Here is a 576716-nt window from a genome sequence, read left to right on the forward strand (position 1 = left end):
CCACCTCAGGATCTACGTATGGAAGTCTGGCGCCTTGCTGCTGCCTCTCTACAACCCCAGTGAGAGACTTGTCGTGCCCCTCACTTAGGAACACTGAGGCAAAGAACTCATTGAGGAGTTCAGCCTTGTCCCCCCTGTCTGTCATCAATTGGTTCTGCCCATTTAGCAGGGGTCCTATTCCTCCCTGGGCCTTCCTTTTACTCCCAATATATCTAAAAAACAATTTCTTGTTGTCTTTTACTTGGGTTGCCATCCTCAGCTCCATGGTAGCTTTGGCCCGCCTAACTGCCTCCCTACAAGCACAAGCAGAGGAGGTGTATTCATCTTTAGAGATCTCTCCTTGTTTCCACTTTTTATGTGCTCCCCTTTTGGCCCTTAGGCTGCCCTGGATTTCTCTGGTCAGCCATGGAAGCCTCCTGGCCCCTTTCCCTTTTTTGCCTCGCTCGGGGATCGTCTTGCTTTGTGCCCCAAGGATCGTTTCCTTAAGGCACAGCCACCCTTCTTGGGCTCCCATCCCTTCAAAACTCCTATTCTGCAGTGCGTCCTTGACTAATCGCCTGAGTGCATTGAGATCAGCTTTCCTAAAGTCTAGCACTTTCACCCTACTAGTTACCTTACCCACTCGACGTCTTATGTTGAATTCTATTATTAGGTGATCACTGTCTCCCAAATGGCTACTGATCTGGAGGTCCCCTATCATGTCATCCCCTGTTGCCAATACCAGATCCAGTTTGGCATTCCCCCTAGTGGGACCGTGTACCTCCTGTGTCAGGTGGAGGTCCTGTACACAGGTTAGAAACCTGCGTGAGCGATGGGACCTTGCTGTCTGCGTCTCCCAGCAGATGTCCGGGTAGTTTAGGTCCTCCATGACTACCGCCTCTTTAGCTTTTATGGTCTCCGAGAGTTGCCTCAGGAGCCCCGTATCTATTTCTTCCCCTTGGTGTGGGGGTCTATAGCAGACCCCTACCACCAAATCCCTTTCTCCTTGCCCATCATGTAGCCTAAACCACAATCCTTCTACTTCCTCAACCTTGGATTCTGTCTTGATGAGGGTTGATGTATATTGCTCACTAACATAAAGTGCAACCCCCACCCCCTTTCTTCCCCAACCTGTCCTTTCTGTACAATCTATAGCCCTCAATGTGTACCGCCCAGTCATGGGATGAATCCCACCAGGTCTCTGTTAGCCCCACTAAGTCATAGGTGTTTAGTGCAAGCAGGAGCGCTAGTTCATCCTGCTTGTTCCCCATGCTTCTAGCACTAGTATATAGGCACTTGAGCCCTGCGACTGGTGCCTTCACTGCCCCCCCGCTCCGAGTCCCAAGGGGCCCATTGTTTCTTACCTTCTTGTTTCTTACCTGTTCTGTAGTGCTGGTCTTCCCATAGCTTTCAGGTTTCCAACGTCCTCCTTCTTCAGGCTGGGCTGTCCTTGTGGGTGCCACATGGTTTGGTGGTCCACAGCTTCCCCTGCCCTCGTACTCCCCTCCCCCCGACGAGCCTAGTTTAAAGCCTGCCGGAGGAGATCCACCAACCTAGTAGAAAACACACTCTTACCTTTGGGGGACAGGTGAAGCCCATCCCAGCTGAGCATGTCCCTCATCGTGATGTGCAGGTCATTGTCCAGGAAGCCGAAGCCTGCCTCGAGACACCACTGCCGAAGCCGCCAGTTGGTTTCTCGGATGCAGTTCTCCTGCCGTCTTCCTCGTCCGGTCACTGGTAGGATGGAAGAGAAAACCACCTGTGCACCGAACTCCTTCAGCACGCCACCCAGAGCACTGTAGTCCGCCATCAGGTGATCGGGGGTTCTCCTGGCCGCATCATTAGTACCCACATGGACTAGGACCATGGGGTAGTAATCGGTGGGCTTGATCCTGGCCTGGATTACCTCCGTCACATCCCGAATCTTTGCTCCAGGGAGGCAGCATACCTCTCATGCCGAGGGGTCCTGGCGACAGATGGGTCCTTCCGTACCTCTCAGGATGGAGTCGCCTATGACGAGCACTCGTCGCCTTCTCCTCTGGATCTCTTGATCTGTTCAGAGTGTGAAGAACGTGGTGTTTCTTCTTGCCCAAGGGTTTCCTCCTCCCCTTCCATCTCCTGCAGGGTCGCCAGGGTCTCATACCTGTTCACCAGTCGGACTGGAGAAGCTGGTACCTGTTCGCTGCGAGCTGCTCTGGTCCTGGCTGTGACCGTCTGCCACTCTGCTGCGGAGGGCACTCCCCGGGCTGCTTCTTCCTTGGGTGCCTGGGCCTGCAGGGAAAGGAAATAACTGTCAATTTCATCCTCCGCCTCCCTGATCCCCCTCAGCCTGCTAACCTCCTCCTGGAGGTCCCTCACTGCGCCTCCAGAGCCCTAAGACAGGCACCTGCCGGACAGGTGTGGGGGCCCCCAATCTCTGCCCCCCCGGCCCTGCTGGGGATCCCCCACAGGCCAGGAGGTAGGGGGACATCATCTCCCCCATGGGCTCGGTCTGGGTGGAGGCCTCAGACCTGCCCCGGGTAGCCTTGTCCCCCTGGGCAGAGGCCCTAGCAGCGCTCCTCGTAGACACCATTCTATAAGTTGCTGTTTGTAGACCTGTGCGGTGTCTATGCCCTACCCCTACAGGAGTCCCACTCCTGGCCTTCCCGGCCCGCCCGCCGGTGTGAATGCCTGCGCAAAAGCCGGCATGCTCTTACAGAGCGCACCTGTTTGTGCGCTCTGTTTGCGCCGCGCGAACAGAGCCTGGCGCTGTTGTTACCCTTTCAATCACCCTCTCCATGACCAGGATTTTCATCGTGTGGCTTGGTGTGGGAGCTGACAAGCTTAGTTGATAAATCTTCCACCATGTGTTCTAGTTGGCAGAGCTGCAACTTAGACTCCACAGCTCCTTGATTCTGCTGGGCTTGAGCAGTTTGTTGTAATTGCAACCAAGCTACAGCCCGCTCCAGATAGTGGTGCAACTATGTGGTGCATAACGTCCCCTCCTGCATCTCTAGTGATTAGTTCTGGGGGGGCCAGCTGTATCCATGTGTCAAATAGATGGAGGACCATATTGGCATCCCCCCAAGGGGGCAATGACCATTGCACCGCTAGAGGACCCTCCCATACTCAGGCCCAAGCCTGCACTTGTTCATCTATACCCCTTGAATGTTCTTTTGGAAGTGGACACTTTTGACTCATCCCATGGTCCAGGGTATAGATTCAAAAGAGTTTTGGGGCAATATCGGTCATTCAGGGCTGCCATCCTCCAGTTCTTAGCATGGCAGGGCTGATACCTTTTGCTAGCCCAGGTAAGATGTCAGATAAATCAGAGCTTGAGAACAGGGCAGGACTTCTTTTGGCCTTTACTAACCATTGAGTCCAGGCATTCCATTTGAAAGGCATAGGGTCTAATTGAGCTTTTAATGCCTCTTGCTCCGTGGGGCTTGGAGAAAAAATTCTAATTCACTGGGTCTGAGTTGTCCCTTCAGGCAGGGTCACTCCAGATCAGTGAACTAGTCTAGGGGAAGCAGGGGTGGGAGGCACATTGGTAGAAGGGTTCAGGTGTACAACTTGCTGAACAGCGTGCACTTCTGTTGAGTAGTTGGGGAGATAGGAAGGGATGAGTGTGGGGGGCTGAGGATGCATAAAAAGGGGGGGATGATGGTGTTACTGTGGGCAGCATCTTGCCACTTGGAACAGTAACACCCTAGGAATCAGCATTTCCCAGAGCCTCACACTCCATCTGCATCTTATCAACAAGAGACTTGAGAGATATGATCTTGCAATTTGCACTTCGTAAATCTTCCAAGTCTCTTTCTTTTATCTGAACAGCAAGCACAGAAGCTTGATTGAATAGTTGCTGTTGGGCTATAACCTCTCTGAATTGACAAATAAGAGCATCCTTTTCTTGACAAAGCTTTTCTTTTTCCTGACATTCAAGCCATAAGGCCTGAACACCCCAAGACAATGCCTGGAGGGCAGCTGCTTTCTGGAAGGTTTGCTTCCATGCTTGTTCACTTAAAATTCCCCCAGCACAACTCTGGGCCATAATCCAAGCTGGGCTAGATGGATTCGCGTGGGGCCCTTGCAATGGATCCCCATTCCTTTTAACCCAGCTCTCAATAAAATCACGGAGGTCACCCTGATCCCACATACAGAGGAGAAAAGCCTCTGAACCTGCTGCCATGCTACTGGGGAAAGGTAAGAGATGAGGTACGATAGCTGAGGTGGCCCAAGAGAACCTAGTTCACGTCAAGGCAGCCCAGGCCCAAAAGAACCCAGTAAGCCTGCTAGGCCTTACTCTGGTAGGATCAGGATGATCAGTCCCCTCCAAATGTGTGCCAAATCCTGCCAACTATGCCAAGATGTTAGAACCCAACTCCATGCAGCACCCAACGACTAGGGAAATGACAATCTAATTGCTCATGGATCCTGTTACTCATTAGCCAGAGCAAGCAGGGAGCAAACACCAGCACACATTGTTTGCAAAGCTTTATTCAGAATGGAGACAGCTTCGGGAGAGCTCCCTCACAAACACACAGCCTGGGAACACAGGGAGCAACCATGAACAATAGTTCTTTCCATATTTATACACTTTGGTTCATGCTCATTAACATTCACTCCACCTTCGTTCCTCCTTTTGTTCCACCCATTTCTCCTCCCATCTCAAGCTCCACCTCTGTTTACTGTTTATTTCATTAGCATGGAATTGCCTATGCATTTCATTCATTTACATGCTTCTCTACTAAGAGCGCATGTGTAAGGCCATGCACCCAGCTTCTCCCAATCACTTGTTGGTTCTTTCTGTTTTCTTGCTGAGTTCAGCATCGTCTCCAAGGCCTTGCTTCTACTTTATCTTCTAATGATAGCCGTTGGTCTGAATCCTGTTTCTTTTTATATAGTGATTTATACAGCCTGTATCCTGTCCCTTTGTTAAGAAACTACTTGCCTAAGCATTTGCAGGGTTATTTTAATACATCATTCTGCCTTGTAGTCAGCAGCTTTTGCTGAGACACAGATTAAAGCCTTGTTTCAGCTGCAAATCCAGTGTTCCCCAAAATCCAAATATTGTCACCCTAATAGACATTGCAAAAACTGGTTTGAGCCAAGTCCGTTAAGTCTGATACTACATTCAACCAGGTTTATCTCAAGCCAATTTCAAACTGGTTTATGTGCACTGAACATCTGTTCTGTTAGAGATTTAAACCAATATCTGATCACTTAAACTGGTTTATGAGTAATTTCATAGATTTCATAAACATTAGGGCTGGAAGGGACCTCGGAAGATCATCAAGTCCAGCCCCCAACCCGAAGAGCAGGAAGTCAGCTGGGGTCATAGGATCCCAGCAAGATAAGCATCCAATTTTCTCTTGAAGGTGTTCAATGTAGGTGCTTGAACCACCTCCAATGGCAGGCTATTCCAAACTTTGGGGGCCCAGACAGTAAAGAAATTCTTCCTTATGTCCACTCTGAAACAGTCTTGCAGTAGTTTATACCCTTTCAACCTCATCATCCCTTGGGGAGCTCTGGTAAACAAACATTCCCCCAGATACTGGTGGTCACCCCTGATAAACTTATAGGTGGCCATCAGATCACCCCTGAGCCTGCGCTTTTCCAGGCTAAAGAGCCCTATAGCCCTCAGCCTGTCATCACAAGGTCTGTTTTCCTGACCTCTGGTCATGAGCATGGGATCTTCTCTGGACTCTTTCAAGCTTCTCCACATCCTTTTTGAATTGTGGGGCCCTAAACTGGATTCAGTACTCCAGCTTTGGCCTAATGAAGGCTGAGTACAAGGGGAGAATGACGTCCCGGGGTTTGCTTGAGAAGAATCTATGGATGCAAGCGAGTATTTTGATCACTTTACTAGCCACAGCATCATATCAGGCTCATGTGCATCTTGTGGTCAATGATGACCCCCAAGTCTCTTTCTTCCATAGTGCTAGCCAGCGTAGTACTGCCGAGTCTATAAGGATGCTGCAGGTTTTTCCTCCCAAGGTGGAGAACCTTGCATTTTTCAGTGTTAAACACCATCAGGTTCTCATCCACCCATTTGCTGAGCCTGTCCAGGTCAACCTGGATCACCCTCCTGTCTTCAGGTGTGGACGTATTGCCCCAAAGTTTGGTGTCATCAGCGAACTTGCCAGTCCACTTCTGACTCCAATGTCCACATCATTAATGAAGATGTTGAACAATATGGGTCCAATGAGAGAGCCTTGGGGGACCCCACTGGTCACAGGGTGCGATGACAATTGACTTCCATCAATTACCACCCTCTGGGTCCAACCACAGAGCCAATTTCCCAGCCAGCAGATCGTGGTGGACCCAAGGGCACAATTGGCCAGTTTCGCCAAGAGGTGATCATGGGATACCAGATCGAAGGCTTTTTTGAAGTCAAGATATATGACATCAGTCTCTTCTCCCTTGTCCAGGTGACAAGTAACCTGGTCATAAAAGGAAATGAGATTGGTCAAGCAAGACCTACCCGTAACAAACCCGTGCTGGCTTTCCCCCAAGGCATTGGCATTGGCCAGTCCATTAAGGATGACCTCTTTAATAAACTTTTCTAAGACCTTCCCTGGGATGGGGAAGCTGATGGACCTATAGTTTGCTGGATCCACTTTCCTCCCTTTCTTGAAGATAGGCACCATATTGGCCTTCTTCCGGTCTTTGGGCACTACACCAGAGCACCAGGAGTTTTCAAAGATCCATGCCAGAGGCTGGGCTATGATGCTCACCAGCTCCTTGAGTACCCTGGAGTGTAGATTGTCAGGGCCAACTGACTTGAAGGCATCCAGCCTCTTAAGGTGTTCTTTCACATGGTCAGAATTGATGGAGGGCAGGGGATCTGCCTCACCCAGATCTCCCTGTCCCGTAGTGGGCATGGGCATCCCATGGCATTGATGAAAGACTGTTGCAAAGTACCCATTGAATAGGTTGGCTTTTTCCTGGGTGTCAGTTGTCAGTTTTCCCACCTGGTTTAGCAGGGGTCCAATGTTGCCTTTGCTTTTCCATTGGTTCCCCACATATCTTAAACAGGACTTTTTATTGTCCTTGATACTCGAAGCTAGTTGGAGTTCAGTTGCAGCCTTGGCTTTCCTGGTTTCCTCCCTGCAGGACCAGACCAGTACAGAATATTTCTCTTGGGAGGTGAATCCCATCCTCCATCCTTTATAGGCCTCTCTTTTTAGCCTCAGGAGGTCTGCTAGATCCCTGGAGAGCCAGGGGGGCTGCTGTGCCCTCTTGCTGCCTTTCCTCTGAGATGGAATAGAATTAGCTTGTGCATTGAGGATCACTCCCTTGAGAAGCAACCACTCTTCCTGAACTCCCCTCCCCCTGAGGTCGTGGTCCCTTAGGGCCTCACTGACAAGCCTCCTGAGCTTATCAAAGTCAGCTTTCTTGAAGTCAAGGACTTCAGGGTTACTGAGTGACTTGCCAGCTTTATGGAGGATGGTGAAGGTGATCAGCTCATGGTTTCTGTCACCCAGCTTTCCATCTATCACTAGGTCACTGATTAGGTCATCCCCAGTAGCCAGTACCAGGTTGAGCAGCGCTTTACCTCTCATTGGCCCATAGACTTCTTGAGTCAGGTAGAGGTCATCCATGCAAGATAGGGAGCTTTGCAACTACTTGGATTGTCTGCCAGGAAGACCACAACAGGTTAGACTGGTTTTGGTACTGTGGATTCCTATTTAAAATCTCTGGGTTTATGTTGTGAATCACATATAGGTGGTTGGACATCTAAAGTGTTAATATTGTGCAACATCCTTAGGAGGATCTCACAGAACACTGGTTGGGAATTACTGGTCTAAATAGGATCATTTGCAGTAACAAAATATAAAGCAGAAGAAATGCTATTTATAAAGCAGAAATGCTATTTATAAAGCAGAAGAAATGTTATATAAAGCAGAAGAAATGCTCTGCTATTCTTTTTGCTATAATTCCACTTTTGTGTGTCATTTCACATGTGCACCTACATATGAAAAAGTCTGCTTCCTCTCAAACAGAGCTTGACCCCAGGTGCCCTTCCAGACCCAGGAAGCACCAGTCACTGAGCCGGAAAGGTGCAGGGCCCCCCCCCCCGCATGCTGCCCAGCAGACCCAGAAGTGGACCAGAACCAGTTCTGGTCCACTTCCGGGCCTGCTGCCTAGCATGCTGGGATGTTCCCCAAACTCCTGTGGGATGCTCCATCTGCCCCAGCATCACAACATTCATGAGCCACCTGGTACCTTGAGGTATGGAGAAAAAACATGTAAAGCTCTGTCTATATCTGAATCATCAAATTTTTCCGAATCTCTCTGAATTGATTCGGAGGGTTCTGGTTTGATTCAGAGAGATTAAAGGGTCGCCTGATTTGATTTGGATTTGGAGATTTGGCCACTGAATTGGGCCAAATCTCCACTGAATCAAATCAGGGACAAAAGCTTTGCACAGCCCTACTAAATAAGTTCAATTTCTTTGGCCTACCGCAGCTGGAGCTGCAATCAGCTCTTTCCATTCCTCTCTATATTTCTGAATAATCTATTAACTTGTGCAGAAATAGGAATTGCATTCTCAAGGGATGCAAATTTAAAGTGAGATCAAAAGTCACCTTGATAAGGCTAAAGAAGGTGATATATATTTTGTCCTGTCAAATGACACAAAAAGTCCTTATTGGCTTTGCTGTGCCAAAAGATCTTACTTAAGCATGCTCTGGTGGCTCCTATCTTCCACTATGTGCTTCTGGGTGTTACTGCTGAGCAGAGATGTAATGAGATATATTAGCACCCAGGGAAGCGGTGGGGGTCACAGGGGGGGAAGGAATTATGCTGACCACTGGAGAGCAGGAGGGGGCCAGGAAGTAGAGGGAGTGGAATCTTACCTCTGCTGTCAGCATTTAGACAGCAGCTCCTGTAACTGAGGACAACCTCGCTGCATGCCGGTGCAGCAGCCTGGCCAATGTGGACATCCTGAAACCACTGTTCATTCTCCTTCTCTGCCACCAATATCAATTTCTGGGTGCTGGGCTGCACCTCTGATGCCAAGCCTGGGGGGATGTATTCCACTCACTTCATTCACCCTCTCACCCACAGATAGACTGCATTTGCCTGGCTCCCCATGGATTAGGTGCATGGGGCTGCTTCTGTCATAGAAGGCTCCTGGGGGGGAAGTTATGGAATTCCAATATGGAAGTTATAAATTCCAATATATGTGCAATTGTGTCACATGCTGCTGTCTAACAGCGCAATATTGAGATCCTGAGAGTTGGCCTGACCCAACAGGGTAACCCCTGCAGAGATGTCTTTGTTGCAAGGCCATCCCTTTGAAGGTGGAGTGTAAAGATAGAGAGGGCAGAATGATCAGACAGTGCAGGAAATGTTTGGACAAGGACTGTGTATGCAAAGCACCCCAAAATGATACTGAGTCTTTCCCATAAATGCTCAGATCTATAAATTACTGCTTGCACCCAAAGGGAATAAAGCCAACTGGGAGGCTGAAACAGTGACATAAAAGAGGTTAATAATTAAGCAATATTTTGTAGTAGTAATATAATCAAATGAAATAGTCGTAATATAAATTATATAATAATAATAGTACTAGTAATGGTACTCTTTGGAGCACTATATTATATAATATAATATTACTGATTATATAATAATTTATATTATTAGTAATATTATATTATATAATATAGTGCTCCAAAGAGTACTATATTAAAACATTAACACAGCTTTAATAGTTTGTTTGATAGTACCAAAAAACATCATAAATCAAGCATAGTGTTGGTATAAGTAGAAAATATACAGTTTCTCCTGACCTACTGTATTTGACTCACACTATCAGGATTCAGTTCTTGTATCAAAGGAAGATCATAAACATCCATTTTAAAGATAGCCTTATAAAATACTATTCCAAATCTGCAGCCCCAGAATAAGGGGGTAAGGAAGGATGAGCTTGAATACTAGACTATTCAAACAGCATCCTGCAGGTGCCCCCAAGTCTGAGTCCAGGTTTTTCAGTCCACACAGTCCTGGCTCACCAAGCCTGTAAGATCTCCAGCTCCACTGTGCTTTCCTCTGAATATGGCTAAAGTCTACATGCACACTGCTTTCTCTTCCCCTTACTCCAGCCTCAAGCTTCCTCTTCCTTTTTCCCTTTTGCCTCCTAACTCCTGGGTGTTTCTGGGAGTTGTAATCCAAATTAACAGTCAGCACAACCCTGCAGACTGCCCCCTGGTTCCTCCTGCTGTTACACACATTACATCCGCATTACAGTAGTTTCACATCATGGGTAGGACTTGTAGTCATTAAGCTAAAACAGGGGCGCTCAACTCCAAGCCCATGGGCCAAATCTGTGTCATCTAGCCTGCTGGGCTCCCCATGGGTCCAAAAATTTAATAGCAAGGGAGAGGTAGCAGCAGGCCACACATTATGATAGAATGGCTGCATGGGGTGGGGGCAGTGTGGGGCTGGACCCCAGGACATGGGGCCAAGCTAATGCAGCATAAGGCCTGATCCAGGCACATGGGGCTAGACCAAGGCAGCAGGAGGACTGATCTGGGAGTGCAGGGCTTGGACAGCATGGAGCCCAGTCTGGACACATGGGCCTGAACTGAGGTGGCAAGGGGCCCAATCTGGACACATGGGGCTGGGACATTATGAAGCCCAATCCAGACATGCAGGGTCCAACAGACCAACCCCATGCCATTCATCTGGCCCATGGAGCCAAAAGGTTGAGCAGAGCTGAGCTAAAGTGATGGCACAATTATGGATCATCTTCCAACACTGTTAAATCTCTCATTTCTCTCTCAATTTGGACAAGATGTCCAGAACCAGGACTAGTTTCCAAAAGAATTGACAGTGCATATGTGTGGTAACAGCAATTCACCAAACACAGGTTAACTTATAGTAACAGAAATCATAAAGAACTACTTTCCTCCACAGGCTGTAAAATCCATGGCTGGGCAAACTGGAGCAAGCAACAGTTGAATGGGGGAGTCTTTCTGGCCTCCCACCATAGTACCAAAATTTTGGAATGTATCTGTAAAAGGGGACCTGAGCACTGTTACTCAGACACAAGGGAGGGAGAGGAGGACTCCATCAGTATGCCTGAAGCCTTTGCCAAAGCAGTCTATGTGAAAAGGACAGCTCTGGCAGACAGTAGTGCTGTGCAAAGCTTCAGTAGCTGATTTGATTCAGAAGAGATTCGGCCCAATTCGGCTGCCGAATCTCCAAATCCAAATCAAATTGAATTGGGAGACCCATTAAAAGGTCTGAATCGAATTATAAGCCACTGAATGGATTCAGAGAGATGTGGAGATTCAGAAGGCTTGTATCAAACAGACACTGAGAAAAGGGAGGGGTATGTGGTGGTCTAGCAGGCCTCATGCCTGCACAAGGGGCTACCATCTTTGCTGCATTCATCCCACTCTGTCTTAACACACACAAGTGATATGAGTTTTGATTTCAACAGTTTGAGGTGCACTTTCACAGAAACCCCTGCACCTATCTCTGCTTCACACAGGCCTAGCAGGCGGCATCCAGGAAAGGACTCTGAGATATTTACAAAGGGAGTGAGGGTTGAAGCGGTAAGAAGGAATTAAATTGAAGCAGTGTTTCCCTTCATTTCAGGCTGTTTTTTTATTTGAAGTCAATACATATCATGACACCCTCACATTTTCTATACAAACAAAAGCAAAATGTGTATTACTGGCAACAATTAAAAGCATACCATTAATTTATGTGGCATATATGAGTGTGATAGAGTATTCACAGTTTTACAGAAGTTTAGGGCTGGAAGGGACCTCATGAGATCATTGAGGTCAGCCCCCCTTTGCTGGGCAGGAAAGACTGCTGGGGTCAGGTCAAGTAACCCCAGCAAGGTGTGTGTCCAGTCTCCTTTCGAAGATCTCCAGGGTAGGTGCCTGCACCATCCCACTGGGAGTCTATTCCAGAGTCTAGTCACATAAACCATGAAGAAGTTTTTCCTTATATCCAGTCTGAAACCTTCTAGGAGTTTATGACCATTGCTCCTGGTTTTCCCCTGGGGTGCTTTGGTGAATAGTTGTTCACCTAGCCCCTGATGATCTTTGATATATTTGTAAGCTGCCACCAAATCCCCACAAATTCTTCTCTTTTCTAGGCTGAACAGTCCCATATCTGTCAGCCTTTCCTTGTATAGCTTGTTCTTCAGGCCTCTAATCATACGAGTGGCTCTTCTCTAGACTCTCTCAAGATTCTCCACATTCTTCTTAAAGTGTGGTTCAGAACTGGGTGCAGTATGCCAGCTGTGGCCTCATCAGTGCCAAGCAGAACAGGAGAATAAGTTCCTTAGTTTTATGTGAGATGCATTGGTTGATATGTGCCAGCGTATTGTTTGCAAAAAAATCATTGCATTGGAAGATCTGGTTTTATTATTATTATTATTATTATTAAGAAACCCTGAATTACATCAGTAGGCAAGCAGAAAGAATGGTAAGTAAAATAGCTTTGAGAACTGATTTTCAAATGGTTGATGATAACAATATTTGAAAGAGCATCCACTGCAGATAATACTCAGTTAATAAATATTATTAAAATAGCCTGTTTGACTGGATAACCAATGGGATATGTATTTGAATAACTGTCAAAAATAGTTGTATTGATGCAGTCACTGATTTTGTTAATTCACTGAAAAATTGCACTTACTTAAAATGCTATCATTACACCAAATTATAGAATTTGAAGGGGCTTTCCAGGCCATCAAATCCAGTCTTCTGCTTTGTAGAAAAACATGTAGTAGATATTTGTCCAAAACAGCCTATCATATCCTCTCCAGATCCTCTTACATAGCACAGCCACAAAGCACCAATTACAAAAGAAAAACATGCAATGTACCACAGGAAGAAGCAGGGAGACAAGGGCAACCATTACTGCAATGACAGAGAATTTGTTAGCTAAAGCATATATGTAATGAGGAGGAAAGTCAAATCTGGTTGGAGGGATTCTAAAAGTAGAATATTATTATTCAAAAAGATAAATCTTGTTCAATGTCATGTTGCATTTTAATTTTCAAAAAGTGTGTGATTAACAGAGCTGAGAAAAAAATCATATTGTACCTTGAATGAGCTGTTACTGTGGAAAACTTTACCAGGATATAAATAATTAAGCCCAGAAATGATGGTTGTCTTAGTGACTAATAATGCAGATGCAATTACCATAGGGTGCACCAAGTACATTGCAGAATATTAAAGTCTTGTTCTAATTTTTTTTTATACTTCAATTCAAAGAATTTTGGTGAGAATATAAAAATATTTATTTGCCCTCAAATGTCTGTCACATTCTCTTTTTCTTACAGTTCACGTAAACTGCTGAAAAATTGAATCCAATCCCACATATAACTGGAAGATCAGTGAGTTTGTTAGTTTATTCACTTAACTTAAATTATGACTACAATGTTCATTACTGACTGAACAGCTGTGACTGGGCAGCCATTTAGTACTTGTGTAAACAAATATAAACAAGTACTAAATGACTGTGCAGTAACTTGAGTTACTGTGCAGTAGCACCAAGAAATGGCTTTTTTGTGATGCTTACTTCACAGTCACTCATTACTACTGCGCAGTAGGGTCATGTCACGGTTTCTGCCATGCAACACTACTGCACAGTAGTACGGGCCTACGGTGCAGTCAGTGTCTCATGTAGACACAGTCAGTATGTTTAATTGCTATCAGTGGAGTCTTGGGAGCAAAATTCAGTAAAGAATTACTCTATTTGCTGCCTAAAATCATTCCAGTATAAATCCAGATACTGCCATTAAAATCATAGACTCTATTACTTTAATTCATATTGACAATATTATGTTAGGGCTATGATTTGAAGATCAAGCTTCTAGTACCAGGTGACATATCATTCCTTTTTTTCTCCTATATTGTTGTTTAATAGATCATTTACACATCTACTATCAAGACCCATGGGGCTTGAACCCAGGTTTTCATCGCTTGGACCTTTCTGTGCCTTGCTCCTGTCTCGCCTTGCCTCTGCCTTGTGTGAGCCTTGGTTCTGTCTTGTCTGTACTTTGGACCCCCATACACATATGTTATCCTGTGTATTGGATTCTTCTGCTCCTGACCATTGGCCTGACCTTAACCATGGAGTCGTTTGACTCTCTGACATGATCCATTGGATTTCATAGCTGCTACTATGACCTTGGCTTGGCTTCTGGACATACTGTAGTCCCTCAGTTTCTGAACCTTGTTACCAGATTTGCTCATCACTTTGGGGTGTGCTCATTTATTAGGGATATGTTTCTAGGGTCTTGGTAATTCTGTCAATGTGCTGCTTGTGTTACTATACGGAGCTGTATCTCCCCTTCTGCAAGCCCTTACCCCCAATGGAGCTATCTTGCAGGACTCAGTATCAATGGGGCTGGGTTCCTCCAGTCACCAAATCAGTCATACACACAAACACACACAAATTAACATGACACGCCTCACCCGGCCGGGTTGATCAGCATGGACAGGCTGACACCCTCATATGCCAAGAATCAGTTCATCAGAGCAACAATAAACTGCAGTCAGACACAAGCATGCAGGTGAACAGAATCCCTCTGAATCTGGCTGGGTGTCCAGCTGACACCCTCATGGGCCAGCGTTCAGTTCATAAGGGCACATCTGAGTCAAACTGGGTCAATCAGCCTGTACAAGCTGATCCCCTTATGTGTTTCAAACTCAGCACGTCCCAATCTTTGGCCTCTTGATGAGCAGACCCCACAATATTTTGGGGCTTCACAGGGATCTTTAGCTTAGGTAAAAGAAGCATTGCTGCAGAGCACGGGAGGAAAGAGAAGCAGAGAAGGAAAAATGTACCCAGTTACTACCGGTTTGACTAAAAGTTATTTATTGCTAAGCATATGAAATATATAATGGTACTAACAGTAATAGACATGCAAAGGAAAAACACAAGCAATTACAATATTACCCTGGTTTCACTAAGTATTTGGGGAAACTTAGCTCAAGCTTAACTAATACAGTTAAGGTTCAGAAATCTATGCCTAGAGTGAAAAGAGAGAGAGAGAGAGATGGCATCTCACCAGTCCAAGGTACTCGGCTGCAGAGCTGACAGGCACAGTCCTTGAAGGGAGATGATCTGTTCTTCCAGCTTCCCAAGAACAACAGGGGATGGTGTCAGCACAGTTTTTCTTCTTTCGTTCTTTCTTTCTGAAGCACCCACACTTTTTACAGATTTTTATACCCTCAGTTCAGCTGCTTCAAAGCATCCTCAATTGTGTAAATCATTGTCTTTTCTGTTGACAAGGGGTTATCTGGTTTGGAACATCTCAAGAAACTGATTGATAATCAGGAAACACATGAGATTAGGGAGTAACCAAATACTTGGGAGCCAGCTTGAAATTCCTATGGATGGCAGATATACTGATGGGATATCTCATGATTTCTTCAGAAACAATAGATAGCTTGCAGCATCAGGATTTTGGATTTTTACTTGTTGTGCACAAGCCTCAGCTTAGCATGACTTTTCCAGATCTTACTATAGTCTTTTAACAGACTTAAGACAATTATTGGGGTGCTCATAACCTTTTGTGGAGAGGACTCCCACCAGTCATCTCGGGAAAAGTATGACAACACCTGTGATTTAGGGCTCCAATGGGCTGGACGCTGTGATGAACCCTTAACCATTGTTCAAATGTTGCCCATACCCCCTCTGACTCGGTCTCTTGCCTTAGCATTCCCTAACCCGGCAACCGAGTTTTAGTCAATCAAGTTTAAATAAGCCTCCCATAGTGGGACCGAGGAATGTACGGCCTGAGATGCCTATTAAACTTAAATGTGTGGGTGTGTTTTGGGGGTGAAAAGTCCTTAGTAAATCCAGATTAGAACTGGTCTGATAAATCCTGAGCTGGGTGTGTGTGAACATGGGTTGATTAACATTTGGAGCATAGATTCCCCATCATGCAGTGCTCCCCTGCTTCTCTGGTCCCAGAATTCACTGCAGTCTCTGCTTCAGGCTTTCTGTTCTCCATCTCTCATGTAAATGAATGGTCATTTGGTTCCATCTCGGATGCAAATGAGACCTAGGTCAGTTGTTTCACTCTTGTCACCCTTATATGGAGGGTCTTAGGTGTGTCTCTCACTGCATCTTAATTCGTTCCATTTATGTAGAGGAGGGGAGGGAGGGGGGTGAGTCAGACAGACTGCATCCTGTGCCAGGGTTCCCAAAAACACACAGCTGAGATGTAACAACCTTGATCCCCTGCATCTGAGTCATACTCGCGACATCAGTAGCATAACTAGGGTGGAGTGAGTGGGGTACCAGCCCTGGCTCATGACGTGGAGGGGGTCTTTACCATAGCAGATGCAGCTCTGCAACACCTCTGCCTGTCCACAGGAACTGGACAGATGCAGCCCTGCCTCCAACAGTGAATGTAGGTGGTGGGATGATGTTCCCAGCCCCAAAATGAAGGCAAAGCCCCATGCCTGGGGGTTGGAGGAGAGGAGAATGGGGCACCAAGAGGGGACCTCAGAGGGCCTGTACTGCTGCTTATTTCTCAGCATCAATGCAAGCCAGAGTTGCTGCAGGAGCCACTGCAGCAGAAGATGCTGTGGTCAGTGTAAGGAGGGCCCCTCAAGTAAGGGTCCACTCCTTCCTTCCCTCCTCCACCCCTTGCTCTCCAACATTCAACATAAACCCCTTCTCTGCATGCCATATGCCCCCCTGCCCTGCATGCTGAAAGGACTCCCTGTGCCTCTGTGTAAAATCCACATTACTTCAGTCTCCAAAGTGAACCTATTGGTCACAAATTATTCTTTGAATTCATTCAGGATTGTATTCACTCCTTTGGTTCCTGGTTTCCTGTGTTATTTTGACAATTTAAATCATTTTTACATACAACAGTTTTCTTTGCACTACTCCATCTTTTTTTTCCCTATGCAATGACAGTCTATTGAACAGGACACCTACTATTTTCTTATCCCCATTTGATATATTATTATTAGTTACTATTTGCAGGGAAATAGAAAAATGTGTTGGTTATGGACCAACCAGGCACTCAAACATTATTAAACAGCCCCAGTGGACTCCAAGATGAACATGAGTCGGCAGTGTGATGAAGCCATCAGAAAAGCCAATGGCGCTTTATCGTGCATCAGCAGATGCATGACGAATAGGTCCAAGGAGGTGATACTTCCCCTCTATCGGGCGCTGGTCAGACCGCAGTTGGAGTACTGTGTGCAATTCTGGGCACCACACTTCAAGAAGGATGCGGATAACCTGGAGAGGGTCCAGAGAAGGGCCACTCGTATGGTCAAGGGCCTGCAGACCAAGCCCTACAACGAGAGACTAGAGAAACTGGACCTTTTCAGCCTCCACAAGAGAAGGTTGAGAGGTGAATTTGTGGCTGCCTATAAGTTCATCACAGGGGCACAGAAGGGAATTGGTGAGGATTTATTCACCAAGACACCCCCGGGGGTTACAAGAAATAATGGCCACAAGCTAGCAGAGAGCAGATTTAGATTGGACATTAGGAAGAACTTCTTCACAGTTCGAGTGGCCAAGGTCTGGAACGGGCTCCCAAGGGAGGTGGTGCTCTCCCCTACCCTGGGTGTCTTCAAGAGGAGGTTAGATGAGTATCTAGCTGGGGTCATCTAGACCCAGCACTCTTTCCTGCTTATGCAGGGGGTTGGACTCGATGATCTATTGAGGTCCCTTCTGACCCTAACATCTATGAATCTATGAATCTATGAGAAGGTCCTAGAGAAAAGGGGCAGTGAAGAGCAGCAGGAGAAGGGGGCCGCGCTTGAGAAGCACCAGGAAAGGGGGCAGCATTGTGGAGAAGCACCAGAGAGAAGACGCAGAGAGAGAGATAGGACTGCGGAGAGCCTACATTCCAGAGAGAAGGTGGAGAGAGAGACAGGGCCGCGGAGAGCCCACGTGCCAGAGAGAAGGCGCAGAATGAGACCAAACAACATCTATACCAGCTGCGAGGCTTGGGGCGTGGTAAAGGGGTGGTTGGAGCCATGCATAGCCCATACGGCTAGGGCACCACGAAGCACCCATTTACAGGACAGGACCCACAAGGCATCCGGGAGCCCATGGAGCCAGAGGTTACAGTGAACTATGTCCAAGAAGATGTGAGGCAGCCTCCCTGATATATTGGAACATCAAAGACATGGCGGGCGAGAATCTGAGGGTGCTCTTGAGCCAACTTGGCATGGGAAGGGGACCTTGATGAGATCACGGCTTTCCTGCAGGACCCCACCATGACAAAGTGGTGCATTGGCCGGGAACTTAAGGCCATGCACAGGGAAGGAACCCATGTCTTCAAGGAGGGGGGGATGAACCTTAGGGCTAGAACAAGAAGAGAGAGAGGTGTATAGAAAGGCAACGGCAACACAGAACTGAAAGGGAGATGGAGTAGGAAGGCACCATCCCTGTGACTGTACAAGGAGAAGTCGGAGGGCCCAACCAGGAAGGGAGTAAAATAAGACTAGGTATGGCAGAGGCAGAGGATATGGAGAGCCTCAGACAGGAGAATTTTGCCTGGCTATTGCAGGTGGGTGAGTTGGAGGAAAAAAATTTCACGGCTGGAGTGGGAGCTAGAGGTAGGCCAATCCCAGAGAGAGCAAGCTGAGGCAAAGGCCGCTGGATTAGAACAGCGAGTACAAGCAGGGAAAAAGAAAGGAGGCTCCAAAGAAATCAGGCGCTTGCTAGCAGCAGAAGCTGAGAGAACTCGCGCTCTAGAATAGCTCATTGCGAATGAAGCCCAGAAGAGCTGGGAGAGGGAAGAGAACCTGCAGAAGATGCAAAGAGAGATGAAAGCATGGACAGCAAGGTCCCAGGAAGCTGATACAACCCAGGCAGGGGAACAGAAGGAGATGCTGCAAAAGCTGGAGGTATCAAGAAGCCTAATAGGGGTCCTACAGAAAGAAGTCCACAGCCAGGAGGACTGAATGAAGTGGTTGCAGGACGAGGTGGAGGACTGGCAGCAGAAGTGTATACAGGCAGAACAAGTAGCTCAATTTGTCCTGTAGCTCAAGAGCTGCAGGACAAATTGCTTGAAAACCATGCTCAGACCAAAGAAAATGGGAAGGTGATCGCACGAGAGATGGAAAAGGTAAAAGCATACATGGCCAATTACGAGGCACTGTGCGATCGAAACCTGTTCCTTGAGAAGGAGTTAGACGCTGGAGTGAGAGAGAATGATAGGTTACGGTCCCAGCTACAGAGTGTGGAGGCAGAAAAAGACCATCTGGGAGAACAGATACAAAGCCTTAAAACCCTCCTAGAGGATAGTGTGGCTAAAGAGACAATGACTAACACCGAGAGGGAGCAGGCACAACTTCAAGTGCAAGCCTTAAGTCAGCAGGTCCAGGCCTTGGAGGCAGAAAATAAAATACTTCAGGCAGGAAGCGAGCAGACAGCCACAAAAGGCCAGGATCCTAGGGAGTCAGAGGTGTCAGAGACAGCAAGCATAACAACTCAGACAGATGCAGGACAGAAGGCTCAAGCGGAAAAGGTCACAGATGCAATGCAAGAGAGGCTGGAGGTGCTGGGAGCCAAAATAGCAGAGTGTGCGACCACGGCTAAGTCAGAATGCCTAGAGCAGCACCAGGAACTTGAGGTAGCCAAAAGGTCCTTGAGGGAAGTGGAGGCACAACTAGTGACCTTGCAGCTGGAAAGCCAGAAAATACCAGAACAAGCAAGATTCACAGGAGACCAAGGACCAGAGGATCTAAGAGAGGAGGCTGAACCAGGACCACTTAAGAGAAGCAACCCAGAGAAGGGATTGGTAGGGACAAAGCCTACAGCCCTAGAAGGAGAGGTTCTACCAACACTCCTGGATGGCTGGAATAAGAGATGGGACCCATGGTTGGAGCATCATGCCAAAGAGATGAGCCATATAAGACAACAGCTGAGGGAATGCTGTAGACCTCAAGCTAAGCAGGGAATTACAGTACCCCATCAGAGGCCACCAGTGGAAGCAGCCCTAATAGAGGTAGGGACAGTAGGGAAAGGTGAACAGGCAAGCTCAAGGAGAGAGGCCAATAGTCTGGTTTGCCAGGACTGCACACAGGAGAGACAAGGCATAAGGTGACATAGGCCAGAGATGAGCCTTAAGGAAACGGGGTCAGTGGGACCCAGAAAAGAAATTCAGGCCAAGAAGCTAGAGACATGGGGAGGAGAACAATCACCTAAAGTAAGGAACAGGCTGGGGAGGAGACCTCAGATTTATGTGCAGAATATCCCAGGGCAGGTCAAGTGGTGGACTTTGAGAAAGCTTGTTGAAGCAAAAGTCAGAGGTGTAGCTTATGTAAAAATCTATAAAGGGCCTAAAGAAAGACTCACTGGCTGAGGAAAGATTGAGTTTTGGGAGGAAGATGATGTCCAGAGAGCACTGAGGAGACAATGGGATATCTGGGGAAGGCTTCAGGATCTCCAGAAAGGCTATTAGGAGAAGCAAGCACCATCCCTACAGGAGAGTAGTATAAAATTGTAGAGAGGCAGCAGCAAGGCGCCAGACTACCATGCGTAGACCCTGAGATGGTGCAGAGTCACTTGGAGGAACTGGATGCCTTTAAGTCGGCAGGCCCAGATGAGCTCTATCCGAGGGTACTGAAGGCACTGGTGTTATGTCTCAGCTGTGTTTCCTTGGGCAACCCTGGCACAGGATGCAGTCTGTCTGACTCACAAGGACTCACCCCACTCCCTCCCCTCCTCTACCTAAACAAAACTGATTAAGATGCAGTGAGAGACACACCTAAGACCCTCCATATAAGGGTGACAAGAGTGAAACAACTGCCCTAGGTCTCATTTGCATCTGAGATGGAACCAGATGACCATTCATTTACATGAGAGATGGAGAACAGAAAGCCTGAAGCAGAGACTGCAGTGAATTCTGGGACCAGAGAAGCAGGGGAGCACTGCATGATGGGGAATCTGTGCTCCAAATGTTAATCAACCCATGTTCAAACACACCCAGCTCAGCATTTATCAGACCAGTTCTAATCTGGATTTACAAAGGACTTCCCTCCCCCCCCCCCCCCGACACACACATACCTCTAAGTTTAATAGGCAGCTCGGGCCGTACGTTCCCCGGACCCACTATGGGAGGCCTATTTAAATTTGATTGACTAAAACTTGGTTGCCAGGTTAGGGAATGCTAAGGCAAGAGACCGAGTCAGAGGGGGTATGGGCAACATTTGAACAATGGTTAAGGGTTCATCACAGCGTCCAGCCCGTTGGAGCCCTAATCACAGGTGTTGTCATACTTTTCTCGAGACGACTGGTGGGAGTCCTCTCCACAAAAGGTTATGAGCACCCCAAAAATTGTCTTAAGTCTGTTAAAAGACTACAGTAAGATCTGGAAAAGTCAGGCTAAGCTGAGGCTTGTGCACAACAAGTAAAAATCCAAAATCCTGATGCTGCAAGCTATCTATTGTTTCTGAAGAAATCATGAGATATCCCATCAGTATATCTGCCATCCATAGGAATTTCAAGCTGGCTCCCAAGTATTTGGTTACTCCCTAATCTCATGTGTTTCCTGATTATCAATCAGTTTCTTGAGATGTTCCAAACCAGATAACCCCTTGTCAATAGAAAAGACAATGATTTACACAATTAAGAATGCTTTGAAGCAGCTGAACTGAGGGTATAAAAATCTGTAAAAAAGTGTGGGTGCTTCTAGAAGAAGAAGAGAAGAAGAAAGAAGAAAACTCCTGTGCTGACACCATTCCCTGTCATTCTTGGGATGCTGGAAGAACAGATCATCTCTCTCTTCAAGAATTGTGCTACGGACTGTGCCTGTCAGCTTTGCAGCCCAAGTGCCTTGGACTGGTGAGATCCCAGTGCTCTCTCTATCTTTTCTCTCTAGGCATAAATTTCTGAACCTGAACTGTATTAGTTAAGCTTGAGCTAAGTTCCCCCAAATACTTAGTGAAACCAGGGTAATATTGTAATTGCTTGTGTTTTTCCTTTGCATGTCTGTAACTACTAGTACCATTATATATTTCATATGCTTAGCAATAAATAACTTTTATAGTCAAACTGGTAGTAATTGGGTATATTTTTCCTTCCCTGCTTCTCTTTCCTTCTGTGCTCTGCAGCAATGATTCTTTTACCTAAGCTAAAGATCCCTGCGAAGCCCAAAAATATTGTGGGGTTTGCTCATCAAGACGCCAAAGATTGGGACGTGCTGAGTTTGAAACACATAAGGGGATCAGCTTGTACAGGCTGATTGACCCAGTTTGACTCAGATGTGCCCTTATGAACTGAATGCTGGCCCATGAGGGATTCTGTTTACCTGTGTGCTTGTGTCTGACTGCAGTTTATTGTTGCTCTTATGAACTGATTCTTGGCATATGAGGGTGTCAGCCTGCCCATGCTGATCAACTCGGCCGGGTGAGGCGTGTCACTTTAATTTGTGTGTGTTTGTGTGTATGACTGATTTGGTGACTGGAGGAACCCAGTCCCATTGATACTGAGTCCTGTAAGATAGCTCCACTGGGGGTGAGGGCTTGCAAAAGGAAGAGATACAGCTCCATATATTAATACAAGCAGCACATTGACAGAATCACCAAGACCCTAGAAACTATCCCTAATAAATGAGCACACCCCAAAGTAATGGGCAAATCTGGTAACACTGGCTGACGTCATTGCACAGCCACTGGCGGGAATATTCGAATGCTTGTGGCACACGGGCCAAGTCCTGGAGGACTGGAAAAGGGCCAACGTGGTCCCCATTTTCAAAAAGAGGAGAAAGGAGGACCTGGGCAACTATAGGCCAGTCAGTCTCACTTCCATTCTTGGAAAAGTTTTTGAAAAAGTTATCAAGGCTCACATTTGCGAGAGCCCGGCAGGTCAAATTATGCTGAGGGGAAACCAGCACGGGTTCATAGCAGGCAGACCGTGCCTGACTAATCTAGTCTCTTTTTATGACCAGGTTACAAAACACCTGGACACAGGAGTAGGGGTGGATGTCGTATACTTAGACTTCAGGAAGGCCTTCGATACAGTATCCCACACCGTACTGGTGAACAAGTTAAGAGGCTATGACTTGGATGACTACACAGCCCGGTGGGTGGCGTATTGGCTAGAGGGTTGCACCCAGAGAGTCACAGTAGATGGGTCGGTTTCGACCTGGAAGGTTGTGGGCAGTGGGGTCCCGCAGGGCTCGGTCCTTGGACCGATACTCTTCAATGTCTTCATCAGTGACTTGGACAAGGGAGTGAAGTGTACTCTGTCCAAGTTTGCGGATGACACAAAACTGAGGAAAATTGGACACGCCAAAGGGCAGGGAACAGCTACAAGCAGACCTGGACAGGTTGGACAAATGGGCAGAAAACAACAGAATGCAATTCAACAAGGAGAAATGCAAAGTGCTGCAGCTAGGTAGGAAAAATGTCCAGCATACCTACTGCCTAGGAAATCACGTGCTTGGTGGCATGGAAGTGGAAAGGGATCTTGGAGTCCTAGCGGACTCCAAGATGAACATGAGTCAGCAGTGTGACAAAGGCATCAGAAAAGCCAACGGCACTTTATCGTGCATCAGCAGATGCATGACGAATAGATCCAAGGAGGTGATACTTCCCCTCTATTGGGCACTGGTCAGACCGCAGTTGGAGTACTGCGTGCAGTTCTGGGCCCCGCACTTCAAGAGAGATGTGGATAACTTGGAGAGGGTCCAGAGAAGGGCCACTCGTATGGTTAAGGGCTTGCAGGCCAAGCCCTACGATGAGAGACTAGAGAAACTGAACCTTATTAACCTCTGCAAGAAAAGGTTGAGAGGCGACCTTGCGGCTGCCTATAAGTTCATCACGGGGGCACAGAAGGGAATTGGTGAGTATTTATTCTCCAAGGCGCCCCTGGCGGTTACAAGAAACAATGGCCACAAGCTAGCAGAGAGCAGATTTAGATTGGACATTAGGAAGAACTTCTTCACAGTTAGAGTGGCCAAGGTCTGGAATGGGCTCCCAAGGGAGGTGGTGCTCTCCCCTACCCTGGGGGTCTTCAAGAGGAGGTTAGGTAGGCATCTAGCTGGGGTCATCTAAACCCAGCACTCTTTCCTGCCTATGCAGGGGGTTGGACTTGATGATCTATTGAGGTCCCTTCCAACCGTAACATCTATGAATCTATGAATCTATGAATCTAAGAAGAGATAATAGACCCTAGAAGGCAAGGGGCTCAACCAACTGCTAGTTCAGCCTACCAAGGTTGGCTAATGTGGGGCGACTGTCCATGGCAGGGCAACTCCCAGGAAATCCCACATGGTGCTCCTTGAGGAAAAGGCATGCAGGAGGTGCCTTAAAACCTCCGCCTCTATTAATCTAAAATGTTGGTGAGCCAAAACAAGAACCTAAAAGGACCAAGATGAAGGAGGCCAGAGGGACAAGAATGAAGACCCGCCTCAGTGAGTCTGGGTCTTCAGGGGGAAGTGTGTCACAAAACAGGTGCCCTGCTGCTAAGAAGGAAAAACTGCTAGGGAAAGGACCCTAGCAGCGAGTGAATAAGGAGCCCAGCTGTTGGTTGCCAGGGCAACCGAGCTAACAAGCAATCACACCTGCCAGCGGTCAGCTGACTGTAAGGGACAGAACTTGGCCCTTATAAAGCCCAGGGGCTGAGGCCAGGCTGGCAGCCACGGAGGGAGTGTTCAGCCATGTTACAAAGAAGAGGCCTGATAAAGGGGCTGCCTCTGTTACTGCTGAAAGATAAAGGATCCCCGGTAGGATTGAGTATTGTTATGGCCGGGTGACTTCTGTTTACGTTATAGCCAAGAGGCTTTTGTTTGTGTTGCTTTTTGTTACACTGGTGGTTTGGGTGAGGCTACCAGGGGATGGAGGAGGCCTTATAGGGGACTCACACTAGTGTGGGGACCCCAGCACCAGTGAGGGTGCAGCATTTGGGGTGCACAGATCCCAGCCCCAGACAGGGGCAGTTGAGAAGCCCCAGAGGAGGGGTGTTGCTGAAAAGGCCCAGTGCAGGTGTGGTGAGCCCCAGAGAAGGGGGCAGCATTATGGTGAGCTCCAGAGAAGGAGGCAGCATTGTGGTGAGGCCCTGAGAGAGGGTGGCGTTACTGAGAAGGCCCCGAGCGACAGTGGCATTACCAAGAAGGCCCTAAAGAAAAGGGGAAGTGAAGAGACCCAGGAGAAGGGGGCTGCGCTTGAGAAGCCCCAGGAAAGGGGGCAGCATTGTGGAGAAGCACCAGAGAGAAGGTGTAGACCCAGACCGAACAACGTCTATTCCAGCTGTGAGGTTTGGGGTGTGGTAAAGGGGTGGTTGGAGCCATGCATAGCCCATAAGGCTAGGGCACCCTGAAGCACCCATTTGCAGGACAGGACCCACAAGGGGTCCAGGAGTCCACGGGGCCAGAGGTTACAATGAACCGTGTCCAAGAAGACATAAGGCATCCTCCCTAATATATTGGAACATCAAAGACGTGGCAGGAAAGAATCTGAGGGTGCCCTTGGGCCAACTTGGCATGGGAAGGGGGCCTTGAGGAGATCGCAGCCCTCCTGCAGGACCCCGCTGTGACACATTCTTTCACCATTCACCCTCTCACTCAGACACTCACGTACACAAGGCATATGAAGTTCATCTACTCATGTCAAGGAGGTAACAAGCACAAAATGGAGTTTTAATTTTTCATGCAATCATAGAGGTACTATTTTCATTTATACATAATAAATAAAAAATAATACTACATAGCCACAAATTTTCAAAGATAGTAGCCAGCAGGGGCTCTTGTCCACATACTCAGTATTTAGTCACTAAAAATATTCCTGGTTTAAATTTTCTGTCATAGTTTAAAATGGCTAGATGAGTACTGTAGGACATGATTTACAACATAGGGGCTTATTATGCTATTGTAGCACGAACTGAATTAATGTGGCTAATGTTAACAGAAAGTGTAATAATAGTAAAATATAACCATGTTAGTCTTGTCCTGTAAGCAACTTGAGAACTCCATTTTGTATCCTTCTGCTTGACATAAGTGAATGAACTCTGCATAACCTTTACGTATGACTGTGTGTAAAAGGGTGAATGGTGAGAGAATGGCATAGAGATGGGAGAAGAATATTTAACTGTTTATGTAAGCAACAAGGCACAAAATGTAAGTTACCAGTCAGTAAACTATTAATGAATGGCTGAAGAATCCCTTTGAAACTTGAGGGCTGTGATGGCCAGAACCAAAGTCATTAATAAGCAAATTATAGCAAAAAAAGATTTGCTTCTTGAGAGCATCTAGCAATGGCATAATAGTTAATATTAGCTAAGGCAAAGCTTGCAAGATTGTTTCCCACAGATGTATCCTTGTCTGTCATAAGTATAACCGTAATGTTAAAATTAACTGTCTGTACCAATCATAAGACTAACATGGGCCCCAAGAAGCGGAACTAGAAAACAAAACTGCAAACTTTAGCTGACCTAATGGTTCTTGCTTAAAGGTCAGTAAAAATGACAAACCTGACCACAAGGTATAATTAACACATTTCAAAAAATTCCAAAAGAAAGTAACAAAGTGGGTTGAATTTAGGCAGAGAAAATGCTAATCTCAGACCCCAAAGTGATGTGGTGTGATTTGCTTATTGGGTAAACCCAAGTTTAGGCAGTAATCTTTTATGATAATTTCTAACACTTTTTAACCCCATAGGGTAACAGCTGTAGGGTAAGATTGTGAGTGGCTCTAAAGTCAACAGGATAGGACAAGATATAAAGGAACACGCACATCAGGTGACCAGTAGGAAGGATGGAACAGCATGGTTATTGCTGTTCCAAGCCCAGACTCCCAGTGTGAGCGAGGATCAGATCCTGACTGAGGGAACTTCCCCAGTGCTCCCTCCAACAGCATGGATTGGGAATGCCTGACTTCGTTGGATCAATTTGACATGTACCTGGCACTGAGGGATTATCAATAACGTGCCAACCAAGTGGGAACTCTCTGTCAATTTGTCTGTCTGTTTTTATTATCACTGCCAACTTTTAACTTTTACTGTTATATTGTCTGTTTATTAGCTTAACCTTTTTATTAACTGTTATATGTGTAAACCATATTTTGCTGCTAAAACATATTTTTGTTGCTATTTTGCTGCTATAAGTAAAATGTATCTGTACTGTTATAAGTGAAACTTGTCTTTGCTTCACTCCCAACTCCACCTCCTCTATCCCGAACCAAAGAGCCCAGTGGTTGATACAGTTGCAGTGCCCAGTCAGCCTGCAACCAAATTGATACACTCACAGTGTCCAGTTGGCCAGTGACAGAGGGCACAAAGAAAATAACAGAAGAATAAATGCTGCCAGACAGGCAACAATAATACTCCAAGGCTAAGATAAGCTAGAGACACAAGAAGAACAACCTCAAAAACAGAAGCTGGGTATGGAAAAACCCCAAAGCACTGAAACAAAGGATACCAACCCCTATAAAAGAACACTTTGAAAATGCCAAGTTGGGTGAGTCTCTTTCTCTACTGCTGTTTCATCAGCGCACCAATGCATCTGTTCATCCCGCTCCAGCTGTTATCTTTAAATCTGCTATCTTCAAATCATCATCATCTACTCAATAAGCCTGGGTTGGCCACCCTGGGCTGATATTGAGAAACTATTGCTGGTAACTATATCTGGTGTGTGTGTGGATGAAATGGTTGTTTTGTGTATGTGTATGCCTGTGTGTAATGATGTGTATGACGATTTGTGTGTGTTTGTATGAACGGTGTGCCTGAACCTCTATGTCTAACTCATGTAATCAGTAAGTGCAGCACCTTGCCTTATCCCCCTTTATAAAGTCTCACTCATGATTTGAGCAATTGGCAATTTGTGTAACACTATGACTAGTAAAAAGTGCTAGAGGGCATGTCAGAACTATTTTACCCTCCTGTCTTTTCAGTCCTACCTTACTGCCAGATGGCGCTTTAGGACAAAAAACACCCAGCTGTGGGAATGCTGCCACTCTCTTGTCCTGGGTGTAAGTTGCATAGAGGGCTCGGGGTGGGGCAGGGGGGGGGGAAGGGCTGATGGGTGCTCAGGGAGGCTGAGGTGTGAAATCTTTCCATTCAAAGCTCACCCCCAAGTGCTTGGGCACTTTTTTTTGGCACCAATCTTTTCTGTGCAAAGCCCCTCAGGTCTCCCCAAGTGTACACAAGCATCTCCCAAGGCTGGGTGAAGCGGGGGCACCCTTTGGGCAGCACACTGTTTCCACAGGGCGCTGGGTGTGGGGGTACCCTTCAGGCTACCCCCAAGTGCTTTCATGCAAAAGCACCCCAGAGACTTCCTGCCTTCTGCCTTGCTTGCCCTGCTTCCCCTTAATTTTTTGGTGCTTTATGCAAAAGCTTCCCTCTTTTCTTGCATGCTTTTTTTGCACTGGATGCTGGGTTTGAGGTACCTTAGGGCTACAAAAGTGTACACAAGCATTGCATCTCCCACACACCCACTTTACAAAGCTGCCCTAGCAAATATTTTTCCCCACTACTTTTTGCACAGGGAATAGTTCTGTTTTGGGGTTTTTGGCAGGCTGTGCTTTTTGCACACTTTTGCAGCCCATGGTGCTTTCCATGCCTGTACCAGACTGTCTCGGGTGGGGAGGTGGGGGGAGGGTGATTAACACCAGAATGAGGCTGGTGTCAGGGGGTGGGTCTAAATTCAGACTCAGCCCAGTGGGAACCAGTTCAACCAGTTCTTCACTTGTTGTCCATGTCTAATGCAGTCCAGTGTATACTCAAACAAGAGACTTCTGAGGCAGATGGGACAAATGGCCAGCATGACATAATACCCCCAGTGAGGTGAAGAAAGAAAAAACTGCCCAGGCACAATGAATGTCACCCCCTCCTGTCAATCACCACATACACAGTGGCCAGAATCAAAAGGCTGCACTGTGGGGGATGGTGCTTGTTACCAGGCTATTGTCGAATCAATTACTCTATTTGCATATGAATCCTATTACAGTTTGCAGTCATGTCCCCAAACCAGTTTTATACCTGCTTATCTTCTCAAGTTGCCTGCCATCACAAACCCAACCCCCCTGCCACCCACCCAACACACCCCCTCCCCTCCATCCTGCATCCCACACAGAGACCTCCCTGAGACCCCCTTATGAACTCATTATACAAGACAACTTTTTATAAGATGGATTTTATTCAATGAGAAAGGAATATGAAATGGAACATTAATGATAAAAAGGGTCAAATCACACAATTACAGAGCACATTCTCCACGTAGAGTGGCACCTGTGTGTGCCACCAAACAATTTCTGATCACAACACTTCTCCCGCTATTTGCCTATATCTCTAGCCCTGCACTTTCAACTGCTTCTCTGCTGTTTAAGGTTGCAGCTTGTGTCAATTCTCTTAACGGATTACTCCTAGTGTCACTGAAGACCCCACCCCTGGTTTCACCGATATTATGTAGGGCGCATGCTGCCACTACGTATGGGGTAATGTTATCAGCATCAACTTCTAGCCTGTAGCTGAGTGATCTCCAATGGGCTTTCCAGCACCCAAATGCACACACTACACTCACGCAGCAATTCTTTAGCTGCTTGTTGAACAGCAATTTCTGTGAGTCACTCACTTGCCCGGCATATGGCTACCCACTCAAGCCAGGGCAGGAGTGGGTAGGCTGCATCAGCTAGTATCAGGGGGGCACTAAAACACCCCAGATGACAACCTCCTCCAGTCCTGGGGCATATTTTCCCTTGTCCATCATCTCAGTTTTGAAACATATGAACGTTGTGTGTGCTTCCTGCCCATCCCATGTCTCTGTGGTCCACGATGACTTGCAGAATCACAGAAGGAAACCCCTTTCTGTTTATGAGTAAATGTTTGTCCTGGGACTGGTTTAGGACAGGAATGTGCATGCTGTCAAGTGGTCCCACACAGTTAGGGAAGCTCATTTTGTGGTATCCTTCCACCACCTCCTGGGGGTTACTGCGGCATATGAATTTGTTTGCTGCCAGGTCCTGTAGCAGTTGGAAAACCTCACTGATGGTCCTTCCAGCAGTGCAGTGAGCCACACCAAACTGATTCACAAAATGGTGCAAGCTTTTTGGAGTGGCCAGTTTCATGATGGCCATGGCAACACTCTTCTCTGGGCTGTTGGATTTCTGCATGACAGTCATCTGATGCTGGATGTGCAGGGTCAGCAAGCTAATGATGTGAAAGAATGTCTCTTTGCTCATTATGAATGTTTTCAGCCACTGGTCACCATTCCATGTTGACATAACTAGTCTGTCCCACCAGTCTGAGCTACTATTGTGTGCCCATATCTCACAAGGCTTGCCCTGAATGTATGTTCAGAAAGCAGGTATAGTCTTTGGCAAACACGCTTTCTGTTTGTTGCAACATGAGAGCAGCTTACATACTTCAAGTAACAGCCTCCTCCTCACAGCAAGCTCTTGGCTCTTCAAGAGTTTTAAGACCACACCAGAAGTACATCAAGTTTCTAAGTCCCATCAGTAGAACCATATGTCTACGATGGGAATGTTCTACAGCCTTCCAGATTAACCTATGCTTTCTCCATAGTTCCTCAGGATTTGAGGAAGGCATTGTCTTTAGCAAGATTTTGGGCTGTGGAGTGACCTCTATCTCAAATGTCTGCAAAAGTCAGTCTCCTAGATTAGCATGAAACCAATTCTGTCATTTACATTTTAATAGCTACTGAAACCATGTGCTCCCTGCAACTGAAGGTTGCCTGTATTTCTTGAAAACAGCTGATATGTTACCACATACCAAAAATGGGAGCCTGTGTGCTCGAACACTCTTGAACAGAAATACATGTTCCATACATGAGAGAGCTCTTCTATATCACCACCTCCATCCCTCCCGCCTCCCTCCCCCCACACACACTGTAAGAGCAAGCCTTGATCACCCTTGTGGAAAATGCACAGAAAGGATTTGTTTTGGTCTGCATATCTAAAGGAAATGAGTGTCTTTGAGCCATTTAAACAGTTCAAGGTGTCTTACCTAAAGTGATCATCCAAGATTTTCAAGAATTTCCAGCATAATAGTAGTGTGAGTATGCTTCTAAATGCCATGGGCTAGACTATCAAAAGAGAAGAATTGCCTCAAAAGTCTGGAGATTGGACAAATCACACTTCTTTTATGTATCTCTTGATAAAAGGTTCACACATCCCAGAACAGGTCCTAGAACAGTTCCTAACAGCAGGTGCAGGCTGTAGTGTGTATGATCTGCTCTGCTTAACATTTTGTTGGCCATGGAGGGGAGCAAAAAAGTCAAATTTTGAAAGATGTGATGGATCCTTCGCAAGTATGGGGACAAAACTGGACTTATGCAGAAGCTGAGGCACTGATTGACATTTGGAGTGAAGGGAACATCATGACACAACTGGGAAGCCATGGGAATAAACCAGTTTATGTCTCTATTTCTGAACAATTAGAGAAACTTGGCATCAAACATGACTGGAAACACTGTTGCAGTAAGATGAAGGCCTTAAAGTGTGCCTTCCATCACATGGCAATAATTCTTGGTCCAGTGCCTCACATAGAATGATTCCATTTTACGACAAGCTGTTTATCATCCTTAAATGAGATGCTTCAGAGGTTTGTGTGACTGAGTTTGGGAAAAGAGGTATCCATCATGAGCAACCAGAAACTCCCTGGCACCGAAGTACTTGTCAAGCCACAGCTACTTTGCAAGTTCCATGCAATCAGGCTCCTCCTCAAGAACAGAATCGGTCACAGGCCAATGACCTCACTTGGGACTGCTCAAGGGACCTCTTTGGCATGCAGCCAGAAGTGAACTCCCCCTCTACCATACTCAACCCACATGTTTTGGTACCAGACACCCAGGAGACTCAACTGACGCTTGAAAGAAATAACTCTCCTGTTCATGATGAGGAAGAGGAGGACTCCAACTCAACCATCATTGTGTTGCAGGACTCATCAGGTTCCAAAGGGAGTACTGAGTCAGGGAAGGCAATGGCAGAGTCCTGAGATGGAGACTCCAGTATCCTTGTGAATGGTGACGTGTAATTAACAGTACTGGTATTAGTAGTGTTCTGGATTTTTGATTTTACAGATTTACACTCATATATATAAATTAGGTGTGGGGGGTAGAGGGAGAACACGGTGTAGTGATGCTCCCTGTGGCAGACACTGCACCCAGGCACTCCACATGTCCCTGCACGACTGTAGCCACTTGCAGGGGGAGCAGAGCTCCAGGTTCTCACCCCATGCAGGTTTGCTGCAGCAGGGGCTGGCTGCTGCAGCCACCTGTGAAGGTAGATGGTTTTTGGTACAGTGTGGGCACACAGCTGAGTGGGGCGCAGATCTTGGTTCAACGTGCACCCCAGGAAGTGGGGTGCATGCTGTGGTGCTGGGACAAATATTTCAGGGGTATGGATTTAAGAAGATAGTTGGGTGAGAGATAGTAGGCTGCCAGTTGTAATTCTTGAAGTGGCAGTCCTGCTAAAATAATTTAAGAATGACTCACTGACTTTACAAACGTTCAAGAACTGGTTAGAGCTTTCTTTTTGTCTATGGACAGGCGCTTCTTCATCTTCAACTTCAAGAGAACCTGTTAATGCTCAATGTCAATGTAATTATCAAAAAAATCGATGAGAAGCTAAGCAAAGTGTTCTTCATGTACTGACAGAGGTGTCTGAAAGCATTGCTACATTCAGTGCAGAAATGACATCTAAAATGAAAGATGTGTTCAATGTCTTAAAAAGTAGTGAGCAAGCCAATCTGGAGGTTATGAAATCCACTAGTAATGAAATGGTACAATGTTTTAAGGAATTTAATCAGCAGCTTGATCTCATTTTTTTCGGGAACCAAAGGTTCAGACAGGAGTTTGTAACACAGCTTCATGAATGCTGATGTACTCGGAGAAGCACTGACAGTTGCCCACCCAAAGAAACTCTCCAATCTCTTGCAAAGGAGAGCCATGCCTCCTGTAGCCACAAAGGAGACCCCAAGTCACTTCAAGGATAATAAGGAAGAGGAGGGTGATGTTTATGTGACCTGGGGAGGGTGCAGGAGGTTGGCATCGCTTGAAGGAGCAGGTTCTCATCAATACAGTTTTCTATGACCCTCCCAGGATTGGTGTGCTTTTCCCTCCCCTCCCTCATGTACTACCAACCCACTATTCACAAAGCAGATTGCACTTCAGTGTACTGGGGGCTGAGTGAGGTCTGTATGACCCAGTTTAGGTTCACAATCTATATCTCTCTTTTCTCTCTACCTACTTTAGGATTTTTTTTTAAATCTCTGATAGAAATAAAGTATCCCAGAAGGACTTTGAAAAGTGTCCTATATTTTTATTATTTATACAAGAAGCTAGGTGAAAATCTTTAGTAGCACTGGATGGGGAGGATACAGGGAGGCACCTGATAATATTAATCCCAAAGTTGGTGACAGCCAGCTTGGGGCCAGCATGACCAAGGCTAGTGTCTTGTGGCTGAGAGGTACACCCCCCCCCCCCCCCGCCAACCAGGCACTTGCACATGTACCCTGTCTGGGCTCCAGAAGTACACAGGGGGCCTGCCTGTCCAGAGGTACACAGGGGAGGGAGGGCTGGGGTTTGCAGCTTTGCTTGCACACAAGCCCAAGGACTTTGCAAACTGTTCCACCTTCTTTTCCCACCCTTTTCCAGCCTGGCACCAGACTATTAGGGTAATGATATGGATTTTGGGGAGCACTTAGTGTGCAACTGAATGAAGACTTTTTTCTGGTGTCTCGGCAAAAGCTACTGGTCACAAGGCTGGATGATATATTAAAAGTAACTAACTTTGCTAATGCTTAAGTAAGTGGATTCTGAACAAAAATATAGGGTGCAAAGTGCATGATGTGTTGTGTAAAAATAGGATACGGACCAATGGCTATCATTAGGGGACAAAGCAGTAGTACAGCCTTGGAGATGGTGCTGAAGTCAGCAAGAAAAACTAGAAAGAACCAGAAAGAAATCACAATTGACCGGGAGAAGATGGGGGGACAAAGTCTTATGCATGTGCTCTTAGCAGAGAAGCATGTAAATGAAGGAAATGCATAAGCAATACCATGCTAATGAAGCATACAGTAAACAGAAGTGGAGCTTGAGATGGGAGGAGAAATGGGTGGAACCAAAGGAGGGACCAGAGCAGAGTTAATGTTAATAAGTATGAACCAAGGTGTATAAATGTGGAAAAAATTATTGTTCAGGGCTGCTCCCCAGTTTGTTGGGGTTTTTTGGGAGCTAGTCCAAAGCTGTCTCCATTCTGAATAAAGCTGTTGCGAGCAATGTGTGCTGGTGTTTGCTCCCTGCTTGCTCTGGCTAATGAGTAACAGAATCCATGGGCAACTGGATCATCATCTCCCTAGTCATTGCATGCCACATGGAGTCGGGGTCTAACACAGACTGCCTGGTTTAGTTTCCATTCCACACCAAAACGAGGCTGCTGCTTGAGCACTATAAACTGGGTAAACAGAGGTCAGGGTGCATGTTCACTGTATCAACGTGGGAGGTTTGAGGCTGGTGAGAGATGAAAGCACACAGCAGGGGCAGAGAAGGACTCATTCCAGGAATGCGACTTGCCCCCAGGGGGGCACAGCAATGCAAATTCAGGGTTCATGAAGACTGCTGGCTGATCAAGTGGTGTTCAGTGAAGTTTTGATGTCCGCACCTCTGCTGTGATGTGTGACTCAAAAGAGGACATGGTGATGTGCTACACTACACCATTGGTAAGTGTCACCTGACACTTGTCTGTGCCCTGAAGGTCATCCTTAGGGGGGTGCGAATACAAGCTCTCCAACTTCCTTCCCCCTCCACCACAGCCGCGGCATGCAGGATCAACTCCTGGTCGTAGAAGGTCTTTCCTTCTACGACCAGGTGACCTATCACCTGGACAAGGGAGATGAGATTGATGTCATATATCTTGACTTCAAAAAAGCCTTCGATCTGGTGTCCCATGATCGTCTCTTGGAGAAACTGGCCAATTGTTGCCTTGGGTCCCCCACGATCCACTGGCTGGAAAATTGGCTCCGGGGTCGGACCCAGAGGGTAGTAATTGATGGAAGTCACTCATCGTGGTGTCCTGTGACCAGTGGGGTCCCCCAAGGCTCTGTCCTTGGACCCATACTGTTCAACATCTTCATTAATGATGTGGACACTGGAGTCAGAAGCGGACTGGCCAAGTTTGCTGATGACACCAAACTTTGGGGCAAAGCATCCACACCAGAAGACAGGCGGATGATCCAGGCTGACCTGGACAGGCTCAGCAAGTGGGCGGATGAGAATCTGATGGTGTTCAATGCCGATAAATGCAAGGTTCTCCACCTTGGGAAAAAAACCCCGCAGCATCCTTATAGGCTCGGCAGTGCTATGTTGGTTAGCACTATGGAAGAAAGAGACTTGGGGGTCATCATTGACCACAAGATGAACATGAGCCTGCAATGCGATGCTGCGGCTAGTAAAGCGACCAAAACGCTGGCTTGCATCCATAGATGCTTCTCAAGCAAATCCCGGGACGTCATTCTCCCCCTGTACTCGGCCTTAGTGAGGCCGCAGCTGGAGTACTGCGTCCAGTTTTGGGCTCCACAATTCAAAAAGGATGTGGAGAAGCTTGAGAGAGTCCAGAGAAGAGCCACGCGCATGATCAGAGGTCAGGGAAGCAGACCCTACGATGACAGGCTGAGAGCCCTGGGGCTATTTAGCCTGGAAAAGAGCAGGCTCAGGGGTGATCTGATGGCCACCTACAAGTTTATCAGGGGTGACCACCAGTATCTAGGGGAATGTTTGTTCACCAGAGCGCCCCAAGGGATGACGAGGACGAATGGTCACAAACTACTACAAGATCGTTTCAGGCTGGACATAAGGAAGAATTTCTTTACTGTCCGAGCCCCCAAGGTCTGGAACAACCTGCCACCGGAGGTTGTTCAAGCGCCTTCATTGAACACCTTCAAGATGAAACTGGATGCTTATCTTGCTGGGATCCTATGACCCCAGCTGACGTCCTGCCCTTTGGGCGAGGGGCTGGACTCGATGATCTTCCAAGGTCCCTTCCAGCCCTAATGTCTATGAAATCTATGAAATCTATACGGGGCGGGGGGGGTGTTGGTTTATTTGCCCTAGGGCCTGCCTAGCACTGTCCCTTTTCCAGCCCGTCACCACACTGTATGAGGCAGCCTGCACCCTGATAGGGTGGGGGCATTGTTTAGTTTTATTTATTGTTTAGTATTATTTGTTTACTTTCATTAGTTCTTTTTCATATTATTTATTTATTTATTTTATTCTTTAGTTTTATTTATTGTTTATTGTTCATTAATCTATTAAAGTATTTACTGTATATATTTTAATTGTTTATTATTTATTTATTGTTTAATTGTATTGTAAATGTGGCTGGCTTGTGGAATTTTAGTGGTGTCAAGGAAGGTGCTTGAAGTGCCCAAGAGGCACTACAACAATACAAATCCCTATACTGTTTTAATCCTCCCTCCCTCCAGTTTTTAGATCCCCTTCCATTGTTATCCACATTGTGATCCCTCTTGCAAGAGAGGCAGAAAGAGAAAGGAAGAAAGAAAGAGAAAATGAAGAGCAACAAGACAACACTTCCTTAAGGATTCATTCTCTCAACACTATTCTGATGCATTCTAATCATAGTTGACTTCCATCCTGCCTGATAATCTAAAAACAGGTAATACTAATAGTAGGCAGCTATTAATATGAGTTTGTAATAATAGTAATATTAATAACAATTTATTAATGGTCAATTCTCTTAAAACCAGGTAGATCTGCCTTATCTCCCTGAACACATGATACACATCACTGGCCTCCATCATATGTATGTAGCCAGCTCTGGTTGGGAAGGGGTTGCATTGTTTAGCTCAAAGTTATTGTAAACAGGGCTGGTGCAATTTCAGGGGCATGAAGCAAAGTACTTGAGGTGCAGAAGGGGCACCAATACAAATTATTTTTATCCTCCCTCCGGTTTTCAGATCCCCTTCCACTGCTAGCTGCAGGCTGATTGAATCATTCCTGTTGGTGTGACAAGAGGCAGAAAAAGAAAATAAAGGTACGGAAGGACCCATCTGTCGCCAGGACCCCTCAGCACGAGAGGTATGCTGCCTCCCTGGAGCAAAGATTCGGGATGTGACAGAGGTAATCCAGGCCAGGATCAAGCCCACCGATTATTACCCCATGGTCCTAGTCCATGTGGGTACTAATGATGCGGCCAGGAGAACCCCCGATCACCTGATGGCGGACTACTGTGCTCTGGGTGGCGTGCTGAAGGAGTTCGGTGCCCAGGTGGTCTTCTCTTCCATCCTACCAGTGACCGGACGAGGAAGATGGCAGGAGAACTGCATCAGAGAGACCAACTGCCGGCTTCGGCAGTGGTGTCTCGAGGCAGGCTTCGGCTTCCTGGACAATGACCCGCACATCACGACAAGGGACATGCTCAGCTGGGATGGGCTTCACCTGTCCCCCAAAGGTAAGCATGTGTTTTCTACTAGGTTGGCGGATCTCTTCCGGCGGGCTTTAAACTAGGCTCGTCGGGGGGAGGGGAGTACGAGGGCAGGGGAAGCTGTGGACCACCAAACCATGTGGCACCCACAAGGACAGCCCAGCCTGAAGAAGGAGAACATTGGGAACCTGAAAGCCATGGGGAGGCCAGCACTACAGAACAGGTAAGAAACAAGAAGGTAAGAAACAATGGGCCCCATGGCACTCGGAGCGGGGGGGCAGCGAAGGCACCAGTTGCAGGGCTCAAGTGCCTATATACTAATGCTAGGAGCATGGGGAACAAGCAGGATGAACTAGCGCTCCTGCTTGCACTAAACACCTATGACTTAGTGGGGCTAACAGAGACCTGGTGGGATTCATCCCATGACTGGGCGGTACATATTGAGGGCTATAGATTGTATAGAAAGGACAGGTCGGGGAAGAAAGTGGGGGGGTTGCACTTTATGTCAGTGAGCAATATACATCAACCCTCATCAAGACAGAATCCGAGGTTGAGGAAGTAGAAGGATTGTGGGTTAGGCTACATGGGGGCCAAGGAGAAAGGGATTTGGTGATAGGGGTCTGCTACAGACCCCCACACCAAGGGGAAGAAATAGATACGGGGCTCCTGAGGCAACTCTCGGAGACCATAAAAGCTAAAGAGGCGGTAGTCATGGGGGACCTAAACTACCCGGACATCTGCTGGGAGACGCAGACAGCAAGGTCCCATTGCTCACGCAGGTTTCTAACCTGTGTACAGCACCTCCACCTGACACAGGAGGTGCATGGTCCCACTAGGGGGAATGCCATACTGGATCTGGTATTGGCAACGGGAGATGACATGATAGGGGACCTCCAGATCGGTAGCCATTTGGGAGACAGTGATCACCTTATAATAGAATTCAACATAAGATGGCGAGTGGGTAAGGTAACTAGTAGGGTGAAAGTGCTAGACTTTAGGAAAGCTGATCTCAATGCACTCAGGAGATTAGTCAAGGAAGCACTGCAGAGTAGGAGTTTTGATGGGATGGGAGCCCAAGAAGGGTGGCTGTGCCTAAAGGAAATGATCCTTCGGGCACATAGCAAGACGATCCCCAAGCGAGGCAAAAGAGGGAAAGGGGCCAGGAGGCTTCCATGGCTGACCAGAGAAATCCAGGGCAGCTTAAGGGCCAAAAGGGGAGCACATAAAAAGTGGAAACAGGGTGAGATCACGAAAGATGAATATACCTCCTCTGCTTGTGCTTGTAGGGAGGCAGTTAGGCGAGCCAAAGCTACCATGGAGCTGAGGATGGCAACCCAAGTAAAGGACAGCAAGAAATTGTTTTTTAGATATATTGGGAGTAAAAGGAAGGCCCAGGGAGGAATAGGACCGCTGCTAAATGGGCAGAAACAATTGGTGACAGACAGGGGGACAAGGCTGAACTCCTCAGTGAGTTCTTTGCCTCAGTGTTCCTAAGTGAGGGGCACGACAAGTCTCTCACTGGGGTTGTAGAGAGGCAGCAGCAAGGCACCAGACTTCCATGCGTAGATCCTGAGGTGGTGCAGAGTCACTTGGAAGAACTGGATGCCTTTAAGTCGGCAGGCCCGGATGGGCTCCATCCAAGGGTGCTGAAGGCACTGGCCGACGTCATTGCAGAGCCACTGGCGGGAATATTCGAACACTCATGGCGCATGGGCCAAGTCCCGGAGGACTGGAAAAGGGCTAACGTGGTCCCCATTTTCAAGAAGGGGAGGAAGGAGGACCCGGGCAACTATAGGCCGGTCAGTCTCACCTCCATCCTTGGTAAAGTCTTTGAAAAAATTATCAAGGCTCACATTTGTGAGAGCCCGGCAGGACAAATTATGCTGAGGGGAAACCAGCATGGGTTTGTGGCGGGCAGATCATGCCTGACCAACCTAGTCTCTTTCTATGACCAGGTTACGAAACGCCTGGACACAGGAGGAGGGGTGGATGTCGTAGACTTAGACTTCAGGAAGGCCTTCGATACAGTATCCCACCCCATACTGGTGAACAAGTTAAGAGGCTGTGATGTGGATGACTGCACAGTCCGGTGGGTGGCGAATTGGCTAGAGGGTCGCACCCAAAGAGTCGTGGTAGATGGGTCGGTCTCGACCTGGAAGGGTGTGGGCAGTGGGGTCTAGCAGGGTTCGGTCCTTGGACCGATACTCTTTAATGACTTCATCAGCGACTTGGACGAGGGAGTGAAATGTACTCTGTCCAAGTTTGCAGATGACACAAAGCTATGGGGAGAAGTGGACATGCCGGAGGGCAGGGAACAGCTGCAGGCAGACCTGGATAGGTTGGACAAGTGGGCAGAAAACAACAGGATGCAGTTCAACAAGGAGAAATGCAAAGTGCTGCACCTAGGGAGGAAAAATGTCCAGCACACCTACAGCCTAGGGAATGACCTGCTGGGTGGCACAGAGGTGGAAAGGGATCTTGGAGTCCTAGTGGACTCCAAGATGAACATGAGCCAGCAGTGTGACGAAGCCATCAGAAAAGCCAATGGCACTTCATTGTGCATCAGCAGATGCATGACGAATAGGTCCAAGGAGGTGATACTTCCCCTCTATAGGGCGTTGGTCAGACCGCAGTTGGAGTACTGCGTGCAATTCTGGGCGTCACACTTCAAGAAGGATGCGGATAACCTGGAGAGGGTCCAGAGAAGGGCAACTCGTATGGTCAAGGGCCTGCAGACCAAGCCCTACGAGGAGAGACTAGAGAAACTGGACCTTTTCAGCCTCCGCAAGAGAAGGTTGAGAGGCGACCTTGTGGCTGCCTATAAGTTTATCACGGGGGCACAGAAGGGAATTGGTGAGTATTTATTCACCAAGGCGCCCCCAGGGGTTACAAGAAACAATGGCCACAAGCTAGCAGAGAGCAGATTTAGACTGGACATTAGGAAGAACTTCTTCACAGTTCGAGTGGCCAAGGTCTGGAACGGGCTCCCAAGGGAGGTGGTGCTCTCCCCTACCCTGGGGGTCTTCAAGAGGAGGTTAGATGAGTATCTAGCTGGGGTCATCTAGACCCAGCACTCTTTCCTGCTTATGCAGGGGGTCAGACTCGATGATCTATTGAGGTCCCTTCCAACCCTAACATCTGTGAATCTATAATATGTCTGGGGATAGCCATTTGATGCAAAATGTCTGGATAATCAGCCACATACATGTGGCTATGCATCCAGAGACAGAGTACCTCTGGATGTGCAAATACCAAAAATTCATGGTATGTTTTCAAAAGACCAGGTGAGCAGGAAAAAAAGAGAATATGTCAAGGCCTAGGACAAGCAGGCCAACTATTGCAATGCTTACAGAATGCTCTCTGAAATATGAGCAGTTATTGCATTATAATGCTATAATCCAACCTCTACCATATGCATTATAATGCATTTTAAAGACTTAATAAAGACTTTCTAAAAGCTAAAGGCCTGACTTGCTTGTTAATGTCTTTTTCTTATAAGATGTCTCTGACTGGAGCGCACCCTAGCTAGCACTCTAAAATGCTCATGTGCCAGCAACTTTTCACCCTGCAAGTCTTTGCAAGTGTTTCAAGTAACGTAATACCCCCCACCTCACCCCAGCCCACCCACCCCACCCACACATATACACACAGCATCCCTACCACTGAGATGAGTGCAGTCTCCAAAAAAAACCCAAACCTCCCAAAGAAAAAAATTACACACCCATTATAGTAGAACTAAACAGTTTAATGAATTTCAAAAATAACTAAATTGACATTTATATAAACAAATACAAAATGTAAGAAAAACACAAATATAAAACAAAAAAACAGGCAATTCACTTCTCTCTCCCATTCCTCACTGGCCTGTGGGCTCATCTTCGGTGAGTTCCACCCACAAAAGTTTTCTGGAAGGAGGAAGGGAAAAAAGAGGTAAAAAAGGATTTTTCCAACCCCATCTCCCACATGTGTGCGTGCACACACACACACACACACACACTGGGTCAGTGAGACATATTACGTAAATATACCGCAGGAAGCTGCATTACCTGGATACTGCATCTGGGAAGCAGTGTCTTGGACTTGTGGCTCTGGAATGGAATGTGATGCAAGTTCAAGTTGCAATATTGAAGGAAGTAATGTAACCACTTACTCCCTTCCCACAAAGTTTCAAAATAGTCAAGAAAAATTACCATTCTGTTGTAGCCACTGAGAGCCATGGCCACTGCTACTGCACTGGCAGACAATGGGGTGTGAAGGGGTTGGGGTCATAGCAGGTGCAGGGTACTGGGGGAGATGAGGCTTGAGGACAGTGGGGTACATGGGTGGTGGGGGAAGGACATAGGCAATAGGTGTGGGGGAAACACTTAAGAGGGGGTAAAAAAATATATTTTTGACCCATTAGGTTTTTTTAGTAATAAAATTGAAAAGTAATAAAAAAGATAGACAAAAAAGCAGACATGTCCCGACATGACCGCGGAGCAGGGAAGGGTGAAAAAGGAGTGAGGGGTGAGGAGTGAATAGAGGGTAGGCTCAGGGCTGCAAGGCAGCAGCTCAGGTTCTTTCTGACCCCCCTCTGGTAGAAAGGCAGGCAGCCTGGAGTCACAGGCTAGAGACTAGGCAAAGATATCTCAGCAATACAGCTATTGCCTGCCATGTAGGAGACCTGGGTTCAGTTTGGTTCCTAGCCAGGGCAGCAGAGGGTTGAGTTGCTTTCAAGATGGAATGCTTGCTGGGGAGTGGGTTCCCCTCACCTCTTTCACCTCGCCCTACTGGGGTGCCTATGCCTCAAATTTTGTGGGATCTGGTCCTCATATTTTGAGAAACCCTGCTCCCTCATAAGTGGCTACCCCTCCCGTAGCACATAACACCTGCTAAATCCCTTCCATTGGAGAGGGGGTGCCTCATCTGTGTACCACTCAGGTTACATTTTCCACCCAGGTTACCCCTACCCTCCCAGCCCTGCTGGTCCCCCTCTCTCCTGACCTGCCCCCTCAGCCCTGCCAAACCAAAAACCCAATTCAACAACAAGTAATTTTAATTAGCCTGAGTCTTGAACTGCCTGACCCATAATTTGCCCCAAAGTACATGTGAACACAGGGAGCATTCCAAACAATTTGTATTTTTCATTAATCTGAACCTTGAACTGAATCACCAATAAAAAATTGTATAATTGTCTCCTGGAGTCTTGTTGAAGAATTGCAATAGAGAGTTAATGGATTTCCATGGATTTACAAGTGAGCCCAAGTGCCACCTGATGGTGCAATAGGTGCAAAGCAGGAAAAACTATGTTTTGGGGCATAAGTCACATCCATGTTACAAATTTAAAATGATAAAAATATATCTCTGTGGCAGCGAGGCACCCCCACAGGCTCCCGGAGAAGAAAGAGTAATCCCTGGGATCCCCAAACCCCAGAAACAGCCCCCCCCAATGGGGAAAACTTACCTCCCGCTGGGCAACCAGAGCAGGAGCAGGAACTGCGGCCACGGCCGCGCAAGCCGGTATTACACAGGCTGTTTAATCAGCTGTTTCCCAGGTGGGGAACAGCTGGACCAATTGCGGCAGCCATTCCAGCCACTGTGGGAAGATTTAAAAACCCCACCAGAACTCAGGTGGGGGGAGACCGGAAGAAAGACCATGTTGGTGGGTGCTCCCTCCTTCACGAGAGAGGAGCAGCACAACCGGTGCAGCACCAGCAGGCAGAGCAGGGGAAGCCTTTGAGCCACCTGTAGGATGCTGGGGGAAAGGAAGCAGCTCCACATCCCTCTCCTCCCCAGGAGTCTTTTTTTTAAAAAAAAAAAAAAAAGAAAAAAGAAGGAAAAATAAGAGTGAGAGAGAAGAGGCGTAAGAACAAGGCACCCTACTCCAAGGCACTGCAGTAGGTGCTGACTTATGCATAGATAGCCTGACAGCCTCAAGGCAGGGAAGACTACACATCAGGCAGGAGGGACAAATACCAACCGAGCCCATCCAGACGTGGGATCCCTCTTGAAGTAAGCTGTGGTCAAGCCAGCAAGACTGAACCACCATTGTGCTGATGCCCATCCGGTTGACGAGTGAATAGGGTGTAGGGAAGGCAGAGCCTAGCAGAACATTGTGCCTAAATTGTGAATACTGCCATTTCCCAGGGAAGCCCTCCCAGGAAGGAAATCTCCATTGAACCCTCTCTCTTTATAAAAATACCATCAAATTGTGGCAGGTGAGTTGAGAGGAGGGGCTACACATCTGGCAGACAGTGCAACATGTCACACTTTCATGGAAGAAATTCATTAGGTGAAACTAAAACAAGCAGGTGGTGTTTTAAAGTACCACAAAAAAAAATCTAAAACAATAAAATCAGCTGATAACATGGATACACAGACATGATTTAGCTAGCTTAATCATGATTTTTGTCATGTGGACACAGGAAAAGTGTAATGTAGAAACAAGAGAGTTGGCATGTGAACAAGCGCCCCAGCTCTGCAATCATATCAGCCAACTCCCTCAGCACCCTTGATGGGCAATTGACTAGTATTCTTATACTCCTCCCAAGTTTTGTCCAAGCTTCCACTTCTTGAAAGCTTCCTTTTTGTATTTAAGCTCACCAAAGAGTATTTTCTAAGTGTGGTAGCCAGAACCAGAGGGGTTATGATCATGAGCAATAAAGATATGCTCTTGGAGACATCCAGGCAATTATTTAGCAGTTAAAATTAGCTAATGCAAAGCTTGCAAGTTTGCAACCTGCAAGTGGAATTTGTCTGTCACAATTTAACCAAAGTGTTGAATCTAGCTGTTTGCACTGATTGTGAGACTGACTAGGCCCCAAAAAATAAGCCAAACTACAAGATTAGCTGATCTAACAGGGTTTTTAAAGGTCAGCCATAACAAGATCTGACCACCTAATATAATTAGCACATTCCTAGGAATCCAAGGAATAAGAAGTTTGAGTTTGGGCAGGTAATGCTAATTTCAAACCTCAAAGTAATGTGGTATAATTTGCTTATTGGGTGAACCTGAGTTTGGGCGGTAACCTTTCATGATAATTTCTAACACCTTTTGATCCCATAGGGCAACAGCTATAGGGCAAGACTGTGAGTGGCTCTAAAGCCAACAGATTAGCATAAAATAAGGCATAAAGGAACTCGCATGTCAAGTGACCAGTTAGAAGGACAGGACAGAAGGACCATCTCTGTACCAAGCCTGAACCCCAGACTCCCAGTGTGAGTGAGGACTGGATCCTGACCAAGGGACTTTCCTGGTGACCCCTCAGACAGCATTGATCGGGGACGCCTGACTTCGCTGGAACAACTTAGCATGCACCTGGCATAGAGGGGCTACCGATAAGTTGCCAACCTCATGTGGGAACTCTGTGTCATTCTGTCTATCTGTTGTTATCATTCACTATTAGCTCTTTATTACTGTACTATCTGTTTGTCATATTAACCTTTCTGTTAACTGTTGTATGCTAAGCTATAAGTAAATCTGCCTTTACTTCACTCCTGACTCGCAGCCTCGATCCTGAACCCAGCAGCCTAATAGCTGATACACTCACAGTGCCTAGCCAGCCTGTGACAGCTAAGCCAAGCCAGTTGCCTTCCATTTTTGTTACTCTTCCTGCACATCAAGATGGTTTGTTCCTGTGCCCTCAGTAAGGTTTCTTTAAAATACAACCAGCTCTCCTGGACTCCATTCCACCTCACATTGGCCTCCCAGGGGATCCTGCCCACCAGTTCCCTGACAAAGTTAAAGTCTACTTTTCTGAAGTCCAGGGTCCATACTCTGATGCTTTCCTTTCTTCCTTTTGTCAGGATCCGGAACTCAATAATCTCATGGTTACTACTGCCCAACTCGCCATCTACTTCTACATCCCCCACCAATTCCTCCCTGTTTGTGAGCAGCAGGAGCATGGCCTCAAGAAGAGCGTGGCAAGAGCATAGTTGATATCTTCAACACTTGCACCAGGAAGTTGTCTCCAACGCTCTCCAAAAACTTCCTGGATTGCCTATGCACTCCAGCAGATATCAGGGTGAATCAAGTCCCCCATGAGAACCTGGGCCTGTGATCGGGAAACTTCCATTACTTGTCTTTAGAAAGCCTCATCTATCTTATCCTCTTGGTCTGGTGGCCTATAGCAAACACCCACCATCAGATTACCCTTGTGGCGATCCCCTCTAACCTTAACCCAGAGACTTTCAACAGGCCTATCTCCAGTTTCATACTGGAGCTCTGAACAGTTATACAACTCTTTTACATACAAAGCAACTCCTTCTCCTCCTCTCCCCTGCCTGTCCTTCCTGAACATTTTATACCCATTTATGACAGCCCTCCAGTCATGCGAGCTATCCCACCAAGTCTCTGTTATTCCAATCACATCATAGTTCCTTGACTGTGTGAGGACTCTCAATTCCTCCTGATTGTTTCCAAGGCTCCATGCATTTGTGTACCGACACCTGAGGTAACTAGCCGATTGCCCTACTTTCTCAGGAAGAATAAGGAGGCCTCCCCTGTTGCCCCCTCTTCCTTGTGCTTCCTCCAGGTCTCCTGCTTCCCCACTTACCTCAGGGCTTTGGTCTCCATCCCCCAGTGCACCTAGTTTAAAGCCCTCCTCACTAGGTTAGTGAGCCTGTCTGCAAATATGCTCTTCCCTCTCTTTGTCAGATGGATCCTGTTTTTTCCTAGCAATCCTTCTTCCTGGAACATCTTATGGTCAAAGAAGCTGAATCCCTGGTGATGACACCACCTGTGGAGCCATGCATTGATCTGCAAGATGCATCTACTCCTGCCCAGACCCTTCTTCTTGACCGGAAGGATCGAGAACACCACCTGTGCCCCTGTCTCCTTTGCCGTTGTACCCAGTGCCCTGTAGTCACTCTTGATGTGCTCAGGGTCACTCCTGGCAGTATCACTTGTGCCCACATGGATGAGCAGCATGGGTTAGTAGTCAGAGGGCCAGATGAGTCTTTGTAATCCTTCTGTGACATCTTGGATCTGGGCTCTGGGCAATCAGCAGACCTCCCAGGACAGCAGGTCAGGCCAGCAGATGGATCTTTCCATACCCTGCAGAAGGGAGTCTCCAACCACCCATAATATTTGTTTTAAATGTGTTTATGTTGTAATAATGTGTACCTCCATTTCCCTAACTAGCTGGTATGAGGGAAAGTCAGGGTTATAAGAATCCCTACTAGTTACCAAGGCTGTCTACTTGCAAGATGAGAGAGGATGAACCACCAGTAAAAAAGGATTTCAAAAGGAAGCTCCAGGTGTTGTCCTGTGGGGTCAGGCCAGTGCTCAGGATCTCAATATCGTGCTGTTAGACAGGAGGGTGTAGTGTATAATTGCACATTCACACACACACAAATCAATTCGGTGCACATACACACTCTAGGTGCATACAACCCCACCAGGAGCACCCACACACACTACCAACTCAGGCACATACACATCCAAAATTACCAGCCTAGGCATATACATACCTACCACCAATTCAAGAACATACACACTCTAATGATAATGACATTAAATCATACACAATACACACATACATACACATATATACACAGGTTAAACACTGACTCAGGTGACAGTGTGTTTGTGTGTGTGTTGGTGCCTGTAGTACCTATGCTTGGGGTGCTTGGTAGCTAAAGAGCAAGTGGCAGAGATCAGGGGACAAGGCAGTGGGGATGGAGCAATAGCAGTGGCAGAGATCAGGGGGAAAGGTAGTGAAAATAAGGCAATAACAGTGGCAGGGATCAGGGGGAAAGGCAGTTTTCAGGCAGCAGTTTGCAGGCAGAGAGGAGCTCAGGACAGCTGGAGCCACAGGAGCATAGGACAGGTGTTGGAGGTGGTGGTGAGCCAGAAGCAGGAGAGGGAGAATTGAGCCAGAAGATAGAGGGGTAAGGAGCAGAGATTGGAGCAAGGCCAAACCATAGTAAAGCAAAACCCAACTCAGGGTTCCAAATAACAGTTTTATTAAATGAACACTGTACTGTACAGCCTGGTTCCCACACACACTCATACAAGCACTCCCACACACACACACACACAATGGTAGCAGGAGAAAGAGACTCAGTGGAAGGGTGGAGTCCCAGTAGGGAAGAAAAACAGAGTCCACGTCCTTGGTTGAAGATAGGACGGGGGTGATAGCTACCTTTCCAGCCTGCAGAGGGCTCTTTGTCCACCAGGTGTTGTCCAGAAGGGGCCACCAGCAGGGCCTCTAGGTGGATAGGTGGTGTGGCATTGTGCTGGTCCAGATGGAGAGGGTGTCCCACTGAGTCTGTCTTCACTGCCCACTTTTATAGAGTCAGACCTCCTATGACCCTAGGGGCATGCCCAGGCAAGAGTCAGCCCCTGGTGTACTGAGCGTGTGCACTCCTAGGTAAGGACATGCAGTTTCAGGTGTCTGTAATGGCGGGTTGACTGATTTCTGCAGCAGTCTTTGTCTTCCAAATCTTGAGCCAGGGAGGATCAATGCAGGGTGATTGTTGGGTCATTCAGAGGAAGCTATTTTTAGACCTATTGCCGTTGTCTCTCAAACACCCTCATTCAACCCCATTCATTCAGGAACTAAGTTACATAGGAGGGATAGGTATGAGTCACACAGTTACAACATCTTACACAACAGGGCATGGGGACAAGATGGGAACAAGATGAGAATCTGACACACAAAATGGATACTCGACATCACTCATGCCGACCCACATTGCAGGCCTAAATCATACAATGTTAATATGAAACAATAAAAATCTATGCATAAATGATAGGAATACAATATAACACAATATAAAACAGTAAAAATCAATACAAACGGAACAGAACACTATTTACAATATAAAAAGGGGCTTATTACAATAGTAGCATGTAAGAACTTAGCTTACCTAGTATTACTTGTAATCACTTGTAAGGGATAGAGAGAGCAGAGAGAAAATCAGAAATGGCTGGGGAAGAGGAAGGAATGCATTTTAAAATTAAAAAAAAAAACTTTGGGTTTTGCTACAGAGGAAAGCTGAGGAAGATTAAGCATGAACTTGGGCAGAGCAGTCAAGAAAGAGGGTGTGAGCTTTAAGCTGGTAGTCTGAAGAGAATGAACAGCTGAGGGGCTTTGGGACTGTGGGGACTGGAGAGAGAGAGCACAACTGAGCTAAATTTGCATGATCAGGGTTGTGTGAGATAGACTGAGGAGTGAGGGACAACTTAACCCTTTGGAGCGGGGCAGAGAAACTCTTTTGCAGATTTGAATGTTGAGATGTGCTTGTACCTATCAAGTAGCACAATTCCTCCAGCAGCAGCTGAACTGGAAAACAGCTCCCTGAGGCAGGACCACAGAAAACAAGGGAGGATCAGAAATCAAAAGGCCAAGATCTCTCAGCTGGAAGGAGTCAGAGAGTCCCATTCCTGCTCCCTCCATGCCCTTCCCCCCTCCCCCCAATCCTTCTCAAGAATCCATGCCTGAGCTGGCTTTAGGGGATAGTCAGGGGGCGCCTACAAAGCCAAAGGTCCTGTCTTTTTAATGCATGGCTTTTTGCAAAACTGCAACAGAAAATCATAAAGCCATGGATCTTAAGGGCAGAAGTAGCCATTGTAATGATGTGGTCTGACCTCCTGTGATACAGGGGCTATAAACTGTCACTAAGTGATTAATACATCTAGCATGGTAATCTGTTGTTAAATGAGAACATAGAGCAAAAAAGGCAAAGACAACAAATCCTAATTTAAATCATATCTCTCAGTGCTTCGTGAACTGTTTTAATGGCTAATTATTTTTGCTGGTAAAAATCTGCATTTTATTCCTTTTTGAACTTTACTGTCTTTTACTTTCAGCAAGTGAGTCTCATTATGCCTTTGCTGAATACAAGGGCCCTGAAATACCTGATATTTTGCCCTGTACATCATGTCACCAACTTCCCTCTTAATTTACCATTTTTGATAGCATCAGTGTTCTTGTGAGTCTAGTCAGCAATATGTAACATTACCCTAAACAAGTGTTTCATCCCTATTCCTCAACTGCATTACCGAAGGTGTATAAGTGAAGTACTATTGCGTTATGGTAAAGGTCCCTTTAAAACTGGAATTAAGTTCACTTCTGGCTCCTCCCTTTTGGGACTATAAAAGCCAGGAGGCTGGGCATCTGAAAAAGCAGGAGCTCCTAATCTGGGGAGTTTTGCTGAACAGCTTTTAGTGAAAAGAAAAGGATTCACCTGCCAGAGACTTGTGAGAGGTCATGATTGAGAGAACCAGTAGGAGGAGATTGCAACTCCAGAACAGTCACAGAGGTGACAGCTTCCAGAGGGACTAAGGTGGGAAGTGGGTTACATGGATCTGTGAATGAAGCGTGGCTTGTAGAGCTATTACCAGAGCCTTTCCAGCCTGTAGACTCGGACCTAATAGAGTGGAACTGGGACTCAGCCTTACCTAGTGATACAAAAGCTGTGGATACCACTGACCAGCACAGTATGTCTGGTTCTTGCTGTACTTAAGCTTTACACCACAAGATGCTACTCAAAAGAGACTCTGGCTACAGAAGAGAATGTAAAATAATCTTTTTTATGACTTTTTGTCCCCCTCCCCCCCAAAATCTCAAAACAAAAGATGTTTCCCTGAGGGAGGGAATATTTGGAAGAAAGGTTGTAACATAAAACCTGTTACTTTCATCCTTTTCCCTCTCCACCCCACCTTCTCTTGCCCCTAATGGAATATAAACCTTTCCCCCAAATGCTTTAGTGACCCCCTCAAATAATAAAGGCTTTCAGGTGCTCTGTAAACAGTTACTTACAATGTATAGATAAATACATGACTTGCCACCTGAAGAGTAAGTTACATCTCATAAAGACTGATGAACTTTGCAAAAATAAACTTTTATGATACCTTTGGGAATGAAGAAGAATGAAAATATTATCATTGATTTACCTCCTTTTGTGTTTGCTGTTATATAAGGATCTAACTGGCAGTTCTGTATCTGAGCAATACAGAAACAAAAAGGTGAATGCAAAATGCCTGCCACAAAGAACCAAGTCTGTCAGATTATAATATACCTGTTCTTTTGCTTTTAAAGAAAATGTATGTTGTGCTCTCCCTCTCCATTCTCCCCAAAAGAAAGATTAAAGTGACTCAAGGAATCAAAGCAAAGAATACTGGACCAAATTCTCTGCTGATAAAGAGCTGAGCTTCAGCTTATTTTCTATTAACTTACACTAGCAATGGACCTGTCAGTAAAGCATATGAAGATGGGAGAATATTGTGCATCTATCAAGTTTATTACCACCAGAGGGCCATGTAGTACTATACTAAGTGAAGAAAAAGTGACCATTTGATAATGCTTATCAGCAGCAAATAGTTTTAGTAAGCTTAACAAGCCAAACACCTTCCTGATAAGACTATTTAGGCAGAGTGTTTAGAAAGAACGATTAAGCAACTCAGTACAAATTAGAAGAAAAAATCTCAGAAGTGTTGCAAGTCTACTTGGTTTTTGATGCATTGAATCCAGCAGAAATGGACAAATTTCTGAAAGGATTTGAGTTCTACAGGCTAGTCTCCCTACACTTTGGCCGCATCTACATGAGATGCTAACTGCACAGTAGCCAATTAATGCTGCGCAGTAGTGTATCACAGCACAAACAGTGCTAATAAGCTACTGCACAGTATTATTAGGTTAATGCACTGTAGTGCCACTAAAAATGTATTTGCCGGCACAAATGATCAACACACATCTTTTTTGAAAGTGAGGATTTTTTAAATTTACCAGTTAACAGTATTTCTATATGGAGTCTATGGGAACAGTGTTTATTGGAAATGAAAGGTATGGACTTCATGAGACTGAAATTGTGAGTGAATGCTGGAGAGAAATATATGCATCAGAATCAGCGACATGGCAAAGTCCTAGGAGAGGTCCTTCAAGTTAAATTTACATGCCTCAAAAAAAGGCTAAGCCCAGGTCCATAACATCATTTTATCTGAAATGCCTCCAGCTTCCCATGCAGGAAAAAGGCCAAACACTGAATTCAGTTTGAACATGTGAATGAAAGGATGGTATGAAGAGATTAAACAGGTAAAGTTTGAATTTATTTAGAACTGGGAATTTTTCTGCTAAAGGAGGGACTAACATGAAACAGGAAAATGAATTTTTGAGAATATTTATCAAATATGATTCTTACTGGAGAGAATGCCCTTCAAGGGTAGCTTTAATTCCCACAGGGATTTTACAGGAGGCTTGCTGGAGGCTGCTGTAGTGTCATATTAATACAAAATGTTCCTGCATACATTGGGTCTCTTTCGTGCTTAAGAGGCCATGCTAGCTGTCATTTCTTCTTCCCAGCAGAGCAGAGGCTGGAGCTACTTCCTATCACAGTAAATTGTTCTTCTGGTGATCTCTCCCTGCCAGGTTATAGGCCAAACAAGGCCAGAGTATTCAGTTAGTCTGTGGTTTATGCAAATGATGCATGAGGGTTTTTGGAATTCAGTGTTCTGCTTGCTGAGCTCTTCTAAGACCGTAACTCAAACAAAGTACTCTTTGCCCTTCCTTTAGGGATCTCAGAAAAAAAAATCATCCATACACTGTGTTCCTGAAGCCCACTGCTCTAATATATGAAATTTCAGTATAGGTAACTAAATAGCAATGTATAAAAATAAAAGGTAAAGTGAAGCTTTTTATTTTCTGAAAAGTGGAAGTTAAAATGGCTTGGCAACAAGGAGAATGGTAAATGATATAGCTGGGTTGATGCCACCATTAAGAAACGTGCCCAGTTTAAAGATAGAAAGTAGCAGCCTGTGTACTGTCTCCTCTCCTTCCTGTGGAGGCATGAGAAGCTCAATATTTGTCCTTGAAGTTAAATTTATCTTTACTGTTAAAAGCATGACATGTCTGTTTCTATTTTCAGAAAATAGTGCTCACATGTTGGTGAAGGTAGACTAAGACACTCTCCATTCTAACTTACCACTTTCACTTGCAAAAATGTATTCAAACTTCCCACCTATTTCTGCTACTACAGGTGACTTGCCATATAAGTTTGAGCACAGCTATCTAATCAATTTTGGAGTTTTGTGAAAACAGGAAAAATGGCATTAGTTATCCTGTGATGGAGAGCTTTTTACATGAATACAATTAAAAAATAGCTAAAATGGGTACCTTTCAAGTTTGATTTCTTTTATCCAAAAATGAAAGAAAAATTTAAGTCAAGTTTGAAAACTGATCTGATCTGATTTGCAAATTCTGAAAATGTAACATTTTTCATATGCATTACACATTTCGCATTTTCTTCAGGGTGAGATTACATTAGAGTTAGCAGGTACTAATTCTAAGGAATGTTAGTCTGGGTTAAGGTTAACAGCTGCTATTGATCAGTCATATGTTCAGGAAGGTTTAGTCTTTGTGTGACAGATAAATTACTGTTTTTTGGCCATGGCCTTTAGGGACCTCACATAGTCTCAGGATCAAAAGGCCTAATTCCTTTCTTTCTCTCCTATCCAGCCTGAGCAGAAAATGTACTAAGTTTCATTCATAGTTTGATCTCATAAAATCAGCCACTTCAGGGAGTAGGTCTGGGTTTTAGGCTCAAATTTTCTGTTTTTACAAAGTGGCAGAGCCACAATGAAAGCCAGATTTCCAAAGGAGCACAGTGCTACTTTTTTCAAATGCTTTGGTTAGATTGGGGGTTCAAAAACTCCTCACTCTAGACCTCCCATAGTGATACTTTTTTAAATAATTCTAAATCAATAGAACTATACCAATAATTTTACCCATTGTATTTTCCATTCTATTTATACTTATGCAGACAAAGAAAAAATGAGTTTAGGTACTCCCCAAGCATTAATGAGTTATTTTCGCCATATCAGTCCTCTGTGTTAAAAGCAGTTTCATATACCTCAGTGTGAATGGCAAAGCTCCTTTTTAATGCATAGACTAGGTACAGATGTTCAAGAAGCCCAAGGTAGAATCAATCTAAGTTACACTAGGGGCATCTACAGATGCGCTTTACTGCAGTCTCCTAATTAGCTCCACAATAAAGCTATATCATTTACCATCACTGTCTGTACGTGCGGAGCTATTAGGACAGAGTAAACTAATTAACTGCACCATAGGTTAGTAGTGTCCCACACAAGTATTATCCTACAGTGGAGTTATTTACTCCACTGCAACATATGTGTAGGTGGTGACTGGGGTGGGTGGGGCACAAGAGTGCTATAGTGCAGGGCTAGCCATCAGGCAACTCCCGCACTCTAGCACCATCATACCCCAGCCAGCCCCTCTGCAGCATATTGAGCCAGGGTGGAGCAGCTCTGGGCTGGCAAACTTACCCTTTGGGCTCCCTGCCAGCCAGGGCTGTGTCACCCTAGCTCAGTGTGCTGTGGTCTCAGGCACACAGGTAAATGCTGCACCTGAGGACAATAAACTCTGGAGTTTATTCAGGCACATTAATTGCATGCATAGATGTACCCATAGTTTTCTGTACGTGGCATAGTTTAAAATGGTAGTGAAAAGAATACACATCTCCCCTTTGGTGGGGGACAAACCTTAGAATGGGTTCTGCCATTTTTAAACCAGTCTATGTGTGTGGAAAAGACTTACCTCATCGAGGAGCAGAGCCAGTGGGACACCATACTGCAACCGGAGCACGGTGAAAGTAAAACCACGGCATACGGGGATGCTGCGATGAAGAGAAAAAAGGAAAAAAAAACCTGCTGAGCCAAGAGAACCTGGGACCGGCTTCCATGTTGGCGTGGGCATACTTTATAGCAGCGTGCCGGGGCCGATTTGCTGCCTGGGCCCCTGAAGCTGGGATAAAAAGCCCGGCAGGAAACCAGCAAGGAGGACCAGGAAGTGAGGTCCCCAACTGGCCTAGAGGGGCCAGATCCAGAACATGGTCCCAGCACAGGGACATGGTGGCTGCCGCAGGAAGGGGCTTTCTCAAATAGTCAGAGCCAGAGAAGGCTCAATAACTTACCTGAAGACACTCCATGGGCATCGGATATCTACATTGCAGACTGGATCCCGGCAGGACCAAATAGGGTGAGGACCAATGAACAACTGACCCATGGCAAGTATAAAGTCTGAATAGGATGTGGGACGCCAGAGGACAAGACTGCTCAGAACCAGGGAGACCCATAAGTAAGGCAAGGTGTGGTAGGGAACACTAGGGTCAAACAAAGTCCCGAACCCACTGTCATAAATTTAAAGGGCCAAAGCACCATACTGCATGTGATACCAACTCTGCTGGTCTGGAACTGACATGTTTGGTTGGCTTTAGGCAGGGTGTAGGGGAGGCAGAGCCCCAAACAGGAGGGGCAACTGGGATGCCTGAAGGAAGGCACCAGGTGGGATGGGATAGACCATCTTCCTCCCAATTGACAGAATTTTCTAGCAGAGACCCCCTTCTGGGAAACCAACCAAGGTCCAACCCATTAACAAGCCTGTTTCTTCCCTAAAGCAATGGCAAATCCAGAAAAGACCCCATGGACTCAATGCACAAGTGAACAGCATGGAAGACTACAATGTGCCAAACTTCTGTCCTATTCTGGGTTTAGACCAGTTCTGTGTGCTGAACTTCTGTTCTGTTACAGGTATAGACCAGTTTCTGATCACTTACACCAGTAAAAGTATAATGTCTGTACCTGGCTGTGGCGTCTGGCGCCCTTCAGGCTGCCTGGCTTGTCGGGGTGTGGCCCCTCCCCTCAACTCTTCTGCCACGACTTTGATGTCAAAACTTACTGTGAGAGGGGGTCTTCAGTGGAGATCTTTCCAAGGGGGCCCTCCCGATGGACGGTGGTACTTACGGTCATATGGCGCGATGTTTCACAGGGCTCCATCTCCTCTACACCCCGTCCACTCACCAACCAGGTGGATGTGTGTTAATGATGGTCTCTGGCCTTGTAGGATGGCCGAGGGCCTGTCTTCCTGGATTCGGTCGCTCTTCCTCCCCTCTCGGGGTTTGTCTTATTTCAAAGAAAATATTCCCCTGAGTAGGAGGGGGCTGCAGAGCTGCCTCCTTTATCCCTGCCTCCTCTAGGGGTCTCAAATGCCTCTTCCCTCCTGCTATCCACAGAGAACTCCCCTGCCTCCTTGGACCCAGCTTCCACCGGGGGCTGGAGGGGTGCCCCTGCTTTGCCTCCTGCAGGAGGCTTAAAGATCTCATTGGTGCCACCTGCGAGAGCCACGCAGGCTGGGTTGCTTCCTTCCTGCACCAGAGCCACAGACTGCCTAGCAAGCTGCTGGCCCGCGCTCTCTCTCTCCGGCCATCCCCCCGCCCTAGTTCCGGCGGGGCTTTTAAACTTTCCCGCAGCAGCCAGTATGGCCACTTGGATTGGGCCAGCTGTCTCCCGCACCGGAAACAGCTGATTAAACAGCCGGCGTAATGCCGGTTTGCGTGGCTGCGGCAGCGGTCACAGCTCCTGCTCCAGCTGCCCTGCAGGATGTGAGTTAGCCCTGCCAGAGGCCTGCTTCTGGGGTATGGGGCCCGTGGGGTTCATTCTCTCCCCTTCGGGAGCCTGTGGAGGTGCCTCACCGCCACACTGGACAAAGTGTACTAACTTAACAGAAAGCTACAACAATTTCTACCCAGAATTGTCCTTCTATACATAAGGACAATGTATTTAGAGAGTTATACATTTCAGGTGCAACATTTCACCAGAAAAGTGTGATTATTACTAGAATACCTCTTTTTAAAAATAGTCTATATTTACAAAAGCCCTATGTCCATGAGACTTGAAAAGTTGAGACTGAACCCTAAAGGTGTAAGAACCCATAAATCTGTACCTCAAGAACTAGGCATGTTAGCAAAATTTCAGCAGCTATTTAGATTGAGTATTGTTGTATTCAAACAGTTCAGTTATGACTGTGGTAGCTGATAGAAAAAGTAAACCCTCCAATGTTATTTTAACACAGCTTTTTAAATCTCAGAGAAACTGGCATCAAACCTAAAATTTCAGCTATTTGGCTAAAATGAAAGCCTCACCTCACCTCTATGGCATGGTCTTTTATTTGCTTGGACTCTATTAAGTCCAATTTAAACAAAATATTCAGAAAATGTGTGATAATACAACTAATCAGTTAAAAAACATACTGAACATTTTTTCCATCAGATTAGGGAATAATTCATTTATTTAAAAGCTTCTTTTGCAACATATCTTGACTTCTCCATCATTCCCAGTGCATTTTATGTGTAGAACTCCCCTAGAAAACAGGGTCTACTAGAACACCTCATCTAACAGAGCTGGAGAACTGATCTTTTATTTTGCCATTACAATTTTGTTCTCTACATATCTAACTTGCAGATTTACTGTGGTAGCCAGAACCAGAGGGGTTACTATCATGAGCAATAAATATATGCTCTTGGAGGCATTCTGCAATTGTCTAAGCAATTAAGATTAGCTAATGCAAAGCTTGTAAATTTGCAACCTGAAAATGGAATTTGTCTGTCACAATTTAAAGTGTTGAATCTAACTGTTTCCACTGATCATGGGAACACTGAGCCCCAAAAATAAGCAGAGCTACAAGATTGGCTGATCTAACAGGTTTTTTAAAGGTCAAGCCAGAACAAGATCTGACCACCTAATATAATTAGCACATTCCAAAGAATCCAGGAATAAGAAACTAAAGGCAGAGTAATGCTAATTTCAAACCTCAAAGTAATGTGGTGTAATTTGCTTATTGGGTGAAACTGAGTTTGGGCGGTAACCTTTCATGATAATTTCTAACACCTTTTGATTCCATTGGATAACAGCTATAGGGCAAGACTGTGAGTGGCTCTAAAGCCAACAGATTAGCATAAGATAAGGTATAAAGAAGCATGTATGTCAGGTGACCAGCATGAAGGATGGGACAGAAGGACCATCGCTGTACCAAGCCTGAACCCCAGACTCCCAGTGTGAGCGAGGATTGGATCTTGACCAAGGGACCTTCCCAGTGACCCCTTGTACAGCATTGATCAGGGACGCCTGACTTCCCTGGAACAACTTGGCATGCACCTGGCGTAGAAGGACTGCCGATAAGTTGCCAACCCCATGTAGGAACTCTTTGTCATTCTGTCTATCTGTTGTTATCATTCACTATTAGCTCTTTATTACGGTACTATCTGTTTGTCACATTAACCTTTCTGTTAACTATTATATGCTAAGCTATAAGTAAATTTGCCTTTACTTCACTCCTGACTCACCTCCTCAATCCCGAACGCAGCAGCCTAACAGCTGATACACTCACAGCGCCTAGCCGGCCTGTGACAATTTACCCGGTGCTGAATCCAGGCATGAGGCAAAGGGCCCCACACCCTCCCCTCCCCTCCACGTGCACGCGCGCACACACACACACACACACACGCACGCATGCACACACACACACACACACGCACACACACTGTGGTTGTGTCCACATGTGCAGTGCATTCTAAGCTTACTGCCTGGTCAGTGTAGACACCTGCTTGAGTTCTGTGTGAGAAGCAATCTGACTGGAGCCCCTGTTTCCACATGACTCTGGAGCCCACTGGGTGGACACTGTTGGTATTTGTCCTTCCTCTCCCTTCCCCCTGAACTCAACAGCAGGGGAAATAGCTCAGCTCATCTCCTGGCCTCCATATCTGCAAGAAAGCAGGGGGGCAGCCAGATACTGCACTGAGCTCACATACTACACAGCCAAAGGGTGACATGACTGCCCCTTCATTTACCCTACTTTACAAACAAGATGCAGACACATAAATTGGACCTGGAGCTGTTGTTTCTACTCCCACAAACTGAAGGGTGGTCTGGATAAGGAATTTTACTATGGTGTATTCTTCACAGATTCACAGAAGTTTAGGGCTGGAAGGGACCTCATGAGATCATCAAGTCCAGCCCCCCTTCACTGGGCAGGAAAGACTACTGGGGTCAGTCAAGTAACCCCAGCAAGGTGTGTGCCCTGTTTTCCATTGAAGATCTCCAGGGTAGGTGCCTGCTCCACCCCCACTGGGAGTCTATTCCAGAGTCTGGTCACATGAACCACAAAGAAGTTTTTCCTTATATCCAGTCTGAAATTTTCTTCTAGGAGTTTATGACCATTGCTCCTGGTTTTCCCATGAGGCACTTTGTTGAATAGTTGTTCACCTAGCCCCTGATACTCTACTGATATATTTGTAAGCTGCCACAAAATCCCCACACAGTCTTCTCTTTTCTAGACTGAACAGCCCCATATCTGTCAGCCTTTCTTCTTATGGCTTGCTCTTCAGGCCTCCACATCCTTCTTGAAGTGTGGCACCTAGAACTGGACGCAGTATTCCAGCTGCAGCCTCATCAGTGCTGAGAAGAGTAAGAAAAGAAAGGCCATTTGCAAAATTAAAAGAAGGGCAATTTGCAAAATTCATATTGAGTTGTAGGTTTTGATGTTTTGGTTCAAGCCTGTAGATCTAAAAATAAACAGCCTAATTAAAAGAAAGCAATGAAGGAATTACCATACTTTCTCCTTATAAGTGTGAAATGTGTTAACTGGAAGCAGTTTGAAGCATCTTTCTGTTATACGTATGCCCAGCATTTAGCTCTGATCATGACAAACATGTAGTCATTAATATGATGATGATCATGATGACGATAATTTTGGGGAGTGTCACAAATTTTATCTTTCTACTTTAAAGTATCTGTATACTTTAATGGTCAAAGTTTCACCATTAGGTGGCACCAAATAATATTTCAATATGCAACATAAATGAAATATAAAATTAATTAAAACTAGAATAATCTTAAATCAGAGGTAACCCTTAAATAAAATCAAAGTGGTCTATGTAAACTCTGTCTTTGCTTCAGTTACAAACTTTCATTTTAGAAAGCTTATCAGAGTCAAAATTAAACAGCTTTTTTTTGTAGATTTCCTATCTATTCCTAATCAAACATGTTATATATTTAACTCTTCCAGTATTTCACTATACAATTTACAAAGCAATTAATCTCTTTTAAGTTTAGCTTTTTTTCAGTAAGGCAAACCAAATTGTCTATCCCTGCCTAGACAATTCCAAATGTAGTCTAATAAAAACAAGAAAAAAAAGTCCCTGTGCACATGTGGTACACTTCCAACCAGGTCTATGAATAATTTACCAGTTAATGACTTTTTTCTTTTTTGTTGTTGAGGAAATAATACTCTAAACTAAGGCAAAACTTGAGCAGTAGCCATATGTTTTCTCTCGAATTCCAGCTAGAGAAATGACCTGGAAATTGCTGTTGCAAGAGCTTCTAAAACATATGGCTAAGTACAGGGAATTTGTTAACTTCTTGTGTTGGATCCAAAAGCTTCCAATTATCAACAAAAGATGGCATACCAGCCCAATTACTCCTGATATATTCCAGTCAAGAGAAATTCCAAGTAACCATAATTGTGTGGGTGTGTGTGGTTTGAAAAAACAGGAATAACTGAAAATTTAGTGTAAATAAAAATGTAGACCATTTACTTATCACATCCAGACAAATATGTCTCACTGTGCTGAGTGTGCTTTCAACAGGAAGCAGGATTTTTCGGCATTCTACCAACACTGATTTCAAGCCATCATAAACTATTAGAGGTCCACTTACTTTCCAGCATTACAGAAAACTTCTGTAATGGCTTATTTAATTCATTTGTTAACAGAGTAGAACAAAAATATGCACTTTTTACATACGATAATAAAAACGTGCCAAATTATTTTCAATTAGATTTTTTTAAATGATTAATTACAGATGGATTTTGAAGAACACTTCCTTGTGGGGATGGATAAACAAGAGGCTACAATTAATATATAATCTGACATTAGGATACTATACACAGTAATGAACTAACTAAGCAATTTGGCTAGATCCTGTGTTCTTATAGACAGAAGTAACTAAACCCAGAATCTGGATATGTGTCAATGTATTTTAAAATTTAAATGGTGCTTCAGCCAAAGTACCTCTAATTATTTTCCTTAAGAGTAAGAGATTGAAAAACAATAATTGCAACAATGAACCTGAACTCATGGAGCCACTGGTTTAAAAGGCAATTGAGAGATTTTTTAACCTTTATTTCAAATTCAGACATAAAAAACACAGGGGTATTCCCTTAAGAACTTATTTTAAACTGAGCCAAAGATTATTTTCACTTACATTTTATCTGTACATTGGTTTTTGGTCAATGTGTGGTATATTTTTTAGTAAAGATTTTCTTGACTAAAGAATTTGTTGTGATTTTTTGGTTGTATGGAACCTATACCATCTCCCAAGGAGAATATAAAAATGTCTCTGTATATATCTTTTCCTGCATTGCTACTCAGTTAACATGTGGAAAAACTATTACTTAGTTCTTTTTGCATTTAGGTTCCATCTATTGTAAATGTAAACCAACTAATTATGCATGTTCAACCCAACTAATAAAATGCTTGCCTTCTCATAAGCACAGCACTGCCATGATTCTTAAACCATGATCCCCATTGAGCCACCTTCCACAGACTTTGCTTTAGTGGAGCAAAACTCTGTTACTACATTAGAGACCTCCGAGTTGACTCACTAGTGCTGCTGCCTAAATCAGGATTGCAGGAATATATCCTTTCTCAGATTGAGTTCAGTGTCACAGAGGTCAATCAATGACAAAATTCCTCGAGAGCCTTGGAGCCAGAGGTATTAGTATCAAGTTGGCAGCCCTGGGCAAAACTTTCCTGGGGAAGCAGGGCTATCTTGTACCAGAAAATAAAAGGAGGAGAAGATCAATGGGGAAGGACAGTCTTATCTGTGACAGAGACTGCCTGCCATGTCCCTGCACCCAGTTCCTATAGCCAGGTGGTGTGGGACTGCTCCTAAAACAGCAAATATCCCAGGGGAAGGATGATGTTATTCTGGTGCCCCTATAAATTGGCACCTAGGACTGATGCTCCTCTTACTTCCACCCTCCCCCTCCCAGTTACACTGCTGCCTGGAACATCTACCTTCTTGGGATATTTCATAGATTTCATAGACATTAGGGCTGGAAGGGACCTTGGAAGACCATCGAGTCCAGCCCCCCGCCTGAAGGGCAGGAAGTCAGCTGGGGTCATAGGATCCCAGCAAGATAAGCATCCAATTTTTTCTTGAAGGTGTTCAATGTAGGTGCTTGAACAACCTCCAATGGCAGGCTATTACAAACCTTGAGGGCTCAGACAGGAAAGAAATTCTTCCTTATGTCCAGCCTGAAACGGTCTTGCAGTAGTTTATAACCGTTTGACCTCGTCATCCCTTGGGGCGCTTTGTTAAACAAACGTTCCCCCAGATTCTGGTGGTCACCCCTGATAAACTTATAGGTGGCCATCAGATCACCCCTGAGCCTGCGCTTTTCCAGGCTGAAGAGTCCCATAGCTCTCAGCCTGCCGTCATAAGGTCTGTTTTCCTGACCTCTGGTGATGCAAGTGGGCTCTTCTCTGGACTCTTTCAAGCTTCTCCACATCCTTTTTGAATTGTGGAGCCCAAAACTGGATGCAGTACTCCAGCTGCAGCCTCACCAAGGCCGAGTACAAGGGGAGAATGACGTCCCCGGATTTGCTTGAGAAGCATGAAGGTGATTGGCTGTCAGGGGTCACATGCTCCCCATGTGGCCCCAGCAAGCCATTCTCAGGTAAAGAGACACTGTGTGTGTATGTGTGTGTGTGTGCGTGTGCGTGCGTGTGCGTGCGCGCATGCACGCGTGCGCGCGCAAGTACATACACGTGTGTGTAGGAGCTACTTGGGCAGCAGGGCTGGGGGACAGGGTGCTGCAGGTAGAGAGTGAGGGGCACTGGCAGGGCGGGGTGGGGGGGGTCAAGGACTGTGGGTCCAGAGTGCAAGGCACTGGCAGGGCTGGGGGGCAGGGGTTGTAGGTCAGGAGTGAGGGGCACTGGCAGGGCAGGGGAGAGGCAGAGGCTGGGGGTCCAGAGTGCAGGGCACCAGCAGGGCTGCGGGGCAGGGACTGCAGGTCAGGAGTGAAAGGCACTGGCAGGGCTGGGGGGCAGGGGTCTGTGGGCTGGGAGTGTGGGGTACAAGCAGTGCTGGGGGCAGGGGAGTTTAAATCACCCAAGAAATGGTGGGCCAGATCTAATTTAGTTCACCTGAAGGGTGAATTAACTTAGATTGAGGGCTGGTTGACTTGATCTACTGGAGTGCAGCCCCAGGGCTAGGAAAGCCCAGCTGCTTACCCCATCTCAGGGACTGTGGTCTTCCTAACTGTCCACCTCCCCTACCCCAAGTTACTTACACCAGTTTCCCAGTGCATGCATCAGTTAAATAGAATACTGAATTATTTGATTCACAAAGGTAAAGATTGGGGATCTGTCATACCTGAATCCAACTAAATGATATATTTCTTTCAAACATGAGATAAAAACAAGTGTTGCTTCTTATCGGAACAAACACCGATATCTTTCAATGTTTGTAGGAATTTCTAATATTAAACTACCTGTAAACCAAGAGAAACATTTTCTCATAGCTCAGGAATCACAATGCTAATTTATAAGGAAGGAATGTGGTTTGTTAATATTTACCCCCTTATTAAACACTATTATGTAATGTAAGCTTTTGCTTTATCAGTTCTACAACTCATATTTATAGGAAGAGTTTTCATTAGAATATTAAAGCACACAACTTTAGCAATACTTTCTCAATACTATGACTTCACCTTGCACCTTCTTTTGATTAAGCTTCAGTAGAAATAAATAGAATTACCTTTTCCATAAATTGAAATAACCAGTTAATCTACCATATTTCTTTGAATAGGAAACATTTTAATAGCAAGTATTTGTTATAAAAATGCATCTTACATTTAAATAAAAGAGAGTTTTAAAAAATAAATGAATAGTAAATAAAACATGTGGTAATAATTCTATAATGATTAAATACTATAATTGTGTTTAAACAAACATATTATGCATATTAGAGTAAAGTCAACAAAAGATCTGAATATCAGAAGATACACAAAAAGGAATGTGAGTGCCTGATCTTGAATTATTCATGAGATATTCACCCATTTTGGAACAAATAGGGATCGTGGATTATCAGCAGCTGCATACAGCTTCTTTTAAACTCAAAGTTATGAAATTTACAAAACAAATGTAAATAGAGCAGCAGAAAGAAAGTATGGCATTAATGGAGTTTGTGTCAAGAATTAGAGATTATTGACATCCAAACTTTCAGAATGGAAAAAAGCAAGGAAAAGATTCAGCAGATTTAAACATTCCCAGGCATCAATAAGAAGGTCAATGATTGTTTTAATTTAACAACAAAATTATGGCCTTTCTGTCAGCAGAGAAGTGACAGAGCCAAAGCCCATGAGATGGCACATAACATGGACAACTAAAGCAAGTCTGGGTGGAGTACAGAAGTTAAGGAAGTGGCAAGGCCTCTTAACCCTATTATACCCTATCAACCTAACCCTATTACACAATGCAAGCAGTGTGTCAGAAGCTTCCTCCGGAGCTTAAAGATAATCTTTTATATTTTCATGTTATTGTTACACTCTGTTATAAGAAACAGTACCAGATTGGAGACGGACAGACAGGAACTTTTGACCTGTGTTTTTCAACATGCTGATCAATACCACAATTCACAAAATGGGAGAAAAACAGGTGTGAATGATCATGACAAGAAATGAAAAACAGTGGATAACAACTGCTCTGTTTAACAGCTGATTGCCATAAACTACCTTCAGATATAGCCTTTAAGGATAAAAGCCTGACTAGGGAGAACTTCTGAAAAGGAGTTTTTTTGTGCAAGCAGAGATAAAAATATGGATATCAAAGCAGCTTGTACTGGATTGGCTGCAGAAAGTATAGTTGTGTCAGTTTGCTGCCTTGTTAAAACTGAACCCAATGTTTTCTATGAGGACACAGTTAAGAAGCACTGGGGATGTCTACATGTTCATTAATGCACCATACCTAGTGTGTATTTAGTTTAGTACTTCCTTAATTATGTACTAACTAAATGTGCAGTACCTAGAGTACACAGTTATTTAGTGACACTCACTGCGCATTAGCCTAATAACACAGCTCAGTAGGCTATTTGCATGGTTTTTGTTGTGACACATTACTACACAGTGTTATTAGGTCCATGCACAGTAAGCATCTTATATAGATGGACCCACTGTGACCAGAAACCTATCAGGTGTGATGATATAACCACTTTAGCCATTGGATGCCTGTTAATAAGCCATTAAAAAAATAAACTTAAAATCCTTTATCAGAGATGGCTTACAATTAGCAACAAACAGCCTATGCCAAGTGGCTGGGTGCACTGCACATCTTTTCCTCTTCTGTGTAAATAAATTAAGAATGGATTTCTATGAAAACAGAGACTGATGTCTTTCAGAAAATATTGCACCTGTAACCCACTTAACAGAACAGAAGATGAAATTGTCTGGGCAATGTTAAACAATAAAGAAGACTCAGTCTCAAGGGATGGCTAGGAATGATTTGTGCTGTTGTTCAACTATTTTAAGTGAAATGGTATAAATGTATTTCTTTTGTAAATGCAGGAGCTCTTATAGCACGTTATCCTTTTAAATTTTTTTAAATCTTTTTTTCCTTAAATGAAAATTCCAAAAATGTAGGTGCCTATTAAATTAAAGGAATATGGTAAATAGAACAAGCAGCACCTCTTTCTTTTTGTGTACCAAAGTGATTGCATCTTTGATGCTCAGAGTACAAATCTGGTCAATTAGACATCTTTTTAAGCTTACTTTAGGGTATATGCATCATTGGAACTGGTTTAATAGCCTGAAGTCTATAATCTACCTCTTCTATGAATGTCTGAATGTTATGGTGATTTTTTGGGTCTGACAGTTATACTCACAGAGGAGGTAGAAAGTGTTTTTCTTGGACCAAATTTTTAACTGGTGGAAATAGGTATAGTTCCAGTTCAGTGCAATTGTATTTATTTCCAACAGCTGAGAATCTGACTTGTTCAGAACCATCGTAATAATCATACAAGCATAGGCAAATTATTTCTCCTTCATCATGGTGTATGCATTTTCTTTTACGTAAGCAGAAAGCTCCTAAGACTTATCTGGATGCCATGGATCACTTCCTTTGCACTTTTAGTATTATACACTGCTTATTTCCTGTTATAACCTTAGGAAAAGTATACATTAGGCAATGAACCCAAATCCATGCATTTTTTTCATGAAAACCATTACACTACAATTTTGCCATGCCTTATTGTCTTGTTGATCTTATATTGTTTCACACAGTCACTTTTATGCACATGATTTTTTTTTTATTTGTGTATGATGGTTTCAATTAAGACTATATATGAAAGACATCTAATATGGTCAGAGTAAATGACACTCCTACAACTATTTTGTGTCATATTAATTGATTTGGATTTTTATTGATAATTGAAATACTTTGTATTTTTTAAATACAGACAAGATGTGTTTAATCTGATGTAGTAAAAAAAGTGCATAACTCATTTTCTTTCACTAGAATCAATAAAACTCCCACTTAGAGTTCAAGTTAATAATTAGAAGACCTTTCCCAGGGGTTAACTGAGCCAAGTTAGTGATTCATCTTGTTTTAAAAATTAGCGTATTAGAGATACAAGATATGAAAATGTGTTTGTTTCCCTTTTTCATCAGGTATATGAATTTGTCTTTCATAAATATCTCTCTCATAAAAAACAGGTGACTGATACATTTTCCAGACCCTGCAGCATTCGTCCAGAGGAAGACAACAGACTTCTACATGTTTTTATGAGCAAATTTCTTTTTACCTTCTCCCAGCTTCTACAAGTCAGCGATGAGTTGCTACTGAATTTAAGACCTAGTAATTGCCTCACAGAATGCTCAGACTTCTGGTTTGCACAATCATTGTTAGCAATCTTGCATTAGCATAAAACCATGTTTCTAAAGAGAGGGTTGGAAAAGATTGTGTAAGGTAAAAAGGAAAGTGAGGTATTTGATTCCCACTAACTTTGAAAGGGAGATGAGTATGTAAATTTCTTTGTAATTTTGAAAAATACCCTTTAATATAGTGGCTGGCAGCGTTTTACAAGCAGCAAGCCAAAACAATCCAGCACAGGTCTGAGGTGGGCTGGCATCTCCAACCTGTCACTGCTTCTCCACCACCACATGGCTTAAGCCCTCTGCCACCAAAGCCCACAGACTCTGTGTCCTGGATAAAATGGCTTTGTGGGCCAGATTCAGCCCATGCCAAGGTCTGCTTTAATATATACCCCCTACAAAAAATACTACAGAAAGTCTCATTAGACTTAATCTAAATTTAAAATTTGGTCACACAGTCCTTCATAGTCATTGCAAAATTACATTGTCTGTAGCATCTCTTGTGTCTTTTTGCTCCCTGAAAAATATTTAGTAGAAAAGATAGGATGCCTCAGAAAACTTGTCTCTGATGTCAGTTATTTTTATAAAGGCCATTTCCTTGCTATCATGACTACTTTATAATCTATGCTGCTTCAGGGAAGAGACTCAGTACCTGCCACTTAAGATAGAACATGGTGCCATTCCCTCAATTCACATACCCATCCATACAAGTAAACAACTGCTATGCAATCCTGGAGTCAAGAAAAAGCAGATTCCAGCAACAAGGGGAAAGGAACAACATGTCTCAAGGCCTGGGAGGCTCCCATTTGCTGCCCGCAAAAGCTGAACCATTGGTGATTAGGAACTTTATGAACTTATGGAAGATGAGTAGAATTTTAGGAGCAGAGTAACTTCTATCGTAAAAAAGGGAAAGGAGTATCTAAGTACGACGTGATCAGTAAAGCTAACCGCACATTATCATGCATTAGCAGGTGCATGATGAACAGGTCCAAGGAGGTGATACTTCCCCTCTATGCAGCATTGGTCAGGTTGCAGTTGGAGTACTGTGTCCAATTTTGGGTGCCATACTTCAAGAGGGATGTGGGCAACCTTGAGCGGGTTCAGAGGAGGGCCACTTGTATTGTTAGGGGCCTGCAGGCAAAGCCCTATGAGGAGAGATTGAGGGACCTGGATCTCTTCAGCCTCTGCAAGAGAAGGCTAAGAGGTTGTCTTGTGTCCACCTACAAATTAATCAGTGGGGAGAGAGCAGCAAGGAATAGGAGATACTCTGTTTACCAGGGCACCCCTCGGAGTAACTAGCAACAGTGGCCGCAAACTGACAGAAAGCAGATTTAGGTTAGACATCAGGAAGAACTCCTTTATGGGAAGGATTGGCAGAATCTGGAATGTGCTTCCACAGGAGGTGGTGCTCTCCCCTACCTTGGGGGTCTTTAAATGAGGCTAGACATGCACCTGGCTGGGGTCATTTAACCCCAGAGCTCTATCCTGCCCATGACAGGGGGTTGAACTCGATGATCTACTGAGGTCCCTTCTGATCCAACATCTATGAATCTATGAATTAGTAAGTATAGATTAGTCAATCTGTTGATAATTGGCAAGAAACTAATACAAATAATTAAGTGTAAGTTTCTAGTGACAGCCAATATGTATTTGTCAAAACCAAATCATGCCAAACTAACCTAATTTCCTTGTATGACAGGGAAATCCTTATGGGGGAAGTTGTAGATGTGTGATTTACCTTGATATATCATTGAAGTAAGACTTCTGACATACTCCCATATGACTTTCTCAGAAGCAAACTAGGAAAATGTGGTTTAGCTGAAATTACTATAGGGTGAACAGTACTATAGGGTTGAAAAACTACTCAAATAGTATTTATCAATAATCCGTTGTCAAACTGGGAGGACATGTCAAATGTAGTACTGCAAGTCTCTCTTCTGGGTCTGGTACTAGTCAATATTTTCATTAATTACCTGGAAGATGGAATATATAATTCTCATATAATTTGCAGAGGATGCCAGGATGGAAGGGATTACTCAAACTTTGGAGGATAGAAATAGAATCCAAAACAATCTTGATAAATTGGAAATATTGCCTAAAATAAGTAAGAGGAAATTCATTGAAAAAAAGTACAAAGCACTAAACAAAAGAAGGAGATACCAAGTATGAAGTAGGCATGTCTACATGTGTTCCTGCAGCCCCTTTGTTACTGCGCCATCATTTAGTACTTCCTTTTAGTAGTAAATGATGGTGCAGTAACAATCAGTACTGTGCTGTGTGCACCGTGCATGATTATTTTTAGCTGCTACGTCACCAGAGCTATAAGATAAATGATAACAAATTGAAGACAGCAAGTGAATGGCAATTAACACTGCTACTGCTGCCACTACCAAATTTCCAAACCTTGGAGGAGCCCACTGGGTTAGATAACATGGCTCTGTAGGCCAGATCTGGCCCATGAGCACCTCTGATTTAGACTGATTTAACTTTCTGTTAAAGTAGATTTCTTTCTGCTATTAACACATAGGTATTAAACAGATACTTTCTATGGGAAAAAAAAACATTTCTCCAAATCTGTGTTAGCTCTCCATTTCCTTCTGTTTGGTAATTAACTCATTGATATATTGGTCCTTTCTAATGACCTCTTAGTAAGCATGTCTACACATGTGTTTACTTGCACCTAAACTTAATGCACTTTTACTTACGGTGCATTAAGGCGATTTAGGGGCGCATCTGCATATGGAAGTGCTAATGCTCATTAAGGCACATTAAATTTAGGCATGAATAGCTAAGTCACATTAGCATATGTGCAAACATGCTAATGTGCATTAATGCAGTGTGTATCCATTGATGCACACTGTATTAATGCGTATGAGCCTGTCTACACATGCGCTAATGTGACTTAGCTATTGGCACCTAAATTTGATACCTGATTTATGCAGGTATCAAATTTAGGCTCACAGATCCTTAATTCACTATTTTTAAGGCACATTAAGGGCATGCACATATAGATACTCACCCTTAATGCACCTTAAAAATGGTGATTTTAGGCTAAGCCTGCTTAAAAGAGGCGTGTGTAGACGTGCCCATTGATGCATATTTTTATCCCAATACCTTTGCGGTTGCATCCTAACTCATACTCACATCTGTTTGCAGTTATTTGTAGTATTAAGGTCTCTGAAGTACAGTTTTATCAAGAACAATGTATTATTGTACCAGAAGGATAAGAAGTTAAAAATAATGTTAAGGATTGTGTAACAATACACATATTCAAATACAGTCAGGAGAGGACTGATACCTGTAATTCTGTGTGTCTTTGTTAGGAACAGAACCTGAAGAAATTTGATCCACTAGGTGAAATCATTAAATGTCTTTATAATTCTCCTTTAACCATGAACTCTTTCAAAACCTCCCAATTTCTCTCTCTCTCTCTCTCTCCCTTCTATATAACTGCACTTTATAGTAGTGTGTGTGTGTGTGTGTGTGTGTGTGTGTGTGTGTGTGTGTGTGTGTGTGTGTGTGTGTTTTGCCCTTTGGAATAAGAATCAAGGCCTAAAATGACAGTCAGTCCATTTATTCACATTTAAAATATTAAGACATACCAATCTAAAGTTTTAGCTGCTCTAGTGAAGACTTAGCCATTGGCCGTGAAAGCACTGTGGGTGTGATTCAAGGACAGCTCTGAGCACAGGGCAGAAAGAGGATATCTACCAGTTCTAGGCTGCTCCTTGTACAATAGCTTCAATGTAACAAGCAGCACAGAGCTGTCTTAGAGTGGTGCTGCAATCAGCCTGATTAGTAGGGGTGTGCAAAGCGGGCCCTATTTGATTTGGATTTGGTCCAAATCAGGGACAGAAATTTGATTCATTGATTCAGATCACTGTCCCTGATTAGACTCAACTGAATCTGAAGGTTTGATGCTGCTTCGGAGAATCAGCTATTTGGACATAGACACAGCTTTAAAAGTTTTTTCTACGTACCTCAAGGTACCAGTATAGCTTGTGAATGCTGTGATGCTGGGGCAGATGGAGCATCCCACAGAAGTGCAGAGGGAGAGCCTCCATGTGCTCAGTGGCAAACCCAGAAGTGGACCAGAAGTGCTTCTGGTGCATTTCCAGGTCTGCTGCTGAGCACGCTGGGGAGCCCCCTGCATGACTGTGGGACACTCTATTCATGACAGCATCTCAGCATTCATGAGCCGTGCTGGTACCTTGAGGTATCTAGAAAAAACATTTAAAGCTGTGTCTATGTCCAAATCACCAAATCTTTCAAAATCTCTCTGAATTGATTTGGAGGGTTCCAATTCTATTCAGAGAGATTAAAGGGTCCTCTGATTTGACTCAAATTCAGTGATTTGGCCACCGAATCAGGCCGAATCTCTCCTGAATCGAATCAGGGACTGAAGCACAGCCCTACTGGTTAGCTCTGCTGAACCACTCTGAGATCAGCTGGACATCAAGAAAGATGGTATATTAGACAACAAGGGGATAGACTGTGTTTTATATCATGGGGCTAGGGCATAAAGAGATACACTGAGGTGGGGGAACATCTTGGGTAAAATGGATTGTTTGACTGTGCAGGTGAGCAGTGGCAGAGGTTAAGAAACACTCTTCAAACATATAATTAACAGTATAATAAAATACTAACATCAATTAAGTAATCATTTCATTAGGAACAAATCAGCCAGCCAGCCATCTACAGAATCTCTATCCCCTGTACCTTCATCATTATAAAATGATCTCAGCTCTCCTCAAAATGCCTATCAAACAAATGCATGTCTACAAAACCACCAAAATCATTGTTTCAGGTCAAAAGGGTAGACCAATCCAGAGTCACACAAAACACAATGCCATTTGATCCCTCACTTTTATAATGAAAGGGCGATACCTTGAGCTCCTGTGGCAACTGAAGTCTCAGTTTCATAGAATCATATCATAGAATCATAGAAGTAGGGTCGGAAGGGACCTTGTAGATCTTCAGAACCGACCCCCTGCCTGGGCAGGAAGAAAACTGGGCTCAAATGACCCCAGCCAGATAGGCATCAAGCCGCTTTTTAAAGACCCCCCAGGGTAGGAGCCAGCACCACTTCCCTTGGAAGTCGATTCCAGATCCTAGCCGCCCTAACTGTGAAGTAGTTCCTATGGATGTCTAATCTAAACCTACTCTCCCACAACTTGTGGCTGTTATTCCTTGTTATCCCGGGGGGCGCTAGGGGAAACAAGGTCTCCCCCAAACCCTTCTGGTCCCCCCTAGTGAGTTTATAGATGGTCACCAGGTCCCCCCACAGCCTTCTCTTGTTAAGGCTGAACAGGTTCAGGTCCCGTAGCCTCTTATTGTAGGGTCTGCCCTTCTGTCCCCGGATCATGCGGGTGGCCCTCCTCTGGACCCTGTCAATGTTGTCCACATCCATCTTGAAGTGGGGTGCCCAGAACTGGACACAGTACTCCAGCTGTGGCCTGACCAGTGTCACGTAGAGGGGGAGGATCACCTCCTTGGACCTACTTGAGATGCACCTGTGGATACACGATAAGGTCCGGTTAGCCCTGTCGACCGTGACCTCGCATTGTCGGCCCATGTTCATCTTGGAGTCAATGATGACTCCAAGATCCCTTTCTGCCTCCATGCTCTCAAGAAGGGAGTTTCCCATCTTATAAGTGTGCTGCTGGTTACCACTGCTCAAGTGCAGCACCCTGCACTTGTCAGTATTGAAACGCATCCTGTTTTTGTTAGCCCACCCCTGCAACCTATCCAGGTCTTTCTGCAGTCTTTCCCTCCGTACTAGCTTGCCCACCTCACCCCAAATTTTGGTATCATCAGCAAATTTGAACAGGTTGCTTTTTACCCCATCGTCCAAATCGCTGATAAAGAAATTGAACAGCGCGAGCACAAGGACCGAGCCCTGGGGGACTCCGCTGCCCACTTCCCCCCAGGTCGAATATGACCCATCCACCACCACCCTCTGAGTACAACCCTTCAGCCAATTTGCAATCCATCTGACCGTGTAGGCATTGATGACACAGTCATCTAGTTTTTTAATGAGGATGGGGTGGTCGACAGAGTCAAAGGCCTTGCTGAAGTCCAGAAAGACTACATCCACTGCAACACCTGCATCCAATGCTTTTGTGACCTGATCGTAAAAGGCAATTGGGTTGGTCTGACATGAGCTGCCCCTAATGAAACCATGCTGGTTGCCCTTGAGCATCATCCCTGATGCTGGCCCATCACAGATGTGCTCCTTGATGATCTTCTCAAAGAGTTTCCCCAGAATTGAGGTAAGACTGACGGGCCTATAGTTGCCCGGATCCTCCCTCCTCCCTTTTTTAAAGATGGAGAACACATTGGCTATCTTCCAATCATCTGGCACCTGGCCCGAGCACCATGAGCACTCGTAAAGCCATGCCAAGGGCCCTGCAATAATCCCTGCTAGCTTCCTCAACACCCTGGAGTGGAGAGCATCTGGACCTGCTGATTTGACACACCCAGCCCCTCCAGAAACACTCTAACCCAGTCCTCCTCAACCTTAGGTCTTGAGGCGTTCCCCTCGAGTCCGTCTTGAATCATGATGGGGGAGTCCCGGTCCCTGCACAAGAAAATGGAGGTGAAGAATTTGTTAAAGAGGTCTGCCTTCTCCTCTGGTGCAACCACCAGATTGCCCAGCGTATCTTGCAGGGGCCCCACATTTCCCGGTGCCTTCTTCATCATCCCTATATATTTGAAAAAGGACTTTTTATTATCTTTGATCTTGGACGCTAGTCCTAGCTCTATGTCCTTTTTAGCTTTCCTAACAGCCCCCCTACAGGCCCGAGCAGTGGAGATATACTCCTCTTTGGAGATTGAGCCCCCCTTCCACCGGGTGTACGCCGCCTTTTTGGCAACCAGGCATTCCCGGACATCCTTGGTGAGCCAGGGAGGCTTTTGGGCACTCTTGCCCCCCTTGCTTCTTGTTGGGATCATCGCCCCTTGCGCCCTGACTATCGTCTCCTTAAGGAATAACCACTCATCTTGGGCACTGAGTTCCCCTGCCCTCGAGAACCCCAGCGCCTCTCCCACCAATCTCCTCAACTCGTTTAAGTTGGCCCTCTTGAAGTCTAGGGCTACCGCCTTGCTGCAGGCCCTTGTCACCCTGCGCTGGATGATGAATTCCAGCAAGCGATGATCACTATCACCCAGGTGGTCAAGGACCTGGAGCCCCCTTAACAAATCATCGCCTGTGGACAGGACCAGGTCCAACAGGGCGATCCCTCTGCTGGGACGGTGCACCTCTTGGGTTAAGTGAAGGTCCTGTATCTTGGCCAGGAACCTCCTAGAATGGTCTGACCTGGCTGACTACTCCTCCCAGCAGATGTCTGGGTAATTTAGATCACCCATGACAACTACATCCCTTGCCTTAAGTGCCTCTGCAAGCTGGCCCGAAAATTCCCAGTCCAGCTCCTCCCCTTGGTTGTGGGGTCTGTAGTAGACCCCCACCGTTAAGTCCCTCTCCCCACGATCCCCTTGTATCTTGACCCAGAGCACTTCAGCTTGCTGCTCCTCCAGCCCCATTTTGCTGGCAGAGGATGTGTATTGCTCTTTGACATAGAGCACCACACCCCCTCCCTTCCTTCCTTCTCTATCCCGCCTGTAGAGCCTATAGCCCCTAATACTAACTGCCCAGTTGTGGGATGAATTCCACCACATTTCTGTAAGCCCTACTATGTCTGGGTTTGAACTGGCTATTCTGAGGGCGAGTTCCTCCTGTTTGTTTCCCATGCTTCGAGCACTGGTATACAGGCATTTAAGGCCTTGCATAGCTGCGCGTGCCACCCCCCGATTAGGAAGACTATCTGGACCCCTGTGTCTTACCTGGGCACTCCTTGTACATGTCACCTGTCTTGCTCAGGTGGTGTCTCCACGTCTTCCTGCGGCCCCCTCCCCCGGCGAGGCTAGTTTAAAGCTCACCGTATGAGATCAGCCAACCTGGAAGAGAAAACACACTTGCCTTTAGGAGAGAAGTGAAGCCCATTCCACCCCAGCAAGTCCCCCGCCCGAAAGCATGGGTCATTATCTAGGAACCCAAGTTTGGTAGAGTGATTTTTTTTTTGAGGGAAATGCTGCTGGTTCAGAGTATGAATCACTGTAAAATGTCTTTATTCCTGACATTGAATAAATACTGAACAAGTGCTCTAACTAATGCTATATATTTCAAATTAATTTTTTGCTGCATGCAATATTTGAAATTGCAGTGTAAGTCTGAGTTAGTAATGTTTAACTTTAGTATTGAAAGTTCATTTGGATAATGTATTGACTCTTACTAAAGGTTCTGGGTTCAGGACCAAATCTTAATTAAAGCCCCTCTCCCTACTTACAAGCATACCTCTCTGTAGCTACTGAGGGTAATGATTGTATTTGCTTATATGTCTGTGTAACGCAGGCGGTACTTCAAGATGTATCCCCTTTCCAATTGAAGGGATCAGAGCAGGTGAACAAGTGCTGTGGGAGGTGTAGGGACTCTCCTTCCCCTATAGAGCAGAGCCAGATCACCAATGGGGACTTAACCATATACCTTTTAATTTGAAAAACAGCAGTGAGAACATAACATGGATAAACCAGGGGGTATAGGGGACACTACAATGCTGCAAGGGGGCAGAATTCAATAAAGATTAGTCACTTACAATTGTAGACTTATTCATTCAGTTGACAAAAGACAGGTTTAACAAAATACAAAACACAAACAGCATAACAAACAATACTGGTTGGCAAAATATAAAATGCACAAAATACAAGATGTTGAATAACAAGAAATATAGGGCCTAGATACCTGGAGGGGGGAAAGAGAGAAAACACAATGACCCCTTTTCACTGCTACAAGAATTTCTCTGTGTTACTTTATTCAACCCAAATCATCCCTGCTGGTACTTGAACTCAGATCTCCCATGTGGTAGACAAAATCTCTGCCACACAGCCACCAGTGCTGAGACTAGGCTAAGCTACTAGTAGTTTTGACCTTCCAGGAGCCTTTGCCTCATGTCAAGCTTCCTAACCTCTTCCTGGAGGAGCTGGAAGCAGAGCTGGGAACCTCTCGGGTCACTGCTCAGCTTCTTGCTGGAGCTGGGGAACCTCTCCTGCTGGCTGCAGCCTCTCACAGGGGATTCTGGAGCCCAGCGGGGAGCCTCTCCTGCTGGCCCCATGCTGCACTGCTGAGGGTCCAACTGCAGCCTGCAGGTCCCACTCCTTCAGGTTCTTCTGGGGCAACTGCTCCCGCCCTGCTAGCCCAGCTCTTGCCAGCTCTTTGAAACACCTTCCTCATGGTCCCTTGCTGGTCTCCTCTGAGTCAGCTGTGGTGCCCCTTTTATCCCCCTCCAGGTGACCCGAGGGGCCAATCAGGGGACATGGAGGGTGAGTCTCTGGGGCCTGCTTGGTGAGGAAAGAGAATTCCAAGCCCTCCAATCATCTTTTACCCTTTCAAAATCCCTGGGCTAAATCATTACAAGATTGATGAGGAAAGGGCATCCCAAGCCCTCCAATCATCTTTACACTTGCAAAACCCCTGGGCCAAATCATTACCAGCTAGCCTGTCATATGTGTATTTTTAAGAATAATATAGCTGTACCAAGGTTTTGATATAAAAGGAAAGTTGAATATGTTTTTCTCTAAGAATAATTAGTAGTTTGTTTTTTAAAAATACCCAGTCTGGGCCCATCTGGAATTCCCAGTTGTCCTCCATTCTTGTAGGCAGCACTGCCTCAGTAAGAAGCATATAGGCCGTTGCAAAATAGGTTGGATTTGAGTCATATGGGGCATTTACATACATTCAGAGAGCCTGCTTTGACGGGCTGGAAATGCAGTGTGTTGGAGCAGGCTCAATTAATCAGATCTGCTGGAGCAAGTAAATTGATGCATTCTGGCAGCCTTGCGCATCACGTGTATCAGTGGCACTGTCCGTCTCCACACAGAAAATGGTGGCAGTGCACTTCAAAATAAAACACATTCAATGTGCTTTAGTTCAAAGCGCCCCGCTGCCATTTTCTCAGTATGGGGGCACACTGCGCCACTGATACATGTGCAGCTCGCTAATTAAAAGTGCCCAGCGACACATCAAAAAGAAATGTAAAAATGCCCATAGTTTTTTCCTTGTTAACACACTTTATTTCAGAAAAACTTAAAATGTATGCACCAAGTAAAATTCATTTAAAAAAATGAAAACTAGGTACCTAATAGGGAAGTTGGACACCATGTGTTACAATATTGTTATCAGAAAAAAGTCAAAGAATGTTTGCTGTTGTCAGAGGTTTGTTATATTACATGTGTGTGAAGTCTTTTACTTCAACAGGGCTGAGAGTAAAATGTCTCCTTTTATGTCCAATAAAAATCTTGGCTGTTTAGAATCCCTAACCTGATAAAACAATATTACAGTCTTGTGTTAGGAATGTAATTCAGTCATTTCAGTGCTTCCTGTCTCAGCCTCTATGGATTAGTAAATTTGACTTCAGCAATATGGCCACTCTGGTGTAGTTTTTTACCAGTATTATGTTGTTTTTCTTTCTTTTGAGCACTATGAGTCATTTCCTTAAATCTTTTTAGTTTTGCTGTAGAAGTTTAGGATAGTAGGAATTGCCAATCCTCCTCATCTCCACTTCCAGTTTTAATTCTCTTGAGTGCTAGAACCATGTTTGTTTCCTACCAGTTATATCCAATGCATTTGTGTTGAAATAAATATCTGCAGCCATTTTTTTCAGCTGATAAACTAAACTCCACTGATAACAGAGTTTCTTTGAAGCTATATAAATGTATGCTAGTTGAGGATATCAGCTTTGGTATATTTGAATACAGTTTCCCTTATATTTAACAACATAGATCCAGAGCTAAACTGGGGGAAGAAATAAGCAAAAACTTTGGCCCTTGCCCTGTTCAAGCTAGCCATGCCCACCAGCCTGCAGTATATCAGCAACCTGTTTGGTGTGGGCAAGGGACATACTAGGGGTCACCGTGATCCATGTGCATGATGCACTAGTGGTGGTGGTGGGCTTCCATGCCCTGGATTTCCCCAGTCCATCAGGGTCCTCAACTGGACCCACATCCCTGTCACCTGCCTGCCCCATCGGGACTGACCGTACTACAGCTGCAGGGGCTTTTACTTGGTGGTGCTCCAGGCTATTGTGGACTACTGTAGGACCTTCACACATGTGAGTACTGGCTGGGTGGGCAGCACCCACAACACCCATGTGTTCCAGAACTCCAGACTGATGGGCCTGGTGGAGAGCAGCTGCTTCACCCTAGGGGTGCCAAACCTGCACATCAACCATAAAACCCCTCCTCTCTCCCTCCCTCCCCAACAAACAGGTCCCCCCTCATCACACAGAGCTTCTCTCCCTCCTCAGCAAACAAAGCCCCTCCACCATCCAACCCACCCACCAACAATAAAAAACCTTCTTATTGAAAACTATGTAAACATCCTTTGCCAGCTGTCCCATGGTGGTGGGCCATGGGGTGGGGGTGCCCAGGGCCAAGTGGTCAGCACCCTGACCTCTGGCTGTTCCCCCATGGGTGCAGATGCTGTGGTGAGTGCAGCATGGGGGCTCACTTAGGGGTGATGGCAGGCAGTGCTCCCCTGGCGCAGGCAGCTCCCTCTCTCATAAGCAGAGTCCAGGCCCAACTGGGCTGTCCTGTGGTCTTGGCACTGCTGTAGACAGCACCAACTCCATACCCAGCTAGGTGGTGGTGGACCTGAGGTAGGGGCTGGGCCAGGGGCTCCTGGCTGCTGGAGTCAGCAAAGGGCCTCCTCCCAGGCCCAAGTGCGAGCCTGCTGTGATGCAGCATGTGGCTGTCAGGGACATGTGGAAGTAGTGTCAGGAGCTGGACAGCAGGTAGCACAAACATAACCTCCAGGGCCAGAATGGTGTCCAGTACCCAACAGTTGTCATCTGTGGCCTGCACTGCCCAGACCAGAATGTCATTCTGCTCCTGCAGCACCTGGAGCTGCTCCTTCTCCAGGAGGAGAATCCTGTCCTCGGTCCTCCTCTGGTGGAGTCAGTGCATCTGCAGGGCCCCAGGTGGTGACCCTGAGGCCACATCCTGGCTGCTACAGGTGGCCTCTTCCCCATGTGCAGCTGTGGGCCCTGCAGAGCCATGAGACAGAAGCTGTTTGTTAGATTTTGCAACATTTCTAAAATAAGATTCTCGATACCAGGGGCCTGTGTGCTGCCCAGGCTCAGATAGGGGGCTGTGTATGCACGGGTGCTCAGGGACCATGGAAAGTTGGCTGGGCAGGCCTGGGCCCAGGCAGTCACCAGCTGAGCCTCCCATCCCAGCTTGTTCCTCAGGGGCTGGTGGGCCCCTCGGGGCTGGCTGCAGGCAACTTTCTTTCCCCACCCCATTCCCAGGGCAGGACAGGCCAGGTTCTTGGCAGCACTGCTGGTCCAGAACCTGATCCTTCCCTCTCCTCCTGCAGGCCAGCTGTTCTCCTTTGCTGCCACCCAGCCCATGGCACCCAGGCTTGGTGGGCATGAGGCTGTCAGATGCCTGGGATGAGGAGATACCCTTCACCCCACCCTCCCCACAGATGACCTTTACAGGGAGGTATCCTGGGGCCAGCTCCTCAGCATGCCAGCACTGCACCTCGAGTGTGCCCCTGCTGCATATCACAGGTGGTGTGTGAGGAGCTGTTTATGCAGACAGAGCTGTGCTCAACCTACTATGCCCTGCTGCTGCTAACTGCCATGGTTCCCTGGGCACACGTGTGCACCTGGTACAGGACTCTGAGCCATAAAAGCATCAGAGACAATATATATTGTCCCTATATATATTGGGCTATAGCAGCCTGCAGCACCCTGCTGACCTGGACAGCAGTCACGTGGCATTGCGGTGCCAGACAGCAGTGCTGGGGTGCTGGCAGTCAGGCACAGTGAGGCTGTGGCCTGCCCTGGAGGACACAGGAGCTTGGAGAGTCCACAGGCTCCTTGTCTGTGTGCCCCAGCACTCATAATGTCTGCATAAAGCTAGTCCAGCCCAGGGCAGGAGAGGCTCCTAGTCCCCGCAGCCCTGGGCCTGGCCTGAGGCTGGCCCCATAGTGGCTGGGTAGACACAGGAGCAAATTTGCTCCCAGATCACATCTACACATGCCTTACTGCACAGTAATTACTCCACTTAAATTTGCAATTTGCTTTGCAAGTCACAAATTTAGGCAGTATTAAGGGTTTTTACTGTGCAGTAAGCATGTGCACATGTAAACATGTGCAGTACAGTAAACTATGCTAATGCACAGTAACATGTTCCGTGTAAACACACCCAGTTTGTACAGTTATAAAAGTGATGCTTACAAATGTGTTCATGGAGTACTTGTGTGAAAACTTGCAGCAGTTTCAAAAAAGTATAACACATCAATTCATGATCAACTAAATCTATGAGTATCTGTAGTAATTTGCCAGTGTTTTCAAATTTTCTTATCAAATCCATCAATTCTGCATGAATGAAGTCTATGGGAATGCATGAATGAAGTCTATGGGAATGCATAGTAATTTACCTATATGACAATTATTACAGGCATGCTTATTTTAAAGTCAGTGTTTTCAAATTTGTTCCTCTCTTCCATGTGCTCAGGAGTAATTAAAGGGAAAAAAGTTGCAAGGGGGAGGACAGGGAGGGGGGCAGAGGGCAAGGGGCCCACCTGACCTCCGAGATTTATTTTCCCTGATATAGCAGTGTGAAGGGAATCAATTCCAGAAATATGATTCTATATCTAGAAAATTATAGCAAATTTATAAACAGTCCATATATAGAATCTATATATATGGGGGGGAGGGTCATTTTATATTTAAGTGAATACAGTATGTACACATGTTAGGTTTCATGAACCTAATAATGACAAAATCTATTATTTCACTTATTTCCTACTGGACCTTACACAGATCTTGTCAACTGAATTCTTACTAAATAACTTGGTAAATACAGATAAATATTTTCTATATGCAAAATCAATCATATTTAGGTGAGCATTAATACTGAAGTCTAGCTTTAATGGTATCATTGTAGACTGTATTACTGATGCTACTGATTTGCTACAGGTAAAATATATATGATAAAACAATCACTTGTTTAAAGGTATTTTAACCAGTCTTTATTTATTAAAAGTGTGCACTTAAATTATCTTTGTGGGGGGTGTTGTATGTGTGTGAATGGATAGGTTTGATATGCTTGGTAACAGAGGGCCTATCTACTGCTGTTCTGTCTCTTGTAAAATTCCTCAGTCTTTTGAATTTTAGGTTGACCAAGGCTTCTCTGCAGACATTCACTTCTGCATTGTACTTTAGGTCTTTATTTAGCCGTGCCTCTGCTTACAATGGTTTTCCATTTCATTCTTCATTACTCTTTTCCCAAACGTCTGCTGCTTCATTACCATCTTCTTTCTCAACTGTTGTTAAATATATAACTTTATAAATCCTGCAAAATTCATGCACAGGTTTTTGCCTGTGTTCATCACAGTACTATCTGAGAGCCTCACCAGCATTAGTGAATTGATCTTCTTAAGAATGGGAAGTACTGTTATTCTTAATTTTACTGATGGATCAGTGAGACACAGAAAGATCTTAAGCTTGGTTTTCAAAATGGCTGAGTGCTCAGTTCTTACAGGCTAGAGACAGTAATTACACATAAACCAGTATAAATGATCAGAAATCAGTTTAAATCTGTAACACATCAAAAGGTGAGTGCATATTAACTATTTTCAAAATGGCCAAAACTGGTTTAAGATAAATCTTCATGGATGTAGTAATCAGACTTAACTGATTTGAGTTAAATCAGATTATTGAACTTCTGTCCCAGATCCCCTTCAGATTCAAGTTAACTCACAGTCCTCAAGCCTCCCAGGATGCTTTGCACTTCCCCACAAACCCTCCTGCCCCACACAGGGTAGGCAGAATAGGCTTGGTCCAAGTGGTCTGTTCCAGCTGATCAGGGAGGCATGCTGTAGCACCCCGCAACTTCTGGCCTGGACCACTGCAGGGATTTGTCTGCATTTCAAAATCTAAAGTGAGTGTCTGTTCACTTGCTTATCAGTTCAATCTATGCAGCTTAGACTAACCTGCAGAAATTGAATTGAATCAGGCTTTTTGACTGTCTGTACTAGGCCACTGATTTCAGCTGAAGGTGTAGGTACTCAATATCTCTGAATATCAGGGACCAATCAGTCAGATCAAAAGAGATTTAGATACCCAAAGCAGAATTTAGGTGTGTAAGTTGAAAACTGTGATCCTAAAAACCTATTTAGCTCACTTTTTATGTTAAAGATTTCCAGGTACCTAAAGTCTCTTTACAGGGTCAAGGGTCCTGATACTCAACTCCCATCTATGCCTGACTAGAATCCTGAAATGAGGTGCCCTCTTTGGTGGGCTTGCTCTGAAAACACGTAATGCATATGTACAACAAGTAGTGGCTACAGTTTTCTTTTAAAACACCTGAGGGTTGTGTAAAAGGTGGTGCCAGTTTTCACCTTTTATCTAATTGTTCCATGGCTAGAGTCCTCATTCAGTATACAGAAGACTGTTGTGAATTTTCTGCAGATAAAAGAGGAAATAAATTGTTCCTGTTGCAGCTGTTTCACTTTGCAGGAGTGAATTCAACTTCCATGATCTGATCTGAGTATTGTTTATGTATTTTCTATCGAATGGTCACTAGATAAAGTACAGAAACAGCCCTGTGAGCAGGCACTGCAGTCTAGGGTGCAGACAGAAGTGACAATTTTCACCCAATCTGGTCACAGAAAGCAGCTTATAGCTTTGACCAATCAGAAATGTGTGGCAGCAGACAACTTCAGATCAGGTGAAAACATGACCCCGCATTGCACAAAGTGTCAGAGGAAGATGTTACAAAACGTAGCCTTCTATAACTTGTGTCTGCCCAGCTCCCAGCCTGTTGCTCTTTTCAGAATGGGAGGGAGGAAAGGGAGCTCAGTCTGGTCGTTTTTCAGCTCCCCCCCCCCCCAGATTAGGGTAATTGTATTTGAGTCTCCTTGAGATGGGAGGTCTCCAATTCACCCATCCCACCCTCCAGCACTGGCTGGGAAGCCCCAAGAATGAGCTCCCTCTGCTGCCTTCCTCCCCACCACTCCCCATTCTGCAAACATTGAGCACTAGAAGAGTGCCTGGCCATTGCTATGGGAACCTGGCTGCAGGCTCCCAGCTGGCAGTTAGATTCCCTTCACCCCTGGAATCATCAGTGAACTTATGTTTAGTCTGAGGTAAGGCTGTAACTCAAAACGCTTTGCAGAAAATGATCTGAGTTACAGCTGGGAGCTGCACTTCTGTCTGCTAGAACTCATTTCTCCCACTTAATTAGGCTATGGAGTCATACTCCGACTTGCTTCTTCTCTTTGATTCTGTAAAACTTTAGTTATTTTATGTTTCAACAGAAGGGGTGGAGAGTGTCCTTACTGTAGAACAGCCTGTACCTTGTGGCTAGGATGCTTTCTTGGGAGGTAGGAGATGGGCTTAAACCCCCTCAGGTATTGGAATAGATTGAACCATTTGGTTTCCCATGTCTGAATTAGTGATTTAACCACTTACTAGGTTATTGCCAAAGAGTGGGGTAATGGCTCAGAAAAGGTAAAGGCTCCTCTTCACTCAGGAGATTTCTGAGTGAAGTAAGGCAACTAACAAGCAGTGTATGAGCAGGACACAAGTCCCAGACACCCACATAGAAGAGGCACCAGAATGGTGGATCCCAGGGGGTCTGTGGTGCTGCAGTAGCAGCAGAAACAACCCTGCACCATGGCTACAGCAGCTCTGGCAGCCAGGTGCAGGGACTCCATGCTGCTGCTATAGCAGCAACAACTGGGTGCAGGTGGACTGCCAGTACCAGTCAGAGACCAGTCCCTAGAGGCAGGTAAGACTTTGCCCCCTTATCTCCAGCACCCAGCAACCTCCCCAATGGGGTTTTGCCCTAAGAGCAAAACTTGCCAGTTACCTCTCTGGCAGTTAAACCATGAAAAAGTGCAGAACTTAAGATATACTAAAGAGTCCTTAGTATTTCCCTATTGATAAGGCATTTCACACACAGAATGCTAGTTTTTGGATTCTATTCTAAGTTGTTTTACTCTTCTCATGCACTGGACAAGAAATACAGCTATTTAATTCAGGGTTCTGCATTCTACTACCTGTCTAAGAGTTACTGAGATGCTCAGTGTTGTGGCATCAACGTTTTGGAATCTAGCTCCAGGTGATTTGTCCAAGCTTATGCAGGTACTCTGTGGCAAAACCAGACTGAGTACAATGATCCTCTCAGTTACAGTCCAACATCTTAACCACAAGACTGTCTTCTCTTTTAGCATTCATTCCAGTATCCCCTTCCAGCAAAAATGCCATGATACAAAAGACTGAACAATAACTGCAAAGATTAATGAAAATAACATTATTGTAATTATCTTCACAATGCTCCAAGCATTTAAGAAAAATGCCATCTCCTGTTGTGATAGAAGCAATAAACATTTAGGGATATAATCTCTGGATGATGTCGGTGTGTTTTGTTTTGTTTTGTTTTTTTTAATGAGGCAGTTAAAACAATACGTAGCTGAAATTTAGATTAAATGCTTATGTCTTGATAAGTGCAGAGCGAAAAAAACATTTTTGTGGGGTGTACATTGTTTTTGTCTCAATATTTTTTCAAGGACTGTGGACGTGTCAGTATATTGAACTAGATTGTGCATCTGGTCTTTTGAAAATGCTAGGAGAAGGTACAGAGGGAGAGGGCAAAGGTAGCCTTCTACCACCATCTTTGCAGCATCTGGATTCTGGGAAGCTACTAGGCTGAGCTAATAGTCTAGGTAACAGTCTTACTTCAAATAATCTTCTTTTTCTCTTGTCTCTATATGACATTTGACCATTTTTTTACATAAGCTTCTGCTCATTTATTGTACTTTGCGAGATCAGTTCACATAATAAAACACACCTGTTCTTTAAAACATGTGGAGGCATTCATAGAAGCATGCAGGCAAAGAAGACAATGAAGAGTCAGTACTATAAAAGGTATAAAAGTCAAAGGACAAGTTGTTCAAATAATATGCTTTAAGCACTAGAAAATGTCAGCAAAGAATTAGCATGATTCCATTCTTATCAGCAGCCTCAGTTTAATATTCATGAATTTGTTTGATATTAAAGGTTTACTACATCTTTCATTAAAAGATAAATGGAATGTTTCTTAACTGCATTCTTAACATATTCATTTGGACAACAGTAAAAGGTCTGCTTAGTTGTCTGGGTAGCTGGCATGGCTAATTTTAAAAAAATCTCTAAAGTTAGGAATAGCTGTCTATAAAACAAGAAAACCTGAGGTAGACCTTGTATTTACACCCTTATATATTGTTTTTATTACTAAAAGGCTATAAATACAGGCTCTACCTCAGACGTCCTTGTTTTATATACTCCGTTACTTCCAACTTCAGATATGTGTGTGTGTGTACACACACACACACACACACACACACACACACACACGTGTACCACTTCGCCTTTGGCAGGCCCACCCACTGCAGATGGAAAGGGACCCTCATTACGTACATTAGTTCAGATTTCATGGTATAAAACGTACAGTATGAGCTCTGAATCAGAGGAAAATAGGACTGATGGCATTTGCAGCTAAAGAGATTTCTAATCCTCAGATTTTAGCTAGATGGATAACTCAATCTCATTAAACAAGAGCTAAAACTTCTGCTTCTGCATAATCACATATATTTACATAACATGAATAGCTCTGCCCCTTAAGTGCCCAGTCCACAGATAAATGGGAGCTGTGGTACTGATTCCAATGGGAACAGAAACTGGCATCTATGCATGCTCTTGGCTACAACTTTCCACCTAGATATGCTTAACATTTTGAGAAGCAATAAATTGAAAGCAGATAATAGCTTTGGAAATGGGGAAATTGCAAACTTCATGAGAGAGTTTTTGTTTCCTAGGAAACTATGCTTGTTTGGTTTTTACAGCAACCCTCTTTGGCCCTCCTCAGCAGACTGCAAAAATCGTTATTAATTAGAAAGATTAATTTAACTTTCAGTACCCTGTTACAAGTGGTTAAGAGGCTTTCCCCGTGTGCCTTAGTGACTGGAGTCTAAGTCTTGGCAGCCTCTCTTAGGGATAAGAAGTCTTTTGCTCTAATAGCTGTGATGAATAGTTGAATGTCAGATATCTTTTTGCCTCATTTCTCTCTGTTGCCAGAGGTCATAATTTTGTTTTATTTGTCTTTGAAAAGAGATCATAGTGAATTTTCCAAGAACAGAAGAAGACCAAAAAATCTTAAATAAAACAAGGGTTATAAGAAAATTGAGAGGAAATCAAACTAAATCAAAGATAACAATACCAAACATACCTCAGTCTAAGGTTGAGCGTATCCTAGTCTATTTAAATAAAACCTTCAGTTTTCAGAGGAAGTAATTAATTGAGTGAAATGAATCATTTTCTTACCCTATCCTTGGATTGATTCTTTACTGCCTTGTACTTTCTAACTTAAAGTGTGCTTTGTGTGGATAAAGTGGACATAAAGTCCTGCAGTTAGTGAAGTGACTGGAGAATACTGGCTTGGTAGTGTTTTACCATTGTGAGTACAAATGACTGCATAAGATCCAGGGTGGTGGAGAATCAGGCTCCTGATTTTAAGTTGTCAGAATCTCCACTTCTCTTTTGATGATATAGTGGCCTTACCTATTTTGTGACAGTGTTTAGTCCTTGGGATAATGGGACTGAGTATATTCTATTCACCCAAATCTGCTGATGCTCTCCAGACATACAACTCTGTAAGTGAGGTGCCTCTGGGCTTTACCTAAGTACCCACTCTCAAGCTTAAGAGCCAAGTGCTGGGGACAAGCCTGGAGCAACCTTATGGACAAACTTCCAGGTCTGAATCATGTTAGTGGACTCAGGTGGATGTACAGAGCCCTGTGTCCCTCAGGATGCACTGATGTTGCAGTATAAACAAATTCTGCATGACCTCCTAACCTCTGCCATTGTGTGACTATGTCTACATTAGTTTCTGCTCTCCAGGATCCTACCAGTTTTTATTGTCTCCTTCCTATCAGTGATGGCACTTATCTTTTGTGGTCCTGTGAAAAGGTTTGGTTTTGAGCCCCTATTATTGCCATTTATAGACTCATAGAAGTAGGGTCAGAAGGAACCTTGTAGATCATCAAGTCTGACCCCCTGCCTTGGGCAGGAGAGAAAACCGGGCTCAAATGATCTCAGCCAGATAGACACAAGCCTCCTCTTAAAGACCCCCAGGATAGGAGCCATCACCACTTCCCTTGGAAGTTGGTTCCAGATCCTAGCCGCCCTGACTGTGAAGTAGTGCCTTCGGATGTCTAGTCTAAACCTACTCTCTAACAATTTGTGGCCGTCATTCCTTGTTACCTTGTGGGGCGCTATGGGGAGCAGGGTCTCTCCCAAACACTGCTGGTCCCCCCTGGTGAGTTTATAGATGGCCACCAGGTCCCCCCTCAGCCTTCTGTTTTGAAGGCTGAACAGGTTAAGGTCCCGTAGCCTCTCTTCATAGGGTCTGCCCTGCTGTTCCCGGATCATGCGGGTGGCCCTCCTCTGGACCCTCTCAATGGGTCTATAGTTGCCCGGGTCCTCCCTCTTCCCATATACGATTATATAATGAATCCTAAAACATAACCAAACTGCAGCAGTGCCCATAACCAGCTTGAGGCCTCATGCAAATGCAATTTGCATTGCCCTAGCATCACACCTGCTCCCCCTACATTGAGGGGGGTCAGATGAGGGGCACAGGACCAGTCCACAGGCCAGATGCACAGCATAGTTCTGGCCCCAGGGGTTTAATCAGGTCCACAATGTCCTTCCCCTGCCCTCCACATCCAGTGCTGGTGACAGCCTCAGCAGTCACTCTGGGACTGAACCACATGTCATTGGTGACGTGTAGGGGGTGCACACGGGTGCACGTGCACCCCGTGAGCATGGCAGTGCACCCTTTATGAAAAGGCACTGCCAACATTGTTGGCGGCACCTGGTCACTGCTCACTGCCCCTGCTGCCCCCCACTACTGACGCTGCCAGTGGCATCTGAGGGCAGTCAGTGATTGCCATTGGCTGCCACTGACGCTGCTGGCGGTGTTTGTGAGTGGTTGCCTATCCCTGGTTAGCGCTCACCCCTTCACCCTGCCACCGCCGACAGTCCTGGCGGCATCTGCAGGAGCTCCCCCCGCTGGCGGCATCTGTAGGAGCTCCCTGCTTACTGTGCTTCTGCTGCCACCAGCACCACCATGCCCCCGCAGCCACCAGGAGCATGCATCATTCATGCCACATGTGGCACACACTTCAGTTCAAGTAGGAAGCAAGCTGCCCACAACATCTGCTCCAGCCAGTCAGGGGCAGGTGCTGTATGCAGTACAGGTTCCCAACTGGGTGGAGCAGCACTGCATGTAGTGCAGCATCAAATCAGTCAAAGCAGGTGCTGGCATGTGTGGGACCCACAGACCACCCCCCCCACCCACCCCTCCTCTCTGCATGCTGAATTAAGTGCCCATTCTGGCCACTCCAGAACTATGCTGTATGTGGCACCCAGTCTGGGACCCAAATTACACCTGGTTATTGTCCTCAGCCAACTGAAGTAGGTACTGTGTGCAATTCATGTGTTGAAGTGCACATTGTGGGTGTTAGATCCAGCATGTGAGTGGTGGGGTCCTGAACCCTGTCACATATGGTACATCCTGCATGAGTGCTGCCTGCAGCTTGGTTCCTGGATCAAGTGCTATGGGTAGCACATATCCTGGGCCCTGTGTGCAGGGTTGGTCTGGCATGCACCACGTGTGGGTTACCTGGAAACCCAGGGCCAGCACTGAGGGCCTGATCATGTGGCTCCCTAGGCTAGATTCAGCCCATGGGCCATATTTTGGCACCCCTACCCTAAAACAATGGACCCAAATAGAGTGACTTACTGCAAAATCCTCAGTAATTTATCTGGCTGCTTACTCTGTAGGATTCAGAGCAGCCAGCAGTTTGGGAAAACCCTTCTGGCACAGCTCCTGAAAGATCCTGGCTGCCTAAGGTTGAGAGGATCTGGGTTGGGTTGGGGCAATAGGTGGTAGCATCAAGGAAAAGAAAAAGCAATTTAATCAACTTGGGAAATTAACAACATGGCATTTTGAAGTATAAGCATATTCCTAGCAACAAGATTAACATCTGAATGTTTGATCTATATGTTAAATAGTTATGAGAAATCTAAAGGAAGTGTTCTAATTAGAATAGTCTTTCTTTCCTAGAGAATTATAAAGGATGGAAAGTTGGAATTACCACCAAGGAGGAGTATTCAGCACTTGTTTGTACCTGCAGGGAGTGGATCAGGAAAGCCAAGGCTGCAACTGAGCTCCATCTGGCTTCACATATCAAGGATAACAAAAAGTCCTTTTTCAGATACGTAGAGAGTCGGAAAAAAAAGCAAGGGTAACATTGGACCCCTGATGAATCAAGCGGGACGGCTGATAACTGACACCCAGGAAAAGGTCAAGCTGCTTCATGGGTACTTTGCGTCAGTCTTTCATCAGTCCAATGATGAAGTCTAGCAAGATGTCTAGCAAGACACAGGACGGCCAGGGTGAGAGTGTATTTATATCCAGCAGCAGTGTTGATCTAGTAAAGGATCACCTTGAGAGGCTGGACAACAAGTCAGCTGGTCCTGACAGATTACACCCTAGGGTATTCAAGGAGCTGGCAGGTATCATAGCCCAATCGTTGGCAAAAATATTTGAAAATTTGTGGTGCTCAGGTGAAGTACCTGAAGACTGGAAGAAGGCCAATGTGGTACCCATCTTCAAGAAACGGCAGAAAGTAGATCCTGGGAATTACAAGCCAATCAGCTTGACCTCAATCCCTGGTAAGATTCTCAAGAAAATGATCAAGGAGACCCTTCTGGATAAGTTGGCTGAGGGCAACATCCTGAGGGATAGCCAGCATGGGTTTGTCACAGGTAGGTCTTGCCTGACCAATCTCACCTCCTTCTATGACCAGGTGATGTATCACCTGGACAAGGGAGAAGTGATTGATGTCATATACCTGGACTTTAAAAAAGCCCTTGATCTGGTGTCCCATGACCTCCTCATGAAAAAATTGTACAACTGTGGCCTTGGCTACACCACTGTCCAATGGCTGGGAAATTGGCTCTGAGGTCGAACCTAGAGAGTAGTTGTTGATGGCAGAGTCATTATGGCACTCTGTGACCAATGGTGTCCCCCAAGGCTCTATCCTTGGACCGGTTCTCTTCAACACCTTTATCAATGATGTGGACATTGGTGTCAGAAGCGCACTGGCTAAGTTCACCGATGACACTAAACTTTGGGGCATAGCGTCCACACCTGAGGACAGGCTAGTGATCCAGGCTGACTTGGATAAGCTTAGTAAGTGTGTGGACACAAACCTGATGACGTTCAATACCAATAAATGCAAGGTATTCCATCTCAGGAAAAAAACCCTGCAGCATACTTATAGGCTTAGCAGTGCTATGCTTGCTAGCACCACTGCTGAAAAAGACTTGGGGGTCATGATTGACCACAAGATGAACATGAGCCACCAATGCAATGTTGCAGCTGGTAAAGCAAACAAACCCTGGCTTGCATCTATGGATGCTTCCCAAGAAAATCTCAGGATGTCATCCTCCCACTGTATTTGGCCTTGGTGAGGCTACAGCTGGAGTACTGCATCCAATTCTGGGCTCCGCAATTCAAGAAGGATGTTGAGTAGCTTGAGACAGTCCAGAGGAGAGCCACACGCATGATCAGAGGGCAAGAGAATAGTCCTTATGAAGAAAGGCTGAGAGCCATGGGATTCTTCAGTCTGGAAAAGCGCAGGCTCAGGGGGGACCTGGTGGCTGCCTATAAGTACACAAGGGGTGTTCATCAGGATCTGGGAGAACATGTGTTCACCAGAGCACCCCAAGGAAAAACAAGTACCAATGGTCATAAACTCCTACAAGACCATTTTAGGTTGAACATAAGAAAAAATGTCTTAACTGTCTGAGCCCCCAAGACCTGGAATAGACTCCCTCCAGATGTGGTGCAGGCCTAGTCTGGACTCATTCAAGAAATGCTTGGATGCTTATCTTGCTGGGGTCCTTTGACCCTAGCTGACTTCCTGCCCCTGGGGCAGGGAGCCGGATTTGATGATCTTTGACATCCCTTCCAGCCATAACGTCTATGAAATCTTTTAAATAAATAGGCTCTACCACAAATCTGTCTGTGATGTAGCACTCTCTCTCTTACCTCTTTTCTTTGGTTTCTGACAAACTTAAAGGCTTAACTAAGTAGGTACTGGCTTTTTCTGCTGGAGTGGAAAGCCATGAGTAACAGATTATTTTCTGCAACATGAACATTTTGAACAGTGAGGAACTAGACCTATATAGCTTAGAAGATAGTTTTGCTCAATTGAAGTGAGTGGGGCAAATGAGAAAATAATGCAACCCCATCAATGCTGTACGAGGGTGAGGTGCATAACCCTCTTCCTTGGGTTATCCTGAACCTCTCTTTTATCCTTTGATGTTGTGGCAGAGAGAAAAGTGCGACCCTCCCGCTGAAGTTGTAAGCACCTTTGACAGCAACTCATCTGAAACTTTTGACCTTTGATTTTAGGAATGAGTAATTCAGTTCTATACCAAATGCACACTTTAACAAAACTGCAGTGGGCAGGAAATACACTGTAGCCTAAAAGGCCAATCAGTTAGGAACTCAATTTAGGAAAATAGTTAAATGTGCTTTTAGTTGATTCATATTCTGGAAACTATTTAAATATGAACATAATTATATGCAATGATTAAGTCCTATTGAATTTAATGGCATAAACTTGTGTACAAGCAACGTCCCTGAATCATAGCCTAAGGATGGAATTTCCAGTATTGCTGTTGTTAGACTAATCCCATAGAGTAAAGAAGAAAGACTGAAAATTAATTTGTTACATGTAAGAAAATAAGAACTTGTTTACTATTGTAAGAAGCATATATTTGATTCTGATTTTGCTAAGCAGCACTTGCACTAATCAGCAGATACCTTTTGTGCAGTTTCCTGATTATATCCTCAAGAGAATGTTTCTGTAGATGCTCATATTCTCAGATATAAAATTTACCATGCCCAAACCAACAACTTTCTATTTAGCATGACTCTTTTGAAGTCATTGGAATTATACCAAGAATCTGAATAGAATAGTCTCATTAGCATACTGAACCACAAACCTTACAATTTGCAAAACAAAACAAACAAAAAAACCTGTCCGTTCCTCACTTGCCAGTCAAACTGTGATAGGAAAGAGTGGGATAGTGAGAATTAACACTCTTAAAAATATGTTCCTTTTACAGAAAGTACACTTAGTAGAATATTATTAAATACATTCTTGACAAATAAAGGGAATTTTGTGACATATTTTCCATTTTAAGACTGCTTCTTCATTTACTAAGTTGATTAAATGTAAACATTTACATTGGGTCTTCCAATTACATGCATGAAAACCAAGAAAAAATACTGCATGCACACCTGTGGATACATCAGCAACAGCTTTTCTGTTTTGGAAACACCGCTCATCACTGAAAAAAGAAAAAATAAATAAATAAAATTTAAAAAACTCCAAAGCTGCAATCTTCAAACAAAAGAATGTTGATTTAAATCTACTCTTGAAGACTTTAATGCAGTGATATTCAGCCTTTTTCATCCTGCAGGCCAAATGTGCTTCTTCAAAAAGGTCAAGAGAACCACTAGTGTAACTGGGGGTGGGTGACTGGGATACCAGTTCTGGCCACTATTTAGAGAGGGTGCCAGAATGTCAGCTTCAAGGAGCTCAAATGGTAGCAGTTGCAGCCAGGGTAGTACAATTACCATGGCAGTAGCAGTGGGTGTGTGTGGAATTCGTTCTGTCAAAGCAGCAGTTAAGTTGTACGGGTGCACTTGGCATTCCTGCCCCCGACTCTTCAGTGCTCAGTAGCCATCCCCCAATCTAAGAGCATATCTATTCAGGGTACTGAGAGTGCTAGTTATGCCTCTGAAGAGAACACTTTTAATGGTTGGGGCAGGCCATCCCATTCTCTCATTATTTAAGTGATATAAAGGAATGCAAACTTCCTGCAAGTCCCCCATGGGGAACACTATGGAATTAGGAAGTTCCCAAAGAACATAGAGTTGGGATAAACACAATAGTCACTGTACCTGCCCTTCCCACATTACCCAGCACAGCAGGTGTGTTAGAAGTGAGGAGTAGGACTAACTAGCATGTATTGTGCTCATGGGTGTCTGGTGCCTCTTGAGCCAGGGGTTCCCCAGTGGCTGATCCCACTGGACTGAAGTGGCATGGCCACTTTTGCTGGTGGCCCTTCGCCCCCTTGTCTGCTAGCTAACCAGGGAGCGCAGCCTGGAAGGGGATGCACCGATGACCTCAGCCATGTGCACGTGCACCCCCTACGCGTCGCCCCTGATTGTGCTTCAGCTGTTCCGACCTTGAGCATGATCCCAAGTTGAAAGCAGTTTAGAATTTGAGGGACCCATGTGACCACAGAATGGATGTACCTGCCCTGAATGATTAGAAACTTGGTTAACTAAAGATCCCCTTACCCCCTGGGTGTCAATGCCTGAGTTGTCAGGAGTAGTTTAAAAACAGCGGGGGCCACTGGCAGGGCATTCTGAAGAACAGGTACTCTGTTTTGGAACTCACACTCTCAGGGTCTGCCAGACCACATGGGAACATAAGGCTAGAAGGGACTTTTTGGTTTATCGAGTCTTGTTATAGAAGGTAAGCACTCTATATAAACCTTTCATAAACTGCTGGCAGATGACAGAACAAGGAGCAAAGGTCTCAAGTTGCAGCAAGGGAAGTTTAGGTTAGATATTAGGAAGAATTTTCTCACTAGGAGGGTAGTAAAACACTGGAACAGGTTATCCGGAGAGGTGGTAGAAACTCCATCCTTGGAGGTTTTCAAAACCTGCCTAGAAAAAGCTTGGGCTGGGATGATTCTGCCTTGAGCAGGGGGTTGGATTAGATGACCTCCTGAGGTCTCCTCCAACCCTAACTTTCTATGATTCAGGGGGTTGGACTAAATGACCTCCTGAGGTCCCTTCCGACCCTAAGTTTCTATGATCCTATGATCAAGCTCTGTCTTCAAATAGTTAGATTTTTTACCCCAATTTCCTATTGGAAATATATATCCAAACTTCACTGGTCTAATGGTTAGAAATGTAGAACTGAAATCTTTCCCAGGACTTTGAGGGCTGGAGGGGTTTTGATAGCAAGCTTGGAAGAGCAATTCCTTAAAATTTGGCCACATTATGATGTCTTCATTTACATTTGTTCCACAGGTAACCCCCATTGTTTAAGGGTATCTAAGCTATATGTTCTTTTTGGGGAACATAAAAAAGCAAGTAAATAAAATAAATAAGGCTGAAGAGTCATTAGATGTGTGGAAAATTAGCAAAGTTCCCCAGGAATAAGATCTCACCTTAAATCAGCAGAAATAAAATTAGCATTTCCCCATAAAAATCATTCTTGCATAATGTGGCAAAGTGGGGCTCTCCGCCTAGCCACAGTGCTAGGTTCCCCACTTATCTTTGGGCTCGCCTCCCACCTGACTCGCCTGCCATGCCTTGTTCTTATTAATTATGATGTTAATTAAGCGGGAGGCTGCCCATTTTATGCCCTGATGCCGGGGGCAATATCTGTGGCTCTGAACCTCCCCTACAATGCAGCCCATGCCTTGCAGATGGCATCCAGATGTTATAGTGCTCCCAGGCCTAAAGCTGGAGCAAGTTTAGGCCACGCCGTCAGACCTCAGTCACATGCACATTCATACCGCCCACCTCTCATTCAGGCCTCACACACTCCATCCTCTCTCACAGAGTGACTTTCACGCATCACCAACTTATGCCGCCTTGCTCCCCCTTGGAGTAGGCACCCTTTGGCCATAGGCTTAGCTAGTCTATTCCTTGGGTGGCAGACATACCGTCTGTTGGGCCTCTCACATGACCCTCACCGGGGTAGTGGCCAGCCAATTACCTGACCAGGTCTAAGCATGCTCGGACCCCTTCCAGGGCAACACTATGTGTATGTATATGTACTGGGCCCTTAGCCCTCTGGTTCCCCTTTACTGGGGCTCCCCATCTCTGCCCTCTTCACTCAGGGCTCCACACCACCCCCTTCCCTTGAGGATACACACCACCTTCTTCCCTTGAGGCTACTCATCTCTACCCCCCTCACTCAGGGCTCCACACTGCCCCCTCACTTGGGGGCCACAGGGCTTCGCTTCCCGGCGGGCTCAGGTGGCCATAGCCGTGCCTGGCCCCAGCTGTCTCTCTCGGGGTCTTGTACCCCCACAGGACTCAGGTGGCTGCAGCCATGCCTGGCCCTCACTCTCCTTCCTCAGGGTCTTGCACCCCACAGGGCTCAGGTGGCCACAGCCATACCTGGCCCCAACTGCCTCCAGTGTCACACAACCCACCGGAAGGTGAGGGCTAGAGTTAAGGCACCCCTACTGGCCTTTCACCGGGGTGGTCACTGGCCTGGCATTTCTTGGCGGCTTCCGCATCGCTGAGAGCCCCACCAGGCCACCCACTCCTGGCAGGGTGCAGTTTTAGGTCATGCCCGGGACCAGGAGCCTCCTAAACCATCCTCTACAGCTGCTTCCTTATCTCCACAATAATACACAACACCTCACAGCCAGGCAATGTTACTGCCTTCACAGCCAGCAGGAAACTGAGCTCTTTATATAGGCAGCCAGAGATCTAAAATGGCTGCCTTAATCAAGCACCTGCTGACTACTTAGCTTTGGCCTTAAAGTGGTAGGCACCAACAGTGCTCTGCCATACACCTTCCCCCTTTAAATGGTACCTAGGGGGTTTCCCCTGCTGCTCCTCCAAAGCAGGCTCCCACTGGAGCCTGTGGGAGCCCCCAAGTGGTGAGCACCCTCAAAGGTGCTCCACCACACATAAAAACAATAATCCTCTTTCTCTTCTTCTTCTGTCCTGCAGCTCAGAGTGCTTCAGGCCATTCTATCTGGGCCCCAAATCCCCTCTATAAAATAAGGATAATAGAACTACCCTATTCACAAGCATGTTGTGAAGACAAATGTATTCAAGACTGCATGGTGCTAAGTATTACGACCAGGTGACCTATCACCTGGACAAGGGAGATGAGATTGATGTCATATATCTTGACTTCAAAAAAGCCTTCGATCTGGCGTCCCATGATCGTCTCTTGGAGAAACTGGCCAATTGTCACCTTGGGTCCTCCACGATCCACTGGCTGGAAAATTGGCTCCGGGGTCGGACCCAGAGGGTAGTAATTGATGGAAGTCACTCATCGTGGTGTCCTGTGACCAGTGGGGTCCCCCAGGGCTCTGTCCTTGGACCCACACTGTTCAACATCTTCATTAACGATGTGGACACTGGAGTCAGAAGCGGACTGGCCAAGTTCGCCGATGACACCAAACTTTGGGGCAAAGCATCCACACCAGAAGACAGGCGGATGATCCAGGCTGACCTGGACAGGCTCAGCAAGTGGGCGGATGAGAATCTGATGGTGTTCAACGCCGATAAATGCAAGGTTCTCCACCTTGGGAAAAAAAACCTGCAGCATCCTTATAGGCTCGGCAGTGCTATGTTGGCTAGCACTATGCAAGAAAGAGACTTGGGGGTCATCATTGACCACAAGATGAACATGAGCCTGCAATGCGATGCTGCGGCTAGTAAAGCGACCAAAACGCTGGCTTGCATCCATAGATGCTTCTCAAGCAAATCCAGGGACGTCATTCTCCCCCTGTACTCAGCCTTAGTGAGGCCGCAGCTGGAGTACTGTGTCCAGTTTTGGGCTCCACAATTCAAAAAGGATGTGGAGAAGCTTGAGAGAGTCCAGAGAAGAGCCACGCACATGATCAGAGGTCAGGGAAGCAGACCCTACGATGACAGGCTGAGAGCCCTGGGGCTCTTTAGCCTGGAAAAGCGCAGGCTCAGGGGTGATCTGATGGCCACCTACAAGTTTATCAGGGGTGACCACCAGTATCTGGGGGAACGTTTGTTCACCAAAGCGCCCCAAGGGATGATGAGGTCGAATGGTCACAAACTACTACAAGATCATTTCAGGCTGGACATAAGGAAGAATTTCTTTACTGTCCGAGCCCCCAAGGTCTGGAACAGCCTGCCACCGGAGGTTGTTCAAGCGCCTTCATTGAACACCTTCAAGATGAAACTGGATGCTTATCTTGCTGGGATCCTATGACCCCAGCTGACTTCCTGCCTTTTGGGCGGGGGGCTGGACTCGATGATCTTCCGAGGTCCCTTCCAGCCCTAATGTCTATGAAATCTATGAAATTAGTACATTGGATTGCTCTTTTTCTTCCACTCATAGTTTCATAGTTTCACAGTTTGTAGGGTCAGAAGGGACCTTGACAGATCATCAAGTCCAACCCCCTGCCATGGCAGGAAAGAGCACTGGGGTCAAATCACCCCAGCAAGGTGTTCATCTAGCCTCCTCTTAAAGACCCCCAGGGTAGGAGCTTGCACCACCTCTCTTGGAATTTGGTTTCAGATCCTAGCCGCCCTTACTGTGAAGTAGCGCCTCCTGATCTCTAGCCTAAATCTACCCTCTGCCAGCTTGTGACTGTTACTTCTAGTCACTCCTAGTACTGCTCGGGGGAACAGGTACTCCCCCAATGCCTGTTGGTCCCCCCTGAGTAGTTTGTAACAGGCCACTAGATCCCCCCTCAGCCTTCTCTTGTGGAGGCTGAACAGGTTCAGGTCCCTTAGCCTCTCCTTGTAAGGCCTGCCCTGCTGCCCCCTGATCATGCAGGTGGCCCTCCTCTGGAACCTCTCTATGTTGTCCACATCCCTCCTGAAGTGTGGCGCCCAGAACTGGACCCAGTACTCCAACTGCGGCCTGACCAGTGACGCGTAGAAGGGGAGGATCACCTCCTTGGACCTGCTTGAGATGCATCTGTGGATGTATGACAAGGTGCGGTTGGCCTTCCTGACAGCATCCCCACACTGTCAGCCCATGTTCATTTTGGCATCAATAATGATTCCAAGATCCTTTTCTGCCTCTGCACTGAAAAGAAGGGAGTTCCTCAGTCTGTAGGTATGCTGCTGGTTCTTTCTCCCCAGGTGCAGCACCTTGCACTTGTCAGTGTTGAAACCCATCCTGTTCCCATCTGCCCACCCTTGTAACCTGTCTAGGTCCAATTGCAGCCTATTCCTCCCTTCTAGCATGCCCACATCCCCCCACATCTTAGTGTCATCAGCAAATTTGAATTGGGTGCTTTTTACCCCCTCGTCCAAGTCACTGATGAAGATGTTGAGCAGTGCGGGTCCAAGGACCGAGCCCTGGGAGACCCCACTGCCCACATCCCTCCAGGTCGAAAATGACTCGTCCACAACCACTCTCTGGGTGCGGCCCTACAGCCAGTTAGCAACCCATTTGACTGTGTAGGTGTTGATACCACAGTCCCCTAGTTTTTTAATGAGAATGGGGTGAGAGACAGTGTTGAAGGCCTTCCTGAAGTCCAGAAAGACTACATCCACTGCTACCCCTGCATCTAAGGATTTTGTGACCTGGTCATAGAAGGCCACCAGGTTGGTCTGACAGGACCTGCCACTAAGGAACCCGTGTTGATTGCCCCTAAGCATAACCTGCTCTGCTGGCCCCTTGTGGACATGCGCCAGGATAATTATCTCAAAAAGCTTATCCAGGATTGAAGTAAGACTAACTGGCCTATAGTTCCCGGGGTCCTCCTTCCTCCCTTTTTTGAAAATGGGAACCACATTGGCCTTTTTCCAGTCCTCTGGCACCACGCCAGAGCACCACGAGTGCTCGTAAAGCCGTGCCAGGGGTCCCACAATGACCTTTGCTAATTCCCTCAGTACTCTGGGGTGGAGGTCATCAGGACCAGCTGATTTAAATACGTCCATTCCCTCCAGAAGTTCCCTGACTAGATCCTCACTGACCCTAGGCCTGGGTGCGCCTCCCCCGGGGCCTGAGGGGGTCCTGGCGGATGGGCTGATCTGGTCCCTGTTGAGGAAAATGGAGGCAAAGAAATTGTTAAATAGGTTAGCCTTGTCATCTGGTGCAACAACCAGATTTCCTAGCATGTCTTGCAGAAGCCCCACGTTACCAGGTACCTTCTTTTTGCCCGCTATGTATTTAAAAAAGGACTTCTTCTTGTCCTTAATCTGGGTAGCTAGTCCCAGTTCCATCTCCACCTTTGCCTTCCTGACCGCCCCTCTGCAGCCCTGAGCTACTGAGAGTCTTCCCTGGTGATAGCCCCTCCCTTCCATTGGGTGTACACCTCCCTTTTAGCCAGGAGACGTTCCCGTATGCTTTTGGTGAGCCATGGGGGCTTTTGTGCCCTCTTGCCCCCTTTGACCCTGTCACAACCCAAGGGTGTGATTTTTGTTTGTGTGTGCTTCAGCATTGCTAAATTATTTCCCGCCACTCGTAGCTTTCTTTGCAGGGTGCATTTCTAGGTTGCAAAAGAGAAATGCACGGTGCAAGGAGTTCCTGCCATTCGTATACAGATTTGTGTCCCACTATTGGCCAGTTCTAAATTATTCCTATGTGGTGGCTAGCGATTGGCATGTTAGCTGTATAAGAGGCTTGAGCGATTTCCGCCCAAGTTGGAGGACTCCACAACCATCTGGAGAGAAAAAAAAGAGAAAGAGGAGGGCTTCACGTTTCATGAAGATCTCTAAGTGCTGCGGAGCCTATCGGATCCAGTGTGTCTACCTTAAAGAAGGCTGTAGGGGTCTGATCAGCCTCTTGCCTCTCCCCGTCGCCGCCTGATCCCTTGACGTACCCTTCCCTGCGCGCAAGTTCCACGGAGCCTAGCAAACTTCGTGTGAGTGTATTCAGAGCTCTTTGCTTCGAGTTACTTTCTTCGGTTGACACGACGGGCTTGCGGTTTAGAGCCTTCAACCGGATTGGGCTAGAAGGTTCACGGGAAGGAACTCTAGTTCACCTCTCTTCTTTTCTGTCTGTAACTGCAACTCAAGCAAGTTTTCCTGCCTGCACCGCGACCATCTTCGGTGTAAGTAAAATAATCTTAAATCAACCACTAAGCTTCCATGCCTAATTCTAGCGTGCCACCTACCTGCCCCGACCCGGCGTGTCCGGGCTGCTGGCCACAACTCGCCGCGCGAACCCCCCCCCCCCCGAGGGCCTCAGACCACTCCCAGCCCGCACAGACCCCTGCTGGGATTACCTCCCTTTGGGCATGGATGAACATCTCCTTAAGGATCAACCACTCCTCTTGGTCACCCAACTCCCCTCCCCTCTGGAACCTCAGTACTTCCCCAACTATTCTTCTTACCTCATTGAAATCCACCCTCCTGAAGTCCAGGGCTGCTGCCTTTTGCCACCTTGCTCTGGATGGTGAATTCCAGCAGGCAATGATCGCTGTCGCCCAGGTGGTTGAGTACCCGCAGCCCCCCCACGAGGTCGTCACCTGTGGCCAGCACCAGATCCAACAAGGTGTCTCCCCTGGTGGGGCTGTGCACCTCCTGAGTTAGATGGAGGTCCTGTATCTTGACTAGGAACCTATGTGAGCAGTCAGACCTGGCTGACTGCTCTTCCCAGCACATATCTGAAAAGTTCAGGTCCCCCATGATGATCACATCTTTTGACCTAACTATCTCTGTGACCTGACTTAAGAATTCCCGGTCTAGCTCTTCCCCTTGGTTGGGTGGTCTGTAGTAGACCCCCACCGTTAAGTCCCTTTCCCCTCAACTTCCTTCTATTCTAACCCAGAGCACTTCAGTGTGCCCCTCATCTGACCTTGTGCTACTCGTTGAGGATGTGTATTCCTCCTTGACGTACAGCGCCACACCCCACCTTTCCACCCTGTCCTGCCCCTCCTATACAGCCTATAGCCCTTGATATTCACTGCCCAGTCATGAGTTGGGTCCCACCATGTTTCTGTGAGCCCCACTATGTCTGGCTTGGTGTCAGCTAGCAGGAGGGCAAGTTCCTCCTGCTTGTTCCTCATACTACAAGCGTTTGTGTAGAGGCATTTGAGGCCTCATGAAGATGTGTGCACTGGCCTCCTAATCTCAGTACTACCTGGGCCCCTGTTGCTTACCTGGGTATTTGTTCTGCTCGTTGTCAGTCTAGGCTGGGCTGTCCTTGTGGGTGTCTCTTGGTTTTTTGGTTTAAGGCTCCATCATTTAAAAGCGCATATTTATTTTTATATTATTGGCTGGTTGTAGCCTTCAGCATCAAATAGCTGGCTAAGAAAACTTGGGTTTGTAGAGTACAGACAGCAAGTGTAGATAGCCCATCATAGCTTTTAGCGTGTAAGAGACTGATAGCCTGATACCAGGGAGAGGAAAAGGAGTTTAACTATCATCCTAAGCTAGGTTAAATTCCCATGCTATAAGGAGATAAACAGAAGTGAATGTAGAAGTGAGTTCCAACTAGAGAGAAGGAAAAGAAAGAGAGGAGGGGAACACAAGTGTCCCCTTTGTTTGGGCATGCAGAAAGTAGTTGGCATTCAAACTTATAGTGCAGCCATGGCCATAACATGGATGAATCAGCTATTTAGTGACACTGTAGTGTCCATTAGGGCTGTGCAAAGCTTTGAGTGCTGATTCGATTTGGAGGAGACTTAGCCGTAATCTCCAAATCTGAATTGAATCAGGGGACCAATTAAAAGGTCCAAATCAATTCAAAGCTCTCCAAATCAATTCAGAAAAGATTCAGACAGCTTTGGCAGTTTGAGCAGTCCCCACTCACTTATCATGCTGTTGGGCAATTGTTTAAAGGGCTGGGAGCTGGGACAGGTGGGGCAACCATGGAGGGGGGCTGGGAGAGGGGGCGGGGGTCAAGGGGCTCGTGGCAGAGCCCTCCATGTAGCGTGGAGCAGTGGAGGGCAGCAGGGATCACCCCCTGCCAGGCAGGAGCCAGTGAGTTGGGGCTTTTTTTTCCCTTAGAGCTGGAAGCTGGGGCAGGGCGGATCTGAGAGAGCAGGCGGGGATGGGGCCTGCGTGATTTGGAGATTTCGCTAATTCAGCAGCAGACAAATCTCTGAATCAGATTCGGCTGAATCAATTCAGGACAGTGATTTGAATCACCAAATCAAATCAGTCCCCTGAATTGGCTAAATCTGAAGCCAAAGCAAATACTAGCCACTTTGCACAGGCCCAGTGTCCATCCTATCAATGTTTCCTTGCATTTCTCAAACTCCCTCTAGCAGTGATCTCCCATAAACCCAAAATCTGTCCATAAAGCTTGGATTAGATCTTTGGACTCATGGATCCTTCTTTAGATAGATTTGTTCTTCATGGGTGTTATGAGATGGACTTTATGTGATAGGTTAGAGTACATTCATGTAAAAAGTCCCCTTTACTTACCCATATATCCTTTTTTCTGAAATCTGCAGCTATTATATGTATGTGGTAGAGACCACGATGAAAAAAGGGGGAAAAGAATGTAGAAAAAAAGAAGCAGTATGCCAAAATGAGAAAGATCCTGTTATTCTTTTCTTTGATCAAAATACTGGCCACACAAAAATGACCAGCTTAAACTAAGTGTGCCAAAGTCAACTTCAGCTGATGTTCTCTCTAGCCATCAGATTTCATATCTGCCCGCTTCCTCCCATTTTTCCCAATTGTATCCACATATAATGTTGTTTTATCCATTAAGAATGTGGTCTTCTACTTAGATTAAGTTTTCTGTGTAGTTGACATTTTATTCCTCTGCAGAAATATATGGGAATAAGTTAATATAGTTTACTTAACATAAATGGCACTGTACTGCATATATAGCCAAATGAACTTATAATCACTAAAATGGTTTGTTTTTTTCCTTTTACAAGGACTCAAATAAAGAAGCAAAAAGTCTTACTTTTTATTTTTAGTAGAAAACCACACCTTGAAGGGTGTTATTTTCAGGTTAGGGAAAATAAATAGAAACTAAACTGGGTACCTTATCATTTTCAATGAGACCTATGATTTTATTGTTTACTTGGGAGCTGAAAAAACACTGGGGTGCGATATGCTGTGTGATATAAACCAAAGCTAATTTGAGGGAAAGTAGATACACTTTATGAACATGTTGATTGAATTAATAAAATGATTTCCTACACTGAAAATCTACAGCTGTACATTTCATCAGTCTGAGCAAACAAAATCCCAAATCCCAAATGCCTGTAGCTGCCATTGGCTTCATTTTGAACTAGAGACACTTTTGAAAATTGGGACTGTATTGCCTAACTATACCGCTAGACCAATCCTGGGCTCACCTAAAATTAAGAAAACACTACCTACTTATAATCAGAGGTGAAATACCAGAATCCTTTTAGCTTCAAGCTATTCTTATGTGAATGTTGCCATCAGCAATGCCTTAAAAAAATCCTCCATATCAACTAGAAGGACACAAGAATGGATGAAAGTGTTTTGCCACAAGCGAACACCAACAGCATTGAAGTTGTGTTTGTACCACACCAGCTCTGTTGGACAGAACATGCCATAAGGATGCCTAACAACCAGCTTCCAAAACAGGCCCTATACTCCCAACTCATTGATGGTTACCACTCTAGAGGTAGGCAAAAGAAGAGATCCAAGGACACGTTGAAGGCCAATCTGAAGACATGTGATATTAACATCAGTACCTGGAAGACTCAAGCACTTCTCAGTATGGAGGCAGATAGATGAGATAGATGAAGGGAAAGAGCTGTGACCCAACATCACAGGATCTTCTCTTTGTTCTTGGAACTATATGCTACATCTGCACTTGAACATGGGCCTCCTCAGTTATTTAAGGACTCACCAGTGACTTCCCTATTCACTGGAAGACTGCCATTCTTGTATCGAGGACTGCTGCCACTGCTGGGTTTTGATATGAGTACTAACTTAGTCTCACTTATGGCCCCAAATGGTATCTGGGTAGTCTCTGGAATTACAAACTACATAGACTGACTTCTATTTATTTATATTGCTTTATAACACACACTCTGAACTCATCTGAAGGCACATACAACATTGAATGCAAACATAAAATATACACCTTTTCACCAGAAAGGAAACTGAAGCAAACTCATAGAAGGAATGAGTAGTGATATTGGCAATAGGCTTTGTCTTTGTTACCAGGTTCTGTGGTTATAATAGGGCTCCCCTGGTCTAACTTTCCTGCCATGCCTTTGATGAGAGAATTGAAGAAAAGAAGACTTAGGTGAGTAGCCCTTTTTGGAACACAAAAGCTGTTTACTAGGTCCCAAAGGAAAATATATAGTCTTGCTGGTCACCAAGAAACAAAGTAACGAAGTGTAACCGCCACTACGCCTCTCCACTTTCCCCTTTTTCTCACAGGTTCCCTGCACCCCCAGGGATGACTTCTCCTGCTAATAAACTAAGGGACTTCTTGCTTCTCATTTACAGGTTAGTCTCAGTGACCACGCCGCAGCTGCTGCTCCTGCCACAGCATTTTCCGTCCCCACTGGAACGCTGTCTCCGTTCCCAACGCTGGAATGCTGTCTCTGCTCCCAATGCTGGCCACACTGCCTCAGCCGAATATGTCGCAGCTTCTCCCTCGGTCTCCACGGCCTATCCCCATTCTGGTAAATATTTTCCCTTTAATTTTTACCTCTTTGTCGGCAGCCTCCACTTCTGAGGTTCTTTGGATCCTCACCCTTGAAGCCTCTGCACCCTTCGGTGTGTCCAGCCAGCCTCCTCATCCCCAGTCCCCCACCGGGGGCTTTCTACCTCCTGGCTTCAGCTTTTGTCAGTGAGTTTTCTTCTATTGTCCTGGGCAGCTGCGGGTGGCTGCAGCTGGGCACGGTTTCATTTTTGGCTTTGACCTGCTGAGGACCCCTCCTGGGGTAGAAAGTGTTTTCTCAGTAACAGGGTCTTCTAATCTCTGTTGCACACGTCTCCTTTGAGATGATCTCTAGTTTTGACCTGTCAAGGTTTTTCAGGTGCCTGACCTGTTGAGGGAATGACAAAAAGAAAAAAAAAAAAAAGAGAAAAAACCCCACGGGTCCTGGGGGACCTCCGAGTGTCTTGGGAAAGGTGGGTCTCCTTCAACAAAGAGGTTGTGTCTGTGTTGTCATCTTCAATGGACTGGGACAGAAAATCAAAGTTCAGGTTCCTCACTCTGGGCTGGTATTCTACTGTAAAAGAAAAGGGTTGTAAGGCTATAGTCCACCTCATGATCCTGGCATTATCAGTGTGGGCTATCCGTAGCCACCGTAATGGGGTGTGATCGCTTATCAATACAAACTTTTATCCTAGCAGATAATAATGGAAAAGCTCAACTCCCCACCTTATCGCCAGGCATTCCCTTTCAATGGTTGAGTACTGCAATTCAGCTGGTGATAGCTTTTTACTGGCGTACGCCACTGGGCATTCTTCTCCTTGTACCTTCTGGAATAAAATGGCCCTGAGGGCTATCCCGGAGGCATCTGCCTGTAGATAGAATACCTCCTGGAAGTTTGGGGTGTACAATACGGGTTCTCTGCAGAGTGCCTGTTTCGTCTTCTGGAACTAAGTCATGGCTACCTCCAACCATTATATTGGTCTCTTCTTCCCCTTAGTCATATCTATTAAGGGGGCCACCATCTTGAAGAACCCCCTTATGAATCTCCTATAATAATTCACGAACCCTAGGAAGGACCGAAGCTGTTTTAAGTTTTCGGTAACAGATACTTTTTGATGGCTTCAACCTTGTCCACTACAGACTTAATCTTTCCTTGCCCTACCAAAACCCTCAAATATTGGATTTCGTACTGCCCCAATGCGTACTTCTTGGGGTTGGCTGTTAACCCCACTTCTCTTAAGGAGGTCAGAATGGCATGAAGTTGTTGGAAATGTTGGTCCCAATCGGGTGATAATATAACGATGTCGTCTATATATGTGGATGCATAATTCTGATGTGGGGCCAGTACCTTGTCCATCAACCTCTGGAAGGATGCAGCTGCCCCATGGACACTGAAGGGCATTTGTCTAAACTGGATTAACACCCAAGGGGCCACAAAGTCTGTTTTTTCTTTATCTTGTGGGGCCATGGGTATATGCCAATACCCTTTTGTGAGGTCTAGGGTTGATATGAACCTTGCTTGCCCTATGCACATTAGAGCAAATTGAGCATTTCCTCAATTTGTGGCATAGGGAAAGCATCAAATGCTGCCATCTCATTAACTTTCTGGTAGTCACTGCATAATTGGAGGGAGCCATCTGGCTTCAGTACTATAACCAGAGGGCTCTGCCAGGGGCTATCTGATTCTTCAATAATTCCCAGTTTCTGCATCCAAGTTCCCCTTGGCCCGCCTCCCACAGGTGTCTCAGGAGTCATCTCCAGGGGTTCCTCATTATGCATCCTGGTGGGGTCTTTATCTGGTGCATGACTCCCTTACTCTCCCCTGGTTCTTTGTTAAATACCTCTTGGAACTCTGAGACAATCTGCTTGAGGTCATCTTTCTGGGGTTTGAGCAGCCGGTCCTGGATCTCAGGGGACCCTTCAGTTATGTCAGCGATGGTTGGATTGCCTATTGAGCCTACAGTTTCTGCCATCACCGAAGGCTGCATGAGACCTTAGTCTGTTTCCATTCCTTCAACAAATTGATGTGGTAAATTTGTCTCCTCCTCGCACGCTTTGTCCACTGGACCTCATAGTTTACTTGGCCTACTCTCCAGGTGATCCAGAAAGGTCCTTGCCAGTAAGCTAACAGCTTCTGGTTATTGTCTAGCAACAGTAGGAGGACCTGGTCGCCTGCCTTCAATTCTCTTTCTCATGGCCGCAGGTCATAGTGCTGCTTCTGTCTATCCTGATTCCTTCCCCAATTCTCTCGGGCTAAGTGCCTCACTCGTTCTAGCCTTCTTGAAATTTGGTTACCACCTGTGGTTCATGCTGGTTGCCTAAATTTTGTTCCTGCTACCCCTTGCACACCAGATCGAGCAAACCCTTTGGCCTGTGTCACAACCCAAAGTTGTGATTTTTTGTTTGTGTGTGCTTCGGCACTGCTAAATTAGTTTTCCCGCTAAATTGCAGCTTCTTTGCACAGTGGAGTTTTCTGCTGCAGAAGAGAACCCCGGTGCAACGGAGAATTTCCCACCAATTTGAAGCTTTCTTTGCATGGTGCATTTCTTTTGCATCTAAGAAATGCACGGTACAAGGAGTTCCTGCCATTTGTATGAAGATTCGTGCCACAGTATTGGCCGATTCTAATGTATGCACACGTGACGGCTAGCGATTGGCTTGCTAGCCGTATAAAGAGCTTGGGTGGTTTCCGCCCAAGTTGGAGAGAAATCAGTTGGAGAGAGAGCAATTGGAGTTCGAGAGAGAGAGAGAGAGCGTGAAGATCTCCGAGCGCTGCGGATCCTTACGGACCCAGCGCATTTCTTAAGAAGGCAATAGAGGCCTGAACAGCCTCTAGCCTCTCCCTGTCGCCGATAAATTCCTAGACGTATCCCTTCCTGTACGAGAAACTACCGAACCCGCGAAGCTTCAACAACTCCAGGGAAAAGAACGAATTGTTGTAGTCCTCTAACGAGGATTTAAGCAGAGCTGAACCTCGAAACTGTCCAGCCTACACCACGACCATCTTTGGTGCAAATAAACAATCTTTAAATCAACCACTACACGTCCGTGACTAATTCTAGCTCGCCACGAGTCTTCTCTGACCCCGCGTGCCCGGGCTGCTGGCCACAGCCCGCGTGTGCAAAGACGGGCCCAGCTCGCCCCCGGCCCGCACAGCCTGTAGCCATAGACCAACTCAAAGAGGGTGTATCTGGTGGAGGATTGCGGTGACTTCCTTACTGCAAATAGCAGGGGTGGTAATGAGTTTCCATTTCCCAGGGTCCCCCTAGATGCTGGCTTTGATCATGTGCTTCAAAGTTCAATTAAACCACTCCACCAACCCATGCGTCTGAGATGTTCTGTACACAGATGTTCTTAATTGCTTGACGCATAGGGTTTTGCAGATGCCCCTCATAATGCTGGACATAAATTTCCTACCTCGGTCAGTTAGGATCTCCTTTGGAATTCCAACCCACAAGATCCACTTGAGCAGCTCCTCAGCGATCTTGTTGGCTGTCACGGAGTGTAGGGGAATCACTTCTGGAAATCTGGTAGTGTAATCTATGATAACTAACACAAATTTATGTTGGGCACGACTCTGGGGAAATGGTCCTGCAACGTCCAGGGTGATCCTCTTGAAAGGCCATCCCACTAAGGGCAATGGTATCAGGGGTGCCTTTGGTTGTCTGATATCCACCATCCTTTGGCATTCTGGGCATTCCTTGCAATATTGGTCGACCATTTTATATATATCAGGCTGAAACACCAGTCTTTTAAGTCTGACCTCGGTCTTTTCTTTCCCGAGGTGTTCCCCATGGACAGAGTATGGGCAATCTTAAGGAGGTATCACCAGTTTTGGTGAGGGACTAGCAATTGGAAGTATTCTCCTCATCTACCCCCTTCCACACCCTATACAAGAGCTCTCTTCTTATCTCAAACCATGGGTACGTTCCAGGAGCCCTAGAACTTTGCTCGGGATTTGTTTCCTGGCGCTGCAGTCGTTCCCTGAGGATGTTGCTGAACAGTGGTTCGTCCTGCTGGAATTTCTTGAATTGGGCATCACCGATCACCTTGTTGAGGTTTATTTTCTCTTCTTCTGGTTCTGCCTCTCTTGGCAACCTAGCTTTGGTTCCCATCAGGCTCTTTCCATAAAGTTGCTCTCCCTTCTCTTTTAGCAGGTTACACATTGTCCTCTCTACGACCTCCCTCAGATAGGACCAATTGGTTCCCAGGAGCATAGGGCAGGGCAGGGTCTTGGCTAACCCTACTGCCAGTTTCTTGGTATCACCCATAATTGTCAGTCTTAACCTCCTCCGCTCATATGTGTAGGAGGCCCCATGGATGCACAGCATGCTTACCGCCTTTTCTGGGGTTCCCAGCTGAGGTGGCACAAAGTCAGCGCGGATCATCGTCTGTGTGCAGCCTGTGTCTACTAGAGTGAGTGTGATAAGCTTCCCCACTCATACTTCTACTATGGGTCGGTTTTGTTTCCACAGCGTTTCTCTGCAGGCAAAACCAAAAGATATGCCCTTTTTTTCCACAACAAAAACATGTGGTCTCCCTTTGGTCCCAGCTTCTGGGTTCTTGTCAGGGCAGCTTCACCCCTTTCATCCTTCAGCCCCAGCCACTGTTTCCGATTTCCCTTGTGGGACTGTCGCGACTACTCTTTCTCTTCGTATACTCTTGCCTTCCACTTTGGCGGTGACATAATCCTCCGCCAGTCTCAGTGCCTCTTCCAACATCTTGGGCTGGTGTCCTCTGACCCAATGCTGCATGGGTCCTTTGAGGTCTTGGAAGAACTGCTCCAATATAATAATATCCATTACTTCTGCTGTTGTCTTGTTCAATGGCTGTATCCATCTCTCCACTACATCCCTGAAGTTCTGAGCTATCAATTGGGGTCTCTTCTTGGCTCGAAACTTCTGCCTATAAAATTCTGGGGAGATTTCTAGTTGGTAGAGAATGGCGGCCATCACCCTGCCATAATCTAGGGCTTCTGTCCGGGTCAAAGACCAATATGCGGGTTGTGCTGGGCCCATCAACGGCCCTAGATGGGTTGTCCAGATCTTGTGATCTCATTTTGCAGCTGTTCTTTCAAATGCCTCCAGGAAGGCTTCAACATCATCTTGAGGTGTCATTTGTGGCAGCCTCCCCACATCTCCTTTGTGATGTAGCAGGGTTTGGTGACTTTCCAACTTCTCATTTAACTCTTGCTATCACTGGAAGAGTTGGAGGTGGGCATCACTCTCCTGTTTTCACACGAGGGCCATCTCCTACATCTGGGCATATTGCCCTTGGATAACGGAGAGTGAGGGCATGTGCTTGTTGCCAGTCAGTTGGCATTTGTACATCCATTGTCTCCATGGTTACTTTCTTCGGGACTGTTTCCCTGCCACTGCACCAAATTGTTACCGGGTTCCGTAGTTATAATAGGGCTCCCCTGGTCTAACTCGCCTGCCATGCCTTTGATGAGAGAATTGAAGAAAAGAAGACTTACGTGAGTAGCCCTTTTTGGAACACAAAAGCTGTTTACTAGATCCCAAAGGAAAATATATAGTCTTGCTGGCTGCCAAGAAACAAAGTAACAAAGTGTAACTGCCACTACACCTCTCCACTTTCCCCTTTTTCTCACAGGTTCCCTGGGCCCCCAGGGATGACTTCTCCCTCTAATACACTAAGGGACTCCTTGCCCCTCTCTTACAGGTCCAGTCCCTGTGACCATGCTGCAGCTGCTGCTCCTGTTGCTACATTCTCCATCCCTGCTGGAATGCCATTTCTGCTCCCAACGCTGGAACACCATCTCTGCTCCTAAAGCCAGCTGCAGTGCCTCGGCCAACTAGGCTTCTCCCGTGGTCTCTATGGCCTATCCCCATGTTCCGGTAAGTATTTCCCCTTTAATTTTTACCTCTTTGTTGGCGGACTCTGCTTCCGAGGTTCTTTGGATCCTCACCCCTGAAATTTCTATGACCTTCAGCATGTCCAGCCAGCCTCCTCATTCCCAGTCCCCTGCTGGGTGCTTTCTACCTCCTGGCTTCGGCTTTTGTCGGTGACTTTTTTTCTATTGTCCCAGGCAGCTGCGGGTGGCTGCAGCGGGGAACAGTTTCACTTTCGGTTCTGACCTGCCAATGACTCCCCTGGGGTAGAAACTGTTTTCTCAGTAACAGGGTCTTGTAATCCCTGTTACAGTCCTGAAAGTCTATGGATTGTAAGCTTTTCACAAAGAACGTTTTGTAATTGTCCTTTAGATATTTACTGACAAATCTTATGTTGTCTAGTATCTAGACCTCAAGTCATATAGGGCTTTTAAAAAATGCATCCGAAGGCAATTAGAATGTCAGTAGTTCCTGAAGAACTGGTTGAACATGTTCTTTACAACTATTACCGGATAACAGGTGAGTAGCCACTTTTTAAATCAGTAGTCATTTCGGAGCGGTCTTCAAGGAAAGCCCCAAATACTGTATTACTTTGAGCCAGTTTGGAAATTATCAACTTGGATTGCAACGACAAGGTCACAAGTATGTGCAGAGATGAACAAAACATATGGTGCTATTATGGGCTGACCACACCTTGGAATTGTAGTTGATAAGAGTCAAGCATAAAAGCCAGTCAGGATTTTTTTGGATAAAATGTTTTTTCTCTGAAAAACGCCAGCTCGTTGAAACAAACTTTTTGTCAGAACATACCAGTTAGACCAACCTTTTGTCAGGTCAGGGTTTTCAGGTCCAGCATGGAATTCCTAATCAAAATGACAGGAAGAAAAAGTTTGCCTGCAAACCACATTCCAGGGACTAGGACATGTGTTCAAGTTGCAGAAGGAAAGATTAGGTTACATATTAGGAAAAGCTCTCTCAGTAGTAAAGCACTGGAAAATGCTACACAGAGGCTCTGGAACCTCCAAACTTGGAGGTTTTAAGATCCTGGCTAGAAAAAGTCTTGGTTGGGATGGCATAGGTGGGGATGGTCCTGCTTTGAACAGGGGGTTGGACTAGATGACCCCCTGAGGTTCTTCCAACCCTGTTTGATTCTGTGATTTGTATGTGACATGGAAGACTTACACTGGCCTTCCAAATTTGGGTAAAGAGTAGTTTCCATGTTTGTCTCCACTGGGAATACTTCTACTTATTCCATTTTCAGGTATAATTAAACCACACTAGTGATCACTGCTATAACTCCCCAATTTGAGCACTGGATTAGCTTAAACTGCTTCCAAAGTTATATAAAATACATCACAATTTAAATTCCCACCTTTTGTTACACTGGAACAAATCTCCCACATTGATATGCCCAAAGCCAGAGCTGTGGGTCTCAGCCAGGGTGCCTCAAGATCATTTGAAGAGTGCCACACACTAGGTGCTTAAACACCTGCCTGTGATTCACAGCACAAACCCCAAGGTTTCAAACTGGAATCCATGCCTACCCCAGCATGGTCTTCCCCAAGTTCCCTGTAATAAAAGAATTGCTCTATTTTTCTGGAGTCAAAACAGAAAGGAAAGCTAAGGGCTGGCATTTCCCAAGGGGCGCCCTGAATCTAATGAGGGGTTCCAGGAGTTTAATGAGGGGTGCCCTGAGTCGGAAATGAGAACCACTCCAAGAGAGAGGTTCCCTTGATCCCAGTGGCAGTCCCTTTTGCCTTGAAGACTTTAGCTTCATTTTTTTTCACTAGTGTTAAAAGAATGAATAAATAAATCCTTCACTCTCAGCGGGCTTCCGCTCAGCAATTCCCGTAAAGGAGCAGGATGAAATTTGGAGCGAAGCCAGCCGAACATCATCCACCGGACAACCCGGCCCCAACGAGGGGCTGAGGACTCTCACGCTCGGTGACCTGCCGGGGACTGAGCCCCGGTTTTTCCACAGCGCAGGCGGCCCGGACAATGGGGCCCGGCGCAGCTCCCCGCGTCCCAGCCCCGGCTGTAAAACGGTCCGAAAATGGGTGTGGGCGGCGGCGCACCTCGGCATCCTCGCCTGGCAGGGGCCCCAACCGCCTGGCGCGTTGTAACCCCTGCCCCTCCCCCGCGCCGCGTCGCGCCGGCCCGGGGATATCCCCCGGCCGCCCCCAGCGGTGCCTCTCGCTGCCCAATGGAGGCGGAGATGCTGTGCGGACTGCGGGCGGGGTGGGGGCGCCGCCGAGCCGCCGCCAGCTGGGGGCAGCGCGCACTCTGCGGGGAGCCGGAGGAAGAGGCGGGCGCGGGCGGCGGCGCCGGGGCCGGGACTCTGGCTGGAGGCGGTTGGGATGAGGCGGGAGGGCGGCTCTGGGGGCAGATAGCGTCCCGCGGCGACGCGGCCGAGTGGGGGCCGGGGCCGGGCGGCAGCGCCATGGCGGCGCAAGGGGACCCGCTGAGCGGCTACCTGCCGCCGCTGCCCTCCGAGACGGGCTCCAACAGCGAGCGCAGCGCCGACTCGCCGCCGCCCGGCTCCGAGGAGGACGCGGCCGCCCCCCGACCCCCGCGCAGCCCCGAGTGGGGCGAGGAGCGATTCCGGGTGGACAGGAAGAAACTGGAGGCCATGCTGCAAGGTAAGCGCTGGGCCCTTCGCGCTCCGGGCTGGAGCCCACCGGCGCTGCCGCCCCAGCCGGGCCGACTCGAGGCAGTGCCCACCCCGGGCTCCAGATGTGCGGTGCCTCTGCATTCCCGCCCTCCCCCCCCCCAGCATGGAGGCCAGCTGCGTCTCGGTCCCTGGGAGCCCTGCGGGGGCCGCGCACGAGTCCTGCCCTGCCGGGTCCCCAGCGTGGGCAGCGCCTCGGGTGCCGTGTGCGGGCGGGCGGTAGCTGTAGCTGACGAGGAAGTCCCGCCCGCGCCCGGTTCTGCGGGTCTGGGCGCTGGGTGCCGACAGCGTGTGGTGCTTCTCTCCAGTCGGGGCGGAGGCGTGGGTGGGTCCTACTGGGTGCCGGGGCTGGCACGGTCAGGGGCGCGGAGTGGAGCTCAGACCAGCCCAGGGGCGGGCAATTATTTTGGGCGGAGGGCCGCTTACTGAGTTTTGGCAAGCCATCGAGGGCTGCATCACAGGCAGCCCAGGGCAGATTAATATTAATTTTCTACATTTTTAAGGGCCCTGCGGGCAGGATAGAATAGGTTGGCAGGCTGTATTTTGCCCACCCCCGGTCTATTTCCCCCCCCGCCCGGGGGGGGGGGGGGCGGCTGTGGCTGTGGCTGTACTGACTACTCCTGCTTCCCCACCACCAACTTCCCTTGCCGGTGAGGAGCCCCGCAGGCCTGGGCTCCACAGGCCCGAGGTTGAGCACCCCGATTTAAAGTTTGTTTTGAGGCAGTGGGGTGGGAGGGGAGGAGTTTTAAATGCAAGCCACAGAGAAGGTTTAATAATTCTGCATTAGGATTTGTCACATGTTAAACTGTTGCTTCTCAAGATAAAATAGTTTTTGTTTTGTCCCAGTATGTTTTGGATTACGTAAATCCCCCTGGCAGCAAAGTAAACTATTTTTTGGTGGTTTTGTTTTGTTTTGTTTTTTGTTGTTGGTGTTGTTTTGGAGTTTCTTTGGACAAAATAGTAACCTGAATAGAAAAATACTGTTTTAAAGGCAGTTGTGTAAGTTAAACCCCTCTTGAGTGAGAATCTGGATTGTCATGTATCATTTTTTAAATTTTTTTTTATAACTTTAGCCTTCATGAGCCAATTAGACTGGAGTTGAGTCAATTCAGTCAGGGAGGGTTGGACCTATTTAAATTGAATGAAAATTATGATACTTCAGAAAGTGCCCTTCTTTCCTTTCAAGAGAGACGTGATGATACATGTAAGTGGTTTTGAAGATAAGTGGAGATATTCCTGTCCATGTGTTCTGATCACCTGCATTTAGCCATCACATTTTATAGTGCTATAGTGGTGCATTCTTTTCCTCTCCAAGGCTAAATTTGTCAAAAATCCTGACAGCAGGCTCATTGTCTTTCAACACTTTTATCTTTCTGGAATGAAAACTTCTGTTTTTACATAGAAGGTAGTCAATTTAAGTCTGTAAATGGAGAAAGATTAAAACCCCACTATGTTTTCTTAAGGTTCTTAAGGTGATGCTAGCAAACTTTAACTTTCTTTAGAACAAGAAAACAATTTGAGAGGCAAGGAGAATCTGGTCTAGTAATGAATAACTGATAGTGTCATGAAATAGTGTAATTTTACTTGGACATCTCATAAAGGTAAAAAAAAGTATGTAGAACTAGGACAAAGTAAAGAAGAAACAAATTCCAAGTAAATAAAATAGTCTGTTGTTGTAAAGATGTCCTTGAGAGAGAACATTCATTGTAGCTAGCTTTAAGGTATTTGTGAATTGAGTTTTAAAGACGGGGGGGGGGGGGGGGGGGGTTCTATGTACTTTGCTTTTACAAATGATCTGCCAAAACTTGGAAGTTATTTTCCTGAATATTTATTACTTAGCAATTCTCACAGAAGTACATCTTGGTTAGTAGTGTGGGCAGATAGGCTATTGGATGAAATCACTAGGTAAACTGGGTTGTCTGCCTGAGAACTGTGGTGTGACTGGGTGATTATAATGTTTGGAATTTTTTTCAAATGAGATTCTCTCTCCTGGGGGTAGGTTAATCTTTAATCAGTTAATATTTTGCTGCTAGTAGAGAAATCTTCTTATGTAATGAGGTAAAGAGTTAAATGAAACATATAGCTATTGCAGAAGTAACTGAACTAATTATACGCTTGTGCCCCTTAAAGATGCTTTAAAATTACATTTTCAAAATTGTGCGTAGATATGCAAAAGAGCATATATATAAACTAGCAATGAAAAAGGTTACACGTTTCAAAATGCTGTAGGAATATTGAAGGTTTTCTTCACATTTTTCCCCCACCTTCCACCAGTACAAAAATTACAGTTACCAGATCCGCACCAATCTGTGTCTTTCCATTGCTTGTAAGCGGTGGGAAGCATAGGAAAGTAAACAAGTCACAAACAGAATTTAAACTGGGCATAGATCTGTGCTATCCAGGTGTTATGCGTTAGGGGCGTGAGAAACAGGCCATATTCAATTCGGATTTAGCTCAAATTGGGGACAGTGATTCGATTCGTTGATTCGGATCACTGTCCCTGATTCGATTAATCTGAATCTAAAGATTTGATGCCGATTTGGAGAATCAGTGATTCAGCCATAGACACAGCTTTAAATGTTTTTTCTATATTTCTTGAGGTACCAGGCACGGCTTGTGAATGCTGCGATGCTGGGGCAGATGGAGCATCGCACAGGAGTGTGGGGGACTTCCGGTCCACTTCCGGGTTTGCTGCCAAGTGTGCTGGGAAGACCTCCCCTCCTGTCCCTGCCCGGCTCAGTGATCAGCCTCAGGGGGGCCCTGAGCCTCATGGGTTCCCCTCCATACCTAGGAGGCACCAGTCGCTGAGCCGGGGAGGCCTGGGGGGACTCCCTAGCGGACCTGGATCTGCTGCCAAGCATGCTGGCGAGTCCCCCGCATTCCTGTGGGATGCTCCATCTACCCCAGTATTGCAGCACTCACGAGTTGCCTGGTACCTTGAGGTATGTAGAAAAAACATTTAAAGCTATGTCTGTATCTGAATCACCAAATCTTTCCAAATCTATTTGGAGGGTTACGATTTGATTCAGAGACACTGAAGGGTCTCCCGATTCGATTTGGATTCAGGGATTTGGCCACTGAATCGGGCCGAATCTCTGCTGAATCGAACCAGGCATCAAAGCTTTGCACAGCCCTATTATGCATGTGTGTAACTTGTTCTGTCTTTTTCTTGTCAAATTAGCTTAATTTGCCCTATGCTGTTGTTAACCTCCACACAATATATTTTGACTTAAAGTAAATTAGCAGACATTTTTGTTTCAGCTAGTATAAATTATGGGAGGATAAGTATGATAAGGTATGTTACTTCATCCTAACAGGTACATGCTTAGTGTGTTTCATACTCATTTATTATCATCATTTTTTTTTTTTAAATGAAGAGCAGTATTGTCTTGAATTCGGAGTGCAAATATAGAGTCAGTCTCTTCCATCAGAGACGGAGATTAACAAGTAAGTTTGTGAGAGCTGGGAATCAAAAATAGGTGCTATGGAATAAAGTTACATCTTGAATTAACAGTTAATCTATTTCAGTCTGCCTTATGAACATTTATTAATTCTCATGACCTCATTATAGCATATCTGATATATTCCTTGTATAAAGGGGTAAATTGAGCACAGAATAATTCAACCAAGTTGTCAAATAGCAAGTTGGTGACAGCTGTAAATTGTACCCAGAAGTCCAAATTCACAAGTCTATGATCTAGTTATTGGATGGTTATCACCAGAAGAAGACATTTTACCAGGAGGGTTGCTAGTGAAATAGGAAATGCAGGAACAGTAATAATATATAGTAATAATGCTGAATTATGCACCTGTTGGTACATGCTGTATGCTTAGTTTTCCTGTTGCTTATAACAGCCGGTGTTCCAAAGAAAATTCTCTTAAAAATTGCAGAAATTGTAACACAGGAGGGAAACTGCTTCCAAACTCTTGCTGGTGGTTAGCTTGTTTTACATAATAACAGAAAAGATACCTCTTAAAGATTTAACGTGGCCAGTGTAAATAAAGACCACTCCCAATATTAGATCCTTGTTAGAAAGGATATTTTTGCATAATTCCTGTTCTGTCTTGCACAGGATAACTTTTGTAGAAATGAAAGTAATTTTTAAAGCTTTGGAATTTGTTGCTTTTAAATTTCAGGTGTCCCTTCTGGCTGTCTTGCATTGTGAGATAGCTGAATGGGTAGTGCTGTTTTTGCTGGCTGCATACCAAATTTCTAAGCAGAATCAAATGAAGTAACTAATTTGTGCCTTGGTTTCTCCAGTACGGTGGTTCTTAACCTTTTTCGACTCAATACACCCTTCAGACAAAGCCAGCTCTTTGTTTTTCCTTGTTTTTTTACTATAAAAATAGTAGAACATTTTTTCTGTTGTAAGGAACTCAGAAGGACTGTAATGGGACAGAGTGTTTTTAACACCATAGATTCTTATTTTAAATTTCTGGGCTTATCTTGTGAACCATGTTACTACTGTTAGGTGTGCAAACATTCTGTGGCATCGTATGACACTTTTGAGAGAATCTTGAGGCACCTCACACTGCCGTGGTACCCTGGTTGAGAAACACTGCTGTAGTATAAGGTGAAAATTTAATTAAGTGGAATGCAGTGGGGGCCAGCCTTCCTGACAGGCATGCCACAAAGTAGCTTTACACGCTCCCTGAATACCACTCTGATCCCTTCCCCTCTGCCTGATTTTTTGCCCTGCTTTCTGCTGCTTTATCTTTCTGCTGCTGTGCCCCTCTTCATTCTGCTGCATGCCACAGAGAGAGGCTGCTCTTGGCATGCATGCCACAGGTTGGCAGTCTTGGATGCAACAAGAGACTTTTTTACTTTCTTAAAAATAATTATGTGGCATTGCAGCAGCCCTACATAATTGCATAAAGCATGATGATAAGTGTTTTTGACAGCTTGATGCATTTTTCATGCTGCACATTCAAAAATTATTTATGTTAAAATAACATTTATTTTCCTAATTTTGTTTTTTTTCTAGTACTTGATTTTAAGTGGCCTCAAAATATAGATTTCATAGACATTAGGGCTGGAAGGGACCTTGCAAGATCAACGGGTCTATCCCTGTGCCCAAGGGGCAGGAAATCAGCTAGGGTCAAAGAATCCCAGCAAGATAAGCATCCAAACGTATTAAAAATGTCTCTTTGAATTTTAACTCCTGTGCATTTAACCATGGAAAATGAAAAGCACAAGTGAAAATTTAAATGTAAAATGCTTGTAAAATTTGGTTTATGTAGTACATTTTAAAATATTAAGTGTTACTGCTTGATCATAGCAACATATATGTATGTTCAGCATAGCCTTATTTTGTAAATATAGTTTACTGTAGGCTTTATAGCTAAGTGTACAATTTTACATGCTGAACACTTTTTTTGCTGCGTTTATTGAAGTAGATCTGTGATCTAGTATCCTTAGACTAGAGAGAGAATTTTGCTGCAAGTGAATGAAAATCAAGCAACAGATCAGCAATTCCTTTCAGCAGTGACATCACTGGAAGAGAATCTATACCAGGTGTGTCCAACCTTTTTGAATGTGGGGCCGGATTATGAACTTTTTATCACCCAGTGGGCTGGCGAGCCATATTCAAAGACCTCACAAGAAGTGGTATCACATCAGGAAGTGATGTCATGTGACCTTTGACACCAATGAAGTTGCAGGAAGTGACAATGAAATGGGTCTGGAAATGTGGTTTAAAATCCAAAATAAAAACAATATAACAGCAAGAATAAAATAATACCAAACACTTGACTAAAATAAACACTTTTGCTTCTACTCACTTCTCAATGAATGAAAGAAGCATAATGCAAGTCAACAGATCAAATGTGGAAAAGATATCAGCCAGAGTGGAAACTAATCAAAGCAACAACATATGGGCATTTTTGAGAATAATCTTCAAGAAGATTTACTTTTATTGCATTAATAACTTGTTAGTAACACATCTTTAACAAGTTGAACCCCCAATCCCCCACGAAGAGAAACAAAAGCAAACACAATCCAAACACTGGACAGTATTTTTACAAAGATTTTTACCTGTTCCAAATTTATGTTGGAGCCCAGATCGTTCATGCTCTATTCTTGAGCATATTGTTCAGTCTTAAACAAGCATACAGCAAAGTTATCCAGTGAGGTTCATAATTGGGGACATTCGGTTACAACAGAAACTATCCAGGCAAAAAAAGAGACCAGTGGCAATACAACCGTTGTCAAGTCTCAAGAAAACAAGCATGCTCCAAGCCACACTGTAAGTGTACAAAAACAGTGCAAAAACAATGATGTGTACAAGTCTACTCTTACTAACTTTCTGAAAACTACAATGAACACTGATTTCTTTAGTGTGATACCTGGCATTGTTTTTGCTTGCACAAGTTATCAATATCTGCTGGCACACTTGATGTGGTGATGAGGAGTATTCCAGATAAATGTCCATCTGTCAAAAGTGATCTTGATTTTGTTTTTATGTTCTTCATTCTTGAGAAAAGCTGTTCACAGCAATACGTGCTGCCAAACAGTGCAATAAACCGAAGTGCATGATTCAATAGATTTGGGAAAGAGTGCCATGTAACATATTGACTATAAAATGTCAGTAGGTCATGTTCCGCAAAAGCTCTCTTCAAGGCACCGTTATTTTGGATGTCAATTAGTTCCATTTGGAACGTGTCAGGAGCATCAGTGGTATCCGTTCTAAATGCATCTGCATACAGCTTCAACTCATCGTTGTGTTCCCTGAAATCCGCAAATCTTTGTTTGAATTCATCCAGCAGATGGCCAATCAGTGCAGAATATTTGTCATGGTTCACAGTCTCAGCAATTCTTATTAATAGTATTGTGAAATAGGCAACGTTCTTTTTATTCAACTGTTTCGAAAACAATTCCAGTTTATGAATGAAGAATTGGATGTGTTCATACAGTCTTTTGACAAATTGATCCTTCCCTTGTAGTTTTATATTCAAATCTGCAAGATAATTAGTGATGTCAACTAGGAATGCCACGTCATCCAGCCATACATCATTGTCAATGAAGCTGACATCTTTTCCTTTGTTTGTCATGAAGGTTTTAATTTCGTCAAGCAGTGACCAGAATCTGGCTAGTGTGGCTGCCCTGCTGAGCCAATGAACTTAGTAGAAGTAAATAACGTCATCATGGTCTGATCCTATCTCAGCAAGAAATGCTTGGAACTGTCTCTGATTAAGCCCCTTGGACCTTATGAAATTGACTGTAGAAACAATCTTTTCCATCACATGTTTCATCTTCAGGGCTTTTGCACACAGTTGTTCCTGGTGAATGATGGAGTGATGTGTGATGACATCCTGAGGCACTGACTTGACCAGTAAACCAGACAAATCCTTGTGTTTACCTATCATCGCAGGGGCTCCATCAGTTGTTAGATCACAGAGTTTGTCCTCTGGAAGATTGAATTTCAACAAGACATGTTTCACTTCATTGAAAATGTCCTGTCCTGTTGTTTTGCCTTTAACTGGACATAAGTTGAGCAATTCCTCAACAACATGGAATTGTTGAGTTACTCCTTGTACAAAGATTGCCAGTTGAGCGGTATCACTCACATCTGTGCTTTCATCAACCTCCAAGCTGTAAAACTTGACAGACACTGAGTCTTTTCATCAGTGAATCTTCAATGTTTGATGCCATGTCGTCTACTCTTCTAGGAAAGATGTGATGTGAAAGGCTGACTTTCTCCACCATTAACTGTTTATCAGGGAATACCACAGATGTAAATATGCCCAAGCAATCTTTCACAAATTCTCCATCGGACAATGGTTTCCCTGTCTCGGCTATTGCCTCGGATATCAAGAAACTGATCTTGGTTGCTGCCTCAGAATTCTGCCTTGCAGCTTTGAAAAAAGACTGTTGCCTGCTCAGGCTCTGTTTTAGAGAGTTCACCTGATCAATTCTAATCTGACCTACCAGGCTGTCACATTTCTTTGCATGTTTTGTAGAATAATGTCGCTCCACATTGTACTCCTTGCAGACAGCTACTTTCTCTTGGCAAATCAGACACAGGATGTGTTCCCATTTTGTTCAATAACAAAAAAATCAGTGGTTCAAATGTCTTTGAAAACTCAACTTTCAGCATCAATTTTTCGTTTCCTCTGATTCGCCATTTTTTGAGTGTAGCATAGGCTGTGGCTAATAGAGCCAAAATTAATTTTAGTTATAGAAAAACTAGTTTGGCAGAGACAGGTGAAGTTAAAAACAACTCACCAGTTCAAAATCACCATTTTATTACTATGTAATAATACTGTGGTATCAATATGGACCCCCACCCGTCAGGTATAGTCATAATATGTAAGGTACAGCCTGACATGTGCAGGTGCTGCCATCATATGCCAAGTGCAACCTCAAATGCCGATGGGGAGTCAGGGCAGGACTAGGACTTTTGTCTCCTGGTACCAGTTCTGGTGTCTCTGTCTCATGGCTAGGGGAGCACAGCCATTACTGGGGTTGGGTCCCATATGGGGAGTGCTGTCAGCTAGCACCACAGGCCAGTCATTTATTATAACCCAAGACAAACACCCCTTTACACCCTCTGTCCTGGGCCAGAGAGACCCTGCCTGTGCAGCCCTACTTCATGGTAGCTGCTGGTGGGCAGGGGCAGGAGGGACCCATTCTGCATCCAGCTAGCCACTGTCCCAGAGACTGAAGGGGAGAAAAAAATGGCCTCATATCCCCATCCCCTGAGCAGCGCACTGCAGCCCCTCACCCGCATGGCCCCATTCACAGTAGTGCCCGGCCACTAGCGCACGCAGCCCCAGCAGCCTCAGCACTGTGAGCCTGGAGCACGGAATCCGGCAGTCATGCCAGGACGTGTATCATGCCAGTCATGCCAGGATCCTGCCCGCCGAGGCCCGCCCCAGGGCTGCGCTGCTGAGTGCCTGCGCTAGGCACCACGCCCCGTTCCCCCCCCCTGCGGGTGCTGAGCCTGGTGGGTCCTAGGAGGTGAGCAGGACACCGGGGGCAAGGGGTAGAGCTGGAGAGAAGTAGAAGCAGGCGCTGTCCCCAGCTCGTCCCGTCAGGCACAGTTGGGGCAGTGGCAGCGGGCCCCGGCACACATGTCTCTCACTGGGGTTGTAGAGAGGCAGCAGCAAGGCGCCAGACTTCCATGTGTAGACCCTGAGATGGTGCAGAGTCACTTGGAAGAACTGGATGCCTTTAAGTCAGCAGGCCCGGATGAGCTCCATCCAAGGGTGCTGAAGGCACTGGCCGACATCATTGCAGAGCCACTGGCGGGAATATTTGAACACTTGTGGCGCACAGGCCAAGTCCCAGAGGACTGGAAAAGGGCCAATGTGGTCCCCATTTTCAAGAAGGGGAGGAAGGAGGACCCGGGCAACTATAGGCCAGTCAGTCTCACCTCCATCCTAGGCAAAGTCTTTGAAAAAATTATCAAGGCTCATATATGCGAGAGCCCGGCAGGACAAATTATGCTGAGGGGAAACCAGCACGGGTTCGTGGCAGGCAGATCGTGCCTGACCAATCTAGTCTCTTTTTATGACTAGGTTACGAAACGCCTGGACACAGGAGGAGGGGTGGATGTCGTAGACTTAGACTTCAGGAAGGCCTTCGATACGGTATCCCACCCCATACTGGTGAACAAGTTAAGAGGCTGTGACTTGGATGACTACACAGTCCGGTGGGTGGCAAATTGGCTGGAGGGTCGCACCCAGAGAGTTGTGGTGGATGGGTCGGCTTCGACCTGGAAGGGTGTGGGCAGTGGGGTCCTGCAGGGCTCGGTCCTTGGACCGATACTCTTTAATGTCTTCATCAGCGACTTGGACGAGGGATTCAAATGTACTCTGTCCAAGTTTGCAGATGACACAAAGCTATGGGGAGATGTGGACATGCCGGAGGGCAGGGAACAGCTGCAAGCAGACCTGGACAGGCTAGACAAGTGGGCAGAAAACAACAGAATGCAGTTCAACAAGGAGAAATGCAAAGTGCTGCACCTCGGGAGGAAAAATGTCCAGCACACCTACAGCCTAGGGAATGACCTGCTGGGTGGCACGGAAGTGGAAAGGGATCTTGGAGTCCTAGTGGACTCCAAGATGAACATGAGTCGACAGTGTTACGAAGCCATCAGAAAAGCCAATGGCACTTTATCGTGCATCAGCAGATGCATGACAAATAGGTCCAAGGAGGTGGTACTTCCCCTCTATCGGGCGCTGGTCAGACTGCAGTTGGAGTACTGCGTGCAATTCTGGGCGCCACAGCTCAAGAGGGATGCGGATAACCTGGAGAGGGTCCAGAGAAGGGCCACTCATATGGTTAAGGGCCTGCAGACCAAGCCCTACGAGGAGAGACTAGAGAAACTGGACCTTTTCAGCCTCCGCAAGAGAAGGTTGAGAGGTGACTTTGTGGCTGCCTATAAGTTCATCACGGGGGCACAGAAGGGAATTGGTGAGTATTTATTCACCAAGGCGCCCCCGGGGGTTACAAGAAATAATGGCCACAAGCTAGCAGACAGCAGATTTAGATTGGACATTAGGAAGAACTTCTTCACAGTTCGAGTGGCCAAGGTCTGGAATGGGCTCCCAAAGGCGGTGGTGCTCTCCCTTACCCTGGGGGTCTTCAAGAGGAGGTTAGATAAGCATCTAGCTGGGGTCATCTAGATCCAGCACTCTTTCCTGCCTATGCAGGGGGTCGGACTCGATGATCTATTGACATCCCTTCCGACCCTAACATCTATGAATCATCTATGATGAGCATGGCCCAGCGGGAGTGATCACCTCCCCTCCCCCACCCACCTGTCCCAAGTGAGGGACCTTGGGCCAGAGAAGGTGGCTTGTTGGGCCGCATGTCGGACAAGCCTGATCTATACCTATACCAAATGGTTTGTTGACTTACTATTTAGGAAGAATTAGTTTAATGACTTTTGAGTGTAGCGCAATAGCATCTGGGTATTAATTAAAAATAATGAAAACGTACAGTCTACAAAAGGTGTCCAGAACGTGTAGTCTAGTAACCCTGAATAAATCTGGAGAAGCTGGACATACAATACATATTTTTTAAAAGTCTTACACTAGCTATCTTTTAGTTTTTAGTGCTGTCGCGCAGTATTTTAAAAAATAATATTTATTCTTCATTTGCTTTCTTCTTTGTCATACCCCTAAACAGGTATTTGAATGATGTATGCACAAGTATAGTGCATAATAATTAAATTCCTTATATATTTCTAATACATTTGACAATGTATCACCTAGGTAATGAATAACTGTATTTTGAAAAGTTTAATAGGTACAGTGTTGTTGACAATATTTTATTACTTTCTTTCTTACCTTTCTTTGGAATATGATAGAAGATTAGATTGTGTTTGCAAGAAAAAGATCACTTTACCTCCCTGCACCCTTTGGTGGAAAAGAAACAAAAAGACCAAAAACCCAGTTTTCATTTTTGTTCAGCCTTAACAGGTGGGACCCATTTTGGATTCAGTAAACACTTCCTTTTAAAAGACTGATATTCTTTGTCATGAGTTAAAAAGAATGTATTTTAATTTTAGATGCATTAAAAAGTACATTGCTTTGTACTGCTTCAGGGAAGAGGCAGAATACTTTGGGTTGAGAATCTTGTAGCCCAGTGGTTCTCAAGTGTTTTTGTACCAGGACCCATTTGTAAACATGGATGGCCAGTCTTGACCCAGTGTGTGGGGTGGGGGGCATGGGGGGCACCAAGCAGCCCCTTGCAGGCTGGAACTCTGCCAGCCTGCAAGGGAAAAGGCACGGTTTCCCACATTTTTCTCCTTTAAAGGAAAACCAATTTTTAAAGTTTGTTGATCCATTTTTAAAGTTAGTTTGTGACTCTTTCATATATTCTTGTGACCCACTTTTGGGTTGTGACCCACGGGGTTGAGAGATGCTGCTGTAGCCCATAGAAATCTGCTGTTTGTCACTCTGGGCTTATACTTAAATGCACATTGTCTTGAAGTAGAAGGTAAGCTGTGGACCCAGGAGATCTTGAAATGGTTCAGTGCTGATCATGACTTGATACGTTAATTTACTTAGAGTACAATCATAGGGATTTCCTACCTGGATTTATTTTCTAGTGCAAATTAACCCTTTTTTGGCCATGTACAGGGCTATTCCACAAAAAGTGCCGATTAAAGCATGATTGACTGTTGTTCAGGCAGTACTTATAAGAATAATTAAAACTAATATGAAGCATTCATATGAACTGCCCCTGGGTGGATCTAGGATTTTGAAAAGTGGGGGATGGGGGCTGTTGCAGGTGCTGCAGTGCATAATTTTTCTCTAATTAGGAGCCTACGGCTAAATTAAGATCCAAGCAAAAACAAGTTTACTGAGTTGGAAGGTTGGCTGCTAGCTCTGGGTGGGGTAGGCGGGCATTTGGTGCTGGAGGAGTATAGTTGTTACCACTCACCCCCACAGAAATCCCCCATGACCTCCACGTGCCCCTTGCTGCCTTTTATGCATTGTCTCTGCCACCTCAAGTGCCCCCTGGCCCCACTCTTTCCATGGTTATATCCCCACTTTTAGCCCTGCTCCATTGTATCACAGCCCATCTTGTGCATCTCACTGAGTTCTATCCTGTCTCCTCACTGCCCCCATGAGTCCAGTGTACCCTACACAGACTTAATCCCATGATGCCCCTGCCCCCCTGACTCTCCACCATCCCTCTCACAATCCACTGAGCCCTGCCCTGCCACTATGAGCATTTGCACCCCTACATCCCCCAGACCTTCCTCACCCACAATCCTTCTTGTGCCCAACCCCTTCACACCCCATTTCACCCCCACAGACCTCACAATCCTCCCCAACCTTAAATTTCATCTTCCTCTCACACTTCCCTGCCCCATAACACCCTAGACAATCAGCACACACTCCTCTACTCCCAACCCCACAAAAAGCTCCTTGTTGTCTGTGATCCCTTACCCTCAAATCCCCTCTCAAACAATTCTCCCTTCCCCTTATGACCTTCAACCATAGTGCAGGTGGGGACAGGGCTGTAACTTCCTCCCTACCCCTCTCTGGTATGCCCACAGCTGGCCTCCACTGCCTTCCACCCTCAAAATATGAACAGTTGGGATTAGGGGATGACTTGCTTCAGTCACTTGCAGTACCCCTACCCAGGGATACCAACTCCTCTGGTTCTACCCATGCCCAGCTTTGTGCTGCTCTGGTTGTATAACTGGTTCAACCTTCCATAGCCTCCTCATCTCCTGCAATTAATAACCTAGGAAAGGGTCACTGCGCTTACTTACCTCTTAGTGTCACCTTTGCAGCTCCCTCTGGCTTCTGAACAGTATACCACAGCCAACAAACAGCTAGGCATGCCTTCATCTCTGCCTGTCCACTCCCTGCTTCTGTCTTGTTATGGGTTCAAATCCCCTAGTAACCAAGCCAGCCACAGGTTCCTAGGTGGCAGCACACGTTTACTGGACATGCTTGAGGGTGAGCAGAGAAGCATTACCAGCAGTAGATAATAGGCCTGTGCGAAGCAGCTAGAATTTGCTTCGGATTTGGATTCGACCAATTCTGGAGACAGTGATTCGAGTTGGTGATTTGAAGCACTATCCCGAATTGATTCAGCTGAATCTGATATGGAGATTTGGCTGCTGCCAAATCTCTGAATTGGACAGGCCCCATCCCCTACCCACACTCTCAGCACCATCAATGACTGTTCTGCCTGGCCTCAGCTCAGGCGGGGGGGGAGATGATCCCTGCTGCCACACACTGCATGGGGGGCTTTGCCACGAGCCCCCATCCCCTGCCTGCTCTCCCATGCTCCCCCTGTGGCTGCCCCACCCGGCCCCAGCTCCCGGTTCTTAAAAAACAAAAGCCCCGAGCTAACTGGCTCCTGTCAGGTGGTGGTGGGGCAATCCCTGCTACCCCACACTGCCCTGCTCTGCATGGGGGGCTCTGCCATGAGTCCCCAGAAGCCTCAACAGCCATTGCAACAGCCAGTGAGTGGGTGCTTTTTTTAAAGAACTGGGAGCTGGGGTCAGGTGGGGCAGCCATTGGGGGGGGGGGGGGGGGGCTGTGTATTCATTTTGAAAATAACTGACATTTAAATATTCAGATGCCTGTGTGATTGGTACTGATGTAAACTCTTAATATTTCGAAGCAGTTCTTAAGAAAAAATATAATTATAAGCAATACTTTCCTGTACTTATTCCTATAGAATATCCTGTTTTAAAGAAATACTTTACATAAAACATTATCCTTTTTACCACATTGTTGATACTGTCAGTCACAGGCAATTATTGACTTAATAATAGTTTTCTCTTTGAAATGTCTAATGTTCAGGTCAAGCTGAGAGTGGGGTTGAAAGCTCATTCTTTCCTGCAAGAGTGAGGAACTAGCTCACAATTTTTCATTAGGAAGAACAGATTCCACATCCTCTCCCTTTCCCTCTCCCTTTCTCTCTATGAGGTTTAAAATGTTCCTCTACTAAAACCTGATTTTACTTATGAATGCATAAAATAATGTAGATAAAGGCATCATTGTGTGGTAACTGGAACCTAGTTAGCATATTTACATTTGGTGTTAATATGCATATAGCAGAAAAGGTTTTAGTTATTTTTCAAGCTTTCAAATCCCAAAAGTGCTAAATTGACTATTCTATAAAAATAAATATATGAAATGGATTTATGTGAATTGTAGTTTTAAAAATGTTCTTGAATTCCATTGTTAACAATTGTAATAATATCGCATTCTCAAATTTCACTGTTTTTTAAGTAGTACAGCAGACTATCATGGTTTGGCATGAACTACCAAATTAAATATTGCTGGCTTGTACATTCCTGTTAGTTATAATATAATCTTTACCTCCATTGGAAAATATGCCTGTTCTGAGTATTTATTTCAAGCTGTTTGGCTTCATGCCTGCCTGTTGTTTAACAGTAAAACATGCTTGCTTATTTTCAGATCTTTGTGGAAGAATTAATGGGTCCAAATTGGTATGTCCATCTTGAACTCTCAATAGTTGTTTGCATGTCTTTTAACCTAAATATCAAGTGTGAAATCTTCATTAGCATACTCTCTAGTTTTGCACATATGAGTCCTAATTAATATGTTGTCTGATATTTCAGTGCTTCCCATTCAATTAAGTATTTTAGTTCAAGGAACCATCTATATGCTTAAATATTCAAACATAATGGTTTATTTTTTGAGACACAGCCTATTGAAGTCAATAGCAATTTTTATAGTGACTTCAGATGGTTTGAATCAGTCCATTACATACTTTATAGCACTTTTAAAGTTGGAAATATGTTGCAGAAAAGTAGTCTTCTTTCCATTTTAGGTCTGATAGTAATACTAGGCATTCACTTATTCCATGTAGATCCACATGTTGGTGTCTCACAAGGTTGATGAAGAAACCAAATCTATAGCTGCATTTTTGGTAACTTTTTAATGTAAAATTCTCTTGTCCCTGGCTGCTGTCCCCCTCTGTGATCTTGTATTTGTATGGAATAGCAGACATGGACCCCCCCCCCCCCCCATCAACATTTAAAGAAATCTTTTGGGGTTTCATATTGAAGCTTTCTGAAATTAGAATTTTTAAAGGAAAAAAAAATATTTTAAGCATATCAAATTTTATGGAATACATGTGAAATAATTTATATATGTTTGTATGGACAAATTTACTTTTAAAGTGGTACATACAATGTAAAGTATATGAAGATCTTTTTTAGAAGTTGGTTTGTGTGAATGTTGAATTTTAACAGATGTTGGATTTTGCATTCCATCTTAGGATCATCAGAAAGTAGGGCTGGAGTATACCTCATGGCGGCATCCACATGGGCATGGATGTTTGGTTTCCTGGGGACAGCTAGCAGTGGGATACCTTGTGCTGCTATTAGTTGTCCCTGGGGAGCACCTATGCCATGAGCCCTCTGGCTCATGGCAGGTTACCCTGGGTGGGGTAGGAGAGGCTGGGAACAGCAGTCAGCTGGCCCCAGCAGCCTTATCTGGGGTTCTGGGGACCTCCTCGGGCTGCAGCAGCAGCGATCCTGCCGCTTGGAGCCTGACTGGCAACTGGAGTGTGGCTCCAGGCAGGCTCTGGTTTTGAGTGGTGCACCCTGCCCCTGCGTGAACTCTGCTTTTTTCTTTTTTGCGCAGGTTTCTTTGATCCTTGGATATCCAGGGGTCAACCCTCCCCCCCCCCCAGCCCCCACGTTGCTCCCTTGCAACGCGGAGAGCAGATGAATGTGTGGTATGTGGCAGTGCAGTGCCATATACTGCACAGCTTCAGTCATCTGGATGTGACCCATGAGGTCACCTAGTCTAGCACTCTGCTCAAGATGGGATCATCCCTCATTAAAACATCCCAGTTGAGTGTCTGTCTAACCTTTTCTTGAAAATTTAAAGGAATGGAAATTCCTTTGCTTCTCTAGGTAGCCTATTCCAGTATTTAACCACTCATATAAGCAGAAACTTTTTCCTCATCTCCAGCTTAAATTTCCTCTGCTGCAACTTGAGGCCATTGCTTCTGGTCCTGTCCCTAAAAGCCACAGAAAAAAAATTATCTCCATCTTCCATATAATGGAAGGTTCTTAGAGGAGATTCCATATAATGGAATGCCTTTCAGGTATTTGAAGACTCTTATTGAATCCTCAATAAGTCTTCTCTTCTTCAGTCTAAAGTATGCTAGTTCTTTCAGCTTTTCCTCATAAGTCAGTCTTCCCAAGCCTCTAATCATTTTTTGTGGCTCTCTCTCTAGGTGCTTTCCAATTTGTTCAAATCCTTCTTGAAGTGTAGGGCCCAAAACTGGGCACAATACTTCAGGTGAGGCCTCAGTGGTGCTGTATAGCATGGAAGAATTGGTTCCCTATGTCTGTAAGTTATGCACCTGTTAATATAACCCAGTCTTGGCTTTTTTTGCAACAGGAGCACACTGGTGGTTCATATTCAACTGGTGAGACACTGTGAAGCAGGCCATATTCGATTCGGATTTGGCCCAATTTGGGGGACAGTGATTTAATTCATTGATTTGGATCACTGTCCCGATTCGATTTGGCCGAATCTGAATCTGAAGTTTTTAATCTGATTCGGAGAATCAACGATTCGGCCATAGACACAGCTTCAAAATCTTTTCTGTACATACCTCGAGGTACCAGGCGCAGCTCATGAATGCTGAGATGGTGAGGTGAATGGAGTGTCCCACAGGAATGCGGGGAGGGCCCCTACGTGCTTGGCGGTGGATCTGGAAGTGGACCTAAGTCCCCCCAGCATGCCCCTCCAGCTCAGTGATTGGCCACGGGGGGACCCTGGGTGCCCCCCCCCCCCCAGACTCAGGAGGTATGCCAAGCGGGGGGGCAAAGCGGGGGGGTCCCCTGTGTGCTCCTTGGCGGACCTGGAAGTGGACCAGAACTGCTTCTGGTCCAATTCAGTTCTGGTTGAATTCTAGGTACTCCCCCCCCCCTCCCCCCCGCACTTCTGTGGGACTCTTCATCCGCCCCACCATTTCAACTTTCATGAGCCACCTGGTACCTTGAGTTATGTAGAAAAAACACAAAGCTGTGTCTATGGCTGAATCATTGAATCTCTCTGAATCAATTTGGAGGTTTCCGATTCGATTTGGAGAGATTAAAGGGCCTCCTGAATCTATTCGGATTCGGAGATTTGGCCACCAAATGTCTGCCAAATGGAATTGGTGAAAGAAGCTTCACACAGCCCTAACTTGCAGGTCCTTCTTTGAAGTACTGCAGCTTTAGCCAGTCATTTCTGTTTTTGTGCGTGCAATTATTCTGTCCCAAGTGCATAACTTTGCACAAGCCTTATTGAATTTTATTTGCTTGATTACGGACCATTTTTTTTTTAGTTTATTCAGGTCCTATCCTTACCCTCTTGCACTGGGAGCTTATAGTTCCTGGCATATCAGAATGCATTTCTGTGTAGTAATATTTTGGGGCACTTCCCAGTGCGTCTGACATCTCCTTGGTCTTTTCCAAGAGAAGTTAAAAGAGGTGACTGCCTTCCTTGTACTATTTAGCACTTCCACTGTCAAATAAGGAGTAATTGTGTAAGTGTTTAGTGTAATACTTACAAACATCACAAGAATGATCCTTGAGTATGCAGTAGAAATTCTGGTACATTAATGGTGCAGCCAAAGGAGTGCACCTTTCATAGAGGAGGTGTTGCCGGGGAGGGGCTGTATATCTGTTATCTGTGTTTGTGTCTGTATCTGTGTGTGTGTGTGTGTATGTATGTGTGTGTATTCCATTAAGAAAAAAACTAAAAATAATAAATTAATTGCATCCAAAAACTTAAGCAAGTGTACTATTAATAGTGCATAAGGAAAATTTTATTGCACTTGTGTAAACTTCTCTTTTCTGATATATTTTTTTATTTGTAGCCTGATGTGTTAGATTTCAGGTAAGAACTCTCAATGAAATGTAGAGGTCATGCAATATTACTGTGTTTAACATTGTTTGGGATTGTGACCTTTCCCATTTTCTGACTTTGATTTATGAACATATAACTTTAAGGTTCAAGATAGTTTTTAACTGCAACTTCAAAATATGTGATCTCATAGGTAGGAAAAAATAATGCAGGTAAAAATGGGACTTCATAGCTGAAACCAAGACTGCAGGACTCCGGTATGATATGGGAGCATAACTGTAAATATCTGCTAGGAAAAATTGGCTTATTTGTCCACACTCAAAAATGCTCTTAATTTATTGAATCCTTTATATTTCAGGGTTGACCTTTTTTTGTATCTATGCAAAGAGTAGTTTTCTTTCTTTGAAATGTGTATTGACAAATAGGGCAGGATTGTTCAACGTACGGCGTGGCTAGTGAGGAACTAATTTATAGTTCCAGCCTCCTACCTGGCTGCTGCTCCCTCATTGCTATGGATGCAGCAGCAACAGCTGAAGGCTCCAGGTTTCCCTTCCTGCCCCTGCAATGTGGGGCATGGCAGTGTGACATGCAGCCTGGGGAGCTGGCGAGGGGCTCTGGGCCCATGTGCCAGTATTGCTGGGGGAATATGTGTGCATGGCATGGTTCAGTGCACCACAGTTTGGGGAGGCATCCACACACAGCATGGTGCATCTTGCAGGGGAAGAGGGAGTCGTCTGTGTGCATCTTGGTGCAAGGGTGGGGGGGTTTATGTGCAGTGCAGTGTAAAGATGTGGGGGTTGTTCATGTGGCATGCAGGGGCACATGGACCACATGGGCGTGACCACATGGGTGCAGTTGCAATTCTTGCAGCCTCCATATGCTTATTGAACAGCACTGATTTAGGACTTGGACCCATAAAAAGTTTATGGGTATAATCAGCCTTTACACAAGCATAAAGGAACAGAGGAATGATGAATGCTACTGTAATTTACTTAAATCTCATGATCCTAGGAAAATCAAGAAATAATCTTAATCAGAGCAGTTTACCTTGGTATTGATGTCATGTGCTTACTAGCTGTAAATCAGAAATCAAATAACTACAGGAAAATAGGGCTGCGAAGAACCGCATGAGGTAGCTGAAGGGAGGGTCATCTCTGTCTACACTATCCCAGAAAACAGTTATGAAAGATTATGAAAATAATTGTTACACAATTCTTTACTTCTTTCACAGTTTCTCTGAGTTTTTATATGTTGTCCCTTATGCCTTTTATGATATATGAGGATGTACAAATTTAACAAAGGCCAAAAATTTTTATGTTTAATCCAACGAGTAGATTAGATCTCTCCATTCTGAAGAGGGTGTGGAGGATTTTTCTCTTTCCTTTTTTAAATTAGAATATGTCGACATTTCTCTTCTCACGCTTTTACTTTTGTGGAGGGAAAGTTTTGCAGTGAATGTGGCAAAATTTGTGTTGATTCTTACCACCCCTACAGAGTAGTGGAAAATTCTATGTCAGCTGCCAGGAAAGCTCTTGCTCTCATTAGTTTAATGCCTGACATTTGGCAGTTTCATCATTATTGCAGAATGTAGCTGTTTAAAGAAGTCATGGTCTTCAGCAGGATCAAAGTTTGGTAGTCAGTCAGAGATAGATGCAGTGAAGAGCCTTTCAAAACAACACCTTACTCATAATCTGTTCTGTAAGGAGCTAGTAATAGTTGATGGAATATTGGGCTAACATGCTAGTAATGATCCATGTTGTGGATAAGGCAAATTGCTGAAGCTGTCATTAATAGGATATTCACTTTTTAAAATTATAATGAGAAAAATGGCACAAATAGTAAATTAAAATAAATCAGATGTGGCAGCATTGATGTCAAATGATTGGGACTTGGAGTAACCATTCTGTCCCTTTCTGGCTCTGCCACTGAACCACTCTGTAACCTTGAGCAAGTCACTTGAACTCCTACCCTTTGTCTGTTAAGATTAAAAACTTAGGGTAGAAACGATCTGTGAAGTGCATATCATAATGCGATCCTGATCTCTGTTCTACTGTAGTCCACTTAAGTTAAAATGAAGTTGGGTATTTGGCTACTGAAGAGTGACTCTAAATTTGGTTGACGATCATTGTTTAAAAAGTTATTCAACTATGTATTGTAGGCTTCCTCAAAAGATTCATATGGAAAGGCTTTTTCGTAAGTATTCATTCAAGCAAATGCCAAGCCTCAATTCCTTTCTTGGCTTGCTTGTTGGAAACGTGTAGATGTAAGCCCCCATTTGCTAAGTTTCTTTATAGGCCAGGCCTTGGAGGATTTGTGGAGTCTAATTTCAATTTTCCGTTAAAACCGTCTGGTACAAATAAGGTCTGTAAAAATTGTTTTCGTTGAAAAATATGGATTAATTAAAATGTGTTAAAAATCATTGCTAATTTAACAACATGTCAATTTTGAAGGATTTATTTTTAGTGCTGTTGTTGTTTTACAGCCCTTTTACCACAAGTAGACTTTCTTCTTTTTTGTGTGCTTTAATATTTCATCTCAGAAGTTAGTAGATACTTTTTGAAGTATGCCATTTGGGCATACTGTAAAATTCGCTTGCCTGTGAAGCTAACCAACTCCCCCCCCCCCTTTTTTTTTTTCCATGACAACTAAAATGTAAAAGCTTTTTTTATTTTAGCCACCAGAATAAAATGAGGTACTTGTTTGTGTGTAAGTACTGTTCTTCAGGTATTAGGAAAAATTATCTTCCATTTTAAATCATTTCAATTAAATCAGGAACTTATTTTGGTAAGGATGTAAGGAAAGCAGTTTTATTTTTAACACAATTTATAATTGCCCCTGTTTAAAGTGGCATCTGTGCCATATTTACATGTATAAGGAGCTGAATTATCTGTTCTTCATAGCAATAATGTGACTGCCAAAGAAAAACAAGCATGCATATTTTATATGGCTTTTCTGCAGATTCTTTAATGCAGATTCTGTGTCATTGGACCAGGAGGAAGTGTAAGTATTGGGGTAACCAGCTTGAATTTTTAATGGTAGATTAATTGCTGGGGTTTGGTTGGTTTGTTTGGTTTATCACAAGAGCTTCAGTTACTTTTTGCAAAATGAAGGAACTTTCTACAGAGAGTTCAGTGAAATGTTTTAGAAAAAATTAATTTATCAGAAATCTGGGTCTGGCTACTTTAATTTCCTTTCATATTAGGTTCCAGCTGTATGAGAACTTCAGGCTTGGATTTGAATCATTACTGGCATGTCAGTTTAAGATTACCTGCTGTTCTAAAGTTGATAATGGTTATATCATGATTTTATGTACGTAAATTACTTTTGTTTTGAAAAACACATACTCTGCTCATTAATATGGATGGTTTGGGGAGGTTCCAATTTGTATTACTAAATATTTACATGTATTTTATTAAGTATTAACCAACTGTGTTATGGCAGTGTCTGTTGCTACCCGTTGGTGGTAGTATAACTTAGTATGTGACTACTTTCCTTTCCCTCTCCCAATACAATAAATAAATGGAAGGCTTTGATTATATTTCTTTTTAATGGCAGAATTCTGTTCATAGAGTCTATATCAATTTAAGCAGCAACTGAATTTACGAAATCTCGTAACTTAAAGTCAAATGTCTTTGAGAAATGTTAAAAATGAAACCCTTAGTTCCAAAATAAGTATAACATTAGGTTAGGTAAGTGGTGCATTGAAGCATTTTAAAGCTACGGAAAACTTTAGTAAGCTGAGATGGAATTTGAAGATACTCCACCTGACCTGTATGTTAAGGTAATTGAAATGCTTGATGGAGCATAAAGTGGGACTCTGCAAACAGTTTGCAACATAGATTATGCCAAGCGATATCTCAAAAAGTACATTCTGTAGAGAATACTTGTTCTAATACAAAGTCATGATAAATGAGAAATTAATCAGTCTGTGATAACTGATTCTTTGAGGCTGTCTACATATTTCCAGTCTGCTCCTACCCCTTCATGTCCAGGAAACTCATAAAAGTGCCCTCTTCTACTACAAAACGTTTGAGGTTCTAAACGTGGTGTATGCCTTCCTTTTGATCAGTTTAAATGCTTAAAAGTAGATCTGAAAATATGTTTGTAGGGACTAGCAAGATTTTGAAATGCATGCGTCTTGTATATCTTTACAATGATAGATGCAGTTATAATTCATCTATGAAAATGACAGTTTTATTTGGGTTAGTTGTTATTGTGTGGAACTCAATCAGGTTTCCTGGGCTTTTTTTTCTGAATTCTTGCACAACTGTGGATACGTGCTTTATAAAGGCAAAATACTATTTTGTTTTATGTTATGTGTTTATATAATCAGAGCTGTTAAAATCAGCTTTTGGTTTAAAGTGTCTGGATAAAGGGATTCTGACAAGAATGCAAACTTTTGTAAATTATTTTTACATATAGAAAAAGAATTCCAATAAAGAACATTTCTAGTAAGTCATGTATATATAGTACACATAAGTACAGTTTTTCTTAGTAAATTCTCTTTTGCAGAAAGTGTTTACAAAAGATAGGAGAGAATCTGTTTTTTAATAAATTCTGTTTGTAGAAATGCTGAGTAAACATCATCAAATCTTTAGGGTTTGGTAAATAAATTTTTGCAATTGGAAATATACCCATGCAGATTTTTTTCTGTTGTTTTTGTGAATACATTGCAAGTGTGAAACTTCTAAATACATGAAACAATTGAACACATTAAGGATTATTCTGCATTGCTTGGCAACAGCCAAAAAATATTGTTTTCCTTTGGCTTAAATTTCCCCCCCACCCCCCATTAAATAGAGTTCAGAGACATCCTTAGGTCACTGAAAGATTTCTTGGCAGAAATCGGAACTTATTCTAGTGCCTGTAGCATAAGGAATCACTTAAGCTAAAACTACGAATGAGTAAGGTCAACTTCTATATTTTTAAATATAAACAAATTGACTAAACAATACACTTAGTTATTCTCTGGTCTTTTAAAAATGTTTGCAAGCACTTAAAGCTAGACAACTATACTGTCGAATGTTATAGTAAGTGTTATTTTATTTTAAGAGGTTTAGCACCAGGATATGGTGGCAGCAGAGCTGTAGTTATATATATTTGAAGAGTTTTCTTTCAAAACGTTTTAAATTGGATTTCCTTCTGAAAATTTACCTTAATGTAGTCTATACCAGAACATTAGCTGTGCTAAATTTGTTCCTCTAATGCTGCAAGCCCATCTTCAATCCACACAAAATCACTTCAGAATGAAAGCTTTTGGGAGCTATAGTACTTTTATTTTGCTGTAAAGAACATAGCATAATAGGGCTGTGTGAAGCTTTGGTCCCTGATTCAATTCGGCAGAAATTTGGCCCAAGCCCGTGACTGAATCTCTGAATCTGAATCGAATCAGAGGGCCCTTTAATCTCTTCGAATCAAATTGGAACCCTCCAAATCAATTTGGAGAGATTTAGCGATTCGGATATAGAGACAGCTTTAAATGTTTTTTCTACATACCTGTAGGTAGCAGAGGCTCATGAGTGCTGTGATGCTGGGGCAGATGGAGTGTCTCACAGAAGTGCAGGGGGCTCCCCAGCTCGTTTGGCACTAGACCCGGAAGTGGACCAGAAGCACTTCCGGTCCACTTCTGGATCTACCAGGGAGCGCACGGGGGGCCCTCCACAGCCCCCTGGCTTGGTGACTGGTGTCTCCTGGGTCTGGGGGGAGGGCACCCAGGGTTCCCCTGCAGCTGATCACTGAGCTGGGGAGGCTCAGGGGGGCCCCCAGCATGTTCCCGGCAGACCCAGAAGTGGATTGGAAGTACTTCTGGTCCCCTTCTGGGTTCACTGCTGAGCATGTGGAGGGCCCCCCCTGCACTCTTGTGGGATGTTCCATTCACCCCAGCATCGCAGGGATCACGAGCTATGCCTGCTACCTCAAGGTATGTAGAAGAAACTTTTAAAGCTGTGTCTATGTCCAAATCACTGATTTCCCCGAATCGGCATCGAATCTTCAGATTCGGATTTGACCGAATCGAATTAGGGACAGTGATCCATATCAATGAATTGAATCGCTGTCCCTGATTCGGGCAGAATCCGAATCTAATAGGGCCCACTTCACACGCCCCTATAGCATAATAATGTCCAGATTGGTGGCTTTCTGTGCTACTATATTGGAAATAATTAATTTGATTGAGGAACCAACCACTGTTACTAAAAGATGTAGAGCATGTCTGCACAGGCTTCAAGCTTTTCTTAAGATAGATTTCACAAGCGGTAGACAGGTGACACCCATGGGGTGTCCTCACTGCCTCAGTTACAGGTTTGGAGTGGATGAAGTAGGCTTAATTTTTCATGACAGTCATAAGTTGTGAAGTGTCAGCATAGACACATCAAAATTACTCACTTGACTATATGGGTTTACTGCACAACACTTTTATTAGCAGAACAGTCCAATAAAACAGTTATACTCCTAAACTTTTGTACATAAATCATAAATAGAAAGTACTTCTCTTAAGAAGTATCAATAATATATTAAACTGCTAGCTCTGTTGCTGAGCAGTTAGCTTTGCTTTCCAGCCAGGGTAAAGTCGCTGGGATTTGGTCTTAGACCCTCTTTTTTTGGCAATAAATACAGTTCCTGGTCACAGCTTAGTAATTAGCTTTTTGTTTTCGAGTATTCCTTTTCTTGTGAAACGGCGATGCTTTTGGTCTCTGCGCCTGTCCCTTGTTTCCTCAGAAAGGGTCACTGTTCCTGAAGGTGCGTCTTTTCATAGAAACCCACCAGTTGTTCTCCCTACTTTTACAAATGATTTCTACTGTCCGTGGTCCAAATGTTACATCAGAGTTTATCCCCCAAATATATTGTGTTACTTAGAAGGGTTACGGTTCTGGTTCTATTGAGAGTAGGTGGGAGAGAGGGCTGCTTTTATTGGAAGGTCCAGGAGAAGAAAGGGGAACTCATTAACTGCAGGAAAAAATAAATGAAGGATATTCATTGGGATCCTTGTGGTTCTCCCTGTTGTGGTTAGGGACCCAGGTCACTTTGCTAAATATGTACGTTTATGGAGTGTGAACCTTTTTTGTTAGCTATCCTGTGTTTTTAATATTAGAGTAGAGCCCTTATTCAAGGCTGCCAATTTACCTTCTTTGTGAATGAGTGACTTCTGCATCCATCTCATGGTCAGTCACGGAGAGGGGGATGCAAGGCAGAATACATTGCTCTCGACCAATAGTTCTCAAGCTATGAGCCATGCCTCCCTGGGGAGGCATGGCATCATGTCAAGGGAGGCTGAGAGTGGTTTTTTTTTGTTTTTGTTTTGTTTTATTTTTTGTGGAGAGGTTGTGTGAGTTGGGGGGGGGGGAGTTATATATTTTAAATGTATTGTATTTTAAAATAACGCAAAGGCCTGTGTTTAATGTACTAATCTTGCTTAGCAACTGTGACACATCAGACGTACCTTGTGTCTTTTTTTTCTCAAGTAAACTCATAAACCTCAGCAGCATATTTAGTGAGAGAGCTTAAATGAGAAATGGACTGTTTTGTGACAAAGGGGGAAAAGCATACAACCCCTGCAAAAGAGAGTGCTGAGGTTCCAGCAAAACACAAAGGTAAAAAAAAATATGAAAAAGCTTATTTAAAGCTTGGTTTTACATGGAGTGGGCCCAGCGATTAACCGAGACCTCAATGTGTTTGTTGTATAAGCTGAAGTACTGGCAAGTGGCAGTATGTGGCCCTCCAACCTATGCTGGCATCTTGAAAAAAGACACCCTACCTTAGTATTTAAACCTGTAATTTTTTTATTTTTTTCAGAGGAAGTTAGTTAGTTAACAGGACAAAAAAATGTTGACGTATACAGCACTGTTAACATGAAGGCTACTGAGGCTTCTTACCTTGTGGCTTTGCACATTGTCAAAGCAAGCAAGGCTCACAACATAAGTGAGAAACTACTACTTCCAGCTGCAAAGAATATGTGCTCAGTGATGATAGGATAGAACTCAGCATCGCAGCTAGATGCGATCTCGCTTTTAAAGGACAGTTTCATGCTGTATTGAAGAGATGGCCACTGATGTAAAAGAGCATCTCTTAGCAAGTGTTCATCAGAGCCCATCTTATTCCATTCAGATTGACGAGTCTACCGATATATCAAACGCTGCATAGCTATTGGTGTATATTTGTTTTGCTACTGCAACAGAATTAATGGAGGAATTTCTGTTTTTGCCATTCTCTCCCCACACAAGCAACTGGTGAAGAGCTGTTAAAACTGTTAAATACTTTTGTCCAAGACACAGGCCTTGATTGGGAACATTGTTTTGGAATTTGCAGCCATGGAACACAGTCTATGACAGGGCAGCATAGTCGGCTTGTGGCAATGGTACAAGAAGTGGCCCCCACAGCAACCTGGAATCATTGTAAGATCCATAGACAGGCATTGGCTGCTAAGGAGATGCCAAAAGAGACAGCAATGTTCTTTGAGTTGCAGTAAAAACTGTAAACTTTATAAAGTCGAGCCCAGTTAATTAAAGAGTTTTTGGCATTTTATGTGAGGAGATTGGGGCAAACTTCACACAGATGTTGCTATATTCAGAAGTCCGTTGATTGTCCAGGGGCAAGGTACTGACAAGACTGTGTGAACTATGTGACGGAGTCCATATTTTTTTGCAATAGTAACTTGCCATTTCTACAGTATTTCAGTGATGCTCATGGGTATCTGTTCTCATATCTGGCTGATTTGTATTCAGAGAATTCAGTCACTTGAATGTGTCATTTCAGGGACGAGATGCAAATGTGCTCATTACTATTGATTGGATAGCAGCATTCATTAACAAACTTGAACTGTGGCCAGAGATGACCCAGGGCAAATAAGTCTGTGCAGGGCCCTGCCCCATGTGCCTTGGATGTGAAGAAGTCAGCAGTGGTGGGGGGGAGGGTGCCGAGCAGCTGGATGCAAAGCTGCTGGTGCTGAGTTGCTGTGGTCTCTCTACCCAGCTCCGCAGGGCCCTGATTCGCCACCCCCCTTCCCCCGACAGCCCGGACTGTGGCCTTCACTCATGCAGCAGGGGATCTGTTTGCATGTTTTCAACACTAGAGGACTTTGTGCACCATTGTGGTGATCAGTCAGTTGACAGTATCCAGAATGTAATTGTTCAGCACTTAGTGGGGCTGCAAGAGCAGTTTTATGAATATTTTCCTGAAGTTGGCAAAACCCAATGTAGTCAGTGGATCAGGAACCCATTCACCTTTAAGCCAATCACCACAGATATGCTGTCCTCAAAAGAAGAAAGTCTTATCAACTTGTCAAGCGACCAGGAACTGTAGCACAAATTTTCACAAATGTCAGCTACAGACACTCTTGGTTATTAGAGGGATCCAAGTTTCCTGAATTAACACGCTGTGCTCTTAAAGCGCTCATTCCTTTTTCTTCCGCCTACCTATATGAGTCAGGCTTCTTGGCATTAACTTCACTCAGAACAAAGGGTAGGTCCTGGCTTTCTCTCAGAAATGACTTGCACTTCTTCCTTTCTATACTGCAACCCCAAATTCTACCACACTGTGCAGTGAGGAAACAAACACACCCCTCCCATTGATAGGATAGGACTGATGGATTTTATACTGAATTAACCTATCATTGTTTGGTATGATGTTTTCTAAAAGGTTTAAGTGAAGTTTTAATTCAATTGATTCCCTTTATGTTGCCCTTTAACTTAATGAATACTTTTGAAACAAACTCTTACCTCGCTGCGATCTGTTGAAAGTCAGCCCTTGACACAAGCTTTTGTCTGTTGTGGATCCCCCCCTCCTACCCTGCAATATTTGACCAGCCACTGCCTCTGAGGCTCACTATGACAGAGTTTGAAAATCTCTGCTTTAGATCAAGGCATCAGAACCTTTTCCTCCTCCTTCCTTTTATCTATGTTGGGCTGAGATTCAGAAATGGAGAATGGGGAAGAGGGGAATTCACATCAGTATTAGCCCAGCCTTTGGGTTGAGCATTTCATTTCAGAAGGGTGTCAAAATCAGTGTTTAGCTCTGCTAGTTCAAGGAACGGAGGTGGCCAGGTGGGGGTGGGCTTGCAGAGAGAGGAATTTAAAATCCGATTTCTGGTTCTTAACTGTAGTTCCCACTTGTGCTCTGCCTAAAATTTCATCCCCTGGCTTATCCTCCGTATGTTGTTCTAGTACAGTTTTCTCTGTCTGACAAACCAGGGGGCTTTGTTAAGGTAGTTTTAAGCAGGAACGTTTTTTCATTCATGTGCTTGTCCATACAGAATGATTATGGTTCTCTGTAGTTTAATTTGTCTTCATTGTGTGCAGTATGTCTTCTGTTTTGTGGCAAGAATGGGAGAGACAAAAATACACCTAAGAATAGGAAATTTCTGGATTAAAAGAGCAGGTGTGCAGATCAAGAATAAGATAGGGAAAAGTCCAGGTACAAGCAAAATAAATAAATGAAGTATGGAGCAGTCTTTGCCTTAGCAAGGAGTAAAATAAGGAATTGCGTATATGCCTTCCATCTTCAGAGATATCAGGACAGGCTTTGCTTCACACAGTCTCTTTAATTTACATTGAAATATACTTTCTTAGTAATAACATGCATCTTTCTATACTCATCTATTATGTGTAATAATCTCTGTTAATGTGATCTATTGTGCAAGCAAGAAAACATCTTTTACTCCAAACTGTAATAACTTTTTTATGATTAGTATAGTCTGTCAGACTTTATTATATAGACAAGAGGCTTTTTGCAGGCTGGCTCCAGCCCAGGGGTGGCAACCATGGCCACTGCGGTGGCAGTTGCAAGGGACTTGGTGCTGGGTCCAGAGACTGTATGGGGTCTGGTGGCGGTGGCAGGAGTCTGGGGATAGGGATCTGGCAGTGACAGCAGGAGTCTGGGGAGTGGCTACAGCAGCAAGCCACGCTCGCTGCCAATACCCATGGCCAGTGGGGCCAAAGAGCCACTCATTCCCTGGCAGGCCATGCCCTCCAACTTCCAGTAGCTCGGTGGGCTGGATAGAGAGGAGTTGCCAGCCAGATCTGGTAAGCAGGTCATACATTTGACATGCCTGATATTGAGCAAAGATGTTGAATGTTAATGTTACTTAGAATACTTCTATTTGTGGACAAGGATTTTGGGGAAAGGTGGACAGAAGCTTAGTTTTTGTATTTGCAGCAGAATCTGGCTCATAACACTTATTTTCCAAGGTAGAGAAAAATTTTAAAAAAGTAAAGTAGATTAGCAATATGAAACATTTGCACATAAAATGTCCATTTGGCATTATATATGGAGACCAGGGAATCTCCCACAAAGGACCTGTATCTAACTTTGGTTCGGGTCATGTCCTTGTTACATTATAACTGATTGTAGCATGCCCCACAGCTCCATTTTTGTAACTGAAACATCTTTATGCCTACTCCAGTTCTGCATTAAAATATAGCTTTACTGGTTATAATAAATAACAAAATATCTAACATTATTTTTCTATCCATTGAATTATCAGTGTCCTTTGTGAGTGGAAGGAACTTTCATGAGGAATTTCACACAGGCTCCTCCATGAATTCAAAGAGCTAGTTATTGTGAAATATCTTGTATCTAGCAAGTAGTATACCTTTTCTTATCATGTAATGTAATAAATGTGTTAGTATAACTCAAAGTGTTTATAATTTACTCTTTCTAACTCTCGTCCTTCTCGATTTATAATCTTCTGGTTCAGAAATACTTTCCTATCCAAATGTTGTATTGATTAAATCAACAGTCTGTGTATGAACCATGAGCTAAGGAAAAAAGGCTTTGTGGTACAGAAGGATGAAGTTAGATGAAAATCACATATCAAGTTGTGGGAATTCCATAAAACCAACTTTTAATTGGAGGATCTTTTAACCCAATTTCCCTAGACCCAATTTCCTGTATCTATTCTGTTTTAAAACTAATTGGATTTAATTGCACACAGAATGTACTCTTTCTGTTGTTCATTTGCACCACCACAAGCTATAGTTCATGTTATGTGGAACATCTTGAAGCCTATAATATTGTAATTTAAATGGAATGTTAAGAATCTTGTGAGAAACATTTTTGTATATTAATATACTTAGATAGCTACAAATAAAGATCAGAATTTCTTTAATTTACAGTTTTTGCTACTAGTATTTAGCTGAGTAAATCTTCCTTTATATAATATTTAAAACTTTTTTTTAAAGATTTCAGTTGAAATTCATGTTCTGCTCTTGAATCTCTGTACCTTCCCCTGTCTGTCTTATTAGCCTTGCTCTTTACTAGGGTAGCTATCTTTAACCTCTCATGCTCTGAGCTGAAGGTAACTGAATGCTTTATAGTCTTCTGCTTAGGGCGAAGTCATGGAACATGGTGGGTTTGTAGACAATAGCTGGTGCAGCAAAGGAAGCCAGAATTCAGAGATTATGATTGGAGATGAATTTGGGGGCCTGGGGAAGAAACAACCCAGAAGGCCATCCCCCTTTTCTGGAATGACCATGGATTTATCTATAACGGATCTGTACTGAGATCTTGGGGCATTAATCAGAATTATTATAGGTGTTAACTGATTTCTAACAATGAATGTGTAGATGAGATTGTGGACTTGGGTAAATTAATAAAGAAAAAGAAAATGGCGTTGATGAAATAGGCTTTAATGGAGGAAGAGTACTTAAAGCAAACATTTTGGTATTTGTTTATCAGATCTGGGTATGAAGCTTTCAGACAACTAAAAATGCAATAATAAAGCCCAGCTGCTAACCAGTGTTTAAGGGAAACTGTAACCAAACCCAAATAGATAGCAGTGACTGTATAAGATACTTAATTCAGACCTTAGATTTTTTTCAGATGAAATATGAAACAGAGTTCTTTGCCACTTGTGGTTAGTAGAGGTTCCATGACACTTTTTGCTTACCAAATTACAACATTTTTGCTTGATTTGCCTTAGCGTTAGTGTCCACTGGGCATGTTATGGTGGCACATTTTTACTTTTTGGCCAAAAATGCATAATGATGCTCTCTGGTGGTAAATAGGTTCTCTGTTTACCTGGAGTGGGCTACTTTTCCGTGGTTTGAAATAATTCTTGTCTATAGACCCTAATATAGTGATTCTTATGCACGTGAATAATGCCTCTAAATTCTCATGAATAGTACTACGGCAAAATATCGTTAATGTGGGTAACTTTTTCAGCATTGCACTGAATTCCCTGTTCTGTTGACTTGTTAATAAACCATTGGTTAATTTGTCCTTTGTTAAAGTGTAATTAATCACTTCCAAGTGTAGGCGTGTAATAAACCACCACAAAATTTTGCTTCTGATAGATAATTGGTTGATTTAAAGGTAACATCTGCCAAGCCAATCCTTACAAAGTATTGGATACTCTTCGCCTTTTCTTTGCTCGAAAAGATGTAGATAATTTGCTATTGTTTTGTAGAATTCTCTTCTGTTTTGTCAACAAGTGCATATAAGAATATAAAGCAAAAGCATTTAATTGATTATTTTATTCCATCATAATCATGTAATTCTTATATTCAAGCACTCGGAATTTTTGTAGTAGGCATTTACTTGTATGTTACTACAATTTGTGAATGAGCGTTTACACTTGTAATATGTGTACTATATTATATAAATTGTATGCTTGTAATATTTGTACCATAAATTAGCCCTGTACTCTCCCTGACTGCCACTCTGATTCCTTTCCCTTACCTGATCTGCTGCTCAGCTTTCTGCTCTGTTGCCCTGTATGCCATTGCTGCCTGTCCTGTCCCCAACTTGCTGTGTGCCACATAAAGAAGCTGCACATGCCACTCTGGCATCCATTCTGTATGTTGGCCACCCCTGCCATACATGTTATACCAATATTCTTATTTCTTATAGATACTGGGTTAAGCCATGAACTATTGGATTCATTGCTGCTGAGATTTTAGTAAGTAATTATGATGAGTTTCAAACATAAGTTCTCTCCCCTCTTGGGGGCAGGGAGTGTGTTTGCTCTATATTTTTGTGTTTGGAAAATTTGGGTCATTTGTCAAATACCCTTGTAATGTAGGTTCAGTTTGTGTTCTAGGCTAGCCGTTTCCTTTTCTGTTATGAGAGAATATCACTTACGGTATTGTACTGGGTCAGTGAAGGCATGATTTCCAGTTCTTAAGCTGTCCGCTAATTCCCAGCTTTTTCTGCTGGTACAGGTTTCTAATCTTTACAATTTCCTGGAAAACAGTCTTTTATGAATATTTTACACTATTCTTCATCGCCTTAGTTTTGATTGTGCTTTCATATACAATAAGTTCCTTATTGCCTTATCTCATCCTTGCCATGTTTAAAAAAATGTGGCAGAAATCTTATGAGCTGGCAGTGGCTTAACTCTTGCCAACAGTTATTTTTGTGTATGTAGTCAGGGCTTTTTGGCCAGTTCTCTAAAGAATGCAAATTGATACCTAGATCGAAGGCAAACTCTTTGGTGGTAAAAGTAGTGTTGCCTTTTCTCATTGATTCACTGACATTCTTTCCAAATTAGTGTAATTTCCATTTATCTTAAAGAAAGGAAGTTTTTTGGCAAAGACTTGTGCAGGCGTGAAACACATGGAGGATATTTACAAAGCAGAGAGATTTCTTTTGGAAACATAGTACACAAGGAGAGTTAAATGACATGTTTTATACTAAAAATCTGAGATGCACAGGGAGAAAACTGAATTATACTGATAATTGATAAAGATCACCTAATTGTATCATCTTGATATAGCAATAATACAAACATTCTAATTTTAAACATCGTTAATAATATTTAACTTCATTGTATTAGAGAGCCTACAACCCTTATGTTGAGTAGTAACTTGGGACCCTTGAACTGAAAAATTTTACTCAAAACGAGTAACAGTAGCAGACAGGGTTCTCAGCTTTAGCAGTATGTGTTTTCTCTTATTGTGTGCAGGTCTCTGTGTTCATAGCAAGCTTTATAGGCCTTGTTTACATAGAAGAATTATAAAATATTAGAAAGTGTGTTATGTAGCCTGATAACTCAGTGTAGACAAGTATTTAACAGCATATCCATTAATTCTAGTATATACAGTAAAATCTTTGTTAACATGGAGGGGATATTTGAAAACCCCTGCCAGGTTATTTCAGATAACCGGAATTTTTACATAACTGGCCATCCCTTTACCCCGGGGATACTGGATAACAAAGATTTTACTGTACTGTATAATTCACATTGGCCGTCTGACATGTCAAAGGTGGTAGTCTGCAGAGTGCTAAATTGTGTTTAAAAATTTGTATTCTCAAATTCACACTTTAATAGATTAAAACTTTTTTTTTAAATATGGAAACACTCTTAATATAGTTTGAAGTGTGAGTCATTTTCTTCTCAGTTCAGGTAGTTTTACTACTATAGAAAAGCTGAAGAAGGAATTTAGAGTAGTTGCTGTTATAAAAATCATGTAGAAAAACATGCTTTATTGAACACTTGTAGGTTTTTGAGAGCTACTTCTAATGTTAGTGTCAAACACTACCGGTAAAAAACCAATTTGATTTAAAACAAGGCTCTATGAAAATATCTGTATTAACATCTTTCTGCTTACTGCTTTTTTTTTTTTTTTTTTTGGTTTTGGCTTTCTTTGTCTGCAAAATATTATGTTCCATGGTTTAGAGCTCCCACATAGGAACCTGAGGCACAAGTAGGCCAAAAATTAGTTCCTTACTTTTTATCATTTTTTTTACTAGATTTTGGCAGAAATCAGACATTCTTTGCTTTCGTTTTTCATTTCCCTACACTTGACGTTTTATATCCCTTAAGACTCATTCCAGTTTGTTTTATATGAACTTAAAATTGCCAAGACAATATCAAAAACCTTAAGAGGGGCTTCTTTCTGAATCTCAAAAATGGAAACAAAAAACTTGAATATAGAAATGTTCACGTCTGCAAAACATAAACCACATAATTAAAAGTTAAGGTTGCCTAACTGCAAAACTCTGCTTTTTTCTTGTGTACCCATAGCCATTAAGAGAAATAGTTAGCTTCATATTTTCTGTATTCCAGTTTGCCCCACAGCTTTGTATACAAATAGAATAGTTTTACTTCCTTGCTTACATATAATATACAAAATATAATTGATTTGACAAATCTTTAAAACTTTTTATTTATTCCAAGAAGGTCATTGTACTGAGAGAGAGGGGTTTGAGGACTGGAATAGATAAGAAAAAGGAACTATGTAGACGGGTCAAACTGTATTGCTTAGTCTTTGCAGGCAAGGGAGAAGTAGAGAATAAAAACTGAAAATTGCAGCACTTAATGTTTTTCCAAAATCTAACCTGTTTGTTTGTTAGCAGTTTATATGCTTGTGAGGAAACAGCTTTAGTGTAATAAATATAGAACTTAAAATCCTGCTATGTGGAAATGTGAATCCTACTATGTGGAAGTCCTTAAATCATAATATGATAGCTTTAGATATAGTATCAACACTGCTTCTATAAATCTATTTTTTTATATTATGTATAAATCAGCCATGTTCATAATGGCTAACTTCCAAATTTTGGTAAGAGCTTTATTTCTTAAAACATCCAACAGACAGTGATAATCACCTATTATATTACACCAGATTGATAGCTGCCACTTTCACTCCTGAAAGCTGTAAATTTGGAATTTGGGGGGTTCAGGCCAATATATCCCTGTCAAACAGTCTTCAGGAACCAATTAATATGCAAAGAATGTGCAAAGAATTGGTCTGCTGAAGTTATAACAGTCCAAAAGTGCATGCCTGTGCCTTGTACTCTGTCCATATGGATTTAGACAGGCCTATACCATGGTTTCTAGCCATCTTTTAGAACAGCTTTGAACAAACATGCACACATCCCCCTTGCATTCCTATTTTTCAGTCACTTCAACTAAAAGCTATGGGGCAGAACCTCAGATATATTGTTTTTGAAGATTTTGCACACTGTTGTAATATACGAGGCATATAAATACAGTCTCCTTCCTCTAATAATCTCTGATATATGTTCAGTCACAATGAAAACTTTGAAACAGGGATGAGACTGCCACAGCATGTAATTCTCCTATCATCACTTTTTAACTCTTGCTTCCTTTTCTGTCCCATGGAGACACTAGGAAGTTTGCTCCTTGTTGTCTGGTAGCAACAGGTTACTGAAGGGCCATATGGTTCTTTGGTAAGAGCTGAAGTTGCACAAAGAAGTGTCACTTCCATTTTTATTCTACTTCATACCAATCTTAGGCTTGTAACCTGGCCTTGGTCAGGCCACATCTGCATCCACTTCCCTTTCTTTTGGTCAGATTCCAAACTACATATAGTGCGCCCATCTAGTTTGATACAGGTGCTCTCTAGCAGCCTTAGAGCGCACACCCAGTCTAGGCCTCAGGGTGTGTCCCCGAGACTTGGGTGTTGGGCTGCATTCAACCCCGAGGGAGGCCCTGACGCTAGCCTGCTATGACTTGATCTTCTGTTCAGTAGCGGGACTCTCTCTTGCGGAAACTCGAGGAGTGGGCACTGCCCCTTGTGGAGCCCCAAGAATGCCCGCCTCCCCTACACCCCAGCCATATGCCAGCCTTCAGAACGACCAGGTGATGGGTCGCTGGCTTGTTTCTTTGATGCTTGCTCCTGCTCTTGTTCCCTCTGGCCCGTCCCTTGGTGTCTTTCTTCACCCCAGGTATCTACGCGGTATGGGACCGGGCCTGTCTCTTCTTCTACCTTGGCCCTATCTCCAAGCCGTCAGGTTCACCAAGGCAGCCTCTATTCTTCTTCTTGACCCTCCAGGTCAATTGCAGATGCTTCCCCAGTTTGGGCTCTGGGTGCTGTGCGAGGCCCCAATATCGACCAAGAAACCAAAGAATAAAAAGAAGAAAAGAAAGAAACGGCAGGGTGTGGCATGTGTGGTCATCTGGATCCCTCAATGCCATCCTCCTTGTCCCGGCTGCCCTGTTGAGCTGGGCGTTTACCCTTTTAAGAGGGTTGGGTCCCTTTTGGACCCCCGTCCGGACTCCCGCTGATCTCTCTCAGCGATGATCCTGGAGCCTGGGGGGCAGCGTCACCCCCTCTCCTGGGTTTTGCTGCCTCCCTCTTTACTTCCCCGCTGCTGGCTTTTAAATCTGCTGGTTGGCGGTTCTTGGTGATCCACCAGTGTTGCTCCCAGCTGCAAATAAAAGCAGCTGACAAACTGTGCCAGCGGTTCTTCTTGGCGCAGCACGTCTCCCTGTTGAAGGTAAGTAAGCCCCTTCCTCAGGGCTTCTTGTTTTCTTTTCCTGGGGGGTTACCCTGCCTCAGCTCTCACCATGGGAGGGGTCCCCGGGGATTTCGTTCGTGTCTCCCTGGGACATACAGTTATCATAGGTACCTTACAATTTTCTTTTCTGTTTTTCAAGGATCTGAATATATCTTTTGAACCCTCTCCCTCCTCCTGCACTTCAAGGATTTGAGAAATATGGGCAGCAATGAGAAGGGCTCACACTGAACCAGGAGTCTCTGAATGTGTAGAAGAGGCAGGGAGAATGGGTCAGACACTGGAATTGCCAGGCTCCTATTTGAAAGAAAGTGTGGCTCAGATGCTTATATCTCAGGTCATATGGGGAAGTGGGGAGGTAAGTTCAGACACAGAAGGTGAGCCAGTGACTCTTATAGAGTCCTTGGATATTAACTCTTTCTTGAATAGTGTAGTCCATAGAGCTTTCTGAAAGAGATAACTGGTGACATGAGCTAGCCAGAGAACGTGTTGGGTTGATACCTATTGGGATCCACAGAAACACATGTGCATATTCAGATGCACAAAAAAGTGATAGTGACTTCAGAATTTGTTCTCTTTTCCTGCGGACTGTATGTTGAGAACCACCAAGATCCAAGGAATCATATATTTGGGTCCAATAACCCTCTGCTATGAGGCCATGAGATGTACCAGATTCTAAGGTAATTAAGTCAGCGTGTGGATTTTGAAGCACTTAAAGGGAAATCTAAGTGCTGTGAAGTGATCCATTTATTTCAATGCGATCTTCTAAAACAATGAGTAGAGACCACGTTGATGAATACAACCCAAAACAGTGGCCTGGAGATAGGCTGACCATATGGAAATTGTGGATATTATTTTGGAAAACTGGGACACTGCCTCCCCCTCCTTCCTAGCTCCTCAGAAGTTGGTGGGGGTGGGGGGAAATGTCAGACAGGCAATGGTGTCTGCCTGCCTGCAAGGCACTCCATGCTGCTCTGACCCCCAGCCAGACTATGCCCTGTGTGTCTGCATTTCTGTGATGCCCATTATAATTCTTAGTAGCTGGTCATGACCAGCTTCTGAAATCCAGGACTCTCCTGGCTAAACTGGGATGTATGGTCACCCTATTCAGAGGTGAATGGAGCAGTCGGCTCTCTCTGTGTGTTCTCATCCTCCTTCCCCTGTTCCAGTGTTTGAGAGCTCGTAAAAGGTGTCAGGCATGCCAAGTCCCAGCATGATGGGCTTGATGGTATGCTTCTAGGGGATCTGTTCTCCACTCCTGAAATGGAGCCAAGGCTGTTCCTAGATGCTGGCTCCCAAGGTGATCAGGGAAAGTGGTTTAGAGCGGACAGGGGGAGGGGGAGAAGTGGAGCTCAAAAACACTCTATGGGGTCAGAGGCTCCCAGATCCTGTTGTGCCCATGCCTTGTTGGTTTAAGTTAAACCAGACTCCCACAGCATCCCTGGATGCTCTCTGGGCTGGGTGGGGCTCTGCTCCACAGAAGAGTTGGCTCCTCTCCTCTGCTCCCCACCTGGAGCTTGGTAGAGACAGAGACTGCAGGTGCCTGCCTGGCTTCCCCTTGCTCCTCCCCTTCCCCCCCCCCCCAACTCCCTGCTAAGCAGGGATTCCCTGGTCCCCTCTTCCTTACACAGATACCTCTTAGCATTAGCTAGCAGACCACATGCTGGCTATGGTCCTTGATGTGGCAGATGGGACAAAGGCAGAATCAACAGGTAGCTGGTAATGTCCCTCTGTTTTCTTAATGGGGTGATAAACAGCTGGGGGTGATAAACACGATGTTATCAATTCCCTGCTGGGCTATTCAGCAGTGGGGGAACCCCTCCGTAATCAGAGGTCCTGCTAGGGCCTGGCTATGCCCCCCTCAGCTCAGTGCAGTGGAAGGGAAGGGAGGGCTGGCTCTAGCAGCCCCAGCTTCTAGCCTGAGCCACTGCAGGCATGTGGTTGCATTTCTTCAGTTCAGAAGGGATGTCTGAATGGTTACAAACTGGTTTATCTTAGGCTAGTTTAGGCTAACCTATCCAGATTAGACTGACCTGCAAAGATTGAATCAATTCAGGCTCAGACTTTTTGAATGTCTGTCCCTAGCTGAAGAGAGGAAATGTTCCTCTATCCTCCCCCGTTCCCCACCATCCTTCCTACTTTCCTTGTCCCTTCCATAATTTCCACCTACCATTCTCTTCTGTTTGTTAATCTCTCTCTCCTTGCAGCAGGCATTTGCAAGTGCAACTTGCTTTTTGAAAATTTGAGCACCTTAATTTCTTGCTGGACTAAGATTACATTCCTACTACCTTCTCTCCCTTCTTTCCTCAAAGAAACCTTTGATAAGGGCAGCTTATGACAGCATGCACACACATACACACATTTCTGCCAGCTCTCGGGTTTAAACTGATACTAGCTATGTATGGGTCAGGTTCAATGTCCGTTGCATGTCTCTGAGCCAGCCTACTCATGTGAAAACTGGAAGACTCAAACACCTCTTGCTTCATCAGACCACTTATAATTATTTTGAGCTGTAAGTATTAGGCTTGTGCCTTTATTGACAACTAAACTCTATTTGGAGTAGAATTTTTGGATTTGGAGTACCATTTTAATTTTGTTTTTCCAAAGGCAGAGCAGTACTGTGGACTAGCTGGAATAAATGTCAAGTGAAGCCATTTTGTGCATAGAGCTGTAGTTTGATCAGCAAGTTGTTTTGTTCATTTGTTTTTTTGTAGAAGGAATCTGTTAGCTATAAGAAAAGATGTTTTGGGGAAGAAGAGGTTTGTTGGGAATCCTTTGTTCAAATAACTGAACATTTAGAACTATAACCATAGACTGCACCCCATGAGGTGCTCACAGTTTCAGGACGTGGGGTGCGTCAAGATGAGTGTGCACGTGTGGCTTGCAGTACCTCAAAACTGAGGCACTGCAAACCACACATGGTGCATGTGCAACTGTTCGCTGTACTGCTAACTTGCTGCACAGTGCCAAAATTTGATACTGGAAAATCCTGGTATCAAAAAAAGCCACAGCAAAAAAAAAAAAAAAAAGCAGCATGGCGCATGGTCCTGGAGCATGCACCAGAAGGCACAGAGGCTCGGTCCTCCAAGGAGATGCTCTGGCTGCTGGCAAGAGTCGTCTCCTCCTCTGGTTATCCCCCAGTTCCACAAGGATGCTGGGGGTCAGGTGGAGCAGGGAAACAGCCATTTTCCCGAAGCGGGGCATTTTGCCCCTCACGAAGTCCCACATGCAGTGGCAAAAAGCAGCGCCATAAATTTGTGCTGCTGGTATTTTTGCTGCAGCAAATGTATGCCTCTGCACATGGGTGCTCATCTAGATGCGCCTGTGGACTTTATACGGCTTAGAGCTGTGGATTTTTAAGCATCAACGAATTCTAGAGCTTGGCTATAGCACAGCTGGTCTTCTGCTACGTGTTTATACAAGCCCCACAGTGTGTGCAGCTTCTGGTGGGGCTGTTCCTGGTGCGGCTGCAGCTCCCTTTGCCTCCAGTGATGGCTCCTCCTACTGCTCCTGCCCCTGCTGCACCACTCTGGGAGAACAGGAAGCTTCAGCTGGGTGGCTTCTGCTGGAGGTGAGGAACAGCCCCCGGGGGGGGGGGGGGGGGGGGGGGGGCAGCTGTGGGCCAGATCCAGTTGATTGGCAGCTGGAACTGGTCTGTGGGCCGTATTTTGCCCACCTGTGGTCTACATACGTTCCTGTTTCTCACCAAAGCAGACTGCAAAGCAGGACTGGACCATGGTATGGCAGCTGGGAGAAGCAAAACTTTGCAAATCAGTGCCACTTGCTTCCAGGTATAGAAACCCCTCCTTCTCAGGTAAAAACTTAATGGGGATATTTTACCCAAAATTTTGATGTGGGAAAGTGGAGATGTAGTGACTTATGTGGACAAAGAAGTGCCAGAAATAAAATGGCTGTAAAAGAAGATGTATTACATGGGGAAAGGAACCCACAATGACTGCAGGATCTGTACATCTTCCCTACACATCACTAAGTTTGAAAGCTTTGCTTGTTCAAATCCCTATTCCTGGAATGGGACATTCAAGGAAAATTGCCTGAACCTTATGGAATTTTTTGGACTTTATCCTGTGGGTGTGGGTTTGAGGTAATGGCGCAGCTTGCTATCAGCTTGTTTAGATCCAGTTTTTCCTTTGTAAAATATTTTTCATTGTCTTACAACAATATACACTTACAGTAAAGGCACACTGGAACTTTTGCACAATATGAATAAACAGTAGGTAGAAAACTTCATGATAAAATCCTTAAGATACAATTACATGCAAAACATTTCCATTCAGCTTGTCCCAGGGCTAAGGTTTTGTTACTTTTCATTATTAATGAGAAAATTGCAAGTTGATTGGTGATTTTATATGCTTCTAAATAGGATCTAATTACTCAAGTAACAACATACTTGATCTATTTAAAAGGTGCAGTGAAACAAAATTTAGAAACTTTTAAGTGTTCAACTTGGTATCTTAGTGTTTATTTAAAAAAAGATTCAGTTTAATAGAGAATTGCATGCTGTGGTTGTGTATATATTTGAGGGTTATTCTTTTGCTTTTAATATGGGAACTAGTAAAGAAAGATTAATGTGGATTTTGAAAACATCTAGATATAGACAGCTGTGAAAATAACTGTTTCATCTCTACCAGAATGGCCTAAGTTTCTGGCATATTTTTGATCATCATCATCATCATCATCTTCTTACCTAAACAATGATTTCACTTCCTCAGCGTCTGGAAAGAAGGAAGACCTTGATGCTATGAATAAACTTCTGATTTAGAGGAGTAACTTGATAATGTCATGATTTTGTACTAATGTATAGTTTGAAGAAGTTGACCTGTTTACAACTTGGTGAGGAATTAGGCTGATTTGCCTTGCAAATTTACATCTTCATGTTCATTTTTTGTATTGGACTAGTTACAAAAATATTTGGAAGTATTTATTCTACCATATTGTAATAGGTAGCGGTGATTATATGTGCTTGTATGTGTGTGTATGTATGTATATGTCTGAAGTCAGGCAGAAAGTAGGGCAGGCACCTTGGAGATTCACTGAATCAGAGGTGTGAGCTTTCATAGACAACAACCTACTTCAGATGCTATGAGATTTATTGCTTCTGTGAACCAATTAGTTTCTAAGGTGCCACCCTGTCCCATCTTCATTCTAATAAGTGTAATACATTTTGTTGCACTGCTTTTACAGTTTTATTGATGCTTTCTCACATCTTTATAATGTTGTTTTACAGTTTTAAAATATGCATACAATTGATTCAGGCATTAGAGCTACGAACAGAACAGAAAACTGCATTTCTCTTCCTATTTGGAACTATTTTTGTGCCTTTCTAGCTGTATCTGCTGAATTGGTTTGTTAAACCTGGTTAGTTCTGTGGATCTCAATAACAATTGGGAATTATTCTGTTTGGGGCAAGCTACAAGTACTGCCTTGTGGAACCTCTGTCCCTGGACATTTTCAAGAACAGGTTAGACATCCAGTTGACCAGCATAATTTAATGAGAGATGATCCTTCCTTGAGCAAGGTGCTGAATTAGATGTTCTTGTAAGGTTCCTTTAGGATCATAGGAAAGTAGGTCTGAAAGGGACCTCACAAGGTCATTCAGTCGAGCCCCCTACTCAAAGCAGGATCACTCCTGACTAAACCTGTTCAACTTGCTCTTCAAAATTTCTAAGGATGGAGATTCCACAGTTTCTTTAGATAGCCTGTTCCAGTGCTTGAGCACCCACATAGTCAAAAGTTCCTCCTAATCTCCAGCCTAAATTTCCCTTGCTGTAGCTTGAGGGCATTGCTCCTAGCCCTGTCCCCCTGCAGCCACAGAGAAAACACCATCTCTATCTTCTCCATAAATTTTCCTTCATGTGTCTGAAGATATTATCAAATCCCCACTCAGTCTGTTCTTTTCCAGACTAATTGTCCTAGTTCTTTCAGCCTTTCCTCTTTAAGTCTTGCTTCCTAGGCTTCTAATCATTTTTGTTGCTCTACACTGGCCTCTTTCAAAACTGTTCATATCCTTCTTGAAGTGTGGGGTCCATATCTGCACACAGTTCTCCAAGTGAGGCACCATCAGTGCTGAATGGTGTAGGGGAATCTCTTCCCTTGATTTGAAAGTGACACTCAGTATGCTGTTGGGCCACTAGTGCTGAAGAGAGTGGACTTTTCTTCATTTGGAAAAGATGTTTCTGTTAATACAGCCCAGTGCGCAAAAAAACCCCCAAAAGAGTAAATTTTGAGCTCATACTCTGCTTATGGTCTACTGTAACCCCCCAGGATGCAGTATTGCATCCTAGCCAGTCTGTGTTTGTACATGTAGAAATTCTGTCCTGAGTACAGGACTTCATACTTGTTCATGTTGAATCTCATCTGATTGACTATGGACCATTTTTCCAGTCTGTCCAGGGCATTCTGGACATTAGCCCTGCCCTTCAGAGTGTTTGCAACTCTCATCCAACTTGGCATCATCCATGTATTTCCTATGTGTGCACTCTTTCCCATCATCCAAATCATTTATGAAGATGTTAAATGATATCAGACCCAGGAGAGACTTCTGGTAAACCCCACTTGCTACTTCCTGCCAACTAGACATGGAGCCACTGCTTACTCATTGGGCATGATGATCCAACCAGTTTTGTATTCACTGTATAGTACTTTCATCTAGTCTGTATTTCCTTAGCTTGTTAATGAAAATGTCATGGGAGAGAGTGTCAAAAACTTTGCTAAAGTCAAGGTATATCGCATCTACAGGCCCCCATCCATAGAATCTGTCACCTTAATCATAGAAGGAAGTCAGGTTTGTCAGACATGACCTGCTGGTGGTGAATCCATGCTGATTGTTCCTGATCACTTTGTTCTCCTCTAGGTGCTGTACAACAGATTCCTTGAGGACCTGCTCCCTGACCTTTTCTAGGAACAAGGTCAGACTGCAGATCCTCCTCCTTCCCTTTCTTAAAGATGGGCACTATATTTGCCCCTTTCTGATCACCCAGGACCTCACTCAACCTGCATGAGTTGTCAGAGAGGATAGCCAATGGCTCTGAAATTCCCTCAGCCAGTTTCTTCAGTACCCTTGGGTTCATATCATCCAGCTTTGCCAACTTGAAAGTGTCTCCTGAGTAATCTCTAACTTGTTCTACTGCTCTAGCTTGTTTGTCTACTTCCCTATCTCTGCTTCCAGCTGCACTTGTCTTTTGGTAGATGCCCATATTGCCTTACAGCCCTACTTTCCTATGATCCTGATATATAGGAGGATAGTATCCAGAATTTTCCAGTTCAGAATTTTGCCATTTGGATTTCTCACACATTTCCTTCTGGTGCAAGTGTAAGACACTAGTGAGAAGAAACAAAGTGAGAGTTACAATAGTATCAATACCCCATCTTTTCACAAGTAAGCTCAGTTCTGGGAGGGAGATTGGTTTGCATTTGTACATGGAAGACTCAACAGACCACATTTCATAAGAAATTATTCTTAGAGTAGAGGTGACTGTCACTTTCACTCCCATGTGTTAATGTCCGTTTCAAAACCTCACAGAAAACATTTCGTATTTTTGTTGTTGTTGACTGTTTTGTTCGTTTACCCCCATTATATTTAGAATTGTAAGATTTGCTTCAGAGGACTAACTTTAATTTCCTCCTAGATCAAAGTATGTATTAAAATAGTAGAATGTCAGTTTCTGTTGTTCATCCAAACACTGTCTTTTTAATTATGAAAAACAGCATTTCTTGTAGCAGAGAATGTATACTGCAGTGAAATGGGCTTCAACTGGTTGCTTATATGAAGCTTTGTCTTTTGACTTGCTCTTGGCTTCTGTCCTGTAACTCCACATCTGTAAGTGACTCATAACAAGTAGGACCATCAAAAAAAGAAGTACGTTCTTATCCAAATCCTGTAGGGTTTTTGCCTAAACTTTTAAAGCCTTGCTACATTCTTCTCCCCTGATGATGAATCATTGATTATGTATACACATGCTTTATAACAAAGAAGAAATAGTTATATTTTGGGAGAGGTTTGAACTTCAAACCAAATGGAAAGAAAATACTCCATGTCATCAGTCTATGGAGGATAGTGTTTTAGTGTGCTTGGCAGTTAGAATAAAAATTCTTCATCTCGTCTCAAGGCCCTCCCCATCCCCACTTCCCCAGGGATTTGTAGAATTATGCATCTTCACTTGTAAACACAAGATGTCTTTTTTTAAAATTCAGTTTTGTTTGGTTTTCTTAAGGCCCACAGGTAATGGATCCTTCAGCTGGGGACCATGACCAGACTTGTTAGTCACTGGTGGGAGAGGCAGGGCCTATGTCCTGAAATATCTTCCACTGTTGTTTGCCTCCTGCAATCAATGACCCTCGGACCTCTGTGCTGTATAGTTTCTCTTGTACTTGTTTTTTTTCTTTCTTTTTTTTTCTTTTCCTTTTTTCTCTCTCCTCTTGCCTCTTCCTTTTTTCCCCTGTTTTCTGTTTTCTTTCTCATTTTCTTTCTCTCTTTGAAGAAAGTGTCAACCATTATATCTATTTTTTTAGGCTCAGTAACACCTCTCATGTCTCAGGTATGTGCATTAGGCTTTTGCGGAGATTGTACCCTCAGTTCTGCTTTCCCTCTGAAGCTTTTGGGAATGCTGGGCTTCCTGCAGCACAAATTTTTATGGCAGCACAAAGCCAAGAGATCCATACCTTCTGTTACACTACAGATGCTCAAATTTGTGGCTGTGACAGAAGATAGTAAGAAATTGGGCCACTTTATTGTGGACCGTACCTGTTTCCTTATGCTGGGAGTGCTCAGGTGGCAGAGGCTGGCCTGGACATTGCACACCCCAGGAATTTCTGTGCAGGATCAGCCCCCTCGAGCCTCTGGAGTACCTGCATCACTTTCCCTTCTTTCCCAGGGACATGTCTGGGTAAATGGGGAAAGTCAGGACTTTGGGGTACACTTCTGGCACCAGTCCAGAGCACAGGCTGCAAACATGGTGGGGTGACTGTCCCCCTCACTCCCTACGAGAGTTCCTCCCCCTCCATATTTGCATACGTGCAAGGAGAAATCCTTTGCTGGGGGATTTTATCACGTGCGCTTGCAGATGTGAAGGTGGGATCCCACCTTCACAAGTTTTCCCCCTCCCCTCTCTCTGCTTGCAGGCACACATGGGATACCTCTAATTTCCAACATAGGGTGAGGAAGGGGGGCACACAACTGCAAGTGGGGGTTTCCCCTTGCTTGCAGGTATGTCAGGGCATGGCAACCAACACACTGCAACACAGCTAATCATGCTCCACTGAAGAGATCTGTTTTCAGCTTTTGTTTCCGACTTCGTTCTCATATGGAACAGCTTTTCAAGGAATTTAATTGTCTCTTTTTCCATGTCACAGGCAAATCTGAGTGGGATTATTTTTGCCTTGTGGACTAGAAAGGAGCCAGGCAAGATATGAGAAGCCAGCATTGTTAGGTTAGATACAAGGCTAGTCCAGTTGATTTACCTTGTACTCTCCCTTCTCAGGCAGAAAAAGCAGCAGCAGCTGAGTCATGTGGGCAGCGTGGGTGGCAAGGGAAACCAGGTGGGTGGGGACAAGGGATAGGGGAAAGCCTCTGCATGCATGGCTTCCAATCCCTCTAGTTTCCCTTCACTCCCTTATCACTTACCTGAGCAGCAGGGATGGCAGTTTAAAGATCAGAGGAGTCAGAAGTAGTTAATCCAAGGCAAAGTGTACAGACATTCAGTGTCTTGAAAGAAACTGTCCTGGGAGTGATTTAACCTTGGCTGTTGGTTGGTTATTTTTCTGCTAGAACAGCTGTTTTTTGCCTTGGGAGAAAAATCCAGAGCTTCTGTATACTTTGGCTTCTACTGGGAGGATGGTGATTCTCCTGGTAGAAACTGAACATCTGTACATGACCTCTATTCCCTAGGTCCTGTGCCAGCTGCTATGCTCCTGACCTGAGCAGGTCAGATGTAATCTTTTTTTCCCCTGCCTCTCCTTATGATACTAGAGATGAAAAACACTGTGGACCTCATTGTTTCAGGGAGTATTGCTTCCAGGTCCACCCCGCCAACTGATCTCATTTCCAGCTTGGAAATGCAGTGGCAAAGCCATTCAGGAGGCATTTTATACACGTTTCCTTCCAAACCAGAAGCAACATAGCTGTGTGTATGTGTTGCTACTCTGAGGCTAATTAGTTCTGCTGCTTTTAGTAGATCCAGATACCATTACAGTTCCTGTCCCCAACTTCAGAAGTTACCTGATTGGAAATTACTTCAAATGAGGCCCAGTGTTTTAAATCACTTTAAGACCAGCAGTCCTCACAACTGTCATGCTATTTTTTTCCAAAATCAAATTCAAGAAATGTTCTTGCTCCTGCTGCACACAAGTTCAGCGCTTAGGAACACTGTTGATCTTAAGACTGAGCAGTCATGCCTTTACTGAGATCTGCGTAGACTGCGACATAATCATTGATACACACATTCGTTAATATTCATTCACGGGTTATCCAGTCTTCAGCTATTGCCATTTTTGTCCAGTGGTTTCTACGAGGCCTTACTGTGCAAAAGATGAACATTCCTCTCTCTTCCATATTAAGGAGTGAGCCACCTTCTTATCATGGAGAGAGACTGCTGTGAAAATTTCATTTATGATGGCTGTGTTGACGTGAATATGATGCAAAATAAATAAGTGTAGATAATTTTTTTTTAACATTTCTTCAACTAATTTATTTCTTCAACTAATAATTTCTTCAACTTTCTTCAGTTTAGGCTAGTCTTGGAAGCTAATGGCTCTTATAGGAGAGAGATTATGATTGCCATCCAGAGATTTTAGAGGATTTTTTATTAATGAGGAGAAGCTTTCCCATGCCTCCCCTACTCCCCAAGTGCTATATCCCATTTGAAATGGTTGGAGCTTCTGAAATGATATTACCGAGCCTCTTGTACTGTGCCCTTCTCTCTCACGCATTCCTAGCTTTCTTGGGTATGTTCAGCAGGAGCAGCTTTCATATCCTACTCTTAGACATTTGAAGTTAATAAGATTACTGTAAGATTTATGTTCAAACACATGATATACTCCAGTTGCTGCTTCTTTTATTGCTTTCCTTTCCTGTCTCTCTTCCTTTTTTTAACCTTACTTATATTACATTCCCCTTCAAAATCCACCAAAATAATCCTCTGAAACCTCAGTCTATATGCATATAAGGTTTAAAATCCAAAACCATGTGTCAGTCATTGACTAGATCTATGTGCTTATAGGTTGTATTTCTTTCCCCAATTCTTCACTGGTGCTACCAGTATATAAGCAATGTTAATATTAAAGTGAAAGTATTTTATATGTATTGAAAACTAAATTCCAGGTGATAAGGAAAAGTCTTGATCTTCCACCAGTCAAACAACCCTTTTTCTGTTATTGTCTTGTATGCTACCACTGGGATTTATTCTCTTTACTTTTACTGCCCTTCAGACTGTTTTTATTTTTTACTGTTTTCTTCTTCCTTTTTTTTTTCTTTTTTTAAGGAACTTAAGGTGACTTTGTCTGACTCTTAACTAATAGTGTTCTTACTTACAGCTATTGCAAGTTTCAGATTATCTTTTATTTCACTGAAATAACTAATATTAGATGGCTTAGAGCAAAAGTTGGTTGTTTCTTTGCCAGATAAATACCATTGGCTTCATATTGGCCTCTTAAGGGCAACCACAGTGATCAGTTGGAGCAGTTCCCATACCAGGTGAAATAAATAAGCTAGGACCTCAGTTTGGAAGTGGGCAGATATGATAGAGGTCTATAAAATCATGAAGGGCATAGACCAAGTGAACAGAGAACTGTTGTTCATCGAGGCCTAGAATACTAGAACTAGAGGGCACTCACTAAAATTAGTCAGCAATGGGTTTAAAACTAGCAAGAGAGAGTACTTTTTTAATGAAATGCATAATTAACTTGTGGAATTCATTGCAGATAGTATAGTCAAGTTCAGATCTATCAATAAATGATAGATTTATTAATAGCTATTGAACAGAATGATTAGGGAGTTTTCTTCTGGCATCTCTAACTCAATAAATGGTGGATACCCAGGAAGGTATTAAATAAAGAATAAAATCACTCTAGAGATCTGGTTCACTGCTCTTTTTGTATAGCATCCACTTCTGCCATTGTCAGAGTTGGGGTACTGGTTTAGATGGACAGTTGGCCTGACCTAGTATGGCACTTGTCTTATCTTCTGATGTACCTATTCAGCACAAATAGAAAATAATTCTAAAGCCAATGTCTTCAAAACCATATTTAGGCACATATTAAAACAGAACATACAAGAGACACTTGAGCATTATCAGGAACATTCAATAAACTTAAACATTAGGTAGAGCAAACAGGGTGTTAGGAGAAGTACCCAGAGAGACGCATCAGAGGTCTGTTCTTTTATCATGGGAAGAATGTACAACTCATAACTATAACTACAAGTGCCTTGTTTTTAAAATATTTTTCCCTTTTACATCCCCACATTCTTATGAGAAAAGCCAGTTTTATCAAGGTCAGTAGAACACACTTTTGGTTTATGTGCTTTGTTTTTCTTTAAGAAATTTCTTTCAACGTTAACATACACCTTATCCTTTTAGACCTAAGTACTGCTACCAAAAGATGAGAAATAAACTTTCAGCTATTCAAAAAATAGTCTTCTGTTCATCTTCCCTTTCTTTTCTTTTTCAATAGGAAAGCCTAGGAGTACAGGTATTTAATTGGGTCTGTTTGAGTTATTGAAAAGCTGATTTCAAGATAGGGGCATCTTCTGGATGTGTGACAAAAAAGTGCATATACACAGTGGTAAAGCTTATTCAAGTTCTTGCAGTATCCTTCATTTTTTAATAAGGAAATATCCTTGGAATAAGGAATTGTTAATATCGGAACAAACTCTTCAGTTGTGACTATTCCACATCTTACCTTATGCAAGCATATGTCTTGCGCCAGAACTGTTTCCCCTTGCAGAGACTTTTTTTTTTTTATCAGAAGTGCGGAGAAGGCTTGCTGTTGCCTGACAAAATAGATCCACTGCTCATGAGACTTTTCTTTGAAGTGTTTCTTATTTACACTTACTTTCCATGTAGAAATTGAACTACGGCATCTGAAAATTGGGATCTTACTTTGTGTGTGTGCATGCGCACGTGTGTGTATATGTGCATATATATACACACACGTGTGTGTGTGTATGTATGTATGTGTGTGACTAATGCAAAGCCCTATCCTGCAAAGATGTATTGTTGTGCTAATTCTATATACTCTGAGCAGCCTCATGGACTATGTGTTGCTAAAAAGGTCAGCTTGGATGTTGCCTTTGCAGTAATTGGGATCTATATCAGTAGTCACATATTGCAAGATTTGATGTGTGCCACAGGGAAGGGCAACAAGGTTGATTAGTGGAAGGAAGGGATTCCATATGAAGAGAGACTAAAGGGTGCCTGTAGACATGCTCCAGTGTGCTGTACTTTAATTGAGTTTTTTGGAGCGTGTACTAATTTAGCACGCTCCTGCAACGTTGGCATCTTGTGTATTCAGTGACCCAGTGCTTCAGAATAGCAGCAGGAGTGCTTTAACTGAAGCTCATTGAACAAACGTTAGTTAAAGCACCCTTGCTGCCATTTTGAAGCATGGGATGCTGAATACAGGGAAAGCTGCGGGCTCTTTAATTAATTAGAGTGGCTCCTGAGAGCTCTAATTAAAGCGTGCCTCCCCCTCACACCCTTAGAGCACATGTAAAGATACCCAAAGAGCCTAGCCCTGTTCAGTTTAGAAAAAAGATATTTGAGGGAAGTCATGATAAAGGCTTACAAAATACTAAACGGAAAAGAGAAAGTAAATAGGGATTTATTATTTACTCTCTCTCAAAATATAAGGAATGGGGGTTACAAAATGAAGTTAGATGGTTGGATGAATGGACAGTAAGGTGGACAGAAAACTGTCTGGATCATAGGCCTCGGAGGATGGTATTTAATGGGTCGATGTCTAGTTGGCAGCTGGTATCAAGTGGAGAGAGCCCCAGGGGTTGGTCCTGGGGTTGGTTTTATTCAATATTTTCATCAGTGACCTGGAAGATGGCATAGAGTGCACCATCAGCAAGTTTGCAGATGACACCAACCTGTGGGGAATAGTAGATATACTGGAGGGTAGGGAGACCTTGACAAATTGGAGGATTGGGCAAAAGAAATCTCATGAGGTTCAATAAGGAGAAGAGCAACACCCTGCACTTAGGAAGGAACAATCCCATGCACCAGTACAGGCTGGGGACTGACTGGCTAGGCAGCAGCTCTACAAAAAATGACCTGGGGGTTACAGTGGACAATAAGCTATGAGCCAACAATGTACCCTTGTTGTTAAGTAGGCTAATGGCATACTGGGATGCATTGGTAGGAGTGTTGCCACTAGATCAAAGGAAGTGATTCTTTCCCTATATTTGGCACTGGTGAGGCACATCCTGGAATACTGTATCTAGTTTTCTTCCCCCACCCCCCACTGCAGAACAGAGGCAGAGACATTGGAGAGAGTTCAGGGGAGGACAATGAAAATAGTGAGGGGGCTGGGACACATGACTTCTGAGGAGAAGCTGAGCGAACTGGGCTTATTTAGTCTAGAGTGGAGGAGACTGAGAGGGGATTGAATAGCAGTCTTCAACTACCTGAAGGGGAGTTCCAAAGAGGATGGAGCTAGACTATTCTCAGTCCTAGCAGATGACAGAACCAATGGTCTCAAGTTGCAGCAAGTTGGTTAGATATTAGGAAAAATTTTCACTAGGAGGGTAATAAAACACTGGAACAGGTTACTTGGAGAGGTTGTGGAATCTCCATCCTTAGAGGTTTTAACACCTGGCTAGACAAAGCCTTGGCTGGGATGATATAGTTGGGGCTGGTCCTGCTTTGAGCAGGGGGTTAAACTAGATGACCTCTTGAGGTCCCTTCCAACCCTAATTTTCTATGATTCTAAGAGGGACCTATGGTCTGACCTAGTTTGCCGGCTGCAACCCCGCCCCCCCGACAGCTGCCAACTCCCTCGCCTCCCCCCCCCCCCAGTGGGATGCTCCACTGCCCCACCAGTCTGAGTCCACCAGTCACACTTAAAATATTGATTTACAATACTCAAAATAAGAGTACATAGTATATTGAGTTTCTGACTTCCATTTTGAGTATTTTAGGTCCATACATTTAACAGGGAAGGAAACTAATTTAATTTCTCCAAAATAAATATAGTGCAGAAAGCAGCTGAGAAAATAGAACTGCTTAAAAAACTGAACATAAAAGCAGAGTTAAAGTAGAATATCAAATATATCTTCAACAAGAAAATTATATCCCTTATGACAAACAATTCTGGTAATCCTGTATAAAGTACTGAAGCATAGTAAATATAATTGTACTAGCCAATTGCCTGGGGGCAGAGCCCCATGTTGTTCCCCGTCTATCCGGGTCCGCTCCCCCCTTCACTCCTGCCACTTGTGGTCCAGGCCCACATCCCCCTTCCCTGCCTTGGCGGGGGGGGGGGGGGGAGGGGCAGAGCGAGTCTCGGCCTAATGCAGAAGGTGTGGGGGAGGACTGGGCCCGAGGGTAGGGAGAAGCCAGCTCACTGTGGCGGGGAAGAGGTGGGGAAGTAGTGGGCCTAGGCAAACACGGCTGTGGCGAGGGAAAGGAGGAGTTGGGTGGGAGAGGCCCGTTCCTTCCCTCTCCCTGCTGCCGCTGTGGCGGGTTAAGCCTGCTGCTTCCCCCCCCCCCCCCACGGCAGGCCCACTCCTCTTCCCCCCCCCACAGGGCCCAGGCTTACTCCTCCCCTCCCCTCCCCTCCCCTCCCCTCTCCTTTCCTCCACTGCTGTGTCGGCCTGGGCCTACTCTTTGCCCTCAGCACCATGGTGTACTTGCTGTTTCCTCCCGCTGCCACCGCAATGGCCCTGCAGGCAGTGATGACAGAAGTGGGGAGGGGTGGGCTGATGACAGGGCCGGTGGCTTCATCCCGACTCAGCTGCCGCCTCCAAGGGGGGGGGGGAGGGGCAAGGCACGCCTCCGGTGGTCTCACTCCCCTCTCCGCTCCATCATCGCTGCCCACAGGGAGCAGGGCAGGGGGGTTGAGGCCTTGCACCCCATTCTATCTGTTCCATTGCTGCTGGCACTGCCTCTGTCCCCTGTGTCCCTGTCATCATGGCAGCACTCCACTGTGCCACCACCTCCGTCCCAACACTGTTCACACTCTGATTGGTAGTTTTAGTCAGCCAATCAGAGTGCAAATAAAGCATTATGGACAGACAGGCAGATAGACTAAGGATTTTATAATTTTAGAGTTGAAATCTGTTCACCTTTTTATTAAAACTAAGTAGGAATAAGCTTTGGATTATGTTTTACAGTAGACAAAAGTTTATTGCCTTAAAAGCCCTGTTTGTGAATTGTCTGACAATGTAGAAAATAGTATCTAAGGGCATCTATACTTGTATGCCAGGTGGAGGGGGGGGGGGGGGGGCGCACTTTAAGTAGAGCAGGTTTGAGAGCTGCAGCATCGCATGTACTCAGTGTCCTGCGCTTCAAAATGGCGGTAGGGGTGCTTTAACTAAAGCTTGTTCGATGAGCTTTAGTTAAAATGCCCCCATTGCTGTTTTGAAATGTGAGAATGCTGAATACATGTGATGTGGAAGTTGCTGGAGCATGTTAATTACCAGGCTCCAGCAGACTTGCAATAGGCTCAATCGAGCAGAACTCTGTCACATGTATAGGTTCCCTAAATGTTTTTACTTGCAGAAAAAATCTGATTCTGCTTTTGCAAACTACAAATCTTCCTGGGTAAAAAATTATTACCAGAAGCTAAATTTTTTTCAGAACTTAAAAACTTTATTACAGATAAATATTGATTTACTTGTATGTAAATTAATTCAATATTCTCAACAAACTTATTTTAAAAAGCAAAGCGGTATATTATTTAAAGGTGCATATTTATAATCAAGAAATTTTAACAGCTCTTCTACAGCCTATGTTGCTGGAAATACATCAGTCTTAATACCAAGTATACAATACATTTTACATATGGTTATAGGCCTGAGCAGGACAACAGTTTTTTGTTTTGTTTTGTTTTAGATAAGCTTGTAAATATCCAGAACTTAGAGATGCACTCCAACCACAGTTCAGATACTCTACTTTACTTCTTCCTTCTAAGTAGCCCTGTGAACTGTTGTCTTTGGAAGGTTTGAGACTTGTTTGTTTCATCTTTTAATTGGGTACATCTACTTTTTATGGTGTTTCATGGCCCCATAACTTATCTTACTATTCAGTTAGTTTGCCATTTTAAAATGTGGTCAACATCACTGAATGCACTTTGGGGAAAAATGGAGGCTCAGAATTAATTCTAGAGAAAAGTTACTGTATTTTAAAAATCATATTTTTCTACTTGAGTTTTTGTCTGATTTTGTTCTATTCTTTATTACAGAAAGAGTAAACTAAGCAGGATGGGTCAGCAAAATTAATACTTAGAGTACATAGACAAGTATGTTTTGCACTTTTCATGTACCAGTGGACATGGGGGGAAAAATTATAGAAATCAGCTTGATGCATCTTTCTGTTTGTCAGTGTTTATAACTTAGTATAACTGTTTCATCTATTGATATTTCATGCCAGTGGTTCTGAACCCTTTTAGCCTCAAGGCACCCTTCCATACCTGTGTTCTGAAGTTTATAGCATCCCAGTCACTGAGCTATAATTTAAATTCAGAAAAAGATATGGAAGGGTGCTTTGAGGCTAGAAATGTTAAGAACCTCTGATTTAGCTGGTATCAGGTGAGGGTGGTGGGGACATGATCCGACCCAGCTGCACCCTGCTTTTTGCACCATCTGCCCCCCACATTCCTGTCCCAATCTTCTCCTACAGGGTCTCACATGCTGGTGACCGTCCTCTTCCCCTGGCTTGGTCCTGGGAGCATGGGAGGAAGAGAGGGGACATGGGAGGAGCAGAGGTTGCAAAAAGTGGCACAAACTCACATCCACATTCCTGCCCACCTGTACTGCCCACCTATAGCAGAGTGCATGTTGGGAGTGCAGGCATAGGTGGCACAGGAACTGCTGTGGGGCAGGGGAAGACAACTGTGATAGTCTCTGGAGGAGCAGCCACAGGCATTGCTGAATAGCTGGTATAGGGCATCAGATAAGAGGAAGAAAGTATTTACCTCCTCTTGTGATCCTGGCAGCCTGACAACCATAATGCCATGGGCCCCTGGCCGGGGTCTGCAAAAGATGACTATGAACATTCAAAAGTATGTGAATACCCACACTTAGAATTCAAAGGGGTCTGACAGTTTTTTAGGGGTCCACTAATGGAAAAAAAAAAATTGAAATCAACAGCTTTGGGAAGTTGTTTGAAAGCCAGTTGCCTTCGTCTCACTAGAAGACCACTGTTGTTGACAGAACTTCTTTCTTGCAGCAGCAACAATCTATGTGATATTGGTACCATATTTGTGTGTGAGAGACTTGTTTTTATTTAAAATACTTTGGCTCATTCTGATCCATCTGTTTTCTTAAGGTAGTGTTACTGATACTATCTCTTCTTTAAATACAGAATATCCTCAGATTTTGTGCCTTGGAGTGCATTGTTACTTTCTGCAATCCCATATTATGCAAGATTCTGTAATATTCCCCTTTCCCATGAGATTCAAATATCCAAAAGAGAGGGAATGTTACATGCCTTTGATTTTGGCAAGTGTTACAGGACACTTTTGGGTGCAAGTTCTAGAGAAGAAAGCCTTTTTAATATCTGTACCTGAGGATGCAGATATTAATCTCTTAATATCATTGCAAATCAGTTGGAAAGATTATTGTGTAATCATGTTCAGTAGCATGTAATTGCATAATTCAGTAGTTGTGGCATTAAAAAAAAAACTCACTTAACTATCACAGGTCTTAAGAAAAATAGTGACAGTGGCACCACTGCTTCTCTCTTCTGTACCAACTGGCTAGTCTGTCTGTCAGTTGTTCAAGGACATGAATTTAATTTTAATGTATAAGAGAGGTTAAATTCTTGTACTTAGTCTAAAGCTGAATATCACCTTAAATGAATTAACATCTAATTCCTTCATAAATTTCAGCAATTTACTTGCACATTTTTACTCTTTCATTCATTCTTTTGAAATACCAGCACAATCCTGAAAAAGTGATTAGATTAGGTCTATTCCATCCATGCTGTCTTTTGTTTTTAACTGGCTGTTTTCTTTTAGATATATTTAAAAATCCAATGCCCTGTTTCTGTAAAATGAGTTTAGTCCACCTTGAGCATTTAGTACCTCTTTCATGAGAATTTTGCTTGAAAGATTGTATGAATCCATCCACATAGAGAGTAAGAGACCAATAGGAAATAAAAAAGTGATGTTAAGAACTGATATATGGCCAAAAATATAAGTGACATTTACTGATTTCAGTACTGGGTCCATGTTCATATATGGTTCTATATAGATATCACACTAATCAGTTGATGTGCCATTGTTTTGATTTGATTTTTTGTGGATGAAGTATTAAGCAATGTTTTTAGTAGACATTGCAAGCAGAACAGTATTTTTATGACCCGTAGAATGTGCAGAAATTATTTCTAAAATAAGACAAGATAGCAAAATGTGTAGTTCATGTAAAAATAAAAGCAAAATAACAAAATGAGACAGAGTCTTAAAACTGCCTCAAAATTATTTGGTTTTCTAAAATCCAACAAACTGAAGTTGGTCAGTACACAATTCAGTGTGATATTAGGGTAGGTGATCAAAGCAGCATACTGTGGCTTGGTTGTGCAGCTCTTAGTAATTAAACATTGTATGAAAATGTTTCTCTGTATTTAAAGTAATCACTCAATAACTTCAGGTCGTGTGCTTAAGTGGCAGGTGTGCTTTTTTAAGTGTGCTTTTTTAATGTATCCCATGTTATATGTGTTTGCTTTTTTCGGACAACTGTTAAATATTTTGTTAGAATAGCAAAAGCACGTGTACTGATCATTTACATTTTCTTTTGCAGTCAGTGCCTATTGGTCATAACATGTCAATATCCCAGTGCTACATTGCTCTAAGTCAGGGGTTCAACTCACCTTGTGCCCTGAGCTGCAACTGGAGTGAAGGGTTCCTTGTGGGCCAGATCCTACCTAGGGCTTGCAGTGGAGGCAACACTGGTTTCAACCTGGGGCATATAACAGTGGTGGAGGTCACTCCAGTTCCCACTACAGTGGCATCTCTAGCTTTAGCAGTGGTGTGGCCAAGGACTGGCACTGGTGGCAGTGGTGATGGGCAAAGCAGCTGGAGGGTGACTGGCTGTATCAGCCTTCACTTACCCTCCTGACACTGATCAACATGTCAATGGGGTCTAAGGGTTTTAAATTCTGTGGCAAGCCATGTCCCCCAACTTCTGGTGGCTTCTGGTAGCCCTGCAGGCTGGACCTTTGATGCCTCTGCTCTAAGTGTCTCTTATGATGATGGAAACTGTCATCTGAATACAAAGTAGGAAAAATGTTTCCAGAGGAAATATTGCTGGTAAGGGGTGATTACTCCTATCAGATGTTATATAAAATGGGTTTCACCTGTACCAAGTAAGAATTGATTGAAATACTGATAGTACATGGCATCCTGGTGGAGAATCACTGATCAGTCTTCATTAAATACTCACTTAAAATATTTTTCTTGAGGTGTATTCTATTTTTAAAGAAATAAAGAAAGGGGTAAAATATGAGGGGGGAAGGCAACCAGTACGCAACTTCAGTGCATCAGATATGGATACTTACAGGTTATGTCTACATGGCAAGATACAGTACAGCATATGGCAGTTTGGGTAGCTGTAATAGGACAGCCTTAATTTACTCTGCTTCTGCATATAATGCTTCTCATACCAGTGCTAGCTTGTTTAGTTCTAGTTAGTATATCTTAGCATGATACTGCATTGCACAATTTAGATGTGCCCTATAGCTTCAGCTGAAACTTTCCTTCTGTCCTTTTCTTCAGTTGCAGCTCCACATAGTTGTTCGAGGAGCAGATGATGATAGGCTGCATGCAGATGTTCATTTCTATGTGAAGAAATTGTTTTCATTAGAAAAATAGCTTGGGACCCAAACAACAGACATTCCTTCAGCCCTGTGGCTGGAGAGCTTCACAGGCTAGCCCTCTAGCCTGCTAGAGAGCTGCTCCCTGGGCCATGTTCAGGGGAGCCCATTAATTGAGAACCTACCCCAGGGGTGGGCAAAATATGGCCCATGGGCCAGATTCAGCCTGCCAAGGGATTCTATTCATTCTACAGCGCAGGAGGAGGAGGTCTGGGCCATGGTGTGTGCAGCTGGTTCCGTTGTCTCCAGGTATTCAGCAGGGATGGGGTCATGTGTTGGCTGCACTCTGTTTCCCAGCAGCCCTGGCAGCAGTGGCTGCCACTGCTAGCATCTCCTCTGCCACCACTGGACCCGGCCCTACTGCTTGGGCACCCCGTCCTGTCTTTCTCACACCACCATCGGGGGTGCTGTATGGAGCAGGTGGGCTGGCAGGGTCTCCATGGACCAGCCTGGGACTCGTGCAGGCTGGGGGCCGGGAGTGGTATGGGTGGGCAGGGCCAAGGCTGGGGCTTGAATCACAGGGTGGTGACAGTGCAGGGCTGTGTGGGGAGCAGATCGCAGCTCTGCCCTGGGCGCTGGCTCCATGCTGCCACTGCCTCACCATCCTAGCCACCGTCTTATTCCCAGATGCTGCCATGAGGACCTTGCCTGTCCACTCCATCCAGTGCCCATGGACCAGTCTAGTAGTCTACCACTTAAGGAGTTTTAGTGAGCTGTTGCTGGGGGGAGGGGAGAACTGATCCCCACCTCTCCCTGCCCACAATTGCTCACCAAAACTCTCTAAGTGGCTCTCTAGCCCAAATAAGTGCCCATCCCTGGCCTAACCTTTCCCCTGCCTGGGAAGTAGGCAGGCTGTCAAGTGGCAGTTGCCAGCTACTGAACAGCAGCAGTTGCCACAGATGGTCTGGGGAGGGTTCCTGCTCAAGAAGAATGCCAATCAGTGTCCCTTACTAGGATCCACCCTGGTTCTCTCCTGCAGAAGAATACCTGAGAGAAATTCAGGGAGAGCGGAGAAGCACTCAGCTGCCATAGCAGTGCTCTTGAAACCTTGTGGCAGAGGCATGGCAACCTGCTTTGAGTCAGCTGGGCACCATGGCTGGCAGGGACAAGTTAGATGGATCAGGAGCCAGCAGGAAAAGCCTCCATGTGCCTGGCTCCCAGCTCTTCTGGCTTCCCATTGCTGCCCTACCAGTCAGCAGTGGCAGGATAGCAATTTGGGAGCTGGTGGTTGTGGATTCCTGCCACTTTCTAAAATTACGTCCCTGCCACTCAGCCAGGTAGCAGTATGGCAAGGGGAAGCTGGCAGGAGCCACAAGCTGGGTTGCGGAGGCTTTTCCCATGGGTCTCACTCCGGCTTCCACTTTTATGTTGCAGCTCTGCCATTCAGCTGGGTGGCAAGTGGAGGTAAGCGAGAACTGGCAAAGTCCTCTGCCTTCTGAAACTGGAGACCTGTCGGTCTGTGGAAGAGGCAAGGAGTGGTGGCTGCTGCTCTCCTTACCTCCCAGTTCATGGGATTGGCGGAGGAAGGGGAGTGGGTGACCCCAGTCTTAGGAAGATGGGGAGCCTTTCCCTATGTGGCAGACTTATAAATTCATCCCGGCTTGAACAGGCTTGGAAAATCTTCATTTTGATTGGTGGAGCCCATCCACCAATCCGGTAAGGGCTGGGCGAGGCCAGCCCCGCCACTTACATGGAGATGGGGGGCCTCCCAGACTTGATTGAAGCCTGCGTTCTGCAGGTCTGGTAAGCCATTGGAAGCAGAGCCTCCGGAGTGAATAAAAGGAGCTGTGTGCCCAGCAGGTGGCAGATGCATTGAAGGACAAAGAAGTCGGTGGAGGCTAAGAGCTGCGGCGAGCTGCCCAGTGGATGGAAGCTGTAGCCCAGAAGAGCCCTGGAAGACTCCCTTGGTGGGACCAGAGTGGCGAGTGGTGTCAGTCCCAGCCGGTGCACAGCATGGTGTATGGGGCTGCAGGAGGCAGCTTGGGTCTCTGGACACTCAGCGCATATAGCAGTGCACAGGGCCACCAGACCCTGGGAGCCACACATGGTGGCTTGGGTCTGCTACCCTTGGCATGTGGCCAAAGACTTGGTACACAGTATCCAAAACTCTGGGAGCAGTGCCAGACCTCTTGGGTTTGCACCCCTACCCAGTATAAGGCTGAGCACCTGGGAGGCACCAGCACAGTGTAGTGGAGGTCTGGTGTGGCCTGGGTTTCAGGACCTGCATGAGGCTGCCCAAGTCCCAACAGAGAACATAAGGCAGGCCCCTAGGTGGCCCCAACAAGGCACTTGTGGCTCCAGGAGCCCCTCCCAGTCTGCTCTCTGGATCTGTGAGTACCAGGGGAACGGGTCCCCAGAGGGGAAGAAGCCCTGAGAGGGGGTCCTGAAGGACTGGGAACCGGGGGGGGGGGCCATCAGGGGCTGAGGAGGTACTAGAACCTCTGCAGGTCTGGCAAGCCTTTGGAAGCAAGCCTTCTTTATCCCCCTAGGAGTGGTGCCAGGGTTTGGCACCCTAGGGGAATGCCCAGTTGTCTCGGCCACGTGAGTACCTGGAAGGGGGAACTTGTGCCTCATATTTTGTAAATAGTTACTTATTTATTGTTATCCTTTAATGTGACCAGGGTTATGTCATCTGAGGTTTATCTTTATTTACTTGTTGTTGTTCATGTCAGAACTTAGCTGTTGATACCTGTTGTTTATCTGCCTTTGTTATACTTACCTGTTGCAGACAGCTGCTTACCTATGTAAGGACCCATGCCCTTTTCAGTTGGTGGTCCCTTGGGCCTTTGATTATAGGGCATAACGGTATTTGGGTGATCTGGATATTGTATATATTTACTAATACACTCTCATAAATCTGTAAATAGTGTTACTTGTATACTAATAAACCTGTAAATAGTTAAGCTGCCCTGGTCTGACTCTATAGAGCATTAGAGGGGGACTGTCCTGCACAGCAGCACTCCTGCCTGGCCACCTGTCCCTTCCAATTTAAGGGGGAAGCACGTACTGAGGTGCACCCAGGTTACACCTGGTTCCACTCTTCCTCATCTCTAGTATGAGTTAAGTTGGGGAAAAGTGGACAGATGTTCAGTCCTCCAGAAGCAATTTTCCCCAAAGTAATTTTAAACCTGGTGGTTGCTGGTTTATTTGCTTCCTGGAGTAGCTGTCTGCTCCAGGAGAAAATACCTGAATGTTGATGCACTTCAGGTTTCTGCTGGGAAAACAGCAATTCTCCCAGTGTGAGAATACCAGGCCTATGCCCACACCGAAAATAATTTTTGTTGCTGGTTCTGAGTCACCCAAGGGCCTCTCTTCCTATATTGCAAAATAAAGGTGCAGAAGCTTAGCTAGTTTCTACTGGGCCCAGAAATCTACCACATTACTATCTGAATAGACAAGAAAATTTTCCTTGGAGTTAACCATGACACCAAGATTGCTCTCAGCCACTGAGCTGCTGAGGAGGTCACCCCACAACCTATACGTGTGCTGGGGATTCCTCCTCCCTAAGTGGAGTACCTTGCATTTATCTTCGTTGAATTGCATCCTATTTCGTTTTGCCCATTGATCCAACCGGTCCAGATCAGCTTGTATCTGCTCCCTGCCCTCCGGTGTGTTAACTTTGCCCCATAACTTGGTATCATATGCAAACTTGGAGTGGGTGCTCTCCATACCCTCGTCCAAATTGCTGATGAAGATATTAAATAACACTGGTCCAAGGACCGAACTCTGCGGGACCCCACTGCCTACCTCCTTCCAGGCTGAGAATTACCTGTCCATCACCACTCTCTGGCCACCCACTTGACTATGTAAGCATCCACCCCACAGCCTGCTGGCTTCCCTATAAGAATAGGATGTAAAACTGTGACAAAGGCTTGCTTAAAGTCCAGGTAGATGACATCAGCCTCAGCTCCTGTGTCAAGGCAGTGTGTGTCCTGGTCATAAAAGACTATAAAGTTTGTCAGGCAGGATCTACCTGTGATGAACCTGTGCTGGTTTCCTTTCGGCATCGTTTCCCCTGTTGGGCCTTCACAAATGTGCTCTTTGATGATTTTTTCCAGTATTTTCCCATGAGCTGGCAGTGTAACGAAGCCATCAACAGGTCCATTCTCACCTTGTTGTGCATTAGCAGATGCATGACCAACAGATCGAGGGAGGTGATGCTCCCCCTCTATGTGGCATTGGTCAGGCCGCAGTTGAAGTACTGTGTCCAGTTTTGGGTGCTGCGCTTCAAGAGGGACATGGAGAATCGGGAGAGGGTTCAGAGGAGGGCCACTTGCATGAAATACCATACGAGGGGCGGTTGAGGGATCTGGATCTCTTCAGCCTTCACAAGAGACGTCTGAGGGGAGACCTTGTAGCCGCCTGTAAGGTTATCAAGGGAGGTCAACAGGGAATTGGAGATGCACTATTTACCAGAGCACCCCTAGGAATAACTAGGAATAATGAGTGCAAACTAGTGGAGAATAAATTCAGGTTAGACGTTAGGAAGAAATTTTTTACACTAAGGGTGGCCAAATCTGGAATGGGCTTCCAAGAGAGGTGGTACTATCACCTAACTTGGAGGTCTTCAAGAAGAGGCTTGATAGACACCTGGCTGGGGTCATCTGACCTTGGTCCTCTTTCCTGCTAGGGGTAGGGGGTCAGATACGATGATCCTTTGTGGTCATTATTGACTCCAAGATGAATATGGGCCGCCAATGTGGGGATGCAGTCAGGAAGGCTAACCGCACCTTATCATGCATCCATAGATGCATCATGAGCAGGTCCAAGGAGATGATCCTCCCCCTCTATGCGACATTGGTCAGGCTGCAGTTGGAGTACTGCGTCCAGTTCTGGGCACTGCACTTCAGGAGGGATGTGGACAGCATTGAGAGGGTCCAGAGGAGGGCCATTCACATGATCAGGGAGCAGTAAGGCAGGCCCTACAAGGGGAGGCTACAGGACCTGAACCTGTTCAGCCTCTACAAGAGAAGGTTGAGGGGGGATCTGGTGGCCATCTACAGACTGACCAAGGGTGACCAGCAGGCAATGGGGGAGTCCCTGTTCCCCCTAGCACTACCGGGAGAAACGAGGAATAACGGCCATAAGTTGATGGAGAGTAGATTCAGGCTAGCTATCAGGCGGCACTACTTCACAGTCAGGGCAGCTAGGATCTGGAACCAACTTCCAAGGGAAGTGGTGCTCGCTCCTACCCTGGGGGTCTTCAGAAGGAGGCTAGATAGACACCTAACCAGGGTCATCTGACCCCAGCATTCATTCCTGCCCATGGCAGGGGGTTGGACTTGATGATCTGTTCAGGTCCCTTTCAACCCTACCAACTATGAATCTATGAGTTTTCTTTTATTTGTGGAGCAAATGCGAACAGAATTGTGTTGTTCAGTTTTACCCTGTATAAGAGGAGTATTATTGTTTCCAGAGGTAGCAAGGGGCCTTGGGCTGGCAGTGTGTTGATAGTGAGGTGTCTGGTGGCATCAGTGGATTCAGAGGCAGCAAGAGGGGTCTGTGGATGGGGCTTCTCCAGATCTGGGAGGGGTCTGCTGGTAGCAATGTATCTGGGGATGGGGCCAGCCCCACTAGCCCTGGCCAAAGGACCCCAGATTCCATGGCAAGCCATAGCCCTCAACTTCTGGTGGTCCACCAGTAATCTAAATCTAGCAGGCCAGACAGTGAGTCTTTAGTCCATTCTCCTTTTCTACAGTGGCCGAGTCTTCTCGTTTCCTTTATCGCAACAAACCGAAAATCCAACTGTTTATATTCTGGGAATAAATGCTTGTCTAATTCTTGGTCATTTCCACCCTTCACAGTCTTTTTTTTTCCTTTTGTCTCTACATTGTTCCTTTCCAGACTGAAATAATGCAACATCAAAATTATTTTCCTTGTTTGATCATTTGACTGTTCTTTCACATATCTTCCTTATTGCCTACCATTCTCAAGTTTCAATTTCTTTTTTGCTTACAAGGCTCTACATATCACTATCTCACACCACATCTTAGCTCTTACTTGCATTTTAGATCATGCTGCACCATATCTTTCCTCCTACTCCTCATTTGTGATGTTTTATGGTGCAGTTGCCCAATTCTGTTGCACAAGCCCCTCTTCTTCTCACTAACATTCAATTTAAAGGAACTATTCTTTCTTGAGGCCCATACTTAAAAGCTCTGAATAATTGAATGACTAACTTTTGATATGAGGTGAGATCATAAATATCTATTTTGTATAGTATCTGTTTTATTTTGCATGTTATATATAAGGTAATGTATGTACAATATTAACAGATTCAAAGTGGGTCTCTTTCACTGGGTTTTCCAATAAATACTGTTTTACTTGAGCTGAGCTTTTCTAATACCATTTGGAAAAGTTCCAATACAGGCTCCTAATGACAGACAACAGTTGCCTTTTTTTTATTTTATTTTATTCAATATATATGCTGTCTCTACCAACATTGTGCACAGTCCCATTTGAAAGACAATTTGATGTTGCCCTTGGCCTTAAGGAGATGGTAATACTGTAATTACTAAGGTATTGAATTATGACTGACTTTGTTTCATATTCTAGCCCTTTTTAAGCACCACAAATGATAATTGGATTACATTTCCTGGAGTTTGTTATAAGATGTTTTTGCTTATTTTATGAAATCTATGAAAATTAAAATTATACTTAGACTGTAGGGCTAGAAGGGACCTTGTGAAATCATTGGGTCCAGCCCCTTGCCCAAGGGGGCAGGAAGTCAGCTAAAGTCAAAGGATCCCAGCAAGATAGGCATCCAAATGTTTCCTGAAAGTGTCCAGAGAAGGTGCTTGCACCACCTCGGTGGTGAGTCTGTTCTAGGCCTTGGTGGCTTGGACAGTGAAAAAGTTTTTCCTCATTTGCAGCCTAAAATGGTCTTGCAGGAGTTTGTGACCATTGATCCTTGTCTTCCCTTGGGGTGCTCTAGTGAACAAGCGTTCCCCCAGATCCTGATGCACACCCTTTATGTACCTGGCTGCCACCAAGTCACCCCCGAGTCTCTGCTTCTCCAGGCTGAAGAATCCCATGGTTCTCACCCTCTCTTCATAAGGCCTGCTCTCCTGCCCTCTGATCATACACGTGGCTCTCCTCTGGACTCTCTCAAGCTTCTCCACTTCCTTTCTGAATTGTGGAGCCCAGAATTGGATGCAGTACTCCAGCTGTGGCCTCACTAAGGCCAAGTACAGTGGGAGGCTGACTTCCTGGATCTTGCTTGAGATGCATTGGTAGATGCAAACAAGAGTTTTATTCGCTTTTTCAACTGTGGTATCACATTGCTGGCTTATGTTCAACTTGTGGTCAGTCACGACCCCCAAGTCTCTTTCAGCCATGGTGCTAGCGAGCGTAGTACTGCTGAGCGTATAAGTGTGATGCTTTTTTTTTTTTTTTCATGAGGTGTGGAGCATCTTGCATTTCTTTGTATTGAATGCCATCAGGTTTTTATCCACCCACCTTGCAACCCTATCACCAGCATATTCTCCAGTGTGAGCACTCTTTCTCATAGTGTGGTGTTATCAGCGAACTTAGCTAGTCCACTTCTGACACCTGAGTCCAGATCATTTATAAAGACATTGAAGAGTACAGGTCCAAGAATGGAGCCTCGGGGGACACCACTGGTCACTGTGTGCCATGTTGATTCAGTTCCGTCAACTACCACTCTCTTAGTCCAATTTTATTGTTGTGTACTGAGCATTTCACTTGGACATGTTCTTTAATGAACATTTTTATATTAGTTAATTCTGTTAGTAGAGTGAGAAAATTTTAATTTGTATGGTTGTGTCATAATAAGCTTCAGTGCACAGGAACAGAGTAAAGAATCATAATTGTACAAAAACACTTGCATATTTCTTTGCTAAAATTTGATCTATCCAGGTGTCCCAAGCATAGACTAGTTTGAATTTTACTGCATTGTAAGATAGGCTTAAGTCAGGGCCAATGAAATGTTTCATGACTGAAAAATACCTAGGAAGACAAATGAATGTCAAATTTGAAAGTCTTTTGGTGTTTGTTGCTCTAGCTGTTCTAAATACCTAGTAACTCGGTGTTTAAGGAACAAATGAATTCCAGAAATCTGCCACCATATATCAAGTAGCTTGAAATTAGAAGATTATCAATGAACTGCCACAGTAATATACGTTTCTATTTTGGTAGTACAATAAGAAAAAGGGGGGGGAGGTATAATAAGTATAGTATAGAAAAGGGGGGAGGAATGGCAAAAATCTATTCTACCATCTATTGATAATACTTATTTCAAACCTCACAAAGTTGACTATTTTATACTCTCAAATAAGAGCTAGTTAAATTATTATATCTTCTATGGACACTATATTACTAGAGAATTCTGCTTCAATTTTAACCATCTGTACTGAGATTCTGTCCCTGTGTTGCACAGGAAAACTAATAAGGCGGCAAAAATATTGTGATTGAGTATGGTCTGAGTATTGATTTGAAATAAGGGGAGAGAATAAAATAACGAGCAATGGTAGACTCAAGTTTTGCTGTTAGTGTATATTATTAAGATGAGGAGGAAGATTTGAGCTGATGTGAAATTGACAAAAACAATCCATGGCACCTCTGCCTTTAAACAAAATTTAAACTTAAACTGTGTATCTTGGTTTTTTTTACTGTAAACCATGTCCTGTATTTTAACAGAAAACTTTGCAGAATTAAAATAACATTCAAAGCAGAAGTTGAAATTAACTTTTCCATGGAATCTAGGAAGAATTTACAATTGTGCTTTTTCATGGTTCAGTAATGAAGTCGACAAAACCTTTCGTTCAGTGGTATCATAATAGTTAACACCTGTTTCAACTGCTTAATGTTTTTATTGAACATAACATTTGCAATTCCATATTTCTTGAACAAGGAAAATAGGATATAAGATATTACATACTCAGGAGAAATATAATAAATAAAGGAGTTCAGTTTGAAATTTGAAATGCTAACCATGCAATTTAAGCAGGCATGTTTCAGTAGTTTACAAATTATTACTGGCATATTGTATAAAATGAAAATAAATTTTATTAACGACCCACAGGTTGGTACGTATGAGGATATAGATAGCCACTTTGTATTCTAAGTGGAGATATATATGTCTGTTAGATTAAATCATGTGGCTCCAGTCATCTAGATTAGTTGTAGTGTAAATGTTGTTATTAAATGTAATATGTTTTCTGTGCTTCTTTAAATTTGTTTGAGCATTAATTACATCATTTAATAAATGGGATCTTTTGAGCCATGCTCTGCATATTTAACTTCCAAACACTGCCAATGTGATATTCAGAACTGAGACTTATTTCACAAGTCAGAACATAAAAGGTTAAGATTCTCTCAGGATTTTTTCTAGATCAGAAAGAAATTGAGGTTACTTTGCTTTGATATAGCAAACTCCTCTTTTCTTTAAGTGTAAACAGAAATTAACACTCAATTTATCTCAGTTTAATTAGGTGAAGGTGGGGTTGGGGATTCAAGGTCACACAGGGGAACTGTGCCCATGTGCCACAGTGTTTGGGGGGGAGGGGTTACAGGTTTTGTGTCAAGGGGGAACTGCACATGAACACAGCACGGTGATGATGGGGGTGCCTGCATGAGGGCTCAGTACAGCATTGGGTGAACGGAGCACGGTGCTCCTGGTTCAGTGTGCACGGTCTGCAGCCCGTTGGGCATCTGGCCCTCTGGGGCTAAGAAGTTGGGCAGCCCTGTCTTAGATATTATTGTTGTTGATGACCATTGTTTTGCCACAAATAATAAGATTTGCTCTTCATTTTCAGATCAGTCATACTCTTGTATAGTTTTAAACTTTTTGTCTGCTGTGATTCAGAACATGTCACTCATATGTTTTTATTTTACACATGGAGCAGTGCTCCTGAAATTTCTGCACGTTTCATACACTCTTCTTCCTGTGTAAACTGAAAGTGCTTGTGAATCAGCCACTGTCAAATTATGCAACTGTCTGAATGTCTGTCTCTTTTTAAAGCTTCTAACCCCATATTCAGACAGTAAGGCTGTGCAAAGCTTTCAGTGGTGATTTGTTTCAGAGGAAATTCAGACCAATCTGGTGGCTGAATCTCTGAATCGAATCAGGGGACCAATTTAAAAGTCCAAATTGATTCAAAGCTCTCCGAATGTTTGGCAAAGATTCAGAGAGCTTTGATTCAGGCAGTCCCCGGTGGCTGCATCAGGGAGCTGCAGACATTCTGAGCTGGTAAGTACTAGGGGAGGGGTGCTGGAGAAGGGAGGAGGGGACCATGGGGGGGGACCCCTGCCAGCTCCCCAACCCCCGCCCACTCCCCCAGCCCCCCCCATAGCTGCCCCCACCTACCCCAGCTCCATATTTTTTTTTAAAAGCCATGGTGCTCACTGGGTGCTGCCAGGCAGGGGAGCGCTTCTCACTGCCCCATGCTGTATGGGGAGCTCTGCAGGAGCCCCTTCAACCCAGCCCTGCCATGGCTGCCCCGCCTGCTGGGGCTCTGGCCCTTTTAAAAAAAAAAATAGTGAAGAGAAGTCTCAGGACTCGCCACTCCTGGTCCAGCCTCAGGGCTTTGGGGGCTCCCGCAGAGCCCCCCATGTGGTGGGGGGACAGTGGGGATCACCCCCCAGCTGCAGCAGCGGTGAGTCACAGCATTTCTTCAGTTTTTGGGTTTTTTCCTAAAGGGCCAGACCTGGCCCATGTAGGGCACCTGAGAGAGGGCTGAGGGAGTTGGGCGGGGGGGGGGGCAGGGGCACATGCAGAGACCCCCACACAATGTGGGGCAGTGGGGATTGCCCCCTGCCCAGCAGCACCTGCTGAATTGGGGCTTTTTTTTCCCCCTCAAGTGCCGGGAGCTGGGCCGGGCAGGGAAGCCATTGCTGGGCTGGGAGAGGGGTGGGGGATGGGCCTGGCCTGGCTGATTCAGAGATTCAGCCAAATCAAATTGTTAGACCCTGACTCCATGTGGCGGCAAACAACTAGCGAGACGTATTCCATGATTCCAATACAGGGGATTGCAAACAAGAAACCTGGATCCCTCTGGTGTAGCCACATCGCATACCTCCCAATGTATTACCCAATCCCATTAACAACCACCTCCCACTCCCGGAGTGAAGAGTCTGCTTTTTGTCCAAAATCCACCTCCAGGTCTGATGGCTGTGAAGTGGCAGAGACCTTTTTGACATCGCTCCCAGGTCAATTTTCAATAACGTCTGAACTGCCAAATGGACTTTAGAGTGATGGATAAGCTGCTGTTGTCTAAATCCTCTGGCCAGAGTCCTTTCTTGATGTCTTTTACTGTACCAATCAGCTGTGCATTGAGTGCTTGTTTTGCACTGTCACATGCTTCATCCCAGGTTAGGTCTTGAAACCCTGTATATGCAACCAGCAATAAACCTCTCAAAACATGGGTTATGCTTACCCCCGAGAGGGAGGTCCATTGGATGGCATCATTAATACTTGGCTTTCCATTCTTCCCCCCTGGTCTATGTATGCAATGCCATGCTCTAAGTGGTCTCCTTTATATGAGTTCCAAACTCCCATTGCAGAGTTTAAACCATCTCAGATAGCTGTCCAGCTGATATTCTACCGTTGGGTTGGAGGCCTCCATTCTGATATGATATCAGTGGTGTTGGCTCGCCAGGTGATTTGGCGTTCTCAGCGCACAGTGCCTTTTTGTTGGTACAGGTATCTGGCGCACCATCCCCCCAAGAATTAATTTTGAGGAGGAGGTACAATGGGCCTTTCTGCAATCATTTCTTCAGTGCTTTCTTCTACTACCAGAGTGGGGGTGGCGGATATGCCTGGTTTGGGACTTAGTTGGGAGGGATCATTGGGCACCAGAGGAAGAACTCCAGAGCATCCTGTGGCATCCCCATAGAGCACATGCCTAGCATAGGGAATGAATGCCCAATACCATCCAGTTCCACCAAGGTACCTCCTTGCCACCAAGGAATATTTTGCCTTACCCACCAGTGCTAATTTGCAATTTGCAACTTGTTCAGTGGTCACATAGTGTCCCCTGGGGTCTCTGTAAATTGGTCCCACTGGGGATCCATAATCCAATGGTTTATATCTGGATATTCCACAATGGTAATGAGGGGGTGAGACAGGGGGCATGGGTTTGGGACTTACAGTGGTTTTTGGGCCTTTAGGGTAAGAGGGATTTTCTGTATCATAATCTGGGTGATTGGAGCCATCAGCTGCTGGAGAACTTTTTGGATAATAGGCAAACCCAACATACCCATCAACTGGGGGTAGGATGCTCTGGCTGATGATCCACCAAAGGCTCAGGTATGCTGCCATCTTGCTGCACTGCATCTTGGGAAAGAATTTTAGGACCCTGCAAAACACAATTGTCCTTTCCTTTGGACTAATTAGGTGAGTGGTGAACCTTTTTTATTTGTGACCAGTGTGCCCACCAAAGCCTTTTTTGCGGACCTTCTAGTTGGACCAAGCTGGGGCCTAATTTAGTCGCCACAGTGTAGGGCCCTTCCCATCGTGCCTTAGGAAAGGCGGGAGACCCTGGTGCTGGATACATTACCTGGTCTGTAGTTTCCACTTTTTGCTCTATGGGGTGTTTAGGGTCTTACCACTGCTTCATGTATTCTCGTGCCTGTTGCTGTGCTAGTGCTGCATCTTGGTGACTTTTGTTTATTGCATTAATGAGCGTTTCTACCCATTGGTTGGTGGCTTCCCACGCTATTACGTCCTCAGGAATAAGGCTGAGTAAATTTCCCCAATGGAGCATCTCTTGGCCAGTCATTAACTTGAAAGGTGAATGTTTAGTGCTGGCAGCGGGATGTGCCTGAATAGTCATTAGGACGAAGGGATGTATTTCATTCCAGTTTTTTCCCGTGATGGACACTCCCTTTCGCATTTCCTGCTTAATAGTTTGATTTATATGCTCTATTTGCCCTGCAGCCTGAGGATGGTTGCCCTGCAGCCTGAGGGTAGTAGGGAATGTGCATTTCCATTCAATGCCTAAAATTTCACTTACGTGTTTAGTGAGAGTGGCTGTGAATGCTGGATCCTGGTCACTGTCTATGACCTTGGGGACGCCCCAACAGGTGAACACCTGATATACTAGCACTTCAGCTGTTGTTTTAGCAGTTTCATTATGAGTGGGGAAGGCTTCTACCCACTTTGAAGGAATCTACTATTATGAGAAGAAAGCGGTGTTTCTTTGCAGTGGTGGGCAGGGGTCCTACATAGTCAATTTGAATTCTTTCCCATGGCCTAGCTAAATTCTGATGCATTACCTGGCCCTTGTTGGGGAGCTGATTTGGCTGATGCTGAGCACAATTTAGGCACTGTTGGGCCTATGTAATGGTGTCTTGTTTGAAGTTAGGCCAGAGATCAAACTGTTTGGATGGTTTCTTGCACACTGGGATGTCCCCCAATTTGGGACCCATGTGCCCATCTCAGCAGCACTTCATGTGGTGTCTGAGGAATGTAGGGGGCTATTGGTAACTCTTTGGTGACCCATATTCCTTGTACTTGGTGTATTTCTTGGGGAGGATCTCCCTTCCAATTGCACTGAGCATCCCATTGCTCAATTACATTAACCTGACTGATTGTAGCAGCTTTAACTTGACTCCATAAAGGCCATTCTTTAGTGGTGGATCTTGCTGCTTTATCTACTTCATTGTTTTGTGCAACCCCCTATCTAGTGTTATGGTGGCTTTTAACTTTGACCATTTTAAGTTGTTTCCCCTTTGCTACCTGGAAGATGTGCTTCCAAATGGCTTGGTGCTTGATTGGAGACCCTCGACCATCTTTAAATTTGTTGCTGACCCACCATCCTAGAATTTGTGTTGCTTCTTTATGCACATATTCACTGTCCGTGACTATAACATGAGACAAACAGGGATTGTTAGACATATTTTGAAGTGCAATTAAAAGACTTACAGCTTTGGCTTTTTGGCTGCTGGCCTTGGGAAATCTCGAGGTCCCATTACAGCACAAGCTGCTCGAGCTTCTTCTCAGATTCTTGCAAAACTTCCATCAATAAACCACAATATTTCTCTTGCTGCTGTTTGTACCTGCTGTGAAGATACACTGTGAATGAATACCGGCCAAGCAGTTTGTCCTGGATAACATGCATGCGACTTTTTTTAGGGGTTATCCGGCCAAAGATATATTAATTTCTGCTGAAGGAAGGGGCAGAAACTGAATTCTTGGGTTATCTAATGCTAGCAAAAACTGACCAATTTGTGGGGTTGTTAGTCCTCCTTTTAACAACTCTCCATTTTGAAGCAACCGATGGGGATCATGTGGTATTCAAATACACACTGCTTCTCCACCTATTAGGTGCTTGAATTTTTATAGGGCCTAATACATACTTAACAGTGCCTTTTCACAGGTTCCATATTTCTGCTCTGAGGCTAAGCCTTCGAGAAGCAAATGCTAGAGGAACATCGGCTCCATTTATTTTCATTTGTTGAATGGCCACTACTGTCAGATGCTGGTCAGTGGCTCGACACCAGATTTCTACTTCTAAGTCAGGGATCCTAACACTTAGAGTAGGAGCTCTCTTTAACCATTTTTTTTAGCTTTATGAATGCAGCTTGGCACTCTGGAGACCATTCCCACTTGGTTTGCCGCGCAGCCTGGTGGAGTAGCTCCATGATTTCACTGCAGTCAGGAATAAATTCTCGACTAAATCCTACAAGACCGATAAAGGATTGTAACGACTTTTGGTCAGTAGGTGGCAGCATTTGACAAATTAAGGAAAGCCGATCAGCGAAAATTTTTTTTCTCTGGCAAGTGATTGTAAGCCCCAAATACTGCACTTCTTGTTTTATTAGCTGGGCTTTGGTGCTATTTACTTTGAGGCCAGCATTTTGTAGCAATTATAGAATTGCTTCTGTATGGTGGTGACATTGTTGCTGTGTGACCCCCCCTCCCCCCCCAATGAGGATATCGTTTACATATTGCAGGCAACAGTACCTTATTCAATGCTTGATGGAACAATGTGGGTGCGTTGTGGTACCCTTGCGGTAGCCATGTCCAGACAAATTGCAATCCGTGCCAGATGAATGGTGTTTTCCACTAATCGTCTAGATGGACAGGAAGACTCCAAAAGCCATTACTAATGTCCAGAACAGAAAACCATTGTGCCTAGTTGGTTAGCTGACTAACTGTTTCAAGAAACATAGCTACTACTGGTGCCATGGAGGTAAGAACAGTGTTTAATTTCCTATAATCAATGGTGAGTTGCCATGTACCATTTGTTTTTTTCACTGGCCATACAGGAGAACTAGCAGGAGAAACTTGGGGTTGGATAATTTTACGCACTCACAAGTTTTGAATAACCATGGAGATACTCTCTACTGCTTCCCTTGGAATGGGATATTGGAGTGATTTAATGGGGGTCCCTCCTAGAATCAGAACTGGTTCCTGGTTTTTTAGCAGACCTGCATCCAAACTGTGTGCAACCTATACATCTCCCCATCTCTCCCAGCCTGTGGGAAAGACTGTGGGCTTAAGTGCTTTGTGAAGTGAATGGTAGGCTAATTCCATGGGCTTCTGTGTCGGACCCCCTTTAACCCATACAAGCTGGCTGGCTAACTCTACACAGCAATGTTGCAGGAGTGGCATTCCAATAATACTAAGGGACGGGTGACACGTCTAGGCTAATCGGAACTTTTGCATTTGATGATGAAGGTGGTCCACTGACACTAGGCATGTTACCTTCCAATTTTGATTGGGACCCTGCCTTGGCTCCTGAGAATGAAACCATGGATTTTTCTTCCCCCTCCATAGGGGAGATAGTTTTGCTGAAATTTAGCATGGATCCAGTATCTCACCAAAGAATTTCATTAGGTGCCTCTCCTCCTATCCAGTCCTGGATCCAGGGCCTCCTATCTTGATTGAATTGGAATGGGAGACATTGCCTGAGACCACAGGAGGCATGGTTTCAGTCTTGAAGGGGCCTGGGCGGATTTTCAGGCTTTGCAGTGAAGGTGAGAACCTGAGGTGTTAGCCAAGGGGTGCCACATTTGAAACATGTCATTTTGTTGGGAAAGTTTATTGCAGGGCACACTCCCTGGGGGCACTCCCAATCCCCTGGCCTGCTAAGTTGGGGACGCTTGCTGTTGTTACCTCTTTGCTCACCCTCTCCATGACCAGGATTTTCGGCATGTGGCTTGTAGGGGAACTGACGAGCTTAGCTGATAAATCTTCTACCATGTGTTCTAATCGGCGGAGCTGCTACTTGGACTCTGCAGTCCCTTGATTCTGCTGGGCTTGGTCAGTCTGTTGTAATCACCATCAAGCTTCAGCCTGCTTAAGATAGTGGTGCAACTGGGCAGCACGTAACGTCCCCTCCTGCATCTCTAGCATAATGATTGGTTTTGGGGGGGCCAGCTGTATCCATGTGTCAAATAGATGCCAGGCCCTTTCGGGCTCTGCCCCAGGTGGCAATGCCCATTGCACAGCTAGGGGATCCTGCCATATTCAGGCCCAAGCCTGCACTCATTTGATTATATCTCGGGGGTGTTCTTTTGGGAGTGAACGCATTTGACTTGCGCCCTGGTCCATGGTATAGATTCCAAAGAGCTTTCAGGCAATATCTGTCATTTGGGCCTACCACTCTCCAATTCCTAGAAGGGCTGGACTGATTCCTTTTGCTGGCCTAGGTAAAATTTCAGCCAAATCCATGGTTGAAAACAGAGAGAGATTTTTCTTGGCCTTTACTAGCCATTGGGTCCAGGCATTCCACTCTAAAGGCATAGGGCCTAATTGAGCTTTTAATGCTGCTTGCTCCATGGGGCTAGGGCAAGTGATTCTAACATGCAGCGTCTGTCGTCCCTTCAGGCAGGGTTACACCAGGTCAGTGCAGTAGTCTTCAGTCAGCAGGGGCAGGAGCCCTACTGGCAGGAGGGTTTAGGAGTACAACTCGCTCAACAGTGTGCGCTTCTGCTGAGTAGTCGGGGGGGGCGGGGGGATCAGGAGGGATAGGTGGAGAGGCAGAGGATGGGTAAAAAGTGGGGACAGCTAGTGTTACCATAGGCAGCATTTGCCCCTTGGAACAGTGACACTTCGGGAATCAGCTGTATTTCATGCTCTACCTGCATCTTATCAATAAGAGACTTGAGAGATTCGATCTCACGCTTTGCACTTCGTAGATCATCTGAGTCTCTTTCCTTTATTTCAATAGCTAGCATTGAAGCATGATTGAATAGTTGCTGCTAGGCTACAACCTCTTTAAGTTGAGAAATAAGAGCATCCTTTTCCTGACAGCCTTTCCTGTTCTTGACATTAGAGCCATAAGGCCTAAATGCTCCAAGAAAACTCTTGGAGGGTAGCTGCTTTCCAGAAGGTTTGCTTCCGAGGTTTTTCACTCAAAATTCCCTCGGCCCAATCCTGGGCCGTACTCCAAGTCAGGCTAGACGGACTGTCCTGGGGCCCCTGCAGCAGACCCCCATTCCACTTAACCCAATTCTCTATAAAATCACAGAGGTCACCCTAACCCCCCCCCCACATACACACAGAGGAAAAGCATCTGAACCCGCTGCCATGCTACTGGGGAAAGGTAAAAATGGGGAACAATAGCTGGAACAGTCCAGGAAAACCTAGTTCACGCTGAGGCGGCCATGCCCAAGAGAACCCAGTATGCCTGCTAGGCCTTACCCTGGCAGGATCGGGATGATCAGTCCCCTCCAAATATGTGTCGAATCCTGCCGACTACACCAAAATGTCAGACCCCGACTCCATACGGGGCCCAGCAACTAGGGAGATGATGCTCCAATTGCTCATGGATCCTGGTACTCATTAGCCAGAGCAAGCAGGGAGCAAACACCAGCACACGTTGCTTGCAACAGCTTTATTCAGAATGGAGATAGCTTTGGACAAGCTCCCTCACAGACACCCAGTCTATGAACATGGGGAGCAGCCCTGAACAATAGTTCTTTTCACATTTTATACACCTTGGTTCATACATATTAACATTCATTCCACCCATCTCCCTCCTTGGGTTCCACCCATTTCTCCTCCCATCTCAAGCTCCTCCTCTGTTTACTATTTGTTTCATGCATTTCCTTCATTTACATGCCTCTTTGCTAAGAGGGCATGCGTAAGGGCATGAACCCAGCTATTCTCGGTCAACTACTGGTTCTTTCTAGTTTTCTGCTAACTTCAGCAGCCTCTCCAAGGTCTGGCCTCTGCCTTTCTAGGATTAATGATAGCTGGTTCACATCCTGGTTTTTTTTGCCCAGTGATTTATTTTATCCTGCATACTATTTCCTTCGTTAAAAAAAACCCAAAAAACTATTTGCCTAAGCATTTGCTAGGTTATTTTAATACACAATTTTGCCTTGTGATCAGCAACTTTTCGCTGAGACACAGGTTAAACCCTTGTTCTAGCTGCAGAGCCAATGATCCCAAATAATCTCAATTATTGTCACCCTAACAATCAGAACAGTGATTCAAACCACCGAATCGAATCACTGTCCCCCGAATCAGCCAAATCCAAAGTGAATACTAGCGGCTTTGCTCAGGCCTATCAGACAGGATATGCTCTTTCGGGAAGAATGAGATAGGTGACTTGGATCGCTTTTCATAGTGTGTTCTTTGAAGAAATAAGAGGGAAATGGATCTCTTCATTAGTGGAAAATATTAAGTACTGGGCTAAAACATTAAAAACCATTTGGCTTCTCTCTAACAACTTACAGCCTGTTCTATATACTCTATTGGCATCTGTAAACATGCCTGTGCCACAGCGCTGGGCACTTGGTGCTGTGTTGAATGCATTTGCATAAACGGCAAAATGTGCATCAGCACTGAGAAAACGGTGGCGGTGTGCTTTTGAGCTAAAATGCATCGAGGGTATGTTAGTTCAAAAGTGCACCGCCATCATTTTCTCAGTGCTGACATGCATTTCGCCATTAACAGAGTCTGCTCTGAGTCGGAGCAGGTACACCTATATTTATGGGCATTTATATGCATACATGTATTTGTACTAGGGGTGTGCAATACAGGTTGTATTTGATTTGGATTTGATCTCAATTGGGGACAGTGATTCAATTCATTGATTTGGATTACTGTCTGTGATTCAATTTTGCCAAATCCGAATCTGAAGATTTGATGCTTATTCTGAGAATCAGCAATTCAGCCATAGACACAACTTTAAATGTTTTTTCTACACACGTCGAGGTACCAGGCATGGCTTATGAACACTGTAATGCTGGGGCAGATGGAGCATCCCACAGGAGGGCAGGGGGGGGGGGAGGGGGCCCACATGCTTGGCCACAAACCCAGAAGTGGACCAGAAGTACTTCCGGTCCACTTCTGGGTCTGCCACAGAGCGCTCAGGCCCTCCTCCCTCCCTCCACCCTTCTAGCTCAGGGATTGGCTGCGGGGGGACCCCAGGGGGAACCAGTCACCAAGCCAGTGGGGAGTGGGGGAGCCCCTCTGCATGCTCCCCAGAGGACCCAGAAGTGGACTGGTCCACTGGTGCTTCTGGTCCACTTCCAGGTCTGCTGCTGAGTGTGGCGCTCTATCTGCCCCACCATTGCAGCATTCATGAGTTTCCTGGTACCTTGGGGTATGTAGAAAAATCATTTAAAGCTGTGTCTATATCCGAATCATCAAATCTCTCCGAATCAATTTGGAGGGATCTGATTCAATTTGTAGAGATTAAAGGGTCTCCTGATTTGATTCAGAATCAGGCCGAATCGAATCGGGGACCAAAGCTTCTCACAGCCCTAATCCATACTACATTCACAAAAGTAAGGGATAAAATCAAATAAAATTCCCTGTTTTTAATTTTCTGCTTCATTCTGCTTTTAATATTGCTTCACTTTATTTTTGTATCATCATATATCATGCTCAATTTTACTTTTGTTTAAATTAGTAAATGTGGAGCTTATTGTGTGCGTTTACAAATAACCACACATTATGTAATTTTATTCTTATACAGTATATAATTTTATTATTAATTCTATCTTCTTGTTTTAGCAAAAGCTGTAAACTACTACTACTACTAATTAGCCTCCACATTTGAGGACATGAAACTTTGCTTGAATCTTATCCAGAGTTTCAGCTCTGGGGCTTTTAACTGCTCCATTCTTCAACTATGTTGTTGTAGTTGAGTTAATAAATCTAATAATAATAATGATAATAATAATAATAATACTGTCTTATTCCCATCATTGTGATATTCTGGAATCACTATTAAGATAAAGTGCCCAGCAAGTCTGCTTCATTCAGCTTCATCCTGTGTCTCAGTACCAAATTGAAGCTTTTTGTGAGAATGGTCAGATCTGAGAGAGAGGTTATTCTCAAGACACCGAAATATAGGATGAAATATTGTAACTTCTTGGCTACACTAGAAGGGCAGGCTGCATGGTTGGATGCAGAAAAGGAAAACAGAACTTCGAGTTTACTGCAACTTTCTAATGTAATTTAAGGAATACATATTTCTATCTAGGACTCCATTGTACTGTGTGTTCATCTGCCAACAGTTAACTTAGTTTCGGAAGATCCAGCATATTTTCAAGTAAAGTTGTCAGCTGAAGCTCAGAGAAGCTATAAATATATTCAAATTAATTACATACTAAATTAAAATGTAAAAAGGGAAGGCACCTCTTTACACTTTAAATAAGTTTATGATCTTCACCTTTAAATAGTTAGGGCTTTTACACTCACTACTTCTGTTGGAAGGATGTTCTAGAATCCTACCACTCTGAAGGTTAGAAACTTGGTTTCTAGTCTAAATTTATTCATGGCCAGTTTATATCCATTTGTATTGTTGTCATCATTGTTCTTTAGAATAAATAGCTCTTCTTTATCCGTGGTCCTTATCCTCCTAGTCTAGCAAAAACAAAGCTTCATTCATCCCCCATGTAACTTTAGAAGCCTTTCTCTGTGCATATTTGTTTTAATCTTTCCTGATACAGAATCATATCCAGTATCCCAGTGCCATACCAAGGTTTACTCTCCTGATAAACCGTGGGATTGCATTTGCCTCTTTCACACTGACATCACATTGACAGTTCATAATCAGTAATTGTGTTGCATTTTTAGCTTCAGAAAGCTGTTAAACAAACCTGACTGGTTCATAACTTGTTAATAGCACTGATGTTATGAATTGTGCTTGTATCTTCAAAAGACTTTTTTCTTTGTTTTTATGGTGATGTATTATTAGGCAGTTTCACTGAATCGGGAAGTATCAAGATTACATAATGGGCAAATATTTTAAATTAAGGTTCATATTTTGAAATGGTTACAACCATTTACTATAAATGTTTTTTGTGTTTATTGGTTTGTCAGTGTTGATTACTGCTTTGCAGCTTACCTTTACCTTGTCTGTCTAAAAACTAGCAAGTGAATCTGTAATTCTCAGAGAAATGCTAGATTAATTTTTATGATATTCATGGGGGTTACAAACACTTTTCTTCAGAACTTGAACCTAAGTTTCCAGAAGCAGTGGAGTGCAATAACTCATTGTTACAGAAACAAGTCCTTTTTATCAGACTAAAGAATATGTTGGATAAGAAAAATGAATAGTGATTTCTCAATTATGCAAAATGTTTACAAGAAATGTACACATGTATAAACATACTTTACAACTACCCTGATTAAATAATGTAAAAGTATGCTACTGCTAACTTAATCATCATTTCTCAGGTTTATTTTGTAAACCGTCTTTTTTTTTTTTCACAGCTGCTGCTGAGGGCAAAGGCAAAAGTGGAGAAGACTTTTTTCAGAAGGTAAGTGATTTTGAGTATTTGATAAGTACGATAATTCATTGTAGTGTTTTAGAAAGAGTTGCACTCTGTTTTTAAATTGGGAAAAATTAGTTTAGATTACAGTAAAAGCTTTATCTGGCATCCATGGAGAATGGAGGGTGCTGGATAACAAAATATGCCCGATAACTGAGCAGTTCAAACAGGCGTCTTTGCCTGTTTGGGCCGCTGCCTGTCCCACCGCATCTGGGGTGTCGTTGCCCCTCCCGTGGGCCCCGAGGGACAGGGAAGGGGGATCCACGCAGGCTGCTGTGCCGCGGGCCATGGGGGCTTGGCAGTGCAGGCTACTTTCCCCTGGGCCATGGGGGCTCTGCGAAACTGGAAGTAGCATGGTGAGCACTTCTGGTTTCACTTTTCCTTTACAAACCAGCATGCCGGTTAACAGAGCATGCCGGCTTGTAAGGTGCTAGATAACTCAGCGTTTACTGTATTTTAATGAACGTTCTGATGTAATTTCCTAATTATCGCAATTGTTTAAAAATAGTCTGGTCAGTAATATTTATTTTCTAAAGTGAATCACAGTTCTGCGGAATGGGTATTAATATCTCATACTAATAGCATCATATAATAGATTTTATCTTAACATAGTACAGGGCATATATATTAAAGTGGTATGAAAGTGGATACTTAAGTGGTATGAAAGAGGATTAATAAGCATACTTGTTGGTGACCATGGTTTGTACAGATGTGTATGTGTAGGAGGGGGGAGGTGAAACTACATGAAAGTAGTTGCAATGTCCAAGAAACTGGTGCAGTACATATACTATTGTTGGTAAAGTTATCCTGACCAGAATTCTTAGATTTTGTGCCCTCTTCAAGGCAGCTTACAGTAGCATGAAAAAAGAATATTTAATTATCCCTGGCCTTCTGCATATTTATTTAACTGATGTATGTATTAGCTTTGTGCCACTCTTCCTGACAAAAGCTCAGGTCAACTTATAGAAGAGAGCAAAATGACTTATAAAATAAGCAAATAAGAGAACAAAACAGGAGAAACAAAATCATTTTTATAAGGCCAATAGGACATTAAAATAACATATAAAGAAGTCCCCTTAAACCAGGGATGTCATATAAATGGCTTGTTGGCTGGATCCCAGCCCAGCTTAGTCCCTCTGGAGCTTTCTGGGAGGGGAGGGGTGAGCACTAGGTCTGTGCGAAGTGGCTAGTATTCACTTCGGATTCGGCTGATTTGGGGGACAGTGACTCGATTCAGTGATTTGAATCAATGTCCCAATGCAGTTCGGCCCAATCTGATTCAAAGATTCGGTTACAGCTGAATTGGCCCCCTCCCCCTCCTGCTGTCCTGGCCCCAGCTCCTGTCTCTTTTTAAATAAAATAATAACAATAAAAAAAAAGAAATGCCCCAATTCACTAGCTGCTGCCAGTTGGGGTGGTGATCCCTGCTGCTTCCCACTGCCTTGTGCTACATGGGAGGATCTGCCATGAGCCCCCAGAAGCCCCGAGGCCACTGCAGCAGCTGGTGAGTGCAGGCCTTTTTTTTTTTTCCACCCCCTCAAAGAACTGGGAGCTGGGGCCAGGTGGGGCAGCCATGGGCGGGGAGGCTGGGAGAGCGGGTGGGGGTTGAGGGATGCTCAGGGGGCTGGGGGAGCAGGCAGGGAATGGGGCCTGGCAGGGCGGATCGGCCACTTCTCCAGTGTAAGGCAAAGCAGCAGGGCTGCTGGTGCATAACTCGTTAAAGTGGCACTTTATGAGAGGGAGGACCCTCTAATATGGCAAGTTCAAAGCCAATGCCTGCAGGGTTCTTTAAGTTCCATGGAGGGGCAAACTTTCTCCTTGTGTGATATGGTCCAAAAAGCCCCCACAAAAGCCTAAACCCTTCGCTAGGAGCAAAACCCCCAGCCTGTTACCCAGACCAGGCAGTCCCTGGTCTGGGGAGGAGGTGGAGAGCATTATCCTGTTGCCACCCCCTGGCCCTGGACCAGACCAGGAGGGGAGTGCACAAGCGTTCATTCTTACCAGATAAATTATCTTGCAAGGGAGATCTTCTAGGTTGACAACTGGAAGATCTTTCTCCCGGAAGAGACACATTTCCCCTGGGAGAAACGGACTGCTTGCATGCCTGTCACTTCTACTGGAACAAGTGATACTATAACTGACTGCACACATGCTTGATTAAAATTTCCCCTTGTTACCACTTTTGTGTTTACACTTAGACTAGTCTGTGTTCTCTCCAGATTTAAATGATACTGTTCAGATCGATACTGGTCATCTTGTGTGGTCTCCAAGGCAACCATTATATATTACCAGATTTTCTTGATAATACCAGAGGGCTTATTTATCTGGTGATGTTGGGAGGTCTTTTCTCTGAATATAAAAATTTGAGCTTAAATTATATCTGGAGCATAAACCTGGTCCAGTGTTTTTTGTTATCAGAGCTTTGAGAATACTTGGAATTGTTTCTGGGATAATTGAAAACATGGATATTTTCACAAGAGCTGCACTCTCTAATGATGAAATTTGCTGTCTTAGTGCAAATGTGAGGTTAAATGGAGACTTTATGGTATTGGAATAATCTGCCAGTATTTGAATTGGTTTATGATGACTACTCAATTGTTTATATACCTTTCTTTAATTAAAGGTTACGTATATCAGTACACATGGATCTAAAATGCCCTTTTATCATGCATTTGTAGATTTTAGGTTTTAAAAGACCACACATAGGTTTTAGTCTTTGAATTGTAAATTACTTAAATTCCATTTGGCTATCTGTCTTTCTTTCAACTAGTAAATATATCATATTTCTCGGTTGTGAAACCCAATTAGCTGAAGTGCTAGAACTGGGAACTATTAACAGATAAGAGAAGATGGTGGACAATGGATCCAAGAAGTGGGTTATTTTTCTACAAGTTCTTCATAAAGAATAAGGTTGTCTAAGATCTGTCTAGAATTTTTACCTGATTTAGGCTTAGATTTTTTTTTTTAACTTAAGTTTTTTTGATGTTTTGTTTCCTTGTCATCTTCAAGGTAAACTTGACTGTATGCTTTTTTTATTTTCAAAGGTCTGTCAGTACTGATTTTTCTGATAGGACAAAATTTTCTTAGAAACCTTAAATATTATGGCTTCTGATTTAAAGCTCAGGTATAATCCATTTTAGTTCAGATGTAGTCTGAATACAAAATCACAGTAACCAGGTTGTAGAGAAACCAGGTGACAGCTCTATAAACACAGTTGGAGCTATCAACAGTTCTTTGAAAAATCTAACAGGTCATCGTTGTCATCTTAATCCTATTTTTTTAATATTCACAGTTTACTTGAATATTGTGTTTTGTTTTTTAGAACATTCTTATAATATTTAGAAAGAACAGATCTTAATGTTTGTCACTGATATAAATGTGTTTAATCTTACTTGAGGTTTCAACTAAAAATACTGGCATCTGTAAAATAAAAAAACGAAACAAAAAACACAAACCAAAAAACCCCCTGTTTCAATAACAAATATTTCTTGAGATTTCAACAGAACCTACATTTTTGTTCAGTTTGCTGAACAAAAGCTAAGCTTTTGCAGCAGCAAAACTAAGCCCTAGTAATGTACGCTTAAACTAACACTTCATTAAGTTTACCGCACTGCTTTTTTCTACACTTCTGGCTTCTTGTACAAAATAGCTTAAAGGCCCTTGAAACTATACATAGACTATTTCCCCTGCGTGGCTGATTGAATTACATGTTTTACTTTTATATTTGGATGCTTTCCATATGGTGGGTCACAGTATTAAAATAAATAAATACAGCATACCTATATATACTATAATTGTAATGAATGTCATGGTTGTTATGTATCTGTATAATACTGAGAAATCAGTATTATAAAATACCATGTGAGGGGTTTGATTAGAATATGAAATGCAAGTGAGAAATTAACTTATCTCCGTACGTAGATGTGTATGATTTGAATATGTGGCTATTAACATAGCATATATCACTTAAATCCACATATTTAAAAAATACCACATGAGTATTTTAGGTGATTTAATATGTAGCAGAATGAGTCCACTTCACTTTTTTTTTCTGTGGCTTTACAGTAAAATGTGAAAAAGAAATATTATATATCTTGTGTGTACATCTACATAATGCTATATCTAATCAAAACACATGGAAGTAATCTTCCTTAAGCTAGTTTTCTTTCTTTTTTACAGTTCTTTGGGTAGTTGCTCATAGCTTACTCACTGTCGGTGTCTGTCCAATTTCCTTTAATCAGTCTTAGTCTTTTTTCCTTTCTCTCATCTGAAATGAGTAAAGCAAAGTTTGTGGAGTTAAATACAAAAACAATGTTTTGTATGTTATGATGTATGGGGTGAGGGGGAACTATGCTTGAGAGATATTAAAAACACATTTCAATATTAAACTTGAAGATACTTCTTGATATTTCTTAATGTAAAATATAAAGCTATACACATAAATTTGAAGGCATATAGGCACAGAACTTTGTGAGGAATGGAGTAAACTGCATTTCTCCGCATTGTAAAATAGAAGTGTCAGGCTTGGATAGGTATCTCTGGTTTTATGCAGCCTTACTTTATATAATGTCTTTCCTGTGAATTATACACCCAAACCCCCTTTTGAATTTAAAAACAAGAGGGAGAGAGAGAAAGTGAGAGATTATAAGGAAGAGAGAAATGTTTTTAGCTGAGTGTTCAAAAGAGATAGAAACAATGAGGCAGAAACACAGGGACGTTTGTTCCAGATGTCTGGAGCTTCAGAGGAGGAAGATTGTGTGGAGTGGGAGAGAAGAGGCCAGGACTGGAGGGAGTGAGACAGCATTGATTTGTTACAGATGGCTGCACAAGTGGTTGCAGGGTTATTGCTTGCAGACTGAGGAAAGGGGAACAGTACCCAATATCTCTCTGGCCAGGTTTAGAAGATTTATATCCTGTGTGTACCCATGACTGGCCTCTATGGACATAGCTTAAACTGAGCCAATTCAAGGTGCTATCCAAGATACCATGTGCCCTTGTGGGTTTATTTTCAGTAGTATTTTCTTTTTTGTTTTAATTTGAAGTTTCTGATGCCTGTACTTATGATACTACTCTGTTAAATGTGATCTGGTGCATCGCTGTCCTCATCAAACTCTTGCTGAAACAGGAGTGCTCATCAGGCATAAACCATCCCAATCAGATTTAACTTCTAAGGTTTAATGATGGGGCTTAATGAAGACAGTTTAAAAGTCAACATGAATTATTTCTCTGAGTATTTTAACAGAAATTTTCACATGTTCTCGTATTGCTAGCAGTACTTGGGCTTCTATGATTTTCTTTCTTCCCCTTCAGATGCTTGGCTACGAGGATCAAACTAAGCTGCCATCCGTTTCATGTTCTGAGGGGAGATCAGGTCATGCTTAAGTTCCAGTCCCTCTTGACCTGAACTAGTATGAGAAAGAGAAAACTTAAACAGATTCTTTTTTACAAGGCTGCTATTTTTCATGTAAATCAGCCAGTTAAAAACATCAGAGGTGTGCATTGCTATTTGCTATTTAGAAACCTGGAGCTTCTGGGAAAATTTTTTATTGGAACTCTACCCTAGATTCCCTCTCACTGTACCTTGTTCTGTACTATGATGTCTTCTGGCAGTTAATACTGTAGTTAGTCGCAAGGAAAAATTCATTATGAACAAAGGGATATATATCTAGATATCTATAGATATATAGATATCTATATATTTTTTTAAACCCTGAAAAATTCTCTTTTAAGACTGACTCTAACTTTGCTTTTCCACCATACATAAAAACTTGAACTTCAGTCATTTTCAACCTGTAACATTGGCAAAAAACTAGCACCACTACAACCACAACAGCCTTCTCTCTCCTGCCACCCCCAACTAGAGTAATTTGTCTAAGATTTTTGTCCTTAATGTCAGAAGTTGATGATGTCCCAAAAAGAAATAAGTAGGTTGTGGGTGGAACTGGAATGAGGTGAAAGATTTCTCATCTAAGCTCTTGCTACCACCGTGAAGTTTTTTAGTGGTTATGATCTGTAGCTTAATTACCACCATAAACTTTTATGTACCCACCACATGATTGTTGTTTTGTTATATGTTTCTCATGTAAAAGACTCTTATGGATCTAGGTATACAGTATTGTGCATTAATTAATTTTTTTAACTACAGTAATGCAAATAAATAAAAGTGTCATGCTATGGGCCCAATCCATATTGGAATGAACAGGAGTTTTTCCACAGATTTTAGTGGCATCTGGCTCATACCTTTGTAATTTTAAGGCACTTCTCAGGGAAATCAAAGTTATTGGTCCAATGAGCTTATTTATGTAGCATTCTAGATACTCATGGTATTTTATATAAACATAAGAAGGCAGTAGGTCTCTGGTTTGGAGAGTTTATAATCTAAAACAGATGAGGGTTAGCTATGTGGAGAAAAAGAATACAATACAACTTTACTGTTTCCTTTTAACCCCTGATTATTTGCACTTTAATCAATTCTTACTCAGGTTTTCATGTTTTTAGCACTTGACAATCTAAGTATAGTGCAGCAACCCTCTAGAGCAGTGGCTCTCAACCTTTTTCTGTACTAAGACCCATTTGTAAACATTGGCCAGTCCTGACCCAGTGCCCCTCACTCCTGATCCACTGCCCCCTGGCCCCAGCCCCTCCCCCCACATTTGTGGGGCAGGTGGTAGGTGTGTGGGACAGAGGTGGCCCCAAGCAGCCCCTTGCAAGCTGGAACTCTGCCAGCCTGCAAGGGAAAAGACATGGTTTCCCACATTTTTCTCCTTTAGAGGAGAATCCATTTTTAAAATTTGTCGATCCCTTTTTAAAGTGTTTTCGCTTCCCTTTCATATAGTCTTGCAATCCACTTTTGGGTCGCGACCCACGGATTGAGAAATGCTGCTCTAGAGAAGTCACATGGACAACAGGTTAAATATAAATTATAATTGTGACATGAATACTATGCATTTTTTTTACTTGTTCTATTTTTTTTTCTATGCGTCTTTTTTACTTGTTAATCAACTATATTTAAAAATGCTGTAAGTTTTTTGTGGCTAAAGGTAAGGATAGAGAAGGAATGGAGCAGAGCTTAGAGTAAAGGATGCAGTATAAAGTTTCAGACATTTTCAGCAATTAAAGTATGAAGTAAATTCATCCAGGCACAGTTTAGTGCACTTTTTGTGTACTTCAAGCAGAACAACAGAACTCAGCTGAAATGATATATCTGTGATTGTGAGGTTCAGCCTCAAATTTGTAATTTTCAGAGAACTATGAATAACTTAAATTGGTTGTGTTATAAAAAGAGTTTGATTTAACTTTGGAAAAGCTAAACATTATAAGTTTTCATTTTCATTTGCTGAATAAATGGAATAGCTGTGTATCATGGACATGTTCCTGAGATTTGAATCAGTGTCTTATCACTATTGTTATTAGTAGTATCATTCTAATTCAATAAGAAGGTAGAATCAAGCCTTATAGAACTTGTTGCTTGCTCATCACAACTTTTCATGCAGTTTGTTAATATCAGAGTTCATAAGTTGTTTGGCCATATTGATCATTAATGGTTATGTGAAGGTTAGTGTGTTCTTTGGTTTAGGTGATGGATAACTAAAGGTATTGGGTTAGAATTTGTCATGTAGAGGTGCACTGATATATCAGTCAATATCATATTGGCACCAGTAAAAGAAAAATTGACATTATCAGCGATTGGCTTTTTTGATGTAGCCGACACTGTCTCCACTAAGTACCGAAAGCACGTGCACAATTGCAGCATGCATGCGGTCAGGCTGGCAGCCTGGAGAGCAGTGTCTGACTGATAAGTCTGTTTTGGGGGGCGGGGGCAGGGAGAAGGGGCAGCGGGAGGGAAGAGGTGTGTGGGGGGCAGAATATTGTCCATCAGTATTTGTGGATTTGACATACAAAACCTAATAAACTGTTTAAAAACAAACAAAACCTGGCTGTCAATACAGTGAAACTTGTCTAAGTGGTAATCTGCCAAAAAAGGTACTGAAAACCTGCTCAAATTGTAAAAATCTACAGTCCCAGCATGAGTTATGGGGAATTTAAATATATTTAGTCAGTATAAGATGAAAAATAATGCAGAAATGGAAAGGAAATTTAAGGCACATTTGTAGAATCATCCTGTATATCACAGAAAGTAATGATATATTTTGTGATTGTAGGATTCAAAAATTTGTGAAGATATGGATAAGAACCTGTGAAGGAACTTGAAATATGTTTAATCATAAAATACATATAAATGTTGTGACTGGATGGATTGGGATTTGAACTTGGGGCCACTAGAATTACGTTGGCATTTTGTGCACCATGCTTGCATATAACAAGCTTATAGTGCAGTGACACGGGGCCATAGAACAGACAGTTTGATGTATGATGGTAGGTAGGAAAACAAACATGCTAGCATTCAGGCAAAAGATTGAAGTTATTGAAGCTAATGAACAGGAGAAGATAAATGCTTAAACCAGTGGCTCTCAACCTTCTCAGATTCCAGGCACTCTCCATTGCTTTTGTGAACTGAGCAGGACCCCATTTCAAAAGCTAATTTACTGCAGTGCTTGCTTCCTCACCTCGGGACCAGGAGTGGAGGTGGGGAGAGGAGCAAGCACATGCCTTCTTGCATAGGGGTCAGGGAGGAATGAATGTGCACTCACCCCTCTTACAGGAGCTGGGCAGAGATGAGTCTAAAGTCCTTGCATGGAGGCTGGGCAGGGATGATTGTTGCACCCTGCTGCAACCTTCAAAGGATCTCATAGTATCCTGGTTGAGGATCACGGGGATAAACAGGTGACAATTAAGTTTCATTGTGGGAAGACATGTACTTCCTTAGAACATCCTGCTTTGCTAGCTATTGATATTGCTGCTGTGAATATTAATTGAGGTTTGCTGGCTTAAACTCTATAAGATGACACCTAGCCCTGACTTCTGCCCACCTTCAGACTAATATGATTAGCTAACTCTCTTTCTTTTTGACATTCTAGGTTATGAACCAAGCAGTTAAAAGAACACTAGGAGGATGTAGCTTTGGGCAAAAGGCTTTGCCTAATTTAGTTAAATCCCCCCAAGGAAAGAGGCAAGTGTTTAGATGGAACCTTTTTGTTTTAGAAAGGAAAATATTCAGTACAACATACTCTTAAACATTTTAGCTTAATTCACTAAGGGGGTGAACAAGTGTTCACAAGACCTGGCTCAGATTTAGGCAGTTTAGCATAAGTTTAGCAATCTTAGTCAGGATCTGGCGCATGCCAGTCAATGTTCCCTCTAAGGAGTAGCAGTCCGTGAGTGTGCTGCTTTGGTCCTGCCTCCCCCTTTTGGTGTGGTCCGCCAGTAAGTATCCCACAGTAAGTGTCCAGGTGGGAGTGGGCAGGGTTCGGCCACCACCCTTCTCCATGCTAACTGCTGCCCAGAGGGTAAGGTTTGACCTAGAAACTACTGTGCAAAGCCTAAGCAAAAGTGAATGTTGTGTGTCGAATGCCCATCTGCAATGATAAGGGGCAGACAGTCTTAGATAGAGGAAGCTTGAAAACAAAAAACAGAATCAGAGGTACTGGAGCAAAGAGCTCATTAAAATACTAAAAATCACACCCCGAGGCGGGGAAGATATATGCTAATGGAACATATATGTACGTTAATGAGATACATAGCTAAAACACAGGTATAGAGACATGCTCAGTAAAGAACTCCTTGCGTCACTCCTTTATAACCAATTAGCAAACAAGGATTCTTATGAAGATTCAACCTCTGGTATATAAGGGGCTCAGTATTGAATGTGCTTGTGCTTGTCTTGGGAGATTATTCTGCTTGCACCTTTTATTGCTAGCAATAAATCATTTTTATACTTTCACCCCTGGTATCTTTATTGGCCTTTGCATAGCGGGCACGAACCCAGACTTGGGCTGGGGCCTAACAAGAGCAGCGTAGTGGAGTGCTGTGGGGCAGCCATGGGCCGGACATAATCAATTGGTAAAATTGATGCTGTGGCCCAGTCACGGGCTGGACACAATCAATTGATAGAACTGAAAGGGAGGCACCAGGGCCAACATGGGACGTTTACCAAAGGTAAGCTCCTCACTTCTCATGTGGGGCAGACAGCGGCTCCTCCCCAAGGTGAGGGAAGGCAGGGTTGGGGGCTGGCGCCGGCTCTGCCGGCTCCGGGGAACTGCTCTGCAGGCTCCACTGGCTCCAGGGAACTGCTCTACTCGCCAGCCCTGATGCCATGTGCTGCCTCGCTCCCTGAGGTGATGCAGGGGTGCGGAGCAGTTCCTCAGAGCCCGCACCTGTCCCCAGCCCCTGTCCTTGCCTTGGGGAGGAGCCACTGCCTGCCCTGCATGAGGAGTGAGGAGCTTACCTTCAGTAAGTGTCCCACACTGCACCCGGCTCCTCTCTGGGCAGGTGCGTGGCATTAAAAAGTTGGTGCACAGCAAGATTTTTAATTGTGCGTGGCTGCTTACGTGCACAGCTTAGAGGGAACCTTGATGCCTGTGTTTGCCACTTGCCTCAAGGAGGTGTGAGCTGCTGGAGGTAAGTAAGTATGGGGGGTAGAAAGGGCTGGTGGGATTGGTGGGGCTCGTGAGTCTGGGAAGGGACAGGGCCTACTTGGGGAGAAGGAATTGAAAATAGCTTGGTCAAAGTTGTAGGAGTTAAAACAGCAGAGTCCCAGGCCTGTGACAAGTGACTGGGCTTTCCCCTCGGGCATCAGGTCAGCCCCATTGCATGAGGGTTCAGATGATGACATTTCAAAATATAGTGTCTTCTGTAACTTGTGCCTGTGGTGCCTCCTAGCCTGTCACTGTTTTCAGAATGGGAGAGGGGAAAGGGAGCAGAGAGAGTTTGGTATGAGTTTTTTCAGTCCCTGCTGGAGGGTGGGGCGGGTGAATTAGAGGCCCCCTCCAGGTGGGGGTGGCTCCAATTCAACCACCCCACCCTACAATGCAGCTGGGGAACCCCTAGAAGGAGGTCCCTCTCCTCCTTTCCCCCCCCCCCCTTTCTGAAAACAGCACAGCCTTACAGGGAGGAGTGGCTGTTGGTAAGGGAAACTGGCTACAGGCTCCCAGCCAGCACCTAGATTCCTTTCCTGCCTGGAACCATCGGAGAACTTCTGTTCAGTCCAGGGGATTGTTGCAACTCAGAATGCTCCCTGCAAAGTGTTCCTGCAGCGCTGGCCTCACCCCTCTGCTCCATCCTCTCTGTTATGGAGACACTCCAGTCCTCATCGTCCCCCTCTGCCCGTAAAGGGGGACCTGGATAAAAAGTTGTCATTGCACAGCATGTAAAATAAATTATTAAAATACCATACATTTGTACTTGGTATTGAAATCTTATTTTGGATTATCTTAATGCTCAGTGTATTATAACAAATCTTTTTGCCTCATACAGCAAAAGTGTAGAGTGGATGTAGGGGCATTTTTTTTTTTTTTTTATGCCATTGAGGCATTGCCCATTTTTGTACTGAAAATAGTAGTCCATGTTAGAATGAAGAGAGAGTTCACAAAAACCTGCAGTTCCTTTTGCATAATTCAAAAGTTTTTGGACTCATCTAAAACAATATTGAGGAACAGCATAACTAACAAGGGACAGGGATATGACTGATTCAGCAGCCTTGGGTGCCAACTTAGTTTGGAGAGGGGGCACCAGAATAGCAGCTGCCAGCTGGCCAGTGCTGCTGACCTTTGCACAGCTGCTGCTCTGTTATGCCTGTGAAATTGTGGATACCTGCTTTTCTAAAAGAGGTCTAAGAGTTGAGTGGATATTGGAACGTGGTGGTATAGGTCTCAGGAATATTGTAGTGGGGAAAATGGGCAGTTACTGTTTCTTTTTTTGTTATCCGTGTATGCCTTACCCAAAATAAAGAAGGAAGTCTCTGTCTCTTCACAAAGTGGTCAGATACTTTTTGTTTTCATCCAGATTAGGGAAATTATATGAAATTTTAAAAGAGGAATCTTTCATAATTACAAAGAAATGAATATTTTCAAGGTTGGAAAAATCTTTTCTTTTCTCTTATCTGTATTAACTTGGAAATGACATAAGAAATTTTGTAATTTAAAAACAGCCTGCAGTTGTTAGAGCACCTGTTCTGCATCGTTTAGATGCTTGGATAACATTTTGTTAAAGAGAATTCAGAGGAATGTAATATGAAAGCAATTCTTTTCAGTTCTGTGATGTTACCTGAGTTGGAAAGCATTATTTTATAATCTAAAAGTTTATAAATAACATTTTGCTTTTGTGTGTATAGATTTTAACTTGACAAGGTTCCTTGGGTGAATTTGATATCTTTTGTTAGACCAACCCAAATGGTTGGAGAATAGTTATTAAGCAAGCTTTCGGTCTCAAAAACCCTTCGTCAGGCTAAGGAAGCTGCAGCAGTTGCTGCGTGCTCTTCCTGGATGGAATGAAAAGTAAACAAGCCAGGGGCTGGGCTGGGCTGGGGAGTCAGTTGCCAGGCAGATTGTAATGTATCAAAAATCCAATGTCTGTGTTTAGTCCCTGATCTCTAGTATCCAACAGGTTGATGAAATGGAGCTCATAGGCTTATCTCTGGGATGTGTTGTGTAAATTTCCCTTGAGGATCAGGACTGAGATTGGAGAGAGTGTGGCCCTCCTGTGAGATTTTAACTTAGAAGATAAGCTAGCCTCAAGAAATATAATCAATTAGTTATTGATTTTAAATACCAAAAGATGCATTACTTGTGCCTCAAAATTTGATTTTTGTTTGACACCTGTTTTATATCCGAATGTTCTCCTCAGTCTCAGGTGATATAACTATTTTGTGAAACGAAAGCTATCACTTTAAAATGGGCAGGCAATTATTTTGGATGGGCAGCTTACCAAGTTTTGGCAAGGTGTTGAGGGCTGCATGGGTAGTCCCACCCCTTGGCATGTCCCCCGCCCCCTTGTTGCCATCTTGGGACTGGAAGCCCTGCCTCTTAACCCCAGACCTTTGCCACCAGAAGTCCCTCCCCTTTCCCTCAGACGTACTCTTTCCAGCAAGGGGTTTTGCCATCTCGGAACCAGAAAAATACCAAATTATATTCTAAAAAGCAAACATCTAAAACATTCATTAATTTGATTTCAAAAAATATTTTTGCCTTGATTTATATGTGTTTGTGTAGTGTACACAGAGGTGATTGCACAGTGGCTTAAAATGAAGTCTTACACATGTATATCGTGGGGGGGTATAGGTTTGTTGGGGGCTGTGAGTATGCAGGGTGAGGGAGCATATATGTGCATGTGTGTTTGGATATGTGGGGTGTGGGTGGGTATGGGGCTTGTGGGGGACTGTGGGGCAAGGGTGTCTGGGATGTGTGAGGAGATGTGGGTGTGGGGTGCGGGTATGGCAGTGCAAGGGGGGGGCTGTGGGTGCATGTGTATGGTAGGGTGTGCTTGTGGGACTCGTCCCACAAACACACATGCACACACTCTGCCCTTGCCTGCCTACACATGCACGTACATTCTGTCTCTGCCTGCCTACACACATGTGCACACTGTATCCCTGCCTGCGCATGCACGCCCCCATACCAGTGGGGCCCCATGCTCCCTGGTCTGGCCATGCAGCCAGGAGGGACATGGTGCTGGAGCAGGGTGAGTGCAGGAAGCAGGAAAATGGCTGAGGGTGGACGGGGCTGGGCTCCTGCTTCCTGCTGCTGGTTCCTATTGCCCTTGTCTCCTGTCATCTTTGACAGGTAGCCAGAAGCAGATAAATATTTTCTAAAAATTTTAGGGGTCCTGTGGGCTGGATAGAATGGCCTAGTGGGACAGATCTGGCCTGCACATTTGTATTTTGCCTGCCCCTGCTTTAAAACATTATAGTTTGACAGAGTGATGGTGAGAAATTTCTTTGGGTACATACAGTCATTTGCCATACCTAGTTTATGTTCCCATAGCTTACTTCAAGTTATGTAAACATAGACCAGGAGTGGTGCATGCAGCTATTCACTGTTCCAAGGAGCTATGTGGGGAAGCTGATATGAGTAACTTGGGGTGGGCAGGATTGGAGAGGCCTAGTGAGTCTAAGATGGGAATTGGCAAGTCTGGCAGGTTTGGCAGGATCACAGGGAAGAGGGGGTTTGATTAAAATTTATCTGCTTAATTTTTATTCTTTCATATCATTGACGTTCTATCTCACATTTTTTTTAATGGGAAAGCTATGGGTACAAACTTGCTTGCTTTTCTCAAAGACTGTTCTACTTTTTCACCCTGTTTAAAGAAACAAAACAAGCATCAGTGCTTAAACCTGAAAAAGTTTAGTATTGTTCCTACAAGACTGTTGCAAATGTCTTGCCTCAAATATTTGTAAATGTCAAATATTGTTCATATCCAATATTATAGTTTCATAGTTTCATAATTGGTAGGGTCAGAAGGGACCTGAGCAGATCATCAAGTCTGACCCCCTGCCATCGGCAGGAAAGAATGCTGGGGTCAAACAACCCCGGCAAGGTGTCTGTCTAGCCTCCTTTTGAAGACCCCCAGGGTAGGAGGGAGCACATTATTTTGCTAATATTGTGTCTTGTCCATATAAAATGCCATGGAAAATATCATATATCCTTTAAAGCAGAGGTAGCCAACTTGTGGCCTCAACTTGTGACACATGGAAGATCTGGGGTAGGAGAGCGAGGCAAGCTGCACAATGGAAGATAGGTTAGGGACCAGAAACAGCAACAGCAGATTTAGACATGGAGCATGAGGCAGGGAGAAGGCGGCAGAGCAGTAGATCAGATAGGGGGAGGGGATCAGATTAGCGTTCAAGCACGGAACTTAATTTTAGCACATCTGCCAAAACGGTTGGTATGTAATTCTTTAAAGTATTATGCTTTGTTTAAATAATATTCTTTGCAGAGACTGTTTACGTTTCCATGAAGTCTGTTGTAGCGGCTATGTACAAATTCCTCACAAACTGACAATTTGGTATTCTTCATAATGAAATGGAGCTTGGGAAATAAGATCTCTGTCCTGCAACAGATGCATGGAAATCAATCCTAGTACTTCACTAAAGCCCTATCAGTGGGCTCTGTACAGGTGTCAGAGCATTTGTTGATAGGGACAGTTGAAAATTAAGATAAAATGAAACCAAGTGGATGATGGGTTTGCTATAAGTTTGAAAGGCTAATTTATAACTACCAAGTGTGCAGGCAGTTAGTAGGCCATTGAATATTTAAATGTTTAAAAAAAAATAGTTGTTAGGTAAACTAAAACATATCAAAATACTTTTTAAATACTTTCATCTTTTACAAGGTAAGGGCAAACACTATTTTTGTTAATCTGTGCATGGCATCTTTGAAGTAATTTAATTTTCAAATGCATGTTAACAGTTTAATGTTATTTAGAGTTTCAGTTCTTTAACAGCATTGTGATCTTTTTAAAACATACGTAGCTGAGTTTTCTTCCATATGACAATTGCCGTATACATCCTCAGTCTGTATGTACAGCTGTCTTGAGACTTTTGCAGACTTTTCTGTCTTGTTTTCCAGAGAAAATACCTAAGTCCCACACTTCCCTGCTTATTATTATTAGTATTAATATTAGTATTCTTTAATAATAATACATCTACAGCTAGTAAAGACTGCAACCCTGGCTTCAACTATTTCTTATTGAGAAACCCATTGGTTTCACCTCTGACTCAAGATCCAAAGTCTTGGTTAGGGATATCATTCATCTTCTGGTGCTGCCCATTTATCTGTTTGACTATGGCGAGATTGGCTCTGAGTCATAGCTATAAAACTGGCTCCCAAATGAGGTCATCAGTTTCAGTCACCTCAAGGAAGCGTGCTTAAGTGTTGGGTAGCCCATCTAAGGCCAAGACAGACTGGCCTCATAAGGATACCATTGAAGTTTGCAGAGGCTCCAGCATGCTTTGGCTGTGGCTCACCTGTCTGCTGCTAAAAAGGCCAGAGGCAAATGACTTAGAGGCTTCTCTGTTTCTCTGCAGTGGAGGTTTTTTCTGGTTCCAGCTTCACTTCGGTACTCGGGTCTTATTTGACCTGTGCAGCACATGAAGAGCTTATCGGTGTCACTCTGCGTATGTGTGGCAGCAAGCTTTTTCAGTCTTAACTAATTTTTTACTGAATAAAGGTGTTATTAAGGACTTATCCCAGAATTTTACTGAAGATAATTACTCAGCTGCACTTCATTCAGTAAATTTAATTACTAGTATTCTTTCCCAGGTGAGGCATCCTTGTACTCAATGTGAAAAAAAAAAAATCATTTAACTTACACAGGAAAAGCCTGCAAAAAGCTACCCCGCTCTCCCCAAGACAAAATGCAAAGTGTTTGTTGTGGGAGACTCCATCCTGAGGGGGACTGAGAGGGTAACCTGTTGCCCCGACTCCTTAGCCTGGGAAGTCTGCTGCTTCCCAGGGGCCCGCATCTGAGATATTGCGGAGAAGATCCCTAAGCTCCTCCAGCCCACAGACCACTATCCCATGCTCCTTATTCATGTGGGCACCAGTGACATGGCTTGGAGCACTCCCAGCTGGGTCATGAGGCGCTACCGGAATTTGGGAGTGGGGCTGAAGAGTCTGGGGGCACAGGTGGTGTTTTCTTCGATCCTTCCAGTCTTGGGGTATGGGCTGAGGAGGGAGAGGAGGATTGAGGTAGTTAACCAAAGACTGCTGCGCTGGTGTCATCAGGAAGGCTTTGGCTTCCATGGCCTCCACCTCTCTCTGCTGGGAAGGAGGCTCTTCTCAGCCAAACTGACTGACCTGCTCCACTGGGCTTTAAACTAAGCCCGCTGGCGCATGGGGGGACTACCGCCACTGCTGGCCTGCTGAGCAACCCTTGCAAAGCCAGCAGGCCAAGACACTTAAGGGAGTCCACTCCTGCCCCAGCCCTGGTACAATCTGTGGGCAAAGCAAGAGCCCCCAAGGGGACACTTGCCTGCCTGTACACAAATGCCAGGAGCTTAGGGAATAAACAGAAGGAACTCGTCCTCCTGCTTAACACAAATAATTACAATGTCATACGGATAACAGAGACCTGGTGGGACTCCACCCATGACTGGACCACAGGTATAGACGACTATAGCCTGTACAGGGGAGATCAAGTAGATAAAAGGGGGTATAGCTCTCTATGTTAAGGAAACCTACACATCCCTGCAAGCTGATATTGGCAGCCAGGGTGGACGACTGGAGACCCTCTGGGTTAAAATCCGTGGGGAACACAGTACAGGGGACACAATGGTGGGAGTCTACTACAGACCTCCCACCCAAAGTCAAGAGCTTGACCAGGAGTTTGCCCACGAACTGGCTGAAGCCGCATGCTCCAGGACCATGCATGTCATGGGTGATGTCAACTACCCAGACATCTCGTGGGAGGATCACTCAGCAAAATCCAAGTGGTCACAAAATGTCCTCTTGTGCGTGGATGACCTCTACCTGACTCAAGAAGTCTGCGAGCCAACGAGAGGTAAAGCGCTGCTCGACCTGGTACTGGCAACTGGGGATGACCTAATCAGTGACCTAGTGATCGATGGGAAGCTGGGTGACAATGAGCTGATTGCCTTCATCATCCACCGAAAAGCTGGCAAGTCAGTCAGCAATACTGAAGTCCTTGACTTCAGGAAAGTCGACTTTGATAAGCTCAGGAGGCTTTTCAGTAGGCCCTAAGGGATCACGACCCTAGGGGGAGGGGAGTTCAGGAAGAGTGGTTGCTCCTCAAGGGAGCGATCCTCAATGCACGAGCTAATTCTATTCCCTCTTGGAGGAAAGGCTGCAAGAGGGCACAGCAGCCCCCCTGGCTCTCCAGGGATCTAGCAGACCTCCTGAGGCTAAAAAGAAAGGCCTACAAAGGATGGAGGTTGGGATTCACCTCCAAGGAGCAATATTCTGCACTGGTCCTGCAGGGAGCAAACCAGGAAAGTCAAGGCTGCAGTTGAACTCCAACTAGCTTGGAGTATCAAGGACAATAAAAAGTCCTTTCTCAGATATTAGGGGAGCCAGAGGAAAAGCAAGGTCAACATTGGACCCCTGCTAAACCAGGTGGGACAATTGACAACTGACGCCCAGGAAAAAGTCAGCCTATTAAATGTCAACCTATTAAATGGGTACTTTGCGTCGGTCTTTCATCAGTGCCATGGGACTCCCATGCCCACTACAGGACAGGGAGGTCCGGGTGAGGGAGATCCCCTGCCCTCCATCAATGCTGACCTCATGAAGGAACACCTTGAGAGGCTGGATACCTTCAAGTCAGCTGGCTCTGACAACCTACACCCCAGGGTACTCAAGGAGCTGGCAAGCATCATAGCCCCACCCCTGGCATGGATCTTTGAGAACTCCTGGTGCCTTGGTGTAGTGCCTGAAGACTGGAAGAAGGCCAATGTGATGCCTATCTTCAAGAAAGGGAGGAAAGTGGATCTGGCAAACTATAGGCCCATCAGCCTGACCTCTATCCTGGGGAAGGTCTTAGAAAAGTTTATTAAAGAGGCCATCCTTAATGGACTGGTCAACGCCAATGTTGTGAGGGGTAGCCAGCGCAGGTTTTGTTGTGGGTAAGTCTTGCTTAACCAATCTCATTTCCTTTTACAACCAGGTGACCTATTACCTGGACAAGGGAGAAGAGATGTCATATATCTTGACTTCAAAAAAGCCTTCGATCTGGTATCCCATGATCACTTCTTAGTAAAACTGGCCCGTTTTGGCCTTGGGTCTACCGTGATCTGCTGGCTGGGAAATTGGCTCCGTGGTCAGACCCAGAGGGTGGTAATTGATGGAAGTCAAACGTCATGGTGCCTGTGACCAGTGGGGTCCCGCAAGGCTCTTTCCTTGGACCCATATTGTTCAACATCTTCATTAATGATGTGGACATTGGAGTTAGAAGCGGACTGGCCAAGTTCGCTGATGACACCAAACTTTGGTGCAAAGCATCCACACCTGAAGACAGGAGGGTGATCCAGGCTGACCTGGACAGGCTCAGCAAATGGGCGGATGAGAACCCGAGGCTTCCGATTTGATTCGGAGAGATTAACGGGTCTCCTGATTCGTTTTGGATTCGGAGAGTCAGCTGCTGAATAGGGCTGAATCAGCAACCGAAGCTTCGCACACCCCTAATATTTGGCAATAGTGTTTCATGTCTACAAAAAAAGATTAAATCTTTATAACCATGAAATAAGTCTCCCAATAAAACCTCTTGTTTCTGAAAGAGCATATTTGAAAAAAGCTATTATAAAGAAACTCTTACCACGTTATTTATTTCTCTTGCTTACACTATTGCTATCCCTGGAATTTACTTCTGGCTCTGATAATGACTTGCTCTGTTATCTTATGTAAGTTCCTTAATCTTTTGTGCTTTAATTACATTAAACTTTACAGAGGGATGAGCTGTTTTTGAGATGCAGTGAAATATCTATGGGCTGCCCATCAGGATTCAGGTTCAGAATAAGAGTTCGTAACAAGAACTTGCATCTAATATAATGCCTTTATAATGGAATTGTTGTCATTATCTGTGTGCACTGTACCTGCGTTACTCTACATTGTTCAGTAAATGGTTCCTACTTCTATCACCTGTGTTGTATTTTTTTAGAGATTTTTTTTAGCATGAGTCCTTTTTGAACATAGGCACTGTTAACAGGGCAGTAATGGGAAGAGCAGGTTAGATAGGAAGAAAACAGGTTTTTCTTGCTTGTTAAATTTTGGGATTACAATAAAATCATCATGGTATTTTGAAAGTTTCATTGATTACTTTCAAGGTTTTTTGTTTTCTAGTAATTTTTTTATATACTAATATTTTGAATTACTTTGCAAAGACTATAAACATGTTTTACTGACTAAGTATTGGGCGACCAATTGACACCTTTTAAAGGTTTTATATTTACAGAATGGTTGCTCAGCATTGAGTGTCTGGCATATTTCTGGTGTCCCACATTAGGAACACAAAACCACTACTAAGTTTTTTACAAATGTTCTGCATGTTTTCTTTTTATTTTATCACTGAGCCTGGTCTACCAAGAATTAAAACTTTCTGCATCATCTTTGCTTATTTTAGTTAAAATTATACATTTAGCACATTTATCATGGGTTCATTTACCTGATAACAATATTTATACTAACTTTCTTCAATAGCTGATTCCAATTTCCATTCAAAAGAAGCTTGACACCAGGCATGAGTTTTGTTTTTTAATTTGGTTAGATTTCATTATTCTTTCCCAGCATTTTAAATGTAAAAATGAAGAAACTAAGCAAGTGTTAAATTACAACAGCAGCTATATTTAGTTACAAATAAGCATGTCCAAATTGGTTAATAGTCGATGAGAATTGGCATTTATTTAGGAAAATAACTAAAAAGTACAGATCTAAAACAAAATTAAAAATATGATTGAAATAATGATTATAAATTGACAATTTAAATCCCTAATTTAAAATGGTTCTCCTGGAGGAAATGGTAGACAGAAGTGTGTGATCTATGCCTGGAAGATAGCTAGAACACATTGAGGATGCAGCCCTAACCCTGCCATACAGTTGTTTTTGTGGAAGGCTAAGTGGTTTGCAGTATCTTGTTTTTCCAGGGTTGAATGGGAGAGCTATTTTCATAGTAGCATGTACCTCCAGGAATCTGCTTTCACTAACCTTCCTTTTTGGGGGGATGAGCCACCTGTTGATTCTTCCTCCATAAGATTTACTGTGGAAAGGAACCTCTAGGCAGGGAGGAACCCTCCAAGGTTTCTTTCCTTCTGTGCCACTCCTGGAAACTGAAGAGGTTTGAAATTGCTTTGCTGATGTCATATTTGAGACTTTTCAATTTGTTCTTCCATCACTTGTCCATGTTTGTCCTCCATATCCATTTTCCCCATTCCTCTCCCTGGGCAAAAAACCCATAAAAGAGCAGTTGCCCTGCAACCAAATTACCTTCCATTCCACAGACTTTTGTGATTACATAGGAATATGGTAAAGTAGAGCTGGAAGGATCTATTCTATCCCCCTGTTCAAAACAGAATCTTCCCTGACTAGTCATGTATCTGTCCAGTCTGCTCTTGATCATTTATAAGGATGGATATTTCAAACTTCTATAGGTAATCTGTTCCAATGCTTGACCACACTCATAATCATAGAAAATAAGGGTTGGAAGGGAACTCACGAGGTCATCTAGTCCTCAGACTCAGAGCAGGACTATCCCGATCTAGATCATTCCAGCCAGGGCTTCATTGAAACAGCCTTAAAAACCTCCAAGGATGGAGATTCCACCACCTCTCTAGGTAATGTGTTTTAGTGCTTCACTACCCTCTTAGTGAGAATTTTTTCCTAATATCCAACCTAAGCTTCCCTTACTGCAGCTTGAGAGCACTGCTCCTTGTTCTGTCACCAGTGAGAACGGTCTGCTCCATCCTTTTTGGAACCTACTTTCAGGTAGTTAAAGGCTTCTATCAAATCCTCCCTCAGTCTTCTCTTCTGCAGACTAAATAAGTCCAGTTCCCTCAGCCTCTCCTCATAAGTAATGTGCCCCAGCCTTCCAACCATTTTTGTTGCCCTCCACTGAACTCTCTGCAACTTGTCCACATCCTTTCTGGTGTGAGGGGCTCAAAACTGGACACAGTACTCCAGGTGTGGCCTCGCCAGTGCAGAGTAGAAGGGAATAATCAGTTCCCTTGATCTGCTGGCAACGCTTCTAGTAATGCAGCCCAGTAAGCTGTTAGCCTTCTTGGCAACAAGGGCACACTACTGACTCATATCTATCTTACTGTCCACTGTAACCCCCAAGTCCTTTTCTGCAGAGGTGCTGCTTAGCTAGTTGGTCCCAAACCTATAGTGGTACATGGAATTCTTCTGTCCTAAGTACATGACTTTGCACTTGTCTTTGCTGAATTTCATCTGATTGCTAAGTGTGCACTCAATTCCACTATACAAATCATTAATGAAAATACCACACAATACAAGACCCTGGGGTACCACAATTGATACCTCCGCCCAACTAGTCATTGAGCCACTGGTGAATACTCACTGAGCATGATGATCCAACCAGTTTTATATCCACCTTTACAGTACTTTTGTCTACCTTGTATTTCCTTGGTTTGTTAGTGTGAATGTCATGGAGAACAGTGTGAAAAGCCTCACTATAGTACAGGTATAGCACATCTACAGCTGTCACATCACATCTACCCCGCCCCACCCCCACAGAGCCTTTCACCTTATCATAGAAAGAAGTCTAGCTGGTGAATGCATGCTGGCTGTCCCTGGTCACTTAGTTTTCCTCTACATGCTTTCACAATATATTCCTTGAGGACCTGCTCCAAGGTCTTTCCAGGTATTGAGGACAGTCTGACTGGTATGTAATCCCCCAGATCCCCCTTCCTCCCTGTCATAAAGGTGGGTCTTGTATTTGCTGTTTTCCAATCTTCTAAGACCTCTTCCAACTTCCATGAGTTATCAGAGTTATCAAAACTCTGAAATTACCTCAGCCAATTTTTCAGTACACCATGTTTCATCCCAACCAGCTCTGTTAACCTAAACGCATCTAGCTTCTCTTAAGTAATAACTAACCTGTTCTTCTACTCTAACCTGTTCATCTCCTTCCCTCTCCTCTGCATTCTGTAAGCGACAAAATGGTTTCCTTATTCTTCCTCTTCCTATTGACATACTTGTAGAATCTCTTTTTATTGCCTTTATGTCCTGTGCCAGTTGCATCTCTAATTGTGCCCTGTCTATCTTAATTTTATCCCTGCATGCCCCTGCAATACTCTTGTACTCTTCCCTAGCAATAAGAGGAAGTTTCTACTTTTTATAGAATTTTATTTTTGAGTTTCAGTTCATTGAGCAGTTTGTTGTCTACCCAGGCTGGTCTCGTATTGTACTTCCCATCCTTGTAATGCATCAGAACAGTAGTGTAACTAGGGCAGGTGAGCGGGGCACCAGCCCTGGTCACTGACATAGGAGGGTTGCCAAAATCACCACCTCACCCCTGTGGAATCTGCTCCATAGCAGCAAGAGCAGTCCCATAGAGTTGCTCTTGCAGCAACAGCCAGTGCTCAGACATGGTGTTCCAGCTTAAGAGCAAGTGCTGGGGTGGGCAGAGCACATGGTCAAAGCAGTGGCAGCAGCATCTGAGGACTATTTTGGCTAAGACTCCTGTGCTCTGGGGTGCAAATCCTGCTTGGTACACCATTGCATCAGGATAGCTTGCTCCTATGTCCTTAAAGGGCCTCCTTAAAGTACAGTAGCTCTCCTGGATTCCTGTTCCCCTCAGACTTGCCCCCCTCCCCCCCCCCCCCCCAAGAGATCCTGCTGAACAGTTTTTCTGAGTTTGCTGAAGTTTGCTTTCCTGAAGTTCAGTGCCTTTATTCTACCGCTCTCTTTTTTTTCCCTTCCTTTAGGATCCTGAACTCTATCATGTTGTGGACACTGTCACCTAAGTTACCTTCCACTTTCACGTTCTCAAGTAATTCACCTCTGTTTGTAAGCAGCAAGTTGAGGAGAGCTTCTCTTCTAGTTGGCCTCTCTACCATCTGTAACGAAAAATTATCCCCAATGCACTCCAACAATTTGCTGGATTGCTTGTGCACTGCTGTGCTGCCTTCCAGCAGATGTCCCAATAACTGAAGTCCCCCATGAGAACCAGACCATGTGATTTGGGTAATGTACTATAGAACCTGCAAAGCGCACGTGTTCCTATACAAAATTGCAGTAAGAAGAAGCCCTCCCTCTTTCATTTCTCAAATCCGTTCAGAAAGATTAAACTTCAGAGTATGTATATGAAACTCCATTGACATATAGAGTCATGTTGTGCTGGGATTGATTCATCCCAATAGATTTTGCAAATGAAATAATGTTGTCTTTAGAACATCTCCATTGTTTATAGTTAGTTGCATTTGCTTTTTGCTGGTTTCACAGAACTAAAAATCTCTTCCTGTATCTTTCTTTCTTCCTTTCAGCAGTGAGTGGCTGTATGTTGAACTTTGACCAAGAAAAGCATTCCACTGCCACATGCTATTGAGTTTGTGGATTGATTTTTTGTTTAAAAGAAAAATACCTAGAGCTGGCTAGTGTTTTGGGTTCTAAATGTATCTGAGATGGAGTTAGGAATTTGAATTAAATGTTGCTTTAACTGGAAAACTTACTGTAGGAAAATTTAGCTTCAGGGCTTTGTATTTGATTGCTAATACTTATAATAAATTTTCACCTGTTTCTTTTTTGGAATTTTGTAAATCTTGGTGTTCCATTATAGTATGAAAAAGCCACTAATGAAAATCAGAAAGTATTCAGTGTTTGATTTTAAGCAAATGTGATCTTACTTTCCAAATTATAAGAATGAAGTAGAATACTTGGATTCTTAGAAAGATATTTCTGAAAGTAACTTAAATTCATTTAATACTGATTGATTTGTATCCCCCATTCACTTCTAAAAAGAAATCAAATTTTAATTTTGCACACTTGAAGTCATTATTAATCTGTTTTTGTTAGTGAGTATTTCTACCACCAAGAGAACTGTGAAAGAGAATCAGCTTATTGATGGAAAAAATGACTGGAGAATGTAATGAGGTTGTAAAGCAGTAAGTTTCTGTGTCTTATCTAGCAGTAGTCCATGGTTTCCAAAACTATGAGAGAGGTTATTTGTGAACCAATTGTAACATATACCATAAAACCCACTAAATTGAGACTGATGTTGGTACATAATATGACAAATCCTAGCAACTACTGCTTGAGATATGAACTTACTGAACATGGTAAATTTAAATGCATCCAGAAGTCTGGTTTAACAGTCTGTACCTGGTGTTCTGTATTACCTGACGTTCTCTAATCACAAACATTGTACAGATAAGTAGGGTTACTTTTACTTGTGATCAACATGGTAAGAAATGTAGCATTTACTTAGATATTACATATGTTTGTAGTAAACATTTTAGGTTTGTTTAGGCTTATTTGGTGAGTTCCAACTGAGTTTAAAAGAGGTAAGTAGCCAATTTCCCTTGATTTGTTTTTCCCCCCGATAATGATTTCTTTTTAAAAAGAAAAGATCTCGTTTTCCCTATATTCTGAATGTATATTTCTTTAACATTACAGAGTTTTTACAGGGTTTTGTTTGTTTGAGCACAGAGGAGATTTACCATGTTAGCCTGAAGTAAGGCAGAAGATAGGGCTGGGTGGTGCTTTAGGCTAGGGATAGAAGTTGCACACAAACTGGTTTATGTCATCAGAAACTGGTTTAAACCTGTAACGGAACAGAAGTTCAGTGAACATAAACCAGTTTCAAAATGGCTGAAACTGGTTTAAGATATACTTGGTTGAATGTGGTATCAGAATTAACTGATTTAGGTCAAACCAATTTATGAACTGTGCTGTGCTGTGCTATGCTGTCTGTGCCAGAGAGCAGGGCTGGCCCTGTCCCTCTGCTCTCTAGCTGGAGCAGTGAGGGCTGGCTCACCTTCCCCCAAGTACAGTGCTGCTCTGCCCTGCCCTGCTACTGTACTTGGTTCTGGATATGACTGTGGACTAGACATCCCAGAAGCACCTCGAAGCAGGAAGAGGAAGTGATGACGAACAGTGCAGAGTGCTGTTGCTGTGAGTCTGAATTGCAAATCCCAGAGACCGCGGTGACAGCAGGAAGAGGAAGTGAACACATGCCTGAGAGGTGTGCTCTAGTGTCCCTTGGCTTCTGGCTTGAGCCACTGCAGGCGTGTGGCTGCATTTCTGAAACACAAGTGAATATCTGTTCATTTGCTTATTGGTTCAATTTTTGCAGCTTAGACTAACCTGCAAAGACTGAATAAATTCAGCTTTCTGATTGCCTGTACTTAACCTTAGACACTAACTGGTTCAGAAAGAATGAGCTTTTGTAGGTAAAAACCTGCTTCATCAGATGTCTGTCTGACCCTCTGCATGTTGGCTGGGTGTGAAGAACAGGAAAGGATATTCTTCCTAATACAGTTTGAAAGAGATCAAGGGGATGAAAGTATCATAGGGATGAAGGAATAATTGGGTGAAACTTTTATTGTTAATGTTTTTCCTCTGTTTGTGGCTAATAGCGAATCTTTCTCTTACCATCCTATTCTGGCATCCTGTCCTTGTTTTGGGGTATCTTAATAATGTATATTATTAAGTCATTTGTTATTATGCAATTATAGAATTTGTTCATAATTTTAAGTAGGCTAGCATGTTTGAATTTTGATGTTTTGAAAGCTCTACACTTCCCTACCCATTTATATATATATTTTATTTGACCTCCAGAACAACACTGGACAAGCCTTTTTCTCAGCCTTGCATCTCTTCAAAATGCTGCTTTTCTAGTGCCAAATCCACTCTGATAATTTAAACAGAAATCCCCCAAACTATAAGTGAATAACTCCTGAATAAAATGGGAAAGTTACAATTGTGTCTTGAGCTGGGGAGTGGACTTAGATCAGTGGTTCTCAACCTTTTTGGACTCCAGGCCACCTCGCTCCTGACCTGTACCTCTAGCCCAGCTGGTGACCCTCACTCCTGACCTGCTGCCCCCAGGCCCTAGCCCCATAGTATGTGGGACAGGGCTGGGTATGCACATGCCCCCCCTCCCCACCATTTCAGATATGGGGCTGCACCCTGGCCAGACTGAGCAGGAGCTGCCTCTGCTCCCTTCAGGCCATCCATACAGTCCCTTACCCCTCCTCCCTTCCAGGGTAGAGTCATGGCCTGAAGGGAGTGGTGGCAGCAGCTGGGCCATAGCAGTGGGGTAGAGCTTCAGCAAGCATGTATGCAGTTGGTGGTGGGAGGAGGTGAAGGCAGCGCCCCCCCATGTGTTACTTCTTGCACTCTGGCAGTGTGGCAGGTGTGAGGGTCTTGGCAGCAGTGGCAGCAACAAGTCTCACTGGCCCGCTCTTCCCTCCCATGCTGGGTTCTACCTGCTGGGCAATGGAGGCAGCTCCTACCTTTTCTGTGCTGATCTGACCAGGCTGCAGCTCCATGCCTGCTGTGGGTGCAGAAATTCGGTGGGGGGGGGGAAGGAGGGGGTACATGTTCCTCTCCCGATATGGCACCTATGCTGGCCTCCTCCTGCTCCCCCATCCCCAAGGATTTTTAAAGTTTGTTCATGACTGTGTACTATGTTCTTGCAACCCACTTTTGCGTTGTGACCCATGGATTGAGAAACACTGGACTAGATGACCTTTTTGGGGAGTCCCTTCTATTTTCTCATGATTCTGTGACCATTTCTTAATTTTGTACAAATGTTGACTATGGGCTCCCCACAGATCTAGGGAAACAGTGGACTTTGACAGATGTTCCTTTAAAAATGAAATTGGGATCTGATCCCCACATCTGAACAGTGCCTCCTGTCATGCCACGTGCATAGCAGGAGACACAATTGGTGGGATGGAGGATAAGATCCCAATTGCACCCTAGGGCTGGTGCAGAAAGAGCCTAGGATTCCTCTGCACCACAAGCCAGGTGCTGAGTGCGCTATAGCTGGGAGTGCCTGTTGGCTCATATGCCTTCCTTAGGCTGGAAGTGCTGACGAGCAAATTTGTGCTCACAACTGCAGGAGCGCACTGACCACATGTTCAGTTTAAGGCATGATGGGAATCAGCTACAAAATTATTAAATATATTTTGTGACTTATTCCATGGTTTATTGCATCATTAATTGCATGAACACATGGCCTGGTAACTGCGTAATCACATCTGAAGTGTAATGTCTGCCAGGATCCAGCGTGTCACTTGGGCTGGACTCTCCTGCTCCAGCTGAGCAGCTTACCCTTTCAAAATATCCAAGTTGTGCAGTAGGGAGAGACAGCCTGAGTGTCAGTCTGGATTAGCCAGTCAAGGCTGTCCTCTGCACTGCTGTCATCTGTCAGCAGGCAGACTGGGGAGCCTGCAGAGCATGCTGAGATGTGTGATAGGGGATAGCATACCAGCTTGGCATTTGAATGTCTGTTCAGGGGTGTCCAGGTAAGGAAAACAAATCTGGGAGAATTCTCCTGGATTATTTTAACATGTGCATGAAGCTATAGCCTCCTTTAATGGGTGCTGCACCCATCTATTGGGTGTCAAGGTATTTCACAGAACTAATGGGATAGTTGTCACAGGAGCTAATAGTAATATTCAGTTTAGGACTGGTTGGGCCTCAGCTACAGTATTGTATACAGTTCTGGGCTCTGGTCATTTCAGAAGGATCTGGTGAGTCTTCAGAGGATCCAGAGGTAAGGGACTAAGATGATCAAGGGGTTGTAACGCAACCATGCAAGGAAAGGTTGAAACATCTAGATATGTTTAGTTTGGCATAAAGGAGATGCAGAGAGGGGATACGATAGCAGTTTGCAAATATTTGAAAGGCTGTCATAAAGAAAAGGGACAGTAACTGTTTTCTTTTATTGCAGATGGCAGGCCACAAAACAATGGGTTTAAATTGCAGCAAAGCTGATTTAATCTGTATCGGGTAAAAAAAAAAAAAAAAAATCTTACTGATAGAACAGTGAAGTCAGCTGCCCAGGCAAGTTGGGGAACTTACCCCTTTGGAGATTTTCTAGAAGAGACTGAATAAATGGTTTTCTGGGATAGTACAGGAATAGCACATCCTGCATTTCTACAGGAAGTTGTACTTAGATGACCCTTGAAGCCCTTTCCAACAGTATGCCTGTATTCTACATATCAATTTGTTCTAGTTTGCTTATTGGGCTTGATGAGAATGAGGCAGAATATAGCCCACCATTCTAACCTTTCCTCAGTCCTAGAGTCTGAAATTCATGGCTAGGGACAGAACTTACACATAAACTGGTTTAAGTGATCAGAAGCTGGTTTAAACCTGTAACAGAACAGAAGCCCAGTGCACATAAACTAGTTGCAAAATGGTCAAAACAGTTTTAAGATAAACCTGGTTGACTGTGATATCAAACTTAACTGATTTGGGTGAAACCAGTTTATGCAACTTGTGTTCCAGGCACCTTCCTGGTTTAAGTTAAATCAGAGTCCTCCAGCATCCCAGCATGCTCTGCAGTTCTGTGCTGGACTGTGCTGTCTGCCCAAGCAGAGGCGGGGGCATGGGCAGCTGCTGGCTTGCCATAGCCCCCTGAGGTGAATAGGACAGGGAGGGGGTTTATTATTCTTCCCCTTTCCTTTCTCCCTCTAGGGACCCAGTCGCCACCTCCACTGCTTGCCTGCAGCCAGGCAAACCCAGGCTGTGGTCCCCAGGTGGGGGAGAGGGGATGGAGGGAAGAATTAACCACCTCCCTGCCTTCTTCACCTTAATAGGACCATGGTGGGACAGCATCTAGCCATGCCCCTCCCACCCCTGCCAATGTGGGGGGGAGGGATCCTGATAGGACAGCAGCCTCTAGCAGGGTGCTCCAGGGAGCACAATCAGTGAGGGAGTTTAATTACCCCTCCCTTTCCTGTCTCACTGGCAGAGACTCCAGGTCTGCCTGGTAAGGCAGAGTGGCCCTTGTCAGGTTCCCTCCCCACCTTCACTGCACCAGGGGAGTATGCCCAGATGCCAGCCAGCATGGCCCCATCAAGGTGAAGGGGGCAGGGAGGAGGTAAATTCTTTCCTCTGTGCCTTCTCCCCCCAAGGGACTGCAGCTGGGGTCTGCCAGCCCCGGCCACTGCCCCTGCTGATTACGCCTCGTGAGTGCAAGCCTCTTCCTGGTGGTGGGGGGGGAGGGGGAGGGGCTGTGCTGTGGCTGGAAGCAGGGTGGGCAAAGCTGCATGGGGTGAGTGGTTGCACCAGGGTTCAGAGGTGTGGCTCTGCTCGCCCTGTTCCTGCCTGTAGCGTAGTCCCCCTGCGGAGAAGAGACTTGTGTTCCCCGGGAAACCATCATTGGAGCTGCTGCTCTGTGAGGGTTGCTCCCCCTTCACCTGTGCTTGTGAACCCGGCATTCCCCCTTAGGCAAAGATGCAGGGAAGGTGTTTATTTTTCCCCTTCCTCTGGTGTCTGGTGAAGGGGACGGGGAGGAGGCTTATTCCACCGCTCGCCATGTGCAGGGAGTGATCTGCGGAGGTGGCAGCCAGGATTGACAGATCCTGCCTGCAGTTCCCTGAGGGCAGAGGGGGAGAATAACGCGCCCCCCTACTCCTTTGCTCAGGGGGCCATGAGAGCCAGCCTCTGGCCACTCACCACCCTGCTGCTGCACCAGTGAGTGGGGAGCACCAGGCAGACCCCAGCCTGGGTACATGCCGGTGGCACAAGGAGAGGGGAATTAAACCCTGTCCCTGGCCAGTTCACTTGAGACTACTGCAGGACCTGGATGTGTTCCCCCCAGCACAGCTTCCCTGCAGCTAATGGCACACTCTAGCGCCCCCCCGTCCTTCTCCTCCCGACTTCCCTGCAGCTGATGGCTCGCTTTAGCGCCCCCCGGATTCTGAGCCTCTGCAGGCATGTGCCTGCATTTCCTGAATCAAATGGGAATGTGTATGGGTTCATTTGCAAATTGGTTCAGTCTAAGCAGGTTACACTATCCTGCCAAGATTGAATCAACTCAGGCTCCAGCTTTTGGATGTCTCCAGCCCATGGGTTGATGTTGTCATTGAATACTTGGGATGAGATCTGGGAATTTAAGTTCCCCTGTTCAAAGACGTGGAAAGAAGCATTTGGTGTGGTTTTTTTCATGAAAAACAATGCTAAAACATTGAACTCAGAAGTTATTTCCCTTCAGATTTTAATAATTTTCTAGCAGATCAAATTATGACATTTAAAATACGTCAGGTTTATTTTCCAGTGTATTTGCAAGCCAAGCGTTGTGTGGGTAAAACTTTCTCCCAACCCAAACACTGAAGTAAGGTTCCCTTCCTGAATGGGCCAGAAAGAAGAAAAATATATGAAGTTGGGCAGATCTATATTCTGAGTGTTGGCTCTTAATTTTGTTGACCATAAAGTAATTATCTTTGGATTTAACTTACATTATTGTACATACCTGAAAGCACTAGGCACTTGTTGGCTAAGATTCAAGTAATTATTTACAAAAAAAAGTTTTCTTGCTAATCAAAAAAAATAAAATGCCTCCTGTTTCCCTCCTTTTTATGCAAAAAGGCTTTTATAGTCTTTTGTACACCAGTTGCAAGTGTAATAATTGGAAGATTGTTCCATTGATTTGTAGGGAAGTGATATTGGCATTGGTTCTCAAAAGCATTAATGGGAGTTGTCAATGTAAAACTTTCATACAGTGATCAGGGAATTGACTTACCTGTGTTTTTAATGATTGTCTGAAAAATATTTGTTTTTACTTGTACTCTCTTTGGTATAGATGGCCAGGCTATAACTGCTTCAATGAGCAAGTTTCAGCTAACTAAAATTTTAAATGTCAAGCTACCGTGTGATCCAGTCTCTTATTTGTGGAGTGAAATATTGACGGATGAAGTCAGCTTCAAAGGTCTAGAGCTCACAGTTGTTCCAGTGGATTTCTTTCTTCGCATCTGGATTGGGGAATTTTGAAAAATATGTACATGTTGCTGATAGAATTTCACCCCATTGGAAATGTCTTCCTCCAGCTGTAATTTATTATGCCATTATCCTGTATTAACCCATAGAAAGTGTAGTGTAGTGATCCCTGGCTGACACTTTCACTTTTTCCACATGGTGTGATAATTTGGAAATAGTAGCTTTAAAAAAAATGTATATTGTTCTGGGCAGAGAATAAAAGTGTAGGAATTAGATTAGAATGTCTCCATTTTAGAAGCTGCTAGTATAGGGGACCTATAAATGTTGGAACAATTTTTTTTTCTTCTTTTTCTTGTGTTTTTGCTTGTTTGTTTTTCTAATATATTCCATTTTCCTTTTGGAAGTGGTTTCTGTCCTTTAATATTGGAATTATTTTGTTTATTGCAGCCAGTGCCAAGACCAGGATTAAATTACTCTGCTTTACATTTCTTTTTTCTTCTTTTTTTCCAGTTGACAATTGGAAATTTTCTTGACAAAATGTCTCGCTCAATAAATGACTTTAAAAAATATTTTCTGATTTATAAAGCATACCCAAACAAAGTATCTTGTATTTTACATACTTCTATTGGGGAACATAGTGTTGGAGGGTGTAACCTTGTGGATCAACAAGTCCAGTTGTCTGCTGCCTCAAACAGCCATGTCATCTAATCGTTTTTATAAACTAATCTTACCGCACCCCCTACATTAATTTTGTCCTACTTCTCTGATTAAAGGCTTTTTTTTCTAATTGTTCTGATGGCTAGAAGTCTTCCACTAACTTCCAGATAGTCTCTCCCTATGTGTTCTTGCACCAAAATCTTTCCTAAGCTTACATATTTTTTTTCCTTTCTTGATACTTTGACAGCATTTCTAATCTTATAATCATTCCAGTAGCACTTTTCTGTATCTATTCTAGTTTCAATTCTTTATTCTTGAATGTGGGTTACAAGAACTGTGCACTATCTTCTAAATAAGGTCCCACTGGTGTCTTGTCCAATGGAATTGGTACCTCCCCCATATCAACTGATAGTACCTTGCCTGATGCATTCTATTTATCTTTTTTTTCACAGCAAGATCAATTCAGTCATCAGGTGGTTGACTGATGTGCCTGTCTTTTTCTTTCTTCTTCTGTTTCCAACAGATTAGTTCTCAATTTACAGTAGAATTCTTATTAATACCTTGGTATGTGACCTTGGTTTTTTATATGGCTGGATTAGAAACTGGTTCTATTAAAGCAGTCCTCAAGGTCATCCTATCTTGTCCTATCCTATCCTGTCCTAAATGGTTGTAGGTACATTTCAGATTATTCGTGTGTGTGTGTGTGTAATATAAATAAAATGAAAACAAATCCAATTTGAGATTAACATGTTCTTAACTTGGTAATATGTAATATTAGATGACTGATTTAACCATATGTAACCTGACTCAGTGGAGATAAATTGATGTAGTTCATCTACCCCAGTACCTTGAAAGAACATTTAAACTGTTAAACCAATAAGTAAAAGAGTTGCAGGATTAAATACTGTTCCAGAGTTGAAAATTCTTCTTCAGATTAAAAAATATTTAGAAATATTAAAACACAAATTGGAGCAACAAATAATGAATGCAAACTAAAGTAGCTTAATCTATAAGAATGCAAAACAAGCAAGCTGAAAAATTCTTTGATTTACTATAAATCAGTTTACATTTCAATTAAAACATTCATTTGTTCATCAAGAAATATGTTCGGGGTGCATCTACACATGCATTTTTAATGCAGTAGCCTATTTTATTGAACATCAAAAAACATGCTAGTACGCCACATCAAAAAACATGCTAGTATGCTAATGTGCAGTAAAAACAGGCTACTGCACATTAAATATCTCTAAAAAAGTTTGCGGTTTCACTACTGCAGCCTAATGTACATTTATTTAGTACCTCATATTAGAAGTACTACATTTAATGCACAGTAGTAAAAGCGCATTAATGAATGTGTAGTCACGCCCTCTGAGCCTTATCCAGGGGCTACTGCATTCATTAGAGATTTAGGGATAGTTCTAGTAACACAAGGGTTTTCAAACTTTTTGCATAATTGTACCTCCAGCGGCTGGACATGGAGCAGTGTACCCCCGGCTTCAGGGGGAGGGTGTGGTGAGCAGCTGGATGCTGAGTGGTGGCAGCTGCTATGTGCAAGCTTCCTGTGCCCCCCATCTGGCTGGGTGGGTGGCGCCTGTGTAGCAGCACAGGATGCTGCGTGGGGGCACTCCATCCCCGCCCATCTGTGCATAACCCCTAAGGCTGTCTTGGGTACCCCTGGGGGCATTACGTATTCCCAGTTGACAAGCCCTATACTAAAATGGATCTGGCTTTTTATGAATGTGTGGCATTTCTCCTTGGCACACTTGCAACTTTAATTTGTTTACAGCTTTCAGAATTTAAAGCACTTTTTCCCTATAGCCCCAAACTCTCACGGAATCTTTACAGTTAACCATACTTCTTAAAATAAATTTATGATTAACCACATTACTTCAAATATATTTTATTTAAACTTTCATTAAAAAAAAAGATTGACATAATTTAGCCAAAAAAAGAACAGTTGGATGATTGGGGAGGGAAAAACATTTTTAAATATATATATATAATCTTTTAACAGATTATGGAAGAAACAAATACACAGATTGCTTGGCCATCGAAGTTGAAGATTGGAGCAAAGTCAAAGAAAGGTATATCTGTTTGTTTTATTTTAATATTTTAAATACTGAGCTGGCTTTTGGGGCAATCAATCCAACCAATGTACAGATGAGGCAATTTCTTAGTACTGGACACTTAAAGTCTGATTTATCTTCTCGTGTTTTTCCTAGAAACAGTGATGTTTCTTTACTTGTTGGTAATGTTTTAAGTTTTAAATTAGCTCATATGTAACAATGTATTTTAAATTATGAAGTAGCTTAAATCAGTAGTTCTCAAACTTTTTGTACCAGGACCCATTTATAAATATCAGTGGTCAATCCCAATCCAGTAAATAGTTTAAGTAGAAAACAGCCCCCTGGCCCTGCTGGTGCTCCTCATTCCCGACCCACTGCCTCTCACCCCCAGTCCTCCAGCGTGTGGGGTGGGAGGCATGGGGGGGGAGAGGGGGCCGAGCAACCCCTTGCAGGCTGGAACCCTACAGCCTGCAAGGGAAAAGCCATCGTTTCCCACATTTTTCTCATTTTAAAGAAGAGTCCGTTTTTGGAGCTTGTTCATGACTCTTTCATATATTTTTGTGACCCACTTTTGAAACACTGGTTTAAATGCTTTTGAAGTTTTTGATGGGGCTGCCAGTCTTGTGTTCACGTCTATAGTAGTTAAGTCTGTCTTTATTTTATTCCGTATCCAAAATTAAGATAGTATTAATATTTTTTTTGTCTATGATACTGTTAAGATAGGAAGGTCAAGTCCTTTATGTTGCTTACCAACTACAAATGTGGCATATAATTATTAAAGCCTAAACTGTTATATACACACATTGACCTCATGACGCACATTGGCTAAACTGATTTTTTTTGTTTGTTTGTTTTAAAGGAACTTAAATTAGCTAATCTTTTTGTTCCTTCTTGTGTAACAAATAAAGATTGTATTGAAAGCACTGTCCACTAATATGAACCAGGTATTTATCCTACCTTTCAAATATCCAGTTTAATTCACTTCCTGAACTAGGTTTAAAATTTTAATTCCCTTAGTGAAAGTGTTTATTGGAGTGTGTGAAAGTGTGTCTTATGATCTCCCTGTTGCATGAGGAAATTGAATTAATAGTATTTTTTTCTGTACTAAGTACTTTTTTGTTCATCCTGGTATGTGTTCAGATTTAAACATGGGAACCAGCATGGATTATCTGTTAATATATTGGAAGTAATTTATTCTGGTAGATAGAGCAAGTAATCTTTTAAACAAAGAGGAGGATCTTTTCTTCAACTGTTTTGAAGTGGTGAAAAAGGTTGTGGCCACATATGAAAACTGAAATAAACCTTCTTAATTCAGGTAATTTATGTGGGTTTCAATTTAGGGTAAATTCTTCCTGGGGTAAGGTAGCAGTTCATTGCTTCACTTTCCCTGCAGCCAGCTATCTCCAGGATTTTGCCTTTAGGTTCCTTGTGTGGGGACAATTTTGTTCATGTAACCATGGCCTAAGGGAGCTTAAAATAAGAGGTAAAAAGCAAAGCTTTCATGAAAACCTGTGCTTCTTGTGAACCCTTTTCTGCATACTTCATGCATGATTCCATGACTCAAATTCACTGCTAAAACCTAAGAAGAACAGGGATAAATATTTTTTTTTTGAAAAGGAAAGAATAGGTGTCTTGAGGTCTTCTGCTGCCTTGCATATAAAATTAAATCATGGATAACACCTCTTATATGGATGGAAGTCTGGATGAAGTCCCATGAGCAAAGGCTAAAGAGAAGTGTTACAGTATTGTATTCTGGGTTTGTGTCTGGGGATGCTACAAAGAAAGGTCTAGAAGAGGGCATAAAAATAGTGTTAATAAAGTTTGCTGATGACTTTGCCAAAGAGAATAAGTGCATGTGCAGAAAAATAAAATGAACATGGAAAAAGAAAAAACTTTTGTGTGTAGGGGAATATAACCTGAAGAACACATGCCTGAAAGGAGTGAGAAACTTGAATATCCTTATAGCCAAAATAAACTTAAAGTAATGATGAACAGCAAAGTTGTATACATGTACAGTATACTACACTATACAAAAGGCAAGGATTTCTTAGGTTGATGCATCTTTTATTGGACCAACTACGTAGTTGGGATAAAGTTAGACTAGCTTTCAAATGCAAGACATTGTGAGATCTGATGAAGAATATCTTGCATATGAAAGCTAGTCTAACTTTATCCCAACTACATAGTTGGTCCAATCAAAGATATATCACCCTAAGAAATCCTTGCCTCTTGCATAGTTTCTGGACCATCACAGCTATAAACATCACTCTTACAACACTATACAAAGAAACAGTGAACCTACCCCAAAGAGTTTCTGAATATTGCATCACATTTTATTAATCTACAAGACATGGGCCACTGGTGTCGCCTTAGTCGAGGGGGCACATGTTCCTCCTGCAACCACTCCCTCCAATCAGGGGGGAGTCCCCTGTGGGTGATCTTGCCAACCGGGGGGGGGGGGGCAGTCCCCCATGAGCAATCCTGTGACCTGGGAGCAAATGCCAGATGATCGCTGCAGCCACTCCCAGAAGCAGCTGGATTGAAGCGATCAACCGGAGCTTGGGGGGGAGACTGGTGCTCCTGCCTGTCTCGCCCTGCCCATCGCCTAAGTGGTGAGCATGGCCAGTCAGGGGGTGCACGTGTACCCCCTACGCATTGCCAATTCTATGAAACATTCTTATCTCTCCTCCTACTCATATTTACATGGATCATCCCATTTGTAGTTATGTAACATTCCAGTTGTAACCACAGCAGTTGTTTATGTGGGGAAATACATTAGCAAAGTGCTTTAGATTTATTTTTGCCTCATTTAATGTAATTTAACAGCTGAAAGAGGAATAGAGCCAGCTCAAAATAACTAGCCAAGTTTCTGTGTGTTCAGGTTTTAGAATGTCTGGCCCTCATCCATCCCCTTGACTGAAAAATGAGTGCCTAAATGAGTAGACAGTAGGCTGGGGAGGAGCAGAGTTAAAACTTACAGGGAAAATTGTTGATCCACAGACCAATATGCCAGAAACTTTGGATGGAGGCAGATGTGAAGCAGGGCAGCTGCTCTCAATCCTGGCAGGATAATCCACCAAAACCAAGTAAAACAGTGGTGTCATACTCATCTGGTCCTGCAGGTTGAATGAAGGGGTCACTAGGTTGGTCTGTGGGCCAGACCGGGACTGACCCCCAGGTCCAGCCCATGCACCACACGAAGCACGTACTGGCCCTGGGGCTCACTATGCACACAGCATGGGGGGGGGGGGGAGGCTGGCACAAGGTGTGCGCTGTCTGTGGCATGCAGGGGGATCTAGCACTGTTGGCAATACACTCCCAGTGCTGCCCCAGTGAGCCCGAGGGGCAACACATGCCTCATGCAACGTGTGGGTGGGACTGGACTGCCCACGTACCCTGCACACAGTACAGAGGGCCAGCATGGGGCACACTGCATGCAGAGTCCCTCCCTCAGACTGGCTTTTCACACTGGCTCCATCATGGCCTGATCTGGACTGACCCTGGAACTAGTATGCAGGGCCAGTACAGTGGGGCACCTCATCTTGCACATGCTCCAGACTGAACCCCAAAGCTCTGTGCAGTGCCAAGTTTATCCCACATGCTGCATGCAGCCTGCAGGCTAGGGCCAGCAACCCATGGGCCAGATTATGTGGCTCAACGGGTCGAATCTGGCCCGTGGGCCATATGTTTCAAGTAGGACAGTTCAGTGTACTGACTGTCTGTTAAAGGTGACCTGCAATTTTGGTACTTCAGAGTTGTATTCGGTAGATTTTTGTCATCCACAAAATTGTATAATTGGGAGAATGTTATAATTCCAGCTAGTACTTTGATGTCTTTCGTGTTGTTCAGTCATCCATGAAAATAGTTTGATTTACTGCTTTATTTTTCTGTTGTTTTACTAGCCAATTATTTAAATTTGCAGTTATTAATTATATGTTTGCATTGTAATGCAAAGCATGCAGTATGGTTAAGTTCTGTCTTGGCAGCCAGAAGATCTAGGCTATTTTTGGCTCTGCCAGTGGTTTTCAGTGTTGGGGAAACTGAGGCTCAGGGATTAAGTTACCTCTTTGTTTCTCATCTGTTATAGTAAAGCTTTGAAATCCATGGTTGGAAAGCCCTATAAATGAGATTAGTTATTTTTATGAATGGTAAATTTAATATATAATACAAATTGTAAATATTTTCATATAATTAGCTAATTAATGGTCCTGCGCTTTTACAAGCTGCTGAAATAACCTGTATATCTTTACAAAATGCAGAATATATTTTACAAAAACCAGATTTCCCAAATTAATTACTGACTCTCAACTGTTCTATAAAGAGCAAAACAAAGGAATTTCCTGAGTTTAACAAAGAACACATGCTTCAGTGTTGAGTTATTCAGGGGAGCTGAGGATAAAATATTTTGAAATGCATGTGTTTGTATATTTTCCAAACACTAAATACTTTTGAAGGAAGCCACTTTTCAGGCTTTGTTGATTAGATATAGTTAGTTTCAGTTATTTCGTGGAGAATGAAGTCAATGAAAGATACCTAAGCTCTCATTATTAAAGAGAATGTAATGATTAGGTTTTTCTTGGTTTGTGTGTGTTTTTGTGGGAGAGGGTGATTAGTAAATGTAGAATCTTGTTTACTGCTAAGTCTTGTTTAAATCAAGGAAACTTAACTTCATTACTAAAATATTGTAGGATTTTTAAGCGTAAATATTTGTTAAAAATGAAATATAAACTCCAAGTGTGCACCCGTAGGTGTGTATGGGGAGGAGTTACCCTGCCTTTTGTGGTCATTTTTTCTTCTCCTCCCCCCTCTTCTCACAGATCTTAGTCTCTGTCTTTTCTCTCTCTCCAAATTACACTGTCCTGTCTTCTCTGCTTACTTTGCCACCTCATTTCCTTATCTTTTATCTGCCTCCTAAGCTGCTCCAGTTGTATTTCACCCTTCTTTCTCTCATTTGATTTTTTTTTTTCACTTGAGAAAGAATTAAATGAGGAGACAATCGAGCTCCAAATAGGACCAGAGAGGTGTTTTTTTTTTTCTATTTCCACCCTGTCTCCTACCTCCTCTACCTAATTAAAGCTAAAAATATTAATTTGTAAAATGTATAGTCTCAGAATTAATGATAACAAATTGCTGCCATTTTCATTTTCAGCTGGTAAACCAAATACGAAGTGGGTCTTATGACTTGACTTTAAGATGAGCACATTTTTAATTTATGCTATATGTAGACTTGCAGGATTTGATTTTTATCTGTAAACGTTGATAAACAGTGATTTTTTACCTCACACTCACAGGCTGAAAAAATGTTTCCATCATTTATAATCTAAATTTATAGTAAGGAGACATAAGAAAAATGATGGCTGCTGGAGTGTGTGATGAAAGGGAGAGCAGTCCTGCAGAACCATGCTGATTGCAATTTGCACTGCAACTCCCAGGAGCCCCAGAGGACTGGGAACAAAGGAAGAGGAAGTGAGTAAGCAGAGGATGGAGCTACGGGCCAGAGGAGCCAGGACATATGGCAGCTCTGTTGCTGTTTGTGGCTGTCCTATAGTAGTCATGTTTGTCATTAATAAATTGTCTGCCCCTCATGCTCCTAATTTCACTCAATCCTGAAAATTTTAATTGATTAAAATTGAAATAAATGCTTAAAAATAAATATTAATTTATAAACATTGAATTCTGCCAAGCCTAGCTCTATGTGTTTGCTTCACCATTGAATATGAGATTTATTAATTCAGCACATGTAAACATCAGAGTTATTTCTGCAGAAAATCATTACCATATCTTCTCAGCTCATTAAGGAAGCCTGATGCGATCCTAAATCAAGTGTATTTAAAGAATAGCTAGAGCTGCATATCTGTTAAAGAGGGGTGGCTAGGTATACTAGGATACTAGTAGAAACAATTGACATTGCTACATTATAAGAATTATAAAAGACTTCTGTACATTGCATACTTAGGAAAGCAATTCTCTGATTACACAGGCATAGGAGATGTCAGGGAAGAGTATGTCCCATGTAGGAGTGTGTCTGTCCAAACCCAGTATCATTTTGTTGGTGACTTGTTTTTGAATGAACGAGGAGGCATAATTATGTGCAGTCAAGCTGGCAGTAGTTTTTCCTGTCCCAATTCTTTGTACAACAGGACTTGATTTGTTTATTGCTGTGCCAATTACAAGCCTAGAAAATTGATTATTTCCATTTATACATAAACACAGTTTACTAAAGGCTAAAACTTTTCATTAGGAACAAGGTGAGCAGGTTTGTCCCTTGAAAGGGGAATTTGTAACAGTAATTTAGGCATTTTTTTAACACTGAAGAGACAATACAGAGCAAATAAAAAGTCTGACTTAAGACTCTGTCTTGGTTTTAGATTGAACTAAGGAATGAGTTTTGATTATTGTAACCCCAAATTCAGTTTATTTAAATTTTGCAATAGTGTATTGGGAGGTGTACTTTGCACCTTGTGTTCAAAGATTTTTTAGGGTCAATTAAATATGTAATCATCTGAAATGTATACAAATATAATGATGATCTGTGTATCTGATAACTTGGACATATATTTAATATGCAGTGCTGACCAGGAAAGTTCTCATGCAATTGTTCCTAATAAGTACCTTGTTATCAAATAGTGTATGTAGAGAGAGCCTTAAAGCAACACGCAAGTCTTTGATGCAAGAAAAATGGCTTTTTCTCTGGTCCTTTTCTGTTAGTAATAGTTTCATACATAAAAACTGACTTGCATAGCAGCATTATTGCTTGCCAGTTTTTAAATGTCATATGTGCAAAAACTTCTGCATGTGTTGCACTGAGAGATTATATAATTTCTTAAAAGATATAAATGCATTGTTGCTCATTATGCAATATCATTTTTTGCTATGATTAACTGGGCTCAATCCCAACTTTCCCAGCTTCCTATAGAGTAAAAATTGAGGTTACGCTTGTTAATAGAAATTTAACACTTGGCGCACAACTGTGATCTTCACAGTAAACACGTTCTTTTTTCCAGTATATTGTGGATTAGCACTTAGGTTGTTTTTCTTGTTTCTCCATTTTAAAAAATGGAAAAGTAATTGTATACTTCCCTCAGCACTTTTATACTGACCATGGCACTATGTGTTTTTAAGGTGAATTAGACAGCATGTTTCTCAGTTTGTGATGAACCAAAAATTCTTTTCCAATAGTTTTAAAACAGTGCAACTTTTTTTTTTATACCTACAAGAGGCATGACATAAAAATCAAACAGCTCTTTTTTCTTCTGTAGGCCAAGTCAAGGCTCTCACTTATGCCCACATAACTCCCATTTTCTTCTAGTTATACCTGCAATGACATCAGTGGACTCTCAAGCACTTCAGTGGGTTTGGAGAGTTATGTAGTTATGTTTTGCGCAGAATTATCAATTAAAGCAGAAAGACGGACCTTTTTTGCTGTTTCTTGGACGGTTCCATATTATCCTAGTCTCATCCTCTGGTTTTGTGATACTGGATATTAAACTTGGCCTAATGTGCCAACTGCACAGACCTACTGCTGCCTTCCTTTTCCCATGTCCTGTTGCAACAATTGGTATTGGTGCTGCCCTCTGCTGTTTTCTTGGAGGATTTGCACTGAACTGAGATTCTGAACCTTTTTATAGTTGAGGCACTAAACAGACTGAAAGAAAATGTTAGTTCTTAATTTTCACTTGGTTTTTGACTAGAGAAAAATAAAGGGAATGAAGAATAAATGAACACGGAAAAACTACAATAGGTCAGAAGTGTTTTTAACAGTATGAATTCTTATTTTACATCCCTGGGTTTATCTTATGAAATGTTTTTGCTTCCACACCTAACAGTACTAACATTAAATAACAATTTGCAGTGCCCTTGTAAGGATTTCAAGGCACCTGCAGCACCCTGGTTCAAAATAAGTAGTATAGAACTTCCTTGGGCATCATAATAACGAGGAGAATTACTCTTGTTACAGAGAGACTCTGATTGTTCTACCTTCTGCCTCAAATTCTAGTAACAGAAGACCTTGTGCTGCTGTTTATCACTGCTTTTTAAAATCAAGGCTGGGAAAGCAGAAGCACTGCAGCAGCACTTTGCCTTGTATAAAATGCTAGTTCTTTGGTTCAGTGTTGGAAAAGAAACACTTTGTGTAATAAGCAGCTTCATTTTCTGCTGCACAGAGCGCTTTCCTATTCTTTTTTACTAATACTAACACATCCAAACTGCTAACACCTAACAGGTTCACAAGAAAAATGACATGTCTCTGGTTCTCTCTTGCTGCTTTTGCTGTTTCATAGATTTCATAGACATTTGGGCTGGAAGGGACCCCAGAGGATCATCGAGTCCAGCCCCCTGCCCCATGGGCAGGAAGTCAGCAGGGATCATAGGATCCCAGCAAGATAAGCATCCAAATGTGTCTTGAAGGTGTTCAAAGTGGGTGCTTGAACCACCTCCGGTGGCAGTCTATTCCAAACCTTGGGGGCTCAGACAGTAAAGAAGTTCTTCCTTATGTCCAGCCTGAATTGGTCACGGCAGAGTTTGTGACCATTCAATCTTGTCATCCCTTGGGGCACTCTGGTGAACAGACGTTCCCCTAGATCCTGATGAACACCCCTTATAAACTTACAGGCGGCCACCAGATCACCCCTGAGCCTGCGCTTTTCTAGGCTGAAGAGTCTCATGGCTCTGAACCTCTCATCGTAAGATCTGTTTTCCTGACCTCTGATCATGCATGTGGCTCTCCACTGCACTCTCTCAAGCTTCCCCACATCCTTTTTGAATTGTGGAGCCCAAAACTGGATGCAGTACTCCAGCTGCGGCCTCGCTGAGGCCAAGTACAATGGGAGAATGACATCCTGAGATTTGCTTGAGAAGTATCTATGGATGCAAGCCAACATTTTGCTCGCCTTACTAGCTGCAGCATCACGTTGAAGGCTCGTATTCATCTTGTGGTCAATCATGACCCCCAAGTCCCTTTCATCTGTAGTGCTAACCAGCATAGCACTGCCAAGCCTATAAGCATGCTGCAGGTTTTTCCTCCCATGGTGGAGAACCTTGCATTTTTCGGTGTTCTCATCTGCCCATTTCATGAGCCTGTCAAGATCTACCCTCTTGTCCTCAGGTGTGGATGTTTTACCCCAGAGTTTGGTGTCGTCGGCTGTAGGTATGACTGTGAAGTGGCAGGGATGTCTTACCATGAAGAAAAGAAGTTGTAGAGAATACTTAGATGGTCTAGGATCCTAATATTATAAAAACAGCTCTGTAGCTACAAAACTCTTTACACCTGTGATTTAGACCTTTTACACCCAAGATTGATTATTGATTACAAAAAGTGCAATGAACAGAAATGCTTGCTTGCTTTCAAAACTTCATTCAAAAACATTTTTTTTTTTTTAACTTAAGTAGTCAGCACTTGGTAAATAATTTTTAAAGCTGTGTTTCTTACTTGGACCTCTTTCAAATACTAAAAATACAAAATCCAAATCTAGCAAAATAACCAAGAAAAAAGGGGTATCTGAATTTGTTTGATGGATTTAGGCTTCTTCCAAGCTGTTTATTATCTGCGTTTCATATTGTAGGCTGTGAGAATGTATGAGAGGTTAAAGCATCTGTATGGGCAACTCAGTTTCAACCCAGTTGCGTTTTTTCTTGTGAATGGGGCTGAATCATATTAAAGCAGGGAGAAGGTGCTTTTATTTTTGTCTTAAAGTATGCTGGTGCTTTTGGAAGTGTAACTGGAAAATTAGGCATTGTTTTGCATAAACAGTATATTTAATGGAAATGCTTAACCCCTTGTGAAAATGAAACATGGGCTTATGTTGCTTGTCAGATTTTATTATAAAAAATTGGTTTCTGGTTTCCCTACATGGTTCTCAGTTTACAGTTACTAGGCTTTACCGTCAGAATTTTCATGTATCAGGGTGCCTATAGATGTGTGGGATGCTCCAATGCACTGTAATTACAGCATGTCAGAGCGGACTTAATTAACCGAGTCTGCTGGGGCGTGCTAATTAATTAGCATGCTCTAGCAGCCTCAGCCTCTTATGTATCTAGCATCCCTGCACTTCAAAATGGCAGCGGGGGCGTTTTAACTAAAGCTCGTCAAACAAGCTTTTTTGAAGTGTGGGGTGCTGAATGCATGAGACACTGAAGGCGCTTTAATTAGAGCAGCTTCCAAGAGCTACTATTTAAAGCACCCACCCCCAGAACATGTGTAAAGTTGCCCCCTAGTATATAAATTTGGGGACGTAAATCTCTTAATAATTAGATACCTTAAATGGGAGATATTCGTAAGTGGTGAGCAGCCTCAGGTATAACGCACTTTAATAGGAATGGTGAGCATTTAGCAGCTTTAAACTTAAACTGCTACTTTAGCTTCCCATGTTTGAAAATTGAGGCCAATATTTTTCACCATATGGTATCTAAGGCAAAGGACAGAAATTGCACACAAACCAATGTAAGTGATTGGAAACCTGTTCAGAGGTGTAACACAACAGAAGTTCAGTGCACTTTCAAAATGGCTGAAAGATAAACATCGATGAATGTAGTACCAGGCTTAACTGATCTAGGTTAAGTCGGTTTATTGAACTTCTGTCCCAAATCCCTTCCAGATTCAAGTTAATTCCTAGGCCCCAGCATCCCAGGAAGATTTGTACATTCCTCACAAGCTCTCCCTTGCAGAGTGGGCAGGCTAACCTTAGCCCAGCCTGTCTGCTTGAGAAGAGTAGGGAGACATGCTCTAGCGCCCCACCCCCTCCCCGGCTTCTGTCATGGGTCATTGCATTACCACAATCAATGATTCGCTTGCTTATCAGTTCAGTCTACACTGCTTAGACTAATCTGCAGAGATTGAATCGATTCAGCCTCTAGCTTTTTGACTGTCTGTACTTAGCCCAGGAGACAGTATCCTTGCAATTTGGAACGTATATGCATGCTGTTATTCTTAAACTTGTCAGATGGCCAGATTTACTGGTAAAGCTGATTGCATCACACGAGTCTAAATATTTTAATTGAATTTAAGACTCTGTCTTAGGCCAAAAAGCACCAACAGCAGTAGACAGTTGATGTTAGCAGCTTGTTAATCTTTCAAAAGAGCATTTAATTGTTGTTCTTGAAGTGGGACATGGCAGCCTTGACCACTTCCATTTTTAGGAAAGCCTATTTACTGTCTGACTTCTAGAACACGCACATTGTCTCAGCCAGTATCCTGCCATAACATTCTGCTTCTCTTAAGAGTAGACAGTGCAAATAATACATGCACAAGTATAAATTACATTAAACTGCTGCTTTTGGTAACAACTATGTCTGGCATAATGTGCAAGAATTTCTTTTGTCTACTGAATCACATCACAATTGTTTGTTTAAAAAACCAAGAAGAAATGGCTAATTATCAGACAACATTCAGCATTTTTCAACAACAATATTCTTGTAAAGTGCTTAAATTAATGTCCAAAAATGTATTTCCTTACACTTCAGATGTGTAGTACATTCCCTCCCTCTCTTTTTCCCCTTATGTTCCCTGTTTTAATTTTATCTTATTACATTGTTCCTGTTAACTGTCTTAATATCTACAGAATTATCATTTTCCATGTACTACTATGTGTTGGAGCCGAGGGCGGTCTAAGGCTATGGCCTGTAGCCTGGACCGTCAGGTAGGTATTTTCCACGATGGAATAGAGTTAGGCACGGAAGCGTATTGGTTGTATAAAGAAAGCTTTACTTACACTGCTGATGGTCGCAGTGCAGGAAGACGACTTGCTTGAGTTACAGTTGCACACAAACACACAGGGGTGAGATCTCTCTTCGAACCAAACCAAGATGAGTCGTCGGTGTACGACTCCACGAGCGCTTAACACGGGGGTATGTCAATATTTCCACGATGATGGGGAGTGGTTAGAGTCTGATCAGGTCCCTAAGTTCTCCTCCAAGACACGCGCGGAGTTTGCTAGGCTCCACAGCGCACTTAGAGTTCCCCACGAGATGGTTGTGGAGTCCTCCAACTTAGGCGGAAACTGCTCTAACCTTTTATACGGCTAGCAAACCAATCGCTAGCCGCCAGGTAGGAATAATTTAGAATTGACCAATAGTGGGACACAAATTTGCATACGTGTGGCGGGAACTCTTTTGCACCGGGGTTTTCTCTCTGCAGCTGAGAAATCCACCGTGCAAAGAAAGCTCCGTGTGGCGGGAAAATTCCAATGTGCCAAGGCACTAAAAATCATTGGGTTATGACACTATGCTTCATTCACCTCAAGTAATTTGAATTTAAAGGAACAGTAGTGTAAACCTAACTGCTATCCTCGAAGCGGCAAGGTCCAGTTATGACTCTACCAGATGGCACAAAAAGATTATTTCCTTCTTTATCATGTTCTATTTTCTGGGGGAATATTTTTTCTTTGTCTCTGTATGCCTTTTTTAAAAGCATATTTCAGCCAATAACTATAGACTTTTTTAAATAATTGGTGGATATTCCTTTCTATATTTGTAATTTACCACACCAGAATGCAAGACACCTCTGAATTTAAGACACCCTCCAGTAATTGGTATCTATATATGAAAAATTATAACAAATTTATAATTTTGAGGGTTGTCTTAAATTCTTCCCTCCCACCATGCAGCAATGAGGGAGTTAAGTGGCTTGACCCCTGCCGTTCCTGGGCTTTGTCCCATGCTGCCTGCCCCCAACTCCCTGGTGCTTATCCCCTGTGCCCTTTTGGCACCTGCACCTCCCGACACTTGCTCCCCCTGCCTTCAACCCCCTCTCCCCCTCCTGGTGTCTTCTCCCTACTGGGGCCAGAGCTGTTGGGTAAGCAGTGGATAGTAACAGTCAGCAATAAGACAGGCAAGCACAGTGGGGAGAAGTGCAGGAAGAACGGAGGCAATATGGCAGTCAGTGACTACAGCTCCAACTCCAACCCTGAGCCTGGGTCAGGGCTAGAGTTGCAGCTGCAGCATCCACCTCCATCTCCCCTCCCCTTTTGCACCCCCCCCTCCCGGTACTTGAATCCAAGATGAGAGGCTTTCAATGGTGTGGAAACCTCATCTTCTATACAAGTAAATGCAGTGCTCATGGTGTATAGTTAGAATTGGCATAATTCAATGTTTATGTTTTCATAATTTTGACAGTTAAAATTGATGTTTATTTGAAACCATTTATTTAGATTTTTATGAATTAAATTTTTCAGGGGTTTGCACAATTGGAGGCATGGGGGGCAGACAATTTAGTAATGACAGTATACTATTAAGCTTTATAAAATCACGTTAAAATATAAAATGTAAATACCCATAACAGTATCATACCTACTTTAAATCATTCTGCCCGTTTGGTAGTATATTTGTAAAAAAGTGAAAAATTTAACAAAAAGACCAGAGATGGTTTTTAAATTTTATTTTTAGAGTTACTGGAATGCATAATTTGGTAGATCCAGCAGACCGATCCAGATTTCTAAAGCTGCAAATTTGAATCTTTGTCTTTAATGTAGTACAAAATACTGAGCTGTTCAAGTTGGTCTTCAAAGAGGCACATGCAACATTTATCTTAAACTTTTCTGAACAAATGGAATGATCTTTCCACAGACACCGAAGTTACACTGGACATGATGGACTGGGTCTCGCTTTTCCAGTAATCAAGTGTTATTATGATGGCATCACAGGTCATTTCACCTGCTGTGTACAAGTCAGTCATGATTGAACTTTTCTGCCTTGCAAGGGGAAGAAGTACGCAGAATATTTTCATAGTCACTGTAATTGTGTGACAACTGAGCCGTGATAAATAATTGGGTCAGACACTTCACAGCTAGCAAAAACAGCCTGATCCATAGTCTGTCTGGTACCTTGTGGGATATGGTTGCCTTCAGTTTGCTTTGAAATTCTGAAGCAGAAGCAGACAAGGTTCTTTATATAGATGTGATATTTTTTATTAAACCAACTAAATTCTTCTAATAAGTTGGCAGCAAAAGCATGCATTGCAGATGAAAAGGGCTGCCATTTAGAACCCATTGCCTTGACTTCCACTTCTTTCAAAACTTGATTTACATCAGGAGCAACTTGAAGATCGTTGTTAAGCAGAGTGTCAATACAGTGCAGTTGGGCTACATTTGTTTCCATATGCAAATGAATGGCATGGATTTTCCCCAAAAATGCACAAGCAAAAGATAACTTGCAGCACAGTTCTCGCAGGTTTCCATTGTCCTTGACCATCCCATGTAATTTTGCTGCTTTTTAAAAAATGATTGCATCTGGCACACTGTCCTAACGTGCATGAATGTATTTTGCAGCAGCAAGTCAGGAAAACCAGCGAGATTGTACAACACAGGGGGATGCATGCAAATCTGATGGACTTGCGTTGTTGCTAGCACAGACTTTAAAAACCACTCACCCTTGCTTGTTGGCATGTTTAAATAATGTACTCAATCGGGAATGTACTGAAATTTGCTGATATCATGGAATCATAGAAAATTAGGGTTGGAAGGCATCTCAGGTGGTAATCTAGTTCAAACACCTGCTGAAAAGAGGACCATCCCCAACTAGATAATCTGAGCCAATGTTGTGGAACTCATCTGTTTAATACCTAATCAATGACTCCATGCAAAAGATGAGTCACTGTTGATTGACACAGTTTTTCCATGTTTGGCCGTACTCTTTCAACACATCTAGAATCCAAACTGACATGACTCCTGTACTACACTGAAGAAAAATAGAGGATTTGAATAGAATTTTACTTACAGACTTATTTTTAATCAGTGTAAAAGACTGCAAGGGCATGAATTGCTAGCTGTTCTGCAAACCTGAGGGTTTTATCGATTACTAAAGAAAATTTATCACCACTCAAAAGTTCTTTAATCGCTGGTTGGTGATGGGAGAAAACTTGAGGCAAGTATTTGCCCTAAGTGTGGGGTGCTTATTGCGGAGCAATTAAATTGCTTGAACCTTGGCCTGCATTCATTGAAATTGCCTCAAAGCACAACATGCATATCAGATTGTGAGGAAAATCTCTTCCTGGTTTCTTCCATTCTCATTTTTCCCAAGCAGGCTTCCATTGTAGCCTGTGTTGCCTTTGACTTTCTTTTAACTTCAAATGTGTTTTACTGTTCAAATGTTCATAAATGCAGTTTGCCTATTGGCTGACTCCTGTCTTACAAGCTTTGCAGTGCAAAATCTCCTCATCTTTTCAGTATTTTTTAACTGTTTTTAATTCAAGGTCAGAGTATTTACTGCAGTATTCCTCTATAGATTTTCTTTTGCAACCCATTATTGAAATGAGATAAAACAAAGAAACAAACAAATTATTATTAATGCAGTTTAACTACCTGCTGCAACAAACATAACCAGGGACCAGAAGAGGAGGGCAGTGGCTCTCTGGGCCCTGGGGGCTGTCTCTAGTGGGTTATGGAATAGAGAAAATCCCACACAATTTACTGATTCGTTTGATGCACTGGCTGGGGAAATTTTTAGCTACTTGCACGATTTCACAATGATTGCACACTTAATTCATATAACACAATTTTATTTTAAAATTCTTTGCTACACATATAATACTGCTTAGCTTTAAGAAATACCACAAACATTAAGAACACAATAACTACGTATATCAGAAACAATGCTCCAAATGCACTTCTTTAAAACAATTACAATTACAATTCAAAGTTAAATTTGAATCAGTACTATTATTTTCATAATATACTTACAATCCTAGAATTCCGAGAAGCCAAACACCTAGGTATGGTTTCATTCCTCAGTAGTACAATTTAATGGTTTGGCCTCAGCAGTATGGTTCAATGGGCTGGCCTCAATACTGAAAGGACTAAGTCCCCTTCCTTCAGTCCCTTTCGGGCTGTCCGCGGCTTCAGCGTGAACTAAGAGATTCGTGTTCACAGAGAGGGTAGTTCAGGTGATCAGTCTGATCTTGCCTACACTTACGTTTCTTTCTTCGTTGTTCTGCAAGTGAGGTTACCTCCAAATTGGGACAGTAGGTTACAGTTTTTATTGAGTGAGTTGCCGTCTTGGGCCCCTCCTACCCAAACCTGTCACTACTCCCAAATTTGGGCTCGGATCTTTCTTAACAGATTCTTTTGCTTGGTAATCAGTTTCTTTTCTTGACCATTTAATTACTTTGAGGAATTTCCGTTCTTTCCAATCTTTCAAAGGCCCTAGGGTTTGATCTTTCGGAATGTGGGATGTTTGCTTAAGGGTCATTTTTATGTTAACTTTGTTAAAGGCCTCTAAAGATAAAATTCAAGAGTTAAGACTTTGAGCAAAGTCAGGACCTTCCGCATGTAGGCCAAAACAATGGCCTAGATAAGAAGATGAATCTTGTCTTCTTCCTGAACTGGCTAATGGGCAACTATTACAAACATTCAAACTATTTCATTCAATATGACGGGCATCTCTGTGTGCTCTGCTGTGAGCAATTGGGGACCAGGTCGGGCTCAGGGGAGTTTAGCGCCCTGCCCCAAGCATGCAGGGGCTAGGCGTCCTGGGCATGAAGTTTGGCTCCCTGTCCTGAGTGCACAGGCCAAGCTTAATGGGAGTTTGGCACCCTGCCACAAGCACACAAGGGCCAGGCCTGGCTAGTGGGAGTTTGGCGCCCAATCCTTGCCTGGGATCTGGACAGAGCAAGTGGTTGGTGGCACCACGCTCCAAGCTGACAACAGCTCTGTTCCTTCAACTCCCCCTCCCAGTACAGCCCTCCCAGCATGGTCCCCAGTTCCTGTAGTGGCTGTCTGAGCTGCTGCCAGAGAAGCCATGTACAGGCAGCGCAAGCTGGCACTCTCTTCACCTTGACTGTGTTGGCACTGGATTTATGATCCAGATACTTTGTTTCAGGTGGACCTAAACCCTCAGACCAACCACAATCTCTCCATTTGATAATAGATCAATTTTATTTATACACAGTGTTAGGAGATAATAAGGCAAACAGTTCTATATCTACCAGTCCTAGAGATGTACAGAGTCAAGGTACGTCTGGCCAGTACTTGAGCTTCACTCTGAGGTTCTCTCTTAAATGTCAGATGCCAGCAGCCTGGAGGTTGAAGGCTGAGGTCCCCCGCCCCCACCCCACCTCCCTGCAGTGGGGGGAGTGAGACGGGCTGGTGGTATGCCCTCTGGCTGTGGTGGCTTTAGGTTCCCCTCTCTGGGGCCCTTTGCTGCTCTGAAATTCCTCGTTTTGTATTCTTTTTCTCCTGATGACTTTTCATTCTCAGGCATCGCTAATGAGTCTCTCTCTGGTCATCATACTGTCCACATTCTGTCCTGTCGGCATATTCGTTTGTTTCACAAACCCATCACATGCATACATCCTAATTTGGGCTCTCCCAGTCTCCTCCTAATTTGATCTGTTCCCCAAAAGCAGAAATCCTAAGGGCTCTGTAGTTGGGCACAGTGACCTGGTGCCACCTTCTCATGTTATGGATCAGTGTGGCACATGTCATCTGTTTTCCAGCCTGTGTGTCTGTGTGCTGTTTGCCTGGGTCAGACACAGTGAGCCTTGAAGAAACTGTCACAAACAGACTTTTAGAAATCAGTTAAACCTTGCCATTGCCCTGGACCATTGTTCTGATACATATCTACTACTTTACCCACAAGCCAGTTCCGAAAAGCAAACCTCTAAATACCATTTTCTAGCCATCAGACTACAGTGGCTGCTGTGTGTTTGCATGTCCATGCATGCATGCGTGCATGCATCCATGGCACTCCCTGCCCTGGATTTCCTTACCCCAGTCCCACATGGATTCATTTATTTTAATATCCCCCCACCCCCACTTTCATTGATTACTAACAGAAATATTTTTTTTCCGTTGGTCTGTGTGTGTCAAGTGAAATTAAAAAAACAAAAAAACAACTGCCCCTTTATAGTATAAACTAGTCACTTTAGGGTTTTATTCTTTCATGCTGTTACAGCATCTGGGTTACAAATTATAGAAAATTATTCTTTAATTTGTAAAGTTATCTGTAAGTGATGGTATTAAAGAAATGTTTCAATTGGTTTTATATTTTGTGAAAGTTTTTTTCTTACAGTTTAAATTGTAGCCAAATTTGATGTGATGGTGGTGTTTTAACTAACTCCTGTAAGAGGTGATCCTGTTGTGACAGGGAGGAAATACCGCTGAAACACCATACTACTTGATAGGAATTCACTGAAAGAAATCAATGTTTTCATTTACATTATTAATATGAACTGTTGAGACAAAATGGCTACCATAATAGAAATTTGTCAGTTGCACTTTAGGAAATACCAACTAGGAGTTAATTCCAAAGAATTAACTTTCCAGATTGGTAAAGCTTTGATACACCATAAAAGTGACATGCTAAAATTGATGGAGCAAGACCTGGAACTTAGTGGACTCTGGGTATGGACTCTTCTGTAGTCATAGGCTTGCCAGTTCTCATCTTGCAAATAAAATTTAAATGTCTACACTTTCTCTTGTCTTTCTCAATTTAGTTCTCAAAACCTGCGAGAGAGGTATAGAGAATAAGGAAGATGGCTGAAGTTCTTGTAACCAATATAGTAAGGTAGAAAGAAAAAAGGAGTGAGAGACTTGATGGTTTGTGGGCCTTTTTTCAGGCCCACAAGCCATATACTATAGGGATTTCAAATTAAAACATGGTTAATAGGTCAGAGAAGAAGGTAATTAGTATTCTTCTAGTGAAATACCTGTAGTGGCTCATGGCATAAGCTGGGGCGGGATGCTAAAGCACAGCTCCCTAGAATGTAGCTGGCATGTGCTGTGTTGATTTCCTCTTCTTGCTGCCCCCAAGGTCTCTGGGATTTGTAGTTGAAGATCACAACAGAAGGACTCTGTAGGGTTGCTCATCACTTCCTTTTACTGTTTCCAAGTGCCTCTGGGATTTGTAGTCAATATTTGCAGTCCTCAGTAAGTTTTTAGCAGGGCAGGGCAGGGCAGCTCTATACTCGGGGGAAGTGAAGTTTAACCCTGGCCCTAGACCCCAGCTGCAGTTTGCCTGGGGGAGGGGGACAGTCCCAGCCTTCCCCCACCCCCAGCCGTTCTCTGCTGAAGCAGACAGCCCAGAGATACAAAGCATGCTGAGATGCTGGGGGACTGTGATTTAACTTGAACCAGGAATGGGTCTGGGACAGAAGTTTCATAAACTGGTTTGACCCAAATCAGTTAGGTCTGAGACTATATTCAACCAGGTTTATCTTAAACCAGTTTCAGTCATTGTGAAACTGGTTTATGTGCACTGAACTTCTGTTCTGTTACAGGTTTAAACCAGTTTGATGACTTAAGCTGATTTATGTGTAACTTCAGTCCCCAGACTATATGCATGTGAATCCATAAGGGCAGGTATCTGAATTTACAAACTCTGTACCCAATTATGCTCAAAAGATCAACTACAACATTTGTAACGACGAACAGGATTGAAAATTTACAATGTCTTCATTTACTAATATCGTTTTGCAATATTCCCTTTTGGGGACCAAGCTTTTTTTTTGTCCTTTGCATATACCTCATATAGTTGAGTTTCAGAGTTTTAAAACAATACTATTTTGAACTGTGAAAAAACTGGGGAGGATGAGAAGACTTCACTCATTTTCTAATTTGAAATGTAAATAAACCACTTTAAATCTTGGACATGATTACTGTAGAAGGGTACAGACATTGGGTTGATCAAAGCCTCATGATTTGGAATGGGTGAAAATGAGTTAACTGATTACATCCTTTGGTTATATAGAAGGGTTTTTTTCCTTAGTTTTTAGACCAAAAAAAAAGCTGCATGTCTTGTGCAGTAGGTGCCTTTGCCAAATAAGAATAACCAGAAGGTAAGGAAAGTAGAACCTTAGAGACTAACTAGTTCAGAGAGGCATGAGCTTTTATTGGCAACACTATCTCTCAAACTGCATTTTCAATTGTAAGAAATTCCTTTAAAAATGAGCTTTACAGTGTACTGAAAATTGACAGACAGACTAAAGATAGTAGGTATTTTGAAATAAAAAAAGTCACTGTGTAGTGGTAGCTGTCTGACCTGAAATGGGCTCCTCCTGCAGTTGCTCTATGGATTTTATGTGTAGCACATAGTACTGGGGATAGCCAAGTCAGCTTTTGGAAGTCCCATGATACCTGTGGCTTTTGCTGTAGTGTAAGCAAGGGGCTGTGGGAGCGGGTAACAGACATCTTGCCAGCAGCCTTGGATGCTGTCTTGTTGAGGGGATACAAAAATAGCCTCAACCACAGTTGTTGCCCCAGGCTTTGCATGGCTGCCCTAGGTATGGGGATGTGCTGCTATGCCTCTGGTCTTTTATTTTCAGCCAGAAAATAGAAAATTGTGGTTTTAGGTTGATTTGAAGATTAAAAGCCCCACAGCACACAATATAACTTTCAGGTAATATACCAATTCTTAAAATCCAGGCTAATTTTAAAAATGAAAATGATGATTTGAAATGCAAAGTCGAAATGTTTTGTTTCAATTTTTCCCAGCCCCTTTTTCCCAGATGATTTGGGACTTCACTGATTTAGGCCAAACTTGAAAAATAGTTTGGTCTCCCAAGAAGCTGTATTTTTCAGTAAATATATGATTGGCTGGAAAAATGTCACCTAGCTAGTTGCAACCTCCTGACCAGATGTAATTGAAAAAGGATATCTTACTTGCCAGTATATGAGAATGTAATTTTGACATCTTTACAAAGTGTTGATATCTACTTGTATAATCATAATTTGCATACCTTTGGAATTGGAGTTTCCTCTGCCAGTGAAGGTTAGATGATGGTGGAACAAGACTCTTAGGATTTGACTTTACTGAATTAAAGGAAAGCAGCTCAGACAAGTGTATTCCAGATACTGTGGCAAAGTGGTCACTCTGGGGAAAAGTCTCTGTAGTGTCCTTGGAACTATCCGGAAGGCTGAAGTTAGAATATTTAGCACTTTGTATCAATTTACATAGCAAGACTTACAATAGTGGCCTAACATGAAATGTTTACCTCTTGATCAATTAACATGGTAATAATGACAGTGTGTCTGACTGCAGTAGTTCTAAAATTCTTTTTAAATGCCAGTTTATATTAAAAAATGTGTTGGCATTGTTGGGCTTCAAATATTGATTCATTCCTAAGAATTAAAAAATTATGACTCATCCCCAAAAATCATGAAACTGGCTGAATCTTGTGCTTCTTTCAAAAGAAGACAAGGTTCCTTGGATGAATCTGATATCTTTTATTAGACCAACCCAAATGGTTGGAGAATAGTTATTAAGCAGGCTTTCGGGTTCAAAAACCCTTTGTCAGGCTAAGGAAGTATCAGCAGTTGGTGTGTGCTCTTCCTGGATGGAATGAAAAGTAAAGAAGCCAGCGGCTGGGCTGGTATGCATACAAGACAGGTAGTCTTTACTTTTCATTCCATCCAGGAAGAGCACACACCAACTGCTGATAGGAAAATTAACACCAAAATTACATGAACTGGTGATCAGTCCAAGCAATAATTAGAACTGCAGTATAAAAAGGTGTGTACTCCAGTATCTCATGATTTGACAGAACTAGGAAATAGCTTCATAACTAAATGCATTAAGAACTTCTAAATGATGGTGGGATACACAGTACTTGTATCTAAGCTGGGCCCACTGTTTGTTGAGCACATCTGAGAATCAGAGACAATTACACAAGGGGTAGGCATTACACATAAACTGGTTTAAGTGATTAGAAAATGGTTTAAACCTGTAACATAACAATGTCTGTCCCAGACCCCTTGCTGGTTTAAGATAAACTAGACTCCCCCAGCATCCTGGCATGCTCTCTGGGCTGACCGGGGCTCTCTGCTCCACAGCAGAGCTGGTCTTTTCTCTCTGATCCCTGGCTGCAGTTCTGGCAGGGACTTGCAGGCTGCTTCCTCACCCCCCCCCCACCCGCTAAGCAGGAATTCCCCCCTCCCCTTTGCCTTGCTGAGAAGTATGTATGCATCAGCTAGCAGACATGCTGGCTCCGGTCTGTGCTGTGACAAAGGCAGAATCAGCAGGTAGCTGGTAATGTCCCTCTGTTGTTTTCTTAACGGGGTGATAAACACTGGTATCAACTCCCTGCTGGGCTAATCAGAGCATTGTGCCACCCTGGGCACACCCCCCACTCCCCCCCCCCCCCCCGGCCCTCAGCTCAGTACTGTAGAAGGGAAGGGAGTGCTGCTCTAGCACCCTCTGGTTTCTAGCCTGAGTCACTGCAAGCATGTGCCTGCATTTCTGGAATGACTAACCTGCAAAGATTCTGCATTTGTTAGACTAACCTGCAAAGATTGAATCAATTCAGGCTCAGGCTTTTTGAATGTCTGTCCCTAGCTTTAGGGTTGGAAGGGACCTCAGGAGGTCATTTAGTCCAACCCCTTGCTTAAAGCAGGGCCATCCCCAAATAGACCATCCAAACCAAGTCTTTGTGTCTCAAGGTCTTAAAAACCTCCAAGGATGGAAATTCCACAGCCTCTCTGGGTACCCTGGTTGTGTTTTACTACCCTTCCAGTGAGAGAATTTTTCCTAATTGCCAGCCTAAACTTCCCTTGCTGTAGTTTAAGACCATTGTTCCTTGTTCTGGTATTTGCCATCACTGAGAACAGTCTAGCTCCATCTTCTTTCAAACACCCTTACAGGTAGTTGAAAGCTGCTATTAAATCCCCTCTGTCTTCTCTTCTCCAGACTAAATATACCGCGTTCTCTCAGCTTCTGCTCAGAAGTCATGTGCCCCAGCCTCCTATGGCACATGATTTACATGCCCTGAGCCTCCAGCTCCCATCTTTGAGACATCATCTGGTTTCAGTGCTTTACCCAGGTAGTCTTTCATCAGTTAAATGATTTGCTAGGTGGGAACACTGCCTCTCATCTTATGGTTGTGTGCAATGGCAACTCTGGCCAATGTGATCTGGCTTGTCTAAATGACTGTAAATATTCAGTTATTCAGTCAAACAAACACATTATAGTTTCTAAACCTTTTCAGAGCATGGCATCTTAATACAGATTTTGTTATTGGAAAATCACAGAATAGCAAGTTGTCACTCAAAATGTTTGTGTGACTTCTTTGCACTGAGTACTATAAAAGAGAAATGATGGGAACAGGTCAGGAGTCTGGTAGACCAAGACTGGAGACCTGGGGAAGGAAATGCTGGATGGGATTTGGAAGGGGGCAAGACTTGGAATGATTAAGTGCAGAGGCTGGTAGCTGGGGGGAGAGGAGGAGGGTAAGCTAGGATTTGTTAAGTGGGGAACCTAGGACTGGAAGTCTTTGAAGAAATGGTGGTTGAAACTGGGAACTAGTGGTAGAAGCAATGTTGGGGGAGACTGAGAAGGAGAAAACTAGTTGGGAGACTGGCTGCACAAGGAGACTAGGACTAGGAATTGTTTGCAGTGAGGTGGCTTGATTTAGTACAGGGGAAAAACTATGAACTGAATGGCTGGAGGTAAGAGGACTGAAAGTGGATGGGAAGTGCATATGGAGAGAGTTTGGCAGTGACTTGGGATAAGGGAGGATGGGGTGTCAGGAAAACTGGGAATGGTAAGCCAAAATTGGGTAAAGAGACCAGAACTAGAATAAGAAACTTCAGGATTCAGTAGATAAGAAGGGTAATTTTGTCTCCATACTCATTCATTCCTTTGGTAGGAGAATACCATTAAGCATTTCAAGTAGTTTAAATCTCAGTGCTGATTTAAGGATGCAAATAAAACAATTTATGAACCGATTTGCATGTAAACCAAGAAAACAGCCATAGAAAACAACAAATTTAAAAGTAATTCTACATGCTTTTTCCATATCTGTTGTATTAGAGATGGCAAAGCTGGTTAATTGACCAGTCAAATATTCAGTCAATTGACTGCAATTTATTTATTTTTTGACCAAAGATTTTAGGTTTACAAGAAAATGCCTTATTTTATTTATTTATTTATTTATTTTTGTAGGTTTCTTGACAGAAATATTTTTTGACACATTTAATAGAAAATTTGTGCTTTTTCTCCTTATTACTTGGACGTACTGGATTTTTTTTTTTTTTACAAGTTTTGACCAATATTTGAATGGTTATTTGACTGAACTGTATTTGACCAGTCAAATACCCACACCTAGGTTGTATATATTGTACCTTTTTATTTCCATGTATCTGAGATTTAAATTCTGGAATCAAATTATACACTTTTGATTATTTTATGCCTGAATGTGCACCTCCAAGTATACTTATAGATTCATAGATTGTAGAGTCGGAAGGGACCACAACGGATCACTGTGTCCAACCCCCTGCCCCTGGCAGGAAAGAGGACCGAGGTCAAATGAGCCCATCCAGGTGACTGTCGAGCCTCCTTTTGAAGACCTCCAAGTTAGGTGATAGTACTACCTCTCTTGGAAGCCCATTCCAGATTCTGGCCACCCTTCCTGTAAAACATTTCTTTCTAATATCTAACCTAAATCTATTCTCCACTAGTTTGCACCCATTATTCTTAGTTACTCCCTGGGGCGCTCTGGTAAATAGCGCATCACCAATTCCCTGGTGTCCTCCCTTGATGAACTTATAGGCGGCTACAATGTCTCCCCTCACACGTCTCTTGTGAAGGCTGAAGAGATCCAGATCCCTCAATTTCCCCTCATAGGGTCTTTCATGGAGGCCAGTAATCATGCAAGTGGCCCTCCTCTGAACCCTCTCCAGATTCTTTGTGTCCCTCTTGAAGTGCGGTGCCCAAAACTGGACACCATACTCCAACTGTGGCCTGACCAGTGCTGCATAGAGGGGGAGCATCACCTCCCTTGATCTGTTGGTCATGCATCTGCTACCTACATGACAAGGTACAATGGACCTTGTTGATGGCCTCATTACACTACTGGTTCATGTTCATCTTGGAGTCAGCTGTGACTCTTAAGATCCCTCTTAGCCTCTGAGCTGCTGAGGAGGTCATTCCCCAACCCATAGGTGTGCTGGGGATTCCTTCTTCCTAGGTGGAGTACCTTACATTTATTTTTGTTGAATTGCATCCTATTTCGTTCCGCCCATTGATCCAACCTGTCCAGGTCGGCCTGTAACTGCTCCCTGCCCCCCGGTGTGTTAATTTTGCCCCATAACTTGGTATCATCTGTGAACTTGGAGAGGGTGCTGATGAAGATATTAAATAACACCAGTCCAAGGACCGAACCCTGTGGGACCCCACTGCCCACCTCCTTCCAGGCTGAGAATGACCCGTCCACCACCGCTCTCTGGGTGAGGTCCCTAAGCCAGTTGGCCACCCACCTGACTATGTAGGTGTCCACTCCACAGCCTGCTAGCATCCCTATGACAAGAGGATGCAAAACTGTGTCAAAGGCCTTCCTAAAATCCAGGTAGATGACATCAGCCTCAGCTTCTGTGTCAAGGCAGCATGTGACCTGGTCATAAAAGGCTTAAAAGTTTGTCAGGCAGGATCTACCTGTGACGAACGTTTCAATGTCTTCATTTTTTTCCTCATCAAATAAAAAGTTAGACTATAGGATACTCAGAATCAGAATGTTGCCCTTTTGGGGTCTGGTTCACAACTGGTTGTCTACAATTCCTTCCAAGCACATCCTCTGCACCAGGGGTGACAACAATTGCAGCCTGGTCCATATTGGTGAACTTAATGGGAAGAAGGTTAACTATTTTTACCATCAGTGAAATAAGACGGAGACGGACTGTTTTCACAGCTGCTAAACAGCACAGTTGTGGTCTTATCTCTCTTCCTTTACTGCATATTTAACATGTGTCTCTTCGTCTCCATAGCTACCTGCTAGGCAGCTGAATCCTCTAGCTTGGCATGCCCTGGTGTTAGGACCCACTAATGGAAGGAGAACTCAGGACTACTGCTTTACTGAGCCCTGTGTTCTATTGTCAGTAGAATTTTTTTTTAAGCTGTTTAGTTTAACCTTGGGAACCAAAAGTGTAGGTCTGACTTTATAGCACCCCTGTAAGGTTTTTAAAATCCTGGCATTTAAATGTTTTTCCTCATTGGTCCCCATGACAACAGAGCTATTAGTATAGGTATTCTGTGTCAGCTTTGCTGTTGACTACGTATAAAGCAAAATTTTTACAGCTCCTCCCCCCCCCCCTCTTTTTTTTGTTTGCTTGTTTGGGGGGAGAGGGGGAGGGGGAGGTTGGTTTTCCATTTAACCAAAAAAAAAAAAAAAAGGGGGCAGCATTCTGATTCTGAGTTTCCTATAGTCTAACTTTTTATTTCATTAGGAAAAAAATGAAGATATATTGAAACATTTTTAATTCACCCATTTTATTTGTGTGGTCATTAACATCCAGGATCAGTCTGTGATGGGTCTAGTGCTGTGGAGCAGTTACCATGGCTAGTGTTTTCCCTAGTGAATCTGGCTCAGATGGTACTCACAGGAGGTTGTTCTTGGAAAGCCTTAGGGATCAGTGAGGAAACAGTCCCTTAGGTATCTAGAACCTAGGGCATTTAGGGCTTTATAGATCAAGAACAGCACCTTGAATTGCTCCAAGAAACTATGGGAGGCCAGTGCAGAATCTGTAGTAATAAGCTCGTAGCAGCCTGTCTCCTCAGATGGCCACAGTGGTCTGCACCAGCTGCAGAGGGTTGCAGCCTTTTCACTAGATGGAGCTTCTGAAAGGCGCTCCTAATCACTCCCCTTGCATCTGAAGGTCCAGGTGCAGCAAAGTGTCCAGGAGCATCCAAAAGCTGCAAACTGAGTAACAAAAGAGGCCAAGCCTCATTGGCGTTAGGTGTCCTCAGCCACCTCCCACCTTCCCCACAAAGTCATGAGATCTGCCATCACTTCTCTCTCTTCTGGATTAAGCTTCAATTGGTTCATCTACATTGAATTGTCTTCAGTAACCTTCCCCAGAAAGAGGGGGGCTGGTAATGGTGTGTTCAATGAGGGAAAAGTCTATGCCAAGAGCTGTTTGGTTTTTTGTTTGTGTTTTTTTGTGTGTGTGTGCAAGGACTGGACTTAATAACATCAGGCACCTTGTCTCCCCAAATCACAGCATTGACAGCCCCTGCTAGCAGTAGTCCTAGTCTGCCCAGCAGACTTCTACAAATTGGAGCAGATTGGAGTCTGGTTCACAACTGGTTGTCTACATCCCTGCCAAGCACTTCTTCTCACCCAGGGTGACAACAATTGCAGCCTGGTCCATATAAATCACACAAGACTGAGCTTCTCCATGCCTGAATTTAGACTGCAGCTAAATTGGTGGCCTCCATGTTTTGTCTGCAAAGTAAATGGCAAACTCATCAGTGGACTGTGGGTGACTAATTTCTGGATGGAGACAGCCTGGATTACCCAGGCTATTCACTACATAGAGCAGTTACAGTGGACAGCACTTTGTAGAACCAATAGCAGTGAAGAGTGAAATGCAGCTTCTTTGTAGCTCACATTGCTGCAACATAGTCCTTAAAAGGATCTATGCCATAATCAGTTTCAGAATGTGTTGAAAGCTCCCTACACTCTAACCACCTACTCTCTTGATTAAGCTTCCTTGCACTCCCCATATACCAAGGAGATGATCTGTGATGCTGCAGCAGTGGGGGCCTTTATCTTTGTTTATGGCCACGGTTCCTGTGCTGTTCCACAGTTTGACCAGGCCATTGACCAAGTAGCTATCAAGGTGAGTTGAAATATTCCCCAGAGTTCTGGAATCTCCCTAGCTCAAAAATGAGGTAATCTTTCATAGAAAAGAAAGAGCCAAAAACAAACAAATGAACAAAACCAAAAAAACCCCCAACCCATAGCATCACAAAATATTAAAACATATGATGACAAGGCAATTTTTGGATACAGGGAAATTATTTTGTTGTTATTCTATAGTAAATGGTAATTATCCTGACATAACTCATTCAATATACATGGCTGTTTTTTAAGCTGCTGAACTCAAACTTGAACCCACTGAACTTTAAACTTAATCAGTTAAAAAGGAGGCTTATCTGACTGGTCAGAAGATAAATTCCTTATTAACCCATGTGGCTAGGGAAATGCAAGTGATTTGGCAGTAATGGGAGGAGATCTTGTGATGCGAGAAAACTGGGAAAAGGGAATCGTTTGTGAATCTTTTTCTTTTCTCTTTTTTTTTTTTTTCCCAGTAGCCATAGAAAAGAAATTGGTATAGTCTGGACTATATTAGGATAGTAAAAAAGTTAGCTTCCAAATGACTTACACGCCTAAGTCTCAATGAGCTATAGGGAAACATGGGGCTGCTTTACATGTACTCCAGAGTAGGTAGGACACTAGTTAGAGTGGCTCTCAGGAGCCACTTAATTAAAGCGCCCACAGCATCTTATGCATTCAATGTCCTGTGCTTCTGCTGGTGACAGTGCTTTACCCGAAGCTCATTTGATAAGCTTTAGTTAAAGTATCCCCACCACCATTTTGAAGTGTGGGGACACTGAATACACAACACCAAGGCTGCTGGAGCATGCTAATTAGGATGCTTCAGCAGACTCGATTAATTAAGTCTACTCTGACACCTGCTAACTAACATGAATTGGAGCAAGTGTTGGGCCTGCGTATAGGTGCCTATGATTCCCAAGTATTTGAAAAACACTTCAGAATTTGGGGCTAGGCTTCTAAATCACTAAGTATTTTGAAAGCTTTATCCCTTGCCTGTGCTTCAAACTAAAGAAGAATAAACTTTTCTGATACCGAGTCCAAAATTTTGAGAATGTAGGGTAATTTGTTGAAAATGACTGAGGAATAATTATTTAAGAATAATAAAGACTTGGATCAGAATGTATTTACTGTAGATTTAGACTTTATCTATCAATCTGTGCAGTTCTGATACATTGATTTCCTTAGTTTCAGTACCTGCTTATTATCAATAAAATTGCTTGTATAGTGTTGCCTACATTCATGAAAGACTTCCAAAGATATTTTTTAAACATTAGTTGTTCATAACTGCTGTTTACACCAAGAGAATTGACATACTATTGCTTTATCAGTAATCAGAATTAACTTTCTCTCTCTCACACACACATGCACACATACAGGATAACATATTTACCACAAGTGTTTTATTATATATATTATAAATAAATATCTATTTATTATATATAAACACTTCACTATATGCCCAAAACAAAACACTTGTTGGTAAATGTGTTCTCCTGTGTAAGTAATAAAAAGTTACCTTAGAAATGCCCTTTCCTTGTCTATAAAGCCCTTTAGTTGTTATAATATTATTGTGACAGCTTTGATCTGGGACAAGTAAGACCAAAATGAAAGGAGTTGGAAAGGAAGGAAAAAGAAAAGCTTCAGTGGGGAACAATGACATCTTGACCAAGGGAATACAACTAGAACATTAATTATAGATGCTGGTCACGTTTTAGTTGGCCAGTGGGCCTCGACATGCTGTCTGGTTCTGTCTAGCCAAGATCTCTGTCAGAATCTCCATGCTTCGAGGTTTTTAAGACCTGGGTAGACAAAGCCTTAGCTGAGATGATATAGTGGGCATGGGCAACTAGTGCCTCTTGAGTTGGGGAGGGGCACTTGCCCCCCTCTCCAGCAGCCAGTCAGCGACCAGGAGGAGTGGAGGGTCCCCCCGTGGCCTGTTGCACCGATGCGGAAGTGCCACTGGCACTTCTGGCCGGTGCGATCGGCCATGGTAGGACCATGGGGATCACTTTTCCTGCTGCCCCCACTCCCCTGCCAGCGCTCTCGGGGGAGGGGGGCACCAGCGCTCTCGCCTGTTTTCCCCCCCCCCCCCCCCACCGCCTGTCGCCTAAACGGGGACTGCTGCTGTCAGGGGGTGCACATGCACCCCCTATGCGTTGCCACTGATAGTGGGAGATAGTCCTGCTTTGAGCAGGGATTTGGACTTTCTGAGGTCCCTTCCAAGCTTGATGTTTTTTCTATGATTCTGTGATTTGTCATAAGAAAGCTCTTCCTAATATCCAACCTAAATTTCTCCCTCCTGTAATTTGAGACCACTGCTCCTGGTCTGTCTCCTGCTACCCCAGATAATAGTCTATCTCTCTCCTGTTAATAATTACCCTTCAGATATTTTAAGTAGAGGTGCACCAATACATCAGTTCATATTGTATTGTTACTGATAAAAGGAAAATTGACATTATTGGCAATCAGCTTTTTTTGCTGATGCTGCCAATAATGTCACTGATAAATGTGGCTGTGTAGCTGCAGCATGCGCACAGCCAGGAATGCATCCCAGCATCTTGGAGAGCAGTGTCCAGCTAGTAAGTCTGTGGGATGCAGATCAAGGCCTCCACAGTGGACCTGGGGCTAGGGCAGAGATAGGTGCTGCCTGGATAGGGCAGGGCATGGGATGGAGCCACGGCTCATCTAAGGATTGGGGTTGGGGGGGAAGCTCCCGCTGCTGTGTGCACCCCAGGGGGAGGCATGGAGGCATGTGCCCCCTGGATCTGTGTATGGGCTGTGGGCAGGCTGCCTGCTATGTTGGACTTGTCCCAACAGGTGGGGCTTTGCCTGGGCTGCACTCAGGGTGGGTGGGAGCCGTGTGGGTGGCAGTAGCACTGGGAATGGGGCTACAGTAAATTTCTGGGTGGCTGTTGGCCACTTCTAGTAGCCCTCCCCCTCAGCACCACCGCCACCTGCTCTGAGTGCAGCCCTGGCCCAGCTTTCCTGCTGGGAAAAGCCCAGTGCAGCCTCTGGCCCTGAGCACACAGCAGCAGCCCACCCTTGCCCCACACAGATCTGGGGGACACATGCACCCCCTAGGGGGTGTACACAGTGGCAAGGGCCTTGCTCCCAAGACAAGCAGTGGCTCTGTCGCATGCCCCACCCTGCCCCACCCTGGCTGTGCAGCGTCTGCCCCAGCCCCACACCTCCCTCTCAATCTGCACCCTTCCTGCCCCTTCCCCCCACAGACTTACCAACCAGATACTACTCTCCAAGCTGCCGGGCTTCATATTGGCAATCAGATCAGTATCAGCTGATATGGCTGGTTAATAATCAACCATCTGCATTGGTCCAAAAAATCTTGATCGGTGCACCCCTAATTTGAAGACTGATATCAAAGTCCTCGTTGGTCTTCTCTTCTTTGTGTTTTTGTAGCAAATGATTATGAGGTTAGAAGTTAGCTCACGGAGTGCATGGAAGCAGGTGTTTCTACTGGCCCTGCTGTAACCCAGAGTATGGCTGGCTTACCCACAGTCATCAAGTGAACCAGTGCAGTGGACAACCAGTTCCCTGTCCTCTGCTTATATAGAACTCTATCAGTGAAGTTGAATGGAAAGACACTGTAGGAATTGTCTGAGGCAGGGTTTGGGGAGCCTCGCATCCATTTCAGCAGAGAAACAGAATCTACTGTATGTTGTATGTGGAAGTTCCCCAGGTTTAACGGAATATGTCTGGAAGGAGGCATAGTATTCACAAATAAAAGGGCAGACAGAAGGTGCAAAGGATCAGTTTGGTTAGGTCACTAGGATGCAAAACTATTATTCTTGAATATATACTTGTGTTTAAGGCAAGTAAGGATGACGGGAGAGAGAAGGAACACAGTGCAAACATAAAGGATTACAGAAGATGCATGGTTGTGAAGAACAGCAGACTGTTGAGCAAAAAGAACAGTAGACAAGCAGTTTAAGGAGGTGAACAAGAGGAAAGAGACTGTATCATAGAAGACATGAGAAAAGATCTTAACATGACAGCTAGGACTAAGTATTTTGTTCCTAGAGAGTATGTGAACAGCAGAGAACCTACTTCATTCTTTCTTTAAAAAGAAGAATACATAAAATGTTGTTATAGTTAAGTGTTTTTCTGATTGATGAGCCAAACAAAATATGTTTGGGGATTAGTTTTGCAGCAAGGTGAGTGTTAATAAGAAACTGACTTTAAAATACAGTAAGATGTATATAGCAATTTCCTCTGAGTGCCTTTGCCCCAGGTTGTACTGCCAGATTTTTCTGTGTGCTATTTATTTTTCTTTTGAATGATCACTTTTTTTTCTATTTTCAGGTATCTTTACCTTTCTCTTTCTCCTTTTGTGGTATGAAAGAACAGCACGTATAGGGGAAAAAATATTCTGTTCCAGAAAGCAATGCATATTGAGCTGTCATCAGGACTGAAAATCCTGAATGATTTTTTTTTTAATTATTAATAATAATACTTGTCTTTGAATTAGGATTCAGTAATGTTATCCCTATTATGTTTTCCCTTGGAGTCCCAAGAAGCTCAGCTTTCTCACGTTTCCCAGCTCTAACTTCCACTTTGCAATGACCTTCTTACTTGAGCTATGCAATTGATGGCTTTGGTTTGCAAACAATATTAAGGAAGTGGGGAGCATTTGAAGTCAAGTTGTAAATGCTTTTAAAAAATTTTAATCAAACAATCCTTTTGGCTCAATAGAATCTTTTGTTAGCTCAAACAAAATGCTTCACTTCTATTCAGACAAGGTTCCTTGGGTGAATTTGATATCTTTTATTAGACCAACCCAAATAGTTGGAGAAAAGTTATTAAGCAAGTTTTCGGGTTCAAAAACCCTTCATCAAGCTAAGGAAGTTTCAGCAGTTGGTCTGTGCTCTTCCTGGATGGAATGAAGCAGTTTTAAACTACTTTCTTTTTAGAAAATAAATCGAATTGTCTAAATGAAAGTTGTTTCGAATAAAAACATTATTTTTTAAATGTAGAAATTAATCCAGCAAGGGCAAAGTACAGAGTTTCATTCCAGGCTATGTGGTTTGTGTTTTCCATTGTATCCTTTATCAGGAAGCTCTCTGCTCTGGGTATGGACCATGTGAGGAATATTATGTTGAAACCTATACATTTAATCTAAGCCAGGGCTCTCGGCCACAAACAATTCAACCAGCTATTAGAGGAAGGTGACTTTCAACATGGACTTCTGTCTTATGCTGAAGTGTGCTGGCTGAGTTATGGAGCTTTCTTTAAAGCACTTCTTCAAACTGTAACGTGAGATTTTAAGTATTTATGAGTAAGAAAAACAGGAACTTTTGGCTGAACTTCACTATGAAGAAAGGTTGCAGGACCTTATCGTCTTGGTGGACATAATGGGGTATCTCAGTACTCTGAACGCAAGTCAGAGCATAACAGGGTAGAGGCCAGTTGTGCCGGAGTTTTACAGCACTATGCGTGCCTCTGAAATGAAACTGTCTCTTTGGAAGAAAGCTCAGTGTGGCACATTTCTCCACCTAGAAATCACTCTTCAGTGCCTCTGCAATTTAAAAGTAATGACTCATTACTAATGAGTGTTTGAAGAGAGAAGTGGTCAAAGTTGCTGATCTTAGGTATGAAATCCAGGACAGGTTCTCTGACTTTTGGAATAGATTTCAGACTTCTCAGAACCCAGTTTTTTGTGCCCGGGGAAGATCTTCTGAACAGCTGATCTTCAGCATAACACTATGCCAAAGGATGAGCATTCCACAGTTAAGAATCACAAATTTTACTGATAAATCGGAGAGTTTTCTAATAATAAAATCCTTCTCATCAAGGATTGCAAGCACTTAACTGGAAAGTTTTCACACTTATAAACATCAGCAATTCAAAGCCACATTCAAGGTTCAGTGACAATCACTTGAATGCCATCCTGAAAGTGGCCTTGGCACAGTTCTTAGAACCAAAAATCTAGGAGCTGATTACAACAATGAGGTGCCAGATGCCCAAGAGTAGTACTATCAGTTTGTAAGATGTTAGAGGTTGCAAAAAATTTAGGGGTATTTGATTCATTTTTTTTAATATTATGTATAGGAGCTATAGCAAATACTTCATGAAAATTGATTTATTATTTAACTATTGATGTTGAAAACTGCAAAAAAAAAAAAATGGTGTGCTGTAAAGTGTAAATTGAACTGAGTGAGTAATACGTTCTGGTGAAACATTATGGGCATGGCCCGCAAGCACCTGCAAAACAAGATTATAGCCTATCAGCCAATTTGGGTTTGACACCTCTAATTGATTTAAAGATTAGTTTTAGCAGGGAAGGGCCCAAGATGGGAGTGTACCATAACTGTAAACCAGAAAATTAAGCTATATCAGAACATAACTGAATTTATCAATATTCAGTGACTTACAATTTTGAGACCTAGGCTACAGCCATTTGTCTTTCTATTTCATTTTAAACTTTCTAGTAAATAATGTTATATTTTGTTCCACTGTCTTATGCTTAGAATGATTCCTGTGCCAAAGACTGGACAATCAGGAATGTAGCTATTTCCATGGTTTGGGGGGGTGGTTGAATTTTAGTTCCTTGTGGTTGAATTTTAGTTCCTTGTGGTAAAATTAGTTGACTACCCATTTTCAAATATTGTGTAATTTCATTTATCTCTAAATTATTGATATTTGTATTTTGCATTTGGAGAATAATTGTGAACTAGGTTGTGGACTTTCTGTGGGGTTTTATGCTGCTGGGTGGAGGACAGGGAAGATTTGGCTTGTTCCCCACAAATGTTTAAATTAGGGGTGTCAAACTTGTTTGGCCCTGTGAACTGGATGAGTGGTGTGGAACAGGTCCAGGGCCAGATAACTGGTGTCAAGCTGGTCCTGTGGTCCAGCTCTTAGACCCCCCCTGCCCTGATGCCAGATCCAGCACACCTGGCACCTTCTCTGGCTGGTCCAGGATTTGATGGAAAGGAACTGGCATCCCACTCACTTGGCTGCCATCATGGGAACAAGCTGTAGTGCCAGGCTTCTTCCTGCAATGCAGCTGGAGCTCCAGCACTTACAGGAAGAAGCCTGGCATTACAAGCACTTGGCTGCTGCCACAGAAACAAGATGTGGTGTTGTTGGGGCTCCAGCACTACAGGTCTCATCCAGGAGCTTGGCTGCTACCACAGGCAGGTTCCCTATCACATCCAGAGTCATGGCAAAAGTCTTCAGGCCAAATAACCCGGTTGTGTGTGCTGTCTGGCCCACAGGCAGTATGTTTGACACCCTTGATTTAAACAAGCCAAACTTTGGAGATAATTTTAAGTTTTCAGCTCTTTACTCTACTTTGCTGTTTCCTACTATGAAATTGTCCGTAAGTAGCAACCTGGAGGAGATACAGAAGAGAGCTTGGTTTTGTGGCTTAGATAAATTTCCAGCGGCAAGTCTTTGTTCATTTCTGAAGGTTTTTACTCCAAAGTATTGGTGTCAAATTAAAATAGGGTAGTCTAGCTTTCTGCTTGAGTCTAGCATCTCTAGTAGAAGGGGGAAACGTATTTTAAAGTTCTCTGTCCAAAGGAAGTCCAAAATCCTGTGGTTTATTATAGTTTACTCATAACTTGCTGAATGTTGCTTAGTACTTCCTCCAGATTGCATGGAAAAAAAGTACATTTCATTTCTATTTGGAATGGGTGGTTCCCCACATCAGGACTGAGGCATAATGCTGGGAAAATTCTGTGGCCTGTTTGTGTGATGCTTGGCTTTGTGGGTAAGCAGAGGGAAAAAATCTCTAGTTTTAATTGTTGCTCCAAATAGTCACCTTCCATAAAACAGAACTGTTTTAAACTGGCCCACAAACTACATGCTACATAGTATTTTCTCTCTTAACTACTACTTTTCTTACCAAAACTTGGTAAATCTTAAATATTTTCCTTGAAGTGTCTCTCAGGCCATCAATACTTAGTCAGCTTAGTGTGGATCAAAATTTAAAGCAAGGCTCCTGCTGACATCATGTTTATTGTTTGGAATTCCAGATGAATTACAGTATGTATTGCAGCCTCTCTGTATTATGAGCTACATCTGCTCTTTGTTAATTTTCTCTGTAAATGAGAAACTGTCAGTATACTATGTTTCTCATGGTCTGAAAAACCCTATAATTGCGTATTTTAAAAGTTAAAGACCAGTTATATTGCCATCATATACTGCCATCATATACATACATCGTATACATATACATCATATATTGCCATCATATATGCCTCTTTTGTTTTTTTGGAAGAGCTGCCTCAGGCATAGGTGACCCTTCCCATTTTGCAAACCATAAATTAAATAAAGAAATGAACAGCAAGGAAGGCTAACCCTGGATGTTAAGAGACTTGCCCCACAAATAACTGTTCATTTTGTTCTATATCAGTCATTACATATGCATTTGGGTCAGATCCTGGCAGCAAAGAAATAGACTTTAGGGCTGGAAGGGACCTTGAAGATCATCAAGTCCAGCCCTCTGTCCAGGGGCAGGAAGTCAGGTAGGGTCAAAGAATCCTAGCAAGATAAACATCCAAACATTTCTTGAAAGAGTCCAAAGTAGGTGCCTGCACCACTTCTGGAGGGAGTCTATTCCAGGTGTTGGGGGCTCGGACAGTAAAGAAGTTTTTTCCTTATATTCGGCCTAAAATGGTCACGGAGGAGTTTATGACCGTTGGTCCTTGTTATCCCTTGGGGTGCTATGGTGAACAGATGTTCCCCCAGATCCTGATGCACACCCCTTATGTACTTATAGGCAGCCACCAGATCCCCCCTGAGCCTGTGCTCCTCCTAAGTTGGATCTCCTAAGTTGTGGACTTGGTTGCCTAAGCTGCCAGCCCAGTATTCTGATGGGTATTTGAAAGGGTCAGAATTAATCTTCAGGAGTGTTGGTTGTAGTGGTGTTGTTCTAATGACATAGGCAGACAAGGTTCTTTGGGTTAATGTGATATTTTCCATTAGACCAACTAAATAGTTGGAAAAATCTTTTCACTATCAGAAGTGCAGTAGGGAAAAGCAGTTATTTCCAGAAACTGCCTTTCTTTAATGAAGAGTAGCTAATCTACATATATTTAGTGTCAGTAGCTAAAACTCAGGAGTTAGTTCAGTACCTAAGTTTCTTGCTTAACAAGTCCCAAGGAAAGGGAAATTGGCTAGGGAGTTTGCCTGGAAACTCTCTCGCCTTTCTTCACTGTAAGCTTAGTGAGAGGAAGCAGGGAAAAGGAAGCCATTCAGGATCATAGAGCAGCAAACAGGCCATCTTACAGGGGAGTTTGCTAGGGAAGGCCTGCTTGCAAAGAGGGGCAGGAAGAGAGAGTTGGCAGACTGAGACCCAAAGAAATAACTAGAGGATGTTGCACTGCCAGCTCTTCCTCTACTTGAACCTGTGAGGTGGCTGTCTAGGCAGGACTGCTCAACATTGAGGCTTCCACCCAGGTCTTGGTTTGATGCAGTTGAGACTGTGGCTTGTAGGTTCCTTCCAGTGACAGCCAGGTAGGTGAGTGCCTGTGATTTGATTGGTGTCTCCTAATGGTGTCCCTCAGGAACCAGGCAAGAGCTACAGGAGATAGCAAGGTTCTGAAGTGTCCTCCGCCATGAGGGCTTCATCAGTTTGATGCCTCTGGCTGCCCTTCCTCTGCAGCCATAGAGGCAGTGCTAGAAAGGATGAGGATGTGGACTCCTAGGAAAGTGGAACCTTGGAAGCCTGTGACCTCTGGTAACTAGCAGAAGTCTTCATCTCCATCTGCAACAGTTTGCCTGAAGAACAGATTTGGAGCACTAGCAACAGAGCAGGGAGAACATATTCCACTGATGGACGAGACCGGACCAGGTCTCCCTAACGTGGGAAGGATTGAGACCACTGCCACCAAGAGGAAGCAACAGGTGGTTTTGGTTGGAGACTCCCTTCTGCAAGGGACAGAGGCATCTACCTGCTGGCCTGACCTGTTGTCTTGTGCGGGAGGGGTGTCTGCTGCTTGCCTGGATCTATCACAGAAGGATTACTGAGACTCATCTGGCCCTCTGACTACTACCCCATGCTGCTCATCTGTGTGGGCTCCAGTGATACTGCCATGGGTGACCATGCACAGATCAAAAGTGACTACAAGGCTCTGGGTGCAAGGGTGAAGGGAACAGGGACTCAGGTGACATTCTCCTTCATAGATTCATTCATAGATTGTAGAGTCGAAAGGGACCACAAAGGATCATTATGTCCGACCTCCTGCCCCAACAGGAAAGAGGACTGAGGTCAGATGACCCCAGCCAGGTGTCTATCAAGGCTCCTCTTGATGATCTCCAAGTTAGATGATAGTACCACCTCTCTTGGAATCCCACTCCAGATTCTGGCCACCCCTACTGTAAAAAAAAAATTATTCCTAATATCTAACCTAAATCTACTCTCCACTAGTTTGCACCCATTATTCCTAGTTACTCCTAGGGGTGCTCTGGTAAATAGCGCGTCTCCAATTCCCTTGGAGATGCGCTTCCCTTCCCTTGCGCATCTTTCCTTCCAATCAAATGGAAGGGCCAAGGCAGGACTGGACACATCCTGTAGATTAAATGCCTAGCTGCACAGGATGTTCCAAGAAGAAGGATTGCTAGGAAGAGACGGGATGCACCTGATGAAGAGAGGGAAGAGCATCTTCACAGTCAGGCTTGCTAACACTTTTAAATTAGGTTCACCAAGTGATGGAGACCAAAGGCCTGAGGTAAGTAGGGAAGTGGAGATCTGAAGAAAGCACAAGCAGGAGGGGCAGCTGGGGAGGCCTTCTCATTCTTCCTGAGAAAGTAGGGCAACTGAATAGTTACCTTAGGCGTCTGTATACAAATGCACAGAGCCTTAGAAACAAGCAGGAAGATCTGGAAGTCATCACATAGTTATGAAACTATGATGCAATTGGGGTAACGTGACTGGAGCACTGCCATGGATGGATATAAACTGTTCAGGAAGAACAGGCAGGGGAGAAGAGGTGGAGGAGTTGTGCTTTATGTAAAAGAGAAGTATGGTTGCCTGGAGCTCTAGTATGAAATTGGAAATAGGCCTGTTGAAAGTCTTTGGGTGAAGATCAAAGGAGAGAACAACAAGGGAGATATCATGGTGAGTGTCTGCTATAGACCACTAAAACAGAAAGATGAGGTGCATGATGCTTTCTTCAAATAGCTTGTGCCCTGGTTCTCATGGGGGACATCAATCACCCTGTTTATAGGTGATACAACACTGCCCAGGCAATCCAGTAAATCTTTGGAAAGAGCTTCCTGGTGCAAGTATTGGAGAGGCCAACCTGGTGCTCTTCTTGACCTGAAGCTTACAAACAGGGAAGAATTGGTGGATGCCAGAATCTGGAGTGGGATTCCAAGAGAGGTGGTACTATCATCTAACTTGGAGATCTTCAAGAATGCAGTAGTGGATGCCAACTTGAGCAACAGCGATTACAAGATGATTGAGTTTATGATCCTGAGATAAGGAAGGAAGGAGAGCAACAAAGTAAGGACCCAGTACTTCAGAAAAGCAGACTTTGATTCAGGGAACTGATGGGCAGGATCCCTCTGGGAGGTTTGTCTGAGGGGAAAGGAGTTCAGGACAGCTAGTTGTATTTTAAAGAAACCTGACTGAGGGGTGCAGGAACGAACCATCCTGATGCAGAGGAAGACTAGCAACTATGGGAGAAGACCAGCTTGGCTTAGCAGGGAACTCTTCAGTGAGCTAAAACACAAAAATGAAGCTTACAAGAAGTGGAAACTTGGAGAAACACCTAGGGAGAAGTATTAGAGAATTGCTCGGACATGCAGGGATGTAACCAGGAAGGCCAAAGTGCAGTTGAAGTTGCAGCTAGCAGGGGACATGAAGGGTTTCTACAAGTATGTCATCAACAAAGTGAAGATCAGGGAAATCATGGGTTTCCTACTGAATGGGAGAGGAAACCTAGTGGCAGATGATGTGGAAAAGATTGAAGTACTCAATGCCTATTTTTCCTCAATCTTCACAGGCAAGGTTAGCTCCCAGACTGCTGCAACTGGCAGCAGTTTGAGGAGGTGTTGAGCAACCAACAGTGGTGAAAGAAGATGTTAGACTATTTAGAAAACTGGACATGTATAAGTTCATGGGGCCAGATGTGATGCACCCAAGGGTGTTGAGGGAGTTGGCCAGTGTGATTGCGGAACCATTGGCCATTATCTTTGAAAACTCGTGGTGATTGGAAGGGGTGCTAGGTGATTGGAAAAAGGCAAATTTAGTGCCCATCTTTAAGAAAGGGAAGGAGGAAGATCCAGGGAATTACAAACTGATTGGCCTCACTTCAGTCTCTGGAAAAATCATGGAGCAGGTTCTCAAGAAATCCCTTTCTAAGCATTTGGAGGAGGAGAAGGTGATTAGGAACTGTTGGCATGGATTCACCAAGGGCAAGTCATGCTTGACCAACCTGATTGCCTTCTATGATGACTGGCTCTGTGAATGTGGGAAGACCAATACATGTGACATATCTTGACTTGATACGGTCTCCCACAACTTTCTTGCATGCAAGCTAAGGAGTTACAGGTTGGATGCATTTACTCTAAGGCAGACAGAAAACTGTCTGAGTCATCGGGTTCTGAGGGTAGTAATCAATGGGTTGATGTCTAGTTGGCCTCCAGTATTGAGGTGAGGGATCGTTCCTGGGGCTCGTTTTGTTCAATATTTTCATCGATGACCTGGAAGATGAGATGGAGTGCACCCTTAGCAAGTTTGCAGCTGACACCAAGCCTGGGGGAGTATTAGATATGCTGGAGGGTAGGGTTAGGATTTAGAGGGACCTTGACAAAGTGGAGGTTTAGACAAAAAGAAATCTCATGAGGTTCAATAAAGAGAAGTGCAAAGTACTGCACTTAGGAAGGAACAATCCAACACACTGGTACAGGCTGGGGACTGAGTGGCTAAGCAGCAGCTCTGCAGAAAAGGACCTGGGGGTTGCACAACCCTTGTGAAGAAGGCTAACAGCATACTAGGCTGCATTAGTAGAAGCATTGCCAGCAGATCGAAGGAAGTGATTTTTCTCCTCTATTTAGCCCTGGTGAGGCCACATCTGGAGTACTGAGTCCAATTTTGGGCCCCCACTACAGAAAGGATGTGGACAAATTGGAGACAGTGCAGAAGAGGGCAATGCAAATGTTTAGGGGGCTGGGACATGAGACATGAGGAGGAGATGCTAACACTTTATGTAGTCTGGAGAAGAGAAGACAGAGGGGATTTAATACCAGCCTTCAACTACCTGAAGGGAGGTTCCAAAGAGGATGGAGCTAGACTGTTCTCAGTGATGGCATTTGACAGAACAAGGAGCAATGTTCTCAAGTTGCAGGAAAGGAAGTTTAGGTTTGGGAAATTTAGGTTTGGGATATTAGGGAAAACTTTCTTACTCGGAGGGTAGTAAAGAATTGGAACAGGTTAACCAGAGAGTTTATGGAATCTCCATCCTTGAAGGTTTTTAAGACCTGGCTAAACAAAGCCTTGGCTGGGATGGTATAGTTGAGGCTGGTCCTACATTGAGCAAGCAGTTAGACTAGATAACCTCCTGAGGTTCCTTCTAAGGCTAATTTTCTATGATTTTCTATGATTCTGTGATTTCTGTGATTTATGTAGCTTGTTCCTTATTTCCAATTAGACTGCAAGTTATTTGACACTCATTTATACAACATTTAACACAGTAGGCTTTGATTCTGCTGCAATAATCTTATGTGGGGACAATGTAGTTATATCACACAGCAGTCTTGTTGTAAATGACCTGTAGAGATGAATGGTAAAGGATAATACTGTTAACAAAGCTAGGTGTAGTTAAGTTGAAAGAAAAGCAAAAAAGTTTAAGAAAATGGATGGGACCTGTACTTGAACAGTAACCATTGCTTTGTCTAAAGGGGTGGGGGAAAGGAGGAACAAAAGCTTTCCTTTCTTTTATGGGCAGAACTCACTCTGTCCTTGAAAAAATAGCTATTAATTATTTACTGTCAGGCAAGATGAAGAGAAAACAGTAGAGGAGAGGTGAAATGCAAAAAGACTTTCTATAACTGAAGCGACCTATAGCCTTAATGTTCAGTGGAAGTTTGGCAGTTTGAAGTGTTAGTTTCTAATATTCTGACACAGTAATGTAGTGACACAATGCTGTTGTTTAAGATACTTGGCAGGGTCCTGTGAAAGATGCACAAAGTTTGCCTGCAGACTGGGCTCAGTGTCCCTGGACTTTGTGCCCATACTTGAGATCCTTCAGCTGCTGAAAACTCCCTTTCTATAAAGTTTACGTGTTTTTTGATTCTCAAGGCAGTTTAGCAAAAATGGCCCTGCTGTCCTCTGAGTTAAACTATGTTGTTTTATGTACTGCTCTGGAAGTGCAAACAATGTATTAAGTAAGAATTCATTTGAGAAGGAAACTTGTTTGGTTTAGTCCATGTACATTTAACATCTGTCTCCTGGAAAGTAATCATGTATAGAATTTTAGCAATGTGCAAGCATCTGCAAACCCAGAGGTTTTATATAGGAATCCATTGTGTCAAAAACATTCTGACCCATTGTGGTCTTTCTGAGTTCTTTGCAACAGAAGAATTGTTCTTTTTTTTTTTTTTCTCAACTCAAAAAAATGAGTAAAAATTAAGAGCTGGCATTTTATGGGAGGTCCTTGCATTTAAAGGTTGAGAACCAGCCTGGCTGAAAATCATTGTATGACAACAGCAAGTATTTGTAGTTACGGTAAATCTTGCTAAGTTCTGGCAAATATGTGAATGTATAAGTATCTGATATAAATAAGGTTATTGGTCATGTGCGTAACAAGGAGAATTTGCTATTGTGGCAACTCTGATATAGGCAACCTTTGTAATCAGTACCTGCCATTCAGCAGGTATTCACCTTGGGGGGGCAGGGGAAGCCATAAGGTACACCTGTAAGCTATTTAATAATCTATTAAAGGGCACCTCTTCAGTGTAGACAATGGCTAGGGACAGACATTACACATAAACTGGTTTAAGTCACCAGAAACTGTTTTAAACCTGCAAGAGAAAAGACAGTGCACATAAACTAGTTTCAAAATGGCCAAAACTGGTTTGAGATAAACCTGGTTGAATGTAGTATCAGACTTAACTGATTTCGCCCAAACCAGTTTATGCAACGTCTATCCCAGACCCCTTGCTGGTTTAAGATAAACCAGACACCCCCAGCATCCCGGCATGCTCTCTGGTCTGGGCAGGGCTCTCCGCTCCAGCTGCAGGGCTGACCCCGCCTCTCTGCTCTCTAGCCAGAGCAGGGACTGGCTCTAGCAGACACACCAGAGGGCATGGCCCCGTTAAAGCAAAGTGGGCAGGGAGAGGCCTAATTCTTCTCTCCTTCCCCCACTGCAGCTGTAGTCAGCCTGTCTGCCAGGGAGCACAGGGAACGGGGGTGCAATGGTGGCCCTTGGAGCTGTCAGACCCCAACTGCAGGGAAGGGACGGAGGGAGGAATTAACTCTTCTCCTTGCCCCATTCACCTTAATGGGGCCATGCTGGGTTCCTTGTCCTGCAGGGTTGGGAGTGGGAGGTTCTGTTCCATGCTAGGGAGGACTCTTTCCCCTCTGCTGTTTTGGAGCTGTGAGGCTTCATGCGATGCTGCCCAGAGCAGGGACAGGGGGAGGCTCTGTTCCATGCTGTGAGGGAACTCTTCTCCTCCTCCTCCCCCCGAGAGGGGCAGCAGGAGCAGAGCTTAGCAGGTCAGGGTGTGGGTGTGAGGGGAGAGTGGCGAATGTAGGGACCCCCACATGCTCAACCCCCATGACATGCAGCCCCTGCTGCCTCGCAACAGCAACAGATGGGGAGGTCAGGGTGCCTGTGCCTGGCACAGGCACAACTCCAGCCAGCATTGCACTGTTGTAGCCTGCCTTATCCCCACGGCTCTGCTCCCTGAGCCTGCAGCTCCAGCCCTTGCAGCAGGGGAAGTCTTGTAGTGGAGCCAGCTGCTTCCCCTCAGTCACAGCTGTGCAGGGCTCTGCACTGTGCCAGGAGTGGAGGGAGCCCTGCCCCTGCTTCCCAGCATGGAATTGCAGGTGCGGTGCAGAGCCGCGCTCCTTACCCTCAGTGCAGTGCTGGCTGCCTCTATCCCTGGGGCTCCACTGCAGCTCTGCACTCACATGGGGAATCCCCACACTGGACTCTGCGGGGCAGCAGGGGACGTGGCTCCCTCCCTCCGGGCACAGTGCTGGGTTCCTTGCTGGTCAGGAACAGCGACAAGGGGGAGGAACCCCTCCCTAATCAGTGTCCTGCTGGAGCCTGGCCATGCCACACCCCTTAGCTCAGTACTGTAAATGGGAGAGAGGGCTGCTGTAGTACCCCCCCCCCAGCTTCTCACCTGAGCCACTGCAGGCATGTGTCTACATTTCTTCAGTCCAAATGGGATGTCTGCACTGTCACAACCCAAGGGTGTGATTTTTGTTTGTGTGTGCTTCAGCACTGCTAAATTATTTCCCGCCATTGGTAGCTTTCTTTGCAGGGTGCATTTCTTCATTACAACAGAGAAATGCACGTTGCAAGGAGTTCCTGCCATTTGTATTCAGATTTGTGCCCCACTATTGGCCAGTTCTAAATTATTCCTATGTGGCGGCTAGCGATTGGCTTGCTAGCCGTATAAGAGGCTTGAGTGGTTTCCGCCCAAGTTGGAGGACTCCACGACTATCAGGAGGAGGAGAACTTCACGTCCCTTGAAGATCTCTAAGCGCTGCAAAGCCTATCGGACCCAGCGTGTATCTCAAGAAGGCTATAGGGGTCTGATCAACCTCTCGCCTCTCCCCGTCGCCGCCTGATCCCTTGACGTACCCTTCCCTGCGCGCAAGTTCCACGGAGCCTAGCAAACTTCATGTGAGTGAATCCAGAGCTCTACCCGGGGTTCGAGTCCTGCAGTTTTTTTCTTCCCGTCGCCGAAACCCCATTGCAACGTACTCTCGAGGTTTTTGTTCATTTTCCTGTCGCCGAAACCCCATTGCAACGTACCCTCATGTTCTGCAGGTTCGAGTTTTGTTTTGTTTTATAACTGCAACTCAAGCAAGTTTTCCTGCCTGCACCGTGACCATCTTCGGTGTAAGTAAAATAATCTTAAATCAACCACTAAGCGTCCGTGCCTAATTCTAGCGTGCCGCCTGTCTTCCCTGACCCGGCGTGTCCGGGCTGCTGGCCACAGCCCGCTGCACGAGAAAAAACCCCCGAAGGCCTCGGACCCCTCCTGGCCCGCACATGCACGATTACAAATGGGTTCAGCCTAGTCAGGTTAAACTACCCTGCAAAGATTGAATCAATTCAGGCTTGGGCTTTTTGACTGTCTGTCCCTAGCCTAGTAGACTAGAGCTGCTTAATGGTAATACAGTATACTGTTTGCTGGACCAGAGTTTGGGTAAGAGGAGGCAAAGAAAATGAGGAGGTAGAGAGGATGTCAGATCTAAGAAGAGTTTGTAAAAGTATGAGAAGAATTGAACAGAATGAATTGGACTAAAGGTTGGACTTGGCATAGTTTATATAAAGGATAAGAATAGGTACATTGATGTTAACTGGGATCTAACCCATTAGGTATATATCTATATTCAGAATATCTGTATTCTGTATTTAGCAAGCTTTTGAAGTTGAGCCAGGTAATTGAGTTCATCTCAGAATCTTTGCCCTTCAGCCTTGAGCTACAGTTCTTACTGAATAGCTCATCTGCATCTGATCGAGATAAGTGCTTCTTTAAAACTTAGTGTTTTTAAATCTAAGTGAGAAGTCCTTTTTTCTAACAGGCTGGCCACCTGTCAGGCTTTTATGGGGTTAGAATTTTAGATTAGTTTCTTTTATATTTGACCAATTTTAATAATTTGTTTGATATTTGGTTATGTATCTTATTTGCATGTTGATATTAAATTTGCTTTTAAATATTATTTAACTTTATTCTCTTGCCTACTTGCTTTTGGTGGGGCATACTCCCCAAACTTTGCTTAATCCCCAGAACATTATAATTGTGAATAGATTAATGAGATAGAAATGATACAAGAAAGTTTGGAGATGGAAAATTTTAGGGAACATTTCAGAATTTCTATTTGGTTAGGGTTTTCCAAACGGCGTAATTTCTTTTTGCATCATCATTATTATTATTATTGAAACTCCCGAAAAAAGTAGGCCTCCATCCTAGGAAGTTTAAAATCTGTGATAGGAAGCAGGTGGGTACAGGCAGTGGGAGCATGGGAGGAAAAAGAAAGTAGAAACAGGCAATAATTGTTATATTGGATCCTCATATTCTTGAATCCTGCATCTCTCTGTCTTTCTGCAGTACTTTTTTATTCTTTACTAAGGATTTACTTTTTTTAAGTTCTTAAATGCTCGTTTCTAGCTGCAATAGCCCACAGTTTTTCTTAATACATTATTACAATAGTCTTTCTACTGTATTATTACAGCCAGTCAGTGCACTCTTACAAGATAGAATTTACAGAAGTTACATAAAATGTGGCCTGTACAAGCAGAGACGTTGCAAGAAATTTAAAATGACCCATTGGCTAATAGATTTTATACATTAAGCTTCTTTATATATTGAATTAACCCCTGTTTTTCCAGACTGTTCAATAAGTTATCATTAAACTTTTGGTTACAAAAAGAAAGGAAGGGAAGATACGAGGGTTGCGAAATAAAAAAAAAAAAAAAAGACTCAGTTGAATAGGGATAGAGTTAGTTTATCTAAGCCTAGGCAAAAGTTGAAGTAAGTTTATGAAACAGGGAAACAGTTTTTTGTACTGATATATTTGAGTGCAGCAAAATCATTTACATTTTATGTTTCTGCAAAAATCTATGTTTACTAGGTTTTAAATTATACAAGACTTGTTGACCAGTGTAGTTTGTCAGTAAGAATAATGTTCTCTTGTGCCACGTATGATGGAAATAAAGTGTATAATATGAACATTTTGAAGTTAATATTACATTCTACTCACTATTTTGTAAAATATATGATGATTTGACAAGGTAGTGTCAAATCTATATACTGGTAAGCTAGAGCAGTTGCTAGAACAAGAAATAAAATGTGCTAATGTAAGCTATTTCTGGGTCCACTTTGTGTTCATGTTTACTCTATAGCTTGTTTTAATTTCAAATTGAAATGAGAACATTTAACCGAGTCTAAAAATATAGTTTTAGCACTGTTTTAATGTATCATTAAATCACTCTCCAAGTCAAGTACAGTATATACACTTGATCTGAGCCTTTAAGAGGTCAAGTTTAGGATATGAGACTTTAGATGACGCTGAGTGTCCCAGCACTCCAATCCTGTGTCCTCCTAGGTTAGAGGTTCTGCAACTAGTCTGGTTTTTTTATACCTGAGTAACTATTGGTAGAGATTTTGTTTATATATAAAGAAGTTTGGTCTATTCCAATACCTAGCCATCCCCACTAGGGATGCTTAGTATGTATTATCCTCTTACAGTACTGCCCAACTTTTAAAGACTTAAAATTTAAAGTATCCTATGGGACAGAGAGACCCAGATGTCTTTTCAGATGACAGTCCTGAATAGTTCAGGTAGTTCTGCCCATATCATTCAATGTACACATGCAAATTTCTTTTCAATTGTCATGTCACGGTTTTCAAGAGTTGTGAATAAGGATTTGTCTAAACTTGGGTTTAATGTCATGTTAAGATGACATCTGTCAAATAATGTGTTTTAGAAGTCCAGGGTAGACAAGACAGTATATTATTTAATGCAAGCAGAACTAGTCAAACTGTAGTCTGGATACTGCTTAACTACCTGCTCTAACATACCCTTAAATCCTAATCTATATAAATTCTGCAAGATCCATCTTTCATCTGGGCCTATTTTGTTGCCAAAGTGTTATATCTCTTTCTAAACCAAACCACTGAGAGGAAATGGACTGTAAAATCTTTTTTTAAAGATAAAGGTTGTATTTAGCTCTCCTCCCTTTTATTGACAAAAATAAGCTATTCAGAAATACTTACATTTAAATTTCATTCGAAGACTGAGAACAAAACTATCAAAATTTCAATCCAGGTGATTAAAAATATTACCCAGTTTCTACATTTAAGAAATATCTTATTTAATACTTGTTCATATGGTTAATGAGTCAGATTTAGTTATTTTTATTATATTTCACTATGCTGTTATGGTAATCTCCCAATTATTTGAACACACTATCTCTCCATGTTTCTGTCTACCACTAAAACAGTTTAGAGGGCACAAAACAACTATCTATTAGGGATAAAAATATCATTTTAAATTATCAGTTTAACCTCCTCTAATTATATCAGTTAAATGGTAAATTGATGGCAGACAAGGTTCTTTGGGTAAATGTGGTATCTTTTATTATACCAGGTAAATGGTTGGAAAAATTGTTCTTTGCAAACTTTCAGGCACAAACACCCTTCTTCAGGCAATAGGGAGAGTCTGTTGGTGTTATGCGTTCTATGTGGTGGACTAGAAGCCAATATGCAAAGTGAAGCTCTGTGAAAATGCAAATGCGTGGCAGTGAGCACCAGAGGGAATGGGAGACGATAGGTGTGAGACAGGTAGGTGGGGTGGGGGTGGAGTGGAGAATGTAGAACTAGTGATAAAATGTAGGTGGTAAAATGCAGACAGGTTACCTGGGGTATCGGATGTTAGGCAGGTTATAATGTGCCATAAATCCAATATCGATATTTAGCCCGTAATTTTTTTTTATCCAGTAGATTTATGAAGTGAATTTTGTAGGCTTGTCTACAAAAGGTGTTTTGTAAATTCCCTCTGAGGATTAGAACTGAGAAATTGGAGAGAGAGTGGTTGTCTTGTAAGAAGTGTGCACCCACAGGTAATTGGATATTTTTGTCTTTGATATATTTTCAGTGTGCTTTCATTCTGGTACACAGTTGTTGCTTGGTTTCTCCTACATATTTCCTAACTTGACATTTAGTGCAATGGAGGAGAGAGATTATATTTCTGGAGGAACAGGTCTAAGATTCAGGAATGGTGATGGTTCTGTTGTGGGGGGTAGTTGTTATGGGAGTGTTGGTGATGTGTTGGCAGATTTCAAATTTCTCATCCCAGCGTGGTCCGGATCTGTTTGGTGTGCTTTGGTCAATAGGAAGTTTGCTTCTAGTGATGAGGTTAGTAAGGTTCAGTGCTTATTTAAAGGCAGCTCTGGAAAGAACTCTTTAAGAATTGGGTCATCTTTTACTGTGGGTTGCAATTGTTTGAGGATCTTCCGTATAGGTTCCAAGGTTCATTATGTGTCATAACGAATGGTGTGCGATTTATGGGGGGGTTTCTTTTTTGTACTGCAGCAATTTTTCACATGGTGGCTCTTTCAAAAGTGCGATCTACCTCTCTGGAGGAGTATCTATCTCTCTGGAGACTGAACTCCTCAATGAATTCTTTGCCTCCGTGTTCCTAAGTGAGGGGCAAGACAAGTCTCTCACTGGGATTGTAGAGAGGCAGCAGCAGGGCGCCAGACTACCAAGCGTAGACCCTGAGATGGTGCAGAGGCACTTGGAGAAACTGGATGCGTTTAAATCAGCAGGCCCGGATGAGTTCCATCCGAGGGTACTGAAGGAACTGGCTGACATCATTGCACAGCCACTGGCGGGAATATTTGAAAACTCATGGCACACGGGCCAGGTCCCGGAGGACTGGAAAAGGGCCAGTGTGGTCCCCATTTTCAAGAAGAGGAGGAAGGAGGACCCAGGCAACTATAGGCCAGTCAGTCTCACCTCCATCCTAGGCAAAGTCTTTGAAAAAATTATCAAGGCTCACATTCGCGAGAGCCCGGCAGAAAAAATTATGCTGCGGGGAAACCAGCATGGGTTCGTAGCAGGAAGATCATGCCTGACTAATCTAGTCTCTTTTTATGACCAGGTTACAAAACACCTGGGCGCAGGAGTAGGGGTTGACGTCGTTTACTTAGACTTCAGGAAGGCCTTCGATACGGTATCCCACACCATACTGGTGAACAAGTTAAGAGGCTGTGACTTGGATGACTGCACAGTCTAGCGGGTGGTGAATTGGCTAGAGGGTCGTACCCAGAGAGTCATAGTGAATGGGTCGGTATCGACCTGGAAGGGTGTGGGCAGTGGGGTCCCTCAGCGCTCGGTCCTTGGACTGATATTCTTCAATGTCTTCATCAGCGACTTGGACGAGGGTGTGAAGTGTACTCTGTCCAAGTTTGCGGATGACACAAAGCTGTGGGGAGAAGTGGACACACCGGAGGGTAGGGAACAACTACAAGCAGACCTCGACAGGTTGGACAAATGGGCAGAAAACAACAGAATGCAATTCAACAAGGAGAAATGCAAAGTGCTGCACCTAGGGAGGAAAAATGTCCAGCATACCTACTGCCTAGGAAATGACCTGCTGGGTGGCACAGAAGCAAAAAGGGATCTTGGAGTCCTAGTGGACTCCAAGATGAACATGAGTCGGCAGTGTGACGATGTCATCAGGAAAGCTAATGGCGCTTTATCGTGCATCAGGAGATGCATGACTAACAGAACCAAGGAGGTGATACTTCCCCTCTATCGGGCACTGGTCAGACCACAGTTGCAATACTGCGTGCAGTTTCGGGCGCCACACTTCAAGAGAGATGTGGATAACCTGGAGAGGGTCCGGAGAAGGGCCACTCGTATGGTTAAGGGCTTGCAGACCAAGCCCTATGAGGAGATACTAGGGCACCTGGACCTCTTCAGCCTCCTCAAGAGAAGGTTGAGAGGCGACCTTGTGGCTGCCTATAAGTTCATCATGGAGACACAGAAGGGAATTGGTAAGGCTTTACTCACCAAGGCGCCCCTGGGGGTTACAAGAAATAATGGCCATAAGCTAGCAGAGAGCAGATTTAGACTAGACATTAGGAAGAACTTCTTCACAGTTCGAGTGGCCAAGGTCTGGAACGGGCTCCCAAGGGAGGTGGTGCTCTCCCCTACCTTGGGGGTCTTCAAGAGGAGGTTGAAGGCATCTAGCTGGGGTCATCTAAACCCAGCACTCTTTCCTGCCTATGCAGGGGGTCAGACTTGATAATCTATTGAGGTCCCTTCCGACCCTAACATCTATGAATCTATGAATCCTTGTTGGGTGAAAGTCCTTTTGAGATTTGGAAGGTGATGATCATGGGTGTTCTTCTCAGTGCAAATTTGGTGGTATCAGAGGGCTTGGCTGTATATTACAGCTTTTTTAGCATATTTAGGGTGATTACTGGTTCTGTGTAGATATGCATGTTGGTCCATGGTTTTTTTGTATATGGCGGGTTGTATTTTACCATTCTGAGTATTGATCATAGTGTCTAAAAAGGAAATGTTAGTGTCAAAGTATTCAAGAGAGTCCAATGGACGGGTGATGATTATTGAATTTTTGATGGAACTCAATCAGAGACTGCAGGTTTTCAGTCCAAATGATGAAGATGGCATCTATGTATCTTAGGTGCAGTTCTTGAGGAATTATTTTTCCAGCTGGGTCATAAAAAGATTGGCGTTTTGTGGGGCCATTTTGGTTAACTGATAAGGGGTACCAAATCCTGATTCAGGGGTGCGGAGCCCTGGGCCAGCACCTGCCCTGCCCTACCCCAGGGGAGAGGCCACAGCTGCCTGTCTGGAGCAGCATGGGAAGCTGGGGGCTGCACACAGACCCATTCAAACAGCTGCTGCTGGGAGCTGCTCCCCAGGGCTTTTGACAGGGTGAGAAAGGAAGCGACTGCAAGCCCCGCCAAACATAGCCCTTGTGAAGCCATTGGTGGCAGCAGAAGGCAAGATTTCCTAGCCTGCTGCAGCAGCCATTGCACTGAGAGGGAGGGAGCAGATTAGTTATGGGTACTAGTCCCTTCTTACTTCTCCCCCTCCTCTCCTCCTCACTCCTTGCTCCTGCTCCGCCACCTTCTGGTTCCTGTTGGGGGACTGCACCCTGCCCCACACTAAATTTTAACCAGTAAGCTATAACAAATTATCACTGGACTTATCTGTTAAACGATTAATCATTTAACTGTTCATGTCCTTATCATGTACCCTTCCCTCCCCCAACTTGAAGCCCATATCTGTCATCTGTTTTTTCTAGATTTAGAATCAAAAGTTTAATTCAGTTCCTGAATATGTTCCCTGTGTAGAAGTACGTTGATTTATAATCTCAAAATCAGGGTGTATTGATTTAAATCACCAAGAGAAACCCCTGATTTAAATCATTGATTTAAATCAAGTTTCCCATCGATACTTAATTCACATATTTCTTAAACAATGGCGCAAACCTGATCACTAAAACATATTAATTTACAACTCAATACAGCATTTTACAACATCTGTCCTTAAACTCTTTTTAATTTTCAAATTGTATTAACTCTAACAGACAAGTCATCACAGCACTAAATGTACGCTGTCCTTAAAACTGCTACAACTAGATCTCATCTTCCCCACTCCCACTGTCATTTTTATTCATAGATTAAAACAAAAATATGGGTGTTCCTGCTTTTTTAACTCCCAGTTAATTTCTTAGCTTTGAACGAATAATACCAAAAGATGAAAATATTCTCTGTGTGACGGCAGAGGAAGCTACTGCTGTGAAAAGTTGGCTTAGAAACTGAAGGAACTCTGTTTCAAGGTGCCTGGCTAATGATTTCCAGCAATTCAGAGGAGTCACTTTGTTCAAAACATCATCAGTAAACATGTACTGCTTAAATGGTTCCCCCTTCAGCCCTGAAATTTATTATGACTAGCATAACTGAGGAATGATTTTGAGATGCCTACGCCATGGCAGCATCATCATCATTCAGAAGTTAGGCATCTACCTTTATATCTGGGGTTGAGAGTGTTTGCAAGAAAATGAGGTAAAGTTAGTGCTTGATCCATTCGCTTCTTTATTACCTGCAGTTTCTGATTAGGTATTTTTTTCTTCAATGTCTCTTGAAGTGCCTTCCAAATTCCAACAGCATCAGCAATGCAGCAACAATCTCTCTGAAGTTTGTTTAAGGCTATGGATATATAAGCTTCAGTATACTGAGGATATCCTCTACGTCCGTCTTTAATCCAAAGTTAGATAGTGCGGAAAAAATGCTTCCATTTTATCATGGTTTTCTTCACAAAATTTTATGAAAATGGGCCAATTCTTAATAAATTGTTCAAAACAATCAACCACAGAATTCCATCAAACATCTTGAAAGAGAATTAGTTTGGAGCCTCCTGCTCTCTTCAGTGAAGCTGAAGCAAAATGGTTGTTACGGACGTATTTTGCGACTTCAACAATATTTTCTTTTATTCCTGGAGAAGTACTTAAGTCTTTGGCTAAAAGATGCATTAAATGGGCACTGCAGCCATATGTTATTAAGCAACATTGTTCCGTTTCTTCTAAGTATCTTCTCATCTTTGCCACATTTGAAGCATTGTCTGTGACAAAACTGTGTATGTGACAGTTGAATTTTTGTTCACAGTTTATTACAGCTTTCACTGCCACTTCTTTTAAATATTTTGCTGTGTGGGCATTTCCCAATGTATCTATTGTTTTTGAAAGATATGCAACCCCATCTTCGGTTGTCACACAGGCACACATGACTGGATCGTTGTGTACATTGTTCTACACATCACGGCTTAAACTGGAAAATTTCCCCTCAGTATTTAGAAACATAGGGCTGGAAGGGACCCCGAAGGATCATCGGGTCCAGCCCTCTGCGTGAGCAGAAAAGATATCTGGGGTCAGGTGACCCGAGCCAGGTGACCATCCAGTGTTCTCTTGAAGATCTCTAGGGTATCTCTAGGATTGCTCCACCTCTGTGAGGAGTTTGTTCCATAGTTGTACAACCCTAGTTGTAAAGACGTTTTTCCTAATGTTCAACCTGAAACTATCTTTCAGGAGTTTGTGGCCATTGTTTCTAGTTTTTCCTCAGGGTGCCCTGGTGAACAGTTGTTCAAAAAGCCCCTGATGTACACCTCTGATATAGTGGTAAGCCGCAATCAGGTCCCCTCTCAGCCTTCTTTTTTTTTAGACTGAAGAGCCTGAGATCCCTCAGCCTCTCCTCATACGGCTTGCCATGCAAGTCTTTGATAACGCGTGTGGCCCTTCTCTGGACCCTCTCAAGCTTTAGCACATCCTTGTTCAAGTGTGGTGCCCAGAACTGGATGCAATGCTCCAACTGCGGCCGCACCAATGTTGAGTAAAGTGGGAAAATCACTTCTTTGGATTTACTGGAGATGCATCGATTGATACATGCCAGAATTTTATTGGCCCTAGCAGCTACTGCGTTGTATTGCCAGCTCATATTCATGCTGGGGTCTGTTGTTACCCCCAGACCCTTTTCATTTGCAGTGCTGGTCAGGTTAGTGATGCCCAGCCTGTAGGTGTGCTGGGGGTTCTTCCTTCCCAGATGCAGCACTTTGAGGTTCATTTCTCTATGTTGAACCATCTGGTTACATTCTGCCAAACATGCCAGCCTGTCTAGGTCTGCTTGTATCTGCAGCCTATCTGCGGGTGTGTCCACACAACCCCATATCTTGGTGTCATCCGCAAACTTGGCCAGTGAGCTTTTCACCTCCTCATCCAAGTCATTGATGAGGATATTGAACAGCACTGGGCCAAGTACCGACCCCTGGGGTATGCTGCTGCCCACATCTTGCCAGGACACCACTGACCCATTCATTTAGACTCTCTGTGTCTTACCCCACACCCAGTTTCGCACCCACTTGACAGTCCCTCAATTGAGCCCAATATCCTCCAGTTTTCTGATCAGTACCTCGTGGGATACCAGGTCAAAGGCTTTCTGGAAGTCAGAGTATATGATGTCAACTGCTTTTCTCTCATCCAGGTGATGAGTCAACTGATCATAGAAAGAAATGAGGTTGGTCAGACAAGACCTGCTCACGACGAAGCCATGTTGGCTGTCATTCAGTATCATGCCTTCTGCAAGTTTGTCATATATAGCCTCTTTGATGAATGTTTCTAAGATTTTCCCTGGAATAGAAGTTAAGCTAATTGCCCTGTAGTTTTCCAGGCCTTCACGCTTCCCCTTCTTGAAGATGAGCACAACATTGGCCCTCTTCCAGTCCTCTGGGATTTCTCCAGAGGCCCATGATTTTTGAAAGACCTTTGCCAGGGGCTCTGCGATTACTTTGACCAACTCTTGCAGCACCCTTGGGTAGCGTTTATCCGGTCCTGCTTATTTTATATACATCTAATTTCTTTAATTGATCATATACAATGGTTGTGGTGGGAATGGTGTCAATCCTGCCCTGCTCAGTCTGTGCCTTACCTGGCATGTTGTTCCTCTTGGTCTTGTGAAAGACTGAGGCAAAGTAGTCATTTAGCAGTTCCATTTTTTCCTGAGTGGTAGTGACCAGGTAACCTGAGGCATTGAGCAGTGGCCCCACTCTCCCATTAGTTTTCCTTTTCCTCGCTATGTAGCTGAAGAAGGACTTCTTGTTGTCCTTGATTCTTGTAGCTAGTTTTAGTTTGGTTTCTGCCTTAGCTTTCCTAATTTGTTTTCTACAAGTGCGGGCCATTGTCAAGTAGTCTTCCGTAGAGGCTGTCCCAAGCCTCCATTGTTTGTACGCCTCTTTCTTTTTCTGTAGGAGGGCTGCAACTTCCCTGCTTCTCCTACTTTTTTTCCATAAGGGAATGGATTTTCTCTGAGCCTTAAGGATTGTATCCTTAAGAAATGACCATTCTTCTTGTGGTCCCTATACTTGTGGTCCTTGATCTCTCGGGACATTCTCTACTAGTGACCTGAGCTTATTAAAATTTGTATTTTTGAAGTCTAAGACTTTGAGCCTGGTATCTGTTTTGTCAGCTTTATGATGGACCGTGAACATAATGATTTCATGGTCACTATTGCCTAGGCTGCCCTCTTATGTTTAAGTTAGTCACCAGGCCATCCCCTTTGGTCAGAACCAGGTCAAGAACTGTATTGCCTCTAGTTGACCTGTGCACATCCTGAGTCAAAAAAAGCTCTTCGGTGCTGGTCAGGAAGGATCATGATCAATCCAAGCTAACCAAGTACTCCTCCCAGGAGATGACAACTATGTCCTGTGCACATGTGGCTTCTGTTAGTTTACAGGCAAATGCTAGATCAAGTTCCTCCCCTTGGTTAGGCGGCCTGTAGTATACACCTACAGCCAGGTCTCTCTCTCCATGCCTCCCCCAGAACTTGACCCAGAGGGTTTCAAGCTGTTCTTTGGGGCCAATGTCGGCCTGTAGGGAGGTGTACTGCTCCTTCACACAGGGGGCGACACCCCCACCATTTCTTGCACACTGTTCAAGTTCCTTCTCATACACTGTATCTAGCAAACTTCCACCAATGTCTGCTCTACCAGGTGGAGTGTGGCCTGGTCGTAAGGACTCAACCATGTCAATCAAGTGTTTATTGTTAACAATGCGAAAAGGAGAATTTGTGGCATAAATTAACCAAGCACTCTTTTCATTTATGGTGTCCTGTTGGTATTTGCTGGTCCTTACTACAAACCCATCCATGGCGGTGGTATTACTGGATGATTGAAATCTTTTGATTGCTACTGGTACTTTGTGGTCTGAAATGCGTTTAATTGCAGCACTGCTGCTAAAAGTACCAACGGATGACTCTGAAGTTGTTGCAAATAGACAGTCAAAGTCTCTTATGATTAAATGGGATCCTGAAACAAAAATGATTTTTGAATAGTCATTCTTCTCACTCTATTATTCAGTTAATCATTTACATTTTTTCCAGCAAGGATGCAGATCCAATTCCAAATGACCAAAAAAGGTAAGACTAACTGCACTTAGAGTGCACTTAATTTGTGAGTAAACCCCATTGAACTCAGTGGCACTTCTGTTTTTTGAGAAAACAGGAATAGGATGGGGTTCCCTTGGGAAAGCTGAGTTATGCTAAAGTAAAATAGGGAATAGATCTATGGCATCACCAGTATGGTCTGGGGCCATGATGTTCCAAAATAAGGAGCATATAATATAAAATAAGAAAATGACACCCAGTGGCAACTGGTAACTCTAGATTTCTCTTACTGCAGCTTTCTGTACCATGAACTTGGGTGATAGATTCTAAAACTAGTTAACTAATTAAACAAGCCATAAGGATTAGCTAAGCTATTTTTTTTTTCCTAGCAACATCCAACATAGCAAACAGCTTGGCAATTTACTTGTTAAAGCACACTTGTAATAAAAGGCATAGAGAGAATCTTGAAGAACGATGCATTGCAAAATGAATTATTTAATTTACTAACCAGTTGATCCTCATTGTTCTTCAGACATATCCACATCTTCATCCATATAATTTTCTCCCAATAAGCAGTTTTCATTATGATGTTTCATTCTTGCAACTAGGCCTTGCATCTCCTTCTTGCACTGCTTACACTTGACATGCTTTCCTTTTTTTACCTGGGGAAGGAATTTCTTCAAAATATTCCCAGATAGGGTCTCTCTTACACCCAGAAGCCACGATAGTTTTTCTGTGGCAAAAATGTGGGAGAATATAGGAAACTGTGTATATACTACTGAATAATGTCTTCCCTTTTTCTTTCCAGTCCACTCCACTGTTCCTTTCTACTCTGGCCCTGTCCTTTCCTATATTGTTTCTCTGTCTTTAAGACACTGTCTTAACTAACTTCTCTGCCTTGCTCGGCCCAGCTTCACCACCACATAAGCACAGAATGACAACAATCCCATCCAACCTGTGTCTTTGAATGTGTGACTTTATTCTGCTGAGAAACAGAAACTGAAAGCCCAGAACTTTCAAGAAGCAAGAGCTGATAGTGAGGCTGGACAGACAGACTAGAACCATTTTCTTGAGATGAAAAACAAATGAATGCCCATGTTTGATTGGTAGGTAACTTAATGTGTGCGAGTGTGACACAGCCATTAATTCATTATTATGAAACTCTAAGTGTAGGTTTAGCATGTGTGCAATGAGATTTAATTGTAACTGGGGTTTTTTTCAATGAGAGAGAAATTTAGTATTTTATTGATGATTTAAAAAAAATTAATCTGATTTAAATTTTTAAAAATCCGATGTTTTTTATTTCTTTTTTTATCATTAATTTTTATCCATAGTGCTCATAATTTTAAATCCCCTATTAGCTCTTTTACATTTCAAATAATAGGTAGGGTTTTATTTAATTATTATTATTGTGTTGCCACATCATTGAAAAGGTAATTACTAGGGCTGTGCAAAATGGCAGCGTTCCGTTTCGACGTTTCAACAGAACAGTGTTCCGTTTCGCCTTTGTTTCAATTCAAAACGGCTGTTCTGTTCTGTTCCGTCAAAATGTTTTGCCGTTTCGACATTTTGCCCATAGGATATAATAGGCTATAACCTTGTCATTTCTGGCCTGATTTGGATGAAACATGCAGGAATAGTAGCCCCTTTGGAGGGCATGACACATGTCAAGTTTCAAGAAGATAGGTGCAGGGGGTTCAGAGAAACTGAACCCCCTGCACCTAAAAGTTATAAGGTGTTTCAGCCTTCCCCATTATAGTCTATGGGAGAAACGGCAAACGTTTCGCCTTGCCTCGTTTTGTTTCGAGGCTGTTTCGAGCATATCTGTTCCATTTTGATTTTGCTGTTTCAACCTCAAAACAGGTAGAAACAACATTGAAACAAAACTGGTGGCGAAATTTCACGCAGCCCGAGTAATTACCCTAAGTACAAGTGAATTCTGCAGCTTTTTTCAAAAGGTCATTTAACTAGTCCTTAACTTTGCTACCAAGAACAGTGAGACGCCCAGTATACACAGGTAATGCCCATGACCTCTTTACTTCCCTCCATGTGTTTCGGTATGTATTTGTCTCCTGCTTGCTGTGGCTATGGGCCTGTCTTCCAGCAACAAATTACAACCTAACTCTTGACCTTGCTTTCAGTTTTCCAGCTCATGGGCTTTTTCGTGGTTTGTCTAGATTTTCTGATGCCAGCTCACAGGCTTTTGACTGCTACATCTGTTCACATGGAGCTAGCCAGTCTAGTTCCATCCTGATCTCGGGATACTGCTTTCTTTTCCTGTACTCACTATGACACCTACTACTTATATGCTGAATTTGTTAATACATTGCCTCATACAACTAGGTCATTTCCCTAAAACTCATGGGGAGGGGTGGGGAGGAAGTACATGCTGAGTAATAAGCCACCAAGTTCATAATACATTATTACAGAGAAGCATGGTTACTTAAAAGTTGAAACACACAACCTTCTTTTCACTACAAATAAGAAATTTGTGATTTGCCTGATTTTTCTCAAAAGATTTTTGTAGGGCAAAATGCTCTGGATCATTTAAAAATGCTCTGGATGATTTAAGTGTAAGAAAGAGAAAGTATGAGATGGTGTGCATTTTTCTAAATTGCCGTCTGCTTAGTGTTAGAGTGGTTTTCGTTTCTACAATGTTGTGATAAGTAATTTAAAATTGTCCTAATCTTAGTCTTTTCTCATGAGGAGGCAAAATCCAAGGTTCTTTCTATTGACATGCACACTGAAACACTATAACTTAGGTCACTTTTCTAAAACAATGTTTTATTTGCCTGTACAGTGCATACCTCTATATACTATCAGATCATTTTTGTAGTTATGAACTCATGGATATTTAACATAACCATATCCAGAAGCATCTAGATATTGGAGATGAAAACAAAATTACTAATTATTTTTTGTAGCTTGTAATAAGTCATTTTCTTATTTTAGTTGATTTTTTTGGTAGCCTCCACTTATTCTGAAAATAGAATCTACTACCAGGTTTCTATATAGCCAGGACTGCTTTGGGTAACAGTATGTATTGTACTAGACAGGAAAGGGCAGGCTCCAAGAAACAGATAACCACTCTGTTTAGCAGATAAATGAAAGGTAGTTATTTTGAAACAAACAAAACACAGTTTTTGGGGGTGGGGGACTGGGCAGGGACTTTGTGGTGACTGTAGCAGTTTTTCCATCCTATACTGTCCCACAGAAATTCTATCAATTCTACCAACCTACCAATACAAAAATAAGGTAAATAAAATCAGTACTTATTTTTGTAAACAAAACAAACAAGAATAGTGCAACTTGGTTAACCTTGCATTACAACTGTTGTGCAATAAAACTTTGACTACTATTTCCATGTCTTTCATTTTTAGCCTGGCTTTGCACAGAAGGTGGACTCTGTCCTGTTGCATCAATTGTATTTGTTTCAGTACTCTGTTGCTGTGTGATTTGTCCCAGCGACTGTTCCTGTATGCTAATAAAGGGTTAATTCTAACCCTTAAATCAGAAAATCATAACCCTATTGAATGCAGTCTATTAGACCAACAGGACATTAGAAAATATAGCAACTGTCTAGAGGCATAAAGATTAAAAGTAAATGCACTTACTTTTAATGAGCAGATACTGAAAAAAACTGCAATGAAGACAAGGCCTGAGGCATTTAAATTCATGTGGAGGAAATGTCATAACGTTTTACTGATTTATTTATTTTTTAATTAAGCGAGTTGCCACCTGTAATGGTCAAGGAAATTTGCAAGAGGAAAGGACCAAATGCCTGGTTGACATAGACCTGAAGAAAAATGCAGTGTGTTCAAAAGCTTGCATCTGAACCAAGCAGTTGGTCCAATAAAATATATCGCCCACAAAAATCCCTGCCCCTGACGTTTTTTTATGTGTTTTTTCTATAAATCTCATATCATTTAGGCTTCCTTCTTCCCACCAAACACACTATTTCTCATGTTTTCCTGCTTTGTAGTCCTGTGTATGTGCTTTGAGAGGTGTACTGATGTCTGACCCTTGAGTAAAAAACCTTGAAGTAATTGGTTCCATAATTCAGCAACAAGACATGCCCTAACTCGTCTTGTGCTGAAATACTGCCTCACTTTGGCTGCTTCCTTATGTATGAGGTTGAGGAATAACCCCCAAGACGTTGCAGTATTCCAGCACAGCATAGGCCTTCCCATATCCTAATGTGATTATAAAAAGTTCTTAACAATATTACTTTAAAGGGAAAATAAAATTGTAACATTTAATTTGAGCTTTTTAAATGGTATGGCAACTAAGCTGTTTCTAATTTTAGAATAATTTAAATCATTGTAATAGAAATTACAATAAATATAGCTCTATACTGATTGCAATTAATTGGCTCTCCTTTCTTCTTTTCAGATTTCCTTCTTCACCTTGGCTTAATCCTTTTCCCTCCAAATTTGGTCACTTTGACTGTCTTTTTGTTTTACTTTAATTCATCCTAGAGTCTATTATCTGTTTCTTGTCTTAATTCAGCTTTTGTTGTTTTTGTTGTTAAAGAGAAGCTCTCTTTTCAACTTCATTTTCCTTGTCACTGGATCCAGAAATCCAGTCACCAGTACTTTTCTCTCCAGGTATTATAATATGCCCAGGTAATCTCACTTTTAAATTTGCATAATATTTGACTATATTTCAGTTTATTTCTACAATACACAACTTTTCTCTAACCTCTTGCATTGTGCCATGATATATCTGTGGTTGTTGATGGGAATGAAGATTTGGTTTCCTAATGCATTTATTATAATGAAATAATTATTTTTAGAAGTGAAGTTTACTCTGTTTTCTGTATATTTTTTGTCACAAGACCACATTAGACAGCTACCATACTTGAAGCAGCCTTTGTGAATATTTAGGATTCTTAAAAAAAAATTATCTAGCAGGGCCTACCTGGTGAAGGTTTGATAAACACTGAATCCTTTTAACAATTTGTATTTAATACTAATGATGCAGAATTGCTGCTTTCACATAACTGGTGCCAGAAGCAGACTGATAGGGATTTATGCATTCTCAACTTGCTCTGTGCCAGATCAGCACAGACATTCTTCTAAGGATCCACCTGGGGAGACAAAATAAGAAGGAAAGAAGAGAGAGAAAGAAGAAGGAGAAGACTTTCACAATTTATTTCCCCCCCCCCCCCCCCCCCGTCATCAGGTTGAAGTTCTTCCCAAAGGCAGCTTTATTACAAGTTCCTCCTACTGTAATAAATGGATCGCTTTCCACTACAATATTATAAGCACTAGGATGCATCTACTTTGAAGACACTACTCACTATCTGAACTCAAATCCAAAATCTCAGGCAAGTTTGAAGTTGCGCAAAGTTCTATGCTTCTATGGCTAGACTACTAATGATATCTAAGATAACTGGTTTAAAATCAGTTCAGAAGTGACTGCTTTCTCTGCATGTTGGGTGTCATGCCCTTGCGCTTAGTTTTTAATTTAACAGTGTAACTCCAAAAATATTAATCGTATCCGTCTAGGTACCTTATGAACTCTATCATGATAGATCAGGTGCTTCAAAGATGTAATGAGTTTATCCTCACAAACCCCTTCTGTGGTAGGGAGTGAGCGTATTGGTATACTCCTGGGACTGAGGGGGGTGGTTTTTGTTTTGAGGATTTCTGTTAGCTTGGGGGGGGGTGGTATTTATTTTTTTTTTTGTATTTTTAACAGATTTTGGTCGTGGGCACAGATTAAGTAATTGGCCTGGAGTTGCACACAATCTGTGGCAGAGCCAGGAATTGACCGAAATCCCTGTAGTCACATTCCAGTGTCTGAACCAGTTTTCCTTTTTGATAGTATTTTATTACATGTTGTGTTGCAAAGATCCATGGGCTTATTAATGTAAAGTCCAGTACACACTACTAGAATGTTGTTTGAGTATAAATTAGAATAATAATAAGCTGTTTTTTCTGTTTTATTTGACTAGCTGTATTTGAAAAAGGGAGAACCCCAACACAAAAATGCTTCTAATACCCCTGTTTGTCCATCAGGCTGGAAAAGCCCAGCACTGAAGCACTTATGGGGCATGTTCTGCTCCTAGTTTTTTCCTCGCCTGAATCGCACTGCAGCACCTGGGTGCCCGGAAGCATTCAAGCATGTTTCCTGCCCAGCCAGATCTGGGCTGGAGCACAGCACCGGGGGAAGGGAAGGCTGGAGGACTCGGTATGGCACAAACCCTTCCCTAACACTGGCAATCCCTGCCTACGTTCACTTTAAAAAACAAAAACAAAAAAAGCCCCCTGCAAAGCTCTCTGGGCTGTGTGCTCTAGGGACCTCTGGCAGCCCAGCATCCTCACTGCAGGCTTTTTGCTTCTCAACTTCTGTACAGGTTTGTTTTTCTCTCAGGAAAACAAAACTGGAAGAGTTATCCTGGATGATTTGAATGTATGTATGCAACCTAGGTCAGGGTTTTGGTAACAGACAGAGCAAGCTTCTATGATCCCAAGTCCTGACTGTAGATATTTGCCCTGGCAAACACAAACATTTAAACTGTCTTAGTGGATGATACCAGTGGCCTATAGGCTTGGTTATTATGTCTAGCAGGTGCTTCAGAGAAAAGAACAAGAAAGCTCATGATGAACAATTCTGGAATGAACTAACTTATAGGGAAGATTTTTCCTAACTGCAATTATAGCCAGTATAACCACCTGCATGTGGTCATCCATACAAATGACTAGGCCTAATATGAATCTTTCTTAGCTTTGTCACCAAGCAGTCACATCCTGTTGTTCTTATTGCTGCAAGGTACATATAAAGTATGCATGTAGGGGTTTGTTTGTTTGTTTGTTTGTTTGTTTTGATGGACTTGTTGTTTTTTAATGAGTTTGCCTTTGAATTTATTCCTCTTACTTTTCAATATTTTTAGAAAATAAATGAGATGCCCTTGTTCTTCCTTGATCATTCATTATTGTATGGATTTATATAGTTTCATGGTTTTTATTTCTCTTCATAAGGAAGGATTTCCATACTGATAATCAGTTTTGGTCCCATCTCTTGAGAAGGGATGATTGTTTGCATCGGAGGCCAACAGCTGTGAGTGTGCAAATGTGTGTACTGACAACCATAGAAGGGCCTCAATCTTGGATGGACACACAATGAGTAGAGGAATGGCCTTTAAGCTAAAGGCTTGTAATGGTGGAGACAGGAATTCTGGCAGCAGTAAAGCAAATGAAAAATGAGTCCAGGTTTCCAACCTGAGTAAACATGACTTACTTTTAGGACTCTGACTGCAAATGCGATGAAGCCTAGTGGAAGGTTATGCCCTTTGTCTGTGTCTGGTATTGATTGTTTGGGATAAGAAGTTCTGCAGGACTAGAACTTCCCAAAGTGTACCTAACACCATCTCCTTTCCCCATAAAGGGAAGAGATGGAGTAGTTTGTCTCATCTGAGTATTTACTGGGATTTTGGGATAGCTGGAATATACGCCTGTCCGAAGCGGCTAGTATTCTCTTCAGATTTGGATTCAGCCAATTCAGGAGACAGTGATTCAATTCAGTGATTTGAATCACTGTCCTGAATGGATTTGGCTGAATCTCTGAATTGAACAAGCCCCATGACCCTGCCTGCTCTCCCAGCCCCGTCAATGGCTTACCTACCTAGCCCCAACATCCTGTCACTGAAAAAATAAAAAAGGCCCGCACTTACCGGCTCCTGCCAGGTGGGGGGAGGGTGTGATCCCTGCTGCCCCGCACTGCCCCGCGCTGTGTGGAGGGCTCTGCCGAGAGCCCTCAGAGACCCTGACAGTCACTGCAGCAGCTGGTGAGTGTAGGCCTTTTTTTTTTTTTTAAGTGCTGAGATGATGGGGCCAGGCAGGGCAGCCATTGATGGGGCTGGGAGAGCAAGCTGGGGTTGGGGGGACTCAGGGAGGCTAGGAAAGCAGGCAGGGAATTCAGCCTGGTGGGGGTCCCCCCCCCATGGTCTCCTCCCTCCTCCTCCAGCCCCCCTGCCCACTACTTTACCGGCCCAGAGTCCGGGTCCAGCTCACTGCAGCAGTGAGCAGGAATGCTCAAATCGAATCTCAAAATCTCTCCGAAACTTTTCTGAATTGATTTGGACCTTTTTATTGGTCTCTCAATTCAATTCAGATTCAGAGATTCAGCTGCCAAATCGGGCCATATCTCCTCCAAATCAAATCGGCAACTGAAGCTTCACATAGAGCTACTGGAACACCTTAACTTGTCTCCTGCACTTTTTGGCTGTAATTTTGTATCATTTGCTAATGTTGCCATTTCATTCTTCTGCTTTTGTTTTTGATTATTTATGAATGATCTGTGATCAGCTCCTGTTAAATTTGCTCCCACATGGGAAACAGTTTAAATATTATACAGGACTGCATACTCAGGCTTCCTACCTTCTAACTCAGCTCAAACACAAGACCTGGCATTGCAGAACCACAGATGGTAGAGGGTGGAAAATATAAACAAAAAGCAGATAGTTACTATGCTAAGGCTTGAAGGGAGTGAGGATAGGGGCAGCCCATACCTACTTCAAGGCAAGAGTCCAACAAACTGAAGAATGTTACAAAGCACTTCCTGAGATTATTCTTACATTCGTGAGAATGTAGCTTTCCAATATGTCATGTGATAAATCTAAATATGAAATAATATATGTATATACATGATTTGTGTATATATGCAGTTCTACTATCCATAAATTCCCTCATTCTTTGGGGAGAGAACTCCTGTTGATGTTAGATTAATCCTTTGCATTCTGTTGGAAGGGAGGAAAATACTGTCTATTAAAATGGGGGAAATACTACTGCAGTTATAACACTCAGGAAGCAAAGTTCTTTCAAGCTTTGTAGTTTTTAACTTCTTCAAGAATTAGAACCTCTGTTTCCTTGCAGCTGGCATGCTTTTCTCATAAATGTGTAGCAGAGACCATTTGCAAATTTCCAGCTGTTCAGTGTCCAGCAATTCAGAATTCAAGCACCCTTTTTTTCCCTCGTTCTACGTTTTTAAAGTGTGATTCTTGTCATGGGAAATCCAGAATTAGCATTCTAAGATCACATGGTTAACTTCAGCATGCTATACTTAAAACACTCAACCTAAAATGTCACAGTTTTCAATTAGAATTTGCAGAATTCCCAGAACCAATGTTACCTTACAGTAAGGTTCTTTGGAATAACCTGGGGATGGGAGGACTGTTTGTGTGCAGTGCATGCATCTGTTGATGATGCTGAGCTTTGCAATCTCCCTCTCCCTGCTTTTTCATACTGTCTACAGCAAACCTGACAGGCGAGGAAGCCATTAGGGTGCTGATAACAAAGCATTTAGCAGCCCATAAAGAAAACAAAAGCCTCTCTCATTAGTTCAAGTTCTTCTTAAAACAGCTTTTTCCAAGGAAGGAACAAAGGGATATTACTAGCTGACCTATTGATTAGCTCTAAAAAGCCCTAAGTGGACACCTGTTCTAGCCATGGGGCCAAAAAGTTGAGCACACCACTGCTCTGAAACAAGAATTTTAAGGTATTTGTCTCCTAATTTGCCCCCGGGGATTTTCATGACATCATATCCTTTTTTTAAAAGCATTTTTTTTAAATAGATCAATGAATAGTCTAATTAATGTTTACTAAGTTATACCCTCATTAACAAGAATTTAAATTATATCATTTTAACTCTGTAAACCTTTTCCTTGAGGGGAGGAAAGAAAAAGAAGATAGGATAAAGTGCTTTCTGAGCAAAAACAATGTGGACAACTGAAAATGAGTTTAAAATCCTAGCTCTGTTGAAGTCGATGGGAGTATTTTGCCACTAGCAAGATGAATAGTTACATCAGTATATACAAAAACATGACCTTTTTGTTGAAAATATCATTTTTATCTGGATTTAATAAGACAGCTCCTGTAGCCAAGTTTTGTACAGCGCTGGCATTTTTTCTTAAAGTGATAGGACTGTGGTTTTGTTTCAAATGGTTAATGTCAAATTCATGGCCCTCGTAATGGAATTATGCCAAGCTGTGCTTAGTGTCTCGGACGGCCAAAGCCAACTCGAGGTGATTCAATAATTACTCGTTTGTCAGGGCGGGCTGGTGAATAGAGAGGCCGAGAAATCTTTATGGTTGTAAAACTTTACTTACGTCGCTTGTGGTTGCGACGAAAACGGTCCGCTTGTCTGAACAACTACGTTAGTTGTTCCAGCTGGCAGGGCTTAAGCCAGCATGTCCGTCTGCAAATCGTGCCAGCAGGGAAAAGGATACGTCTGGGATTGCGCTCGGTGACGGGGAGAAGAATCGATAGGTGATCAGTCTATCGATCAGCTCAGCCACGAGTCAGATCTCTTCAGAAGCACTCTGCAGCGTGCTCAAAGTTCTCCGACTTGGGTGGAAGTCGCGCTAATTTTTAAATGGCCAGCAAGCCAATTACTAGCCGCCACGTGTGCATAATTTAGAACTGGCCAATAGTGGGACACAAATTTACATTCGAATGGCGGGAACTCTCTTGCATCGGGGGTTTTCTGCAGCAACAGAAAGCCTTTTACTTTGCAAGAGGCTCTCATGTGGTGGGAAAATTCCACCGTGCCGAGGCACCAAAATCACTGGGTTGTGACATGCCCCATTGCCGACGGCACAACTGGAATTTTAGACACATGAGCTTATCATCCGGCATCTTTGTTTCAGGACTCACTGACCTGGCAAAGCTTTAACAACCAGTAACATATATATAAACAAACAACTTGATAGACCGGTCTTTTCAACAAGTTACAAAATACAATAACTTTGAACATATAACAACAACTGTTGATCATCGTCTGATTGGAGAACATCTGCTTGGGACTTCCTTCGTCTGATAGTCAGTCCGTCCTGTCCTATTAACAGACAATGTCAATAAAATACTTAATTAAATGAGAAAATAGTTTTATAGTGAGTCCTGAGCAAATGTACGTTCCCCGTCTCAGTGTCTCCTTCATAACTATCATTCTACTAACTCGAACGAACTGTAGTCTGGTACTTGATGAATCTCACAATCGGGCGGTTGTGGATTATTGCTTTTCTGGGGTTAGACCTGTGAAGAGAAAAACAACAACACAAAACAAAAAGACTGATAATTGGATTTACTGTAAGGATACTGGGTGAACGTTGGAACGGCGTGTCATCTAGTTGTGATGAACGATAATAGGAGGACGATCAGGCTTCTCTTCCAATTGAACAGAATAGGTATTGGGATATTGTCCCGACCGCTGAACTGTCCCTTTGTGAACTTGTGGATGAGACTGATGGGGGTGCAGTATTGAAATCCACACTAACTCGTCTGGTTGGAACTTGGGCTCCCAAGGTGGAGGTTTCTGGACATTAGCTTCGTCCCATAATGGTTTAGCAGTGTTTAGTGAAATAAGGACATCGTGATTAAATTTAGTCCAGTTTTTAAATGTCCCTCCTCCTCTAAGGCGAAGTTGCTCCTTGTACAGACCTATGTGCCTTTCCACAATACCGTTGGACTGCGGGTGGTAAGGCAAATGAAGATGCCAGGCTACATTATGAAGACGAGCGAATTTATCCAGAGCGTTTGAATTAAACGGGGGTCCTCCATCCGACTGATTCTCATGAGGAGGTTGCCAGGTAGCAAATACAGCAGTCAAAGCAGAAATGACAGCAGTAGCATTACTTTTCCGTAGGGGGACAACCTGTAACTGTCTTGTTCCCAAATCGACAACAACTAGTCCTTTATTTGGCGGCTTAGACCCTGGGAGGGGTCCCAGTAAATCTACCTGCCAGACTTTTCCTGCTTGAAACTGTGAAGAATTGAAAGCTCCTAGTTGGTGCTTAGTTCTATGGCACTTTTCTTTAGCACATATCTCACAGGCCTGAGCTACCTTTTCCCAATCACGCCCAGCTCTGTATGAGGCCGGCTCCATAAGGGTTCGGCACCAACGTTGATGGCAAGCTCGTGGTCCCGGGTGACCCCAATTCTCATGAAGCCACGCAAGGAATGGATTTATTTCAGGATCGGTGGTAGATGTGACAGGCAAGACTATGTCGGTTTGGAGTGGATCTTCCAAGAGCTTATCAATTACCTCATGCACTGGATCGGTATCTGGACGATGGGACTTAGTGTGCCTAATCAACGGGAGGCGCACAAATTTAGTTAACGTTTCCCAAATATCTTGCTAATCATTCAAATTCTCGAAGGGAAAAGCTGTGCCCATAAGAATTTTATAAATGTATTGCGAATCAATTGCGATGATCGGAACTGGGAGTGTATCGTTATGATGTGTCAGACAATGTTCCAGTACCTTAAGGAATCCTAATAATTCACATCTTTGGGCCGAATTATCATCTGGGTCGGCTTGCAAGATTTCCTTATCATTACAAGCTTTGCAATAATACCCATAGCCTCCGCCATGTCGGGAGGTTCCATCTGAGGCCATCCATGCCGGGGCAGAAGTTCCATACAATGTAGGGACCTTCTCCTCATCTTCTGGGCTTGGATCAGGTACCGTGTCTTCCAACCTCCAGCGATGCCAGTTGTAATGGTGAGTAAGCACTAGCGTATTCCAGGTCTTAGACTCTCCCTGAAAATGTGGGTCAACTCTGTCTGCATCCAGCAAGGGTAACAATGTGGCACCGGGAGTGCGTAACGTCCCATGCCCCCTTGCTAAAGACTCCACCAGTTGTTTGGCTAGGAGGATTTTTCCTACAGCTCCATATCGATGTTGTGCCGCTTGAAGCGTTTTATGGGCTGTATATACTAGCTCATCGTGAGGGTTATGTGCGACAGCCCACACATTGTTGGTGGTGAACCCGAGGGTTACGGTTAGTGACTCACCCAGATCAATGGCATGGAGTTGTGTGTCTTTAACCATAGCTAGCAGGCGAAGCAGGTTTTGCTGATCTCCTTTTGTCCAGGGCGTGGACTTTCGAGACTTATCACAGGTCTGTCGCTGCAATTTAGTGAGGAGGGCCAAATCACTAGGTCCAATATAATGTCGATACCAATTCAAATGACCCAACAGCTGTTGAAAGTGCCTCTTAGTTGTAGGGAAGAATGTTTTCAATGGATCGATGTTAGGACCCTCATGCGAGATTCCGTGGCGGATGGAACCGATGTATCGGGTACCGAGGAAAGTAATGTCATTTACAGGTTGTAAACACGACTTTTCCTCGTTGATTGTCCATCCCTCACTCTGAAGGTGAGTGACTAGTTGATTAACTATACTAGTAACTACGGAACTATCGTGACCCATAATGGTGATATCATCGACGTAACTCTAAATCTTTAGTTCCTTCTCTGGGGGAAGACAGTATGAAGCTCGAAAATTCTTTAGGGTGTTATTCATGGTACCAGTGGCTAGTGATGGAGTGTTACGATATCCTTGTGGACAGACCGTCCACCTATACATAATGCCATCAATACACATGTTTAGTATTCCTTCCGGGTCATTTATCGGGATGGAAAAGTATATATTTTTAAGATCCAATGTGACTCCAACCCACTTATTTTGTTGGAACTGTGCCATCTCAAACATACATTGTGGCAGAGTAGATGGATTAGGTTGTTGAAGTACCTGACACCTTTTGTTGACTTCTCTGTAGTCCACAACCAACCGGGCTTCATTAGGCTTTCCAGGTTTTGCTACCCCCCATCCTGATGACAGGTAGGTGCTGGCTGTTACGGTCTTAATACAGCCTCGTCGCTCGAGTCGCCTCAGGAGGTCAGTAAGGGACTGCTTTAGAGAACCCTTAATCGGAATTGGTCGATATCGCCAGGTGGAGTTGTTACAAAGCGTTGGTCTATGCCAATCCTGTTCTGGGATAATAACGGGTAATGCCTGTAGCACTTGTTCTTTAAGGTCAAGCACTTTTATCCCCTGGATCCCTAAAATGTTGATGCCCCCTGGGACAGCCTCTAGGGGGTATTGGTGGCCTTGGACCCAAAATTTGACCTTCGTTGTGACAGCGATAACATTAAGCCCTTGTACCTTGATCGTTTTGGTGGTCTTTTGATGAGGTATCATTGAGGTAATCACATTGGTTTGAGCTCCAGTATCGAGAAGGAAGAGTGCTTGTTGTTGGTCATCCGGATTGGTAGGGTTGTAAACAGAGAGTTCGACGTATGGTCGAGAATCAGTAGGGTCAGGTTTGAACTGGAGCAGGCCGCTGGCGGAGCCGACAGCCATTACTCGTTTTTTGATGGGTCCTCGAATTTAAATCCTAATGCTTCGGCTATACGATATTGGGTTCGTTCTTCCAAAATTCGTAGCTGCGCCTTTGTAAGTCCGGCGTGGGAGAGAAGAAAACCAAACATGGTTCTTTCCTTCAGGGTTCTCTCCTTCGGGGTTCCTGGAGGTGACCACCCTTGCTCTCATCGGGGGATAAATTCTTGCCGTCTGGGTCTCAATGTTCCGGCTGGGTATACCGAAGATCGGTCCCTTATAGTATCAGAAGCTTCTTCACCTTGTTGCATAAGTGCTTGTAGACGTGGGAGATGGCCTAAGAGATTTCCCACCGTCTGACCTGCCATTGGGTTCAAGAAGAGTCGGAGTGTAACGGCATTTGCTCCTCCGTATACCTCCATGCAGGCCTCTATAGCTTCCAAGGCCTTTGGGATTGCCCCTGGGTCCGATAGGTGGTGATGAGCCCATCTCTCTTTTCGTTGCACGGCAGTTAGTCCCATGGGATTTGTCCTCGGGCTCCATGAGAGATATGGCACCCCAACTATAGCTAGGAGGAGTTGCTCCACAGTAGCCTTCTGTGGACAACCTTCGTGCCAGGTGTGAAATTTGTGGGTTACCTGTCCCACTACGAGCGCTGGGAGCGGGATGGGCCAGTGGGCACTGTCCACAGCCACATTCAAATCGGTAGCACGCCCACCACTCCATGCCGTCTGTCGGGTCAAGGCACTCTCTTCTTCTTTGTCCAAGGTGTTAGATCCAAATTCCACTATTAACCGCCCTAACCACATTGCCAAGGTTTCTCCTGATCTTATCTTAGATTCCTTGCAAAGCTCTTGAATTTCTGGTCTGGTGCATGTGCGTGAGATGACAGTGGTACGCGTGGCACCATCTTCATCTGCAACATGCTTCATCACAGCTATCGGGTGAGCTGTGGTAGAGAAAGAGTTAAATTCTTCATCTGGGAGCATTGGGTATATCTCTCCTCCCATTGTCCCCTCCCCTTGGCAAGGAGGCGGGGCCGCCGGGGATGAAGTCACCTCAGGGGGCAGAGGCGCTAGGCGGATCCCCGCCAGGTCTTCTGAAGCTCCGCCCCTCCTTTCCGGGTTTCCTGGATGGCTCGCACTTCTTTCGGCGCCATTTTCTGCTAGCAGTATCACGCGGCTGGTGCTTCTGACAAGTGCCGCTCCGGAGCCTTTTGCTGCCCTCTCCAGTGACTCCTTACCCGCCGTATGCATCTGTGCCTCTAAATTTGCGTATTCCCTTAGTAGACCCGCTACTATACGGAACAGCACATTTATCATTTTTCCCTTCTTCCATTTAGTTAGACCCCATCTCGGCACATGACGGCCCTTAGTTTCCAAATCCTCCCAGAGCTGAACGAGGAGCTCATGGCCCCGCGACTCCGGCACCAAATCCGGACAGTTAAACCAGTCCGTGGGGGTGGATTCCCCTCCTTTCCTTAAGTATTGAATGCATTGAGCGAACTCTTGAGCGGGGGTTAGCTTCTCTGCCTTCTGCGCTTTTACCCCGGCTAAGGATATGGTCAAGGTTTCCTCCGGGGGTCGATAATAGACCCGGTCGCTCCCCATTATGCATCTGAATTCCCCAAGGGATAGCTTAGTTCTCCATTCCTTCACTACGGCTTCTTCTCTCTTTACGGAGAAGTAACCATCAATGTTTCTTTCATCCCCTTCTACCGCCTGATGGTAAGCGATATGCGCCCATAGATCGTTGGCATTCTCTACGTGGCGGGTCCCAGTGCTCCAGGGGCAGCACCCGATTAGGTTCTTCTCCATCACCGTACCCTTTAATCCCATCCTCGTCGTCATGTCTCAGACGGCCAAAGCCGACTCGAGGTGATTCAATAATTGCTCATTCGTCGGGGCGGGCTGGTGAATAGAGAGGCCGAGAAATCTTTATGGTTGTAAAACTTTACTTACGTCGCTTGCGGTTGTGACGATAACGGTCCAGTCGTCTGAACAACTACGTTAGTTGTTCCAGCTGGCAGGGCTCAAGCCAGCACATCCGTCTACAAATCGGGCCGGCTGGGAAAAGGATACGTCTGGGATTGCGCTCGGCGACAGGGAGAAGAATCGATAGGTGATCAGTCTATCGATCAGCTCAGCCACGAGTCAGATCTCTTCAGAAGCACTCTGCAGCGTGCTCAAAGTTCTCCGACTTGGGTGGAAGTCGCGCTAATTTTTAAACAGCCAGCAAGCCAATTACTAGCCGCCACGTGTGCATAATTTAGAACTGGCCAATAGTGGGACACAAATTTACATTCGAATGGCGGGAACTCTCTTGCATCGGGGGTTTTCTGCAGCAACAGAAAGCCTTTTACTTTGCAAGAGGCTCTCATGTGGTGGGAAAATTCCACCGTGCCGAGGCACCAAAATCACTGGGTTGTGACACTTAGCACTTCTATATTTGAATATGAAAATGTTATTATAAATGAGAAAAGTGATGAAGATATGGTAGTGCTTAGACGTCTCTTAGGGTAGCAACAGATATTCAAAAAGTCTGAGCCTGAATTGATTCAATCTTTGCAGGTTAGTCTAAGCTGCCTATGTTGAACCAATTTGCAAGTGCACAGACATTCCCTCTGGACTGAGGAAATGCAGGCACATGATTGCATTGGCTCATGTTAGAAGCCGGCAGGCGCTAGAGCTGTCCTCCCTTCCCTTCCATAATGCTGAGCTGAGGCCGGGGTGTGAGCAGGCCCTAGCAGGTCACTCTGATTAGGGAGGAGTTTAAACCCCCACCCTGGCTGTACAGTCCTAGGCTTTTCCCTGCCTGTTGCTGAAGGGGTGGAAATGTTGCCCCCAGCCAGCACTCTGAGGCAAAGGGGAACAGAGGTGGGAGGACTGTTTGTGTGCAGAGCATGCATCTGTTGAGGATACTGAGCTTTGCAGTCTCCCTCTCCCTGCTTTTCCATACTGTCTGCAGCAAACCTAACAGGCAAGGAAGCCAGCAGGGTACTGATAACAAAGCATTTAGCAGCCTATCAAGAAAACAAAAGCCTCTCCCATTAGTTAAAGTTCTTCTTAAAACAGATTTTTCCAAGGAAGGAACAGAGGGATATTACTAGCTGACCTGTTGATTAGCTCTAAAAAGCCCTAAGTGGACACTGTCCTGTCTCCCTTTATTCTGTCTGCCTTTGCCCTGCCCCAGTGAAATTGGAAACATACACACGCAGACACCTCTCAGCATTAGCTAGTATACCACACGCTGGCTAGGGTCTGTGGTGCTGGGTTTGTGCTGTGGGAGATGGAAGGGATGGGGGGATCCCTGCTTGAGCAGTGAGGGAGCGGAGGGTGGGGGGACAGGGGAAAGCCAGGCAGACCTTGCTGTGCCTGCAGTCTCTGTTAAAGTGCCTCTATGTGAACAAGGGTTTAGGCTGTAGCCATGTTGGTCTAAGGACATAGGCAGACAAGGTTCCTTGGGTGAATTTGATATCTTTTATTAGACCAACCCAAATAGTTGGAGAAAAGTTAGTAAGCAAGCTTTCAGGTTCAAAAACCTTTCGTCAGGCTAAGGAAGTTTCAGCAGTTGGTGTGTGCTCTTCCTGGATGGAATGAAAAGTAAAGAAGCCAGGGGCTGGGCTGGGCTAGGGAGTCGGTTGCCAGGCAGATTATAATGTATCAAAAATCCAATGTCTTTGTTTAATCCATGATCTCTAGTATCCAGGAGGTTGATGAAATGGAGCTTCCATAGTCTCTGGGAAGTGTTGTGTAAGTTTCCCTTGAGGATCAGGACTGAGAGATTGGAGAGAGAGTGGCTCTCCTGTGAGAAATGTGCCCCCACCGGTAATTGGGTATTTCTGTCTTTGATGGATTTCCAGTGTGCGTTCATTCTGGTGCGCAGTTGTTGTTTCGTCTCTCCTACGTATTTTCCACCAGGGCATTTGGTGCACTGGATGAGGTATATTACATTTCTGGAGGAGCAGCTGTAAGATCCTGGGATGCTGATGGCTCTGTTGTGGGGTGTAGTAATTGTGGGGGTGGTGGAGATGTGTTGGCAGGTTTTGCATTTCTTGTAATGACACGGTCTGGATCCTTTTGGTGTGTTCTGGGCTTGAGGAAGTTTGCTTCTGGTGATGAGGTTGGCGAGGTTCGGTGCTTGTTTAAAGGCTAGGATGGGTGGTTCTGGAAAGATCTTTTTAAGAATAGGGTCTCTGTCTAGTATGAGTTGCAATTTTTTGAGGATTTTCGGTACAGGTTCAAGGGAGGGGTGATGCGTCATAACCAGTGGTGTACGATTTGTGGGGGGGTTTCTTCTGTACTGCAGCAGTTCTTCATGTGGTATCCAGGTGGCTCTTTCAAACGTGCGATCTCTCTCTGTGGAGGGAGTGTCCTTTGTTGGGTGAAAGCCTTTTTAAGATTGGTGAGGTGGCAATCCCAGGTGTTCTCTTCAGTACAGATGCGGTGGTATCTGAGGGCTTGGCTGTATATCACAGCTTTTTTGGTGTGTTTCGGGTGATTGCTGGTTTTGTGCAGATATGTGTGTTGGTCTGTGGGTTTCTTGTATACTGTGGTCTGTATTTTACCCTTCTGGATACTGATCATTGTGTCTAAAAAGGAGATGCTGGTGCTGGAGTATTCTAAAGAGAGGCGGATGGAGGGATAATGATTTTTGAATTTCTGATGGAACTCAATCAGAGATTGCAGGTTCTCACTCCAAATGATGAAGATGTCATCGATGTATCTTAAGTATAGCAAGGGTTTGATGGTGCAGTTCTTGAGCAAGTCTTCTTCCAGGTGGCTCATAAAAAGGTTGGCATACTGTGGGGCCATTTTAGTGCCCATAGCTGTTCCCATCATCTGGAGGAAGTGTTGATTATTAAAAGTGAAATTGTTGTGTGTGAGGATGAAGTGTATAAGGTCAGTAATACCTTTGGGCCTGTATTCTGAGTTGTAATCTTGTTCCTGTAGATATGTAAGGCAGGCTTGGATGCCATCCTGGTGTGGGATGTTGGTATATAGGCTGGTAATGTCCATGGTGGCTAGGAGTGTGTTGCTGGAAAGGTGGTCTGTGTTTTTAAGTTTCCGTAGAAAGTGAACAACTATGTGAACAACACCTTCTTACTCGCTAGATAAGCTTTTTTTGCCTTAGTCATATTTGCTGACATTAATTAAAGTTTGTATCCTTGTCAGCGGTGTAGAGTATCAAAGAACACTTTGAAAGGATGAATATAATAAAAAAATACTTCTGTACATCATCAAGGAAATGTCTTGCTGTGTTCAAATAACAATGCCAATAGGTCACACTTAAGCAAATCTGGTGAAAGCAGTGCAGTTTATCATTGAGCAAATAATTACAAGATACTGGACTGCAGAGATGTAATTGAGGGAAGAATGTCATGAAGAGTGAGAAGAAAGTATCTCAGCTTGACTTTCAAATATCAAGCTGAGTTTTTGGGTTGGCAGAGAAACTCAGAACACTGGATGTGGCAATGGCCCAGGCACATTGCGTTGTTTTCAGTCATTTTTCAGTGTATATATAAAATTGTATTTGAGCAATATTAGTCTGTACAACTGCTACATCAAGACCATGAGAAGGAAGAGTCATTTATGCTTACATTTAAAGCAGATATCCTTTTATGTTGCAAGGTGGCAAAAGACCAGGTAAGTTTCTTGACCCCCCCTTTCAGGCTTTCGCATTCTCCCAATGTCATAATCTGTATGAGAAATCCAGATGGTCTTTTGGAATTCTAATTGTGTTCTCCTTTTGCTACTTTTTACTTGTTCAAAGCCATTGTTGCAAATCAATAGGAAATACATACTTTGTCCACCAATGTGGTGGATATTTGCTAAATCAACAGTTGTACCTCTACTCATCTGTCTACTCATCTGTCTATCAATAATTCACTGTTTTGTTTTTGTTCACTGATGCATCCAAATCCCTTCCTCCCAACTTGTAATTCATTGAGTATTTTTAATTGGTGTTACCACTGTTCCTGTTTTAATTACAGTACACGTTAATGTCTCTACTCCAACATTTTCATCAATGATCTGGAAGTGAATATTGCCATTAATGAATAACTTTTGGAGCAATTTGTAGAGAAACTAAATGGAAATTTTTTGTTCAGCAATTCAGTATTATGGGGCATTTATTGTCATTTAATCTAAATTTCAGGTGTATGTTTTAACCCCAAATGGTTAAAAAAAAAATTGGAATTGGAATTACATCAGTTGCACAACATTATTTCACATATGTAATGAAAAAGTAAAATTGTGATTTTGGCTTAAAAAAATTTGTCCTTTCCTAGTGGAAAGAATGATTATCAAAGCAGATTTTACTTGCTTGCAACATATGTGAGCATTCTTATGCACTTAAAACTGTTGTGTCATTACAACCTTAACCTCCTTTTCCTCACAAATTTTCTTTGTGATCTTGAAAGGAATGAGCTTAACATGGTACTGAGTTTCATAATTGTCGTTGGTAGCATAGGTGGTTTTTTTCCTTGTTTTTAGGGGAAAAAAATTAAGAGTGTAATGCTTATTTTTCCCTAAAAATAAATACATTGATAAAAGGAGTATTTAAGGCTACAAGTTATAATTTAAACCCCCTTCCACCAATCTGATAAAACCAGAAAGCCAGGCAAATCTAGAAGGAATTAAAAAAGTGAAATTAATTTTTTCATCATCTGTTTTCACCCAGGTAAATGTTCATACATATTATAGGGCATATTAATAGTGTCTGTTGTGGAGAGGAGAGACAGGCATGGGGCCAAAGCTGCAAATCCAGATCAGGTATTCTAAATGTTCAGATACCTGAACATTTAGAATTGTTGGAATTGGGCCCAGTTCTAGTTGTGTTATGGTAATTCACATTTCTGGACACCAGATGGTGCTGCCATCTTATATAATGTACAATTTCCAGTTAATTGACACTTGGTTTACTTCAGAGTCTAAATAAAGTTCTCTGGGCAAAATCCTTCAATGAGCATTAGGACCAAGTATGGACTTCAGGATTTAACCCCCCCAAGTTTGTTAAGTTGTCATTGTACTCAGTCTCATAATTTGTCACCGGTGTTATGTTTAATATGTACTTAAAAGACCTTACAGTTAAAATGGTTCATATCCAATACTTGATATCTGATTAGGCAAACATTTAAGTAAAATGATAGAAGATGAATTGTATATACTACTTCAAAATTGAATGCCTCTAACTGTAAAACCCAAGAATGGCAGTTATTTTGCATATGTACCGATTGTCATTTAATATAGCTACATGAGTAAGATTAAATTGAAAATTTTTTTCAGATGGAAGCAGCTTTAGGCAGTTATAGGAACTGATGAAAAACAAGGTACCATGTGTTGGCTAGTGTCTATAGATTTGGTTCTGGGTCTTAGAAGCATAAGCTGGCCTCAGAAGGGGTTGTTAGTTATTCTTCGTTAGATTTCATCCAGAGAAACTTTTTGATACAGATTTGCTACATATACACGCTGCACTATAGTAGATTACTTTATGGATTCCTTCATTTCACTTTTTCTGATTTAAGCAAAACTACTTCTGAGATATGCCACACAATACATTTAGTAATAACCCTATGGAAAAAACTGGTCGGGTGAATGAACTGAATAGTATGTGTCAGTAATTTAGCTGACTCCAGTGGGCAGAGATTAGTATTGTAACTCTTTTCTAAACTTTAATACATCTCTAATAGCCGTTTCTTAAAATAAATTGTGAAAAAGATTTCTAATTTAAAGTAGATTGTTCAAAGCATGTTAGTAAAATTTTCATAATTTTTTCCATGTCTTTTGTTTACTACTTGTTTTAATATGTTGTTTACTATTTCCTATTTCTATTTGTATAGATCCACATATTAAAGTCTCTGGAAGAAAAGAAAATGTTAAAGAAGCTAAAGAGAGGATCATGTCTGTCTTAGACACAAAAGTAAGAAGAAAGTTCTATTGTTCAGGTGTATATTTTTGTTACACAACATGTATAGCAGCATGCTGAAATTGTGAAGGGGTTGTCATTTTTATTGACATTTTACATTAAAATTTGTTAGTAAAAGTCATTTTTTTTTAAAGTCTGAAATGTGCCATAGGGATGAGATATACAAAAATGGTAAAGGTGATAGACCTGCTGGAATTTTGTTAATTTATTTTATGAAGGTTTGGGTGTGTAACCATCAATTCACTACAGAGAAATGTATACTATATTTAAAAGTTACAAGATCAGCAGAAATAATCTGACCTTCATCAATCTAAAATTGAATCTAAACAGTCTTGCAAAAAAATGAAGATAATGGCTGGGTAATCATCACAGAACTGGAAACTTCCCCTATATTGTACTCAGTGGGATCTCAGTGATAGTGAGTAACATTAACTTTTACAGTAGGTCAGCTTCTATACTGGCATGCAGCACATCTGAGAAGACGTTTGTGAGACATGAGGTGATGTCACTTCCTGAACGGTTTCCTGCTTTTTCTCTTTTACTCATCATAACTCCCAAATGGCTTGCTTTCGAAGCACCAATTATGTTTCAGTGTGGTGGTCTTGCCAGTGCCTGGTGTTTCATACTTATTACATTATGGGCTTCAGTAGTTTAACTCTGTGTGGTCATGAGGGACGACAAGCTGGCAGAAAACTAGAGGACAAGGTAAGGGGAGAGAGAGACCTATGAGATGTGCAGGGTTTAGGATGAATGGCCAGGGTCTTGTGGAAGCACCAAGAGGGTCCATATAATAGGCTGAAGGAAGGACCTTAAGATTATACCTCTGATTCTGTAAGATTGGAAGCACGTGTCACCTGGCATCTCATTTATTCCACCATAAAAAAAAATTATGCTGGCACAAATTATGAGCAAATAATTGTCACTACCCTTTTTCAAGCCACATCAAAGGAAACTCAGGTAAAAGGCAAAAAGGGGGTAATAAACTCTGCCACTTTATTGTGGCAGATGTCTGTTAGATCTGTGATGGGAGAGTATGTCCAGCCTGAGCTGTTTGCATTCTCCAGACAACCCAGGCAGTTGCTCCATGGGCTTGAAGGCCTTTCAAGCCCCTAGAGCACCTGTCCAGCTTTTTCCACTTACAGAGAGGCATCCTAGGGATTCTTATGGCACCTCTCCATAAGCAGAGAAGTCAGGGTTCCCCACTTAGCCAGACTCACTCCTGTGATTGTGAGGGGATGGGTCTTGCTGAGTTTGGAAAGCAGGGCTTTCTCCTCTCAGCCAGACTTGCTCCTGGGATTGTGGGGGACAGGAATTCTGTGCCATCTGACATTTAAAGTCTGTTGGGTAATCTTCAGCTCAGTCATTCCTTTACTGTATGCTCTTTTGCATATGCTGTTCTATGGATTGTTATACACTGAAAAATCTAAGAAAAATTAACTAAAAACACATCCTTATTGGCCTATTTTAAATGTTGTATAGAAAGTACCAAAAACCCTAGTTTTAAAACCATTTAAAGCTTCAATTTTGGTTGTTTTTTTTTTAAATAATATTATTCTTTTTCTAAAAGTTGCTGAGCTTTTTTTTTTTCTTCTGAGACTTAAGAACTGTAGCCTACACGTAAGCATTTCTTATGTTCATCCAGATTGAAGCTAATTTAAGTCATTTTTCCTTATTGGCCTGTACAGTGACCTTTTGATCCACGAAGTAGAGATCACCAGCTGGGATCTCTGGGGTAGAATACACTATTATATTAAAACACTCCTCCTAGTTAATAATATCCTATTGTGCATGTGGAGTTCAAAAATGTGTTTGCATTAAACTTCCATATATTTAATTGCAATTGGCACAATTAAATACTTCCTACAAAAAAGAGCATATAATAAGAATTTTGACAAAATCCAAAAGGTATGATGTTAGAAAATTAACCACTGTTTTTCCAACAGTGTAGAAATTTGTTTAAAAAAAGCAACCCCCCCGCCCCACCAAAAAAAACCTCCTACCTTAAGTAAACTGAAAATGTCAAGTGACATCTGTCTGCCGTACTTCTCAGTCCCCTCATTTTGTCATTTGGGAGACTCATGGTGTAGAAGCCTAATATGTTTATTTCCATATGATTTCCTCATGACAGTATGGGCATGGTACTTGGTATGCTTCAGTTGATGTTAAGCCACTGATAAAATTAGATTTTCAGAATGCTTTACATAATTGTATAAATTCCATTTACTGAAGAACACTAATGCTCAGAGGTACTCCATTCTAAAAGAATCCAAAAATAATAGATTCTTTGACTTTTTTTTTAGAGTAACAGGGTCACCTTGAAGATGGATGTTTCACATACAGAACATTCTCATGTAATTGGTAAAGGTGGCAATAACATTAAAAAAGTAATGGAAGAAACAGGATGTCACATCCACTTTCCAGACTCAAATAGGAATAACCAAGCAGAAAAAAGCAATCAAGTAAGTATTACTTAATATTTTGTGTGCATTATAAATGTATGTAATTCTATATAAATCAATTGGATAACATATATAGAATATGGAATGTATTACATAAATATAAAAGTATTACTTTTTTTTTTCAAAATACTAAACATTTCTGGTTTGATTATTTTCACTAAACAATTGATGTTTAGGGAAATATGCTTTTTATATAAAATTTAGTATGGAAACTCATTGGTTTATTCCAAGTTAAACTAAAGACTTTTTCTTTTATGAGGTTTTTCCCATAAAAAGCTGCATTTCATAACAAATAACTTTTTTGAAAATGTTTTTTATCAAAAATCTTTTGAATATTCTGTGTAAAAGCTGTGGTAGAGAAGCAAAGCAAGCAGTTTTGCTGGTGTTTTTATTTACTGATTTTTTTTTTTATGTAACAAATGTATTTGCCACCTAAATACCTAACAAAAATGAAATGCCGCATTACAGCATTTAGCGTTATCGCATTTAAAAAGATAAATACTGATTATGATTTGAATACATCCGAGTTTTTTTCTATAATGTCAATTTTAAGTTAAATATGTATTTTTCAGACTTTCATTATAATATAAATTTCTTCAAGTTCAGTAAAGCACCCAGGATGAACCAGGATTTAATGTATAAATAATAAAGATAGCATACTTTTATTTATTTGCAGTGGAGGGGTGCCTCCCAATTGCTTACTTTAAGCTTTCAGAACAAAAAATATTTAAAGAGAATGTAAACATTTGGAGGTTTTTTCTTAGATGCTTCATAAGAACACTACATCATTTTATATGTTCTCAATTTCCAGGTGTCTATTGCAGGACCACCAGCTGGTGTGGAGTCTGCCAGACTTAGAATAAGGGTAACTATGTATTTTAAAGAAATAAAATGGCAAAGACACTGTAGAGGAAAACAATTGAGAGAAAAACAATAATTCTGTAGTCTATCTAGGGTTGTCTAATTCTGTGCTGTGGCCAATATGCAAATCGTATCACCAAGTCCAAAACTGCAAGAAAATGAGAAAAAAAATATTCATAGAGAAAATAATTTTTGTTTGCAATTTTATAAGTAGATTTAAAAGAATAATCCAAAAATAAGCTTTAAAAATTTCACAGACACTTTGTCTATGATAGAAATATGTGAATAATATTTGTGGCCATATGGATTAAATGCAACGAATCCATATTAATGCACAAGCATATATTCACTCAGGGTTTGGTCTGATTTTTTTCGAACCCACCAATAAAAAGGCTATACCTAATATGAGCTGTATGAACTAGTTATCGTCTAGCAGTCTTTATGCTAAAAAATAATCATATTTACTTGCATACCACACAACATCGTCCACCTCTTCCCAGCCCTCCATCAAATGAGCCCTTCAAAACTGGGGTGCATATTTTAAGTGGGAAAGCTGGTCTGGACTGGAATAGAAGCAAGGTGGAACAGAACAAGCAGATGCTGTGACTCATGGCTGCCCAGATGGCTGCCATTTCTCTCCATGGATACAAACAGCAGAGCCAGAGTCCAATATTAATCCTCTCACAGCCACAGATGAGCTTTTTGCTAAAGAGCCAATGAGCTAGCTGAGGGAGAGTGAGCTGCTGCATTCAGTCTGTAGTGTCTTGATGAAGTGTGTGGCAGGAAACAGCAATTTATAATTTATAGGAACTTATAAAGAGCTACTTACAGTAAAGAATAGGGGTGCATCAATAACTATTTTGGGGCCAATACTGATGGCCAATTATTAATCAGCCATATGCAGCCCGGCAGCAGTGTCCGGCTGGTAAGTCTGTTGGGAGGAGGGAGGGGCGGAAGGGGAGGAGTGAGCGAAGGGACATGGGGGGATGGGCAGCTCAAGGCCCCTGTAGTGTGGGAGGGAGTAGGTCTGGGACGGGCAGGCACTACACGGGCAGGGCACAGGGCTGCCACTACGCACTCGGGCCTGACCAGCCTTGGGGCTGCACCAGCCTTTTCCTGGCAGGGGGGCTGGGCCTGGGCTGCACTCAAGGCAAGTGGGGTGGAGTGGGCAATGGTGGTGCTGGGAGAAGAGCTACAGGACAGCTACTGTGAATTTAGGGGTGGCTGTAGTACACCCCATAGCCCTACCTCCTCTGGGGGTGTCCACATGGCAGGCGCTGTGTCCCTGCCCCCCAGAGGAGCCTCGGCTCTGCCCCGCACCCCACCCTGCCCTGGCTGGGCAGCACCAGTGCCTGCCCCAGACCCACTCCCTCCCTCACCATGGGAGCCTCAGCCTGCCTCCGCCCCTCTCCCCCTGACTTACTGCCCAGATACTGGGCTGCATTCCTGGCTGTGTGCATGCAGTGGCTACATGCATACATGCTACATTTATCAACAACATTATCAACCGCATCAGCCAAAAAAAACCCCATTGCCAATAATGACAATTTTCCTTGTATTGGTACCAATACAATATGGAGTGATATAACACTGCACCTCTAGCAAAGAAGTAACAGTTTTGCATTGCCCTTGCAATGACAGGGCTGGGGCCTAGTCTTGTTGTTGTCCTGTCCTACCAGGAAGTTCCTCCTGCCTCACCCATACTGTTGTTTGGAATACCACATCTCTTGGGATACTCTGTGTTTCCAGGACTTGCTCTGTCACACAGTTGGCCATGACTCTGGACATATCTTTTTTTCTACTTTCTACCTTCCAAAAGCAAGGTGTGTGCCTTATTTGGAGGCATAAGTTATGCTGTGCAAGAAAATAATATCTGCTAAAATTACCTTCCGCAGCAGACCTACACAAAATCCTTATGCAACACTGTTGTGAGATTTTCATGACTTAGGCAAGAATGACAATAATTGTGATTTAAAATGCAGCTGGAATAAATAATTTGGGCTCCAAAAGACCCAGATCTAGCTATTGTACTCTTCCTTCTGTTATCATTTTCCATTTTGATTTTGTATGTATCGCAAATAACTATGAATTAAATGTGGAATGTATACTCGTTTTAGATCAAATAACTTCTTATTAACACTTCTAACATTATTATATTTATATTAAGACTGCTTAATAGCTCTGGTGGTTATGGCAGAAATAGTGACTTACAGACTGGTTTATAAGACGCCATGGTCTCTGTAATTCCAGCGAGCTCCCTATGAATAAGACTCCTGTGTACATATTTACAAAGATACCTATATGTATAAGCAAGTATAGAAAAATAATTTGTATTTTTATACTTCTTAGTTGTTAAAAACCCTTTCTTTTTGCCATTTGTGTTTTTAAAAAAAAATGTGACTATGAAGCAATTACTATTTCTATTTTTATCAGGGTGAAGAACCAGTCTTGAAATATAGTCGTATCTTGAATTTTTGTAAAGGAACTCTATGGCGTCTGTAGATAATCTAAATGTTATCAGAGCTGAGTAATAGGAAAATTCTGAATTTGCTTTGCATTGTGGCAGGATGTATGATTATATTTTGCACAGTTGCTATGGTTTGTCTCAATCTCAATCTCATTCTAGGAGCTCCTTCCATTGGTACTGATGTTTGAATTACCCATAGCTGGAATTCTCCAACCAATCCCAGATCCTAATTCTCCCACAATTCAGCATATATCACAGACTTACAACATTTCAGTTTCTTTTAAACAACGTTCTCGAATGTATGGTACTACTGTCATTGTCAGGGGGTCACAGAATAATACTAGTGCTGTACAGGTAATTCACTTAATACACTTATTAAGTATTATTCTCAATGTCTCAAATATGTAAATAGCTTAAACAGTTTTGTTAAAGTAGCGGTGCTCAACCACTGGCCTACAGGCCAGATCCAGCCTGTGACCCTGTGTCATCCAGCTCATGGTGCTCCCCATGGGTCTGGAAATTTGGCAGTGAGAGAGCGGTGGCACTGATTCCCCCACCATCAAATTTACAGACCCAGGGAGATACTGGGTTCCTGCGAACTGGATCAGGCCTCCAGTCCCAATGTGCAGGGCTGGGTGGTGGTGGCACTGGGCCCCAGGGCCCAACCCTGGTGTGAAGGGCAGGAGGGGATGACATCAGGCCCACAGAACAAAACCCTAGCACACTGAGGTGAGAGGTGGTGGTGCCAGGCCCCTGTGGACTAATCCTGGGACACAGGGGTAGGAGGGGATGGTGCCAGTCACCTGGGACCCAGCCCCAGAATGTTTGGGCAGAACGGTCAGTGCCAGGCCCTTGGGGCCAAATCCCAGGGGTGGGGGTGGTACCAGGCCCTCGGGACCCAATCCCAGCACCCCAGGACCTCAGCCTGGCACTTGGGACAGAAAGGGGGCGGTGCTTGACCCCAGGGCCTGCCTGCTCCTGGTGCTTTGGGGCAGGGAGGGGGTAGTGCTAGGCTCCATAGCCCAATATTGGCACAGGGGCTCAATCTGGACTGCAGACCGGCCGTGCCCTGCCCATCTGGCATGCAGGGCCAAAAGGGTAAGCACTACTGTGTTAAACAGTGTATAGTTGCAGTGCTGTGACTGATTAGTAAGGCTGCCTGTTACCACATGGTGATTTGTATAGATTGATCTTAAAGGCTAATATTTTTGATAAAACAACATCTGTATTTAAAGATTGATTTTTTTTGGCTTTCACCCTAGTATGCCTTCATTTCAGCTTAAACTGTTAACACATTAGGTGACTCAAATTCTCGACATGCTGGCAAACGGTTAATACCCCAATCCAAAACAAAAAAAGCAATACTGGAGCAGTAGCCTCTTCCACCTACTGTAAAACATCTAGTAAGCGAACAATGTAGCAAAAACAACACCAAGTCATACAAACCTCAGCCCTTTCCATATATCAAGTCCAATATGTGGACTCCAAACATGGGCAGAGAGTCAACGAATTAGATCTGTTTTGGACAAAGGGAGAAAAAGAGCAAATTTTGATGGAACGAAAGGGCCTTTCATTGACCACATCCTGCCAACACTACCTTCTCTCATAAAGCCAAAGGAGCTGTCTTGAGCTTTTGTGCAGATGACCACTATGGCAGTAAGGTGGTCTCTAGTCTATTAGTACTTCATAGTCCAAGTCCTGAAATTAGTTCTGTTTGGGTAGTTCATATGGATTTCACTGTAGGTGCACAGGAATACTGGACTGGAGTGCAGGATTGGGGCCAGGACATTAAGATCCTCATAACTGTCCCCTGTGAAGCCAATTGCATATTGTACAGCTCTTCATAAGATGGAGACTTGGAAGTAAAGTTGATTCATAATTCAGAAACAACTTAATTTTAAACAATATGCATCTTTCAGTTTTTCATTTATGCAATAAAATCCTTTATATTCTTCTGCAACTTTCTTTCAGAATTAGATGTGCAGTGACTAAAACAAATGTATCCTGAGGCAACCTGCATTTGGGTGTGCTGTTTTGGCAGTTTATCTGCAATGCATTTTCTCTTTCTTGTAGGAAGGAACAGCAATGCTTCTGGAACATCTGGCAGGCAGTTTGGCCTCTGCAATCCCAGTGAGCACACAGCTGGACATTGCAGCACAACATCATCTCTTTATGATGGGTAGAAATGGCAGTAACATCAAACATATCATGCAGAGAACTGGTGCTCAGATCCACTTCCCTGACCCCAGTAACCCACAAAAGAAATCCACTGTCTACCTCCAGGGCACTATTGAGTCTGTCTGTCTTGCCAGACAATATCTCATGGTAAATATTTCAGTAATTTCTGTATAAAAATAACTAAAAGAAAGTTTGCCCAATTTGTCTGTAAAATGCAAATGACTTATTACACAATATTGATTCAGCTGACAGCTCTTCTTTTGAATGTATTGTGTAGAAGTTACTATGAATTGTAGTTCCTTAAATATTTTATTAATAAAAATGTCCTGTAGTGTCAGGATAAAGTAGCTCTTGTTCAGTAAGAATACAAACATGCATAATTTAAATTGGGTTTAAGAATATTCACACAGGCATTTTTGTTTCTTTCTTGGCCATTGATTCTTCTTCCTTTTATTTGTCTGCAGGATAAATAGTTAGCTTTCTGGAGCTATTGACAGGGGTACCTGTCACAAGTTTCTGGGGAGCAAGTTTAAGTAGAAGTCATGTGGATGCGATTCATACAGAATACCCAGAGGGCATGTCTACACATGTAATTAATGTGGCTGAATATACTCCAGCACAGTTTGCATGTGCCCCAGGCACGGTGTTTGCACGTGTGCCTAGGACCACATTACATTGAGCAGGAGTGGAGCAGCCCCAGCTGACAGGGGCCCCTGTGGGTCAGCCTGCCAACCCAGGGCTGCTCCAGCCCAGCTCAGTGTGCTACACAGGGGCTGGCTGCGGCACAAGGGTGCTTCGGTGCAGGGCTAGCCAACAGACAGCCCCTCACTGAATCACTTTCATGCCCCAGCCAGCCCTGTCAGCATCTACATGTGCATTGTGGCAGAGTAAATAACTGTGCTGTAAGATGGTACTTGTACTACTCTGCTGTAAGATGGCAGTACCATCCTATGATAGAGTTCATTAGTTTACTCCATCCTAATAGCACCACATGTGTAGAAAATGACCTTTTACTGTGGAGCTAATTAGTCACCTCCACAGTAAATGTCTTACATAGACTTTGTCTGTCCCTTTGACAAAACTAGCCTTGGTGGAGGAGTGCTTTTTGTAAACCCAATCCTGATTGCATCCATTAGGCATTATTGTATTAATAACTATAACATTTGTTATGCATAAGGCCATGTCTCTTCATAGTAATAGCTGGTACTTAGAATAACTGAAGCCCAAGTTTAATATCGGTGCTGATATCAGATGTCTGCCACTTCCTAGTAATTTTTTTTCACATAGCAACATGTGATCTGTTTTACCTCACTAAGAATTAATGGGTTGTATGTTTTGTAAAGAAGTAACTGAGTGAAAACTTTCAACCGGTCATGTGGTGACAAACTCATAGCTACAGTTGGCTTAATATCTTTTAAGTTTCATGGTTAGCTATGGTTAGCTTCCTGGAAGCAGTCCAGATATGTGCTGCTGATGTTTCAAACCAATTTAAAAAGACTGTCTTCTGGCCTTGTAACGAGATATTTGGTGACAAAATGTGCATCAACCTAACCTGTTCTTTGATCCTAATCTCTAGAAGCTACTTAAGAACAACAAACAGAAAACAAGCAACCTAAGCAAGCAATTAGTGAATTACTAAAGTGTGTCAAAGTGCTGGATACTATAAAAACTGATAATGGAAAAAGGCAGGCTTAAGGGGAGGTATTAAGACTTGTTTTTTGTTTGGTTGGTTTTGGTTTTTTTCCCAGAGCCTTAAGAGATCACTATATTCAGCCCTTTGAAAGTACATGAAGGTTAAGTTTCCTTCAAGCTTTTTTAGCTGAGTAAACTACATAGTAGTGATAACACTCATATTTTTTAAACAATCATCACATGTAAAATGAAGTTGACAAACTTATTGTGAATGAAAACTCTTTTTTTATTGATTTTTGACATTGTGCATAGAATAACACATCAACAAAAATGTTAACATACATATTGCATGTCTTTTTATGACATGCATATGTCATATTTTAATAATATTAATTATTTTTAAATGTCTTCTGAACCTGGCATTAATACTAGTCTGTACTGAACTTGACAAGTTTACTCACTGGTTATATTGGTGTATAAATAAATTACAGACCATCTTAAATGTTGGCTTGAAAACCATTTCATGCTACAAATACATAAATACATGCTAGTCATAGAAGCATATAATTTTGTCAATGGCTTGGCAGTCCATCTGCCTTTTTCTTTATATTCCAGTGTGCACTAGTAAGTTCATCAAGAAAGTTTAATTCAGTGTCTTTGTATAAAACAGCTTGGTCTGTGCTTTATTTGCGAGTACTACTAGATTTTTCATTTGTTTTCATACATATTTAAACTTTTCCCATATTGACAATATAGTTTTATATCTTCAACCTCTCTCCAAAAATGCTGCTTGAACCACAGAAATCTCTGCTGCAGTTGGACCTTTTTAATTGTCTTCCCATTTAATATTGGTGTTAGAATGGACATATTTATTTTCTTTCCTTTTTTCCATTATCCTTACCCACATGTTCTAAATGTACAATAGTAAAACTATAGTCAAAATACCAAATCTTGTGATGTACATATAAAGAAGACTTATTTCCAGCTTTCAAAATTTCCATGTTTTTCCTTTTGTTTTCTTAACCTTTAGTTGAGACTTTTTATCCAATAACATTCAGTGTGATCTTTGATATTACCATACATAACTGGCTTTACAAAAGCTTTTGGAAAATCCAGGTATGATATTTCATAGATTTCATAGACATTAGGGCTGGAACGGACCTTGCGAGATCACCGGTTCCAGCCTCCTGCCCAAGGGGTAGGAAACCAGCTGGGGTCAGATCACCCCAGCAAGATAAGTATCCAAGCATTTCTTAAAGGTATCCAGAGTAGGTGCTTGCACCCCTTCTCGGGGGAGTCTATTCCAGACTCTGGAGCATCGGACGGTAAAGAAGTTTTTCCTTATATCCAGTCTAAAACGGTCTTCCAGTGGTTTGCAACCATTAAACCTTGTCTTCCCTTGGGGTACCCTGGTGAACAAACATTGTCCCAGTTCCTGATGCACACCCCTTGTATACTTACAGGCTGCCACCAAGTCACCCCTGAGCCTTTGCTTTTCCAGGCTTAAGAGTCCTATGCCTCTCAGCCTCTCCTCATAAGGCCTGTTCTCTTGACCGCTAATCATGCGCATGGCTCTCCTCTAGACTCTCTCAAGCTTCTCCACATCCTTTCTAAAGTGTGGAGCCCCGAATTAGATGCAGTACTCCAGCTGTGGCCTAACCAAGGCCAGTTAAAGCAGGAGGATGACTTCTTGGATCTTGCTTGAGATGCATCGGTAGGTGCAAGCCAGAGTTTTTATTTGCTTTGCTGGCTGCGGCATCGCATTGGTGGCTCATGTTCATCTGGTCAGTCATGACCCCCCAAGTCTCTTTTGGTCATGGTGCTAGTGAGTTTAGCACTGCCAAGTCTATAAGTACGCTGTGGGTTGTTTTTCCCCAAGGTGGAGCACCTTGCATTTCTCCATGTTGAATGTCCTCAGGTTATGATCCACCCACCTTACGAGCCTGTCCAGTTTGGTCTAAATTGCCAGCCTGTCCTCCAGCGAGACTGCACTTCTAGGGAACTACAGGCCAAAAAGTTTGACCTCAATCCCTGGAAAGACCTTGGAAAAAAATCATCAAAAAAACCATCAACAACAGGCTGATGGAAGGCAACATTCTGAGAGCGAGCCAACATGGCTTCATTATGGGTAGTTCTTGCGTAACCACCCTCATTTCCTTCTATGATGAGGTGACACATTACCCGGACAAAGGAGAAGAGGTTGATGATTTCAAAAAAGCCTTAGATTTGGTCTCCCATGATGTCCTCACAGTAAAATTTGGCAACTGCACAACCTTATGGTTTGATGGCTGGGGAACTGGCTCCGTGGTCAGACCCAAAGAGTGATAGGGGAATGATAATGAATGGGGGATGGGGGGACAATGAACAGGGGATCGGGGGAATGAATAGGGAGCAGGTGAATGAATGGAGGGCAGGGGAAACCAACAGGGGTAGGGGGAATGAGCCTCCTGCTTGTTCTCCTATTCTCTCCAGCCTCCTGCTTGTTCTTCTGCTCATCTCCAGCGTCCAGAGCAAGGGAATGAGCAGGGGGCTGAAGACCAGCTTGGGGGGGGGTGCTGGGGGGGACTGTAGCCCCTGGGGGGCCTGGGACACTGCAGGCAGGGTAGTCCATGTGCTGGGGGGGGTCTGTCCTGTGGGTGGCAGGGGACCATTGGTGATATGTAGGGGGTGCATGCGGGTGCATGTGCACTTCCTGAGCGTGGCAGCGCACCCCCTCAGAAAAGGTCGCTTACCACCACCCCCCCGCCCTCCCCCGCCACCACTGGTGTCTGTGGGCAGCCAGCAATTGCTGCTGTTGCTGCCAGTAGCATCTGCAGGTGGTCGCCGACCCCCAGTCGGTGCTCGCCACCCCTCCCCCCACCACCGACAGCGCCAGCGGCATCTGCGGAAGCTTACCGCCACTGCTGCTCTCCTGCTGCTACCAGTGCTGCTGTGCCCCCCCAGCCACCAGGAGCATGTGGCATTCATGCAGGAGACCCACCCCTCCTAAGCAGCCCCCACACCCACAGTCCCATGCCTACCCACACACTGATCTGCACCCCCCCACATCCCTCCACACCCACCCACATGCCCCCACCCCCTTCCCATACCCTCCTGCAAACCCCACACTTACCATGTGATAAGGAAACCAAAAGCAAACATTAAAACATAGATATTTAGAATGTATTTTATTATGATGCTAGACACACTGGTAGGCTTCCAGGTTTCTTTAACATTGTAAATATAGCAATAAAACATTGCTTATCTGATCAATCCCCCTCTCTCTCTGTCTCTTGTTCTAATTGTGGAAGAATGTGGATTTTGGGGTACTTTAAAAAGTGAATTTGGGATGCTGCTTCAGTAGTCTAGCTGACACAAGGGGCTAGTGTCCCCAGATGCCAAGTGGCTGGGCCTCAGAAGCTCCTGAGATCAAGTAGCCCTAAGCTGCTTACCAGGGCAGGTTTCTGTACTGTTGGGGCCAGCACAGGTGCTGGCCCCCGGCTCTAGTTCCCCCTAGCTGCAGATCTGGGAGGAGCCAAGCAGAGTTATTTTGCCCCAAGAGACACAATTTGCTCCACAACAAAGTACATGTCCGGGCACATGCACTGAGGCAAAAAGCCCCAGCTCAAGTTTGCATTGCTTCTGTTTGAGCTGCTGAAAGCATGTGTGGACACCCCCTCTTGGGTGCATTTTATCTAGGCCAGCTGACTTGTAGATGTCCAGCCTCTCAAGCTGTTCCTGCACAAAACCTTTGCCAATTTAGGCATATGATCACCCTTACCCTGGCAGTCCTGCATCTTGTCAGGCAGGGTGATCCCCTTGAACTGGTGGAAAACCAACACAAAGTAATCGTTGAGGAAATTAGCTTTCTCCTGGGTGTCAGTTGTCAGGTGCCCCATTTAGTTCAGCAAGTGTCCAATGTTGCCCTTGGTTTTTTTCCAACTTCCCATGTATTTGAAGAAGGACTTCTTATTTGTCCTTGATTCCCGTAGCCAGTCTGAGTTCAGTTTCAGCCTTGGCTTTTCTGATCTTCTCCCTACAGATGTGGGCCAGGGCTGTGTAATCCTCCTTAGTGGTAGTTCCCGACTTCCATCCCTGATAAGCTTCTCTTTTCAGATTCAGGAGGTCCATAAGTTCCCTATTGAGCCAAGGTGGTCTCCCAGCCCTTTTGTTACCTTTCCTACGGGCCGGAATGATCTTCCTTTGTGCTTTTAGGATCAAGTCCTTAAGGAGCGACCGCTCATTATGGACTCCCCTCCCTGTCAGATCATGGTCTCTCAGGGCCACAACAACCAATCTCCTGAGTTTGTGAAAGTCAACTTTTCTAAAGTCAAGGATTTCTGCATTGCTGACTGATTTGCCAGATTTATGATGAATAGAGAAAGTCATCAACTTGTGACCACTGTCACCAAGCTTCCCTTCAATCCTCAGGTTGCTGACTAGATCATCCCCTTTGGCCAGTACCAGATCCAGCAGTGCTTTACCTCTTGTCAGCCCATAGACTTCTTGGGTCAAATAGAGCTTGTCAGTGCAAGTGAGGAAGCTTTGCAACTGATCAGATTTGGCTGAATGCTCTTTCCATGCGATGTCAGGGTGATTGAAGTCACCCATGACAATCATGCACCAAGAGCGTGCAGCCTTTGCCAGTTCCTTAGCAAATTCATGGTCAAGCTCTTCCTCCTGGCTAGGAGGTCTGTAATAAACTTCTACAGTTACATCCCCTACCATGTTCTCCCCTTACTGTAACCCAGAGGGTCTCAAGTCACCCCCTTGGGTGCCAATCTCTGTAGGGAAATGTAAAGCTTCTTCACCTAGAGGGCTATACCCCTGCCCTTCCTTGCAACATGATCCCTCCTGTACAAGGTATACCCATCTATACCTGTGGTCCAGTTATAGGTGGAGTCCCACCAGGTCTCCATTATCCCTAGGAGATCGTATTCATTTTTGCCTAGCAGAAGGGCCAGTTCTTCCTGTTTGTTCCCCATGCTCCTGGCCTTTGTGTACAGGCAGCTAAGCCTGCCATTGGAAGCCCTGGGCTTCCCTGCCCTCTTAGACTCCTGTTCATGGGCTGGGGTAGGAGTGAGTTCCTTTGTGTTACCTAACCTGCTGATTCTGTGGTTGTCACTTCCAGGGCTTGCACTAGTGATTGTCCTAGAGAACTGGATGTTCTTAGCTTTTGTATTACCACAGCAAAATGGGTTATGGTGGGGATTATTGATTTGAATGTGTATTATTTTCCAAGAATGGTTACTTTTGACTCTGCTTTAGCAAACATAACTTTCTGAAGTTAAGCTTTTTTTTTTTTTGTAGTTTTCCAAAAGTTGAATCCTTAAAATAGTTTTGTTTTCTTTATCTTAATCAATAGAGCATTAATTCAAACTTATCTTGAAATGTTTGACCATCTGAACATTATTACTTCTCTAGCATTTTTGTTTCTGCCTTTTTAGTTACCTGGTTAACCTTCTGATTTTAGGAAGATATTTTCATCTTCAGTTAGCAGTCTCAACATAGTTATTCTGTCCTTTAAATAGATGTATGCCAATTTTTTAAAAAATAAGTGACTAAAGTCAAGGCTGCTAAATCCATATTCAGACACTGCTGCAGTCTTTTTCAGAAGTGCTACAGACACATCAGTCACCAATGGGATATTTTCATAGATGAAGAGTTATTTTTTTAGAAAGGATTGTTAGACTGAGAATGTACAGGAGAATATAACGTCTATTATACAGTATTTAAATCTGACAAAATACTTTGATCAGTGCTTTCAGAAATAGGTGTTCATTTATGAAAGAAGCAATCCTATTTTCCTCTTTCTTTTCTGCTCTAAACTGAGTAACTTGTTGAACTCCTGCTATTTTCCTAGCTCAGAAGTAGCTGCATCTCAGTGGTCAGTGAAGTATTCTTGTATGTTCTATTTAGGTTTTAAGACCATTTGTAAGATTATCCTCTGAGTTTAATATTTTTGGCTACTTTATCAGGTATTTTCTGAAACAAAGTCAGTGAACTGTCAATCACTGGCTTTGACTATCTTCTTATGCATTTTTAATGTGCACACGGAGTATGTTTAAATTCTCAACTCCTAGAAATAGTCATCACATTTATTCATTTTTTACAGAACACCTAGCATTTGTTTGTTGCTCTGTAAAAAGAAGTAGTTGTTTCTTTCTTCTCCCATCTGTGTTGTCCGATAGTAAAAACGTGGGTATTTCAAAGGTATTTCATGTGAAACTTTGAAAATGTAAATTTAGCTACCTTTGCATGGGACAAATGCAAATGTTTAATTATGGTTTTACAGTAGTACCTCCAATCTCAAAGGAGGTATTCTATCCAATTGTTTCTTCACACACTAATTCTTCTGCCCTTAAAGTTAACAATATGAGAAAATAACAGCGCTAAATATTATTTTTACAGTATTTAAAATTAGATAGTAGGCATTTCCAAAAGTTCATCATTCAAATAGCTGTTTTTTTATAGAAAACATAACATACACATAATATAGTTTTTTATGTCCCAATTTCAAACTGTCAAGATTTCTGGTCAAAATTCTGAGGAGAAAAATGCTGATCATTATTATTTTTTCTGCCCTATTTAATTCTGATATGCAAAGATCATCATATACAATGCACATGTCATTGATGTAATATCATCAAATTAGAATAGTAATGCTTTTTCCATTTTTAGCTGAAATTTTATATTTCATATGAACATATCTTTACATAAAAAACTTTTGTATTTAAATTTCCAGGGTTGCCTGCCTCTTGTGCTGATGTTTGATATGAAGGAAGAAATTGAAGTAGAACCCCAGTTTATCACTCAACTAATGGAACAGTTGGATGTCTTCATAAGCCTTAAACCAAAGCCAAAACAACCAAGCAAGGTTAATGAAAAGCTAATATTTTCTTTGCAAACTGTGATGTATGCTCTCTTTATTGGAAGCCCCTATAATGTTTTTTGATACTAGATTTCAAAGAACCATGCAGATTTCTTTTGTCTTGTCTTTCCTAGGGCTACTGCTGTGGTGACATGGGATCAGATTCTACTTTATTGAAGGAAATGCTCCTTTTTGCTTTCATTGAAATCATATACTCTGAGATCAGAACTTTAACCCCACTAGATTTAAACTAAAAGGAAATTCCATTTTTTTTTTCAGTTAATCTTAAACTTGGAAAAATGTTTTTAGGCTGAAATCATGCCTGTTACACTAGCTCTGATTTTTTCCCCATATTTTTTATAAAAGATTTGACAACATTTTTATCATCTGTTCTATCAAAGTATTGGCCATGCAAACAATTTCACAGGAGAGTGGAGTCACTTCCATGAGCGGATCTACTATGATGTATTACTGACCACGTTTCATCATATACAGCTAACTCTCTAATACAGCTAACTCACTAATATTTTAATAATTACTAAAACATTTCTTCTGCCTTTTCCTGATTTAAATGTAATCAGGGCTTTGTGTTTATTTCCCCATGTGTACTGAACAGTTTAAGTAGGCTTGTAAACCAGACATCTGTCCTTAAACGGGTTCAAATCAACAGACTAACTTCTGACACACTTTCCATCATGTCAGCAATTTTGATTTTAAATGTAGAAATGCTTACTTGAATAGATAGAAATAGTTTACATTCTGTATTCTCAGACATCTATATAAACCTTAGTAGAAAGCATGTCATTTAAATAAAGATGAAATACTGTTGTGTGAAGTGTTTCTTATAAATTTGACATGACTTTGCCATTTAACTTCTCTATATAGATATATAGACATAGCACATAAACAGCACCCCTGTGTGGTCTTTATTATGGACAACCATAATACTTTTAATCATGGTGAATGCTGATAATCCTCAATTTTTTCCCTTTGTAAGCCTCACTTAATTAAAAAAATAGGAGTAGGGGTCTTAAAACAAAGTTATTTGCATATTTAAAGGTGAACAAAAATATTAAAAATTCTTTAACAATTCCGTAGACTATTGGATGCCTGAATAACCACCAATGGATGTAGTGTTTCAGCTAATTTTGTCTTGTTACCTTACTTTACTGTAGCCCTCAAGTAGTATCATAAAGCTTGTACTACACAAATTTGATATTATATTATTATATCAGCTGCTTTTTTTTTTTAATAGTCTGTGATTGTAAAAAGTGTGGAACGAAATGCCTTAAACATGTATGAGGGAAGGAAATGTCTCCTGGGACTTGAAAGTAGTGGCATCACCATAGCAGCAAATCTATCTACACTTTCATGCCCTGTTGGCCTCTCCTGTCCTGGTTTGGACATTTTGTCTTCAGCAGGGCTAGGACTCACTGGACTAGGTAAATACTTTATTCTTACTTAGAACTTTTGCACTGATCACAGGTATTGGGAAGGTCACATATTATTTGAGATTATGTATAATAGAGATACTTGATGATTTCTCAAATAGAAACCTACTTGAGTGAAATGCAAACACTCCTTGAATGAAGATAAATATTTTATAACATTTTGATAATAATCCAACATTCGGAGCTCACCCACAGTGGATCTTCTCCAATCATCTCTCCATCCACTTCAGCGTAAATTTATGACAGAACACAGGAGGAGTATTGTTAAAAATGTAGACAGAGTGCACAAGCACCAGACCCCACTTTCCTCCCAAGAATGGATCCTGATGTAAGACCACAAGTCATAAGAAAAAATAGCTTATTTCATGGTCAACATAAAACTAGTTACTTCCTGTCTTATTTGTGTTACAATTATTCTCTCCTTGAAAGTAATCCAAACGAGGGAAGGTTTAAATACTTTTGGCTTAAATTTTATACTGATAAATAAGTTCCAGTTAGTAACATATCAATATAGAAATAGTATCTTCAATATTAAAATTACTAGTCAAATCCAACCATTGATTTTGCAAGTACTTAGGAATAAACAGGTTTGCTGACGTTGGTGAATCAGGATCTTACTATGTGAGGACAGCTTTTTTTCTTCACCATGGCACTGTCCAATACTATCTGAAAGTTAGGTGCCTGAGAACAGTGAAGCTGCAAAGTAGCAATTACCTCTGATTTTGAGGTGATGCTTCCCCGAAGCAAAATTTGACAGAAACAGTATGGAGACATTCAGTAGATACACAGGGTGTTGTAGGTCTTAATCACAGCAGCCAACAGAAGCATTCGAATACTACAGTGGTGCAAACAAATAGATTGATTGGAAAAGGAGTAGAGATTTTCCTTCTTTTTGTTTAGCTTCCTGAGATCCAAACAGGCCCTGGTTTTCATTGATCCTCAGTTGAGTAAATCTGTCTTAATTACAGTGTATGTTCTAATCAGAAATAATCAGCAGATTGTTATATAGTGTTGTGTATTAAAAATAATTAATATAATCTTTAAAAAATAAAGATCACACATGAATATGCATTATGTGTAATTTTTCCACAGGTCTGTTGGGTCCTACTGCCCTATCTGTCAATACCTCCACTACTCCAAACTCCCTCTTGAATGCCCTTAATAGTTCTGTTAGTCCTTTACAGAGTCCAAGTTCAGGCACACCTAGCCCTACATTATGGGCAGCATCTCTTGCTAACACAAATGCCACAGGTTAGTAGAAATTAACTACAAATGAGATCAATTCTTAACTATTTAGGCCACTAGAATAAAGAAAGTAAAAGATGGTACCATTTTCTCTTAGAAGTTTTACAAGTAGAGATTCTTAAACCTTTGTTTCACATAAATGTATAAATATGCCAATTTGATTTCTTTAGATTAATATAATTGCATTTTATAATGTAATATTCAACTTTCTAGTATTTTTTTAAATGAGAAAATATAAAAATCTAAGTATCAAATACTACATTAAATAATTGGCTTTGCATGTTAATGTTCAGTATAATTAAATCCAAAAGATTTTATATTGTATTCCATCATAATTCAGTTTGATTTACTATCTGATATACTCACCTTGTCAGCTAACCCAAACATGACATAATTTTTTTATACAGGTTTTTCTGCTATACCACACCTGATGATACCGTCTACTGCCCAAGCCACTTTAACTAGTATTCTGCTATCTGGAGTACCTAATTATAGCCAGAATACGCCATCTCCCCCTCCTGGCTTGACTCCCATTGATGTCCATGTCAGTGGTATGCAACCAGAAAAGAAAAAAGGCTCAACTTCTTTAAATGGTCATGTGAAGGTAAGCATTGTGATGTACAGCCTAGATGACCATTTGTCTTATTTGTTATGAGTCTAGTCTAAAATAATTTAAGAAAAACCATCTGTCATTCATCTAAGATCACTCAGATTCTGACTGCAATATAAATGCTTACAAAATGTAACCTCATCATTAAAGAAGCAAAACTTGTAGCCAACATTCATGTGTGAATGCAAGGAAAAAGGAGGAAGTCATATATCAAAATGTTTTTAAAACGTATTTTGTTAATTATTTCAGACCTCAAATATCAGCTATGCTGCACTATCTGCCTCATCACTAGGAGAAAATGTGTTGAGCACAAACCACAGTGATCCAGTAAGACCAACAAGTAGTCATAGCACCTCAGAACAAGTGACTGCCAAATCAGATACTACAGATGGTAACATTTTGACTTGTATTTTTTATAGTAATTGGTGGTAATGTTCATTTGATTAATGTATGTTCATTTCACAAACAAATAATCACATGTTGAGATGAAATTTTTGCCGCCATTTTTTTTCACAATCAAGCCTTATATCATACACATGTTATCTAAGAGATTGTATAAAAGTTGTCCAGTTCCATGAATATTATAAGATCAGTTAATGTGTTTGCACCACATTGTTTCTGTGGGTGCAGATACAGATAACAGTTTAACAGTTCCAAAATGTTACTGATTAGGAACCAATTCACATTTGTTGTAGGATAGTGTGGACACACATGCAAGTTAACCTTTCAAAAACATCACTGATAAGGAACCAGTTCACAATTGTGTGCTAGTATAATTGCATTGGTTTAAAAACAACAACAAACCAACCCCCCTCAAAACCCCACCCTTGACCAACACAGTTATATTCCTATAAAAAAAAAAAAAACCCTCTGACAACCAGGGAAGTTAGTTATGTATTTTATTTTGATGTTTTCATCAATGTAATAGGTTTGTTAGCTACACAGAAATCTTTGCATTCCCATTGTGGAAGAGAAGTAAACCAGGATTTATCAAAAAGAAACAAGACTGTGTAGAGAGGCTGCATTCCTCTCTCACATATATTATGTTTGTGCAAAGGAAGTTTCTTTTTTGTTAGGTTCACAGTCGCCCTGAACATTGATTTTAATGAAATACTCATTGGCCAGTTAAATTATGACTGATTGCATATTTCTAAAGAAAATTAAGTGTTGAGCTGTTTAATGTTAAAACATTACTTTGTTTTTGTTCAGTCTCACATGTAGGTACTTTCAGATACTTTGATGTTTAGACAAAAAATTTTTTTTCAATTTTCTGCTGGTTTTGAGTGCTTCAGTTTCTGACTGCCGAAATCAAAACATATTAAAAGGACTGATTGCTAGAAAGTGCTCATCAGTCAGCCTCAACATCCTGTATTGAGTGAGGTACCTAAATCCCTAAAATGCATCCAAAATCCCCAGTCATTTCTGACATTGTTAGCTTTGACAGTATCCTTGTATAGCTAAATCTTGCTTAACTTGAAAAAATATTCTTCAGGTTTGCAGTAAACCACACATGTCAATGCATACTTGAATATAAGTAAATGAAATAACTGTGGCTATTTAGCTTTGAATAAATTAGTCTTTCCTTAAATCACAGAGATTTACATACAGAGTGTGAAAATAGTTTTAATTTCATAGCAATGACTGCTAGCATTATGTATAATAACTGTATTGGAATAAAAAGGGCTTTATATTACCGCTGTTTTTCTTGGTTTTGTAGGTTGCAATGATGCTTTTGTAGAAGTAGGCATGCCAAGAAGTCCATCACATTCAGCCAGTGCCAGTGATCTGAAGCAGATGATGAGTTCTTCAAAACAATCATGTGCTAAGAGACAAACTGTAGAGTTATTGCAAGGCACCAAAAACTCTCACTTACAGTATGTAAGACTTCTAAGTTTAGAAGTATAGAATTTAGTGATGGTAGAAATATATAACATGTTCCTTAGGTCAGGATATCTGGTTCAGTCATTGATGAATATTTGGAGAACTGTTCTTAATCAGACTTGGCTGTACTTAATATATTTCTACTATTTGTAGAAGTTCTTCATATTTTTGTACTACATTTTGCATTTAATTTTTTCCTTTTTATTTGCTCCCCAAAAAGATTGCTTCCATCTTCCCTTCCTCTCCTCCTAAATTCTCTTCTCTGAGGAGCTTATAGTTATACTAACATCAGTAGAACTTTATCACTGACTGTCCTTGCTATGAGAAGTCGTGCACTTGAGATTTTTTTTTTCTTAGTGACAAACAATATTCAGCAAATAAAGTTACTTTCCCAAGTTGTTGAAGAAGGCCAATTGAAAAATTGGCAATTATCTGTAGATAACACTTTTTGGATCAATCTCCTTTTTCCAATTCAGATTTTCTTTCTTGTCAGTTATACTTTGTTCAGTTTTCCTCCAGTCTAGTTTCATAGATTTCATAGCCATTAGGGGCTGGAAGGGACCTCATGAGATCATCAGGTCCAGCTCCCCCATCATAGGCAGTAAGTCAACCAGTATCAAGTGACCCCAGCAAGAAATACATCCAGCTGTTTTTTGAAGAAGTCCAGAGTAGGTGTTTGCACCACCCCTGGGGGGAGTTTGTTCCAGACCCTGGACATGCACACCATAAAGAACTTTTTTCTTATATCCAGTCTAAATCGGCCTTCCTGGAGTTTATGGCCGTTAGACCTTGTTATCCTTTGGGGGACTCTGGTGAACAAGTGTTCTCCCAGGTCCTGATGTACCCCCTGAGCCTTCTCTTCACCAGGCTGAAGTCCCAAGTCCCTCAGCCTCTCCTTATACGGTCTTCCCTCCAGGCCTTGGATCATACAAGGGGTTCTCTGGACTCTCAAGCTTCTCCACATCCTTCCTGAAGTGGGGGGGCCCAATATCGAAGGCAGTACTCCAGCTACAGTCTCACCAGGGCTGAGTAAAGCAGGAGGATGACTTCCCTGGTTTTTCTTGAGATTCATCATGCATGCCAGTGTTTGGTTAGCTTTGCCCGCCACTGCATCATTGGTGGCTCATATTCATCTTGTGTTCAATCAAGACCCCCAAGTCCCCTTTGGTCATGGTGGCAGCAAGTGTAGCACTGCTGAGCCTGTAAGTATGCTGAGTGTTCTTCCTACCGAGGTGCAGTACCTTGCACTTCTCTGCATTGAAGGCCATCCAGTTTTGGTCAGCCCGCCTCGAGAGTGTGTCCAAGTTGGCCTGTATTCCCAGCTGTCCTGCAGTATGACAGCCCTCCCCCATAATTTGGTATCATCTGCGAACTTGGCCAGTTCACATCTGACTTCTGAATCTATATCATTGATGAAAATGTTAAAAGAGTACTGGCCTGAGTACCAAGCCCTGAGGGACTCCACTGGTAACCCTGCGTCATGTTGATTTGCTCCCTTCAACTAGTACTCTTTGGGCCACAGTTCCCCAGCTTAACCATGAGGACATCATGGGGAACTACGTCAAAGGCCTTGAAGTCCAGATTTATGATGTCCACATCATCTTCCTTGTCCAAGGCATATGTTACCTGGTCATAGAAGATGAGGTTGGTCAGGCAAGACCTGCCAGTCATAAAGCCATATTGGCTGGCATTCAGAAGTTTTAAATAACCTGAAGAGAGTTTCCACTGTCTCCCCTTGGGAACTCATCATAAAATACCTCACTGTTGGGAATTTTTCAGTGTTCTTCAGGATAATTAAATTTTAATTTGCTTAGCTGCCTTTATTTATTTTACTATATAATGATAGTTATGTATACCCTCATGTACATTTCTTTGATTTTAGTTATATAGCTTTGGAATACTAGATTAATACAATTTAATATTGTCTGGGCATGTCTACATGTGCCCCTACGGCGCTGTTGTTACTGCGCTGTCATTTAGTACTTCCTTTTGGAGTAATAAATGATGGTGCAGTACCAGCCCGTATTGTGCCATGTGCACCTTGTACAGTTATTTTTAGCTGTTAAGTCGTGGTAGCAACATGCAATAACAAGGGAGCACGTCGCTATGGCGATATAGCTGCGGCATCATGGATTGTGACTGCCAGCACTACGTTGCCTTAGTGCATTGCTACAGCGACATAGCATCACATGTAGACGCACCCTCTTTGTACATTATTAGCATATATGCAGTTTACCTTGGTATTTTCTTTGTTAGGAATTATGTAGTTATTTAAAATACAGGTTTCCCTTGCTTTATGCTCTACATGTGTTCCTGAAAAACTCAGCATAACTCGAATTCATGTAAAGGGAACCCACATTATAATGTCACAAATAGGGATATCTTCCAAGATCTCGACTGTACTGACCCCCAGACCCACTTTTACAAGAACATTTTGGTACTTACCAACAGCAGACAGCATACACAAGCACAGGGTAGTGGTGAATGTTACCATAATGGGGATGGTAACTACAGAAATACTTGTCTCAGACAATGAGTGAGGAGCACAGATCCACACAGGAGACTATATTTTGGTACGCATCACTCCCACAATGCACTGCACAAAGTAACTGGCTGCGGGCTTCTGCCACACCTATCACAGAAGAGTGAATTTACCTTGCATGTAACTAATTTTTGGAATAAAAATGGTCATTGCATAAGAGAAAATTCGTATGTACAGAACATGCATAAAGCGAGGGAAACCTGTATGACTGCTTTTCTGTGTCTTGGGGAAAGTGCCCACAAAAGGTGATCATTGTAGTGAAAAGTTATTCTAATAGATGCTTTTATAAGTGCAACTGGAGTTTCCAAGACATGGTTTTCCCTTTCATTTTATCTTCACAGGGTGTGAAGCTGCTCAAGTTGCATTCAGGCAAATGAGGGGCTGAACTAGGAACCTTTTTTGATCTGACGTATTTTTATCAGATCAGTGTGTTTGTAAGTTCAGGTATTAGCCTATTCAGAGTAAATGAGATTTTTTTTTTTTTAAATTGGTGTAAAAATAGAATTTTAGGAAAGAATATTAATGGAATTTTGAAAAAAGCATAGAATGGCTAATGAAGTAGTAAACCATAAAAAAATTACTCTGCTTTTCCAGCACTGCAGAGAGATTGCTGTCTGACACCGAGCTGAGTTCTTCTGATAGTCCAGTGGCTGATAAAAAGGCTCCTGGGAGTGAACGAGCAGCAGAAAGGGCCGCAGCTGCACAACAGAATTGTGAGAGAGCACGTCTTGCTCCACAGCCATCATTTGTAAATATGCAGGTACATGTTAATACTATATTAGATTTGGTTTTATTAAGTAACCTGAGCAGTAAAGATTGCTGATAAATGCCCATAAAATAGCAAGTGATGCGAAAAATTGATTTGGCAGATTAAATGTTTATCAATATTAGTTAAGTTGCAGACCAGTGCATTTAGTAATGTTAATTCTCTTCTTGTTGTGACAAATGTTCCTCCACAGTATATCTTTTCCACATGGCAAACTAAATGCATAAAAAGTGCTTCAGGGTCCTGACTTCAATTAATTTACATCAAAATTAGACAGAATAAGCTATACCTCTGATTACAAGAAGATACAAATGTTATGTTGGGAGAGTACTTTTTCTCCAGTCCTTTCCCTCAATACTTTGAAGCTCTGTCCCCTCATCAGTTGACTACAAAGAAGAGATGACACAGAAAAAAATGTTACACTTCTAGGTTTTTCAGGAGTTGGCTTTGTGACAGTTTGAGAGAGATGAATCCTGTGACATAAGTGATCATGTAAATTTATGACTTGGCAAAACTCCTGAGGCAAAACCTCCCATTGCTGAATGTGTTAAGTTTACTTTTCTGAATTCCAAGGTTTTTATTTTGGTGCTTTCCTTCCTTACATACTTTTCCTGGGGTCTTGAACTCTTATCATTTGCCTTCTACTGTCAGTTTATCAACCAATTCCTCTCCATTTATGAACAGCAAATGTATCAGAGCTTCCTTCTTAGTTGGCTTCTGTCATCCCAAAAAGTTGTCCCTAACAAACTCCAAAAACTTGCTCGAGTGCCTGTGTACTGCTGTTACTCTTCCAACAGATATCATTGTAATTAATTAATGTCCTCCCACAAGCAACATGTCTTGTGGTTTGGATACTTTTATTTTTTTCAAAAATAAATCAGTGTCATCTCTCCATCCTCTTGGTAATCTACAGTGGATACACATGATATCACCTTTACTATTCTCCGGGTTTACTTTGGGTTAGAGGCTTTCAACAGATCTATTTCCCACTTCCTACTGTTGAACTTGTTTTCTCAGAGTTTTAAATGCTTCCTATCAATAGGTAGTTCAGGAATTCAAAACTATAGTTGAAATAATGTCTAATTAAAAATGCCACATAGGGGAACTTTAAATACTTCCCCAACTGCACTCAGATGTATGTCAAAGAGAAAAATTTATAGTTCTAAGTAGGTTATTTTCAATGAATGTTTTAAGCACATTAGACTTTCATTGGACAACTGCCACGTTGTATAGTGGCTAACATTCCTCCTAGATGAATTTATGGGCTGTGTTCAAAACCTTTGTTTTCAAAAGAGCTAAGAACTATAATGACATTTTGTTAGAGCAGCAATTGAGAGATTTTCTTCCTGTTTAATTTTTAGGCATTTGACTATGAACAGAAGAAGCTATTAGCAACTAAAGGTACGTGGAGAAAGAGCAACTTCTGAGTTACGTTTGTTTGTTTGTCATTCCAGCAATAGATTTTTTTTCTTAAGTTTCAACTTTTTATGTTTTATTTTTGCTAAAATTAGATAAAATAAACTCTGTAATCTCATTTGAAATTTTGAATACCAATTTATAGAACATTGTCGGTATAAATATATAAGTTTTATAACACAGAGAGAGGGAGATCATATTAGTAACATTTTTAGATCTCACACATGACATTTGTCATAGCCAGAGATCCTGATTTTCCCTGATTAAAAAAAAATATCAAATTCTCTGATAAAACCCCCAAAATCTGTGATTAAAATGAAATGCCACTATACATATAGATATCAATTGAACACAATTTTTTTTGATATTTTTACAATTTTAAAGCAATTTGGAAACCTGCCAGTGCCTATCACTACAATAAAATACATTCTAAATACCGTTAAATTTTGGTATTTGATTTTGGGGGTTTTATCATGAAAAATCAGAGCTCCTCCTGCCCCCTTAGCTCACCAGGATGCAGGTCCAGGCTCCTCACTCCCAAGCCACAGCCCCCTAGGCCCTGCTGGTGCCTCTCACACCCCACCAACAGCCCCCCTCCCCCCAGCCTTGCTGATGACCCTCGACCCCCTCCCCCCCCCAGCCCTGCCAGAGGGGGCCCCCAGCTGCTAGGGCTACAGGGCCAGGGACCCTGCCCCACAGTGCCTGAGCCCCACGTGCTGCCCACAGGAGGCGGCAGCTCTTCTGGCCTGAGAGGGGAACAGATTGCGGAACATGGCTTCCCCTTCCACGTGGGCTGGAGCAGAGCCTGGGGTGGGGGAGTGCGGTGGTTCAGGCTGTCCACTGCAGACTCGGCTCCCTGGTGTTTTGCACACTGCCGGGGGAGGGTCAGGTGAGCCATGTGACCCCCAGATTTGTGCACGGGGTGGGTGGCCTACTGTGGTCTTGGGTTCCCTGTCCTGCTGCCCTCCCCTAGGGCGTCTGTAGCTCAGCAGGTGGCATCCAGTGCAGCAAGGCAGAGCGGGGCTGGGCAGGGAAACTGCACTGCTGCGAGTTCCGCACTGCCCCTTAAGAATTAGAATGAAGTGTTGTATAATTAAGTGAGATGCAATAGCATTGAGAATGTTTGGAAGGTGCCTGCATCTCTTTCATTACTCTGATTAATGCTTTTGTTTATCTATCTTTGCTTTTCTAAGCAATGTTAAAGAAGCCAGTTGTAACAGAAGTGAGAACTCCAACAAATACGTGGAGTGGGTTAGGGTTTTCCAAATCAATGCCTGCAGAAACTATTAAGGAATTAAGAAGAGCTAATCATGTACCATACAAGCCATCAATGACAACTACATATGAGGTATGTAAAACCATAGTACGATGTAGTAAACAATAAAGGAGTTTTTAAAAGCTAAATGGCTAAATCTAAAAGAAAATCCTGTAAATGACTCTACTCTTAATGCTTTAAGATGTATTGTGGATGCATCCAGCAAACAGCTGCTTATATGTAAGCAAATTCCATGTTCACTCTTCTTCACTTACATAAAAAACGGTTCCTGACAGTTTCTCTTGTTAAACCAAGCAGAATGCTGTGACTTGTATTTTATGGGTAAATGGATAGAAAGGCTGAGGGCATGAGTGCACAAGAGGTTATTGTGAGATTTAAATATGACTAGAAATTTAGAGCACATACACTACTCCTCATAACTTTCCATGTGTGTGCTCTTACCTTGTGGAATATGAATGCTTAAAACTGTCAACTTACCCTTCTTTCACCGAGGGCTAAGCTGCTATGGGTTAGCTTTCATTTACTTAGGGATAAGGAGCGTGTATATGAGCTGTTACAGTGGAGCAATTGACTCAGTGTAAAATTCTGTCATTTATCACATAACTTGTTTATATGCCCGTGTCCTTAAGAATCAGGCAGAGGATAACTGTAAATTCCAGGCAGAACTCTAGTGTACTATTGTAAGAGTTAATACAGTGAAGGCCTGGGCTCTCTGCTTGGCCCTGCCCCGCTGCTCCCTGGCTGGAGCTCCCCCTGGCTTCCCCCTGTCCTACCCCACCCTCACTGCTGAAGCAGGAATCCCCTCCCCCCATCTCCCACAGCACAGACCCCAGACTCGTGGACCCTAGGCATGTGATATGCTAGCTAATGCCTGAGAGGTATCTGTGTGGGTTCCCAATTTCACTGGGACAGGCAGACAGAACAGTTTTGGAGCTAATCAACAGGACAGCTGGTAAGCTGTTTAAGAAAAGTTTTAACTAATGGAGAGAGGCTGTTGTTTTGCTGATGAGATAATAAACACTGTTATCAGCTCTCTGCTGGCTTGCTTGCCTATCAGTTTGCTGCAGACAGTATAAAGAAGCAGGGAGGAAGGTTGAAAAGCTCCATATCAACAGATACATGCACTGCAGATACTCCCCTTGCCTCAGAGTGCTAGTAGGGGGCTGTGGTCTGGCAACACTCCTGCCCCTTGAGCAGCCAACAGGGAAAAGCCTGGGGTGGTGCAGGGAGACCTCCCTAATCAGAGGTCCTGCCAGGGCCTGGTCGTGCCCTCCCCCCCGCCCCACCTCAGCTCAGTGCTGTGCAAGTAAAGGGAGAGCTGCTCTAGCACCCCACAGCTTCTAGCCTGAGACACTGCAGGCATGTGCCTGAATTTCCTCAGTCCAGAGAGAATATCTGTCCAGTCACCAACCAGTTCAGCCTAGCCAGGTTAGACTAACCTGCAAAGATAGAACAATTCAGGCTCAGGCTTTTTGAATGTCTGTCCCTAGCCTTGGGGAGGTTAGATCACATTAAAAATGGCTACCCGATCAGCTTCATCAAGGTGCAGACCTTACACTTAGATCCCTATAATTAGGTGGATCTAAGTGTGAGCTGTACAGAGGTTCAGGAAGCTTGGAGTGGTCTAAAAATTGCTGACCCAATCTAAGTTAACTTAACCTCCAAAGTAGTAGTCTAACCATAATAAGCTCAGGCGAAACTGATCTAACTGAACTTCTGTACAGCTCCCAGAAAGCCCAGCCACTGGCACCAGCCCTGTAGTGGCAGTTTTCCTACCACTTCTTGGTAAATTGAGTTGGGTAGGATGGGGGGGCACTATTTATCTGGGAGTGGGGGAGGTTTGGCGGGGGGGTACTCCTAAGCCCTCCACTATCCCAAGAGCCCTGCTATAACCCCCTGGATCCCACCAAACCCTTTGAAACCCCCCAACAAATAAATCCCTCTCAGCAAACTGCTCTTGCCCCTTAGTCCCTCCCGCAGACCTGTTTACCCTCAGACTCCCTTCCCCACCCTCCCTTGAAGCCTTCTTGCTCCCCCAATACCCGCAAGCCTCCCCACTAGCCCCATCACCCCAAATGATCAGGTGGCCATTTTTAACCCTCTCTAACCTCCCCAAATGTGTATCTCTGCCCTTAGTGGCAATCATATTTCAGGTTTACATTGATATTTTCCATATTATTTCAGTGTGTACGATAGTAACAGATAAATCAGTTGTTTCACAGATACCTGTTCAGTTATGACAAATGTTACAATAATCTTTCTTAAACAGCTCATGTCATTTGTTCCGTCTTTTCCTCAGGTGGTTCATTTCTGGTGTGCTTTCTTACAATGTATGTTATTGAGAAATATTAAGGCAGATGGCTTTATATTAATACTTTATGTAGAAAATAGAGATTCTCATTCAAGAGCCTGTCTATGTGCATACTCCACTGTGAGACAAATGTGTATCTTGAGCACTCCAGCTGCCATATGTTGACAGATGGGTGGATAGGACTGCTTCCACCCAGCAGCATCAGTCATCATCAGGGATCCTGGTTTTCCCTGATATAAAATCGCAAATTCTCCAATAAAAAATTGCAAATTCTCTAATAACCCCCCCCAAATCTGTGATTAAAATTAAAGGCTCTCCATACCCCCCCTCCCAGCCCTGCTTGTGCCCGTGCTCCCCCAGCCTTGTTGAAAGAGGGGGGCCCCCAGCTGCCAGGGCTACAGACCTGAATCTGCAGTCCCTGGATCCCATTCTCTCCTGCTGCAAGGAGGGGTGCTGGCTCCACACCACAGCATGCTCTCCCAAGGTGAACAAGGGGGGACCCATGCTTCCCAGACCTGTGTGGAGGGCGGGTGCGGGGTTCCGCCCTGTTGCCCTCCCCTGGGGCCTGCACAGCACAGTGGGCCTGACCCGGTGTGGCAGGGAAGAGCAGGACTGTGCGGAGAAGCTGCTCACTGCTGTGAGCTCTACGCTGCCCTGGCCACACACCTCCTGTGCATGGGGCTTCTTCAAGGGGCGCAACCCCACACAGTTGCTCTCACTGCAGCCGTGCACACAGGGAGCATGTCACCAAGGCAGCACAGAGCTCACAACAGCGAGCAGCTTCTCCACACAGCCCTGCCACACCAGGTCAGGCCCACTGGGCTGTGGAGGCCCCAGGGGAGGGCAGCAGGGCAGGAACCCATGCCTGCAGTCTGCACCTGGCCTGTGTACAGATCTGAGGGGTCCGGGTCTCCCCTGTCCTCCTTGGGAGTCAGCGCTACGGCAGGGACCCAACCCCACCTCCCCTGCCCCCCCGGACTAGCCACCCGGGGCCCCGTCCCACTCCCTCCTGGGGCCTTGCAGCTACACATTGTGGCTCTGGGCCTCAAGCCCCATGCACCTCCCAGCTGGGCAACAGCCCCAGCCCTGTCCAGCACCCTCCCTCCCTATGGGGGCTTCAATCCCCCTCTTTCCCCTCCCCCACTTACCTGCAGGAGCTGCTCTCTGGGCTGTTTGGGGCCATGTACATGTACATGCATGTGGCACCCCCTGTCCCACTGCCCTCCTCCTGCACTTCCTCCCAGCTGCCAGCCTGCAGGGAACTCATTGCAAAACTGCAAAATCCATGGGTTTCTCCGGAAAATGAGAAATCTGGGTTTGCCTCCAGTAAAAAGTAAAATCCGGTCTTCATTCTGTTTTTCCATGGGAAATAAAAAACCCGGATCCCTGGTCATCAGCTGTCGACCAGCTCGGGGCTTTTTCTGGAGCAGGTAGGCAGTAACGTCAGCTGTGGACACCATGGGTAGGTTCAGTAGCAAGGACACAGAACTTGCCTCTGCCATCCATGCCTGGCAGGGTGGAAGCTCCTGCCCAGAGCCTGCCAACAGCTTCAGCTGTGTACCCAAGCAGAAGCTGCTGCTGTGCTAGGTGGGCTGCAGTGTCTCTCTCTGTCTCTTTTCTCTTCTCTCCATCTTTCTCTACCTCCCTCTCTCCCCCTCCCTCCAGAACCCCGCCAAAGCTGACGCTGTCACCCACCCAGCTGTCACCACCCAGAAGGTCCTGCCTGGGTCCACAGCTGAGCACTGGGGCTCCTGACAAACTACAACTTTTGCTGGGTTCTGGAGGAAAGGAAGGGGGGGAGGAGAGAGATAGAAAGAGAAGAGACAGAGATAGACAGACAGAGGGAGAGAAGAGAGAGGAGGGAAGAGAGGAGGAGGAGAGAAGTGATGAAGAGAAGAGACAGAGAGATGGATGTGGCCTTTGAGAGGTCCCTGAAACTCATTAAGTGGCCCTCCAGCTGAAATGATTCCCACCCCTGGGTTTTGGCGATGGTTGTATGTAGGTTGGTTCAGATAGAGTTGATCCCCTCTCAGGCAGGCATTTGTACTAGGTGACCTGTGGAGGTCTGTTCTGGCCCTACTTCTCAATGATTCTCAGAATTCCAATTACTGTTGAGTGATGTCCCTCTTCATAGAATCTTATAACAAATTTAGGAATATAAAAGACTTTGATATTGTTTGTTTGTTTTTTTAAGTAACTTCTACTTGAATTTCATAAACTTATTACAAAAACAAGAGCTCTGTCTAGAATATGTAAAATGCATTTATTACTTTAATAGCAATTACCTGTTAATAATGTATTTTAAACCTTAAAATCTGGTGTATTTTTATGGGATTATTTTCTGGGAAATGACCAGTCAATTTGCATTGAAACTCTTATTGGTTTTGCACTAGTTTTTGTTTTCTTTTTTTTTGTTTTGGGGACTTGCAGGGTTCGTCAATGTCTCTCTCACGTTCTAACAGTCGGGAGCATTTAGGAAATGGCAGTGAGTCTGATAACTGGCGAGATCATAACGGTATTGCTCCCACAACTCATAATGAATTTGTCTCATCGATTGGCAGCCCCAAACGAAAACAAAACAAATCCAGTAAGTATTTCTTGTCAATGTATTTCATTAAAAAAGAAAATCTTGGGATTTGAGGTTCAAATTTTGCTTTAATTGCCAGGTCCTGCATTTTTAAATGTGGTTAACTTCAGTAAATATTTGCCTAAATATTTTAAAGGATTTAATTAAATATATTAAACAGTTTGTTTGAACAAGTACAAAGCAAAGACAAAACTGGATAATAACTACATGACAAATTAATGTTTCAAAAGAGGAAAATTCATGGAAAATAGCAATGGCACAGAAAATGGTGTCCCTGGAGATTCTTATTTGTCAGTGAAGGTTTCAGTGAACTAAAGCAAATAAGAGTTCATTCAGATTCAGATCCAGATTCTGCAGAACAGCATCAACATTGATCTGAGGTTACCTAGTAAAATCCATAACTTTTTATAGTTGTTTTCATAGCAATACTTTTTGATGCATGATTTTTAAGTAGGATGAGTAGAGGCAGATTAATTTGGTAATCTGTTTCCTTGGATACAAGTTACACATATTAAAAATTATGAACAGGTGTTTTTAAACAAATTGTTTCACAGCCTACTCAAAACTGCTATGAAGTTGATCTCAATCTTAAATTAACTGATTGAGTTTTTAACTTTCTGGAATGGGCAAGTATAAATTTGCAAGTTGCTAGGAAAAGAGAAAGCAAAGAAAACTTCTGAGAGTTTTTGTGCTTTTCTTTAATCCATGCTAAAAGGACCTGTATCCCAGGTTAATTTAACTAATTCAGAAGTGAGAATTGGATGTTCTTAGAGAACATGACTTAAAGAAGGAAATGTTGCTTTTTCCTCCTGAATTTGTAATTCTTCATCCTGAATTGATGCATTTTACCTTTTTTGAAACTGCTGCAAGTTTTAGCAAAGGTACTCCATAAACACACTTTTAAGCACACTTTTGCATATACTTGTATATAACGCAAACCATGCATGAAATTAATTCAAAGCCAAAAGGCTCATGATTTACTGTATAGTTCATTGGGCTGACCCCCAGTAGAGTCAACAGTGTGTCAAGCCATGGTGACTCCACAGATAAGCACTGCTTAGTAGTGGTGTGCTGATTCAGATTCGGCCCGAATCAGGGACAGTGATTCAATTCGTTGATTCGAATCGCTGTCCCCGATTCTATTTGGCCGAATCTGAATCTGAAGATTCAATGCTGATTCAGAGAATCAGCGTTTCGGACATAGAGACAGCTTTAAAAGTTTTTTCTACATACTTTGAGGTAGCAGGCACAGCCCGTGATCACTGCAATGCTGGGGCACATGGAGCGTCCCACAGGAGTGCAGGGGGGGCCCTCCACATGCTTGGTGGCGAACCCGGAAGTGGACCGGAAGTACTTCTAGTCCACTTCCAGGTCTGCCGGGGAGCATGCTGGGGGGCCCCACCACACCTCCCCGGCTCGGGGGGGGGGGTGGACTGGAAGTGCTTCTGGTCCACTTCCGGGTCTGCTGCCGAGCACACTGGGGACCCCCTTGCGCTTCTGTGGGACACTCCATGTACCCCAGCATTGCAGCATTCACGAGTCGCCTACTACCTAGGGGTATGTAGAAAAAACATTTAAAGCTGTCTCTATGTCTGAATCTCCTAATCTTTCCAAATCTTTCTGAATTGATTCGGAGGGTTCCGATTCATAGATTTCATAGATTTCATAGACATTAGGGCTGGAAGGGACCTCGGAAGATCATCGAGTCCAGCCCCCCGCCCAAAGGGCAGGACGTCAGCTGGGGTCATAGGATCCCAGCAAGATAAGCATCCAGTTTCATCTTGAAGGTGTTCAATGAAGGCGCTTGAACAACCTCCGGCGGCAGGCTGTTCCAGACCTTGGGGGCTCGGACAGTAAAGAAATTCTTCCTTATTTCCAGCCTGAAACGATCTTGTAGTAGTTTGTGACCATTCGTCCTCGTCATCCCTTGGGGCGCTCTGGTGATTCAATCCGGAGACATTAAAGGGTCCTCTGACTTGATTCAGATTTGGAGATTTGGCCACCAAATTGGGCATAATCTCTGCCGAATCGAATCAGGGACCAAAGTTTTGCACAGCCCTACTGCTCAGTATATGTGTGTGTATACCAGATACCCCCACAAAGAATCTGTGCGCTAATTAGCCCCTTACTTGTGATTGGAATTGGTGTTCTTGTCATGAGTCCTAGGATCCTCCAGAACTTTGTATGCAGATGACACAGGGCACCCTAGTTTAGATCTATCTCATGGAGGGCAGGGCCACAGTAATAAGAAGCAACAGGCTGAAAGAAGGGATGACATAGGGAGTCTGGGTAAACTGTTTAGGATCCATTTGCTGATATTTGCCAGACATTTAAGGCTGCTAAAGTAGCAGGAATTATTGGAATTAGGAAAAAAAAGGCACAGCTCAGCTGTGGGAATGAAGAGGAAGTTGAAATGTATTCAGTGTAGTGGCTAGCCATGACTTGAAAAACAACTAAGGGGAACTGCACCAATGGGTTTTAGCATATATCTTTATTCAAATGGCTGCACTTAACCCATCCTTGTTTTAGGCTCCCATCAGCATAGTTGGTTTCCATTACTGAGCTCATGCTGTTTTTTCAACACTTTAATGATAGACAGTACATTTAATGAAGTTTCTTTATATTCAAAAGTAAGATGAGGAGCTTTCCCCCATGCTGATTGCATGGGGACTTGCACCTTGTCTTACATTCAAGTGCATATGATATTCTTTTCTTTTCATCTTTGTTTAGTTTTTCCCCAAACAAAAATCTATTTTTTTTCTCTCTGTTTCTTTCCATTTGTGACCCTATCCCTTTCTGACATTGAACTTGCCTTCCCTTCACACCTTTCTGACTATGCCGTGTGGAATCACCATCTTTGGGACTGTTCTTTTCCTCTACTGAAAGAAGCTTTTTCCTTTGTCTGCGTGAAAAGGAAAAAGAATCCTGAAGTTGGCTTTGGTTCTATCTGATCACAATCATGGCTTCTCCTCAGGATGCAAGCTGTATCCATCTTGCAGTAGCACTTTATTTACATCTGATGGGAATGTTGACAGTCTGTACTCCTAAAACAATCCCATGTTCCCAGCAAATCTTTTATGGCTTGGGTCCCTTACCACCCAAGACAAAAAATAAAGAGTGAAACTAGGCTCCAGTTTTACCTCTTCGGTAAATCCACACAGTCTGCTTCCTACCATAGCATTCTCCCCAGCATTCAGCATCTTCGTATATTTGATGCCTAAAGAAAACCTTCAGTCTTCTCAGTTCCAAAGAAGCTTGAAACCATGGAACTAAAGTCCACTCCCTGAAGGTCCATGTTTCATATCTGCACCAGGACCCTAAGTCTTAATTGCCTCATCCTTCTTGTTTCAAAATGTCACACTCCCCAGTGGTTTCTGTTGAAACGTGTTACTGGTCCAACATAGGTGCTGAACCCTTTGGTTCAGTCAGTCATCTTCAGCCAACAAAGGAAAAGTACTGGAACAAGTACCCTAGGAGCTCTCTGACATCACCTAGTCCAAAGAGGAGCATCTCTTCAGTTCCATTGCTGACTTCCTTCTGGCTCTGAAATCCCAGTTCCTGGTTTTACCTCAGTTGAGTGTTTTTAGATCTTGTGCACCAACCCTGCTCTTGAAATAGCTATCTTCCCAGTGTTGATGACGTTTGCAGTCTAAGCAGTCAGGTGTTTTCTCTGGAAAACATACCCCTGCTCATTGATATTTTATTGGTTTCACGTGAAGATCTTTCACTCCTTCCTTCAGTTCCTTCTACAGTTCTGCTTTTAGGCCTGGTTCTGAAATTAGTCCTCTCAGCAACACTCATAGGGTTTGACTCATAGTTTTTGTCAGGTTCCAATATGGAACACAGTTTTTCTTATTCAGAAGAACATTGCAAGGTCATACATTCATATTAAGGACACTTCAACTCCTCAGCTGATGTAGAGCTCAGCACCTCTGTAAATCTGACCTTTAGTACTTTGGTACTCAGCAAATGAAAAGCACTATGTAGTCATCTCTGTATTCACTAGTTTAAGTGACTTGCTGAGTGTCACACACAGAACTCAGGAATTGGGAAAGAACTGAATTCACCAAAATAGCCGTTTTCTATGCCCCACCTTATTTGTCACTCACCTTCCGTTTCCTAAAATCAGTGATGTATGGCACCTACAGTCAATACCCTCATTTGATCAGAGGCTTGTTTCACTCCTTGAGTACCATTCATCTTATTTATTGACTCCAGAAGGAATCTCATGGGAAACAAATAGTATATGGTCATGTAATTAAAAGCTATCGTAAGTCAGTCCCCTTCTATGTATGAGTTAATGTTCCACAAGCAACCTTAATACTTATGCCTCCCAATTTCTGAGAGCTTGACTTCTATAACCTTTGTATTTTAATGTAGCTCTTCAGGATAAAATAATCTGAGTATTTTCAAATTTAGTGTTCTTTAGATAATATTTCTTCAGGATTGTGTTTATTTACTAGCTATTCAACCTTTGATTGTACTTTTTATTAAACGAGGTAATTGTTTCATCACTTGATTCTCTTATTTCCACTGTAACAGAAGTGACGGAATACTATTTCCCCATCTCTATTCAGACTATTGCTATAAATCCATCCTTGCATCTGTTTTCTTTTCCTCCATATCTAGATCAATAACAGATGTACAGTAAAAGCAACCACAAAAAGTGATTTGGCTAATAAAAAGTTCTTTTGAAATTCATCTGATTTCTTCAGACTACTGTTGCATTAAACACTTAAATTAAAAGTTTCACTAAACAGTAGAATTTGAAATATCTTGGAAATTAAAATTTCTTATTAATATATGTGTATTCAAGTGATTGAAGCTACCAGTGTACATCTCTGTCTTTCAGCTGAACATTATCTCAGCAGCAGTAACTACATGGACTGTATTTCCTCGCTGACAGGAAACAATGGTTGTAACTTGAACAGTTTGTTTAAGGGGTCTGACCTGCCTGAACTGTTCAGCAAACTTGGTTTGGGTAAATACACGGATGTTTTTCAACAACAGGAGGTTAGTATTTTTTTTTTTTTTACATACATCCTTGTGTTTGATGTGTATTTTATAACTGCACTAGATCACCCCAGTTAGACACTAAGAGCATGTCTATAGGGTACAAGGCACTGCTGTGCAGAGATACTGCATTATGGTTCCAGAAGTACTGTGGTGTAGAGACACGGTGCTTCCCCACCCCATGCACACATGTTCTAATTCTCTCAGAAGCTGTTTGGTTTTTTTTCTTGAGTATTCCATCAGTGCTGTGTATGCTCATTCCTTCAATTGAAATCAAAAAGCTATCTTCCTTTTATGTAACTAGACAGGGTAAGGCAATTTCTGTATAATTCTACTACACACTCCCTCCTCCTCCTGCACCTTAGCTAACTCTTGCAGCAGAATAAGCATAGTCCTGACATCACAGAAAGTTGAGCTTCGGGGGTTGTTACATAAAACCCTAAATAGGTCGCAGTAGTTTCCAGTCAGCTTTCAAACAGAATATTGCAGTGTTTCTTAGTAAAACAAGCATTTAATGCACACAGATAATTTTGTAAATAATATTTGAAATACCATGGATAACTTCTAAGTGCTATCATATATCAAGTGTACTGGTGTTCCTCATAATATTCTTCAAATTTTTCATCTATATTAAAACATTAAAAATTGACATTTCAGCATAACATTTACACCTTGCTATTCCGGCATCTACAGAGAAACACATCCCTATCTGATTTTTGTTCAAAGATAGTGCCTTCATTTTGATAGTATGACCTTCATAGATAGCATGAGTTACTTGGGGTCTTCAAAGCATGAGAAGAATGGCAGTACCTCAGTCCTTTACAAAGACTTCAGAATTCTGTCAGCAATAGTCCCAGGGTATCCACAGCTATCAGCATTCCACTTCTTTGGGTAATATACAGCTACTTTCTTACTGATGAAACAAAAATCTGTAGCCTGTATCCAGAGGAGTAAAGAGATCAATCCAGTTCCTACCTTGGCCTGTTTCTAAGTCTAAGGACACAGCTAGACTCCAGATTTTCTCCCCACTACATTTATTTCTGTTTGTGCACCAAAGTCAGTTGCTATAATATAAGGCATATGAGTTGTTGCCCTGTGAGTTCAGGCCAACTCTCAGGATCTCAATATTGCTCTGTTAGGAGGGTGTAACACAATTGCACATATACAAACACACCAATCAATTAGGTGCACACACAGACACTACCAGCTCAAGCACATACACATCCAAACCAGCCTAGGCATATGCATACCTATCACCAATTCAAGCACATACACACTACACACTAAAAATTAGACAAAAATCAATACCCGCACATTCAGTGTGCATACCCAGATCACTAATTCATATGTCATGCACACAACAATATATACACACACTCACCAGTTCACACACATACAACCACACCTACACATAGGTAAGTTCCTAACTTGGATGATACAGTATGTATGTGTGTGCTTGGGGTACCTGGGATACTTGGTGGAAGGTTCAGGTGAGAGAGAGAGAGAGAGAGAGTTAAAGTGTAGGGAGTGAAAGTTGCCAAAACTGGGATTAGAACCGGTGGACTAGAGAGAAGCTGACTGAGGAGCTGAGGCTTGGGTTTACTTAAGATCAAGTGGCCCCAGGGTTACTCAAGGCCACTGGTGCATTGGGGGGGAAGAAGCCTGGTGGCAAGGAGGAGACAGCCAGAAAAGAGAAAGAGACAGAAACCTGGGATCTTGGGGCTGGAAACTAAGGCAGACAGCTGAGATATTGGGGGGGGGGGGCAGATAAGTGGTGGCAAGGAGGAGACAGCCAAAAAGAAACTGAGTCAGAAACCTGGTTGCCCAGGGGAAAAGGCAGGAGATAAGGCATTGGCAAAGAAACAGGGGGGTTGGAGGCAAAAAGGAGCTCAGCACAGGTGTTAGAGGTGGCAGCGAGCCAGAAGCAGGAGAGGGAGAAATGAGACAGAAGTTAGATGGGCGAGGAGCAGAGATTGGAGCAGGGCTGAACCAGAGTAAAGCAAAACCCAACTCGGGGGTCCAAATAACAGGTTAATTAAACAGACAACACACCATACAGCCCCATGAAGTTATTGGTTCACATGCACGTGCGTGCACACACACACATGCACTCACAATGGCAGCAGGAAAAAGAGACTCGGTGGAAACGCTGGAGTATAGGAAGGGAAGAGAAACAGAGTCCAAGTCCTTGGTTGAAGAGAGGGTGGGGGGGTAATAGCTACCTATCCAGGCTGGAAAGGGTTTTTGTCCAGTAGATGTTGTCCAGAGGGGGGTCGCCGGCAGGGCCTCTGGGTGGACAAGTGGTGTGGCATGGTGTTGATCCAGGTGGAGAGGGCGTCCCAAGGAGTCAGTCTTCACTACCCCTTTCATGGGGCAGACTACCTCTGATCTCCTATGGGGAGGGCCTGTCTAGGCAAGGTCGGTCCTGTTCCAGAGGGCTCCAGGTGGACTTACTGAGCATGTGCAGCATTGACACAATGGTGGGTTGCCTCATCTTTTGTTTCTTGAATGCTGAGGTTGGTTCCAAGGGCTGGGTCATTGGTCCAGGTATTGGTGTTGATGGTTTGGTCATTCAGAGGGAGCTGTTTTTAGACCTACTGCCATTGTCTCTCAAGCACCCTCATTCATCCCCATTCATTCAGGAATCAAGTTACATAGGAAAGGTAGGTGTGAGTCGTGGGTTACACAAGCAGTCCTGGGGACAGAATGGAGACTTGACAAACAAAATGGAAACTTGACATGACTTATGCTAATTTACATATGGCCTAAAACAGTAATCACACAATATAAAAGCAGTAAAAAAAAAATCAATACAAAACATAATAATTATCACTTATAAAACAGTGACTTATTTGCAAAGAGGGGAGAGAAAAATAAATCTTATTACTTAAAATAAACTGTTAAAGCTTATCCTACATCTTAGCTATCTTATACTTATCTATAGGGAATAGAGAGGGAGAGAAAAAGTCAGAAATGGTTGGGGAAGGGGAGGGAATGCATTTTAAAGTAAATTAAAAAAAGAAAAACTGGGGGTTTTGCTACAGAGTTATTCATTTAAAGGGCAAGTTTCCACTGAATGATGTTTAACTTTTTAAAAGATAATGAACTGCAGCAGACATGCCACAAATTAAGCCACATGTCCCCCCGAGTGGCACTCAATCCCTTGCCTCTGCATAATCTGCCACTGTTTGCTGCTTCCTGCCCTATTTGCCACTATGCTCCCTCCCCAATGTCCTGCAGGCCACACACACAGCCTGCTGGTGTCATTTGTGATATTCATGCTGCAAGTTGGCCTTTCCTGAACTACAGCATAATTAGTAAGGATAGTATGTTGTGAAAGGTCCTGTGGTTTAATTTTCTTTAAGGTGGTACCAGCATTCTGGTAGCACTTGCTCTGTTTCAGCTTATCAGTATTTATAATACTTTAGAAACAAACATTTCACAGAAATTTTGAAAGTTACAGAATCTCATGAAGTGCAGTAAAGCATCACTAAATCAATCAAACTTTACTTTTTAGCCTGTTTCTAATAAAACATCAAAACAAATTATCCGTCACTAAGGTCCCTTCTACGTGTTACAGGTATTGCATAATTAACTGGTTAATAGCATAGTTACCTTCAGACCAGCTACATGTCCAAAGTGTCTATCACACCATAAAAAGCACCCACCCCCTATAAAATTGGACCTCAAAATGTATACTAACATTTTATAGCTCATTGCTATCGAACTTTAATTCACATGTGTATCAGGGCCTAACCTACAGCTGGGAGCCCTGTAAGCCCCTCCCAGCCACAGTGGTCCACCATGCCCAGCAAGGGCAAGAAGTCCTGCAGCTGTGGGGACCTTCATCCCCAGCAGTTCTCAAATCTGGGTCCCAGCAGCACAAGGAACCAGAGTCTCACAGCTGCGGACACTGGATGTCAGGACTCAGCTGGGTTCCAGCAGCTGGGGGGCATGGCTGCCCTCGGGTTGCTTGAAGCTCCCGCAGCTGAGGGATCACAGCTGCTGTGATCCAGCCCTGGGAGTGTATGGGGTGCCCCCACATCTCGGAGCCCATCAACTGAAGGGGCTCCAAGCTGTAAGAGATTGCTTTTTGCCAGTGTGTGGGGAGCCTAGGATCAGGCTCCCCCTGCACCAACAGTAAAGCGCAAAGGGATCTAATGCATGATCCCACAGTCATGCCTTCTGCCATGCACACGCGGCATGGCAGGAGGCTCAACTGTGTCGATCGTGTATTAGATCCCATCTCACCTTTGCTGCTTGTATAGAGGGGCCCTAAGGGTTGTAGTACAAAAGGAATCTGTTTCATTTTCCCCTTTTCATTTCATTTCAGTGATTCATTGCCAAATGGAAATTTAGCGATTGCATTATAGACATACAGAATAGGCATGTAAAATCAATAGAAATAAAGTTAAACTTTATTTTCAGAGCCAGCTAGTACTACACTCATAAATAACAATTTTAGGTGGTAAGTTTCAGTTCAGAAAGGAACTGGTTGCTGAAATATTGTGCATTTTATGTGATTTGAATCCCAATATTTAATTTTTGTTTTCTTTCTCTTAGATTGATCTTCAGACATTCCTTACTCTTACGGATCAAGATTTGAAAGAGCTAGGAATTACCACTTTTGGTGCCAGACGAAAAATGCTGCTTGCAATCTCTGGTGAATAAATAAATATACTTAGCACTTAAGGTTGTAGATCCGAAGATTTAAAATTAATGTTAATTTTTACTATAAGTTGAATTGACACCTCCCACACATTCAAATGATTCTGCAACTATATTGCACTTCTAAAATTAGTGTTGGGTTGGAAAAGGTAATCCCACTTCACAGAGGATGTTGATAAAAATTTTAAATTTAAATATTTAAATGTAAATATATGGAAAAAAATTAAATATATGGAATCAGATCTTTTTCTTCCTGCTAGGCATTTGCATGTGATCTTATCTTGCCTTGGTGCTTGAAAACATTTAATACAAAAAATTCCTGAGTCCTTCTCCCCATCACTGCTTTTGTGAGTTAGTCTTCAGGCTTAGATGAATATTCACTATCCAACGCAGGGTGTCTAGGGCTCACACCAAGTCTAAAGCCCTTGACTTCAGAAGGGCCAACTTCAATGAGCTAGGAGACTAGTGCGGGAGGCACTAAGGGCCCAGAAGGTAGAGGAGATGGGAGCCCATGAGGGATGGTCATACCTTAAGGGGGCGATCCTCCAGGCCCAAAGGATAACAGTCCCTGAGAAAAGCAAGGGAGGGTAAGAGTGCTCAGAAACCCCCTTGGCTCAGCAAGGGCATTCAGCAATGCCTGAGGACTAAAAGGGAGGTGTACAACCAGTGGAAGGGAGGAACTATCAACAAGGAGGAGTACTCCTCCTCAGCCCGGGAGTGTAGGAGGGCTATTAGGAAGGCCCAGGCAGAGGTGGAACTCAGGCTAGTGTCCAGGATTAAGGACAACAAAAAGTCCTTTCTCAAGTACATTAGGAGCAAGAAGAGGGCACCAGGCAATGTAGGGGCCCCTGCAAGATACAAACAGTAGTCTGGTGGCCACGCCAGACAAGAAAGCTGATATTTTTAAGTTTCTTTGCCTCTGTTTTTCTGAACAGGGACTGGGATATCCCACATACCAGAGGTAGGGACAACCTTGGGGATAGTTCTATCAACCCTTTAGTCAGTCCAGATGTAGTTCATGATCTTCTGGAAGGGCTAGACATTTTTAAATCTGCAGGTCCATATGCCCTCCACCCAAGGGTGTTGAGGGAGCTGGCAGGGGTCATTGCAGAGCCTTTGGCCCGGCTGTATGAGCATTTGTGGTCATCTGGCCAGGTGCCGGGGGATTGGAAACTGGCTAATGTGGTCCCTATTTTTAAGAAGGGGAGGAAGGAGGACCCAAGTAATTATAGGCCTGTAAGCCTCACCTCGGTGCTCGGGAAGCTCTTGGAGAGGATCATCAAGGAGCATATCTGTGGGGTGCCTGCAGGGGAGATAAATGCTCAGGGGCAATCATCATGGCTTCACCAAACGCAGGTCCTGCCAGACCAACCTGATTGCCTTTTACGACCAAGCAACTAAATCCTTGGATGATGGTGTCGCTGTGGACATAGTCTTTCTAGCCTTTAAGAAGGCCTTTGACACTGTCTCTCACCCCATCCTCATCAATAAATTAAGTGACTGCGGCATTGATGCCTGCATAGTTGGATGGGTAAAAACTTGGCTGATGGGGCGACCCAGAGAGTAGTGGTGGACGGGTTGTACTCAACCTGGTGAGATGTGACCAGTGGGGTACCCCAGGGCTCAGTCCTTGAGCCCAAACTGTTTAACATCTTCATCAGTGACTTGGATGAGGGGGTGGAAAGCATGCAGTCCAAGTTTGCTGATGACACTAAGATGTGGGGCAAGGTGGACACACTTGAAGGGAGAGAGAGGCTGCAACTAGATTTAGACAGACTACAAAAGTGGCCAGATGAGAATAGGATGGGGTTCAACAAATGCAGGGTGCTGCACCTTGGGAGAAGGAATCCACAGCATACATACAGGCTGGGGAGTTCCCTTGAAAGCACAGAGGCGGAAAGGGATCTCGGAGTCATCATTGACTCCAAGATGAACATGAGCCGCCAATGCCAGACTGCAGCCAACAAGGCCAGCCATACCTTGTCATACATCCAAAGATGTATCTCAAGCCGGTCCAGAGAGGTAATACTCCCCTCCTATGTGACTTTGGTCAGGCTGCAGTTGGAGTACTGCATTCAGTACTGGGCACCGTACTTCAAAAAGGATGTGGCCAGCCTGGAGAGGGTTCAGAGGAGGGCCACCCACTTGGTGAGAGGGCAGCAGGACAGGCCCTATGAGGAGAGACTGAAGGACCTGAACCTGTTCAGCCTCAGCAAGAGGAGGCTGAGGGGGGACCTGGTGGCTGCCTACAAGCTCATTAGGGGGGGATCAACAGCAAATAGGCAGAGCTCTTTTCTCCCCAGCACCACCTGGGGTGATGAGGAACAATGGTCATAAGCTGATGGAGAATAGGTTTAGGTTGGAGATCAGAAGGCAATATTTTACAGTTAAGGTAGCCAAAATCTGGAACCAGCTTCCCAGGGAGGTGGTCCTCACCCCTACCTTGGGCAAATTCAAGAGGAGGTTGGACGATCACCTGTCTGGGGTCTTGTGAACCCAGCATTCATTCCTGGCTGTGGCAGGAGGTCAGGCTAGATGATCTGTTCAGGTCCCTCCTGACCCTAGCTACTATGAAACTATGGGTGCAACAAAAACAAATGTTAATGGCTTTTCAGGCATTTGAGCAGGATAGAATAAGATCACGCTTAACCCCTACGTGCCACTTGGACAACTAATTGGTGAGATCAGAGCCTTCGTTTTGTTCCAGTTAGGAACAAAAGTAAAAAAACTTGAAAATTCTCTCTGAAAGCGAATGGAGCCCTGTCTCCAGTCAGTGAATATTTATAAGAAATATACCACTGGATTTTTCAAACCAACTCCTAATTATAGAAAGTCATCTTATATCTTACTACAGTAAAAGAAAATGAAAATAGCTGCTATTGTTGATGCGCAACATGGTAAGTATGGACCAACCTGGACTTCCAATTTCTGGAAACACCATTAAATTTCACCTCCTTCTTGAATAAAGTGATGTTTGAGGCTTGTTCTCCTTGGCAACAAACCTCTTTCTATCAAAAGGAGAAGTTTTCTTCAACTATTTCATGGAAAATGAGAATCCTCTTTCTTTATATTGCCTTTAATGATATCATTTGCAAAATGTTTTTATTTATGTAAATTTGTCGTTAAGAGGGTAAATGATTAATGTACTAAATTTGATTATATTCATTAATTTTTTAAATCTTAGTTGCAAGTGATGCATACTTTTATAATAGGGCTTTTGTCCACAATAAAAGAGGAGAACGGAAAAGTATTTTGTGTGAAAAATAACTTTAGACTATATCTGGCAATCTAAACCTGTTGCTTGCGGGGAGCTGGGGAAGTTAGGGGCCTTTCTGAGGTGCCTGGTCATGATTGTTACTAGGAGGTTCAAAAATAAAGATCTGTGTTAACTTCAATTATTTAGAGTTATTCTGTAGAAAAACTCTGTCATAGCATTTTGTAACCTGATATGTCACAATGCTGTTCTCTGTTGAATGTGCAGCTGCATTTTTCCTTTTGAAAAATTTGCAGCCTTTGAACAGGATGTTTTAAGTGTTTCTGCTGCAGTGCTTTTGTCAGTTTTAAGGTTTTGCTTTGTTTTCTTAAGAATTTGTATAAGTGAATTTGATGCAATGTACTCTTTTCAGGAATTATGCCTAATCATAGAAACTCTGCATGAAGCATAATTTTGAAATAATTTTGTTATTGTTGTTTCCTACATAGAATTAAATAAAAGCCGAAGAAAATTGTTTGACCCATCAAACGTACGTGCCTCTTTCCTGGAAGGTGGAGCTAGCGGAAGACTGCCACGTCAGTATCACTCGGACATTGCTAGTATCAGCGGTCGCTGGTAGCAGTATGTTTTGTCTCACGGTCAACTGTAAAGATGGACATGGCAATCCTGTGGACAGCTTTTGCTGCACACCCACCCTCTGCACTTTGGGAGTTTGGGTATCAAGGACCAAAGTATTTTGTCTGCACAAGTACTGTGCCAAAAAAAGAAAACCCTTGTCTGTCATCTTTCAGAACACCAAATGTGGGTTATGTTTTACTCATTTAGAATGGACAGAATTTGCAATAATAATAATATAGGGTTCTTTGTTTAGTATTTTATTACCTATAACTATAATGTATGCACTGAATTTTTACTTTATTGAATGAAGGAAAAATGAAGAGCTGGAATGCCAGAGAGCATAGCTTTTGATTTTATCAAGATGGATTTTTCTGGTACTGCTTAAAATAATTATTAAGGTCTTTCTGCACTTTATGTGTTCTGATTGCTTGTCCTGTGGAAATTTATTTTTCTCTCTTTTATTTCCATATAATATGTTGTATTGGCACTCTTCAAATTTTAAGGTGTTCCTATATTAGGTCAAATCTCACCATCAGGGTACTAAGAATCAATCTGTATGTAGATTTTTCCCCCACAGTTGCCTGAAGAAGCATTCAGAAATCAAACTACCTGGTAGTAGACCAGTCCTATTGTGTTCTTAGGAAGCAATCTAAAACTGTTTGCAACAAAACTAGTTCACTTTAACAAATGTAATGAAAGACTAAAATGGACCTTGCAATATTAACCCTTTGCAGTCATCATATGTAACTTCTGCCTATAATGCTACAACTGATTTTAATGGTTGTCTCAACACAGAGGGCTATTTTTAGTATACTGCCACTAGAGGACATTTATTTATATCAAACTTTTATATGTAGATTCTATATGCTAACAGTACATAACAAATTAAACTGAGATCTACTAAAAATTTCTGGTAGAGAATGAAAGGCATTTATCAAACTGGAGCTGTGCACCATAAGTTTGATGAAGCAGACAACTAATCTAATTTGGCAAGACCATACTGTTGCCATTTATTAAGTGACATATATTACTTACATGACTCTGCATGCAGCAATTAAGCAACATATATGAAATAGATGTTATAGCATCTGTTTTGATTTTAGGTTTGTGATTGTCAGCTATGAAGTGCTTAAAACTCTGGGATTTGAACTATTTCTGAAAAATTGGTTTAACAAAAAAAATAAGTCCATGTGATAACTGTCTAGAGCTAACTATAATATTCTTATACTGTGAAAGTCCAAAAAATATGGCAATATTGTTGCTGCATCTTTTCAGATGTCTGGTTATGGATTTATGAAGGGTTTTCATATAATGAAGGAAATTATAACATGCCTCTCTTTCTGCAATGCAATATGAAGGTTCCAAACATTAATTTGTTGAAAAGCATTCCCATAGGAAATATTGTGAATTATCTGTACTGTAATGTATTATTTATGTTCAGTGTACAAGCCTTTAAAGATGGACATGAACCACTGTCAAGTGCTCTTAAGAGAAGGCATTAGAATAACCATTTACAGTAGCTAATTTTATACAAAATGGGGTGAAAATAGTTTTGACACTTTCCATGAACAATTATTTTAAGGTGAGAGAAGAAATTCAATATATGGAGACATTTGCACACACAAAGGGAATTTTTGAAAGGTAATTATTCTGAGGGCATTGATGATCAAGCAGTAATAAAGTGGCCTGTTGCAAATAGCAAAAATTAACTGCTCAGTATTGGTTTCAGCCATATCCACTTAATGGTGTATAGCTGAATAACTTCCACTGTAAATAAAATAGCAGTTAACTCTTTCTGTGTTTAAGATTATAGTATAGATGAACAAGTATAGACCTGCAGGTTGCATGCACACAGTTTTTACACACCAAAGTTATGTGCTCAAATGCCCAAAGTCTATGAACATATCAGATATTGTGTGTATCTTTTAGGCATGCTGAATTTTATGCAAGCAGTTGTAGTAGCCAAAGGCCTTAATCCTGCAAATATTTACTCTCATGCTTAGTTTTAAGCATATGAGTAGTCCCACTGAGATAAGGTTACTCATATTTAAAAGTAAGCAGTTGTGCAAGTTATGTTTGCAAGATCACTGCCATGGTTTGAAAATTTAGTAGCATAGAAACATTATAGTTTTACATGATATTTTTAAATAAACATTTAGCAACTCTACATACAAATTTCTTGCAATCTTTTCCTAGTTAGTCTGCTTAATTTTTAAGCTTACCTAATATTAAAATTTAAACATTTTTTCAGAAAAACTACACATCTCATTTTTTTCAGTTTTTTCATAGGTATATTGCATCTAAACAGTATTATTTTTGGCGGCTGACATTATTACAGTGTTAAGTTGATGTGATCTTTTGCTGAGCAGTGCTTATATCATCCACACCAAAGTAAAAAAGTTCCCAATAATAAAATGATCTTGAATAGGTCTGCACATGCACAAAAAACACACTGGAAACTATTTTTCTCACTTTTGATTCCACGAAGGGAATATCACAATACAACATACAGTGTTGTCAATGTTGTATTATGCACAAAATATTTGACTTGCTAGATTAAAATATTAGTTTTAAATCTGTGCCTTAATAGTGACCAGTTATCTGTAAATCTAGAGCAGATACAGACTATTTTTGTGGGTTGTGTCCTTTTAGTGATTTTTTTTAAAGAAAGATGAAATTAAAACATAAAAAATGGGGATTTTTCAAAACTAATCAATTGTTACATGTAAAAAAATAAATTTATATAACCCCCTTATAATCTGATTGGTAAAAGATGTTTTATTTAGACCCTAGCTCTTGAAGCAGTTGCTTCTTAAGAAAACACCAGAGCTGAATTTTCACATATTGCAACATACGTTTCTTTCCCATTGACTAATTTCTGTGTGTTCCACAATTCACAGTATTTCATAAAAAGTGTTTTCCCCTCTGGCTTTTGATTCTGAATAGTTGTCAAAAAGTTGCAATTTTTTTCCTGGGGTGCCTACCAGAGATTACAATAATTCTGGGACATGGAATCAAACTAACAACTTTTCCTTATTTCTTTCCTGTCAGCATGGAACATGTACTTGTGAGTGCCAAATCATGGCAGTCATTAACACAAACAAGAATACACAGGGGTTTGGAATCATGGAGATGTGGATTTAGCTCTGCAATTTCATAGGGCTTTTCATGCTGCAGAAATATGGGTAATGGAGCAGGAAGAGGGGTTGGATAAAATCAAGCAGTTTCTTCTTCATTAAATGGAGCAGCTTCTATCCTTGGCCAATGAAGAATTATTAGTGCCACAGGGTAGTGATGCAAACAGAGATGACCAAGAGAAGCTGAACAACAGCTGATTCCTAGAAACTGTGCCAAGTTCAGTCTAAAACCCCGAGTTTCCCTCAGCATGGAGAAATGTTGCCCTTATCCTCCAGAAGGTTAACATTCCCAGTTGGAAGCCTAAACAATTTTGGTGTTGGTATATCAACTGTCAGCTGTTTCCCTGAAAGACTGAAGTGCTCTGATGGAGGTGCTGTCCTGTCATGTCTCAAACTGTTGCCAGGTGTAGGAGGCCATTGATGGCATTTTATGGATGGAGTTTCCAAACTCTTGCACCTATTCTTTGTTTTTCAGATGGGGCCAAAGACTTTATTAACAGGAAGGAGAATTTCCTCATGACATATAGCAAAGCCTGATGTATTACCATGGAAGATTCACTGGTATTAATGTGAAGTGGCCTGCAAGGTCCATGATGCCAGGATAATTACAATCTTATAGTTGTTGGCTGAAATGAGCAAAAGAGTATTTTCTTTCCAAACCATTGTGTGCATTAATGGAACAAGGAATTTTGAAAGATTTCTTTCTGAGATATCCAAGTCTTGCTTACTGGCTTAGGTAGCTTCTCATTGAACATATGGCCACAAAAAAGGGATCTTTAGTGACAGTCTCAGTGGAGCGTATTTTTGGAACACTGAAGCATAAGTGGCAGCAACCTATGAAAAGGTTTTTTACCTTGTTTGATAAATTCTCTGCACAATGCCTACACAGCATCTAGGAGGGAACCTGGCGCATGAATTGGAGCAAAAAAGTAGAGACATTCTGAACAATTTCTGAGATGACAGTAGTAGAAGGTTTCTCAGTAAAATTCCCCAAATGGAGAGAGAAAAGTTTTGGGGTTGCATTTTTCTCCTACTTGAAGCCAGGTAATTGTTGTGAATCAGTAAATTCCTGTAGCTATGTTCTTACGTTAGAATTTATTAGGGTTTGAGAGTATTGGAAGGAATTTTGTAATACCGTTTATGGTTACAGATGTAAATCAATGACATTTTTCAGTAGAGTTGTACCAAAATAAACTGAAGTGGCAGGTGATGGCTCTAAGGTTTAATGTAAAGGCTTCCTATTAACAGGCTATTGAGTTTCATTGATTCATAGATTCATACATTCATAAATTGTTAGGGGCTGGAAGGAACCTTGTAGATCATCAGGTCCAGTCCCCCTGCACTAGGCAGGAAAAGACAACTGGGGTCAAATGAGCCCAGCAAGGTGACTGTCCGGTCTCCTTTTGAAGATTTCCAGGGTAGGTGACTGCACCACAACTGGCGGGAGTTTATTCCAGTCTGGACACCCTGACTGTGAAGGAGTTTTTCCTGGAATTGAACCTGAAGCAGCCTTCCAGGAGTTTGTATCCATTGCTCCTGGTCTTCCCCAGGGGTGCCCTGGTGAGCAGCTGTTCAGCGAGTTCTTGATGTACTCTCCTAATGTAGCAGTAAACTGCTACCAAGTCCCCTCTCAGCCTTCTTTTCTGTAGGCTGAAGAGGCCCAAGCCCCTCAGCCTCTTCTCATATGGCTTGTCTTGCAAGTCCCTGATCATATGGGTGGCTCTTCTCTGAACCCTCTCAAGTTTTTCCACGTCCTCATTGAAGTGCGTTGCCCAAAACTGGACTCAGTACTCCAGCTGTGGTCTCACCACTGCAGAGTACAGTGGGAGTATCAGTTCCTTAGTTTTGCATGAGATGCAAGGGTTAATGCATGCCAACGTGTTATTCACCTTGCTGGCCACAATATTGCACTGCCGGTTCATGTTCATGCAATGGTCGATCACTACCCCTAGGTCCCTTTCGGCTGTGGTGCAAGTCAAATTGTTGTCACTGAGCCTATAAGGTATTTTGGGGATTGTTTGCCCCCAGATTGAGCACCTTACACATCTGAGTGTTGAACTTCATATGGTTCCGGTCCACCCAACTCTCCAGACTATCCACGTCCGCCTGTATCTGCAACCTATCTTCTGGCGTGGCCATGCTCCCCCATAATTTGGTGTCTTCCACAACTTGGCCAGTGAGCTTTTCAACCCCACATCCAAATCATTGATAAAGATGTTGAAAAGTACTGGTCCAAGCATGGACCCCTGTGGGAAACCCGTTGTCACATCTCGCCAGGACAATACAGATCCGTTCATGAGAACTCTCTGGGTCCTACCATGCAGCCAGTTTTCCACCCACTGAACCGTTGAGCAGTTTAAACCCACAATCTTCCAATTTTTCCACAAGGATATTATGGGATACTAGAACATTGGAAGTCTAGGTATATAATGTCGACCTTCTCTCCCACGTCCAGGTGGCAAGAGACCTATTCGTAGAAGGAGATGAGATTGGTAAGACAAGACCTACCCGCGATGAAGCCATGCTGATTGTCGTTCAGAATCTTACACTCAACGAGCATATCGCACATAGATTCTTTAATAAGATTTTCTGTTTTTTTCCTGGGATGGAGGTTAGGCTGATTGTCCTATAGTTGCCCAGGTCCTCCCTCTTCGCCTTCTTGAAGAGGGGCACAATGTTGGCCCTCTTCCAATCCTCAGGGATCTTCCCTGTGTGCCACAATTTCTGTAAGAGTTTTGCCAGGAGTTCCTCAATGACCTCAGCCAGCTCGTCAGCACTCTCAGGTGAAGTCCATCTGGTCCTGATGACTTATGTCTAGCTTTTTTAGTTGATTTTGCACCAGCTCAGCATCCACATTGGGAAGGCTATCATTCCCACCATGCCCCCTGTGATCCTGTCTCACTTGTCTTTCCCCTTGGTCCAGTGAAATACTGAAGCAAAGTGGGCATTCAGGAGTTCATTTTTTTTCCTGAGTGTCCGTTACCAGCTGTCCCGAGGTGTTAAGCAGGGGCCCCATACTTCCATTTGTTTTCTTCTGCTCCCTACATACCTAAAGAAGGACTTATTGTCCTTGACTCCCTTGGCTAACTTAAACTCAGTTGCTGCCTTAGCTTTCCTAATCATTTCCCTACAAGTGCAGACCACTGTTGTATACTCCTCCTTGAGGACTGTCCCTAGCTTCCACTGTGTGTACACCTCTTTTTCAAGAGGACCCTGATGTCCCTATTGTGCCAGGAGGGCTTGCCAGCCCTTCTGCTACCTTTCCTGGGAGCGGCTTTCTTTTGTGCTTCGAGGATTGTGTCTTTGAGGAACAACCACTCTTCGTACAGCCCATTCGCCTTCCATCCTTGGTCCCGCATCACCTCCCCTGAGCCTGTTAAAGTTAGGACTCCAGAGGTCAGGACTTCACTGATTCTTTTAACCTTGGCCTAAGAAGTAGGTGATGTGGTCAGCACCACACTCCAGCCACGCCGCAGGGGACTCCTGGTACCTACTGGATAGAAGGCTGAGTGGGCCTTAGAGCTGTGGTGGGAGTGAAAACAATGAATGGAAGCCCATTCTTGTTCCCTTGGATCAACCCCAGGTCCTTTTAGTCCCCACTATGAAATGAGCTACGTGCGTCCCAGTAGGTTTGATGTAGCAAGGGAAAAATAATTGTAAAGCTTTGAGTCTTTTGGTACAGATGTCAAATTGAGCACACTGTAGGAGGAACTTAAATGCCAAATGCACATAGAGAGGCTCTTAGCTCTGCCCAGCATGTTGACAGACAGCTAGTACCAAGTTGTCACCAATGCAGTTAAATCGGGTTACTGGTAAAGCTCCCTTCTGCAGTATTTCCAGGCTAGCTGCTGATGGAATCCCCTCTCTACAGTGACATCAGAATGGTTGTTTGTATGGGATTAAGGGACCCTTTGGTAAGTTTTTTGATGCCATGCATCTAATTTTCTAATGCATCACTCTTAAGTTTGGAGATGGCATCTTCTGCAAAAATCTGGTGCAGGCCTCCTAAGCAGATAATTCAGGGGTGGGCAAAATATGGCCTGTGGGTTGAATATGGCTCAACAAGGGATTTTATCTGGCCCACAGTGTGTCCTGGCAGTGGGATGGGCAGAACGGGCTGAGGCTAGGATCTCAGGATAGTGACAGCATTGGGCTAGGACCCAGGGCAGAGCCATGATCCACTACCCACATGTCCCTGCAATGGGCACCGGTTCTATGGGTAGAGGCATGCAGGGAGCGGATCGTACCTCTGTCCTGAGTCCCGCATCTACACTGTCACCGCCCCAGGATTCTGACCCTAGCCCTTGTCCCACCCACCTGTCCCAGTCCTGGACACCACAACCACAGCCCCATCCCATCCATAGAGACCCTGGGATCACCAGGTGATGACAGCACAGGGTTGGGCCCTGGGGCAAAGCCACTTAATGAGTTTTAGTGAGCTGTTGTGGGGTGCTGACCTAGCCCACAACAGCTCACCAAAACTCGTTATGTGGCCCTCTGGCCCAAATAATTGCGCACCCTGATTGATAATGGGAGCATTACCAAAGGTCCTATATTGGTCTTATGCCTTGTGTCTCCTTTGCTTTGATTTGAAAGTGGGACAAGCACTGGAATGCATTCGTTTTCTCTGAGTGTCTTCTAATGATTCTTCTCCAGAAAGAATTGAGCATGCAAGTTGTGGGGGGTGGGGAGGAATAGTCAAGCCCTGGATCTTTGTAGTGGTTCACACAGAAGCATGGAATAGGTGTCCAGGGATAATCATGGCTGCTGTTATAGTTATATGAACTCACTACCAACTGGTATGAAAAGGCATACTTCTGGCAGCTCATTAGCATTTAAATGGAAAGGTGACATCCAGGCACTGAGACGGTTCAAGACGCCCGTTATTCAAAAAGGTTGATCCTGATGTGAAGCAGGCAGCATGAAATATTAGTTGGAGGACTGTGGAATAGTTAGGAACATATCTGTACAATTTTAAATTAACTCCACAATTGTGCTATCCTCTTCCAACCAGGCTTGTTTACTGGAACCTAACAATAGCTGCAACTTAATAGCAGATTACATGTGAATGCAAGACTATTTATCTTAAACTTAATGAGAGGTGCCCTAGCATAACATTTTTGTGTAGGCAGTGCCTGGAGAACACAGCTCTTTGCTGAAAAATGTTAGCTCACAAGGCGTTTCTAAGTACTGTCACAGTTTGGACAAGCATGCCATAGCTTGCAGAGTATGTGACAGCTCTGAACAAGGTTGCCCTTGACTTTTTAAATGTTTTGTGTTTGAGGTAAATTCTTAATATTGGTTGCTTAATTTAAGTGTTTGACCTTCAAGAGGATAAGGTATCACAACGATGATATTCTGCTATGTAATATTTTGAGTAAATTACGTTTTAATAACCTGAGTACGTTGTGCAAATATTTTTTCAGTTACACCCTTCTGCACAGTACACAAGCTTTGCGTGCAAAACCATGCTTTCCACTATCGATGGATTTTCTGAACCCCCATAAGGGTGAATCTTACACACAAATATTGCATATTCTTTGAATGCTTTACCATCTAAATATACTTTTAATGTGGTAAAATCAATCCACTACAAATAAAGTACTGTAATCCTTTTAGTGATAGGTTTCCAAAGGTATATAGGTTTTCTATTTGTAGATATTCATATACATAGTGTGCGTGAGTATAGCAGGAAGAAATAAATTTGGGAAAAGAACCTGCTGGTCTGATGAGCAGTAAAGGTAAGTTAGTGTCAGACTCACTCAGCACAGGTTTGCTGTACATTGAGGTGGATGTGCCAGCCTTGAGCTCTGCTGGGGAGGGAATCAGACTTAAAAGTTACAAATATGAACAGGGATTTATTGAGATGACAACACAGAATATTTACAGAGGTAAGGGACAACAACAGAAAATGATTTAACAACTACAAATACAGGAAACATACTGTTTATACTTTACCAATGTTAAAGTGATGAACAGTAAGTGAAATTGAAGGTAATCCTAGAACCAAAGTTAAGAAGAAGCCAATTCAAGTCAGGTGAAAGCAAGAAGATTCCAGGAAACCCATAAGGGAGCTAGGGCTATAGCAGACAGTGTCTCACTTCCTTCACGGGACAAGTTGCCAGCCTCACTAGTGCTCGCAATTAGGGCTGTGCAATACGGCAACATTTTGTTTTCATTTTAGATTCGCTGTTTCAAAGGGATGGTGTTTAGTTTCACTGTTCTGAAGCACTGCTCCATGTTGTTTTGCCAAAACTGTTTTGCTGTTTCGACACTGTTTGGACATGTTTCCCCCATAGGCTATAATGGGAAATCATGAAAATGCCTATAACTTATATTTCTTACCTGATTCAGATGAAAACAGCAGGGATGGTAGCCCCTTCTGAGGCAATGAAGCCTGCCAGCTTTCAAGGAGGTAAAGTGCAGTTTCCTAGAAACCCCTGCATCTGTCACGGAATAGGGCCCCTAGAGATGGCCATGATACTCCTAGGGCCCTGTGACCATGCCAGCTGTACCCTGCAGGAACCTTCTTGCCTGCTGCCACATCTTGTTGGAAAACATAATAGAGAGTGAGGCTGCCCTCAAGCTTAACTCAGTCATGGTTCTAATGGACCCTACTAAACACTATAGGTTCTTGGACCCATTGCTCAGACCCACTGTAAGTAGGTTCCTCAATGGGACACCCTAAGCCTTATGTGCTAAATGTGTGACTCCAGCTACCCCTTACCATGCTCCATACCTTGCAGACAGCATATTGATATCATCCCTGTAATGAGGTCTCAGTCTCACTATACCTTCTATTGTCATGGGGCTCTCTATGACCCAGTCGCTGTGCCATCACTGGTGCTGGGCCCCTACATGACAGTAGTGTGCCCCAATGAGGCCACCTCCTCCCTTATGGCCTCAGCCTGGTCCACCACTTTAAATAAGTAAGCAGCACAGTAGCACTAGCATCTCTGGCAACGAAACTGTCATGGAGCCTTTCTTTCCTTTCCTGCAGGACCTGCTTCTGCAGCAGCTGCCAGAAAACTCTCCCTGCCAGCCCCAGCCCTGGAGCTTAGATGTGCCCAGGACCCTGCCTCCTTCCAGTCAGCTGACCGGGGGAAGGTGCTAGGGGTGTAGGTTGTAGCTGTGTTGGTCTAAGGACATGGCAGACATGGTTCTTTGGGTCAATGTGATATTTTTAGTAGACCAACTGAATAGTTGAAGAAATACATCTTAGCAAGCTTTCAGGTTAAAAACCCTTTGTGAAGCTGAGGAAGCACCTGCAGTTGGTGTCTGTGCTCTTCCTGGATGGAAGGGATAGTAAAGAAGCCAGAGGCTAGCATGCAATGCAGGCAAGAAAGCCAATCAGTGAAAATGGAAATGGAGGCATTGGGGGGTGAGAGATGGGCTGGAATAGCGGGGAAGGGGAATGTAGCAGGTAAAAATGGAGAGGTACCTGGGGAGTCAGATGTTAGGCAGGTTGTAGTGTGTCCAAAATCCAATGTCTATATTGAATCCATGTATTTCTGTATCTAGCAGGTTGATGAAATGCATTTCATAGGCTCATCTGTGAAAAGTAGTTTGTAAATTCAAACAAGCACTGAACCTCACTAACCTCATCACCAGAAGCCAACTTCCTACAGCTCAAAACACACCAAATGGATCCAGACCATACCATGACAAGATATGCAAAACCTGCCAACTATATCTCCAGTATGGAGATATCTTCACAATACATATCTCCATCATGACACCAAATGCCCTGATGGAAAATACGTAGGAGACACCAAGCAAAAACTGTGCTCCAGAATGAGCACACACCGAAAATCTATCAAAGATGAGAACCACCAGTTACCTGTTTCCAATCTCTCAGGCCTGATCCTCAAAGCAAATTTACAAACCACTTTCACAGATAAGCCTATGAACTTCACTTCACCACCCTCCTGGATACAGAAACTTATGGGCTCAATATAGATATTGGAATTATGATATTATAACCAGCCGAATATCTGACTCCCCAGGTACCTCTCACCACACCAAATATAGATGCTTCCTCAGCCTGACAGAGGGTTTTTCAACCCAAGAGCTTGCTAAGATATATTTTTCCAGCTATTCAGTTAGTCTACTAAAAGAGATCATATTGACCCAAAGAACCTTGTCTGCCTGGTGTGTGATTCTGCAGCTCCATACCTCCCCTACACTGCAGCCAATGCCTCATAAATGGCATCCCAGGCAGCTAAGCTGAACTCATCTGAAGCCTCACAACTCCACTGCAACCAGCAAGCCTCAGGCCTCTGAAAGATCTTGGGGGTCTGGCCTTTCCCCAGCCAGGACTGTGCATGCGTGTGGTGGCTAGAGGTTATAAGGCACCTCCTACCCACCTTTCACCAGGGAAGTCCTCGGTCCTGGCATTTTGTGGGGGCTGCTACACCACTGGCAGTCCCATCAGGCCTCCCGGACCTGGCAGGGTGCAGTTTTAGGTCATGTCCAGGACCTGGGGTCTCCTCCTTCCCCATAGCCCCATCCCATACCTCCAAGTTCATCCTGGCATGGGAGCTTAGCAGGGACATGTTCTTCCCCTGCTGGCTGGTGATGCAGTGAGTGCCACCTCCAGCTCTGAGAGCAGGGCATTAAATGGTTTGGAGACCAGAAACAAAAAGGAAATAAGTGCAGATGGAATGAGGAGGGTGGCACTCACTCTACACCTGGAGCTTGGGGAACCCCAGCAGTGGGAGGTTCACCTTGAGGAACACCAAATGCTCCACCAAACTAAGATCCAAAGAGGTGCAGTGGGGTATCACAACATCCCCAGCAATGCTGAACACCCGCTCGCTCGGAACACTGGTTGGTGGACAGGACAGGTATTCCCAGACAAACGTGGCCAGCTCCTGCCACATCTAGCTGCAGCTCCCCAAATAGGCCAAGGGGTCTCACAGTAGCAGCTAAGCATCCTTGGCAAGATAGGCAGCCACCAAGACCTGAGCACTACCTGCCTGATGGTGGGGTTTGCTGCCTCTGGACCCCACCATGAAAGCCATGCCCTTGGCCTTCATTGGCAGTGCCCGTGGTGAAGGAAGAGACTGGCTGGTGGATCGCTTGCTGATCACCCTCTTCCACATCCCCCCACTTGTGCCCTTCTGTCTCCTTGACTCTGTTCACCAGGATCTCCATCCATTGATCCAGGGTTTTGCTGCCCTTCACCCTTGGGTCACAGATAGCTATCAGCACGTGGACTGTACTAGACCGCAACGGATCTAGCTGTTTCTTGATGCCCTCCTACAACCACTTCACCAGTGCCTGCACCTCTGGTGACTGGCTTGCCTCAGCCAGGAACATTGATCCCCTGGAACTTGTGCATTTCATTTTTAAGTTCCCTCACTATGAGGATCACCTGGCTCAGAAGGGCATTGCCACTGCTGAGGTTCTCAGTGGCCTCAAGGAAGGGCTTGAGGACTACCCAGATCTGGGAGATGGTATCCCACTCAGCTTTGTTCAGCAGGCCACTGATCCTCCATGTGCTCCTGTGGAAGTAGCCCACCACCTTCCTGCATTTCAAAATCAGGTGGCTGGTTGTAACGGCACCCTCACCAGCAGCCCTGTCCCTCTCCAAGGCATCCCTCACTATGAGGTGCAGCTTGTGTGCCACACAGCAGATGCCAACAAAGTTGGCATCATGGACAGCCATGACCATATTGGCCCCATTGTCAGTGACCATGAACCCATGGGTGAGCTCACCCTGCCCAATGAGCCACCCCTGCACCATGCGGTTCATAGCCCTCATGATCTCTGTTGCCATGTGGGACTCATCCATCACTCCAGCTTGAAGGAGAGCCCACCAATGGCCTGACTGGTCACATCAGTGCCCTGTGAGGGAGAGGTAGGTGTGATCTCCACCCCAGCTGCTCCAGATGTCTGAGGTGAAAAGTAAGGCCACCTGCGGACAAGCCTTGCACAGCTTTTCTCTCAAGTACTCCGTGCATGCCTCATACAAGGAGGGTACAACCATCCTGCTGAAAGTGGTGCGTGCAGGCACTTGGTATGATGGAGCCATGAGCTGCCTGAACCCTTGCTGCTCAACAAAGGAGAAGGGCTGGCCATCCACAGCAAGCATCTCCCCAATCTTCTAGGGGACCTCGCTTGCTTTGGGAACACCCCCCCCCATGTGCCCACCTTTCCCCCACTGTTCCAGGGTGCCCTGCCTCTGCTTTTGGGGGACAGGGACCTTAGAGGGAGAGGGAGACTTCTTTTTGGGCATTCTCCCACTGGCTCCAGGCTGAGGAGGAGGAAGGGCAAGGGGGCGGTGCCTGCAGAGATGTATCAGCATCCCTGTAGTGCTCATGCATTTTGCTCCCTTGCCCCAGCTGGTTTTGGCTCAGCAGTGCAGGCAGGTAGCATACGTGGGATCATTTGCCAGCTCAAAATGATCCCAGACCACACTACCCGCTCACTTCTGGGGTGCAGGTGCGTGTGTGGGTGCTGCCTTTGCTCCCTCCTCAGCAGGCAGAGGCATAGCAACAGAAGTGGACTCAGCTGAGCCACTTGCCTCCTGAATATCTACCTGAACATCCTCCAAAGTGCCTTCTGGGGAAGGAAACCTAGCTGTAGGGGAAACTTGAGGGGTGTGGAGTACAAACTCAGATGATTCCCCCTCCTTCCCCAGAATTTCTCTTGCTATGGCACTCAGATCCAGATCCAAATCCAGCTCTTCCTCTGGCACTGGAAGGCTCAGGCTGGGAATTGAAATTGGGATGGAGGAGACTAATGCTGGAACTACTTGTTGTCATGATGGTGGTGCTCAGGGTTGTTGTTATTATGGTAAGTGTTATTGGAGGGGATGCAGACACTGCTCCCATCTCCTTGGTGCCACTAGCAGCAGACGCAACATGGCTGCTAGTTGTTGGAAAGAGGCTGCATCTAAGTTGGAGGGGAGGATTTATAGCTCTCCTTCTGCCCCCTCTTCTGCCCCAGCCACTTGCCTTTCCAGCACATTTCATGTTTGGTGTGCTGGAAAATCTCTGTGTGTTTCTATAATGTAATATATGTATTTATATAATATATAAATATATGTTCTGTGATATATGTTGTCAGTGCAGACTGTCAGGGAAAACCCAGGTTTATTTTATGTGGAGAAAGAATTACAGAGAATATAAAAAATGTAAAAATATCAGAAAAGTAAATTTCCAAAAGAGGGTTTTTGGAATGCTTTGAACTTCAAACAGATAAATGAATTTGTTTATACTACACAACTAAATGGTGTAAATTCATCAGTAAGAATGAAAGAAAAAGATAATCATGCTAACTTCAAAACTCATTGAGTATCTATACACATGCTCCAGGGCGGGGGTGGGGGAGGCACTTTAATTAGAATGGCTCCAAGAGCTGCTCTAATTAAAGCACCTGCAGCATCACACGTATGCAGCATCCTGCACTTCAAAATGTCAGCGGGGCGCTTGAACTAAAGCCCATTCAAGCTTCAAAGTGCCCCTGCCACCGTTTTGAAGTGCAGGGAGGATGAATAGAGGTGACACAGAGGCTGCTGGAACATGCTTATTAGCACAGTCTAGCAGACTCCATCAATCGAGTCTGCTCCAAAGCATGTTCTAATTATCACGTCAGAGCATACATCCAGCACATGTATCGGTGCCCATTCTTAGCTGTTGCAATTGGCATCTCCTCAATACAGATAAGGATAACTTAGGTTTCTTAAATGTTTACCTGTATGCCCTTAGAGAGAACCAGCTCCATGGTGGGCATATAGTTCACTTATGTTAAACATACCAGTTAGTGAAACACATTGAAATAACTTTACGGTTGGTAAAATACAATCTAATAGATTGTAAGTGTAAAACTTCCACCTATTAACATAGTTAAGGATCAGTGCTACTAAAACAGTTGCAGAAATCCTGTATGTGAATGCACTTATATAAGGGGAAATAAATTACCTAGATCAAGGTGTCAAATATCCGGCTCCTGAATGGGGCAGGGTAAGTGGGGGCTGTGCTCCATGCCAGATTCTGGAGTATGGAGTCCTATTGAGGATGCATGTCAGCAGTGGCAGGGTGAGTGACAGCTGAATTAACCCCCATGACTCTTTGATGCTACTTGCCCCACCACTAGAGGTGAGTACAGACCAATCTGGGGGCTAAATAAGTTTGACTGCCCTGTGTTCTAGATCACTTAAAGATGTGTGTTAGTGTGAATCTACAATATACGTCATGAATCATATGCGTATTGAACCAAGTTCTTTCCCCACTGAGACTCCCAAAGGCCATACAGTCCAACCCCCTGCCTGAAGCAAGATCATTCCTATCCAAACCATCCCATACAAATCCAATAGCTAAACTCTTTAGCTGTCTGGCTGCCATCTTGGCCACTATTTTCTGTCCCAGAACACCCTGTTCCCATCACATGGTTTGTGACCTCATAAGGCCCAACCCCTGGCCACCATGTTGATGGCCATCTTGAATGCCATGTTCTGTCCCAGAACATTGAGGTAACTAATCTAGATATTTTTTTTTTTGGAGGGAGTGGCTTTCTACAGTAACAGGGTGAGCCTGTGTTAACTATATCATCTCTTTGCAGGGAGCAAATATGGATTCTTATACTACACTAGTAAGGCCCTTTGTTCCTGCCTTACCACCAAGGCCTAACAGATGTTTGCCAAGAAAATGCTACCATAGCAATAGTTCTGAAGAGGGAGAGATTAAGGAGAGTAGTCCCCTAATCCAATGGTTTCTTGAGATGTTTGATGGCCAGAGCAGACACTGAGAATTCTGGAGAAGACAGGTGTCTCATTTTGGATGCTAAGGAAGAAGAAGATGTCTCCAAGGGGGCAGAGGAACTGGTGTCTTGAACCTGGAGGGGTGGGATGTGGGGGTCCTTATGGGTGTTGGTGGGAGGGGGCAAGAATTAACTATGAACTTCTTAAGCTCAGGCTAAGTAGAGTTTCTCCTTTAAGATCTCTCTGCAGCTTGATGAAGCCTTTCTCATGACACCAAAAAGACAACGCAGCAGAAGCCTTTGTAACCCCTGTATTTGAAAAGAGAAGCTGTTTTTGTGACAATCAGAGGCCCGGTGGTTCAGAAGAAGAAGGTGCTGTGGGCTTTAGAAAACAGATCGGAATTGAATGAGCTGGCCCTGTCTCACCGCAGGGCCATAGAAGGCTCATGAAATCTCTGGTACATGTTTGTTGTTATGACATACTGAAATATTGCTTCAGAAAGAGACTTTCTGAAGATTGCAGGGGCTGTCTCCTACATGCATCACGACAAGGAAGCCATGACTGTACAGACCAGACAGATGAGGATATAAACCAGATAATTCAGGATCTTTGTACTTAGCTATGTATGGAGAGTATTCTAAATGCTATATCTGCATTAGGTTAGTCTATGAATTGTCTATGCCTCACTGAGAAACATTTAGCTCAGGGTGTGGTGATTATAAACCATATTAATTTGGCTGGAGACCCAACTGCTATTGTATATGGTGTTATTCATGAGGAAGATAAGTCTCTGGTACCCTACACTGAACACTTAATTGGGACAAGAAATTATAAAGTCCTGCTCCAGAGAAAAGTGTAGCCAGGATATAGTGTAAAACTAGCAAAAGCTGTAAATTTTGTACAGATCGTATTTCTAACAAGATATATATTTTTCACTAAATTCTCACAGGTGTCATTCTTCCATCTTTTGGCTAAGGGGAGGGTATAGATGGGGGGTGGAGATATAAAGGGGTCACAGTTAAGGACACGTTGAGACATGTCTCAAGTAAACCCTGTGGAACAATACAGGGCAGCTGTATCCTGATGGCTACAACAAGGTGTTGTCTTTACAGCTAAGAATCTTTACAAAAATACAGGCAGGGTGGTACCACCCCAAAATTGAATGGATTTTAATCCATCACAATGGGTCTACAGGGACAAATAAAAAACCTGCCCTTGTTTTTGCTGACTGTTTTTTTATTCATCCCTGTAGACCCATTGTGGTGGAGGATGGCCCTGGTTTTTGCATACTGTCCTTGATGATGACCCCCAATCAGAGCATCATCTACCCAGGCTGAGGACATGGTAACAGTGGGGTAAAGGGGAGGTTTGGAGCCCCACAAAGACTTCCCCAGGGTCAAGACCCCTCCAGGCCCCTGAAAGTGAACTGCCTCACCAACAGTAATACCAAAGACATGGCAGACAAGAAAGTGGAAGTACCCAGACCATCTAGGTGGCAACGGAATAGGGTTTCACCCTGACATCACTGGGGGGCAAGGCACAGACAAAGAGGTCCCCAAGGCCTTACAACACCTACCAGCGACACCCAACTTCATATTGAGGCAAATGGTATGAACAACTGCTTATATTCTCCAGCTATTGATTTAAATGATATGTCTACCGACCTGTCTTACTGATCCACTCTAAAGTTGTTACAAAGTCAGAGAGAAATACTGTTTGATTCAACATTCTGGTTGATTGTGGTAGTTGTAAGAGGTGTGGGTGGTAGTGCCTGTAGAGTGATAAGCTATCACTACTATTCCCAAAAAGAGACAGTATTTAATTGATCTGAACACCTTTGATACTAAGCTGTGTTTTGCTGGTCGTCTGCTTGCTCTGACCACTCCTAGAGGAGCTACAGATACAAAACTGCTACATGGTGCAAACCAGCAGCATGAGAAGTTCAGGTGGTCAACTCAAAAACAGGTTATGCTGAAGGATGTGTCACTGTTTGAAGAACTTGTAAAGATTAACATCCATATAGTTATGCATAAGGAGAAAACAGGGTGGAGTTTCTATAAAGCACACAACACGCCTCAGTACGCAAACACCTGTTTCCTTATGTTGCATGGTGAACATTGTTATAGTGGTCCGGATGTGAGAAGGTTTTCGGGATGAGAAATTATTGTGATCTTTGTCAGGCATTGTACAGTCATAGACATGTGAGCAGGTTCTGGTGCCACCTCTGTCGGAGCCCAGACTGCAGATAATGTGAATAAGGCACGGAGGTGTCCTAACTGTAAACTGGTCTGTTGATCCTTAGGGTGCTTAGAGAGACACACAGTTCTGGCTTCTGAAAAAAAGATTGACTGTCTGTCTAAAACTTTGTTATAAATGTCAATCTTATGTGGACAAAAACCATGACTGTAAAGGGTGGCAATGCAAACAGTGCTATGGGCAGATCATGGATGTAGACAAGCACCAGCGCTTTATGCCATGAATTACTAAACCTGAAATAGGGGAGGTTTAAATTTTTTTATTATTTTGAATGTATGCAGGAGACCGGGATGTATGTACCAAATTACATTTTCACGATGGAATTAGCCCTAGAAACCCCCTGGGAGGCTGAGACCTAAGAGACAGAACAGGCTTGGGAATTTAAGGGTAAAGAATGTCTGTCTGACTTAGTTAAGTTCTTTATCAATAAAGATTACCAGGGCTACACCTGCACAGCTCACAATGCCAAGAGCTGTGATGACTACTTCATTGTTAGCTAGCTATTAAAGGAGAAATGGGCATGAATCTCATCACCCAAGGTGGTAAACTCATGTGTATAGAAGTCACCAGTCTAGATATCCATTTCATAGATTCTTTAAACTTTCTACACATGAAACTTAAAAAGCTCCCTGAGGCCATGGGGTTCAAAGAATGCAAAGGGCATTTCCCACATTTTTTTAACATGAGGAAAAATCAGAATTATGTGAAGCCTCTCCCAGAAGCAGAGTACTATGGGTTTGAAAGCATGATGCCTGGTGAGAGAGCGCAATTTTTAAAAAGGTATCAGGACAACTGTGATAAGACCTTTGATATACAAAAGGAGCTAGCCTATTATTGCCAGCTGAACGTAAAAATTTTGAAGGAGGCCTGTCGCCTCTACAGGAATAAAGTTCTGAAATAGCCTGGTGGGTTGAGATGGTGAAAAAAGAGGATAAAACTCAAACATGTAAATCTATGCATAGACCCTTTTCAATATATCACATTGGCTTCTGTCTATATGGCCATGTACAGATTTGTTTTCGAAAGACCAGACCATAGCACTACTTCCCCCAGACAACTACCACAGACAGACAAAGAGATTTTCAACCCCCTCTATCCAGTGGCTCATGTACATTTCCAAAAGCGAAAATATTCAACTTCAGCATGCCTTACAGGGTGAGGAATTTGAGGTTGGGGGCTATTTTTTAGATGTCTATGCTATCATTGATGGGAAACCCACAGCCTTTGAATTTAACAGCTGTTTTTTCTATGACTGTGTCACCTGCTACAACGAAAGTGAGTGGAACCCATTGACAGGGACAACCTATGGGTTTCTGAATTATCAGACTCAGCAAAAGGCCGATTATCTTAAGAGAGTGGGGTTTACCATGAGGACCTTTTGGGAGCATGAGTGGAGGACTTTGTTAGAATCAGATGAGGAGTCACAGATTTCTTAAGCAGAACCCCGTTGCCTTCTCTTCTGATACCTAGGGACACTCTCTTTGAGGGGGAGAACTAATGCCATCTGTCTCTATTACAAAGCTAACCCAGATGAACAACTATTATGATTTTACTAGTCTCTACCCCTTCATAAAGAAAATAAAGGAATACCCCATTGGCCACCCTGAAATCATTCATGACAATTTCGGCCCCCTGTCGAGCTATTTTGGTTTGGCCAAGGTGAAATTGTACCTGCCATGTGGTCCCTTATTCCCTGTGTTACCTGTCAGGGTGAATGGGAAACTTATGTTCCCACTGTGCCACACCTGCATGGAAACAAACCAGCCAAAATGCACCCACACTGATAAGGAATGGGCCCTCCTGGGCATCTCGTGCACCCCAGAATTGAACAAAGGTATCACAAAGGGGTACAAAGTACCTAAAATCCATGAGGTCTGGGATTTTTCAGAGTTAACTAACACACTTTTTGAAAAGTACATAAAACTCTACCTCCGACACAAACAGGAAGCCTAGGGGTATCCCATCTGGTGTACTGACAAAGAAAAGCATGACCAATATGTGGCCAGTTTCTTGTAAAAAGAAATATATGCTTTATGCCCTGAGCATATTAAATCCAACCCCGAAAAACATCAAATCACAACATTATTTCTAAATTCTTTGTGAGGTAAATTTGGCCAGAGGACAAACCTCCCCAACACCAGTATCGTGAGAGACCCTGAAGACCTCTTTGGCTATCTTTTTTCTCCTGCCTATGACATTTCCTCCTCTGACTTTATTGATGATGAGACATCCTGCGTGTCTTGGAAGCATGCCAAAGAGCGTTACACACTCTCAGGCAATACTAACATCTTTATAGCACGTTTCACCATGGCATATGCATGCTTAGAGCTGTATGATCTGTCAGACAGCCTGCAAGACTGGTGCCTATACCATGATCTGTTAGACATCCTGCAAGACCAGTGCCTGTACCATGACAGAGACTCCATGATTTTTGTGAGCCACAAGGGAGACCAGAATCCCCCGCTAGGCAATTATTTAGGTGAGCTCACAAGTGAGATCTCACCAGATAAACGTATCACAGAGTTTGTCAGCAGGTCTGAAAACCTATGGGTATAAGCTGTTGGGAGGAAAGGTCTGTTTAAAGGTCAAGGGGATTACCCTGAATGTGGCCGACTGCGAAAATGTCAAATTTTGGGTGCTTGAGAGATCTTGTTCTTGATTACAGAGCAAACCCCACCAGGGACACCCCTAAAACCATTGCAGTACAGCAGACCTCAATTGTCAGGAATGAACAGCAGTTGATAATCAAAACCAAGAATATTAAGAAAACACAGAAAGTAGTTTATGACAAAAGGGTCCTCACAGAAAACTTTAAGCCCCTCCCCCATGGTTTTTGAATATGGATGTGTGTGGGAAGCACCCCTTTTCTGTGATTCTTGCAGGGCCTAGCAGCTGTGACAAAAGTTACTTTATAAAAAACCTTCTGGATAATGCTGATAGCTTGTTGTCTGTTATGCCTGAGAATATCATGTGGTGCTATCATTGTTGGTAACCTTTGTATGAAGAACTCCTTTGCAAATACTTTTTTATCTGTAGCCCAGGTGTACTCAGGTATATACTCCCCTTCTTCAGTTGAAAGAAATTGTTAGCTGGCAGGTGTGCTGTGGGGGAACTGCAGACTGTTTAGTTTTCCTCTGTCCCTATAGAACCAGGCCAGGAAAGTCAGGGGACTTAATGTAAATACATTTGTATATGGTTATGACAAGGAAAAGAAACACTCTATTATTATAATAATGTAATGTATAATAATATAATATTTAAATAACATAAACAATACCCTCTGGGTAAATGCTACAGAACCTTATACCAGTGCTCCAGATACAGGTATCTGACATGAAATAGATAAACCTCAACATAAACATAGATCACCAACAGATAAACTATAGATAAGTACAGATGAACAATAAATAAGCCACAAATAAACAACAGATTAAATAATTGCAAAAGGGGGTCCCAGCAGAGCCCTAGGTCTCTACTCATCTACTAATTTACAAACATGAGTTCACAAAATGTAAGACATGACATCACATCACTTATGGCACAAGAACCTCAAAAGATAAACTTAATCCCAAGGGGAAATGCCAATGCCTTTGGGCTTTTTCCCAAGCCTTTCAAGGAAGCTGGTAACTTCAAGGGGGCCCTCCCAGTGGGACCTCCATTTTCAGGAGTCCTTAACTAACCAGGGGGGGCTCCCCTTTTTCCCTGAAACTCACAGCTCCCTAGAGGGTGACTCTCTTCCCCAGCACCAGGCTGTTCTCTCACCTGCAGTGGGCTTTGGGGGGATCACTGTCCCCTGGAACAGGGCTCCGCTATGCAGGGCTTCTGGGGCCTCTGGCTCAGCCCTGTCTGCTGGCTCAGTAGCCCAAGAACCATCTGGCTCCCTGGACTCAACCTTTTGCTATGGGTTGGAGGCCAGGGCCACCTCATGCAACACTGGGTTCGGTCTGCTCCCAGACCCTTGGTGCAGCACCTCTTGCACAAAGCTCCCAGCCTCATGCTGGGGCTTGGGGACCTGAGCCACCCAAGTGCTCCAAAGTTCCTGCTACATGCACCGTGTCTCTGGCCACATGCCAGAGGATGCAGATCCAAGGCATCTCATGCAGCTCCCAGGGTCTGGATGCCATGCACCGTGCTGCACACCGGGAGCCTAACACTGGAGCCATCTGCCATTCCCTGCCGATGGAAGTTTCCGGGGGCACTTCTGGGCTACTGCTTTGCTTTGCTGAGCTCTTTTAAGCCCAGCTCTTCTCTTTTCTCTGTCCTTGATGCATCTCCCTTGTGCTGGGTATGCAGCTCCTTTTATACTCTTCAGGGCTCTGCCTCTGAAGTCTTCTAGACAGTGTTGGAGTCTACAATCAGGTCTGGGGAGAGCTCCTCTCCCCCCGACCTCAGGAAAGGGACGTGACTTAACTCATCTTGCTGTCTCCCAATTGGTGGATGGGCTCCACCAATCAAAACAGCAAAATCTCAAGCCTGGGACTCAACCCAAGCTCCAAAAGGCAAGACTGCTACATATTAAATTTGTGGAGGGCCTGCTGGATAATCTTAATGATGACCGGTTGTTTCCTTCAAATAAAGTAAATATGGTTGTGGTGGATGATTTGATGGACTCTGCTTGTGAGAATGGCAAAATAGAGAAAGCCTTTACCAAGTACGTACATCACAGGAATCTTAGCATCACATAGTTCAAAATGTTTTCTGGTTGGGGAAAAAGAGTCGCAGTATCACCCTCAACACAAAATACATAGTTCTGTTAAAAACCCCCAGGGATAAACTACAAGTGGTATCCTTGACAAGGTAGATGTACCCAGGCAAGCCCCAATTCTTTCTAGAAGCTTTTTAGGATGCTATTAAAAAAACCATATGGGTATCTGGTGATAGACTTAAACATTTCTACCCCAGAGGCTTTTAGATTAAGAACTGGGCTTTTCCCTCCCTCTCAGCCAGTGGTTTACACTTTGAAAAAAGTGGTGGGTGGAAATAAAGAGATGATGTAGCAGTGGCCTATTTTTTAGCTTCTGAGCCTGCAGAAAGGGAACGTGTCTAACTGCATGAAGAGAAATTTGGCTCTCTTAATACTGCTTATTCAATCTTCCCCCCAACAGAGGAAAGCAATACTCTGCTCAGCCTCTGAGGATTTAGTAGCAGCCATTTCAGAAATTGCTCTGAACACCTTAAAAGGAAACATCCCTTTGACATCCCACCAAATCCGTGTACTAAAAAAAAGATGTGGGATTGTAAAAAGCGTAAGTAACAAAATACTGTCTCTCTCAAAAAAGAAACAGCTGGTGAAACAGTCTGGGGAATTTATCAGACCCATGTTTTATAGTTTCATAGTAGTTTCATAGTAGCTAGGGTCAAGAGGGACCTGAACAGATAATCTAGCCTGACCTCCTGCCACAGCCAGGAATAAATGCTGGGTTCACAAGACCCCAGACAGGTGATCATCCAACCTCCGCTTGAATTTGTCCAAGGTAGGGGCGAGGACCACTTCCCTGGGAAGTTGGTTCCAGATTTTGGCCACCCTAACTGTAAAATAGTGCCTTTTGATCTCCAACCTAAACCTATTCTCCATCAGCTTATAACCATTCTCGTCACCCCAGGTGGTGATGGGGAGAAAAGACCTCTGCCTATTTGCTGTTGATCCTCCCTGATGAGCTTGTAGGCAGCCACCAGGTCCCCCCTCAGCCTCCTCTTGCTGAGGCTGAACAGGTTCAGGTCCTTCAGTCTCTCCTCGTAGGGCCTGTCCTGCTGCCCTCTCACCAAGCGGGTGGCCCTCCTCTGAACCCTCTCCAGGCTGGCCACATCCCTTTTGAACTGTGGTGCCCAGTAATGCACGCACTACTCCAACTGCAGCCTGACCAAAGTCGCATAGAGGGGGAATATCACCTCTCTGGACGGGCTTGAGATGCATCTTTGGATGTATGACAAGGTATGGCTGGCCTTGCTGGCTGTGGTCTGGCATTGGCAGCTCATGTTTATCTTGGAGTCAATAATGACTCCGAGATCCATTTCCGCCCCTGTGCTTTCAAGAAAGGAAATCTCCAGCCTGTATGTATGCTGTGGATTCCTTCTCCCAAGGTGCAGCACCCTGCATTTGTCTACGTTGAACCCCATCCTATTCTCGTCTGCCCACTTTTGTAGTCTGTCTAAATCTAGTTGCAGCCTCTCTCTCCCTTCAAGTGTGTCCACCTTGCCCCACATCTTAGTGTCATCAGCAAACTTGGACAGCGTGCTTTCCACCCCCTCATCCAAGTCACTGATGAAGATGTTAAACAGTGCGGGCCCAAGAACCGAGCCCTGGGGTACTGCTTATGTCTCCCCAGGTTGAGTACAACCCGTCCACCACTACTCTCTGGGTGCGCCCCATCAGCCAAGTTTTTACCCATCCAACTGTGCAGGCATCAATGCCGCAGTCACTTAATTTGTTGATGAGGATGGGGTGAGAGACAGTGTCAAAGGCCTTCTTAAAGTCCAGAAAGACCATGTCCACAGCGACACCATCATCCAAGGATTTAGTTACTTGGTCATAAAAGGCAATCAGATTGGTCTGGCAGGACCTGCCTTTGGTGAAGCCATGCTGATTGCCCCTGAGCATGACCTCCCCTGCAGGCCCCCCACAGATGTGCTCCTTGATGATTCTCTCCAAGATCTTCCTGAGCACTGAGGTGAGACTTACAGGCCTATAATTACTTGGGTCCTCCTTCCTCCCCTTCTTAAAAATAGGGACCACATTAGCCAGTTTCCAATCCCCTGGCACCTGGCCAGATGACCACAAATGCTCATACAGCCGGGCCAAAGGCTCCACAATGACCCCTGCCAGCTCCCTCAACATCCTTGGGTGGAGGGCATCTGGACCTGCAGATTTAAAAATGTCTAGCCCTTCAAGAAGATCCCAAACTACATCTGCACTGAGTGAAGACTTGATAGAGCTATCCCCAAGGTTGTCCCTACCTCTGGTATGTGGGATATCCCAGTCCCTGTTCAGAAAAACAGAGGCAAGGAAACTGTTAAAAATATCAGCTTTCTTGTCTGCCATGGCCACCAGATTACCATTTGTGTCTTCCAGGGGCCCTACATTGCCTGCTGCCCTCTTCTTGCTCCTAATGTACTTGAAAAAGGACTTTTTGTTGTCCTTAATCCTGGACAGTAGCCTGAGTTCCACCTCTGCCTTGTCCTTCCTAATAGCCCTCCTACACTCCTGGGCCAAGGAGGAGTACTCCTTCTTGGTGATAGTTCCTCCCTTCCACTGGTTGTATGCCTCCCTTTTAGTCCTCAGGCATTGCTGAATGCCCTTGCTGAGCCAAGGGGTCTCTGAGCACTCTTACCCACCTTGCTTCTCTCAAGGACTGTTATCCTTTGGGCCTGGAGGATCGCCCCCTTAAGTTATGACCATCCCTTGTGGGCTCCCATCTCCTCTACCTTATGGGCCCTTAGTGCCTCCCCCACTAGTCTCCTAAGCTCATTGAAGTTGGCCCTTCTGAAGTCAAGGGCTTTAGCTTTGGTGTGAGCCCTAGGCGCCCTGCATTGGATAGTGAAATCCAGCAGGTTGTGATCACTATTGCCCAGGTGGTCAAGAACCTGAAGTCCCCTCACCAGGTCATCCCCCGTGGCCAGGACCAGGTCCAGCAAGGCATTACCTCTAGTGGGGCTGTGCACTTCCTGGAGAAGGTGAAGGTCCTGTAATACAGCTAGGAACCTACGCGAGCAGTCAGACCTGGGTAGTTTCGGTCACCCATGACAATAACATCCCTTGACCTAACCGCCTCCATAAGCTGACTGGAGAAGTCCTGGTCTAGCTCTTCCTCCTGGTTGGGTGGTCTGTAGTAGACACCCACAGTAAGGTCCCTTTCGCCATGCCTCTTTTGTAGTTTGACCCATAGTGTCTCTGCCCGACCCTCCTCTAACCCACAGCTAGTCCTTGATGATGTGAGATGCTCTTTGACATAGAGCGCAACCCCCCCCACCTTTCCTCTCTGTCCTGTCTCTTCTATATAGGGTGTACCCCCGAATGCCCACCGCCCAGTCATAGGTAGGGTCCCACCAGGTTTCTGTGAGCCCTACTAATTCTGGGTTCTTACTTGCAAGCAGGAGGCACAGTTCCTCCTGCTTATACCCCATACTATGAGCATTAGTGTAGAGGCACCTGGGGCCTCCTGAGGGTGCTCGTGCCTTCCTCCCACTCCCAGGACAGTTGTGGCCCCCTGCTCCTCGGACATTGATACTTACCTGTGCTTCCCTTCCTCTTGTCACCCTGCGTGCTGGTGAAGCATCCTCTCCGCTCGAAGTGGCCCCTTCCCCCAGCAAAGCTAGTTTAAAGCCTGCCGTACGAGATCAGCCAAACTAGAGGAAAAGATACGTCTGCCATTAGGGGAGAGGTGAAGCCCATCCCACCTCAGCATGCCCTCCTTACAAAAACTTGGGTCGTTGTCAAAAAACCCAAAGCCTGCCTTGTGGCACCAGCTCCAAAGCCGCTGGTTAACCACATCAATGCAGGCCTCATGACTCCTACCCCGTCCACTTACCGGGAGAATGGAGGAAAATACCACCTGCGCTCCCGTCCCCTTCAGTTGGTGTCCCAAGGCCTTATAGTCCTCCATGATGTTATCCGGTTTGCCCTTGGATTTATCTATTGTACCCACATGGACCACAACCAGTGGGTAGTAGTCAGAGGACTTGATGATTTTGGGGATGGTCTCTGCGACATTGTGAATCGTCGCTTCAGGCATGCAGCAGACCTGCTATGACCAGGGCTCCAGGCGACAGATTGCACCATCGGTTCCCCTCAGGATGGAGTCCCCGATGACCAGAACTTTGTGTCTCCTTCTTCTCAGGGTATGCCTCTTCTGAGCCGGTGATGTAGGTCGAGCAGCTTCAATTCCTCTGGGGACCAGTTCTTCTGCCTCCTCCTCCAGGGGAGCCAGGGCTGCATACCTGTTCCTGAGGGGTGTCTGGGGAGCAGGCACAGCAGTTGTTTGGACTGCCCTGGCCTTGACAGGAACCTGCTGCCACTGATTAGTTGGGCGCTGTGCACGCAGGGTCTCTCTGGTGGATTCCTGTCCCTGCAGAGAATGGAAATACAGGTCAATTTCATCCTCCACTGCCCAGATCCCCCACAGCATGCTCACCTTGGCCTGGAGCTCTGCCGCCTGCCCCTCCAGAGCCTGAAGACGCTCACAAGAGGGGTAGGTGGGGGAGTCACCAGACCTCAGTCCCACCCCCAGGGATCCCACCTAGCCACTCCCACAGCTCGGGGGGCAGGTGGTTGGCAGGCCCCGCAAGGGCTCCGTCTGGGTGGTAGCCTCAGAGGAGCCCCAGAAGGGTGGCGCCATGGAGGCAGGACCCCTGGCAGGGTAGGAACCCTGTTAAGTTTTGCCATACCTCTGATCACAGGACTTCTGACTAAGCAGTAATGGAGTATGCAGAAAAAATGTACCTGGTGCCCAGCCACCAGCTGGAGCAATTAAGGGCTCCCCCACTACCTCAGGAAAATATCAGAACTGAGGTGACCTGTTTATTGGATACCAAAATGAGAGACATTCTCTAAAGGCTGGGTTTACCAGAATATGATAAAGCTAAACTGTATGCTGCTGTGCTTCAAAAATACCTGGTGCATGTGAAGCAAGGTGATCTGGATAGAGGGAAATTAACCCTGTTTATGCCAGAACAGAACCCCTTAGAAATGGGTAAAACCCCTAGAAACACCAATGAATCCTGACCCCACAGTTCAGAAAGTGTTGGGTGGGCATGTTATCCAACACAGGAAAAATGCTAAAGTGTTGCTCAGCAAACTGAGCCAGCACAAGCTTATTTCTTCTCGGGATGATTGGGGGTGGGGGTTGTATACAAAGGAATGTTCATCAGTGGTTCTGACATGCTCAACTTAGTCCTGGGGGCCCTCCAGACTCACACCACTTCTAGTAAACATCCACCTAAAGGTGGGACACCTTTATGACATCCATGGCTGAGCTGAATGTCTTATGTTAATGGTCAGTGCTGCAAATTGAGATCATCTGGACCACCTGAAAACCTCTGCAACAGGCCAAGAAACACTAACCTCACCAACCTCACTGCCAAAGAAGTGAAAGGTTGTCTCCAAAAGCAAGTGGATTAGCAAGTAAAGTTTACAGTTGTAATAAACTACTCTAAACTGCTTCAAAATGTTGTCGCAAAGTGTTTTTTAGTATGATATGGGGTAAAAGAAAAGTACACACACACATTTTTCTTTTTTCTTTTTTCCTCCAAAACCAACAGCAGGGTTCTTTATTTAAGATTTCATAGATTTCATAGACATTAGGGCTGGAAGGGACCTCGGAAGATCATTCAGTCCAGCCCCCTGCCCAAAGGGAAGGAAGTCAGCTGGGGTCACAGGATCCCAGCAAGATAAGCATCCAGTTTGCTCTTGAAGGTGTTCAATGTAGGCGCTTGAACCACCTCCGGTGGCAGGCTGTTCCAGACCTTGGGGGCTTGGACAGTAAAGAAATTCTTCCTTATGTCCAGCCTGAAATGGTCTTGTAGAAGTTTATAACCGTTCGACCTAGTCGTCATCCCTTGGGGCGCTCTGGTGAACAAACATTCCCCCAGATACTGGTGGTCACCTCTGATAAACTTATAGGTGCCCATCAGATCACCCCTGAGCCTGCGCTTTTCCAGGCTAAAGAGCCCCAGGGCTCTCAGCCTGTCATCGTAGGGTCTGCTTCCCTGACCTCTGATCATGCGCATGGCTCTTCTCTGGACTCTCTCAAGCTTCTCCACATCCTTTTTGAATTGTGGAGCCCAAAACTGGATGCAGTACTCCAGCTGCGACCTCACCAAGGCCGAGTACAAGGGGAGAATGACGTCCTGGGATTTGCTTGAGAAGCATCTATGGATGCAAGCCAGCGTTTTGGTCGCTTTACTAGCCGCAGCATCGCATTGCAGGCCTATGTTCATCTTGTGGTCAATGATGACCCCCAAGTCTCTTTCTTCCATAGTGCTAGCCAACATAGCACTGCCGAGGCTATAAGGATGCTGCGGGTTTTTCTTCCCAAGGTGGAGAACCTTGCATTTATCGGCGTTGAACACCATCAGATTCTTGTCCGCCCACTTGCTGAGCCTGTCCAGGTCAGCCTGGATCACCCACCTGTCTTCTGGTGTGGATGCTTTTCCCCAAAGTTTGGTGTCGTCGGCGAACTTAGCCAGTCCGCTTCTGACTCCATTGTCCACATCATTACTGAAGATGTTGAACAGTATGGGTCCAAGGACAGAGCCTTGGGGGATCCCACTGGTCACAGGACACCATGATGAGTGATTTCCATCAATTACTACCCTCTGGGTCCGACCACGGAGCCAATTTTCCAGCCAGTGTATTGTGGTGGACCCAAGGCAACAATTGGCCAGTTTCACCAAGAGGTGATCATAAGATACCAGATCAAAGGCTTTTTTGAAGTCTAGATATATGACATCAATCTCTTCTCCCTTGTCCAGGTGATAGGTCACCTGGTCATAGAAGGAAATGAGATTGGTCAAGCAAGACCTACCCGCAAGAAACCCGTGCTGGCTATCCCTTAAGATGTTCGCGTCGGCCAGTCCATTAAGGACGGCCTCTTTAATAAACTTTTCTAAGATCTTCCCCGGGATAGAAGTCAGGCTAATGGGTCTACAGTTAGCCAGATCCACTTTCCTCCCTTTCTTGAAGATAGGTACCACATTGGCCTTCTTCCAGTCTTCGGGCACTACCCCAGAGCGCCAAGAGTTTTCAAAGATCCGTGCTAGAGGCTGGGCTATGATGCTCGCCAGCTCCTTGAGTACCCTGGGGTGAAGATTGTCAGGGCTGGCTGACTTGAAGGTATCCAGCTTCTCAAGATGTTCCTTCACGAAGTCAACATTAATGGAGGGCAGGGGATCACCCTCACCCGGACTTCCCTGTCCCGTAGCGGGCATGGGCGTCCCATGGGACTGATGAAAGACCAACGCAAAGTACCTATTTGATAGGTTGGCTTTTTCCTGGGCGTCAGTTGTCAGTTGCCCCATCTGGTTCAGCAGGGGTCCAGTGTTGCCCCTGCTTTTCCTCCGGCTCCCCACATATCTGAAAAAGGAGTTTTTATTGTCCTTGATGCTCAAAGCTAGTTGGAGTTCAGTTGCAACCTTGGCTTTCCTGGTATGCTCCCTACAGGACTGGACCAGTGCAGAATAATCCTCCTTGGAGGTGACTCCCATCCTCCATCCTTTGTAGGCCTTTCTTTTTAGCCTCAGGAGGTCTGCTAGGTCCCTGGAAAGCCAGGGGAGCTGATGTGCCCTCTTGCTGCCTTTCCTCCAAGATGGAATATACTTAGTTTGTGCATTGAGGATCACTCCCTTGAGGAGCAACCACTCTTCTTGAACTCCCCTCTGCCTGTGGTCATGGTCCCTTAGGGCCTCACTGACAAGCCTCCTGAGCTTGTCAAAGTCAGCTTTCCTGAAGTCAAGGACTTCTGTGTTGCTGACTGCCTTACCAGCTTTTCAGCAGATGGTGAAGGTGATCAGCTCGTGGTCGCTGTCACCCAGCTTCCCATCGATCACTAGGTCGCCGACTAGGTCATCCCCAGTAGCCAGTACCAGGTCGAGCAGCGCTTTGTCTCTCATTGGCCCATAGACTTCTTGAGTCAAGAAACACTTTTGTGGAAGTCATTGCAAGAGACATGTCTGGGTATATTATAACATGTTTTGAGCAGGTCCAGTCACATGGAAAGATTTGTATTCACTATTTACAAGCTGCATCACTATGTGGTCGTTTCATACTAAGTTACCAGAATACAATTTTAAAATGTGTTTGTAACAGGGGGCTCTCGGGGCCGGTCTGTCAATGTCCCATCTAACCTGTTTCTGGACCAACCGCCCACCTCCTCTTCTGCCATGCCTTGATGATACATAATTATGGTGTTCATTAGGTGGGAGGCTGCCCATTCTTGCCCCGATGCCTGGGGGCACCATCTGCGGATCTGTTCCCCCCCCTACACCGCAGCCCAAGCCTCACAGATGGCATCCAGGTTAATATTTCTCCGGGCCTGAGACCAAAGCAAATTGAGTCCAAAGTTGGGCTCCACGCACATACACACCACCTCCCCTCTCACAGGAGGCCTCTTCCCCTCCTCCCCTCTTTCACCAGGGCCTCTGGCATACTGCCCATTACCAGGGCACACTACCACCCTGCTTCTCCTTCAGCGACCCTTCTAGGCCATCAGGATTCACTACTCATGTACTGGCTTCGCCACGCAGTCCCTTTGGTTCCCACTAGTTGCCCTACTTTGCATGGTCTGACCTTGTGCCAAACTCTGGGCTAATTCCACCCCATGCCCCTCACCGGGCAACTCTATACATTCACACACACACATACTGGGCTCACAGCCCTCTGCTTTCCCCCTCACTGGGCCCACCCCCTCACTGGGGCCACAGGACTTCCCTCCCTAGCAAGGGCTCAGGTGGCCATAGCCATGCCTGGCCCCATTTGATTCTTACACCGTCCTTGGGCTCAGGTGGCTGTAGCCATGCCTGTCCCCCTTGTACCCATAGTGATGTCAGGGCTAGGGGTTAAGGCACCCCAACCCACCTTTCACTGTGGTGGTAACTGACCTGGTAATTCCTGAGGGCTCCTACACCACTGGGAACACCAGGCCACCCACTCCCAGCAGGGTGCAGTTTTAGGTCATGCTCAGGACCAGGAGCCTCCAAACCATCCCCTTAAGCTCCTGCCCTTACCTACAAAATGTTGCACTCGGCCTTGCAGTCAGGCAATGTTTCTGCCTTCTGCCAGCAGTGAACTGCTCTGTTTATACAGGTGGCCAGAGATCTAAAATGGCCACCATGTTTGCTGGCTGCTTGTCTCGGCCCTTAAAGTGGCAAGCACCAACAGTGCCCTGCCACGGTGTTCAAATGATAACCCCTTGTTATGGTGGTGCAGGAAAAACACACAATGGTATCCACAGGCAAAAGAGGTGGGGTCTTGTAATTGTTTCATCTGAAAAGCCTTGTGGGTAGCATTTTTATTTAAAAAGAACGTAATACTTTGAGGAAATGGTGGATATCATATGGTTTTAGCAGTTTGCTTAAAGATTTATTTAAAAATTGTTTCCCCCGGTCAGTCTCTAGTTTTTGAGGCACGTGACTCATTGAGAAAATGCTTTTAAAGGCCTTGGATATTTCACCCGCTGACTTGTCTTTTAGCCCCACGGCCCAGGCATGCTTGGATAATATGTCTATCACTGTTAAGTTGTACTTAAAACCACTGTTGTGTTTGGAGAACTGTTACATATCCACCAAATCGGCCTGCCATTGTGCATCCACATCTGAAACAACAGTCTTGTTTCCTTTAAACTGTCTTCTCACCAATCTGTGTAGGGTGATCAGGGTGCTTACAACCTGTGTAAGCATCCTGATCTGAAACATATGCAGTCACCTGACTTCTGTTCAGATTCTTATCCTGACTTTTGGCTGCTTCAAAAAGTGAGTTCACCCCACCAAAACTCGCTGCTGCCCCAGGAGTGTAATAAATTTCCTTTACAAATCCTCCTGTATAGGCATGACTGGTAACTGTGGTACCCTCCTCAACAACACACACATGGTGGATTTAAATGATGAACAACAAATTTAAGAAGTGGTCAAACATGGTTTATTAATCAGGCAATGAAAAATAGCACATACAGGATAATTCATGTCTTGAACTCCTCACTTTTAGATGCACATAAATTCCTTCTCTGAACAGGGCCTATGCTCTGTGACCTCCATAGGCTCATACCCCTGCTCTGAAACCTTCATAGGTTCATACCCCTGATCTGTAACCTCCATAACTTTGTGTACCTGCTCCCTGGGCTCCAGAGACTCAGACAAACTGATACACCCATCTTCAGTCTTGTCTTAAACTCCTCTCTGTTAGACATGAACAAAACCAGTTGATGCATGAGAACTTTATTCTCGTAGGTCCACCAATACGTGGGTTTTGAAAACTCTATCAAGGCATCATCTACCTGCAAAGAAATGATATAGTTAACATAGGCCCACCCTGTTGCCATAGAAAGCTGCTCCCTCCAAAAAACAAAATCTAGATTCGTTACCTCAGCAGAGCCCTTGGGGTTTAGCTTTTCTGTCACTCCCATACTCTCTGCTGTTGGCTCTGATATGATGCAGTTTGTTGGGGGTCTGCCACAGTCCCTGGATCTGTTTTGGGAGTCCAGGAATCCATCTCAGCCACTGAGATCTTATCCATAGTGCTGGTGAGAGAGGTCTGAACGGTGTCTGAGGCTTCCAAAGCATAAGAATCCATATTTGCTTCTGTCTGCATCAGCATGGTCTTAGAAAATACACAGCCTGGTTTGGAAGGTTTCCCAATAGGATTTAGATAAGAGGCAGGCCAGGGACTGCTAGCCTAGGTCCCACCCCCCTATACTTGCCCCAATTGGTTCAGCACCATTCTCGGGGGGAGGCATTTCCCAGTCAAAGAGCAGCCTTTCCAATGTCACAGAGATATGTGATGGGAACAGGGTGTTCTGGGACAGAAAATGGCAACCAAGATGGCCACCAACATGGCTGCTGGGGGTTGGGCCTTATGTGGTCACAGACCATGTGATGGGAGCAGGATATTGTGGGACAGAAAATGGCAACCAAGATGGCCACCAACATGGTGGTCTGGAGTGGGTCCTCTGATGTCATAAGGGCATGTGATGGGGCAGAACTTCCTATTTTAGGGCCAGAAACACCCCAAAATGGAGAACTTCTGGGGGGAAAGGGTGGGGTTTCTGGTGACAAAGGTCAGGGGTTACGGGTGGGACTTCTGGCCGCAAGATGGCAGCCAGGGGGCAGGGCTAGGGCAGGGCTAAGGGCAGGACACCTGTCATGGGGCAGGGCTTGTCAGCTAGACAAGAGGGGTACCCTATATACTACTCAGGGCAGTAATTTGCAATTGTTTTGATCATGTCTGTCTCCACCTTATTGGGTGAAACTACATTTCTTTAATTAATATGGAGAACATAATGAAAAGCAGCTATGTGGGTGACAACTTTACAAGGTACGTTTTTAATATGATTAAAAGTAATGGTTGTACATACACACTGCACATTTCTGGTCCTTCTGGCTGTTGGGATTGTCTGTTCACAACAGACAGATTACCTTTTTTAGATCTTGGCACCTGCATAATTGGCTCTAACCTTCTGCTTACTTTGAAGAGCAGTCAAGTTTCAGACAGATGCTGGTAGGAGATTTTTGAACTCTCTAAGTTTTCAAGCCATGTTTGTGAAAGCACAAATTAGTGTAATTGCGCCTTTATACATAAGTTCAGCTGTCCTAAAGCAACAACGGTCAAGGTACTGATGGTATTCCTTTGCCAATATGTTAAATGAAAACTAAGTAATAAATCACGCTCATCCATGTGGTTGTGAGAACAGCTTTGGACAGGCATAGACATCTTTAAGTATGCAATAAAATACAGATAAAAAGACCACTTATCAAAGGGCAAGTTAAAAAGGAAATGGCTAATTTTTTAAATATATTCATAAAAGTGAGCATCTGTCTTTAGCTCTGAGAGTCACTGACACAGACAGACATCCCCCAGGGAGCCTCTTTTTTTAACCAATAATAAATATAGAAGGAAGAGTATAATTCCATAATAACTATCAATCAGTGGGCAGATAATAGGGAACTATGCTCACTACAAATAGCAATGATGAACCATTACACAGAATGATGCGTACCATTAAACAATCAGTGTTTACCAACACTTGACACAGCATATGGTTTTCTCTGTATATACAATGGGAAGTGATTGTGGCTTTTCACATCCCAGTGTGAAATTATTAAATTATTAAAATGTTGATTACTAAAGTACAAAACTTTCTTTTGTGTATTTCCTGCCTGTATAATGTTTCTACTGTGGCAGAATTCTGAAGACAACTGCTACATTCAAGTCTGCATAGAACTCTGAAAAAAAGATAACTTACAATTTAATTCTTGGCATAATAACATGCTTTGTTACCATGTTATAGGGAAGGTGAGAAGATTTCTGGATTGAACAGTGTTGCTAGTCAAATGACTGTTTTAAAACCAAATAAACCGTTGTTTTGTCTACACAGTGCCCTGCATTGCCATAAGGCAGGCTACGGCAGTATAGCAATCACATGAGTTTATACATAATTGGCAGCTACTTTGTTGCAGTAGTGCGCCACCCTGTTTTAGCACTCCACTGCAGCAAAGTAGCGGTGAAATCTAACTCTGTGTGCTCTGTGCACATGGCATAATATGGGAGGTTACTTCACTGTGCTTGAGTATTTCCAAAAGGAAGTATTTAAGCACAGTGTCATAGTAATGTCACCATGCAGCGACATGTAGATGCATCCAATAAAACCTTAATATGGAGAACACCAAGTTTTGTTTTGTTTGACAAAGCACTTTATATATTTATTTTTTAATGATATGATATTTGAGATACAGTATGACATTTGATTTCAATATCATGTCAAAGTTGCCCATCCTTTTAGAGGGTAGAGCAGAAATGGAGTATTGAGGCTTGTTTTTTAAATCAGTGTAGTTTAAATGAAAGGTTTGCCACAGATGAAAACAGAATTGGATGTCTTTGGTAAATGGCAAACAATGGCCTGCAAAAGTATTTGGTGGGTTTTGGTTTTTTTAATGGAATATTTTTGATGGATACTAATGGATATTTTCGCACGCTACCAAAGTTTGAAAGGTGCCAAATGAAGTCTTTCCTGGGCCCTGAGGAAGGGACCATTTTCCTGTAAATACTTTGATTTATTTCCATGGCTCTACAGCCTAGGAGGTGCAGAGAAGTGTAAAAAAGATGTTAAGAAGGTTCGTGGATGACCTCCTTTTAGCTACCTACTAGGATGGCTTCTCTTTTGCTGGAGTATATAGTTAAAACTGTTCAAGCATAAAAAATAGAGCCAAGACATTACAATTCACTCTTCACTTATTTGGCAGTAAAGGTATTTTTCTTTGGTGTTGGGAGGATTTTTATTTAATATCTTAGTTTCATACAGAGTCATGCGTGTGCTTTGCAGAAGGCTTAATATTGCAGAAAGTGCTTTCTTATGATGAAAGTAGACTGCTTTGCACTTGGTTCCTCTGGAGGGTGGGGTTGTGAGGATCTGTTGCAATTACTGTTGGACATTTTCCTAAATTAGTTCTGATTACAGTTCATTGATTAATTTTCAAGACAGTGTAGTTTTCATCTATGATATGTGTATCGTTTTTGTACTGCATGTGTAGTGCTTGTAGTGTTTCCATTAAAACAAATATCTGTCCACTGAAAGCTATTTGCCCCGCTTGTCTCATTTCTTATCAAGTGCCTCATTTGTCTTCAAGAAATTATTTTGATCCTGACCGATTTATTATTGACGTTCTGGGAGGTCTTCAGTCTATCAGTTGCAATAGTAGGATTTGGGGTTTGGTTCCTTGTGCATTTGTCTACAGGCAGTCCTCAGACTTATAATTCAATTGGTTCCTGAAAACCATGTCTTAAGTCGAAACGTTGTAACTTGGAACCAATTTTCTCATAAGAAACAATGTTATAAATGGGGGATTGGTTCCTGAACCAAGCCTCAATACCCTATTTTCACCAAAAATACCCCAGAATTTTGTACTCAATCAATTATAGATGAGTAATATAGCTACATTAATGTATTATATTGTAAATAGCAATCATGTTGACTTGGAAGGACTTCTTTGAGGTGACTTTGCTGGACTTTTTGAAGTGTTCTTGGCTGGAGTCTTCTCAGGAGTCTTGGCTGCAGGTTTTTCTGGAGTTTTGCCTGCTTTCTTAAAGAAAGCATCCAAGGAAGTTTGGACAGATGTTTTCCAGCAAGATGCACAATGCAGTGAACTTGTTCGCTGGCATGGCATGGCATCGGATCAAGTGTTGTCAAGGTGAAACTGACATCATAAAGTTGAAACAGGGTGTCAATTTATAAATGTTGTAAGTATAAAACATTGTAACTTGAAACATTGTAAGTCGAGGACTGCCTGTATTTTTCTTTCCACCATTTCCATTTGTTAGAATGCTAACTTGTATTTTCTTTGTTTCATGTTGCTTTTTAAATATATTCTTAGCAATGTTAAGTTGCTGTTAAATTCAGGTTTGTCATTTAATGCCTACGGAATAGTGCTAAGCTGATCCTGAGCTCTCACTTCCTAGGTAAATTTGAAAAAAATTCCAGCCAGTAATTGGGATTCATTATCTAAAATGACATATGGGGTAAGATGTCTGCTGAAATATGTTGTTGCTTGATCTATGGTGATAGTTTCAGTAGTCTTTGGTTAGTGTCCAAAACTGTGATCAGTAGTCCAGAATTGAGGTACTTTGTTTGTACAGTTTATGGTTAAAAAAGAAAAAAAGGGCGGGGGGGGGCAGAATCCATTGCTACTTTGTCTGAAGACATAGGTGATAATCTGTAAGGAAAGCAGGATGGCTCCTTAGAAACTAATTGATCTTTTGTAGGCAACGACATCTTTTATGACATTCTACTAAAGAGAAATGAGAATTCTGTCAGGACTGCTGTATATTTTCATTTTCCTTTGTTGCTTTGCCTGCATTTCCCTACATCAGTGACTCACTGAGCCCTGGATTACCAGGAGATCCTTTAAAGAATGCTACAGAGCACTGAACAATATTAGCACTGCTAAGTTTGCAGATACCTACACTTGATTCAAAAGATAAACCCAGAGATTTCAAACAGAATTCCATAATGTCACAAAAATGGGGCTCCTACACAAATGCAGAGAGTCTGCTCAGATGTGCTAGAAATCCAGTCCATTGGAGCAGACTTGGTTAATTAATCAAGTCTGCTGGAGCACAGAAATTGACACGCTCTGGTAGCCTCATGTGGGTCACTGCGTCACATGTATCGGTGTTGCCATGCGTTTCTGCACTGACAAAATGGCAGCAGGGCACTTGGAAATAAAGCATGTCTGATGAGCTTTAGTTCAAAGTGCCCTGTCTCCATTTTTTCAGAGTGGGGATGCACAGCGATGCTGAATACACATGATGCAATGTCGTTTTTACACAGCACAGTTCCCTAATTAAAAGCACCTGGTACCCCATTCCAGTATATCTGAAAATGCCCATTGTGACCTGTTGTGATCTTTCTAAGTTCTTTTGAATGAAAGACTTGTTTTATTATTTTTCTGCAGTCAAAATACAAGTGAAAGCTGGGAGTTGGCATTTCCAAGGTGTGTGCCTCGAGTATAATGGTTGGGGGGGGGGGGGGTCCCTTTAGCCTAAAATGGTTGAGAAGTGCTGCACAACTTGCATTGCCGTAGTTTACCAGCATACAGTGCTTCAGGTTTTCTAGGGACATGCTGCTTTTCCAAAGTGAGTCTCATGTATGCTTGATTGAGTTTCCATTCTCAAAGATCTGCTTCCCCTTGTGCCGGACCATCCTGTGAGAATGAGACAGGAGTGCTTGTAAATCTCTATCTTCTAAGCCCTTGCCTTGGAACTAGCATATACCTGGCTTGGTTGACACTTGCTCTATTTTTTTTACTTCTGTGAAGTTGGGAATCTCATGTTTTAATTCAGTTGCTGTATTTTCATGCTGGTTAAGATAGCATCTTAGACACAGTGTTGTAGCTTCAGTAGCAAATGTTCTCTTTTGAACAGGTGTGTGTGAATTTTGAAATACATTTTGTCAGTTTACAAGTTTCAGTGATCTCTGATCTGATTTAATATCATTAGGTGTGGCTGTTAGCTTTCCACAGCCAGATCATAGCTTTTGCAAAGTCAGAAAACATCCCCAGAAGTTGATCACAGTTCCCTTTTGTTACTATTTAGTGTTAGGTTTACATCTATTTACCAAGCTTGCAGTCTGGATTTGCCTCAGCTTCTACCATGTTTAACTATTATGTTGATCTTTGCATCTCTTTTTAGTATATCTTATTGGCACTGCAAGTTTGATCCTAATGGCATGCTGAAGCATCTTTATCTATTTACTGGTTGTGGCAACTTTAGTGGGTGGCTGTACCATCCTCTCTTACTGGGGTCCCTCCCCCCCTCAACTTTCCCCCCATGACATGATGTTACTGGATGAAAGGAGGGGTTCAGTGGTGTTCCTTTTCTTGGAGGGGGGCCTGGTGATGGAGGTACTTATAGTTGTGCCACGATGTTCCTCATGGCTCCGCCTCCCATCCACTCACCATTGCTTGGGTGTTGCCAATGTAGATCCGCCGTGCCCCTGTAAGCCCCTTTGTTATGGGGTCAGGCATTGACTTTGGCTCCGGTAGGTTTTTTTTTTCTCCTTTTTTCCCCTTTTTTTTCCTCTCCTGGGTGTTAAGGCAGCTGGAGCCCCCAGCCCCTGGTGCCAGAGGGTTGGACTCCAGATGACAGGTATGCCTCTCTTTCCCCAGAGAGGGCGACGCCTTTTATTCCCTTGAAAGTGTAGGTAGCTGGGGGTGGGAACAGATCCTCCCCAGCCTAATGCAGGGACGCTATTTCCCCTCCTCTGGATGCAAGCTTCGCACCTTCAGCAACACTCCTGCCAGTATGAGGGGTCACACCAAGCCTGGCATGCTCCCCACTGACTCTCTCTCTGTCTGTCCTCCCCCCCCCCCGCCAGCTTCCAGTGGGGTTTTTAAATCTTCCCGCAGTGGCGTCTCCCATCACCGCCATTGGCTTGGCGCTCCCCTGCCCTGGGAGCAGCTGTTTGAAAAGCTGGTGAAATGCCAGCTCACGTGGCCGCGGTTCCGGTTCCTGTTCCTGCTCCGGCCATGGGCCGGAAGGTGAGTTTTCCTGGGTGTGGGGGGGTCTGTTTACCCCACACTGGGGCTCTTGGGGTTTCCCCCAAACCCCACGGAGCCTGTGGGGGCTTCTCACTGCCACACTGGTGTCCAAAGATGTGGTGAGGTAGCTGCTTTGCTTATCCCTGATTGCTGGCTGGCATCCATGCTTGGCCTAACAGCAGTGAGAATGCTTTCTGTTTTTGCCGAGTTAGGTAATATTGCTTTAATTGTAGGCAAGAGCCATGAGCTTTTTAGTGGTTTAAGTTGCTTAAGGCATGTGCAAATGTGCAGTTCCCTGGCATTTCACTACCCTACCACTTATCCTACCTGTGGGCTTTGTACCTACAGCAGTGATGCTCTGGTTTTCCATTTGCATTATATTTTTTTTTTTTTCTTGAGGCAGGTCTGTACTGGATGAGTCATTTTTGTTTCCAGATATGTCATGCCTGGAAAATATCCCAGTCCTTCAAAAAAATTGTGGTTAGTTTTTAGCAAAGTTGTTGCAGGAATGCTCTTGATGACACATTGTTTTGTTTTGCTTGTGTATGTATTAAATGAATCGTTTGCCCCAGGTTTAGTGTAATTTAGTTCATGAATTCAGTAGATTTAGATTAATGCAGTAGCTTCTGAGTTTTCTGTACTACCTGAAATGATAGCTTGCATGCTCTTCACACTGTGTGGTTAGTTTTCTGTTAGTGTTATGCTGTTTTTTCTTTGGATGATAATTTGAGGCCCTTCAGATCAGATGCACAAGTAAGGGTGCAATGGGACCTGATGTAGTATCCCCCCAATCATGCTTCATGCCATGCCATTAGGCATGGGATCCAGCATCATATCCCATGATGCCTTATTGCCAATGCAGGGGGAGCCCAGGATTATGTCAATGTAGCAAGTTCCTGTGGCTGGGATCCCCCAGCTGATCCAGACTCCCAGCTGCAGGGGCATACTGCCCTACCAGCTGATGAGGCTCCCAGCTGTGGGGTACATCATGCACTCTGGTAGCTGAGAGCCCCATCAACTGACTGGGATGTCAGCCACAGTGGCACACCTTGAGGCTGGGAGTCCTATCCTGGCCACGCACACAATTGAAGGGTTGATAGGAACCAGTCACAAAGAAATTACACATTTTTTATATAATAGCATTTTTACCTATATCTGGTTTTATCACGCCATTGATTGCATTAGCATGTGGCTGGGTAACAACTTAAGATGCGATTAACTCGTTAATCATGTCTTACATGTAATATGTAATATAAGTTTTGCAAACTATTTTTTTTCCCTTTCTTTGCCCCCCCGCTCCTGTTTTCACTACTCTGAAAGTGACTATGCACTTTGAAAGTGAGATTTTGCACTATGTCATACAAGTGCAAAATCTCATTCTGTAAATCAGTGTTTTCTTCTTCAATATGGTCCATTTTTGTCATTTTTTATTTAAAAGTTTGGGAATAATGGTGTCTTTTACCACAGTTATTATATATGATCCTAAATGCAGGTTTTTTCCAGCTTCATGTTTTTCTTCACAGTATCCAAGGTCTTACTTTATATTTTGCTTGTTTGTTTGTTATATTCTGCCTTGTATTTGTGCATTTGATTTTGCACACACATTTTAAATATTGTCATGACTTCCCTGCCTTACCTAAGGCAGACAAGGTTCTTTGGGTGAATCTGATATCTTAATAATAAAAGATATCTGATTCACCCAAAGAACCTTATCTGCCTATGTCCTTAGACGAACATGGCTACAACCTACACCCCTGCCTTATCTAATGAACTTTCTCTGTATCTGCTCTACTCTGCTTCTGACATTGGATGTGGGCTTGTTCACTGGTTTTGTGCAACTAATAGGGCACCTGGTTTTAGGGGGTTCAACCCCCACTGCAATTTCCTGATTTTCCCATTCTGACCTAAAGAATGTTTAGTTGATAAATACACCCCCTGTCATGTTCATCTGTTGAAGATGGCAGTCTAGTGTGTCACCTCCCCCCCCCCCCCCCCGTCCCCTTAGCTTCTGATTTTGTTTACCTGCAAGTACAGGCTCATTCCAGGTGCCACATATTTAATCTTCAAAGGTACAAGGAGAGAACCTTAATATTGAGGTTTATTTAATTTCCCCTACATTTACTGTTATCTCTTATTAAGTAGATCCTGAAAGTGGAGCTCAATATGTTCTTATAACACCATCTACTCTGAAGCTATTATAACAAAAGTGATGGTCCAGATGTGGCTAGTCAAGTCTATTAGGAGATATGCTTTGTTCTCTAGGGACCCCAAACCAAAGCCAATAGTGATGGTGGTGGCAACTGTCAATCATCCTGGATCATGATGTATTCATGAGGGTCACCCGGACCTTCGATGCATATGCCTGGGCAGGAAATTTTTTTTTGGAGGAGTGGAAGCTGTCCAGACCTTCCATCCTCCCTGTAGGCCACTAAGACAGAATCCAAAGACCAGACTGAGTCCAGATTTTGGTGCTTCCATGGCTGTAGTTGTATAAGTGTCTGGGAATCAAACCCAGGTTTCCTGTGTGGTAGACAAGGATTCAACCACTGAAACACAGGGGACTCCCAATAGTGATAAACACTTACTGGTGTAGCCTCCCTTTGTGAAGAGTTCAAAGCTCCCCAGTATACCCTTTTAATAGAGGACAAACACAGCATATGTTCCCATTCTTTGTATTTACTTTGAATAATATAGAGTGTAATCAAATCAGTTGTATGTTACAATTGTGAACAGGGACAGCTTCTTGAAAAACCTGTGCAAGAAAGTCAATATTTGATTACAGCCAGGCCAACTCTCAGGATCTCAAAACTGCACTGATAGATGGGAGGGTGTGACACAATTCACATATACACACACAAAAATCAATTAGGTGCATACACACACACACACACTAGGTGCATACACACACACTACCAACCCAGGCACATGCACATCCAAGATTACCAGTCTAAGCACATGCACACCTATCACCAATTGAAGCACATACACACTATACACACCAAAAATTAGACAAAAATCAGTTGTCAATACCTGCACAACCAATACACATACACAAACACACACTTTCATGGCTGTTTGTTAACCTTAGGGGGCATTTGGGGTAACTTGGTGCTTGGGGTCAAGTGGTCAAGGTCAAGTGGCCCCGGGGTTACTCAAGGTCACTGGGGCTTGGGGTTACTTAGGGTTAATGTGCCCCAGGGGTTACTCAGGGTCACCTGGTGCTGGGGTGGAAGCAAGGAAAAAAGCTGGGGGCCAAAGAGGAGACAGCCAGGAAACAGAGAGGCAGAAAGCTGGGAGACTGGAAGCAGATAAGTGGTGGCAAGGAGGAAACAGCCAGGAGACAGAGAGGCAAAAAGCTGGGAGATAGCCGGGAAATCAAGGAGGAGGGTTGTCAATAAGACAAAAAACCAACTCGGGGTTTCAAAATAACAGGTTTATTAAACAGACAACGTACTCCACAGCCCCATGAAGTTATTAGTTCCTACACACACACACACACACACACACACACACACACGTGCGCAGGTAGCAGGAGAGAAAAAGGCTTGGTGGAGGGATTGAAGTCAAGATGTATAGGGAGAGTCCAGGTCCTTTGCTTGGGGAAGGAAGGTGAGTGATAGTTACCTATCCTGGGCTGTGAGTTGATCCTTGATGGCCAGTCGGGGTCTTCTCCAGCAAGGTGTTGTCCAGAGGGGATCACCAGCAGGGCCTCTGGGTGGATAGGTGGTGTGGTATAGTGCTGGTCCAGATGGAGGGGGCGTCCCACTGGGTCTGTCTTCACTACCTCTTTTTATAGGGGCAGACCTTCTATGACCCTAGTGGCAGGGGCATGCCCAGATAAGGTTCAGCCCTGGTGTACAGAGCATGTGCACTCCAGGCAAGGACATGCAGTTCCAGGTGTCTGTGTTGCAATAGTGGGTTGGCTGAGTTCTTTAGGGTCTTTGTCTTTTCTGTTCTGTTCCTGGGTGATTCCATGGAAGGCAATAGTGCAGTCATTGAGCTGATAGTCCAGTCATTGAGTTGATTATTCAGTAGAGGCCTGCTACCATTGTATCTCAAGCACCCTCAGTCATCCCCATTCATTCAGGAACCAATTTACATGAGACTGGTTAGACATGAGTCATAGGTTACACCCGGGCATAGGATACAAGATGGAGGCTTGACATATAAAATGGAGACTTGACATAACTTGACATTATTTATGCTAACTTACACATGTAGGCCTAAATCATATAGTAGCAATAGAAAAACAGTAAAAATCAGTAACACCGTATAAACATAATAATTATACAATATAAAACAGTGGATCAAAGAAGGAGAGAGAAAAACAAACTTGCTTCAAAAATGCTATAGTTTATGTCTTAACTTACTCATACTTATCTATAGGGAGTAGAGAGGTAGAGAAAAAGTCAGAAGTAGTTGGGGAAGGGAGGGAATGCATTTGAAAAGAAAAGAAAAACTGGGGGTTTTGCTACAATTACTGGGGCAGGTATTCTGCTCTGATAATTTCTCAATGAAGCACCACTGAAGTCAAAGCATATATATGCCTCTTTCCCCATAGTTCTGTCCAAAGCACAGTGCTAATATAGCTATTTGTAATGAATAGCTGACTGACAGTCTCATTTTTAAAATATAAGTTATCTAATTCTACAGAGTTCATTTACTACTGGATTCCATTTAGAGGAAAAGAGTTACAGGTCAAACATGAATACAAGTCTTAAGACTGAACACCATAGTAGCAATTCTGTTATGAAAGATCAGGTCATGTTCACCTTTTATTGTTTTCACTATAGTACTGTTGGAGTCTTAAATTCTGGCTATGCATTCTGTGTTTGTAAATATTAAGTATAGTGCTTATTCTGTAAAACTTGCTGAATTCTTCACTTTGCCACATAATTGTGCTCCAGAACTTACTCTTTCATTATGAAAAAAACAAAACTAATTTGTGTTTGATTTCATGACAGCAAACTGCCTGTAAATGATGCAGTTGTCTCTGTGCCTGCAGGCAGCCAGAAGCAATCACACCACTTATGCCAATTACCCCTGTCATGTTTGCTCAAACGCTGAAATATATTTTAACTATCTATGTGAATGATTATTTTTCAGAGGTTCATAGATGTTAAGAGCAGAAGGGTCTACGTAATCACATCATCTGAACTGTATAACATTGTTTTTTTCTGAGTTAATTCCAGCTCTAAGTTCAGTAGTTATACTTGAAACTAGAGCACATTTTCAGAAATATTCAAACTTGACTTTTAAATCTCCAGAGATGAGTAATCTACTGCAGCCTTTGTAGGTTATCTCAATGGTTTAGTACGCTCAGAAGTAAAACTCTGCTCCTTATTTCAAGTCTGAGTTTGCTTAGCTTCTATTTCCAGATACTGGATCTTGTTATAACTTTGTCTGCTGGAACAAGGACCTCTCCATCAAATTTATATTCTACAAATTAGAATCAAGTCACCTTTCACCCTTATTTGTGATAAAGCTAAATAGATTGAGCTCATAGTATTTTTCACTGTAAGGCAAGTTTTCCAGTTCTTTTAATTATCTTTATGACTCTTCCCTGAACTGTCTCCCATTTCCACTACACTTATCAAAATGTCAACACCAGTGCTGTGAACACCAGCATTTCAGTAGGAGTCATACCAGTGTCAAATAGAGAGGTAATATTGAAACATGGAGATCAGAGCTCATCAGAATTCTGAATTTGGATGTCATGGAAAATTGTAAAGTCAATTTGATTAACCTGAAGGCATTATGTGACTTGAAAGCTTAGATTTGGAATGAAGCCTGGAACTTTCAAAACATCCTGAAGAACGTAAATTCTTGGGGGAAAAAAGGTTTCAGAAAAAGTTTCATTACATTCATGCTTCATGGCTACAATGAGGTTCCACACCTTGGGGCAGTCTGCAGGGACAGGATTTCAACCAATAAGGATTTTCTGACAAAAACCCATTTTGTTGGAAAATTTCCAAACAGCTCCAAATAATGCCTCTCTCTGCTTCTGGTTCATATTCCCCTTTTTTATATGTGCAGGGATCATATTAGCCCTTGTCACTGCTGTGTTGCACTATGAGCTCAAGTTCAGCTAATTATCTCCTATGAGGCTCTATTCTTTTTCAGTCACTGCTTCCAAAGACAGAGATTCCCTTTCTACTTGCTGATCATCATAGAAATAATCTGTTTGTCCCACAACTTCAAACTGACTACCTTATCTTTTTAAAGACAGGTCCATCTATACAGATTTTTTACTGCTTTAACTGGCACAAAATTAGGTAGGTAAACTATGAGTACAAGAAAAACCTTAGTTGCCTCACTCTTCTTCCTGACAGCATCCGTAACTCGTGTCTGAATTCTCAGGACAAACTCTGTGATCTATTAAACTGTGGGATAGCATAGAATGATTCGAATTTTAATAGCAATCAAATAAGACTGGAATTGCTGAACGGATTGTACTTTCCACTTCCATCTCCAACATGATATTAAAAGATAACAACAATACCTTTGTGTTCCCTGCTCTTTACACGTGCCTTTTTTTTTGGTAGCTTTTTTTTTTAACAATAGGCTCTCTGGCTATGGGGTGTGAGATGTGGGGGTGCACCTTTTTAGACCCATGATTCCCTGCAAATGCAGAAGATTGAACTCTTCTAGTCCTTTACTTCTAACTGATTTAAGAATGTTATTTTTTAATCAAGCTGTTACAGATTTTCTCTTCTAATTCCACCTCAGTACAGGAGAAGCCAGGCATATTCCTGTAGACTTTACTTTTACCACAGTTATGCACAATGTTGTGGATGACCATAAAAGTGGCTGGAATTCTAGGCTTTTCTTTTTAATTCAAGTTTTGCTGGAAAGAATGAATAAAACCAATGCAATGAAAAATGAGGTTTTGAAATATGTTGTTTACTGCTGACATCTTGTAGATTCCACATTGCTCTGAATTATTATCAGAAGACTTAGAGAATTCTCACAGGCTGGCAAGCCCTCAAGGGAAAGCCATCTACTTGCCTGATAGTTCAGCTACCCTTGTCCCCAGGTGATCCTGATTGCCTGGAATTCAGGCAGCTGGACTCAGTTACCAGTCTCAGCTGGAATGCAGCTGGGTGATTGCCCTGAAGCACTAAAAAAGTTCAGCTTGGGGTGGGGGCAGGGAGTCAACTGCAGGGGGAAGATTGTTTTTGTGATTGGCTTTGAAGTGAGAAGGCCAAATCTTTAGCAAATAGCTCAGAAGTAGACCAGGCAAGAATACCTACTCTTAGGAGCTGTTGGTCTAGAAAAGAACTTCAGGGGAAATCCAGAGGGGTAAACACTTTGTGAGAGTAGCACAAGGAGAAACTTTTTTTTCTTTAGATCTCTGCTTGTTTTCTTCATCCTGCCAGATGGTGCTGATAGAAAGCACAGCCTCCTTGAGGGAAGGTAGCCTGGACAGAGGAGATACTGATGAACATTAACTCAAAAAGACCCCTTGAATAGGAAGGCAGCCATGGGTTGGAGCAAACAAGTCTAGGTCTCAAACCAAAGGAGCTGTCAGGTACACAGAGACTCTGTCCAGAGCCTTACAGAAAGGTGGTTTAAAAATCTCTGAAAGTGTACGAGCCTGAGGGAGTTTGTGACTCCGTCGTGTTTTGTTTTGGAACATAGATACCCCCAAGGGGGAGAACTGGAGTGATGTAGCTGGACAGAATAAATCATCACAAAGACTGCTAGAGGCAGTGACTGACTACAGAATGCCTCAAGAAAAACTGATACAGGGTGAGTAGTGTCTTAGCAGTTCACAAGTGGGCACCCTAGGGGCAGACACTATCACAAAAATGAAAAAGCCCATTTGTAAGATAAATGCATTCACCACAAAGCCACTTGCTCTTATCTAGTGTTCCTGGACATGGTCCAGTGAAGCCATACCAGTATCATTATTTGTATTGCAATAGTGCTCAGGAGCCCTGGTCAGAGGTCAGAACCCCAGGGACTAGATACTATCCAAGTATAAAATAAAAAGTTCCTGCCTGAAAGAGTTGGTAGTTCAACTACACAGGTAGCTTTAGGACTTAACACTGTGCCACAGCAACTTGAGGCTTTCTTAGGTTAATATTGTGCATGAAAAATTATAAGGTATTCCTGGCAATAAACACAATACAAGTTTATCCAGAACTTGCTTAATCAATTGGACTTATAAATAAACTCATTTAAAACAAACATTAGTAAAACAAAAACTTCATCCTAGCAAACAATATCCAGTTCTGGATGCACTCCAAACAGAGGAAGCATAGGTTTCATGAGTAGTTCTATGTCTTTTAAGTCTTTTCAACTTAAAGTTGGTAAGTATTCCATGTTGACAAAGTTGTATGGTGTACTCTGTGGAAGAAATCCAGTGTTATTCAAAAGTCATGGAAACCATAGTAAATATTTTCATAAGTAATAGATATAGACCATTTTTTAATTTGTTATTTATGTACCCTTAAAAGCCTGGCCCAGTGTTTTTACTCCTTAAGCTCTGTTTATTTTGCTGTGTTTTTGTGCAAGCACAGCAACCATCACAGTTCAAAAATAGCAATAATTCAAAGCATCTGATAATGGATCTTCCCTCAGCTTTTGAAATCACCAGTACTTTTACAAGATATAGGGTTAACAGTAAAAACAGATGGCAGTGTTTCCAGCAATATGCAGCATGAGATTTAAGCACATCTTTCTTGACTCCCCTGCTGAGGCAGCAGATGGAAGGCTTGGTAACAAAGAGGACATTGCTTTTACAGTGTGCAGGCCTTCAAAGGACAGGCTTCACTGGGTGACTTGGTGATTGCTAGGCCTGTGTGAAGTGGCTAGTATTTGCTTTGGATTCGGCCAATTTGGGGGACAGTGTTTCAATTTGGTGATTCAGATTACTGTCCCCGTCAATGGCTGCAGCCCCAGCAATGGCTGTCCCACCCATCCCAGCTCCTGGCACTTTGAGAAAATAAAAAGCCCTGACTCACCGGCTGCTGCCTAGCAGGTCAGGTCATGGCAGAGCCCCCCATGCAGCATGGAGCAATGGAGGGCAGCAGGGATTCCCCCCGCCAGGCACCACCTGGTGAGTGGGGGCTTTTTTTAAAGCGCCACGAACTGGGGCAGGCAGGGCAGCCATATGGTGGGGGTGGGGCTGGGGGAGCAAGCAGGGGATGGGACCCAGTGGGGTTCCCCCCATGGTCCTGTCCCCCCTCCTCTAGCCCCCCACTTACCAGCTCTCAGTCCATCTCCAGCTCCCTACTGCAGCGGGCTGGGGCTGCCGGAATCATTGAAGCTCTCCAAATCTTTTCCAAATCAATTCAGAGAGGTTCAAATTGATTCAGACCTTTTTATTGGTCCCCTGATTTAATTTGGATTTGGAGATTAGGCCACCGAATCGGGCTGAATCACCTCCAAATCTAATCAGCACTTGAAGCTTTGCACAGCCCTAGTGATTGCCTATGTTGAGTTAACTGCATAAACCAGGGAAGACAGCAACAAAGGGCCTTGTTACACGTTAACTTTAGGCAGCTCCTGGAGATCTTAACCCCTGGATTGTCCATACATTAACACCCAAAACTAGTTTTAAGCATGCTTTAGTTTGAGCTTAAAGTTACGCTGCTCCAGCCTAGGTTTATGTCTGTTACCTAGCTCATGTTACTAACATGTAGTTACTCCAGGCTACACATTAGTATAAACACCCCACCTGCCCCTTCCCTTGCTGGCCTAGATCAGGCCTACTGCCCACCTCTTCCAGTAACGCAGACCCATGCTCACTGCCCCCCCCCCCCAACCTGCTTGCTTGTGGCTGCCTGTGCTGTCTGTCCTGAGCAGGAAGGGAAGGGCTAACCTGCCTGCCCAGCTGGCACCCATCGCTGCTGCTTTCTGGGCCAGGCTTATCCCAACAGCAATGGCAGCAGGGGTTGGGCAGGCAGGTCAATTCTCCCCTGCCTGCCCCCCCCCCCCCCGGTACAGACAGTGCAAATAAGCACAACTAAGTGGAAGGAGGGGTGAGGGGGAGCCCTGAGGGCAGGGGGAAATCTCAAGGGGCAGTATGGGAGCCAGGAGAGTATGAAGGAAATGGGAGCCCTGGGAGCCAGAGGAGAAGCCCAGAATGGAAGAGGCTGGGGGACTCTTACCTTTCAGTCTTCCAGGGCCCCGCTGGCCTGAACATGTGACTGACTGCTCTAAACCTGAGCTAGAAATAACACCCATCAACATCTGTACAGCTCACAGTGTAATGTATAACAAGGCCCAAATGCTGGCAAGATGAGAAGGATGCCAGAGGTGGTCTGAAATAACTACAAAACTGTAGCAAGAGTGTAGATGGTACATTGAGGGTTTTCCTTTCTTTTGACCTACTATGTATGGCCTTTTTCTAAGAACCATCTTTTCAAAGAGTCAGTTTTCTAAGACTTATCAGTCACAGGTTTCTGTCATCCGTCTTTAAAAACACACTTAAAAACCAACCATGTATTTATGCTTGCTTCTTTGAGCTTCTGTGACTGAGTTTGAAGATTTGAAATTTTGCTGTGCCTTGTGAATCTGTGAAGCACTGAATTTAAACAAAATGTTTGTGTGCCTCACACAAGGAATTGCAGTTGCATTTGACATGAATTTTCTGAGTCTCCTCCTGAAGGAGCCCTTTTGTCATTTAAGCAGGAAAGGAGCTCAGTATCACAGGGTGAACCCAGCTCCTTTCCATTTTAACTCTGAGAGAGATGATGGGAGAAAACGATCTTGTGAAAACATTTAATTTCCATTTTGCCCCTTTTGAAATTAACCCATTTTCATTTTTTTGTAAGATTTGTGTATTTTCAATGAAAATGTTGTCTTCATTACTTTCTTTCATTATTTTATCCATATCTCCACAATATCTGATATTTTGCACCCTAGATCTTGTGATTATGGGAGAAACTTAGCTTTTCATTTAAAAAAAAAAAGGCAGATGCTACTTCTAGTCTGTGTGGATGAAAAGAAAAGCTTTACCCCATGACACTGAAATGCAATAGTTGCTGCTACTGCTGCTATTTATTATTGTGAGGACAAAAGAGGAAATTCAAAATTTATCATTGTAAAAATCTCATTATTTGGTGGAAGTGGAGACATGATATTTGAAGATTTATGTGCTGGCAATATTACTATTAATAATCAAATAGCAGGTCATACTTTATATGTACAGCTACAGCAGATGAAAAAGTTTTGATCTGATTGTTGGCACAACATCTCTTATGTCTAACTAAAGTTACATCTGAAGTTAGTGACTTGTATTTTAAAACCCATTGCTGGGCTTTGGGATGAAATTTCTGCCCAGAGGCATCCACCTGGACTCCTAAAAAACTGTGAACCAGATGTATTTCATAAGAGTTTGGTAATGTGCCATATACTTTTTTGAAAACAATACAATTCTGGCTGAGACGATAACCTTCGTTAGGTCAGTTTAAAAACTGTAGACATTTAGGGATCCAAAACATCTCTTTAAAAGATCATATTTAAAACAAACAATCTGCAGAGGCCTGTCTTTTCATTTAAAAGTATGGTTTGAGGAAAACTACTGCTTATTAAATCTCCCGTCTTTCTTGGAAAGACTCAATTATTTTTATAGTGTACATGTTAGTAAAGAATTCTCTCTCCTTGGCTTCCACATTATAGTGCTCAGTGTTCATTTTGAACATGTAGTTTCTATAATTTCAGAAAGGGATGGGGATGAATAGAGGTGGATTTGGAACAGGGGTGGGCAATTATTTTGGCCAGACAGCCACTTAATAAGTTTTAGTGAGCTGTTAAGGGCTGTGCACACAAAATATTTCAACAGATATCATTTTAACAAATTATAGATAAAAATTAATCATACTTGTCGCAGAGCACTTAGGTACCCTGCTCCTTTGAAAAGTGGAAACTGCTAGGGAAAGAGCGCTAGCAGTGAGTGGGGAGCCCCAGCTGTTGGTTACCAGGGAAACTAGAGTGAGCTAGTGGCCCACACCTGCCAGAGGTCAGCTGACCGGAAGGGACAGAGCCGGGCTCACACACAAACCCCAGGGCTGAGGCCAGGATGGCAGTTCCCTGCCAGCAGCCAAGGGGGAAGGAGCTCTCCCAGAGCAAGCAAAAGGGAGAGGCCTGACTGCAGGTACAGCCTCTCATACTGGTGAGGGATGGAGCACCCCTAGTGTGCTTGAATGAGGTTATAGCTGGGCGGCTGAAATTTGTTTATAGCCCAGGGGCTTGTGTTTTGTTTACTGTTTAAGACTGGTGGCTTGGGTGAGGCTATTAGGGGAAGGAGGAGGCCTCATAGGGGACCCACAGCAGTGTGGAGACCCTGGCGCCAGAGAGGGCGCAGCATTTGGGGGTGCACTGACCCTGGCACCAGAGGGGGCACAGCACTTTGCAGGGCTGTGGAAGGCTCAGGCGCCAGTGAAGACGTAGTGTGAGACAGGGCCGCAGGAAGCCCGAGTGCCAGTGAAGGCGCAGTGTGAGACAGGGCCATGGGGAGCCCTAGTGCCAGTGAAGGCACAGTGCGAGACAGGGCTGTGGGCAGCCCGAGGAGGACCAGGGGGCTAAATCATAACAAGGCCCAGACAGAACAACATCAGTTCCATCTGTGAGGCTTGGGGCATGGTAAAGGGGTGGTTAGAGCCACGCATAGCCCATAAGGCTAGGGTGCCCCAAAACACACATTGCAGAATGGGACCCACAAGAGGTCCAGGAGCCCAAGGGGTCAGAGAATACAGCAAAACTGTGTCCAAGATGACGTAAAGGCAGCTTCCCTATTATATATTTGCCAGCAAAGATGGGGCAGGCGAGAATTGAGGGTGCCGATTGGGCTAACTTGGCACGGTAGCAGGGCTTTGGGAAAATCACTGCCATCCCACAGGACCCCGTCCCATGACAATACTAAAAATCAAACATTTGTAATAATAACATATTTTAATTGTATTTAAAAAATATTTTTTGTCCTGATTTATGTTTTTTTAGTAGTATATATAGAGGCAATTGTATAATAGCTCAAAATAGTTGTACTCTATATATTGTGGGGGTGGGGAGGTGTGAGAGGAGGGTGTGTGTGGGGGCAGTGTGTGTATGTTTGTGGGGGGCTGCCCATACACTAGGTCCTGGGAGCCAGCTGGGGTGGAGGGAGGGGAAGTGGAGGGGGCAGGGAGTGAATGCAGCAGAGCTCGCCCCAGTGGTGGAAGTGCAGTTGCACTCTCTGTCACCCCATCCAGCCTGTGGCTGTCTCCACAACTTTCCACATGAAGCCAAGCCCTGCTGGTTCCCATCTGGGGCAGCCTGCACTCAGGACCAGATACAGACATGGGCGAACTGGGCAACCACTTAGGGCCCAGACAAAATGCTATTTTGCCTACGGCCCTAGCCAGCGTGCACAGCTTCCCAGCAGGGCTGGTGCCTCAGTTGCCTGGGTAGCGTTCAGCTCCTCCTGCCTCCAGTGGCTCCTTGTCCTCCTCCTGCCCCTGCTGCACCACTCCAGGTGGCAGGCAGCACAAGAAAGCCATGGGGATGTGTGCCACGCAGCATTTGCCCAGCCAGGGAGGGGGGAAGCTACAGCCAGGTGGCTCCTGCCCCAGTGTGCAGGGATCCATCTCCCAGCCATCTTCCCATCTACTCTTCCTGCCTGGCACAATATGCAGCCAACTGCAGGTGGCCCAGTGGGTGGAAGGCATCTGTGAGCCGGATCCGGCTGGAGCCCCATGTGGTGGGGAAGGAGTCACCCAGCTGCAGCTTCCCCCCCTGCCTGGCTGGGAAAATGATGCTTACCATGTGTCCTCACAGCCACTGCCGTTTTCCACCCTACCTGCTGCCCAGAGTGGCACAGTAGGGACAATGAGGAGGAGGAGGATCTGCTGGAGGCAGGGGGACCTGGGCTTCACCCAGAGGGCTGCAGCCACATTGGGAGCAGCCCTGCCTGGAAGCTGTGCATGCAGGGCAAGTGCAGCACAGGCTGTCCTGGGCAGGAGTGGGCAGGTCTTGGCCCCATACAGAGCACTGCAGGGGCAGCCATGGGCTAGATGCAATCGATTGGCAGGCATCCACCCGCAGACTGTATTTTGTCGTTCCCTGATTTAGAATAACTGTTGATTTGTGATTTAATTTTGACAGTATTCTATAATGCTGACTGGTAGCCTTAAGGTATTCTTTAGAGAACTACTAGCAAATTGTTGTCTTTTCTTTTCATGGATATACACCTGTTTATATTTCTTTCTATGGTAACACAGAAGCCAAATATAGTACTGGACATTCCGGATTTAGTGTAAACTCCTGTTAATCCTGCAGCTGTTTGTTTACTAAGCTTTAAGCAAGATTAAAGGAATTAGCATTTTAGCAATTTTAAGACTTAAGGAAAGCATATACTTTCTCTTTTTGAGTCCTCTTCTTTCCCACTGACCATACAAAGCTTCAAAACAAGCCTGTGTGAATCTAGAGTTTATAAAAGGGCTTCTTCAGCTTACTGCTTTTTTTCTGTTGGAAACAGCAAAAAAATCTGAGTGGTTTCCTCTTTGAATTCATTAAGTTGCAAAGACAAGAATCTTCCTAAGGCAAATCAGGTGTAATCTTTGTGAGTACCAGCTCAAGGCACAGTGAGAGATACAGGAAACTTCTGTGAAACCAATATTCTTCCCAGGTTAGTTCACTATTACCTGAACCTGGTCATGGAAAGTTCTGATGTTGCTTAGAAGAAGAATGCAGATTATCATGGATAATTCATGGAAACTAATATTTCTGTGCATGCTGTTATTGCCAACACTCAATGTCTTAATGAGTCTTGTGATATCTTTGATGTCTTTAAAGCTTTACCTGCCTGCGTCAAGTGATTGCCTGAGACTCTTGGAGCACATTTACTGCACGTTGCACACAGTGCTAAGCAGCACCATTCTGAAAACACGCCCTTCTCTTTTACTTCCAGTCTGCTGCAGCCACATGCTAAAAATGTCATGTAAGTGTTGCTCTCCTGAGAAAGGCTCTGAGTGTGCACCAAAAACAAGTTATGTGATTTTTTCATTACATGCTACAAGCAGAACAAGAGCAAGGGGACAGGATGTGTTTCTAGGGATATGCTTCCTAGCACAGTGAGACTCAGTGTAGACATGAATAGATATGAGACACAGCTGTGGGATCAGACCCAGAGAGTACTAATAGATGGATCTGTGTTGACCTGGTGTAAGGTAGCCAGTGGAGTCCCCCAGGGTTCAGTACTTGGACCAGTGCTTTTCAACATCTTCATCAATGATCTGGATGTGAGAGTGAAGGGAACACTGGCAAAGTTCACCAGTGACAATAACCTGTGGGGAAGTGTGGCCACTCATTAGGGTAGGCTGACGGTGCAGGTGGACCTAGACAGATTAGTTAGATGGGCGGACCAGAACTAGATACTGTTCCATAATGTGAAGTTTAAAGTACTCCATCTGGGGAGGAAAAATCCACAACAAACTTAGAGGCTCAGTGGTGCTAGCTAGCACCAGTCCCGAAAGGGATCTGGGGATCATAATTGACCATAAAATGAATATGAGCCACCAGTGTGACGCTACAGTTAGCAGAGCAAACAATATTCTGGTATCCATCAACTGATGCATCTCAAGCAAAACTAAGGAATTTATTCTCCAGCTCTACTCAGCATTGGTGAGGCCACAGCTGTAATATTGCATCCAGTCCTGGGCACCACACTTCAAGAAGGATGTGGAGAAGATTGAGAGAGTTCAGAGAAGAGCCACTAGTATGATTAGAGGCCTGAAGAGAAGCCATATGAGGAAAGGATGATAGATATGGGACTGTTCATCCTAGAAAAGAGAAGACTTTGTGGGGATTTGGTAGCAGCTTACAAATATATCAAGGGAAAGCATCAGGGGCTAGGAGAACAACTATTCACCAAAGCGCCCCAGGGGAAAAACAGGACCAATGATCATAAACTCCTGGAACTAGGTTTCAGACTGGATATAAGGAAAAACTTCTTCACGATTCATGTGACCATACTCTGGAATAGACTCCCAGCAGGGATGGTACAGGCACCTACCCTGGAGATCTTCAGAAGGAGACTGGATGAACACCTTGATGGGGTTATTTGACCCCAGCAGTCTTTTCTGCTTGGAGCAGGGAGGCTGGACCCGATGATCTCGTGAGGTCCCTTCCAGCCCTAAACTTCTGTGAATCTGTGACATGCCCTCAGAGTTTGCCTACACTGGTATGTAGCTTTAAGCTGTTTACCTCATGCACTGATGCTGTTTTATCTATGGCAGCATGGGGTTTATCATAGACTAGCCACTGAAGGTTTATCCAGGGTCCTTAGTGGATTTTGCACCCATCTTGAGCTATAGCAGCTGTTGTAGCTATGCTGCTATTAGTTCCCAAGCTAGCTCATCTGCCCAAGCTGAAGTTGTCTTTTTTTACTTCAGTACAGTCGTACCCTATGATTCCAAACTGTCCCTACATTCATATAAAAAGTACTTTTCTTTTACACGTGCTCTGGCACTCCATGTGTGCCCTTGAAACCACTATTTCTTGGTCAGGTATCCCATTGGAACCAATATCCAGCTGGAATCATTCTATCTTGGATGCCCCAGCTGGACAAAAGAATTACTCATTCCCACACATCATTGCTTTAAAATAAAATGCAGCTATTTAGCAATGAAGTAATAACCCACCCAGATATTAAGGTTACTGCAGCGTTTGTAGCCAACTTCCTTCAGATCCAATACTAGATTTTTTTTCAAGCATACTAGTAGCTTCCTTCTGGTAACATCTTTAATGTGTCTTGAGTACAATGTACAGCTGATTAGCAGAGGTACTATTAAATTGTATTGTTTTTTATGGTCTGCACTAAGAATGCATTATGGTAACTGTTCTCTGATTTGGAACATTTAAGTAAAGCTATCCCTTCTTAATTCAGAGTGTGCTAATGACTAATGAACTCTTCAGTGCTGAAACTTTTGTAAAATTATTGCAAAGAACAAAAATAATAAAGGTTATGCTAGTTTAAATTGTTAAAATCCACAAGGTTCCTGTCAGTTTTTCAGGGCAATTTCAAGAATTTTTCCATCTCATCCTGTGTTGAGTTATGGTTTACCTGGGTAGTCTGAAGTCATCAGGGAAAAAGCTTTTGTTTTCCTCTGCAGTCTTCTAGCTACATTAATTAAAAAAAAATAGGAACACATTTTACATCTTATGCCTTTTATTACATTAGGAAATCTTTCCACAGCACAGACCTTTCTAAATCTCTCTTGATGACTTACCAGAATGTGAACAGAGTGGTTGATTCATTTTGGTCCTCCGAACTGGGTTGATGTTTGTACACTGTAGTCATGGTCTGGCTGGTGGAATTGTTGTTTCCTCCCCCTCTTCTAAAGGAGCCAGTTTAAGCAAAGGTGTCTCAAGGGAGCAACTCTTCCTTGTATTTAATTGCATAAGATAGCTTAGAAAAGATGTCACTTTTAGTAAACACAAAGTTTGTACAAGGAAGAGAGCTCAGAGAACATTCCACATATGTTTTAAGAGGTAGATTAAACCATCTCATCTTTTGACCTTATTCTTTTACATAGACTAAAAGTTCCTGTGAGGAAAAGATGTTATTCCTCTCCCTTCCCCCAAAACTGCAAACAAATGAATTTGACATTTTCTTGTGGAATTGAATAAGCACAAATATTGTTTTAAAGCCTTTTACAATTGCATACTGGCACAAGAATATTGTGATTCTTGCCAGCTCCCTTCCCACATATGTTCAGTCTTGAAGGTAACAAGGCTTTGAATGTATACAGTACAGTCTGTGGCAATTGAAAAATTTGGAGATGATGATTCTTTGTTGCTGGGTGATCGCAGTTCATTAATGTTTAACACGCTGCCATGTACAGCCTGGCTGGCTGCTGCTTCTGTTTACTTTTTTGTTTTCTGTGATTTGGTATTTTGGCATCAAGTGACCTGGTATATTCTGTTCCTATTTCTATGAATAGGAGACAGCCTAAGAAGGGAGCTGAGGCTATGAGCCTGTTGAATGGCATCCTTTCTATTATTACATGGGGAATGTAATCCAGTTGTGTTCCTGAGTATTTGTTTTCGATTATAGAGACAGCATCAACTCAGAGGTAGCATTTTAAATTGGCATTGGATGGTTTATGTTGGGGTTTTATTTAGGTGCACATGGGGCGGGAGGCTCTTATACTTTTATCCAAACTGTGAAGTATATACATACTGTTGCTGGTTGCTCATGATAGCCAGAATCCATGTTCTTTCTGTTAAAGCATGCAGAGAGAAAGTGAAAATCGCAGACCTCTTGCAGCATTCAGTGCCATTTTTTGTGGTCTTTTTTTCTAGCGCCCCCTGCCCCCCCCCCCCCCCGATTGGCCAAGGAGTCCCAGCAGCCCCACCACTGATTGTCTGAGGGGGCTACCTTTGTGGCTCCACCCGTCACCACTGATTGATGGAGAGGGCTGCCCTTCATGCAGTCCTGCCCCTTGCTACTGATTGGAAGAGAGGGGTGGGGCTGCACAAAAGGCAGCCCTCTTGGCCAATCAGCAGCAGAGGGAGGAGGGGGTGGTTACTATCTTGGCTGTTCCCCTCCATGCTAGCAGCTTCCTCTATACCCCCCATCCCCTGGTTGAGCTGTGAGGCCAGGCTGCAAAAACCACTGGCTCCCACCGGGAAGCCAGTATTTTATTTTTGGTCAGTTACTTTCCCCCTGCAGATTCCATGTAAACTCTTGGGGACCACCAGTTTTCATGTGAAAATTATGAAATCACAAATTGAATAAATGCCTAGCATTGGTGATGGTGGTTATTTCTCCCTTTCTCTTGAGGGATGTCCTTGGATGGGGACCAAATTTCTCCCTCTTCCAGTGCAGACGCCAGCTCATCTGAAGATGAGCGACAATGGTTAAAAGATAGGAAGGCCCCAGCTTGTCTAAAGAGAGTCCTTCAGCATATGCTATTGAGTAAATTGCCCTGCAGCTACCACACACACAAGAATAAAGGGCGCAATTCAAAGCAGCTGGGCCATGGGAGTTAGGGATGTGTGTGTCTGTGTGCATGAGCATAGGGTCCTAGATTGCCTTAAGCAAGCTTATGTCAGGCCTCTGGACCTTACAAGTTTGCTGTCATGGACACCCTTAAAAAACACCTTGATGTGGCAAATAATGAATAAAAATGACAAGCAGTTGTAAAACATCTTTCTTTCACCCTGATTTTTGTAAGTAAGTTACATCACCATATCTTTCAAGTGAGACAGATTTGGAGATCAGGAATGAACCATGATGAGAAGCATGTTTTACAAGTGTCCCTCTGTGTGACATATAGAATTATTTACAGCCTTAGTTTACACACTCATTTTTTTGCGCAAGTTATAGCAGCTTACAGTTTTTAGCAATGAAGGTCTCATCATCTAACTTGCACAATTTCTTGTAGAGGGATGTGGACGACATTGAGAGGGTCCAGAGGAGGGCCACCTGCATGATCCGGGGACAGCAGGGCAGACCCTACAATGAGAGGCTACGGGACCTGAACCTGTTCAGCCTTCACAAGAGAAGGCTGAGGGAGGACCCTGTGACCATCTATAAACTCACTAGGGGGGACCAGAAGGGTTTGGGGGAGACCTTGTTTCCCCTAGCGCCCCCCGGGATAACAAGGAATAACAGCCACAAGTTGTTGGAAAGTAGGTTTAGATTAGATATCCATAAGAACTACTTCACAGTTAGGGCAGCTAGGATCTGGAACCGACTTCCAAGGGAAGTGGCGCTGGCTCCTACCCTGGGGGTCTTTAAGAAGCGGCTTGATGCCTACCTGGCTGGGGTCATTTGAGCCCAGTTTTCCTCCTGCCCAGGCAGGGGGTCGGACTTGAAGATCTACAAGGTCCTTTCCGACCCTACTTCTATGATTCTTGTTTTAGATGTAGTTATGATTTTTTTATTTTAAAAAGTAAATCCATGAAATAAACAAACCTGAATAATCCAGACACCACAATAATGCAATCCATTCATAAAAGGTATATGAATATATGTTATGAAGCAGAGTTGTACTTGTTGACCGTTCATAAGTTTCTAAAGAAAAAGATCTCATTACTTGAAACTTTTTGGTTATTTAATCAATTTTTTTCCCTATAAATTCCAGATCTCTGAAGTCTGAATGGTATCCACTGTGGCTAATTTTGTTTACTGATGTCTAACAGATGTACTGGTTTCTAATATTATTTTGGCAATCCTGCTTTGTTTAAGTATGAGCAACTCTTGCACTAAATTCATTCCTGATAGAATATCCATAAAGAAAATATTTACAATATTATGGGATGAATTTGTGCTCGTATTGATTTTTATTTTTGGAATATTTTAACTAGTGCTTGGTAGGAGCAGTCTGGGTTACAATCTAAAATCAGTGCAGAGTATTATTTGAGTCGCTGACCCTTTGTTGCCTAAAATGACAACTTGAGCCTTCCTAGAATGTAAAATAACTTGTCTATTTGCTATTTTGTAGGAAAATAACTGGAGGATTGCAAATTCTGAACAATTAAATTTATAATAATATCATACATGATTTATTCAACCTTAGAAGTATAAAAAAGTTTGTTTCCTGGTTGCTCTGGGATGGGTTACCTGGTTCATGGATTACACTTTGGCAGCTTAAAGACAGCACAGACTGAGCCAGGTGAGTGTAGGCTAGGCATTCTTAGACTTTCCCAGAACAAGTCAAGGGAAAGTAATACATTCCCTCTGCCCAATTACAGAAGGAGGTCAAAGGAAGAATGTTTTATACAGACACATTCCTGGCCTGCTAGTCTGCACTATAGTAGAGGCTTTCTTCTCACAGTTTCAAAAAGAAGTGACTTGGAATAAAGGGAAGAATAATGCTGTTCTTTGAAAAGTAGAGGTTGTCCATTAATTCTGGTGGAGGTTTCACTCGATAGTATATGTGCTAAGTAATACCACAGTGTCCATGGAAAAATGATTAGAAGAAATGTGGTCATCCTACTGGCTTCCTAGTTGTATAGAAGGGGGGTCCTAGTAACAAATAAACAACCTGATAGTAGACAATTTTGTTGCCCTATTACAAAACTGTATAAAGTCATCCCGGGGTAGTTCCTTGATTAAGGAATGAATTGAAAATTACAATTTGGGAGGAATGTTACTTGTTAGGGCATTAATCTTCCTACATAAATGTAATGTTTATGGGTCACAGCATTCAAACACTACTGGGAAGGGAGCCTAAACAGAGTCCTTATTTAGTTTAATCTAATCCTTTATTTTATTAGATAGTTCATATCTAAATAGTTATCTAAGGGGTCTATAAAATAGAAAATAGTAAAATAATAAAATAGGAATTTGTGTGCATTTCAGTTAAAAACAGCATCTGAGTTGTGACAATGTACTTTGGAGAGAGTTTGAGGACAAAATCATGATGGGCGCAGCCAGAAGTGACAATTTTTGCCTGATCTGGTCACAGAAAGTGGTCTATAACCATGACTAAACACAAGTGCATGGCTGAAGACCACTTCAAAAATGGCTGATTGAGTAAAAAACTGAATCCTCATTGCATGAGGGGTCAGATGAAGGCGTTTCAAAACAGAGCATCTTCTATAACTTTTCTCTGCACTGCCTCCCAGCCTCAAACTGTTTTCAGAATGGGAGAGGGGAAGAGGGAGTGGAAAGAATTTGGTCTGGGGCTTTCTCTGCCCCTGCTGCAAGGTGGGTTGGGTATATTAGGGCCCGCCTGGAGGTGAGGGGGCTCCAATACACCCACCCCCACCCTTTAGCTCTGTCTGGGGAGCCCCTAGAATGAGCCAGTGGCTAGATTCTCTTCCCCTTGGAACCAACAGTGAACTTCTGTTTGGTCCCTGGGATTGTTGTAACTCAGATCACTTCCTGCAAAGTGCTCTCAGTTACAGCAGTGAGCTACGCTTCTGTCTGTGCCCAACACGGAGTACTTGTAACTTCACTTGAAGTAAAAAGGCTACAATGATTTGCAAGTGCAAATTTTAGGAAAAGTTCATTAAATAAGGGCAGTCTAGTGCTCTACTTAGTACAAAACACTGACTTCAGATCTGTGGTCTTTCCATGCTTGGTTGTGCAGTAACAATGGATGACTGTCCCAAAGCTAAATTAATCATCAGCAGAGATAACTGTCAATTTAACAGAGTTCCACTGTGATCTTCCTTTCTGGTGCTGTAACTGAGGGCTTTGGCTGGGGTTGCTTTTATACCAAAATGTAGGATTATAAATTGTGTGCGCTGCTGCTGTGAAGGGAAGGACTGCCCCCGCCACCCCCTGCAGCTCAGGCTACACACCCCCATGGCAGTTCTTGTGGGCAAGCTCCATTGAGGAGGGGGGGAAAAGCAACGAGGGGCCTGATCCTTTCCCCACCTCCACAGAACCTGCCCACCTCTCCCATGGCTGTGGGGGTGAGCTGCCAGTGGGCCCTGAGCTGCAGGGGGCCCCAGACCTTCCCTCCATGGCAGTAGTGCTCCCCAGGGCCACCTGGGTGAGCTGCTAGTGGGTGAGTGCTGCCCCAGCTCACAAGCCCAATCTTTTCCCTAAGCCCAAGCTGAAGGATAGCCAATATGGTTTTGCTGCAGGCAGATCATGTCTGAGCAACCTCATCTCCTTATTGACCAAGTAACAAACTGCTTAGATGCGGGAGATGCAGTTGATGTCCTATACTTGGATTTTATAAAGACCTTCAATATGGTCTCCAATGATGCTCTTATAAAAAAAAAACAACAAAAACTGTGGAAATGTGAGCTGGCAGAGTCCACAGTCAGGTGTGTTGGAACTGGCTAAGGGGTCAAACCCAGAGAGCGTTAGTGGATGGGTCTGTATCATCTTGATGGAAGGTGGCCAGTGGTGTCCCACAGGGTTCAGTTCTTGGCCCTGTGCCATTCAACGATTATCAATGATTTAAATGAGGATGTGGAAAGCATGCTGGCCAAGTTCGCAGATGATACTAAGTTACGGGGAAAAGTGGTCATGCTAAGGGATAGGATATGGATCCAAGTAAAATTGGACAAGCTGGAAAGGTGGGTGGAGCAGAACTGGATGCAGTTCAGTAAGGATAAATGCACAGTGCTTCATCTGGGGAGAAGTAACCAATGACATGAATATAAGTTAGGAGATGTCCTAGCCAGCATGATGGCTGAAAGGATCTTTGGGTTATGGTTGATCACAGGATGAACATGAGTAGCCAGTGTGACACTGTAGTCAACAGAGCTAATAGCATACTGGGATGCATTAGCTGATGCATTGCTAGCAGGACTAAGGAAGTGATACTTCCCCTCTACTTGGTGTTGGTAAGACCCCCAGCTGGAGTACTGTCCAGTTCTGGGTGCCACACTTCAAAAAAGACATGGAGAATTTTGAAAGGGTCCAGAGAAGGGCCATAAGAATGATTAAGGATCTGGAAGACAAACCTTATGAGGAAAGACTAAGGGATCTGGGACTGTTCGGCCTGGGAAAGACAAGATTGAGGGGGGACTTGGTGGTTGTCTATAAGTATGTAAGGGGTAAATATTGGGAGCTGGGAGAAAAACTGTTTGCTGGGGTGCCCCAGGGGAGAACAATGAGCAATGGCCATAAACTGTTAGAGGATGGTTTCAGGTTGGATGTAAGGAAGAACTTCTTTATAGTAAGGGTGACCAGAATCTGAAATAGACTTCTGAAGTAGGTGGTACGTTCCCCAACTTTGGAAGTCTTCAGGAGGAGACTGGACAGACAACTTGCTGGGGTAATTCATAAGGGTGTGTGAAGCTTCGGTCACTGATTAGATTCAGGGAAGATTTAGCCCAATTCAGCAGCTAAATCACTGAATCCAAATCAAATTGGAAGACCCATTAAAAGTTCCAATTCCATTTGAAGCACCTAAATCAATTTGGAAAAGATTCAGTGATTCAGAAGGCAGTCTTGCAGGGAAACAGAAGCTGAGAAGAGGGAGGGGGGAAGGAGTGAGGGAAAGACCACTCTGATATTGATATCTGTAGCTTGGCAGTGACTGCGATCTTTCCCTGGGTTCCCTTCCAATCACAGTGCGCTGGGGGAGGGAGGGATGTAGAAACAGCATATAAGGCTCTGTGTGAAGCCTTTCTCTGCCTTTTGTGAGCTGTCTCTGTCTGGAAACAACAGCCTGTGAAAGGTGCTGGCTGCAGTGGCTGGCTTCCTAGTCATTCTTTTGCTACTCTCTCTTCTTGGAAAGGATTGGATACATCTTACTAGTTATCCTTGCCTAGAATCCCTCTACTTATCCCTATTCAATCCATTGCTTGCAATTTATTCTTCCCCCAAAATCCTCTTATTTGTTCTCGTAATTTTTTCCCCCCACACTTTTTTAAAAAAGAAAGTTGTGTTTTCCCTGGCAATGTCTCATCTATCACTGTGCAGGAAAGCACACGTATTACACACAGGCGCACACATATTAAACAGATAGAAGATAAGTTACACACACACAAACATTTTCCAGCACAGCAAACATTATGAAGCATGCTGGAAAGACAGGTGCCAGGTCTTCTGGCAGGAGAGGGAGAAGGGGGAGAGGGAGAGCTGCAAGTCCCCCTCCCCGACCCAAACATAGATGCACCCTCTTTCCTGGCAGCAATGAGTCTTCTGCTGCTGGTGGGAGCAAGAAGCTGTCTCTTCACCTGCACCACCTCCACTAATGCCAGAAATAGCCACCAGCACCACCATGACAGTCTCCTTCACCCCCATTTCAACTCCCAGCGTGAGTGCCAAAGGAGAAACTGGATCTGGAAGCAGGGGAGTGCCATAGCCAGGGAAATTTTGGGGGAACAGGGGGAATCTGAGTTTGTGCTCCACACCCCTCAAAGTTCCCCTAGAGATGGGTCTCCTTCTCCAGAAGGCATCTCAGAGGAGGTTGTGGGGGCAGGTGGTTCAGCTTCCCCTGTTATTGTGCCTCTGTCTGCTGAGGAGAGGGATAAGGCAGGATCCTTGCTCTCAACCCTGAAGTTGGGGGTAGTGTAGTGTGGGATCATTTTGAGTTGGCCAATGATCCCAGGTATGCTACCTGCCAGCACTGCCAAAGGCAGATCAGCTGGGGCAAGGAGGTGCAACACTTCACTGTGGTGATGCTGCTGCATCTCAGGAGCCTTGTCCTTCTTCCTTCTCAGCCTGGCACCAATGGGAGCATGCCCAAAAAGAAGTCCTCCTCTCACTCGCAAGCCCCCATTCCCATGAAGCAGAGGCAGGCCACCCTGACCCGATGTGGGAAAGCCACAGTCAAAGCAGGGTATGTTGCAAGGGCTAGCAAAGTCACCCAGATCATTAGGGAGATGCTTGCTCTGGATGGCCAGCCCTTCTCCTTTGAGTGTCCAGGGCTCAGGCATCCTACCAAGTGCACGCATGCACTACCTTTAGCAAGATGGTGGTGCCCTCCCTGTATAAAGCATGCAGGGAATACTTGAGGGAGAAGCTACACAAGGAAGGGCTTCAGGTAGCCTTGCACTTCACCTCGGACATCTGGAGTAGCCAAGGTAGAGATCATACCTACCTCTCCCTCACAGAGCACTGATACGACCAGTCAGGCTGTCAGTGGGCTCTCCTTCTAGCAGAGGTGATGGATGAGTCCCACATGGCAAGGGAGATTATGGTGGCCATGAACTGCATGGTGCAGTTGTGGTTCATTAGGCAGGGCGAGCTCACCTGTGGGTTCATGGTCACCAACAGTGGGGCCAATATAGCCAACTTTGTTGGCATCCACTGTGTGGCACACATGTTCCACATCGTAGTCAGGGATGCCTTGGATGGGAATGGGGCTGCTGGTGATGGCGGCATTGCTACCAGTACCAGCCAGCTCATTTCAAGATACAGGAAGGTGGCGGACTACTTCCACTGGAGCCTCAAGGTGGGCAAGATGCTGTGGGATAAACAGACAGAGTTGAGCATCCTGCAGCACAAAATCATGCAGGATGTGGAGTCTCAGTGGAATTCCGCATACCTGATGGTCAAAAGGCTGGTCGAGCAACAGAAGGCCATCCATGAGAACCTTGTATGTGTTACAGGCTACCATCCTACTCTGCCTTAACACACATGAGGCAGACAAGGTTCTCTGGGTCAATTTGATTTCTTTTATTAGACCAATTGAATAATTGGGGAAATATATCTTGGCAAGCTTTCAGGTTTAAAAACCCTTCATCAGGCTGAGGAAGCATCTGCAGTTGGTGTGTGTGCTCTTCCTGGATAGAATGAATAGTAAAGAAGCCAGAGACTGGGCTGATATGAAAGAAAGAAAGTCAGTAAAAATGTAAATTGAGGTGTCAGGGAGTGAGAGACAGGCTGGGAGAGGAGGGGGTGAAGTGGGGTGTAGCAGATAAAAGTGGAGTCAGATGTCAGGTAGGTTATAGTGTGCCATAAATTCAATGTCTACATTGAGTCCATGATTTTTTTTTTATTTTTATATCCAGTAGATTTATGAAGTGAAGTTTCTAGGCTTGTCTACTGAAGTGTTTTGTAAATTCCCTTTGAGGATCAGGACTGAGAGGTTGGATAGAGAGGGGTTTTCTTGTGAGAAATGTGCCCCTGGTAATTGGGTATTCTTGTCTTTAATAGATGTTCAGTGTGCATTCATTCTGGTGTGCAGTTGTTGTTTGTTCTCGCCTACATATTTTCCATTAGAGCATTTGGTGTGCTGGATGAGATGCATACTGTTTCTGGCAGTGCAGCTGTCAGATCCAGGAATGCTGATGGTTCTGTTGTGAGGTATAGTAATTGTTGGGGTACTGGAGATATGTTGATAGGTTTTGCTTTTCTTGTCATGGAATGGTCTGGATCCATTTGGTGTGGTTTGAGCTGTAGGAAGTTTCCTTCCGGTTAGCGGGGTTTGATGCATGTTTGAATTTACAAATCACTTTTCACCTTGCCTATGAATCACCGAATCAGAGTCGAATCAGTTCAGGACAGTGATCCGAATCACTGAATCGAATCATTGTCCCCCGAATCGACCGAATCCGAATCGAATACTGGCCACTTCACACAAGCCTAATAATTTGATCTCAGCAGTATTCCTGCCCAGAATGGGGGAGCGGGGTGGACTCGATCTTTCGAGGTCCCTTCCAGCCCTTAATTTCTATGGTAATTCTCTATAATTTCTAAGATCTTATGATCTTATGATGGAGGTAATCCAGGCCAGGATCAAGCCCACCAATTATTACCCCATGGTCCTAGTCCATGTGGGTACTAATGATGCGGCCAGGAGAACCCCCGATCACCTGATGGCGGACTACAGTGCTCTGGGTGGCGTGCTGAAGGAGTTCGGTGCTCAGGTGGTTTTCTCTTCCATCCTACCAGTGACCGGACGAGGAAGACGGCAGGAGAACTGCATCAGAGAGACCAACTGGCGGCTTCGGCAGTGGTGTCTCGAGGCAGGCTTCGGCTTCCTGGACAATGACCTGCACATCACGACGAGGGACATGCTCAGCTGGGATGGGCTTCACCTGTCCCCCAAAGGTAAGCGTGTGTTTTCTTCTAGGTTGGCGGATCTCCTCCGGCGGGCTTTAAACTAGGCTCGTCGGGGGGAGGGGAGTATGAGGGCAGGGGAAGCTGTGGACCACCAAAACATATGGCACCCACAAGGACAACCCAGCCTGAAGAAGGAGGACATTGGGAACCTGAAAGCCATGGGGAGGCCAGCACTACAGAACAGGTAAGGAACAAGAAGGTAAGAAACAATGGGCCCCATGGGACTTGGAGCGGGGGGGCAGCAAAGGCGCCAGTCGCAGGGCTCAAGTGCCTATATACTAATGCTAGGAGCATGGGGAACAAGCAGGATGAACTAGCGCTCCTGCTTGCACTAAACACCTATGACTTAGTGGGGCTAACAGAGACCTGGTGGGATTCATCCCATGACTGGGCGGTACATATTGAGGGCTATGGATTGTATAGAAAGGACAGGTCGGGGAAGAAAGGGGGGGGGGGTTGCACTTTATGTCAGTGAGCAATACACATCAACCCTCATCAAGACAGAATCCGAGGTTGAGGAAGTAGAAGGATTGTGGGTTAGGCTACATGGGGGACAAGGAGAAAGGGATTTGGTGGTAGGGGTCTGTTACAGACCCCCACACCAAGGGGAAGAAATAGATGCAGGGTTCCTGAGGCAACTCTCGGAGACCATAAAAGCTAAAGAGGCGGTAGTCATGGGGGACCTAAACTACCCGGACATCTGCTGGGAGACGCAGACAGCAAGGTCCCATGGCTCACACAGGTTTCTAACTTGTGTACAGGACCTCCACCTGACACAGGAGGTGCATGGTCCCACTAGGGGGAATGCCATACTGGATCTGGTATTGGCAACGGGAGATGACATGATAGGGGACCTCCAGATCGGTAGCTATCTGGGAGACAGTGATCACCTAATAATAGAATTCAACATAAGACGTTGAGTGGGTAAGGTAACTAGTAGGGTGAAAGTGCTAGACTTTAGGAAAGCTGATCTCAATGCACTCAGGCGATTAGTCAAGGAAGCACTGCAGAGTAGGAGTTTTGATGGGATGGGAGCCCAAGAAGGGTGGCTGTGCCTAAAGGAAACGATCCTTCGGGCACAAAGCAAGATGATCCCCGAGCGAGGCAAAAGAGGGAAAGGGGCCAGGAGGCTTCCATGGCTAACCAGAGAAATCCAGGGCAGCCTAAGGGCCAAAAGGGGAGCACATAAAAAGTGGAAACAGGGTGAGATCACTAAAGATGAATATACCTCCTCTGCTCGTGCTTGTAGGGAGGCAGTTAGGCGGGCCAAAGCTACCATGGAGCTGAGGATGGCAACCCAAGTAAAGGACAACAAGAAATTGTTTTTTAGATATATTGGGAGTAAAAGGAAGGCCCAGGGAGGAATAGGACCGCTGCTAAATGGGCAGAAACAATTGGTGACAGACAGGGGGGACAAGGCTGAACTCCTCAACGAGTTCTTTGCCTCAGTGTTCCTAAGTGAGGGGCACGACAAGTCTCTCACTGGGGTTGTAGAGAGGCAGCAGCAAGGCGCCAGACTTCCATACGTAGATCCTGAGGTGGTGCAGAGTCACTTGGAAGAACTGGATGCCTTTAAGTCGGCAGGCCCGGATGAGCTCCATCCGAGGGTGCTGAAGGCACTGGCCGACATCATTGCAGAGCCACTGGCGGGAATATTCGAATGCTCATGGCGCACGGGCCAAGTCCTGGAGGACTGGAAAAGGGCTAACGTGGTCCCCATTTTCAAAAAGGGGAGGAAGGAGGACCCGGGCAACTATAGGCCAGTCAGTCTCACCTCCATCCTTGGTAAAGTCTTTGAAAAAATTATCAAGGCTCACATTTGTGAGAGCCCGGCAGGACAAATTATGCTGAGGGGAAACCAGCATGGGTTTGTGGCGGGCAGATCGTGCCTGACCAATCTAGTCTCTTTCTATGACCAGGTTACGAAACGCCTGGACACAGGAGGAGGGGTGGATGTCGTATACTTAGACTTCAGGAAGGCCTTCGATACGGTATCCCACCCCATACTGGTGAACAAGTTAAGAGGCTGTGATGTGGATGACTGCACGGTCCGTTGGGTGGCGAATTGGCTAGAGTGTCGCACCCAAAGAGTCGTGGTAGATGGGTCAGTCTCGACCTGGAAGGGTGTGGGCAGTGGGGTCCCGCAGGGTTCGGTCCTTGGACCGATACTCTTTAATGTCTTCATCAGCGACTTGGACGAGGGAGTCAAATATACTCTGTCCAAGTTTGCAGATGACACAAAGCTATGGGGAGAAGTGGACACGCCGGAGGGCAGGGAACAGCTGCAGGCAGACCTGGATAGGTTGGACAAGTGGGCAGAAAACAACAGGATGCAGTTCAACAAGGAGAAATGCAAAGTGCTGCACCTAGGGAGGAAAAATGTCCAGCACACCTACAGCCTAGGGAATGACCTGCTGGGTGGCACAGAGGTGGAAAGGGATCTTGGAGTCCTAGTGGACTCCAAGATGAACATGAGCCGGCAGTGTGACGAAGCCATCAGAAAAGCCAATGGCACTTTATCGTGCATCAGCAGATGCATGACAAATAGGTCCAGGGAGGTGATACTTCCCCTCTATAGGGCGTTGGTCAGACCGCAGTTGGAGTACTGCGTGCAATTCTGGGCGCCACACTTCAAGAAGGATGCGGATAACCTGGAGAGGGTCCAGAGAAGGGCAGCTCGTATGGTCAAGGGCCTGCAGACCAAGCCCTACGAGGAGAGACTAGAGAAACTGGACCTTTTCAGCCTCCGCAAGGGAAGGTTGAGAGGCGACCTTGTAGCTGCCTATAAGTTCATCACGGGGGCACAGAAGGGAATTGGTGAGGATTTATTCACCAAGGCGCCCCCGGGGGTTACAAGAAACAATGGCCACAAGCTAGTAGAGAGCAGATTTAGACTGGACATAAGGAAGAACTTCTTCACAGTTCGAGTGGCCAAGGTCTGGAACGGGCTCCCAAGGGAGGTGGTGCTCTCCCCTACCCTGGGGGTCTTCAAGAGGAGGTTAGACGTGTATCTAGCTGGGGTCATCTAGACCCAGCACTCTTTCCTGCTTATGCAGGGGGTCGGACTTGATGATCTATTGAGGTCCCTTCCGACCCTAACATCTATGAATCTATGAAAGTACTACCAAGAGTATCTGAATACTTGTTTTCTGTTATCATTGTTATCAATCTTATATAACATTAATTTTTTTTCCATGAAAAAGCATCATTTTTAAAATTTTGTTATTTTAACCATAGCGGGGGGCGGGGGGGTTGTTTTGTTTTGGGGTTGGGGGGGGGAGTTCAACCATTAACCCTTATACAGTGAATTCTGAATTGACTACTAAATACTTTATAGTTCAAATTTATTGCAAACTCTTAATAAGCTTAATAAAAAATAAATACGTGGAATCCATGAGACTTTTATGTTAAAAAAAAAAAGCTTTGCATATGGATTGATATAAACATGAAGAGCTTCAAACCCTGCCCTAATCTGAAGTGTTTCAAATGTGTTGTGCCTTAGTACCATACAACTCTACAGGCCTCTCCCAGCTAAACTAACTCAAAATGGGCAGGAATTCTAGCATGTTTCTTGGCCATGATTCCCCAGAGGCTTCTAAAGACTGCTGCATGAGTATGGCAGAGCATTATAGATATTTAATTCTTAGGCTGCTTTTGTGTTTCCTGCCATTACAGGGTTATTTCACATGTGTTTCACTCGCAGTGACAGCAGCGAATGAAAGGCAACCATTTTCTTGTCCTACAGATTCTCACAGAACTGCATCATTTTTATGGCCTGTGGCATGTAGATCCAAATTCCACTAGAAACTGGTTATTGTTTTATGACTACATGAGACAGCTATTGCACACTTCATTATTTTATCTTGTATAAATACAATATTTCCAGAATCTCAATTAGCTGTGAAGCAAAACCTAGCCCACATATTCCTTGCTGTCCTTGGGGTGTGCTTTTGGCACCAGTGTAGTCTTTTTGGGTGTTCCAAATAGAACAATTCTAAAATGGTGAGCTTTCTAGACCAGCAGCTCTCAACAGAGAGGGACAAGGCTATCTATAGACTTGTGACTAAGGTCTTCCAATGAATGTTCTTAGATCATGCAGGAGCTGTAAGTTAATGTACAACTGTCCAGGAACATGGGACTTGTAAGTAACCTCTTGAGTTCTTAAGATCATGTTGTACAGTGTGTCCAGTTTCAGCATTTACAATTTGAAGAGAAGAAAAATGGGTGCTTTTCCCAGCACCCTTTCTGGCAATAAACAAATCCTTTTTCTTGTTACACATAGATCAGAAGGGTTCATAATATAAAAAGCACCAGTTCATTACATACATCAGAAAAACTATACACAACACAAAGTCCTTGTTGGCTTTAATATTTCCCAAATGCCACTTATCAAAGTCAGTGTATTGACACCCTGGTGTGGAAATGTGCATTAATGGACCAACTCTGCAGTGAAGTAAGTGGGACTCATATAGTAGCACTAAAAGACTGCTAAAATGGGCGTTGGTTTTCCCCCAGAGAAGGAATTCCTCCTCTTTCAACTGGGCAGAAGTAAAAACTCATGTAACTTTCAAACTGAGGAACTGCTTAATAGTTCTGAGGAAAATAGCTGATTGTCTGCAATAGTGGACCAGTTTTCAGAGGACAGACTCCCTTTTGATTTTATATAGTAAAAATAATTCTTAAAAACTGTTATGAATTATCATCATAATCTCTCTCTGTGTTGTAAAGTATTCTAATCAGTAACAGATGCATCTTTTTTTTAAGTTCAAAGAATTAAAGTTTAAAAAGTGAAAGTTAAAAAAAAATCAATAGAATTATCTATACATAATTCTACTTTGTTCAAATTGCATCTCATTTTCAGGGCTCAGTACAGACAGTCAAAAAGCCTGAGGCTGAATTGATTCAGTCTTTGAAGGGTAGTCTAAACTGCTTAGATTGAACTGAGAAGCAAGTGAACAGACATTCACTTCTGATTCTGGAAATGCAGTCATGTGCCTGCAATGACTCAGGCCAGAAAGCTGGAGGGGGGTGCTAGAGAGTGCCTCCTATCTTGCCAGTCACTGCCAAAGGGAATGGAGGGAAGCTGGGAGAGAAGTCCTCTGACACTTGACCCCACCACCTGTTCGAGTGGAGGGGGGCGTAGGGGCTAATTACCATTTACCATATTTTCCCACATATAACAGCTCCCTTAATAACATATGCATCTTGTTTTTCAAAAACAGAATAAGTGAAAAAAATAATTCCGTCAAAATACTGGTAAGTAGCAGCAAGTAACTGAGTAGCAACTTGTGCACCTGTAGGGAAAGAAAAAGTGTCCATAGTCAGCTAGGACCTGCTAGGGAGGCTCATATAGATCACTACAACATTACTTTCATTTTCCCCAGGCACAGGCAGAAATTATTATTACCATTTCCTCTCTTATAATGTGCACCCCTATTTCCAACACCTGAATTTTGGAAAAAAGGTGTGTATAGAATGTGAGGAAATATGGTAATCAGTCACTGCTTGTACAGATAGCAACTGAATAAACCAATATGACAGGAAATTTCAACAACTGTGACTCAAGGTGACTTTCTAAATTTTCAAGTCCAGGCAAAATACTTGGAGATTAAGTTGGTTAAAACAGTGGGTGGGTCTACATGTGCTGCTATGGTGCCATTGTTACTGCACCGTCATTTAGTACTTCCTTTTGGAAGTACTAAAAGATGGCACAGTAGTACCCCATACTGCACCAGGCATGCCATGCACAGTTATTTTTGTGCACTACATCACTGCAACAATACACTATAATGAGGGAGTGCCTTGCTGAAGTGACAGCTGTGGCATCACGTTTTTTGCCCGTGAATGCTACATCGCTATAGTGTGTTGCTATAGTGATGAAATGTCACATGTAAATGTGCCCAGTAATTATTAAATGAAATCCTAATGCTGTATCATTTCACTAGAATTCTTTTGCTTTTTGACAAATATAGGCCATGATACTGTAGAGACTTGTACACTAGTTTTTGCATATAAATCTTTGCCGGACTGGTATCTTAGTAGAAAGCTACTGAAATTATGGGAGCCTCAAGTGGGACAGCTATACCTCTGCAGTAGGACTCCACATACGATATCTTCTGAAACAAGAGCACTGGTAAAAGGTAGCAGAATTAATTAGTGTGCGCACTATTTCTACTTCAGGAGGTAGCATGCATAGACTGGGTTATCATGTCTCCTGGCCCCATGCAAAAGTCATATCTGAGTTTTTTCCAGGAAAAAAACATCCTCTCCCCCCCCTCCCCCCCCGGCTCCTCTCTTTTTTTCAGGAGGCTGGGATATCCTTTTTCAAACTGGGACTGTTCTGGTTGCACTGGAACATTTGTAACTTTAAGTTGGCATCATACCTCCTTTAAACCTTCCCTTCTACTTTGGAACTTTTGAAAAAGTTTCTCCCTTTAAGGCTATAATTTCAAATCAGTCTTTATCAGGTTGCATCTTCAGCTTCACCACCAGCTGTTGTCATTGCCAGTGGTTGCCCACAGTGTTTCACCCTCTGTACTTTCTCATGTCTGTCACTTCAACATTTCCTTTTGTTAAGTGACAGACAGCTGAGAGTTGGCAGTCCAAAACATCAGTCTTGATCCATGTCCTTCAGAAGTAGTCTTTCCTTGACCATGTTGCCAGCTGTTGCCATCACCATTCTCCAGCCATTACATAGATTGGTGCCCCCTCAGTGAGAGAGACTCTCTGTGGGCTCCATTAACTGCCAGATATTTTGAAATGAAGGAGGATTTAATCCCTCTTGTCTCATCTTCTACATGATGAACTCACACAGCTTGTTAAATCACTCTTTCTTAAAAGGCTGGAACCTAAACTACATAAACCAGAATCTTTAAGATTAAGATGTCAGTTTTCAAGGATCAATACTTCATTGACCCTCTTTTGCTTTTGAGGTGGCTGCCTCATGAATATGTTGCCTATAGATACAAATTAAATTGCTCATACCTATCTGCATCAATTTAAATTTCAAGTGAGCAGCTACTCTAGTGTACTTGCATGCTAAACAAATCTGTTGTTTAAAATATAACTCAAGAATAGAACAATGGAATTGCAGACTACATAGCAAAATACCAAAGCTCCACAGAGGTATGGGTAGACTGCGTCATCAACTACCAGTTGTGGCTTGTGCTGTGTCTAATGAAAAAAGATCACTATTCCTCTGATCCTATATCTCATATTCCCAGAGATCAAATTAATTGGCCTACCCACACTGACAGTCGCAGATTTTTTTACTACTTTTCATTTATTTTTAATTTATTTTAAGCTGATTTCTGTAGAACAAGTTAGCCAGTATTAATTTGTTGTGATGTTTTAAATCACAATTCACATCTGTGAGCGTGGTTATATGGTTAGCAACTGAAATTTTCTTGCAACTCAAATCATTTGCTCAGTGTGTAGAGGAAACAAAATGTTAGGGGACAAAAGGGGTAGGATCTAAAGTAACATTGAAATGATTACACCAGGAATGTCAGACATACAGGCCAGATCCATAGCCCATAGAACTATTGCCCAGCACACAGGGGCTCCCAGAGGAGGCAGGAATTTGGAAGCAAAGTGAACAGGGGTGGGGCAGGCCACTGTGTTCCCAGCTATGGACCCCTGTTGGTCATATATATCAGCAGCAGTCAGGGATGAATGACAGCTGCATTAATCCCTGTCACCAGCCACTATTGCTGGGTCCCAGCTACAAGGCTCCTCACAGTCTAAATCTAGCTTGTGGACACAGGTGAGTTTGACACCTCTGGATTATACCATATGAATCTTAACTTTGATTTATAGAGTGGTTGAATTCAGTTCAGAGCAACATACTTGACAAGAATGATGTGATTTAAAGTGCTGAGGTGGCATGTTCCAGCTCTGCTATATACTTTATGCAAATCTTTGTGTCATTTTGGCAGGGACAGGGTCCCAGCCCCTGCCACTCTCCTGCAGAAACAGCCCTGTAGGCAGGGGAACTAACCCATTCATGGCTCAGGCAGGAGCACAACTGCCAGCAATCCCAGGAGTGCAATAACCCGTGCTCTGGGGAACCAGCTCTGAGTGGCCTGCAGTAGGTGGTGGGCAGTTTAAAGGGAGGACACCAAAGGAAGTTTGGCATTCAGCGTCCCCAAGAAGAAACTTGACCAGAGGCAGAAGAAAGGGGGAGGAACCCATAGAAGCAACCTAACACACTGGACTCTTGGGAGCTGTGAAGACTGAGACAAGCCCTAAGGAGGGGATCAATCTTTTTCCCAAAAGAGATAAGTAAACAGGGAGAAAGGGGAAAGGCAGAGACCCCATCCTCACAGAAGTCCAAGCTGGTCATTCAGGGGAAGAATCCTTATTGGAAGCAGTTGGGCTAGCCAACTGAGGAAGGAGGGAATGGAAATGAATAAGAGTTGACTGATTTGCTGGGGTAAACCTGAACAGAGGTGACCCTGAAGCCACCAGCATAAAGAAGCAGAGTATATGCATCTTGTCAGTAAGCAAAGAACTGAGCAGGGATACTGCCAATGGCAGAATAGACCCAGAAGGGGGGAGATGGAGGTACTGAGTAACTTTTGAGTTGTGAAAAGAATAGAGTGTGAGGGGACCTGGCTAGGGGCCCTACCTTTTGATTTCAATCCCTTCACATTGAGGAGGAATAATAGCAAGAAAAGAGGAGGGGAAGAACCATTCACCTGATAATTTGATTTAAAGTTAGAGGGGGAAGATGCCTACAAGCAAAGAGGATAATTCAGGAGGTTTGAGGCAAAGGCCTCAGGACCTACAAGGGAAAAACTCCAAGGGATCTCAAACAGATAATGCTTCTTGGATTTGAGGAGAGTATTCATACAGTGATGGGGCTGAGAAGGAACTAGGATGAGCTACCGCAAGTTGAAGGTTGGAGAGAGAAAAAGACAGCCCAGACAGTCTCTACTCGCCATCCATGGAGATCAGTGACCATCCACCTGTGAGGAAAGGAGCAGGTTATAGGGGAGCATAGGCAACTGGTGAGGGGGGGGGGGCACTGGCCACTCCCACCACTGATGCCAGTGGTGGCTTATTTGGGTGCTCACCAACCCCAGCACTGCCACTGATGCCAACACCAGCTTCTGGGGGTGCCCCCCCCCCCAGACTCAGGAGACACCAGTCACCTATGTAGGGGAGGTTGGAGCCCTGCAGAAGATCCAAAATGAGATCAGATGGGCGTGCAAGCCAGAACATCCATCCTCCCAGATATAAATTCCATCACGGCAATTACGGTCTGAATAACTCGGCACGGTTCCAAGGCAAGAGAAATATGACTTTAACAGTCATTTAAATTCTCAGTTTCCTAAATAGGGATAATGATACGTTCTTTCTCCTGAAATCTGTCTTCTCAATTTTTTTTGTAAATTCTTGAGGGCTGAGACTCTCTCTTCCTGTTTTTATATAAAACTAGCCAATTGCCCATCAAGAACGATGTGGGGTGGGGGGGAAGCATGCAGGGATGGAGCCCTGCCCCCCCATCTGGGCCTGCTCCCCCTCTCTCCGCTGCAGCAGTGGTGGGGAAGGGAGGCTGGACACGATGCAGGGGAGGACCGGGCCCGAGGGTAGGGAGAAACTGAGCCATTGCGGCAGGGAAAGCAGTGGGCCTGGGCTAACCTGGCAGCAGCAGGGGGATGGGAGGAGTGGGCCTGGGCCTGATGCAGGGAGGAGACTTTTTCTCTCTTCCCCCTGCAGCTGCCATATTGGGCTGGGCCGGGACAGCTTTTCCCCCAGCTTGGGCTTGTTCCCCCTGCCCCCACGTCAGGCCCAGCCCACTCCTCCCTTGGCCCCACCATCACTGCTGACACCATGGTGCACCCATTCCTCCCCCCCATGTCAGCCTGCTCAGGGATGGGTGGAGTGGGCTTGGGGCCAACACGGGGGAGAAGGCCTGTTCCTTCCCTCCTGCAGCCGGTGCTGTGGCTGTGTTGGGCCAGTCAGACTGGGCCCACTGTCCCTCCTCCCCCCTGCCACAGCGGGATGACTTTTCCCCCTCTCAGGCCCACTTCTGCCCTTCCCCCCTCATTGGGCCTGGGCCCACTCCCCCACTGTGTTACCTGAAGGGTGCAGGGTGGGGGGTGGGCAAGGCAAGGCCAGTCCTGATGGCCTCGCCTCTGCTTTCCATCTACTCTGTTACCACTACCTCCCACTCCATCCCCTGTGTCCCTACCATCATGGCAGTGGGCTGCCTTCTGTCAGAACACTTCACGCTCTGATTGGCTGTTTTGTCAGCCAATTTGAGTGCGAATTGAGTGCTACGGACAGACAGACAGACGTAGGCTTTTATAATATTAGAATGCAATGAGATTCTAATCTTGGAGCCTCTAAGACTCTGCTACCAATAGCTTTACATAAAATGACAGTAGGGAACAGCTGCTATATTTCTAAAGAGCAAGTAAAGATTGGAACAAATAAAAGCCAGAATTATTTTACTTTGTTTTTCATAATATAGTTGGGAGCAAAAATGCTATTTGGGATAAGGATTTAAATATAAGACAGTGCCAATTTACCAGAGGAAGTTTTTTTTTCATTATAACATAATGTGTAATGTAATCCATGCAAGGTTATTCTAAAAAATTCTGAATAAAACACAGAGTAGAATCTTAATAATATGAAACTTGCATACCCCCTTCCAGATTTTTTATTTTTGCATTGAGTTTTTCTAGGGAGCAGGGGAGTTTTTATGGACCTCATCCCACCCTCTAGAAGCCATCAGTAAGAAGCAATTTCCTTGGTACAGGAAAAGGGACTTACCAAACACAGCACCTCCCTGCTCACCTATTCTCCACTCTGCCCTCTTCTCCCATGCCCCTTTCCTCTGGTTCCTCTGGCCCTTCACCCCTTTTCTCCTCCCTCCCAACTCACTCTCTCCCCACTCACCTGCTTGCAACAGTCTGCCAATCCCAGATTGGATTCGTTAGCCATCTTGAATCATCCTCAAATGCAAGGCATTGCTGAGGAAGACTTGCCTACTACCTGTCCCTCTGGTTCCTCTGGCCCTTCACCCCTATGAAAAACAAAGTAAAATACTGCCAGTGGTGCCTCCTGGGATACTGGAGGACTGAAAAATGGTGATTTTTATTTCAGTTGAACAGCCAGAAGTTAAATTAATTTGAGCTGGATAGCACAGCTCAAAAATAATCCTTGCCTGAAGTGGTATCAATTTAAAAGCCTTAAAGGGCAGTTTAACACCTCTTAACAAGTTTTGATGCGGAGCATTTTAAGTGCTATTAATATGGTCTAATTGTAATGTGTAATCACACCTTTTGTTAAATTGAAGGTGTGAAACCACCCTGTGTTTTGGATGGGTGCTTCTGGAGTTGGGTTTGTTTTAATCTCAAATCTAAGGATGAGACTCTCAAAAGGAACAAACTCTACTGAAAATCAACAGGGTGCACACGTTGCTTAAATCACATGAGCACTTTAACATGAATACAAATATTCCAAATATTTGCAAGGGAAAAATAGTTTAAATGAAATATCAGTGGACACATGTATTTGCCTAACCCAGAGAAAATATCGTTAGGTTAAAAATAAATAGTTTATTCTATAAATAGTGTATTTATCTATGCATCTTTATTTCTTGATTTTTGTCAGGTTGGGAAGCAATCTCGCAAACTATTGAAAATAATTTAGTTTCCTTCCTGTGTTATTAGGAGCTAACATAAATCTCATAATGGAACCTGTAGTTATATGTCCAACCTATTTCTGGTTCAGGTTTTAATTCAGCTCAGTCCTATTCTGTTCTAGTACAGTTCAGCACCAGAAAGGACCTCCAGACTTTATGAGAATTATAATCTATAGCCACATCTTCAGATGTTTTTCTTAAATTACATTCCCATTGGGCTGTTCTCTATATTTTTCAAAGGCAGCAAAATATTGGCACAGCACCCACGTATTGTGGAGGATACTGACAGCTACACAAATTCAAACTCATAAATAAGTCTGTTATTTGGAGATATACATAAGTGCACCAGAGACTAAATTAAAACTAGATGATATAGGAGGGGACACTAATAATCCTCTAATACTTTGGTTATTTGCTACAGAATTACTTTTTATACTTTTCTGTAATTTGCCACCTACTGCAAACCCAGGTGTTATGTTTTCTAAGACTGCTTCTCCTGTTATACATTGTACTGGTGGATTTATTTCCCCCCCCCCATATTTCCAGGAAGTTTGTCTTTATTAGTTATAACACTTTGAGGTCCCTTTGTATTTTCCCAAACTCCTGTGGTCATTTAGCATTATATCTAGGTTCATTTAATGGGAAATTAAATATATTCTCTCTCTAATGTTTACATCATTTATATTGTTTGAAACAGGACCCAACTAAACTCTTTGGGGACTCCATTAGATTCTTATCCCTAGCTACACAAACTCTTGTTTATAATTATACTTTTTCTGAAGCTTTGTGGCCTGCTTTGTATTAATGTATTATATCAGATTCCAGCAATCCATAAATGTTAAATTTCATCCAATTGATTTCTTTTTTTTACTTTTGCTTCTGCAGTTTGCATTTTAAAATGTGGTCAGGCTTATCTAGAAATATTTTTCTTTGATGGACATATGTTTGAGCATCAGGATGCTGTTCACCTTGCTGTAATGCTGCTTGAGTCAGCATTTCACACTCTGTGAAGCAAAGCAGCTATTATTTTGTTTTGTCACCTGTTGAAATCGACTTTTGACAGAAGACTTTTGGAACTTTAGATTTTAAGAAAGATACTATAAACATTCTCTTCTGTGCAAAGAAATCTTTCTATCTCAGACAAACCCCTAAGGAGAAAGGATCCGTTTGCCTGGTGATGGTTACAAAGCTAGGGGCTTGGATTTTTTATTTCTTTTTGATTTTTGTTTGTTTGTTTGTTTTGTTTTTTGCTTGTTTTCCTGGATAATAATTTGACTCATTTGAAAAGTGTATAAGCTAAGCCTCTTTAAAAAGAGGTATTATAATTATCCTTTTATAACTGACACAACAGAAATCACCAGAATTATTTAGTCATATTGGGTGTGTCCACACATGCAAGCACGTGTGATTGCAGCAGCTCAAATAGAAGTGATGCAAATTTGAGCTGGGGCTTTTTGCCTCAGCATATGTGCTCAGACATGCACTTTGTTGTGGAGCAAATTCTGCCACTTGGGGCAAAATAACCCTGCTTGGCTCCTCCCAGATCTGCAGCCAGGGGGAGCTAGAGTCTGGGGTCAGCACCTGTGGTGTCCCCAGCAGTATAAAAAGCTGCCCTGTCCTGGCTCCATTTGTACAAAAGCTGCCCTGGCAAGCAGCTCAGAGCTATTCGCTCTCAGGAGATTCTGAGGCCTGGCCAATTGGTACATGGGGACATCGCTTGTGCCAGCTGGACTGCTGCAACAGCATCCCAAATCCATGTTTTTCCACAATTAAAACAAAGACCTCCTCTCTCTCTCTCATCGCCCCTTCCCCCCCCCCCCGAGAGAGAGAGAGAGACAGCAATCAGTTGGACAATGCTTTATTGGTATATTTACAATGTTAAACAATGTGGAAGCCTACCAGTGTCTCTATCATCATGATAAAATAATTTCTAAATACCTATATGTGTTGATGTGTACTTTTGGTTTTTCCTCACACATGATGGGGTGTGACGGGGTGGATGTGTTGTTTGAAGGAAGGGGGTGTGAAGAGGTGTGGGGAAGGTGGGTGGGTATGTGTGGAGGAATGTAGGTTGCTGTGTGGGTAGGTGTGGGGCGATTGCTGGGGGGACTAGGTGTGAGGGATCTTGTGGGGGGGCTGCTAAGGAGGGTGGGTCTCCTGGCCCCCACAGGGTGCAGTCCCCCCCCCCCACAGCACATGGAATGCCCTCCCACCAGGGCCCCAGCTCCCCCCTGGAGGGCCGCAGCCCTTATCCCTCACAGGGCCTCAGCCCCCCCATCCAGGTTCCCAGGCACCCTGGAGGGCCACAGCTTCCCTCCCCAGGGTCTCAGCTCCTCCCTGGAGGGCCCCAGCCCCCCTGCTCAGGGCCCATAACTTACCTTTAGCAGCAGCAGTGGGCTCTGAGCCATGATGGCAGGACCTGGCACAGCACGCAGGGACCGCAAGCTGGGCCCAGCCAGGTCCTGCCAGTCTTGGGGCCTCTGCTGCCCTACCAGGCTGAGTCATGGAGGCGGGACCCAGCGTGGCACATGGAGACAGTGTGCTAGACGCAGCCAGGTCCTATCGGCACTGGGAACTGCGTTCGGGCTGGGCCTTGGTGGCAGGATCTTGTGCGGCATGTGGGGACCATGGGCTGGACCCAGCTGGGTCCTGGGGCCTCTCTGCCACCTGGCTGGGCCAGGCCATGGTGGCAGGACCCAGTGAGGCACGTGGGGACTGTGGGCCGGGCCCAGCCGGGTTCTGCTGCCCTTGGGGCCCCTCTGCTGCCTGGCCAGGCCATTCCCATGGTGGCAGGACATGGTGCAGCACTCAGGGACTGAGTGCCATGCCCACCAGATCCTGCTGCCCTTGGGACCACTCTGCCTCCCAGCCAGGCTGGGCCCGTGGTGGCAGGACCTGGTGCAGTGTGCAGGGACCCTGCACACCACGCCTGCCAGGTCCTCCTGCCCTTGGGGCCCCTCTGCTGCCCGGGGAACTTCTTTTGTTCCCCCACATGCCTCTTGCCCCCTCTCAAAGGAGTCTGAGACTGGGTAAGAGGCATGTACGCGTTCATCTGGACATGCCCATTTTGTCTTTTTTCCCCCTTGCATGTTACCACATTCTCTGTGGGTGTGATCCTACTTCCTTTAAAATCGATGGCAATTTTGTTATTGACTTAAATGGAACAGGGCTAGAGCCTAATGTTTGCATGGGTTCATTAAAAATTACCTTTGAATTAATTCCACTAATTGGAAATACTCACTAATACAGTTTTCAATGGGTCTGTTTTTCTTGTAAAATTTCTCTTTCCACTTATAAAACTAATTCTGATATATTTTATTTTTCATATTTTGCAAGCAATATTCCATATCTTTATCATCCCCTTTTAGTTCACTCTGGTGCCTTTTCTGTAGCAAAGCTGGCACAAATCATGAATAAATTCAAGGATCTACATACAAGCAACCTCAAAATTAGCATTTCTGGGATTGGCTGCTCAAGGTTTTTCTAATGGTAGCATTGCAGAGGTAATGTTGAGTAAACCAAAGGATGCAGATACACTTTTTTTGCTCAAAATATGCCAGGAAAATAAAAGTTGTTAGCATGAATCCAATTAGTTCTCCTGTTTGCAGTGTTCTGTCATAGAGAAGAGGGAACCTGACCGCTTTGGAAGATGCAAGAAGTTACTACAGAAAACTATTTTGCCCTTTGAAATTTTTAAAACTTATGCTAATCTAAGAAGTGTCCCAGATACCTTCAGAGAATCCTCTGCTTCAGTGGTTCCCAACGTGGTGCCCACAGGCACCATGGCATCCCCTGAGGTGGATTCAGGTGCCTGCGCACATCTTCACAATCGGTAAAAATCATTATTCCAACGAGAAATGCTGTTGTTGCCGATTGAACTCAGAACAGCAGCACTTCAAAAATTTTTTCACAAGCTGTACACAACGGCCACCAAAATGAAACGGAGTCAGTCTGACTGATGCAGTGATGGAGTACCGCTTAATACTCCCTCCCCAAAAGAAACTATGCACATGTGAATATCCAGGATTCTAAATTCTAGACGTTAATATTCATATTGGCACCTGCTGCTTTTTCTTTTAAATGTGAATGTGCCCTTGGGCGCACAAATGTTAGGAACCCCTGCTCTACTTCATCAGAGAAAATCATAGTTTTTTTGTAGAAAGAGTGAGAACACTTTTTTAAAAAGTCTTTTAATGTTTTCTGTCTTCTAACTCCTGTAAAATACTTGATCTTATATTCTATACATAAGATGCATGCAATAATGGGTAAGCTGGCCACAAGCCAGTGCCTATATACTAATGCTAGGAGCATGGGAAACAAGCAGGATGAACTAGCGCTCCTGCTTGCACTAAACACCTATGACTTAGTGGGGCTAACGGAAACCTGGTGGGACTCATCCCATGACTGGGCGGTACATATTGAGGGCTATAGATTGTACAGAAAGAACAGGGTGGGGAAGAAAGGGGGAGGGGTTGCGCTCTATGTCAGTGAGCAATATACATCAACCCTCATCAAGACGGAATCCAAGGATGAGGAAGTAGAAGGATTGTGGGTTAGGCTACGTGGGGGGCAAGGAGAAAGGGATTTGGTGGTAGGGGTCTGCGACAGATCCCCAAATCAAGGGAAAGAAAGAGATTCGGGGCTCCTGAGGCAACTCTTGGAGACCATAAAAGCTAAAGAGGTAGTAGTCATGGGGGATCTAAACTACCCGGACATCTGCTGGGAGTCACAGACAGCAAAGTCCCACCGCTCATGCAGGTTTCTAACCTGTGTACAGGACCTCCACCTGACACAGGAGGTACACGGTCCCACTAGGGGGAATGCCATACTGGATCTGGTATTGGCAATGGGAGATGACATGGTAGCGGACCTCCAGATCGGTAGCCATCTGGGGGACAGTGATCACCTAATAATAGAATTCACCATAAGACGGCGAGTGAGTAAGGTAACTAGTAGGGTGAAAGTGCTAGACTTTAGGAAAGATGATTTCAATGAACTCAGGTGATTAGTCAAGGATGCACTGCAGAGTAGGAGATTTGAAGAGATGGAAGCCCAAGAAGGGTGGCTGTGCCTTAAGGAAACGATCCTTCGGGCACAAAGCAAGACGATCCCCGAGTGAGGCAAAAGAGGGAAAGGGGCCAGGAGGCTTCCCTGGCTGACCAGAGAAATCCAGAGCAGCCTAAGGGACAAAAGGGGAGCACATAAAAAGTGGAAACAGGGAGAGATCACCAAAGATGAATATACCTCCTCTGCTCGTGCTTGTAGGGAGGCAGTTAGACGGGCCAAAGCTACCATGGAGCTGAGGATGGCAACCCAAGTAAAAGACAACAAGAAATTGTTTTTTAGATATACAGGGAGTAAAAGGAAGGCCCAGGGAGGAATAGGACCGCTGCTAAATGGGCAGAAACAATTGGTGACAGACAGGGGGGACAAGGCTGAACTCCTCAACGGGTTCTTTGCCTCAGTGTTCCTAAGTGAGGGGCATGACAAGTCTCTCACTGGGGTTGTAGAGAGGCAGCCGCAAGGCGCCAGACTTCCATGCGTAGACCCTGAAATGGTGCAGAGTCATTTGGAAGAGCTGGATGCCTTTAAGTTGGCAGGCCCGGATGAGCTCCATCCGAGGGTGCTGAAGGCACTGGCCGACATCATTGCAGAGCCGCTGGCAGGAATATTTGAAAGCTCGTGGCGCACGGGCCAAGTCCCGGAGGACTGGAAAAGGGCCAACATAGTCCCCATTTTCAAAAAGGGGAGGAAGGAGGACCCGGGCAACTATAGGCCAGTCAGTCTCACCTCCATCCTTGGCAAAGTCTTTGAAAAAATTATCAAGGTTCACATTTGTGAGAGCCCGGCAGGACAAATTATGCTGAGGGGAAATCAGCACGGGTTCGTGGCAGGCAGATTGTGCCTGACCAATCTAGTTTCTTTTTATGACCAGGTTACGAAACGTCTGGACACAGGAGGAGGGGTGGATGTCGTATACTTAGACTTCAGGAAGGCCTTCGATACGGTATCCCACCCCATACTGGTGAACAAGTTAAGAGGCTGTGACTTGGATGACTACACAGTCCGGTGGGTGGCAAATTGGCTGGAGGGTTGCACCCAGAGAGTCGTGGTGGATGGGTCGGTTTTGACCCGGAAGGGTGTGGGCAGCGGGGTCCCGCAGGGTTCGGTCCTTGGACCGATACTCTTACTGTCTTCATCAGTGACTTGGACGAGGGAGTGAAATGTACTCTGTCCAAGTTTGCAGATGACACAAAGCTATGGGGAAATGTGGACACGCCAGAGGGCAGGGAACAACTGCAAGCAGACCTGGACAGGTTGGACAAGTGGGCAGAAAACAACAGAATGCAGTTCAACAAGGAGAAATGCAAAGTGCTGCACCTAGGGAGGAAAAATGTCCAGCACACCTACAGCCTAGGGAATGACCTGCTGGGTGGCACGGAAGTGGAAAGGGATCTTGGAGTCCTAGTGGACTCCAAGATGAACATGAGTTGGCAGTGTGACGAAGCCATCAAAAAAGCCAATGGCACTTTATCGTGCATCAGCAGATGCATGACGAATAGGTCCAAGGAGGTGATACTTCCCCTCTATCGGGTGCTGGTCAGACTGCAGTTGGAGTACTGCGTGCAATTCTGGGCGCCGCAATTCAAAAGGGATGCGGATAACCTGGAGAGGGTCCAGAGAAGGGCCACTCGTATGGTTAAGGGCTTGCAGACCAAGCCCTACGAGGAGAGACTAGAGAAACTGGATCTTTTCAGCCTCCGCAACAGAAGGTTGAGAGGCGACCTTGTAGCTGCCTATAAGTTCATCACGGGGGCACAGAAGGGAATTGGTGAGTATTTATTCACCAAGGCGCCCCGGGGGGTTATAAGAAATAATGGCCACAAGCTAGCAGAGAGCAGATTTAGATTGGACATTAGGAAGAACTTCTTCACAGTTCGAGTGGCCAGGGTCTGGAACGGGCTCCCAAGGGAGGTGGTGCTCTCCCCTACCCTGGGGGTCTTCAAGAGGAGGTTAGATGAGCATCTAGCTGGGGTCATCTAGACCCAGCACTCTTTCCTGCTTATGCAGGGGGTCGGACTCGATGATCTATTGAGGTCCCTTCCGACCCTAACATCTATGAATCTATGAATAAGCCCAAGGCACTGCTTAAGAGAGAGGATGGTGCTAGAATAGATCTAGGGCACTATCTTACTCCTCTCCCCTCCTCCCCTCATCAGAACTTGGTTCCAAACCTCCCAGCCCAGGGCTTTGGGGCCCAGGCAGTAGCTCAGCCCTCCATCAGACCACAGCTTGTGAAGGAAGGCAGACTGGCAAGGAAAGGGTCCCCAATGGGGAGAGGCCTTCCACTGCTGACTCCTGGTTGGATGCTTCTGCCTATACTAGGTTTCCTGTTTCCTGGGGCAGCTGTCCAGATAGCAAGGTTCCTGCTGCTCTTGGTCCCGTGTCTTCTTGCCCTGATTCTAGATTCACCCACCCATTGTTGACACTGTTTGGGCTTCAACCTCTACCTCTGCCTCACTTCCAGGATTTTTGGAACTTGGCTCTCACAAGCATCTGACCTGGCTTGCTCCCTGATCTTGTTTTGTCTAGCATTTTTGCCCTGGCTTAGATTCTGACCCTGGCCACCCCTCAGACCTTTGGCTAATGATAGATGTGAATTGCCAGATGAACTGCTTCTGCTCCAGTGTGACGCTCCCTGTTCCCCACCTCCTCCAAAACCCAGCACTACCTCTGGCGTGAGCAGTAGTAGCACAGCTGGTGTTTAAATGGCTACTTAATATGCTTGCTGACAGCAAAAATAGGAGGTAATATCTCCCCCCAGCAGCACTGAGCATTCAGCTGCTGCTTCTGCACCATGCACCACCAACACCTAGGATGGTATAGACCAGTTACTTCTCTGGATATAAGATTTCTGCTTTTCTCTTTCTGCAACCTGTGTCATTCTGTTGTAGGTGCCCCTATGTGTGCTGCAGTGAGTGGACTGTGGCAAATGTATTTCTTTTGGCAAACTCAAAGCCCAGTTCTGTTAAAAAAAAAAAAAGTGTTACTTGGGTGGGGCTAGGTATAAAATTGTAGGATCAGGCATACTCTTGGTCAGCTAGGTGGCTCTGACACTTAATTTCCAATTCTACCACTTCTGTTTGCTCAGGTCTCTCTTAATAATAATAGATTTGAAAATTTAATTGCATATATAACTCTCACTATTTAATAAGCATGACACAAACCAGTTTCATAAAGCTTAAGGATTATGTCTTTAGGAGCTTTAGTTTCTGAGCCTGACTGCATGCTATTTATCCTTCAGTACTTCTTGAATTTCAGAAAAGGAGCTTTTGGGTGGAAAATACCATTTAAAGCCCCTTTGTGACTTCCAACCTGTTTTCGATAAAACTTGATATTTTCAATACTTTGAACTGAAAATGTTTAATTACTTTTGGACCATTAATCATTGCAAAGGATATTATGGAACTCAAACTCAGTGACTTGAGCATCGTATGGACAAACAAAAGAATATAGCAAAGTCTCTTTTTTGGATCATCATATGCCAAAGATGAAATTCACTTAGTTTGTGTTCAACATGATTGTTAATCCAATGTAATTCCTGAGTAATTGGGTTTAACACCCCTTCTTACTTCCCACCCCCAACGCATCTGCTTATTAGGGCTGTGTGAAGCTTCAGTCACTGATTCAATTCAGAGGAGATTCAGCCCAATTTGGTGGCCAAATCTCCAAATACAAATTGAATCAGGAGACCCATTAATCTCTCCAAATCAAATCAGAAGCCTCCAATTCGATTCAGAGAGATTCGATGATTTGACTATAGACACAGCTTTATGTTTTGTTCTACATACCTCAAGGTACTAGGTGTGGCTGGTGAACACTGAGATGGTGGGGCAGATGGAGCCTCTCATGGGATTCCAGGAGAGCCTCCCACCCCCTCACGCGCTTGGCAGCAGACCTGGAAGTGGACCAGAAATACTTCTGGTCCACTTCTGGGTTGGCCACGGAGCACACAGGGGACCCCTCTCCCCACACCCCAGCTCAGTGACTGGTGCCTCCTGGGCCTGGGGGGCCACCTAGGGTCCCTCCACAGCCAATTGCCGAGCTGGAGGGGCGGGAACATGTGCTCAGAGGAGGACCAGAAGTATTTCCAGTCCACTTCTGGGTCCACTGCCAAGTATGTGGGGACCCCCCCCCCCCCGATTCCTGTGGGACACTTCATCTGCTCCACCATCTCAGCATTCATGAGCCAGGCCTGGTACATTGAGGTATGTAGAAAAAACATATAAAGCTGTATCTATGGCTGAATCGTTGATTCTCCAAATAAGAATCTAATCTTCAGATTCAGCTGAATCAAATTGAGACAGTAATCCAAATCAGTCAATCATATCACTGTCCCCCGAATCAAGCCAAATCTGAATCAAATATGGCCCGCTTTGCACACCCCCTACTGCTTATGTCAGCATATACATTCACAGAGGTACATGGAAATGCTTAACAGTGCACTGTTGCTTTATTCTTGAAATAACAAGCACCCAAGGATGTTTGTTCTGGGAATTATATCCAAGCATCAGGTAGAAAGGTTTCTGAAAAGCAGAGGTGTCTACTATGATATGGAAAGAAAATAGGTGACAGAATGCTTGATTTATGGAACAGAGTTGGTACCAATTGTATCCACAGTGTCTATATTAATCTGTTGAGATCTCCTAGATAAAGTGTCTATTTGTATGATAAGCTTTATTTATTTTTAATACTTTTAAAGGGGCTGAATGCTGTTTTTTATTTTCTTCTTACATATGATTTTATTATCCAATCAACAGATTTAGTTGTCTATAAGTGTCAGTTAACTCCCTTGACATCAAGGATGCAGTTGAACCTACATGCTCAACGACCCATGCTTCAAAACATTTGGGCTTATTGAATATTTTCAAGTATTAGAATCCCTTTTCATTAATGTCTTGCTGATAAGAAATGCAGCAAGCTGAAAGAAAATAAGTCATTCATTGTTTCCTTCAAAAATAAATTAAGATTAATGTGATTATTACTTTTTTGTGGAAAATGTACTAACTGAACTTTAAAAGAATGGACTTACCATTCTTTAGGAAATAAATAAGAATGAATTATTGAAATCAATTTCAGGATTTTATTTTTTTATCATAGTAAACCTTCTGAGTTTCAGATTCTAAAATTATGAAAATGTGTAAGCAATGGATTTAGGCAGGAAAGGTTTTTTGGGTAGATGCGATAACTTTTGTTAGACCAACCTAATAGTTGGAAAAAATGTTTTTTTGCAAGCTTTTGGACACAAACGACCTTCTTCAGGCATCAGAAGACTCTGCTGGTGTTATGTGTTGTCCGAGGGTAGAAAAGAAGCTCATTTTCAACATGCAGCCTGTAACTAGTCTGTAGGCAATGGATTTATCACTTATGTCACATTAACAACACAAGTAGGAATTATATCAAAAGAGGACTTGGTTTGCTTTCTTGATCCCTTCTTCCCCCTCCCCCCTCTTGAATGTCAGACAATAATATCAGTGAAAATAGTAAAGAAGCTGGTAGCAATTTTTAGCCAATTTTTATTGGTTATTTAAGCTATCAAGTCAGATTTCAGACTTTGACTCATGACATAGCAGAACTGTATTCGTGTTAATTCCTAATTAATATACCTAGTCTTGTGTAAAGCATGGTGTAAATATAAAGTCCATGCCTAACATGGATAAGTGTTTTTTCCAAGAGTGACACTAGGCAACCTGGGGAATGGACAATTCCATAGAGGAGTAGCTCAGTGTTGTAGCACTTATAAGGAAAAGAGAAAATAATACAAGCCATTGCAGAGAAGTTCTCTGTTTGAATGATACCCATTTAATCGAACTTAAAATCCACTTTTTCATCTTTTCTCTAGATAGAAGGGTTAATATAATGTGAATTTAAAATATATAGTGATATCCAAACTAATTAAGGCACAAAATGACTAACCTAAATAGCTAAAGTATGGATGATTTAAGTTTCCCACCAAAAGACCCATCTCCATCCTCCATACCCCAGTGTATGCTTCCCTTTTTCATATTCACTTTCCAGACTAGAGGAAAGGAAATAAAACCATTCTTATGTAAGGCCTCATATCATTGCTCTTAGTCTATCACAAGAGATGCTCAGATAACAGTGTGGAATCTTTTCTAATCAACATGCAGGGAGACCTTAGATCCTCAATATCCTTTGCAAAAATTATTTGCTCTCAGCTACTTTGTCCCACAGGTTTGATCTCACCTTTTTTTCTTTTTTGTCCTCACTGTTTTGTGAGCAACCTCAAAGGGGGAGCTAAAATTGCAGGCCTATAACCTGATCATCCACATTCAGCAGGTTTCATAGATTTCATAGATTTCATAGACATTGGGACTGGAAGGGACCTTGGAAGATTTTTGAGTCCAGCCCCCTGCCCCAGGGGCAGGAAGTCAGCAGGGATCATAGGATCCCAGCAAGATAAACATCAAAATTTCTCTTGAAGGTGTTCAAAGTAGGTGCTTGAACCACCTCCGGCAGCAGTCTATTCCAAACTTTGGAGGCTTGGACAGTAAAGAAGTTCTTCCTTATGTCCAGCCTGAAATGGTCATGGAAGAATTTATGACCATTTCACCTTGTCATCCCTTGGGGTGCTCTGGTGAACAGGTGTTCCCCCAGATCCTGGTGAGTACCTCTTATAAACTTATAGGCACCCACCAGATCACTGCTGAGCCTGCACTTTTTCAGACTGAAGAGTCCCATAGCTCTCAGCCTCTCAACATAAGGTCTGTTTTCATGACCTCTGATCATGTGTATGGCTCTCCTCTGGACTCTCTCAAGCTTCTCCACATCCTTTTTGAATTGCGGAGCCCAAACTGGATGCATTACTTCAGATGCGGCCCCACCAAGGTCGAGTACAATGGGAGAATGACATCCTGGGATTTGCTTGAGAAGCATCTATGGATGCAAGCCAGCATTTTACTCACTTTACTAGCTGCAGAATCACATTGATAGCTCATATTCATCTTGGTCAATCATGACCCCCAATTCCCTTTCATCTGTAGTGCTAGCCAGCATAGCGCTGCTGAGCCTATAAGCATGCTGCGGGCTTTTCTTCCCAAATGGAAAACCTTGCATTTTTTTATGGTAAACACCATCAGGTTCTTGTCCACCCATTTCCTGAGCCTGACAAGCTCAGCCTGGATAGCCCTCCTATCTTCAGGTGTGGATGCTTTACCCCAAAGTTCGGTGCTGTTAGTGAACTTGGCCAGTCGGCTTCTGACACCAATGTCCACATCATTAATGAAGATGGTGAATAGCATAGGCCCAAAGACAGAGCCTTGAGGGACCCTACTGGTCACAGCACACCACAACGATTGACTTCCATCAACCACCACCCTCTGGGTCCTTCCATGGAGCCAATTCCCCAGCCAGCAGATCATGGTGAAGCTGAGGCAGCAGTTGGCCAGTTTTGCACAATTCAAAGAGGTGATCATGGGATACCAGATTGAAGGCTTTTTTAAAGTCAAGATATATGACATCAATCTCTTCTCCCTTGTCCAGGTGATAGGTCACCTGGTCATAAAAGGAAATCAGATTGGTCAAGCAAGACCTACCTGCAACAAACCCGTGCTGGCTATCCCTCAGGATGTTGCCATTGGCCAGTCTGTTAAGAATGGTCTCTTTGATAATCTTTTCTAAGACCTTTCCAGGGATAAAGGCCAGGCTGATGGGCCTGTAGGTTGCCAGATCCACTTTCCTCCCTTTCTTGAAGATAGGCACCACATTGGCCTTCTTCCAATCTTTGGGCACTTCACCAGAGTGCCAGGAGTTCTCGAAGATCCATGCCAGCTCCTTGAGTACCCTGGGGTGTAAACTGTCAGGGCTGGCTGACTTCAAGGTATCCAGCCTCTCAAGGTGTTCCTTTACAAGGTCAGCATTGATGGAGGGTAAGGAACCTCCCTCACCCAGGCCTTGCTGTCCCATAATGGGCAGGAGTGTCCTTTGGGACTGGTGAAAGACTGATGCAAAGTACCCATTTAGCAAGTTGGCTTTTTTCTGGGTGTCAGTTGTCCCATCTGGTTTAGCAGGGGTCCAGTGTTGCCCTTGCTTTTTCTCTGGCTCCCCACATATCTAAAAAAGGACTTTTATTGTCCTTGATACTTGTAGCTAGTTGGAGTTCAGTAGCAGCCTTGGCTTTCCTGGTTCACTCCCTGCAGGTCTGGACCAATGCAGAATATTCCTCCCTGGAGGTTGATCCAGTCCTCCATCCTTTGTAGATCTTTCTTTTTAGATGCAGGAGGTCCACTAGTTCCCTGCAGAGCCAAGGGAGCTGCTGTTCCCTTTTGCTGCCTTTTCTCCTAGACGGGATAGACTTTGCTTGTGCATCCAGGATCGCTTCCTTGAGGAGCAACCACTCATCCTGAACTCCCCTTCCCTTTGGGTCATGGTTCCTTAGGGCCTCACTGACAAGCCTCCCAAACTTGTCAAAGTCGGCTTTCCTGAAGTCGAGGACTTCTGTATTGGTGACTGACTTGCCAGCTTTACGGTGGATGGGGGAGGTGATCTGCTCATAGTCACTGCCACCCAGCTTCCCTTTGATCATTAGGTTACTGATTAGGTCATGCCCCATTGCCAGTACCAGGTCAAGCAGCACTTTACCTCTTGTCAGCTGATATACTTTTTCTGATTACCCCTACTTATCCAAACACAATAAGCCAAATATAAAAAATATCTCATTTGGATGTGGGTTCTGAACTGACAGTGCTTTACATCTGTTTTACTTGTCAAGGAAAGAGGAGGTTGTACTGAGGAATAGTCATGTTTGCTTAATGTCAAACTTTATTTAACTTCTTTCACTGTGATACATCACCACAATTCACAAGCTACAAGATATTTCATAAAATTATGCTGAAATATTTGTAAAAGCTTAATTATAAGAATTTTTCCAGTTTTGCTAGTCAGGTGCTGAAATGTAGATGCTTGGCAATAAAATTACTATCCAACAAGCTGTATTATAAGTAGGAGGAGGAAAACAGACATATGTGACTTCTGAAACAAAGCTCAGCAACAAACAATGTCCTGTCAGGTCCTTTACATGCTTAAAACTGTGGAGACAGAGCATTTAAAAAGAAATTAAAAAGTGGTGTGAGTAGATCTACTTTTGTGGGCTTTGTGGAGCTAACATAGACCCACAGCAATAGAACCTCCCAACCAGTTTGCCCTTTATGCTGTCTCTACTCTTCACATCATACTTCTCTGATCCCCTTATTTATTATAACATGATAAATCCAATTTAAACATGAGTCTTGTTTGCATCAGTGTAGTTCTGTTGGATTCATGGAGACTGTTTATAATTTATACTGAAGATTTTTAATGCAAAATCACTTATTCCGTTCATAGACTTATAGAATCATAGAAGAGTAGGGCTGGAAGGGTCCTCTGGATTGCATCTAATACAAACTTCTAAGGCCAGGATTACCTCTCTCCCATAAAAACCCTGGTCTTCCCTGTTACTAAACTACACAGTCAACCCTATCACACACTTGGGGGATAATGGTGGTCATTGTCCTGCTGCTGCAAGGGTTGTTCAAATACACTTGAGAGATCCAAGCAAGAGGAATATACCAAAGGAATATCAAAGGAAGGCAAAACCAATCTGACCATGGGGTAAAATTACTTCTGACCCTAAATGTGGCAATTGGTCTGACACTAAATGCAGGAGCAAGATTCTCCAGCCAGGAACCAGGTTTGTCCCAGAAGGAGTGCTGCATATCCCAGTCAAAATCCCTAGCCTTGGCTGCAGTGAAAATTCAGTGCTTCTAATGAAGGTTAAAAAAAACAAAAGCAAAACCTTGACATGTGTAGTAACAGGAGAAGTATCAGGGAAATGCCCGTAGTATAGCATAGCATTCATCTCTCAATCATCTCTGACCAACATTTATCCAACTTCCTCTTGCACACCTCCAGTGATAGAAGTTGCACAACTTCCCTAGGCAGTTTGTTCTACTGGGTCACTATTCTAACAGTGAAGAAGTTTAATATACAATCTAAACTTACTTTACTGAAATTTCAAGCCATTGGTCTGCCTTCTTCAAAGATAAGTATATAGTGAATTTTCATATGTCTTCTGCTGCCAGCGTTGGGGAAAACTTGTCCCTGGGTTTGTCAGGCGGAGGCTCAAATGAACAACAACATAAGTTTAAAGACTTGATTTATTAAAGAATGCATTCTGAACAAACAACTGCCCTGAGAGGAAACTGTCTGTTGTTCTACTTCGCGCAGCTTGATTATATAGCAAGTATGATATAGGAAGTATGACATCATATGCATAGTAACAGATACATCAATCTATTTAATAGCCACACACTTTCTATACTAGTATCCTGTTTTTACTAAACTAGAATTGTTCCAGTTTGTGCTTAGCCTAGCAGTTTGGGGTCATGCCCTTTGACTTCCTCACAGCTTAAGCTGTGTACGTGACCTGTTCGCTTACACATAATGGCGATTGACTCTGTTCTGTTCCCCTTCATTCCCCGCTTTGATCCTTCAAAAGAAGGATCACTCTATTTCTATCTGGCACAGGTCCATAGTTTCTCCTGTTCTATCTCATTTTTCTTAAATTCTACCATTATTTGTTGTTGGTATGGGTTTGCCATTTTTATGACAATGTCCTCCTATTAGAGAGAAATTCCACACAGTAATATTTGGTAGCTGTATTGATTTACAGGTTATTGAGTGGTTGATTGATCATATGGGTTATACCAACTTTTGAAACTTTTGCACCATGTTCTGTCTTTGGTGTGATTATTCATCCAAACTCCATTACCCATATCATAGTGATTACAGTTACTATGCCCCACTGAATAATTTCGCTGTTGGGAGTAGTTGCGTACCCAACACATTTCTCCCTGTTGAGGTGTCACCTTAAGGTACTTGGCATCATTCCAGGTGGCATTGTTTGGGTCTGCCCACCGCACAGTTAAATTTAGAAGGGTTAAAGGTCGCCGTATCATTAGAAATCCTTCGTCATTAGTTCTGGAGATAAGTCCACAGACCCAACAATCAGAAACATTTAAGGCCAAAGTAACCGTTTTCAGGAACCATAAATATACATTTGCATTTGCCATATCTAGTACCACTAACATTAATATCAACAGCTTCATTATGTTGAATTCTGTTGGCAGGTATTGTTTGGCTTGCCTCTGCAGGCAATTCTTCTGGATTACATTGTCACTTGCTTTACCGTACGGAAGATTTCTTTTACTGAAATCGTTGTATCTGGTTTATTTTTTCTTCGGACGCAGGTTGTAGGTATGAGGGGGCTCAACCTGGTGACCTGCTTCAGTGCTTACATCGGGGAGACCTTTCTCATCAAATCCAGTTCCTGTTGGAGTGGGATTTAAATTCAGCTGGGTCGGTTCCGGGTTGATTTGTTTAACTTCTTTTGGCGTTAAGGTTCTTCTGCAATGAGATGCATGGATCCAGGCAGACTTTCCATCAACCTTTACAGCTGTATTGGTGGTTAGTAAGACTTGATAAGGTCCATTCCATCTAGGCTGCAGACAGTTTTTTCAGTGAAATTCTTTTACAAGGATCCAGTCTCCAGGACTTAGAGAATGGCAAGGAACATCAGTAGGCACGGGTAAGGCTGCACTGACCTGTGGGAACAAAGCTTTAGCAGTTTTCATGAGTCCTCTGCAATAATCTAACACATTCTGATGGCCTTCCAACAGGCTTGCTGCTTTTTGTTCATTGATAGGGTGTAGTTCTACATTCATTGGTCTACCAAACAAAATTTCATATGGCATCAACCCATGTTTTCTATTTGGCATGTTCCTGAGGTGCATCAGTGTAATTGGAAGAATGTCAGGCCAAGAAAGTCCAGTTTGCTTACAAAGTTTGGGTAATTTGGATTTAATATCTAGGTTAAGATGTTCAACCTTTCCTGAGCTTGCTGGGTGATAAGGTGTATGGAATTTCCATTTACACCCCAATGCCTTACTTAATACTTTCTGAATTTGTGAGATAAAATGTGGCCCTTGATCTGAGTCTATCGTGAGGGGTATGCCAAATCTTGGAATTAATTCAGTCATTAATTTCTTTGCTACAGAGACTGCGTCTGCCCTTCTGGTAGGGTAGGCTTCTATCCATCCACTGAAATGGCATATTACAACCAGAACATGCTTAAACCCTTTGCTAGGGGGAGGTCAATGAAGTCTATCTGCAAGTTCTGAAATGGTCCATAGGACCATGGAGTAGCACTGGCCTGGACATGTGCTGGTTTACTAATTCCATGTTATAGGCATATAACACAGGTTTCTGATACCTTTTTAACTTCTGCATGAATGGTGGGTACATACCAGTACCTCAAAATGTTCTTAGCTACCCCGCTTTTGCATGCATGTCCCATTTCATGGGACGCGCAGGCAAGCTGAGGGACAAGGGTTTTTGGGGCAATAATGCGCCCATCTGGAGACTTCCATAGGGTATCAGAATGTAAAGTACAGCCTGCTGCAAGCCACACATGCTTTTCAGTTTCTGGAGCTGCATCTTGGAGGAGAGAGATATTAGATAGTGAAAGATTAAGAGTTGCACATAAGGAAATAACAAGTGGGGTGCCTTCGAGGGCCGCACGCTGCGCGTGCTGATCTGCACAAGCATTTCCTTGGCTTATCGGATCAGAGCCTCCTGTATGAGCTTTGCAGTGTATAACAGAAATCTGTTTAGGGAGTAAAATAGCATCTAACAAGGTGTTAGTTAATGGAGCATGAAAAATTGAGGACCCCGCAGAGGTAAGGAGTCCACGATGTTTCCAAATCTGACCTGTGGAATGGCACACTTTAAAGGCATAGTGAGAATCAGTGTAAATATTAGCAGACTTGTTTTTAGCTAGAATACAAGCACGGGTTAAGGCTATTAGTTCGGCAGATTGCGCACTATGGATACCAGGGAGACTGTGAGCTTCAATGACTGCATGTGGTGAACATACGGCGAATCCTGCACAAAGTTGCCCAGTCATAGATTTCATAGACATCAGGGCTGGAAGGGACCTCGGAAGATCATCGAGTCCAGCCCCCCGCCCAAAGGGCAGGAAGTCAGCTGGGGTCATAGGATCCCAGCAAGATAAGCATCCAGTTTCATCTTGAAGGTGTTCAATGAAGGCGCTTGAACAACCTCCGGCGGCAGGCTGTTCCACACCTTGGGGGCTCGGACAGTAAAGAAATTCTTCCTTATGTCCAGCCTGAAACGATCTTGTAGTAGTTTGTGACCATTCGACCTCGTCATCCCTTGGGGCGCTCTGGTGAACAAACGTTCCCCCAGATACTGGTGGTCACCCCTGATAAACTTGTAGGTGGCTATCAGATCACCCCTGAGCCTGCGCTTTTCCAGGCTAAAGAGCCCCAGAGCTCTCAGCCTGTCATCATAGGGTCTGCTTCCCTGACCTCTGATCATGCGCATGGCTCTTCTCCGGACTCTCTCAAGCTTCTCCACATCCTTTTTGAATTGTGGAGCCCAAAACTGGACGCAGTACTCCAGCTGCGGCCTTACTAAGGCCGAGTACAGGGGGAGAATGACATCCCGGGATTTGCTTGAGAAGCATCTATGGATGCAAGCCAGCGTTTTGGTCACTTTACTAGCCGCAGCATCGCATTGCAGGCTCATGTTCATCTTGTGGTCAATGATGACCCCCAAGTCTCTTTCTTCCATAGTGCTAGCCAAAATAGCACTGCCGAGCCTATAAGGATGCTGCAGGGTTTTTTTTTCCCAAAGTGGAGAACCTTGCATTTATCGGCATTGAACACCATCGGATTCTCATCCGCCCACTTGCTGAGCCTGTCCAGGCCTGTCGCGTCTCTTTTGCATGAACCGTCTACGAAAAAAATACAATCAGGGTTAACTAGAGGTGTATCTGTGAGATCTGGACATGGGGTAACTACCTGATCTGTCTGAGTAATGCAGTCATGATCTAACAAGTGAGTATCTCCATCGTGCAGTAAAGGTAAAAGAGAAGCAGGATATAAAACATTACAACGGACAATAGTAACATTATCGGCAGCTAAAATAGCGTGCTCATAGAAGATAACATTTGAGAGGACAAGTGTTGAATTTTTCCATGGTTTAACAAGGCAGATACAGCATGGGGAACAGCAAGGGTAAGGGGAGATCCTAACACTATAGCTGCTGACTTGTCTAAAAGCGATGCAGCAGCAGCTACAGCACACAGGCAGGGTGGAAATCTTTGTGCAACAGGATCAAGCAAGGAAGAAAAATAAGCAATTGGTTTGTGAAAAGAACCAAAAGGTTGAGTCAGAACTCCAGAAGCAACACCTTCTCTTTCATGACAGTACAAAGTAAAGGGCTTATAGTTGGGGTGTCCCAATGCTGGTGCAGAGGCTAGGCCTGCCTTTAAATCAACAAATGGCTGTTTGTGGTGCTTGGTCCATGGGAGAGGGTTATCAGCGGAATTGTCTCTAGAAAGCTCATTTAAGGGTTTTGTCAGTAAGGAAAAGTTGGGTATCCATTGTCGACAATATGAAGCGGAGCCTAGAAACCCTCTGAGTTGTTTCTTGGTAGTGGGTTTGGAGAGAGAAAGAACAGCAGAAATGCGATTTGTAGTTAAATGTCTATGCCCCTTGGAGATTTCGTGCCCCAAATATATAACTTTTGGCTGGCAAAACTGCAACTTAGCTTTGGAAGCTTTATGACCTTGTTGGGCTAAACATTTTAGAAGGTGAATTGTATCTGTAACACAGGCGATTTTCAGTTTCTGAAGCAATCATAAGATCATCAATATACTGAATGAGTACTGAGTTACAAGGTAACGTGATAGTATCTAAATCTTTCTTTAGCACTTGAGAAAATATGGAAGGGCTTTCAGTAAACCCTTGAGGCAATTGTGTCCATGTATATTGCCTTCCTTTGTAAGTGAACGCAAACAGAAGTTGGGAGTTAGGGTGTATTGGGATAGAGAAAAAAGCAGAACATAAATCAACAACAGAAAAGAAAGCAGCAGAGGTAGGAATCATGCTGAGGATAGTAGAAGGGTTTGGCACAACAGGATGAGAAGGAATAACAAATTCATTAATTTTTCTTAAATCATGTACAAAGCGATAAACAGATTTTCCATGCTTGTCTAATTTTTCAGGTTTCTTTACAGGTAGGATAGGGGTGTTATAGGGAGAGCGAATTGGAATTAAAACACCCTGTTTCAACAGTGCATCTATGACCGGGGCGATACCTTCCTCAGCTTCTCGGGAAAGGGGATACCGATCTACAGCAGGAAAAGGTTTGCGTGTATTATAAGTCAATTGAACTGGCTCAATATTCAAGAACTTCCCTGTTTCATTGAGGTGGGAAGCCCACAAGGACTCTGGAACATCCGAAAGAGATGGAGAGTTGGAAGAGTCACCATCTATTTGGTTATTCTCAGGGTCTATAGAGAACAAGAGCATTAAATTTTGGATCTGATCAGAGGGGAGATCTAAATACACACCCTCAGGGGAACAGTAGATTGTGGCACCCAATTTACACAACAAATCTCTTTCTAATAGATTTACTGGAGTAGTAGGACTTAACAAGAAAGCATGTTCAGCAGACAATGGCCCAATTTTGACTGTAGCTGGACTATCATATTTATGTGGAATGATTTGTCCCCCTACTCCAATTGCATTGACTGTTTCATTGGTGGGTATTAGTCTTTCAGCTTTTCATATTTTATAGTAGACATAGAGGCCCCTGTATCTACAAGGAAACTATGAGATTTGTCATTAACAGTCACAGTTACACTGGCATTTTTAGAGGTTTTGATGAGAGAATGCAATGCAGCACATTCCGGAGACACAGAGGCCGTGCTGAACCGTCATTGAGTAGGGCTTGAGGGACAGGAAACAGGTGGGCCATTACGCAGGGGCCGGTTTGGGCAATTAGTTTTCCAGTGTCCCTTTTGTTTACAGTAATTACAAACATTGTCAGGACGCAGTCCACATTGGAAACGCAGCTGAAAAGGAGGTACATTTGGTCTTGAGTTAACTTGTGAATGAGGGTTTTGATTGGATGCTGGGGCCCCAGGATAAAAGTTTTTTGCGAGGTTGGACGTATGGGCGAGGACCAGTACGCTGTTTTTGTTCTAAGTCTTGGATTTGCAAAGCCATAAGGCTAGTTTTAAGTTCTTTTCTTTTTTCCTTTTCTGCCTGCTGTTGTTCCCATAAATATACACAAGCCTGAACAAGCTCAGCCATGGTTTTACCCTTCCAGCCCAGGACTAATTGCTGTACTTTATCTTGTAGCTTTGGCTGTAAATTCTTTACATAAGTGTTTAGGAGCCAATCGACATCTGACACGGTGGGATTATAGATATTAAAAACTTGTTGCAACTTTTCTCTAAAGTCTGAGGGACTTTCTTTCAGTTTTGGAAAGGTATTGCAAAAGGTGGTGATGTCACTAGCAGTCCAAGGAACATGAACAATAGTCCTTTGGCCACCATGCATTTGATGCGGGTATTGTCTTAGGGGACAGAGAACAGTTGATTTAAAATACTGAGGGTCTCCGAAGGTGGTTACAATCAATCTTCCTCCCTCTTGGGTATATAGGGTTATTACAGTCTGCCCATTTGGACCCCTTTTGATATTTTTAATGTCATATAATGTTCTTAATTCAGACTTTAAGTTTTTCTTAACATCATGGACAGTGGGCAGGTCATCCTCATCTGAAATTGAGTCAGTAGAAGGTGGGGGAGAGAGGGGAGCAGTTGGTGTTTTAGCAGAATTTGGTCTGACACTGCTTTCAGAGGTAACAGACCCCTCTGCAGGAACTGGGGGTGGAGGTGAAGGAGCTTGACTGGGTACCCAGGAGTCTAGCAAATCTTCTGTGTCTTCCAGAATGGTGGTAGTGTTGGGCGCCAGAATACTGGGGAACAGTTTTTTATAGGTAGGAGGATCAGGTGGGGGAGCACTGGGGCTGGATTTTGCCTCTTTTAAAGTAGCCAATTGTTGTTTCAATTTTTTTGTTTTAATCTCTGAGACTAGCCTCAATTGATTTTTGTTTTCTTTTAGAAGCTTCATTATCCGATAGGTACCAATATTCCATTTGCTTTGGCTTGGGTATTTCTAGGAATCCCCTCAGGTAATTTAATTTGTCAGGGTCAAAGGTTCCTTCATCAGGGAACTGTAACTCGGGGTTTTCAACCCATTCCAAGCATGTGCCAATTTAACTAAGTGCTTTTGCTTCTTGGAACCCAGTTGAGTTCCATAAGTCTTACACATATAACCCAAGGGTGTTTTTGGGTCCGGGCAAGAGGATGCCTGACCCATTTCTTTTGTCTTCAGTTAAGGAAGAGAATGGGAACTTAAATATAATAATTGTAACCCAGGGTAGTACACAAAGCGGTGTTTTACGTTTACCTGCTGACTAGTCAGACAGCCCGTTCATGAATGAGGAGAAAGGAAAGGGAGGGGAACCTGTCCGCTGGATCATGAGGTTTGAGCTGAGCCCCCTTGCTTTCAAGTCTGCTTTGCGAGCAGCCTTGGGGCAGCTAGACTCAGCCATAGTCTCAGATCTGGTCAGCGGCTCATTATCATTTTAAAGGATAGCGCTGAGGCACAGGTTTCAAGAAAATTTTCTTTAGTCCCAGCCTTGGTCAGTGAGGGTATGGATAATGTTCATAGTACTTTCGAGGTTTCAATATCCCTTAGTCTATAGTAATCTAATATAAACCCAGTTCCCCGCTACACTTGTAGAAAGTTAACAAGTTTGTCAAATCAAATTTTAGCCTCAGGACAGGGACTGCTAAAGCCAGTAGGCAAGGCGATAGGCAGAGAAGAGTTCGGGCGTCCCCAGACCAAGTCAGAGCAGTCTACCTGTCAGGGATCCCATATATTCAGTTTGAGATAAAGTATCCTGTTACAAATTTCAGTCAGTCAAATAAAGTAAGTCTTAAATTCTACATTAATAACATAGGGAGTGCTTACCACCGAGAGACATAACTCATCCAGGCTAGGGAGCACTGAGACCCGTTAAATGAGATTTTTCAGTTAGGATCTCTTACCTCTGTGTTTGGCGCCACGGGTGTCGGCTGTGTCCCCAGACTGCTCAAGCCGTCAGCTCGGTGTTCCGCTGCATCCCACTTCTAACACCAGAAAACTGTTGGGGAAAACTTGTCCTCGGGTTCGCTAGGCAGAGGCTCAAACGAACAACAACATAAGTTTAAAGACTTGATTTATTAAAGAATGTATTCTGAACAGACAACTGCCCCAAGAGGAAACTGTCTGTTGTTCTACTTCGCGCGCAGCTTGATTATATAGCAAGTATGATATAGGAAGTATGACATCCTATGCATAGTAACAGATACATCAATCTATTTAATAACCACACTCTTTCTATACTAGTATCCTGTTTTTACTAAACTAGAATTGTTCCAGTTTGTGCTTAGCCTAGCAGTTTGGGGTCGTACCCTTTGACTTCCTCACAGCCTAAGCTGTGTACGTGACCTGCTCACTTACACATAATGGCGATTGACTCTGTTCTGTTCCCCTTCACCAGTACATGATTACAGAAGGAATGCAGGAGCAAAAGAGAAAGTGTGGAGGGGAGCCAGGGTGACACAAAAAGAGAGCACAGGAAAAGAAGTGATTTTTTTTAACACGGGCCCTCACAACCTTTTCTCCTCCCCACTTGCCCTTAAGAAAATGTTGATTCCCCTCTTAAATACACTAAGGTATTACATTATCAAGTAAGTAGTACTTTATTTATCCAAGGATGCATGGCAGACCCTCCCATTCCCATGTTCTACCAGCACCATCTTTTATTTATTTTACCTGCCTGAAAAAGAAACCACCAGCCACAATTTAATTGAAGCCATCCTTCAAGCTGGACCTATCATGGCATATTTTTTGTTAAGTTTTGGGTATGCTAAAGCAATTGCAAGAACTTTTCAGGTTTTGTTTTTTTTTTTATTATTGCCATTGGCAGAGTTTGAAACCATTTGAAATGCAGCCACATTGGCTTATATAAGAAACAGAGGGGAGAGGAATGAGTATTTGCCAAATGGAAAAGGATAAAACTAGTGTAATGATATGTTGCAATAGTGCTGCAAAACCTACCACAGTAAATTACTGCTGTAACAATCTCCTTCCTTTTGCAAAAGTTCCAAGTTAGGCTTTCTTGTGTTTCTTTTACATTACTGTTCTTGTTGCAATTCACCTTTGTAACTTTTCAGGGTTATTTTTTTTACTATTGAGTTTCTAAGAGAACAAACTAAAAGTTAAGCTATCCAACTGGAGCTCAGTTCCTGAATCAAGGCGACATTGATTGTAGTACTGTGGTTCTGCCTGTCTGTGAATGCTAAATCTCTGTAAGCTCTGCTTGCTGACCTGGAAATAATGTTTTATTGTGCACGTTGCTGTCTCTTTGGCAGTGTAGTATAGTTTACTTTTATCAGAGGTTACTATATCTGCATTTTAGTCCCTTTAAGTTTTTCATTGTGCTGCCTATGAAACCAAACCATTGGGGACATTCCATATGGAGCATTTTACCTCTCACCTCTAGGTCAGTGATTTAAATTTGGCCCAAGTTGATATAACTGGAAGTCATTAACATCTGAGGACTGTCTGGCAGCTTATGTCAAATGAGTTGGGAGTTCCCACATTTTGTGTCTCATGCCCATGTGGTGCTTCTAGAAACACCAGCAAACATTTACTATGAAGTGCTGCTCCCGATCCCCCCACTTTTTTTAATGGCCTGAACGAAGTAAAAAATGAAATAGGTAAAGAGACTAAGCTCTATGCTTCCACCTTCAAAGTGGCCCTTCTTGAAAGAGGTGCTAGACTCTGAGCTGGAAAATGTGGGGAAGTTGTTTGTGCTGCTGCCCTTGCTGGCAGCATGCCAAGGATAACAGTTGAAACTTACTTAGTGCTCCTTCTGAGAAGAAAAATTCATGCAACGCTTTCAAAAGAAAGATATGCTCCTACGAGCAAGTAAAGTCATCCCTGTAGTTTGAGAGATACAGTGATGTTCTTCTGGCAGTGCTTTCCAGAAAACTCTTATTTAAGTCTGTTTTGATGACATGGGCCAAATTGAGAGAGGCTGGAAAAAATACTTGATGCTTTCAGCCCTGTATATCCAAACTTTTTTGAACTTCATAAGAATAATAACCAGAGTTGCATTCTTAAATTTTCTAAATTAACTGAGGTGAAGGAGATTTGATGCTGTAGAGGCATGCAGATGGAAACCTCTGAATGTGGGCTATTTAAAGAGACTCCCACATCTGGCCCTTCCAAACCAGACAGAGATCACCGTGATCTTTGGCTGAACTCCTTACGTTCACCAGACACAGATGTTCCTGATAGTTCCTACTGGGATGAATATTCTAATATAATAAAGGGCTTGGTCCATCTATCTATCTGTCTGTAACGCTCTTGGAGCACTCTGATTGGTTAGTGAAACAATGAATTGGAGTGCTCTGAGTGCATTATGGACAGGAGGTGGTGACGGTGGCAGCGGCATGGCGGAGTGCCACCATGATGGCAAGGATGGAAGGGGTGGAGTGGGGGGGCCAGGCCACTACCACTGGTCTTGTCCCCCTGCTCCGTCCCCTCCATCCCTGCCATCATGGTGGTGCTCCGCCACCTCTGGGGAGCAGGTCTGAGGGGTGGCAAAGCCAGGAGTGCTGGCTCCTGGTCTGGTCCCTGGAAGCGGTGGAGTACCACTGTCACAGGCAGGATGGAAGGGACAGAGTGGGCTGGCCTCGCCCACCCTCCAGCCCTGCTCCTTGGAGGTGACAGTGGTGCAAGGTGCTGGCGGAGGGGGACGGAGGATATGGTGGGTCAAGCTTCCTGCCCCCCCCACTCTTGAGAGGCGGCGACAACATGGGAGGGTTAGGGTTAGAGTTAGCAAGCTTGCTCCCCTATGTCTACCCCACCCCCCATAATTCTTGATGGGCAATTCACTAGTTTATCTATATTTGTCTTAGTTTATTAACAAGCCCTTATCTCCTTTATTTTAAGTGAATGTAGTAGTAACTCATCTGTAAGAGAATGCTGGAATCTGGGAAATCTGTGGAAAAAGGCTGACGCATGGAGATTTCTGAAAAGGAATGGGAAAATCAGGAGACAAAAAATAGCTAAAGACTGAGATTTTTTTTTCCAGGAGTTAGCTGTACCACTCTTGCTGAAATGAATTGGGTCTGTGTGGCTAACTCCCTTGGCTGACTTTGAAAATCTCTGCCAGGAATGTTTAGCAGCTACCAAGGGAAGAGTTTCAGATTGGAGCAGTCAGCTTGTGATTTGTGAAGCAGTTACCTTACAGCAGAGTGTTCTTCCCAGATTAAAAAGGCCAACTTTCAGAAGGCAGGATACAGTATAAGTGGGAAGTTGAACCTAGGAAATTAGCTTGTGCCCAGGCAACCGGAGAGGAGATTTTTCTTTCTGAAGATGGTAAAAATGATGAAAATCCCCAGTCAGTTAAAAATGTGATCAATTTTAAGCACCTCATGTATTCCATACCATTTCAGCAGAGCATTCAGAGTCCCTTTGAAATCAATAGGACTTAAATGCATAAATGAAGTACAGATTTTAATGGATGGGGTGGGATAACTTACATGCTTAAAGTTGAGCACTTGTGTAAGTGCTTTACTGGATTGGGGCTTATGTTACTATCCCTATGAATGCCAAATATCTGGGAATATTCCATAGTTGTAGCCTACTGTTCTGTTTCCCTTGGATATGAATGGCCTCCCTTAGTTTTGCTTCTTTTATTTAGTGTTTATACCATTAACATTTTGGATTTTTTTACATCATTTGCTTCCTGTGCTTCAAGTTCACCATCACAAGCCTGCACTCCACAAGTCCCCATCCTCTGCTGCCTTCAATAATAATAAAACCTGAAAAGGCTCATTATTCTATCTTAAGAGCTACAACAAAATGGATGTAGATTTAGATGTGCTGTTCCCCTCAGATGCCTGGCAAAGCTTCCTTCCTCCCTCTCCAAGTTCTCCTTGTGAAGAATGAGCACAGTGGATCACATGGATAAACTCAGTTCATAAGAGTGCATGTCAGCCACTTGGATTTTTCCTTTGATTCTCAGCTCTCCCCACCTTTGTTGTCACATATACGGCTCACATTCTCTGAACTCAAAGCGGCTTCAGTGCCACAGTCAGCATTTCCCCCCCTATCTTCTACAGCAAAACAGAACAGAAAACCATGAGGGGATTTCCCATGTTAAGATTTATAAGCAAAATATTTTGCATAGCTCTAAAGCAGGGGTGTCCAACTTTTTTGAATGTGGGGCCAGATCATGAACTTTTTATCACCCCGTAGGCCAGCGAGCTACATTCAAAGACCTCACAGGAAGGGTATCACATAAGGAAGTGATGTCATGTGACCTTTGACATCAATGAAGTTGCAGGAAGTGACAATGAAATGGGTCTAACCAGTTCAAAACTCTCCCTCTATAGTATCCACATTTGCCACTATTCGGGACAGGATACTGAGCTAGATGGACCATTGGGCTGACCAAGCATGGCACTTTTTATGCTCTTATGTTCTTTTTTGCATTTCTATGCAGTGCATCTATGTGGGGATCTCCAAACATTTTACAAACACTAAACGAACCTCAGGACATCCCTGCTTTCAGAAGAAATGTGGTGGCAAGGACATTCTGGAAACTTCTCTCACTCTGTGTGTGATTTGCTTCTACTGTCCTTGGACCACCCTAGAAGGGCCCTTACTGCCTCATTTCCAGTTCAGAGCAGGTAAAGTGTAAGTGGGTAGGAAGGGCTTATTTTTGGCAGCAGGCTTGCGTGGCTTGAAGCTAGTGAAGATGTACCCACAATTAATCACTGACGAGAGTGGGAACACAGTTGTCCTCACTTATTAACATGGCTCCAAGGCCCTACACTGTCTCTGCCTACATGTTGTTCTCATGTCATCTTGCTTTCCTAAATCTCATGGGAGTAGAGGATTCCCATCATGCCTCCTGGACTGCCGTCACTGGATAGCTGTCCTGGTTCTAAGGTTGTGCTTCTGACCCTTTCAGGTCTCTTTTAGGGTGCACACTTAGAACTCTGGCTTTTCCTTCCCGCCCATTTTGCTGAATTGTGATTATTCCCACGGGGCATGAATTTAGTTCGGTGGCTATGATTCTGCTTTCTCATACAGAGGCAATGACTCTCACAAAGTATGGCATATTTTAGTAGGATAAAAATATTTTGAAGGCCACACAGAAAGCAATAAGCAGTCTTTATTCACATAAGCTTACCAGGTATCAACCACCTGCTACTTGGGTTCCTGGCAGGTATAGACACAATTTTATTAGCACCTTGTTCTAGAGTGAGTCTCTGTGCCATAGCCTACATCAGGTCTCAGATCTAGGGAGCCTGACCCCTCCCCAGCCATAGGCTTGTCACGTTATACCAATCTGCTGGCCGGTGCAGACCCGGCTGGGCTCCTCCCATCCCCAGTAGCACATGGGAAGTCAGCTTCAGCTACATGCCACCTTTCCTGGCAGGTGCTGACCTGGCTGGGTCCATCTGATCTGGAGCAGCATGCAGTTAAAGCCGGCTTCCCACGCGCTACTGGGGATGGCAGGAGCCTGGCCGGGTCTGCACTGGCCAGCAGAAGTGGCAGTGGAGCCATATGCCACTCGGGATGGGACGAGCCCAGCCAGAGCAGCAGGGGCTGAGCTGCATTTTTCCCCTGCCTGCGCTTGTGAGTCCCGAGCAGCACACGGCTCCACTGCCACTTCTGCTGGCCGGTGCAGACCTGGCCGGGCTCCTCCTGTCCCCAGCAGCATGTGAGAAGCCAGCTTCAGCTGCATGCTGCTTTTCCTGGCCAGTGATGACCCGGCTGGGTCTGTCCCTTCTGGAGCAGCATGCAGCTGAAGCCGGCTTCCCATGTGCTGCTGGGGATGGGAGGAGCTCGGCCAGGTCTACACCAGCCAGCAGAAGCAGCGGCGGAGCCATATGCTGCTCAGGGAGGGATGAGCCCAGCTGGAGCAGCAGGGGCTGAGCTGCATTTTCCCCCTGCCTGCACCAGTCAGTCCCAAGTGGCACACAGCTCCACCACTGCTTCTCCAGTCCGGTGCCTACCCAGCCAGGCTCCTCCCATCCCCAGCAGAACATGGGAATCCGGCTTCAGCTGCATGCTGCTCCAGATGGGACAGACCCATCCAGGTTGGCACCAGCCAGCAGAAGTGGCAGTGGAGCCGTGTGCTGCTTGGGACTGACTGGCGCAGGTAGGGGGAAAGTGCAGCTGAGCCCCTGCTGCTCCAGCCAGGCTCATCCTGTCCCGAGCGGCACATGGCTACTCCTCTTCCCACACGCGCCGCATCGGCAACGTCAAGCTGATGCAGTGCATGTTGGACACTTGTCCTTTCCCCAGCCCTTCAGCAGCCATTAGGAGCTGCTGAAGGGCTGGGGGAAGGACAAGGGGTGGGAACAAAAGTAAACCGTGTTTACCTTCATTTCCTGTAGGAGCACCATGGGCCACAGAAAACGGCTTGGCGGGCCACATGGCAGCCTGCGGGCCTCATGTTGGACAAGTTTGCTCTAGATGTAGCCCAAAATATTTCCCAGCACCATGCACTTTGAACCCAGGGCTGCAGAGGAGAAAGGTCCATTCATTATCTTACTCTGACAGTTTTCTGTAACTCAAGAGAGAATTTCTATTGACAGCATCTCACTTGCTAACTGCAGAATTTTCTCTCTTTGGTGAAAGTTAACCTATTTCACTGAAGATCAAAGCTGATTTCATAGAAGTTCATCATTTCCTGTGCAGCTGCAAGTTACAGGTTAACAGACCAGAAAATGTACATGAATTGTGTGAACAGAGAAGTTTGACATATGTATATTCCTTTAAAACTGTGAATATTTTAATACCTGTTTACATTTAAAAATAGTATATTTAACCTGAATGTAACCTATCTTTTAATGGTCTATGTGTTAGATGTAAACTGTGACATTCTGTTTTCCCTTTTCCTCCTTATACTGTACAGTATCATGAAGAATGTGTAATGGTTTTCATTTTCACCATGGAAAATTTACAAAACAGACCCAGAGAATTAGTAACTAATTTTGTCCATTCCATTTTGGAACAGTTTGGAGTCAGGAGTTTCTTCAGGCTAATGTGTCAGGCAAAAATATACCCAGATCTTTTCTTTCCAAATGGCAAATGAAGAAATAAGAAATTCTATACACAACAGGATAGCTTTTGGCTGCTTGGTTAAATTTTGAAAAAGCAGAATTCTGGTGTATTACTCATGATATTGAATTCTCTTGGCCTTAACTATCTTCAGCCAAACTGCCTACAATATCTGTTTCAAAACAAGTTAAGGTAATTATCATAAATGAAAAACAAAAAGGGTGTGTTGTGGGTTTAAGGCGGAATATAAAGAGATGACTAATCTCAACATACAAAGTACAATGGAGATGGGAATAACTAAATCAGAAGGAAGTGATGCCAAGTTCAAGACCTATAGGTTGTAAGGAATATTTCTCTCCTTGCATTGGCTCTTAATTTAACAGTATTATCAAAATGATGAAGAAAAATGAATTAAGGCATAGAAATTATAGGTTCAGTATTTGCAGTCAAATATTGTCAGGAAAATCTTGGCTTTCCCTATACAACAAGGTTAACTCCAAGAGGTGTGAATTGCTCCAGGCATCTCAAAGGGCTGCTATCTCCCACTACTTTTGGTAGTCCAACCCTACTAACCATTGGCAAATTGAGGAGACCACTGGAGGTTTTACCCTAGTTGCTGGTATAAGGACAGGAACCCCCTGCTCCTGAAATTCCTGTTGCTTCACAGTGGGGACCCCTTTGCTACCTTTGCTTTTGCACTCAGATGATTGAGGCCCACCCCCATTTGACTGCTGCTCCGGCAGAGAAGGGAGCCATGTGCCACAGCCTTGATCTTATCAATTGTGATAAGGCAATGTGGCTGTGGGGAAGGACATAAAGGTAAAGCTAAGGGAAATCCATATCTTCTGATATGCCTATTTCTATCCAGCCCTAAAAACAAAGAGTTGTTGCAGTGGAGACCATACAAATATAAAAGTTACTGCAGCTAAGAACCACCAAAGGTATTCATTAGGGCTGTGCAAAAGAGCAGTGTTCTGTTTTGACTAGCGTTTCACTGTTTTGATTGAACAGCATTCCATTTTGAATTTTGTTTCCATTCAAAACAGCTGTTCCATTCTGTTCTGTCGAAACAGGGTTGAAACAGTGAAAGTGTTTTGATGTTTTGCCCATAGAATATAATGGGGAAGCCTATAACTTTGTCATTTCTGGCCTGATTTGGCTGAAACTTGCAGGAGCGGTAGCCACTTCTGAGGGTATGAAGCCTGCCAAGTTTCAAGGAGGTGTTACCAAATTAAAAAGCATAAAATACCAAATATAAAAGAGTGAAATGCCAAAGCACATACAACAAATAGACCAAATATTGGTCATAATCAGTATGTTTCCCTTCTCAGGGGGAGACATACTGATGCAGAATACTATTTTACACCCATAAAAGCACCTACAAAATATATTTTTATTACAAGTATACCTTAACTTTGTAACAAATGTACTTCATGGTTAAAAGTAAGTTGTACCATATAACAATGTTAGCAAGGGCAGGAATTGAACCTCAGCCCCCTTGTATTGAGCTGGCCGCTGAGTGAGTCATGATTGATTGCCTAGCACAGTAGCTAGCTATGATAATGAGTTAATGAGCAAGGATTAACATCTACAAAACCACAGACTAACGAGAAGAAAGAATTAATACAGAACTGGGAACTCCTTGAAACTTCACTGTTAAAGGTACAGAAGCCCTGGTTTGAACTAATGAATGCTGGAGACCAACTATTGGGGTTGAAATACCACCCTATCAACAGCTCCCAGAGCCCTATTCATCACAGCAGTGAATTAATCAAAATTCATCAACAGACTCCCAAGACTGCACGTACTGATGGACGTGACCCCTGGGGCTAACAGTTGCCATCCAGCAGCCACCAAGGGAGATGTCCCACGAAGTCAACAACCCCTGGATTGGGTAAGCCTGAGAACTGGAGAGTCACTAAAGTCTGCCAGAGAGGGATAAAAGGCAGTGAAGAATGACCCTCAGTGGCACCCTCTTTGACCCGACCAGCACCCTGCCTGTCCAGACAGAAGGACCAGCTGGAGATCCCCTTCTGAAGCAACATTGCACTGAAAGAAGCCTTGACTGGCCATCAATGGCAGTCTCCAGTGCTTGGGGATAGGTATATCTTGACACCGGAGCTTAGTATTCATAGCTAGTTACTGTGTGTGTGTGTGTGTGTGTGTGTGTGTGCGTGTGTGTGTGTGTGAATGTGCATGTGTGTTTCAGAGGATCAGCCCCAAGGTTTATCATCTGACTTTTGCACCTGTCTAATAAACTAGAATTTTATGATGATCCTGCGAGTTGGTCCTTTGTAGACGACATCATGGCCTGCAGTCTTTACCACTCTCTGCCCCAAGATGGACACAGTTGCACAACCACCCATGACATGAGACATGTCTGTCAGTGGCTAGAGGTGCAGGGCCCCAGAACCCTGGCAACTATTTCCTTTACAGCTGGCAGGCTTTGTGACCTCAGCATGGTCTAGCAGGCCTGCAGTTTTCACCCTGCTGTGCCTTAACATACACACACTGTCACCCATGTCATGAGTTTTGCTTGTCCACAGCTTGAGGTACAGTTTCCCCCAAACCCCTGAACCCATCTCATTGTAACTTGGCAGTCTTTGTGGCCTCATCAGGGGCTAGCATGCCTACAGTTTTGACTCCACAGTGGCTTAACACGTACATGCGACATGAGTTTTGCTTTCAAGATGTTGGGGTGCACTTTCCCTGAACCCCCTGCACCTATCTCCTTGAAATTTGGTATGCTTCTTGCCCTCAGAAGGGGCTACCAGTTTTGCAATTTTCATCCAAAGCTGGCCAGAAATGACAAAGTATAGGTTGTTTCAACCTTCCCCATTATAGCTTACAGGCAAAACTTCGAAACGGAGGCAAAAGACCGAACCATTTTGACTGCCCTCATTTTGTTTCAAGGCTGTTTCGATGATATCAGTTTCATTTTGATTTTGCTGTTTTGACCTCAAAACAAGTTGAAGCAGCATTGAAACAAAACTGGCAGCGAAATTTTGCACAGCCCTAGTATTTATTTGGTTTATTGCTTTCTTCTTTCAGTAAGTTGCTTCTCCGGCAATGTCTGTCAAATTTTCAGTTCAGGAGGTAGAGTTTTTAGCTTTAACACTGACAAAACAATTCTTTTGTGGGTTGTGGTTGCCACTCCAGATGCCATTCCTACCTACTGGTCAGTGCTTTTACAACAATTCTGATTTTTAAATAGTAATGAGATCTTTAAAATGATGATGTCTTTGTTTCAAACCAAGTTAGGTTTATATAACATCCACTTCTGTAAGCTTAGGAGAGTATTCCATTTCCCAAGACTCTGTTTGGACTGTTAAAATTACTGGGAAGTAACTTGGAATTTCTTGTAATGCTGCATTTCCTTGAGAGGAAGACTGAAGTCAGACCCTTTGTTTTACCTTCTTAAGTGAGCTGTAATCATTAAGATTCATAGGTAGTCTGAATTGCTATACCTTGACTAAAATCCAATTATTTCATTCAGTTGATTTTACTGAAGTGAATTGGCATAGCTGCAGTCCTGTCTATCTTGTTTGTCTACCTGCAGTAGAACATCCTTGATGCACTTGGAAGCTGCTGCATTACTACACTGGTCCACTAGATGGGACACTTGCATATAAATTTTCTGGTGCTTTGAACAAAGCCTGCAGAAGGGCTCACAATTTTGAATCTAATGAAGCATATCAAGTCAGTTATCTTCAGGAAGTGTATGATGACGATTCAGATCTTTTTACAGCATCTCTTAAACAGAGACGCTACAGCTGTACAGCAAAGATTCAGGCACCACCAAGTATAACAGTGATGACTGATATGCTTAAGTGTTTTTCAAAATCTTCCTCAACCTCCTTTCTGAGTGCACTGTCTTGATAGGTTTCTTCATTGTCATTTGTAGCAGCGTGCCACATCCTTGATGCAACAGTTTGGAAGAAGTCAGTGTGAAGATCTTTTAGAATAGTGACAAACACTTAAAAATCCCACACCTTGGCTCTCAAAGTGGAGTGAAGACTTAAGTGAAGTGAAGACTTAAGTATTTAAGTATACATTCAGAAATCTAATTTTCATGGCCAACAAACTGGCTAGGTGTTGAAAATCTCATTTTTTTTTCCAGTGATTCCAGACAATAACCAGGACTTTTTCCTCTGCTTTCAAAGAAATCCCAGTAATATTTTGCTGCTTAGTCATTATTTTTTTTAGATGATACAGTATTCATGTAATGATCGGCAGAGTTGGCAGTATGTAGTACATCTTCAGCTGGCAAGGGGAGTTAGATAAATCAAGGAGCTACTGCAGAATGGAGACTAATGAACAGAAGAAAATCATATCAATATAGGAGGAGAGTACCTTAATGTTACTGCATAAAAAATATTCCTAAAAGAAAGTCTTAAACATTTTTCATTGAAACATTCTGGGTATTGATTTTCAATTATTAGTTTAAGTACATTTAAAGGAAATATTTTGCATAAAAGATGTATAAAATACAACTTTATTGTAAGAGAATATTATAATTGGGTTAGACAAGATCTATGAAATCTATAAAACAATAGATTTCCGACTCTAGAAATCTATGAAATCTATAAAACACCAACTAACTTTTCATAGCATTTTTTTTTTATGCCCAGATTTCAAGAGTGTTTCATAAAGAAAAAAATATAATTATCCCATGTTAAATATGGGGAAACATGCAGAGATGAGAGGAGAAAAAATTGGCTGAAAGTCACCAAGCAGTCAGTGGTAGGACTAAAATCCAGCTCTCCTCAGTCTCAGTTTATTGAGTCCTTGTCCACTGAAGTAAACTTTTTCTTACACAAAGGACGTTTATCAGTAGATCTAGAATGTATCTTTCTAAGTCTTCATCTCCAGATCCTTTCATTGTAGATGTCTCAGACGGCCAAAGCCGACTCAAGGTGATTTAATAATTGCTCGTTCGTCGGGGTGGGCTGGTGAATAGAGAGGCCGAGAAAGCTTTATGGTTGTAAAACTTTACTTACGTTGCTTGCGGTTGCGACGAAAATGGTCTGGTCATCTGAACAACTACGTTAGTTGTTCCAGCTGGCAGGGCTCAGGCCAGCACGTCCGTCCACAAATCAAGCCGGCAGGGAAAAGGATACGTCTGGGATTGCGCTCGGCGACGGGGAGAAGAATCAATAGGTGATCAGTCTATCGATCAGCTCAGCCACGAGTCAGATCTCTTCAGAGGCACTCTGCAGTGTGCTCAAAGTTCTCCGACTTGGGCGGAAGTTGTGCGAAATTTTAAATGGCTAGCAAGCCAATTACTAGCCGCCATGTAGGAATAATTTAGAGCTGGCCAATAGCAGGACACAAATTTGCATTAAAGCGGCGGGAACTCTCTTGCACCGGGGGTTTTCTGCTGCAACAGAAAGCCTTTACTTTGAAAGAGGCTCTCATGTGGCGGGAAAATTCCACCGTGCCGAGGCACCAAAATCACTGGGTTGTGACATGCCCCCTTGCCGACGGCACAACTGGAATTTTAGACACGTGAGCACATCATACGGCATCTTTGTTTCGGGACTCACTGACCTGGCAAAGCTTTAACAACCAGTAATATATATATATATACATAAACAAACAACTTGATAGACTGGTCTTTTCAACAAATTACAAAATACAATAACTTTGAACATATAACAACGACTGTTGATCATCGTCTGATTGGAGAACATCTGCTTGGGACTTCCTTCGTCTGGTAGTCAGCCCGTCCTCTCCTACTAATAGACAGTGTCAATAAAATACTTAATAAAATGAGAGTGAATAGTGTTATAGTAAGTCCTGAGCAAATGGACGTTCGCCGTCTCAGTGTCTCCTTCACAACCATCACTCTATTGATTCGAGCGAACTGCAGTCTGGTGCTCGATGAATCTCACAATCGGGCGGTTGTGGATTATTGCTTTTCTGGGGTTAGACCTGTGAAGAAAGAAAACAACAACACAAAACAAAAAGACTCATAATTGGATTTACTGTCAGGATACTGGGGGAACGTTGGAACGGCGTGTCAATCAGTTGTGATGAATGATAATAGGAGGACGATCGGGCTTTTCTTCTAATTGGACAGAATAGGTATTAGGATACTGTCCCGAACCGCTGAATGGTCCCTTTGTGAACCTGTGGATGAGACTGATGGGGGTGCGGTATTGAAATCCACACTAAATCGTCTGGTTGGAACTTGGGCTCCCAAGGTGGAGGTTTCTGGACATTAGCTTCGTCCCATAATGGTTTAGCAGTGTTTAGTGAAATAAGGACATCATGATTAAATTTAGTCCAGTTTTTAAACATCCCTCCTCTAGGGCGAAGTTGTTCTTTGTACAGACCTATGTGTCTTTCCACAACACTGTTGGACTGCGGGTGGTACAGCAAATGAAGATGCCAGGCTACATTATGAAGATGAGCAAATTTGTCCAGAGCGTTTGAATTAAACGGGGGTCCTCCATCAGACTGAATCTCATGAGGGGATTGCCAGGTAGCAAATACACCAGTCAAAGCAGAAATGACAGCAGTAGCATTGCTCCTTCGCAGGGGGATAACCTGTAACTGTCTTGTTCCCAAATCGACAACAACTAATCCTTTATTTGGCGGCTTAGACCCTGGGAGGGGTCCCAGCAAATCTACCTGCCAAACTTTTCCTGCTTGAAACTGTGAAGAATCGAAAGCTTCGAGTTGGTGCTTGGTTCTATGGCCCTTTTCTTGAGCGCATATCTCACAGGCCTGAGCTACCTTTTCCCAATCACGCCCAGCTCTGGATGAGGCCGGCTCCGTAAGGGTTCGGCACCAACGTTGATGGCAAGCTCGTGGTCCCGGGTGACCCCAATTCTCATGAAGCCATGCAAGGAATGGATTTACTTCAGGACCGGAGGTAGACGTGACAGGCAAGACTATGTCGGTCCGGAGTGGATCTTCTAAAAGCTTATCAATTACCTCATGCACTGGATCGGTATCTGGACGATGGGACTTAGTGTGCCTAATCAGCAGGAGGCGAACAAATTTAGTTAATGTTTCCCAAATATCTTGCCAATCATTCAGATATTCAGAGGGAAAAGCTGTGCCCGTAAGAATTTTATAAATGTATTGTGAATCAATTGCAATGATCGGAACTGGGAGTGTATCGTTATGATGTGTCAGACAATGTTCTAGTACCTTGAGGAATCCTAATAATTCACATCTTTGGGCCGAATTATCATCTGGGTCGGCTTGAAAGATTTCCTTATCGTTACAAGCTTTGCAATAATACCCATAGCCTCCGCCATGCCGGGAGGTTCCGTCTGAGGCCATCTATGCCGAGGCAGAAGTTCCATACAATGTAGGGACCTTCTCCTCATCTTCTGGGCTTGGATTAGGTACTGTGTCTTCCAACCTCCAACAATGCCAGTTGTAATGGTGGGTAAGCACTAGCGTATTCCAGGTCTTAGATTCTCCCTGAAAATGTGGGTCAACTCTGTCTGCATCCAGCAAGGGTAACAATGTGGCACCGGGAGCACGTAACCTCCCATGCCCCCTTGCTAAAGACTCCACCAGTTGTTTGGCTAGGAGGATTTTTCCTACAGCTCCATATCAATGTTGTGCCGCTTGAAGCGTTTTATGGGCTGTATATACTAGCTCATTGTGAGGGTTATGTGCAACAGCCCACACATGGTTGGTGGTGAACCCGAGGGTTACGGTTAGTGACTCACCCAGATAGATGGCATGGAGTTGTGTATCTTTAACCGTAGCTAGCAGGCAAAGCAGGTTTTGCTGATCTCCTTTTGTCCAGGGCGTGGACTTTCGAGACTTATCACGGATCTGTCACTGCAATTTAGTGAGGAGGGCCAAATCACTAGGTCCAATATAATGTCGATACCAATTCAAATGACCCAACAGCTGTTGAAAGTGCCTCTTAGTTGTAGGGAAGAATGTTTTCAATGGATCGATGTTAGGACCCTCATGCGAGATTCCGTGGCGGATGGAACCGATGTATCGGGTACCGAGGAAAGTAATGTCATTTACAGGTTGTAAACACGACTTTTCCTCGTTGATTGTCCATCCCTCACTCTGAAGGTGAGTGACTAGTTGATTGACTATACTAGTAACTACGGAACTATTGCGATCCATAATGGCGATATCATCGACGTAACTCTAAATCTTTAGTTCCTTCTCTGGGGGAAGACAGTATGAAGCTCGAAAATTCTTTAGGGTGTTATTCATGGCACCAGTGGCTAGTGATGGAGCGTTACGATATCCTTGTGGACAGACCGTCCACCTATACATGATGCCATCAATACACATGTTTAATATTCCTTCCGGGTCATTTATCGGGATGGAAAAGAACATAATTTTAAGATCCAATGCGACTCCAACCCACTTATTTTGTTGGAACTGTGCCATCTCAAACATACATTGTGGCAGAGTAGATGGATTAGGTTGTTGAAGTACCTGACACCTTTTGTTGACTTCTCTGTAGCCCACAACCAACCGGGCTTCATTAGGCTTTCCAGGTTTCACTACCCCCCATCCTGATGACAGGTAGGTGCTGGCTGTTACGGTCTTAATACAGCCTCGTCGCTCGAGTCACCTCAGGAGGTCAGTAAGGGACTGCTTTAGAGAACCCTTAGTCGGGATTGGTCGATATCGCCAGGTGGAGTTGTTACGAAGCGTTGGTCGATGCCAATCCTGTTCTGGGATAATAACGGGTAATGCCTGTAGCACTTGTTCTTTAAGGTCAAGAGCTTTTATCCCCAGGATCCCTAAAATGTTGATGCCCCCCTAGGACAGCCTCTAGGGGGTATCAGTGGCCTTGGACCCAAAATTTGACCTTTGTTGTGACAGCGATAGCGTTAAGCCCTTGTACATTGATCATTTTGGTGGTCTTTTGATGAGGTATCATTGAGGTAATCACATTGGTTTGAGCTTCAGTATCGAGAAGGAAGAATGCTTGTTGTTGGTCATCCGGATCGGTAGGGTTGTAAACAGTGAGTTGGGCGTATGGTCGAGAATCAGTAGGGTCAGGTTTGAACTGGAGCAGGCCGCCGGCAGAGCCGACGGCCATTACTCGTTTTTTGCTGGGTCCTTGAATTTAAATCCTAATGTTTCGGCTATACGATATTGGGTTCGTTCTCCCAAAATTCGTAGCTGCGCCTTTGTAAGTCCGGTGCAGGAGAGAAGAAAACCAAACATGGTTCTTTCCTTCAGGGTTCTCTCCTTCGGGGTTCCTGGAGGTGACCACCCTGGCTCTCGTTGAGGGATAAATTCTTGCCATCTGGGTCTCAGTGTTCCGGCTGGGTATGCCGAAGGTCGGTCCCTTATAGTATCAGAAACTTCTTCACCTTGTTGCATAGGTGCTTGTAGATGTGGGAGGTGGCCTAAGAGATTTCCCACTGGTTGACCTGCCATTGGGTTCAGGAAGAGTCAGAGTGTAACAGCATTTGCTCCTCCATATACCTCCACGCAGGCATCTATAGCTTCCAAGGGTGTTGGGATTGCCCCAGGGTCTGATAGGTGGCGATGGGCCCATCTCTCTTTTCATTGCACAGCGGTTAGTCCCATGGGATTTGTTCTTGGGCTCCATGAGAGATATGACACCCCAACTATAGCCAGGAGGAGTTGCTCTGCAGTAGCCTTCTGTGGACGACCTTCGTGCCAGGTGTGAAATTTGTGGGTTACCTGTCCCATTACGAGCGCCGGGATCGGGATGGGCCAGTGGGCACTATCTGTGACCACATTCAAGTCGGTAGCACGCCCACCACTCCATGCTGCCTGTCGGGTCAAGGCACTCGCTTCTTCTTTGTCCAAGGTGTCAGATCTGAATTCCACTATTAACTGTCCTATCCACATTGCCAAGGTCTCTTCTGATCTTATTTTAGATTCCTTGCAAAGCTCTTGAATTTCTGGTCGAGTACGTATGCGTGAGATGACAGTGGTACGTGTAGCACCATCTTCATCCGCAACATGCTTCATCACCGCTATTGGGTGAGCTGCGGTAGAGAAAGAGTTAAATTCTTCGTCTGGGAGCGTAGGGTACATCCCTCCTCCCATTGCCCCCTCCCCTTGGCAAGGAGGCGGGGCTGTTGGGAACGACGTCACCTCAGGGGGCGGAGGCGCTAGGCGGATCCCCGCCACGTCTTCTGAAACTCCGCCCCTCCTTTCTGGGTTTCCCGGATGGCTCTCGCTTCTTTTGGCGCCATTTTCTGCTAGCAGTATCATGCGGCCGGTGCTTCTGACAAGTGCCGCTCCAGAGCTTTCTGCTGTTTGCTCCAGCGACTCCTTACCCGCCGTATGCATCTGTGCCTCTAAATTTGTGTATTCCCTTAGTAGACCCGCTACTGTACGGAACAGCACATTCATCATTTTTCCCTTCTTCCATTTGGTTAGACCCCATCTCGGCACATGACGGCCCTTAGTTTCCAAATCCTCCCAGAGCTGAATGAGGAGCTCATGACCCCATGACTCCGGCACCAAATCCGGACAGTTAAACCAGTCCGTGGGGGTGGATTCCCCTCCTTCCCTTAAGTATCGAATGCATTGAGCGAACTCTTGAGTGGGGGTCAGCTTCTCTGCCTTCCGCGCTTTCACCCCGGCTAAGGATATGGTCGAGGTTTCCTCCGGGGGTCGATAATAGACCCGGTCGCTCCCCATTATGCATCCGAACTCCCCAAGGGATAGCTTAGTTCTCCATTCCTTCACTATGGCTTCTTCTCTCTTTACGGAGAAGTAACCATCAATATTTCTTTCATCCCCTTCTACTGCCTGATGGTAAGCGATATGCGCCCATAGATCGTTGGCATTCTCTACGTGGCAGGTCCCGGTGCGCCAGGGGCAGCACCCGATTAGGTTCTTCTCTATCACCGTGCCCTTAAATCCCATCTTCGTTGCCATGTCTCGGACGGCCAAAGCCGACTCAAGGTGATTTAATAATTGCTCGTTTGTCTGGGTGGGCTGGTGAATAGAGAGGCCGAGAAAGCTTTATGGTTGTAAAATGTTACTTACATTGCTTGTGGTTGCGACGAAAACGGTCCGGTTGTCTGAACAACTACGTTAGTTGTTCCAGCTGGCAGGGCTCAGGCCAGCACGCCCGTCCACAAATCAAGCCGGCAGGGAAAAGGATACGTCTGGGATTGCGCTCGGTGACGGGGAGAAGAATCGATAGGTGATCAGTCTATCGATCAGCTCAGCCACGAGTCAGATCTCTTCAGAGGTACTCTGCAGTGTGCTCAAAGTTCTCTGACTTGGGCGGAAGTCGCGTGAAATTTTAAATGGCTAGCAAGCCAATTACTAGCCGCCACATAGAGCTGGCTATAATTTAGAGCTGGCCAATAGCGGGACACAAATTTGCATTTGAATGGCGGGAACTCTCTTGCACCGGGGGTTTTCTGCTGCAACAGAAAGCCTTTACTTTGCAATAGGCTCTCATGTGGCGGGAAAATTCCACCGTGCCGAGGCACCAAAATCACTGGGTTGTGACAGTAGACAGTGAAAGGATTTTATTGTTAATTTAAAAGGAACTTCCCTTTGCTTCCTGAACTAGAAAGGAACTTTCTGAACAGATGGCTTGGTCAGTAACTGGGCAGTATATTTTTCAGTGGCAGGGAACCTGAAATCTAATATTTTCCAGTGGCTGATGGCCTTTATTGAGCTACTTCCATTGTGTCTCAAGGTTTTTCTTATACCTCAGTGACTACGTTATGGTGTGGACATACCAGGCTAGCGTAAATGAACTATATTGGTACAAGTAGTAGCTTACCTGTAGCAATATGAAACTCAGCATGGGCTGCATGTCTCCCAAACAAGGTTATATGCTGCTCTGGCTAGATTGTACCAGAGCCAGATCAGGTGCACTGCAGTACAACATGGACATATTCTCATTCAGGATTTCCCAGTTACTCATCAGTTGCATTCAGAAGACATGATGCCTTTTCATTAAATTATGATGCTCCAAGTCTGTGAACTCAGTACTACATAAAATTCACATCCAGTACATTTTACCTCTATAGACAAACTAGGGACAGACAGACAAGTTATATATATGAGTTAAAAGTGGGGAGGCATACCACATACACACTGATACATGGCAACTCTATCCTATGGCAAATAGAAGTTAAACCAAGGCAGTTAACTTATGAATAAAAAAGATGCTAAATTACCATGGTTTAGCTTCCACATACCTTAGAGTGGATACAAAAAATGGTTACTGCTGATCAGCTGACATGTCCCTTCATTCTCTTGATATACCATATTTACTTGTATCTAAATCAACCCTGAATTTAAGATAATCCCCCAATAATTAGAGTCTATATATGGAAATGTTATTATCATTACTGAGCTATGGAATTTGTTATAGTTTTTGAGGTATGGAACCTAATTATCAGAGGGTTATCTTAAGTTCTCTGGACCGCACCTACAGCAGGGAAAATAGTGGCTATGGGGAATCAGGTTGCCCTCTTGCCCTCTGCCCCCGCACTTCTTCCCCCTACAGCTGTCCTGCTCCCCCTGCCACCCACACCTCCTGACCCCCAACATGCTCTGCTCCTCCCACCCCACTCCTCACAATCTGCCCCTTCCCCCCTGCTCCCTAAAGTCTCTGCCTCTTCCCCACCATCCCTTTAGTGTCAGACAGTGCTCAGGATCTTTTCCCTCCTGGAGCACAGCATATAGAAGTTCAGCCCTTGCCAGGCCATGCAGCAGTGTCAGCACTGCTTATTTGTCCCTGGGCAGGGGACAAAGTTTCTATGTAGTCTGTGCCCAGGAGGGAACCCAGCTTGAGCTGAAGCTGAGCTGTGCCTGACAGTAAGGTGGGGTGGGGTCAGGGGGAAGGGGGCAGAGGATTGAGGCAGAAGCTTCAGTGAGCAAATGGAAGGGAGGCAGGGGGCAGACAATTGCTGTGGGTCTGATTCTGGCCCCAACCTGGGTTTAGGGCCAGAGTCAGAACTGCCGCGGCTGCTTCCCCTCCCCCACCCCACTTGATATGCAAATCTAGCAGAGGGGTGTTTTTCCCCATGCTGATTAAGGGAGGGGGTCATCTTAGATTTGTGTTGTTATGGTCATTTTTCATGCATAAGGTTAATTTGATTATATTTCTTGGATGATGGCCAGTCTTTTTATGCAGGGGTTAGAGAGGTCTCATGTTGCATATTGTGGAATTCATTTACAAAGCTCTAATGTAAAAAAGTTATGTTTAAAAATCTTCAAATGAAAAACAAAGTGAACTTTGCAGCTCAAATGCAACCACATACCTCAATATTCCGTAGGTTATTAAATGCACTAGAATGTGTATTGTTTTGGATATTGAGGCTGAAATCCAGATCCTTGTTCTTGATACATCATTCATAATTTCAACTTTGTGTAGGGTACTTTTTGAGTGGTGCAGAGCCAGATTAGTGGCTCTCTGCCACCATTTTTTGAGCATTCTTGCAATCCCTGTCAGGAAAAAAAGTCTGGGAAGCTGTAGTTATTGTTAAGACCCACGCCTTAGTGCATTTGCAGGTATAGAGTGCTGCTGTATCCAACAGGAGTGTTTATATATTTCATGTATACCTTGGTCCTGGCCAGACTCGGTGTTAGATTTGAGAGAGAAAGGTTGCTTGGCTCCCAGTACTGCCTGAAATTCTGTGTGTGAAATCTAATTTTTAATGGGGGACCATCTGTTAAAAATTTCACATTTGTCAGGAAAGGTTTGCTTCCTCCTGTTCCAAATAACACCCAAGATTGCTACAGCTGAAAGAGGTGAAAAAGAATCACCTGCTTTTGTTTGCTTTTATTGCATGCATTTCATGCCACTTGGTGAATAGGCAGTGGTCACAATTCCCCCTGAGCAGCCCATCATTATTTTTTCTTTTGTTTTTGTGGTATCTTTATTCATAAACAGGGGAGAGGAAAAAAAGCCTTAGAAAACTGTCACTGTGGTATCACAAAAACTGAAGTAGGACTATAAGGCAGGTGTAGTATCTAAAAATTACTTGAAAAATGAAAGCAACCTAATTTCAAGTTGTTAGTAGTATGTCTTTGAATCTGAAGTTTGATTCAAAGATTCAAATACTTACTTGCTAACAGTCTCCCTCTTGGTCAGGGGGTCTGCTGTATTTATTTGTGGTGCCATTATTGTTTTAAAGAAGTCTCTGACTGTTCTTAATTTCATGGCCAGACAAGTTTTCAAGTTTTGAGGTATCATCTTGGGAGTCTGTGGTTGTTATCTGTCAGTTGTTTGTCTGTTATTGCAAAGCATGCTGAGTCTTTCTGGATAAGGTGAGATATAAATCTAAACAATAATGACAATCTCATTTGATTCATCAGATGACTTATTAAACTCCCATCTTTGCTTTAAACCTTGATTTCTAGATCAAGTGGGTGCGTCTGCACAAGATGCTTAACTTTGCATTTGCATAGTTTAGAGGGTTGTGCAAAACGGTGTATTTGATTCAGATTCTGCCCAAATTGGAGACAGTGATTTGATTAATTGATTCAGATCACTGTCCCCAATTTGATTTGGCCAAATCCAGATCTGAAGATTTGATGCTGATTTGGAGAATCAGCGATTCGGACATAGACACAGCTTTAAAAGTTTTTTCTCCATACCTCGAGGTACCAGGCCCAGCTCATGTATTTCCGGTCCACTTTCAGGTCCACTGGAGAGTGCTGGGGGGCCCCCTGCACCCTTTCAGCTTGGTGATCAGCCACAGGGGGAACCTGGGTGCCCCCCTAGACCCAGGAGGCACCAGTCACTGAGCCAGGGAGGAGGTGCGAGGGGGGGGGCATGCGCTCCCCAGCGGACCCAGAAGTGGTCTTCCGGTTTACTTCTGGGTCTGCTGCTAAGCATGCTGGGGAGCCCCCGGCACTCCTGTGGGATGCTCCATCCACCCCAGCATCACAGCATTGATGAGCCACCTGGTACCTTGAGGTATGTAGAAAAAACATTTAGAGCTGTGTCTATGTCCGAATCTCCTAATCTTTCCTAATCGATTCAGGGGGTTCCAATTTGATTTGGAGAGATTAAAGGGTCTCCTGATTTGATTCAGATTCAGAAATTCGGCCACTGAATCAGGCTGAATCTCCACTGAATCAAATCAGGGACTGAAGCTTTACACAGCCCTAATAGCTTACTGCAAAGAAAACATGTTCATCTACACATGTACATGCTTACTTCGCAGTAAACCTCCTTAATCCCAAGTAAATTTGCTACCTGCAAATGCAAGTAGCAAATTTACTCAGGATTAGTAACAGTACCATAGTGCTTATGTAGACACCTGACTGGGAGCAAAATCTTTTCCTGGTCAGCCATCTACCAGGGGGCAGGAGATATCTCCCTGTCCCTGGGAGCTGCCTGCTGCTGGGGTGGGCTTCGCCACAGGATCCTGAGCAGGGGCTATGCCCCCTTGCACCAGAAGCAGGGAGCTTCAAGCCCCCTACTCTCAGATCATGATTGGAAAGTGGGGGCTGGGAAATCCTTATCTCCCAGTCCCCCTGTGCCATCGTGAATGGGGAGTGGGAGGCTGGGAGCCCCTCATCTCCCAGCCTGACTTTGTGGTTGTGGGGCTGAGGCTGGGAGATAAGGATCTCCCAGCCCAAGGCCCATGACCATGGAGCCCGAGGTGGGAGCTCCCTGCTGCCCCAGTTGTAGAGCCGGGGCTGGGAACAGGCAAGGAAGCATGTGAAGCCTGGAGGTGGCTGGGGACTGTTCTGTTTTGGGCAGTCCTCAGCCAGTTCTGGTCCGCATATGCAGACTTCCCCGTGCATCCCAGGGCTGGCTTGGAACTTTCCCAGTTAGCTGTTAGCTACCCCACTGGCAGATCAAGGCAGGGGGCTGGGACCTTCCCTTCTCCTGCAGCTCTTTGTAAGCCCCATGCCTCTGATTGGGGAGCCAGGGCATGGATCTCCTTGCTGCTGGAGCAGGGGGACATTGTCTCTGCTACAGCAGCAGGCTGGTGCTCTCTGCCAGCCCCTGGGCTAGCACCCAGCCTGGAGCTCCCCCTGGTGGTAGAATAGGTCCATTGCAGGGATCCAGAGAACCAGGTGCAAATCTTCTCCCTAATCCCTGCATGTGTAGACACCTGCCCGAAAACCCTTATGTGACAGCTGAAAAGTGAGCCTGTGTGACAAAGGTGCTTGCTGAAGGCTCTATGAAGATTACATCAAGTGTTTTTATGTATTTGTTTAGCTATTAAGCTATATGTTGTTGCTAAAAGCCTAATTAAAGTTTAGGACATAGTGAGGCCTTGTATAAAGTATGACTTAGTAAATTTAGCAAAGCCTAGAAGTAGTAAGGCCCTGTGGTGCAGTTAAAATTACTTTATCAAGGGAATTCAAGGCTTGTACTGCTAATTGGTCAGTCTAAGGACAGTTGAAGTAAAAGAAATCTGAGTGGTCGTTCGTTATCAGTATCATACAGAAGCTATAAATGAGCTGGAATATATGGAAACCATTCAGGAGGAAGAGACAGCTCTGTGAAACGGATTAGTAGCTGTTGCCTGGATCAGTGGGCCCGTGGACCTCGAGGAGCCCAAGAACTGCATCCCAGGGTTCTTCACGGCACTCCTTTGGACAGTGTCGTTTGGGACGCCTGACTTCGCTGAACCTTGAGGAAAAGAAGCTTGCTGTGTATCAGGCATCAGAGGGGACTACAGATAAGTTACCAACGCTAATTGCTTTTGTCTGTTATTGTTTGTCTTGTTACTATGCGTAGTTGTGTTTTTGTTAAGTCAATAAATCTTTCTTACCTTTCTACCCCCGACCACACTCTCAATCCCGAACCTTCCGCAGGCTGCGGATGGGACACCCTTACTCCAGAATTGTAGAATAATAGGACCAGAAGGGACTTGCTAGATCATCAAGTCTGGTCCCTTGCCATGGGCAAAAGGTAGCTGGGCTCAAATGAGATCAATGAGGTCCTTGTTCAGCCTCTTCTTGAACACCTCCAAGGATGATGGCTATACCACCTTTGCTCGTAGTGTTCCAGATTCTAGATACCCTTACAGAAAATAATTTTTTCCTTATATCCAGCCTAATTTTTCCCTTAACTAGCTTGTGCCCATTGGACCTTGTCCTCCCAAAAGGCACCTTTCTGAAGAGTTGCTTGCCTAGATCTTGGTGTTGCCCCTGACATACTTGTAGGCAGCTGTCAAGTTGCCTCTCAGTCTTTCTTACTCAGACTGAACAACCCAGTTTCCAGAGTCTCTCCTCATAGGGCCTATCCTCCAGGCCCCTAATAATATGCATGGCCTTTCTCTGTAACCTTTTGAGTTTATCCATATCCTTCTGGAAATGTGGTGCCCAGAACTGGGCACAGTACTCCAGCTGTGTCCTCACCAATGCTGAATAGAGGGTGAGGAGCACCTCCCTGGATCTATTGGCAACACATAGGCTGATACACGCCAGAGTTCTATTTGCCCTGCTGGTGACTTCATGCCTCTGATGGCTCATATCCATTCTCTGGTCAGCTGTCACCTCCAGGTCCCTTTCAGATGCAGTGTCAACCAGTGGATCACCACTCATTGTATAGTTATGATGAGGATTCTTCCTACACAGATGAAGGACCTTGCACTTGTCCCTATTGAACCTCATCTGATTGTGTTGATCCCATAGGACCAGCCTGTCAAGATCATTCTGGATCTTGTTCACTGTCACACAGAGTACCTCCAGTCTTCAGGTTACCTACCATGTCTTCCCCTTTGGTCAGCAGGAATTCCAGAGTGTCTTTACCCCTACTTGGTCCCTCCATAGCCTGTGTCAAAAACAGGTTGTCTATAGCTTCCAAGAAGTTGATAGATCTACTGGTGCTGGCTGAATGGTCTTCCCAACAGATGTCAGCGTAGTTGCTCTTCTTCATAGATTTCATAGACAATAGGGCTGGAAGGGACCTCGGAAGATCATCGAGTCCAGCCCCCTGCCCAAGGGACAGGAAGTCAGCTGGGGTCATAGGATCCAAGCAAGATAAGCATCCAAATTTATCTTGAAGGTGTTCAATGTAGGTGCTTGAACCACCTCTGATGGCAGGCTATTCCAGACCTTGGAGGCTCAGACAGTGAAGAAATTCTTCTTTATGTCCAGCCTGAAATGGTCTTTCAGGAGTTTATAACCATTTGGCCTTGTCATCCCTTGGGGTGCTCTGGTGAACAATCGTTGCCCCAGATCCTGGTGAACACCCCTGATAAACTTACAGGTAGCCATCAGATTGACCCTGAGCCTGCACTTTTCCAGGCTGAAGTATCCCACAGCTCTCAGCCTCTCATCATAAGGTCTGTTTTCATTACCTCTGAGAATGCGTATGGCTCTCCTCTGGACTCTCTCAAGCTTCTCCACATCTTTTTTGAATTGTGGAGCCCAAAACTGGATGCAGTACTCCAGCTGTGGCCTCACCAAGGCTAAATACAATGGAAGAATTACGTCCTGGGATTTGCTTGAGAAGCATCTATGGATGCAAGCCAGCATTTTGCTCACGTTACTAGCCACAGCATCACATCGAAGGCTCATATTCATGTTGCGGGTAAACATGACCCCCAAGTCCCTTTCACCTATAGTGTTAGCCAGAGTAGCACTGCCAAGCCTATAAGGATGCTGCAGGTTTTTCCTCCCAAGGTGGAGAACCTTGCATTTTTTGGTGTTAAACACCATCAGGTTCTTCTCCACCCATTTCCTAAGCCTGTCAAGATCAGCCTGGATCACCCTCCTGTCCTCAGGTGTGGATGCTTTACCGCAGAGTTTGGTATCATCGGCGAACTTGGCCAGTCCGCTTTTGACTCAAATGTCCACATCATTAATGAAGATGTTGAACAATATTGGTCCAAGGACAGAGCCTTGGGGGACCCCAAGTCTTTTTGGTACGGAGGCCTATGACAAACTCTCACCATCAGGTCCCCTTCTCCTGAGTCCCCTTGTATTTTAACCCAGAGGGTCTTGAGGGGCCTTTCCGTGCAATCAAATGTAACCTGCAGGGATGGGTATCACTTTTTCACATAGAGGGCTACCCTGCCACCCTTCTTCCCAATCTGATCCTTTCTGTAGAGCCTATAGCCCTCAATATCCACTGTCCAATCATATGTATTGTCCCACCAGGTCTCCATCATCCCAATGAGGTCAAATTCCTCATCTGCCAGAAGGAGAGCCAGTTCATCCTGTTTATTGCCCATGCTTCAGGTATTCCCAAAAATACAGTTGAGTTCACCCCTAGTCTTCTCAGGTTTTCTGTCCCTCTGCAATTGTCTCAGGGCATTGGTACTCATTCAGATGCCCCCTACTTGAATATCCTCCCATGGGTCATCTCAGTCAGAGGATTTATGCTCAGTAGTAGAATCTACCCCATTCACATGGGCTTGCCTAGTTTAAAGCCCTCCTCAGCAAGTTGGTGATTCTTGTAGAGAAGAGCTTCTTCCCTCTGCCTGTGAGGGGGATACCATCTCTTGCATGCAGACCAGTGCCGTTGAACTGCATACCAAGGCTGAGGAATCCAAAACCAACATGGTGCCACCATCTCTGAAGCCTTCAGTTGACTTCTTCAATGCATTCCTCCCTCCAGTGACCATGGCCTTTAAGTGGGAGGATTAAGGAGAAGACCACTTGTGCTCCTAGCTCCTTGAGCTTCAGCCCCATGGTCTTGTAGTCACTCCTGATTCTCCTGGGGTTGTTTCTTGCTGTGTCATTTGTACCCATGTAGACAAGGAGCATGGGGTAGTGGTCTGAAGGGTGGACCAGCTTTGGGATCTTTTCCATTATAACTCGGATCCTGGCTCCTGAAAGGCAGCAGACATCTCAAACAATAGCTTACACCAGAATAAATTTGGACCGGAGTAAATAGACTGGAGTAAATGTCCAGTTAGTACAATTTTGATTTTCAATTAAAACATCTGCTTCTTAATTCTCTGATAAGCAACTTGAACTTAAATTGACCCCATAGCTTTTCTCTGCTGATGTCATTAGCTAAAACAGTGATTCTCAACCAGGATACCAGGGCACCCTAGGGATGTTGCCAGATCCTTTAAAGGTGCCGTGATGTGTGAGGAGATGGGTAAGGTGTGAAAATATAAGTTAAGTACAGAAGTCCAGGCCCGACTTGAACAATCCCCTACCCTCACTGCTCAGCCCTGGGCAAAGAGGTATGCACTGTAATATATAAATTAGCTTTTGAAACTGGGAGGGGTGCACAAAAGTTATGGAGGGGTGCCTCGAGTTCCGTGAAAGGTACCTTGATTCCAAAAAGGTTGAAAACACTGTGTTAGAGTCTGTTAATTATTAAAGTGTAGTTAACATCCAAGGTGGATTAACTTTCAGGAAGGTAAGCACCAAAATATTTGGCACTACATATGAGCAATTACCAAGCCCTGAGACACCCTTACCTTCAAATCTATACTATGTCTAATTCAGGCAATATATATCTTGCGACCATGCAAAGACCATCATAGTCTGGGTACATGATTGACCATATACACCGGGGTGGGCAAAATATGGCCCACAGGCCACATCTGAACTATGGCAGATCTTTGTCTGGCCCACAGCGGGTCCCTTGTCCCCTGGCTCAGGCACAGTCTGGCTGTGCCGCATCCTGCCGCCCCCTGGGTATGCAGTAGGGCTGGGGCAGCTCTGCAGCTGGACTGCCTTTCTAGGCAGCCCAGGTGGCAGGTGTTTTCTTCCTGTCAAAGTAGCCAGTAAACTGAAGGGGCAAAGTTAAGGTTCAATGTACAGTGGAAATTGGTTGAAATGTTAGTGATGGCCAATTAATTCTTGACATTAAAGAGCCAATGAGAGAACTTAAAGTGTGGTCCTCTCCAAAAATGTCACTGTGAACAAGAGTCACTTGGGGCAGGATGAGTAAATGGTGAACCTTAGATTCTGCTTAAATCAATAATTTGAACACTACTGAAAGAACCATCCCTGAGTCTCCTTTGGAAACAAAGAATCTAACAGCATTGGGGGAAGGGTGGGGGGCAACCTGATTAGAGAGACTTGCTTGCTGTGCTCCCAAATCAAGCAACTTAGAGGATAATTCAAATTCCATGTAAAATCCACAGTGTCAGATTTGCTCATCAGGCTGCATACAGAAACTGCTCCTGGGTGCTGAGTGACTTCCTGAACAGTTACAGCCTTTCTATGCTCCCTTCCTGCCTCCCTTTGACCTACTCAGAGAGAGGAGACACGTGAAAGGGTCTTCTTTTCTTTTTCCCTCGATCAGCGAAAATAAAGAGTGAAGCCATAATCGGTGTTTTTCTACACTTTCTTCCTTTGCAGGTTCAGGGCTGAGTGTGCTAGGGAAGTTTGCAGAGGCTGGGGTTGGTAGTAGATGTCAGCTTTGAGTTTCTTTACATTATTTTATCTTCACTGCACAAGAGTGGCATGAACTTAACTTAATGTCACCTGCTCCCAGATAAAGAGATCCTCTTTGACACTGGACTCAAGTTGAGGTAGCCATCTCCATGAGAGAGCCTGTATACAGCAAGGTGGAAACTAAACGTCTAAAAACTCCAGTTGAAAGATTACATAAGCCTTTGCTTTTCCAAAGCAGGAGATTGGATAAAGGATTAATACATCTCTACTATCATGCCTTTGTGGCCATCTCCCAAACAAATGCCCAGTTGTTCCTGATATAAAATATCCCAAGTGTTATAGGCCAGAATTGAAAAACATTTTGCATTTTTGGCTTGGCTTTCAATTACATCAGTAATGCATGCAGCTGCAGACTGAATAGGGACATTCTATAATTTATCTGATATGCAAGTGGCATTGGATGGCACAAGAATCTGATCCAGGAATGTTGTCAAATTTTCAGTGAATCATATCCAAAGCCTTCCAAAAATTGCCACTTGTGTCTGTTATTGCTTAAAACCTGCCAAGTTCCAAATATAGGGAACAACATGGGTCAGTGGCCCTGTAAAAACTGAATTCCTTGTTCTTCTCTGAACAGTATTCATAAACCCTGTATGTAGTCTAGATTCCTTCCCAGTTTGGGGTTTGGCATGAACTGGTAAGTTTTTAAATACCAAGGAGATGATAATTTAGCCTCACAGCCTAGGACAAGGTCCAGATCCTTTTGTATCCTAGTTCTTATTTCCTAATGCTACAGAAAGATACTTGGAACCTACTAATATTGAGGTTGTAGCTTACAAAGGCACCTACCATTATTAGTTAGAAGTTGCTATATATTTTAATGCTGTATTTTAGCCATGCTGCAAAATTATAAAAGATTCTCAGATGTTAAACTTCAGCTGGAAGGTGATCAGCAAGCTTGTTTTAGTCAGTTCCTAAAAGTGAGAATAGTGAGTTGCAACAGTTATTCTACACTGAGAAGAAAGTGTATTAACTTTCTCTTTCCCAGATGCAGACTTAAAATAAATGTAATTAAAAACCAATTAAAATAAAAAGTACACAGAGCCTTTTCCACTGAGCATTTTCTGTAACCAGTGTTGTCCTGAAGTGTACGCTATCCAGATTTCCACTATAGTGGCACATTAAATGCTCCCCCATCCATCTATTCCTTGTTCTGTCCTGGCACTGCACCTCATTTCTGTTGTGCTGGAATGACTGCACTCTGAAAGTCAGAAAGACCCTCTTCATTGCAGCACTGCAGAACTGAAGACTGGTACCTGCATTATATTAATCCTGTCACTATATTTAATTCATGACTGCAGAGTAAATATTCAAGCATCTGTAACTTACAGATCACAGTACCTGTTCACGGATCTCTAAGTAGAAGATAGTTGAGTACCATCTTGAGTACACACTTTCAAGTAATGACACTTAGAGCAGATAGGGGAAATGAATGAAATTGCAAGTGGCAGGGGGTGAGAGAGAAACTGGAAAAATGAACAGCACTTGTAAGTTCTGAATCCAACCCTTCAGTAAGCTCCAGTCCCTTGTGATTTTGCAGAATCCAGATGGCAAAATTTCACAGCTAAAAACTGACAATACCAACTACGTGTCAAATTGCTGGGCATAACTGAACTGCCAGTCTATTTTTTAATAATATAGTATGCTTACTACACTGTGTCTTCAGTCTGTTTTGTAAAACCAACTGCAAGCAGCATACATAATTTACTGTACAGTATACTAGAGTAAATGTACTGTTCATTAAGATAATTAATGGATAATGTAGTTGTCAAAGAGTATAGCATGCATTATGCGCTGAACAGTTGATATTGATGACTAAAAGTCAGAGCATAGTGGAAACATTTAATAACCAGAAGAGCTGCTTATTCTAGTATGAAAAAAAAACCAGCATAAGAGAGAAAATATTTTGTTTAGGCTTGGAGGGATTTGAAAGTTCTCTGCTGCTGCTTCTGCCTTGTCTGTTTTCATTGATACCACTTTCAGAGTGTGGGGTACAGAATTACCTCCTTGAGGAGAACTTGGAAGAAAGTTTTGAAAAGTGAAGGGTTTGTCTTGCTTCCACTAGGAAAAAGCCATTTCGGCTAATGTATGGTATAAATCTAGACTGCACTTGGCAATTGTCATATTTGTACATATTGGTTTGTTTAAAGTCACCTTGAGTTAGTGCACATGGGCTATAGTAGATTGACAGATACTTCCTTTTATAAGACGGTGAGACTGGGGTACATGCACCCAAAGTCTGTCTTTGGCTTTTCTTCCCTTTTCAAAATTAATCTTTTTTTTATTATTTTCCATATGCCTAGGGACAGACATTCAAAAAGCCAGAGCCTGAATTAATTCAATCTTTGCAGGTTAATTTAACCTGGCTAGTTTGAATCAGTTTGCAATTGCACGGACATTCTGTCTGGGCTGAGAAAATGCAGGCATATGCCTGCAGTTGCTCAGGCCACATGCTGGGAGTGGGGTACTAGAGCAGCCCGCAGCTGCAGAGAAGCTGTGCTGGGGGTGTGTGGCAAGCCACAGCAGTAGCTCTGAGTAAACTGGTCTGGGAGGGGGTTAATTCCTTCCTCCCTGTCCCACTGGCACAGACCTGGGCCTGGGTCCACCAGGCATTCTCCCCTCACTGCTGCAGCCCCCTGAAGCAGGAAGGGGGGTTATTCCCTGCTCCACCCCCTCTGCCCCAGGGGACCACAGCAGGGTCTGCCCACCCCAAACACTGCTGCTGCCATTAGCTCTGTGCCCAGGGCAAGTGGGAGGATAAGTTCTCTCCTGCCCCCTCTGCCAGATGCCACAGGGAGGGGGGAATACCACCCCCCCAAATGCCTGCTGCCTCTGGAGTGCAAGCCTCTTCCCAGCAGTGGGACCACACTATGGGCAGGGGCGGGACAGGGAAAGCTGCTGCAGATGAGTGGTGGTGGCGGTGGTGGTGTGGGGGGGGGGGGAAGGGGGCAATGGCTGCCTCTGAGCCCTGGTGCCATCACTCACTGCAGTCCATGGCAGCTCTGACCCCTGCTCATGGTCCCTCCATGGAAGAGGCCCGTGCTACCCAGATACCAGGGCAGGGGCTACAGCCTCATCAGGGCCCTGCCCCTCGCTGCTCCAGTGGCAGGACCAGGGCATGGCCAGAGCCCAGCTAGCGGGGCTCCTTGGGTGAGGGGGCAGGTGGGGGGTTATTCCCCCTCCATCTGGCATCAGGCAAAGGGGTCAGAAGAGAGCTTATCCCACTGCTTGCCCCATGGAGCATATGACGGTGGTAGCAGGGTGGGCAGACTGCACTGTGGTCCCCCGGGGGCAGAGGGGACAGAGAGGCAAATAACTCTGCCCCCGCCCCCCCCCCCCCCCAATTTAGGGTCCATGCCATCTGGTGTTTGGTCCCGCCATAGCCCTGCCACTGTAGCAACAAGGGGGGAGCACCCAGCAGACCCCAGTGTCCAGGTCCGTGTTGGTGGGACAGGGAGGGGGGATTTAAACCCCTCCCTGGCCAGGTCACTTGAAGCTACTGCCAGGGCCACCACTGGAGCAGCTGACAGAGACATGCAGGTCCCTGCTGATGAGACAAGGGAGGAAAGTGGGGGGAACAAACCTCTTCCCTGCCCCCTTCCCAGGGCCAGTGTCTGGCCAGGCCCCAACCCCTGCTTATCCTTGCTTGGGCTGGGGAACAGGGAGGCAGGGCCAGAGAGCATGTTGTGATGCTGGGGAATTCTGATTTAAGTTAAACCAGGAAGGGTTCTGGGACAGACATTGCATAAACTGATCTGGGACAGATTATTGCATAAACCAGTTCAATCAGTTAAATCTGATACTACATTCAACCAGGATTATCTCAAACCGGCTTTGGTCATTTTGATACTGGTTTATGTGCACTGAACTTAGGTTCTGTTACAGGTTTAAATTAGTTTCTCATCACTTAAACTGGTTTATGTGTAATGTCTGTCTCAAGCCACTGTGACTACATCCTGCTTGCCACCAAACAACTTTGAGGTAAACAGACTATTCCAACTTTTCTCTAAGCCTAACCTGCATAAAATGAACTGTATCAAACAGGAGATTTTAACCACACCTTTAACTCTGCTATGAAATATGAACTTTCATTTCTATCTGGGAGAACTTTTACAATCTTTTCTCCTATGCCTGAAGAAGGGTGCTTGTGCCTGAAAGCTTGCAATTAAAGAATTTTTTTAACAAAAATCTAGTAGGCCTAATAAGACATATCATCTCTTCTACCAGTTCTAATTCTTTTTGTTATAAGATTTTATTTCCGCTTTTTCTGTCCATGTGTTCTGCCCCTTTTTGTCCCCAACCTTTTTTATATTTGTTTTCATTTTCTTGTTTTATTACCTCTCTTTCTGCTCTCTGGCTCTTCCCTCTCCAGTATGTGGTTAGTTCTCTTTTCCATCCCAACAGCTTGTCTCCATTTCTGGTAGCAGCAACCATGAAAGTCAATAAATACTAGGGGTGAGTGAAATGGGCCCTATTCAATTCGGATTTGGATTCGGCCCAAAACAGGGACAGTGATTCGATTAATTGATTCAGATCAATGTCCCTGATTCAATTTGGCCAAATCTGAATCTGAAGATTCGATGCTGATTTGGAGAATCAGCGATTTGGACATAGACACAACTTTAAAGTTTTTTCTACATACCTTGAGGTAGCAGGTGCAGCTCATGAACGCTGCAATGCTGGGGAAGATGGAGCATTCCAGTGCAGTGTGGGGGGGCCATCTGGAAGCACTTCCAGTCCACTTCTGGGTCTGCTGGGGAGCATGCTGTGGGCCACCCCCGACCCTCCCCCCCCCCCTATAGGCCATGGGGGGACCCTGGGTGACCCCCAGACCCAAGAGGCACCAGTTACAGAGCCAGGAGGGCATGCGGGGGGCCTCCAGCATGCTCCCCAGCGGACCCAGAAGTGGACCAGAAGTGCTTCCGGTCCACTTCCAGCTGTGTTGCCAAGAGTGCTGGGGAGCCTCTGTGTTTCTGTGGGACACTCCATCTACCCCAGCATTGCAGCATTCATGAGCCCCTGCTACCTAGAGGTATGTAGAAAAAACATTTAAAGCTGTCTGTATGTCCAAATCACCAAATCTTTCCTAATCTCTCTGAATTGATTCAGAGGGTTCTGATTTGATCCGGAGAGATTAAAGAGTCCTCTGATTCGATTCGGATTCAGAGATTCAGCCACTGACTTGGGCTGAATCTCTGCTGAATGAAATGAGGGACGGTAGCTTCTCACAGCCCTAATAAATACTGACCCATCCCACATCACCAGGTTTCTGCCAAGCCTCATGTTTTTTAATATTTTCCTTTTAAAGTCCCAGCTCTCTAGTTTTATGAATACATGAGAATCATAGGCCTGGTGTACAAACAACCCACATTTTTTTTTGTACCACAATAACTCAGATAGATGTGTGATTTTATACAATCAAAAACGTAAGTGCACTTGTACTGGTATCAAGATGCTTATGCTTGTACTGTTTTCCTCATGTGGGAATAAGTTATCCTGGTATAACTGTACACAGTGCCTCATGGGTAGGCAAGAATTCAGCTTTCATTTATAAAAAAGAACAGAATATTTTTAACCGCATGCCATACCCTTATTCCACCTTCTTGCTTAATTTCTGTGTCTGTGGAGAAGCAGTGAAAATTAACAGTGTCCCATCTTTCGAGTAGGCTTGATGCTTTGAAGACTAGGATGTGCTTCCACAAGAGTAGTAAGGAGGAATTCTTCTATAATGACACTGCCCACTTTGTGTACTGTGCTTTGAATTTACAATTCAGTAACAAAAATAGACACATCACTTTGCCTGGCAGGAACATGGAACCCCAGAGATTTCCTGAAAAGAAAATTCCACAGGCAGAGTGTGAACTTTCTCACATTTTTCATCTACAGTGGCATTTCTCACCTCTGCTCATGACATTATTAAACTGATCTAAACTCCTAAGGGAAAAGCAGGCTGCTATAGAATACTTCAGCCTTGCTTGCCAGAGTTTAGAAAAATAACATTGTTTTACCTACAATAACCAAAAGTAAAAATCTGTGTTTAATTTGCATATTGGTTGTTGGACTGAATTTTAGGAACCCAGCCCTTATACCTTTGTTCCAGGTGAGCACAACCCTCAGACCAACCACAATACCTGCCAGTTGATAATAGGAGAATTTATTGATACAGAATGATAACCAAAAAGCAACAATACAAACAAGCAAACATTCTATATCTATCAATCCTAGGGTTGTCATCAGAATCAAGGTATATCTGCTCAGGATGCAGGCTTCACTCTGAGGCTTTCTCTCTTAGGTGACAGCAGTCTGGAGGTGGGATGCCGAGGCCCATGGCTCCCCTCCAGTGGGGTGCATGAGACAGGCTGCTGGTATGCCCTCGGTCCATGGTGGCTTTGGAGACACCAGGGAATGGGCATAGGAACCCCTTTCAATGAAGAGAAGGAGGGACAGAGAGGGAGGGACAAGAAGGAACCAGGAGGGACCCTTTGTTAATCTCAAATCTCTGCTTTTGTATTCTCCTTCCCCCTTGATGACTCCTGATAACTCTTCATTTGTGGCTATCTCTGGTTGGTTGTCTCTTTGTGGTCACATATCCATGTAGCCTTCCGGGCCTTCTCCTAATTTGGTTTATTCCTCCAAAACCAGGACTCAGGCCCCACCTCTGCTCTGGGGCCTTGTAGCTGGTGTCATTTATCTCGTGTTATGGGACAGTATGGTATACACTTCCTCTGGTTCCCAAGCTGTTTTTTAGACTGTGTCCTTGTTGGCCTTGTTGTGCTAGACAGCTCATCTGCTTTCAGGGCCATGAGAAGCATCTCCCAAGCTCGTTAGAAATCCATTTAACCCCTGCTGCCCATCTTGAACCCTTATAATGCATATATCTATACTTATAAGTCAATTCCCAAAAAACAGGCCTTTTGATGCCATTTTAAGCCAACATTGGTGACTTTTTAGTGCTTGCTGTTCTATTACAGAACTAAAGTAGTATAATGAGTTGATAGGCAGGTAGAAATAAAGCCTTCAAGAAAAGAGTGGGTAGGATGTCTGGTTGATTTTATTAAAGATAGTTCTTATAAGCAAAGAGATTGGAGGCACCTATCAAAATTCGCAGAGTAACAAAGGTAGATTGTAGTAAAATGTCTTGATGATGGTGATGATGGCTTAAAACCAGCAAGGCTAATGGTGGTTACTGGAACACAGACCTTGTGATAGGCATATGCTCTCAGTCTACCTCCTTTGGCATGGCTAAATTTTCTGGGAATCTTGGGGCTTGGTTACCTTGTGGCAGTGGTAGGTCTTGGTGAGACATGATCCTGATGACATGATGCAAACCTGGAAGTTCACCTTGTAGGTATGTCAGAGATAGAGGGCTTGAAAGCAAGTGCAAAGAGACTTTCCCTCTCACAACATATTTCTGGGTTTGGAATGTGCCTAGAGAGGGAGGAGAAGGGAGAGGCAAGCCAGGATCTGCTGTTATCTCTGCATGTTTGGGCCTATTGTATGTACTGCCTGCTGGATAAACTGCTCAAGATATGAGAGAGATTTGCACCATATGATCCTACAGTTCATTTTTTTAGGAACAAAAAATAGGCTTGTTAGTACCTGTAAAACATAAACTCAGGAATTAAAGGTGACAACCGAGACTCTGGAGGGATATTTAGGATAGGCGGTCTGAATTGAGTTGGTAAAGTGTTTTCATAGCAAAAGAGAATTGTGCAGATATGTTTAGGCTATTTGGAGGGGTGTTTACTGAAGATGATTGTGTACTCCATCTCCATCTAAAGGAAGATAGCCACTTTGCTATAATAGCAGCTGAAAGAAGCATGCAGTGAATTTTGGTTTAATGTCTAATCCACTGCTTAATTTTCCTCTTTTGATTCAGAATACTTCTTCAGGGTATTGTGAGGTCTTAGTAAATCAAACCATTTCAGTATTTGGGTCACTATTAGAATACCGTATGTTAAACTCTTACATGTCTAGACTTTGTCTAGAAGTTGACCATAGCTTTTAATATAAATTCTTTAACTGTGCTACTAATTTGAGATAAACTGGGTATGTTCAGGTATAGGTCACATTATAGGTACTTCAACATAAAAAAGTGCTTGTGTTTATTTCATATACAATGTCTTTGTTCTTCAGAGTTCTGACCCTTATCTGTGTGAAGCTTTGGGTAAAAATCCTGGCCTAAAATGATTTGAGTGGTCCCAGAGGTTTCATTCTTGGTGTATTTCTGATATGTTCCTAATCTAGTATGTGATAACAGACACACTTTTCTTTACTTTTGCAAGTTTATTGAGAAAACTATCTCCCTTTTTGAGCTCACTTCTTTGTAGACCTTAAAAAGCTCAAAGAAAAGAGGTTACTTTACCTTTTAAAATCTTTTAAGCCTTGTCTACAAGTCATGCCAACCACTTGTCAACTGCAGTGTTCTCCCCTCACAAAGGAGTGGCAGGTGGAGCTGGGCAGGGACAGCACCAGCAGTGTATCTGGTAGGGGCAGGAAGGTGGAATGAGGTCCCTTTCTCCCTAGGAGGGCTTTGCCTTGGGGTGGGGTGGGCAGACCTGGTACAGCTGCCTGTCCCTCAGTGGCAGAAGCCGAGCCCATTATGTTAAAGAAGCAGTAGTAGCTGCTCAAGTGAGGACTGCCTAGGCAGAAAAGACTGCTCTCCTTCTTCCTGGTTACCCTCATCCTGGCCTCCACCCCCCTGGGTCTCCAGTGGCCAGTATAATTTCACTACCATCACTGCCCTGGGTGTTGAAAAAGCCTCTGAGAATGGCCTTCATAATCTAGTGGGAACCCATTCTTTTCTGCTTCTGTTTTATGCATCTCTGGTGCTTGTGCTCAGTTCAGAAGTTATATAACTTCATATTGCTCTGTTCTGCATCCACAGCCTCACTCTGCTTGCAACTCCTCTGGGCCTGCCTATCTCTGGTATTTGAAGTAACAGTATGACTACCAGAGTTATAACTGTGTATCATTGTGCACTCACTCAGTTCTATGAAAGCACCAGAACCTTGGTGCAGTTTTGAGTTGAAATGAGCCAAACAATGATTTTAAGAGAAGAAAGAGGAGCACAAAAGTGAATTTAAGAAGTTGCCAGAAGAAGACATTCATGTAGCAGGCATTTTTCTATATAACTGATCCCTGGCACCTGGAATAATGGTCTTTCTTCCATTCTGGCACTTGAAGCAACAGAGCTTCTTAAAAACTTATAAAAGCTTGGAAAAGATTTGACCTAATCAACATTGCTGCTAGGTCTTCAGGTAAATAACCTTCCCACATACATATGTAACCCTTCTGCCAGGCATCAGATGGCAGCAACCATGGCTGAGTTCCCCTTAGAGGTTTTACAAAAGTTGGTTATCTTGCTTTATGCCCCCACCTAGAAACCTGGGAAAATAATTTCTGCCTGGGTGTTCCAGTGTGAACTAACTTGCCCACTCACAAATAATATCAAACTATAACAGAGTGTATTAATGGGGGAAAGTGAGATGGGATGACAAACAGATTTAAGAACAATTAATAATCTGTAGCCCACTTCAACCCACTATTAACAGTTCACTAGGTTCAGAGTTCTCACTTAGTCCTGTAACAGAGAGAAAAGTGTAGGGCTCTGCTCCTTGCCACTCCTGGGAAGCACAGCTCCTAATTGCTCCTCACCACTGCTGATGGTCAAGGTGGGGGCCACTGCACCTTGTGACTCCTCGCCACTGTGGAGTTGGAGGGGCACTGCTTGTCCTCACTCCTCACTGCTGCTGGCGAACACTGCCACTTCTGCCCCGTGTTTGGGGGGGGGCGGGAGGGGGGGGGAGGAACTGAGCCCCATTAGCCCTGGCCATCCATTGCCTTTGCTTGTCCATGTATATCAATAGAGAGGATAGAGACACAAAAGATAACAATAACATTTTCTTTACTATATTAGAAGCTGAAGACCTGCCAGGGAGTCAGTTGGGCCTTTGGATGATCAGAATGTAAAAAGGGCCTTAAAGGATGATAGCATTATTGCCAAGAAACTAAATGCATTCTTTGCATCCATCTTCACTATGGAAGATGTTAGGGAAATTCTGTCATGAGATGCACTCCTCTCCAGGGCCAAGTTAGTGGAACCAACACAAACTGAGGTTTCAGTAGATGAGGTTGTAGAGGAAATAGACAATCTAAACAGCAGCAAATCACCAGGACCTTATGGCATTCACCCTGGCATCCTGGAGGTCAGATTGGTGATTGCTGAACTCCTAACTGTATATGCAACCTATCATTGAAAACAGCCTCGATACCAGAGAACTGGGGGGTTGCCAATGTGACTCCCATTAAAAAAGGCTCTAGAGGGGACACAGGAAACTACAGACAAGTAAATCTAACTTCTGTTGCAGGAAAACTAGTGGAAACAATAATAAAACAAAGAATTGTTCAGCACATGGATAAACATGACTTACTGGGGAGGAATCCACATGGCATTGTCAAAGGGAAATCATGCCTCACCAACCTACTATAGTTCTTTGAGGGTGTCAGTAAGCAGGTGAATCATGGCAATCCAGTTGGCATAGTATATTTGGACTTCCAAAAAGCTTTTAACAAGGTCCCCTATCAAATGCTCCAAACTAAGTTAGGTAGTCATTGGATTATAGGGAACATCCATTTGTGGGTTAGAAATTGGCTCAAAATAGAAAGTGAAGAGTGAGTATAAAAGGTCAGTTTTCAGGATGGAAATAAGTAAACAGTAGGATCCCCCAGGGATCTGTGTTGGGACCAGTGCTGTTTAACATATTCATAAATTAGCTGAAAAAGGGGGTGAATAGCAAGGTGACCAAATTTGTGGATGACAACATTATTCAAAGTGGTAAATACCAAGGCGGACTGTCAGGAAGTACAGGAAGATCTGGCATGGTTGAGCAATGGGCTATTAAATGGCAGATGAAAGAGTGTGTGTGTGTGTGTGTGTGTGTGATGCACCTGCTCAAAAATAACCAAATCCTACCTACACTGTGATGGGCTCTACATTAGCTGTCACCACACAGGAAAAAGATCTGGGGACAGCAAAGCATCAGTAGGCACGTCACTAGAAACATCAGCTCTGTGCACAGCAGTCATCAAAAAGGCAAACAATGTTAGGGATCATTAAGAAGGGAATTGTAAACAAAATGGAAGGTATCATCATGCCCCTTTATAAATCAATGGTGTGTTCACATCTTGAATACCATGCCCAGTTCTCGTCCCCACACTTCAAAAAGGATATAGAAGAACTAGCGAAGGTCCAGAGAAGGACAACTTGGATGATTAGTGGTATGGAAGAACTTCCTTATGAGGAGATACTAAAGAAGCTAGACCAGGGGTGGGCAAAATATGGCCTGCAGGCTGGATCTGCCCCAGGAGGCCCTGCTATCTGGCTTGTGGGGCCCCTAAAAAATTTAGAAAATTAATATTTATCTGTCCTTGGTTCCTGTAAAAAATTACAGGAGACAGGGGCAGTAGGACCCAGGGGAAGCCCTGGCAGGCTCCTGCAACAGCAGGGGCCCCCCAGCCTCGCCCCCCAGCCAAAAGCCCCAGAAGGGGCTTCTGACCTGTGACCATGTGGCTTCACTGGCACAGGAACCTCAGGTAAGGGGTGGGGGGGAAGGGCAGGGGAGGACTGTGGGCAGGGAAGGAGCTGGTGCTGAGCGTGAGGAAAAGTGGCCCCTCCCCAGCCCCATGGCCTGCGCTCCCTGCTGCAGCTGCTTACAGCCCGCGAGGGGCTGTCCTGAGCAGGCACAGGCAGCTCCATGTGGGCTGCGAGTGGCTGTAGTGCAGGGCACCGGCCACAGGCGAGCAAGGGGATGCTTTTCTCCACACTCAGCACCAGCTTGTAACCCACCCCTGCTGCCAGCCTGGGCCCTGCACCAGCTCCAGGCTAGTTCATCAGGGTTGTGCCATGGAAGGAGCAGCTTCAGTCTCCCTGCTTGCTGTGCTGGGCAGTGTTTGCTGCTGCTGCCCACCCAGAGCTTGTGCACTGGGCAGCACAGAAGTGGCAGTGGCAAACACTGCCCAGCATGGCAAGCAGGGGGTGGGTCACAGCTGCTGCTGCCATGTTGCAGCCCAGATGGGTGAGCCTGGAGCCGGCATGGGGCCCAGGATGGCAGCTGGGTGGGTTAGAAGCTGGTGCTGAGCACAGGGAAAAGCAGCCCCTCCCCCACCCCATGGTCAGCGCCCTGTACTACAGCCACTCACAGCCTGCATGGGGCTGCCTGTGCCTGCTCAGGACAGCCCCGCACAGGCTGTAAGCAGCTGCAGCAGGGAGCGTGGGCCACAGGGTGGGGGAGGGGCTGTTTTTCCCCGTGCTCAGCACTAGCTCCTTCCCTGCCAGTGAGCAGGGGGTCAGGGCTGCACACTGCCCCTGGCCTGTATCACAGGGCTGGGGTTCACTGGGAGTGAGTGAGTGAGGGAGTCAGTGGGAGCGTGGGGCCTGCACCGGTGTCCCAGGGCCAGCACTGGCAGGACCCAGAGCAGGGCAGCAGGAGTACAGGGTCCTGGCCAGTAGGGGCTCTATGGAGCCAGGCCAGCTCCCCCCGTCTCCCTGCTGATGCAGCCCAGCCCAGCTCCACAGACCCCTGCTAGCCTGCACCCCACTCTGGGCCCCACCAGTGCTGGCCCTGAGACATTGGTCCCAAGACATTAGGACATTGGTCCCAAGATGGTGTCCAGGGGGCGAGGCACCTGTCAAGGGGTGGGGCTACCCATGCGACCCTCAACAGCTTGCCACAACTAGGTAAGTGGCCCTCCACCCAAAATAATTGCCTGCCCCTGGGCTAGACCTATTTAATTTAGTTTAGAAAAGAGATGCTTGAGTAGGGGACATGATAAGGGTTTACAGAATGATAAATGATGAAGAGAAAATAAAAAGGAATTTATTATTTACTGTCTCTCACAAGAACTATGGATCATAAAATGAAAGTAGTAGGTAGTAAATTTAAAACTAGCAAAAGAAAGTTCTTTTTCACACAATGTATAATTAAAGGGTGGAACTACACTGCTCCTCATCACTCTTCACCACTTTTGAATCTTTAAAATGTATTTTGGGAGGTTGAGGTGACACAACGATGACAAAAAAATGACATCCCAAGTGCACCATGAGACTTTACTAATCAGCTGAACAGTACTTGCTATGCAGCTCTCATAGGTGAGTTCAAATGGCAGCTTTTCTGGCAGTGCTAAGAGTTTAATCCGTCTGTTGCTTTGAAGTAGACCCTGGGTGCCTCTACACAAGATGTTTACTATGCAGTTGACTAATTAACAGTGCATTAAATGTGTAGGCATCTACACATGTGCTCCTACTCTAAAACTAACAAACTCCTCAGCAGAGTAGTACTTGTAAATATAAGTATTACCCTGCTGTGGAGTTTTTTGTGCACAGCAATACCCATGTAGACACTGCCTTGGCTGGTTGAGGCACAAGGTGCTTCAGCATAGGGCTAGCTGGCAGGCAGCCCCTGTGCTGAAACACCTTGCACCCCAGCTAGCTGCTCCACAACATATGGAGCCTGCTCAGAGCAGCCCTGAGCTGACTGCCCTGGCTGGGCTCCACGTGCTGTGGAGTGACTGACTAGGGCATGAAGATGATTCAGTGTGGGGACTACCTGCTGGTTAGCCCTATACTGAAGAACCCCTGTGCCTCAGCCAGCCCCTGCACAGCACACAAAGCCCAGTCAGAGTAGCCCTGGGCAGGCTGACTCCTTGCATACCCTGCCAGCCTGGGCTGCTCTGACTAGACTTGACGTGCTGTGCATGAATAAACTCTGGAGCAACATGCTGTAGGCTAGAGTCTTTTGCTCCCAGGCACATGTTTAAACAGCATGACCAGGAGCAAAAATTCCAGAGCAATAAGCTCAGAGTTTATTCATACTCATTAATCACATGTGTAGGCATGCCCACTGATTTGTAACTGTCATTAACTTGTTCCAGATCCAAGTGGTCTCCCTCAAGCTTACCAATGCTCTGGGCACTGAAAGAAGTGGCATTTGCCATGAAATTGACCCCTTGAAAGAGCTCTACAGCTATGCCCCTCATCAAATGGAGTGCCTTCATTAACTTCTGTAAGTCCCTGGGTGTTAGTAGGCTGGGCTGATGCAGCTTAGCTCCATCTCCAGTGCTGTCTGCAGGAAGGGAGCAAGCTGTGGGCTGGGGTTTGCCCTGCCTGAGCTGGAGTGGGGGTAGATGGACTGGAGTCCCCCTGTTGAGGGACATCAGAACAAGATGCTATCAACAAGACATACCTTTGGTGACTGTGTTGTTAGGAGAGAGTAATGTACCACATTTCCCATGTTGAGATAGGCCATATTTAAGGAACAGCCTGCCATAATGTATGCTACTTGTACATCTCATGTATATATTGATGAAGATCTTGAATAACAATAGAGTGGTATCCTTTCTTCTTAATATATGTGTCAGGCTCACCTTTCAGAGCTTGGGTTGAGTCCCAGGCTTGAGATCCTGCTGTTTTGATTGGTGGAGCCCATCCACCAATCAGGAGGCAGCAGGATAAATAAAGCCATGCCCCTTTCCTGAGGGGAGGGGGAGAAGAGATTTCCTGGACCTGATTGAAGACTGTAAACTGTCAGGTCCAGAAGACTTCAGGGGCAGAGCCCTGGAGCATATAAAAGGAGCTGCATGCCCAGCAGGAGGGGCAGATGCAGCGAGGGACTCAAGAAGAGTGGAGCCGAGAAAGCTGGGGAGCTGTCCCTCATCAGGCAGTAGGCCCAAAGCTCTTGAAGCTCTCCCTCATCAGGCAGTAGGCCCAAAGCTCTTGAAGCTGCCGCTGGAGGAGCAGCTTTGGGAGCAGTGTAAGACTGCTTGGGCTGTTGAAGGTTCACAGAGACAGTGCACAGAGAGCTGGCCCTGGGAGTGGTGTGAGACTGCTTAGGCCCATCATGGTGCACAGTTCGGTGCGTGGAGCCCAGGCTTTGGGAGCCACAAGTAGCAGCTTGAGCCTGCAACCCCAGCAGGGTCTTGGGGCCCACAGTGAGGTGGCTCAGGTCTCATCTCCTAACAAGTGGCCAGGTCCCATGGTGCTCAGGGTGGTGCACGGGCCGAGTCTTGGGAGCCAGGGAGCAGCGGAGGCTGTTTGGGTTAGCCACCTGCCATGAGGACAGTTGGCTGGAGCCTGGAGGACACGGCCTGTGCTAAGAGAGCCCTCAGTGCCAAGCCAGGGCACAGGGAAATGGTAGTGCTGCAGCGTGAGGCTCAGCACCCAGGAACCAGCAGCAGTAGTGCAGCAGCTGAGAGGAGCTGAGCCCTCGGTGCCCAGAGTGGGGCACAGGGTGGAGAGGAACCCAGTAGCGCAAGAGAGGCCTGGTTGAGGTGCTCCAGCAGAGGAGACCCCATTGAGCTGTGCCCTGACCATGGCCACCTGAGGGAGCATGAGTCATTGGGCCCTTGAGTCCCACAGGGGAAAGACATTTGAGCTGGGGAAAACCCAGAGAAGGGGCTGAGTGAGCAGCCCCGCTTCCCCCCACCTGGTCAAGGCCCTAAGGGGAGGGAACCCTGGTGCTTCCTGGACACCCCACCCCCAAGGGACCCCATTAGAAGTAGGACTATTTCTTGCCATGGGTCAGGGACTATATTAAGGAAATAGATGTTATTAAGATTGTTCACGTTTGCACCTTATATTTTACAATTGAAATGTTGTATTGTGATATTGTAAATAGTGTTATTTATGGTTTGACCTTGGTTATTGGTTAATGTTCACTCTGTAAATATATGTATATGATATTTAGTTTTATGTTTATGTATATTATAACTCAATAAATTGTATATAGGTAAGAACTTTGGGCTTGGGCTAACTTTATAGAGGAAAGAAGGATCTGCTTGAAATTCTAGCATCCCTCTCACAGCGCCCCATCCTTCCTACCCATCCCATCCTATTTAGAATAGGGTACACCCTTGTGTGTACCCGGGTTACATATACTCATTTGCATGAAATGGCAGAGTATGTGTGTCCAGTCATTTCCACACATGCAAGTTGTGCAGCCCATCTTTTCACACCATGCATTTATTTCAATATTTCCAGTTCCAGCAGCCTCGGGGACAGCACAGCATCAGTTTTCTTGAAATCTTCCTAACCATTCTAGATTCCTCAGACTGCAGCAAATGTGGTTTCTGCAGCTGCCAGTTTCCTTATGGTAATAGCAGTGTACCTCTGGATTGGGCTTCTTATATGAAGTTGTGTTGCTCAAGTATTGAGGCCAGTTCCTTATACCTTAAACAGTTCCTTACAGTTCCACCTCAGCATAGTCTAACACGTTAGCATGTGTTCCTGTCTCAGAAGCCTGTGTAGGAGTTCTCTGCCAGTAAAATTTTATTATGAACAGCCGTACCTTTCAGTTCTCATAATTAAAGAAAATAGGCTCCATGTCTTCAGCATAACACCACAACATGCTGGTTACTGCCAGGAAGTGTTTTGTGGCGTTAGCCTATTTCTCTTTAAATTTCCGAATGTATGAGACAAGTTGCCTTGCAGACATTGTGAATGAATGTGTAGGATGATACAGGCAGCTGTGCCTTTATGTATACTCCCACACAGCTATATGGCTTGTCATGTCCACATACATAGCCATTGCAGTTAGGGAGCATGACAACAGCACGGTTACCTAGATGATGTGGTCCTAGACTACCCTATGATAAAATGCACAGGCTTATTTATTTATTTTTCAAAAGCATACAGATCTTTTAAAGGCAAGATTTAAAGTGACAGAAGTCTCACAGACATCCAGGACATAAGGAGATTTGCTTTATTTAATAGGCAACATATAATGGCTGATTACACAACCTAGAGTCTAGAAAGTGCATGAATCTCAATCTGGATTTTCCTGTCTATAGTGGACTCGATGCAAAGATGTCCTGAAAATAAGAGAGCTATTTTTAGAAAGGAGACTGGATGGCTGAAGACATCAAATGAGTTAGTGCTCGCTTTCTATACAATGCTGTAAAAATAAAGCAACCTTTCTTGCCTATACATGAGCTATATTCTGTGCCTCTCTCTACCCCCAGCTCTCAGGTCTATCTTTACTTGATAGGATGTAATATTCTGTTATTTCATTTATAGTAATTAAGAACAAGATGTTAACTTCTCTAGAAATGTTTGCTTTTAAGCAGAGATTTATTAATTAGTATTTGTATGAAGTACTCTGTGGGTCTGAAGACTTTAAAAATATATTAATTGACCCCTCCCTGCCCCATCCCTGCAGTAGCATCTAGATAAACTTTCCAAACTTGAGGTTATTCTAAATAAATTAATTTTATTCTGATGTGAATGTAGTGTCTAGATAAAGTCTTACCTACTGCTGTGAGTGTTATGCTATACACCATTAAAAATAGCAAACTAGCCTTCCATTAATAACCCCCCTCTTACAGAACAGAAACAGTTTAAACAATAAACTCCCTACTTTCTTGTATGTCACAGTCAATAACAAAAGCCTGAGAAAACAGATGATCCGTGTACACTTTGAAGACCAAAGAATTTAAGCTATTCAGGCAGGAACATAAAGAAAAACAATTAATTACATAGCCAGGGAGCCCTTTATAATTAATATTTTTCTATATTACTGTACCACCTTGAGGCCTGCTGAACTGAGATGAGGGCTGCATTGTGCTAGGTACTGTACAAACAAAGAACAAAAAAAATCCTTCCTTAGGGAACTTCAAAAGGATAAGACAGTTGGGAACCACAGGCACAGAGAATATCTTGTGCAGGGTTTCTGAGCAACTCAGAGGACCAGGAATAGAATCCAGGGTCTTGTTCATGAGACCTCTGTGTCTTGGCAACTAATAATGCAAGCTAATTGCAACAGGAGCCAAATCACTCTGAGACAGTCAGATAAATATACCCCATTCAGGTTCCACTTGGTTATTATTCTCTATTTACAAAATATTTGAATGCTTTAAACCACGGGTTGTCAACGTCTGGCCTGTGGGACACATCCTGCCTATATAGCCATGTTATCTGGCCTGCAAGACTCCCCACTGGTCCAGAAGTTTGCCAGTGGGGAGCTGTGGCAATTGATCCAACCATCGTACTCTGGTGGGCAAATTTCTAAGTCCTGATAACAGATCATGGGGCCAGGACCAGGGGGACCCATTCCAGCCTGTGCAGGATCAGGAGTGATGGGCCCAATTTAGCACGCTGAACTGGGGCCTGATCTAGAAAATGGAGTTAGGGCCATGCAACAGATTGTGCCTGCATAACCCTACTGCCGCCTCCCCCCATGTCAAATTGTACCCATGGACTGATTCCAGACTCTGGTTTAAACAGGTGCTTCTCAGCCTTGTTAGACTTAAGGCATCCCTCACTCTGGTTGAGAATCACTGCTTCAAACCATAGTCTCACAGATGCAATTAATTTGAGGATCTCACAGATACAATTAATTTAAATCTGTTTTATGTTTACCTTTATTATTTTTTTTAAAAATGCTAGTTTTGTTTTATTGATTTCCAGGATTTGTTTAGAAGAGCTGATAAAAACCAAATTCTCCATTCAGCAATGAAATGGCATTATGTTCATTCTTGTTTTCTAGGACAGTACTAGCTTCTCTGCTTTCAAGCAGATGCCTTACATGATTCATCATTATGAGTGGTATTTAACTGTGGCATCCTTTATTCCAGCTGCTAAGAAGGTATCCTAGTTCTTTTATTATGGGAAGAAAAAATAGAAAGGTTAAGGAAAAGCATGGCAGTGGTAGAATAATTCAGTGTTAATAACATGCTTCCTGTGTATCTGAGCAGGTTGTCAGTAAAAACATACAAACAAAGGCCCTTTCTTTCAGAATTAATTTTACTACTTCCAGAACAGCAGGCAGATGTATTTGAAGGATTCACAAATGCATCTACACTGGTATGTGTTTACCTTCAAATAAATTGTTAAATCACCTTGTGCCTTGTTCATGTTAATCATTGTGTTCAAGACCAGAGATATCTCTAGGAAAGGAAGGCTGACTCTGGAAGCAGAAAGAGTGTGATACTGAAATTCTAGCAAAGACTCTTTCTGCTTCCCGACACAGATGCAATGCCTAAACAAATTGTTGCATTATGAGGCTCTTAGGAGTGTAAAGAGGTATTGGGTACTCCTGCTGAAAATCCTATGTGGTATATTATTGTTTTTAAGCCATAAATCAGTAAAAAATATATCAACCACTGAAAAAACTGGGACTTCTGCATTTAGATTATTAATTGAAAAACAGGATTTATGGCTGTGGGAAATTTCTGAATTTGAAATTCAGATATAAAGTTCTAATAAACAATAAACAATTTCTGCTTATACCAGATATTTCAAATAGTTTTAAAATACTTAATAATTCCTCACTGCCATCTCTAAATCCATACAGTTTTGGCATTGTACACCAATATACCGTCCCAGGCCCTCAAGATTTTTAGAGGGTTTTTTTTGTCTTTAATTGTATATTTGTGACTGGCAAACTTCTGGATCATCTTTATAAATTTCATAAAAGGGAATCCTGGGGTCATTTTCCAGTTAGCCTCATAAGTCACTTGGAGCCTGTCTCCTGCACCTAACATATTTCCCAACCTGTCCTCCTACTTCCTGCATCAGAACAAACAGTGTTCTGAAAACATAGCCATCAATGCAGCTTATTTTGGCTTGGCTCAGTTGCAGACATTGAAAGCTCTGTTCAGGTTTCTGGGCAGAGGTTAACTCTGTCCAGTTGGGTGGACCATAGTCTTCTGGAGCAGACTGCTGACCTGGATTAGTTTTAGTATCTCCCCTCACAGAGATATTTTTCTCCTCTGTAGGACTTTGTACTGCCGCACATTGATGAGCATTCCTCATACAATCAATAGCAATAGTAAAGTCCTTAATGGGCTTCCTGGAGTCTCTGGCACTTTTCCCTTTTGAGTGAAGAAAACAGTGAATGAATTAGGGGTTGGTTTGGAGGCTTTGTTTGTTTGTTCATTTTGCCAGATTTTATTCAATATTCTGCGGGAGGTGTTTCGGGGTAGAAGGGCTGTCATTCTTGTGAACCTTGTAGAATGAACTTTCCAAGAGGAATGTTTTTTGCTTCACTTTATCAAGCTGGTCAGACTCTGGGATTCACCTTTTCTTTCACTGAAGCTTCTCTCAGAGCAGAATCCCCCTTGACAGAGAATGCTAACATGATTTGTCCCAGTAGGGCGTGACTGTCACAGTGGTTCACAGACTGAAATTTGGCCTTTAATACTGCCAGGGCTTGGTTCATGAATTATTTTGAAAAGCAGGACCAAAGCTTTAAACTGCCAGTTTAATTGAGAAGGTGTCTGATGGGCTCCTCCTAGAAGTCTGCACCCTGGAGAAGCCAGGCAGCTGCATTGCATACCGGTGAGAACTAGTGTATCCTTTGCATGTTTTGTTTTTTATACAAGGAATTATAGCAATCTAGCCTGGAGCAGACACATGCTGATAAATTGTCATCCCATTCAATTTACATGTATTAATGCTATTAGTTATCATTAAATAATCCATCATCATTTAGCCTTTTCTTAGTGTCACTTAACACACATTTTTAGCATTTTCCAGTGATTTGAGGTTAAAACATATTGGGCAGGAGAAAGCATGCAGAGTTGTCTTTATCTGCAACCAACCCAAAACCTCCTGGGTACTTTTTGCTTATACAATACAGCTCATCCTTGATTATAAACTGAGATTTCACAAGATGTCCTTGGTGCTTATGATTAATCCTTCTTATGGAGGAGATTACACACATGACACATTTCTTGAGAGATGTGCAATCCCATCTGATTGGAATGAGCTGTGTTAGTCATGCTTTTCCTAAAATATTCTGGGCCTCCAAAACAAGTCACAGTCTCAAACTCAACAATTTGTTTCAACAACAACAAACAGATTGCCCTTAAAAGCATGCAGTGCTTTTTATTTCAGAGAGAATGATTCCTCATATTCTATTACCTGTCTTGTAAAATGTAGCCTCACCCAAGTCTCTAAAGGTGTATTCTCCAGGGTGCTCCTAAAGTGAGAAGCATGCCCTGTCCAGCTGCTCATGGTCTATGCCTGACAAATCCAGAAATGAGGCAGTGTAGCGCAGTGGAAGGCACTCCCTGTCACCATTCAAGCATGTTGGAGATAAATCTGTACTAGGAAGTAGGTGGCTTTATCACCTCATTTCTGGGTGTGTTCAGGAGCACCAGGGAAGTGACATAGATATGCCCCAAGACTTTCATGCTAAAATCAAAAGGCACTTTTACACATGCTCCAGGGATGAGGGACAGGCTGAACTTTAATTAGAATGGCTCCGAAAGCCACTCTAATTAAAGTTTCATAGCATATCATGTACCAACATCCCCGCACTTCAAAATGGTGATGGGGGCATTTGAACTAAAGTTCACTTGACAAGCTTTAGTTAAAGCACCGCCACCACCATTTTGAAGTGCAGGGATGCTGATACATGAGATGCGGAGGTTGGGTGGAGTGCAATAATTACCATGGTCCAGCAGACTCAATTAATCCAGTATACTCCAATGTGCTGTAATTACAGCATGTCAGAGCAGCCTCTGTGCTCATGTACAGGCACCCTATCACTCCTCTCTCTCTTCTATAAATAGAGTATATTGAGGGTGCGGCCTCAGCAGCATTACCGCAGAGTTCGAGCAGCACTGCTGCCCAGAAGGCAGCCTGAAAAGGCTGCCATGACTTTAACAGGGAATCAGGGACTCCTGGAGCAGACTATGATGGTTTAACTGCACCTAAGTGTCCCTTTCCCCACCCACTGCTTGTGGGCTCTGAATTCCTAAGGCACTCAGAAAGCATAACTAGAGTTGGAATGTCACCAGTGGGAAAATTATATTTTCGAAACATGGTATCAAACCATACATAGGAAATGTTTTCTCCTTGCTTCAAAACTTCTCTGTTCAGAAACGGTGTGCTCAGCTTGCTAGTTGATGATGATATTTATTATTTGTATTACCAAGGTACATAAGTAATGGACTAGGACCCCATGGACATAGCAGTTTAAGAGCACCAAAGGCTCTTAATCCAGCTTGCCATTGTAGTGTCATGTGCATCATTAACATTATAGCGCTTCTAAATGTTATGTTGCAAGGCTCAAATACTGACTGCAGAATGCTGATTATAAATTATTCTCCTCATCATAGACATCATGCCATATATCTAACATTAGGCTACAGCATGGCCGGCAAGATTTTTGAGCAGAGTGCCAAAAACACCCATAACCTTGACTTGCAATATGTCAGCATGCTGGGGGCAGATGGCAAGGGAGCTGCAACAGTCCCGATCCTTGTTCTAGCAGTGCAGCACCAGCCCGTTCCCTGCCATCTGCCTCAAGGCATGTGTGCCAAGAAAAATGCCCTTGCATGCCATGCTCTGACACCCATACCAGGGGTTGCCTACCACTAGGCTACAGGATTAGTGTTTGGGGGGATCATTTATATGATTTAAAGCCTGACTTTGAAAAATACATCATGGAAAAATTCTATTCTATTTGTGTTTTCATCCCAGGCCCATTACCATAGTATCATTAGTGTCTACAGTATTAAGAACAAGAAGTGGATGTCACCTATAGTTCTTGCTATCTTCCTATGCACAGGGAAAAAGACTACACATGACTTTTTTGTTAATCATGATGTGGTCAGGCAAAATGTGCTTCATGCTTTGGAAGGAAAAAAAGTGGTCTTTGAAACATTCATACTCCCTATGAGCAAGCTCTGTTTCTCTTGTGAATGAACTTTACCTTTGCTGTAGCAAGTTCCTGTGTTCCAGAAAAGAAGTGTGTTGGACTGTCTTAGCCACTGCCTGCGGAAGGTTTGGGATTGAGGGTGTGGTCGGGGGTAGAAAGGTAAGAAAGATTTATTGACTTAACAAAAACACAACCAAGTGTAGTAACAAAACAAACAATGACAGACAAAAGCAATTCATGTCAGCAACTTATCGACAGTCCCCTCATGCCTGATACACAGCAAGCTTCTCTTACCACAAAGTTCAGCGAAAGTAGGCGTCCCCAAACAGCGATGTCCGGAGGGTAATGCAAAGGACTCTGGAACGCAGTCCTTGGGCTGTCCTTGGGCTCCTCAAAGTCCACGGGCCCACTGATCCAGCCAACAGCTAACTAATCCTTTTCACAGAGCTGTCTCTTCTTTCTGAATGGTTTCTAGATATTCTAGCTAATTTATAGCTTTTGAATGATACTGATAATGAACAACTACTTAGATTCTTTTTACTTCAACTGTCTTTAGACTGACCAATTAGCAGTACAAGCCTTGCACTCCTTTGATAAGGTAATTTTAACTGCGCCACGGAGCCTTACTACTTCTAGGCTTTGCTAAATTTACTAGGCTTTACTTTATACAAGGCCTCACTACATCTTAAACTTTAATTAGGCTTTTAGCAACAACATATAGCTTAATATCTAAATACAGAAAAACACTTGATATAATCTTCATAGAGCCCTCAGCAAGCTCCTTTATCACACAGGCACACTTTTCAGCTGTCACACTCTACTCTTTGCTTGCTGAAACACTATGATGGCTACAATTGAGATGCTAAAGCCACATACGCTGCATCAGGAAATGGGGAGGGATCTATAAATTTAACTTGCATAGCATGAACAGATTTATAACAACAACGATTAAAACACTATTTAGCTGTTGCCACTAGGGCAATGCAAAATACTATGATGCTTAAGATGGTTAGCCACGTAGCTGAGGTGGTACTTGGTGATACACGAATAGTAAAGATTACATCATGCAATTTACAAGGCTCGGGCACATTGACAGCCAGACTGATGATTCGCCCCCTCCTCTCGAGCAAGGAGAGCTAACCGAGTGCCTTGTCAAGCCTTTGCTTCAAGGCTTTGCAGCTTATTTTTCACTTCATTTTAGTTTTCTAACCGGGGTATGTCTACATTTGATACCTATGAAGTAGGTATTGTAAAGTTGCGAGGTATAGTCTTAGAGAAAATTTCTGGACATTTTAGGGCAATAGTACGGGTACTCAATTGCAGTAGAGCAACAGCTCTACTTTTAGCTCTTAAGCAACATGAATTGCATAAAGTCCAGGTGATACTATTTTCATGCAGCAAACGACCTGGTCCTTCCCAACAAACATGTTGCCCTATTGTTGCATATGACACATTAGGTAACTCGTATACGCTGGTCATGTTAGGTGGGCTGGGAGGCCAGGCTCTCCATAGAGTCCCTAATTCAATCAAGGTGCTACTAATTTAAACTAAGGGGGACTGTGCTACATACCGAGAGCCACCGGGAGTAACTATTTCCTATATGGGGCAATGCAGATTCTAGTCCCAAAGGCATCCTCCTCTTAGCCCCATGTTTAGCAAATAAGCAGTGGTCCAGTTTCTCTCTTTTACCCCCTGCACCAGGAATAAACATTTTTTTTTTTTTTTTATCACAGCGTTCCCAAATGATAATCTAGGTACTTTGATAGGGGTATCTCTCATTAAATGTTGCAGGCATTCCATGATGCTCTAAACTAGGGGGCCATTCTCTATTTTTAACGTTGTTTATTATCTGAGAAAAATGCATATTCAGTGATAACTGGACTTGTGCACACACAGTACTCTAAGTTTTATTTTTGTCTGCTTTAAAAGCAGTGTCCATCATGACTTGGGCAAGACGGGCTGTCTCTAATCTTACATCAATTAGCAATTTGTCAGTGTACTCTAAGGTTTTTCCTTCGAGCATGCCTCCCTTAGTAGGCAGCCCTACCGCCTGTAGGAGATTGGTCACTCCTTCAGTGTTTTTCTGGGATTTATCCAAGTTCTACACATTCATAGTGGAGTTGAGTCTGTCTCAAAGATTACCTGAAGTATTTCTTCTTCTGCAGGACTTAAGTGCACCTATGGAACAGAAAATGACTGGCTATTCCCATCTAAGTAACCCTTCAGCTACCCGAGCTCCTGATGAACAGTTTGGAAAAGTAGCTCAGACATACTGTTGTTCTTGTCTGAACAATATTCGAGCAGTGAACAACGAAGCATTTAGGAGGGTTGAGATTTTAACTTGTGACCTCCACCAGGGTGTGGAGGTATACACGGGCAGTGTTGGGGCCTCCTGTGGGGGAGTGGCTAGAGATAATAGCGAACACTTCATTTTCTTACAGATCACATTTATTTTTCCTACTTTGGGAGCTTGTAACTATGCTTCACCTCCCAGAGAGCGAAAGAGCTCCCACTGTTGCTCATGGTGACGATACTGTATAGGGTTAATGAAACGGCATTGTCCAGGCAGAATCATAGCACTGATTTGCTTTAGGAACCCCACTGGTATAAAAGGATGAGGATAAGTGGTGGAGGCTTGTGGATGCAGCCTTCTTTTGGTTGTATTGAAGTGAGTACCATTCCACTAGGCCTCTGTGTAGGTATGATTCACAAACTATGTAATAACTTTGTTCTAACCTGTAATGCACTCTCTTAACCTAGTGGGTCTAACATCATCATTGGAGAGTGTTGTTAGCCATAGGAATGAGAGGGGACAGATTCTCCCATAAATGCAGTGGCTCAAGAGGCTGAACAGATGCAGAATGCACTATTGGGGACACAAACTCAGAGACATTGAGCTCAACGGGGTTCCCCTCAGAAAGTATGTAACAACAAACTCCCAAACGAGCAGAGTTACAACAATCACTTCCCCTCCCACAGTTAGCCGTTCTACCCTTCAGGTAGGGAATGAACTCAAGATAATAACTGGTGCCACAGGTGCACTGACAGTTACCACCTTGCCAGTCAACTATCCTGTTTCTTCTACTCAGAGACTAGGACTTCACTTGCTCCGGGGTAGTGGGTTTCTTCCAGTATGGATACTGCAGCTAGACCATGTGAAGGCCATCTGAACGCGTTTCCAGGGGATGCTCTTCAGGGTCAGGCCACTCCTTGAGGTCTTCAGGAGCAAGTTCATTAATATCTGGGTAATAAGAAGGATAGTAGACATGCCCTACCCAGGAAACACAACAAGGCATTAATAAAAAGAGTACATTTATAACAGTCTACTAATTCATGATGCCAGTCAATTCAGACCAGTGACAGAGCAGGACTCATCTTCAGTAGCAGGCTCAATTAGAAATGGTTATGGCTGCACTTGTAGACAGATTCAATCTGTGAGAACAAGACAACAAGGAGCTTGGCTGCCATTAGGTGACTCTGACTTAAATACCCACCATGTTTTTGTCGGGGTCGAGGGGCTGTGGCCAGCAGCCCGGGCACGTGGGCCAGGGAAGTCGGCACGGCAGACTAGAATTAGGCACTGACGCATGGAGGTTGATTAAAGATTGTTTTACTTACACTGTAGATGGTCGCGGTGCAGGCAGGAAAACTTGCTTGGTTACAGTTGTAGATAGAAGAAAAGAAGAAAACTCGAACGATGAGAGCTCTCTGAACTGATACGAGAGTCCGAGCTGTGACTCTCAACGAGCGCGCAGGGTAGGGATACGTCAGGGATCGTTCGGTGACGGGGAGAGATTCTTGATGGCTGATCAAACCACCATTCGGTCTGAGATTTACGTAGAAATCTATGAGGTAATCGTGGACTCCTTGCCGGAATTCTCTCGGATTTCTCCCGGAATTCTCGGAATCAGGGTTCTCAGGATCCTCCTGAGATTCTCGGAGATCTCTGACTTGGGTGGAAACTGCTCAAGCCTCTTATACGGCTAGCAAGCCAATTGCTAGCCGCCACATGGGAATAATTTAGAAACAGCCAATAGTGGGACACAAATTTGCATACAAGCGGCGGGAACTCCTTTGCACCAGGGTTTTCTCTCTGCAGCTGAGAATTGCACCGTGCAAAGAAAGCTCCAGATCACGGGAAGTAATTCTGCAGTGCCGAAGCACACACACAAATACTCATTAGGTTATGACAGTTTTATGCATACTTTTTGCTAATAGTGTCCCCTTTCATTTATCTCCTTGAGGATGCTTCGCTACTACTCGATGTCCTGCCAGGAGCTTTTCTGGGTCACTACCCCTAGGTCGCTCTACTGCAAGCTTGTGGGGACCACCCAATCCAAAGGCCTACTGCATAGAGCTACCTCCCGGACAGAGTTGGTTATTGGCCCAATTGATAGCTTGATTCTGCTGCAAGTCTTAGTTTTTAAGAGCTGGGCCAGCGGCCAACTGCAAATTGCATTTGAGGATGCCATTGTCTCGCTCTACTAATTCATTAGATTGTGAATGGTATAGGATGTGATATGTCCTTAACATGCTATGTTTTGCAGTCCAGTCATATACAAGATGGTTGCAGAAGTGAGGGTTATTATTACTCTGGAGTTCTATAGATGGTGGATACACAACTAGCAAAGTTTCCAGTGCTGCACAAGTGTCCTGAGCTGTAGCTCTTGCTGAGGCACGGGCAAACATCATTCTTGTGACAACGTCTACAGCTACAAACACGTACTGTCACTTTCGAGAAGTCCAAGAGAGGGGGCTTATGCAATCACATTACCATACCTGCCATGCTACTTTTTCTTCACGTAATGACAACGGGACAGTCAGGCAGGGTTTTAGTCACATTTTTACTTCACAGCAAGTGATGCATGCATCAACTATTTCTTGTGCTTCTTTCTTAGTTACATGAATGCCCCAAGATGTGTCCAGGTGGATGGTTCCATCATTACATGTTGTTGATGTAGCCATCTGTGGCTCGTTCCCCAAGTGTACAGTGGAAAGAGGAATTAAGTAATGATGGACTAGCTACTTCATCTTTTTCTTCAACATACAAGGTTTCAGTGCTCTCATCTCTTGTTAGCTGATCAACTTACCTGTTCCACTTTGCCTCTGGGCCTTTTTCTGCCTTATTTCCATGTACTGCACTCACATGTCAGATGTGTGGAGGAAGTTTATCTTGAGCTAACTCCCATAAGGCTTTCCACTCTTCATGGCTCCAAATGTCTTGTCCTCATCTTTTGAAGTCCTCTTTATTCTATAGGAGTAGCTATTTAGTACATCCTTCTACTACCATCCAGAAGTTGCTATAAATATAGATGAGCCTTCTAGGATGTGGACCTTCTGTTAATTCTTATGCAGCCACACCGAGCACTACTTGGAGCTCAGCATACTGCGCGCTTTTTCCAAAGCCTTGTAATCTACTTGCTTGCCATCTCAAATCCTTGAGGCAGCTGCTCTCCAGGCACAACCTCGAGCAGACCCATTTGTGAGCTAGACCTCAACATCAGCTGAAGTCTCTATTTTAAGTAAGAAAGGAGGGGCTTCTTTGATGGGTGAAAGTTCACTGCAGCTTGTTTGATCAGGATAAAGATGAATTGTACTTTCAGTGACTCAACTAATGCAGAGCGTCCCTTTGGGGTTACTCATTAGACTTGGCTCAAAATCTAATAAATCCACTTTTAGACCGTGGTGTCTTTAGCTCTCCCCCCAGGTGGTAGCTGGCAGTCTGACAGAGCCATTCTGAGCATAGGTATCAGAGTAGTGATAACTGTATGTAATTCTCCTCTCAGTGCTTCTGTGGCTTCTAGAGTTGCTGTTCCTGCACACAACATCTATTCTAATAGAGTATACCTTGCTTCTGCCCCTCTCCAGCCTTGGCTCCAGAATCCAAGGGGTTTTCCTTCTGCTTTTGAGGACTCTTTCTGCCACAGGCTCTAGTGTAGTCCTCCTTCTGAGACACTTATATGGAGCCATAGCTTTCCTTCTGGATGTCGTCCTGCTAGAGAGGCATGAACAGTTACTGCTTCTTTATGGGCTTGTAAGGCATATTTAGGCTCAGGACTCCATTTTCATTTAGTTTTCTTCTTACATAGGTTATACAAGGGACGAGCTAATATGCTAAACTCAAGAACATGCATACGCCAATAATTAAGTGCTCCCAATTGGGCTTGCAGTTCTTTCACATTAGTGGGAGTCGGGGTCTCTAGTATATTTTGCAGCTCCTCAGTTGGTATTGTGGGCCCCCCATTCTGCTATTCTATTCCTAGAAATTCACACTGGGGCCCTACCCTTTGGATTTTTTTGTTCAGACAGTGTGAATCCAAAGGTAAGCACTTTCTCTTTCAATGATTCAAAGGCCTTGATGGCAGCCTCTCTGTCTTGACTGCCTACCATGACATCATCTATATACTGCCACATGCGCACATCAGGGTACTTTTCTTGAACTTTAGGAATTATTGTAGCTAAAACCCCATGAGCCAGGGTGGGGCTGTATATCCACCCCTGGGGCAACACGGTGTAGGTATACTGCTGCCTTATCCACATATAAGCAAATACTGGCCAGTGGCTCTCCTGGATGGGAATAGCAAAAAACATGTCTTTGATATCAACGGATCCCATCCACACAGGTCCATAACATCAGATGCTTTCTGTCAAGGCTGGTAGTGATGGGGCAGCAGCTGTTAAGGGGTCAGTATTAGCATTCAAAGCTTGAAAGTCAATAGTCAACCACCACTCTCCATTTGGCTTGCGCACTGGCCACACTGGATTGTTATACAGGGAGTGGATTCGGATAATAATCCCGTCTTCTAACTGCTGACTTATGATACACTGGATAGGTTGGGTGACCTTGGGGGGGAGTTCGATACTGGGGTTTGTGTACTCCTTTCATGGGAGGCAGGGTTAGTGGGATCATGCTACATCGAGTTACAGCTGTTATAGCTGTTTCTTTCATGTCTCGGTGAGGCACTGCACACCCAAACTCCCAATTCTCTTGTTCAAGGGCAAACCGCTGTCCTCTTAGTACATTAAGTCTCATTAAGCCTGGTCTCCCTTTAAGTATTACTGCGGCTGCTGTTACCTTAGTGCCATTAGGTAATGTGAAGGTTGCTCGGACCAGATGTCTTGGTTGTCTGGTGTCTCTGACTCCGATTACTTCATATGGGGTTCCTTTCTCCCCCTTCCAGTCTGCAGAATCTAAAATACAAATCTGGGCACCAGTGTGTAATAGCATATCAATTGACTTTTTACTTTTACCTAATTGAATCTGTACAGATATCCGAATTATGGGGCCGATATTAACTTTAGATACTGGTCCCCGGCTTGCTACTGCTCCCATTGTGGCCCCTGCCTTTGGGGGTTGGGCTGGCCAGACTCCCTAGGCCACATGATCAGGCGGGGTAAAGGCTGGCACTCTTCTTCCATATTACCATAGCTGGCTGCAGTGGCTTGGAGCGCAGCAGAAAACAAAGTAACATTTTTATCACCTCCTGCAAACTGATTCAACTGGAGCTTGGCACGCAGAATGATTTGGGCTGCTTCAGCTCTACTCACAGAAATTGCAGAAACTCCTTCACTATATATTCAAACTAGCCAGTCTATCACTGGTTCTCCTAGCTTGGACTTATGCTGTTCCTGTATATCTCTCATTTCCACCTGGGTAAATGAACATAGCTCTGTTTGGGGATTCCCTCCTTGCAGCCCTGAATGGGTTACTACCATGGGGAAGGCCTGGCTAGGTTCCATCTGGTTAGGGACATAGGGGAGTGGTTCAACACCAGGCTCATCATCAGTCTCCTCCTCTCCCTCTTCCCAGAGCTCAACTTCCAGTCTCGGCTCATAAAGATACTGTTTGATCTTGTGGAAGGATGGTTCCACAGTCTGTGCTAACTGCATCCTCTTCTGGAGGGAAGCGGCCATGCTCATGATCATAATTTTCCCCTCCCTCGTTTCTAAAGTCTCCAAGTGGCTTTCAGCCACCCACACCGCCTCACATGCCATGCTGTTGGAATCTCTCATGTCTTCTAACTCCTTATTCAGCTGGGTGGCCTTTTCCTGGAGCTGAGCGACTTCTTCAGCCCCTAACTGCAGGCATGTTGCCAGCAGCCACAACAGGCACCCCTTCTTGGGTTTACCCCGGGCAGCAGCAGCAAACCTAGCCCAATGATCGGGTATGGTTCCTGGGTCACTCCAGGCAGGTCTCAACTTATCCTTATCCCACCCAGGGTTCTCCATCCCCATCACCTCCTTAAGCAAAGCTACTAATGGGGCCCACACAACTCCCTCCATTCCAACCTGTCTCTCCGGACCACAACCTCTCAATCCTGTTCATGATGCCAATTTATGTCCCAGCTGCCGCCTGTGGAGGGTTCGGGATTCAGAGTGTGGTCGAGGGTTGAACGGTAAGAAAGATTTATTGACTTAACAAAAACACGACTATGCGTAGTAAGAAAACAAACAATGACAGACAAAAGCAATTCACGTCAGCAATTTATTGGCAGTTCCCTCTGATGCCTGATACACAGCAAGCTTCTTTATCCACAAAGTTCAGCGAAGTTAGGCATTCCTGAACAGCGCTGTCCAAAGGGTACAGGGAAGGACCATGGAATGCAGTCCTTGGGCTCCTCGAGGTCCATGGGCCCACTGATCCAGGCAACAGCTAACTAATCCTTTTCACAGAGCTGCATCTTCCTTCTGAATGGTTTCTTCCTTCTGAAGGAATTTATTGCTTCTGAATAAATTCCAGTTAATTTATAGCTTCTGAATGATACTCATAATGAACGACCACTCAGATTCCTTTTACTTCAACTGTCTTTAGACTGACCAATTAGCAGTACAAGCCTTGCATTCCTTTGATAAGGTAATTTTAACTACGTCACAGGGCCTTACTACTTCAAGGCTTTGCTAAATTTACTAGGCCTTACTTTATACAAGGCCTAATTACATCTTAAACTTTAATTAGGCTTTTAGCAACAACATATAGCTTAATATCTAAACAAATACAGAAAAACACTTGATATAATCTTCATAGAGCCTTCAGCAAGCACCTTTATCACACAGGCACACTTTTCAGCTGTCACATTTGACCACAGTCCTAATGCTGGAGCTTTAGACCATCTTTCTATCCTAGGATAGGCCATTATTACATAAATATAAATAATTTAATGTGCAAACAGTAGCTGAACATACCAGTTTATAGTAATATATTAACGCAGTCAACATATTATGCAAAATATACTGTAAATGCTTGTTACACAAAGGTCAAAAACAGACATGCATGTAAAAAACAGTAGGGCTGTGTGAAATTTCACCGCCAGTTTTGTTTTAACGCTGTTTTGACTCATTTTGAGATTGAAACAGCAAAATCAAAATGAAACAGACATCATTGAAACAGCCTCAAAACAAAATGAGGCAAGTCAAGATGTTTTGTCGTTTCAACACTGTTTCGAAGTTTTGCCCATAGGCTAAAATAGGGAAGGTTGAAACAGCCTATAACTTTGTAATTTCCAGCCTGATTTGAATGAACCTTGCAGGATTGGTAGCTCCTCCTAAGGGCATGAAGCCTACCAAGTTTCAAGGAGATAGGGACTTTGGGCAAACTGCACCCCAAAGTCTTGAAAGTGAAACTCATGTCACGTGTATGTGTTAAGCCACAGTGGGGTCAAAACTGCAGGAGTGCTAGCCCATGCTGAGGCCACAAATTCTACCAAGTTTCAAGGAGATAGGCTCAGGGGTTTGGGGGAAACTGTATCTCAAGCTGCGGACAAGCAAAACTCGTGACATGGGTGCCACTGTGTGTATGTTAAGGCACAGCAGGGTGAAAGCTGCAGGCCTGCTAGCCCATGATGAGGCCACAAAGCCTGTCAGATGTCAAGGAGATAAGTGCAGGAGGGTTCTGGGGCCCTGCACCCTTAGCTGCAGACAGGCAAAACTCATGACATGGGTGCTTGTGCAACTGACTGTGTCTGTCTTGGGGTAGAGGGGGTGAAAACTGCAATCCTGCTAGGCCCTGCTGTGGCCATGATGTTGGCTACAAAGGGCCAACTCACGGGATCATCATAAAATTCTAGTTTATTAGACAGATACAAAAGTCAGATCATAAACTTTGGGGCTGATCCCCTCAAACACACACACACATTCATGCACACACACACACTCACAGTAACTAGCTATGAATACTAAGCACCGGCATCAAGATATATCTATCCCCAAGTGCTAGAGTCCACCACTGATGGCCAATCGAGGCTTCTTTCAGTGCAATGTTGCTTCAGAAGGGGGTCACTAGCTGGTCCTTCTGGCTGGACAGTCAGGGTGCTGGTCAGGTCAAAGAGGGCACAATTGGGGGTCATTCTTCACTGCCTTTTATCCCCCTCTGGCAGACTTTAGTGACTGCCCAATTCTTGGGCTTACCCAATCCAGAGGTCATTGATTTCGTGGGATGTCCCCCTTGGTGGCTGCTGGATAGCAACTGTCAGCCCTAGGGGTCATGGCCATGAGTATGTGCAGTCTTGGGAGTCCATTGATGAATTTTGATTAATTCACTGCTGTGATGAATAGGCCTCTAGGAGTGGTTGATCAGGGGTATTTCAGCCCCAAGAGTCAGTCTCCAGCATTCATTAGTTCAAACCGGAGCTTCTGTACCTTTAACAATGAAGTTTCAAGGAGTTCCCAGCTCTGTATTGATTCTTTCTTCTTGTTACTCTGTGGTTTTGTAGGTGTTAATCCTTGCTCATTAACTCATTATCGTAGCTAGCTACTGTGCTAGGTAATCATGATTCACCCGGGCTAACTGAATATAGGGAGGCGGCAGTTCAATTCCTGCCCTTGCTAACATTATTATATGGTACAACTTACTTTTAAACATAAAGTACATTTTACAAAATTAAGGTATACTTATAATAAAAATATATTTTGCAGGTGCTTTTATGGGTGTAAAATAATATTCTGCACTGGTATGTCTCCCCCTCGTTGTATTTGGTCTATTTGTTGTATGCAACATGGCATCTCACCCTTTTATAACTTATTCTTTTTAACTTTGTAACAATCGTAGACTCAGCAAGGGCTACCATTCCTGCAAGTTTCATCCATATCAGGCCAGAAACGGCAAAGTTATAGGCTGTTTTGACCTTCCCCATTATATCCTATGGGCAAAATGCTGAAACAGTTTTGTCGTTTCAACCTTGTTTTGACGGAACAGAATGGAACAGCGGTTTCAAATCAAAACAAAATTAAAAATGGAACGCTGTTCCATTGAAATGGTGAAATGCTGGTTGAAACGGAATCCTGCCATGTTGCACAGCCCTAATTAACAGTAGTTGTTTCTACATCTAAACTATGCCTTCTCTGTTCATCCTAGTAGCTGTAAACTACAGCAACAGGGTAATCATTTTGCATCTTTAGCATGATCTATGTGGTACAACTTAACTTCCTCTTAATGAGAAAACACAGTGAACTCTGAAATAAAATCAACCCTTCCACTAGGTGTTATAGAGTTGTGAGTGGGGAGCAAATTTACAGCTCTTGCCCTCTTATTTCACTAAAAATATGAATTTTAGAGTAGATACTGACCTAAATATTATGACATTGTGCCTGTAACCATTTTTGGGGGATGACCTTGCAGTTTCTTACTTGCTAGCTATTTACTGTCCAATTTCATTAAATCCATGCATTACAATTCAGTGACCTTTGAATGAATGGATAAATTCAGTGTTATTTTATCACTTTCTTTATGCACTGTGCAGCTGTGCAGTCTAAAGTTGTCTCATTTTCTCAATTCTAAGTGTTGTAAAGGAAGCTCCATAGAGATCATGCAGTATGCTGAACATGAACTGAACTGTACTGTACTGTACTGAACTGAATTGCCAGGAACAATCGCAATAACAGCTCCTTAAAGGTGCAGCATGGGCAAAAGTACAAGGGAAAAGAACATTAGTTTTGTATATTCCCCTTTTGCCTTTTCAGTTAAGTATCTCTATGAAACTCCTAAAAGGATGCAAAGCATCCAGGCAGCTCTATTGATTTGTAAGGATCATGCACATTTTTAAGGCTACATCCTCCTGAAGTGGGCCTTCTGGCAGAGAAGGGTAAGCAGCTGCTTTTCCACACAAAACAGAGGAAGCTGGTAGTAAGAAGAAGCTGGATTTGTTGGCTTTAAAAAAAAAATCTTCAGGTCCCTAATTCTTCACAAACTAGAATTGTAAAGGAAAGGAGAATTGGGGAGCCTGTTCCAGAACATTCTACCACATTCAACTCTGTAAACAGATGCTGGATATATGTACTGCACCTTAATGAACATCTTATGAGCACTTCATTTTAGACAGCATTTCCAAAAGCATTCTCTGACTTTTGAATGCCTTATTCTGGGTTCCCGGCTTTGACAAACATCTAGTTTGATTTCTAGGACAGATAAGTGTTCACAACTCTAATCAAAGTCAGTAAGAGCTGTCTGAAGTCATTGGGCCTCTGAAAACTAGACCCAATGTTTCTAATACTGAAGGCCTTTTTTGAAAACATTGGTTTGTGAAAATGCCATTAAAAAAATTTACTGCAGAATAATAAATGAAAGATCATGCTATCCAACCTACCAGGATGACATATTAATCTCTTTTGTTTTGTTTTGTTTTGTTTCATCTGCCTGGTAAGTCAGAGAGGAATCAGTAATAATTCTCTGTTGCTTCTTAACAGAGTTCTTTGGATCCTACAACATTTTTTTTTTCAATAACACCTCAGAAAATAGCATTAACCCTAGATCAAATACATTCAAGGTTCTCTGCAAAGATTGGTGCCTCTGGGCTATGGTTTTATGTGGAAGTGTGGCTTTAACACATAGAAGTAATAGAAACTGGTGGTTTTATGTGTTGCAAAGATCTCTGTTAGACTGCTTGCCTCTGACTGATCTCTGAAAAGCATACAGTACCAGGAGGAATGGAGCAGTTAAGCACTACCAGAGATGAAGCCTGATAGAAATAAGGACAAATGGAAAAGATTTAAATGGTCAGTTACTCTGTATTAGCTAGCAACAGATGCTAGCAAAAAAGGAGGATGCTTAGAAGGTACATTCTGTTCCTGAATATTAGCTATTTCTGAAGCACAGAATATTTTAAATGGTTTTCAGTTCATTCAGGCAAAGAAGGCTAACTATGAAATTGTACTCCAGACATTTGAGTACTGCACTCCACCTAAGACTGAAACAGAAAAAGGAACCAAAAAAAGATGAACACACAGGAGAGGTTGTTACTGTTTTAAGGCTGAAGAGTCACTGTTACAGTATTTACCAGCTCCCTAGTAAGAGACTAGGTTGTGACTGGGATCTGAAACAAAACACTCAGGGTACATGCAGGGCTTTGACACAGGTGACATTTTGTCACACAGTTGGCCCCCTGAAGAGATCTACAGTCATACCTTTACAGAAGAGCACGGCTGCCGAGAGCTTGGAAAGAGCCTAGTCCTGCAGCAGTCTGAACTCTTATTACATGAGGGTTCAGATGAAGGTGCTGCAAAACAAAGTGCCTTCATTAACGTGTGTCACCACACCCTCAGAACAGAGCTGGGTTCACACAGCCCAGCTCTGCTCCTGATGCTATCTTCAGAATGGGACGGGGGGAAGGGAACAGAGGGAATTTCATCTGGGGGTGGTTCAGCCTGTGCTGGAGCATGGGACAGGTGAATTAGAGCCCCTCCCCCCCCGAGGTGGCAGAAGGCTCCAATCCACCTGTAGCAAAACCACCAGTTTTTCTTTTTTTTTTCTTTTGAAATATGTCATCCCCTTTTCCCCATCATTTCTGCCTTTTTCTCTCCCTTCTTCTATTCCCTATGGGTATATATATAAGTAGTTATAAGTTAAGTTGAAACACTGTGTACATAAGTCCCCTTTTATAGTAATCATGAGCTATTGTTTTGCTGTGTGTGTTGGATTACTGTAATGTATTACACTGTACAGTTATTGTGTCTTAAGTGTCTCTATGTTAACATTGTATGATTTAGGCCTGCAAAGTGGGTTGGCATGAATGATGTCAAGTATCCAATTTGTGTGTCAGGTTCCCATCTTGTTCCCATCTTGTCTGCATGCCCTGTTGTGTAAGTGTGTTGCAATTATGAAATCTGTAACCTCTCCCATGTAAATTGGTTTTCCTTGACTGCCTGAAACAAAAGAGTGAATGGATGAGTGAAACACAATAATAGCAGGACCCCCCTACTAAATCACCCCACCATCAAAACCAATACCTGGACCAATGACCCAGCCATTGGAACCACCCTCAGCATTCAAGAAACAAAAGATGAGGCAACCCACCATTGTGCCAAGGCTGCACATGCTCAGTATGAACATCTGGAACCCTCTGGAACAGTGCTGACATTGCCTGGACATGCCCTTCCCATAGGAGATCATAGGTAGCCTGCCCCATAAAAAGGGGTAGTGAAGACTGACTCCTTGGGATGCCCTCTCCTTCTGGACCAGCACCATGCCACACCACCTATCCACCCAGAGGCCTTGCTGGTGACCCCCGTCTGGACAACATCTTGCTGGAGAAGACCCCAACTGGCCATCGAGGATCAACTCATAGCCCAGGATAGGTAGCTATCACCCACCTTCTTTCCCCAAGCAAAGGACCTGGACTCTGTCCCTACACACCTTGATTTCAATCCCTCCACCAAGCCTTTTTCTTTCCTGCTACCATTGTGTGGGTGTGTATGTGAGTGCTTGTGTGTGTAGGAACCAATAACTTCATGGGGCTGTGTAGTGTGTTGTCTGTTTAATAAACCTGTTATTTTGAAACCCCAAGTTGGGGTTTTGCCTTATTGACCTCCCAACCCTCTCCTGAATCTCCCAGCTTTCTGCCTCAGTTTCCAGCCCCAATCTCCCAGCCTTCTGCCTCTCCCTTTCCTGGCTGTCTCCTCCTTGCCACTGGGCTTTTTCCCTTGCTTCCACCTCAGAACCACTGACCTCAAGTAACCCTGGAGCCACTTGACATTAAGTAATCCCAAACCTCAGTTCCTCAGCCCAGCTTCTCTCTAGTCTACTGGTTCTAATCCCGGTCACAGCAACTTTCACTCCCTACGCTTTCACTCTCTCACCTTAACCTTCCCCCAGGTATCCCAAGTACCCCAAGCACACAGACACACACTGTACCATCCAAGTTAGGAACTCACGTCTGTCTCTGTGTAGGTGGGTGGTATGTGTGTGAACTGGTGAATATACATACATATATATGTCATCGGGTGCATAATATGCAAATTAGTGATCCGTGTATGTGTAATGAGTGTGTGGGTGTTGACAACTGATTGTTGTCTAATTTTCAGTGTGTATAGTGTGTATGAGCTTGAATTGGTAATAGGTGTGTATGTGCCTAGGCTGGTAATTTTGGATGTGTGTGTCTGCTTGAGTTTGGGGGGGAGGGGGGTATTATATATGTGTATATATATTATATACACATATATAATTGTGTATATGTACAATTGTGTCTCACATTCTCCCATCCAACAGTTCAATTTTGAGATCCTGAGAGTTGGCTTGACCCCACAGAGCAACACACCCACCCCACCCTGCTACGCAGGCTGGGCAAACCCCAGGCCAAACTCCCTTCACTCCCTTCCCCCACTCTTATTCTGAAGATAGGGAGAGGGCTGGGAGGGGGTAGGGGAAAGCAGCTGCAGACTCACAGCTGCTTCAAACTGCAGCATGATCCCCCAACCCCTGGAACACAACAGCAAATGTCTGTTAGGTCCAGGGGATCACTGTAACTCACAGCTCTTCCTGCAAAGTGCCTTGAGTTATGGCAGTGAGCTGCATGTCTGACAGCACCCACAGACATTATATCTAGACCAACCTAACTAGAGTTAGGTAATCTAAAAACCCATGTGTGCAGGCATTTGGGGGTTTATATTAGGCCAAAATGGCAGGCCCAATTTAAGTTAGTTCACCTGAGCTAGGTGAACCTGAGTAGTGTCTCTCTCATCTGACCCTTTATTATTTCCCTTCACCAGCACTTCTTTGTACGCTGACCAGTCTTATGATGGTGGATGTAGTACATTCTGTAAAGTTGAGTCTTCCCATTACTATATATTCCACACTGTGTATCTTCTGCAAGCTTGCTTTAGCCATCAGTTTCTTTTTTCAAGTCAAGCCTGCAGCAGCGTGTTTCCACATCACAATTTTATCTCCTTTCCTGCAATAATTCAGTGAAACAATTCTGCCTCTTGGGGACTGGGGCCAGATGTTCAATACTGCTCAGCATCCATAACTGGGGACAATGTTTAAAAGAATGTAGATCCCATTTGGGCACTGAAATGAAGCAGGCCAGAAGCTCCACTGAGATGTCTGCATAGGAGCTGAGTGGTCTTGAAAATCTAGCCTCTTATTCTGAAGCCATTGCACTAGGTACTAAGCTCTTCTCAAAATTGGGACTGTAAGAAATAAGGACAGCTTTAATTCTTTCTAGCCATGAAGCCAGGGATAATGCCCATTTCTTTACACAGCAATTGAGCAAGGCTCTCTTCTCTGGTGGGGTTTTGTCTGTGTGTGCTTGTGTGCCGCTTAAGGCTGGAGAAACTGTCTTGTATTACAGGATTTGTTCCCTCTCTTCCTTTAGCTTTCATAGAGTTTGGTCCCAACATTAAGATTATTTTTGCCTTCTAGTCTTGTGTCAGGGACCTTTCCTGGCTAGACAGCATCTTCCTGCTTTGTCTGCTAAGCTCAACCTAAGTGCATGATCAGACCAGGTAGCATTAGCAAGCTACCAATCAGGAGAAGCAATTAAAGAAGGAGGATCCCAGGAGGTTAATTTTCTTCTGAAGAACAAACTGCAGCCCCATTATGACTATTTTTTCCCCTGTTCTGTGTTTTTAATTTTCTGTTTTAAATTGATATTACAGCAGGGAAAAGGCAATAGGTGTAGTTAGTTGAAGAGATCCCAATAGCAATATTCCGGGATAAGCTGTAAGATTTTTTAGAATTCTTCCTCCGTATGTAGTCATTTAACAAACTATTTAATGAGGTTATATAACACTCCAGTAAAGTGAAATGAAGTCTATAAAACATTTCCATTTGCTAGTAAGAAACAATGTCTAGGCATCTTCACACAGAAAGAGAGCAACTATTAAAATGGCAAACAATTATTGAATGTAATCATGGGTGTAAGTCCTCACTGTAAGGTCTCTAATATACACTTAAGTAAGGTGTGTAATATACACTTAACCTAAAATCATGCTTAGAAGCCTATCTAAAACCTCTTATAATGGAGATCACTTATGAACAGCTAGATGGCAATTCTGAAAGGTGGATAATCTGAAAGTTTACTGTAGGTATAGATTCAGATATGTTCCTTCTTTGAGGCAGCTACTAGCAGGGTCAAAGGAGAGATGGAGTAAGCTGAACATTTTTTTATTCTCCAAACATAGTGAGGCATGCTTTACCATTATGTTACTCTAATTTTATGCTGGAGTTACACTAGAAGAAAGTCACAACAGCTCATCAATATCAATTTCTGAACGTAAAAAAAAGTCTCACCATCTCTCTTTGATTAGCATCTTCCAGTATGATTAGAACCGTGCATTCAGTATGATTTATTCCAGACAAACCACTGCCTCTCCTGAGCCATTTGAGTAAGTAGTAGTAGATTTGCATAAACATTATGGTCCCCTCTGTTGTTGAATTGTAGTTCCAAATTTCTGGCTATACTAAAACACTCATTTAATTTTAATGTATTAGTTGATAGCAGAACTCTTTCTCTTCCTTGAAAAAAATAGCATCCTTTTCTGTTAATTGTTTTACAAAGGATTCTAAATTACAGGTCCCCTTAGTGCAAACATAATAGTGTAGGAAAGAGATACCAGATGGTTGCTGTTTTTGTCTGAAATAAAAGTACACTGTTTACAGAACTAATGCAGCTCTGTCATACAGAGACCAAGTTATGAAATATCCTCCTCCCCAACAGTCCTAGGTAACATTGAGAAGATGAATGTGTGTTATTTTTTATATTAACTGTAAGAAGGAATTCATAGCAAGTACCACTTTAAAGTGATGACATTTTGGATGAGTACAGCAATACACTAGTTTAAGCAAGCTCTTGAGGCTATATATTTTTTTAAGTACAAACATTTAAGAGCTTATAAATTACTCAAATTAATTCAAAGATTAATTCAAACATCAGGTTACAGTGACACAAACATATAACCATCCATTGCTTTGCAATTTTAATTTGTTTATCTTGGTCATGTATACAATTTATAGGTCATGCATATAAGGATGGAAGGACCCTTAAGATGTCATCCAGTTCCATACTGCAGCTGAGTGGCAAGATCGAGTATACCTAAACCTTTTTTGACAGATGTTTGTTTGTTGTCCTGTGGGGCCAGGCCAACTCTCAGGATCTCAAAATTGTACTGTTAGATGGGAGGGTGTGACACAATTGTACATACACACAAACACTAGTCGCATACACACACACTACCAACTCACATACACAGCCAAGATTACCAGTCTAAGCACATGCACACCTATCACCAATTCAAGCACTTACACACTATACACATTGAAAATTAGGCAAAAATCAATTGTCAATACCTGCACACCCAATACACATACATGGATCACTAGTTCGTATATCACGCACATGATGAGATATATATATATTTGCCAGTTCACAAACACTCTATACACCTACACATACACACAGTTGAGTTCCTAACTCGGGTGGTGTGGTGTGTATGTGTGCACCCAGGGCACTTGGGATACCTAGGGTGCTTGGTGACTATGGGAGAAGTCAAGGGTCAAAGATTTCCAGAAGGAGGGGAAGGAGGGAGATGGATTGGGGTTAAGATAAAAAAGGGAAAAATAAGAGAGTGAAAGTGCCAGGAGTAAAAGTTGCCAGGGCTGGGTTTAGAACCAGCAGACTGGAGGGGAGTTGGGGTTACTTGAGGTTAATTGGTGTTAATTGATTACAGGAAAATGCCCAAAGCTGGCAGAGCAGAGAAGCATGCCAGGGAGAAGCTGACACAGAGGGTGGGACTGGAGCCGGAGCTGTGGAGGAACTGAAAGGTATGTAGGGAGAGGGAAACTGGGACTGTGGGGAACTGGAGGGGCTGCAGGGGAGCTGGAGAGGTTGCAGGGGGAACTAGGAGGCGGTGTGGGAGCTGGAGATGGTGCCAGGGAACTGGAGAGGCTGCAGGGGGGGAACTGGGAGGCTGGAGAGACTGCAGGGGGAACCGGGAGACTGCAGGGGCTGGAGAGGCTGCATGGGAGCCACAGATGCAGCGAGGGGAGCTGGAGAGGCTGTGGGGGAGCTGAAGCCGGAGGAAGCCAGAGAATGGAGAGGGAGGCAGGAAAGTTTGGGGAGAGAATGCGGGGAGAGACAGGGATCAGGGAGAAGGCAGAGGCAGGGCGAAATAGACAAGCAGGAATGGAGAGAGAGAGAGAGAGATCGGGAGAAGGGAAACGCAGAGGACAGAGGGCTAGAGCTGGGAAACCAAAGAGTAGGGCTGGGAGGTCAGCAGAGAGGGAGAGAAAGCCAGAGCTGGAGGAGATAGAGGCAGCAGAGAGGAATAAGGCCCAGAGGGAAGTCAGAGAGACAGGGATTTAGTTGGGAGCTTGAAGCAAGACAGAGACCAAATTGAGGTCAAGAACATGAGTTTTATTAAACAGGCATGATACTATACAGCTCACAAAGTTATTGGTTCCTACACACACACACGCACGCACACATGCACCCACACAATGATAGCAGGAGAGGAAAAGGCTTAGTGGAGGGATTGAAGTTAAAGTGTGTAGGGACAGAGTCCAGGTCCTTTGCTTGGGGGAAGAAGGTGAGTGATAGCTACCTAACCTGGGCTGTGAGTTCATCCTTGATGGCCAGTCGGGGTCTTCTCCAGCAAGGTGTTATACAGAGGGGGTCGCCAGCAGGGCCTCTGGGTGAATAAGTGGCATTGCACAGTGCTGGTCCAGATGGAGAGGGTGTCCCAAAGAGGTCACACTCTCCCACCCCTTTTATAGGGGTGGGCTACCTGTGTCTCCTATGGGAGGGACATGTCCAGGCAAGGACAGTCCTGCTCAGATGCCTACATGCAGATCCAGATATCCTCATTGTCCGGTAGGACACAGTGGTGGAGTTGCTGGATTCTGTCTTTGTCTTTCAAATGCTGGGTTTCTGTTCTGTTCCTGGATGGGGTCCATGGTTCCTGGTTGAGTCAATGCAAGGCAGTAATCTGGTTGTTGAGATGATGATCCAGTTGTTGAACTGATTATTCAGTCGAGGCCTGCTCTTACCAGATTTGCCCATCACTTTGTGGTGCACTCATTTATTAGGGGTGCGTTTCTGGGGTCTCTGTAATTCTAACAATGTGCTGTTTGTGTTACTTGTTTCTATATGGAGTTGTATCTCTCCCTTCTGCAACTCCTCACCCCCAATGTATCTATCTTGCAGGACTCAGTTTCAATGGGGCTGGGTTCCTCCAGATACCAAGTCAATTAAATACATACACACACACACACACACACAGATTAATGTGACACGCCTGATCCAGCCAGGTTGATCAGCATGTACAGGCTGATATCCTCATATGCCAGGAATCAGTTCATCAGGGCAACAATAAAATGCAGTCAGACACAAGCAGACAGGTGAACAGAATACCTCTGAATCCGGCTGGGTGTCCAGCTGACACCTTCATGGGCCAGCATTCAGTTCATTAGGGCACATCTGAGCTGAACCGGGTCATTCAGCCTGTAAAAGCTGATTCCCTTATGTCTCTCAAACTCAGCTCATCCCAATCTTTTGTCTTAACTGCCCTAGTAGTGGTAGTCTCTTGATGAGCGGACTCCACAGTATTTTTGGGCTTCACAGGGATCTTTGGCTTAGGTAAAAGCAGCTTTGCTGCAGAGCAAGTGAGGAAAGGGAAGTAGAGAAGGAAAAATACACCCGGTTACTACCAGTTTGACTATAAAAGTTATTTACTGCTAAGAATATGGATAATAGCCATGCAAGGAAAAACAAAAAAAAATACATTTACAATATTGAAGCACACTGTTTGCTGTTTTACAGCTTTCTTATACCCTTAGTCCAGTCTCTTCAAAGCATTCTTTTAATTGTGTAAATCAAGAGGATGCCAAGCCGTAATTGACAGGGAAAATCCTGTTATATAAACAGTTTCAATATAAATGAATTGCCTTTTTCAGTGGCAAGAGGTTATCTGGTTTGGAACATCTCAAGAAACTGATTAACACCCAGAAAAACATAAATTTAAGGAGTAACCAGACACCTAGGAGCCAGCTTGAAATTATTATGAATATACAAGATATACTGGAAGGCCTTCTCAGATGGCCTAGCTATGCTTGCACTGTGAAGTCAGCATCAATATTTTACCTGTTGTGAATAACCCTCAGCCTAGCATAACTTTCAGATCTTACTGCAGTCTTTTAACATACTTAAGGAGGTTGATTATTTGGAGTGTTCATAAACTTTGTGGAGAGGATTTCCATCAGTCATCCCGGGAAAAGTATGACAGCATTTGTGTTCAGGGCTCCAAAGGGCTGGATGTTGTGATGAACCCTGAGCCATTGTTCAAATGTTGCCCATACCCGCTCTGACTCAGTATCTTGCCTCAACATTCCCTAAGCCAGCAACTGAGTTTTAGTCAATCACATTTAAATAGGCTTCTCATACTGGGACTGGGGAATGTAAGGCCCGAGATGCCTATTAAACTTTTCTTCTGCTTAGTTCTGGTTAGATGAGGTGGTGGGGGGGAATAGAAAAAGTCCTTTGTAAGTCCAGCAAGCTGGGTGCCAGGGCTCCCTGAAGAACACAGAGCTGACAGGTAACACTGCTACCATTGTATTTCAAGCACCCTCATTCATCCAGGAACCAATTTATACATGAGACTGGTTAGACATGAGTCATAGGTTACACTCGGGCAGAGGACAAAAGATGGAGGCTTGAGATTCAAAATGGAAACTTGACATTACTTGACATTACTTATGCTAACTTACACATGTAGGCCTAAATCATATAGTTCCTGTTAACACATTGGTGTATTTTTTGCACCAATATCACATTTTAAAATGCTATTTATTTAGTTAAACCCAATAACTCCCCAAACTATTTTATTGTACTCTTGTCTAACCAGTTATTTCCCATTTTATAGTCCTGCCCAAGTGTAGTATTTTGCACTTAAAAAAAACTGTTAGCAAGAACATTATATATGAATAAAGGTATATCAGAACCAAATGTAATCTGTCTCTTTGATTTTGAAATTAAGGATAGTTTTCATGTAAAAATATTTACTCAATGAAATCTGTATTTTAGTTTCCTCTATGACATTAGTGATATTTGATTTAGCTAGATATTTCATATTTTGTTGCTACAAAAAGTGTAATAAGAATTTGTTATTGTTCACTAGAAGCTTTTGTCCATATTCTACTCTCCGCTATGCACTTTTTGAAAAAGCATGTATTCAGGATTGCAGAACAGCCTTTGCCTATATTTCTCCAATACATTATGTTGTTTGTGTCAAGAAAAAAAAAAGTTGTAGGAATAGATTACCTGCTGATTGGAAGTATAATCACATTTCATGTGGTTAGCTAAAACTCTTTATGTAAATGGTCTAGCATTACATTCTATTAATGTGAGAATTTGGGTTCAACAGTACATTCAACCTTTTGATTACAATGCTATTCAACTAAACAGGTTATGCCCAGCAGATAGTAGCTTTAGAAAGGTGGTTAGAAGAATTTTCAGTATTTTAAGAGACTGTGCAAGCTAGTTCAGCACACTTCTTGGTACATGATCTCCATGCATGAAACTCTTCTTCTTCTGCTTTATGTTCTAAAATGAGCTTGGACACATGCAAACTGAGATGTTAATTTTGTCCTCAGGCAGCTGCAGTTGTTCTTAATATGAACACTATGGATCACAGTAATTTGTCAACAGACTCATTTTCAGTATCAGTTTTTAAACTGAACTATCCCTTTGTATCTCAGCATAATAAATAGTGGTCAGATGACTTCTGGTTCACTCAGTCTCATGAGCACATGAATAGAATGTAATGAAAGTTGAAAAGAGACAGAGAGTGATATCTACTTGATACTCATAGTAGAAAATAGTTCTTTCTGTTACATAAAACATCTAACAATGTACTTTTACTTCTAAGGCACATTGAAGAGCAAAAACAAGTATAAACAATTATTGCAGAACTCTGAGATGTGAATGAATATTTATTTTAGATAAATTGACATCAGCATTCTCTTCATGGCATTAGCAGAGCAGCAGTGGAAAATAAAGCAACTCTTTGTCACTCAACCCAAACCTCATTTTGAAAAGGACATTTTTAATCAAGGATGTTTGGAAATGACAAATTAGTGGTGATGATAGGATTGTTGCTCTGTGGGGTCAGGCGAACTCTCAAGATCTCAATATTATGCTGTTAGACAGGAGGGTGTGACACAATTGCACATATACAAACACACAAATCAATTAGATGCATACACACACTAACAACTCAAGCACATACACATCCAAACCAGCCTAGGCACATGCATACCTATCACCAATTCAAGCACATACATGCTACACACCAAAAATTAGACAAAAATCAGTTGTCAATACCCACACACTTCATACACATACACGGATCACTAATTCGTATATCACACACACAATGACATATATGTGTATATTCACCAGTTCACACACATACCACCCACCTACACATATACACAGGTGAGTTCCTAAGTTGGATGGTACGGTATGTGTGTGTGTGTGTGTGTTTGGGGTACTTAGGATACCTGAGGGAAGATTAAGGTGAGAAAGAAAGTGTAAGGAGTGAAAGTTGCCGGAACCAAGATTAGAACCAGTAGACTAGAGAAAAGCTGGGCTGAGGAACTAAAGCATGGGGTTACATAAGGTCAAGTGGCCCCAGGGTTACTCAAGGGCACTGGTGCAAGGAAAAAAGTCCAGTGGCAAGGAGGAGACAGCCAGGAAAGAAACTGAAGCAGAAACCTGGGAGATTGGAGCTGGAAACTGAGGCAGACAAATGGGAGTTTGGGGGGCAGATAAGTGGTGGCAAGGAGGAAACAGTCAGAAAACAGACAAAACCCAAACTTGGGGTTTCAAAATATCAGGTTTATTAAACAGACAACACACTACACAGCCCCATGAAGTTATTGGTTCACACACACCCACACACACACCCACACACACACCCACACACACACACACACACACACACACACACACACACTCTCTCTCTCTCTCTCTCTCTCTCTCTCACACAATGGCAGCAGGAGAAAGAGACTCAGTGGAAGGGCTGGAGTCCAAGTGGGGAAGAGAAGCAGAGTGCAAGTCCTTGGTTGAAGGGGGGGGGGGGGTGATAGCTACCTATCCAGGCTGGAAAGGGTCTTTGTCCAGCAGGTGTTGTCCAGAGGGGGGTTGCTGGTAGGGCCTCTGGGTGGATAGGTGGTGTGGTATGGTGCTGGTCCAGATGGAGAGGGTGTCACAAGGAGTCAGTCTTCACTACCCCTTTTTATGGGGCAGACTACCTTTGATCTCCTATGGGGAGGGCCTGTGCAGGCAATGTCAGTCCTGTTCCAGAGGGTTCCAGGTATTCTTACTGAGCATGTGTAGCCTTGGCACAATGGTGGGTTGCCTCATCTTTTGTTTCTTGAACGTTGAGGGTGGTTTCAATGGTTGGGTCACTGATCCAGGTATTGGTATTGATGGTTCAGTCATTCAGAGGGAGCTATTTTTAGACCTACTGCCATTGTCTCTCAAGCACCCTCATTCATCCCCATTCATTCAGGAACCAAGTTACATAGGAGAAGTAGGTATAAGTCATTGGTTATACAACAGGGCATGGGGACAAGATGGAGATTTGCAAAATGGAAACTTGACATGACTTATGCTAACTTACATATGTAGGCCTAAATCATATAGTATCAGTAAAACAGTAATATAGAATAGTAAAAATCAATATAAACATAATAAATATACAATATAAAGGAGAAAAAATAAAATAAACACAACATGCTACCAAAATAAAATGCTGAAGCTTATCCTATGTCTTAGTTCACTTATACTTATCTATAGGGAATAGAGAGGGAAAGAAAAAGTCAGAAATGGTTGGGGAAGGGGAGGGAATTCATTTTAAAATAAAAAAAAGAAAGCTGGGGGTTTTGCTACGGGATGGGGGGCTATTTGTTTTTCACAGATCGGCTTTGTAGTTTCATAAGAAAAAAGAGTCCTATCTAAATAAAATGCTCATGAGAAATATTAAGAAATGCAAACAGACATAGTGTCAGTAATTTGGATTTTCTGTTTTTTAGTAATCTGTAACAGGCACTTATCTTTCCTGAAATGACATCGGTTCTCTTACCTAAGGAAAACAACAATATAGTCGCTTAGAATTGCTGACAACCCCAGTGATGTACAGGAGTTTCAAATAAATATCCAATAAATAAATTCATAACACATTTATGTGCAGGAGGTATTGCACTTGTACATATTTAGTTTAGTCAGTTAAGACAGGTATGAGATAAAAACTTATGGCAAGTTAAAGAAATCTAATGACTTTCAAGTCTATCTCACCAAAATAAAATGTTTTATAAACTATATCTTGTATTTTCCATTACCTGAGCTTGTTAAATTCTGGCCAGAAGCTGTCGTCAGTACTTGTTCAAACTGTTTCTGAAACTTGGGTCTCTCTGTTTGTCCTTGTTGCATTTTTTCTCTCTCACACACACCTGCAACTTAAAATAGAGAATGGAAATGAAGCATCTGGATGTACTAATTGCTCTCAGGATGACAATGAGCTGCCTATGTGGTATGGCCACAAAAAGGGGCTGGAATGTATCAGGTGAAGTATTTCCTCATTTACCATTCTCCAAGGCTTTGGCAAAGTCTCATTGGGATTAGTGTGTTTAATTCTAGTCAAATCATGCTCAGGAAAGATGAACTGAGCTTGAAAGAGGTTCAGAGAAAGGTTGCTAGGAAAATCATAGAAATAGATCATGGAAAAGGAGCTTAAAAGAGTTTGGCAGAATGAAGGCTGAAAGCGGATATGAATTTAGTTTATAAATGGATTGAGGATAAACATGGGGAGGTAGATTATCTATTTAAACTAAAGGACAGTACTGGCATAAGGAAAAAATGGTATAAGAAAAATGGAATAAACCAGCCATGAATAAATTTAGGTTGCAAATTAAAATTAATGTCCTAGGAGTGATGTTCTAAAACAATCCAGAATAGCCTTTCAGTAGGAGTAGTGGGGTCAAATAGCTATTTAAAATTATTTTTGATCAATTTGCTAAAGGGGTTATATGGCAGGTGGGGGGACAAAATTAATTGACTCAGGCAATTTCATCCAGTCCTGTGCTGCTGCATTACAACCACTTCCTCTAAGTAAAGGTGGATGGGGAGGAAAGGAGAGAAAGGGGTTGAGGGATCTGAAGACTTTAACTAACTTCAGTCCATCTCACAGAAATGGTGGGAGCAAAGATTTGTGTATTTTAAAGCTGGGTTTGAGAAAGCTGTACAGTTGTGTACTGTCTCTGTAGTTACAGGGATTTGGTCTGACAGAATTATAAGTTTCTTTCTTTTCTGTGATCAATGATTCTGTGACAAGTCACATATGACAACATTCCTGTTACTATTTCAGTAGACTCTAAAAACTTCCATTGACTTGACTGGGGATAGGACTAGGCTGTAGTTGCCATTCTGGATGCTATTTTACTGCAAATGGAGTAACTTTTTCACATTGGATTTCCAGTCTATACTGAGTCACACAAAACATTCAGAACTTGAAATATAAGGAGATTTTTAGGACTGTGACTACTGTGGGCAAACAATAGTGAGCTATCAATTAGACAAATTTTCCATTTTTCTGGGAATGATCTGGGAATGGATGACTTTAATGACATTTTTGATTATTAAGAATTGCTTGAGGAGTACTTCTATGCAGACATATTCCAGACTATCATTGGTTGGTCAATCATTGGCTTTTCAATTTGTCTTTTACCAGTCACCCTAGCAGCTAGTTTCCTAAGCCACAGGGTTTTATATTTGCTTTCTGACTGGAAAAATGGAACTTTTATAGTTTAAAAAAGTAGGCTTTACTTCAAAGAGGTATGCAATTCTGTGCATTGCTTTAGGCATATGAATAATTTTACTGATTTGGAATTATTAATATATTTATTACATATAGAATTATAAACATTGTTGAATCTCAGGACTTTAATGCCTTATGATTCTGTAAGATATATGATTTAAATTTGAAATGTAATAAATTTAACAGCAAACCCTTAACAATCTGTCCTCAAATACTGTGTTTAAACACTGAGGTTTCTGGAGTATGATCCATTTTCAGGAATGCTTTACTTTCTCTTCAGGATACTTGTAAGATGAAAGGCCAATTATAAATTGTAGTGGGGAAGTGCAAAATTAAAAGGAGACATAAAGTTGAGTCAGAGTTTTCCTCTTTATCACTTTAATAAAAAGAAATAAAACAGAATGGGATCTTAAGCAATGGGGCCAAAGTATCACTACAGTTAAAGAAAAGTAGAAATGGTGCTCCAAGGTACAGTTTCTAGTTTGAAGGCCGGGTAGCTATGCAACTTTATAGACTAACTAAATACGATATATAGAGAGAGCACAAACTTTCATGAACCAGTTGTCATTTAATCAGATGCTGTGAAAAGCCTCATAGACTTCATATACTGCATATATTCCCTGGGTTCTTAATTTAAGGCTGGGCATTTCTAGCCATATTTCCCATAACTTTAGGGTAAGCTCACATTGGCTTTTTTCTCTGTTATAAATCTGAAAAGTTCACATTATAATATTATGTATTTGTCCACTGTGATGGACTGGGTTTTATTGTGATATTTCTGTTTTAACTGTGTTTGTGTTGTTATAATATTGTATGACACAAGTTTATCTCCTTAGCCAGTGCACAGAGAATGAGGGGTTGAGTGCCAGGGCTGGCTATGTGCAGGACAGCTAAGATGCACCTTTAGCAGCAGCAAAGTCTGAATGGCTTTGTTGGCATATCAACAAAGATGAAATGCCCAAGCCCCAGGAGGTATTAAGAGGATATAAGCAGAGGGAGAACAGGCTGGAAAAGGCAGTCTGGCAGGTCGGTGGCCAGAAGAATCTAGGGATTGAAAGAAATGAAGAAGCTTTGGGGAGTTGGATAGACTCTTAAGCTGGGGTGTCAAATGCATGGTCTGCGGGCCAAATTTGGCCCATGAAACCATATTATCTGGGCCCTTAGTGCTGCCCAGGGATCTGGGAGTGACCCAGAGGTTGCTTGCGGAGCAGGCTGGATACTGCTTCATGGGGCTCCTGTTCCAGCTGCGAGAGCAGCATAGCCTCAGAGTAGCCACGTACCACTCCAGGTCCATGCTGCTTTTGGACTCTGGAGTTGTGCAGAACAGCCCCAGAGCAGCAGTGGCAGTTCCAAGGGCCATACTGCACAGCCTCATGGTAGTGGGTGGCTCAGGAGCTATGCAAAACACCTTCAGAGAAGCTGGAGCAGGACCACACTGCACACAACACCCACTCCAGATCCAATTTGGGGATGGGTTGTGGGTCCAATCCAGCCACAACCCCATTCCCATCCCACTCATCCAGCCCACAGGGCCAAATGACTTTGACACCCCTGCTGTAAATGGAACAGCTGACTATCTTTGGGGGCACTCAGGGCTAAGTAGGCTGGACTGGGGATGGAGGGACTGCTTAACCCTTTTGGAGGGGACAGAGAATCTCTGGCTGGTTGGCCTTTGCCTCAGTAAATGTCTTTACTAAAAAAAAAACTGTTTTCTGTGCTGCTTGAAACTGTGGATTGCACTGGGTCACCCCTAGAGGAGCTGGATATTAGCTCCTTGAATCAGGAGCATGGAGAACCAAGGAGGATGAGGGACCAAAAGGCTACTGTCCCAGAGTGAGGAGAAGCTCAAACTCCCTTCTTGCTCTAGAAGTCAACCCTGTGCTAGAAGGCGTACTCTTAGAGAGCAGGCAAGACCGCAGCAGTTCTGGGCAAGCAGCTTCTTGGAGGGAACTCTGAAACACACATGCACAGAAAAGTAGTTATATTTTCTAACATACCTTTCAAAATTGAACATCATATTTTGCATTAATGGTTAAGAACTGATTTCTGTTACTTTAAGTTCTTTTGTAACCAAAATATATTTTCATTAGTAATACTGGCCAAATTATTTGAAGTAATATCTTTTAGACACAATGCTTAAATTACACTAATAGATTCTAAAGAGGCCCACTAATTGCGAATATTCAAAGGAAGCTTCTCAAATACTATCAGGGTTGCAAGGAACCACAGTAACATTTACATTTAATTTGCTATTCAATTTGTGTCTTTTGTAATTTAGAAGTCAAGGTAGAGTTGCACCTTATAGACTAACCAAAGTGTGTGTGTGTGTGTGTGTGTGTGTGTGTGTGTGTGTGTGTGTGTGTGGCACTGGGTTTTGTGGGCTGACGTTCACTTGCTGATGCTGTGCCACACCTATGATATGGTATCTGATGAAGTTGTACAGAAAGGACAGGGTGGGTTGTACAGAAAGGACAGGGTGGGGAAGAAAGGGGGAGGGGTTGTGCTCTGTGTCAGTGAGCAATATACATCAACCCTCATCAAGACGGAATCCAAGGATGAGGAAGTAGAAGGATTGTGGGTTAGGCTACATGGGGGGCAAGGAGAAAGGGATTTGGTGGTAGAGGTCTGCTACAGACCCCCACATCAAGGGGAAGAAAGAGATTCGGGGCTTCTGAGGCAAATCTCAGAGACCATAAAAGCTAAAGAGGCGGTAGTCATGGGGGACCTAACCTACCCGGACATCTGCTGGGAGTCACAGACAGCAAAGTCCCACCGCTCACGCAGGTTTCTAACCTGTGTACAGGACCTCTACCTGACTCAGGAGGTACACGGTCCCACTAGGGGGAATGCCATACTGGATCTGGTATTGGCAACGGGAGATGACATGGTAGGGGACCTACAGATCGGTAGCCATCTGGGGAACAGTGATCACCTAATAATAGAATTCACCATAAGACGGCGAGTGGGTAAAGTAACTAGTAGGGTGAAAGTGCTAGACTTTAGGAAAGATGATTTCAATGAACTCAGGCGATTAGTCAAGGACGCACTGCAGAGTAGGAGATTTGAAGAGATGGAAGCCCAAGAAGGGTGGCTGTGCCTTAAGGAAACGATCCTTCAGGCACAAAGCAAGACGATCCCCGAGCGAGGAAAAAGAGGGAAAGGGGCCAGGAGGCTTCCCTGGCTGACCAGAGAAATCCAGAGCAGCCTAAGGGACAAAAGGGGAGCACATAAAAAGTGGAAACAGGGAGAGATCACCAAAGATGAATATACCTTCTCTGCTCGTGCTTGTAGGCAGGCAGTTAGACGGGCCAAAGCTACCATGGAGCTGAGGATGGCAACTCAAGTAAAAGACAACAAGAAATTGTTTTTTTAGATATATAGGGAGTAAAAGGAAGGCCCAGGGAGGATTAGGACCCCTGCTAAATGGGCAGAAACAATTGGTGACAGACAGGGGGGACAAGGCTGAACTCCTCAATGAGTTCTTTGCCTCAGTGTTCCAAAGTGAGGGGCACGACAAGTCTTTCCCTGGGGTTGTAGAGAGGCAGCAGCAAGGCACCAGACTTCCATGCGTAGACCCTGAAATGGTGCAGAGTCATTTGGAAGAACTGGATGCCTTTAAGTCGGCAGGCGCGGATGAGCTCCATCCGAGGGTGCTGAAGGCACTGGCTGCCATCATTGCAGAGCCACTGCCGGGAATATTTGAATGCTCGTGGCGCACTGGCCAAGTCCCGGAGGACTGGAAAAGGGCCAATGTGGTCCCCATTTTCAAAAAGGGGAGGAAGGAGGACCCGGGCAACTATAGACCTGTCAGTCTCACCTCCATCCTTGGCAAAGTCTTTGAAAAAATTATCAAGGCTCACATTTGTGAGAGACCGGCAGGACAAATTATGCTGAGGGGAAACCAGCACGGGTTCGTGGCAGGCAGATTGTGCCTGACCAATCTAGTTTCTTTTTATGACCAGGTTACGAAACGCCTGGACACAGGAGGAGGGGTGGATGTCGTATACTTAGACTTCAGGAAGGCCTTCGATACGGTATCCCACCCCATACTGGTGAACAAGTTAAGAGGCTGTGACTTGGATGACTACACAGTCCGGTGGGTGGCGAATTGGCTGGAGGGTCGCACCCAGAGAGTCGTGGTGGATGGGTTGGTTTCGACCTGGAAGGGTGTGGGCAGTGGGGTCCCGCAGGGCTTGGTCCTTGGACTGATACTCTTTAATGTCTTCATCAGTGACTTGGACGAGGGAGTGAAATGTACTCTGTCCAAGTTTGCAGATGACACAAAGCTATGGGGAGATGTGGACACGCCGGAGGGCAGGGAACAGCTGCAAGCAGATCTGGACAGGTTAGACAAGTGGGCAGAAAACAACAGAATGCAATTCAACAAGGAGAAATGCAAAGTGCTGCACCTAGGGAGGAAGAATGTCCAGCACACCTACAGCCTAGGGAATGACCTGCTGGGTGGCACGGAAGTGGAAAGGGATCTTGAAGTCCTAGTGGACTCCAAGATGAACATGAGTTGGCAGTGTGACGAAGCCATCAAAAAAGCCAATGGCACTTTATCGTGCATCAGCAGATGCATGACGAATAGGTCCAAGGAGGTGATACTTCCCCTCTATCGGGTGCTGGTCAGACCGCAGTTGGAGTACTGCGTGCAATTCTGGGCGCCGCAATTCAAAAGGGATGCGGATAACCTGGAGAGGGTCCAGAGAAGGGCCACTCGTATGGTTAAGGGCCTGCAGACCAAGCCCTACGAGGAGAGACTGGATCTTTTCAGCCTCCGCAAGAGAAGGTTGAGATGCGACCTTGTGGCTACCTATAAGTTCATCACGGGGGCACAGAAGGGAATTGGTGAGTATTTATTCACCAAGGTGCCCCCAGGGGTTACAAGAAATAATGGCCACAAGCTAGCAGAGAGCAGATTTAGATTGGACATTAGGAAGAACTTCTTCACGGTTCGAGTGGCCAGGGTCTGGAACTGGCTCCCAAGGGAGGTGGTGCTCTCCCCTACCCTGGGGGTCTTCAAGAGGAGGTTAGATGAGCATCTAGCTGGGGTCATCTAGACCCAGCACTCTTTCCTGCCTATGCAGGGGGTCGGACTCGATGATCTATTGAGATCCATTCCAACCCTAACATCTATGAATCTATGAATCTATGAAGTGAGCTTCAGCCCATGAAAGCTTGTGTTATCTCTATCTATATCTATATCTTGGTTAGTCTATAGAGTGCAAATCTACCCTAACTTCTACTTGGCTTCACAGCTAGCTATGTCTGTCTTGTAATTTACCAGCACCTTTACAGATTTCAGTTTTCTATAACTAAAGGAAAGCATGACATTACTTAATATTAGGAGTTATTTGAGAGAGGGATTACACTACTCTTCATATGCTTGCACAGTGCTTAGAGCAATGGGACCTCAACTTTATTAGAACACTCAACAGAAAGAAACAATAATGGTGTAAGTTTCTATTCATATGACATGTTATCTTACAGCTGATGTGTTAGATCTGTAAAAGCAAAAAGATCTGTATAAGTAGTGAACAGTTTCAGCCCCTCCCCCCTTTTTTCATGATTTATCAGTAGACAGATCATGATTTTAATTAATGTATTTGTAAATTTGTGTACCTTGTGTTTGATTTTGCTCAGGATGTCTCTGTCAGGGTTATCCCTATTATCTATGGGTGCCTATACATGAGCAGGAAGGCTGATCCAACATGCTGTAATTACAGCACGTTAGAACAGACTCAATTAATCAAGTCTGCCAGAGTGTGGCAATTACAGTGCTCTAGCAGCTTCCCACATCTTGTGTATCAGCATCCCCATGCTTCAAAATGGCAGTGGGAGCACTTTATCTAAAACCCACTCAATAAGCTTTAGATAAAGTACCTCCATCACCATTTTGAAGCATAGGGATGCTGATACATGAGATGCTCTAATTAAAGCATATCCTCTGCCCTCCTTCACCCCCCAACTCCCAGAGCACATATATAAATGTTCTATCATAGAATCATAGAAAATTAGGGGTGGAAGGGAGAGTGCTCAGGGGGTCATCTAGTACAACCTCCTGCTCAAAGAAGGACCATCCCCAACTACATCATTCCAGCCAGGGCTTTGCTGAGCTGAAGCCTAAAACCTCCAAGGATGGAGATTCCACCATCACTCTAGGCAACCCATTCCAGTGCTTCACCACCCTCCTACTGAGAGAGTGTTTCCTAATATCCAACCTAAACTTCCCTTACTGCAACTTGAGACCACTGCTCCTTGTTCTGTCATCTGCCCCCACTGAGAACAGTCCAGCCCCATCCTTTTTTGAATCCCCCTTCAGGTAGTTGAAGGCTGCTATTAAAACTTACTTCAGTCTTCTCTTCTCCAGACTAAATAAACCCAGTTCCCTCACTCAGCCTCTTCTCAGAAGTCATATATCCCAGCCCCCTGAACATTTTTGTTACTCTCTGCTGGACTGTCTCCAATTTGTCCACATCCTTTATGTTGCCTCAAAATTGGACTCATTACTCCAGATGTGGCCTCACCAGCGCAGAATAGAGGGGAATAATTACTTCCCTCAATCTGCTGGCAACACTCCTACTAATATAGCCCAGTATTCTGTTAGCCTTCTTGGCAAAAAGGGCACACTGTTGACTCATACCCAGATTATTGTCTACTGTAACTTCCAGGTCCTTTTCTGCAGAGCTGTTGCTTAGCTAGTTGGTCCCAAGACTGTAGCAGTGCATGGGATTCCTAAGTGTAGGACTTTGCATGTGTCCTTGTTGAATCTCATGAGATTTATTTTGGCCCAATCCTCCAATTTGTCCAGGTCACTCTGAATCCTAGCCCTATCCTTCAGCCTATCTACTACTCCCCCAGCTTGGTGTCAGCTGAGAACTTGAAGAAGGTGTACTTCATCCATTGTTAATGAAGATATTGAACAAAACCAACCCCAGGAATGACCCCTGGGGCACTCCACTTGATACTGGTTGCCAACTAGACTCTGAGTCACTGATCACTACCCATTTAGCCTGACAATCCAGACAGCTTTCTATCCACCTTACAGTCCATTCATCCAACCCATACTTCCTTACTTGCAAGAATGCTGTGGGAGACCATATCAAAAGCTTTGCTAAAGTCAAGGTATATTATGACCACTGCTTTCCCAGCATCCACAGAGCCAGTTATCTTATCATTGAAGGCAATCAGGTTGGTCAGGCCCTTGGTGAATCCATGCTGACTGTTCCTAGTCACTTTGTCTTCCAAGTGCTTAGAAATGGATTCCTTGAGAACCTGCTAATAGTCTGGGCAAGCCTATTTTTTCCACTACTTACTATGGTAATTGTGCACTGTATATGCAGCCAAGACACTTAAATGTTTGGTTATAGTAGAGAAAAATTGCTGGCATGGTGCCTGTAGACATAAGTGAAGCTGAGATTAGTTTGGGATAGAAGAGTAGCTGGTATGTTAACTAACTCTATGTAACCAAGGATTTTTCCCTCTTGGTTAGTGTAGCAGGGCACTAGGGTGCCTGCTACTAGAAGTGGTGGGATAACCCTTCAGGTGCTGGTTGCTGAGGCAACCAAAGGGAGCTAATGGCTTACACCTGCCTAGCCAGCTGAAGAAAGGGGCAGGGCGTGGCCCCTATATAAAGCACAGGCAGGAGGCCAGAGGTAGTTTCCTAACCAGTAGCTAAGGAGGAAGGAGTTCTCTGCCAGAAGCGAGAAAAACCTGAATGCTAGAGCAGCATTGGTCACCACGGTAGGAGAGAAAACCCCATAGGCCTGAGCATTGTTATAGCCAGGAGGCTTGTATTTAGGTTGTTGTTTGTATTTGCTATTGATTACACTGGTGGTTTGGGTGAGGCTATAAGGAGATGGAGGAGGCCTCATAGGGGACTCACAGCAGTGTGAGGACCCCAACCCCAGTGAGGGCACAGTGTTTGGGGGTACAGACCCCAGCTCCAGAGAGGGGTGGCTGAGAAACCCCAGAAGAGGGGGTAGCAGTGCAGGGAGCCCTGTGAGAGGGCCGCGTTGAAGAGAAGAGCCCTGTGAGAGACAGGGCCACAAAGGGCCCAAGGGCCAGAGGGGTATAGGCCAAGACAGTGTTGTACACGCATAGCCCCCAAGGCTTGGGTACACAGAACACCTGAAGCAGGAGAACTGTAGCCAAGCAAAAGAAAGGTAGCCTCCCTATAAAGAACTCTCATACAATCAAAGTCGTGGTGGGTGAGAATAGGAGGGTGCAAGTCCAAGGCTTGGTACAGTAAAGGAGGCAACAGGGGAGAGCACAATGACCCTGACGTTGCTCCTGCCACAGTTAGCATCTTTTATTTTAATGTAGCTCTGACATCAGTTAGTACTATGAACTAGTCCAATGCTTTCTGAATCCAAGTAGTGGGTCAAAGATGACGTCCAACTATCCTTACCCCCTCTTCTTTCAATGCATCAAGCCTTGTTTATGAGTAAGGCACAATGCATTAACAGTGCTTTAGCATCATATGGCCCTGATTACTGCTAATATTTTTGCTAGTACTACTGTGTAATTTTATATTTTGATAAAATGTGCAGAGTCTTTCCAGCCTCATATTTGTCTCCCCCATAAATTTGCTTTTCCCATCTAGAATGGATATAACTGCCAGTGCAGATTTCAAATTACATGGGTTGAAATATTGTGCAGTTTTTTTGTCCATCAATGTAGAATAACTGCTTCTCTAAATACTAGCCCAACTTACCTACAAGTATTGTATCTTAATCCAACCCCTGACCCCAAAAAGAATCTTGTCTATGATGCAGGCTTTGCATAATGCAAGACTAAGAAAATTATGCACTTTAAAGGCCAGGTGTGACTGGAATTGAATTTTCTCAGCAAAGTAATGAGGAGGAGGGGAGATTGACATAAGAGTTGCAGAGCCCATCCAAGTTTGTTTTTTTTTTTGTTTATTTTTTTTTGTTTTTTGTTTTTTTTAAAGCTTGTGATTTTTATGATTGGAATCAGCTGGCAGGCCCTTTAGGCTCCAATTATGTAGCTAGCTCTGTATAAGAAGAGAGGTTCACTTTGTGTGACTCAGGGGTGAGACATAGCCATAAAAGCTTCATAGACATTTGTGCTTGGTGTATGTGTTCAGGCCAGAAATCCTACCCAGGGAGGAGGCAGTGATGCTGCAAAGTAGCTGCTGCCATAAGAAAGGACTAGAACAGCCCCTAGCTGGACTGGGTTATCATATACCTTCAGCCATCCCCACTGGTAGAGTAGTCTTTGGTTCCATGGTGGCAAATTAAAACTACCCTTCCTGGAAACTGAAACCTTAACATCAGATTTAGAAAATTCAGCTTGGCTTTTCCCTCAGATTGGTTGAAGCTCATTCTTCCAGTCCTCAAAAATCAAGGTGAATGATTTTTTAATATTATGATATACTGCTGAATATTCCTTTATTTGATGATCCTTTGTTAATTGTCATATTTTAGTCCCTGCTAAGCACTAGAGGAAGGGGTGACAAATATTTTATACCTTGATTTATTTCAGTTTAACACTGAAAAGCTCCTGGAAACTGGAGAGTCCAGAAATAAGAAACTGTATATGTAAAGCATTTTATTTTTTTTCCACAATGAATATATAAGAACCTGGTTTATCATAAAAAAAAAAAATAAGGTCACCTGGATCTAAAATCACAAAAATATTACTTGAAGAAAAGCTGCCTGCCAGATCACTGGGCTGGGACATAGGAGGCCTGGGATCAGTTCCTGGCTCTGCCTCAGACTTTGTGGGTGACCTTGAGGAAATCTGGCGCTCCAATCATGGTTCCTTGTAGTCCTCACACTTATGGCAGGTTACATTCCTGGAAAAAGTGCTGCAAATCAAAACATTGTAAGTCTAATCTGATTTTCCCATAGAAACAATATTATAATAGGGGGTTACGTTCCTGACCGAGGGCCTGATAGCCACCTTTTTATCGAAATAACTGTAAACACCATATTTAAATCAACTATTTAATCAACTATAAATGATATACACTGTACAGTACAAAGCTTTCTAAAATGCAGTGCAGTCACTAATCACATAAAATTTTATTTAATAAGAAGGCCATGGGCACAATCGATTTGATAGAACTGGAAGGGAGGCACCGGGGCTAGTGTGGGACACTTACCAAAGGTAAGCTCCTCAGTCCTCATGTGGGGCAGGCAGAGGCTCCTCCCTGAGGTGAGACAAGGGTGGGGATGAGGGCTGGGGGCTAGCGTGTGCTCCACCACCTCCGGGGAACTGCTCTGTTCCCACCCCTGATGCCATGTGCCTCCTCTCTCCCCAAGGTGATGCGGGGGTGTGGAGCAGTTCTCCAGAGCTGGAGGAGCCCATGCCAACCCCTGTCCCCACCTTGCCATGCCTCTGGGGGTGAGGAGGCACATGGCATTGGGGCTGGGAAATGGAGCAGTTCCCCGACACCATCCCCCAGCCCCCACCTCCATCTCGCCTCCAGGAGCACATGGCCTCGGAGAGGAGCCGCTGCCTGAGCTTACCTCTAGTAAGTGTCCCATGCCGGCCCCAGTGCCTCCACCATGCTCTGCCCCCAGCTCATTGCCTGCTGTAAGTGTGAGGATCTGGCGCTGTAAGTAATGATGAGGGTGTAAATGGCGGAGCACTGCAAGTGCAAATCGCTGTCAATCATAGCACTGTAAGTCGAGAACTGTTTGTATGTGGAATGAGCATAATAATAATGTGAGACGTGAGAGTTCTTCTGGGTGATGTCTTTTATTGAACCAAACGATGGTGGCAGATTGGAAGCTCCAGGTGGAGACATGTGAAAAGACAAGGTGATGGGAACCACTGGCATTGTAATACTTTCTGGTCTGTGATGTATTTTCCCTTTTCCTCAGCAAGACGGGCACTGTTGAGAAGGCAGGAGTCCTATAAGAGAACTTGTTGGTTGCAAATGTACATCAGTAGCCAGGCAATGCTGGAGTGAGGGTTGTTCCAAGGTTGAGGTCCTGGCAAGGTTTGAGGTGGCACTTGACCAGTCCAATCCCTGATCCCACTGAAAAGTCTATGGCTGCAAGGTGACTCAAAGTCTCCCAGCAGAAGCAGTCACTGAACTGAGCACCCAAGACCCCATGCAGCCCCAGTCCTTTCCCAGAAAACGCATCCTGTCCTCCCCTCCTCCATTCCCCAGAAGAACTCATAGCATACCCTGTGGTCTGGCACCTCCTGGTGCTGCTTCATAGCAAATTGATGATGGGATGGAATAAAGGGAGAATGCAGTGGCTCAGGGAGAGGTATGGGGCCCAGGGCCAGGCAGCTGCTTCTCCTTTCCCCACATCTGTAAGCATAGGAATCAATCATAGCAGCTGAGGCCACAAGCAGCAAAGGTGTATTTGGACGGCAGTAAGTGGGCAAAGAACTAATTTGGCCAGGTCCTGAGAAGGCCATAACTGTGTCAATAGTTGCTGTAATGGACAAGGTGCCTTGGGGTGTCAAGTCATCATATCGGAGCCAGAGATAACATATCATGAGAATCAAGCTGAAAAGCGGTATCCCCAGTTTTTTGGCTGTGACATCAAAGCCTTCTAGGACTGAAACACCTTTTGTGGGACCATCTCCTGCAGAAGAAGCAGGGCATAGAGGGAGCTCTTCTTTCCCCCTCCTTCCCACTCCCCCCCCCCCCCCCAATCACCACCACCCTGGCATAGTAATAAATTTCCTGCCTCCAATGCTGAGTAACTTTTGCCACAGAGACATTGGGAAGAAAGTATGACTCCTGCAATGCTAGCAGAGTGAGAGGTTGGAGAGCTCTGCCTGTCATGTGAGCAGGCAGTCTCTGCTTGTTCCCAGGAAACCCAGCACCCCAGTATGACCTCTGTGTCCTCAGGGCCATAGAGTGAGAAGAGCAAGTGCCTGCTTGAGTTTCTTAGGAGGGTTCCACCCATTCCCTGCTTGGCAGTACTGCTAGTACAGCAGTGGAGCCTGCCACTTAATCAGAGCACAAGCACCTCTCCCCTCCCTCCCCCCCCCCAATCAAGGGAACAAATCCCATATGGGCTTGACTGAAGGAGTGAAGCACAGCTCCCAGACCTGAAGTGAGATGGACAGGACAGGAAACTTAACACTTGTATCTCCTGTCTCTGTGGGATTGCCAAGCTGAGATGGGTAAGAGCCAGAACTTCTGTAGTTATATTCCATGTTATCAGAAAAAGTTGACAAATTTCACAAAGCCACAATATCTCTTGTCTCAGATGATACCTGCAGGCAATATGGGAGCCTGTGACAGCAGCTCCAATGATGGGCTGACACACAGCTGTGGAGCATGTGAGAGAGATACAAGGGAGATGGCAACAAAACAAGGAAGAAATGCTAGAAGCTCTGGAAGATGCTGCCAAGTTCTGAGCATGTCCTGGAGAGATTTGGCCTCAAAAACTTCAATACTAGCATGAGGATGGGCCATCACACAGCTGTGGAACAAGTGAGAGATGGACAGAGGAAGGTGATGAAGCAAGGAGGTGTCAGGTTATAGTCTTGAACCTGGGGCCTTGGCCTCCCAAGCATGGCCATTTTCTGTTTTACCAGCTTCTCAGTAGAGTTTTGGGGTGGACACAGGTGGCCAGAACCCTTCAACCACATGTCCACTCCCTACCACCAGAGTAGCCAGCCAGGAGTGGCCAATGAGCCCTCACCCCTTCCAATATAACCTCTAACCTGGAAGAGGAAGTGTCTGGGCAACAAGGTTCAATCTTGTATCCCTTTGGTTTGTGCTGCTACTGACTGATGATACTGACTCTTTGGATACCTGACCCAGTTAACCTCCTGATCTCACATTCTGACTGACCCTCTGGTTATCCAACTCAGCTCTTACCTGACCTGGCTAGCTTCCTGACTTCACACTCTGCCTGACCCTCAGACCTGGCCAGACCAAAAACAGATGTCTTGGCTTCTGATGTCCTGGCTTCTCCTGACTGAGGTAATCTCAGACCTGGCCACCCACAACCTGGCATGACAAGTTGCTTGGACCACCACATGTGGTAAAAGGAACTCAGTATGGAGGTGAACTCTGTACTGGAGCCCCTGGACCTACTCTGGCCAGACCAGCTAACACAGATGGACTCTGTCTGGCAAGTACTGGATCGGGTCCAGCAGTTATTGGCAGAGAATCAGTTCTTCCACTCCCAGGTTTACCAATTCTACAGCAAGGTTTCTATGCATCCGCTTCCCCACCTGGGGCCCTGCTTACCCATTCCTTTACCAGAGAGGTATGATGGTGACTGGCTGCATTTCTGCAAATTCCTCATGCAGTGCTGCATACTATTCATAGGGTGAGCCTAGTGATTAGTCTCCTAACAGGAGATGCTCTGAAGTGGGCTACAATTTTAGTGGAGTGCAATAGTCCAGTCCTCCAAGACTGGGGTGTTTTCCTCAAGGATTTCACAGTCAGGTTCAGAGACGCTCACCTAGCCCAGACAGTGGAGATCATGTTGTGGTCCCTGTGCAGGAGGAAGGTTCTGTTGCAACTTATGCCTCTCTCTGCTGTTACGCTGCAGACACCCAGTGGAATGAAGCAGCCCAACTCCATTATTTCCACTGGGTTTTGTGGGAGGAGATCAAGGATAATCTGGCTTAGGTAAAAACACCCTCAGAATTTGATGCATTTGTGGACCTGGCCATCTGGATTGACCTCCACCTCCAGGAATGCAGAGAGGAAAAGGAAGAGGTCTTGCCCCACCCTGCCCCAGTTGCTCCTAACCCCATGCCAGCATGTGGCAGGTTCCATAACCCCATACCAGGATAATAGGAACACTACCAGCAGCAGAGACAGTGCAATGATGGTGGGGCCTTGGGACACAAGTGTGCCACATGTCCCCAGCTAGAGGGTCAAAGTAAAAGAATGATACCAGGCCTGTGAAGAAGACCATCTCAAGGTCATCCAAAATCCCTAAGGCATCCACCACCCATGAAGTCTGTGGCAAACTTAGCCCATGGAATCCCCAACCACTGTTATCCACCAGTCTCCAGGTCCTGGGGCAGAACTGCTCATTCCCCATGCTAAGCACCCTGCTGGACTCTGGAGCCACAGGTAATGTCAGAACCAAGACCATGCCACAAAGTCTAAAAATCCCACTAAAATGTCAGTGCAGACCTGAAATCACAGAGACCATAGATGGTGCACCCCTGGATCCAGGCTCTATGGAATGGGAGACCACCTCTCTAGAGATTAATCTCTTTGGCCACTAGGGGACCATATACTTTGGAGCCATGTGGTCTTCCTACACCTTGATTCTGGGGTTTTCCTGGCTTGCACACCAAGACCCGCTAATCAGGTGGGAAGCCCAGGAGGTCTACTTGTACTCAGACTATCACCAACAATACTGTTGGAAACCCTAAGGGTCAGATCCCCTGCCGTGATCCAAACTGAAGGCCTGCCTGCTGTAACTCCCTCAGCAGATGTCTCCAGAATCTGAAACTGTTACCTGTGAAATAGATAACTTGTGCACATCTTTGAAAAGAAGAATGTTGACACTTCCTCTGTATTAAGATTACAATCATCCTATCGTTCTGTAGCTAGGTGTAAAAATCTCAGTGAGATGCCTTTACTCTACGTCAAAGCCTGAACTGACATAGCATCTAGAAGAGAACCTGGCCTGGGGTTACATACACAGGTCCACCTCACCTGTGGGAGCCCCTATCCTGTTTATTTAAAAAAGATAGGAATGTAGCAAAACCCCCAGTTGTTTTTATTATTATTTAAAAATACATTCCTTCCCCTTTCCCAACTGTTTCTGACTTTCTCTCTGCCCTCTCTATCCCTTATGAGTAATTATAAGTAGTCATAGGTAGGCTAAGCTAAGTTCTTATACTCCCTTATACTAACAAGCTCCTTTTGTATTGTAAATAGTGTTCTGTTATGTTTGTATTGATTTGTACTGTTTTATATTGAATTTATATGATTTAGGCCTGTGTCTGTAATGTCAGCTTTCTGTTTTGTAATGTCAAGCCTCCATCTTGTGTCCCCTGCACTATACAATAGGGCATCCCGTATTGTATAAGTGTGTTGTAACTGTGACTCATGTCTAACCAGTCTCGCATAAATTGGTTCCTGAATGAACGGGGGTGCTTGAGGCATAATTGTAGCAGGCCTCTACTAAATGACCAGTAACAACTGGACCATCAACTCAACGACCTGACCTTTGCCTTGCATTGACTCATCCAGGAACAGACACAAAACCCAGCATTTGGAAGACCAGCAACCCCACCATTGTATCCCACCAGACAATGAGGACACCTGGATCTGCACGTATGCATCTGAGCAGGACTGGCCCTTGCCTGGGCATGTCCTTCCCATAGGAGACACATGTAGCCCACCCCTATAAAAGGAGTGGTAGAGTGTGACCTCCTTGGGACATCCTCTCCATCTGGACCAGCACTACACCATGCCACCTATCGACCCAGAGGCCCTGCTGGTGACCCCCTCTGGACAACACCTTGCTGGAGAAAACCCCGACTGGCCATCGATGAACTCACAGCTCGAGATAAGTAGCTATCACCCACCTTCCTTCCACAAGCAAAGGACCTGGTCTCTGTCCCCACACACCTTGTCTTCAATCCTTCCACCAAGCCTTTCCTGCTACTATTGTGTGTGAACCAATAACTTTGTGAGCTGTATAGTATATTGCCTGTCTAATAAAACTGATATTTTTGACCACAAGTTGGACTCTGTATTGCTGCAGGCTCCCAAATAAAGCCCCATCTCTTTGACCTCCCTTTGGGTTTTGTTCCTCTACCTCCCCTGGCCCTAGCTTTCACCTGCTGTCTCCCAGCTCTGCTGCCACCTCTCTAGCCCAGCTTGGCTTACCCCCAGCTGTTGCTTGCTGTCTTTTGGCCTTTCCAGCCCCAGTCTGCCTCCTTCTGGAGCCTCCCAGCCCCAGCTTGCCACCACCGCTTTCTGACTTTGTTCCCTGGCTTTGGCTCCCTCCACCTTCTGGCTTTTCCCCCCTCTCCGCTGACCTCCTGGCCCTGCTCTTTGGTCTCTCAGCTCTAGCCCCCACTCTGCCCTCCATCTCTGCCTCCCTCTTCCTCCTCCTTGATCTCCCAACTTTCCTATTTGTGTCCTGCCACCTGTGCCTTCCCTCCCTGATCTTCCTTGTTTCTCTCTCTGTTCCTGTTTGTGTTCTGTGGCCTCTGCCTTCTTTCTCTGATCTTCCCTGTCTTTTTCTCTCTATTCCCTTTTGTATCCTGCCGCCTCTGCCATCTCTCCCCGATCTTCCCTGTTTCCCTTTCCATTCCCACTTGTGTCCCACTGCCTCTGCCTTCTCTCCCTGAATTCCCTCTCTCTTCCCATCTGTGTCCTGCCACCTCTGCCTTCTCCCCAACCTTCCACACAGCCCAGTTCCTCCCACCTCCCAGCTTACCTCTTTGCTGCACATCCCAGTCCTCCCAGCTCTGCCCATCACCTCCACCTTCTCCTGGCTTGCTTTCCTGACCCTGGCTACCACTCCTGGACAGCTCCTTACTTCCCAGGTCCACCACCCACTCCACTGCTTCCATCTCCCCGGCTTCTGTTCCAGCTTCTGCTCCGCTACCCCTTACCTCCAGCTCGGCCACTTTTCCTTGCTGCAGCCCTGGCCTTTTCCCTCACTTCTGCCCAGAGCCCCAGTTAACCTCAAATAACCCCAAACCCAATTGACCCAAAGTAACCCCAAAGGCACCTTGATGTCAAGTAATCCTGAGCACCAAGTTACCCCAAATGCACCCTAGTGCTCGCACACAGCCACAGAAGCGTGTGTGTGAACTCATAAAGATGCATGTGTAGTTTGTGTGTGTACATACAATTTTGTATCATGCCCTCCTGTCTAACAGTGCAATATTGAGATCCCAAGTGTTGATCTGGCATGTGTCAAGTCAAGAGGAATCTCTGCCTTCTATTGTTTTCAATCGCTACTCTCTGCACCCCCTCCTCGAGCTGCTTGATTGGCTCAAAATGGCATGCATCTTCACTAAACTTGATCTTCATGGAGCCCATAACCTGGTGTGAATCTGCACTGGGGATGAGTGGAAGACCTCTTTTAGAAACTGGTATGGGCACTTTGAGTTACTTACTCATGCCTCTTAGGCTCACTAGTGCCCCAGCCAGTTTCCAACACTTCATTAATGATGTATTGCAAGACCAGTTTGTAATTTCCTAACTTGATGACATACAGGTCTTGTCACATGACCCTAACCAACATCCAACATATGTCTGAAGAGTGCTCGAAAGACTGTGTCAACATGGCCGTTTTGCAAAATTTAAAGAAAGGTACATTTGACCAAATGACTAGCAAGTTCCTTGGTTTCATTTCATCCCCTGAAGAGCTGAAAATGCACTCCCAGAAAGTTCAAGCTGTCAGTGAGTGGAAGACCCCCACCTCTTTCCCTCACCCTCCCCACCATGGTATGTCAAGGAATTTCAAAGATTCCTAGGATTGATGGACTTCTACTGCAGATTCATTGGCAACTTGGCCCAGGTAGTAAGTCCTCTCACTATGCTATTGCAGAAGAACATTCTTCTGGTCCATGTAGGTGCAGCAAGCATTCAAACACTTGAAACAGACCTTTACCTCTGCCTCTGTGCTTGCTCATCCAGACCCTGCCCTGACACTTGTGGTAGAAATGGATACATCTAGCACTGCCATAGGTGCAGTGCTCTCCCTGGGTAAGACCCAAAACAAATCTGATATCCCTGTGTCACCTTTTCCTGAGAACTTACCCCAGTGTAACAGAAGTATAAGATCCTGGATTGCAAACTTCTGGCTGCTGAATGGCATTCTGGGAATAGTGGCCTTACCTAGAAGGAGAAAAGCATGAGATATAGTTTGTGAGGACCTGTAAGAACTTAAAGTATTTCTATAAGGTGAAAGCTCTCAACTGGAGGCTGCTGCACTGGATACTCCCCTTTCAACTACTAAATAACATACCAACCCAGGTCCAGAAACAGAAAAGCAGATGCCCTATTCTGAAAGACAGATAGGAAGGAGAGGATAGACCAGGTCTCCAATGATGAGGGGTAACAAGTAAGGGTGTGTGAAGCTTTGGTTGCTGACTTAATTCAGAGAAGATTTGGCCAAATTCAGAGGCTGAATTACTGCATCCAAATTGAATCAGGAGACCAAATAACTCCCCCCTCCCCGCCCCCCCCCCGAATCAATTTGGAGCCTCCAAATCGATTCAGAAAAGATTTGGAAAAAGATTTGGAGATTCGGAAGACAGTCTTTCAGGGCAACTGAAACTGAGAAAAGGGGAGAAGGGAGGGGAAAGTAGATGGCCAGTGACTGTGATCTTTCCCTGAGTCCCCTTCCAGTTACAGTGCTCCGGGGGAGGAACAGAGAAACAACACATAAGTCTCTGTCTGCAGCTTTTCTGTCCCTTTTGTGAGCTGTTTCTGCCTGAGCACTGGGAAGCCCCTCTGTTACAGGCTACCATCCCTGCTGTTTTCATCTTGCTGTGCCTTAAAACTCACAGTCACACTTCACGAGTTTTGCTCGTCAGCACCTTGAGGTGCAGTTTCCCAGAAACCCCTGCACCCATCTCCTTGAAACTTGGCAAGCTTCATGCCCTCAGAAGGGGCTACCATCTTTGCTGTTTTAATCCAAATCTGCCAAAACATGACAAAGATATAGGTATTTCAGTGATTCCCCATTATAGTCTATGGCCAAATCTCCAAATCTGGCTGAATCGGCACCAAATCTTCGGATGCCAATCCAGCCAAATCAATTTGGGACACTGATCTGAATTGAATCGCTGTCCTCCAAATTGATTGAATCAGAATCAAATGCTTCCCTAATCGCACAGGCCTAGTAACAAGTCTACTGATCTTGATGCTGATTGCACAGGAGGATGGAGTTGCAGAAGACCCTGAATCATGAGCACTGTCTTCTCAGCTGGTAACAAGGTGGGTGAAGTGCCCATGGCAGTCAACAACACCTTGAAATTTAATGGAAAATAATCCCTTGCAGTTGAACACCTCCACAGTGCCTTGGGGTGAGTAAAGAATGGGGTTATGGATGCCATTGATGGCCATCAGGCATTGGGGAAGCCTATCTGGCAGAAGGCTTCAGTGACCTCCTGTAGGTTAATGAGATGAATAAAGCAGTCTTCCAAAACATCATGGATGACTTTGAATTTCTCCCAGACTGTTGCGCGAGCTGTGGACTTGCCCACACAAGACTGGATGGTGATGGAGCAGAAGCTGTCAGAGGGGGCAGGCTTCCAGATGACAACAGTGATGTGCTTCTCTAGTCAGGGGTTGGCTTATGCTAATGTCATGCTGCTCAATGTGGGAGGCCAGCTGGGTGACGATGTTTATAAAGGTGGCTTGGTACATGTGGAAGTTCTGCAGCCACTGCTTGTACCCCCCCATGTATGCAGGACAGTGGGCTCCCACCAGTCTCTGCTGGCCTCAAAAGACCCAAACCACTGCTCAGTGATCTGGAGGTGCTCCCAGAGCACCCTAAAGTCAATGACATCCAGGAGGTCCATGGCTCTTTTAGCTAGGTGGAAGTAGTTGGCTGATTCCAGGATGCTTAGTGGCTATAGGGTAGAGTAAGTATCCCTGTGCAGGAGTCCAGGCTCCTGAATCATAGATTGGAAGGAATGTGTCTGCATGATTGTTTTCTGGGTCATGTGCAGATGGGCACATGTAATATCCCATGGCCTCTGGTGAGAGTTGCACAGGGCAACAAGAAGGATGTGCTGCTGCTCCTGGGTCTATGGTCTTGTTCCCTAATGATTAGGGATCCATGGTGGGGTGAAGGCAGAGAAACTGAAGCATTTGCAAGTAACAAGAAAAGGGCCACACTCAGGGTCTCTTTCTAGGACCTTAGAACAGAGAGGGAGGAAGACGAGGAAGGGTTAGTGTTAGGGGTGCACAGATAAAGATTTTCTTGGCTGATACTGATAGCTGACTATTAAACAGCCATATTGACTGATACTAATCTGATAATCAGTATTTAGTAATAAAGCTTGTTGAATGAGCTTTAGTTCAAGTGCCCCACTGCCATTTCTATGTGTGGCGACACTGATACAGGAGGCATGGCAGCACTTTAATTAGAGAGGCTTTTGGATCCACTCTAATTAAAGTGCCACTCCCCCACTCCTGGAGGCTTCCTTCCTGCTGGGGGGAAAGACCCGCATGCAGCAGGGGGAGTGGGTGCCCCGGCCCTTGTCAGGCTCTGCCCTCGGCCCCTAGGATGCAGACCCCCAGGCACCATGGGTTGAACTGGGCTGAGCCGGGCAGCTCAGCTTTCCCTGAGCCTCCTCACCCCAGTCACATCTCTGGCATTCAGTGCCTTTTACAACACTGCCCCAGCCCCAGCGTGCAATCTGTGCCATGCCAGCACCCAGGACACCACGGCAGCTGCTCCACTCCAGTCCAGCCTGCCCCACTGGTGAGGGGATGGGGATATATCTGGGGTCACCCTAGCTTGTAGGAGGAAACCCCAGCATAATTGAATTATCAGAGAACGATATCAGCCAAAAAAGCTGGTAGCCAATAATGTTAATTTTCCTTTTATTGGTGCTGATCTGATGCACAACAGATATATTGGTGCATCTCTAGTTAGAGCACCCAGGAATTTTCCGAGGAATGGCCAGCCACTCAGTGGTGCCCTCTGTGCTCAGCCACTCTTGGCAGTCTCCCACAGAGCATCCACAGGAGCAGGATGCTTATTAACCTCCAGGATGCTGATCCCACAGGGCATCCACAGGAAAAGGATACTAATGCACCTCCACCTCCAAATGTTGAATGCTGGTGCTCTATCAGTTAGGGGTTTAGGTTGCTCAAACTAAACTGCGCAACTTGAACCGGTTCAGTTGAGCACTTGTACATATCATACCCATCACCTCAACACTAACATAATAATAATGACCTTTCCCCCTATCCTTGTCTGTTGTATTTATCAGATTGCAAGCTCTTTGTGGCAGACAGTCTCTTTTTTCTGCACAACACCTAGCAAAGTGCTTCACACATGCTCCAACACTACCTTCTACTTTTTGCTCGCCTGCTTTTAGGGTGGTATACCCAGAGGATTTGCTCTGTTGATTCAGACCCAAGAGCTGGGCAATTTTTTTAAATTTGCCAAGTTGTTCGTTCAATGAAAAATGATGTTTTCAGGCAACAAAAACTTTTCACGTTGTTTGACTTTAGGATGAATTCAGCTGAAAAAATGGAAAATATTGGGAAACTATAAATGAAATGTTTCACTGTTTATTTTGAAACTTTTCATTTTAAATGCTGTAATCTAATTTTACAAAGGGTTTCATAGAAAATTTTAAAAGAAAAAAAAGTCTGTCGAGACATTACTATTTTCCCCCATAATTTTAATGTTTGGGTAATTAATTGAAAAATCAGTTGTTCCCATTGTTCTAGCTCTTATTCTTCACTGCAAATGTCTGCTCCAAGGAATAGCATTCTTCTATTCTATGGTATCTTTTTTTTGCACACAGTCTATTTGATCAGTATGTCTGGGGCCAAATTCCACAGCCAACTTATGAATAAGCAATTGGAGAAACATGTGCTTTTTGCAGAATGCACAAGTTGTAGGTATTCTAACTATAATTTGTCTTGCTAACACACAACTTTTTATGTCTTTCATGCTACGATTGTGGCATTAGTATTGCATCTGACAGAATTTCTTTTAAAGTGTTTGCAGTTTTTCTTGAATTGATGGAAATGAAAACTGAACCTCTCTCAGTTAAAAGCCATTAGAGCTCTCCAAGGGCCTGTAGAAATCTAAGAGTTGTGTAAAAACATAAAATGTCAATACAGAAACTTGGCAGTACTATTAATTTCCATTCTAAGATAAAGCCCAGCCTTGCTGACTGTGAACCAGAAATTTTGAAATCTCCAGCAGTTCTATTTTTCCTTAATCAGTTTCATAGATCTGGTGAGGATGGCAGACTGGAAAAGAGAAAGAACTATTGATTCCTTAGTACATGTGGCATGTGTCCTGGCACAGCAGGGCTACGGTTTCAAATCACATTGAAATAGTCAGGCAGATTCTCCTCTTAATTATACCAGTATCCATCAGGAGCTGCTCATACCAATGTAGGGTATGTATGCATGAGATGAAAATCAATCTCACAGTTTGCATAGTGCAAGTGCACAATTTAAAATTGTAACCACACAGTGGAAAGCTAAACAAGGTGGCCTTGTTCTCTATGTGATCACCTGTTAATGAGAGCTACGCTGAACTTGTAGCAAAACCCCCAGTTTTTCTTTTTTTATTTATTTTAAAATGCATTCCCTCCAGTTCCCCAACCATTTCTGACTTTTTCTCTCCCTCTCTATTCCCTATAGAAAAGCATAAGTGAGCTCAGACTTAGGATAAGCTTTAAACATTTTTATTTTGGTAGCAAGTTTTTGGTTTTGGATATCCAATGTTTTATATTGTATAATTATTAGGTTTGTATTGATTTTACTGTTGTGTATTGTATTATTATCATTTTTGTATTGATTTTTATTGTTTCATATGGATATTGTATGGTTTAGGCCTGTGTTTGTAAGTGAACCAAAGTCATGTCAAGTTTCCATTTTATATGTCAAGCCTCCATCTTGTGTCCTCTGCCTGGGCATCCCATGTTGAGTCACGTACCTGTCCCATGTAAATTGGTTCCCAGATGAATGAGAATGATTGGGAATGAATGAAATACAATGGTAGCAGGCCTCTACTGAATGGCCTGTAATGACTGGGCCATCACCTGGCATTGATTCATCCAGGAACCACGGACGTCACCCAGGAACAGAGACAAGAACCCAGCATTTGGAAGACAAAAGACCCTGCAGAACCAGCAACTCTACCATTGTACCCCACCATTACAGACACCCGAAACTGCACATCCCTGCATGAAGCACACATGCTTAGTACACCAGGGGTTGACCTTTGCCTGGGCATGCCTCCTGTCACTAGGGTCACACAAGGTCTGCCCCTTTAAAAAGGGGCAATGAAGACAGACCCAGTGGGACACCCACTCCATCTGGACCAGCACCATGCCACACCACCAATCCACCCAGAGGCCTTGCTGGCGACCCCCCTCTGGACAGCACCTACTGGACAAAGACTCCTTTCCAGCCTGGATAGGTATCTATCACCACCCCCCCCCCCCACCTTCAACCAAGGACTTGCACTCTGCTTCTCTTCCCCATCTGGACTCCAGCCCTTCCACTGAGTCTCTTTCTCCTACTGCCAGTGTGTGTGTGTGTGTGTGTGTGTGTGTTTGTGTGAAAACCAATAACTTCATGGGGCTGTGTAGTGTGTTGTCTGTGTAATAAAACTGTTATTTGGACCCCTAAGTTGGGTTTTGCCTTACTATGGTTTGGCCCTGCTCCAATCTTTGCTCCTCGCCCCTCTAACTACTGTCTCATTTCTCCCTCTCCTACTTCTGGCTCACTGCCACCTCCAACACCTGTCCTGAGCTCCTCTTTGCCTCCAAGTCCCCTGTTTCTTTGCCACTGTCTTATCCCCACAGCCTTTTCCTTTTCCCTTGAGCAACCAGGTTTCTGCCTCAGTTTCTTTCCTGACTGTCTCCTCCTTGCCACCACTTATCTGCACCCCCCCCCCCAATATCTCAGCTGTCTGTCTCAGTTTCCAGCACCAGTCTGCCTTAAGTAAATCCAAGCCTCAGTTCCTCAGCCAGCTTCTCTGTAGTCAAACCAGTTCTAATCCCAGTTCTGGCAACTTTCACTCCCTACACTTTAACTCTCTCTCTCTCACCTGAACCTTCCCCCAAGTATCCCAGGTACTCCAAGCACACACAAACACACTGTACCATCCAAGTGAGGAACTTACCTGTGTGTATGTGTAGGTGGGTTGTCTGTGTGAGAACTGGTGATTGTGTGTGTGTATAATATATATATATATATATATATATATATATATGGCATTGTGTGCATGATACAAATTAGTGATCTTTGTCTAACTTTTGGGGTGTATAGTGTAAGTGCTTGAATTGGTGTTAGGTATGCATGTGCCTAGGCTGGTTTCGATGTGTATGTGCCTGAGCTGGTAGTGTGTGTATGTATGCATCTAATTGATTTGTGTGTTTGTATGCATGCAATTGTCTAACAGTATACACGCTCCTGTCTAACCGTGCAATATTGAGATCCTGAGAGTTGGCCTGACCCCACAGGGCAACAAACTAATAAGTGAAAAAAACAGAAAAAGAACCCCAGTTAGGCTCCGGGAGCAGCGCAAGATGCGCAGGTAAAAGCCCACTGTGGCCACACACCCCAAGGGCCCCCAGTGACCCCCAACTGCTGCAGAGTGCCCCTGCTTATCCCCAGCAGCAGCTGGAGGTAAGCGGGGCCCTGTGGTGGGAGGGACTAGCCCCAGCCCAGCTCCAGGGAGCTGGCTAAGCCAGAGCCAAGGTGGGTCTCACCCCGCTCTGGCCCCTACTTTGCCCAGCCCCCCAAGGAGCCATGCAAATAGGCTGTGCAAACAGGCATGCTTGTCTGCCTGGCACATGAATTAGTGTGGAGTTTGCACAGGAGGATGAGCAGGAGGTCCCAAGGCCCTGCCAGTGCACGCCCCCTAGGGAAGCCAGTCCCAGCCATAGTTGCATGACACAGATGGGCACACACTGCACCCCAAGGGTCCCCTCAGGGCCTGCGGCCTCCCCCTCTGGCTCCTCAGAGACCTCCACCCAAACAGAGCCCATGGTTCTGGGCTTCATGCAGATGGAGCCTCTGGCTCTCGGCTGTGGGGGCTTCTTGTCACTTTTTCAGGCTCTGGGGTCTGGCAGCATGGCCACTTCCCCTTGTGAGGTCTGCTCGCTTTTGGGGTGTCTGGTGCACCAGCTGAAGGAGCTCCAGGCCACAGTCCAGAGACTGCGTGCCATCAGGGACTGTGAGCAGGAGATCAACACCTACTGCCAGGGCCTTCTCCCCTGGGAGGCGGAGGGTAGACCACAGTCACCTTCCAGGACAAGGGAGGACTCAGGGACCTCCCCTTCTGTCCAGCCACAGGGTTGGACCAAGGTGGTCAAGGGCCCCAAGGCCTACCACACCAGGGTCCCCACCCCATTGGAGGTTTGCAACAGGTATGAACCTCTTGCAGCCCCAGCAGAGCCTGCCAAGCTGCCAGCTCCCACAGGCAACACAGGCTCAACTGCAGCTACTGCAACCACACTCCCCAAGACAAAATGCAAAGTCCTTGTCATGGAAGACTCCATCCTGAGGGGGACAGAGGAGGCAATCTGCCACCCCGACCCCTTAGCCTGGGAAGTTTGCCTTTTCCCAGAAGCCCATATCCAAGACATTGCGGAGAAGATCCCTGGGCTCCTCTGGCCTACTGACCACTACCCTATGCTCCTTATGCATGTCGGCACCAATGACACGGCTCAGCAATCCCAGCCAGATCATGAAGTGCTACAGGGATTTAGGAGCTGGGCTTAAGGGGTTGGGGGCACAGCTGGTGTTCTCTTTGATTATCCCAGTCTCAGGCTATGGGCTGTGGAGGGAGAGGAGGATCGAGGTAGTGAACCAAAGACTGTGGTGCTGGTGTCATCAGGAAGGCTTTGGCTTCCATGACCACAGTCCATTCTTTGGTGAGAGAGGCAGTGAACTGCTGGGAAGGGATGGCCTCCACCTCTCTCTGCTGGGAGGAGGCTCTTCTCAGCCAGACTGGCTAATCTGCTCCACCAGGCTTTAAACTAAGCCCACTGGGGGATGGGGGCACTACTGCAACTGCTGACCCACTGAGCAACCCTTGCAAAGCCAGCAGGCCAAGGCACTTAAGGGAGCCAACCTCTGCCCCAGCCCTGGAGTGAGCTGCAGGCAAGGCAAGGGCCCCCAAAGGGACACTTGCCTGCCTGTACACAAATGCCAGGAGCTTGGGGAATAAACAGGAGGAACTTGTCCTCCTGCTTAACACAAATAACTATGATGCCATAGGGATAATGGAGACCTGGTGGGACTCCACCCATGACTGGACCACAGGTATAGACAGCTATACCCTGGACAGGAGGGATTGAGTGGAGAAAAGGGGCGGGGGTGTAGCTTTTTATGTCAAGGAAAGCTACGTGTCCCTGCAAGCTGACATTGGTGCCCAGGGTAGACAACTAGAAACCCTTTACGTTAAAATCCATGGGGAATACAGCACAGGAGACACAATGGTGGGAGTCTACTACAGACTTCCAACCCAGGATCAAGAGCTTGACCAGGAGTTCGCCAGGGAATTGGCTGAGGCCGCACGCTCCCAGTAAATGGTTGTCATGGGAGACTCCAACTACCCAGACATCTCATGGGAAGAGCACTCGGCCAAATCCAAGTGGTTGCAAAGCTTTCTCTCATGCATGGATGAGCTCTATCTGATGCAAGAAGTTGATGGGCTGACGAGAGGTAAGGCGCTGCTTGACCTGGTTCTGGCAACAGGGGACGGCTTAATCAGTGACCTAATGATCAAAGGGAAGCTGGGTGACAGTGACCATGAGCTGATCACTTTCACCATCCACCATAAAGCTGGCAAGTCAGTCAGCAATACAGAAGTCCTCAACTTCAGGAAAGCTGATTTTGACTAGCTCAGGAGACTGGTCAGGGAGGCCCTAAAGGGCCACAACCCAAAGGGGAGGGGAGTTCAGGATGAGTGGTTGCTGCTCATGGAGCGATCCTGGATGCACAACTAAAGTCTATCACATCTCGGAGGAAAAGCAGCAAAAGGGCACAGCAGCCCCCTTGGCTCTCCAGGGAACTAGTGGACTTCCTGCATCTAAAAAGACAGACCTACAAAGGATGGAGGACTGGATCCACCTCCAAGAAGGAATACTCTGCACTGGTCCGGACCTGCAGGGAGCGAACCAGGAAAACCAAGGCTGCGACTGAACTCCAACTACCTACAATTATCAAGGACAATAAAAAGTCCTTTTTTAGATATGTGGGAAGCCGGAGGAAAAGCAAGGGCAACATTGAACCCCTGCTAAACCAGATGGGACAACTGACAACTGACGCCCAGGAAAAAGCCAACTTGCTAAATGGGTACTTTATGTTGGTTTTTTCCCTGCCCATTATGGAACAGGAAGGCCTGGATGAGGGAGATTCCTTACCCTCCATCAATGTTGACCTCGTGAAGGAACACCTTGAGAGGCTGGACACCTTCAAGTCAGCCGGCCCTGACAGTTTACCCCAGGGTACTCAAGGAGCTGGCTAGCATCATAGCTCAGCCCCTGGCATGGATCTTTGAGAACTCCCGGCGCTCTGGCAAAGTGCTTGATGATTGGAAGAAGGCCAATGTGGTGCCTATCTTCAAGAAAGGGAGGAAAGTGGATCCAGTAAACTATAGGCCCATCAGCTTGATCTCTATCCCAGGGAAGGTTTTAGAAAAGATAATCAAAGAGGCCACTCTTAACAGACTGGCCAATGGCAACATCCTGAGAACTAGCCAGCATAGGTTTGTTGCGGGTAGGTCTTGCTTGACCAATCTAATTTCCTTCTATGACCAGGTGACCTATCACCTGGAAAAGGGAGAAGAGATTGATGTCATGTATCTTGACTTTAAAAAAGCCTTCGATCTGGTATCCCATGATCACTGCTTAGTAAAACTGGCTAACTGCAGCCTCGGCCTGGCTAACTGCACGATCTGCTCACTGGGGAATTGGCCACCAGAGGGTGGTGGTTGATGGAAGTCAATCATTGTGGTGCCCTGTGACCAGTGGGGTCCCCCAAGGCTCTGTCCTAGGGCCTATACTGTTTAATATTTTCATTAATGATTTGGACATTGGTATCAGAAGTGGACTGGCCAAGTTTGCCGATGACAACAAACCCTGGGGTAAAGCGTCCACACCTAAGGACAGGAGGGTGATCCAGGCTCACCTTTGACAGGCTCAGGAAATGGGTGGATGAGAACCTGATGGTGTTTAACACTGTAAAATGCAAGGTTCTCCACCTTGGGAAGAAAAACCTGCAGCATCCTTATAGGCTTGGCAGTGGTACACTGGCTAGCACTACGAACGAAGGGAACTTGGGGGTCATGATTGACCACAAGATAAACATGAGCCTGAAATGTGATACTGCTGCTAGTAAAGCAAGCAAAATGCTGGCTTCCATCCACAAATGCTTTTCAAGGAAATCCCAGGACGTCATTCTCCCATTGTACTCGGCCTTGGTGAGGTCGCAGCTGGAGCACTGCGTCGCGTCCAGTTTTGGGCTCCACAATTCAAAAAGGATGTGGAGAAGCTTGAGAGGGTGCAGAGGAGAGCCACGCATATGATCAGAGGTCAGGAAAGCAGACCTTATGAAGAGATGCTGAGAACCATGGGACTCTTCAACCTGGAAAAGTGCAGGCTCAGGGTTGATCTGGTGGCCACCTATAAGTTTATCAGGGGTGCTTGCCAGGATCTGGGAGAACATCTGTTCACCAGAGCACCCCAAGGGATGACAAGGTCGAATGGTCACAAACTCCTCCATGACTGTTTCAGGCTAGTCATAAGGAAGAACTTCTTTACTGTCCGAGCCCCCAAGGTTTGGAATAGATTGCCACCGGAGGTGGTTCAAACACCTACTCTGACCGCCTTCAAAAGGCATCTGGATGTTTATCTTGCTGGGATCCTATTATCCCTGCTTACTTCCTGCCCCTGGGGCAGGGGGCTGGACTTGAAGATCTTCCGAGGTCCCTTCCAACCCTAGTGTCTATGAAGTCTATGAAATCTACGAATATTATTCACTTTAATTTTCAAATGTGTAGTTCTGTGTGGTATCCTTCAATAACCAAAAATATGATTTAACAATAAGCCTTTTTAGAGGTTAATGAGATTAATCTGCTCATTCGGGGCAGATTCTGATGTCCTTACTCATGCTGAGTAGCAGCTTACCTCTTGAGTGGTCTCTTGCCTTTGGTTGATTGACTTGAGTAAGAAGCATGTGCATAAATTATCACAAACAAAGACTCAAGTAGTTAACCTTACTAATGCTGATTATTATCTTATTACATGACTAGTCCCACTGATTTTGACAACCATTAATCATTTAAAGAAGGTATTATTAAGCACATGCAAAACAAATTGTTAGTTATTTAAACATACATGTCTCACTTATGGTGCTTCAGGAAGGCCATTAAGAAACTTCTAGGAAGTCTTTTTAGTAATAGCTGCAGCTTCCAGAGTCACTGAAATTAATGCTGCCACCATTCTGGACCCACAGGCAAGGATAGATCTGGCACACCGGGTCACACTGGAGCAGGATCCCTTGCATGGGGTCATGTCCATGGACTTATGCTATATATTGACCCCATGCTGGATCAGGCCCACAGACCAACTCCAGCCATGGGATCCAGCCCATGGACTGGCTGAGTGTCACTCATCCAGTCTGAGGGCCAGAAGGCTGAGCATCACGGGTCTGGCACGTGGAATAATGATATGGTAATTATAAACAATTATGTGTTAAAAAGAAAAGAAAAACCAAAATCCAGTGGAAAATTTTACGAACTAGTATTTTTTGTAATCCCACAAACAAGTGTTGTTTCCAAATACTATACAGAGATTTAAGACACAAATTTGGATTTCTCTGAGGAGTTTTAAGAAGATTTTGAAAATTAAACACAGCATAGCCTACCTTTGCCTTTAGAAACTAAGACTTCCTCTGTCTTTCACACAATAGGCTTATTTTGAACAAGAGAATACTGGTAGCAGTTAGTAACTTGTCAGAGCATAAATCTATTAATAGAAGCTGTTAAAGAAAGGTAATCAATATGGCATATTAGTTTTCAGTTGCATTAGAATGGCAACAGTGAGATAAGAATACTATCCCACAGCTAATTTTAAATATTTTCTAGCACCATATGTCCTAAATATTTTGTAGACTGCTTTTCTCCTTGTATGACACCGTCTATATAAAGTATATACTATATAAAGTATTTACTATGCAGAAATACAATAATAATTGCTAAGGTAGATAGTTAATGTATCACTGTAAATTCCCATGATGGTGATAAGATTTATTCATTTGTATCTAACACAGGAGGCTTGTCACATGGCTGGATGTCCATAAGGCATAAGACTATGTTATATAAACTGTGATGTATGATTCCCTCTGTGGAAACAGAACAATACATTATTTAATCTACAGGCAGTATGATACTAAAAGCTATAGTGGATACACTGTGTAGCTAGAGTGAATTCACATGACCTTGACATGTACATTTTTTAACTTGCTAGTTTCCATGCTAACAGAATGATCTCATATACTGCACCCTATACAATTTTGTTTCTCACAATGATGGTTGTCTTAAGGAGAACTGGCAGAAAACATCCATTTCAAATCCTCTATGCATGCCATCACACAAGACACTTGATTTGGGGATAGGGAGAAGCAAGTAATGGGGAATACAAACAAGAAAAATCTCTCTTATTTTTCTTCCTGGCTAAATTTGATAGGAAAAACTAACCTACTATGATAAACCTAAAAAGTGCTCTCTTTGCTCGGCTGTAATACAGGGCCAGACCCTGTCAGCAGTATCTACCTAATCAATGAGATAACCTGTAGAGCAAGGGTCACAGTATCTGGCTCTGGAATGGATTCATTTTAGACAGAGTTGTATGTTAAAGCACATTTATAGTATCATCTACTTATAACCCTTATAGCGTAATGTTCTAATATAAATATGACATTATGATTAACTGTGTTTTATCTTTAAATAATATAATAAAGTGGTCAACATAGATGATAGGTGAAAACCAGGTCCACTGAAGCTAGTGGGAGTTTTGTCATCAGTTTTCCTAGAGCTAGGATTTCATTCAATATAGTACATTAGTTTTGAATACTGAGCCTTCTTAAAAGTTTTAAGATGAAGGGCCAAGTTCCACCAAAAAGAAACACCTTTTAAAAGTATTTGTTATTTTGTTTCACATTTCTGCATGGTGCTTGGTCTTTTGGGCCTGATTCATAAAGAGACATTCTCCAAGTAGAGAAATATGTTGAAGTTCAATGTCACTGAAAATGTAATGAATTATTAAAGGCAAAAGTATTATACAAATAGATTAAGCATGGGGGAAAAACTTAGTGCTCTCCTCCTTATATTTAGTGTTTTTCAAATGGTTATCTGTCTCTGTGTTACATTTTTGCATGTCTCCTATTACTGATGTGTCTGAGCACCTCATATTCTTAAATATATTTATGTTCCTCACAATAGCCCTGTTAGGGATTGAAGGACTATTATCTCCATTTCACAGAATGGATCTGAGCACAGAGGGTGACTGTAGTCATGTGGGACACCTGCTCTGACATTCCGTAATTACAGAATTACAGGTGTGGAGCAGATTCAATTAATCGAGTCCACTGTTCCAGAAACCTCAGAATCTTGTGTATTCAGCATCCCTGGGCTTCAAAATGGCAGTTGGGGTGGGGGTGGGGGGGCGAGGGAGGCACTTTAACTAAAGTTTATTGAATGAGCTTTAAAGTGTCCCCACCACTATTTTGAAGCATGGGACACTGAATACATGAGAAGCTGAGGGCCAATGAATCCTGAGAGCCGCTCTTGTTAAAGTGTCGCACCTCCAGAGCACATTTAAAATGCCCAGAGAGGCTAAATGACTTGCTCAAGGCAATGAAGGTTGTTAAGGCTTCTGTACTTAACACTGGAATGTTCTTCATCTTGTTCATATCCTACCAGTACTACTGTGTGTGACAGCTGAAATTATGTCTGTGTGATAAAGGTGCTTGCTGAAGGCCCTGTGAAGATTAGACCAAGTGTTTTTTCTGTATTTGTTTGGATATTAAGCTATACCTTGTTGCTAAAAGCCTAATTAAAGATTAAGATGTAGTGAGGCCTTGTATAAAGTAAGGCCTAGTAAATTTAGCAAAGCCTTGAAGTAGTAAGGTCTTGTGGCATAGTTAAAATTACCTTATCAAAGAAATGTAAGGCTTGTACTGCTAATTGGTCAGTCTAAGGACAGTTGAAGTAAAAGGAATCTGAGTGGTTGTACGTTATCAGAACCATTCAGAAGCTGTAAATTGGCTGGAATATCTGAAAACCATTCAGAAGGAAGAGACAGCTCTGTGAAAAGGATTAGTTAGCTGTTGCCTAGATCAGTGGGCCCGTGGACCTTGAGGAGCCCAAGGACTGCATTCCAGGGTCCTTCCCGGTACCCCTTCGGACAGTGTTATTCAGGGATGCCTGACTTCGCTGAACTTTGTGGAAAGAGAAGCTTGCCGTGCATCAGGCATCAGAGGGGACTGCCAATAAGTTGCCGGTGTGAATTGCTTTTTTCTGTCATTGTTTGTCTTGTTACTATGCGTAGTCATGTTTTTGTTAAGTCAATAAATCTTTCTTACCTTTCTACCCCTGACCATACTCTCAATCCTGAACCCTCCGCAGGCAGCTGGGACAACTGAGAAAAAAAATTATTATGTTTTTTTCTTGTACATTATAATTTAGGTTACTGATAGGAACCAAAAGGACAAGAAAGAGAGCAAATTGAAGAGACATTATCTATTCAGAGTTTAATCTCAAGTGATTCATTTAAGAAGGTCCTGTGTATATATGTTTAAGATTCACTGCATTGTAATTAATTTGTGCTCTCTTATTCTCTTAATTTTGGTAATTAACTAACAATATTCTTTTCAAATCTTATCAGTTTCATTTTAGTCTGCTTGATCTTTATATGACTCTAAATAAGCTTTTAAAGTTTTGTTTGGCTTTTTTTTAAGAATATTGTTATTTTCATGTTAAAATAGTTCTTTATCCTTTTAAGGCCAAATCCATAGTTAAAAATGTTGCTGTTATAACAACATCTTTTCAGAATGTCTGTTTTGTTAGTTTGTTTGGGGTGGGGGGGTGTTTAAAACATTTTTGTAATGGCAATAGTTCTAATATAAACACAGCTGAACTGGCATAAAACTCCTTTGCCAATATTGTTTCGTTCATTCAGGGCTTTGACATACACTGTCCTGACACAAGCATTATTTTTGGTATGAGCTTCTCCTGTATGAAAGTGATTTGATAGAATTTAGCAAGGCCTTTTCAATTCAGACTAAGCCTTAGTCACTATAGCTTTTAAAAGAAAGATCTATTTTATTTTCCTGCTGTTGTTTCCTGTGCTTTTAGTTGTTGCCACTGGATTTATGACCCAGATACCTTGTTCTGGGCACACTGGTGCACAGGGGTGCACGTGCCCTCTGACGACCAGCACTGATGCTGTTGGTAGAGCTGGTGCCCCCACTGACAGGGCCACCGCCGTCAGCGGCTTCTGTGGGTGCTCCCCCAGATTCAGGAGGCACCAGTCACTCATTCCTGGGCAGACCCAAACCCCCATACCAACCATGACCTCTCCATTCAATAATAGGCCATTTTTATTGATACGCAGTGATAGCAGATAAGAATAATTCAAACAATTCTACATCTACCAATCCCAGGATGCACAGAATCAAGGTATGTCTGGCCAATACATGAGCTTCACTCTGAGGTTCTCCCTTAAATGTCAGCAGAGTGGAGGTCAAAGGCCAAGGCTTACCCCCCTCCCCGCACAACCAAGTGGGATAGGTGAGAGAAGGCTGGTGGTGTGCCTTCTGTCCAGGGTGGCCTCAGATTCCTCTCTCAGGGACCCTTTGCTGGTCTGAAATCCCTCCTTTTGTATCCTTTTCCCCTCCTGATGACTCTTCATCTCTGGGCATCATTGATTGTTTTTTCTGTGACTGTCATAATGTCCATGTTATGTCCTGTCAGCATATTCCTTTGTTTCACAAACCAATCACATGCACACACCTTAATTTGGGCTTTTTCTGGTCCTCCTAATTTTGTCTGTTCCCCCCAGAATGGAAATCCTACAGGTTCTGCAAGTGGGCATTGTGACCTGGCCTATGTGGTAAAGTCCCTTACCTCATAGTTTCATAGTTTCATAGTTGGTAGGGTCAGAAGGGACCTGAGATCATCTAGTCCTACCCCCTGCCATGGTAGGAAAGAGTACTGGGGTCAAACAACCCCAGCCAGATGTTCGTCCATCCTTTTTTTAAAGACCCCCACGGTAGGAGCCAGAACCACTTCTTTTGGAAGTTGGTTCCAGGTCCTAGCCGCCCTGACAGTGAAATAGCACCTCCTAATGTCTAGCCTGAAACTATCCTCCTCTAGCTTGTGTCCATTGTTTCTTGTAAACTCCCGGGAGTGCTCAGGGGAACAGGGGCTCTCCCAATGCCTGCTGGTCCCCCTTGACTAGTTTGTAAACTGCCACTAGATCCCCTCTCAGCCTTCTCTTTTGGAGGCTAAACAGGTTCAGGTCTCTCAGCCTCTCCTCGTAGGGCCTCCCTGCTGACCCCTGATCATGCGGGTGGCCCTCCTTTGGACACTTTCCATATTGGCCACATCCCTCCTGAAGTGCAGTGCCCAGAACTGGATGCAGTACTCCAGCTGTGGCCTGATCAGTGTCACATAGAAGGGGAGGATCACCTCCTTGGACCTGCTTGAGATGCATCTACGGATGCACGACAAGGTATGGTTGGCCTTCCTGACCGCGTCCCCACTTTGTCAGCACATGTTCATTGTGGCATCAGTGATGACTCCAAGATCCTTTTCTGCCTCAACACTGGTGAGAAGGGAGTTCCCCAGCCTGTAGGTGTGCTGCTGGTTCTTCCTCCCCAGGTGCATTACCCTGCACTTGTTAGTGTTGAACCCCATCCTGTTCTCATTGGCCCACCCCTGTAACCTGTCTAGATCTGCTTGGAGCCTGTTCCTTCCAACTAGCATACCCACTTCACCCCACATCTTAGTGTCATCTGTGAATTTGAACAGGGTGCTTTCTACCCCCTCGCCTAAGTCACTGATGAAGATGTTGAATAGTGTGAGCCCAAGGACCGAGCCCTAGGGAACCCCACTGCCCACATCCCTCCAGGTCGAATAAGACCCGTCCACCACCACCCTCTGGGCGCGGCCCTCCATCCAGTTAGTGACCCATCTGACCGTGTAGGCATCAACACCACTGTCTCCTAGTTTCTTACTGAGAATGGGGTGAGAGACTGTGTTGAAGGCCTTCTTGAAGTCCAGAAAGACTATATCCACTGCGGCACCTGCATCCAAGGACTTGGTGACCTGGTCATAGAAGTCCATCAGGTTGGATTGACAAGACCTGCCCCTAATGAACCCATGCTGGTTGACCCTGAGCATAACCTCCCCTGCTGGCCCTTCCTGGACATGTGCCAGGATAATTCTTTTGAAAAACTTCCCCAGGACCGAGGTAAGACTCACAAGCCTATAGTTTCCTGGGTCCTCCTTCCTCCCTTTTTTGAAGATGGGGACCACATTGGCCCTTTTCCAGTCCTCCGGCACATCGCCTGAGCACCATGAGTGCTTGTAAAGCTGTGCCAGAGGTCCCACAGTGACCCCTGCTAGTTCCTTCAGCACTCTGGGGTGGAGATCATCAGGACCTGTGGATTTAAATACATCTAGTCCCTCCAGAAGTTCTCTGACAAGGTCCTCATTAACCCTAGGCCTGGGTGTGCCACCCACAGGGCCCTTGGGGGTGCCAGGGGGGGAGATATCCGGGTCCCTCCTCAGAAATACGGAGGCAAAGAAATTGTTGAATATGTCACCTTTACCATCAGGTGAGAGAACCAGATTTTCTAGCGTGTCCTGCAGAGGCCCCACATTACCTGGCACCTTCTTTTGCCCCCTATGTATTTGAAAAAGGACTTCTTGTTGTCCTTGATCTGGGTCACTAGTTCCAGCTCCATTTCCACCTTGGCCTTCCTGACCTCCCCCTACATTCCCAAGCTACCAAGGTATAGTCCTCTCTTGTGATGGCCCCTCCCTTCCAACGGGTGTACACCTCCTTTTTTGTTTGGAGGTGTTCCCGGATGCTTTTGGTGAGCCATGGGGGCCTTTGCACCCTCTTGCCCCCTTTGACTCGTGTAGGGATTACTTCCCTTTGAGCTTGGAAGATCGTCTCCTTAAGGAACAACCATTCCTCCTGGACACTCAACTCCCTCCTGCTCTGGGACCTCAGTGCTTCCCCCACTAGTTTTTTCACCTCATTAAAGTCCGCCCTCCTGAAATCAAGGGCTGCTGCCTTGCTGGAGGCTTTCACCACCTTGTGCTGGATGGTGAATTCCAGCAGACGATGATCGCTATCTCCCAGGTGGTCGAGCACCTGCAGACCCTGTATCAGGTCGTCGCCCGTGGCCAGGACCAAATCCAACAAGACATCTCCCCTGGTGGGGCTGTGTACCTCCTGGGTTAGATGGAGGTTCTGAATGTCAGTTAAGAACCTCCATGAGTGGTCAGACCTGACTGTCTGCTCCTTCTAGCAGATGTCTGGAAAGTTTCATGTTGTGAAACAATGTGGTACATCTTCAATTTCCCAGCCTGTGTATCTGCTGTCTGGTTGCCTGTGACAGCTGAAATTATGTCTGCGTGATAAAGGTGCTTGCTGAAGGCCCTATGAAAATTAGACCAAGTGTTTTTTCTGTATTTGTTTGGATATTAAGCTATATGTTGTTGCTAAAAGCCTAATTAAAGATTAAGATGTAGTGAGGCCTTGTATAAAGTAAGGACTAGTAAATTTAGCAAAGTCTTAAAGTAGTAAGGCCCTGTGGCGTAGTTAAAATTACCTTATCAAAGAAATGCAAGGCTTGTACTGCTAATTGGTCAGTCTAAGGACAGTTGAAGTAAAAAGAATCTGAGTGGTTGTATGTTATTAGAACCATTCAGAAGCTTCAAATGAGCTGGAATATCTGGAAACCATTCAGAAGGAAAAGACAGCTCTGTGAAAAGGATTAGTTAGTTGTTGCCTGGATCAGTGGGCCTGTGGACATCAAGGAGCCCAAGGACTGCATTCCAGAGTCCTTTCCCAGTATCCCTCGGACAGTGTCATTCAGGGATGCCTGACTTCGCTGAACTTTGGGGAAAGAGAAGCTTGCTGTGTATCAGACATCAGAGGGGACTGCAAGTTGTCAATGCTCATTGCTTTTTTCTGTCATTTTGTTTTGTTACTATGCGTAGTTGTTTTTGTTAAGTCAATAAGTCTTTCTTACCTTTCTACTCCCAATCATACTCTCAATCCCAAACCCTCCGCAGGCGGCTGGGACAGTTGCCTGTGTCAGACACAGTGGGCCTTGAAGAAACTGTCACAAACAGACTTTTAACAATCAATTAACCCTTGCTGTTGCCCTGGACCATTGTTTTAATATATATCTACTTTATCTACAAGCCAGTTCCCAAAAGCGAACCTCCAAATACCATTTTCTAGCCATCACCAGTCACTTCTCAAATACAACTAGCCAATTCGTCAGTCCCATTAATCAGAGTTCACTCAGGACAGATTGCTGTTTCTCTGTGTTGTTTTGATTAATTTCACATGGGTCATAATGATTTTCTGCATCTCTAGTATAGGTAGAACTAGATTATTTATTTGCAAAGGAGAAGTTCTCAGTAGCAGGTTCATCTCCCGACTCTTAGTGAGATGGTTTTTCAACTCTCAGTGAGAATTCTACCCTGCCTTCTGTCTGTCTACTCTCAGCCCTGGGCTCCAAGTGATGGCATCAGGTGGTGGAGGAGCTGGCTGGGGCATGAGGGTGCTACAGTGAGGAGCTAGCCTGCAGGTAGTCCCTGCACTTTAGCACCCTCATGTCCCAGCCAGCCCCTGTCACAGTCTACATGTTTTTCAGCATATGTAGTTACTCCACCATAAGATAGGACTGTCCCCAACAGTACTATCTTACAATGGATTTGATTAATCTACTGTGCCTTAATACCAGCACATGTATAGACTGTGATGCTTTACTGCAGAGCTAATTAGTTTGCTCCACAGTAAAGCTCATGTGCAGATGCACCTGTGAGCACACCCATGAGATGCTCTACTGTTCATTAGACTAATCTAATGTGCAGCAGTGTTATTGTCTGCACCTGCATGGGATTTACTGCACAATAAATTAGGCTAATGCATGGTTTGCTAGTAGCAAGAAATACAGGTATTAGTTTAATTGTGCATTAGCTACTCCACAGTAGGACTTGTGTAGTCACTGATGGGGAGCAATTTGCTCCTGGCCAGTCTAGGTAGCAGCGGACCACGGGGGGGGGGCAGAGGGAAGTGGTGAAGCTGTCCATGGCTCTATTATGGAGCTTGGGATCACAGCCTGGCTTGGTGGTGCTGGCTTGGGGTGCTGCTCCATGGCCAAGCAGCAGCAGTGCCCTGAACTCTCCCCTTGCTTTGCTTGCTGAGGGGATGGGGGACGAGCAGTGCTGGGTTGGGGGAACTCTCTGACCCTGGCACTGCTCAGCTCCTGGCTCCTCCCAGGCACAGGCAGGGACTGGAAGCCAACTAGGGCATGCACTGTGCAGACTGTGGCAGGGCTGAGGGGATGGGGAAGTTCGTCCCTGGCACAGTGCTGCAGGAACAGAGAGCTTCCCCATCCCTTCAGCAAGCCAGTGCTGGTGAGCCAGACTGTAACTGAAAGCTTCACACAGCTGGGAGCTGTCCCCCACTCTGGGACAGCTCCCCCTGGTCCCTGGAACCCAGATCTGACCTCCAATCCCCCCTCCCCCCCCCCCCGCCAGCCTGGAAAGGCAAGGGTTCCTGGAGCTCCCCCTGGCTGCTCCATGGGGACAGAGGAGGCCAGGGAAACAGGACATGTTCCCAGATGCAGTTTAGTTACATGTGGCCTTCAGTTTTGGAGGTATGTGAAGTCCTGTCAGAGGAAATAGCAGAGGTCTTCTTGCATTTTGGAGCTTCCAGTTTTGCAATGTGGAATGGCATATCTCTATAGCTCTGTAAAAATATAATAATTTGCTTCCCACCCATTCACTTTTATGGAATCAGCACTGTGACTCTATCTAGCCTTTGTACCTCCCACATATCTTCGTGGTGCCACACACTCCTGGGGGAATATTTATGAACATTTATAAAACAGTGAGTGTATCTACATGTGCATTTTAGTGTGGAGTACACTAATTAGTTCCACAGTAAAATGTGACCATCTACACGTGTGCCAATATTACGGTGCAGTAAATTAATTAACTCCACCATAAGATAGTAATGTCGGAGACAATACTATCTTATGACTGAGTAATTAACTGCAGTGAAACACATGTGGACAGTGACCACGGCATAAATTGTGCCCCATCAAACCAGGCAGCAAAGAGCCACAGTCCTACCTGCTGCCTAGCCACATAGTTCCACACCTTTGGCACTCTTGTGCCTCAGCCAGCCCTTCTACTACCTAACGCTGCCACTTGGACCCCAGGACTGACCCCCACAAGCCTGCTACCAGCCTGGACCTGCTCCGTCTCTTGCTCAAATTACTATTGTCCTGGGAGCATGCATAGTTACAGCACCTGGGAGTGGTGTACTCTGGCTCAAACAGCTCTGGAGTTTATCACTTTGCATTACTTGCACATGTAGATGCACCCAGACTGTACATTTAACCCTCCCCCCCCCCCCCCAAAAACATGTTGTCCTCCCCTCGGGAACAGAATATAAAAGAAGAATGAGAAGAAACCATATGTGACAGACATTAATCCAATGGTTCTCAACCTTCTTAAGTCTCCAGGCACCCTCCATAACTTTTGTAAATTGAGTGGTAACTCATTTCAAAAACTAATTTAAATATTACAGTGCTTTTCTCCTTGCACAGAGGCCAGGCAATGTGGGGGAATGAGGGAAGGAACAGGTAGGCAGGGAAGGGTGTGTGCTTACCTTCTTGCAGCACGGCCCTGCAGTCGGGATGGGGGAGTTACCAGGCAGGGACAAGTCTGAGCCTATGCTTACCTGCTTCTCTCTTCACACCTCATGGCACCCTTCAAAGGATCTTATGGCACCCTGGGTGGTCTTGCCTCCCCAACTGAGAATCACTGCAGTTGTCATATAATGCACTACTTAATGCTGTTTAATAATGATGGTGATGTGGCAAGCATAAAAACCCATATAGAATACATAAAATAGACTAGATATGTTTCCATTTTCATTTGAGGTAATTTTGACCTTGTTTTCACCCATTCTTTTTCACTGTTTATGTATATTTCTTGAAGTGAAGCTATATTTCTATTAATGCTCTTATTAAGGGAGTTTCAGATTCTAAGCTAATGGCTGTTTAATCAGAAAAAATAGAAGTAATTTTGGAAGCATAAAGTATGATTATCCAATCAAGGAACAGAAATCATATCACATTTGTGTGACCAATTGTAATGGATCTGGATGAGTTCTACCTGTTGGCATTTGCTAGGTTGCAATCAAAGAATTCTGCTGCTTTATCCCCAGGTGTTTAAAACCAGCAGGCAGTCAGTGCTGGGGTTTCCTCAAAACATTCCCAGGGCACAGACCTTTCATCATTCTCCCCTCCTTAACAATGGAATTCATTGCCCAACTGCCTGCCCCAGTATTCTGTCTGTAACTGAAAATTACTTTTTCTCTCAGAAGCCAGCTGAAGGTAAGAGCCTTCTGATTTACGGTAAGTCTTCAGCAAATGTGCAGTAACTGTGAGCAAAGTATTTTGCAAACAGTTTCTAAATATGAACTTGCTTTCACTTAAGGGATAAAACAGAGCAAGTCATAGATCATTACCACAACAATTTCCTAAAGGCAGTGTCCCTCCATCTATCTCACTTTTCCACTGGGAGACCATGGGGAGCTTTCTATATTCAAGAAGGCAATACTTCCTTGTTTCATTGGGCTTCTGATTAGGCTGTTTCTCCTCAGCTTGAGCTGCTAAAAATGGACAAGGAGGGGAAAATGCCCATCTGCTTCTGTCATTTTGACCATCTAGTCCCTCTATTAGCTGCCTTCACGAGTAGCTTCTATTGGATAATGTCACAGGGCACCTCGGTGCTCTGCTCCTAGAGAGGGGAAACCGCCAGGGAAAGAGCCCTGGCAGGGAATAAGGAGCACAGTTGTGGGTTGCCCGGGGCAACCAGGAGGTCAGCTGACTGGAAGGGGCAGGGCCTGGCCCTCATAAGGCCCAGGGGCTGAGGCCAGGCTGGCAGTTCCCTGCCAACAGCCACAGGGGCAGGAGCTCCTGGAGTTAAGATGCGAGGACCGCAGGTACTCCTCAAGCAGAGTAAAAGATGGTAGCTCAAAGATGGCTGAGCAATGTTGTTATAGCCAGGTGGCTTGAGTTTGTGTTTTGCTTTGTTATTACACTGGTGGTTTGGGTGAGGCTATTAGGGGTTGGAGGAGGCCTCCATGGGGAACCCACAGTGGTGTGGGGACCCCAGCACCAGTGAGGGCACAGATACTCATAGGGGACCCACAGCAGCGTGGGGACCCCAGCACCAGTAAGGGTGTGGCGTACGGGGTGCATAGCCCCCAGCTCCAGAGAGGGGGCACTACAGAGAAGCCCCAGTGCGGGCATGGCAAACCCCAGAGAGGGGGCAGCACTTACGAAGGCCCAAGGAGAGGGCAGCAGTGCAGAGAAGGCCCCAGAGAAGGAGTCAGCACTGCACAAGGCCCTAGAGAAGGGGGCACGAAGAGCCCTAGGAGTGGGCGATTTGACTGAGAAGGCCTGGTGCGGCCACAGAGAGCCCCAGGAGAGGGGCGGCATTTTTGAGAGGGCCCAGAGTGGGCATGGAGAGCCCCAGGAGGGGGCAGCGGTACTGAGAAGGCCCGAGAGATGGGTGGCATTACAGAGGAGGCCCAGAGAGAGGGCAGCACTACCGAGAAGGCCCGAGAAGTGCGGGCGTGAGTGTAGGCAGAGAGACCGAAAAATGTCTATTCCAACTGCGAGGCTTGGGGTGTGGTATAAGGGATGGTTGGAGCCACACATAGCCCATAAAGCTAGGGTGCCAGGGAAGTACCCATCATACAGGGAGACCCACGGAGAGTCTGGGAAACCACGGGGACGGAGGTCCCAACGAACAGTGTCCAAAAGGGCGTAAGGCAGCCTCCCAACTTTATGCGAACATCAAAGACATGGTGGGCAAGAATCCGAGGGTGCCTTTGGGCCGACTTGGCAGGGAGGAAAGGGGCCTTAGGGAGATCACGGCCCTCCTGTAGGACCCCGCTGTGACAGGTAGTCATATATCCCTGTCAGGTGACTTTATTACCGGGATGACCTCTACCTTGGCAACACAGTCCTCCTTGATAGTAGCTAGCTAATTGAACCATGTGAAGATACAAGAACAGCAAAGCATTTATAAGCAATCTGTAGGCCAGGATCCCCTTGTATAGACAGCTCATCAAAACATTCTGCATCAGAATTAATACATTCTAAAAAATTGTCTGTAGACAATACACAAAGAGGAAAGAGGACCAAATTTCCCCAAGTGCATTGTGGGGTATGGATTCTTTGCTTAGCTCTTGTATGGGCCACATGGCAGGAGCCAGTGGCTGAAGAAGTAGGGCCATGGCAGTGGTGGCTGGTGAAGCAGCTGGAGGACAACTGGAGTTGTCGGCCCTCACTTGTCCTTCTTCTGCTGATCACCACATCTGCTGGGGCCTGAAAGCCTCAGATTCTGTGCCAGGCCCCACCTCCCCCAGCCAGGGTGGTACACTGGCAGGCCAGATACAGGATCTTTGTGGGCTGGATCTGGTCTGTGGGTCATATGTTTGACCCCCTTGCTATACATGAACCAGTGCAGCACCCTTTAGAGATACCCATGTGTAACTTTCTGTGCCTGTCTTTAGTTGTCTGCTTGGGTATTATGGCATGAGCCGTGCTGCCTTCTGCCCTGTGGGTCGAAATCTTGTCCACAACCCAAACTTCCAGGACCACAGAAATGGCTCACCTGCCACAACTTTGATGTAACTGGAAACTTAGAGGATGTTATCTGATTTCCAGTCCAGTGCTGTTTGACAGTCTCAGCTCCTAGCATGCTAATATGGAACTCCACCTCCCCATCACCCCACCTAATGCCAATCCATTGTTTTGCAGACCTTAATTATGAAAGTGACTTCTATGGCCTTCTCTGTCCCTCTCCAACAGTGTCAGAGGTTTCTTCAGGCCTCAATCTCTCCCTTTATGTCAATAATACAGTCTGCTTTAAAGTAAACCAATATTAAAGAAGGGCAGGAACTGCAGCTGCCACTGCTTCTGTTCTCCACTCATGGTTATATCACCAATCGCTTCTTGCTTCTTTCTTTCCAGGCTTGCTGAGACTCCAGTTCAATCCCTGTTCACTCGGATCCCACTGGCCTCCCTCAGGTAAGTGATTTGACCCCCCAAAGTTGCATCTTGGCACCAGTCCTTCTGCTGAAGGCTGCCACCAATCACTTCTAGCTTCCCCACGTCATTCCGTACACTGCCAGGAACCTACTTCTGGTTCCAGTCTGATATCAGCTCATGGCATCTTTAAATCTGCTGGAGAAGCCTAGCCTGCCAATCGGCGTTGGCACACATGCACAAAGTGTGTCTACGCTAGGGGCAGCCGCTCCTTAATGTCAGATGTCTATGTCTTTGTCAGCTGTTGCTGGGAGCATGGCTGCATCCCTTGTAAGTTTGTAGGCATGGCAGGTGCATCTGCCCTGCCACACCATGCTCTCAAACAACCTAATCATATCTGTGCAACTTGGTGTGGTTCTATTTGGAGATAATAGCTTGTCAGCCAGTATGGCCATGTCATGCTGCACTCTGCCAAGACTAATGAAGACCCTGGCTAATTTTCCCAAGCAGCACACCAAACTGATGTGGCAATATCACATATCTGTTGTTCTGCACACCTTTTTGGTTCTTCAACTGGCTCGTATATCTACACAATGGTGTACTGTGCTGTGTAGACATGCCCTATTTGTCTGGCATATATTTCAAATATATACTCAGCCCTGACTTTGGAGAAGCACCAGCATTGCCTCTTTACTGTTCCCCCAGGAGTGTGTGGTACCTCAAAGGTAGGTGAGTGGGACATAGAGTCATGGTACTGATTCAATAGGAGTGAATGGGTGGAAAGCAAATGATGATATTCTTACAGAGCTGTAGAGATATGGCCATTCCATGCTGCAAAACCACATGCCCCAAAATGCAAGAAGGTATGTTAGAATAGGAAATATTCCTTGTACATGGAGCAGAAGGTGGTGGGGTTACTGATGATTATTAGCTCCTGGAGAAACTAGTTTCACAGCTTTGGGCCACATACCAAGAATGTTCTGCTCCTTGTTAGCTGAGTGTTACCTTATGGGAAACGTTCCATGGTTCCGGAGAGGTGGAGTTGTCAGACACATTCTTCATCCAGGAGATTTAGAAAGTTGTTTGCAGGCCCAGCCCATTGAGCACCTTGAAGTTGAGGATTTTAAGCTAACTTGGTATTTTCTGGGAAGTCTGTGTACAAAGTGGTGCATAGGCTTAATGTATTGTGTTAGTTTGTACTGCTGGAGAGAGCTGCAGTGTTCCGTTAGTAATGTGTTTGTTTTTTTTTTTCTATGACTGACAAAGCACAAATGTGTGCTTAAAATTCTGTAGTTCACCTCCTTTCTCACGTGCAATGCTCAAATTAAAAAGGCTTTGCAATTGGGAGTTCTTCAGGTGTTCCTTCTCCATAAATGTTAGAGCTGTTCCACAGCTTCTATATATTTCCCTAGATAAATCAATGCATTTGCTGAGATAAAAGCCCAACAGTCCCTTTGACTTTACAGCAGGTGGAGACCCTGTATAGTACTGTTCTAAAGCATACAATTACTTATGCATGGGCTTGGGTTCTTACATTCCCTCTTGTTTCCTGCCCAATACAACCGCCCTTGTTTTTCTTCTTTTCTATGGACCTTAGTTTACCAGCAAATCAGCCCCTATGCAGTTGTAATGAGAACATTTGGCTGTAGATAAAAAACAAACAAACAAACGTTGACAACGTATTTGAAAAAGAACTGCTTCTGTTGGTATGTTACTAGTTTCAGTTGTGCCTAATCTGCTGTTTATTCATAATCTTTATTTATTTGGGTTGGAAGAACAGAGGTTTTGATGGGTGGATTTTCAAAGTACAGATGGTTAATTCTCATTTGGCTTTCAGTGGGAGTTGTGTTTCGGTACCCATCTGACATTGTGCATTTTGAAAATCTTTCTCTGAGTTCCAAAATCCTGTGTTAGTAGAATAGAAAAATATTTTTAAAAACATTGTCACAAATATATACCAGTGACTGACTTGCAGCATAGAAAGAAATTACAATGATCTTTTGGAAAAATATATTTTCATTAAGTAATGATTCCCCCATAACATTGTCTGTATAAATGTCCAGCTTTTTATTCCAATTTTATCCAGACCTCCACACACTAGAATATTTTCCAGTCTAGGCTCTATTCCCCATGCATAAAGAGACAAATATTGATTTGAGACTGTAGTCACATCATTGAATAACTGGCTGAATATAAATGCAGATATGATATACTGTAAGGTACCTATGGTAACTGAAGAAGCATCCTAGAAACAGCTTACTGTAAACTAGATGACATCCATTAAAATTTCTGCATGTCAACATTATGAGCAATGAACCCTTTTTTGTAACTGAGAAGTTTTTTGTCTTGATAAGGGGATGTCAGTTCCCAGTTGAATGAGTCAGGCTTGATACCCATCAAGAGAGCATCTGTATTTGCTTAAATTCAGAGCTTGAATGAAGCAGAAGTATTACAACATCCATTGAAGGAACTCCTTAGCAAGCTCCATTTCTTACAAACAGCATGTGCTGGTGAGTTAGACCAAAGAGTGGCTGAGTTAAGATGCCCCCTCCCCATACTGAGAATTTACCAGCCTAATCATTCAAGTGGTACTGAACTTGGAACTGCTTTCTCGATGGGAGAATAAGATAAGGATCAGACAAGCATGTTTGCATTGCCAATGCATTACAGAGTCAAGACTGGAATACAATTTATTAGGACAGTAGAGAAGTTAGAGAGCATCATAACCAAGAGAAATTCAAAACATTTTTTCATATTTATTGTAACTATTATTATTATTATTATTAACGTATTATTATTTACTTCAGCTGGGGCCCAGTTTTGGTAGATGCTATAAAACCAGATAGTAAGATCACGAATAGCTAAAGTGAAATAGTAGTTTTCTTCTTGCATAGAGAACTGAGACATAGAGGGAATTGGACAATATGTTACAGGGTGCCTGTGGCACAACTGGAACGTGGAGCCAGATTTCCCAAATCTTAGTTTATTGCTTTAATCATAAAACTACACTTTATAATATTAACATTTCATCAGAATGGAGCTCTTCAAATCCAGGGACCCAACTGGGCACCAACTGCCATTTACAATTTACATTGCTGGTTCCAACAATCTTATAATAGCCTGTATTGCTGTTTCTAGTCTATAGTTCTAGAGAACCATGTTAGGACCTTAAGGTTTCTATCGGGTATCAGTCTGGTTACTTCTCTCTGTTGACACCACAGGGTCATCACTGGAGAATGCAGATAAACTACTAGTGTTATTACTTAAGACAACATAAACCCTAGAGGGGTGGCAACTTTAAGCACCCTATTGTCAAGTTTAACATCTTATATTTAAAGGCCTCCAAATACAATTTGAAGAGCATGGGTGAAATATTTTCACAACAACCAAAATTAACTTTGGGACCTTTAGAGCAACTTAGGTAAGCTACTGTTTTATTGTTTAATTATAGGCCATAAAATAGAGCAGAGTGAGTTTTCTATCACCTGTAGTAAATGTAGGATTAAAACAAGAAAAGCAGCTTCATTAAATAATGTTAATTAAACCAGAGCAACATCTTCCTAATTATTAATGATCACAGAATATACACAAGGAAAAGAAAGATATTTGATGACTTGTGCCTATCTTGTTAAACATGCAGTGAATATTTTATCGCATGAATTAGGTATATACCTACGATGACAACACTGGGGTTTTGAAGGTAGGCTAGAGAGTTTATCTGACCCAGCATTTGCCTTTTCCAATATCTTTCTCCTTAAATCCTTTCAATTCTCCTTCATGCTTCTGTAATGTATGTTTCAAACTTCTATTATGTCTTTTGCTGTTCTAATTGCTATTTCTCAGGTAAAATGCAAATACCACGTAAGGTTAACAAATGTGTGCAAAAGCCCTTTTTGTGATATGTACAAGAAGAAAGCCTGATTTGCTTGATGAGGCATCCATTTGCCGGTTCAATGAACTTTCGTTGTTACCACTGCTAGGTTGAAGTGCTGATAACGTTTTTTGACATTATCTCTAGAATACCTTTTCTTGAAGCACTATGATTTCTGTTTGTTTGTTTGTTTGTTTGTTTGTTTGTTTGTTTGTTTGTTTGTTTGTTTGTTTGTTTGTTT

General features: G+C 44.0%; 1 protein-coding gene across 2 annotated transcripts; it reads left to right on the top strand.

Moving 5' to 3' along the window:
* The first annotated feature begins 111702 nt into the window (after positions 1-111702).
* On the top strand, positions 111703-358064 carry BICC1 (BicC family RNA binding protein 1). Of its 2 annotated transcripts, XM_006267113.3 has the most exons (21): positions 111703-112013; positions 191246-191292; positions 225229-225298; positions 303396-303475; positions 305782-305940; positions 306752-306805; positions 309428-309622; positions 311342-311593; positions 319803-319934; positions 321184-321370; positions 322472-322630; positions 323032-323228; positions 323484-323625; positions 324952-325108; positions 328252-328417; positions 329785-329824; positions 331033-331187; positions 335857-336013; positions 340866-341026; positions 345590-345689; positions 349397-358064. In XM_006267113.3, exons 1-21 carry the CDS (start codon positions 111815-111817, stop codon positions 349525-349527), a joined length of 2940 nt encoding a protein of 979 aa, XP_006267175.1. In that variant the 5' UTR covers positions 111703-111814; the 3' UTR covers positions 349528-358064. The 2 variants fall into 2 exon arrangements, with proteins under 2 accessions (XP_006267175.1, XP_059585824.1); XM_059729841.1 differs by lacking the exons at positions 111703-112013; positions 225229-225298.
* Positions 358065-576716: the final 218652 nt, after the last annotated feature.

This window comes from Alligator mississippiensis, chromosome 6 (genome assembly GCF_030867095.1).
Source record: "Alligator mississippiensis isolate rAllMis1 chromosome 6, rAllMis1, whole genome shotgun sequence".
Lineage (NCBI taxonomy): Eukaryota > Metazoa > Chordata > Crocodylia > Alligatoridae > Alligator > Alligator mississippiensis.

Excerpts from the sequence above, each read along its gene's own strand:
- BICC1 (XM_006267113.3), top strand. The coding sequence starts at position 111,815 with ATGGCGGCGCAAGGGGACCCGCTGAGCGGCTACCTGCCGCCGCTGCCC. Across the intron at positions 303,476-305,781 it reads TGTCTGTCTTAGACACAAAA|AGTAACAGGGTCACCTTGAA; the intron begins GTAAGAAGAAAG and ends CTTTTTTTTTAG. Across the intron at positions 319,935-321,183 it reads AGCCAAAACAACCAAGCAAG|TCTGTGATTGTAAAAAGTGT; the intron begins GTTAATGAAAAG and ends TTTTTTTAATAG.